The sequence below is a fragment of the Acanthopagrus latus genome, chromosome 9, assembly GCF_904848185.1.
Source record: "Acanthopagrus latus isolate v.2019 chromosome 9, fAcaLat1.1, whole genome shotgun sequence".
Classification (NCBI taxonomy): Eukaryota; Metazoa; Chordata; class Actinopteri; order Spariformes; family Sparidae; genus Acanthopagrus; species Acanthopagrus latus.
In genome coordinates, this window is record NC_051047.1 from 2,206,743 (window position 1) to 2,729,064 (window position 522,322).

The 522,322-nt window shown below is 41.1% G+C and overlaps 15 protein-coding genes and 3 long non-coding RNA genes across 24 annotated transcripts in view; 9 read left to right on the forward strand and 9 right to left on the reverse strand.

Moving 5' to 3' along the window:
• Positions 1-28,244: 28,244 nt before the first annotated feature.
• On the reverse strand, positions 28,245-28,636 carry LOC119026261. Its single transcript, XR_005077086.1, has 2 exons — positions 28,562-28,636; positions 28,245-28,435 (listed from the first exon to the last, which is right to left on the reverse strand). It is a non-coding gene; the product is annotated as an uncharacterized LOC119026261 (long non-coding RNA).
• A 100,266-nt stretch (positions 28,637-128,902) lies between these two features.
• hpxa (hemopexin a) lies at positions 128,903-133,347 on the reverse strand. Its single transcript, XM_037109744.1, has 10 exons — positions 132,887-133,347; positions 132,732-132,748; positions 132,541-132,618; positions 132,173-132,327; positions 131,710-131,863; positions 130,631-130,843; positions 130,234-130,329; positions 129,903-130,033; positions 129,659-129,806; positions 128,903-129,351 (listed from the first exon to the last, which is right to left on the reverse strand). The coding sequence occupies exons 1-10, from the start codon at positions 132,940-132,942 to the stop codon at positions 129,122-129,124; spliced, it is 1,278 nt and encodes a 425-aa protein (XP_036965639.1). The 5' UTR covers positions 132,943-133,347; the 3' UTR covers positions 128,903-129,121.
• A 9,886-nt stretch (positions 133,348-143,233) lies between these two features.
• On the reverse strand, positions 143,234-223,368 carry LOC119025443 (calcium/calmodulin-dependent 3',5'-cyclic nucleotide phosphodiesterase 1A-like). Of its 2 annotated transcripts, XM_037109000.1 has the most exons (17): positions 222,993-223,364; positions 222,172-222,907; positions 210,930-210,956; positions 179,408-179,521; positions 179,112-179,294; positions 171,881-171,947; positions 170,126-170,242; positions 168,676-168,816; positions 168,111-168,211; positions 164,123-164,248; positions 163,907-164,008; positions 150,870-150,990; positions 147,926-148,007; positions 147,533-147,653; positions 146,757-146,941; positions 146,423-146,614; positions 143,237-145,986 (listed from the first exon to the last, which is right to left on the reverse strand). In XM_037109000.1, exons 2-17 carry the CDS (start codon positions 222,693-222,695, stop codon positions 145,928-145,930), a joined length of 2,262 nt encoding a protein of 753 aa, XP_036964895.1. In that variant the 5' UTR covers positions 222,696-222,907; positions 222,993-223,364; the 3' UTR covers positions 143,237-145,927. The 2 variants fall into 2 exon arrangements, with proteins under 2 accessions (XP_036964896.1, XP_036964895.1); XM_037109001.1 differs by having other exon boundaries at positions 143,234-145,986; positions 146,405-146,614; positions 222,172-223,368.
• Positions 206,540-209,544, forward strand: LOC119025446. Its single transcript, XM_037109003.1, has 2 exons — positions 206,540-206,799; positions 206,912-209,544. The coding sequence occupies exons 1-2, from the start codon at positions 206,657-206,659 to the stop codon at positions 207,405-207,407; spliced, it is 639 nt and encodes a 212-aa protein (XP_036964898.1). The 5' UTR covers positions 206,540-206,656; the 3' UTR covers positions 207,408-209,544.
• Positions 212,527-234,367, forward strand: LOC119025449. The gene is made up of 3 exons (XR_005076824.1): positions 212,527-212,784; positions 233,754-233,854; positions 234,181-234,367. It is a non-coding gene; the product is annotated as an uncharacterized LOC119025449 (long non-coding RNA).
• LOC119025445 lies at positions 227,381-234,014 on the reverse strand. The gene is made up of 9 exons (XM_037109002.1): positions 233,758-234,014; positions 230,685-230,736; positions 230,145-230,207; positions 229,951-229,980; positions 229,407-229,835; positions 229,291-229,329; positions 228,969-229,010; positions 228,834-228,884; positions 227,381-228,218 (listed from the first exon to the last, which is right to left on the reverse strand). Exons 1-9 carry the CDS (start codon positions 233,830-233,832, stop codon positions 228,178-228,180), a joined length of 822 nt encoding a protein of 273 aa, XP_036964897.1. The 5' UTR covers positions 233,833-234,014; the 3' UTR covers positions 227,381-228,177.
• Positions 234,368-236,200: 1,833 nt separating the features above from the next.
• On the forward strand, positions 236,201-246,339 carry LOC119025447 (acyl-CoA-binding protein-like). The gene is made up of 4 exons (XM_037109005.1): positions 236,201-236,361; positions 238,277-238,394; positions 238,731-238,793; positions 245,918-246,339. Exons 1-4 carry the CDS (start codon positions 236,347-236,349, stop codon positions 245,989-245,991), a joined length of 270 nt encoding a protein of 89 aa, XP_036964900.1. The 5' UTR covers positions 236,201-236,346; the 3' UTR covers positions 245,992-246,339.
• LOC119025448 lies at positions 240,355-242,615 on the forward strand. Its single transcript, XR_005076823.1, has 2 exons — positions 240,355-242,041; positions 242,485-242,615. It is a non-coding gene; the product is annotated as an uncharacterized LOC119025448 (long non-coding RNA).
• Positions 246,340-251,568: 5,229 nt separating the features above from the next.
• On the reverse strand, positions 251,569-262,243 carry idh1 (isocitrate dehydrogenase (NADP(+)) 1). 2 transcript variants are annotated; one of them, XM_037109335.1, is made up of 9 exons: positions 262,106-262,243; positions 260,917-261,046; positions 257,521-257,812; positions 256,023-256,125; positions 255,045-255,222; positions 254,777-254,928; positions 254,488-254,628; positions 254,181-254,343; positions 251,569-252,643 (listed from the first exon to the last, which is right to left on the reverse strand). In XM_037109335.1, the coding sequence occupies exons 2-9, from the start codon at positions 261,036-261,038 to the stop codon at positions 252,550-252,552; spliced, it is 1,245 nt and encodes a 414-aa protein (XP_036965230.1). In that variant the 5' UTR covers positions 261,039-261,046; positions 262,106-262,243; the 3' UTR covers positions 251,569-252,549. The 2 variants fall into 2 exon arrangements, with proteins under 2 accessions (XP_036965230.1, XP_036965231.1); XM_037109336.1 differs by lacking the exon at positions 262,106-262,243 and adding an exon at positions 262,059-262,077.
• On the forward strand, positions 257,823-420,727 carry kcnh3 (potassium voltage-gated channel, subfamily H (eag-related), member 3). The gene is made up of 17 exons (XM_037109334.1): positions 257,823-258,821; positions 264,517-264,661; positions 265,797-266,357; positions 363,839-364,072; positions 366,914-367,048; positions 375,252-375,391; positions 377,727-377,985; positions 380,984-381,141; positions 381,845-382,046; positions 388,013-388,384; positions 394,469-394,668; positions 395,585-395,834; positions 410,048-410,262; positions 414,843-415,099; positions 415,793-415,896; positions 416,033-416,085; positions 417,407-420,727. The coding sequence occupies exons 3-17, from the start codon at positions 266,282-266,284 to the stop codon at positions 418,376-418,378; spliced, it is 3,627 nt and encodes a 1,208-aa protein (XP_036965229.1). The 5' UTR covers positions 257,823-258,821; positions 264,517-264,661; positions 265,797-266,281; the 3' UTR covers positions 418,379-420,727.
• A 2,298-nt stretch (positions 420,728-423,025) lies between these two features.
• armc8 (armadillo repeat containing 8) lies at positions 423,026-442,225 on the reverse strand. 2 transcript variants are annotated; one of them, XM_037109481.1, is made up of 22 exons: positions 441,915-442,219; positions 440,380-440,456; positions 437,690-437,761; positions 436,935-437,077; positions 436,704-436,801; positions 434,422-434,514; positions 434,232-434,312; positions 434,035-434,110; positions 433,848-433,938; positions 433,702-433,762; positions 433,401-433,601; positions 432,608-432,703; positions 432,144-432,226; positions 431,245-431,326; positions 430,990-431,076; positions 430,790-430,882; positions 430,375-430,524; positions 426,815-426,910; positions 426,427-426,522; positions 426,223-426,295; positions 424,544-424,637; positions 423,026-424,467 (listed from the first exon to the last, which is right to left on the reverse strand). In XM_037109481.1, the coding sequence occupies exons 1-22, from the start codon at positions 441,957-441,959 to the stop codon at positions 424,434-424,436; spliced, it is 2,022 nt and encodes a 673-aa protein (XP_036965376.1). In that variant the 5' UTR covers positions 441,960-442,219; the 3' UTR covers positions 423,026-424,433. The 2 variants fall into 2 exon arrangements, with proteins under 2 accessions (XP_036965376.1, XP_036965377.1); XM_037109482.1 differs by lacking the exons at positions 423,026-424,467; positions 424,544-424,637; positions 426,223-426,295; positions 426,427-426,522; positions 426,815-426,910 and adding an exon at positions 426,939-427,669 and having other exon boundaries at positions 441,915-442,225.
• A 237-nt stretch (positions 442,226-442,462) lies between these two features.
• Positions 442,463-449,982, forward strand: dbr1 (debranching RNA lariats 1). Its single transcript, XM_037109485.1, has 9 exons — positions 442,463-442,619; positions 443,209-443,542; positions 443,624-443,748; positions 443,826-443,906; positions 446,097-446,182; positions 446,307-446,531; positions 446,681-446,758; positions 446,848-446,993; positions 448,302-449,982. Exons 2-9 carry the CDS (start codon positions 443,346-443,348, stop codon positions 449,050-449,052), a joined length of 1,689 nt encoding a protein of 562 aa, XP_036965380.1. The 5' UTR covers positions 442,463-442,619; positions 443,209-443,345; the 3' UTR covers positions 449,053-449,982.
• Positions 449,983-450,580: 598 nt separating this feature from the next.
• On the reverse strand, positions 450,581-457,878 carry rab5b (RAB5B, member RAS oncogene family). The gene is made up of 6 exons (XM_037109487.1): positions 457,723-457,878; positions 456,506-456,803; positions 455,864-456,015; positions 454,907-455,029; positions 454,342-454,435; positions 450,581-452,447 (listed from the first exon to the last, which is right to left on the reverse strand). The coding sequence occupies exons 2-6, from the start codon at positions 456,669-456,671 to the stop codon at positions 452,332-452,334; spliced, it is 651 nt and encodes a 216-aa protein (XP_036965382.1). The 5' UTR covers positions 456,672-456,803; positions 457,723-457,878; the 3' UTR covers positions 450,581-452,331.
• Positions 457,879-458,250: 372 nt separating this feature from the next.
• Positions 458,251-466,072, forward strand: lcmt2 (leucine carboxyl methyltransferase 2). Its single transcript, XM_037109480.1, has 14 exons — positions 458,251-458,439; positions 459,016-459,140; positions 459,870-459,951; positions 460,096-460,276; positions 460,409-460,565; positions 461,791-461,980; positions 462,191-462,298; positions 462,432-462,519; positions 462,665-462,892; positions 463,203-463,448; positions 463,574-463,671; positions 464,984-465,171; positions 465,279-465,414; positions 465,601-466,072. The coding sequence occupies exons 1-14, from the start codon at positions 458,392-458,394 to the stop codon at positions 465,763-465,765; spliced, it is 2,040 nt and encodes a 679-aa protein (XP_036965375.1). The 5' UTR covers positions 458,251-458,391; the 3' UTR covers positions 465,766-466,072.
• A 92-nt stretch (positions 466,073-466,164) lies between these two features.
• On the reverse strand, positions 466,165-469,266 carry crygs2 (crystallin, gamma S2). Its single transcript, XM_037109488.1, has 2 exons — positions 467,249-469,266; positions 466,165-466,461 (listed from the first exon to the last, which is right to left on the reverse strand). The coding sequence occupies exons 1-2, from the start codon at positions 467,345-467,347 to the stop codon at positions 466,189-466,191; spliced, it is 372 nt and encodes a 123-aa protein (XP_036965383.1). The 5' UTR covers positions 467,348-469,266; the 3' UTR covers positions 466,165-466,188.
• A 69-nt stretch (positions 469,267-469,335) lies between these two features.
• Positions 469,336-476,833, reverse strand: tbccd1 (TBCC domain containing 1). The gene is made up of 9 exons (XM_037109483.1): positions 476,513-476,833; positions 475,861-475,924; positions 475,505-475,771; positions 474,893-475,051; positions 474,580-474,696; positions 473,444-473,693; positions 473,071-473,257; positions 472,174-472,704; positions 469,336-471,243 (listed from the first exon to the last, which is right to left on the reverse strand). Exons 2-9 carry the CDS (start codon positions 475,921-475,923, stop codon positions 471,030-471,032), a joined length of 1,788 nt encoding a protein of 595 aa, XP_036965378.1. The 5' UTR covers position 475,924; positions 476,513-476,833; the 3' UTR covers positions 469,336-471,029.
• Positions 476,834-476,964: 131 nt separating this feature from the next.
• dnajb11 (DnaJ heat shock protein family (Hsp40) member B11) lies at positions 476,965-484,790 on the forward strand. Its single transcript, XM_037109486.1, has 10 exons — positions 476,965-477,145; positions 477,618-477,774; positions 478,350-478,447; positions 479,380-479,512; positions 480,175-480,317; positions 482,334-482,416; positions 482,501-482,558; positions 482,681-482,792; positions 482,995-483,154; positions 483,662-484,790. The coding sequence occupies exons 1-10, from the start codon at positions 477,072-477,074 to the stop codon at positions 483,724-483,726; spliced, it is 1,083 nt and encodes a 360-aa protein (XP_036965381.1). The 5' UTR covers positions 476,965-477,071; the 3' UTR covers positions 483,727-484,790.
• A 14,826-nt stretch (positions 484,791-499,616) lies between these two features.
• Positions 499,617-522,322, forward strand: part of satb2 (SATB homeobox 2) — a 63,681-nt gene continuing 40,975 nt past the window's right edge. For 2 of the 4 annotated variants that reach the window (XM_037109417.1, XM_037109418.1), the window contains exons 1-3: positions 499,617-499,747; positions 509,788-509,928; positions 520,108-520,323. In XM_037109417.1, coding sequence (XP_036965312.1) covers positions 499,669-499,747; positions 509,788-509,928; positions 520,108-520,323 — 436 coding nt within the window. In that variant the 5' untranslated portion in view covers positions 499,617-499,668. Of the gene's footprint in view, positions 499,748-506,954; positions 507,157-508,314; positions 509,929-520,107; positions 520,324-522,322 lie in introns of those variants that run through there. The other 2 variants (XM_037109420.1, XM_037109419.1) reach the window with 2 other exon arrangements.

Sequence of the window (522,322 nt, forward strand, 5' to 3'; positions counted from 1 at the left end):
TAGCAGGGCTTAATGTTACAGAGGGAAGGCAACGGACATTTTTCTGTGTAGCGTCAAGTTTCACTTTCACTTAGGTTCAGTCTCGTCCTGCAGTTTAAAACACAAAAATGATCTGACTCCTCCTGGTTGTTAACTGCTATTTTTAATCCGCCGATGAGGAAAAACAATCACTAGAAGGACCAGCATGCCAGTAGAATAACAACATAGCAGATATGTCTTTTTACAAACTGATCAGCAGGGGTTCACAACATGTCACACACACCATGGAGGGACACTCCCACACCACTGCACCAACCTGCAGTGCTTTTGCCACACCACTAGATTTGGTCTGAATGTGCACTATTTAGTTAATATGTCTATTTATGGCACCTCTCTCTTCTCTGGTCAGTACAACATTGCCTGCTATCCCAAAATTCCTTGAGAAGTTATTACTCAGAACATTAATAGAGGCAAACATATCCTTGTGCCACACAACATTCACTGGTTCCTTACCATTGATGCTTGCAGGGCATCAATGACAGCTTCTTCCACCCTCCACACCAACCAGAAATAGTGAAACAGTCCTCATCTCTTCCCCTATTCATCATCCCAACAAGCAAAAGATCAAAACCCACCCATGTAATTACTGCTCCACAGAAGGAGGCCTTTTGATAATGAGCCCCCTCTCTTCTCCATCCTCAAATTCTTGATGTTTCTCTGTGTTAAGGAGCTGGGAAGGGTGATTTGGTGCTACTCATTACACTCACTTCATAATATGTTCAAACGCAGGGAAAACATGTCTTGCTGAATGGGGTTCACTACTGCAAACTCACTATCCCTCTGGAAGAAAGCAGGCAGCTTCATTCTGGGCGAGAATAAGAGGCCTTGGCAGAATGGATGATATTCTCAGCCACAACCTGGCCCTTAGCACTGCCTGCATGAATAATAATAAAGAAAATAATCATAATCATAATGCTGATAAAATACTACCCCAGAATAAGAGGATTATGCAGGGTAGATATGTGAATAGTGAGAGAGAAAGGATGGGAATCTATTAGCATCAGGGAGGACAAAAGAGGAGCTGGATGCCATTAAGTGAGATTAAGCTAAATAAGGCTTGATTTTCGCACAAGGAGAAAAGAGGAAGGAGAAGAGGGTGAGAGTGAAGGAGTAGAGGAGGGAGAGGCAGGGAGAGATTCAAAGATCAAAGTAAGATGGTCATACTTCACTTATTTCATTTACATATAGCTGCTTTATCTCTGGAGGGATTAGCTACATTGCTAAATTCTCTGAGTTGCTCTCTATTCCGCAACCTTTGCCCACCGTCTATTTCCTCCTGCTCTCGGGATGGTTCAGCCCTTCTTCTTTTCTTTTTTTGTTTGGCTCCTTAATTTCTCCCCCCCATTCATTCTCTGCTCATTCTCTCTGTTCCTCAAAGAGGCTATCACTTTCTCCTGTTTGCTGGTTTGATTGTTGCAGCGACACAGGGGTCTGGTCAGTCTTTGTGTTAGCACTTTAACTCATCTCCATTTCATCACACACACACACACACACACACACACACACACACACACACACACACACACACACACACACACACACAGCATTAACTGTGGACAACAACCAGAAAAGTAGACTTGACTTGCACTGAATGCTTCTTGCTCTTGTTAAATGTGTAACACATCCAACAGCAGTGTTTACTGCTTACCCCTCTGATTAACCCATTAAAAAAGTCTGAGTGAGACCTGGCCTAAGCTATGAAAAGTGTCAAATGCTACAAGTGCGTTAGTAATACTCAGCTGAGATTCACAAACAAATATTAATAAACCAACTCCCATCCCACTTGTTCCATCGATTTCCCAGGCACACACAGCAAGATTCATGGCAGCACTCCTTCTCAGTTATAGTCAGTGTTTACATATGCGGAGTTGTTGATAGGACAGATGATTGTGAAACAGTTGGGGCAGAGGGTCCAGCAGCCGACTATACAGTGCTTTTCATAAAACAAACCCTAGATTAATCCTGACATAAATGCTCTCCTTAAGGAGTAAAAGAGGGCCTTTAGGGCTGGCAACAAGGAGGAGCTGATGACTGTTCAGATCGAGCTGACAAAGAAGATCTGAGAGCGGAACTACAGGAGAAAGGTGGTGGACCAGCAGCAACAGAGCAATGTCAGTGGAGACTGGAAAAGACTTAAAACCATCTTAAGGTAAAGGAAACCAGACTCTCAGGCTGCCAGGGATCAGATTTGGATGACCTGAACCTATTCTTCAATAGGGTTACCCACCCCTTCATAGCTCAGTCATCCTTGCTGCCCCCCACCTCTTCTACCCCCATGTTTACTGCCATATCCTCACCTCTACCTTCCTTTCCATTACATTCAAATGACCCTCACCAACCTCCTCCCCCAACACTCAGCCCCCCTGCTCCAATCTGTCCCTCTCCACTATCCAGGTGAGAAACAAGCTGAGGAAGATGCAGGCAAATAATGCTGTGGGTTCTGACGGGATCAGCTCCAGGCTCCTCAAGTCCTATGCAGACCAGCTATACAGGATTGTACCTCCATGCTAGGGAAAACCTCCTATGGGGTACTAGCACTAAAGACCCCTCACCCAAAGGACCTCAACAGCTACAGACCAGTTGCTCCCACTTCACACCTGAAGAAGACACTGGAGCGGCTTGTCCCTGTCCATCTCCAGCCTCTGGTGGTTCCTTTTATGGACCCGCTCCAGTTTGCCTACTAACCTGGCAACATTGTAGACAGATCACTGACTCACCTGGAAAAACCTGGAAGCACTGTGTCTATCATGTTCTTTGATTTTTCCAGTGCTTTCAACACCATACAGCCTGCACTTCTGGGGGACAAGTTGGAGCTCAAGAGGGTGGACCAGCACTTTGCATTCTGGATCCTCGATTACCTCACCATCCGGCCACAGTATGTGAGGACTCAGGACTGTATGTCGCACTCAGTTGTCTGCAGTACTGAGGCCCCACAGGGAACAGTCTAGGCCCCCTTCCTGTTCACCCTGTACACTGCAGACCACTCCCTACAATCACTCCACCACCATCTACAAAAGTTATCTGACAACTCTGCTATCATCGTGAGCACACTGCAGATGTACCAGCTCTGGAAAGTTTTCATCCTCTGGAAATAATGTTTGTGAAATGTTCAAGTCCAAACTGCACTTAAAGCTAGTAATAAAAATAAAGTTGAAGACTGGTAAATAGACTTCAGTAAGGAAGACCAGCTATCTAGCCTCCCGGCTAATAACAAGCCAAACTAGGCCAGTAGCAGACAGCTGTGAAGTCGGCTTCATCTAGCAGACAGATCATTTCACACAAGATCCTTAACTCTGTTGACAAAAAATGTTTACCTTGTTTAAAAACCTTCTGAGGACACATCAAAACGCAACTGCAAGAGAGAACATAAGACTCATCACAAGAAAATGAAAGAAAATGTTCAGTACACATAGATAAGACATGCTTCGATGAGTGTCTTTTTGACAAAACAGCAGATGAATATTTGAGCACAGCTTCTCTTCTTTCTGCAGTGTAGATGAAAAAAGCAAAGTATCCCTGCAAGAAGAGATTGATCCCCCTAAAAGAACAACAGCATCAGTCATTTCAGTGAAAGACCCGTATCATGTTTGTCTATTCTTAATTGACAAAGTCACTGCCTAGGGAATTATAACTCTTGGTGTAGGTGCCAATGGGTTGGAGTGCATGGATGAACCAACAAAAAAACAAAGGGAGACCACTGTTTGCTTCTCATTTCCATCCAGAAGTCAATGTTTATAGATGCGTTTTATTATTTTATTTAGACTTATTACTTATACTTTGTATGCTCACACTGGATATTAGCCTTTGTACTGATCACAACCACAATCTGTGGTCATACCTCTGGATTTGTAAAATCATGTCATATCAACCTTTTTTGTCTAAAACACTCATCAGGTGTCCTGATACTGAAAACTAATGGACTCTGTGAAGATGCCTAACTCTCAATCTTATTTACAAAAACTTATTATATATATTTTTTTACTTACTCTTCTGTCAGATAGGCCTCCTTGCTTATATGGATTTCCACCATTAAGTAAATGCTCAGCTGTACAGAACTAGTGGAGGTTGAGTCTCCCCAAAATTGGGGTTTTTAAACTTTCAAATATTTGCCAGCAAAAGTTGCTATACATTTGACTTTTAAAAAGCACTCTTAAATCTTTATGTATCCATTTGGATGTCAGGGTTTCAGAGTGTTGTGTATTCAACCCATCACTTTGTACCCCAAGATGTGGATGGTACACATTGTCTTCCACTGTCCTCTTTCCTACAGCCTCTCATGTCAGAGTGTTGTTTGCCTCCAGCTTTTGTCATACTGTTTCATAGCACTTAACCAGTCGACGTGGGGAGTCCTTGGCTTAGGAAGTGTTAAGCCATAAATTTAATCTTCACAATGAGCAGAGCACAGGGGCTGGTCAGGACCCCCATTTACTGTCAAACCCAGCCTTTATTCATACTCCCTAAATAACATCAGACCCTCCTGTGTTGTCCCACCCTGAAATTCCCGATCCCCTCTGTCACCCCTTCTTTCTCAGACCAAACTGATACAACAGGGTTACTGCTGAGCCCACTGGCCTGCTCATTAAGCATCATGTTCTCTCCCACCCATTCCAACCCTCTGTCCTATTCACATCACAGCCCTCATTACAACTTTATAGGCCACCATCACCTCATTACCCTTATCAAGCAGCTAAAAGACGGACCAAGATGGTGTGTGGTCACAAGAGATGTACTGTCTTTACAAAATCTGAAAGCATCTCTAAAGCTTTGCTCATTATTTGGTTTGAGGTGACGTAAGGTTGATTTCAAAATGACATGTTAATGTTGTAGATGCAGATAGTAAAGGTAGATGGGGTGTTTAGCTGGGGGCACAAGTGTATTTTAAGGATGTTGGTGCTGAGGCCCCCTGGGTCCTTGGTCTGCTATTGTTTTTCTCTGATGTATATTATTATTGCCCAACGACTATGTGGATATCAGGTAAGTTTGATACAAACAGTGTGCACTGCATTGGCATTGAGGCTTTGTTTCTGATAATCCACCTGTCAATGGGGTTAGAGCCTTTCCCAGCAAGTAATGGATATGAAGAATACCAGATTATCAATCACAAAGGATTAACATTCTTTTAGTTATAGTGTATTAGTTAGTTCACACTTCCATACTCTTACACTACATGCTAAATCATAGATCCAAAGAAATAGTACATTAGAGAAAGACTGAGCATTGGCTGCCATATGTGAATAAAGTCTATGAATTTGTTTATTTAGACAGTATTAACCTGCTTTTCTTAATGTCATCTGTCCACAGACCACACACTTGCAAATTATTCTAAGTATGACATGACACAATGCCACACACTGAGGTCTAATAAACTGCATCTGTGATACCTTCTGTAATTTTTGGTCCAGCAAACATATGCATTTGGTAAATTTTGTGAAGAAAAATATATAGATATCTATATCAGTCTTAATAAAATGGAAACCAAATTTCATCTGCAGTTCAGAAGTAATCTAAGTGAATGAACATACAGAAATGCTCCTTAATCTCTCTCTTTAGCCCTTTTAAGATAGAAAAGTCAGCACATTTGCTCCAAGGTAAAGGCGGCAATGTGCCAGCCTGTCTTAAAACAGAGGCATAATACTCCTCCTTTTTTTCTCAGCGGCTGTCCAGTTGCTCATCTTGATGTCCATGGATGAAATGATGGACTGACTGCTGCTGCTCCACCCATCTCACGCAGAGGCCGCCACATTGACGCCTCAGATTTAGATAGCAGGCGAGGCGGAAATAAGAGTACCCGCCGAGGCGGCAAATCGGGGGTTTGTTTGAGTCCACCGATTTGCCGCCTCTGTCTAAAACCATGGACCGAGCCGCCAAAAGGACGGGCAAATTGGCCACTTGCTGCCCTGTCTAAAAACGGCTTCTCTCTCTCTCGTTCTCTGTGTGTCACTGTTGCTGTGGCAATGAACCTCTGGCCCTCAGTTTGTCCTTTGAAACCTCAGTGGCCTTGGAAGCAGGAATTCAAGTTAACACATCGCACATCAGTTTTTTATTCTTAATGTTTTGTGTTTCTGTTGCTTCTCGCCAAACGTAGGCTGGGTATGGACGAGGCCTTACAGTCACCAGCCCTCTCCTTCCTCTTTTTTCCCTTTCTTCTTTATTTCCTTCCTTTCTCTGGCTACTCTGTTTGGGCTCCTCTTTCTTGCCTCCTTTTCTGCTTAATTGAGTTGCTTGGCAGGCGGTTGTCAGACAGCAACATCTATGTGGGGAGTCTATGGGGTTGGGGGGGCACCCTCCATTGTGCTCCCAGAGACGGGTTAGTTTTTCACCATTACTTGCGCATGAGTGAACCTGGCCCAGATTAAGGGGGGAACCTCAGTAAAGTTTAGGAAATATTATGGATCTCTTTTAGTTTTGTCAGTCTTCAGTACCAATGACTTCTACAACTCTCATTTTTCTGTGATGGAATGAGTGGAACAAAGCATTCATAAAGTGTGGCTCAACAATCAATTTTTAATGGTTCTTCTGAAAATGCGATCCAATCTGCTGAGTTAAAAATATACATACAGTTATTCAAATATTTGGTTAACTGTTTCTTGGACATTTTTTATTTCATTTTTTTAACCTCAATTGGGTGGTTTTGGCAGCCATTCACAAGCTTCTAGTAGTCCTGTGGCTGAATTTTCTTACCACTCCTCTTGACAGAATGAGTGTGGGAAGGGATGAGCTGAATTTGGAGAATTTTGGCCACTAGGGGGCGCTAAAACGATGGGAAGTTTATATTTCTTGAACGGCTGCACTGATTTTTACGAAATTTGGTTGGTATGATGTAGGGCCAATCCTGAGGCCATATCTTGAAGGTAGTCATTACTGCTCGATGTGGGCATGGCTTGGTACAACAAATCCTAATCGGCACACATTCAGCCTTTTGCACTTCCAGTGCACTTTCCATTACAGCGAATACCACGGCTCAGACGTTGGCCTGTGTCCTCACTTTTGCCCCGAGCCTGTCATCCTTTGGGGCCAACGTCCGTGGGCTCTGCAGTGCACAGGGGGGCTTGGCCCCGTTAATAAATGCTTGCAGTTCTAGTTATTTTTTATCATTTTTTTAATTTGATTTATTTTGAAAAACAAACTGTTACTGCCACTGCCCTAGATCTGCACACACCCTTCTCACTGGCTCATCTCTTGTCCTACATCCGGCTTGGTAGGTGGCAATAATGCTCCCTGAAATAGGTAATAAACTGTCATTAAACACATGAGAAGAATAAGAAACTTAACTTATTCATGCATAATGCAGGCAAAGACGGTTAGAAATCAAGGAGGTGGACCCTACTGAATCTGTCCTGGTGAGTTATCCCCAAACAAGCTCACATGGTTGAAGTAAAAAAAAAGAGACAGATTTAGCTCCAGAGGCCAGTTTGGGCCAGTAATCTTTAAATGCTGATATTTTTCAATTGTTAGTATTCTAGCTGTGGTTGTAAAAACTGTGTTTAGGCTAGTGCAACTCAATTTTACAGTTGCACTTTTCACTAAATGTTAGTTGATAATAATCCTATGCATTTTTTGTGAAGTCATAAATCCAAGTCCTCACTACCTTAAGTGCACACTGAAAAAGTATATTAGCTTCACAGCTAACGTTAGCAGCGCGCTAACCCATAGCAGAGTTGTTGCTGTGTGTTTGGTGTTCACTGCTTTCAGTGTTTACAGCCATCAATACCTATAAACACAGGATTGCTATCACAGTTATAATATTTGGAGTCATACACAGACCAAAATGCTATGTTATCCTTAGCTTCAACATTGACCACTGCAAATGAGCAGCTAACTCTTGTTAAGTTTTGATTCCTCTGTGTTTTGTTACATGATTAGTTTGAAACACAGTTAAACAGATTCAGTTTAAATTTAAATTTATTAAAAAATGATTAAGAGCAGCTGGTTTTCCAGGCATTGCAAACAAAATGAAACATTAATACATAGAAATGTGTGTCTATTGGAAACAATATCTCAATACAAATATATAGAAGTCACGTTATTGAAAACCTGCATGTTGTTAGTCAGATGATGTTTAATATTATGTTTGTTTAATTCAGCTGAAAAAAAATCAAAGCCTGGTGATTGCCACAAACATACAAAAAACAGCACATACTTGCTTAAATTGAATTGTGAATTGACTGAAAAGTTACTAAGCACTCTTTTTAATTCTTATTGTATGGTAGGCTATATGTCTTTTTAATATTGTACAGTTATGACAGTGATGGTTCTACGTAGCATCTTCAGAAGAGTGCATTAAAATGTGACAGAATTTTATACATCACATTGTAATTTCTCCATCTATTATCAAAGTATTTATTAGTAATACAGTGAAATTCTCTGTCCATACATACGGAGGGCATTTCAAGCATCAGACATCTGTGGACCGATGCAATGAAGATTTTCATTCTCCTAAGAACAGAGAAAGAGGGTAAGGAGTGTTTGCCACGATGACACATTATTGGTTAAATGTATTTCACACACATAGCTTGCTGATCTTTTTTTTTTTTTTTTGAAACTTTTTTTTAGCTAAATGTGCCAGTTACCCCAGTGACAGAGGCACAGAACAGTGCTTTAAGGTTCCAAAATTTATTTGAATGGCATTACGTTAGGTGGGAGTGGGACAGGGTCGACCAGGTGGGAGGGGGGGATCCAGGGAGAGCTGAGAGTATTGAGGGTCTGTGTGGTGGTTAGGTGGGGGTGAGGGGCCTGGAGAGCGTGGATGGAGTGGGGAGACACTGGGTTTACAGAGGGAGCCTCAAACACAAACAGAGGAGAACAGGGTTAGTAAGAAAATTATGACCAGGCTACAACGCTCGAGGAGCTTGAACACCTGGAGAAGTCCCTCAAATCGACAGAGGAAAGGCAGAAACTAGTAGGTTTCGTAAATTGAGAAATCCTCTGGCACATCTTTACCAAATGCCTTAGAAAGCAATTCGGATACAAAAGCAACTTATCAGGGATCACACAGTTTTTTTTTTCTTTCTTTTTTTTTTTCTTTTTTTAATCCCTGACATTTACATTCAGTTGTAGCACCTACACTGAATTAAGATGCTAGAGACATATTGGTAGGAGGAAATCTGGCAATAATAGACTGCAGTGGTGATAGCAATGTAATTTTTTTTTCTTGTTTTTGTACACTGATTTCCTCCAATTTCAGTCCAATGCTTGTCCATGGTTGGAGGAGGAACATCAACAAAAAACAATGTGAAATGGATCTTGGACAAGTAGGTTTTGTTTTTTGTTTTTCATATCATTGTCTGTTATTAAGGAAGAATTGATTGAACCAGAATTGACAAAACAATACACAGACACCAGGACAAAGTGTAAAACCAGTGTTAAACACTTCAGTGTTGTTGATCAACTAGGGCTGGATGACATAGAAAAAAAGCATATTGATATTGAAAAATTCATATTGATCAATATTGTTAATTAACAAAAGAAATTTAAAAATATTTTAAGTATGGCCCTGGCCATCTTATCAGGGGTTAAAACAAAATAAAATCTTCTGACTGAATTTTTTTCCAGGTGAGGGCAATGTGTCTATTCTAAATATGAAAAGAAAATCAAACCACATTTAATTTCTGCTCATTCCTTTTTCATTTTGACCAGGAAATAGAAAAGTTATTAAAATTAATTTCGATTCAATTATCATTTCAATTCAAATAACCACATTTTCGTGGATTAAATTTAAGCATTCTTCTTAGTTTTTTACTCTAGTAGATTTTATTGAACTTACAGTATCATAACGAGTGTAGCTCACCTCCAGTTTTCACCTGGATCACTGTCTCTGTGTGACATACAGCTCATAATGTTGATTCTGTATTTTAAACATCAGAGTGTGTCAGATTTAGAGGTTTGAGGTCGAGCTGCAGTGTTAGGTGGATGTGTGTGAAAGTTTATTTGTGTTGTTGAATGTAACTGCTGCGAAACAATCATTAAGTAACGTGATCTTGATCTTATTCACCATTCACCTGGTTTCTCTGGTTGGTGGTTGTAGTGATTATAGTCCAGTGCAGCGAGGGGGATCCTTTCTTCATACACTGGAGGAGCGAAAGCAAAATGCTTGCCAGTATACATAAGAATATGTTGACCTGTAGTGCAAAGAAGACAATTCAATATTCGCTTTAAGCTTAACTTCAGACATATGCCCGTTGAGTCAAATGGTCACATCATATTGATAATGTTGCTATAACATTTATATTTCCATATTCACCTAATGTAAATACTAAAAACTGACATATAATTTAGTGGACAAGATAACAGTGTGTAGTCCTAACGAAATATCATAAATTGACTCAACATCCTTCAGCCAGCATCTGTTGAGAATAATCTGTGGTTTTCTTTAGATAATTACACAATGTGTCCAGTGCCACATCTATTGCTAGCTAACCAGGTAACCTCTTTTTATTTTGCTCTTGCAGTAAGATGTATGTGTCTGTGTGTAACCATTTGTCTATCTGTTAGGCCTATCTCCTAAGAATCCCTTAATTTACAGATTAAATGTGTGAATAGGACATGAGAGGTTTCGATAATGTGACATCAGACTGTGCAATGCGGTAAAACTATTAGCACCTCAGTCTATGCTCCAACTGGATAGCACATGGCTGGCGTGCTGCCAAAAGTTTCCAAAAGTTCGCTGCTATTGATGCAGTCATGGGGAAATGTAATTTTTTAGACCTCTTATAGGCTTATTGCCATGTCTGTGAAAAGACAATGAATATTACCTGGATGGAAGTGCGCAAGGCACGGGTAAGGTATTGGTAAACATAATGACCGGCCACCGCTGTCAACATTTTTTGTGCCCCTGATTCATGTCTTCATGTCACTCCGCAAGTAGCCCATTCATTTGTCATGACACTAATTAATTCAAAGCAGAGCTCCATCAAAGAGCCTGCAATTGTTGGGAAGGTTATCTGATGTGTCAGCACTTCCCCTATATGCATTCTGCTGCTGGATTTTTAGCGCCACTGTAAAAAAACTACAAAAAAAAGATAGGATTTTTGTAGGTTTAATATCACGGCAATGGGGAATTTAAGTTGCACACAGTGAAATTGCTACACTCTAAGTTATATGGAAATCAATTACTATTGTCATTACTGCTATTTGTATCATCTCTACAAGTCACTGCTTAAGTTTAGTGACTGAAATCCTTGTCATCCTATTCAAAGGCTGCAAAGGCGACTCATCGAGCCCAGGGTGAAGTTAGTTTCATGTTGGATATTCAGCGGCTATTCATTCGAGTCCAGCCACAACTTTACTGAGGTTCACCCAGTGTCAGCAGCAGGAGGACGGTTAGCTCACCTCACAGAGCCTCACGCTGAACTGCTGGAAACTGATTTAGAGACTGTCATAATTATATTAACACAAAATAATTGCAGTGTTTTCAATATCTTCCATGTCATGTGACCCAGTGACTCCAATCCAGTTGCAAATTGTATTAGTAAACAAGATAAATGAGACACGGCTGTTTTGGTTGTTTTTATTCGTTCTCAGCCTCCATGTCATGTGGCCCACTGACTTCTGAGGCACATTCTGTCTCCAAAAAAAAAAAAAAATAATAATGGTAAAAAAGTTCTCTAATGCTCAAGAGGTTCACCTATTTTCAAGCAGCAATGTCAGCTTCTACACTATTTTGTCTCGTGTCTTGGATTCTGAGTCTGAAATTCTGAAAATGAATTTTTTCTCCAAAAATCTCACCAGTAGACAACATTTAAAGGGTTATTTTTCAAAATCATCAAATTTGATATAGCACCATACTTTAAGAAGCTCTCTCTCTCTCTCTCTCTCTCTCTCTCTCTCTCTCAATCTCTCTCTCTCTCTCTTTCTCTCTCTCTCTCTCTCCCCCCTACACATACAAAAAACAGGCACAAAAGTAACAAAGTAAAGTATCCAGTAATAATAGGTACCTAATTTGAATTGCATTACTACACTTATTCACTCAGAAATATAAGTAACAAAATGACAGTAATCCGTTACTTTATAATTAGTTACCCCCAACACTGAAGTTCTAAAGTCATGTTGGTATTAAAAAATATTGTGAAGGTATTAAAAAAGGTATTAATAGGTTTTAAATTAAACTTAAGAACTGCTGTATATACCCTGTAAGTACAAATACTAAAGTTTTTAGTTTTTACAATAGTTGAATGTCAAAATGTGAATATTATAGCAATATTATCAATATGATTCCTGGCGTCTTAGTTGTACAACTGTCATATGTGTGAAGTTTAATCTTGAATTTTATTATTTGCAGGACTACATCAGGAGTCTTTCAGAAATCACATTCTGATGTATGCTGGCAAATGGTTTGCCTTCTCTCCTCTGGTGTATGAGGCAAAGACCGTCTTCACTGCACTGGTATATAACCATAACAACCACTGGCCAGAAATGTCGACATCAACCAGAAAAGCAAAGTTTTGTAAGGAATTTGCGTGAAAGCATATTTTATTGTCTGTCTGCCTGAAGAATAGTGAGGAGAGTTCAACCAGATAACTCGAGAATGATACCACTGACGTGGAAATGCTTTGTTAAGAATCTCTCTACATGAATTAAAAACCACAAAGTAAAATGACACTGTGAACTAATGTTAAGTCTGTTGTCTTTCAAATAAAAGAAAGTGTCCAGCAAGCAGTCGAAACGGTACCGTGTACACACAGTAAAGGTTGCCAAGGTAAGCTACCTCCCTCAGCTGCAGCATATTATCTTGGGTAAAACGCTTCTCAGGCAAGACTACCCATGGGCTCTTCTTTCTGACCTCTTTCTGGAGTTGTGCTTCCACCAACAGCTGAACTGGTCAAGGCACACATCCACAGAGGATGGGTTTGTCAACCACCTGATTACAGTCCTATCTTGTCACAAGGAGCCACAGTGTTTGATTATGGTTAATGCAACAATCTGGAATTCAGGGCTACAAATCATGCCCTGTAATAGTTCTCCCAATCAGTCTCATTTTCTGTGGGTTATATGCCACTGCAATTCCATTTCATTGAATTTCATCCACCTGATTTCCTTTATTCTGCCGATATGACACACATGCTTATACTTTTTTCACATGCTTATAGATGTCTGCTTATGTATAGTCATGCAATTAATTTAATTTAAAAACACTACCAAAGAATATAAGACACTGTAAAACTTTGAAAAAAACTGCATGAAAAAACACTGGAACACCAAACACATTTTCACGCAATATACAGTATTTCTTCTTTTCTTTGACTGCAAACTTTTTTACCTTTGGTAATGAGGTCACACAGGGACACAGTTTTTGAATTAACCTGAAGGGTGCCTCTTTATAGCCAACCTGACAGCCAGAGGGGTCAGGGAATTTGTCTCTTATCTGCAGACACAGCAGCTGGGTATCGCCACCCGGTTTCCAGCCCCCAGGCATCCACGTTTCCAGATGGTGAACTGGCAGTATGCACTATGGTGGTACTCTTGTTGTCAGCCCCTGGGTCCTGGCCGTCATTGAGAGCTAAAATGTCATTCCAGGTCTGGTGAGCCAAGTGCAGGATGCCTTCTCAAGACAGTATAGTTCCATATGTGCGGACCGGCTGAGGCGCCTCTCAGGATCCTGACTGCAACATTTACTTTTTACTTACATACACACACACACACACACACATACCTACATATACATACATATATATATATATATATATATATATATATATATATATATATATATATATATATATATATATATATATATATATATATATATATATATGTGTGTGTGTGTGTGTGTGTGTGTATATATATATATATATATATATATATATGTATGTATATATATATATGATTTTTTTTTTTCTTCTTCTTTTTTTTTTTACAGACCAACCTGCAACCTCCATGAAGTGATGGACTGACTGCTGTGATCAGCTGTTTCCTGGGTTTAAAACTCCCTGGCTGTGAGTCGCACAACAGTGCATGTCATCCACACCCCCACCCATCTCACACAATTGCTGGCGCATCGACGACTTGGATTTACATAGCAATGGCAGTGAAAAAAAAGTGTACCCTCCGAGGCGTCAAATTGGCAGACCAAAACAGAGACCGCCCCAGACCTAGCAGCAAAAAGGACAGCCAAATTGGCAGTTTGCTGCCCAGCATAAAAACGGCTACTGATTACACTAGCCTAAGATCTTCCCCGCCCCATTCCTCTGCACTGTACTCAGCTTGCACCTCTGCCTTGACTCCTTCCTCTCCCTCTCCTCCTCCTCCTCCTCCTCCCTGCAGCAGAGCTGTCACTGCTCTAATCGTGTAGAGCTCCTGCATAATCTTCAGAAGTGGAATCCTGAAATAAAAACTATGACACTGTATAAAAAAGTTGTATTGTTATATATTCCCTACGTATGTATGTTAATTTACCGTTACAGTAAATAAACACTGTAAGTATAATTTACCACAAGTGCTATTACTAAAGAAATGTTGAATAGCTAGTCTATGTTATAGTATGGTTATAAACCACATGCTGAGACAAATTGTTTTGTGAATTCAGGCTATATCAATAATATTTGATTGACTGATGTCAGTTAAGGATCGTCTTTGTCTCAACAAACTTCAGGACCAAGCCAGTACAGTTAGTTGAAAATTAGTCTTAGCTAGTTAGCTATTAAAAGAGATGTGCAATTCAAGCTGCAATAAGCAACTGCGATCCTTACTTTGTGAATTTGCTAAGTGCATCACAAAAACAAAGTGCCTCAAGCACCTACAAAGAAAAGCAGGCAGGTGAGAACTGGAACAGATCAGCACCTATTTTGGGCACTGACGGTACCATATTTTTTAAAAAAAAGCTAGCTTTAGGCTTCTAGATTAGCAACTGTAGCTGCCTCATCTTCAATTTGAAACAAAAACAGAGAGAAACTTGCAAGTCATATTTGAGAAAGATCCACTTGCTCTTTGCAGCTTGGTCCAAAACCTACTTTTGTATTGACATGTTAAGTGATAAAAAGAACCTACCTACTACCAGTATGTGAAAAATATTATGCAGTCAGACAGCAGGACAGCCAATGTAATTGCTAACTTACAAAAATACAGCAGAGCCACCACAGTTCTTATATCACCACTTAAGTAAACACGCTGACATACTTAGCAGTGTTGTTCATTTGGATTAATATAAATGTCACTACAAGCATCTATCTTAAACTCACAGGTGACAGGTGTGCTAAAAGGAGCAGCAAGATTAAACTGATATCCTGTTAATACAGGATCAAATACAGCCAGGCATTGTTCAAACCCACATAACTTTATTAATATTCTCTCAAAGATGCCAATATGTCCAGATACCAAACACATGAGGCTGAATGACATGGAAATATGCAGGCTACTACATACTATTCAGATTAACACATCCTGTCTTTTACATTGTACATGTAGCCTAATGCTACTGGTGCAGCCATAAAAAGATGTCTTGGGTTTGAATTTTCACTTATCCTGACTTTTAATGGGTCAATATAGTGTTGGAACAAGCAGATACAGAATATATATTTAACACTGTTTTGTAGTGTGGAAAACATAGCCTACAGGCTAATTTAGAGGATAATGAAACTAATGGGGCATCTAAAGTGACTCCTGGATGATAATCAATTATTACGTACATTTTAATTTATTTCATTTATTACTTAACCAGTGGAATTACCTAGCAAGAAAACGTCTGAGAATGTTACCTATAATCTTTTGAAATGTTTTAATTTTTGCGATGTTTACAGCAGGAAGTTTTAAGTTCCCAGAAAGCTCTAGAGTAACGTTCTTAACAATGTTTTATGATAATCTCCTTAAAATTTTGTGCTCCACAATGTTGAAAATGAACTCTATGCCCTCATGTTCTTGCAAACATTTTTAGCAGGATTTTTCTTTAAGGACCCAGAATGTTCTAGGATAATGTTCTTTAAAAAACATTCAAAAGTGTTTGCTTACAACCATGAATGTTTACTGGAAACCCTGTTAGAACATAATGTCACAACATGTTTCAGCTGAAAGTTTTTAATGTTCCCATTATGATATTTTGTTGGATGACATGATTTGAAAAAAAAAAAAAAAACAACAACAACCTTGAAATGTTTTGTAGTAACATTGCTACATCCATCCATCCATCCATTTTCTTCCGCTTATCCGGGACCGGGCTGTGGGGGCAGCTGCCTGAGCAGGGACACCCAGACTTCCCTCACCCTGGACTCTTCCTCCAGCTCCTCCGGGAGGATCCCAAGGTGTTCCCAGGCCAGCCGTGTGACATAGTCACTCCAGCATGTCCTGGGACTTCCTCGGGATCTCCTCCCAGTGGGGCATGCCAGGAACACCTCCCGAGGGAGGAGTCCAGGGGGCATCCGATATGCCCGAGGCACCTCAGCTGGCTCCTCTCAATGTGGAGGAGCAGCGGCTCTACTCCGAGCTCCTCCTGCGTGACAGAGCTCCTCACCCTATCTCTGAGGGAGCGCCCCGCCACCCTGCGGAGGAAACTCATTTCAGCCACTTGTATCCGGGATCTTATACATTCAGTCATGACCCAAAGTTCATGACCATAGGTGAGGGTAGGAACGTAGATTGACTGGTAAACTGAGAACTTCGCCTTGTGGCTCAGCTCTCTCTTCACCACGACAGACTGATACACCACGATGCACCGATCTGCCCGTCAATCTCATGCTCCATCCTTCCCTCACTCGGGAACATTGCTACTTAGTAACTAATTTTGTAATAATGGCCAATAATGTAATAATGGCTCATAATGTAATAATTTCAATATAATAAAAGTTCATAATGTAATAAAATCATGGAAGCATAACGTAATAAGGGCTTTGCATACAATCTATTAATGTAATAACTTATTACATTAAGAGCCTTATTGATACCGCTCATGATGTAATAACAGCTCATAATGTAATAATAGCTCATATAGTGAGAAAAGTGTTGCATTATCATCATTTACCTCTGTGTGACTATACTTAACACACTTAAGTATCAATTGATTAGTCTAGAAGTTGGAAAGTTAGTTAGATTAGTTTGCAACTAAAGTCTGCAAAGTGAGAAGATGAGTCTATGTTTGGCATAATTGGTGTTAATGCCTTCGACATCTGTACATCTTTTATATTCAAAGGTGAGGTATTAACTGACATTTTTTACACTATAGAACAAAATATGAAAATTTCTTGTGTTAGCCATAGACCTTATTTCAGGTGTTTAAGTGAATTTCGGAAGTAGAGTAGAGGCGTGCAAAAAGTCAATAGAATTTGGAGAAAAACATTGAGAAAATGGAAAACTTGTTATTTATTCTTGCAGAAAATAAGATCCGTAGTAAACACAAGTTTCAAAATTCACGCATTTTGATCAGAAATATAATATTCACAAATTAACACAGTATTAATGAATTTTGAAGTGTAAATGCAAAATGCCAGAAGTAAAGCTATTCTTAGCTTATAAACTAATAACTACATTGCCACCACATGACTGTGACTACTGTGATACTTAACACTCTTTAGTATCAATTGATCAGTCTAGGAATTGGAAAGTTATGCTGTTTGTATCATGTATTTAACGTAAGTAGTAGGAAAATAATGTTTAAAAGCCTTTATTGAATTGGCATTAAAGACCAACAATTAAAAGTGGCAACATTTTGATTGGACGGTCTTCATCAGGTTGTATGGAAGGAAGGAGTGTTCGCTTACTTATTTTAAAAGATCAATTTTAAATGTGTTTTTATTGCAGAAGTTATTAGTCATTGTAGCAAAGAAAGTGCTCCTTTAAACTATGAACTACAGTCCCTCTCCTTTTTCCCAAATCAAACCTCTTCTCCTGCCAGCTTTTGGGTTGGATACTGTCGCGCAACCTATGTACAAATGATAGTCAAACACAAAAACAGACCTCTGCCCATAAGTGCATTCTAGTTGTCAGTGTGTGCAGTTGTGGCCTTTATATCGTGGTTTTGACCTATGGAGGATGATGTGTTAAACAATTAGGCTTCTCTTCCTTTTTATGAGGCCTGCAGCTTGTTGAAGCCCCCTTGGAAGCAATTCCAGCCTAATTTCCACTTGGATATGAATACATACGCTTACCACACCCATCCACATCACCAGTTGCTTGTCCAGGTATCCTTGCAAGCAATACTAAAACTTCCCTGCAATTGACTGGATCTCTGTAAGAATTGAGGGGCGGACTACATTCAGATGTAAATTACACTGGTACAGTATGGAGCACATGTTGGGCTAGATGGCAGTAATTCATCAAGGGTAATTTGTATTAAACAGGCCTTAAACTGGAGGGATCACCTACAGGTTTCCTCTCCTGAGTTCTTCTTTTTCCATAGAGTTCAATAGGAAAAGTAGCCTTCAGACTGTGAGAATGTTTTGGCATAATGGTAAATAATAACGTGATTCTAAAAAAGAAAAAAAGAAAAAAAAAATGAAAAAATTAATTACTCTGATACTTGTGTGCATCAACTTGCATTATTGACCTGCATTACAACAAAATAGTAGTTAAAGTGCACCAACCCCAACGTCCAGTAGGTGACACCTGCTTGTCACTGTCCCCCCAGGTTTGACAACTCCCATCACTCGTTGTCTGAGTCTGCACCTGAATGCATCCTCAGTTCCGTAGCGACCGGACACAGAGAAGATAAAAACAGCTACATGCCCGTTTCCTCACCAACGTGTGCATCTCTCCTCTGCTCCTACCTGCCAGCCAGTCATACCCACCCTTCATCTGCAATCAGCCAGTATGAAGGCTCATCTGGCTCACTCACTCATTCTTCTTCTCCCGACCACGAGTTTCATCTGTGACCAGCCAGTTACCTGGTGGCCTGTTTCCACCTTGGCTGAGCTTCAGGAGGCTCCAGCTATAACGCTGGTGGGTTTCATCTCCCCTAGATTCTGAGTGTTACTCCTTCCCCGGTCACCGGGTCTGCTCTGGAGCATCTATTCACACGGCTGGATTTCCTGCTAGCTGCATATTTCCTGTGTTTCCTGCCTGCCTGCTGGTCTCAGGAATTAAGACTCACTACCTCATCACAACCAGACAACTCTGCCAGCCTGCCTCCCCTCCTCGTTTGCGACATTTATGTTTGCTTGTGTGAATACATACCTTTGGACTGATTATCTGGACTGGTTCAACTACAATCTTAACAAGATTGGTTATTTTAGGATAAATCACCCATTGGCCACCCCACAATCCTTTTTGTGTACACTTGATGACCTGAATACAGCTTCATGGGCATCACCAGAGCCTTGGCTGGAGCATCACATCTAACACAAAATAGCTTAATCCTAATCAAACCACTGTCTCTGTCTAGTCCATTTTCCATAACACTGCAAAGGTCACCAACTACATCATCAAGAAGGTCAAGGTTAGTTGGCTTTGACAAACCAAAACAGAGAGCCAGTGGGGAAAAATGAGAGGAGATAAATTCAGTTGGCACAGTACTGGCCACAGGATCTCCTTGCTGCTTTTGAAATGTGGCAAGCCATCAATATTGAGGAAGATGTCAATGAAACTTTGCAGCTGAGGTAGATACACCATCTTTCCAAAAGTATTCGCTCACCTGCCTTGACTCGCATATGAACTTCAGTGACATCTCATTCTTAATTCATAGGGTTTAATATGACGTTGGTCCACCCTTTGCAGCTATAACAGCTTCAACTCTTTTGGGAAGGCTTTTCAGAGGGTTTAGGAGTGTGTTTATGGGAATTTCTGACCATTCTGTGAGAAGCACATTTCTGATGTTGGATGGGAAGGCCTGGCTCTCATTCTCCACTCTAATTCATCCCAGAGGTGATTGGGTTGAGGTCAGGACTCAGGCAGGCCAGTCAAGTTCATCCACACCAAACTCTCTCGTCCAATGTCTTTATGGGCCTTACTTTGTGCACTGGTGCACAGTCATGTTGGAACAGGAAGGGGGCATCCCCAAACTGTTGCATGGTGCATGGAATTGTCCAACATCTCTTGGTATGCTAAAGCATTCAGAGTTCCTTTCACTGGAACTAAGGGGCCAAGCCCAGCTCCACCAAACTTTACACTTGGCACAATGCAGTCAGACAAGTACCGTTCTCCTGGCAACCACCAAACCCAGATGCGTCCATCAGATTTCCAGATGGAGAAGCATGATTTGTCACTCCAGAGAACGTGTCTCCACTGCTCTAGAGTCCAGTGGCAGTGTGCTTTACACCACTGCATCCGACGTTTTGCATTGCACTTACTGATGTATGGCAGGGATGCAGCTGCTCAGCCATGGAAACACATTCCATGAAGCTCTCTACGTATTGTTCTTGAGCTGATCTGAAGGCCACATGAAGTTTGGAGGTCTGTCGCCACTTCGTGTCTGAGTTGCTGTTGTTCCCAGATGCTTCAACTTTGTCATAATATCACAGATAGTTGACAGTTGACTGTGGATTATTTAGGATTGAAGAAATTTCATGTTTTGACTTGTTGCCCAGGTGGCATCCTATCACAGTACTACGCTGGAATTCACTGAGCTCCTGAGAGCGACCCATTCTTTCACAAATGTTTGTAGAAACAGTCTGCATGCTGAGGTGCTTGCTTTTATACACCTGTGGCCATGGAAGTGACTGGAACACCTGATTTCAATTATTTGGAGGAGTGAGTGAATACTTTTGGCAATAGAGTGTATATAGCATTCATGATTTCAACTTGATTTTTGGTGTCCCACTGTGCAATGTAATGTCTGAGTCAGTAGGTTAAGTGAAATATCAGTCCAGTTACCCAAACAGTTGGCCACAATAATGGGCAAAACTATAAGACAACTTGAATGTGTGCATTTTATAGCTGTCACAAGAAGATGTATGAGTATGAACTAATCTGCACTCACAATAAATTACCAATAGAAAAAAATAGCTGCCTGACTCAAATGAACACTACTGTTTTAAACCACAAATATGTGCTCATCCAGCAGAATGAAGAATCGGGCTCTAAGTCTACAGAATCATTTTTCCATGTCTTGTGTCTTATGTTTTGATTTTCCATGCCCTCATGTGTCCTTTAAGTTTCTCCTATGTTCTCCCCTCTGACTCCCTCTGTCTGTTGTTGTGTTCCCTTCGTGTTTTCTCATGTGCTCCTCCCCTTCGTTAACTCACCTGGCATCCTCCCTCCTCTCTCCTCACCTGTTCCTCGTCTTGTCATTAGTGTCTGTGTATTTAGTCTCTGTGTTCCCTTCACTCCCTGTCCGGTCATTGGTTGCCCTGTTTGCACTCTGTCTTTGGTTGTCCATGCTTGACCACCTGGTGACCTGGTGCAACCAGAACAGCCTAGAGCTCAATGCTCTAAAGACAGTGGAGTTGGTTGTGGACTACAGGAAGAACTCAGCCTCACCTGCCCCCATCACCCTCTGTGACTCCACTATTGACACTGTGGAGTCTTTCCGCTTCCTGGGAACAATCATCTCCCAGGACCTCAAGTGGGAGCTGAACATTAGCTCCCTCATCAAGAAAGCACAGCAGAGGATGTACTTCCTGCGGCAGCTGCAGAAATTCAGTCTGCCGAAGACAATGATGGTGCACTTCTACACAGCCATCATTGAGTCCATCCTCACCTCCTCCATCACCATCTGGTACGCTGCTGCCACCGCCAAGGACAAGGGCAGGCTGCAGCGTGTCATTCGGTCAGCAGAGAAGGTGATTGGCTGCAACCTCCCGTCTCTTCAGGACCTGTACACCTCCAGGACCCTGAGGCGTGCAGGAAAGATTGTTGCTGATCCCTCCCATCCCGGTCACAAACTCTTTGAGACACTCCCCTCTGGCAGGAGGCTGCGGTCCATCAGGACCAAAACCTCACGCCACAAGAACAGTTTCTTCCCGTCTGCTGTCAGCCTTATCAACAAGGCCTGAATCCCCCCTGACACTCCTCACACTCCACCTCTACCACTGACTCTACTGTCACACTGACAGCACCATAACTCTATGCGTTACATTAACGCTCACCTTGAACATCCTGTTCATTTTCACATTTTCATTTGCACATCATTCTTGTAATTGTTCACTGCCAGCTGGTCTGCTCCTTTTATCCTTTTTACCCAAAAAACAGATTGTGTATATATATTTATATTGTATAGTCATATTTTCTACTTTTTAAAATAGTTTATATTGTTAATTTGTTATATTTTCTATTCTTTAAATAGTTTATATTGTTAATTTGTTATATTTTCACTTATTAGTTATTTGATGCATGCACCAATATCACCACAACAAATTCCTCGTATGTGTAACATCGTACTTGGCAATAAAGCTTTTTCTGATTCTGATTCTGATTTCTGATTCTGATTCTCCTGTCCATGCTCCTGTCCATGCTCTTCCTGACTGGTATGTTTTGGATTTTTTTTGCATTTTGATTTGAACTTTGCAATTTGGTTTGTACTTTGTCTTGCTTTCTTTTAGTTGCTACTTTGCCTCTTGCCCCCATTTTGTCTGCTTTTGATTTTTGGAATCAGCTTTAAAATAAAGCTCGTTTTTTGTTCCCCTTTATCCCTGCCTCCCGTGTGTAACTGCGTTTGGGTCCACCCCCCCTTTCCATAGTTTTCCCCTTTAAACCCCCAACCTGACACCTTTAATTCGGTAGCTTAGATGGAGAAATATATAACCAATTAAAGAGCTATTGACAAATACAGAAAAATGTATGTACTCCATGCTACTAAATTAACTGAACACTGAAGAAAATGTAACACTAATGATGAACTGAAACTGCGTCTTTATTGCACAAAAAATTTAACACTGGAATGAAAGCAATTATGATCCTACAGTCCATCAGGCAGAGTGTGCTACAACCATAACTTTACGTTACATTACCTGCACGTAGAGCTAATGGGTCAATGCATCTGCAGCAGTGCTTATATAGGACTGCTTATAAAAGACTTTAGTAAGTGGATGATCACGTCTCTTGATGTTGCAGTCAGTGGATTCCAGCTGTGCAGCTGTGCAGCAGGCCTTGACTTGGCTTTCTCACCTGACCTCAACCCCATTGATCACCTGTGGGTGACCCAAATGCAGTACCTGACCATCTACCTACCAATTGTTTTCCTATGGTTGCAGGCAAAAGTTTACAAAAACTTGTAAAGAAAATGCAGATCATGGCATTCATGAGTTCCAATGATTTCTACAGCTCTCATTTTTCTGTGATGATAGAAAGGTACAATGATCAATTTTGGTGATTATAGAAAGTTGTGTGAGGCAAATTTTCTTTATAGCACGGCCTCTCAACTTATTTTGAATGATTATGATTGATAATAGCTAATGACTTTACTGGGCCCATTTTAATAGGGCTTGTTTGATACACCAAGTAGACTCAGTAAACGCAAACTATAAACACAAAAATTGGTCAGGACCGTCAAGAGTCAACCAAAAACCACCAAAAAGCGAGTCTGAAATGAATTAGAAGTTGCATGAAGACATGTTTTGCAACACCATGGGCTGAGATAGAAGCCCTAGCTCCATACATGGCACCTTAAAGCGCAACTAAAGTTTGTTTTTGATCAGAGTTGTTGACCCAACCAACCTTCATGTGGGTAGCTAGGGCTAGGTGAGCCCAGGTGTCTGGGGAGGGAACTCAGTACAGCATTGTATGTAGTTGATAAGTAATGTCTTAGGCTACCTCTCTGTTCAAAGACAATTGTTCCAGTTTGACACAAATGGATTTCCTCTTTGAAATAATCTGTCTTCTCTGGCCAAGAGTCTTGACCTAAGGAGTTGGCCCTTCTGTGTTGTGCCAGTTGTTTTATGGAGAGGTTGTTTTGTCTGCCCAATCTACATACTGTATCTGTGTAGTCCTGGATGCATTGAACAGCATAAACTACATTACTCTGTTTATGCCTGCGTGCTGCCCCTTAGGAGAGAAAAGTTTCTGCCTCAGCTTGTTGGTAGGTTTGAAGTGAACCGGGATATGATGCCCTTGAAGATCCTCCAGAGTGTCTCAGATGTTTCCACAACATAAGGAATGACGATGTTATGTTTTACCATCTCCTCTTCTCTGTCTGCTCTGGATCTTTTAGAGATTATGTCAAAGGGCCAGTTTGGGTAACTACAGGTTGTAAGTGCTCCCCTGATGTGCTTCTGTTCCTTCTCCTTCCCCTGTTTCTTTGTGGGTGTGGCCTCAGCCTGATGGTTTATTGTTCTGATGACCCCCAGCTTGTGCTTCAGTGGGTGATGAGAGTTGAAGAGCAAGTATTGCTCTCTGTGTGTTGGTTTTCTGTACACCTCAGTGTTGAGGCTTCTGTCTTCTTAAATGTGTACTGCACAGTCCAATAAGGGCAGACTTCAGGGTCCCCTCTGACATCCTTCCACCTATTATTTCCAAAATGATGTCACGCACTAAAAGTAACAGTTGGACCCTGTCAATAGCAAAGACAGCATTAGCAGCGCTTCTAGTGAGGCAACAACAGTGTGCCACCACTGCAGCTCAGCCTGCTATGCAAATTGGCTATTCACTTGTCTAGCTGACAAAACGTGATATACTAAAATGAAGGACAAAATGCTCTTTTTACAACTCTAACATCCTGCTGTCGATTTTAAGATGCTCTTTATGGTCCTCTTCATCTGAATGATCCAAGTCTGCTTCAGGCTCAAACTGATAAGGTCTTGCAGAGCCTTCAGTCATGTTTTTTATTCAGTAAAAATCAGAACCCAGGCCACCTTGCGATGTCAATCTGTGCAAAGCATATCAGCAGATTTGCTGATGAATAGGGGCTAGTTAACTCTGCCAAGCAGCCAAATCCAATTGTGTGTGGAAAGGACAGAAAGAGGCCCTCAGAGGGGTAGGGGAAAAAAAAAAAAAAAAAAAAAAGCGTACAAAAATGGTACAGATATAACTCTTGTGTATCATGTAGTAACTAATAATGTAATAATGGCCAACAATGTAATATCTGCCAATAACGTAATTTTGGCCATTTTAAATGTAATCAGAAATCCTTTAATGTCCCGCAGACAAGGACATTTGTTTGTCACAGCAGCGACAGAATATTACAAAAAACAGAAACATATTACAATAACAGGAGAACAATATAAAAAAATAAGCAATACAATTAAAAAGGGAAGAAATAGACATATATACATATTTAGATGATATAGTGCAAAATTAACAGCAGTTTTTTGTTTAGTTTAGTTTTTTTATACATAGGTTTTAAATACAGATAATAAATATGGGTGTTAGGGAAATTGACCAGAGTGCAAAAACAGAAGTGACCTTGTGCAGACATACTGCACTGTGCAGGGAACAGGGTGAGGTCTATAGGCTATTGGGAGCAGTGTTGGTTGTAAAGTCTGACAGCAGCAGGAAGGAAGGACCTGCGATACCTCTCCTTCACACACTTAGGGTGTATCAGTCTGTTGCTGAAGGAGCTTGTCCATCATCCTGCTCTCTCCCACCACCTGCAGTGAGTCGAGAGGGCATCCCAGGATGGAGCTGGCCTTCTTGATAAGTTTATCAAGTCTCCTCCTGATGCTGCTGCTCCAGCAGACTACTCCATAGAAAATGGCTGATGCCAACGCAGAGTCATAGAAAGAAGTCAGGAGTGCCCCCTGCACCCCAAAGGACCTGAGCTTCCTCAGCAGATACAGTCTGCTCTTATCTATCTTGTATGTCGCTGCAGTGTGATCAGTCCAGTCCAGTTTATTGTTCAGGTGAACTCCCAGGTATTTGTAAGATGTCACCATTTCAATGTCTGTTCCCAGGATGTTCACCTGTGTGCAGGGTTGTTTGTGCCTGCAGAAATCCACCACAAGCTCTTTGGTTTTCCCGGTGTTGAGCTGGAGGTGGTTCCACTGGCACCAGGCCACAAAGTCCTTAATAAGTTCTCTGTAGGCTCTGTCGTCCTCGTCCCTGATGAGGCCGACGATAGCAGAGTTGTCAGAGAACTTCTGTAGATGGCAGTGAGGACACTGGCGGTAGAAATAAAACCAATAATCTAATAACTAGCCAACAACGTAATAAGTTATTACGCCCTAACCCCAATAACGTCATAAGTTATGACGTTATTGGCTGGTTAGTACGTTATTGGCCTAGTATTAAAAAAATCCTTTCCATTCAGGAAGCAGAGACTCATAGAATGTCCAACCTACCCCTCTGTCTGACACTGAACTTGGTGCTCTGTCTGATGCCAAACCTGCTTCTATGCCTGTTGATGCAACAACATTTACTGAGATATCAATCTATACCTATACAACTGTGTATGTATCATGCGAGCAATTTTCTTATGGTTAGACTAGCTATTTGTCTGTTAACTCCATTTTTCTCAGTTATATAAGAATGTATTAACAAGGATTCCACACAATTAAGCATTTTAACTGTAGTAAATCAGAGAATTATTTACATAACGCTGAGGATGCATTACGTTTTGCCAACCAAAAATATTATGAATCAGGAAATAGTGCCAGCAGACTATTAGCGTTTCAACTGCTCAAGGCACAAGCAGACCGCACAGTGGCAAAGATAGTGAATCCTGTCTCTAAAAAAAAAAAACTCTGTCCATCCTTAAGACATAGAAGCTTTTTCAGTTTACTGTAAGACACTTTATGTCTCAGAGGAGACAGACAACAAAATAGAGAGGAATAATTATTAAGAAAAAATAAGTTGCCTACGTGAATTTTATAGGCAATTTCAAGATGAGGTTACACCCCTCTTACAAAGAATATTTAATTACGCCCTTAAAAAGAATACCAAAAATCATGGTCCAAATCAATAATTTCCATAATCCCCAAAGAAGGTAAAGATCCTACAAACTGTTCTTCCTACAGACCAATTAGTTTGCTCTGCTGTTAGATGAACATTTTAACCACAATACTGGCAAAATGAATTCAAAAGTTTATATATACATTAATTAAACCAGATCAAACTGAGTTTATACCGGGTCGTCATGGGATAAACAACATTAGGATGTTAGGCTGATACTGGAAAGAGGACTCAGATAAAGTAAGGCGAACTGTTCAGGCAAGCTTTATTCATTCATTTCTCGTCAAAATGAGTGACAAAAAATCAGGCTATGAACACTCAGTAAATCTAAGAGCAGGCAAAAGGCAAATAAAAGAAACAAAAAAATCACTCTCACGCGGGAAAAAAAACTAATATCTACGCTGATCTTAGTAGGAAAAATCTTATGAAACTTTAAACAACAAAAAAATCACTCACAATGAGGAAAATCAAATGGCTATAAAATTTAACCACTCTGTGCTATGTTTGAAAAAGGTACAAAACAAGGGCACTCCAATGGAGGCAAGCAAAAGGCTATGAACAGAAATCTAGCTCAAGAGAAAGGCTGTCCAAAATATTACAAACAAAAAATCACTCTTTCGCAGAAGAAAACAGAAAATCAAAATACGAACTTGGAAACTAGCTACCTGCACGTCACTATTTAAGCAGCCCATGTCCGCGAAAGTGACAAAAAGAGTAAAGTTTGACTGTCAGATCTGTTCGAGTTGCAGGAATTCCTGATTTCCTTTTTAATCCTCCTGCTTGTGGAGAAAGAGGAGAAGTAGCTGGTTTATCTCAGGCTGAGAGGACCATGGAGAGGTAAACCTGTTATTGATCCCACAGTAATGTTGTTATTATTTATTTATTTATGTATGTATGTATGTATGTATGTATGTATTTATTTATTTATTTATTTATTTATTTATTTATTTATTTATTATTAGCTAGCAGTTTGGGGTAATTAACATACCGATACATACTAACCCTAACCCTAACCCTGCTGACATATAAACTGCTGATCGCCACATATGATTTTATTTTAATTTTAAAGGCATTGTATTTAAAAGGTTTGGTAGATAATTTTATTTGCTGTAATTTGTTATTGTTGTTATTGTTATTAAAACATTCTTAGTGACATGGCAGCTGTGGATGGAGTCAGAACTGCAGACCCAGTTGATGGATGATGTGGTGGACAGAGGACACTGGACCCTCAAACACCCTGAGTACCGACCCAGATGATGTCCCACTGACACCATCCAGCCCAGCAGCACTGCAGGGACTCCTGCTCAGCCTGTTACTCTACATCATCTGTAAATGTTTTAATATTGTTTTTAATAATAATTGTTTTTGTTAATAGTGAATAATAAGATGTAAATAGTTGTAAATGTTAAGACATTAATAATAAAAGAACACATTCAATCCCTTGTTGTCCCTGAAAAGTAGCACTTGATGCTTGTTTGCTGTTATAGATTGTACTTAAGTTGCACATGCTGAATGGAATAGATAACATGTAACAATAGAACAATATTTTATTTCATGAAATATATAAAATGAACAATTATGAACACATAATTTAAAAAGAACTCATACACTAACTATATAATAACTATAACTATATAATAACAGAAATAATGTAAAGATTGGCCTCTGGGGCAGAGAAGAGCCTCTCCATCCTCTCTGCAGCCTCTCTTCATCCTCCCTCCTCCTCAAAGCAAGAGAAAAGGTCAGCACAAGATCTCATTAACACAGGGATGCAAAGATTTACAAAAAGTGACATCAGGATATAGCTATATAGCTATTTATTATCTATTATTTATTATTGCCTTACTTCCATCCAGCCGCGGAATGTTTCGCCCTGTGAACAAATGTTGTTCTGACCTTGGACAGATGAAGCTCTCTGTTTGCTCCCTAAAACACAATGAAATGTAAACGATGTTTGTGTTACGGCAACAGACAAAAGAGTTCTAATACAGCAAAAAAATATAATCATCATAAGGACAATCATAAACTTAGCTCTTTATTCCAACATTTAGCTAGACTTTACACGGATCACAGCCTGATCTAAATCTGTTCATCTTGGTCCATTTATGTACATGAAGTAAAACGAGTCTATAGCATCTCCACAGTCACAATAAGATACAAGATATGTCAATGTCTCAATGTCTAATGTTGGACAGTAAAAGGCATCAAGCTGAGCATTACCAATGTATTTTAACTGATATTTTGAGGTTTTAAGGTCAAGATCTTGGATACCTTTATCATACCATGATTTAAAAGTGTCACCCATACAGCATGTAATATTTGGGTTCTTCCAAATTAAAGAAAAAGGAGAAAGAGAAATCTAAACAGTTTATGAGACAATTTCCAAATGCTGAGGCTGTTTAAAAAAATAACACGATTTTTGGTAATTTTATTGACTACTTTGATATTTATCCATACAGTTTGGAACATTTACCATACATTGAGTGCAAAGGATTCTATTCATTTCCATGAACATGACATATTTATAAACCATTGTTTAAACTGGGTAAGCTGAGATGACAGAAAATGATAATAAAGTTGGGAAGCTTCAGGCCACCAGACTCATATGGCAAACGTAACACTGACATACAAATTTGTGGGGTTTTATTGTTCCATATAAAGGAAGACACTAAACTCTGTACTTTTTTAAAAAAAAAAAAAGTATTGTGGTGGAGTAATCGAAAGATTCTGAAATAAATTAAAAACCTTAGGCAACACAGACATTTTAACTATGTTAACTCTACCAATCAGAGAACTCGAAGATAACCAATTATCTTTAATTCCTCTGATATTTTATTAAGTAATGGAAGATAATTAAAACTAAAGGTGTCTTCCGGTTTTCTCATGATAAACATACCCAAATACATTTAATAGACCATTTCTAATTAAGATGGTTCCTCAATAAAGTATTGTCAAAACTTTTTCAAATAGATATTACATAAATGGCATAGAAGGGGTCATAATATCATCAGCATACAGAGATATGAGACGTTCCCCTCTCCCAATCATTATACCTTTTAATATGATCACGAGATCTGAGATCACGGCTCAATAGAAATGGAAAACAATGCAGGGAACATCGGACAACCTTGTCTGGTGCCCCTTGAGAGCAGAAATGCTTTAGAATAGTTGGTGTTTGTCTTTACAATGGCCATAGGAGAACTATAAAGAGTTCATGTCCAGTGCCGAAACTGTGGACCAAAATTAAACCTTCTAAGGACAAATATAAGATATTTCCATTCAACTCTGTCAAATGATTTTTCATCATTGACAGAGAGAATAACATTTTGAGAATTTAATTCATTTGTATGGTAAAGAATATCAAAATACCTGCGTAAATTCTCAGTAGAAGTTCAACCATGAACAAACCCAGTTTGATCTAGATGAATAATACTAGGTAAAACTCTTTCAAGCCGTAGTGCTTGAACCTTGGCAATGATTTTGTAATCTAGAGAGAGGATCTTTCTTTAAGAGAAGGGTTATAGATGCCAAACATATAAAGACTGAGGGAGACAGCCTCTCCTAAAACAGGCATTGATCATAGCAAGAAAAAGAGGCAATAAAATATTTGAAAATTGACTAAAAACTTAATTGGCAGGCCATCTAAACATGGTTGCCTTTTTAAAGTATTGCCACAGCAAGTATAAGTTCTGCTGAAGATATATCTTTTTCTAAACTTTATCTATCAACTTTTGTTAAAACAGATAGCAAAATATTCTCCAAAAAGAATGTACACTCATCCAGCTCAGATTGTGATATAGAGGTAAACAATTCAGTATAATATGATTTGAGACACCATTAATTTAAAGATGGTCCACTGTAATGGACCCATCTTTTTTTCTAATTTTAACAATTGTGTCTTCTGATTCCTTTTTTTTCATGTCTAGCTAGTAATTTGCCTGCCATTTCCCCTTGTTCTTAATAAGATAACTTTGATTTCTTCAATGCCAGTTCACTAGCGCAAGTATTACTGGAGTTATATTTCAATTTAAGATCATCTATCTGCATTCGTTAACTAGGGTCCTTGGTTAAATAGTGTGGCCTTTCCAAATTAACTATATCTTTTTCAATGGATTTCATCTCATTTGTTGTTTTCTTTTTCAAAGATGAGGAAAAGGCAATTACACATCCTCTAACATAAACCTTCAGTATGTCCCACATTATTAATGGCCATGTTGCACAGTTTTGGTGCACCTCAGTAAACGTTTCTAAATGAGCCTTCATATAAGTTGTAAAATCCTCTTTTGAGAGTAACATAATATTAAATCTCCAGACATCAAGTGGACAGTGGCTGGACAGCAGCACGCTGAAGACCGGATGCCGGTACCAGGACAGTGCTAGTGTTGCTAGCGTTAGCTGTGCTGCTAACATTTGTTTCTATGATCGAAATGAATAACGTAATTACTCGACAGTTCATAGTATTCGAAATGTCCATCCCCCTCAAGCTATGATGCTAACTTAGCCAAGCTTAACTTACCTGTCTAGGAGAAGAGTAGCCAATTCTGCATCCGTTTTCATATTCCTCTCAGCTTTCAACTGTCTCCACCGTTCAAATGCATCTCCTGTATAGACCCTGGCTTTGCCTCAAATTTTATCTTGGCGTTTTTGTGATTCATAACAAGATCTCTTAGATTGTGTTGCCTCCACCAGTGTAGTTCAGTCGTAACTGGCAACCTGTGTTTGCTCGGCAGCTGAGGCTCTACTGACTGCAATGAATCGTACATGGTGGTGGGTGGCGCCACATGCCAAAACATGATTTCAAAACATCAACATGATTTGCGGTCTGCAAAAGATTTTTTTTCATGTGAATATTTTGGCTGTACTGTTGTTGTTGGTGAGTTCAGTATATGAACATTATTCCTGAGTCTTTGTGACATATTAGGAAGATTTTGCAGCCAGTTGCTTTAGATCTCTTACATGTTGTACCTTTAAGTCTGTTTTTGTGGTTTTGAGGGGGTCACCTGTCAAATGTACTTTCTCCCCCCATTCGGGGTTTTGTTTTGTGGGATGTCCAATTGTATAGCAGATCTCGACTAGGGTTTGCCAAGACACTAATGTTCTGAGTTTTTTTTTCTATTTTGTCCTAAATGTATTGTTTTGCTTTGTTTTATATGCATAATTTTAAATAAAGAATGTTCAAAAAAAAAAAAAAAAAACACACACAGAACAGGTCACACAGGTCTCTACTTTGTCACCTGCTGATGGACTCTCAGTACCAATACTTGTGCTTTCAGAGGTGGTAGTTCTCTGCTGTATATGCTGTCCCTAAACTGCTGGTTGAGGGTGGTTGATCAGGGCTTGGTACTGTTGTGGAGTCTACAGACCTGCTGGCCTGCTGGAGTTTCTGTGTGCCTGAACTCGCCCATCGTCTGTATCGTCTGTATCTTCCTCTTGGCCCTGTGCTCCTCCTTGTACGTATCTCAGCATCGACCCTGCATTAATTTAGAAATACGAAGAAAAAGGATCAGTATAGAAAGAGACAACATATTCAAATATTATAAACATTTAAAACTGAAAGCATGCAGCCAAAGAGCTCTCCCCCTTTATTACTTATTTATCAACTATTTGATTAATCTAATCTAATATAAAAAGCATGATAGAATGAGTTGCAATATTGCACACAATTCAACAATAATGTTTGCTTTATATCATTCATAATGACATTTTGTATTTATATATTACCTACAGGAAGAAGAGCAAAATGACACACTTTACACAAGACTACATTTCTGAATCTTAAACATCATTTTACCATTTAATTGAATACATTTTAAATATGGTTACAAAAGCATTTTGTCTACTACAAAATCTTTTTCCATTTCACTGGCAGATATCATCCATGCCTTTGCATCCTGACATAAATGCAATCAAAGCACCAGTTCATTTAGTCATTTAGCTTCTGTCACATTCAGATGTAACTAAGCTAGCTGTAGCAGTGACACTAAAAGCCTGAGTTCTTTAGACTTCACATTATCAAGAGCCATTTTCTGTCCCACTGCACATCCGATACCTCACCTAATTTGTGTGAGAGACTGTAGCCTACATTCGGCTGAATTCTACTGAATGACAATCCTATAGATGGTCGTAGGTTTGTTATGCATTGCAAACACCAAAATATGCGTTCTCAAATTACACTATGCTAGGTGAACTTTACTAAATGCCTGGCTAAAGACTATTAATCACACACTACAAGGTAATAAATTGTAGCAAGAGGAATTGTTAGCCTGCCTTGTGCTCCGATTGCTAACTGTTTCTGAGAAATTATTGACCACTGTCATGTCAAAATAAACTATAAACTACAGCTCAATATCTAAAGTAAAGTAACAGCTAGCTGGCATCAGTTACGTGTAAAATGCATAGATAATTTTTAACAGTCAAATCTCAATTTAGCTTGCACCTAAATTATAACATATTTGAGTTTGTTAACATTGGCAATAACATCAGCTAGTTCGAGCTGTATGCTGGCCTAACCATCACATTAGCAGCACATTTCCTGTATTTAACAATTATTAAACATGGACTTGCCTGCAAGAGATGCACCGGCATCATCTCGCAGCTTCTTCTTCCTTCTTCTTCTGTCTTTTCTCTGCTCCTGACACCTGCTGTCTTTTCGGGGGCCATTTACAAAAAAGTTGACATTCTGCTGTAAAACTTCGTCAGGTGCAATCCAACAGACCACTGAGATAGTGGAGGTCACCCACAGGGAGCTTGGGAATTTGGTTGTGTGTGTGTTTGGGGTGGGGGGGGGCACCATCGTTACTTTCTTGAGCAATTAAATATATCTCTTGTTCTGCCTGCTTTGTGAAATACATGCCTAAAATGTGTTTAATATTTCTATACTGAAATAATATTGGCATTAAAATTAACAAGACTATGATGATTTTTCATTACCGGTAGGCTATTTTTGGTGCCCCCCTCAGCACTTGGTGCCCTACGCATAGCGTATGATGTCCATGGTGGGAGCAGCAGCGCTGCCGGGGACAGAGGGTAGTCTTATGGCACAAATCCACAATCTCCTCCTCTCTGGGTATTCTTTTTCAGATGGAATTCGGTAGGAGCAGAGCCAAGGCTTTTCTCTTTGCCCGTTAGTGCATCCAATAGCACAACAACTATTACTATTACTAACATTTTGGAAAGACAAACCTGGTTCCAAAAAAGAAATTATCACTTGTTTCCTATGTTGATGGGCAGTGGGGAGAAATATTTTGCCCTCCAAGGGGATATTCCCTGTGAGCATGATGCCATGTGAAAACTATGCATAGGAGCTCCTCTGCACACAGCTGAGTCCTCCACTCTGGCTGTCAACATTCTTCCCCTATACACACTAATGTAAAAATTGGAAAATGGCTGAAAATCTAACTGATATGAGCAGATCCTTATCTTTATAAACATTACAAAGTTTCAATTGAATTTCTATGTGAATGCAAGAAAGACTGGGAAGAGTTTGAAAATAATTGGGTTTGAAGTGATTTCTAATTGCCTTATCACCAAGATCTGGCAAAGTAAGTTCAATAATTTGAACAGTTTTGATGGGATTTGAAAGACAAATAATATCTTGTATGTAGACAACATATGGAATATTTTAAAGTTTGAATGCAACTTGGTGAAAGGAGAAAGCATGATTGAATAGTTAAGTTTTGAAAATGTTTGAAAAAGTTGTGATTTTCTAACATTCTATCCATTTATTTAAATGGGCAAAGAATGGCCCAAAACATTGAATATCTCTGACAAGATATGAATAAGAAAAGTAACAGCAATAATGTCCTAATTCAGATGAGCATTTTGATGTTTGATGGGGTTAATATGTTGAAAATATGGAACGAGTAATAATAATAATAATAATAATAATAATAATAATAATAATAATAATAATAATAATAATAAAACAATGACAATGACAAACAATGTGAAAACATTCACAATCAATAAATGAAGTGCAGTAAAATGTACAATATGTCAGAACATAGCAGGGTAGAAGTGTAGAAGAGCATGAACTGTGCCTCAGAATGTTACTTAAATCAAGGGCTTAACCATGGTATGGATCTTGTGGGGGTCCAAATGAGAGCCCTTCCCCATTTCCCCAAGTACATTTCCCACAATTCTATGACATTTTATATATGAACATTCGCACATGTAGAAGTTTTGAGGACCATTTGAATTCACATGTAAAAGAATGTTCTGTGAAATTGCATGGATTCAGACAGAATCATGATAAAGCTTCTCTCTAAATTCCCATTAAGTGAAAATCCATGTTTTTATCTAAAAAGTTTTGCTCTTTATCTCACCTATATGCCAGTATCAGGCCCAATAGTTTTATTAACTGCTGACATGTAGGCTTAGGTTAAAACTAATGTTATCAAGCTGTTTAAGTTCTCATTCAAATTTCTCACCTGATCATCTGTATCCCCAGAGCATGTCCCTGCCTGGCCACTGCTTTCATCGTGTCTCTGTGCTACCTACTTTCTGATCAGATACCATTTTGTGCTCATATGTTTTATACAGAATGATCAGTATTACTAAGCCAAACAAGCGACTTCGGTGACACCTCCGACTTCCAAGGTCTTTACAAGTTCCCCTCCGAGCCATACAAACTAATAACAAACTAATAACAACGCCAAGTATCCGGGGGAAACTACAAAACCGACAGTTGTCCCAGTTCAAACTAGTATCACACAAAACGATTATAAGATCCAGAAAGAAACTCTGTGCTTTACTGACTCTTTGTGCTGTTCTTCCCCGCTAGTGAGGGTCCCTAACCCGGCATGCTCTGGTGACAAAACAGCTGGTAAAAAGTGTTTTATGTTTATTCGCTCCGCTTTTGGTGTGAACACTGCAGAGTGTTCTTAACTAGTCAGCTATACAACCTGGATCTCTTTTATCAGTGCTTAAATATATCCAGATAAATGTTAACGATCACCCCAGTCTTTCACGTTAAGTTTCCGCCACGCCGGCGGAGCAGATATGTTTCACTTTAGTCAATGTGTCAATCCCCACCAGGTCTGCTGCGCTGCGTATCTGCTCCGTCCCAGCTCCAGTAGTCTGGAGCCCTCTGGAGCAGATACGTAGGACTTCTATTTCTGGCGGATGCTGGAGCTCGACTCAGCAATTCACCACAGAGCAAATATAGCGAAACAGGAAATTAGGTACATAATCAACAATAAAACATCCGGTTACTTTTCAAAATAAAACACTTGTGTTAATAAAACCTCTTGACAATTGATCATATTTCACTTAACTACATCATCAAAATGTCAGAATGTGCGGGGCCAGGCCCAGAGTCAACAGCTCAGAGGTTTTCAGAGGTCATTGAAGAGACCATGGACGAGGAGAAACTCCCAAACATCCTGAAACCAACCATGTACCAATTTTGACTTGATGAAAGTCAATGTTAACATGGTACCATTTATCATTACATTCATCTCCCTGCTAAGATTGGAAGTTCCTCCAAGTCTTTGATACTAATACAGTATCTGAAAAGAACAATGCATGCTAAGGAACAATCTATTGTGTTATCATCTTTTTATATTCTTGTGTGTTTGTATTTTGTGACTGTGGTAGAAGCATGCTCCTCTCATCCTTCAGGGTCAATGAACCTGTCCATCTGCTCACACACACACCAAACAGAGAGCCAAGGGCAAAGGGGGGAATCCTTGTTTGTGTGTGTGTGTGTGTGTGTGTGTGTGTGTGTGTGTGTGTGTGTGTGTGTGGCTGTGGCTGTTTATGTGCGTGTGTTTGTGAGTGTCTGTGTTATACATAAAAGGTTTCTGAACGGTTGGGTGTGTAGTCAGTTTACGTACAAGGTCTGGACCGGAGCCACTAGACTTCAGCTACCTCCCTGAGGCTATGCAACCTCTCTGCATAAATCACACACACACACACACACACACACACACACACACGCACTGTCCTTGGTTTGAAGCATTTAGGGTTTCTGCTGGTCAGCAGTAAGAGAACTAATCTGTGACGGCACAAGTGTATCTGTGTGTGTGTGTGTGTGTGTGTGTGTGTGTTTGGGGGCACTGTAGCTGTCAGAGCATGTGTGTGCCTGTGTGTGTGTGTGTGTATGTGTGTGTGTGTGTGACTTGCTGGGGGCCGAGAGCTCACTCCTCCTCTCCTACAGCCTGCTTGAATGCCAAAACCAGCCGGCAGGGTCAGCGCAAAAGTCAAAACACTTCAGAGGAACGAGGATAGGCCAAGCAGTGTTGTGCATTTTTATCATTCAGGTACATGATTTTGACCCATTGAACGCTGAAGTGAAATGACTTAACTTTGAACGCTAGAAAAAGCTCCACTGTTAGTTAAAAGGTAGAGAATGTGTGTTGGCAGTGTTGGCTTGGAGATCAGTAATCAGAGGAATACTCACCTTACTCGAACACTGATAAACAGTGCTTTATCTTAATACTTAGTTTTACAGAATTGTTTGAGTGATATTCAAGACAGCACTGTCTTCTGTCAGCCATAATGCAAACCTTGGGTACATTCAAAAGTATACATGTCATAGTGTTACTTATATTTCTACAATACAGTTCATATAACATTTAAAGTAAATGTAATTTGCAGGAGGTGAAGGGGGTGGTTGTGGAGTTGCAGCTAGACGGCTGCCAAGTCAAAGATTGTTTAGATATCGTTACATTATAAACTACTGGAATTTCTTTTCAGAACATCAAGACATTGTCCAGCCATTTTTATAGTGAAAGCACCAGGCAAGCCAAATCATGATTGTCAGCATGATTTTTATTTATTTATTTTTTTCAAAATAAAAAGCCTCAAATTAAAAAATGTACATTGCCATAATTTATTCTGGCTTGGGCTGGATTGTTTTTCTTCAAGTTGTTTGTCAGTCAAAACCAGAGCAGTGTTGTCACAGTAGATATAATCAAAGACATAAATCAGGATTATTTTGACAGTGTTCTGTGGCTTGTTAACACTTTCTAAGTACTTTGGTCAAGAGCAAATTAATTAGGGCACCAAAAGGATGGCCATTTACTGTGACATGTTCAGACTTGCCAAGTCAAAATTTCTTCTTGGTTTTGCCATCAGTTATTGACTGCAACTGAAACTCAGTTTCAAATGTTAAATAATGATAATAATAATAATAATAATAATAATAATAATAATAATAATAAGAAGAAGAAGAAGAAGAAGAAGAAGAAGAGGAAGAGGAAGAGGAAGAAGAAGAAGAAGAACAGTGAAAAACTTTGCAGTTAAAAGAATCTGATGGTTGATGGGTTCAGACAGAATTTGAGCCGTAGCCTCTAAACAAAAACTTTGAACAGCCATCCATCTACTTAAAAAATGTGTGTACTGTGAGTACTCACATGAAGTTCAACTTTTGTCAACTCTGACACACACATTTGATTTAGACTGACCGTTAAAGGAGCAAATAGAACCACATAGTGCAGAGTTAACTACACAATGAGGTAAGCTATTATGTTAGCGTTGAACCACATGGTAAAAATCAAGGGTCGTGTCCAAAACCCACCACTCATTCACTCACTCATTACTGTTCATGATGCATATTGGGATACCACAATTCATTGAGCCATTCTGGGATATCCCACATCGTGGGAGTCAACTATATAGGGTAAAAATTCTCATTATACATTTGAACAGCACAACAAGATGGCAACTCAATATACAGTCAAGTATATAATGGATAGTGAGCAAGTGGCAATCTCTGGCTCAGCTCTCAACAATTCTTTAGTAGAAGCCATATTGTAAGTTACATATTTCTTGAATCTTGATTTATTGGAAAATACATCTTTTCCTATTGCCCCCTTTGCTATACTATTTTCTTTAAAACCTTATCATTGGTATGGCAAAGTTTTGTGCGGTACTTTTATTTTCTGGTGATGACAGGGTCTGTTTTTTAAAGACACAGTAGCATGCACCATGATAAACTTTAAATGAAAGAATACAAAATTCAGAAAAACAGAGAGGTGGTGTGGAGTGTTTTGACAGCAAGTTTGTGTTCAACAGATCAAGGTTCATACCACTTGAAAGCGCCTCAAGATCTGCTGAGGACTGTTTATGTACATTGACTTTGGGACTATAATTCTGAATGTAAAAAAAAAGACTGCTGAAGGAAGTGTGTGTCTGTGTTTGCAAATACGAATGTGTGTGCTGGGCAACGTACCCACCATACACAGAGAGTCCTCTGTTAGGAAGGGCATGGTCAATTCCTCCTGTGTGCAGGTGTCATGGCTGGACCTACTCATTTGCATACATTTGCATGTTGTCAAACGGAGCTACTGCTGACAGCTTCCAGAGTCGACCGTCTTCCTGGACCCTAGCCCAATCCTGTCGGCATGGTTACACGGCACAGTAAAGCTTGGCGTTGCAGGCTGGCAGCCAAGCCGATCAGCCTCGTTGAGAGCTTTGCAGAGACATCTTTCAGTGTACACACATCAGCTCACCATGATGACCTCCAAATGTCACTGAGTAAGGGGAAGAAACATTGGATACATGTATGTTGGTTTACAACAACACAGAGACACATCTTTTTCAGCCAAACAGTACTGGGACCTAAACCTGTTATTAAAAATCCTTTTTGAGCATCACTGTAAGTATATCTGAAATAGTAATCTCTTAGTTATATCAAATACAAGAAACAATGCTCTTTTTTATATATTATTTGCATCTGATGAGACAACGTCACAATCATTACACATTGGCAACGTCCATTTCAAATTAATGTTTGAATCAAAAGGAAAAGAGGTGACATGAAAGGAGGAGATTGTGCCTACATATTAATTGTACACAATTTCAAAGAGTCAGATGGAGTTGGACGTGGAGGTTGACGGATTTACAAAACACAGAATCTGAATCAGATATTAGGATTATATTCCTTGTAATGTCTGTGGCTATACTGTACTAAGAACTGTGCCGTGAGTGCACTAACATAAGCAGTAAGCACTACATGCGTATGTATGACAAGATCAGATATTTTTGTGGAAAAAAGAAACACGTTCTAAGCGAATATTTTACTGATACTTTTAGAATAAACATTTTGAAACTTGCAAGGTAAGTTAATTATTGGTAATGATATTTACTCATTAACATGGTCTTACTTTTGATATTACACATGGACAGTGATGATCACAAAACAACAATAAAAAATCATCTGTCTCAAGCTACATTGGACGAGACACTAAATGCAAGCCAACAAAATTTGCGAATCAGGCAAACGACAAGCTGTGTGATGGACGTAAGACACCACCTTCAGATGACATACAGAGGTATTAAGGAATCCTGTAGTTTAACAATGAGGACATCTCTGATTATCCCATGCCAACTTACAATGGTATTGAACTACGTCTTTTGTTTTCATTGTTTTGACTGCGAGACTCCTATTAGCATCAATAACGTGCTCCGTTTTTAAGCTTCCTCCAAAACATAGTGGCTGTTGCAGATAAGTAATATCTATATGTGATCTGTAGGGCTTCATCACAAGTGAATGTGATCTGATTTAATAAATGTACAGTAACACTAGTCTGGAGTTCTCAACGGGCCTGAAAATTACAACCCGACCCTACCTGCAGGTTTTTAAGCCCGAACCCGACGCAGCCCGACACACCAGCATGAATTGTCTGCCCAAACCCGACCCCCCGTGCGTCTGCATTGTTTTCCTCATGCACTTGTTATCATGATCAGACAGACAGCAGACGGAAATTCAATAGGTGTGAGTACGTCATGCAGTGGCGTCAGGTCTGCGTCTGCCTTCCCCATGAAGCAGCAGCCAGACTTACTCTTCACCACATGTGAACTGTGATAATTCACAACAAACAATATATAATTTACAACCTGTAAGAAATGTGTTTTACGAAATGTGTTTTTTTTAGAAAGGAAAGCCCGAGGCCCGGCCCGGCTCATTTGCGAACCTGTGGGTCTGGTCGGGTTTGTCTGGTTGGGTTTTCCCGACCCGTTGAGAACTCTACACCAGTCTAATACTTCCACAGAAGTAATACTGTGTCCAAATGTATATCAAAACAAGTTTTTACTCTAAATCAGTATTCAAGATTAGGTATATACCGAATAGTAATAATCTCAGATCTGTTTGGAAAAAAATCAACAAGATGGAAAAACGTTATGTTTTGATATATAAAACACATCTCTGTAGTTTATACCTTGGCTCTTTCTCATTTAACCCTGTTCAGTGTTTCCCACTGAAAAAACAACTTTTTCATGGAAGAAAAAACATTCTCTGGACTTTTTCGTCTGTCTCTCCTGTGTTCACACAAATGTATGAAAACAAACTGAAGGTGAGCCCACAGTCTGATCCCCTACTCTGAAACAAACTGTCCTTTACCCCCCTCCTCCCACCTCCTTCTGTCTCTGTCCATTCTGCTTTTGGCAGCCAGGCCAGGACCTTTCAGAATAACTATTTTGGCCCCAAATTTCCGGACATTAGGTGCTGAGAGACACAGAAGCCAAGGAGTCAAAACAGGCTCTCTCCTCAGTTCCTCCCGCCCTCTTGTCTCTGCCTCCTCGGCAGGTGTTTGTCATCCCCCGCTGAGCCAAACAGCCGTGTGTTTACCAGTTTACTGTAGCTGGCCGGGGAGGCTTGTTGGTGTGCAGGCCAGGCTTTGTCTCTCACACTGTGAAACACAACAGCCGTTGGACTTCTCCCTGACAGCATGCTAATCGTCTGATTTAACTCTCCCATGTTTAATCATGAGGAGAAATGAAAGGAAAGAGAGGAGGAGAGAGATTATGATAATTGGTTAGAAGTTCTGTGTTGGATCCCATCTGCACACTTTTAGAGTGAGGTGTCACTTTCAACCTGTCTGTTTCTTTTCAGCTTAAACAAACAAACATACATAAGACTTAAGCCTGATATTGTCCTTTTTTGGAGAATTTCAGAGATTGGAAATGAGAATTTAGAATGGAATGGATATTGGAAATCATTTTCATTCTATTTCTTTTTTCTCTGAGCCTTAAATTAACTGTCCAGCTGTGTGTGATACAAATATGTGAACTCACAAGGATTATTATTATTATTATTATTATTATTATTATTATTATTATTATTATTATTATTATTATTATTATTATCATTATGAGCTCACTTAAGAAGCACATGGAATATTGTACTCGAGGCATCAAGCTTCACTACATTTTTCACTTTAAACATAAATTTAATAATCACAATTTTAAATTTGAGATATTTGTTTTTTTAAAGAACATGGCATCCTTCATCCTGAGACAAAAAAAGGGTTACCCCCTTTGGACTCCACTGTTGGAGGTGATCAGAGAGCAACGGTGATGTGAGTTGCAGTAAATGGGGAAGATTATGAGTCATGTACACATTTTGGTTGGTTATGAACAGGGCCGTAGCCAGGATTTTTTGAAATACTGAGGTCCAATACCAAGGTCAACATTCCGCAGACAGAGAGAGAGAGAGAGAGAGAGAGAGAGAGAGAGAGAGAGAGAGAGAGAGAGAGAGAGAGAGAAAGAGAGAGAGAGAGAGAGAGAGAGAAGGGGAAGATCCTGCTCAGGCTCCTTCTGTTCTGCAATGATGTAAAGAATTCATTAAATACACATTTAACTCATATCCTTCAACCTCTTCATCTCTCTCTCCTGTCTCATCCTCTGTTGATTTTTTTCAATAGAAATTTTAAGTATACTACTGCGTCATGATTACTATAATTCGAGCTAATATTTTATTGCCATGTTTAGTCACATTATTACTTATCCATCCAAACATCCAAATAATATTATTAATGCATAATTCATACTGTGACTGAACATGGCCTTAAAATATTCTGATTCATTGCATGTCTTTTCACTTTTTAGGCTAGGCTACATTTATAGCAGGTTACAGGTTAGCATCTCTATTGGCTATCTGTTGCATCTGTAGGTTAGTTCACTATGTTTCTCATTCGCTTTCATCCCCTTTCCTCCTCTTTGCCTGATCATCCTCTGTCTTTCTTGCTGCAACAAATGATAAATTGGATTGATGCAGCCTCTTACCACTATGTTGCATCTTTGCTCTGATTCATTCAATTGCCATTCTAAAAATAGACCTGCAGTCATGTCGCAACCATGTGTCAATGAGTCAAATATATGGATCTCTGTGTCAGGTGAGACTGCATTGATGTCATGATAATTAGGTGGGCTTTATGTATTTGGTTTTTCAGCTATATGTTTACATTTTTACTTGCTGAAATGTAAGGGGAAAAATGAATATCAAACGAAACTTACCGAGGACATGACCTCAGTGTCCTCAATGGTGGCTATGGCCCTGGTTGTGGATAGCTCATGTGTGAGACCCATTCAAAACTCTCAAGGGAGTTATAGCAAAGCAAAAGTCCAGTTCTGAACACAGGAATTTGTTACGGGCTTTTTGCAGAGTTGCCATAGATGGGAGGGAGATGTAAGGTAGAGTCAGTTCTTTTTCAAAAACATTTGACAGGAATATAGTAACGGTATAGCAGGTGGCAGTAGAGGGAATCTGTGCAGACGAGCAGAGTAAGGCTTAATAAGTAAAGAGGCAATGGAGAACATAATGTTTACTACTAGCTAGCTTCATAAATATTTTTAAAGGTCCCATATTATACTGTTTTTCATCAATTTCACAGAGACCATGCAGGAATCGCTTGCTTTCCTCTGGTAGTTCTGGGAGTTGGCTGGTTCAGGGAGGACCAGTTTATATATGTAGAGATCAAAGAAAACACGTTTTTCATAATATGGGACCTTTAAACTTGGAAACCAATGTTCTGTGTTAATACACTTTCAGTCAGCCTTATCAGGCAATTTAAGATTTAAAAGTTTATTACACATTAGGAACATAGTTAAAGTCTGGCGTCTTGGCTAAGACCTTCCTGCAGATATGCTGAAAGGACAGGATGCAATACTGATGCAGGGGAGCGGCAGCCTTTTAAGAAATTTGATATATAAAGCTTTTATACAGACCAACTTGGAAGGGTGCATTTGGTAGATGATTGTGGAGAATCAGGCATGTCATATGTAAGATAGAAACGTAGCTTGAGTTGACTACCTGAACTAGCTCACAAGGCACTGCTTTGTATTTCTAACAAGGTATTATCAAAAAAACGACTATTTACATGGAGTAACAGCTGAAAACAAAAGGAAACAATGTGCAGACGCAACATGGACTACTTGCTCAAGATACAGCATGGCCAGAAACATTGAAACATGCACATGAAAAGTGGTGCAATAAAGCATAGTTTGCAGTCAGTGTGCCCGTTCATGCTAAAGGTGGGGTAAAGTTCAAGACTGTGTGCAGGCTGTAGGAACACAAGCCCTTTGTCTCTGCACTCCTCTGCACTCCTTTACTCTCTTCTCCTCACTTCTTCTCCTCTCTGCTTCACCTCTTCGCTCTCCCACTCCTCTATCTCTTCTTTCTTTCCTAGTTATTTTTTATTTTTAAAGTAATCGTTACTTTTATTTTTGCAAGCTCTGAGAAAAGCGAATTAAACCACTACTTTAAGTGCTGTACTTCTTATCCAAGTTTTTAATAGAACAAAATTATTTTCTTTTTTTGATTCTAATATACCGTTAAAGTATCACCGCCTGATCCAGAAGAAGTTGAATTAGTAAGAATCAGAACTTAAGAACCACCACTTGAAACAACAAAGAAAGAGTCTTTTTCAAGACTATGATCATCTGATGAAGAACGCTGCAGTCATTTTCTGCTTCAGAAGCCTTGCAAGGAGTCCCCAACAAAATAGACTTTGTGTGCTCCCAGCGGAGACCGACTCTGCCCCCAACGCTCCCAAGGCGGAAACCCTGCTGGGCCTTCGCGCTGAGAGTTCCTCAACAGAGTACCGGCCTTCCCTCTGGCTATTGGACCGATGCGCCGTGCCATAGTCCAACCCAGAACTCTCAAGGAAACCAAGCTTCAGGACCTCCTGACTCCCAGACAAAATAGGCTGAACGTCTTCATACAGCTGGATCCACACACTCGAGAATGAGTGGTGTCTAAAGTTCTGACTTCTGTCTAAAGTTCTGACTTCTGTCTAAAGTTCTGACTTGTGTCTAAGTTCTCGCTTTCTATATTATGAACTTAAGAGAATTGAGATTAGGGCTCGTTAATATTAAAAATTACTCCCATAATATTTAGTTTATAAAAACTTGACCCTTTAACTTCTTTAACTTTAACTTCTGCCGACAGTCACACAACTTTATTACTTTCCTAATGACAGTCTTTACATTTTCTGTTGTCTGTTGTTGTTCATCTAAAATGGTCATTTCTTTCATTTTACCCCAAATTATTTAGTGAATAACGATATATAATCGTTTCTCTTTGTCTGGAACTTAATTTTAATGTGGAGAACTGATGGATACGTGCAAAGAAGTCACTGACTCAGAATATTGAGACTGGATAAATTAATTTGGAATTTATTACTGTTCAAGCTAAACTTGTACAGTTGGGTTTTGAATAATGTCCTTCAGATTATTCAAAATAGTTCAACAACAAAGGTGGTGCCCCATTCACGAATGTATGATTAATCGCCAGTGATTAATGACCCTTATTATCAAGCAGTAGTGTCTCCTACAAGGCCAATTGAGTTAATCCATACTAAACTGCAAAACAGAGCTTTATCATGATGACAGGGTAAAACATAAACTATTACCACAAGGTTGGAGACACACTTCTGTCTAAAATATGCCACTGCGTGCACAATTATTAGGCAAGTGAGTATTTTGATATACTTTCATTTGGCACTACATTTTCTCAACCGTAGAACCTCCATATCCCTACGCATTAGCGCAACTGGGAAACAAGCGATCTGCGAGCGGCGAAATACAGTGCGGGGCCCAGCTGCTGGACGAGAGGTTTACCTTCGATAAAAACAAAACTTAACAGACCGTAGAACCTCCATATCCCTACGCATTAGCATAACTGCGTAGGGATACGGAGGTTCTACGGTTGAGAAAATGTAGTGCCAACAGAAAGGGCGGTCTGACGGCGATGTAAAGCGGTGTGAATTTTCCCTATACAACGTACACTTGAACTGTTATAGATTTTTTAAGGTGAGCCTTGTTTTAGGTGGTTTATTTCTCTTTTTCTCTGGACTCCGTTCACTGTAGTACAAAGCTGAGCGTCTGGGCTGGAGCGGCTTTCTACTTCTCCACACTGAGGCTGCGCTGATCGGTGATTACAGTAGGGAACAGATCGACTATAGATATGTACTTTATATGACCCCACTTCAAAAAACACAAACCATCCCTTTAAAGATGAGCAAATTATGAATGGCCCCACCTGACCTGAACCCAATTGAGAACTTGTGGGCCCTTCTTAAACAGGAGATTGACAATGAAGAAAACAGTGTCTGGGAGGCTGTGGTTGCTGCTGCACAAAAAGTTGATCATCAACAGATCAAGAAACTGACAGACTCAAGGCTTATCACTGTCATCGAAAAGAAGGGTGGCTATTTGAGTTGTTTGTTTATAATTCTCACTTATATATTCTCAATATGTGTGTGTGTGTGTATATATATATATATATATATATATATATATATATATATATATATATATATATATATATATATATATATATATATATATATATATGTATATGTAAAGACAGACAAAACCTCACTTTTAGTAAAACCTCACTCTTACTCACTTGAATATTCATGTTTGTGGTTTATTAACATTTTGGATTAACCAAGACCACTGTAGTTGTTCTTTAATAAAACTAATCCTCAAAAACAAGACTTGCCTAATAATTGTGAACATTAACACAATTGTCGGAGCTAAGTGGCCTAATGTAAACCCTTGGCTTTGCAATGAGATTTTTAACAATTACGTATGCGTAACAATATGTAATGGGTATGATGTCCTAGTGTTGCTGTATGTTCAGGTATCCACAGTTTGGCCATGTAGTCATATAATATGCATTTGATAAATATTGGTTTTAGAATGATGTAGTCAAACCTGCGAAAAAAAAAATTGTTCTTCACATAGTTTTCCATCAACATGATGGTTCAACAGGCAGAAACATCATGGAAGTCAGGGTGAACATGTGAGATTTACAGACACTACAATGTGATAGGCCGCCTCAACAATCCACTCCCTCTGTGAGATAGACAATGGTGGGACTGTTCAACCACAGACGTACAAGTGTCCTGGCCATCTGTCTGCATACCCCCACAGTACAAACATTGTGCTTCACACACGCACACACACACTTGCACGCACACGCACACACACACACACACACACACACACACACACACACACACACACACACACACACACACACACACACTCACTGTGTGCTAACACAATGTGCTAACTCACATAGTGCTGAAAGTGATGTCTTTATAATACAATGAATCTGTATAAACAGATATCTGCATATATATGTTGAATCTGGAGTCTAGGAACAAGAGTTTTGTTATGGTTTCTGTTTGCAGTCTTGGAATAGACCAGGGGTGCTCAAATACAAATCTTAAAGGGCCACATTGATTTTTTTCAGTGACTCAAAGGTCCATGTATTGAGGTCGGTCAGGCCACATGCAGTAATACTGTAATATATATCTTATATTATTATAATGTCATTACCATTTTAACATAAATTAAAATACATAGTTGAATATTTCCTCTTTTTGTTTACCTTCATTGTGTCCATCACTTCACTATTTTATTATATCTGCATCTGAGAATGGCTTCTTGTGCTTACCCAAAATCCACACCACTCTGAGCACTCTGTTGCATTTTGTTGGTGTGTCATAGATATGACAAGAATCCTGCCTGCAGCTTAATATGATGATTTCAGTGCATTTATTTTTGTTGTTCTTGCCTCTGAAGTTTGAGGAAATGTCTCTTCAAAGTTCCTTTGCTTCATCTCATAATGTCGTTTCAAATTGGAAATCTTCATCACAGCTATAGTCTCCTGGCATACTAAGCACATGGGTCTTGTGCTGGTTGGAGGGTGAATGAATGCACTTTGCACTTTTCTTTTAGCAGTGAACTTGGAACACACAATTTTCGTGCAATCTAGGCTCTTCAGCCTGTGTGTGTTTGTTTGTGCATGCATGTGTGTAGCAGCAGAATAAGATCGGTTCACCACACAGTCTCAGTAACAGTTAAGTTTTGTAAGGCTGCTGCAGAAAGAGACGCCTCTGTATAAAAAGACAGCATAAGGAAAGAAAGTCTGGAGCCTTCAGACACCTCCTCCTTTTCTTTCTGAGGCCTCACATAGTGAGTTTCTGTCTCTCTGTGCTCATGTAGCTTTCTCCCTTATTTCTTTGTTTAAATATACTTGAATCTCTTCAAAGTCATTGTTATAAGTTTTGGGTCAACAATTACCATGACATCAGTCCTGAGTCCCTTAAAGGGAGGATTACTTAAAGGTGCTATTTGTAAGAAAAGTTGATTGTTGAGTCTCATTCCCAAATTGTCAAATACTGATGCTCTAGATTTGCCAACTCATCAAGAAATGACGCTTTGGGATTGTAGGATGGGTCAGTCGCCATTGCAAAGTGCTGGTTATTTGACAGGTTTGGGAATGAGACTTAACGGTCAACTATTCTTACAATTAGCACAGTGATGTTTTTATGGCAGACACCTCCAATTTGAAATAATAATATAGTAATATAATATAATATAATATAATATAATATAATATAATATAATATAATATAATATAATATAATTAATACAATACGATATAATATAATGTTATATAATATAATATAATCATAAAAATATATTATGTATTTATATTGTTACAGGGTTATGCTCTACCTGTGGTGGCAGTGTGTAGGCTCTCAGGTGAAGAACTAGCTTACACCGTAGTGCAGTGGTGTCAAACTGATCCAGTAAAGGGCCGCTGTGGCTGCAGGTTTTCATTCCAACCAAGCAAGAACACACCTGATTTGGATCAGCCAACCAATCAGCCAACCAAGCAAGAACACACCTGATTTGGATCAGCCAACCAATCAGCCAACCAAGCAAGAACACACCTGATTTGGATCAGCTGTGTTCTTGCTTGGTTGGAATGAAAAACTGCAGCCACATGGCCCTTTGCTGGATCAGTTTGACACCACTGCCATAGTGGCTAGAAAGGCAATGGATATATCTAATGGGGACCACAAGAACAGTGTTTGGTCAACTTGCATTTTACTCTACAATTTTCTGATGGCAGTGAGAGTCATTTCATACTCAGTGATGAGACATGGCAGTTGCAGTGGTGATATCTTCAGAGGTAATCTTACCTGAAAAATCAACACATTTTATAATCAGCAAATCATATGAAGCACCACTGATAAGAGTTAACTGTGAAGCTTATATACATGCTTCATATAAGTTACTACGTTTACTTGAGGGTTGTGATTGTATACTGTCTGTGAGTTCTTGGTAGTTTGGCTCATAGCTGCAGACAGCCAATCTGAGGCAGTCTGTGTGGTGTCCATCAGTGAGGCAGCTCCTATATTTGGATTTGATTATTTTCATCTGTGAAAATGCCATTTCACAGAGGTATGTGGATCCAAAGTAGGCACTCACTTTCAGTGCACATGTAGTGAGGAGGTGAAACTTCTCTCTGCTTACAAGTCCCCAAAAGTCACAGGCTGTGGCTCAGTTCAGGGGCAGCATCCTTCAAGGACCCATCCTTCGCCGCCAGCAAAGGCAGGGTCCTTCAGACAGACCTGCAGGCCGTGTCAGCCGTTGTTAAATGGGACAGTCTAGCCTTCGAAGCATTTCCTGGTTGCGTCACCAGATGTTCCCGTCCCTACCTGCACGTCACTATTTAAGCAGCCCAGGTCCGCGAAAGTGACAAAAAGAGTAAAGTTTGACTGTCAGATCTGTTCGAGTTGCAGGAATTCCTGATTTCCTTTTTAATCCTCCTGCTTGTGGAGAAAGAGGAGAAGTAGCTGGTTTATCTCAAGCTGAGAGGACCATGGAGAGGTAAACCTGTTATTGATCCCACAGTAATATTATCAATATTATTATTATTAGCTAGCTAGCAGTTTGGGGTAATTAACATACCGATACGTCACATTAATTCTGACATATAAACTGCTGATCGCCACATATGATTTTATTTTAATTTTAGGCATTGTATTTGAAAGGTTTGGTAGATAGTTTTGTTTGTTGTAATTTATTATTATTATTATTATTATTATTATTATTATTATTATTATTATTATTATTATTATTATTATTAAATTATAATTCTTGCCTCTTTCTTAAAACATCCTCAGTGACATGGCAGCCATGGATGGAGTCAGAACTGCAGACCCAGTTGATGGACAATGTGGTGGACAGAGGACACTGGACCCCCAACTTTACACGGATCACAGCCTGATCTAAATCTGTTCATCTTGGTCCATTTATGTACATGAGGGAAAACAAGTCTATAACATCTCCACAGTCACAATAAGATATAAGATATGTCAACCTCTGAATGTCTAATGTTGGACAGTAAAAGGCATCAAGCTGAGCATTACCAATGTATTTTAACTGATATTTTGAGGTTTTAAGGTCCCTTGAATTTGAACATATCTGGAGTTTGATGCTCAAATGAGTGAAAACCGAGTATAAACCCAATACTTACATTTAAATGCGAGATCTGCGCCACTTGAGGTCGCCATTTTTATTCACTTATCTCTTCTCTTTGGGAGCTCAATGAATCTTGGGCAATTTGTAGCCACGAAGGATAGTAGCGGTGTGTCTTCCAGAAACAGGCAAAAGAAGAAGGCATTTGTGGGGAGCATTTGGAGCACACTTTGAATTGGGACAACAGCCCACCAGACCTAAAAAAGATCTGACCTGCTTCTTGATGTGAGGCCGAGGACTGTTATGGATGGCCACCAGCTTGTCAACCTGAGGTCGGATCTGACCTCCGCCCAGGTGGTAACCCAGATACTATGCCTCACTTCCTGCCCTGTCGCAGTTCTGCTGATTCAAACTCAAGCCAGCATCGTGTATTTGGCTAAGGACCTGTTGCAGATGACAGAGGTGATTGTCCCACGTGTCGCTGTAAATGACCACATCATCAAGATATGCAGCACAGCAGTCCTCACAACCCTGGAGGACACGGTCTGTTAGCTGCTTGAAGGTGGCAGGAGCTCCATGTAGTTCAAAGGGCATTACTGTAAACTAGTAAAGGCCCATCAGTGTCTGGAAAGCAGTGTACTCATGTGACTTCTCCTCCAATGGTACTTGCCAGTATCCCTTACAGAGGTCTAAGGTGATGATATATCTAGCACGGCCAATCCTCTCAATCAAGTTGTCAGTCCGGGGCATTGGATAGGTGTCAAACCTTGACACAGCATTGAGCTTCCCAAAATCCATACAGACCAGTAATGTCCAATCCTTTTTGGGCACGAGGACCACTGGGCTGCACCACTCACTGCATGAGGCCTCAATTGCTCCCAGCTCTATCATAGTCCTGATCTCCTTCCTCAATGGCGCTAGAAGTCTCTCAGGAATTTGGTAGGGTCTCTGTTGGATGGGTGTAGAATCTTTCAGGTGAAAAATATGATGCAGCACTGATGTCTTCCCTGAACTCTCCTGGAACAGGCCCAGGTACTTCCCGAACACCTGCTGGAGGTCCACTCATTGGTCCTCGCTCAGGTGACTTAGATCCACGGGGGTTCTGTCCCTGCCAGTCTCTAAGGTCACAGGTGCCTTCATCTTCCTCCAGCTTTCTCACCAACAACGCATTGGTGGGGCTCACTTCCCGCTCCTTCCATTCCTTTATCAGGTTGACGTGATAGGTCTGCTTCTGCTTACCATGGTCTGGGTGGTGGATGTCTTATGTGACCGGTCCCACTCATAAAAAAAAAAAATAAAACAAACAAACAACCAAACAAACACAAGCGCTTCACTCTCACCAGCTCAACAGTACCAACTCCTATTAGGTCTCAGCCTTTACTCTCTCCACCAGGCCTCCTCAGTTGGCTTTTAAACCGGTAACCACGACCCCATGGCCTGAACCAACATATGCAGGGATGTCACACAATTATACATTATCGAGGCACAGGGTAAAAATAGGTATATGACATTAAAATGGCAATCACGCAATATGAAACATCGTATTTCCAGCAAATGCCTGAAAGAAAAAGTTCATATATGCTCTGCACCAGCTTATTACCCTGGTTATTTCCCCCTCCCCCTGAGCTCACCTGAACTCACATTTTCCTGGGACAAAAATAAAAAATAGAATAAAGATGCATAAAACCAACAATATAATTCCCAAATTAATCTGAAATAGGATGGAGAATAAACAACGCTGAGTAATAATAAAACTGAAAAAAGTCCTGAAAAAAAGTCCAGAAAAGCACACCAATTTTAAGAAATACACTTGTGCTTAGGTGCAAGGCAAGTGCAAACACATTTCAATCAGAACAGTCAAGAAAGTAATTGAAGGTTGAATTGAAGAGATAAGTCTTTACTCTCTTTAAGAATATTAAGTGCGTTGACATCTGTAGAGGATTTCCACCGCTTTGACATGATTGACAAAGGCTGGATTGCAGATTTCGTATCGGCTGTTGCAGGGAACCTACAACAAACAAGCAGCAGATTATTGCAGTGTTCTTGAGGGCAAATAGTGAAGATGGGATTGAGAAATGCAGCTTGGTCTTAGTAGAGAAGGAACTTAATATCAATTCTAAATGTGACAGGATCAAGCACAGACTGTAATGCGTGTTTCATCAACAAGTGGCAGCACTGAGTGTGATACTGTGGAGATCTCCAGTCATTGGTTGGAGAAGAAATCCTGCGCCATGAGAGAAAGAGAGAGAGAGAGAGAGAGAGAGAGAGAGAGAGAGAGAGAGAGAGAGAGAGAGAGAGAGAGAGAGAGAGAGAGAGAGAGAGAGAGAGAGAGTGTGTGTTTTGTCTTTATTTCTTAACCCAGCCTTGGAGACACACAATTGCACCCAAAGCCACAGAGCAGACACTCATGCGACAGTCTGAATGGTGTCACTTATTTCTTTCTTCCTCTTTCTTTAATTTCTCTACTTTCTTTCTTTCATTCTTTCTTGCATGTGACAGGCTGACCACTATAATCTGTGTACCACCAGCATACTGTATACAGAGGCATCCCTGTTTTCAGTATGAGAGACAGTTGGCAGTAAACAGTGTAAATCACAGTGAGTGCTGTTGCAGAAGAGAAAGCAGAGACACATTCACTGTTTAACAGATGGCTCATTCATGTTGCTCAGCTTCTATTCTCTCAGTCAGATGTTTTGAGGAGCAGCAACTGTTAAATGATGTTTGTTTTACACATAATGACAGAAAACACATTTTTTGTTGAAAAATGTAATCATCTCCTTAGCAGCCTTTTCAGAAACAGAAATATATAGAGCCTGGACATGGACATGGGGAAAAAAATAAAAACATATTACACATAAATACATTTCTGGTGCACAAGAAACTTTTCTCGTGCTCATGAGAAACATTTTTGTGCTGTCACTGACTTTACTTACAGGCCTACATAAATCATACAATCCATATTTGCAGGTGGTGCAGATACAAGGTGATTACAAATATGAGGTTTATGGAAAGGCTCACAAGAAAAGTTTTGTGAGAACGTTTTCATAGACAGTGTTACTTATGTACTTGCAATTCCATATTTGCGCTAATAGTTAAGTGTAATAATTAAGCCATAAACACCTTTCAGTTGTAAAAATATTATCCAACACAAATCTTAAATCAATATTTTCCCACTGAGAGCTGTGCCATCATCACATTCCCTGTCCTGTAGTGCTGTGGATAGGGCCGGACCCTTTGGTAACTAACTGATCCAGTAATCAAAATCAATGGTAGAAATCCAAGATTAAATCAATAAGCATTAAAGAATGAATAGCCCACTGTTCATTGGAAGTCAGAAAAGGGCAGTACGTGCGCACAACAGCGCTCACCTTCTTTTTTTTTCTTTTCTAGTCTTCATAACACTATATGTAGACTAATCAATGTAAAATTAACAAACAAATACTTATAGAAAGCTAACTACTTAGCTGTGTATCCTGCTGTGAGTGATATGCAATTGCCATTTCTTTAGTGTCAACAAATTATTGTCAACATGAGATTTTTGACATTATTATAGGGTCATGGGGGATTCACCGAGGTCCGGACCTTCGTATTTTTAGGGCTAGACATATTATTTTAGGCAAAGTATATTCATAATTTACTCAGTGTATGGTTTGTATGCACTGCGCGAGAGTTTGGAGATGGCAAGAAGTCAATCTGCGAACACTCAAAGCATAGTGGGGGCGGCATTCAAGCACATGGCTTTGAACGGTAACGTTAGTAGGGCTGATTGCATTCCGGCATCGTGCTGGATCTCCAGCGGGCCAGCGTGACTTCAAAAAATAAAATAAAATTGGGTTTGCCGAGAGATCTAACATACAGTTCTCTGGATCTAACAGATGCGCAACTTTCACTCAATCACACTAACGATAGGTCCACCAGCCAATCAGAAATATGGTGGGGGCAGGCCTTGGCCAAACAGATTGATCCAGAGAGCAGTCACTCCATGCACAGTTGTCATTATGGTCCCCCGCCTCCAGCAACTGGAAGCGCCTTGCCCGCGACCTCGCTCGAGGGTCAGAGGGTGATGCACCGCGGAAACACTGTTGGAGCTGCGGATGCAGGTAGCCAATGTTTGACGCACCGCTGTTTCGGAGACTGTAAACTCCCAGCGCTACAGGTCTCACCCTGGCCGCTGCACCGTGTGCCTGCGTGTAGCACTCTCCTCCGGGGAGAGAGGGGGGTTCAGTATCAATGTTTTACCCCCTCGCATCTAGCCGGAGGGACTGTGGTTATCTATGTTTATGCCAGACAAAATTGTACCATGCAGTCACAGAAACAATGGCACTTTCTGAGTTTAGGTTGCACTATTATATAACTAAACACATCCTGTGCCTTTGTTTACATTTCGAACTACAACTTCCAAGAGGAAAGATTTATAATTTAAGATTACTTTTTTTTAATTTAAAAATTATCAACCAGTACGCTAATGAATTATTTGTTTATTACTACTTATTACTGATATTACTGATCGATATCGAAGCATTTAAATCAATATTGAATCAAATCAATATTGAATCTGTAAGCTGTAAGCTTCTTCAGTGGCTAGGTGTCAGTCTCAATGAGTTCCTATAGTACTAGATTTACATTGTGCTGCCGATGAGAAACTGTTTATCTGTTTATTCTGATCAAATATCGCTTTCTCTAAACTTTGTTTTTTGTTCTCACAAGCTGCAAGCTGCGTCACTCTCTATACTCTCTATAGCTTCCTCCTCCCCCTCCTCGTCTTCTCTCTCCTCCTTCTCTCTCTCCTGGGACCATCTAGCATTTCCAAGCTCCTGCTGCCTTGAAATACTGACAGATCTGGATCGTCACACCCTGGGCTCTGCTGGATCATTGCTCTCCTCTGCTTCACTATCTCCTCATATCTATATTTCTCTTAATCTCGATGACTCTCTCTGTCTTTTACTAATTATCTCGTGTGTCTTGACTTCTTCCACGTCACCATGGTGGACAGGAGGTCATGTGGCTCGAGCACCACTTGGTGATGTCTCATCCTGCTCAGTTGTCTACTGGATCCAATGTGATTATGATTTTGGGCTATATAAATAAAACTGATTTGATTTGATTTTGATTTGAATCAAATTGCAACCTAAAGAATCAAAATTGAATCAAATTGGTAGGTTGTTAACAATACCCAGCCCTAATAGAAGAGGTGGGTAGGATGGAAAGCTCTTTGGGAGCTGGTACTGTAATACTGGCTCACATTGGGTTTGTGTATCTCATGTCTGAATGTTGTCCATTTATTTCCATAAAATTCACCAGAATCTATCATTTAAGGGGCTGTTTTTCAAAAATTTCTCCCAGGGGAACATACCCCTGGTCCCTCCTTGACAATACGGTAGTTCTGACATTATTTCTTATCAAGAACAAGAAAACTTGTTGCTTTACAATACTTTACACCTTTGTATGTGTTTCCAGTTATCTGCTGCTGAGACAATCAAATGAAACTGTAGGAAAATTAACTGGAACATTATGCCACCTTCTAAAATGGCACTGCAGTTATGCACAGAGCCTAGAAACAGTAGGCCTACAAGAACTGTCTAAAATGAGTTTAAATTCAATGTAGAAAAGACATTGATGATGACCTCATTTGCACTAGAATTAGCCCTAATCTGGAGGTCCTGGGAACATCAATACTGGACATTCAAAAGACGTTGGAAAAAAAGACATCATCTGGCGTCACAGTCTACATCTTCAGGGGACCGAGCCATGCAAAAATGCCCCTAAAAAGACATCATTTCGATGTGTCTTTGTGCAGTGGGTTACAAAAAAATGTGTACAGTAGATAACTGTGGCATTTTTATACTGCCTTATTTTTTTTACTACTTATGTATTAAAAAACACACACAAAGGGCACCTTTTAATACAAGGCAAAAAGGGCAGGGGTTTGAGCACCCCTTGGGCCCTATGTGTGCACGTGCCTGGCTGCAGTGGACACAACTGTGCTGTCAGCCACACACTGTGCACTGGAGACAGTGCACAAGAGACAGTGCAGTCTTCTGCACACACTCTCTGCCTTCCTCAGTCAACTTTTCTGGATCATCCTCACCAAGCATATTACATATCAAGTGTATATATTTTTTGTAGAATTCCTGATTTATAAAGTATAACATCATGTTGATACATTTCCTTTGCAGCACCAAGGCAAAGAAAATTGTTGAGTAATGTACATCTTCAATTTCTGATCTGTTTGGTTAGCATTAGATATGTGACACAGGTCATAGATCAAGCATGTGTCTTTCAAAGACAAACTTTAAACACCCATTCATGCACCATGATGCAACTAGCCTAAGGTAATCACACAATAAGTTTTGTGCATTTGAACAAACAGCCATCTTTTTTTCTGTTTTTTTTTCTGGTGAAAAAAAAGTCCTATCTCTACAGTTCAAGGAAACAGTAGACAGGTTTCCTTAGAATTTTGAATTCTTCACACTTACAATTTTCTAATTAGTGTCCATAGCCCTTCACACATCAGCCGTGCTCATACCATCAAATTTAATTCATGCTGTGTGGATAGACAAATCATTATCAAGCAAACGTGCAGTGTACACTCTCAGTAATCAAAGGAAAGTCCCAATTTTAAGCAACATGATGTAAAAATTGTTAAACCTCCCTATGGATAGTCTCTTTTTGACCAAGCTGAAGTCACCCTTATCACAGAGACAAATTACCACAACCTCTTAAATACCTTTGAATCTATGTCTGTATTCAGCAAAACTGTCCAGGCTTTAGAAATACAGTTTAAGAAAATCCCACTATCTAAATTCTCTCCAATCTGGGGAAACAGCAACACCAGGAACTAATGACTTGGGCTTAAGATATGGGTCAGCAAAGATATACAAGGTTAGTTTATTTGATTTCCAAAACAGGCCTGTGGAATGAAGCTGCTCCGTAGTCTGTTGGCATTCAGTTCAATTCAAATTCAGTAGCTGTATACAGACACAAACAAGTCAGCTCATTGAGTACACAGCATGTTAAGTACACATAAAGCACGTTAAGTACACAAGTCAGCACATTACACAAGTCAGCATGTTAGTTACACAGACACAAAACAAGTCAGATAGAATAAAATAGACTAAATGTGCAGTATTTATATGAGGTGCAAAGTAGGATTGGCAATGACAGTGGATACTTCTGTATCTTTTGGAAGTTGGCAGCAGGCTGAACAGACTGTGGCTGGAATGGGTAATGTCTTTTAGTATCCTTTGGGCTCTGTGCAGACATCAGACTTCACTGATCTCGCTGATGCTCTGTGGATGAGTACCAGTGCCATGCACAAACCACGCCAGTTTGTGATGTTTCCAAGCATGATGCTTTCTATTGCTCCTCTGTACAAGTTAGTTTGTTGCTGGAAGAAGGGCCTTGTCTTTGCTTTTAAATTCCCGGGTGGTGATGTGTGATGACCAAGAGAGGTTCTCAGTCAGTGTGTTTACATGCACATCTTAGTCAGATTACAGCCATAGTTCGAATATGCTGCTCAATCAGACACCTGCATTTGTCCGAGTATACATGCTGGTGAGAAAGTCGAATTACTGGCCGAAGCATGTCATACGGTATGCTAGGTGACGCTTTACCCATTTCAACTAGTGGTAATAGAGAGCTGCCTCCGGCTGACGTCTGTATGTCATCAGATGCCTTGGCATTCAAGAATGATGGCATACGAAGAGCGAGACAAAGCTACATCTTTGTACATTTCGTACATGGTGTACAGGATAATTACACAAACTAGATGCACAATTCCACTCTTGCTTGCGGTTACTTCGAAGGAAAGCCACCACCGCTGTCGCCTTCCTTCTACTTAGTTTTACGCCCCCAGTAAAAAAAATCTCGAGCCTGCGCAGAACGCAAAAATCCGATCCGATCTGATGGAACGTAAACATTCAAGAGTTATGCGACTTTCAATCGAATAATCTAGGTGTATCAGTCCAACTATGAGAAATACGATCCAGTCAGATTTTAGTCAGACTAAGGTGTATACATGCATCTTAACAATCTGATCATAGTCAGACTAATGCAGTAATTTGGTTTCCTTGTGTGTCATGTAAATGCACTGAGTGATGGCAACCTGGGCTCCACTAATGAAGACCAGGGTGTGTGCCTCCTTTTTTCTAAATAACAATCGTTCCCTTGGTTTTGTTGACATTTAGCATTAGATTGTTCTCTGTACGCCACTTTGCAAAAATGTTTCTTTACGTTATCTATAATGCGACCAATGATGGTGATGTATTCTGCATACACAATAGAGTTCTCTTGATATCTAGGAGTGCAGTCACAGGTTTTGAAGGTGTGACTACCAACCCATACTCTCTGCATTCTCCTTGTGAGAATGTCCAGTTGCAGAGTGTTCTACTCAAGCCCAGATTGCTTATTTTTCCAATCAGCTTCATGGTTCCTTATTCTCCAGGTACATGACAACTGAGTGAGGACATCAGACAAGAGTTTGGAACTGGACCTAAACACCTTTTTAAGTATCTCCAGATGAGACACACCAATATGCAAAATTCCCTATGTGAGAAAATTTGTAATAGATTTTAAAGTATCGGGCAAGTAAACCCCACAGCCTGCACTCAAAGCCACTCCCCCGAAAACCCTGATTGCACACTGTTCGACAACTGCTAAATAGCGTTGAAGGAGTCAGAGTGCGCACAAGCGGTGGGGAGGAGAGTTGCATTGTTTTCATTAAAACATCTAACTACAGATAACTACCACATGTCTCATTCACTTGTAAGTAAGCACCTAATATTATCATATTGAATTTTTAAAACAAACACAGCCATTGCTAGCACTGATAACGGTCAACCTAGCTTTGTTAGCATTTAGAAACTGTTTTGAAAGTGTATTTTGATGTTGCAACTCATTGCTAGTTACCTAGTGGCAGCTGGCTATGATAACATTAGATATGGCAAAGCGAAACCATAAGATTAGTGATGGGCCTGCTACATGTTTTGTTTCTGTTACCGGGGACTTTAGAGGGCAAGGACCAGATGCTCTTGAAAAAGGTGATATATGGTGAGTAGAAGATCTTCAAGCTCAAAGGATTGCACATGAGTATCCAAAGAAGAACATTTCTTGTGCTTTTTTAGTCTTATCATAAACACCATCTACAACTAAACTATTTGTTTTTGAATAGTATGAAGACCAGGCATGTAACTTAGACATACAAGCACCCTAATCCAAATCAACAAGTCAATTTGACAAGTAGTTTTTCACAATTTGAATTTGTGTTTTGGTGCATGAAATTAAACATAGCAGGTAGAAAAATGTAAAGAAAGATGAAGGGCTGGTAATTCAAGTCAAAAGCACACATAGATCAAATGAAAAACTTCGACATCTCTACAGTTTTGTCCATTGAAAGTGTATACGTTCACACGATGCTGAGGACAGTCGAGCTCTATTTCATAAAAAAATATTTAATCATTGAGGCATCACCCATTAGCTCAGTTGGTAGACAGTGCGTCCCATGTGCAGAGGTACTGTCATAATAATAATAATAATAATAATAATAATAATAATAATAATAATAATAATAATAATAATGATAATAATAGTAATAATAATAATAATAATGAATTTTATTTAAAGGTGCCTTTCAGAGCATTCAAAGACATTGCACATAACAAGAACAGTACAACAAAAACAGGAGACAATTTAGTGCAAATGAGGATAAATAAATAAATATGAAGATGCAATTACATGGTGCCAGGATCTCAGCACAGAATTCAGATTCCGGAGTCCTCACCGTACAGGAAGTCATCCGGGCTGGGTTAGGCAGGGTTGAGCTTCCGGGGTGAGAATAGGCCAATTGAGTGGAATAAAAAAATAGGCAAGAGTGTGATTGTATGATTAGTCTGATACAGAGTAAGACACTTGGAATAAGTGTGTTTTCAGGCAAGATTTAAAAGTGGAGACAGTGTCAAAAGTGCAAATGTCTGGTGGGAGAGAGTTCCAGAGGCTGGGGGCAGATCAACTGAAAGCTCTTGACCCCATGGTGGTTAGGTTGGCAGATGGGGCAAAGAGCTGGATAGTAGAACAGGATGAGAGAGTGCAGGAGGGTGTGTGGATATGGATCAGTTCAGCGAGATATGATGGTGCCAGGTTATGAAGTATCTTGAAAATGAGGAATAGAATCTTGAAATCAATGCGGGATTTGATAGGGAGCCAATGGAGTTGCTGCAGGGCTGGAGTGGCGTCTTCAGCAGAGGGAGTTCTGGTGATGATACGGGCAGCTGCGTACTGGAACAGTTGGTGTTTATGGAGTGATTTCCGAGGAAGACCATGGAGGAGAGAATCACAGTAGTCCAGACGAGATGTAATCAGGGTATTTACGAGAATAGCAGTACAGGTTGGTGTGAGTGAGGGACGGAGGTGGTTGTGTTGTGTAGATGGAAGTACACAGGCCGGGTAACATTATTGATGTGGGTTAAGGTGCCGTCCAGGATGACACCCAGGCTCCTTACCTGGGATGATGGTGGAACAGTGGAATTGTCAATGGACATGGAGAAGGGGTTCTGCTTTGCTCGGGTGGCTCTGGTACCAATGAGGAGGACCTCAATTTTGTCACTGTTCAGTTCAAGGAAGTTGAGTGAGAACCATGATTTAATCTCCAGTAGGCAGCTGGATAGAGCTGTGGGTGGTAGAGTGGAAGTAGGCTTGGTGGTGATATAAAGCTAGGTATTATCAGGATAGCAGTGGAATTGAATATGAAATTTCCTGAGAAGGTGTCAAATTGGCAGAAGGTAAATAGTGAACAGGAGGGGGCCAAGGACAGAGCCCTGAGGAACACCACTGGAGACTGGAGAGGAGCTGCATCTTAATTTGAGTTGGACAAATTGTGTGTGACAAATGAGATAGGATGTTAGCCAAGCCAGAGGGATGTCAGTGATTCCAATGAAGGTCAGCCTGTCCATGAAGATATCATGAGAGACAGTGTGAAAGGCTGCACTGAGGTTGAGGAGAACCAGGATGGAGAGTAAACCAGGGTCAGATGCCATCAAGAGGTCATTTGTGATTTTCACAAGGGCTGTTTCAATGCTATGAAGGGGATGAAAGCCAGACTGAAATTGTTCAAAGCGGTTGTAGCGAGACAGATGGATGTTTAGTTGAGCTGCAACAGTTCTTTTGAGTATTTTGGAGATAAATGGCAAGTCTGAGATGGGACAAAAGTTGTTCAAATGTTTTGGATCTGCACCAGGTTTCTTGATAGCTCGAGTACTTGCATCAGTCTTTAGTGATGATTGAACAACACCAGAAGTCAGTGAAGAATGAATGATGTCAGTTATGAGAGAAGACAAGGCAGACAGGCAGCTTTTTACCAGGTAGGTAGGCAGAGGGTCTAACTGGTGGATGATTTGGATTTAAAGATGAGTCCAGTTATTTCAGAGACAGTTGGCAGTTTGAAGCTGGCAAGTGGAGAGTTGACGGAAAATGGGGGCAGAGAGTTCAGAGAGGGTGTAGAGTTATTTGAAGCAGTCAGTGTCTGGTGGATGAATTCAATTTTCGGCATTGAAGACTGTCATTAAGTTATTGCACTGTGCAACTGTGTGTAGGTGAGGTGGTAGTTCATCAGGTGGTTTCATGATATTGTTGATGGTTGAGAATAGGGCTCCAGTGTTCCCAACTACTGTCCTGATTACGGTTGAGCAGTATTTGGTTTTGGCTAAAGAAATAGCATCCTTGTATTGGAGTATGTGATTAGGATACATTCCTTTGTGCACTGTTAGGCCAGTTTTGACATTCCAGGCAATGGCCTTTGGTTGTGAGCTGGAGTAGCACTGGTGTAAACCAAGGAGCAGAGTGGACAAAGGAAACAGACCTTGTTTTCAGAGGTGAGTATTTAGCAGGCAATGAAGTCCGAGATTGTCATGGGATACCAGTTCATCTGTGATAGATAAGTTGTCTCTGCTGGGAAAATCAATTCCATTAGAGAGGGCCGACAAGTCATTTATCTTTGATGTTTCGAAGTGTGAGAGGCATGCTAGTCCTGGATAATCTTAGCATGGACTCAAATGAGGGGTATACAGGCATTATAATGGAGGACACCTTCCGTATTTGATTGTATAATATCGCCAGGCCATCCCCTCTGCCAGAGGTACAGGGTTGTGATGAGCAGACAAGTCCAGGAGGTATAGTTTGATCAAGGTGTGGAAAGTCATTAGGCTGCTGCCATGTTTCAGTCAGGCAAAAGAAATCAAACTTATAGTCATTCAGTGGATCAAAGAGCAGAGGTCCCTTGTTGGTCAGTGAGCGGATGTTAAATAACCCAAAGGTTAAATTGCTGGTGCGATGTTTGGTATGAGTTGATCTGGTTGGAATAACATGCACACTGTGATCAAAAGTTTGACTACACCTGCGCATGCGTCCTGGTCAAAGTTTCCCACATTTTACTGGTGCAGCTAATGAAATGATGCCATTCCTTTTTGTATCGTTTCCCTCCTAAGGAACACATTCATGCACGTGCGCAAGCCAACTTGATATGAAAGATATACTGGCTGATACATTTGACTAAAGTCCAAACAGCTCAGGGTAACAGTGCATGTGTGAACATTGCTATATGGATTAGATTCACAGTACATGTAAACGCTGGCTAGCTAGCTAACATTAGCTTCAAGCTGGTGACGCTAATGATAGGCTAATACATATGACAGCAACATAAAGAGCTAACGTTAGCTATGTTGACAACATAATGCAGAATAATAATGCATTTCCCCAATCAAAACAAACCAGCACATTACCTGTCCAACAGAGGCACGGCTACCATGAGATTTTATACAAATGTGACATGAAAAATATAAAAAATGCTTATTAACAGAATTATCAACACTCACTTTAAGTCATCCTGAGGCAATTCAAGTAAGAGTATTTTATATTATATAGTTATATAACATTTTATGCAGGCTGCCAAATTTCCAGATTTCACTAAATGATTGTAGACGCAGCAAAGGAATCTTAAGAAGATAAAAGGACTGCTTGATGTCTGGATCTTGATGAAGAAATAGAGTAGAATATTGGCAGGATATTTGTTCACGCTCTCAAATCCAAATCATAAACAAAATAAACAAATTCCTTTAGTACAAATGGATGAGACTATACTTTACCCAAGCTTTACTCATTAGCATCAACACCAATACACCTGGGGCCAAATGTAAAAACCGTGCGTACACACCAAAATGTACTTTCCACACAAGCTTCCAAATATATAAAATTCTACAGGCGGTGTGTACTGGTACATATCTTTTAGACCACCACTGTTCACACAGATTTCTCCACAGCGGGTGAGAATGTGTGCACTGGTACACATCTATAACACCATGCATTCCATGCACGTGCAGTCTTTGCAGTCTGATTATCGTGATGTTGGCAGCATTGGGTGACATTTCTATTTAGAGCTGTTTTTTTTTAACTAAATTGTGTTAGGATTATATCTATAGTTTTAAAAACCCTTCACTATGATTACACAGTGATGCGTGAGATGGCACGAGGACATTACCAAAGCGCAATTTAGGTTGAATCGTGTTTCAGGAACCATGCTGATGTTCTGGCCCACAATGATGACTGCTCAGTAACTGGAAGGAGGACAGGGATCTGTTATCCTATTACAGTAGCTTGCACTCTGGCCTCTCACCTGAAATCAGACCGCTTTTTTTAACTCCTCCAAAGTCTGTGCCTCTGAATTCACGGCATGGATTGATGGATTGTTACAATGTCTGGCTATGGTTAAACTTAACTATATAGTCAAAGGTAAATGGTAATTTCACAAATGATGGTAATACAAAGTTTCATCTTATTTCTTTTATCCACCAAGATATGCTTTGAGTACTCTTACAGCAAGTACAAGTGCTGAATGTGCATTTCTGTCTATTCTAGCTGTTTGTCTATTTCTTTGCCTTTTTGGAACATGTTCTGTTTAGGTGTGCTTTTTTGAGAGCTTTTAGGGTTTCACTGTTCAATGTGAACTGTATGTTTTGTTTGTATTGATGTGATTGATGTGATGATAAAAATCAGTAATCCCCCCTCATTCTCCCAATGGTAATCAATTATTAATTCAAAGGCGAAAATCCATCAGTAATGCAGCATGAACAAACAATGAGCTATTTTTGTCTCTCATTCCATAAGTGTGCTGTTTCAAAGCTGTACAAAATTCCTCCAGTCTGAATGTCAGAAAACCATCATTTAGATACGTAAACCCAACCACATTACATATTGCATGAATGAAAAGGGCTGTTGTTTTCTTTTATTTTTGTCAATCTATTGCTCTCTCTTTCTCTCCCTGTCACTCTCTTTCAATTTGTTTAGACACTCAGGTGCTAACTGTCACTGGTGCTTACTGCTGCTGCAGTATGAACACATTTACAGAGAGAAACATCAGACTAAAGTTCACAGAGTGGTGTGAAAGAGCCTTGCTGTGCTCTGTCTGAGCTCAAATGAAGTGAATTTGGTCAAGGAGAAAAGCTACAGATCCATTAAGTCATGGGTATAAATAATGTTTTGTGAATGAGTTAAAGGAAATCAAGCATAATTTGCATGTAGGCATAATATTCTCTGGGATTTCACCTTTTAGAACCTCTAACCATAAAGCAGATATGAGAAATAACTTGAACATCCATAACTATAATAGACAAGAAGTCAAACACTGAATCAACAACATAACATCAGGGTAATTTTCATAATAAAACACTCTGTGTTGACACGGTCGTCCAATGGTCGCTGATGTACTATAACAACACCAAGTACAGCGTGGACGTCCCGGACCAGATGCAAGAGTGTACTCCATGAAAGGCTGAAAGATGGCCAGTGGGGGTCTTCCATAACATCCTCGACCTGGCTGGGATCAATGCCCGCATCTTATTCAAGGAACGCCAGCAGCAGGAGAGCCCGGAGGAAAGTCCTGCAGCAGCTGGCAGAGGAGCTGAGGGCAGAATACATGGAGGGGAAAGGGGCCGCAGCAGGCGGCACAAGGTGGGCAGCAGCGGAAGCAACCACTGCAACAGCAGCAGACACAGAGGCAGTGCTGGTCAGAGAGAGCTGCAAACGGAACCAAACATCAGACACTTGATATGCCACAAGCCCGTGTGTGGTAACTGTGTGAGGAGAGCGGAGGTAATCTGTAGACTATGACCAGTGATCACAACAGCTCTTTTTTTGTTTTAGATCAGCTCGTTTCCAGCTTTTCTATTACTATTATTTTTAAAAGTGTTAAAATAAAATGTTTCACAATCAAATAAGTTACTTATAACTATTAATTTTCTTGTTCTGAGTTTTCTCAATTAAAATCTTTTGAAAATGTATGGAATAATTAGTTTATTATGTGCGATGATATGAATATTGATAAATGTATAATCAAACATGTTAAAATGTACATTTTGGTGTTATTTCATTTTAAAAAGATATCATGACACAATGAATGCATTCATCACTCAGTTGGGTATTTACATGAGAGATTATAGAGTTTAAAATCTAGCGGTCCAAATGACCGCTTACAGCAGTTCTAGTAGTGTCGGAATTAAGGCCCTTATAGTGTTAACAAGAAGCATTTTGCTTATGCAAAATAATAATAGTAATAATAATAATAAAAATAAAATCTGTTTAAACCAGATATTTATATGCCACAAAATTATTAAAAAAAAAAAAAAGTGTGTGGGGGGGTGTCGGAGAGGCAGCCACTGGATTTTGCACCACGGTCTGTAGTATTATATAGCGTCTCCAAACAAAGGACGAAATCACTGAGAGGCTGAGTGAGGGAGCATTGCACTGATGGCTCACTACACAAATGAAGAAGCCTTTTCCGTGTTAATTCTCTCTATTATTCTGTGTATTTATTATCCAAACAGCATAGCACACAAAAAGAGGCAAGGCACGGGCATGTGCCAAACTAACGGCTGATGTCAGCGCAATCATAAACATCATCATCACCACATACAGCACCTACAATAGGCAAACAGACAAACCACATCCACAACAACCATTGTTCATTGTATTATTACATTTGTGGGAAGTCGCGTGTTACATTTGTAGTTGGCAGCGGCTATTACGTTTGTGGAAAATGTATTACATTTGTGGGTTCATTGTATGAAACGCAGCAGATTTTTAATACCTTTGTGGTTTATTACGTTTGTGGACATTATCACATTGGCGGGTGTTACAGTCTGTACATTGTACCTCACGAGAGTGGAGTAAAACCTTTAGAGAGGCGACATAAAAAGCTACGTGGTTTAAATATTTGCTTATAATCTTTTACAATAATATAACAATAACAGTTCAAAAAGATTAATAGTGTGTTGACCCAATATGCAACATTTCTCTATTGCATGTGTTTTGGGGTTTGTGTCGTTTTGGCTCTGCACTGTTTCTTTGTTTGCAGCATTTTTCCGTGGCAGCATTTTGTCGCTGCATCTCTTTTGTGTGTCTTTCGTTTCGCATCGTTTATGTATTTGCAGCGTTTGGAAGTTGCTGTGCGTTTGCCCCTGTCGGCCACCATAAAAACCCTATTGACGAAAAGGTTCACATAGTGCGACACCTGCTGTTCATTTCTTGCAACTACTTCCCATTGCCACATGCCCTATGCCAGTGATGTTTCTCATTACTGAGAGCATACGTCACTGTTCACAGTGCATCCTTCAGCAAACGTACTATATAATACTTTCAGTTTCAAAACAGACATGGCACGTTTTAGTCAGCTGCACATTAACAGTCAATACAATATGCTGTTGCATTACTTACTTTTATTTATTTATTGATGCTATCTTTTTCTCTTGCACTACTTTATAATCCATGCACCAGTCAAACATTTAATAAATGAATTAAAGGTTGTTCATTTGATATGACAAACATTTTTATTGTCATTTAAGGTCATGAAACAAAATCATGTGCGGCACCACTCGGTAAAAGCATAATGAAGCTATAATGAAGCTAGAGGCCGTCAGTATGGTCTGTGATCAAAACGTAGTCTCCTCTCGTCTGTCTGTCGCAATTTGTGCTAACATTGCACTGTCTAAAGACTGAGACATGCACGAGAACCTTTATTTTGAAGAGGACAGCACACATGTAATTGATAGAGCACACTAGCCAATCAGAGGCAATGGGGTGCCGAAAGCCCACCCACCAATGGAAAGGAAATATTGAGTGGTAAATCTGTTTTGTCAGTACGAACAAAAAAACAAGAAATCAAGCCAAATTGGTGATTTCTGTTTTTTTTTCCCAAAATTAGAAAAACGAAAAAAAGGACCTGTTTCTGGTTTCTGAGTGTGTTATTTATAACATAAAAAACAAAACGTACCTTGATCCCCCACAGCAGAAATGTACCGTGGGACATGGTATAACAATACCGGAGAATGAAAATTAGATTTATTATTTCCTTGTTTACTGGTTTCCTTGTTTTATTATACTTTCCGTTAAATAGGAAAACAAACACCAGTTTTCAATGTTTGAAAAACAGAAAAACTAAATATTGACTGTTTTTTTCATTTTTTGTTTGCCAGATTAAATGGAATAATTGAATGATAGGATGATAGATGGACCTGACACCAGCACAAAAATCTCAAAAAGGTACAAATCCAAACACTCCTCCAATCCTTCAGTTGGGAACACTTACCTTTTGTCTGTTTGTTGTTGTGTTTATAACACATATGTGTAACTGCAGTCATGCGTGATTCTATAATTATTGCAGCAACACTTTGGTCTCACAGCTCATGCTGTGCAGCAGCCCTGCGCCATGTTGCACTCAAAATACAGCCAGTGGGGGTTGACAGAATAAAACCAAAACGTACATTCAACAAGTGGAATTCCAAAGATGTTCATTTAAACAACCACAGTTAAAAAAAAAAAAAGAAAGAAAGAAGAAAGAAAGAAAGAAACTGCAGGATGAAGTTGGACTATCTAAGGGACAGTATGGTTTATGTGATCATATCAAAAGATCAGTGCTTGTTCTGTAAGATAACATCTTCATGTTTCTCATGTCTTTTCCCAATTATCCACAATGGCACTCATTTAGACAGAAACTGTTGCCAACAGTGATCTGAAACAACAGTCACTGTATTTAGCAATTAGCCACAGTGTGGCCCGATGGGAGTGGGTGCGTCCTGGCAGAGAAGGGAAACATCAGGGACGGACCCGGAGTTGGAGCAGGGTAAAGAAGACTAATTTCCCTCAGGAGGACTCAGATGCACACACAACACAAACGCATGAATACAGAATGTATATGCACATACAGACAGATGCACACAGACTCGCACCAATTCTTTTCATCTTTGATAAAATCCCAGGGGAGTTTGGGGTTGGTGCCAGTAGCTGCAAAATGAGTGTTGACCGATGTGTTGTGTTCTCACTGTGTCATCTATCTCTGGTCTAATGAGGAGACGTCAGTCCAACCATTTAATTTACGCGAGACAATCGCAGACTGACTCACATTGACATTTATAGGCAATTAGGGCCTGCATGGAAAAATGTTTGTGTGTTTGTCTGTGTACATTTATGTGTGTGTGTGTGTGTGTGTGTGTGTGTGTGTGTGTGTGTGTGTGTGTGTGTGTGTGTCAGTCAGAGATGGGGACTCGAGTCGCACTTAAGTCGCACACAGAGACTTTAGATTTTACTTGGTCTTGTGCTCTAAAGACTTCAGATTCGACTCGGACTCGTGTTTTGGGACTCGTGAACATTCATTATGTTCTCTTTTTTGGCATATCAATATTGAGGAAACTCTGAAATGTCTGACAAGCTTAATGTGATTCCTTCCCTTTTTTCATGGTAACCATATTACGCATCGGGGGCGCGCCTTGCGGCCTCACTGTCTCTCCGGTGCGCTTGCTGTCAGGTGGCACCTCTATAGCATTCTGGTTTTATCTGCCGCGCCCTCTCCTTTTGCTGTTGCCCACGTCCTCAGTGGTGGCTGTGGCCTGGCGTGGCGGAGTGGATGTTGGCATGGTGAAGCTCAGGTGGTGTGGCCCTGCTGGCGTTGGAACGTCCTTGGCTAGTCCCCCGCTGAAGCACTTTATCTCCTGCAGCGCACAGGTAAGGCGCAGTAAAACACACCGCTGCTTGCTCTTCCCACTCACATGCTGAATGTGTAAAGGTGACACAGTTGTTTTCACTGCAGTGTGGCAGACCGCTGGTGCCGTGGGGCTGGATTGTCCCACTGGAAGCCCTTCTTTCTGACTCTCGATGATGCTATGCCGGTGAGGCCCCAAAACACCAAAGCCATCACCTCCTGGACCCACTGCTGTTTTGGGTTGTTGGAACTGTATTTTGTGTTTCTTCGGCTCTTTGGAGCTGTATTGGTGTGGTCATTTGACCTCACAGGCTCATCGCGGAGCTGGCATCGGGGCGTTGATCGCTGCCCCTGGGAACTTTGTTAATTAATGAATTAATATAATTACTATTGTTTGTGTATCTTGTATTGTGAATGGGATTCCTTTGTATTAATGTAGTTAACTTGGTTTAATAACCATTTACTTTATTTGGTTTTTATTTGTTTATTTTCTGATTATTCAATCAATGTATATTGCTTTGTGTGTGTGTGTGTGTGTGTGTGTGTGTGTGTGTGTGTTTTAAAGTGGCTGTGCTAGAACTGTGAGGCCTGTTTATATTTTCTCTTTTTCTTAGTGGATAGGTGCTGTGGGCCCCTGACGGTGACCCAGTCCTTGGTGGTTGGCCTTTTTCTTCACAAATGCGTGTGTGCAGTGTCACCAGTGCTTTTGTTAATTATCCATCATTTGATTTGAGTTTGGGCGCCAAAGGTAGCCCCAGCTCTGTTCACCCCTTCATTCAGGCCCCAGTCTAGCAGCACTTGAGTCAGCCAATGGTGATGATGATGATGATGATGATGACTATGATGATGATGATGATGATTCGATGCCTTTCATTAATCAACTGTAAAATAAAATTGTTTACATTTTTCTGAAAACGCCAATTGCCCATGGTATTTCGGACTGTGCGATCTGTAATGATAGTAACAGTACTTAATTATTTCTTTTAAATGTATAACTATCTCCTGGGGTGAAACTCCCCAGGTGGCGCTGTTGGCGACACCCTTTTCTACCCTCCACTTGCCACAATCGGATTGACATGACGATAAAAACGAGGTCAGGTAATGTTTATCGTCTACGTTCTGCTGCCACCATCTACTGGAGAATGTTAACCGTAGAAAAATACAGTTATACTGTCAGCTTACAGGCAGGTTACAGGTTAACTGTTGACCACGTAATGTTGATATTACAGGTTTACCAGGTTACCATTACACTGAGTTTGAGTGAGAGGATAGAGGAATGTGTCATTAGAGACCCAGTGTGATTAAACAGTACGGTTGCAGAGAGCAAATTTTCAACTTTTTGTCCACTGGCAAAATGGCTAGACTAGTGAATGTTGAAATTTTACCAGCCACTCAGTAGATTACTGTAGTTTCTGGGCTCTCTTCCTCAAAGGTGTCGGCGTGTAGTTTGATGATAAAATAATTCTGTGGAGGCAAGGCTGGGTGGAATGATCTTTCTTTATTGAAACAGTTGCTCAAGCCAGCTTCCAAATTCAGAGTGAGCCCGCCCTCTGGAGTTCTTAAATCTGTGGCGAAGGTAATACCAAACAAGCTCTATCAGAAGTCCTATAGAACCCTCGATCTCAGGAGATTTATCAAAATGCCACCCCTTTCTCTATTTGTATGATCCCTTTTAAAGTCCCTTTAAATGACTAAATCTGTTACTGTCACTCCTTAGGTCTTGTACTCCAGAATTACCTAAATGACCCCTCTATCCTTTTCTGGAGATGTATGTGTTAGATATCTTCCTCCATCTGACATAGGAGTCAGGCTCCGTTCCAGTCCCTATAGTGGCCTTGTCTTCTGCTAACCTTTGACCCACACACAGCTGAATGCTGTCTCCAAGGTCCCTTGGAGCTGTGAGCCCTGTGTTGTCTACATTCCCTAACTCACACAAGGACAAACAGGTTAAATTTAAACTGAGTTGCATTAAAGGGCAGAATGTGTTGCCTTCTAGAAACCTCATTACCATTGTTATTTTGGCTGTTGAGTGCAGCATACAGTACCAGCCACTTGCAGTAAAATGCCTCCTGGTTACCCCTAAACTGGCCTCATGAATAGAATAAATAAAATAAATATGAAAAAAAATCAAACTAATAAGATGTAAAGAGAAATTAGAATATGTGGAAGGGTGTCTGTATATGTGTGTGTCAGACTGAGTCCTGGTGGTGGGGGGAGTGGTCAAGTTGAGTTCTGGTTCAGGAGTCTAATGGCCTGAGGAAACAGCAATATTTTCCTGTTACCCTGAGTTAGTCCATGTCTTTTTTTTAGCAACCCTCTCTATAATCAGAAATAAAAGATTGATATATAGCCTGCATCTTTAGTTTAGATTCAGTTCTTCTCTCAGAAACATGTGGTTCCAGGTGTGTTTTGCTACACATAAAAATGTTAATTATATCATCCGGATATTACTACTATAATTAACAGCCCCTTGACTCTTTCTTAACAAAACAAGGTGTGCAGATATACCACCAGGGCCATTCCAAGGCCATTATTGAGTCCATAATACAGCATACAATCTGCCTCTGTCCTTGATTGACAAGCCTAGCTTCAAGAATTCCATGTCAGTGGTAGAGGAGATACTGCCCAGTGAGTTGAAGCACCGTAAACAGACATCTGAGTGAGCTAGCAGCAGACAAAGAGTCCATGATTAAATCCAAACAAGAAAAGACAGACAATGTGTCTGTGACTGTTGATAATTGGACTGACTGAAGCATATGGGGCTTTTAATAACAAACATCTAATCAATACTGATACTGTATGTTAATAGATAAAGGAGTGATGATAATACAGTAAATTAATTTCTTAGATAAAGGTGTGCAGTATTCTTAGTAGACGTGATAGCAGCAGATGACAGAAGGCTTCCCACACAGAGAGAACCTATATGAGGATATATGCACATATATGAAAACTATATGCAACTTATATGTGCATATATGCAAATATATACAGCATATATGCAAATGTATGATAATATGTATGCCGTATATATGTATTAAAAAAAATCCCCTTCTCATCCCTGGTGGGGTGTCATCCTCAAGCTCGGGTCCTCTACCAGAGGCCTGAGAGTTTGATTAGTTTGAATTCGAACCCCGGTCTCCCGCTAGGTGGCGCTATAATCAAGGAAAGTGCATTTTGGCTCATAACTCCCATATACTTTGTGGCACATTCAAAAACCTTATATCCACATGTACACTGAATTCTGATGAATGTTGCCCCGCCCATTTACGTCTCCGTTTCTTTTCGCTAATTCGCGAAATGTTACAAACCTACTTTTTCGAATCCTCCCAGGCAGTTTCACCGAATTGCACTCAACACCTGTGGACCTCCTGACAAAAAGTTATTAAAAGAATCTGAAATTCTAAACAATACTGAAGTTATAAAATAACTTCCTGCAGATTTCGTTCCAAACAGGAAGCGTTGAACGAATGACATGAAACTCAGGTTACTACTTCCACATGAGCCCCTGAGGCTCTGTGCAAAATTTTAGGCGATGACCATGTTGCAGAAATCATTCAAGTCCTGTTGAGCAGTTTGCTGTGGTGATGTGTTGATTTGAAGAATACCGGTAAAGTGGTGAACCGACAGGCACAGAGCGGATCTGAGCTTGTGAGTGGACCCAGAGCAAATGAAACAACAGCATATTATACAGCATGAACAAAGAAGACAAAATGGCAGTTTCAAACAATAGGAATACAAAAAAAGGGGGGGCGGGGGGGCACTGTGGAAAGTGTGTTTAGCTCATCACAGCGCTGATCACATCAGTTTAATCGCACTTAACATAGTGATCAAATCGGTCCACATCGGTTTGTCAGATCAATACAAAATTCATTGCATTGTTGTCAATGCCCCCCGAGCATATCTGACTAAGAGGTTACAGATCCCACACTAGATGACGCTGTGGTGCCAGTTTAATTTAATAATTGGCACTGTGCCCACACCATAACACTTTTGGAAATGAAATTCATAGAGGTGCTATAAAATGGCCCCTGTAACTCACACACCAAAAATGACCAGCAGGTGGCGCTATTTTCAATGCAAACGTGTTTTTGGCCCATAACCCCCACATAATATGTTGCACATTGTTAAACCTTATATCTGCATGTTTCCTCATGCGCTCATTGAGCTGAATTGTTTTGTGTGGGCCACACCCACTTTCGCGGCAACTTTCCATTCACAAAATCACCACAAATTTAAAAAAGTACTTTGTTGAACCCTTCCTAGGCGATTTGACCAATTGCACCAAACTTTGCATGAAGCATATGTGAACCCCCCTGACAAAATATAAAACAACAAATTTCTGCACATTGTGTTCAAAACAGTCTTTCATATCTATCGTAGCTAATTGTGCAAATCGGCCAATAGGGCGCGCTCTAGTTGCAGTCTAATTAGTGTGAATGGAAATCTTAATATCCTTTTCAAAACTCATCCTCTTCTTGTCCCTCATACTTTGAGCTAGAGACACCATTCCAAAGTTTAAAGAGCGAACTATTGAACTATTGGGCATATATTCAACTTTTTAAAATGTTTCACGGTTTTGAAAACATCACAGTTTCAGTTTTAAGTAATTTCAGCTCAGCGTCTGATTTTATAATGGATGTGTATTGCATGAGCTAGAGTGTGTGACATCATCGCTAGAGTGGAGAGCAGCTAGAAGAACTGGACAAAAAAATTCTCTTCAGCTTGATTTGGATCCCACATCTTTTACTTCACATAGACACTATATACATAGAAATGTAGGACATCTTGTTGGTCTTATTTCTGATGTAGGACTTACACTTTTGGCTGTTGAAGCCCCAGAGCGACAAGCACTCGAGCAATTCCCCCATAAACCGCAATGTTAATTATTGTTCTTCTGGAATTTATTAGTGGTGCTGTGCTCTGCAGCCCACTATTGAGTGCGTGCACTTGCACGTCTTCTTTAGGTCTCCCACTAATAGTGCTTGCATGTCTTCCTATCATTAATCTTCCGTCCTTTATTTGGCTGCCAACTCACCCCACCCCACTGAACGCACACAATCAAATAATACATCAAAACATGTGGCTTGATTGGACTTGGTATGCGATTTTGTGGTTCTCCAGAATATTAGTTTTTCATGAAGTAAGTCTGTTCAGCTATCAAAATGTTCAACTTTTTAAGCTCTTTCGGCCTATAGATTTTCAGTTTTTCAGGTTTTGAAAAAATCTGCTTTTTCTGCATATTCTTGACCATCCATTTGTATAGGTTTATGCCTTTCCAGCAAGTGTTTTCCAGTACATTCAGCAGATTTCTGAAATCACTTTGGCTGTTAGCATTGAGTTCAGCAATGTCTCCTGTTACTCAATCGATAAATACATTATATACATTGATACAGACATTTCCAACTGTGCTATTGCTCCAGCATATGTGCAGCCAGGGGAACTGTTCACCTTTTTAAGCTCTTTCAGCCCTCTTACTTTTCAGCCTCTCTGCCTTTTCAGCTTTTGAAAAAATCTGCTTTTTTCTGCAAATTCTTGACCGTTCAGCCTTGCTAATGGAGACACAACGCTGTTTAACAGTCTATAGGGTCAAACAGTGTACTTCTTCCATCATCTGTATGTAGATGTAGATTGCAGGAAGTTCTTCTGAGCTTCCTCAGTCGAAGGTGTTGCATGAAGAATCCCCATCACACATGAAACACAGTGTGCATCTCAATAATCGTGTACTACGGCTTGACTGTCTTCTCTTTTGAGCAGACAGGCTTTCTCCACCAGCGGGCAGTGCTGCCTTGCTAATGCATACAAACCTCTGTTTGTGTGACCTGATCCAGCTGCTGCAGAATTCCAAATCACTCTTTCTTTAGCTTCTACCTCAAAGCTTAGAGCAATGACCACTGCTGGCATATATGGCACCTTCTTGTAGGAGAAATGGCCTTTTGCTTAATGAACAGTAAAGTTCTCAACATAGCAAACTAGAGTTTGCACCACAGCACTGGGGTAAGATCCCAGAGATATTTGGCCCCAGGTTGGCCCCACAGTGGATACAGCTTGCATCGTCCTGCAAGGTATGATAATTCAAAGTTTAATTATATATGATAAGAGTGTAAAACTTAAGCATGCCTGTAGAGACGTATACTTTCCAAGCCTCTATTTAGAAATTTCTCTGGGAACGTCTCTGGGCCACGGAGGTCAGCCATCAACCAGATTACTGGTAATGACAATAATGGATTGTAAATTGAAAATGTGGACAAAGGAAAATGACAATATTAAACTTGCACTAAACATGCTTTTATTGTATCATTCACAAGTAAATACTGATTGCGCAGTGCAATGGCTGAGAAAAAAATGACACCATCAACGTAAAGATTGGTTCCATGTAAACCTTGCTTGCACTATGCTAGTCATGCTCAGTCTGACAAATTATTTCACAAAGGAAGTCCATTTGCCATTGAGCAACCAAAAGAGGAAGACACATTGTTTTCCTAGTCGCTATCCCCAGGTAACAGTAGGAAAACGAATAAAAAAAAAAAAGAATAAAAACACACGAACACTTGTAACAGTTAACAAACAGCATTTATTCTACCAGATCAGTAAGTAACAAAACCTGCCTATATATAACCTACTTAATATAAGCATGTGTTTTACTCTGCCTTTTCATAGCACAGAGATCTGGGTTTATAGGATGTTTATGGTTGTTGTTGTTGTTGTTTTTGCTTTGGACAGTAGCCAGGCTGCTAACAGTAGCCACATTGTAATAGCATTGCCAATAGTAATACCACAAGGAAACACTAGGAGGGAAGAATGTTAAAAAAATGTCAATTTCCACATTAAGCACATGAGGCACGTAATATATAATATCAAGAAATTATTAGGTGTAATTAAAAAGTGCAGTTGTTTTAGGGTGGCAAACATCCTGGACATGCAGTGAGATAGTAAAAGAACTACAAAAAAAATAAATAAATAAAACAGCATCACAGACACATTTAAATATTTCTTTGAAAAAGCATAATTCCACTTTAACACATCCAGATGTCTTTTTCACACCTACTGAAGAGAACTGCCCATTCCACTGCATGTCTTTTGACTGTAGGAGCAACTGGAGCAACCCATACGAAACTATTATTGCTTGTAAAAGAAAGATTGCAATAAATCTTCTCAAATTCAGTGTACATAATATAAACAAATTTGGTGTTTGTAAGAAAAGTTGATTTAGTTGTGAATATTGATACTCATCTGTAATAAAAGTTTAAATCAAAGGATTACAAACAAGGGGTTTGTATTTTCAGTCCTCAAATGAACCCACTGACTCTCTCACAACCGGTCAAACAGAACTGGGCAGAGTAGAAGCGATCGCCTGGAGGATCATATGTGATGTAATGCTGCTTGCATCACACTGTATCTCCCCCAGCTGATGACAGCCAGGCCTATTTCCCCTGCCAGCACATCACAGCTGCTATGAGGCAATGTAGTCTGCCAAGCACAATACGGCATGTCAGCCCTCAACAATGGAGGACTTGTGCTCCCTGGATGGCATCATTGTCACAGTTTTTTTTTTGGGAGGGAGGCCTTCATGAGTTGTTGTTCTTTTTGCTATAGTTTTTTAGCTACATGTCACACTAGGTTAGCCAGTTATTAACCCTTGCATTGCAGGCTGGGAGACAATAGGTGCAGTGTAGTATAGTATATAGTATATTATGACGGGAGGCTCATAGAAAGGTTAGATCGTGGGAAGAAGATGAGGTTTGATGGTATACTGGAATTGCAGAGAATCCATTCTATAGGTTAAAGGGATGAGAAACCACACACTACCATTTTATGAAGTTCACATATAGCTAAACTGGAGACTTGAGTAGGACTTAAAGCTGTAGTCGGTAACAATTTATTTGTTATATTTGCAAAAATTGTCATCTGACAGTAGAATAAGATACAGGTCAGCTGTGTAAAAATCCACTGTCTGTAGCCCCACCCTGAGGCTGTAATTTGATTTGCATGAATCCAACACTCCCGTATCCACACAACCTATCAGAGCCAAGGTGAGTGTCTGAGAAGTGTCAATCATTCTTGTGCATACGCTGCTGGCAGCCCCCCTCCCTCGAGCAGCATGTACTGGGCAGCCCCCCTCCCCCTATATAGGCACAGTGCCTGCTCTCACTTTCAAGCCCAAACTGTAAACAATGGCGGAGAACAGACAACAACAGAGTCGAAATAAGAAATAAGAAGACTGCCAAAGAAAATCAGTGTAAAAAGAAAGAATTGGACTGAGCCAGAGAGAAAACCAGGATAAAAATCAGAGTGCCATTTCAGAGGTGGAGGGATCTGCAGGGTTTGTAAGGACTCTTCTGCTGGACAAGTACGCACCCCTGCTTGATATATGTTTCATTCTGTGTTTTAACCACAAGGCTATGGTGGCAGCGGTTACAGTTAATACTGGCAATAGCACCTATTGCTGTATGATGTTGCAGTCGAGCTACGTAGCTTGTTCGTAAATCTAGCTTGTTAGATTGTATGCTAACTCTGGTGTTTAGCTTTGTCGTCATGGCTACTAGTTAGCAAAAGTGTCTTTCAAGTGACCAGGCAGTTATAACGTTAGTTTGTGTTCAGTAGCTCTGAAGTGGTTGAATTGGTTATACAAATAACGTTACTCATGCTTCAGAAAGGTAGCATGGTGATGATGAGTACCTGAATGATTACCTGATAACTCGTCTATCACGATGTAAGGAATATTGTTTGTTACTTGAGAATATACAGGCACTCATCATTGTAATTTAGTTGTATTGGTCAGAAAGAGAACAATCAGGGCTTGCTTTGCTGTTGTTATTTTGAATGTGCCATCTTGTTTATCTGGCATCCTCTGTTACCATGGTTACAAGCCTGCTCGTGCACAGCAGGCTCCTCTGTGGGAGGGGCTTTGATATGAAGGTATTAGTGGTGCAAAAGGTTTGAGCACCTGTAACAGTGGAATTTGTGGCTCTGTACAGTGATAGGGTATGTGTATCAGTAAATTTGAGGTCACTTAATCTTAGCTGTGTACTTGTAGATTTTTTTTTCTCTCCACAAATACAACTCAACACATACACATTCACAAATTCTTAATTACCGGTTTACAAATCCTATTTTACAAATGACAGATTAAAAAACTGACACGGTCATATTTTGCCCCTATTGTTGTAGTGTATTTGATGCAAAACATATTTGTGTACCAGTATCAAACAATGTGAAGTTGTGGACAAAATTTGAATATGTGCAAATCTGAATGTGAACTTGTGCTATAAATATTCAATGTCTGTAAAATAATTTCGCACAAAAATATTTGTGTTCTTTTAAAACACAAACACAAATCAATAAGTACAACTGTTCGAATCTTCCTCAAGAGTCACAGAAACTGTCTCCTTCAACTACAAATCTCAAATCGCAGGAGCAAAAGGCAGGTGCTGATCTGAGATCAACTGACTCCACAGCCAATCAGAGGAGAGGGGCTTTTGTTTATATGTGAAATGAGAAGGGGAAGAAGAGTTCCGCCGGTGGATTAAGCACATGCTAAATTAACCGCAGCAGAGACAGCAATATAGGCAACTTTCATGGTGGGTTGTATTTTTACATTAATAACATTAGCACAGTTGCGCTAATGCGGAGGGATACGGAGAGTTTTGTTTTGATCGAAAGTAAACCTCTTGTCCAGCAGCTGGGCCTCACACTGTATTCCACCACTCTCAGATCAGCTGTTGCCCAGTTCACTAATGCATAGGGATACGGCGGTTCTACAATTGAGAAAATGCAGCATCAAAAGAAAGGCCGGTCTGACGGCGATGTAAAGCGGTGTGAATTTTCCCTATACAACGTACACTTGAACAGTTATAGTTTTAAGATGAGCCTTGTTTTAGGTGGTTTATTTCACTTTTTCTCTGGACCCCGTTCACTTCAGTACAAAGCTGAGCGTCTGGGCTGGAGCGGCTCTCTACTGAGGCTGTGCTGATCAGTGATTACGATAGGAACAGACCTACTATAGATATGTACTTAATATGACCCCAATTCATAAAACACAAACTATCCTTTTGAACCTAAAAACAATATTTTGTGTAGACAATGAGAACAGGCTGACATTCCATTTTATGCAACAACTGAAGCCATGACAAACTATAAGTTGAAACACCCTGTAAAAAGTAGGAAAAAATGTTCGATAAGATGAAGGGGTAATATAACAGCGTTGGATATTTCATATCCATGCATTACATAGTGACACTTTCACATAAAACAAACAAACAAACAAACAAAAAAACTAATAAATTGAGATAATCCTTCTTGGTAAAATCATTTGTTAAAAAACAAACATTCATATATAGATGCCATCTTAAAGATTGATAATTCTTTGTTTTCATCATTCTACTTTGTTTTTCAGAAGTTGCCTCGATATTAATCCTAAGAGGGTCCAAAAGCAAGACAGGACAGTAGTGCAGAGTAAGAGGAATGGAAAAATGGTGAAAAGGGAGCAAAAGTCACTGAATGAGCATGTCTGCATTCTGCAAGTGGGAGTTTGTTTGATCTGTCTCTCTCTCACACACACACACACACACACACACACACACACACACACACACACACACACACACACACACACACACACACACACACACACACAACCTCTAACCCAACCAACCAACCAACCACTTGTTTAATTCAGTGACTAAAACCAAAATCCTTCTCCTTTTCAAACCCCAAACCAATTGCCAGAATAAATGTTAGCAAGGTTTGTCTATATGCAGGTACCTGTATACCATCCCATAGTTTGAAGTGGACAATTATTTTATGTGCAATTTACTATTTCTCTTCTGTCTTTGATTAGTTTGTTTCCTGCAAGGTCACCCCAATAACAGGGAAAAATAGACAGTCCCATTACACGAATTCCAGTTGCTCATTTGGCTGCATTGTTGAAGTTTGTGTTGCACTGGTGATATGTTATTAGAACAATATAAGCCTTGTTTATGTTTTAAATGATGATGATTTTATTGTTATTATTATAATTGCTAGGATTAATAGGGCCAGAGCACTGACCAGTGCAGGGAACTATCAAATCCACTAGGGGAACCTGCGGGGTATCTAATGTTTTTCGAATTATTTTTATTAGAGCCCAAGCAGGGAAACCTGGAAGGTCCCTATTGTTTTTTTGAATGATAATTAGGGCCCAAGCAAGGCACCTTCAAGGTCCCTAATGATTTTCAAATTAGTAGGGCCCAAGCAGAGAGACCTGCGAGGTCTTTATTATTTTTTCTTTGTCTCAAATGATCGCATTTTGCACCGACTGAACATGGATGATGATGTGATTTTATTTGGCAAACACATTAGGCTTGGCAAAAAATTGTATACTCTATGATCACCGTGAATGTCCACCACTAGGTGGCACTATAATCAAGGAAAGTGCGTTTTGGCTTATAACTCAGATATATTTTATTGCACAGTCAAAAACCTTATATCCACGCATTCCCTGAATTGCGTTGAATCTTGTGATATAGACCACACCCATTTCTGCCAACCGTTTTTTTTTTTTTTTTGCAAATTCGCGAAATGTTGCAAACCTGACATGAAACTCAGGTTGCTACTCCACCATAAGACCCTAAGGCTCTGTAAAACATTTTGGCTGATTACTAATAGGTGGCGCTCTTTTAAATTGAAGTATTTCATATCTCGACATCGGATGCTCAGATTAACACGAAACTTGGTACAATTATTGCCAGTGCCCTCCTGAACATAGCTGACGAAGGTGTTACCAATCCGCCTCTGGTGGCAGTCTAAATAAATATTTGGAACTGTGCCCACACCATAACAGATATATAAATTAGATTCATAGGGGTGATATAGTAAACTCACTGTAACTGTAAAACTGTAACTCACACACCAAAAATTAGGTGGCACTATTATAAAGACAAGAGCATTTTTGCCCAATAACTCCCACATAATATGTTGCACATTTTTGAACCTTATATCTACATGTTCCCTAAATTGAGCTGAATTGTGTGGTGTAAGCGACTACCACTTTTGCAGTAAATTTCCATTCACAAAATCACAAAAAATTAAACACTTTTTTTTAACTTTAATTTGCACCAAATTTTGCATGTAGTATATGTAGACTCTCCTGACAAAAAGTTATCAAAAGAATTGTGACAGTCCAAAAAATGCCCAAAATATAAAACAACAATTTTCTGCACATTGTGGTCAAAAAGAAAGTCTTGCATTTCTTGTTGAAATACAGTCCGATTACCACAACACTTTTGTCCCATGGCCCGATGAGGGTTTGTCCAAAATTCGATGCAAATCAGCCAATAGGTCGCGCTTTTATTGCTAAATGATGAAAGAACAGCTTGACTGCCTTCAGCTTTAATTGTATGTTCAGGCTTTCCCCACCATAGGGCAGTGCTGCTTTGCTAATGGATACCAACCTCTGTTTAAGAGTCTGTAGGGTCACACAGTGTAGTCCTCTCATTGCTTGTTCTTTATGTGGATTGCAGAGAGTTCCTCTGACTTCAGCATAAATTATTTAATATCAGCAGGAGCAGGCCACCAGATTATTAAGGAACAACTTCCTCAACTGACGGTGTTGCACGAACAAGCCCCAAGATGCACCAAACGCAGAGCGCATGTCAATAGTCCAGATTTCAATCCAGACCAAACTTCACATGTTTGATAAGAGTCCAGCCCTGAACACATTGGCCAATATACAGTCATAGTCAAAGCACCATATGTTGGACACAGGAAATGACATGATGGTACAGTTACATACTGTAAATATAATATAAATAGATAAATATATATGTAATTTACAGAATAAACACTTACTGTGCTGTACATTTACAGTTACTAGTGCAGTGCTCATAGGAAATATGTATTCCTATAGAAAAGTGGGAGGTTAATAGCTTTTTCATGGATGGCCAAATGAGGCTTTGTTTGAAGGTGGGACGACAGGGATATTTAGGTTTGTTGTGAAATCCAATATTCCAGTTTATAATTGGCCGTTTTTCCACTATTTTGCCATTATATTTAACTATTTACTTGGTGTCATTATTTTCAGCACAACCTCACATGTGTGACTGTATAGTTATTTTTTAATTTTGACATAATGTATTAACACAGTGGACCTAAAATCACAAAAAAAAATATGAAACATCTGAGTAGAAAAGATTAGAATGTTTTACTGTGAAAACCACAAATATGTTTAACAAACCATTGTTTATTACTTATAATGCAAATATAAATTGTTGTTTGCTAAATATGTGCATACATTTTAAAAATGTTCAAAGTTATATGTAACTATTTACATTTAAATGCAGGCAATGCTCAGGTCTGCCTGAGCTCCTTCCAGCTGAATGAGGAGCTGCAATGCCTGCTCCACATTCATCATCTCCTCATTGTTTTGACTCATTAAACAAAAAAAACGACTCCACTACACACTTAACACACTACACCAAACACTACATAACACACTAACTATACACTCCAAACACGCTAAATGTCACAAATCTCTCAACTCTCAGTATCCCTGGCTGTCTCTACACGACAGGCGTTGCCTGTCATTCATCCGCCTCCGTCCCTCCCACAACTTCCTGTTCCTCAGCAACCAAACTTGCTGCTTGTGGACACTTTCGTGACAAAAGCCCATTGGTACCATTTCTTCCTGCACCAGACACAAAGCAAACGTGACGGCAATGTTCGCCAAAAAGCATGGTGGACATTATTTACCTTAAGTCCGGTTTTGGACCTGCTGGTGCATCCGTCAACTCGGGAGGTGGGACATGGGGTTGGGCTAGCAGCTAGCTACACACAAACATCCACAGATTCCAATTCCACTTTGTTGTCCAGACTTGGTCCGGACTCATTTAGTCTCATTAATCCAAAACAGTCCGTTTAGATGCACAGAACAGAACGAGACCGAACCGCCAGCAAAGTCCTGGTCCAGCTCGCGCCGCTGCAGGTCTAAATCCGCTTGTTGTTGTGGGTTTGAGCTCTGCAGTGATTGGCTCTGGTGCGCACGTGACTGTGGTGGCTATCATTAGCAATGCTAGCGGAATTGGTAAAGCATTTATGAAATAAATTATTAGTGGTATCATTGTAGTCCAAACAAATGCGATGTTGCACACCCTTGAACCAAGCAGCAGCCATGTGTAAACTCTCAGGTCAGTCTGATCCTGATCTGCAGAGATATTTGAGGAACACATACACAGACAGAGATTCCTTGCTTTTATAGAGAGACTAAAGGTTGATTACAAATGTTAAATGCATCTTCAAAAGGTACTTTTGTACAATAAAGAGTGAAAAGTTAAATTTTTGTGATAACTTGTTTTTATGCAATGGAACATGGTATGTAATTATAATGGATAGAGGCAATTTGACACTACGAAAATGTAAAAATGACACTACATATTTATCTGTGCAGTGTTAATGACTGTTTTTCACAGCAACACAATAAATCATCAACACAGTAGTGTGTAAAGGTAAGACTTATCAGTTATTTGTGTAACCCCATTAATAACTCAATGCAGTGTTAAAAAGCATTAGAATCAGAGTTCATTTGTCACCACAGTACAGTAACTTATCAGAACTGCTGAGAGTCATATTTACTCTCTGCAGAGTTATTCAACCTGAAGTGTTAAGCTGGAATAGATTTTGCTCTATAGGCTGTTGAACAGATGGGCTTTTCATCCAATGGGGCATTTTCGCAACAAATGGATTTCGGTCCCAACAGGAAACAGCTGTCTTCTCTGCGGAAGTTGGATGTTTTGTTGTGTTGCATTATAACAGTTCCCTGGCTAACTCCTTTGGTCTCGTCATGATTACCATGGCCTTAAGGCTTCATTGATTTTGAATGTAAGTAGATAATAAGATAAGACTTCCGCCTTTGCCAGAATGACCTGTTCTTCTTTGATGAAGGTCTACATTGCCCCCTCACTTCACAGTTTAGTCAGTAAACTAAACCCTGTTTTTTTTCTCTGCTGATGTAACAGCTGATTAAAATCAACCCAACTCAATCATGCAGATTATTATTTGGACCCAGTCTGGGAACAGACCTGTAAAAAAGAGAGAATATCTGCCCTTTTTTAGTCTTTAGAGTCAACCCCCGACAAAGTCACAGAGTCAACCCCCCGATGCAGAGTTAAAGTCATAATCCCTCCTCTTGTCCTTCACCCCTCCATCTCACCAGGTCCCCCGAGGTTTGCCCATCCTCATTAGCAGGTATTTTCCCATGTTTGTTAATTGTGTCCTGCTTTTTTCACCACCTGCCCCTATCCCTTCACGCCCACCTTCCTCTCTCACTCTCCCTCTCCCTCTCCCTCTCTTGTGCCTCCCCTGCTCATCTGTGCTCTCTAACAGCCACTAATTGTCATCATAAGGGTGCGTTCGCTGCCACAACTGGAGAACAGGCTGCAGACCAACGGTGTGCAGCCTGACTCCTCTGGCCCCTGGAGTCCTCTGCACCAATGTCTGGGGGCCCAGAGGACCTTGGCAGGCAGGAAACCTCCCTCTGCAAGTGTAGCTAATGAAGACAGGAGGAGAATTTCACCAGGCTGAGAGAGATGTAGTGATCTCAACAAAGGCAAACTGTGAATTAACTGTTAATGAGAAGGAAGATACAGTGACTCCTTTACATGGTATGACAATGTTAATGACACAATACGACAGCAACACAGCAAAAAAAAGGAAATAACTCCCACTGCTGATGATTTCATCACTCTATTACCACAGCTAACCATGACCTCAGTTAATTTTCCATATTGTAAATTAATATTTGACTCTTCAGCCTAAGAAGAAGCTCAAGTAAAACTGAACCAATATTTGTGCTCACTTTCACCACCTGGATCAAACTCATGTCTGTATGTTTTCTGTAATCATGCTTCTTCACATTTAATTTCTTATTTAATTCATTTATATGGACAGAGGGTCTCTTTCATTGTTAGTGGGAATTTGTGCTTTGTGGCATTTGTGCCCTCAGCATGGGGCTATGGAGGGCCAGCTGGAGGCTCAATCTGTTGAGGGGGTCCACTTCTCAGTAGTGGGAGGTTGACCCAACCCACAATGACGCCCCGATCATTTGCCTCGGCCTCCCCTCTGACCAGGATGTGTAGCTTGGCAGGCCCAGCCAGGGACTGACAGCTCCGCACAGCCCAACCCACAAGACGCCCTGGAGGAGGAGGAGAATGGTTAGAGAGACAGAGGAGAAGAGGAGATGATGGGCAAGGATGTAGAGGTGGCAAACTTTAGGGAAGGGGGGGGTGACTCACAGCAAGGCAGCAAAAACAGCACCAGAGCAAAGTCCAGACACCCTGCCAACTGCAGGGAGATTAAGGCAGACAAGACGGCACGGGAAAGCTTAAAGTAGAGACACATAAAGTAGGAAGAGAGCATGGTGAAGAGAAAAAGGAGACAAGAGGGTAACAAAAGACAGAGTACTGATTCTGACTAATCTTTATCTATTTTGTAATGCTTGGATTTTGATAACCTTACAGTTTAAAGCAAGACAGAACAACCTGCAATGTGATATAGTATGAAGAAACATCCTATCACTGAACACATTTTAGTCATAAAACTGTCTGTCAGACAGGATGAATTGCTTCCCCGCTTCCAAGCAGGTTGTGGTTTTAGTGTTGTTGAAACATGAAACAGCCCTTTTCACACTAGTGACGGGAACGGCAGTTCTTTTTACTGTAGGGTAGACCGGGTATGGTTGAAACACAGGGGTGGTTGTAACATCACCAATTCCACCAATCAGGGATAAGATACAAGCCATGTGACAGTTTCAGTCTCCTCAGACATCCTTTACAATCACACATGGTGATTTTCAACATGTTGAAATGTTCTTTTTTTGGTTATTTTTTATTTATTTATTTATCTATTTATTTATTTATTTTTCTAGTGCTTTTCCCCTTGTAGATCACGTTGTATGAGTTATATCAGGTCAAACTACAGTTTCTCTAGTAAAGAATGGTGTAGGTCTCCCTTGCTAATGTCAAAGCACCATGCAAATACAGCTAGCTAAACAATGGATGACATGGGTGGGGTAGGTTGTAACAAGTGTTTTGAATGTGTTACAACCATCCCCTTACATACAAATAAGATTTTTTGTGATTTTTTGCATTCTGGAGAATGCCTAGAACAGACCAGAATAGAATATAATGCCTTTATTTGTAGTACAATGACAATAAAAGCAATGGGATTAAAAGCATCTCCTTTCAGTGCATACACAAATATTAAATATAAAGGGAGAGTTCTCAGGTAAAGTGCTCACAGTTCTGCAGCATGATAAATAAATACATATCCATGATTGGATGATCAGGAATATAAGGATGGATTTACTTTGTTTGGTGTTACCAAATGCCATGTTCTCAAAAAAAAAAAAAAAAAAAAAAAAAATCTTCTGTGGTACACTGCAATCCCGGTTTGCCCAATTTTATTCGTCACCATTGTGACGATTTTTAAAAAAAAAAAAAACTTTATGTTTGAGACATTATATTTATGTTATGTTTATGAAATAAATTGTCAATCAAATGGAGTTCCATTGTTTTTTTTTGCATTTTGTTACAACCTACCCCAATAGTGGGGTAGGTTGTAACAAAGGTACACTCTGCATTTGTCATAATCTCACAAATTCTGTGATATAGTTGAGGAGATTTAAAGTTAGGGTCTGTAATGTTGTTCAGAAACACATTTTGTTATACTGGGAGAAATGGTCCTGCTATCCTGAGAGTAGTCAATACATTATGTAATCAGAAAAAGGAACGAAAATAAACAGACCTCTGTGGCAGCTGCAGGACTGACAAAAACCTGACCTGAAGGCATCTGACCAATCCGTGCTATTCGGCCCGAAAAGCACGGATTGGTCAGATGCCTTCAGGTCTCGTTCTGCCTGCGCCCCCCTCTGTCCCTCCCTCCTCCGCGCGTGCACACGTTACGTTTCACTGATGCCGAAAATATTCAGCACACTCCTCTGCAGAAATACGGAGTTGCAGGAGAAGACGTTGATTTGGTTACAATGGCAGAGAAAATGCAGCCAGTGTTACTTTTAAAAGCTCACCCCACTAAAAAAAGGAAGGAAAACAAAGCCTGAGACAGAAATGGCTGCTGCGAAAAAGGCTCTGGACAAAGAAAGAATTCAGACCTGAGTCAACATCAGTGCAGCGTTTGAGTGGTGGAGACAACTGGGGCATGTGAAGGACCTGAAAAGTGATGCAGAGGTTGCTCTCTTTCTGATGGACAGGTAATGATTTGTTTTGTTTTGTGGGGATTTGTTATTTTCATGAAATATGTAAGGTTTGCCAACTTGGCTGTGTTTGTAGCTCGTATTAGCCCATTGCTAACGTTAGCTTCTTTGTGTGTCGTTTTTAGCCATGAGAATGGCTGATGAGTCGACCCAGTTTCCACTGGATACGGTCCGCTGCGTTGTGGCTCCGATCTGGTTTTGCTCCGCCTTCCAGCAGTCCCCACCGGTTGGTTTGAGCCAAGTACAGTAGACAGCTGGCCTCACGACGTGTGCTGGTGTCAACACGGGGTGTTTTATTTTAAAAACCAGATGTCGTTTGTTATTTCAGCACTTTACTTCCTGTCTGCTCAGTGCTGAATTCAGCTGAATTGCTGCGTAGTGCTCCAGCATCTCCTTCTCCCTGCTGAGTCCCACTGCCAGATGCACGTTCAAGTTTGTGGGGGCGTGGCTTTGGACGGAGCACTGACGGGATGGGGAGGGGTGGAACTTAGAGGAGATGCCACTTTCAAATCTTGCTAGCTCGCTTGCTAGCTCACCAGGATTGTAGACCCTAGCTTTAAATGGGTGCCACTTGTAGTAGACAGATGTGGGTACTTTGCCTAAAAGTTTCGGAAATCTAGCTTTTAAAAAAATGGTAGTTTTAGGTGCTGAAGGAAAATTTATTACAACCATACCCGGTCTCAAATCTCTAGAATCCGTTCATTAAAATGATTTGTTGACCCAATCGTTCAGTGCTTTCCAACTCCCTGAACTGATAAACAGCCAAACGATTCGTCATTCAGCTCATGATTCAGTCCTGAGGTTCGCCTTCACTTACTGAGGGACGGTGCGTTCACAGACTATAGTACACAATCATTCGTGGGAGATGCAGCGCTGCTCTGAGTGGTATACATGCACTGAATTTATTACATGGTGAAAGAATCCTCTGTGCACAGTAAAATCACTTAACATGATGCTACACGGATGTTAGCAACACAGTGCTAATTTTAGCAGTACCGTTACTGAACGTGAATCAGCTCCTCTGCCCTGAGTGAGGGAGTGACACAGTGCCACTGTCAGCACAGTACATGAACGAGAATCACATCCTCAGCGACAGTTCTCTGTGTGCAGTAGGTTCGCGAATCATGAGCGAATCAGAACGCGAACGAGAATCACGTCCTCACAGTTCTCTGAGTGAGTGGCGGCAGTTCCACTCCCAGCCGGCATGATCGCGGCTGAGCTCAACTGAATTGAGAAAGCAACGAATCAGTTCATGAGGAGATTCCATTCACTTTGTTCACTTAAAAGATTTGTCCATTCAAACGACACATTCGCGACCGACACAACACTATTTCAAACAAAGAGTTTGCAATATGACCGCAACAAAGGTTTGCCTCGGCATAAAGTAACTACATTTAGTCGTTTTATACAACATGCTGGTATTGCAGAACCAAAAGAGGTGTGACAGTACACATCATTATGTCCCACATCATGAGACATCATTATGCCAAACCATGCCCTGCTGTTTCCACTATTTTCTGCAATTTCAGTTATTTCAGAGTCTTTGTCTGACAGGTGAGTGTAACTTGATGATGATAGCAACATGGATCAAACCACTGTTATTCAGTATTCCTTGGCAAGGATACAATGCGAAAAGGAAAATGTAACCCTACTGCTTGAGATTATTACATATTAGTAGGACATTGTTTTGAAAGAAAATAGACTTTGCATTTCAAATTATGATCACCTAACAATCCCTATAAATAATTGCTTGCCACTCCTCATACAAGCTTCCCAGTATCCACCTAACTCCAGACTTTTTTTTACATAGAAAAAGTCCTGTGTTGTCTTTTAGAGAATGAATTACATTTTTATGCCCCATAAACACAGATGTAACTTTACTTCCTGTGAAAAGATTTAGATCTCCATCTAAAGAAGCAATAGTGAAGCAATAGATGAGCAAAGTTATATATATGTGTGTGTGTGTGTGTGTGTGTGTGTGTGTGTGTGTGTGTGTAAGTATATGGTGAAAAACTGCATGGCAAATAAATGTTATTCTGATTAGGGTGCTTGCAGGGTCTTTGCATGTCATGTTGTTGTGTATGACCTGTAAAAAACAACATGTAAGTGTCATGAAAATCGGTTGATGTTTTTCTGACCTCCTGTGTCCAGTGGGTGGTGCTATGGATATGACACAGTATTGATGCATAGACATATTCGGGTCGATATCCTCTCCTTGTCTGAGCAATTTGGTGTAGACTGGACATTTTATGTAGAAGTTAAAAGGACTTTGTGCTTCATGGCAAAGCATCACAGTGGATTGCACCACACGCCCACCAGGTATAATGGAGGAAAAAGCTTTCGATAATTTTTCATGCTCAAGGTCTGAGGATCATACTGACTGAATGTGAAGTCTGTGGTGTTAAATCTGCAGGAAGAGTACGTTAATTTATGAGGTGTAGAATTTGGTTAAAAAAAAAAATAATCAAAATGGCCACCTTAGTATTGATGCATAGATGTATTCAGGGCGACACTCTCTACATGTGTGAGGTATTTGGTGTGGACTTTATCGACTTCATGTTTTATGGTGAAGCATCGAAATGGACCGTACCACCGTGTCCAGCAGGTATGACATAGGCGAAACCTTTTGATAACTTTTCATCTTCAAGGACTGAAGATGATACTGAGAGAATGTGAAGTCTGTTGTCTTTAATCTGTAGGAGGAGTTTGTCAATGTACGAGGCATGAAATTGGTCAAAATGGGGAAGAAAATCAAAATGGACCTTTTTTAGTGCATCTGGTCATGATACTTACACAGAGGAAAATTTTACTGCTTACAGCTTGCTCCTTTATGGCTATGGAGCTGTAAAGGAGCTCAATGAGAGTTCTCATTTCAGTCTAGTTGTAGTCTTTTTTGGTCTCAAACATTTCTTATTTGTTTCTCCTAAAATTCCGTAGGAGCAGTAGGTGAGACTTGAGACTTTACTGCTTACACCTTACTCCTTTCCAGCACTGGGGAGACATTCTGAAACTTTTTTCCTTTGCAACTTACAGCGAGCCCAAGTTGAGATTTTCTGCACCTGTTTCTCAGGAGGAACAATTGAGAAATAGGAGAAATCAGCCACAGCCTCACTTTGGTCTCACATAGATCCCACAGTTGTCTAGGAGAAATGAATGAGACACTACTGAGATCTCTTTTCCAATTTTTGTTTCCTCCTCTGGGTATGCATACTGAATTTTGTGATTTTATGTGTATATAGGAGGCTGGGAATTACAGCAGGGGGTGCTATAGAGTCCCCCTGGCTACACCCATACCCAATGATATTGCAGCATCACAATTTTCGCAGGCTCCCTGCATGGGCCCTAATTAAAGCTGCAAGCAGCAATGAGAGGGCCCTCGCAGTCCACACACGTCGGGGCTTGCCACATTACCGGCCCCATTGCCCCAAAATGTAATTTCCTGTGTCCAACATGTGGCGCTGTGACTATGACTGTATTGGCTTGTGTATGTATTCAGGGCTGAACTCTTATCAAACATGTGAAATTTGACCCAGATGGGAATGAGGAAGTTTTTCCTCTATAATTTGGTGGCCTGATCCTGCTGGATTTTGTACTTCACTAAGAGAGATGTGAACTGAAGTCGTACACAGGAATGTACAATGTACAGTAACTGTTTAAAGTGACCTGTAACCTGTGATCTGTGACCTTGTTTTAGATTGTTTTATGAACCATGTAAGGTACTGAATAATCACTCAAGGTTAATTCTTCCCTCTGTGAACTATTTCCTTAAGTGCAGGAGGGAATAAATTAGTAATTAAGAGAGCGAAAACACACCTACAGAGGCAGATTAATACCATGCTTTTCTCCTAAAACACTGGCACTGCAGATAATGTTTGCCCCGTGCCTGATAGCAGGCCTGCTTGCCTTAGCACTAGCTACGTCTTGTCGGTAGCTGCTATGGACTTTGTTCCTCCTCAGTTGTGGTGTGGGAGAGGTGGCAGGCGCAAGTCACCGGTTGTGTGGCCTGGTCAGCAGTCACCCCTCCCAACTGCTAACCAGTTTTCTGTCCCTGGTAGCTCTGTTCTTAGTCTGGCTGGCTCGCGTGCCTCCCCAGCCCCGGCTAAACTCTACACGCTAGTGATAGGTGACTCCATTACCTACAATGTTAAGTTAGCATTGTCAGCCACTGTTTACTCTTTACCTGGGGCCAGAGCTTCCGACATAGTGGCTAATCTGACAGGGATGAATGTGGATTCACACCTGGTGAGATGGATTACAGACTACCTCACAGAGAGACCGCAGTACGTCAGACTGAAAGACTGCATGTCAGACACTGTGGTTAGCAGCACCGGAGCACCACAGGGGACTGTGCTCTCTCCCGTCCTCTTCACCTTGTACACATCTGACTTCCAGTACAACTCAGAGCTCTGCCACATGCAGAAATACTCAGATGACCCTGCAATAGTGGGCTGTATCAAGGATGGACAGGAGGGGGAGTACAGGAGCCTGATTGAGGGCTTTGTGGAGTGGTGCAGGTCCAACCGCCTACAGCTGAACACCTCCAAGACCAAGGAGATGGTTGTGGACTTCAGAAGGAAGAAACCACAGCTCCAACCTGTGTCCATCGAGGGGGTCGATGTGGAGGTGGTCAGGACCAACAAATATCTGGGGCTGCAGCTGGTTGAAAGGTTGGACTGGACAGCAAACATGGACGCTGTACACAGGAAAGGACAGAGCCGTCTGTACTTCCTGAGAAGGCTGGGGTCCTTCAACATGTGCAAAAAACTGCTGCAGATGTTTTACCAGTCTGTGGTGGCCAGCGTCCTCTTCTACGCTGTAGTTTGCTGGGGAGGAAGCAGCAAGAAGAGGGACGCTGCCTGACTTGACAGACTGGTGAAGAGAGCTGGCTCAGTGGTGGGCACAGAGCTGGACTCTCTGGTGACTGTGGCAGAGAGAAGGACCCTGGACAAACTGCTGTCCATACTGGACAACACCCACCACCCTCTGCACAACACCTTCAGCAGGCAGAGGAGTGTGTTCAGTTGCAGACTGCTGTCTCATTCCTGCTCCACCAACAGACACAATAACTCTTTCGTCCCCCTGGCCATCAGACTGTACAACAGCTCACAGTGATGTCAGGAAGCACAATAGACAATGGACAAATGCACTCAAAAGCACTCATCTTTTATAGCCCAATTTAATTTAATTGTACACCGTCCCCTGTCCCCTTAATACTCTTTACCTCTATGTCACTTTATATTTTTAATATCACTTTATATTTTTAATATAGCTCACAGAGGTATTAAATGTATAAAACACTTAAACTTCTACAGTCACTTTATGTAAATAGTTACAGTTGTACAAAACATTTTTATTCCTCATTTTTACTACAGTTGTACAAAACATTTTTATAACATTTTTATTCCACATTTTTATTTCTACTGTTTCTTTGATATTGCATGTATGTTCAATGTATGTTCAATGTTTGTTATTGCTACTGGATGCTTGAATTTCCTCTGGGATCAATAAAGTATCTATCTATCTATCTATCTATCTATCTATCTATCTATCTATCTAATCTTAGGGTGCTGGCATCATGCAGGGAGAAACAGGTAACTCGAGATTACAAAAGACAGCCTAGCCAGGACTTTTCAGGCTGCAAAAAAGATGCGTCGGCAATGTGCAGCTGTCCCTTACGGCAGCAGGGTAATGATGAGACGTACAGCCTCCATGAACCATTGGCTGGCGTGTCACTGTAGGGAGCAGGGATACAGGTTCATGGATAACTGGCCCTCTTTCTTGGATCGCCCCCACCTGCTGAGAGCAGATGGCCTTCATCCTACTGGAATCGGCGCTGCTGTTTTATCTAGCAATATAGACAGGTGTTTGATGCAGGTTTGACACTAGTGTTAATTTTGACAGCAAATTCTGATTTAGTCTTAGTCTTCTGAATAAAACTATTTAGTTTTAGTCATATTTTAGTCATCTGAAGTCTTTTAGTCTTTTAGTTGACTAAATATCATAAGAGTTTTAGTCTTAGTCTAGTCTTAAGTCATTTAGTCTTAGACTAGTCTTGGTGAGTGGTAAATCTCTCTCTCTCTCTCTCTCTCTCTCTCTCTCTCTCTCTCTCTGAGTGAGGCTGCACACGGTGTAGACTCTGCGGTTTTTCCTAAACTTTTCCTAACCTCTTTGTTTGTTTGATTTAAATTTTACTGTCTTTCTTTTACTCTTTATTGTGCATGTATAGGTAAAGGTTTCTTTTGTTTTTAGTGGTTAAAGTTTGACAAAGAGATGAAAGTCGGCACCCAGGTGGGCAAGATGGCGTCCGCCGGGATGCCGACCCTGTCCCTCCAACACAGCATGAGGCTGGTCCCTGGGCCTGGTGTGCCAATGGAGGTGGTGCTGTTGGCTATGGAAGAAGTGGTCAGGCATGATCAGCTGGTTTATGCCTCCTGCATGAACAAGGCTATGGTGGTGTTTGTGAAAAAGGAGTAGTGTATTTAAAAGTTGGTGGAGAGTGAGGTGGTGATTCAGGACGTGTTTGTCCAGGTGTCTCCTATGGCGTCGCCGTCCACCGGAGTTACTGTGTACAGTGTCCCGCCACTCATCCCAAACGAACTGCTGGAGAAAGAGTTGCGGAGGTTTGGGAAGTTTGCCAGCAGGTTTAAGTCAGTTTGGGATGTAAAGATCCTAAACTGGAGCATGTGATGTCTCTGAGAAACAGGTGTTTATGTTCCTGGACTCACAGAGCCTGGACGTGTCCTTCAGGGTAAAGTACTAGGAGGGGTTTTAGATGATGTATGCCAGTGCTGGACAGATGAAGTGTTTTAAGTGTGGAGATGTCGGCCACAAATGTGTGATACGTCTGTACAGGCAGCCCAAGGCTAACACTGCAGCTCCAGCTGCAAGGAGCACCGGCATTGGGAGCACTGATGCGCCGCTGACCGCTGTGTTGGCTCCCGTGTCAGCCCGGGAAGCCAGTGATAAGACGCCCGACGGAGGACCGGGCAGTCAGCTGCCCGCTGTGGGAAACCGGGGGGTGGTCTGCTCGGACTGCAAAGGGCGGGGGGTCCGCTGACAGGGTGGAGGTGGTAGAGCCCTATACCAGTGAGCAGGGCAGGAAAGACACAGAGGAAAATGTGTTATTCACTAGTCAGGTTATGAGTCAAGATGAGGAGGAAGACTCAGACACTGGTCGGCTCGCTGGGAATGATCAGTAGCCTGAATAATGACCTTTACTCTCTGGAGAAGATCAGTGGCTTTCTAGATGAGACTTTTGGTAAGTCTGTTAAAGTAAAAGATTATTTCAGATCATTTGTGCGTTCAGCTATAAATAAAACAGGTTGGCTTTGATACCCTGAACGAAAAGAAACGCTAAAGGTTGAAGAAACTTGTCACTCTGCCTGCTGCTGTTCTCAGAAAGAGAAGGTCAAGTAAGCAAAGTCATGCATCACAGGATGTTACTTCAGGCTGACTGTCTGCTGCTGCAGCTGCTTCTCTTTATTCTTTCCCTTTCCATGGATGGGCTCAGGGTGGGAACTTTAAACATGAATGGATGGAGGGATAAACAGAAGAGGGTTAGGGTGGCTGGGTGGCTGAGGCAGAGAGCACAGGAAGTTGGCGAGGTGGAGTTCACTAGAGAGGACACGAAGAAAGAATTAATTAAATCACTGAGGTGATCGAAGTCAAAGTAACTGACGGTTGAATCCGGAGCCAAGTACCACTTCAGAGAGACATACTCATCTGGCAGCGGGTCAAGTGTGGCGCATGGTCTTATCAGCGGCCGCTGATTGCCAATCCGCTGCAGGTGTGTGTGTGTGATATCGGTCACAGCCAATGCTCCACCCAGCCTCTCCCAGCGCCTCTGAAAATACACAAAAAGGGAAAAACACAACACCCCAAGCACTGCACAATATAGGAGCATAACAGTACCCCCCCTTAATGCCTCCAGGTGCCCTGCCCGGCTTGTCGGGAAACTCAAGGTAAAAGTCTGTCAGCAGAGTGTGGTCCATTATGAGTGACCGCGAGACCCAGGACCGCTCCTCTGGACCATAACCTGTCCAGGAACTGGTAACCCCGGCCCTGAAGATGGACATCAAGAATCTTGCTTAACGGTGTAGGCAGGAGCGTTGTCAATGACCCGGGTTGGTGGTGGGGGTTCTGCTGGAGGCCTGAGATTACTGGAAGAGATGGGCTTGAGCTGAGAGACGTGAAACGTGGGATGCACTGGCAGGGAGGCGGGCAGCTTGAGGCGAATGGCAGTGGGGAGATCCCGAGCGGAGAGCCACACCTTCTCCCCTGGCTGGTACTAAGGAGCGGGGACCCGATGGCGATCAGCCAGTCGCTGACTCTGCCTAGTGGCCCACATGATGGATTCCTGAGCTGCCCTCCACACCTCCTTACAGCGGGCGATGTGCCCCTGAACAGATGGGATGGCGATGTCAGCCTCCTGGGTAGAGAGAAGGGGTGGCTGGTAGCCGTAAGCGCCCATGAACGGAGACACCCCAGTAGCTGTGCTGACGAGGGAGCTTTGAGAGTACTCCACCCACGGAAGGAAAGAGGACCAGGAGGAGGGATTCCGGGTGGTGACGCAGCATATGGCGGTCTCAGGGTCCTGGTTGGCCCTCTCTGTCTGCCCGTTGGACTGCGGGTGGTAACCAGGAGTTAGGCTGGAGGTGGCCTTACAGAAAGCTTGCCATACCTGTGATGTAAACTGTGGGCCTCGATCGGAAATGATGTCTGAGGGGAGTCCGTGGAGCCGGAAGACGTGGAGGACGAGCAGCTCAGCGGTCTCGGTGGCGGATGGGAGCTTGGCCAAGGGGATGTAGTGGACTCCATCTTGGAGAAGTGGTCAACTACGGTGAGGATGACAGAGTTGCCAGCGGAGGGAGAAAGGCCGGTGACGAAGTCCACCGCTATGTGGGACCAGGGACAGCCAGGGACAGGCAAAGGTCAAAGGAGGCTGGCGGGGGGGGCCGCGTGAGGACCTACTCCGGGCGCAGACCACACAAGCAGCCACAAACTCCGCCATGTCTTTGGCCTGGCTGGGCCACCAGAAGTGCTGGCACAGGAACTGTAGTATTCGCTTGGTTCAGGGATGGCATGTGAGTCTGGATGCGTGTCCCCACGTTAACACCTGCGACCAGACCTCCTCCGGAACGAATAGTCAATTAGGGGGCCCGGTACCAGGATCTGGCTGTCTCGCTTGAGCCTCCCAGACTGTGTTTTCGATCTCCCAGGTGGCAGCACCGATGATCTGAGGAGAAGGCAGAACAGGCTTTGGGTCGGCCGTGGTTGCGTCAGGGGAGTACAGGCGAGAAAGCGTGTCAGGTTTTCCATTCCTGGAGCCTGGGCGAAAAGAGAGGGAGAACTGGAACCGACTCAGGAATAGCGACCAGCGGGCTTGTCGGGAGTTGATTTTCTTGGCTGCACGTAAGTATGCAAGTTCCTTATGGTCGGTCCAAATAATGGAGGGCTCGACAGTGCCTTCCAACCAGTGATGCCACTCCTGCAGGCCCAACACCACAGCCAGGAGCTCTCTGTTCCCCACATCGTAGTCCCTCTCAGCAGGGGAGAGAGAGAGAGAGGTGAAGAGAGAGCTGAGTCGAAAGGCGAAGTTCTCGATTTACCAGTCAATCTCCTACCCTCACCTACGGTCATGAACTTTGGGTCATGACCAAGGGAATAAGATCCCGGATACAAGCGGCTGAAATGAGTTTCCGCCGCAGGGTGGCGGGGCGCTTCCTTAGAGATAGGGTGAGGAGCTCTGTCACCCAGGAGGAGCTCGGAGTAGAGCCGCTGCTCCTCCACATTGAGAAGAGCCAGCTTAGGTGGCTCGGGCATCTTTATCGGATGCCCCCTGGACTCCTTCCTCAGGAGGTGTTCCTGGCATGCCCCACCGGGAGGAGACCCCGAGGAAGACCCAGGACACGCTGGAGTGACTATGTCACTTGGCTGGCTTGGGAACGCCTTGGGATCCTGGGTTAAGCGCATAAGCGGAAGAAAATGGATGGATGGATAAAAGTGCCAACTATTGGTTGATTAGCAATGAATTTTACACAAACCCTCATTGGGACATGGAACACAATGAGCAAAAGTGCTGTGGTAATCGGACAGTATTTTGTCAAGATATGCAAGACTGTCTGGTTTGACTACAATGTGCAAGAAATTGTTGTTTTATATTTTGGGCGTTTTTTTCTACTATCACAATTATTTTTGATAACTTTATGTCAGGAGAGTCCACAGATGGTACCTGCAAAGTTTGGTGCAAATCGGTGAAATTGCCTAGGAGGAGTTTTTTTTTTCATTTTTTTTGAATGGAAATTGACTGCGAAAGTGGGCGTGGTCTACATCTCACATTTAAGCTCAATTTAGGGAACATGTAGATATAAGGTTTAAAAATGTGCAACATTATGTGGGAGTTGTTAATATAAAATATTTCTATTTAACCCTCATGTTGTGTTCTGGTCAAATCTGACCGATTTAAAAGTTTTATCTCTGAAAAATGTACTTAATTTGATCAGACTGACCTAAGAGTCCATGACTTTGTCCACAAAGAGGATTTCAACACACAAAATAAATAGTATTTATCTGCATACAATTTTGTGTATTTCATTCAACTTTTGTACACTCTTGGTGTTCCCGGTCAAAAATGACCAGTCATTAGAAATGAATGGGGGAGACTACAATTAATGTAAAAAAAAAAATGATCTCAGGTACATCCTCATTTGTCATATGGACACACATACACACATGCACACACACACACACACACACACACACACACACACACACACACACACATACACACACACACACACACCTTGGTTCCCAGGCACCACGGGAACCTTAGCCCAGTAGAGTCTCTCTCCCGGGGGGAACAATACCTGTTCTCAGAAAGTTGCAGCATTGTTTCAATAATATTGAACTTTTCTCACAGCTTTGGTAGCCTATATAAATGCTTTTTTGAGGCCTTGCTCACAGTTCACTGTGTGGCAGCACCACGGCACGTCGATATACTGTAAGTGAGGATATTGACTACTTATGTGATCACCACACTGATGAGGAGGAGAGAAGCCAGGAAACTGACAGTGAGGACACTCGTGTGTTCTACTGTCCAAAGAAAAGGAAAAATGTGCTCCTGATGACGACTCTGCACATGCCGCTTTGAGCACCAGGGAGGACAAGAAACCCAATGCCATCCTGGATTACAACAGGAACAAAGGCGGAATTGACAACCTTGATAAGGTATGTTGATTTTTATTTTTCATGTACTTCTTCTCTATCATCAGATTGTTTGAACTGCACTATAAAAGTAAGACTTGGTTTTGAGTACACATTAAATTTATGAAAAACACTCAGTCAGTTCTATCCAGTTGAATATGATACATGAGGTATCATTTGTATGTATTCATGATTTTATCTACTTTGTGCACTTCTGCAGGTTACTGGCACATACTCTTGTCAGAGGAAGACAGCACGTTGGCCCATGGTGGTGTTTTTCAACATGTTAGATGTGTCAACATACAACGCATTTGTGCTGTGGATGGAGGTGAATCCAAGATGGAGGCAGGGGAAAAACACAGCCGATAGAGTGATGAATATTGTAATGTTATCGTTCTTGTTGTTGTTCTTTAATGTATTAAGACATTGATCTTGTAATATCGTGAAATTGTTTTGGGATAATTTCCTTTGTACACAAATAAAATATTCCGGTCACTTTTGACCAGGAACACGACTAGTGACTGTATAAAAAAATGAAATGGTTTCAAAACAAATGTCCTTGGTAACTTTGACCTTGAGTAGTCTATGATAAACAATATACTATGTTTCATCTGATTATTTTTTTTAGTCAAAATAATCCAGAAATTATGCTTTTTAGAACTCGAATTCAAGATGTATACGCTCAGATCAGTGAGGTTTACAGGCCATAAAATAACAAATAGAAGTTCAAAACTTGTAATGTTCACAAGAACTGAAGTTGGTAAGTTGTATTTTTACAGTTTTTATGATGAGTTTAAATGGAATGGTCATTTTTGACCGGGATCACAAAATTGTTTAACATGAAACGAACACAACATGAGGGTTGAAGAGCACCACATAGTGGTCATTCGCCAAAAGCCTTAGGGGCTCATGGGGAAGAAGTAACCTGAGTTTCATGTCATTCAGACACACCAATGTGGAAATATGAAACACTTCCTGTTTTGAGCAAATTTACAGGAAGTTGTTATTCAATAACTTAAGAATTATTTGGAATATCACAATTCTATTGAAAAACCTTTGTCAGGAGACGCCACAGATGTTGTGTGCAAAGTTTGGTGCAAATTGGTGAAATTGCCTGGGAGGAGTTCGAAAAAGTAGGTTTGCGACATTTCACAAATTTGCAAATTTGGCTGGCTTATATGATCAGATTTGACACAATTCAGGGAATGTATGGATGTAAGGTTTTGGAATGTGCAAGAAAATATTTGGGAGTTATATGCCAAAACGCACTTGTCTTGATTTCCTCGCATTCAACAGGGCCTCGCACTGGTTAGTGCTCAGGCCCTAATAATAATCCTAGCATTTAGCACACAAGAAATAGTCCGCCTCTCACATACAGCTTGTCTGGTAAGAGTAAACATTGGCCTCGGTGAAAACAGTAACATTACATGTAAATACATCTCATACGCAGCAGTCTGCTATTTTAGCTAGCTAAGTAGCTAACGTTAGCTACAAACTAACCCAAAGTTAGTGTTGGGCTAATACATATGACAGCAACGTGAGGAAATAATGTTAGCGTTGTTGACTACATAATGCAGAGTAATACTATATTTCCCCCCCAAAAAAAACAGCTCATCACCTGTCCAACAGAGGCACAGCTACCATGAGTCACATTCGACTCCTTCAGTTATCATCATCGCTGACGCATTGTAAGCTGCTGTAGGTACCGCTGGTGATGAGTACTTTGACTGTAGTTTCTCTGCCATTATTGTCATACGCAGTCCGCCATAGCTCCAGGAGTGTGTTTAACAGACCCACTCACGCGGGCCCTTAGGCAAGGGCAGATTGATTGACAGGTATTCTGTCCATACAAAATCTTCGGGAGGGCTAAAATTGATTGGATGAAGTCATTACTGCCCTGTCGCTGCCATGGATCTGACACAGTGTTGGCTCTTAGTCAAAAAACAGTTTTTCTCAGTCTGACTTAAGAAGAACCCTCAACCAGACTAACACAGATCCAGTTGTGCACAATGAAAACTAAAACAAAAGTGCAATTGGGGCTTAAATGTGAAATTCAAACATTTTTTATTTGTTTTCTATATCAGTAACCTACAGGCAGAGGACAGATTATGCTGTTAGCATCTTTTAATAATAATTTTCAAATCAACAAACCCCATCTTGTTCATGTTAAATGAACACAGTCAAACTACTTATGCACTTTAAAAACAAGGGCCTCTTCATTGAGCTTTATTCTCACGCAATATGTGTGTGTCTTTAAGTCCCTCTGGTGTCCCTTTACCAGACTGGTTAGCCGCTGTCTCTGACAGTTTGATGCAGGGCACTGAGGTCACATCTGAGGGAGTGTAGTCTGCAGAGGGGACACTAGCTGGCACCATCTGGTCATGAGATCCGACGTTTATCTGGCACAGTCTTGGCCATTATCCATACCTGCTTGTTCTCCACACACACACACGCATGCAGACACACGGGCGCGCGAACATACACACACTTACCGGGGGTCAGGCTACCCTATATGACAGGCTGAGAGCAGATGTCCGTCAACCCTCCCAGTCCAGTTAATTAAGCAGCATAACAAACAGCAAGGAGATAACGCATACATCAGTACACACAGGCACGCACAAGCATACCATACATACCCACGGACGGTCCAACTACAGTTTTTCTATACAGGAGAGCAGACAGGAAAAAGCATGGATAGCCTAAAAAAGCTGTCTGTGTGTGCCCATTTAGTGTGACAAGAAAGTTTTCAGTGTATATCAGAAACACCAGAGCAGTTCCTAAAGCTGCATCAAATTGAGAGTTACTGTTCTTTATTAAAGCAGGTCTGAGCCATCAGCTGGAACTGTGCCAAGTGTCATGAATGCAGGGTATCATTCAAATATATTGTAGTATGATATACCTAGTCTGCACTTTGTGGCGTACTTTGCAAAAAATATCCTCTCCTGTCATAGTATTCGCAAGACTTTGTAGAGCTGCCAGCTCCTTGGACACTTAAAAAATGTAATTAACACCCCAAATAAAAATCAGCATTTGTGCTGTGTCCTGCACATCATTGGTCTCATCCATTGCCAATACAAAACACTCAAAATATTACTCTTTCAGCCAGACAAGTAGATTTCTTCAATTCACCTGGTAACTGTAGATGCGGACAGACTCACTGTGTTCAGGGCATCTTTCTTGTCCGGACACACCTCCTCCGCGACAGCGTTCAAACTTCTCAACAAACTTCCTGTCACTAAACGACTTTCCACAGCTTTCAATCAGTTTAGCTACCTTGAAGCTGGCCTGAATGGATGACAGGTTCATCTGTGTTTGGCATTGCACTGTACTGTGCTGGGTGGCAAATCCACTTTTTAGCCTAGCCACCTTGTCTCTCATCACTTGGCCCAGCAAGCTACCATACTGCCCTCCATGGCAGGTTTCATAGTGTCGGCGGATGTTAAATTCTTTGATCACTGCCTGTCTCTTTGCAGATTTGACAAACTGCCTTTTCCTTGCACTGGACAAAAAATAGTCATCTGTCCACTGCTGTTTAAAAACTCTGCACTCTGAATCTATTTTCCATTTCCCCAACAGTTTCATAATTTTGTTGTCTGGCTTTCTTCTGTTCTCCTTACCTGCACACACTTGGCACTTGAACACGGCCAACACTTTGGCACAAACGCGGTGACGTCATGTTGCCAAGCTCTATAGGAAAATGCCATTTTTAAAAATAGGCCACGATTAATAATACATTTAATTTATATAGCGCCTTATATAGCGTACCCAAGGACACTTAAGAAAGAGGAACAAACAAAACAAAGAAAAAATGGAGCGCCTGTCAGTCAGCACGGAGAGAACAACAGTACTGCATCATCCGAATAAATAAAGTTGCGTCTGGTGGCTCCATGCACACAGCGGGGGCGAAGCAGGAGACCGAGAGATCCAATCCCAGCGATGAAGCCTGGGGTAAAGTGACAGCAGAGGTCCGGGAGCTCCTGCGCTGAACACCTGAAGACTCTGCCAGCAACGGTAGAGCAGCGACCATCCAATGTTGCAGCGAGCCGGGGGAGACCACAGAGAGCGACGAAGGAGCCAGGGAGGCCCAACAGAGCAATGATGGACAGCCCACAGAGCACCGAGCAAGTCAGTTTGAAAGTTAGCATTGCTAGTCTAACAGCAAGGTGAGTCCATGGAGCCAATTGTTCAGGTGTGCAGCATTCAAAGTTAGTGGCTCGGCCCCAGAGTTTGTAGCTCAGCTTTCCTTTTGCAAAGGAAAAAAGCAGTTTTGCCACAGATTGAGAAGCGGGCAAAACAACAACAATATAGATGAATCAGCCAACCTTGGAAGATCCCTCAAAACAACGTCCCCCTTAACTACAATGAAGACCTTCTCGGCACTGAGGGTGTTTGCCCCAGATGTGAGGAGAGCAACAGGAGCATCGCTGGTATCTGGCTCCTCTTCTTGCTGCAAAACATAATTAATGCAACTCTCAGGTGTTCTAGAAGCAAGATCACAAGTCATAAGACATATGTACTCATTGTGGCTCCCTTCTGATTTTCTGCATCACTCACACGTGACCATGTGTCACATGGTACAGTATATTGAAGGTTAATCTTGGTAGTAATCTATTTTTCTATCATTACTGGCTGTGTCATCTTTTCTAATGTGAAAATCTTGTAACATTCAGATTCTGTAGAAGCTACAGTACCACGAGGCTGCAACAGTATTGATGACTTCTATCCTTAAAGATGAAATGCATGTCAGTAATTCTAAAATTACAGAGGTTATTTCCATTAATCAAAAGGAACAAATCATTACATCCACTAATGAGCCTTTAATTTGCACACATTCAAGTTTTTTTCAATCTAAGTATTGTTTGATATTAATAGTGCTTACAGTCCAGGTCTTGAAGAACTCAGAATCACTCTCACATAGGTAGACAGGAAGTGCATGAAGGGACAAAGTGCGTCTCATGTTGACATCATGTTCCTCTTTGATTAACAAATTAAAAGTAATAATAATTGTAGAAATATTTACCGACAATGATCCATAGATGTACAGGAAAGTAATCAAACAAGTGATACATTGGACAGACATGGACAAAAGTATTGTCACCTCTCTGGAAGTGTTGGTTTTGTAGCTAAATTTGCACATTTTGGAAGTTTTTTGATAAAATAACAAAACCAGGATAATTTCAATAGCTCAACACAACTGAAACAACAATTGGTTTCTCCAAATTCAACACAAAATACCACCAAAATCCTGCTGGAAATGAAAACTGCATGGTCAAAACTGTTGGTGCGTCTTCAGAACAAGTGCTTTTGTACTGATAAAAGCACACTTCTCATTGTCACAATCTTGTGCTAATTTTATGGGCAGTCAGAATTCAGCTCTGGTAGCATTCCTGACAAATATCAGTCTATTTCTAAAAGACACTAGGCTCCATTTGACTAACATTACAGTTCAATGGATTTCTATGGAAGGCATGATGTTTTCTCCTCGGATTTACAAATATTTCAATAAATCAATCTTCTCTTTCGCCTTTTACAAAGAAGCAAAATAGCCCTAGAGCATCACCTGGACATAGCAATACTTCACTTTAAGCATGGTGCACCTTTCAGGGTATTCTTCATCCTCCAAACATAACCACTGGTCAGGTGGCCCAAAAAGTTATAATTTTGTTCCACTGCTCTATATAATTAACTGTCAAACCTTTTGTCACTCATTTATATGATTTTGGTTCAGTATTCTGTTCTGTTCATGCCTTCTGAAAAAGTGCCACCAGAGACAATATATAGTCAGGAAGCTAAGATCGTTTGGTGTGAACACAGTCATTCTCCTGACCTTTTACCACCCCTTCATTGAGAGTGTCCTAACTTTTTCAGTCTTCTCCTGGTTTTATTCCATCAGCCTGCAAGATCGGACACATTTACTTGGCATCATCAAAGTCTGCTCTGAAATCATTGGACACCCTGTTGGAGCTGTCTGCTTTTTGTGACCAACAAAAAATCTGCACTGCTCAGAGGATCCTACATGACCCCTCACACACTCTACACTCAGTGTTTGAGTGGCTCCCATCAGGCCACAGGCTGCACTGTCCACGCTGCAGAGCACAAAAGAGGAGGGCCACCTTTGTCTCCACAGCAGTCCAGCTCCTGAACTCTGACTCTGACAAAATATGACTTCTTTAAGCATACAACTATTGTACTGCAAAAGACCTGACCAATGTTTTACTTATTAAAATGTACACTGACGTGCAATTTAAAATAAAGGAACACTAAAGTGCACTGTTTTTAAGTATACTTTAATGCACTCAAATATTTATAACAAACATACTGTTTAAAAATACACTGAATCACAGTTTATAATGAACGACCATCGAAGTACACTGCTTTAAAGTATACTTAAACACATTTAAGACAAACTGAAATTAAAGTACACTTAATGAGTATTTGCAATTTAGTGTATTTTTAAAACTACACTTGTGTCCCATTTGCAACACACGTACAAAAAAGTACTCTTTTTAGAAGTATACCAAGATAGTGCTTATAGTAATGTAGAATATCCATTTTCAGCACAGTAAAGTTGAACTAAAAGCTGGGGTTGATAATTCTGTTCAGAAGGATGTTTTATTATATTTGTACATGCCACATGTTAATTCTCTTAACATCCAGACAGCAATCAAAATATAAAATATTTGAGGTAAAATAAGAAATAATCCATAGTCTGTGACGGTGACAAGGCTGTAATAACTTCATCCAATTAATTTGGAAGCCCAGAGATATTGTATGGACAACCTGCCTGTCCATCAATCTGTCCTTACCTGCCCGCCTGCGCCATCTCTGCCCATCACTCATTGCTTGTGACTGGAGTCTACACACCTCACTGCTGGAGCAGTGACGGAGTGAGCTCATTGTTTGGGGACAGGAATGGCAGACAAAGCACAAATGCACTTTTGATTAGCAGCTGTACCTACAGCAGGTTGCACTGCCAAAAATAGCAAGAAAAGAGAGACCAAACTGGAGAAGGTTACAAACAAAAAGAAGCTGGGTAAGCCAAGAGGTGAAACAAGAGTCAACATTGAAGTGACTGTTCAACTGATGGAGACAACTGATGGAGTCTGAAAACAGACGCAATGGTAGCTATGTCACCATTGGACAGGTAAGGAGCTGATTTGTTCTGGTAGGGGGAAATGTATTATTACTCTGCATTATGTAGTCAGTGTAGCTAACGTTAGCTCCTTATGTCGCTGTCCTATTAACCCAGCAATAACGTTAGCCCTTTTTAGATAGAAAAGGCAGCACAGTTGCTCCAAGGTAAGGGTGGCAATGTGCCGGCCTGTCTTTCTAAAATGGAGGCGTAATATTCCTCCTTTTCCAAAAGCTGCCACTGGGGTAGGCGTAAACATGTGACTGGATCTTAGCCGCTGTCCCTGTCTGCAGATGAAACATGGACTGGCTGCTGTGATCAACTGTTTCTTGGTTTTAAAACTCCCCGGCTGTGGGTTGCACAACAGTGCAGGTCAGCCACACCTCCAACCACCTCACACAGAGGCCGGCACATTTACACCTCAGATTTAGATAGCAGGTTAGGCGGAAATAAGTGTACCCTCTGAGGCAGAAAATCGGTGAACCAAAACAGACCCTCTATTTGTCTATAACCGCGAACCGAGCTGCCAAAAGGACGGGCAAATTGGCGGCTTGCTGCCCTGTCGAAAAAACGGCTGTTGTTAGCATCGTCAGTTTGTAACTAATGTTAGCTAGCTAGCTTTGATAGACTACTGATGTATGAAAAATATTTACATGTTACCATTTACACTGTCAGAATAGATACAGACATCCAGACACTTTGTCAGACAAGGTCAGATTCATACACTCCTGCCAGACACAATTACAAGAAATGGACATTATACATAGTCCTTAAATGATTCTGAAATATATCAAAGCTCTGTCTGCTGCATAGTGTTTGCCATAATTATAGTAAAAGAATGTTTAACTGAGATTGAATCAAATGTATTGAAGTTTATAATTTATGGAGGAAAGGTCAGTGACACTGTACTGTTTAGTAGAAAAAGGGGAAGTGTGCTCTGAGGCCTTGCCCTGAGCACAATAAGAATTAAGGATTAAGACACACTGTGTGAAGTTTTTTTTTTTTTTTTTTGTGTGTGTGTGTGTGTGTGTGTTGACAAGTAGCCGTGTAATAAGCAGGAAAATGTATAGAACGGCAGCCATTATTGGGAAAATAAGTGAGAATTAAGGTTTAACTTTGCTAGAACTACAATAAAAGGATGTGTAATGTGTAACCATTACTGAAATAAATGTATTGAAGTTAGAAATATAGTGGAAATCAGTAAAGAAATGATGTTGAGCTGAGGAGAGTATTATAAACCAAGAAGCAAGGACTAAAGTGCGTTCTTCCACTGGCTCCAGCCTTGAAGAAACACCTGAGACAGAGAATGTGAGCAGCCTAAACATCGCAGAAAGGACTTCAAGAAATCTTCAGCAGAAACAGACCAAGGAAATAAGAGCACAACAGATGAAACATTTTTGCCAACATGCTGTGGATTACAATTTGGATATTGGAGTACTTTGTTCCCTCTGCTTGCATGAAGTTTGGACTTTGGAAATTGAGAGACCTCGGGCAGGGTTGTGATTTGCCTCAAGGACCCTCTCCATCTCACCTACATTTAAGTATTTTTAACCAGGCCTCAGCTCTTTTAGATTAATGTGTTATTTACAGCACTGTGTAAATGAAATAAGTATTGAGCTGTATACTTTGCCATTGCTAAAGTCTATGTAATCAAACCAACATAATATAGTTTAAGTAAAAGTTGTGGACAGTTTATGTCTCTTTGATGTTGTAGTCACTTAGGGTTTACCAAAAGCCCCTAAAATCCAAGCTAGCACCATACCAAGTGCATATATCATTTAGAGGAGAGCTGCCATAACAGGTGTGGCGGGTGGCTTCATCTGACTCAAGGGCTGTTCATGTCAGGTGCCAAACCAGAGGAAACAGGGTAGACGCTCAGACTCTGGCAGTTAGAAGCTCGTCGAGTCTCTTCACTACCAGCTTGAGCAGTCCCTTTTTAAATATGATTTTAAAGTAACCTCTTGTAGGTTTAGTGATCTAACCCTTTGTAAGAGCTGGTCCAGTGTCTCCTGGACAGGGGCAAACTCGGGATCTAACAACACGCAGGCCAATGTCTACATATATGGTGGATCTAATCCATATAGAAGTGTTTACACATGCACTGCTACCCTAAGCTGTTTGGACATTTGCCAGACAAGCTGTATGTGAGAGGTGGACTATTTCTTGTGTGCTATACGTGTGAAAGGCCACATTCTTCTGATCAAAGGTCATGGGAAGATTGCATATATCTGTAAATATAGTTTTTATTGTAGATGTAAGTAGATATTGTTAGATGGCATTTATGTGATGTTCATTCATATAGAATTTGAACTGGATGTTTCACAAATGTGCTGATGTATCCTTTTTCAGTGTTCTATAGTTATGAGAGGCACATATCAACTTCCACACATTCAAAGCATCAATTCAGGGCAGAACCATAGCCGGCTGTATCTACTATTTCTACAGAGTCTCCATTCAATCGGTGAGTGGTAGTGGTGAGGCTGGTAGCAACATGGATCAGACCACCGTTATTCATGTATCTCTGATGGATACACTTTATATATCTGTGTGCACATGGATTAAAGTTTTCCGTTGCTATGACGGATTTCCATCACCTCGGCTCTGAAAAGGCCATGAATGAGAACGATGCAGATACGAAGAGAAAACAAAAATTGGGGGGGAGCTTCCGGGGGGGACCAACATGACCCTCGACTAGGCTGATAACGTGGACCAGATACAGCATTGTGTAAAAAATGAATAATTAAACAATAGGCTAGTCAAGGGGGTGCCTAAAACGTTGTTCACAATCGACCTGTAGATTGTGTGACATTCCAATGTTTTTTTTTGTTTTGTTTTGTTTTGTTTAGATTAAGTGGCAGGAAAATAAATGAATGAATGAATGAATCACAGAAAAGCCAAGTTGAATCTATGCCACCTGAGTGACGCACAGGATGGCCAATCTGAGATCTCTTCGCGTAAACGCACTAGCTACTGCAAAACACAAGCAAGCGAAGTGACCAGGTTAGCGGCTTCAATTGATATCAACAAAAGAAGGGATATTAAAAAAATGGGTGGGCAGCTGCTCCAAGTAAAAAAAAAAACAAACAAAAGAAACATACCACTTCCATGCAGAATGGGAGGAAAACTTTGTCGTTTCACTATGTAGTTTCCGAAGTGCATTTGTCTGATTTGTCAAACAAACATCACTATTAAAGCTAGGATCTACAATCCTGGAGAGCTAGCAAGCAAGCTAGCAAAATTTGAAAGTGGCATCTCCTCTAAGTTTCACCCCTCCCCACCCCCTCAGTGCTCCGTCCAAAGCCACGCCCCCACAAACTTGAACATGCATCTGGCAGTGGGACTCAGCAGGGAGAAGGAGATGCTGGAGCACTACGCAGCAATTCAGCTGAATTTAGCACGGAGCAGACGGGAAGTGCCAAAATAACAAACAACATCTGGTTACTTTTCAAAATAAAACACTCCGTGCTGACACCAGCACAAGTCGTGAGGCCAGCTGTCTACCGTACTGCGCCATGGTGGACTCAAACCGCAACCGGTGGGGACTGCCGGAAGGCCCTTCACATGCCCCAGTTGTCTCCGCCACTCAAACACCGCACAGATGTTGACTCAGGTCTGACTTCTTTCTTTATCCAGACCCTATTTCGCCGCAGCCATTTCTGTCTCAAGCTTTCTTTTCCTTGCCTGTTTAGTGGGGTGAGCCGTTACAAGTAATGCTGGCTGCATTTTCTCTGCCATTGTAACCAAATCAACGTCTTCTCCTGCAACTCCATATTTCTGCAGAGGAGTGTGCTGAATATTTCCGGCATCAGTGAAACGTAACGTGTGCACGCGCGGAGGAGGGAGGGACAGAGGGGGGCGCAGGCAGAGCGACACATGAAGGCATCTGACCAATCCCTGCTATTTCTCAGTCCTGCAGCTGCCACAGAGGTCTCATTATTTTTGTTCCTTTTTCTATATACATAATTTATTGACTACTCTCAGGATAGCAGGACCATTTCACCTAGTATAACAAAATGTGTTCCTGAACAACATTACAGACCCTAACTTTAAGAGGACTGTTGAGGAACTTTTGAACTGTTCATAAAAAGTACGACTTCCATCCAAAAAGCAAGCTGAGAACGAGAAAGGTGAGGGAACTGAAATCACAGTTAATTGGACTGCAGTCATTTTTCTCACAGTGGAATTCACAAGCAAAGGCTACCACCGAAGCATCGTTACGAGTGAGTCACCCTATCTTTAAGCACAAGATGGCGCCACATGAGTGGCAGCCTGTTGCAGCAGCTTTTGCTGACTTTTGAGATTTTTCCTCTTTTTGTTTCTATTTTTGTACTTTTTAACTGTGTTTTATTAGTTTTCTTTTAAGCTCTCTCTTTGGGCAATATGGAGATCAGACTCGCTTTTTTTGTTCTGGTCTTAATACTTCTTTTTTCAACATTTTCCGTTGTGTCCGGGGAGCCTGTACGCAGCCCTATTGTTTACAGTAGGGATCAGCTGTTGGCCCAGTAGCGCCGCGGTGCTGCCGCACAAGCGGCCTGATGTCCCCAGTGAGCTGTTCGCCGTAGCTTGAGGAGACGCAACAGACCGTCCTCCCGACTGTTATCATGGGGAATGTGAGATCTCTCCCCAATAAGATGGACGAACTATCGGCGCTGACCCGGTATCAGAGAGACTACCATGAGTGCAGCATCATGGTGCTCACTGAGACGTGGCTAACTGTGCTGACCCCAGACACAGACGCTAATCTGGACGGTTTTCAACTGCGGCAGGTAGACAGGACGGCAGAGAGCGGTAAGAGTAAAGGAGGAGGGCTGACTGTGTTTGCTAAGGACAGATGGTGTATCTCTGGGCACATCACTGTTAAAGAACAGGTCTGCAGTAAGGACATCGAACTTTTAGCAGTTAGCATGAGGCTGTACTACCTGCCGACGGAGTTCACCCAGGTGATTGTGTTTGCTGTGTCTTGCCCCCACCAACTCTTCCATCCCCCCAATTCTCACCTCTACCTCCCTTTCCACAGCTTTCATGTCGCAGACTCCCCCCCACTGCCCCCCCGACATTCACCGCCCCCCCATCCGACTCTCAGCCCACCCTGCTCCACTCTGTCAGTGCAGGATTGTGGAGAGCATCTTCAACCTGAGCCTGAATCTGGGAAAAGTGCCACTGCTGTGGAAAACCACCTGCATGGTACCAGTAACAAAGATCCCTCACCCACAAGACTGTAACAGCTACAGACCAGTCTCTTGGAGCAGCTGGTCCTCGTCCATCTCCGCCCTCTGGTGGGTCCTTTTATGGACCCATTACAGTTTGCGTATCAACCTGGCAACCTGGACGACACCATCATCTTCCTTCAGGACAGAGCACTGTCTCACCTGGAGAAACCTGGAAGCACTGTGAGGATCATGTTCTTTGATTTTTCCAGTGCTTTCAACACTATACAGCCTGCACTCTTGGGGGACAAGCTGGAGCTTGCAGGGGTGATCCAACACCTCACATCCTGGACCCTCGATTACGTCACTAACCGGCCACAGTATGTGAGGACTCAGGACTATGTGTCGGACAAATTAATCTGCAGTACAGGGGCCCCACAGGGAACAGTTCTGGCCCCTTTCCTGTTCAACCTGTATACCGCAGACTTCTACCACAATCCCCTCACTGCCATTTACAAATGTTCTCTGCGACTCTGCTATTGTCAGCCTCATCAAGGACGGAGACGACAGAGCCTACAGAGAACTTATTCCGGACATTGTGGACTGGTGCCAGCGGAACCACCTCCAGCTCAACGCCGGGAGAACCAAAGAGCTGGTGGTGGATTTCTGCAGGCACAGACAACCCTGCACACAGGTGAACATTCAGGGAACGGACATTGAGATGGTGACATCTTACAAGTTCCTGGGAGTTCACATGAACAATAAACTGGACTGGACTGATCACAGGGCAGCTACATACAATAAAGGCCAGAGGAGATTGTATCCGCTGAGGAAGCTCAGGTCCTGTGGGGTGCAGGGGGGACTCCTGACCTCTTTCTATGACATTTGATGGCATCAGCCATTTTCTATGGAGTAGTCTGCTGGAGCAGCAGCATCTCGGCAGCAGACAGGAGGAGACTTGATAAACTTATCAAGAAGGCCAGCTCCATCCTGGGATGCCCTCTTGACTCACTGCAGGTGGTGGGAGAGAGCAGGATGATGGACAAGCTGTCATTGCTGCTGGTGCAGGAGTCCCGCCCCCTGCAGGACACTATCTCAGCACTGGGCAGCTCCTTCAGCAACAGACTTATACTTACAAGTGTGTGAAGGAGAGGTCCTTTCTTCCTGCTGCTGTCAGACTGTAAAACTCATTCCTTAACACCCATATTATTGGTTGTGGATGCTGAAGGCACTGGGGAAGGCATTATTTTATTATTGCTGAAGGCATAATTATTGCTGAAGGCAATTTTTATTATTATATCTTCTTCATAAAATTTGGCCTTTAACTTCTTCAACATTTTTCAACGGATTCACTCCATTCAAACACAGAATATTCATCTCAATTGGGAATTGACTGATTGTATTTTTCTAACTGATATCATTCATAATTTTTCTCATCATTCATACTTTTCGCACAGTCACACTTCAAACACTGGTAACTTTTCAGCCACTTTGAGATTTTTGCATTGGTGTGTATGGGGTGGAATGTTCACAGCCAGAGTGGAGGAGCCAACTGACAGAGTGGAGAGGAGCTGCAAAATAATCAGAAAATCTCGCCTTCAACTCGCCGTCACTTCCACAATTTACACTCCAGCAGAAAATAAAAACACCAGCTTGTAGGTACACTCGTGCTCGTGCTTACAGTGGATCTCTGGAGGCAATTGGACAAAAACATTTGGCTTGGTGGGCATTTTACTGACAGGAACACTGACCAACTGACGTATTGAGTCACATTTCTGACCGCAGGCACACAAAAACTTCACAGAATGCTCAAAAGACTCTCATAGTTTCGACCATGTCATTATTTTAGTGACACCAGTTACTGTTTTGCAGAGAGAAGTATGATAATGTGAGGTGAGCCTCAGCTGAAATCAACTCTCACAGTCCGTTACCAGGACCAGCCCGGTTACCATCACCATGGCAACAGAGATCAACTGGGCCAACACAGAGAGACAGATTTATCAATGAGTCAGTTTGATACACACACACACACACACACACACACACACAAATGCAGTCAGATATGCATGTGTAAGCATGCACACATGACCACACATGCACAGACACACACACACACACACACACACACACACACACACACACACACATAAAGCCATGCTTAAGCACACACACACGCACGCACACACACAATATATTTCACATTTAAACTATATTCAATGATTATCTTTTTTCTTTCATTCAAGCCAGGAACTCCATTCAAATTATTAAACGTTTTAATCATCGATATATTGAGATTTATTGAATTTCTCAGTCAGATTCAGAGTATTTGATTCACTCTTACTGTAAAATCTCTTCATACTCCATCGGCTGCTTTTCAACACAAATTTAAGCTGGCATTGCAGTTTGTCTCAAACCTTATATTCTATTTTTAATACTTCATTCTCACCAAACTATTAGGAACCGTCATTCTCTTCATATGAATTAAAGTAACCAATTCAGTTTGGCCTTAGTTTTTCAACCAATTCTACATTATTTTCAACCCAGGAACTCTGGGAATATTTAAATAAATTTAAACAATCATCAACACATTGAGATTTATTGAATTTCTCAGTCTGATTCATAGTCTTTGACTCATTCTCACGGTAACATCTCTTCAAACTCTATATATTTTAATGCTTCATTCTCACCCAACTATTGCAAAGCTCCACTCTCTTCAGAGGAGACTTTAAAGCTAATTAAAGCTACCAGTTCAGTTTGGCCTTAGTTTTTCAACTATATTCTACATTATTTCACAGTTTTTAGATATTGTGGACATTATTCAAAGTTTTCACAGCCAGCAATCTGCATTTGGCTTCAGCTGGTCAACAGGGAGCATTCACAACCACAAGTTCTTCAGAACTTGCCTTCTCTAGTTTGTATTTAAAATCTGTGTATAAAAATTTGCTGTTAATTTTGCAATATATCATGTATTTATGTATATACATCTATTCTATTCTGTTTCTTCCCTTTTTAATTGTATTGTTCATTTTTGCTATTGTTTTTTGTTCTGTAATATTCTGTTGCTGCTGGGACAAACAAACTTCCCCATCTGCGGGACATTAAGGGATGTCTGATTCTTATTCTGATAAGATGTACTTCCAAGATGGAGAGATGATAAAAGAGGCCTTTGTTGAGGCTTTGTTTCGGGACTTCAAAAACAAACCACAAAAATTATCATCAATCAAAGCTCTTCAGCTATCAAGACGTACAGTTACACAGTGCTGTGAAGTAATGGTAGAGGAGAGTCTTGTAGCGCATTTTAAGTTTAGAGCCAAATTGTTTGTTTTGCTGGAGTGACTTTTTTGTTGTTGAAAAACTTTACAGAGAAAATCACCAGCTCCTGGTGTGTAAATTGTTTGCACTATTGATGGCTGTTTGTCACCTATGTGCATTACTGCTGTCAATTTTTATGTGCAATACCAAGGGTTACATTACTCTCTAAACATCAGTTATGCGCTGTGTTATATAAAGTATACTCAGCATATGTATAAATAAAATAGATGTAAAGTATTTTTTTATGTAGGTAGATCATTTTGACCTGGTCACTTTAAAAGTAGCTCACAAGCTAAAAAAGTGTGGGCACCCCTGGCTAATCCATGAAAATAAATGGTGATAAGCACCGTGGCCCGACTCACTCATATGAAAGTTTCGATGGAAAAGAACAGGCTTACTGCTGAAATTGCCTGGTCATTAGGTTGTAATAAAAATCCAAAGAATAGGACTTATGATGAAATAGTCATAAGACTATATACAAATCCTTATTCAATTGTCAGAGCATAGGCCAATGTTCGCATCAGGCATGAGGGCAGGTTTATCAATCGACGTTGGTACAGACAGACCCAAATCAATAGAAAGACATCTCAAAATTCTCTTTTTAGAAAATGATTCTTCAAGAAAATAACCTTTCTGCAGAGAGGTTTAAGCAGTTCTCTAAAACATTTGGCAGCTGCAGGCGCAATGCAATTTCCCGATGCTTGTTAAACTACGCAAAACTCAATAAGCAGAAAATTATTCCCCTGCTGCGTTCAATGCTCCATCAGTCTCAGAGGCTAGTTAGTTAAGGTAAATCAATTCAAACTGATTAGAACGCAAATTCAATCTCAGACAAAGATGAGATCAGCAAAAGGGTTTGGTGGAGTCCTAAGACCCAGACACTAAGTGGTGCACGGACATCTCATGCAGCCTGTCCATTGATAATATTAATAGCCTGACAATAATGATAATAATGATAATAATAATAATAATAATAATAATAATAATAATAATAATAATAATAATAATAATAATAATAATAATAATAAAGGCATACAAAAAAAAAACAGAGACAAAACCAAGACAACTTGCCAACGTTTTGAATTATATTTACAAAGTTAACTCATCCAATCAAGTTGACTGGTCCTAATAGCCATTTGGTCTCTCTCTCTCTCTCTCTCTCTCTCTCTCTCTCTCTCTCTCTCTCTGTCTCTCTCCCCTATTTAAACCCATGTTACAAATTAAAATGTGTCTCTGTCTGTATTTTGTAAGAAAAATTCAGTCAGATGATTTTTTTTTTTTTTTTTTTTTTTTTTTCTTTTATCCCTGTGTGCATGGATGTGTTCCTTATCAGCAGAATGTAAGACACATTGACCATAATTGATGCACACAATGCACCCACCAACCCCTTCAAATAAACACCCTAACCCATCACATACATTTCCCAGGAGTCTCACCCCAGCATTTTTTATGCTTTTTTAAATTTGATGAGTTACAACATCAAAAATCCCGTTTGGAGCAATTTCTGAATGCTAACAAAGATAACATGACAGCTGTCAGTACTAGCAATGGCAATGTTTGTTGTTTAGGTTCAATATGATAATAATTAGGTGTTTGCTTACAGGTGAAGGAGACATAAGGTAGTCATTTGTAATTAGAGGCTGCGATTAATTATTTTGAAGCACACTTTTTAAAAGTGCATTTGAAATATATATTTTAAAAGAAACACAAAAAAGTTTAAGTATACTACTTTTTACCCGAGTATGGAGCGCAGTCTGACAAGACCAGCCATGCTCCCCCTGTAAAACTGTTCGAGATTAACTGTGCCTGAGCCAAAAGCTGCGATCAAGTTGGACAGTTTCCCAGAAGCCTTCCATCTGTACAGTAATTCACAGAAACACTCACATCCTGTTTAAATGTTATCAGACACATGTTTCAGTTTGTACAGTACTCAGTTGTTTAATGTTGACAGGATGGCCTATTAAAACTCTACACTGGGGGATTTTATTTCTGTTCATCGTTCGTTTTACATTAATTCTCACTTAAATCAGTTAGTTATGCAAAAAAGAAATATCAGAAAATAGTTTTCATTATTTATCTGTCAAACTTTCATACTGTTGATACTTCTACTACATTTGAATCCTCATATCCCACTTACCACCATTTGTAGCATTGTTGAATTCTTTACAGGCCAAATTAAATTAGTCCAATGTCAATATACACAATGATTGTTTATTGTGCAATTTAGAATATGATTGTGGGCTATTTAGTCTCCACAATTGTCCACACAGCATGTCTTCTGTTTACAGATTAGCCTAAACCTTTAAAATGAAACAAATAAGATCCAAATCTCTCCATTTCAGCAAAAATAAAAATGTTTCTATCTCAGTAAGTAGCGACTAATGGTAACTGTTATGATGATTAAAGTAAGAAATGAAGGGTAACAAGTATGATAGAGTTGCTGAAACATACTACTGGGCATCAGCTGACTGAAAAGTGCATCTACTGATTAAAACTGCTATGGTCAGATGATGTGAAGTGTGTATGTAACAGCAAATCCAAGTATTAAATCATATTACCAAATATACACAAACAAATTCCAGTTAGATCAGGAAAAGTTTCATTTGTTTAAGTATGCGGATGATATGGCCCTGGTTGCCTTATTGATGAAGGGGGACATAGTTGGGGAGGAAGTATACAGAGCACGTGTCATCTCTCCAGAAGTGGTGCTATGAAAGCTCCTTAGAGATCAATGTAACAAAAACACAGAACTTGTCTTTCATGGATATGACCCTGTGCAGCCCCTTATAATTAAATGACAAATTGTAGAGGTAGTAAACAAGTTCAAATATTTAGGTACATATATTGATGGCAACCGAAATTTCAGTGAAAACACTGACTACATTTTTAAAACCTGTAATGTCTCCACCTACTACGCAAGCTCAACTCCTTTAGAGTGAGCAAGCACATTATGGAAACAATTCATAAGAACCTGATAGAGGGCATTTTAAATTTTAACATGGTGATGTGTTATGGTAATCTAAACATGAAAGGAAGAAGCAAGGTGAAGAGAATAGTAAACTTAGCCTCAAAAATCATAGGGATGAAACAAACAATTAAGTTGTATGTACGAGGAAGTGCTTAGGAAAAAAGCTGTCAAAATAGCAAACGATCCCTCTCATCCACTCAATGGGAGTTTGTATCCTCTACCAGAAGGAATAAGTTCAAAGTACCAAGAGAAAATCGTAATATTTTTTAAAATTCCTTTGTCCCGAATGCCATTGGAGCGCTGAGCACCATGTCCCGTTGATGCCTTTTTAATGTAACTGCCACTGCTGTCCTGTGTGAAGATGTTTGTGTGTAAATGTTGTTGTTGCCGTCCTGCTTGTTGTTTTTATGAGACCAAAGACAAATTTCCACACTGTGGACAATAAATGAAACTGACTGACTATCTAACATATGTAACACTTTCATTAAGTTCAGAAATATTGTGCAAAGAGTGATCAGATATAATGGGATGCATTAGGAAAGGGACTGGGTTATCAGAAGACCTGACCTGAAGGCCACAGTTTCTAAGAGCCAGTGATGAGGATACAGTGAAAAAAAAAAAAAAAAAGAACAAAGCGAGTTGAGGAGCAACTGGTCGACATGCAGCTCTGCATGTACGCCAATTTTCACGCAAGCACAGCAGGACATACAGGGTTTTTCCACAAGAGGTGCAGGGATTTTCCATAAGAAATATGGTGTTTTTCCACAGAAAAATAGCAGTGCAAGTAGAAATTAAGCAGAATAGTGATTGGTTGAGGCCATGTTGTCCGAACGGACACACCCCCATTTCTGTGTCTAAAAGAGGATGCTCGGGGCCTTGAACCTCGGGTCAGTTTGGTATTTTCATGGATTTTGTCTGTGTCTGATCCCGCTCTTTTTGCCGGCAAATAAAAGTTCTACTGCACTCAGCCTTGAAGACTCCTGGTGAGTTTTTGATCTTTGAAATCTTTTGGACCAACTGTCAGGTCGGGGTTTAAAGGGGAAGACTATGGATGAAGGAGGTGGACCCAAATGCAGTTACACACGGGAGGCAAGGATAAAGGGGAAACAAAAGGCGAGCTTTAATTTAAAGCTCAACAAGAACAACAAAAGGAAGCTAGACCAAAGACTAGACAAAGGGACAAAAACAAAGTGCCAACCAAGATTAGCTAAACAAAGTGCAAACCAAAAGTACAAAGTTCAAATCAAAAGGCAAAATGCAAAACTCAAAATCCAAAAACACATACCATTAGGAACAGGGGAATGACAGGAACAGAGGGGAAATAGACAGGAGCAGGGGCAGACAGGGGCCGACAAATACAATGACCGGACCAGGAGTGCAGGGAAGACAGACTAAATACACACACAATAACAACAAGACGAGGACCAGGTGAGGCGGACCCACAGGCGAGATAACGAGGAATGGATGAGAACACTGACAGAAAGAGGGAAACAGAGGGAAGAACATAGGAGCATGGAAATTCAAAACATGAGACACAAGACATGATGCAAAGACATGGAAATCAAATACAAGAAACCACAAGGCAAAACCAGACACAAGAACACGACACAAACAACGTGAATCCAGAGTCATGACACCAACGAAGAAAAGAGAAGTCGTTATACGACAAGACCAGGTGACATCCAGGCATTTGCAGTCGGTGGAGAGGAGCTATAGCAACTCACTCCAAATACTGTTGCCTCTATCCCGTAAGATTACCACACACATGTGCATGAGGTCAGAGAAAGACTCCATCCAAGAGGCGTACATATGACATCTGACTTCATCCATTGCCCCCCAGCCCCCATTTTTTTTTTTTTCTTTTTGTTTGTTTTTTTACAAATTGCAGACTGTGTAACGATACAACAATATATTTGAGTTTGCATCATGAGCAGATGGTCTGTTTGAATGGAGCACAGGCAGCTAGTCAGGCAGGCAGGTGGTGCATGCAGAGCAGGTTCTTGGCACACGCCATATAAGCGGTTGCATAGAGGTCCACATGCTGGAGGGGCCCTGTTGATGTCCTGAATGCTATGGTTAAACCTTGTTACTTATTAAATGCAGGCCTTAGTCAAATTAAATAAAGCTTATTTGTGCAGAGCCTACTTCACTGAAGTGAAAAGAAAAGAAAAGAAAAGAAAAGGGGAAAAATATACAAAAAATATGAATAAATAAATTAAAAAAATTTGAATTAATGAATTAATAAATTGACTGCCCACCCACAACATTCTGGTTAGGTTGGTGTTCAGTGTGATGCAGCATTAACAATTTGATTTTAACAATTAAATTTAAGGGGGTTGGGGAAGAGGCACAGGAGGAAAAGAAGAGCGGTGGGAGGAGTGAAGATGCTGTCTTTTTTTTTAATTATTTTTGCCCTTTCTTCTCCCTATTCTTCTTTAATAGTTTGTATATATATATATATATATATATATATATATATATATATATATATATATATATATATATATATATATATATATATATATATATATATATATATCATATCATGTTACACTAGTCAAGTGTCACATAATTAATGACGTCATCCTTATGCGCAGAAGCAGCTGGGAGCCAAAATGGCACTATCACCCTGTCCCACTCAGATATGCGCTGCTGGAATGGACAGAGGGTGGGGATAGAGGGGCACATGATAGCCGTTTTTTATACTGGGCATCAAGCCGCAATTTGGCTGTCCTTTTTGTGGCTAGGTCCATGGATTTAGAGAGAAGGCGGTAAATTGGGGCACTCTTTTGGTCCGCCAATATGCTGCCTCAGAGGGTACACTTATTTCCAATGTGATGGCAATTGTGTGAGATGGATGGAGGTATCGATGATGTGCACTGTTGTGCCACCCACAGCTGGAGAGTTTTAAAACTAGGAAATAGCTGATCATAGCAGTCAGTCCATCACTTCATCCATGGACACCAAGATGAGCCACTGGAGAGCCGCTGAGATCCAGGAGATGCAGCGTCTCCTCGGTCTTTGCATCTGTCTTCACTGTCTGCTTGTTGTTGCAGCAGCAAGCTACTAACAGTCGCTACTTTCAAATTAAAAGCCCCCCGCTAAGAACCCTGTTCTAAACTTTTGGAAAAGAAGTAATATTACACCTCCCTTTTAGAAATACAGGGCAGCATATTGCCATCTTTACATTGCAGCAAATGTGCCACCTTTTCTATCTAAAAGGGGCTAGTATTTTGGCCCTTGACTGTGTCCACAATTTTTCAGTTGAAGATTTTTAGGAGGGGACTAATAAGGAAGCCGAGGAGCACTTAGTGGAATGGCAGAAAGGCCGCAAACCTTGGGTGGTGTACCGTGCCAAAATTATTCACGTGGCAAGTATGTAATTTTACATGCTAACGTTAGCTATGTATTTACATGCCAAACAGTATTTGCAGTTTCATGTTAACATTTTGATTTCATTGCACCAGAATTTCAAAAGACTCTCCAAATGAAGCTATGCGAGATGGAGATGGCCGAGAATACTCTTGAAACAAAACGTCCTCACATCCTAAACTCAAAGTACAGTGAGCAGGGGCAGACTGAGAAAGCTTCAAAGAAAAAGTTAACTGACTGCATCAGTTGTTGCTTTTCTTATACAATAGCTTAAATATACTTTAAAAATGTTCTCTCTCTCTCTCTCTCTCTCTCTCTCTCTCTCTCTCTCTCTCACACACACACACACACACACACACACACACACACACACACACACACTCTCTCTCTCTCTCTCTCTCTCTCTACTCACTCTCTTTTTTTGGTTCTTAACTTATAGGCATGTGTGGGTGCATGTGTGCGTAGGTTTGTAAAGTAACTGTATTATTTATGATGATTTCATGTGCTTTGATGACAGGAAGTATGTGCAACAATGAGGTGTAGTTAATTAAATTTGGGTTAAAAGACAATGACACATTATCCATCTCTCTCTCTCTCTCTCTCTCTCTCTCTCTCTCTCTCTCTCTCTCTCTATACTGTAAGCACTTTATAATGAATTATAATGAAGCACTATATTATCATTATTATTATTATTATTATTATCATTATTAGGGCCCGAGCAGGTCATCGACCTGTAAGGTCCCTGTTGTAATTGAAAAAAGTATTCTTCTTTGTATTATTATTATTATTATTATTATTATTATTATTATTATTATTATTATTTTATTATTATTATGCAGTTTAACCGCAGTTTTGGAAGCCTCAATACTAAGTCGGCCATTTTGATTTTGGATTCCATTTTGAAATATCGCTAGTCCTCCTACTTAAATTATCTCCTGCTACAGATTTGACAGTTCAGACTTCACAGTCAGTCAGTATCATTGTCTGACCTTGAAGATGAAAAGTTATGGAAATCTTTATCCTACGTCATACCTGCTGGCCACAGTGGTGGGGTCAATTTCAATCCTTCGCCGTAAAGCATCAAGTCCTTGTAACTTCACCATTTGATTCCCAATCTCCACCAAATATCCCAGGAATATAGAGGGAGTCGCCCTGATTATATCTGTGCATCAATACGGTGTCATATCCATAGCGCCACCCACTGGACACAGGAAGTATTTTTTATCTCAGTCAATTTAGGCTTCCTATATGCATGTAAATGAATGAAACAGTATGAATGCGTATCAAAGCCTTCAAAATGAAATGTTGTCAAAATCATCAGGCTGTGTTATACCTGTGTGCTTTGCAGGATTGACAATTTTGATTTGCTTCCATTGTAAGAAGCCAGCAATGTATGTGGTTTTTTATACAAGACGTCCACTAGATGGCATTGTTGTCTTTCAAATGACATGTTTCCAATGTCTTGAGGACATTGTCCAAATTGAAAGTTGTTGCACACAGGAACTGTTCACCTTTTTAGCTCTTTCAGCCCTCTTACTTTTCAGCTGTTCTGCCTTTTCAGCTTTTTAAATATTCATCTTTCTTCCTCTTCAGCTGTCATCATGCAGCAGGTGACATCTTACATCCCATGAGTTAATCAGTTCTTCCCTGACCTGGCTGGATTCTTTGGCTATTTTTCAAGATCTCCCAAGAGAACCAGTATGCTTTTTGCACACAGGAATTCAGCCTCATATCCACTACAAAGAAGATGTCTACAGAAATGCAAAAGACATCACAACGTTCAGCAATGTCTCCTGTGACTCCAAATACAAATATTTTGGCATCTAACCATTACATTTTTTTCAAAAATCGCAGGAGTTTGGGAGGCGTTTTCACATTATTTCTTATGGAGACATTTTCTACTGTTTTACTGCTCCAGCATGTGTGCACGCAGAGAAACTGTTCACCTTTTTAGCTCTTTCAGCCCTCTTACTTTTCAGCTTTTCTGCCTTTTCAGCTTTTTAAATATTCATCTTTCTTCCTCTTCAGCATCTCACATCCCATGAGTTAATCAGATCTTCTCTGACCTGGCTGGATTCTTTGGCTATTTTTCAAGATCTCCCAAGAGAACCAGTATGCTTGATACAGTACTGGCACACAGACACCCAAGAGCAAGCGCAGTAAGATGGAACCTCCATATCTGTGCCATGAACACTGTCTTTGAGCACAAAGGTGACATCATCCAGTGTTTTGAAAGCATCAGGGGGAGTTTGATCCTACCACTGTGCGTGAAGCTGGAGGGTTTTTGAGGCTGCTGGAGGATGATACCTTCAGCTTCTTCCTGAAACTATTTCATTGCATCATGCCTCGTGCTGACATATTCTTCAGCGAGCTCCAGAAGCGGGCCGTCACCTCAGTCTTTGTCCTGGGAATCATGCACCAGTTCACACAGTTTTTCAGCGTACGTTATTTCATACCAGCAGTAGCAGGCAACTGATGGCAGCATGCCCCAACGTGCGCGTCCTGCGAGGGCCCATTCATTGCTGCTTGCAGCTTTAATTTTTGTTCTTGGTCTTGTTTTATTTGATTGTTTTAATGTGAATAAATTATGTAAAGTTCTACATTTGGGGTTTTTATTTGTTTGTGTGGGCTATGTAGCTATAGATTTTAATAATCTTACATTACTCCTTAATGTACACTCAGCACCCCATCTTGACAGAGAAAAACAGAAATGTAGAAATTTTTGCAAATTTATTAAAAAAGAAAAACTGAAATATCACATGGTCGTAAGTATTCAGACCCTTTGCTGTGACACTCATATTTAACTCACATGCTCTCCATTTCTTCTGATCCTCCTTGAGATGGTTCTGCTCCTTCAATGGAGTCCAGCTGTGTTTAATTAAACTGATTGGACTTGATTGGGAAAGGCACACACCTGTCTATATAAGACCTTACAGCTCACAGTGCATGTCAGAGCAAATGAAAATCATGAGGTCGAAGGAACTGCCCAAGGAGCTCAGAGACAGATTGTGGCAAGGCACAGATCTTGCCAAGGTTACAAAAGAATTTCTGTGGCACTCAAGGTTCCTCAGAGCACAGTGGCCTCCATAATCCATAAATGGAAGAAGTTTGGGACAACCAGAACTCTTCCTAGACCTGGCCGTCCAGCCAAACTGAGCAATTGTGGGAATGGAGCCTTGGTAAGAGAGGTAAAGAAGAGCCCAAAGATCACTGTGGCTGAGCTTCAGAGATGCAGTAGGGAGATGGGAGAAAGTTCCACAAAGTCAACTATCACTGCAGCCCTCCACCATTTGGGGCTTTATGGCAGAGTGGCCTGACAGAAGCCTCTCCTCAGTGCAAGACATATGAAAGCTCATATTGAGTGGAGAAAACCAGGCACTGCTCATCACCTTCCAATACAGTCCCAACAGTGAAACATGGTGGTGGCAGCATCATGCTATGAGGGTGTTTTTCAGCTGCAGGGACAGGACGACTGGTTGCAACTGAAGGAAATATGAATGCAGCCAATTACAGAGATATCTTGGAAGAAAACCTCTTCCAGAGTGCTCAGGACCTCAGACTAGGCCGAAGGTTCACCTTCCAACAAGACAATGAGCCTAAGCACACAGCTAAAATAACAAAGGAGTAGCTTCGGAACAACTCTGTGACCATTCTTAACTGGCTCAGCCAGAGCCCTGACCTAAACCCAACTGAGCATCTCTGGAAGGACCTGAAAATGGCTGTCCACCAACGTTCACCATCCAACCTGACAGACCTGGAGAGGATCTGCAAGGAAGAATGGCAGAGGATCCCCAAATCCAGGAGTGAAAAACTTAATAATAGGGTGCTTCTACTCAATTATGAGCAAAGGGTCTGAATACTTATGACCATGTGATATTTCAGTTTTTCTTTTTTAATAAATTTTGCAAAAATTTCTACATTCCTGTTTTTTTCTGTCAAGATGGGGTGCTGAGTGTACATTAATGAGAAATAAAATGAACATTTTGATTTTAGCAAATGGCTGCAATGAAACAAAGAGTGAAAAATTTAAAGGGGTCTGAATACTTTCCGTAGCCACTGTATATCTACTAACACCATACCCCCCCGGACATGGTTTCTCTTCTCATTTTCACCCCCGTTTAGCCCTTGGAATACATGGTAGGTACAAACAAGATAAAATGATGTACTGAACAAATAAACCTAATTAAACTTAACAAGACTTGAGCGTATTATTTAAACCAGAATGATGTAATAGTTACCTAAATAAAATACAGACCAGAAGCCAAGGATTTTTATGTTTGTAAATGAAATGGTTGAAATATGGTTAACAAAACAACAAGCATGGTGAATTAATCAGTTTATAGTGGATGCATCTGGAACACATGGGGGAGAAATCATCCACTTTTTGACCACAGCTGCAATTACCTTCACCTTTCCCACCTGCAGACAGATACCTTCACCACCAATCACGTGGCCAAGGTACTGGACCTCCAACTTGGTAATGTGACACTTCTTGGCAGCGATCACCACACCAACACTCTGGATGTGCTGGAGGAGGCTGAAGATCAATGTCGTTAATGTACGCTGCCGCAAAATCCTCAGCTCCTCTCAACACTTAATGGAGTCTAACTGATTAATGGCAACGGAAATGGCAGGAATCAACAGTGAACAAAACCCTGGCACTTCAGACAACACATCTCACTTTTTCTTGTTGTTTTTCCTGTCAAAAAATGAACGCATTTCAGCATTAAGCTCTCATCAGCATGATAATACAGAGCACACATGGCATTAAATAGGTGAGGAGTCGGCAATTAGATGTGTTGGAATCAACCTGTGAGTACTGAAGTGTGAAAGTGGTGTGACCACAATACAAATATAAACCATGAGAAAAAAGTAGGACTGGAAGAAATACCATAAAACACATATAAAACGGTATATTCTAGATACATCCAATATAAATAACACAAAAAGGGGCACACTTGTCACAAAAAGTACATCAAATACCAATGTTAATAATAAATAGTTGTCATGAAACTAATCCACAGATTCATATGAGAATATACTGTCTTCCAATTCCTTTTTGATAAAAGCTTTTTCACGATACATCATCAAATGAATATATCAATAAATAAATCAATAAATTAAAAATTACGGAACAAATAGCAGGTACAAACATGTTTAGAATTAAGTTACTAAATTACCCTATTAACACATTTGTTTAGATTTATAAACATGAAATAATGTAGTAAAATGTCACAAAAATAGAATCCAATAGATAATCTGGATTCCTGTTCTCAATTATAAAAAAAGGAAAAAAAAATCAACATGGTCAATATGGTCCCCTCTGTAATAAAAACCAGTCCTTATCACCACCTCAAAATTGTACCATAATTCACAGTGCAATTTTGGTGGAACAGGCCACTGACTCATGTTTTATTTGACAGATATTTCAGAAGTCCACATAAACAGAACATAATTTTGTCATGAAAACATCATTCCAAAATAAACTCTCCATTTTGTAGTCAATTGCCAGTTAATTTTAGTTTAGGCACACATTTCTGAAATGAATGCATTCTAATACAACAGTTCTACAATAAATCATGAAAGTTATAATGAGAAGTTTCTATTCAAACTGTGTTTTAGAGTGTTGTTGATTAAAATTTCTGATCATTTTGAATGAATTGTGTAAATGGGGTCTATTTTCTAGACTATTTACTGTTAATTAACATTAAACCAACCTACTGGCCTTTCTATCTCATTTCTATCATGCTCTTTTCATAAGATACTTTACCCACATGTGTCCTTCGGCTGGCAGCTTCTGCAGTTGATTGTGGATTCATGCTAGCGCTGGTGAAGGGCCTCAGTGTTTCTCCCTCCATTGTTAGCCTATCAGGCAGTTGGGTGAAGTAAGGGATTGTGTGATCCAATGAAGCGTGCTGTTATCAGAGACTTCAGCCCCTGTCATGAAGCTGACATCACCCCATTGCCTCAGTTTAGAGCTTCTGGAAGCACAGCAGATCACTTAGGATGGAAGTCACTGTTGTTAATGATCAGAGTCTTCTGTTTTTCAGGGTTGGCTTTGGTGAAAGGTTTTTTTTTCTTTTTCTTTGTTACAGTCATTCATACATCATTTCAGAACTGGCTTTGTTTAAGGCATCAGTTGAAAGCATTTTTGAAACTTTTGACTTATTGACACAGCAGTAGCCAGGCTTTACAAAGCCACACAGCTTAATTTTTAAGTTTTAAGACAGAACTGAAGAAGACTGAAACAAAACTTGATCAGTATTGACATAGGTGTTATAGGAAAATGTTTAAATGTTTTTGTTTTAATGGTAAATATTCAGAGATTTGAATTACTTGAATCCTTACTTGCAATTTGAACCTTCTTATTTAGAAAAATCCTTACATATTTGGTATATTTTTATCTTTACCTAGTGTAAATTTCACATTGTTGGTTCTAACATTGTGTGGTCCAACAGAATGGTTTTGCAGAGATAATCACCAGAGAGAAAACTAAAAGGTTTCTGCCAACACGTGGGTCTATGTGGGGGCTCACATGAAGAAGAAGTCACATCTTTCTCAGTCTAAACCCAAAGTTCCCTGTGGTTAAGTGAAATCTCAGTCTCAGTGTGTTTCTCAGAGGAATAACATAACATCACACCTGCACTGATTTATCTGTGCTGCTCAGCTAGAAAGAAACAAGACAGAGACATGCTTAAAGACAGGGTGAGGCAGTACATTTCACTGTCGATGTCAAGCTGGTTCTTATAATAGAGCTCTTATCCCCTCTGCTGGGGAAAAGCCAGAACTTGTGTTTGATCTGGCACCGTAAAAAGGTGCCTGAAGCAATAGATAAATAATAGATAAATAAATGTGAATAACTATAATATTGGTGGAATTTTCAGCCTAAATGTTTAGTTATTTATTTCATTTTTTGGGTCACCTGGGTGCAGCAGAAACATGAAATAAGATCATGTGATGAAGTCTTTGGCAAACAATTGCTTATTCACACAGCTAGCAGTGATTCATATGTTATATAAAAAAAATATGAATTAGTCTCTTTTAGCTCAGTCTGCAGCAATTCCTGAGAGAGATAACAGGTTCTTTTGCTGCTACATGCTTACTTTTGCGTACTAAAAGAAAAAAAATGGATACAGTTTTTTACTAAATACATAAGCTCTTGTTTATTTGGGGGCATTTAATGTTTAATTAAGGATATTTACCCATCAAAATGGAATTGCCTTTAAATCTGGTTGAATACTGTTCAATCAGTTCTACAAAAAAGTGTGCTGTTATTTTTTGGGTTATATTACATAAGTTTATCTGAAAAATCTTTTCAAGGTAGCGTGATTTAACATAGTGCCATCACAGCATTAGCAACTGTCTGCTGACTGACTGGAGTTTTATTTATGAAAACGCCTCTTACATAGTGATGCACACAGGTTACAGAAGTAAAGGCTCGACTCCAAATCAGGTTGTTAAAGCAGTGCAGGAGCAGCATTTTCTGTGGGAGAGAATGACTCCCTTCGGCGTGCATATAACACATTAAAGCAAAGGCAAAAGCCCAAAAAGCATAATATGACCGCACAGTAAGTTTTTATTCAATCCTTTTTTTTTTTTGCTGAAAACAGATAACTGATGTGGCCAAATAATTATGCTGTGAGACTGAACTTTGTTATGAAGAATTTTGTTATGAAGTAGAGGAGAGCTGCAAATTCAGGTGAAAATTCTTGTATACTCATCAGTACTAATATAAACCTTTGACAACAATGACACATTGTTTTCACATTTTTGTAACATTATTATTTTAAGAATATACTGATTATAGTCACTTTAAGGTTGTATCATCCCCTGCTTCACCTATTTCCTATTTTATTTTTTGTTTTTATTTAGTGGTTTGATGGGTTCATGAGGTTCTCCAACACTTGTGAGCATCTGTATCATGTGCATGGTGTCTGTTATGACCTGTCTCCTGTTAGTTGTTACTGTACATGGATGATCAAACTATGTGGTTTACCCTCTAATCCAATCCAAAAACAAAAGCCAAAAGTTGAAGTTTGAGTCTCATTCCCGGTTGTAAGGCAGGTGAACTGCCACGCCAATTCACTAGTTGACAAGTTGGAAATTCTGACTGTCAAAACAAGACTATCATGGCCATATGATTTAAAATCAAACTACACGGTTCTGTCTAGGATATTTCCTAAGATTTTAGTAGGACATCACAAACATATGACATGAAACATCACCAAATAATCTTCTTAGTGTCCCTCCTTGACAAACAAAATAGACTCTTGCATTGTGTGTTGCCATTTTATTCACAACACTGTACAAAATGAATCACAGATAAACTTGTAATACCCTTTAACTTCTTGACAACACACCACTTTATAGAGGATCACTAAGCATAATTATGGAAAAGAAAGAACCCTTCCAAAAACAGACAAATGGTTATTCTGAGGTAAGATTTAAGTGGTGGTGTTGTATGTCATGTTCTGCATAATCCATTCAGTTCTGTCAAGCAAGCATCTTAGTGATCACAGCCAAACAGCTCCAAGGAAACCTTACGCTGCTCAGGCAGGCTCCTGCCAGCAACAAACTCATGTGTGCTCATGAAGTGGTAGAAGTGGTTGCCTTTGATCACCTTCACTCCTGTACCATCACACATGGCAGCATCAACGTTATTGAAGACGGGAATAGTACGCTCGTTGACTGCAGCACGAGGGCTGGCCTTCATTTCCACATCATAGATCTTGTTACCTGGAGGGTGGCAGGGAGGAAGAGATGTCAGCAGCTACTGTAGTAGTGCATAGCCTTGGTCAAAGCTGGGCTAATTCTAGTTGAAAAGTGCTACTTATTTAAAATCTCTGGGTTTCATATGACATGACTAATGTTTCCACAGATTTATATTTAGATATGTGCATCAGGACATATTCTTACTTCTTTACATAATTCCTTGTTTCAGTGCTTGCTGATGCAAAGGCTTATATCTGCAAAATTATCTTTTTGTTTCTTAATGATTGTCTGCAGCTTAACTTATTATTTTATCTGCGGTCTGTGTCTTAACCTTTGATAATGTGAGCAATGTGATGATCCTCGCAGATGAATGCAGCATCAATGGGACCCTCAATGCCCAGCTCCTCCTTCACAGGCTTGGGGTAACCGTCCAAGTGGGTGTGGGGCTCACCAACTTTGTAAAGGAACAGATGGTCGTCCTGAATGGGAAGAAATAATAAATGGTGTATGTTTTTGGTTCGTGGAAAAGGTGATGACAGCATAATGCAATGTGTGCACTTGCTGCTGTAGTATACCTTGATCATGTAAAGGTGATCCTGGTATGTGAAAACAGCGTCCACCTCACTGTGCAGCTCCCTGAAAGCATTTTCGATGGTGTCTGCCGTCATTGTGTCATTGTTCTCATCTTTACTGAGGAAATGGTGGCCTGCAAGAGAAGGCAAGTTAGCTTAGCTTGGCCTACAGTGAAAAACTGGAAGCACTGGGAAATAGCTAGCACGGCTCTTTTAAAAAAAATCTGCCTTCTAGCATCACAGAAGTGCAGTAATTAACAATACATTAGCTGTCATAGCTTTAACTCTTTGAATTGAATTTAACTATGTGTTGGTTAAATGTTCATTAACTTACCTCTGAAGGCATACATGTTCCCAGCATTGTCAGATGTGATGGCATCCAGGTGAACACGACTGCAGCGCTCTCTCTCTACGTGGTCGCTTTCTTCACCTGAACAGCAAACAAGTATAAAGCTAATGTTACAGAAACATTATGTAACCTTTTTACCTGAAATAAAAGCTTCAAAATCATTCTACCAGCAATATATAATATGTATGTGTGTGTGTGTGTGTGTGTGTGTGTGTACAGTGGACAGAATGAAAGAAGCAGAGCCACAATGTATCCCCTTCTGAGAAGACAAATACACAAGATGGAGGATGGAAAAGAACTCATAGTCTGATGATTTTACAGTGATTAAAAGATCACAACAGTGTGACACTGATACATTAATGACATTGATGATTTCACTCACTGAACTTAGAGCATCTCATGAAGTAGTCTCGTGCCTCTTTGGGGTATTTGCCATGCACCTCGCCAGTCTTTGGGTCAAACTTGGAGAACATATGTCCATGGAAGCAGTAATAGTGCTCCATAAAGCGGAGAGCAGATGTGCAGTTTGGCATGGACTCGAACTCTTTCTCATCAACTGCCTTGGTTTGGACATTGAAGTGGTAGATGTCGTTTCCTAAAGAAAAATAATGTTAACATTTTTTTTAAGTTGTTCTTCAGATGCCTTAAGACACTGAGAATGGCATTGTAACCTTGCTTTTAAACAAATGAGACCATATTGTCTCTTCCAGACCTGCCAGGTCCACGAAGGGGACCATAGAGATCACATTTGCTTTCTCATTCTGTCAATGTAACTCATAAATTGTGATTGATTGCCCTTTTTCTGTACACGCAACATCTATTGCATGTCTGTCCATCCTGGAGGAGGGATCCCTCCTCTGTGGCTCTTCCTGAGGTTGCTTCCATCATTTGTTTTACCCTGTTAAAAGTGTCGTGGCAACTTTTTCCTCTCTCAAAGCGGGGGTCTAAGGACAGAGCATGTAGTTCACTGTACAGATTGTAAAGCTCATTGAGGAAATGTGAACGCAACGGAAGAATGCAGAGAGCAAAAACTTTTTCCGCTCACTGCTCTACATTTGTTTTTAAATTGTTCAAAATGTGTTTTTTGTGTGTATTGTGTTTTATTTTGTCTGGATATGCTTCAAATACACACAGTGATTTTGACATTGAAGTGCTGCTGTTGATGACTAAACAGCAAAAATGTTTAGAAAATGCCCAAGCAATAAGAAGACACAGCAAACAAGCCAACCATTATGTGTATATTGCTTTGTGGCTTAACCTTTTTATTTAAATATCCAGCACGACAAACACAAAAAGAAAATTTGCCTGCCAAAATGTAACAGGGTTAGTTCCAGGTTTAAAGGAAAAGTTCATCCACAAATATCATTATGTCCTCATCCCCCTGCCTGGTGAAGTTATCTAATCTGCAAAACATTTCTGGCAAAACAGTGTGCATTGAGGTAGGCAAGAATGTACACTGACCCTTGAAGAAGATGACAGAGTCTTCATCACACTCTGGCTTGGGACACTCTACAGCAGCATCCAGGTGGTCAGGGATTCCAGGGAAGACTTCAGAGATATCCTTGGGGAAGCCGTCCTCAAGTTTGTGTTTGTAATAGCTGAACACCTTGTTGTCCTATATAAAAGGATCACCACAAGTGACAAATGGAATTTACTTACGTGTACGTATAGTTTTAGCTTTACAACAGAAGTCAGCATTCACCCATTCACACACAGGTTGTAGAGTCTACCATGCAATGACTCTAGGTTATAAACATCTGTTGCCTAGCTGTAAATGATGAGCGCACTACGACGAGATCATTCTTTAATTTGAAAAACAACCTTATAGTGTAGTTACATACAGACAATTATCACAGAAACCTAACTAGTTAATTTTCTATCCTGATATTGAGGGAGATCAGAAGAGTCAAAGACTGGACCTTACCAAGAAGAAGAACATGTGGTCGTGGTCACTGCTGTTCTTATAGTGCATGCGGAAAGCAGCATCTACATGGCCCAGGTGGTGATGGTCATCCAACTCTGCGAAGGACTCATTAGACAGCTCTGCTTTGCCATGGAAGCCCTTGAACAGATGGTCACCTGATTAAGGACACAATCATTAGATGGACAAAAATATTTGTTTTCCTACAAATTGAGCATTGAAACTTTAGAAAATTGTCTGATTTTACAGAATGCAATGCTTTGCAGTGACTTGACCCATGTTTAAGTTTGAGGACAGGCAACTCAGTACAGTGAGATCATTTGATGAATCCTGCCCCTGTTTTTTCAAGAACATTAATGAATGGTTCTTACCCTTGAAAAAGTAAGGTATATCTCCTTCATTTATTGCAACAGCGTCCATCTCAAGGCCTTGACAACGGTCAGGGACAGCTGCAGAAAATCATGGTATGTGAAATCAAATAACATTGATCATGAGAAATGTCTCAGTAATAACAAAAATGAGTGATCTCAGTATCAAATGTAAATGCTTTCCATCAACTCACCTGATGTATCTTCATCACTGAACAGAACAGAAAAACAAAAATTATTCTCATTTCAGCTCATCTATTCATTTTTCGGAGTAGAAGCTGCTACACATTTAGGGTTTTAAATGCAATTGTTGGTGTAGAAGCTTCAGGTTAAGTGCAAATAAACTTACCACTGAGCCAGTACCACAGCCAGGGCCAGGAAGAGGATGTGAGAGAGCAGCTTCATGGTGAGCAGTTCTCTAGTTCAGGAAAGACTTGAGAGGCCTAGAGCAAAAGGTACCCTGGCTGCTGCAGAGGCAACTGTTTATATCATACCCCAGTTTACGTGGGCAGCGTCAGGTTGGGTACCAAAGGAGGAGGAGCTGACAATGGTGTGCTGCACTGGGCTCTTCAAAGACGCCCACAGTGTTTGATGACGTGCCACAGAGCTGTGCCCTGGGGAGCTCTACCCCAACCATCCCCACTGCTCAGACCAGCTACCAGGAAAGTGAGTCAGAGATTCATAGAATTTAGAAGGGTACCATTTCACCATAAAAATCCAATCAATAGAAATAGACCCCTTAGATGACACCATGCTCTATTACATGCATATGTCAACATGTAAAGTAAAGCACTTTGCTGAAGACATAGAAGCTGTTGATGAAGGACTGGTTCCCATTGTGAACATTTTAAATTAATATTGACACATTACAATGAATGTAAAGTATGGTAAAAAATGATCTAAAGACTGACTGAGTTATTAGGACTTTGCATATAAATTTGAAAAGTAGCCACACATTTAAATTATTTAATTTGCAATACAGTATACATGTGTTCATACAAATATTAAGTCGAATTTGTAACAAATGTGTTCCAGAACATTCCAGTAATCTACTGAGGCTGATCAAAGCTGGACCTGATCCAATCCTGGAGGTAACTAACCCAGTGCACTCATGAAAATAAATAAAAACTGCTGACCACTGCACTTCACAGTCCTGACAAACGAGTGTTGTATAATGTTTGTTGGGTGAACATTAACAGATGAGTGGGTTGGCCTCATTGTATGTAATACTTATCAGTGATATTAGTGATAAGTGTGTACATCAGGTCTGTGATGGCTTTCTATTTCTTTATTTCATTATGGGTATTAACTTAACTATGTTCATGGGCCTGTAGTGGACAAAATGTGAAGTTTAAACAGCCCTACAATTTGAAAGTGGACTTTTCATTGAAGCATTTTAAAAATCTTTAAGTATTCAGGCCTTAAGTTCATTGTTCAATTGGTCTAAAAAGTCCTGATCAGGTCTAGCCAAGGCTGTTTTTATTTGCAGCTCTATTTTAAGTTAAATGCTGATCATATATTTTTTTTATATGACTGTGATAACATAGAGCATCCCTAACTTTTGGAAGACAGCCTAAGTCCCAACTTTGCATAAAGGGGGTCAGTCCAGTGAGCTGAAAAAATACTATACATACTAAGTATGTATGTCTAGCTAATGTGTCAGAGAAACTAGTAAATAATCAGGTTACAACATTTTCATCTCAACACTCAATTTTATTACTTTATCAATCAGGATTGCATCACCCCTTTAATTGATTCATTTTAGGCTTTCGATACTGTTGATTATCAAATTTGTTTGAAAAACCTGGAATAAAATGGATTTGATGAAAAATCACTTGCTACTAATGAGGTAGTGGGTAGAACACAAGCTGTTGTGGCTGATGGCTTTAACTCCAGTTTTAAGTTTTAAGAAATGTTTTCCACAGGGTTCTATTCTAGGACCACTAGGATTCACTGTTTCTTAATAAATACATTTGGTTTAAATGTAAGAACCTGTACAATTCAACTGTACACAGATAACATCACTTTTATACAAAGTCTTGGTAACAGTGCCCTTAGTACCCAGGCAAAACATTACATTTATATTTCTTTAAAGCAGACTTGATTTGATCATTAAACTTTATCAAAGTTCAAGTTGTAATTGCGCTTTAATCTATTTGAATGTTTTTCAATGAAAAATTCAATTTACCTTTATTGTATTGAGGTGGTCACAGTTCAGGGAGGGATATTTAAAAAAAAAAAAAAAAGAAGAAGAAGAAGAAGAAAAAAAAAAAAGATCCAATGGCCTGTTCATGTGATGTTCATAATTGTAATCACATGCATAACTGCACAGCTCACATTTGCAATGTATTATTATTATTATTATTATTATTATTATTATTATTATTGTTGTTGTTGTTGTTGTTTTCTTTGTTTCAATTTTTTAAAAATGTACATTTTTGTTGTATATAATCATTTTTACATTGTTGGCATTCTGTGGACAGCAAGGGGAGAATGTCATCATACAGGGAAACATGTTTCCTCATTGTGCATATGACATTAAACACTGAATCTTGAATCTTGTAAAAAAAAATCTCCCATTTACTCTCTAATTTTTTCCCTCATGCCATGCTTTTCCTCTTTATTATTTATCTTCTCTGATCTCTATCTGTCCCACAAACTCAACCTGTAACCCTAACCCTAACCCTGCTCACTTCAGCCTGCCCAGTCAACCAGCCATTCCCACCTGATCAAGCCAACTCCACTCACTTGGTCTCAAAGCTGCTCCTGATCATCAATCAACCTAGTATATCTCTCTCCAGCACTCTGCTCTGGACTGATTTCCTGGTGCTGACCCTGCAAGCGTCTGACCTACCTGTCCCGTCTGATTTCTGGGAAACACTAGCTGTCCCAAACTTTGAGATCTTCCTCTGCATCCTTGATTCTTGTTTGCCTGTGGCTGCTTGGCATGTCCATTCTATGACTGTACAAAGTGAGTGTATATGTCTGCTTACTTACTTTGAAGACCTGCTTTATGATCCTCTGCCTTCATGATTATGTTGCCTGCCTGCTACTACATGATTCCAATGCCTGATTATAGAACTGAACTGTGTGTGTGTTTGGACTAACTCCACCACTCAATCACCTGTTTCCTGGCCCAATGTGGCCTGCTGTATCAGCTGGGCTGCTAGAAAACTTTGTTTCATTACCTGACTGCCCTGTGTGCTTATTACCTGTCTTGGCTAGTACCTGCTGAGTTTTGTCATGAAACATAATTAACAACTCTTTCTTGTATTCTGTGTGCTGATATTGGGTCCAAATACAACCTTCTTCTTCTCTAAATGTCTTTCTTTTATTTCTAATTGCCACATCACATCAATTTTCCTTCCTTTTTTTGTTTAAAAGGGTCAAAGTTATAGTCTTTGCATCGGCGAGTAAATCTATCCTATGCCATTTTGGAATGGTATCTATGAGGGTCAAATGTGTCTTATTACAGGATGTTGTTCAAAAGACTATAGTGGGGTAAAATCCTGATGGGCTGTGTCACAATTCATTACTACACAAACTGTGAGCCACTGCTGAGCAAAGATGGGGCTATACACAAGGGCCAAGACCTTGACAGAGTCTTGTAGTCACGTTGTGCACATCCCACAAAGCAAAGGTTGGAAGTGCTTTTTCAATAAATGGCAACACTGTCTTGTTTTGTGTGTGTGTGTGTGTGTGTGTGTGTGTGTGTGTGTGTGTGTGTGTGTGTGTGTGTGTGTGTGTGCGTGCGTGTGAGTGTGCGCGCGTGTGTGTGTGTGTGTTAATATTTGACAAGTCACAGAAGGACACATTTTGACATTCAACATGGCTTTTTTTTCCTCTAGGATGTTTTTTTTTTTTTTTTTCCAAAAATCACTCACTTTTTTTATAGAATTTTTAAAGTTGGTTACCTTTTCAAGCGTGTGTGTGTGTGTGGTGGGGGGGGGGGGGGCTATTTGGCTATTGCTTTAACAATATAAATGTGACAGATCAATGAACTATTTAGATTTATTTAAGTATTTATTTAATCATGTGTCAAAACTGATGAGCTGAAAGAGCAGTCATGCCATCAAACATAAAAGGTACAAGAAAAGAACAGGAGAAGGTGGCAAAGCTCCCTAAATTAGATTTAGATTTTTTTGAACACTCGCCAACAGATTCCCTTGTAGTATGCGTCAGTGGCTATGCTGCTGCCCTCAGTGATGTGTCAGTAAACATACAGCAGGTAATCCCTTAGGACCACATGAGATTACATTCAACTAAATAATCATGTAAGGCAAACATGTATTATATGTATTGATACCATTCAAATTGGTGAATACAAGTGCTTTTTCAAGGGGATTGTGTGTGTCTGGGCTGCCATGACCTTGTTTAGAATGTTATCATTACATAGTCAGGTCACCAATGAGAATTCTTTTTTATTCTTTTATTTAGTACGTTTTCTGTGTTTCTGAGTAACCTGTGCATGCCGATTTAGCTGGCCATTTTGCAGGACAGGACTTGGCTCAGGGGTAGAGCCAGTGTCTTATCAGAAGGTTGCTGGTTTGATTCCCCTGGCCTGCTAGTGGAGTGTCCTTGGGCAAGATAATGAACCCCAAATTGCTCCTGAGGGTCTCGTTGTTACCTTGCATGGCAGCCATCGCCATCAGTGTATGAATGTATGCATGAATTACTGTAAGTCCCTGTAAGAGTCTGTGAAATGCCCTAATAATGTAAAAGGACTTCCATGTTTTTTGTGTGTCCTCACTAATCACTCCTCAGAGATTACTCCTCGATCCCAGTATGCACCAGTTCAAACATGATATGAAATTGTATTATGAAACATTAAAAGGACTGAAAAAGTCAGAAAAGCCATAAGAACAGATGCATTTACAGTTCCTTGAAAGATCCTTTTTGTTGTAAACACTATATTTCCCTTACTATATATTTTTAATCTGCTTTTTTTCCTGCTTTTTTTTTTCTTTCTTGATGTAAGATAAAATACGATTTGTTTTAGTTAAATATTGTAAATTATATCACATTTAATCTCCCTGCCCCTGAACACCAAAATAGGCCCAAATTTTGCTTAGAGATGAGCTGCATAGCAGCAGTTTTATATTAAAATGCATTAGCAAAATATTACATTATAGACTTTAATGAAAATGTCTTTAGTGGAAAACATCTAAATCCTTCCTTGAAGAAGAGATTTGTGGCATTAATTAAAAGATTATTTCTCATTTCACTGTGGGCTCAGTTGTGACCCTGGGACAGTTTGGGGCCCCTGTAACTAGAACCGCGGTTTATGTGGTTTGAGCAAAACAAATCATGTCTCCAAGGAAGCTGTGAAAAATGTTGCCTTGTTGAAAGATGACATCAGAAAGAACTCAAGGTACCTTATTGGAACAAATACAGTAAAGACAGAAACATTTTCTAGAACTGGGGTTGGGAAGTTGGGAAAACCATCAAGCCCAAATTAGATTTTGAAAGTACCCAAGCAGTAAACCTGGCCCCCTGCACTCATTTTTGCGAAGTAGTTTTTCACTATTTGAATTGTGTTTTGATGCATAACAATACACACAGTGAGTGGGAAAATGTAAAGATTAAGGGTTGGTACATTACTAAATGTTGTATAAAATGGGTACAGTATTGTCCAGGAATTGGACCACTGAAAGTGTCTGTACAAAGTATACTGAGGACAGTCGAGCTCTGTTCCATGGAAATATCTAATCATGTTGCTCATCTATTGCTTTACAGGCCAGAATTCAAGGACTACGTTTGGAGCAATCTTATCAAGTGCTGAACTCTGCCTGGCACCTATTCATTCGGCTTTCAGTATTTTTACTGTATTGAATTAGCTTTAACTTGTTCAGTGTTTCCCACAGAATCAGACTTTAATTGTGGCAGTGTCTGTCAGGCTTGGGTGCCAAAGAGTATGTGCACTCGAGACTTCGGCGACCAAGACAGCTAACTCCTGGTTTAGCGCTGAGCTAACTTGGATGGGGATAAAATGCAATCAGGTGGCTCTTCTATTCCTTTTTGTATAGTATCCCTGCTAAGGAGCACATCCATGCACATGAAGCAAACCAACTTGGTATGAAAGAAGGGAAAATGTATATACGAAATGTATCAAGTAAAGATACATATAGCATGATTTGCAGAATCAGAATTGTTATTGCTATATGCGGATTATGCTGGTGCATAGGGCCCCCACACAATTAGGGGGCCCCTTTAAATTACAAGTTCAGTGTCAATATCTGAGGAGCAAACCAATGGAAAAGGTGTGAAAAGTCCTTGGCATCTGGCCTGCTGATTGGTCAGATCTGCTATCTACTGATTGGTCAGATCTGGTGTTACAGCACCATGTTGCTATGATGACCACTACTACGAAGAGAGGTGAGGCAAGGCGAGTTGTGCTGAATCGCCGGTACCAGGCCATTTACGGCATCATGGCATCAATACAAACCTATTCATCTGGTTCAGAAAAAAGAAAAACTAGATGAAGAAAAACACTCACAGAATAAATGTAAGGTTTTTTTCATGATGTGGGGTGGAGGCAGAGCTAATACCGACTCTCTAGCTAGCTTAAGAGTTTGCTTTAGGAAAGTGCTAAAATGAAATGTATATGTCACATGTAAATGCTAAAAGGCTGACTAACTAAAGTGACATGTGTTCTGGTGAATTATAGCAGGTCCAGCGCGTTGGCATTACATTTGGGGGGGAGGGTGTGTTGCTAGGCAGATGTCTGTCATGTTCGCTGTATCCTCATCCAGTGGGAGCTGCTCAGGGACGTGCACATGATTTTAGAGGGGCAGGGGCTCAAAGTCAGAAAAAGGTAGTATGAGTGCACACACATTTTTTTTGCAGGCCTTAAAGGGACATTCCAGTGTAAATTTAATCCAGGGTCTGACATACCATGACACCAAGTAAGACCCCTCCTCAAGAGATCAAGTTTTCCGACCGCTAATATTGACCAGTAATGACCACCTTCAAGATATGGCCTCAGGATTGTCCCTACATCATAGCCGTTGTAGCCGTTCAAGAGATATAAACTTCCCATCTTTTTAGCTCCCGCTAGTGGCCAAAATTCTCCAGATTCAGCTCATCCCTTCCCAGTGTCATGGCAACCAAGGAACTCAAATTTGGTGTTAATAGCATTTAGTTTGACCATCAAACAGTTTACATTTTTATAGCTAGCTACAGAAATTTGTTTGTTAATAATTTGTGCATTGTTTGACCAAGCAAAGTTCTTTTGATAACTTAAGGTCAGGTCCAGTTGCAGAGTGTACGTGCTAAGTTTCACGCAGATGGGACAAAATCCCAAGGAGAATTTTGAAAAAGTATGTTTTCCGGTTTTTGCAATTTAGCAAAAACACTTTCAGGGCGTGGGCAAGTGGGCGTGGCCATTGCAACGTGATTCAGCTCCATTCAGGGAATCTGGGGATTCGACATTTTGGAAATGTGCACATATGGTGTGGGAGTTATAGCCAAAAACGCGTTGGCCTAGGTTCTAGCACCCCCTGCAAGCGGATATCTGTAGTTTTTTGTGTCTGAGATATTTGCAGGAGTTTGGACCAACCCTCCAAATTGCATTGCCCTTCCTTGCCCGGTTATAGTTAAAGCTGCAAGCAGCGATGAGCAGGCCCTCGCAGTCCACGCGCGTCGGGGCATGATGCCGTCGGGGCTTGTTCACAGAACACCTTCCGCTGTGGAAGTAATTCCTTTGTAATTCGGTTGCCTACTATTGCCAGTATTGAATAATGTACGCTGAAGTCAGAAAAACTGTGTGTACTGCTGCATGATTCCCGGGACAAAGACTGAGTTGATGGTCCGCTTCTGAAGCTGGCTGAAGAGAATGTCCACACGAGGCATGATGCAATGAAATAGTTTCAGGAAGAAGCTGAAAGTATCATCCTCCAGTAGCCTTACAAACCCTCCAGCATCCAGAGTGGTGGGCTCAAGCTCCCCTGATGGTTTGCTCTTGGGAGTCTGTGTGCCACCGCTCTATCAAGCACACGGGTTCTCTTGGGAGATCTTAAAAAAATCCAGAGAATCCAGCCAGATCAGAGAAGAACTGATTAACTAATGGGGTGTGCTGCATGATGAAAGCTAAAAAGTAAGGGGGGTGCTTAAAAAGGTGAACAGTTTTGAAAAAAATGTAATGGTTATCGCGAAATATTTATATGTTGAGTAACAGGAGACATTGCTGAAATCTGAGCTGTCATGTTTTATTTCTGGAGAGTGAAAAATGACGGAGGCAGCGCGAGAGACAAAACAAGTACCATCTGCTCTCCACCAGAAACCTAGGCTCAAAATTAACATTGCAGCTTACTGGGGGGCTGCTAGCGTGCTTGTCGCTCTAGGACTTCTACAGCCAAAAGTGTAAGTCCTACATCTGAAATAGGACCATCAACTGAAAGCCAACAAGATGTCCTACATTTCTATGTATATAGTGTCTATGCGAAGTAAAAGATGTGGGATCCAAATCAAGCTGAGGAGAATTTCTTCTCCAGTTCTTCCAGCTGCTCTACACTCAAGTGATGATGTCACGCCTTCTAGCTCACGCAATACACACCCATTATAAAATCAGAGGAACAAAAAAAAATCCTAAAACTGTGATAATTTGAAAACCGTAAAAGATTTTTAAAAGCTGAACACATGCCCAAATGTTCAAAGTCTTCTGACTCTTTAAAAGGTGGAATGGTATCTGTAGCTCAAAGCATGAAGCACAGGAAGAGGTTAAAAGTTGATGAGTTTTGAAGATGATTTTAAGATTTTCCCCATTTACTTTCCATTCAAATGATTTAGACTACGACCAGATCGCCACCTATTGCGTGATTTGCACCAAATACACAAAGCCTCATCAGGCCATAGAAAACAATTGGCAAAAGTGTTATGGTAATCAGAATGTATTTGGTGAAAATACGAAGGACTGTCTGTTTTGAACACAATGTGCAGGAATTTGTTGTTTTATATCTTGGGCCTCTTTTGGTCTATCAAAATTCTTTTATTAAGTTTTTGTCAAGAGGGTCCACCAACACTACATGGACAGTTTGGTTCAAATTGGTAAAATCATCTAGGAGGAGTTAGAAAAAGTACATTTTTCACTTATCGCAATTTCGCGAATGGAAAGTTGTCACAAAAGTGGGCGTGGCATACACCAAACAATTCAGCTGTATTGAGGGAACACATAGATATTAGGTTTAACAATGTGCAACATAGTATGTGGGAGTTATGGGCTAAAAACGCTTTTGCATTGAAAATAGCGCCACCTGCTGGTCATTTTTGGTATGTGAGTCACAGGAGCCATTTTATAGCACCTCCATGAGTTTCATTTCCATAAGTGTTATGGTGTGGGCACAGTGTCAAATATTAAATTAGACGGCCACCAGAGCGCCACCTATTGGCGGATCGACCCTTTGTCAGCTGCCCTCAGGAGGGCACTGACAATAATTGTACTAAGTTTCGTGTTAATCCAATGAACCGATGTGGAGATATAAATTACTTCAATTTAAAAAACGCCACTTTGTGGTCACTGCCTAAAATTGTGCACAGGGCCTAAGGGACTCATGAGGAGGTAGGTACTTGAGGTTCATGTCATTAGACCACACCATTGTGGAGATATGCCACACTTCCTGTTCTGAACAAATTCTGCAGGAAGTTGTTATTTAATAACTTTAGTATTCTTTGGCCTATCAAAATTCTTTGAATAACTTTTTGTCAGGAGGGTCCACAGATGCAGTGTGATAAATTTCATGCAAATCGGTGAAATCGCCTGGGAGGGGTTCAAAAAACGGTGGGCTGAAATGAAATTCACTGAACACATGGACATAAGGTTTTTGAATGTGTGACAAAGTATTATAAGACAAAACACACTTCCCTTGATTGTAGCGCCAGCTAGTGGTGGAAATTCAGGACAACAATAGATTATAAAATTTTTCGCCAGGTGTGACATATATTCCAAGTTTGGTGAGTTTTGGGGTATGTTCAGGCAGTGAAAAATGTGATCATTTGGGACAAGGGGGGCTCTTTCAGCCCTCTTACTTTTCAGCTTTCATCATGCAGCACATTCTATTAGTTAATCAGTTCTTCTCTGACCTGGCTGGATTCTCTAGATTTTTTTCAAGATCTCCCAAGAGAACCAGTGTGCTTGATAGAGTGATAGCACACAGACTCCCAACAGCAAGCACAGTAAGATTGAACTCCCATAGCTGTGCCGTGAACACTGTGTTTGAGCACAAAGGTGACATCATCCAGTGTTTTGAAACCATAAGGGGAGTTTGAACCTATCACTGTGTGGGAAGTTGGAGGGTTTGTGAGGCTACTGGAGGATGATACTTTCAGCTTCTTCCTGAAACTGTTTAATTGCATCATGCCTCCTGTGGACATTTTCTTCAGCCAGCTCCAGAAGTGACCATCGACTCAGTTTTTGTCCGGGGAATCATGCAGCAGTTCATACAAGCCCCGACAGCAGCATGCCTGTCGCACCTGGGCTGTGAGAGCCCGTTCATCGCCGCTTGCAGCTTTAATCATCCTTGGCTCTGTTACTGCTCCAGCATATGTGCAGCCAGAGAAACTGTTCACCCCTGTAAGCTCTTTCAGCCCTCTTACTTTTCAGCTTTTTAGCCTTTTCAAATATTCATCTTTCTGCCTTTTCAACTTCTTCATACATTCAGCTTTATGTTCAGCTGGAGAAACTGTTCAGCTATCAAACTGTTCACTTTTTTAAGCTCTTTCAGCCCTCTAAGTTTTCAGTTTCACTGCCTGAACATGCATACATTATTTCATAGCAGCAGGAGCAAGCCACCAAATTATAAAAGGAACGACTTCCTCAGCGGAAGGTAGTGCATGAACAAGCCCTGCCAGTAGCATGCCCCAACACGCGTGGACTGCCAGTTCATCGCTGCTTGCAGCTTTAATTGTAACTTGTTTTTGAAAAGTGACAGTACTTTGACATGAATACAGTTTTTGGCTACTTTACCATCCTGTGGTTGTATGATTGGTGTGATTAATCAGAGAGAACAACACATCATAGAGATTGATATGTCTTGTATTCGACAGAAACCAAGAGATAACTGAACAATTAAAACAGACACACAGAATTGGAATGTGAGATTTTTTTTTTTTTTTTATTGGACTATTTCTTTCAAAAAGCTCTTGTGATTGAAAAGAGCTAGCATGTTCCTGTCTGGCTAAGATTCTAGTGGTAAACTGGCCTGCCAAAGAACTTTACCAATTACCTACAAATCACCACATCACCAAGCTATTACAATCATTGGTTTCACAAGGACACGCCAATGAACTCTACTGCACCTTATAGTTGGGGGTTTGGCCTGAACACACACGCACACACACACACACACACACGCCTCCCTCTGTGTGTGGCAAGAAGGATGACAAACAGCTTTTTGGCCACAGCTAAATTGATGATGAAAAGAAAATGCCATCGACTATGGCTTGTTCCAGAATATTTTGTGCAATGTAAATGTGATGAATTTTGATGATGATTGAATGTATCTTTTTCAGTACAATTAAAACTTATGAACTGCAATGCTCTGGAGTTATTGGAAACAATCCTGCGCATCCACCACTTGAATTTAATTCTACAAACTGTATAATTCTAATAGTGGACCCTAATCTTTCTATGCAGCTTTGCAGAAATTCCTGGTTTAAACCAAACAAAGTGGTGGTTACAGCCTGACTTTCTTGCTTTGTCTTTGAATTTGCTGTGTGTTCTCATTTTAGGATTTTGCAACAAGAAAGTGCCGGTGTCATCCTCCTGCTCTACAAGGAACTGTCCTCAGTTGATCACCTGGTAGAGCATATACCATATGCTAAGGCTGAGTCCTTATCACAGCAGTCTCAGGCCTTTGTCTCTCCCCTGCCTTTTCCTTATCTCTCCTGCTGTGACGGTCTGTGACAGCAAGACTCAGTCATGCTAGTGTCTCTGAGGCTATTTATCCACAGAAATACTGCGAGCTGAATTCTCATGTCAGTATCCTACCATGCTCACTGAGGAAAGCTTGAATGATAATGTTCAGCAGGTTTATTGTCACCATTTAATATAGCGCATTAGCAAGCTAAAATTTTCAAACAAGCACAAACCTCAAGGTACAGCTGATGCTGATGGGCATGTCATCAGTTTTGCAGGTATTTTTCATACCGCCATAGACTTCAGATTTTTTAAACTGGCCCTGTTTTCACTTTAGGATGGTGATACACAAAAAAGTCATTACTTGTTTTGGAATTGTAAATCTCTGCCAAATTTCATGTCAGTCTGTCCCATTAGCTGTTTAAATATTTCAGCATGGTTGATCAACTGACTAACCATTGATTCCATCCGTAAAGCCATGCTGCTTGTGTGATTAACAGCTCCTGTGTCCTGAGGGACCTATTGGGGAAAAAAAAATCCTTTTGGACCATGATCCTCTCTTGAAAGATTGTGTCTCAAGACAGAAAAGTCAGTAAACTGGAAATTTTAAATACATAATGTTTGCTTGTCAGAATTACATGAGAACAGGCTTTGCATTCCACTGAACTAATTGGATGGTGAATCATAACAGGCGTATACATGTAAATCATGCTTAGATCTGGCAGGGCAGCCAGCTCAGTAAAATCAAGTTAAATCATCTGTATATTTTAATGATTATTACAAATATGCTGTGTTTTACATGTAGCACATTGTCACACTGAGAAAAAATAAATCATGTACAGAAAAATTTGATGCATCACTCATTTTATCATCATATCATAGACCTCTGAATCTAATTGAGTGTCTAGATTTTTCCATCATTACTATCTTTGACAGCCCGGACATCACATATTGGGTCATAGGTTGAGGCAAAATATGCTTGATATGAACCCAGAACAGACAAGCACACAAAGGATCAGCAATCATTCTTCAACCTCCTTCCATAGTCTAAGAGGTGTACAACAACGCAACTGTAACTCTCCTTTGCTTCATTCACAAAACCTTCACAACTGCTTCTTAACAGCTCCATGTCTTATTCCTCCAGTAATGGTCAGCTAGCAAGCCATGGCTGTGGCAGGAAATTTCACTGTCACTGTCTGCACTTTGGTTTTCACCTGTCTGTTTTTATTTTTATTCAAATGTATTTATCATCACTTATTTATCAATTTTTTTCTCTGGGTCTCCAATGAAGTCACAAAATACTTCCACCAATGTGCATTGACCATGAAGCTGCTAAGAAGCTGTAATTTTATGAATGTTGTTACTGTGAATATGATATGTAAACACAAGTTCTGGTGGCCCTTTGAAAGCCACTGAACCACATTGATTCAGCTGCTGTGTTTTAACAGGAAAGCCTGAACTCTCACTGTCACTGCACTGCAACATCTGTTGCCATGGTGACCTGCCATGGTCAGACAGTGGCGAGATAGCCATGGCGTGTTAGGCATTTGCAGGCTCTTCGTCATCATCCTCTTCCATCTCCTCCCCTGGCCTCGCCCCTGCAAAGGTTGCCCCAGCAACAGGTCAGCTCATTAAGAGAGTGTGTTTAGGAAATTGTTGCATATGATGAGTATAACCCTAGTCTCTTACTTGATATGTCCTCTTATTTCTAGTCAAGAAACATTTCACTTATAATCATTGCTTTGCAGCACAATGTATCCTCATTTCCATACAGTCACATTTAAGGTTGCTAATCCCTATAGTCAGATTTGATATGAGTTATATGACTTAAATTTTCCCTTAAACATTTAACCTAATAAAATGTTTTCAGTCTTCAAAAGACACCATGATCATATTCTGGCTCATTAAATAATGCAGCTTGTGTCTCTCTTCACATCTTCAGTGGAATGGAATAAGACGCAAGGAAAATATGCCAGTGATGGTGTTGGTATGCAATGTAAGAGACTTGGGATGTACCCTATGTCATGTTTGTACCATTCCAGGTCAGGTGATCTGCAGGCATGTGGTCTGGACACTTGTTGTATGTTCCCTCTGGAGGAGAGCCATCTGACTTCTGTGATTGGTCAGAGATGTACCCATCAGGGACTTTGTGAGTGGGTGAAACATGGGTTTGGATGTCTGACTTGACATCTGACTCCACTTCCTCTTGCTCCTTATTGGCGAGCTCTGTGCACAATAGACACAGAGGAAAATTTGACTTACAGGACACGTGATAAAGAATCATCTCCCTTTTACATTCATAGGAAGAAACTTATGCACTGTACAAAGCATTTGAAGGTAAAGAAAGTTAACTGGGGGTGTTTCATACCATGCACAGACAGCTCTTTCCATCTGTCCTTGTTGCTGGCAATGACGCCAGATAGGTGGAACCTCAGAGCTGACAGGTCAATGGCTGTCAGTGAAAAGTCAATCTGTCCATCATCACTGTTCCCATGGCGACCACTGCTGTGTCTCTGCACTGACTCTACAGTAACTGAACCACTTCCTGTTAAACTGGAACAAAGCAGAGTTATGGAATCAATGGAGGCTAGTCAGAAGTCTCACGTTCCCTAGTGGTCCCTCTGTATAAGACGGGGCATCATCTAAAACAGCTGAGAGGCCCATATAAACTGATTTGGAAACAGGGATTAACTCCAGAAATTGAATTATGTTTCTACCCATAAGAACCCCATGAGGCACCTTTAGGTCTGTTGCATGGCCTCCTGTAAGCTTCTGCATATCTTAATTAGCGCCACACACAGTGATGCATATTTTTAGATGTAAGGAAAAACATAATCCTGGCGTAAGACTGATACTTGGTGGCAAATATCCTGAGTTTAGGTATCAGAACTGATACCTGGGGAGAGAAAAAATTGCATGAGTGCAGTCATTACTATTATGCTCATCCTATGGACATATGATTCCACTGAGAGTCCATTGAAGCATTTGCGGTAAAACCAGTTCCACTTCAGAACAGATTTTCAAAACCCAATGTTAAGTCTATTAAACTTCTGTAGAAATTAATTCTCTACAGAGAATTACAGTACAAGAATTATGATTCAAACTATGTTCCACCACTTTTCCCACAAATAGTATTAGATATACCTGGACCTCCTGTTTCCAGTCTCACGGGCCTTCCTGTCCTCTTCTATCAGAGGACCAATCACCTTTTCTGTTGTGTCAATCAGACCACTGAAAGTTGGCTCCACAATAAAGTCTATGAAACCTGCAACCAGACAGAGAGACGGATAGACAGGATGGATGGAAAAGAGAAGGAAAGGTAGGGAAATGTGTATTATTTAATCAGATCCATCCCTCAGAGATCAGAGAATGTGTTAAGTTCCACTGGCAGGTGTGACTGTTGAACCGAAGTTAATATATGCTGACAGTCTACTGTCAGAGGTCAATAGTATAGTTCTACTCTCTGTTACTAGTTAACAGTATTCTGTGTTCATTGGGTATTTGGGTGAATGTTGTTCTTACCTATACCTATCTTACCTATCTGTGACTGGGCGATCATGGTGGCTTTGCGGTCACAGAGAGGAGAAAAAGGAAGACCAAGTTCTACCTCTTTATCTCCCTGGAAAAGACACAGTTGCAGGATTATCACCTTTGCTTGAATTTGAATTTGACTGGGAAAACTCCCAGCCAGTGGTGTTTTCAGGATAGTCATGAAATTACCACGAACACACCAGGACATTGTCTCAAGGACACAAAGAGCTCAACGACCAAATGGCAAGATGTTCTATTGCAGGATAGACCACTATTGTCACACCGCGGTGAGGGATGTCCTGTCACGGGTTTTTTGTCTTGTGAATTTCATGTTTTATTTTGAAAGGTAACTCTCTTCTCGTTTCAGGTCACTTGTCCTTCCTCTTGTGTCACCGGTCTGACGTCATCCCTAATCCTTGATTGTTTCCACCTGTGCTCCCTTCCCTCAAGTGTATAAAGTCTTTGTCTTCCCCTGTCTGCGTTGCCAGAGTATTTTGTTCGTCCTATCGAGTACTTCAGCCATATTCACAGCCTTGCCTTGATCCAGAGTTACGTATTGCCCAGTTTTGTTTCTTGAAATAGTATTCCTCTGTATAAGAGCGATTTTGAGTTGATACATTTTTGGTCAGTGCTTTTGTTTGTTAGACAGTTAATTTTCCGTTTTTTTTCCTCCTTTGAAGTGTTTTTCTTTCTTTCAGCATAGCGAGTATAGATAATTTTATAGCCTGTGTCCTTTTTCCTCAAGTGATTTTTGTTTGCTAATTTTCATAGAACAAGTGATTTAAGAATAGAGATTTCATTTTCCTCCTATGGGAGCGTTTTCTGTTTCTGTTTTGTGTTTTTTTTCTCTGTATGTTTGTCTTCGGACAATAGAGTGACAAAGTAACAGGCTATGGAAATCTATCTGCAGTTGATACTGTTCAGGAAATAAAACCTGTCTTTACCGCTGCCATCCTGCATCTGAGTCCTCTTTTTCTGCCAAAGTCTGACAACTATATGATAAGTCCAAGATTCAAGATCCAAAGTGTTTATTGTCATATGCACAATGGAAACATGTTTCTCTGTACAATGAAATTCTTCTTTTGCTGTCTGCAGACTGCCATCAATATAAGCATATATATGATCAAAATATACAAAGTAAAGCACTTTTGCAAGGCACAAAATGTGCTGAATATGAAAAAGCAACAATAATATCAATAATAATTATACAGTGCAAATCTGTGAGTGCAATTGTGCATGTGCAAAATGTAAACTTGGAACAATTATGAGGTACAGTATGTGATTGTAAACACCTATCTGTTGTTAAGGAGTCTGATGGCAGTGGGAAAGAGTTTTTTTTTTTTTTTTTTTGTCTGGTGATCTTGGATTTAACACTTCTGTACCTCTGGCCTGAGGGCAGAAGTGTAAACAGTCTGTGCTGGGGGTGGGTGGGGTCCTTGTGAATGGAGGCAGCTCTACTGTGGACTTTCTGGTGGTAGATGCTCTGCAGAGAGGGCAATGGAGTCCTGGTGATCTTCTCCGCTGTCTTTACCACTCTCTGCATGCATTTGTGGTCCAAAGCAGAAGATCTGCCGTACCACGCATGAAACAGCCGATCAAGATGCTCTGCTGTAGAAGTTGCTGAGGATCTCAGGTGACATGCCAAACTTCCTCAGCCTCCTCAGAAATTACAGCTGCTGTTGGGCCCTCTTTACCAGCTGTGTGGTGTTGAATGACCAAATGAGGTCATCATTGACGTGGAGGTCATCATTGACGTGGAGGCCAGGTATTTGAAGCTACTCACCCTCTCTACTTCAAGCTCCTGATGCTGGCTGAAGTCCTCCGAAGCTGTGGAATAGCGGGTAGTGGAATAGAAGCTTCTCTCTGTACTGCCTTTTGGACGCTATGATGGCTTTCTCCAGTCCATAGCCATTCACAGCGTTATATTCCATCTCACTGCCTGATTTAAATGCAAGAGAGCAGGCACACAGCGTGTGACATACCTGACTGTTAATCTAGGGCCTCTGGTTGGGAAACTTCTTGACTTGTATAGTGGGCACAATGTTGTTGACACAAGTGCTAATATACCCAGTCACATACTTAACATAGTCCTGTATGCTAACAGAAGAGTCCTCTAGAGTGGCTGCAGCTGTAAACACATCCCAGTCTGTCCGAGCAAAACAGTCCTATAGGAAGAGTTGTGACAAATGTCATATCGTCCGACATCAGAGTTCACAAAGAAGTGTGAATTGTTCTTCCAAGACCACAGGATGCTGTGATCTGTGTAGATGCTAATCTACATGCCTGACTATATACCTCAACCACTTAAGAAACACTGATAATGATTTTTAAATATTAAAACTAAATAAAAGTTTGATAACGGCAGGGGGAGAAAGAAGTGTTACCTCTCAGACATCACACATAACCTTCCAGTTTCAAGACTCTCGATGCCTAATGAAAAAGATGATGATCTCTTTACTAAGCTTGCACAGGAGTTTCTCTTCACCTCTGGACCCCAACCAAGACACACCTCTGCTGGCTTGATCCCCATGAGTGGGGACTTCATCCACATACTGGCAACTAAGGCATGTTTGGAGAAAAAAAAAAACTCTGAGGCCAGAGGCCTACTACACCTTTGAAGAAACTGAAGGCTGCCTGCATACCTTTCCAAAGGGTGGAGGCAGGACCCCAGGCCAAAAAAGGCCAACTGGAGGATCAACACAATGGTTCTTCTATCTTCATCCTCATAAGACCCAACTTCCTTCCCCTACAGCCTCATCAGGTATGACAAACTTTCAAAAGGTTGAACAATGTTGTTGATGGTTTACAGGTAAACGTAGATTTCCTGGTTTCTTCCCTGTTACTTTTTATGCGTGTGTGTGTGTGTGTGTGTGTGTGTGTGTGTGTGTGTGTGTGTGTGTGTGTGTGTGTGTGTGTGTGTGTGTGTGTGTGTGTGTGTGTGTGTATCTACCTGTTGAAAGAACTCCTCCATCAGATTGTGAGTCCAACGGTAGTGCAGTGGCCAGGCTTTGGCTGGATGACTAATGTCTGCAGCGTGAAGCATCAGAGACAAAACCTTCACTTTATCTAAACTGGGGGGAGACAACAAAACAATTGAATGAAAAAGCCATTTAAAAAGCTCTCAATAATAAACTATATTTGATTCGAAGTGTGAACTCTATAGTATAAAATGCCCAGATGCTGACTGACAACCCCTACAGCATGTCTGGTAAGAACACAATGAGACATTGTCCACTACTAAATATTTTTAATGAGCCGATGTTAAGTTGAAGTTCTCCTCACCATCCATTATTGTTATTGACAAGTGTGACTTTTACATGGAAATTAGGAAAAAATGACAAGATTGCAAATCCAAATGAGTTTAACATAAATTAACTGTTATATAGAGAATCCTTCAACTGGCGTGAATGTACACAAATATCTTCAATTAACACAAAGGCAAGATAGTGCTACAGTTTGTCTCAGTTGCTATTGAAACACTTAACTCTCACTATTGTAATAACTGAGGAAGCTTAGCAAGACCAGGAAACTTATTAATGTCAGTCATAGTCACACCATGTTAGTAGCAGAAGCTAACAGCAAAATCCCAACAAAACAACTCAGTTTGATAAATCACAAAGACTCACCCTAATGCTTATGAACAAGAAAGGAATAAATGACTGACACTTAGTTACACGCACAAAGAACACTGCAAAATAGAGTTGGCTGAGAAGAAATCTCTACTGGAAGATGCAGATCTCTAACCCTGAGCAGCACACTAATTCATCACGAAAATGCCAACTTTTTTTCCAGTTCCAGTCATGTGTCTAATGGCGGCAGTGTGAAAACTGCATCCTCAAAAGCCCCAAAGAATGCGTTAATACTTGACCTAATGTAATACAAAAAGGAAGCATGCAATGAAGAGAACATTTGTGGGATGCCTACGAGGACAAGAGCGAGAGATCTGAGAGGAAACAGCGCTGAGCTAGATCAAGACTTAAGCCAAACAGCACAGGCGCAAACAATGACGGACGCCAGTGAGATCAAACACCTGTTTGCTGATTTGAAAGAATCAATAATTGGAGAGATCAAAGTGCTCAGGGCAGTGTTTAATGAGTTTCGAGCTGAAACAGAACAGGAAGATTAAATCACACATTCTGGCCCCTGCAAGACTTAAGGTGTTTAACACGGATGGCACTACAACAACCTACATCAGGCATGTCCAAAGTCTGGCCCGGGGTCCAAATGCGGCCTGTGTTTAAATTTTCACCGGCCCGCAGCATCTGTTATCAAATCAATAACATCAATAACACCAGCACTGCTGACCACAGAATGAAATACATGTGTACAAAAAAGCTATTCTACATTTCACCAGAAGATGGCCGCCGCATAGGTCCGCCGTGACCCCTGGCCTTGTGAGATCATTTCAGGCCAGCCCATTTCTGACATGGCGACTGCAGCTAAAAAAAGGAAAGTTGACAAAGAGGGCCGACGTTTCCAAGACAAGTGGAAATTGGAGTATTTTTTCTCTGAAATACAACTGTGTCTGTTTTCAAGGAATTTAATATCAAGAGGCACTACCAGACGAAACAAGCTAACTGGGGACGAACGCCGTGAAAAATTGAAGCAACTGGAAGCTGTTTTAATGGCACAGCAGTGCTTTTTCACAAGAGCCTGTGAGTCAAATGAAAATGCCACAAAGGCGAGCTACGAGGTGGCAACGCTGATTGCCAAGCACTGCAAACCTTTCACTGAGGGTGAATTTATTAAAGAATGTGTAATGAAAATGGTTGAGAAAATTTGTCCAGGGAAGAAGCAAGAGTTTGCCAATGTTTGCCCGGCTTGTAACACTGTGGTACGGAGAATTGAAGAAGTTTCATCAGATATCAAGAGACAGTTAGAAGCAAAAGGAGCGGAATTTGACTTTTTTTCATTAGCCTGCGATGAAAGCACTGACGCATCTGACACCGCTCAGTTACTGATTTTTTTGAGAGGAGTGGACAATGACATGAACGTGAGTGAAGAGCTTCTCGACCTCCAGAGCCTGAAGGACCAAACAAGAGGAAAAGATTTATTTGTTTCTGTTTGTTCCGCAGTAGATGAAATGAAGCTACAGTGGAATAAAGTCACTGGGATTATTACGGATGGCGCACCTGCCATGACTGGCGAGCGAAGTGGATTATCAAGCCTTGTCTGTAACAAAGTCAGCGAAGAAGGAGGCAAAGCTATCAAACTCCACTGTATTATTCATCAAGAAGTTCTCTGTGCCAAACATGTGAAATATGATCATGTTATGAAACCGGTAATAAAGGCTATCAGTTATATCCGCTCCAAAACCCTGTGCCACCGCCAGTTTCAACAGTTTCTGCACGACATCCAGGCAGAATACGGAGATGCTGTTTATCACAACAACGTCAGATGGCTCAGTCGGGGGTCTGCACTACAGCACTTCTACTCTCTTAGGGAGGAAATTGGCCAATTCTTGTCAAAAAAGGGACAACCGATACCAGAACTATCTGATCCTGTTTGGCTGGCTGATTTCGGATTTTTAGTTGACATAACACGGCATCTGAATGCACTGAATACCAGCCTTCAGGGGCAAAATGCAATGGTAAGCCAGCTGTATTCACACATCAAAGCCTTTCGGACCAAGCTGCTACTTTTCCAAAGGCACCTGTCACAAGCGCAGCCCAATACCACACGTTTCCCATCGTTGCAGGAAATTATGACCAGTTTCCCACAGAACAACACCAGTGCGCAAATGAGAAGGTATGCAACAGACATCTCATCTCTTGTTGAGGAGTTTCAACAGCGCTTTCGGGATTTTGCAGCTATTGAAAAGGACATCGCGCTTTTTTCCTCTCCTTTCTCCATGGACCCCAATGACGCTCCAGACCACCTGCAGCTGGAGCTCATTGAGCTGCAGTGTGACGCCGAGTGTCACAGTCGGCACCAACAGCTCCCTCTGGTCAACTTCTACCGCCAGCTGGATGAAGGTAGGTTCCAAGAGATTCGGACATTTGCTAAGAAAATGCTGAGCTTGTTTGGATCGACATACTTGTGTGAGAAGACATTCTCTGTTATGAACATTACCAAGAGCCGCGTGAGGACGAGACTAAGCGACTCTCACCTGCGGGACGTCTTGCACATCAAAACCACTGTTTTTGAGCCAGAGCTGGACTATGTGCTGCAGTCAAGATCTCGGTATCACCCTTCCCATTAGTGCAGGCAAGATATTTTTTTTAGTCCTCTGAGGTGAACCACAGTTTTGAATATGCACTGACCACTGTTTTGAATTGAGAAGTTTGCAGTGAGCATTTAATTCTGAATAATATGTAATGTTTCTCATGAAGTTAGATATGTTTAGTCTTCTCAAAAGTGTTTTTTTCCAGACGTTTCCTGCATGTGGTCTTCAAATATGAAACGCAGAGTAGCCTAATTTTGGTAAAAACTTGAAAATAAAAAAAGAAATGTGCCAAAAAGTATGCCATTTGCAATAAAATTTCATAAAATAGTTCATTTGTATTTAATGTTATTGGTTCAAAGAATGTTAGGCAGAGTGTTTGGCCCCCACACATTTTCACCTTACCAAATCTGGCCCTCTTTGCAAAAAGTTTGGACACCCCTGCGCTAGGTCATATCTGGTGGCCGTGATAGTGGAAACCATTTTTTTCCTTAGCCGTGAGGCATCAAAGCTTTAAAAGTTCAAGATACAATTCCCCATCTTCACCAAATTATTCAGGAATGTAGAGGGAGTCGCCCTGCATATATCTGTGCATCAAAACTGTGTCATATCCATAGCGCCACCCACTGGACACAGGAAGTCAGACAAACGTCATCCGATTGATATGACGTTTACTGCTTGTTTTCTCCCCATGGTGACATGCAAGTAACAGGTGAGTGCACAGTCTGACGGCACCGCAGCCCGACGTGCACGGACGGTGAGGGCCTGTTCATTGCTGCTTGCAGATTTAATTATTTTTATTTTTGTCTGGCTAAAAGTGGTGCTGCAGGCTAAACCGTGCAAGGGAGGGTGGTGTAATTTGGAGGGTTGGTCTCAGACACAAAAAACTACATATATCCGCCTGCAGGGGGCTCTATAACCTAGGCCAATGCGTTTTTGCCTATAACCCTCACACCGTATGTTGCACATTCAAAAACCTTGTATCCCCAGTTGAATAGCTGAATCACTTTCCAATTGGCCATCCCCAGCAACCACAGGACCTCGCTTCAACCGGGGCTCCTGGTATTGGGATGCCAGCACCCTCTGCCACCTTCTTCCAGCAACTACAGCAGCTCACTTCAACCGGGGCTCCCAGCACTGGGATGCCAGTGCCCTCTGCCACCTATTTCCAGCAACCTCAGCAGCTTGCATCAACCGGGGCACCTGGCACCGGCTGCCAGCGTCCTACTCCGGGAAGCAGGGAGCTTCCATCTCCTAGCTCCATCAGTCCCAGCAGCTCATGTTGGCTGGGGTGGTCAGCACCGGGATGCCAGCACCCAGTCTTCCCCCTCAGCAGGCAACCAATAATTTCACTTTATCCACAGCTACCCACACTGAGCCGCACCAAAACCGAACGAGATGTTCAGCCTTCTCTCGCCCGTCGTCGGCAGCTCCACCAGCACCCATACCTCCCAAACAGGGGTCATCTGCCCCTTCTGTTACCTTTCCTGTAACCAATGGCGTAAATAAGAAAGGCAGGTCCATCATGCACCTGCGAGCCCGTGCGATTTGCAACATTAACAGTACCAGATGCACCATGTCCCAGTTCCGCTTCCTCCATGTCTGCTCGCACTGTGGCGTGGGCAACGCACGCCCCACATGCCCACGCAACCTACCTCACTAAAGCTAGTTTCTTATAATGACTGGAAGAAGATTTCCATCCCAGACTTTCCACACAACCATCCATCTCTTTCAAATTCAAAAATCTTCAGTTGGCCATAACCAAGCCAAAGCCAGTTGACCACCCACTCGCTAAGGAAGTTAAGTAAGGTTTCATGATCGGACCATTCTCCCATCCTCCATTGCCTAACTTCCGCATCAGCCCCCTCGGTATCGCAACCAGGCAGTACTCCCTAAGGAAGCGCATTATCATCAATCTTTTAGCACCCCACGGCAGTATCATCCCCAGCATCAATAGCTTGATCCCGGGTGAGGACTTCTCCCTTCACTGCGCCACCATCAACTATGCCATTGCCCTCATCAAACTCACTGGGAAAAGGTTGCAGCTCTCAAAAACTGACATCACCAGTGCTTTCAAAGTCCTCCCTATTCATCTTGACTTCTGGCGTTTCTTCAGCATTCGCTGGCGTAATGCATATTATTTTGCCATAAGGCTCAGCTTCGGTTGCAAAGCAGCCTAAACTCTTCGACACCCTATCTGAAGCCTCTGCTGGATCCTGTCTAACAACCGTGGGATTCTATTCCTCATCCATCTCTTGGACGATTTCTCATCATTTAACCCCCCTCATCGGCACCTGCTTCCAGCCTGGTTACCCTGATTTCAGTCTGTTCTGACCTCTGGGTTCCATTGTCTCCAGAGAAAACAGAGGGGCCCCCCACGTCCCTCGAGTTTCTTGGAATCAGTCTGGAAGCAAACAAGTTTCAGACTTCACTCCTGGTTGGAAAGCTCAATGGAATCAGCGTTTTGATTTCCAATTTCCTCTGCCACCTGCACTACACCAAACGTCAACTTCTGTCTCTTCTGGGCTACCTCAACTTCACCTTACCCATCATCTCCCAAGGGCGAGCCTTTATTACTCAACTACTATCAATCGCTTCTTCCATCCCATCACTCTTGACTTCCATCTCCCTGGAAAGCTCAAGCCATGCTGAAATCCGTCCATGACTCAACCTTCTCACCAATCAGAACAGAATCACTTTCTTTTACGATGACCAACCAACTCATCTGCACGACATCCATCTGTACATCGTTGCTGCTCCTTCTTCAAGTTTTGGTGGTTTCTACAATGGAAGATGATTTGCAGTAAAATGGCCCCATGGAGCTCGCAAATGAATGTCAGAAGTTCAGAAACTTGGCACCTCACACAGATACCTTCCCAACGCCGGTTCCTCCATATTCAGCACTGACATTCAACCTGTAAATCCTGCGCTAATACCCCTGATGGGGTACTCCCAGAGCTCCATCATCAACAGCCATCACCCTCAATCCTCTCTTCCACCTGGACAGCTTGGAAAAGCTTCCATTACTTTCACGATCAATACTACATAACATTTTTGTTGTTCGATCTCATCAGCTTGACTTCTTTCATTACTTATGCCCATTCCATCATGGCAATTAAAACACACACCATCAAAGCTTACCTTTGCAGTATCAGCTTCTTTTCTAAGCCAACAACCGGCAGTTCCATAACTTCCCTTTTTAAAGGACTCCTATGTCAAGAACCAGCTAAAAGCCCTCACTTACTGCTGACTTTCTGTCATTCTGCCTCCACACCATGCGTTCCCAGGTACGGCACTCCTCAAGTCGCCTGAACTGTGAAAGCTATGTTCTTGCTTGCTTTTCAGTTTCCTCACATAATCTGAATTCACTAACTCTACCATTCAATTTGACTCAGCCGCCATGCATGCATTTCAGACTTGTCTCACTCTTCAGACGACACTATGGTATGGTATTCCACAAACCTCAGAGCATCACTATGATGGATCCTCTCTTCATCTTTGAATCCGGTGGCTACTCGATTCTGGTTCAACCATCACTTTCGCCATGTGCTCTCATTGTCTGGTATTTTACCTGTTAACTACTCAGGACACTCATTCAGGATCAGAGCAGCCACTTCAGCTTCCTGTAATGGCATCCCAGAACATTTCATGTGACTCATGGGCTGCTGGTCCTCCCAAACGTATCATCATTACATCCATTCAGATCTCAAAGATCTCAGATCCACACAATCTTATCTCAAGTGATTGGAGGTTTTGGGGGGCCGTCGCTGCCTGGGTGCGGCAGCAGATTCTCTACAGAGCTTCCCCACAACGCACTCGAAGAACTTGAAGATCCAAGATCTTCAACGTTTTGTTTTCTTTTTCTTTCATAATAAATTGTTTAAATGCATCTTGTTGACGGTGTGGTCTTTGCTAGTGAAATATAAGATTCTGCTTCATGCTGCAGTCACACAATAGCTGTCACAGTGCTGTTGTGGCAGCCTCTTTGTGTGTTCTATGTTTTGCCTTTCCCCCCTCTTTTCTCCCTCACCTGCTTCTTCTGTGTGTGTGTGTCTGTAGGCGTGGCTGCAGCTGCAGCAACAACAGCTGAGTGGCACACCTGATTAGGATCATCTTATCATCGACTGCTTATTTCTACCTTGTCTCTCCACCACTTCGGCGCTAGACTATTGCATCTTATACGGTGGCTTGTTGGTGCTGCTGTGTAGTGTTTTCTGCGCTCTTGCTTTGTGCTCATGCGATTTCTCTTTATTGCATTACACAGAGGTCTCCAGTACCGTAACTGCTCTGCTCTGCCTGTGCTCTCCTTAGTCCCTCCACACCAGCCCTATTCAACCCTCCTTCCCTGCCTGCCTGCCAGCCTGCTTGCTAGCTTGCCTGCCCTAGAAGGTGGAGAGGAAGCAGAAGGTGGAGAGGAAGCAGAGGGTGGAGAGGAAGCTGCAGAACAACGACACCGGAGAGGTGTGGAGGGGAATGAAGAACATTATAGGCTACAAACTGAAAAACAGCCAGGCTACAGCAGTTGATGTGGACAAGGCTAATGAGTTTAATCTGTTCTATAATAGGTTGAACACGGCGACCAGGTCCTGCTCGGCCTCACCATCACTCCCCTCCACCTCTCCAGCATCAGCCCCCTCCCCTACACCAGCTTCTCCTCACTGCTCCAGCCCCAACACTGCAGCAACAACTCCCATTCCTCCTAGCTCCCCTCCCTTCTTCTCAGTGGATGAGGTGAGGATGGAGCTGAGGAGACTGCGATCAGGAAAGGCGGCTGGCCCAGATGATGTTTGCCCAATGCTGCTGAAGGTCTGTGCAGACCAACTGGCTGAGCCTCTCCAGCGGCTCTTTAACCTGAGCCTATCGATAGGAAGGGTCCTGGTCCTGTGGAAACCATCATGTCTTGTGCCAGTTCCCAAGGCTGGATGCCCGGCCGAGCTCAATGACTACAGACCGGTGGCCCTCACGTCACACATCATGAAGATACTGGAGTGGCTGATCCTCCATCTCCTGAGACACAGACCATAGACCAGGGGTGTCAAATTGATCCAGTAAAGGGCCATGTGGCTGCAGGTTTTCATTCCAACCAAGCAAGAACACACCTGATTTGGATCAGCCAACCAATCAGCCAACCAAGCAAGAACACACCCGATTTGGAATAGGTGTGTTCTTGCTTGGTTGGAATGAAAACCTGCGGCCACATGGCCCTTTACTGGATCAGTTTGACACCCCTGCCATAGACGCATTGACCCCCTGCAGTTCGGGTACCGGGAACACATCGGAGTGGACGACACTGTCCTCTACCTGCTACATCAGGCCTACTCCTATCTAGATGAGCCGGGGAGTCAAGTGAGGATTATGTTCTTTGACTTCTTGAGCGCTTTTAACACCATCCGACCTCTGCTGCTACGAGAGAAGAATCGGACTAATGCGAGTCGAACCTGCGCTCACATCCTGGATCACTGACTATCTGACTAGAAGACCAAAGTATGTCAGGCTGCCACATTCATAAGTATTCTGATGACACAGCTATTGTGGTGTGTGTGAGGATGGGACAGAGGCAGAGTACAAGTACCTTGCGGGAGCCTTCAGAAGCTGGTGTAAGAGGAACAGCCTCATCCTAAACACCAAGAAGACCAAGGAGATGGTCATCGTCTTTTGCAGGTCTTTTGCAAGCCACCACTACAGTGGGTCAACATCAGGTGCGAGGACATCGAGGTGGTGCAGTCCTACAGGTACTTGGGGGTGCACCTGGACAGCAAGCTCAACTAGTCTGTAAACACTGATGTGGTTTACAGGAAGGGCCAGAGCCGGCTCTTCTTCTTGAGAGGGCTCAGGTTCTTCGATGTCTGTGGGGAGATGCTGCACATATTCTACCAGTCGGTGGTGGCAAGTACAATCTTTTATGCTGCTGTCTGCTGGGGAGGCAGTGCGACAGAGAGGGACACCAGTAGCCTTGATAAGCTGATACGGAAAGCAGGCTCAGTGCTGGGAAGGTGCCTGGATTCACTGGGGGTCGTGGTTGAGAGGAGGATGTGGATCAACTTGTCTGACATCATGGACAACCTCCACCACACCCTGATGGAGCAGAGCAGTAGCCACAGCAGCCGGTTAACTGCGTTGTGCTCGAGGACTGAGCGCCACAGGAGGTCCTTTGTCCCTACGACCATTAGGCTGTTCAACAGTTCAGTAGTGGACAGGGGCCACTGACCTAGGCTTTGGTGCCAGGCCCAATCCACCCTCACCTCCCTCACTTCTTTTATTCAAATTGTTATTCTTTTATTGATTGAATGGGTGTCTTTTTTATGGTTGTGTGTATTATCTGTCTTTTTAAGGTGTACGTATGTTGTGTACTGTGAGCTATGGGATACATAGAATTTCCTGAGGGGATGAATAAAGTATCTATCTATCTATCTATCTATCTATCTATCTATCTATCTATCTATCTATCTATCTATCTATCTATCTATCTATCTATCTGTCTATCTGTCTGTCCACATCACCTTCCAGCACCAGTGTGTACAATAAATTTGGGTCCAAAAATATAATCTCCACCGTAACAATAACATTACATTGACATCATATTTTTCTATATCTTAGAAAGTAAAGTGTGTGTGTGTGTGTGTGTGTGTGTGTGTGTGTGTGTGTGTGTGTGTGTGTGTGTGTGTGTGTGTGGTAAGTTATCACACATACAGATGAAAAAGTGTGCTTCATGTGCCCTCTAGATGCAGCAAACACTGGCAATTCACCTTCAGCTGATCCTGCTGACTGGCATCTTCATGTAACAGACCTAATGAGAACAGAGTTGGTTCAGAGAGGGCTGTATCATGTACCACCTGATTTCATTTTTCCTCGGATAGATGATGGAAGTGGTTGCCACCACCAGTACTTCAACAGGACCTTAGTCAATGGTGAAAGGATCAAAAGAAGCTGGGTGACATAGAATAACAGTCTTTTTTGCTTTTGTTGTAAACTCTGCAAAACAAATGCATTTAACAAGCGGAGGACTAAATGATTGGAAAATGCAAGTGCTGCTTTGACTAGCCATGAAAATAGTACAGAACACCATAAGAATTTGGCATCATGGAAAGAATTGGTAGTTTGATTAAAACAAGGTACAACCTTAGACAAACACGAGCAGGCCCTCCTTGAGGCAGAGCATAATCGGTGGAGAACAGTGCTGAAATGACTTTTGCTGTTGTACAATCACTGGCATTGCGAAATTTGTCTTCGAGAGGCCTTTTCTAATTTTTAAAAGGCTGGAGGAGATTCAGATTGCTTTTGATGACTGCAGAGGTCATATGACAATGGCGCAAACATGAGAGGGAAAAATAAGGCAGTACAACTACTGTGCTTCACTGGCCAGCCAACTCACCTGACCTACCAACACCTGGTGATACCACCTGATCACCTCCAACACTGCATTGTACAGGGCAAAAGGAGCTCTGACCAGGTAATGAGTGCATGAATCAACACACTTTTCAGAAGGTCATCAATTCTGTATCATAAATGCTTATTTTGATTGGTTCTGAATATTCTGATATCCTGGACTTTTTACTGAACTGGAAAAAGAAGAAGGGGTTTATCTCTACGTAGTGTATTAATCTTAAAACTGTGGAAAATCTCTGTATATGTGTAAGCATTTCTGAAAATGAGCAAGGTTACTTATATATGAGATGAAGGGAAAACATTGTAATAACATTATTACAATAAACTTTATTTATATAGCACCTTTCTTAAATGTTGTTTTGAAAGAGGTTTCATTCCATGCTTGGGATGAGACACTGCAAAAATGACCCGCCCATGCTTCATCTATACTAGCTTATCTTGGACAGGCCAAGAGAGGCTGAAGCTTTTCCCTATGCTTTTTAGATCAGATAAATAGCACAGACAGGTGTTGACAGACATGGAAGGATATGTTATAAGTTCATACTCATTTGTAACAACACAATATTAATGTTTTAACACAGAAAGAGTTCAGAAATCAATATTTGATGGAATAACCCTGATTTTCAATCACAGCTTTTATGTGTCCTGGCATGCTCTCCACAAGTCTTTGACATTGCTGTTGAGTGACTTCAAGCAGCTCAGCTTTGTTTCATGGCTTGTGACCATCCGTCTTCCACTTGATTACATTCCAGAGCTTTTCAATGGGGTTCAGGTCGAGATTGAGCTGGCCATTACAGGGTCTTGATCTGGGGGTCCTTCATCCACACCTTGATTGACTTAGCTGTGTGGCGTGGAGCACTCCACCTCCACTGTAAACAGTGTTGGTGGAGGATTGCTTCCGCCTCAATTACCGAGTGCAGTAGAGTCCCGCACTCGGTAATTGACTCACAGGGCTTCCCCACAACGAGCCTGCAGCTACAGAGGTGAGTTTTGTTTATCTTTTCCGACAAAGCCGGCAACGATATCAAATGTTTGATGCCTTGAAATATGTGCTGTTTCTAATGTTGCTGAAGTTTGGTGCTGCTCTGAGCATTATTTGTGGCTTTTTGATGGTGATTTATACTTGGATCCATTTGCTGCAGTGTATTGTTGTTGTGTGGTCGTTTTTGAGGATGCTAAAACTACGTAAGCTAGCAGTCCGCAAACTTTATCTCTCGAGGGGGGGTCGTACTCGGTATCAAGGTATGTCAGACTATGGATTAAACTTTTACCGGAATATCCCTTTAATCAGTTTGAAATGTTAGAAGCTGTTCTTCTTTAGAAGTGAGAAAACTCCCCTTTCTGGATTGCATCATACAGATAGGTTTGCAGCTGCAAAGTGGGGGAATAAATAGTCTGTTTGAGTGTGCTGGAGATGACCTACCAGGGCTGAGGTGGGTCATAGTGTCCATCGTAGAACAAATAATTTATTTAAAAGCAAAACAGGGCAGTGGCCCACTAAAGTAAACAGTGTCACCCCAACCACTGTGCAACACTAGGAAAAACCGACTACCATTTATTTGGTAAAAATGATCAGCTCTAATGAGCACGCATGTTTTGTTAAATATAAAATAAATAAGTGCTACTAGGCATTAAAATGTACTTCATCTGTTACTTAAGTGAGGGGTTTATTTAAGAGTAGGGATAAAGATTTGCACTGTTAAAAACTAATATCAATTATGAAAAAAAATGTGTTTGCATTTTTGGATTATTTTGTTAATAATGGAAATAAATGGAAATTTTCAGAAATGTTGCACCTTGGAGTACTTGAACACTGTAGTGGCCCTCCTATGAGATGACAATACTGGCAGTGGCCCTAAGCTTACTTGAGTCTGAGATACAGGTCTACACAAAGATGCAAACCAGAGGGTTTAGCATGTCTCTGAAATATTAACTGAAACTTTTCCTTGGTCTGAGTAACATCAATTTCGAGCAGGTGTTTAACTTAAGAACAGGCAAAAGGGCTCCAGACTGGAATATTCCCACCACCATTTTTCACTGTTGGTTTGACTCACGATCAACACAAACACCAGGAGGTCATTGTTTTGGCTAAGGACTGATTAACAAATGTCAGAAAGTATGTGACCCCTGTTCTGTTGTATATAAATCCAGATAATCTGAAAGACTGCAGAGAGCTCTCCAGGTCTTCTCTTCATCTTCATGTATTAAAGAGTTTGTAATTCTTCTGAGAATTAGCAGATCTCTACCCTAGCCTTTCCCTTACAATCTTCAAACTCAGATTATTGGATTCTACTGAGAACAAAAATAAATACATACATTTGGTGTCTCTTAATGATGAGAAAATATTTCAACATTAGACATTTTTAGTATAACAGTAAACCTATAAATTATGCATTTGCTGAATATCAGAGATCAGAGGTCATGGTTATAGCTCTGACCTGTGTGTCTGTGTTAGAGAATTCCTCATGGTCTTGATCTGCTGGAAGTGACACGACATGTCCGTGGACATCACCATCTCTATGACCAGAGCTCTCAGCTCCCTGCAAAAAATCAATACATACAAGATAATCGTTGAGCAGTCACCAGGATAGAGCCCTCAGCTCTCAAAGTATATCTGTATCAAGTCATCAGTAAAGTGTGATCTATGTGTGCACCTCCAGTCATCCTTGTTCAGGTTGACCAGGATGTTCATGTCTTCCTCTGCCATCAGCTTGTAGGCGGCACTGACGTGATGGTTCTCAAGTACCGACCTGTCATTGTACAGGATGGCCACCTCTGACCTATCAGACACACATCCAATCAGGTGCTGACATTTTTTGTAGTCTGTCATATTTAGAAGCCCCAAAAACAACATGTCTCTGTTCTTGTTCTTCTCCTGGTTAAGACATTCATTCAAATGTTTCTGTCAAGAATTGTACACTGTCTCAATGTTTCTGAACATCCAGTATTAGTAACAGTCTACAGTATTATATTTCAGTAAAATTACACTGATTGCCACTGTGTCTGGAGGATAAATCCTACAGACTTTAGTGGTCCCCTGACTTTTATTCTAGCACTTCTTATCTCTACAACTACTGGATGGATTGCAGTAAAATTTGATTGACACAGTCATGTTCCACTAAGGATGAAGTTGGTCAGCCCATTTATTTTATTGAGTGAGATCACTAAGTTGTTGTAGTTAATGTAGCTATTCCAATATTTTGGTCTATCACAGATTACCTGCAATACTAATGGCATTTCTATTAGCCTCATCTGTAAGCCTATCTGTTTAGCATGCATTAGAAAATGCGAGCATGCTATCATGATAAAGTAAGATGGTGAATATTTTATCTGCTAAATATATTCATGTCACAGTTGTCATTTTGAGCCTGTTTAGCACAAAGCATTACTGTAGTTAATTACTGTACTGTAGTTCATTTTGAGAAAATGGCCATAAATTAATACATTTTAGACAAAACATGGTGAATAGGGTAGAAATGGTAACTAACATACAATATATGTCTGATAGGCTGCTCTAGTTTATAACTTACATTGTTCTGATAATCAATTATTAAATATGCACACAAGGCTGATTGAATGTGCAACAATTTGCATTGATGCCCAGAACAGAAACCTGGGGCCTCATTTATAAACATTGCATACACACAAAAGAAAGCATGTGCCACTCTCTACGCACACCTTGGGATTTATAAAAAGAGAACTTGACGGGAAAATGTGAAGTCCTCCGCGCTAACTCTGACCCATGTGTACGCACATAACTGGGGTAAGGAGAAACTGTGCCACTGATGGCAGAAGAAAGAAAAGGGAGAAACTGTGTAAAACTGATGCTGATTTTCATGTCATGTCATGTCATTATCTGTAACCGCTTATCCCTTTCCATGGGGTTGCAGGGGGTTGCTGCTGGAACCAATCCCAGCCTTGTCTCAGGGCGAGGGCAGGGTACTCCCTGGATAAGTTGCCAGCTCATCGTAGGGCCCTCACTAGTGAGCAATGTGGGGTTCAATATCTCGGACACTTTGACATGCAGCTCAGCCCTGATCACTAGTCGACCTGCTCTACCCGCTGAGCTACAGCCGCCCTGATACTGACTGTGTAAAATAAATAGTAATATTACCTCTCATGAACAGTTTTTTTGCAAGACATGGATAAAAAAAAATCTACAATGAATAAACAAACAAACTCTCTGGAGTGCACACAGGAAACATATGATTTAGGACAATAGTAAGACAACAGTAGGACAAAACATGTTTATACTGATATGAATACAGTTTAATACATTAATATCCTATACCTTATAGCCCATTTCATTTCATCTCTGTTTTCAGTGCATAACGCATAAAACACTTTGTAACTGTGTTTTGTTGCCATACAAATAAAGACTATAATTATCTTATATTGTTAGTCTGAAGGACTGTTTGCCAATCAAGGTAATTTTCACACAAGTAACAGATACTACCAAATAGATGGGTATATAAAGGCATGTATTCACAATGCATTATGGCGCACAATGGCTGCTTTGGCACTGTTGGAGGATGTGGCAAACGGAAGGATGCGGAGGGAGCGGAACTTCAGAGACCAGCATAATCCACTGGCCAACAGTGATGAGTGGCTGATGAGCCATTTCCGACTCCCACGAGCTAGCTGTCCTCTTGGATCTCTGTGTGGTATTGGGCCCAGCGTTGGAGAGGAGCACCCGCATAAACCACGCCGTGCCAGTCCCGCTTCAAGTGCTCACAACACTCGGGTTTCTGGCAACCGGCACATTCCAGAGGGAATTGGCTGACAGGTCAGGGATATCCCAGCCAACCTTTAGCCGTGTCATGCCAGACGTGTTAGGAGGCATAATTGGTTTGTCGCAGCAGTACATAAAGTTTCCTAAGGGCAAATAAAAAAGCGCAATTTGAAACAATGTCCGGTTTCCCAAATGTGATCGGTGCCATTGACTGCACTCATGTTGCTATAAGAGCACCGAGTGAGAATGAATTTGCTTTCATAAATCGTAAGCATTTTCATTACCTCAATGTCCAACTCATCTGTGATGCAGACATGTTGCTTACAAGTGTAGTGGCTCGGTGGCCTTAGTCAACCCATGATTCATTCATACTGAGACACAGCAGTGTTGGGCGCAGACTGGAGGCCAGCACTGTATGTGATGTGTGGCTTCTAGGTATGGCTAATTAATGTGGAAATCCTAAGACTTGCAATTTTTTTCCTAGTGTTAACCTTGTAGGCGACAGTGGATACCCCCTCAAGCGGTGGCTGCCCACCCCTTTTTTTCCCAACCCACAGAGCGCAGAGGGGAGGACCTATAATCTGTGCCACAGCCAGGCGCGCACTGTTGTGGAGCGCACCATCGGGCTCATGAGGGACAGGTGGTTGTGTCTCCACAGCACAGGAGGAACGCTATCCTACAAGCCCGAGAAGGTCTGCACTATAGTGAGAGTGTGTTCTGTGCTACACAACGTGGCACAGCTAAAAGGTGTCGCCTTGCCCCCCGACGCTGATCGTCTTGGCCCGAACCCAGACCCCTATTCCCAGGCCTTTGAGCCAAATGCTGCTACTGTGTGCCAGTGTTTGGATGTGATGCATTGTAAAAATACAGGTATGGAAACAAATTCAATCATTTATTTATGAATTCCTTCATAGTGGCGTTTAGCTTGGAAAGGACATTTTTGACCTCTCGCAGTTCTCTGGCAACTTGATTTAATGCAGTGATGGTGCCTCTCTGCATCTGCAGGACTGCATCTGTGAGGACATGGCTGCTGGAGGGCTGGATGCACGGAGTGCAGTGGAGATGCTGGGTGCACATGGCTCAGCTGCAGCACTGACCTCACTTGGACCATAAATAAATTGTACATAAATGTGTGAACACAACTTGAATGTATTTGGTTTACACTCATTTCAAATATGGGAATACAAATTACATACCAGGGTCTTCTGCTCCTTGTGGGCTGGCATTGACATTGTCCGCCATATGCTGCCACTCTAGAGCCTTTTTGGCATTGGTGACCCCAACACTGTGTCCAGCAAATAAAACAGCCTTCCTCCTCTCCACCTCCCTGACAAGAACTTCCACCTTACACTGTGTGAAATTCCGCTTCTTCGCCTTTCTTTCTGCTTTCGCTGTGGTTTCGGTAATGAATCAATATTAATTAGGGGCATTTCTCTTAATATTCATAGGCAAATATGGGTGTGGTATGACTCGCACACAGGAGCGCCACATTTAGAGTGGATTGTGATTTATCAAGGGAAATCGACATAGGACGTGCGTGCGCAATGTTTTATAAATCTGGATATTTTTGTGTGTACGCACGAAACAGAAAGTGCGTACGCAACCTTTTGACGTCAATCCTACGCACAGTTTTATAAATGAGGCCCCTGAACTCAAATAAACACCTACATGTGTATAATTCTTTCCACTAGTCAGAATAAAGATATGTCATGGAAGCAAAATAGCCCAAAATGTCAATGTTTTTTTAATCTAAAATCACTCATTCATATTAAAAAGCATGCCTGCATTCCTGTTCCATCAGGCTCAGTTTGTGAGAAAAAGGAAGTGTCACTGTTGTATCAGATTACACAGATTCTTTAATAATCTTTCTATAATATTGAATAGTCTGAATATATTGCTGCATTCATTACCTGGTGTGGATGTGGAAGTTGTTGGTGGTTCCTGTGTGTTCAAAGTCATGAATTGCTGCAGCAAAAACCATTGCAAGAATCTCCAGCTCACTGAGCCAATGCTGCACACAAACAGACACATACAAAAATGACATCACTTTGTTAGCTAATGAGGGTAAAATCAGTCACATTTTTCCACAATTTACAGTCCATAGCAGGGCTGCCCTAAATTTTTCCCCTCAAAGGGACAAAACTGTAACTCCATGGTGGGCCATAGGCTAAAAGCAAACCCCTGTTATACTGTATTGTTAAGACACCATATGTTACCTGAATCCAAAGTTTTCTTTATGACTTTTCTTTATGTCTGCCATGCTCAGATTATGAAACATAATTAATAATTCGGGACTAACAGAAAATGCACATATAAACTACATATTTAAAAAGCATTTTTAGCTCACAAAAATCATCATGATCATCATTTTTATTCTATTTTTTGCTAGAAACATCTGGGAGGCCAAATTGAACCTTTTGGCCCATGGACCACACCAGCCCTAGTTTATAGAGATAGTGTGCGAGTGTGTGTTACCATCAGTCCTGTGTGCAGCATCAGGAAGTGTGCAGTCTGAGTGACATCTGCAGCGTGAATCAGGTTGTGGTAGGGGTTCTTGTGTTTGCTGTAGCCGTTCTCCAGTGCTTCAACAAACTGCACCAGAGCCTGCACTGGGATCTGAACACAGCATTACAAATACCAGTTACTATAGGTAGAATGACAACTACCACTGCATGAAAAGTGGGATTTTCGTCAGTATGTGGCAGTGTAGATTGTCTTGGGAGTTCAGGTTTACGATTGCAAATGCCAATTTGCAGGCAACACCGAAAACTGCTGTGAATTGTCGTCCCCCCCATGACCCCCTCCCCCTAATTCTAGGGGAGGCTTTAACATGTAAATGAAAATGCTCTGAGCTATACAAATGCAAATCAGCATAGCAGGGGGAGTTTTACCCCAGGTGACATTTTTTGAAAAGGTATTAACATAATTTTAAGAAAATTTCTCAGTATAGCCTAATTATAGACTCTTAAATTTTAGCTTGAATTGATTATAAGTATGCTAGATTAATTACTGTGTATGTACGTAAATAGACACACACAATTATTATTATTATTTTTTTTTCTCTCCTGGGACCAAGTTAAAAAGGGTCTCCATGGAGAATGTCGCCGACTGAGGGCTCTTCGCTACCGCAGAGGGACACGGAGGTTTATCGCTGTGAGCATTTTGTTTTCACAGACTAACCTCGCCTCATAACGAGGCCGTGACCTCCTATTTGCTCGGAGCTATGACTGCAAGTCGAGATTTACATGATGCTGATAATGACGCCATCATGTGTAAGTAACTTTTCCTTGTTTAATTTTACTGTGACTTACTTTTTTTTTTTTATTCATACCACTTTCATCAATTGTTTTCCAGCTGCCTGTAAGACATTACAAGACAGTATGCAGGAGCTTCAGGTACAAACAACTAGATCTTGCATTGAAGGCGGAAGCTGTGAGGAGTTCAGCTCGGAGTTGATCGAGAAGAGAGAGGGTAAGATTTATTAGATAAGATCCGTTTTTGGTCAATGTGACTATTTTTCAGGTGCTTTAATAGATGTGTTGTGTCCAAACGCAGTGCATCACACAGTACTGGTCATCTTTATTGATTGTTTTTACAGCTGCTGGAAGCGAGACTAAGTTACATTTACAACTGGAAGTTATAGTTTTATGGGTTGTTTTGTGCTGGACTGTTTTCTTGGCTGGGTAAAATAACTAAATATTATATTTACCAAACTATACTAAACTCCACACAAAACCACAATCTGTTTTTTTCACTTTGGCTTTTCATACAGATTGTTAAAAACAAAAGATTATGTGTTGATTAGTGAGCTTTAGAGGCAACCTCACCCTTTTGTTAGAGATCTGTCTACCCAGTACACTGAGCTGCACCCACCCTGACATTAGGCCCCACACCAGCAGTGTTAATGATATGAAGATGTGTGTACCCTAAACCTGTTGATGAGGTCATAGCGGGTAAGAAGGTCATAGACCAGGAACTTGAGGGCGTGGTCTCCTGTGGCCTCGTGGAAGGAAAAAACATCAAATGACCACTGATCCACTTCCTGGAAAACAAGCAGGAAAACTTAGGCTAGACATTTTCTGACATGTTGTCATCACCATCACCATCTCAACAACTAACGCAAAAATGCATGCGACTGCTGCATCAACTGCAATGTATACATTGGTTGTGATGAGATTTGTGTACAATAATCAATGTCTGTTGGTGTTTAATTTGTCACAAAAATAATGATGATACTGGAACATGCTGTAACTTGAGTGTTCATTGTCCAGTCATCCCAGTCTTAACGCATCTACGTGCAATTTAGGAGCTGTAGTCATTGCGCCATGTTGTGGCAACAGGAAGTTAGCCATTTTTGACAATCATTTGATTAACACAAAATTTTTACATCTAGTATGTAGACCAAGCACAAACTGTCCAAAGGCTATGAAACCCTGAGGGGCAAATGAGATTTGTTTTTTTTCTGTTGCTCCATTTTCCAAGTTCTAATTTATTTTTCAGTCTTCAAATTATTGATAGGAACATTTCTTCATAACTCTGTTACACACATGTAAAAAAATAAATAAAATACACTTGGAATATGGTGCACCAGAAAAAGAAATTCAATTCATGTTTCTGTAATACTCATTCTTACCACAAGAGGATGCAGACAAACATTGTGGTGACTTGGCAAACTGGTGACACAGAGGTGGTAAACTTAAGGTAGAGTAGAAATTAAACGCTTCCTTCCTATACTTCCTGATTTCCTTTTCTTCCATGCCTTTTCTACCTCAACCATTTTGCGTACATTTTCCAGTCTCCTGCCATCTCCTCCTTCTTCACCCCTACAAACCTCCCTGCTGGTACTTCATCCCCACCCTCTCTTTATTTTTCTTTATTTAACTCTTACCTTTCCATCTTGCCCTCCTCCATTTCTTCTGTTAACTCACTGCCATTCCTACCTCCTCTTTTCTATTGTACCTCCTCAGGTCTTTCCTTAACTTTGAGTCTCCGTTCAGTCTTTATTCTACTTTTCTCTTCTGCTTCCTCCTTTTCATGTTTCTTTCAGAGTAGGATCTGACTGACAGAATGGTTTCATTTGATTAGATTTCTGTTTATATGTATACTTGGGCTGTCAAAATTAAACATCATTTTGATTAATTAATTACAGAAATAATAATGCATATTAATTGCTCTCTGTGATGCCCCTCCTTTTAAGGGACTTAAGGTCATTAAGTCTCATAACAGCAGCTTTGTAAACCTGATGGTAGCAGCAGATGGTAGCAGCTTTCTAAATGCTGAATGGAAAAGTCCTACTCCAGTCAGTGTTTCTAACTGTCAAATGGTTAACATTCTTTCCGAAACTGAGAATGGGCTGTGGTTAATAGTCAGACGTTATACCATCAAACACTGTCATTTCAGCATGATCAACATAATTAGCATGGGTAGCAATAGCATGGATATAAGCATGGATACAAATAGCATGGCCATTAGCAGGGACAGTGATAGCTGTTAACCAAACATGAGTTATTCTTGTCTATGTGTGCTTTCATTGTTTCTATGTAAGTGCTCATAGTTTACAGCTTCATTAGTTGCACCACAGTTTTGTGCGATATGGCAAGTAATTTTCCACCCATCGGAGAACTTCAAACATCTATATCATCACTTCCTGCAGAACATGCAATCATGAAACAGTTTTTACCTTCAGAGCTGTCAAAGCCGTGGGAGGGTAGGTCAGACCAGCCATGTTTGATGTCCGTCTGTACATCCTGATGTCACAAATAGAAAGATAAAAATATCATGCACAAATCTCAGGCATAGAGACAGACAGTTGCATGCATATTAACACTCCATCTCCACGCAGATCTCCATCTGCCTTCCTCCACAGTTTGTGACCGGGATGGATTGTTTATCACCATGGTCACCATGTTCTAAACACACAGTGAGCATTGCCACAGAGCGGCAGATATTTCTGGATTTCATGCGTCATTAAGTTTCAGCATATGAACTTATACTGTTCTATCAAGCGGAGTAATTTCTAATCATATTGGACATTATAGTTTCCCCATATAATGTCAAACTCCAGCTTAGTCCAGCTGGACTTTTAGGAGTCACAGTTTCTCCTCTGTTAATATATAAGTATGTGGACATAAACAGTGATTGCCTATGTGATTGTTGAACACGTAATTCCAAAAGCATGGCATTAATCTGTTGCTATAACAGCCTCCACTCTTAGTTTTAGCAACCTATGACCACATGATAACAGTACACTGCAGTATATGCCTCTTACAAGAAACCGCCATCAAAAAGCCAAAAAATAATGCTCAGAACAGCACCAAACTTCAGCAACAGTACAAATAGTGTCCCAGCACATAGTTTGGGGCATCAAAACTCTGCTTGCTTAGCTGGATTTTTATTGTCAAAGGAGCACAACTCTCTGTTGTCCTGCAACAGCTTTCTGGTGTAGGGAAGTCCTGACGCGACGATTACTGAGCGCAGAAGAGTTCCACAGCTCAAGGATGAAAATGTATGATTATGACTCCATGGAAAAGCAATCAAAGTTCATATGTGTCTTACCTACCAGTCTTTAATAGTAATTATTGAGAGCTGACAGGGAAAAGAACGAAATTGGGCATGTTGCCAAAGAGTTGAGAAATGGTTTTAGCTTCACAATAGAAATCCAGCTAAGCTAGGGGATTTTTGATGCCCCAGACTATGTGCTGAAACGCTTTTTGTGCTGTTGCTGAAGTTTGGTGTTGTTCTGAGCATTATTTGTGGCTTTTTGATGGCAGTTTCTTATTGAAGGCATGTACTGCAATGTGTTGTTATTGTGCGGTCTTTTTCTGAGGTTGCTAAAACTATGTAAGATAACGGTCTGCTAACTTGATCTCTCGAGAGGGGGTCTTACATGGTTTCACAGTGTGTTAGACCATGTATTAAACTTACACTGGAATATCCCTTTAAGAAGAACTTAACCTGCCAAAAAATAAACTAGAACTGCAAGCAGTTATAAATGGGACTTGGACACCGTGCACCACAGAGCCCATGGAAGTTGGCCCTAAAGGATGACGGGCCTGGGCCAAAAGTGAGGACACAGGCCAATGTCTTAGCCATGGTATTCACTGTAAGTGGGAAGTGCACTGGAAGTGCAAAAGGCTGAATGTGTGCCGATTTAGATTTATTGTACTAAGTCATGCCCACATTGAACAGTAAAGACCCCCTTCAAGATGCGGACTCAGGATTGACCCCACATCATACTGACCAAATTTCGTAAAAATCGGTGTAGCCATTCAAGAGATATAAACTTCCCATCTTTTTAGTGCCCGCTAGTGGCCAAAATTTGCCAAATTCAGCTCATCCCTTCCCAGTGTCATGGCAACCAAGGATATTAAATTTGGTGTTAATAGCATTTAGTCTGACCAAGATATCACACAGTTTACAAAAAAAAAAAATCTTTTTAGAATCTTTTTAGATCAGGTCTAGTTGAAGAGTGTATGTGCCAAGTTTCACGCAGATCGGACAAAATCCCAAGCAGGAGTTCTACAAAGTAGGTTGTCCAGTTTTTGTGATTTTGTGAAAAAAAAAAAAAAACTTTCAGAAGTGGCAGAAGTGGGGGTGGTCAACTCAAAGTGATTCAGCTCCATTCAGGGAATGTAGGGATACAAGGTTTTTGAATGTGCGACATATGGTTTGGAAGTTATAGGCAAAAATGTGTTGGCCTAGGTTATAGTGCCCCCTGCAGGCGGATATATGTAGTTTTTAAAAAATAATAATAAATAAAAATCCTTACAATTACAATAGGGTTCCTAGCCCTCTGGTCCTAGGAAACGCGTGTGCTTGTGCTGGCAAGAAACAATTTTCAAGGGTTGGAGGGAGTCATGCTATGCAGGGTTGAGGTGAAGTCTGAACAAAGGTCCTGGTCAGGAGTTTGTTTCACCACTAAGGTGCCAGAACAGAGAAGAGTCATGACTTTGCTGAGAAGTAGAGCAGGGCATGTGGTCTGACTAATGTTAGGAGGTAGATGGGTGCAGTTCCGTTGACGGCTTTGAAGACCAGCCCTATCACCTTTAAATGGATGCCGCTGCAACAGGAAGCCAGTGGAGGTCACGGAGGAGGGGGGTCACATGGGAGAATTTCAGTAGCTTGAAAACAAAGTGTGCTGTAGCATTCTGGTATGCTGCAATGGTTTAATCTCAGAGGCATGGCATCTAGCCAAGAGCGAGTTGCAGTAGCCCGGACAGGAGATGACCAGCTCTTGGACCAGGAGTTGCATTGCTTCCTTTATGAGGATGTTGCGGATGCGGCTGTTGTAGAGGACAAATCTGCAGAGTCAGGCCACAGCAGTGATGTTGGAGGTGCAAGATAGTCTGTTGTTCAGGATTATGCCCAGGTTCCTCGCAGTCAAAGACGAAGACACGGTGAGGTCCTCGACAGTGACTGACAGGTCCATGTGCGGGCAGTATTTCCCAGGATGGAGAGGAGTTCAGTTTTACATGGTTGAGCTCGAGGTGATGTGCAGCTGTCCAAGCAGAGATGTCTGCTAGACATTCCAAGATGCGCATTGCTAAGTGGGTATTGGAGGATGGGGGGGAAAAGAGGAACAGTTGGGTGTCAATTGCATAACAGTGAATAAAGAATGGTAAATGTGATGTGATTTCAGAGCCTAGTGATCTAGTGTATAATGAAAACAGAAGAGGTCCCAATACTAAGCCTTGAGGGACACCAGTTCCCAGAAAGCGTTGTTTGGACAATGAGCCATTCCATGTGATCTGAAAGGCGTGATTTGTCAAGTATTATGTGAATCAAGGCATTAAGACCATCACATGTATTTCTCTATTTGTTCCCACTTTAATTTTCCCCTTATTTCCACAAACATATTTATTGCTGTATTTCATTTTACATTTCTGTATGAATTTCAGCTTCATTATGCAAATGAGGAGGGTGTAATTTAAAGCCAATCCGGCGCAGCAGGGTGGGACTAGGTAGAACAGTCTGGCAGATGACCTGTATCTGAGGACCTATGCTTTCCACCACTGGGATGCCACTGCAACACAACTGTCAATGGAATCAACTTATCTGATCAGACCGTCGTGAATAGGGGTCTCCATGATGGATTGAACGCCAGATGACCATTGCATGTGACACCCTTGAATGCCAGGAACATGGCAACCTTTGCAGTGGGCTAGGCAACATGTTGGTTGGACCCTCCAGTCATTGTCAGTGCTGTTCACTGTTAAAAGCAGGATCACCCTGCATCACGACATGTTGCATCTCTAGAACCAGTTCAAGCATTGCTATGTCCATGGCCCTCCACCACGTGACCTCCAGGAAGTCCAAGTTTCTGTCATTGCAGATCTTGGTGCCATACTACTAAACAATATTCAATGTCTGGTGAAGAGTATAGACCAAATATGTCAGGCTGTCATCATTGAACATGGTGGGAAAACCCCCTTTTGACTTTGTGCTAATTATCATTGTGCACAACTGCGGCTGATGCTTGGCCCTGCCCTCCCAGATGAAAGTGGTCGGGATGATTGAGGATAACCAATAAAATAGGTTAGGGCTCATGGCTCTCTCTCTTTTTTCCTTAATCTGACCAGAGCAGCAGCCAGGAGGCTGGCTGGGGTAGTATGTATTGTTTTATGTTTATCTTATGGATGCAATAGTCCAGTTTTCATGACTTTGTTTCAGTTAAGTTTGGTTGTTTCTTTGTATTATGGTAGAGGGTTAGTCCCCAGCTCCAACTACCCTGGTGGGTTGGTCTGCAAATCTGCCCTTATATTAATCATTTTTGCCGGCAGATCAGTTTGTTTGTTTGATTATTATGGGCTTTTACCCTGGTTTGGTTGCTGTTTATTTGATAAATTAATTTCCTCTCTACTGCAACTTTACTTGGTTGTTTGTTAGACCCATACTTGCTAGAGGTAAAGATATGCCTCCTCAGACCACAACTGTCCCACTGCCAAAACCAGTTATGCTGGATGATGTTACAGGCAGCCTAACCGCCGTCTCCAGACTCTTTGCACAACACAGTCGATAAATCTTGCATAGTGGTACACAGAGAACAATTTCATAAACATATTATGCTCAATATCAGTAAAACCAAGGAGTTCATTGTGGATTTTAGAAAAAAGAATGCACTATGAACCCCTTTCTACATCAGTTGAGCTGAGGAGGAGCAGGTGAAAAGTAATAATTTCCTTGGAATTACCATCAATGTTAATTCTGGATATCACACTTCACCATCCTGGTTAAAAAGAAGCCCAGAAAGGGTTCTTCGTCCTAAATATAATCAAGTATAAAAACTAGAAAAATTGTGTTTCCTTCAAAAATACAGTGTGAATGCTGAAGGCTGAAGCAAAATCTGCTTGATAGCTTCACAGTTTCTGTAGCTGAACATGAAGCTGAAAGGCAAAAAGATGAATATTTTTAAAAGATTAAAAGGCAGAAAAGCTGAGGAGGGCTGAAAGGGTTTTGAACATTTTCATAGCTGAACATGAAGCGGAATGTTTGAAGGAGTTGAAAAGGCAGAACGATGAATATTTTAAAAAGATGAAGAGACAGAAAAGTTGAAGAGGGTTAAAAGAGTTTAAAAAGTTTAACATTTTCATAGCAGAACATGAAGCAGAGTCTTTGAAGGAGTTGAAAAGGCAGAAAGATGAATATCTGAAAAGGCTAAAAAGCTGTAGAGCAAGAGGTCTGAAGAGCTTAAAAAGGTGAAAAAAAGACTGAAAAGGGTGAAAGTTAAAGGTAGAAAGAGCCTAAAATGGGCTTCATTGTCTATGTAAAGTAAATGATGTGGGATCCAAATCCAGCTGAAGAGAATTCTTTCTCCAGTGTTCCAGCTGCTCTCCAATCAAGTGATGGTGTCACACACTGTAGTTCACGCACTACACACACATTCTTCAGATACATACACTGGAGAAGTAGCAGAGGCAAAATGTCCCCATAAGAATTGTCTCCAACGGAGGGCTCAAATAAAACTCCGCCATGTCTTGTGTAAGGCTCCTGTTGCTAGCTGTCAAGTCTCATCTATTGCTCCTTAGGAATTTTAGAAGAAACAAACAAGAAATGTTTGAGACCAAAAAAGACTACAACAAGACTGAAATGAGAACACTTATTGAGCTCCTTTAGTAAAATTTTCCTCTGGGCGATTAGTGTCTGTCAACTGTGTGACTCCAGTCCAAGACTCTACACCACATCTCTAGTATAGGGGTACTCAAATGCAAATCTTAAAGGGCCACAAAGATTTCTTTCAATGACTCAAAGGTCCATGTATTGCGGTCGGTCAGGCCACATGCAATAATAATGTAATATTCATAACAAAATGTCCTTTTCATTCAAAACAACAAAATATGAATACAAAATCTCATCTCATTTCCATTTTAACATAAATTAAAATACATAGTTGAATATTTCCTCTTTTTGTTTGCCTTCAAACACTGTGTCCATCACTTCAGTCATCATGCATTCTTTTATTATTTCTGCATCTGAGAATGGCTTCTTGTGCTTACCCAAAATCCACACCACTCTAAGTGAGCACTCTGTTGCTTGTTGTTGTTGTGTCATCGATGTGACAAGAATCCTGCATCTGTTTGTAGTAGTTTGATATAGATATATTTGTTTACTCCCCTTTCAAACCATCTGTCTTCTCTGATCTAAGTGGACAACAAAGTCTTGAGTTGGCCCTCCTGTGTTGTGCCATTTGTTCATGGAGAGGTTGTTTTGTTTCCCCAATGTACAAATCTGTGCAGTCTGGCTGCATAAACAGCATCAACTACATCACTCTTTATGTCTGGATTTTTTTGTCCTTAGGATGGACAAGCTTTAGCATCAGCATGTTTGGGTTTAGGGTTCTGCTTGGGTGATGAAGCATGGTACACAGCGAGTGTTTCAGTTTATTCCAAAGGTGTTGGTTGGCATTGAGGTCAGAGCTCTGTGTAGAGCAAGTTAATTGAAACCAAACGGGGAAAACTGTCACTTTATGGAGCTGGTTTTATGCATGGCTGCATTGTTACATTTAAACAGGAAATGGAGAAACACAAATTACAGCTGTAGGTGTAGATATTATTAAAAAAAATTAGAAAATTAAAACCTTAGGCATATCTTTTTAGATAAATTAGTTGAATTCTCTGGAGGCTAAATATAACAGTGTCATGTTGCTACACACTGATCCCTTAAGTTAGTGTAACCAAAACTAAAAACAGAAAGAAGTTGCCAGAACTGCTTTCCTGTCAGACCAAAAGTCTCTGCTGCAATAGCCGCATTTATAATACAGGTGGTTAAATACACCAGTTTTGCTTTTGTTTTGTTTTTGACCTTGTAGAATGAGTGTTTGCTAGCTGGTGAGGGTGTAATTAATGAAGGAAGTACAAAGGTAACAATACACTACTACACTGTTTACAATTACACTGTTCATGTGGTACAATATTATGTATATACAATTCTGTTCTATTTCTTACCTTTTTATTGTTTTTTTCCTACTATTATTGTAATATTACTGTCCTTTGGCTGCTGCGACACAGACATTTCCCCATTTGCGGGAGAAATAAAGGAATTCTGATTCTCATTCTGAACAGTTTCTAATAACCATCAAAAAATAAGTGGTACATTAATACTTATTATTATACTTTAGTTAATAGTTATTTCACTGTAAACAAACAATTCAATGTTTTATAAACCATTTAATAACCAGTAATTTAATGTAAAGCTCTAACTGGAATTACAAATGTTTAATCAGTGGTTTATAAAACACGTCATAGCTATTAAAAAAAGGATAACAATCATTTACTTTTTATCAGACCAAACCTAAATATCATAACTTGGATACAAATGTTGATTTTGTACCTTGTTTAAATTCTACTGAGGTGAGGTCTAATATTTTGAAATATATATAATTGTCAGGGCTTTTATTTCATTTTTTTTTTTTTTACCTCTCTACAAATATGCCAGCTTGCACTGCATGGACAATGCTCCTGAATCGTGGCTTCTCCTCAGGACGACGCTTGGCCACGCCCATCTTCCTGCTGAAGGTACATGCCAGCCAATCACGTACTTCACTGGGCACTGACTCCGCCTGAAACTCACTGAACTCATCCTCAGTGTCCAACAGACGCCTTTAGAAGAGAAAGAAGGGTCTGTCAGTCACATCTTGGACAACCAGTGTCAAAGATTTGATAATTCATTCATATTTCATATTGTTTCATTCCTTCAGTCTATTCACTCCTACCTGGTCTCATCAGTGTAAACAGCATCCAACATGGCAGCAGCCAGCTCCAGGTTTCTTCTGAGTTCCTGCAAGTCTACAACTCCACGGTCCATCTGCTCCAGGACCCCCTTCAGCCTGAAAACAGACATGCACACACACACACGTACAGAGGCCCCTTTTAGATAGAAAAGCCGGCACGTTTGCAGCAGGGTAAAGGCAGCAATGTGCCGCCTTCTCTATCTAAAAGGGAGGTGTAATATTCCTTCTATTCCAAAAAGCCACCACTTGGCCGGCACATCGATGGCTTGGATTAACATAGCAATGGAGGTGGAAAAAAGTGTACTCTGAAACTGACAGACCAAAACAGACCCCCAATTTAACGCCTTCTGTCTAAATCCGCAGACCTAGCCGCAAAAAGGACAGCCAAGTTGACAGACACCGACACACAGACAAACAGACAAACACACACGCTCATTTTTTGGAATGCACACATCAGAGTAACAAAAAACACTTTCAAAGTTTTTTAACAGATCTAAATATAAATATCTGGACATGGATGACATACTCATTGTCCATATTCATCTTTTGAAGTCAAACCAAAACACAGCAAAAATAAAGGAATTGGCCTTGCTGTTCCAATCGTTTTGGAGGGGACTTTTCATGACATGACTGAGTGAATGCCTGATTCAAAAACACAAATCTGGGAATCTGAGGCCACAGAGGAGATGGACAACATGCACTCTCCAGTCTTTTTGTGTGACAGAATGCAGAGTTGTGATGCATGGAGTCAAAAAATCCTCAAAAGTCAAAACTACTAGATAAAAAAAAAGAGGATAACAAAACTAATGATTATTCATATAGCAAACATCATGCTTTACTTTTAGGGATCTGTGCAGTCTGTCTTCTCAATTCAAAGTTTATTCTAGAGCTTTGCTCACTGTAGTTCTCAGTAAAAGTGAAAAAACAAATGCTAAGGATGAGCTGAAAGCACCCCAAGAAAGTTTTATAGTCTCGGAATCATGTGTTACACTTACAACATTGACTGAAAGTTCCTTCTAGTGAAACATATTTTATTTTCTGTTGGACATATTAAACATTTGGTCAGAAAGAGTCTTTTCTGTAGCGCCCCCTATTGTGATGCCCCGCCTCCTACATGCACATACACAAACAAAATTCAGTGTGCACATTCATCATGAACAGATGCATACTTTGGACCCATACTCTCAGTCCAACAGGAAGTTAGCCATTTTGATGTGTGGCAGCATTTTTCCCAAATTCATGCCTCCTTTGAAAATGATCTCCTCCAAGAGCTTACACACCACAGTCTTAATAATAATCATTATTATTATTATTATTATTAGTAGTAGTAGTAGTAGTAGTAGTAGTCTATATTAGTCGTATGTATAGCACACACCAAACATCTGTGTTTTTATTAAAATGTAACATGCAGTGGTCACATATACTTCTCTCTTCAGATGCACTTTTAAAATATTTCAGCACCACCCTCTACCTCAGCACAGCAGAGGGACACAGCATCAGGACTAAAGGCTGCACCAGTAGACCTGCTGACTGGCCATATTTTCTAACTGACAAAGTAAGATGAGGGCTAGTTCACAGAAAAAGCAGTTACACATTTCCCAAAACAAAGATGGGAGAGTGTCAGCATGACTTTCGCAACAGAGTCTTAACCAATGGGGAAAAAATCAAAAGAAGCTGGCTAATGAACTGTTGGAAAACCATTTCAGGGGACTACCTCATGAAGCTCATCGAGAGAATGCCAAAAGTGTGCAAAGCAGTAATCAAAGCGAAGGGTGGCTACTTTGAAGAATCTAAAATATGTGTGTTTTGGGTTATTTCACACTTTTTTGTTTACTACGTAATTCAATATGTGTAATAGATTTGATGCCTTCAGTGAGAATCTACAATGTAAATAGTCCAAACTTTTGACTGGTAGTGTACATAAAAACAAAATGGACTACAGGTGAAAAATCCCTGACACAAATTTGTGTTCAGTTGTGTTTTGATTATTGATTGGTGGCAACGCCATCAGAGGGTGCACTCACCTTTTAGTTGCATGTCATCTTGTAGTGTATGATGTGGGGTTAATGCCCATTGCATGAGTTGGTCAGCATCTTACGTAGAACATTACTGGTGCTTTTTCTTCTGATAAACACCACCTACATCTACACTACTTGTGTTTGTAGAATGTATTGACCAGACATGTTACTTGAACACACAAGTGCCCTAATCAGAATCACACTTTCTATGAATGTGTGTTTTGGTGCATAACAATAAACACAGTAAGTAGAACTATGTAAAGAATGATAAAGGGCTGGTACCTCAAGTCAAAAGCATGAATAGATCAAATGAAAAATGTAATATAAACTTGGGCACTGTACAGTTTTGTCCAGGAATGTCTGAATGTTGACCATTCAAAGTATATATGTTTACAGTATGCACCATAAAAATATCTAATCGTGTTGCTCATCTATTGTTTTACAGGCCAGAATTCAAGGACTAAATTTGGAACAATCACATCAAGTTCTGAACTCTGCCTGACACCTATTTATTTGGCCTTCTGCATTTATTCCTTGTTTTGAATTATCTCTAAATTGTCAGAATAAAGTCTTGAAAATGACAAATGTCTTTCTTTACACTTCCAGCATACACACCCGACCCATTACAGTTTTACACTTTACATGATGCACTAACAATAACAACTGAATTAGGTAAGACCCTTGTTTATAGGCCCCTTCTGAGCATACATCACGATTAGGTCATGTGTTCATCTGGAGGCAAAACAGACTGATTTTGGAGGCAACTACTAACGTTAGTAGCTCCAGGACTTCATCACTGTACAGACACGATGAACAGACACTGCGGTCAAAAGTTGATCTGGCCTTCTTCTGTGACCCAGAGGTGGCTGTGTGTCTGCTGTGACGAGAGAATTAGGTTATACCGCAAGTCACCTGCGTGATTTGATTAGCATAGTGGTTTGACTGCCGCGTTGGAGTTTTTTTCCCTCAGTGAATGTTCAAGTCACATAATTATTATTGTTGTTGTTGTTGTTTTACAAGGGTTACAGTTCCCTTATGTAATGCATGTTTACTCAAACAGGGAAAGGACACAAGTAAGTGTTTTTAATAAAGGTTTATTAGAGATACACATTCACAGGAAGAGTAACTCTCCATTTTCCTGTTTACAACGTCCTCTGTAACAACCAGCAACTTTGATACAGTGACTGAGGGTCAGACACGTTTAATCAAACAGCAGCCCGAACACGTATCAGGTATGTTTTGACCAGAGAAAACCTGAATAAAGAGGCAGATCTGAGGACAGCTACGTCTTCTCTTCCCATTTTCAACATCTGTTGTAGCTACGGTGATCACAGACGCATTCAGCTGACGGTCGCCAGTTAACATAGCCCCGTGTTAATCCGAAACACCAGCCATTCAACAGAGGGTAAACCTGCCACGTAGACCTTCCATTGAGTGAGCGCATAAGGGTCGGTCAAGATGGTCCCATCTGATAATGTCAATTTTTTTCAATAACACTCACGATCACGTACAGTGAGTGTCTTTACATACTGCGATAAATTCTCACCTTCTTAGCCATCTTGTGTACGATAACGATAGCCAAACAAGCCTAAACAATATTAGCTAGCTAGCTAGCTTGCCACTGTGTTCAAATGTTTCTTCTACCTCCAGTGATCGCCCCACCCACCCGGATGTTTACAATCTGTGAAGGGGTCTGAATCTCTTGAAACACATGTAATAAATAACACCACAAAAATAGAGAACCTTTTATCATTTAGACAATATACAGTACAATTAGCATAAACAACTATAAACAGGTGGGACGTCCAGAGGTTTCTTGACTTATTATAAACACAGGTCAGTGTTGGCCAACAGGTTAGGCTGCTGATGTTGGTGCCGTCTTAATCCTCTACTTTTTATGCAGTGAGTGTCCTGTAGTAAGAATAGAACAATTACTTATCTGACAGTAAATGCATGACTTTCAATGACTTTCACTTAATCATAACACCACAACATTTGTTGCATTTTACATAGTGACAAAATGTGCTTGACCTTAAAGAAAGGAGTTCTATCATCTCTGCAAAAATTATTACAATAACAGAAAACTGGATAACGATGGAGAACTAAATGCATTTATAGGACATTAAGTTACTCCTCCACTGAAGCGCCACCTTATCGTGGTGGAGTGGTTTGAGTACCTGAATGATCCTAGGAGCTATGATGTCGGGGGCTTAATGCCCCTGGTAGGGTCTCCCAAGGCAAACAGGTCCTAGGTGACAGGTCAGACTAAGAGCGGTTCCAACGCCCCGGATGACAAGTAGAAAACAAGGACGTTCACGTTGCCCGGAATGGCGTTACTGGGGCCCCACCCTGGAGCCAAGCCTGGGGTTGGGGCTCGCAGGCGAGCGCCTGGTGGCCGAGTCTTAGCCCGTGGGACCGGCTCAGCCCGAAAGAGCGATGTGGGCCCGTCCTCCAGTAGGTTCACCACCCGCAGGAGGGTTCAGAAGGGGCCGGTGCTAAGTGATTTGGGTGGCGGCTGTGGGCGCGGGCCCTGGTGACCCAATCCCTGGCCATGGGGACATGGAATGTAACCTCACTGGGGGGGGGAGAGCCTGAGCTAGTGCAGGAGGTTGAGCAGTACCGGCTAGAGATAGTCGGGCTTACCTCTACGCACAGCCTGGACTCTGGAACCCAACTCCTTGAGAGAGGCTGGACTCTCTTCCACTCTGGAGTTGCCCGCGGTGAGAGGCAGCGAGCTGGTGTGGGCTTGCTTATAGCTCCTCAGCTCAGCCGCCATGTGCTGGAGTTTTCCCCGGTGAATGAGAGGATCGTTTCCCTGCGCCTTCGGGCCGGGGGTAGGTCGCTCACTGTTGTTTCGGCTTACAGGCCGGACAGCAGTGTAGAGTACCCGGCCGTCTTGGAGGCCCTGGGAGGGGTACTGGAGAGTGCTCCAACTGGGAACTCCATCGTTCTACTGGGGGACTTCAACGCTCACATAGGCAGCGACAGTGTTACCTGGAGGGGTGTGATTGGGAGGAACGGCCTCCCCAATCTGAACCCGAGTGGTGTTTTGTTATTGGACTTCTGTGCTAGTCACAGTTTGTCCATAACGAACACCATGTTCAAGCATAAGGGTGTCCATCAGTGCACGTGGCACCAGGACGCCCTAGGCCGGAGGTCAGTGATCCACTTTGTGGTCGTGTTATCTCATCTCCAGCCGTATGTCTTGGACACTTGGGTGAAGAGAGGGGCTGAGCTGTCAACTGATCACCACCTGGTGGTGAGTTGGATCTGCTGGCAGGAGAGGAAGGTGGACAGACTCGGCAGACCCAAACGTATTGTGAGGGTCTGCTGGGAACATCTGGCAGAACCGTCTGTCAGGGAGGTCTTCAACTTCTACCTCCAGGAAAGCTTTGACCAGATCCCAAGGGAGGCTGGGGACACTGAGTCCAAATGGACCATGTTCTCCACTTCCATTGCTGACGCGGCTGTTCGGAGCTGTGGCCGTACGGTCTACGGTGCCTGTCGTGGTGGCAATCCCCAAACCCGGTGGTGGACACAGGAAGTAAGGGATGCTGTCAAGCTGAAGAAGGAGTCCTATCGAGCATGGCTGGCTCAGGTGACTCCTGAGGCAGCTGACGGGTACCGGCAGGCCAAGCGTGCTGCGGCACGGGCGGTCGCGGAAGCAAAAACTCGGGTCTGGGAAAAGTTCAGGGAGGCCATGAAGGAGAACTACCGGTCAGCCTCGAGGAAATTCTGACAAACCATCCGGCGCCTCAGGAGGGGGAAGCAGGTCTCCATCAACACTGTTTACAGTGGAGGTAGGGAGCTGTTCACCTCGACTGGGGATATCGTCGGGTGGTGGAAGGAATACTTCAAGGATCTCCTCAATCCCACTGATACACCTTCCATAGAGGAAGCAGGGGCTGGGGACTCAGAGGTGGATTCATTCATCACCCAAGCCGAAGTCACTGAGGAAGTTTGGAAGCTCCTTGGTGGCAAAGCACCGGGGTTGGATGAGATCCGCCCTGAGTACCTCAAGTCTCTGGATGTTGTGGTCTCTGCAGCATCGCGTGGCAGTCGGAGACAGTGCCTCCGGACTGGCAGACCAGGGTGGTGGTCCCTCTATTTAAAAAAAGGGGACCGGAGGGTGTGTTCAGGGGATCACACTCCTCAGCCTCCCTGGGAAAGTCCACTCCAGGGTACTGGAGAGGAGAATTTGGCAGATAGTCGAACCTCAGATTCAGGAGGAACAATGCAGTTTTCATCCTGGCCGTGGAACACTGGACCAGCTCTATACCCTCCGCAGGGTGCTCAAGGGTTCATGGGAGTTTGCCCAACCAGTCCACATGTGTTTTGTAGACTTGGAGAAGGCATTCGACCGTGCCCCTTGCAGCATTCTGTGGGAGGTGCTCCGGGAGTATGGGGTCGGAGGCCCTCTGCTAAGGGTTGTACGGTCCCTGTACGACCGGAGCAGGAGTCTGGTTCGCATTGCCGGCAGTAAGTCAGACCTGTTCCCAGTGCATGTTGGACTCCGGCAGGGCTGCCCTTTGTCAGCAGTTCTGTTCATCATTTTTATGGACAGAATTTCTAGGCGCAGTCAGGGGCCAGAGGGGATCCGGTTCGGGAGCCACTGGATTTCATCTCTGCTTTTTGCGGACAATGTTGTCTTGTTGGCTCTGTCGAGCCTGGACCTCCAGCATGTTCTGGGGTGGTTTGCAGCCGAGTGTGAAGCAGCTGGGATGAGAATCAGCACCTCCAAGTCTGAGGCCATGGTTCTCGACCAGAAAAAGGTGGCTTGCTCCCTCCAGGTTGGGGGAGAGTTCTTGCCTCAAGTGGAGGAGTTCAAGTATCTTGGGGTCTTGTTCACGAGTGAGGGAAGGATGGAGCGTGAGATTGACAGGCAGATTGGTGCAGCAGCCGCAGTCATGCGGTCGTTGTATCGGTCTGTCAAGGTGAAGAGAGCGCTGAGCCGAAAGGCGAAGATCTCAATTTACCGGAAAATCTACGTTCCTACCCTCACCTATGGTCATGAACTTTGGGTCATGACCGAAAGAATAAGATCCCGGATACAAGCGGCCAAAATGAGTTTCCTCCGCAGGGAGGCGGGGCACTCCCTTAGAGATAGGGTGAGGAGCTCGTAGTAGAGCCGTTGCTCCTCCACATCAAGAGGAGCCAGCTGAGGTGGCTCGGGCATCTATATCGGATGCCCCCTGGACGCCTTCCTCGGGAGGTGTTCCTGGCATGCCCCACTGGGAGGAGACCCCGAGGAAGACCCAGGACATGCTGGAGTGACTATGTCGCTCGGCTGGCCTGGGAATGCCTTGGGATACTCCTGGAGGAGCTAGGGGAAGTGTCCGGGGTGAGGGAAGTCTGGGTGTCCCTGCTCAGGCAGCTGCCCCGCGACCCGGCCCCGGATAAGCAGAAGAAAATGGATGGATGGATGAACATTAAGTTACATCTGAACGTGTTTATGGGGCATAAAAACGTTACTGATTCTGTCGAAGACAACACAGGACTGTTTCTGTGTTAAAATAGAAGTGTGGGGTTAGGTGGGCGATGGGAAGCTTATGTGATGGGTGGCAAGCGATTACTTGAAGGGTCAGTGTTTCCCACATTCTACTGGGGTCAGCTGACAGACCATGAATTGAAATGCAAAGACCACTTTCTTAAAAAATGTCTAAAAAGTATGTAATAAAATTTCAAGCAGTAAGCTGTTGGGGCCAGTACTTCAAGCATTTCCTGCTGCATCTAATGAAATAACGTCATTCCTTTTTGTATTATCTCCCTGCTGAGGAGCACATCCATGCAGATCAAGCAAACCAACTTAAAGTGAAAGAAGTACACATGCATATATAAAATGTATCCATCAAAGACACATATTGTATGAATAACAGTGGTCTGATCCATGTTACTATCAGCATCAAGTTACACTCACCTGTCAGAGAGAGACTCTGCAGAAATAGTGGACACATCAGGGCATTGTTCTGTCATGGACCAACGCTTGGAAGGCTGGAAGTTGATGCATCCCTCTCATAACTTTACAACTATAGAACAAATAAATAAGATACATAAGCACATTTGCAAAACATGTAGTTCAAAGTCTACATGAATGAATGTCACATGAATACCATCTAACAACATCAGATTAAGACTACGGTTAATATTCACAGATATATGCAATCTTCCCAGGACCTCTGAACAGTGGACTTGGCCCTCCAAACCTGTAGCACACAAGAATTATTCTACCTCTCACATAAAGGTCATCCAGCTAATCAAATCAATCTTTATTGATATGGCGCTTTTCATACAGAAAAAAAGTACCTCAAAGTGCCTCACAGAAATAAACAACAGCAGAAAAATAGAAACAGCAAAATAAAAAAAGGAGAAGATAGTTAAAAGAACCCAAACCCTCCCACCCCTTCAGACATGGACAGAGACATACACAGTCATACACACACTCACACATATGCACGCGGACACACACACACACTAATACACACCCATACAGTAGCTGTCACTAAAGAGAAATGGCTGGGCAGCGAGACCTGGTGCATGGAGAAAGCTACCTTTCAGGAGCCAGCCACACCGGGAGAGATGTCGGGCCAAGGCCGCAGGGAGCACCACCACAGAGACCACCCCAACCCGGGCAGACAGGAGGCCCCACACCAAGGTGCAGAGCCCTCTGGTCACCCGGGCCAGAGCCGTCCATGGGACAGCACCCCCCGCGGCCAGACCAGGGACCACCCCCAGCCTGGCAGGCCCCCAGGAGGAAACACTGGCGATTAAGAACTGACAGACTAAAACAGTAAAATAAAGCAAAAAGCATAGAAGCTGAAAACACGAGGGACTAAAACATAAAAGTATAAAGGCTAAAAGCACAAGGGACTAAAGGGTAAAATATGAGAGATTAAAACAGTAAAAGAAAAAATAAATAAATAGATAAATAAAATAAAATCAAATAAAATAAAAAGGATTTAAATGAATAAATAAATAAAAGAATAAATAAGTAAATAAATAAATAAAAGTGCTCTGATTAGTACGGCATAAAGGAATTAAGAAGAATTTCAATTTCAATTAAAAGCCTGGTTAAAAAGGTGGGTCTTGAGCCTCTTTTTAAAAACCTCTACAGTCTCTGCGACCCTGAGGCTCTCTGGCAGGCTGTTCCACAGTCGGGGCCCATAACAACTGAAAGCCGCCTCCCCGTGCTTTTTTGAACTAACCTGTGGTATGGTTAAAAGGCCGGTGCCGGAGGACCTCAGGGTCCGCGGGGGCTGATAGACTAAAAGCAGGTCAGATAAATAAGAAGGCCCAAGACCGTTAAGACATTTAAAAACTAGTAAAAGAACCTTAAAATCAATCCTGAAACGCACGGGGAGCCAATGAAGTGACTTTAAAACCGGTGTAATGTGCTCCCGCCCTCTGGTCCTCGTCAGCACTCGTGCAGCTGAGTTTTGTAATAATTGTAGATTCGAAATGCTCTTTTTGGGAAGGCCAGAGAGCAGGGCATTACAATAGTCTAAACGACAAGAGATAAAAGCATGCATCAGCACCTCCGTGCTGGCCTGAGAGAGAAACGGGAGGACTCTGGCTATATTCTTAAGATGGTAAAAACCTGTCTTTGTTATATTTTTGATGTGTGGAATAAAACTGAGCTCAGAGTCAAAAATCACACCCAGATTTTTTACAGATTGTGATGGTTTAAAATCCTTTAACTTTGGTAAAAGTTTCTCTTTCAGGCCTTCACGACCAATGAGTAAAACTTCTGTTTTGTCCTGGTTGAGCTGTAGGAAATTCGCTGCTATCCATGTCTTGATATCTAGAATGCAGTTAAAAAGGACATCAATAGGCCCTGTGTCATCAGGAGACACAGCGATGTACAGTTGCGTATCGTCAGCATAACTATGAAAGCTGATGCCGTGCCTCCTGATGACGTCCCCAAGGGGAAGCATGTACAGATTAAAAAGAGTTGGACCTAAAATTGACCCTTGGGGAACCCCACACTTTATTTTGTGGGTTTCTGAGGAACTTGTATCCATACTTACAAAGAAGTGTCGGTCTGTGAGGTAAGAAACGAACCAGTTAAGAACAGTACCAGAGAGGCCGACCAGGTTCTTCGGTCTATTTAATAAAATGTGATGGTCTACTGTATCGAAGGCAGCGGTTAGATCCAGCAGTACCAAGACTGTGAGTTTATGGTTATCTAAGTTGCACCTGATGTCGTTTAAAATCTTTAAAAGGGCTGTCTCTGTACTGTGGTTCGTCCTAAAGCCAGACTGATACTTCTCTAAAATGTTGTTTGCAATTAAAAAATCATTCACTTGATTGAAAACAAGTTTTTCCAAAATTTTACTTAAAAACGGTAAGTTGGATACAGGCCGATAATTATTAAAGATGTTGGGATCTAGGTTGCTCTTCTTCAGAAGGGGCTTCACCACCGCCGTTTTAAAGGAGGCAGGGAAGACACCCGTCTGAAGAGAGCAATTCACCATATATAACAGCTGATCCTCAAAAAATCCACAAAGTGTTTTAAAAAACGGTGTGGGAATTGGGTCTAATAGGCAGGTCGTGGGCTTTACTTGGGAGAAAACTCGACCAAGTGTCCTCGCATCAACCAGGGCAAAACTCTCCAGTGTTTCCTCGGGTAAAATCAATGATCCAGGTGTGTCGACATTTAAAATATGTTGAGGTAAGAGACTCGATCTGATGTCATTGATTTTACTTCTGAAGTGGTCTGCAAAATCCTCGCAAAGGGCGTCAGTTGGTGTTTTGGAGGATCTATTAAAATGTGTGTTTGTGGAGTCAATTGTGGAGAAGAGGAATTTTTGGTTGTTTTTATGTTCGTCGATTAGCTTTTGGAAATGGGAGATTCTTGACTGTTTGACTGCGTTATTGTAGGTTTTGAGGTGTTCACGTAAAATTTCATGGTGAACGGTTTTTCTCCATCTCCTCTCAGCACTCCTGCAGTTTCTCTTGAGTTTTTTAGTTTCTGTATTTCTCCACGGGGGTGTAGGTCTTGTATTAATGTTTTTTATTAAAAGTGGAGCCACTGAGTCCAGCGCTGATTTTATTTTATGGTTAAAGCTGTCAACAATAAAATCACATGGTGCTGGTAAAATTTCTGCAGGAGTGCTCTGTAAAATCTGGATAAAATTTGCAGCCACTTCAGAAGTTAGGTAGCGTTTCCTCACTGTTCTCACTGGGGCCTCCCGCTGGTTAAAACTGGTGATTGTAAAAAACACACAAAAGTGGTCAGACACAGCCAGGTCCACAACAGAAGGCGCACCAATGGACAGGCCATAGGTTATGACCAGGTCCAGGGTGCGCCCCCTGCTGTGGGTCGGCTGCGTGACATGCTGATTAAAATCTAGACAGTGTAGAAGGTTTAAAAATTCTCTCGACATCGTATCTGAGGGATTATCTATGTGCAAATTAAAATCACCGGTTATTAATATTCTGTTATAATTGCTGTGAGTTATTGACAGTAGCTCTGAGAATTCACTGTTAAAAGAGGTGGAATAGAGGGGTGGTCTGTAGACTGTAATACAGAGGATGGGGGGCTGCTAAAAACAAAGGCATGGTATTCAAATGATAAATATTTGTTAAAAAAGACTTCATTTGACAACATGGCGTCCATGCTGAACGTGCGCTCATCATGTCTTTTCAGAGGAATGTTAAAAACACAGTTTGGTCTAAAAACAGTCCTGCGTGTGATTCGTCTGTGTGAGAGTCTTGTTTCAATGGTATGGATGTTGTCCGGTGCCTCGGGGGCAACTGAATGGGGGGCGTGTGTTGTGTAGGTAGAGGCGGGTGCGTGTGAGTGAGTGGCATGCGTGTTTACCGTGAGTCAGGAGGTGGGTGTGGTGCAGGAACGGACAGTCAGGTCAATGTTGACAGATAAAAGTCGTGATCCCTCCTGGTTTGGGTGGAGGCCATCCCATTTAAAAAGGCTAGGCCTGTTTAAAAATGCTGTAAAATTGTCGACAAACGGGATACTTTTTGTCAGGCAGTACCCCTTTAGCCACAGGTGCAGCTGACGAAGGCGGCTGGTGGTGACGTCACCATACCTAGGTGGGGGAAGCGGGCCGGCGATGGCCACTTCCCCGTGTCCAGCAGGCGATCCACAAGGGAGATGTAATCGCATTTTAATACCTCCGACTGCTGGTTTTTGAGGTCGTTGATGCCGGCCTCCAGGACCAGCGTGGAGGCCGAGCTGTGCTGTTCGCTCAGCTTGAGGGCAGAGGATGCGACCTCATTCAGGCTGGCTCCAGGGTGGCAGAAGGTTCGGCCGCTGTGTGCTGCCACGTGCCTGACCATGGAGGTCCCGACAACCAGCACAGAGGGGGTGCGCAGCTCCACTGGCTGCCTGGAGGTGCGTCGGAGGCGGGATGGGGCGACGCCGGATGGAGCCTGAGGCACGGATTTATGGCGCTGTGCTACGGTTTTTCCTTGCCGAGATGGAGGGGAGGGATCGGGCTGGACAGGTGGACCCCGGACCCTGGGCTGGTGAGAGCCACGACCAGTTGGATGAGCAGGTCCCATGGGCGAGCCGGACATGGCACCCACGGGAGGGAAATCCTGCAGGCTTAGAATGTCAAACCTGTTATCCAGTGGAAGATCCGGGGGCGGAGGAGGAGGAGATCGACGAGCCCCAGCGCCCCTGTGCACCACTGACCAGTGGTCCCCCAGCCTGAGTGGAGCCTCCACTCCATCCTCCCGTCTGAGGCACAGCGGGTCCGCGGTGCGTAGGCAGGAGGTGGAGGGTGCCGATGACTTGGGCTTGGCTCCCTGGTGGTGCCAGCGGGACTCGGCTAGTGCTGGTGCCGGAGTCTCGGTGGTGATTGAGCCGGTCCATGGCAAGGTGGTGTTGTCCATGGTCGTCATGCTCCGGTCACCAATGCCGGATGTCCTCAGGTGGGAGATCAGCTTCGCCTTGTTTGTGGCGACAGTGGAGAAATCCATAAGGATTTTGTCCTTCTGTTTGAGGTCAGCCTTCAGACCAGAGACGCTGTCCCTCAGTTTTGAGAGGGTGGGGAGGCAGGATTCACACACCGCCAGCATGCCTGCAGCCGGCGAGGAGATTCGGCGTCTGGTAAGTAGCTCCCAGAGCTACCTGTGGCTAGCTGGTTAGCTAGTTTGCTAACGTTTAGCGAAATGGTGTCGGGAGTCAGGCGTATTCTGTCCTGACTTAACAAACTTTTGTGCTGTGTCACTGTTTGTCAGAAAAAATCCATCCAAAAATCCAAATTGAATCCAAATTGAAAACTTACACAATCGGCACACTTGAGTAAACACGTAATACGGAAGTGCCACGGAAACACGTCATCCACTCCACTCACCAATCACTCAATGTCTAAACAGCCCATGGTGGCAGTGCATATGTGAACTCTGCTTTATGGATTAGATCCAAAGTATGTGTTAATCTTGACGTGAGTGTAAACGGTGACGTTACATGTAAATATGTCTGATACGGCAGTAGTCTATCATAGGTAGCTTGCTAAGGATAGCTACAAGCTGATGAAGCTAACAAGGTTAGTGTTGGGCTAATACATATGACAGCAACATAAGGAGCTAATGTTAGCTACATTAACTACCTAATGCAGGGTAATAATACATTTCCCCCAACCAACTCATTACCTGTCCAACAGAGACACAGCTACCATGGTGTCCCTGTTCAGACTTTTAACTCCATTGACTCCATGATTACATCGCTGAAAAGCCACTCAGACAGCGCAAGAGAGTCAACATATAACTTTTTTGGTAGCCCTCTTGAGTTCAGTCTTTTCTTTCTTTGTTCAGCAGTACATGCTGCTGTAGATGCAGCAGGTGCTGATAAGTGTGGCTGTAGTTTCTCTGCCATTCTTGTTGTAAACAGTTCGCCATAGCTCTAGCAGTGTCATGATTCCTGATTTTGTGTTGTGTTTTACATTTGGATTTTCATGTGTCTTTGAGTTCTCCTGTGCATTTTCCTGTGGTCTTCCCTCTGTGTCCCTGTTAGTTAGTCTGTTAGTCTTGTTCCCTCCTGGTTCTCTCCTCTGTGCTCCCCCCCCTTGTTACCACACCTGGCCTCCTCCCTCCTCTCTCTCCTCACATGTTCCTCGTCTGTTCATCAGTGTCCGTGTATTTAGTCTGTGTCTTCCCTTCACTCCTTGTCCAGTCATTGTATTCTGTCTGCGTCCATGCTCCTTTTCATGCACCTGCTCCTGTCTGTTCCCAGTTCCCCATGGTATGTGTTTTGGACTTGAGTTTTGCCTTTTGATTTGAACTTTGCTTTTTGATTTGAACTTTGTACTTTTGCTTTACACTTTTCTTAGCTGTTTTGTCGCTACTTTGTCTTTCATCCCGTTTTGTCTGTTTTTGGTTTTTGAGTTTCACTTTGATTTAACAAAGCTACCCTTTGGTTCTCCCATTTCCTTGCCTCCCATGAGTAACTGCGTTTGGGTCCACCTCCTATTGTCCTTATTAAGTTTTCCCCTTTTTACCCTGTCGTGACAGAATGACCGGACCAGAAAGGACCCAGCAGTTAATGGCCTGGAAATAATTCAATGGTATCAGGACTTTATGACAAATCCTGCTAGCAGGGCTCATCGAATTGCTGCTAGCAAACTTTTCTTGCTGGCCACAGCCCAAACCCATGCCTCAGCCACAGCCACAACCAAAACCCCAGCCCATGCCTTGGCCTCAGTCCATGCCATAGCCTAGCTACCAGATCATGCTTCAGCCACAGCCAAGCTACCAGCCCAAGCCCATGCCTCAGCTCCGGCCTCAGCCCATGCCTCAGCTACAGCCCAGGTACCAGCCCATGCTTCTGTCGCAATCCTGGACAAGCCCTCAGTTTCCCATTTTTGTGGTACCCGCCTGGCCTACAAAATGCCCCCACCAAGAAAGCAACATTATCGGTCGCATCCTGGCTCCCTGAAGTCTGGCTCTGGAGCCTCAACTCCATTGTCAGCTACCTAGCCAATGCTTTCCGGGTTTGATCTGCTGATGGCATGGCTGACACCCAGGCCGACACCAGCCAGCTGGCCGCAGTTGACGGCCCGGTCGACACCTGCCAGTGGTCTTCAGTCGGAGGCCCGTTTGACACCTGCCAGCAGTCTTCAGTCTGTGGCCTGGTCGACACCTGCCAGCAGTTCCTTGGTTGGCAGCCCAGCCGACACCTGCTCCAAGTCCTGTTCCTGTTCCTTGGTCGGAGGCTGTGCCAAGTCCAGTGACTGCTCCATGGTCCCTGGCCCAGCCGAGTCCAGTGCCAAGTCCAGTGCCTGCTTGTTGGTCTACCATAAAAATAGGACTTTACCTCTGTATTCAATAGGGGTGTGACATGATCCCATCACATGAGAATATATGTGGACTATGTGGGGCCCCCACAACACTAGTGGGCCCCCTCAAGTTGCAAGTCTGGCCTCAATATCTGAGGAGTGACCCAACAGAAAAGATCTGATAAGTACCTGGCACCATTTTTTTGTAGCACCTCAGCTGAGGTTCCAAGTGAGCCCAGGAGATAATTTCACCCACTGATTGGTCAGATCTGGTCTCTACTGCACGGCGTTGCTATGACTACCAGTACTATTAAGCAAGGAGAGGGGAGTCGAGTTGCGCTGAGCCACCAGTACCGGTCATTCACGGCATGGCATCAAAGTAAACCAATAATCTGGTTCAGAAAAAGGAAAATAGAAGAAACTAGATGAAGAAAAACACTCCCAGGATAAAAGTAAGTTTCTTTCATGACATGGGTGGAGGGGGAGCTAATGCCGGATTTTTAGCAAGCTTAAGTGTTTGCTTTAGGTAAGGGCTAAAATAAAATGTACATGTCATTAGTGAATGCCATAAGACTGATTGACTGAAGTGACACTTGTTTTGGTTAATTATAGCAGGTCCAGTACGTTGGCCTAACAAATGGGAGGGAGGGTGTGTTGTTAAGGCAGGAACACACCGGCCCAACCGTTGGATGTCTGAAGCATTTGGAGAGATTCGGACAAGGTCAGAAACAAATATGTTCGGTGTGTTCAGCTGCGTTAGAGGCTTTCGGCGCCACTCGGACGTTGTCTGCTCCGTTTCAACAAGCGAAGTCTGAGGAGGTTGGCTGTCGGCTGTCTGAGCCATTGGATACTCTGATTGGTGGTGTGCTAGCAAATCAGAGCTGTGTGTGGGAGGGGCGGAATACTGTGTGCGCATTGGTTTTCTACGCACTCCGTTCCGTCATTTCTTGTTTTCACGTTTTGGAGTACTCGCATGAGACTAGCTGTTATTATGTCCATTCAGGACAAATTAATCTGTGTTTGTTTGGTAATGCCTCACTGCATGTTTAGTATGCAGTTGTTTTTGTCTGAAATAGTTAAGTTTCATTTTGATTGAAAGTAAAGAGAGATGCATGCATAAACCTCTAGTCCAGCGTCTTTAACACTAGAGCCACCCGCTTATTGCATCTTGCACAAGCACAGAACGTACATGCTACTGTGGAGCTGGCATCACGTCGAAGTGTTCAATGCAACTTTTCTGCCAAACAGGTCAAACAAGAGGCAACAGAGTGGTTGGAGAGTGGCCAGATAAGGCAGATGGATGTCTGGGCGGTTTGTGGGTGCCTTTAGGCAGATGTCTGTCATGTCTGCTGCCCGTCCAGTGGGAGCCACTGGTCCTTCATAGACATCCTCCTTAAATATCCTTAAATATTTGCCACATAACATTACTTTAGGATTATTTTCATGATTTTATTTTCATGATTTTGTATGTGTCCTCAGTTTATAGGTCTTTAATGTGAAGTGTGCTAAACAACACTAATACAAATTAGACCTATTGTGGATTATTATGGACTATTGTGGTTTATTGCTTTGAGTGGATTATTGTTAACTCTACTGAGTTAGTTGCAGTCTTTCTTTACCACATTTATTAGAATATTCCTTCCTACAGTTTAGTTATGTTTTTGACGTTTATATTGTTTTATTCATAATAATAGAAATTAAAGTAAATTTAAAGTAAGCTATACTATATATGACAATTAGTTCTGCCCACAGAATATAGGTTAAGACCATATCATCAGTTAGGCACAAGCAGTCCACTTTGTAATACTCTGTATAATTTACACAAAAATATTCCTTCCGTATCACAGTGCTCATCAGTCAGTTATCTTCATTTTATAACTCTAACAAGTACAATGTCTCGAAAACTGCTTAACCCTGTAACACCTACATTTAGCCATCCTAAAAAACAATCTGTTATATTTTATCTTATCTTTTACCACATTTACATAGTCAATGGGTCCTCTTGTTCAATCTCATGATGCTATTGGATAGTATGTTTGTTTATAAGTCCCACCTAATGGCCATGAACTCACACAACCTCTCAAGATTTTATTCGAACAACATTGTTTCATTCGACTGGATTCATCAGATTTTAGTAAGTAAAATGTATTTTACATTTTGTTTTGTTATTACAATGTCTAGAACATGTATATGTGTAGTTATTGTGTAATAGATTCATCAAATTTCATTTCAAGTTTATACAGGAATAAACAGGTGCAACAGTTTACATGCACATTACAGACACTGTTGTCTACAATGCATTGAGAGCCAATGTACTGTTTTCTGAGAAGGGAGGAACTTCGCCTTTAGTTCTGTTGTGGTAATTTCTTGTGTACAGAGGACTAAACACAGGAAAGAGTAGTCTTTTCTTTATTCAAAGACCATCTGCATCTGAAATATAATCTTTTCACTAGTATCAAGTGAACGCCTTTCTTAAGCCCTATTTGCACTGGACTAGTATAACCTGGGGGCCTCTAGGAATTTGTAATAATTGCGGAGGTTGTCTGTGATCTTAATCCTGTGCAAATCTGCCATGTCATTGCAAAATAAAAATTCCACCGCAAATTTCCCACCATATTGCACTAAACACAGAGGTCATGTGATAATATTAGTCCCATACAAATCAACATCTCTGTGATTTGGGGTCATTTTTTTTTTTCTTTTTAAGGTTTTTTGTGTTTTCCGTGCCTATTTTCTGCCCATTTCCTGGTCGAGAATTATGGAGACTGGGTTGGCAATTATAAATGAAAGTTTTGACAGCATTTTGGGTGCAAATTCAGGAAGCTCATCTAGGTACACAGCATGGAGACACATTCACAATAAGAGCAAGCTCAATCCATCAGAACAGCGAAATCTCGAAAAATTATTAGATGGATTACATGCAGGGCAGCATTCATTAAGGAACATTCTATCTTGCAATAGGCTCACCAGTTATTATTATATTAAAAATATCCATATTTAACTGTTGCTCCAACGAGGGCTCCGGTGCGATCATATCCCTTTCAAAGGTTTTGTAATCCAGCCTTGTACTGCATTGTCTTTTAGCAGAAAATAAATCCATTAAAATAAATTGAGATATTTACACAAAATAAAGAGTAGAATAGTATAAATGTAATAAATAATGTGTAGATTCTCCTTTCTACATTTGGATAGTAAATATTCCGTTTTGTTTTTTCTTTTGTCTTTTTTTTTGTCTTACACACAGAGACCAGGCAAACCAATAATAGGAAAAAAGGGCTTAGTTAATGGTAACAATATTTTTTGCATAACCTCTCATCACCATGCTATTATCAAGCTATTAATTAGTTATTACCTTACCTTCCTGATGGCAAATGCAAGCAATATTTACAGCCATCTGTTTTCTAGTGCCAGTACTAGTAGTGTGGTCGGTAACAGTGTGTGTCAGTCAGGGCTGGGTTTATTTAACTTTCAAATCCATATGCAGTCCCTTAAGATTTCTTAATAGGTTGGACATGATGGCAACATTCAGTATTTCTATTTGTAATAAAATGTAGGCCTAACCCTGAATTAAATTAATTGAATGTGAATTTTTCCCATTCCTGTAGCCACCTTCAAAGCACCGATTTGCATGTACCCTGTGCCTTAGAAATGTGCAGAAAATGTCAATACTGCAAACTCACAATGTGTTTGCCTTCCCTATCTTTTATAGTAAGTGCATGGTATATTGAGATATCCTTCTGGGAAACAGGTGTGCTACAGAAATTCCTGGAGAAAGATTGGTACATCAACTTTAGATTGCCCAAAGAGGCCTTCACTATCCTTTGTGACCAGCTGCACCCATACGTCAACCCCCAAACTAGAAACATGTTGGGTCCAGTACCTTTAGAGAACAGGGTTGCGATTACCACGTACAAGCTTGCAAGTAATGTTGAATTCTTGGATGACATGCACATCCCAGTCATTGCCCCAGTGAGCTATCCCACCGACTGACAGTGTTCTTCTTCAAGGACTTGTAGACCACACTTATAGGTTCCTTGATTTTGATGTTGACTGGCCTAGGAAGAGCCACAATGCATATGTTTTTGACTGTTCCCGTCTGTGCCGTAAGCTGGAGGATGGCATGTTTTCCCTCCAATCAGCAGGAAGATCCAAGGGGTCAACATACCTGCCCTGATTGTGGCCGATTCTGCCTACAGTTTGACCAGCAACAAATTGAAGCCATTCTGAGAGGGTACAGTGAGGAGACCAAGGTCAGCATACAACGCCTGCTTGAGCCGTGCACGAATCCACGTTCAGCACGCATTTGGTCGCCTTAGGGTCGCTGGTGATGCATTATAAAAAAAAATGACTCTCAAACCAAAAATGTGAAGTATGCTGTGTCTGCTTGTGTAGTGTTGCACAAATTCTGTGAAATGCATAGGGTTGCCTGCCAGGAACACCAGGAAGACATGTTAGAGCCACCAGAGGCAGGATCAGAGCAGCGTGATGTACCTGCTCTCTCTCCAGCAGAGCACATCCGGGGGCCTTGGTAGCTCATACCCAAACAATGCAGTCAAGACCCACGTGAGATTGGGGGAAAAAAACAAAAATAGCACACACACACACACACATTCATTTCAAGTGCAGAGCATCCTTCACTTATTTGTTATAACTTCCGTTGGTTTGAACTATTGAATGAACTATTTTGTTTAAAAAATATACAGGAAATGTGGAAAATAATGGCACATTTCTCTGTTAGATCTGGCCTGAATCAAGTCCTCTCACACTGACACAGCCAGGTGCATCACACTGACAGGTTTGACAGCAGGCTAACCTCTTGATGACTTTTTTCATTAACTGGAGAACTGGAGGGTAATGTGCCAAACACTAGGCTGCAAAATTTGGACCACGCAGTGCCAGAAGGTGATATAATGAGCCACATTTTGATGGAAGTATTATCTTTGTAAGTGAATTACAAGGGGGCAGACATGATGGCGGCAAAGTGACGCTGACTGTTCTCTCCAAGCATCCACAAATGGATTAAATACCCTATGTGAGACCCTACATATGTGAGAGTTTTTTTCGATGCACCGCTGTGAGTAAATGAGCAATACCTCAGATTTGATAAGAGGAATGCGCAAAGCATTGCGCAATTAATGTGCACTAGGAGAGTCGCCTCATGTGAACGCCAAACAATGAGCCAACTTTCTGACGCTGCTCTTGACTGCAAAGACTCTGAATCACTTGCAAAATTCATTGAAACTCTGCTGTCCAAACACTTTCAAGAAGCGGATGATGTTGCTAAAGAACGATTTAGTTGGCTTAAGGTAATGCCAACAGGAAGTCAGCCATTTTGTTGTGTGGCGGCATTTTTCCCAAATTCATGCCTACTTTGAAAACTATCTTGTCCTAGATCTTAAATACCACAGTCTTCACACTCACTCAGTATCATCTTCATGCCTTGTAGATGAAACGTTATGGAAATCTTTCGGCTACGTCATACCTGGTGGCTGTGACGGTGGAAACCATTTTTTTTCCTTCGCTGTGAAGAATCAAGTCTTTATAACTTCAACATACAATTTCCCATCTACACCAAAATGCACATACATGTAGACGGTGTCACGCCGAATACGTCTCAGCATCAATACTAAGTCGGCCATTTTGATTGTGGCCACCATTTTGAAATATTTCCCATCCTCGCACTGTAATGACATCCTCCAACAGATTTAACACAACAGACTTCACAGTCAGTCAGTATCATCCTCAGACCTTGAAGATGAAAACCTGTTAAAAGCTTTCACCTATGTCATACCTGCTGGCCATGGTGGTGCGGTAAATTTAAATCCTTCGCCATAAAGCATGAAATCCTAGTAACTTCAACATACAATTCCCCTTCTACGCCAAATCTCCCAGGAATGTAGAGGGAGTCGCCCTGAATATATCTGTGCATCAAAACTGTGTCATCATCATAGCACCACCCACTGGACACAGGAAGTCAGACAAACATTGTCCAATTGATATGACGTTTACTGCTTGTTTTCTCCCCATTGTGACATTCAAGTAACAGGTGAGTGCGCAGCCCGACGTGCGCGGATGGTGAGAGCCCAGTTATCGCTGCTTGCAGCTTTAATAATAATTGCAATTGTTTTAAAATTTTTGATGAGTTAATCACTGATTATAATATTCCAAATAGTGAGTACTTGAACTATATTACCTTACAGCACTCTACTGAAAAATGTGTGTCAGTAGAAAAGCTGAAATTTGCATACACGCATTTGAAAATGTTCTTTATAGTCATAACCTGCCAAATAAAAATGCAGTTAAATTATGGTATTCAACTCTGAATGATAGCATTGGTGATCAATTTGATGTTTGTGCAAAAAATCGGCCAGAGATCTGCATAAATGAGAGGAAGAGCTGTCCTGGAGTGGTATATGGAAAAATGCAAGGCAACTTTTCCAATTTATAAAAAAATAAACTAAGACAACCTGCAGCCACATGGCCCTTTACTGGATCAGTTTGACACCACTGATTTAAGGGGTGTGGGTTTGGAAGGGACTGGAAGCGTGCTATTTGTTTGTCTGCTTGTGTTTTGCTTTCTCTTTGTTTTTGTTGTTTTTTTGTTGCTTTATTTTGTTTTTGATTGTTTTTTTTCTTTATAGTACTATTATTATTATTTGGAATGTGTTTGTGTGGGTATAAGGACGTATGTGTATGTATCTAAGTAATAAAAAGAAAAAAAAATACTCTGGTAGAAAACATAGAAAATGTGCAAATTAATTACATTTGCATGAGGGGCCATGAAAGTTGGAAAGTGGGGTGGGGGCCTAAAGCACTGAAAGATCTGGAGCATAAACTCCCTGTTCTCTTTTGTTCGTCTATCCTCGGCTTCCATTCTCTTCAACTCAAAATCTAGACATTTCTTCAGCTCCATTCTATTTCTCTCCACCTCTTTCTCCCATTCAAGCTGCTCCTTCTCGTAGTCATGGGTGTTTTCATTGTGTATAAGACGGTCCAGACCCTTGTCCCTTGACCTCCATTATATGGTTTTTTCGGCCCTTTCTTCAGCAATGCGTTACAAATCAAACATTTTTTTTTAGCATATTTAATTGGTAAAAACTATAACTAATGGGAAAGGTTGATGCAACAGTGATTCAATTCAATTCTGCAACAATTTGATGCATCAAGGCTTACATTTTCTATGATAAGAGGAATGAGGATTTAGTGTGCCAACAACACAGAACCCTTGACAATGATGTAGCATCTACTTCAAACTATATCATCCATTTAATAAAGTGATTCTTACTGAATTCACAAGAACATTACTAAAGATGAAAGCCCACCTTGTGGCTTCAGTTCAGCAGCAGGTGGAGGTGGTGCTTTGGAGCCTGAGCCTTGAGTGGATGCATCATCCTCTGCATCATTTTTCGTTGAGGTGTTTGACAGATCGTCAGGGCTCCCAGATGGACCTGCTGAGCACACAAAACCACAAACAAAATTTTGAGCAGGTTCACTCAGTAATAATTTAATAAGAGCTATATATGAGCTATAGAGAAGCTATAACATCTAAAATCACATCTACATATAAATTTATAACACCATATAGCCAGTGGTGCCTGGAGAAGTGGGTATACTCTTAATTTATGCCCCTTTTTTTCTCTTTTAAAGTGGTCTCTTTAGCAAAGGATAAACGCACTGAGTTATAAACAGTGACATTTAAGATGTGAAAATATGTGCACTTTAAAAAAAAAAGGAGGATGTTTTTATTCTTAAAGAAGAGCAGTGACTTGGCTGCTCTTCAGTGGCTTTACTGATATTCTCTGGGTGTAACTGCCAACTTATTTGGCTATGAACAATGTACAATATATGGAAATATTTATAGTATTGTATCAAAATCACAAAATCCCACAACAATAATACATTCTCCAAATAATGCCATTTCAAATCAATAAACTATCAACATTCCAATAAACATAAAATAGGCCTATATAATATGAGGGGATTTAGAAGTGGGTATACCCAGTGGAGACTGAAAAATAAGTTGGTATCCTCCATATACCTGCATTACACCACTAAATATAGTGTTACAGTATTATGTAACAATAGTCTACAGGCCTACAGGCCTCTATCCATCCTGATGTCTACGGGATTGTTCATTTCACATAATTGAAAAAAAAGGAAAGCTATGTACTCTACTACAGATCAACAAGTGGCATTTCTATATACGTTACTGAAATTGCTAACGAGCTACTTGCTAGCTAGCTGGACAATGTGGCCAGACAACATTTTATGGCTGCTAGTGTAACTTATGTTAGATAACATTAGACTTGTCAATAAATCTTACCTAGAACAGCGTCCAGTTCATCAAATCAGGGGCACTGGATGGGGGCTGATGCGGTCTTCTTATTGTTTTTGAGGCTGTCACAGTACTTTATTTGCCGGTCCAATCTACGAAGTCCTGTACAGACAGGCAGTGGAGCAAGAGGTCTTTGGAAATATTTTCCTAAACTGTGTGGTTATGCACCATTTGATCAAATTGCTTTTGGTAATGTGGTTCACCCCATACAGCAATTAAAGGTCCCACATTATGCTGTTTTTCATCAACTCAGCCTCCAAACTCTTGGACACTGTTAGCATCGTCTCTGTCTCCAGTCTGCATATGTTTCCAGACTTTTTACTGTGACAACCAAGCTCAGATCGTAATATTATTAATATTAAACTCGCTTCAAACTCCATTGCATAGCGGACCGAAGCAGGGCTAACTAGACTTCACCATACTCGTAGGCAGCTATAAATTCTATTAAACCGTGGCGACGCTTTTCAGTGGCTCGGGTGCAGTTGCTGGGTCCCGTATGGTTGGGACTGATCCTTTTACGAGGGTCAGTGTCGAGGCAAAGCCAGCTTTGTACTGACCCTCGTTACCGAAGCAGTCCGATGTGAAGCGATCAGCACACACACACAAGCTAACACGAACCGTAGCCGGCACGTTGTCTTAGAATATGAAACGCAACCACTGTCTCATGTTGTTCTGTAGCTGGGACAGAATATAGGCACTTATGTTGATTTTTACAACCAACAACAGAGTAATTTGCGTGTCTAACTCTGAATGACGACATTGTGAAACACTGCTGTCTCACTGCTGGACACACCGAACTTCACCTCAGGGATGAATGCCCCCCTCTCGGATATCACCGTGCAGTGGAGGCTGGCCTATGATAATGACTCCTTTTGTTATGTAACGAAGTCCGTGTTACCAGTGGGTGGGCTGCAGAGACCATGCAGGAATCGCTTGTTTTTCCTCATTCTGGGAGTTGACAGGCTCAGGGAGGACCAGCTCATATATGTAGAGACCAGAGAAAACGTGTTTTTTTATGATATGGGACCTTTAAACGGAGCATGTCTTCATGCGTCCAATGCCTGTTTTTTTTTCTTTGCAGCCATTGCTCTTGTCGTCCAGGAAGCAAATGTTACGCAAAAGTTATGCAGAGGCTTGACATCATATCCAGGTGATAATGTCAGGAAATTCAAGTTGAAACACAGACTTTGCTTATCCTGTGCAAATGCGCCACATGAAAAGATGTGGTGGGGTAATCTCTAAATCACATTAGGTCACCAGGCAGGGTTCTCCCCAGACAGTGGAACAGCGGTGCTGTGCCGATATACTGCTAGCCCAGCGCCACTATACTCATTTTCAATGTTAGCTTTGTAGCAGGCGAGGGTGACGAGCGAGTGTCGATCCATCCCCCGCCTGATGGCGAGGAGCATCCCCCCCGTCCGACGATAGCGACCGTTGTTTGCATGTCAAAGTGTCCCTGGGCAAGCTACTGAACCCCAAACTGCTCCTGATGTGCTGATAGGCACCTTGCATGGCGGTCACTGCCATCAGTAGCCCCTTTTAAATAGAAAAGGCAGCACATTTGCAGCAAGGTAAAGGTTGCGATCTGCTGCCTTGTCTATGTGAAGTTGGGCGTGAACAGTGACATACAACATATGTGTTGGAAGAATATGTAGCCCCAGTGTCAGTCATAATTACTCTGCAGCTGCCCGCTTAAGGCTGGCGAGATGCAGCATAATCATGAATGGCCACTGCCTCGTCATGGGTGCAGTGCCTCGCCCCCTCCATTAGCTGCCTCAAGCACTAGACAGCTAACAGGAAGCAGGTCGACCAAAATGGCAAATGTGTTCCGTACTCACATTCTTGAGAATGGACGCCATTCTCACTTCACACCCTGCCCGAACCATCTCACTCTGAAGAAGAAGCCCACTGCTCACAGTCTGAAGTCTGACGGTCCTCATAATCTACAAGGCTTACCACCTGCTCGTATGCCAGTTCAACACACTGAGGGTGACTCTTTGGGAAGACCGGCATCGATGCGGATCTGGCTCCAACATTAGCGGAGGGGAAAGAGTGCTGGTACCTCCCTACATTTGGAGTGTACCACCCGCACAAGCCTGGTAACATCAGAGTCGTGTTCGACTGAAGTGCCAAACATCTCAGGGTGTGTCTTAATGATGTGTGTTGACCAGGCCAGACCTGACCAATAGTTTATTGGGGGTTCTGATGCGTTTTCGACATGAACAGATTGCTGTCAGCACAGACATCAAACAGATGTTTCATGGTTTTCTCGCGACGGAAGATCACAGGAACTTTATTTGATTCATGTGGTTCAAGAATAATGACCCTACAGATGAGGTTGTCGAGTACCGGAATGCGGATTCACGTATTTGGGAACAGCCCCCCTCCGGCGATGGCAATCTACGGCCTCAGACAAACTGGTGGAAAGTTTCTGCTGCGAGAACTAACCCAAGACACCACCGCCTGGGATGAGACCCTTCCAGCAGATAGGGAAGGAGAGTGGATCACTTGGAGACTCATTACAAGCTCTCAAACACTTTCAGACTCCTCGTTGTTACACGAATACATCTATTTCTAACGCTTCTGTGAAAGCCATTGCTGCAGTGGCCTATTTGAAGGTGTTAGACAGCAACAGCAAGGACTGTGCAGGACTTGTCATTTGGAAAGCTAAATTAGCACCCTTGTCAGCTCATACGGTCCCATGACTTGAGCTGGGAGCTGCGGTCCTTGCGGTTGAGAATGCAGAGTTGGTGTCAAGACAATTGGATGTCAAGATTGATGACATGAAGTTTTACACTGACAGCAAAGTCGTGCTGGGTTATATTCACAGTGTTACCCGCATATTTTATGTGTATGTCAGTAACAGGGTAGAGCGAATCAGGAAGTTCTCAAGCCCCGAACGGTGGCACTGCGTTCCCATCAGTCAGAATCCAGCCGATGTAGCAACTAGGTCAGTACCTTCGGTGCTTCTGTTAAACACCAGCTGGCTCACCGGGTCCATGTTCCTGCTGCTACCCATGAAGGAAGATGTGCCTGTGGAGACATCTTATGACCTTGTGAACCCAGACTCTGATGCAGAAGTGCACTCTGACCTCACGGCATGCACCAACACCAATCTGGGCTCCCAGCGATTTTAAAGGTTCTCAACCTGGCAGTCTCTCATCAGAGCCATAGCCACGCTGATCCACATCGCTGAGACCACAAGAGCAAAGAGTACAAAAGAAAAAACAGAATGTAAAGGTTTGCATCAATGTTCAAAGGTCCACACATTTGACAATCTGCTAAAAGCGAAACAGGTTATCATTAGATGTGACTGAGATGTTTTGTCTGAAGCAAGGGCTGGACAACCCGAAGAGCAGTCCATTGAGAAAATTGGATCCTGTCCTCAATAGTGATGGATTCTTGAGAACTTGGGGCCGACTTTGTCACTTGACTCTCAAGGCAGAATAAATGCACCCTCTCATTGTCCCTGGTCACAGCCACATCAGTGGTCTACTCATCAACTATATCACAAGAGAGTTAAGCACCGAGACTGGATCTTTACTGAGGGAACGATACATGCTTATGGCATCTGGATCGTTGGTTTCCAGAGATGCATTGCAAGACATCTGTACAAGTGTGTGACGTGTAACAAGCTCAGATGAAGGACAGCCAAGCAAAAGATGGCCGACCTTCAGATCTGTTGAGTACTGAGCCACCATTCACCAACATAGGCATTGATGTGTTTGGGCCTTGGAGTATCTCTACTCGACGCACATATGGAGGTGCCGCTAACAGCAAGTGGTGGGTAATGATCTTTACCTGTCTCAGTGTGCATACTGTTCATATAAAGATGATCGAGGCCATGGACATATCGAGCTTCATAAATGCTCTTTGTCAATTTTTTGCCATCCAGGGTGAAGCTCACACGCTCCGATTGTGGCACAAATTTCAAGGGGGCATGCAAAGAGCTGAAAATACTCCTTCAAGATGACAAGGAGCCTAATGTCTTTGGGTTCCTCAGTAAAAAAGGCTGTATATGGATCTTTCATCCGCCCCATTCCTCCCACATGGGTGGCGTGTGGGAGAGGATGATTGGAGTCTCCAGGAGGATTCTGGATTCCATGTTGTCCCAGATTGAGCCATCTCACCTTTCTCATGAGGTTCTGCCTACAGTCATGGCAGAAGTGTCCACCATAATTAATGCCAGACCTCTGACAACCATCTCTACAGATGTGAGTGCTCCATCGCTCCTTACCCAAGCTATGATCCCTACCCAGATTGTTTGTAGTTCTTCTCCTCCTCCAGGGTGCTTCGTCGATGCAGATCTACACTGCCAGCAGTGGAGAAAAGTCCTGCACTTGGCCAACACCTTTTGGGAGAGGTGGAGACGTGAGTATCTCCCTATATGACCAGAGTCGGTCCAAGTGGCAGAACAGCTGCCCCAACATCAAGGGAGGAGACATAGTGCTTCTTTGTGATCCCCAGGTGGAGAGGAACCACTGGCCCATGGCGCTGGTCACAAAGACCTTCCCTTCAATCGACGGTAGGGTCAGGAAAGTGGAGCTCAAGGTTGTCAGAGGAAGGATAACCAAGACCTTCCTTCGCACCATCCTATAGGTGGTAGTGGTGCTAATGTCTCCCCAGGGTGACATAGACTTTCACTTAACTCCCTAGGTGTTGTCTTTCATAGTGGTATTGTGTTCAATACCAGGCGGAGGGTGTGGTGTTGCATGTGTTTTGTTCTGTTTAGTGTTATAGCACCTATCGTAGGTTATTGAGAGGAATGCAGATTTTTCACAGCATTTCAGATGTTTGCATTGTCATTGGTTATTCAGGTCACATGATTTCAGTCACAAGATCAGGTCACATGATTAATAGTGGAAAAACTAGAGGACCGCATGGGTTAAGATTTCCTTTTTTTAACCGGTGTCATCTGTCTGTGTAGAGCTTGGAGCAGCCTTGTGTGTGAGTAGATTAATTAATCTGTGATTATAAAAATTATTTCTGCTCATATTTCATTGGATTACACAATATTTATTAACGTTATTTCATGGCTTTTTTGTGTTGGTTTATTTACAGTTTGACATGATTATTAACAGTTTGACATGAAACGCTGTATCTTCAATAAATTGAGTCAAGATAAAGTGTTTAGCTGTCTGGTGATGTGTGCCTCGCTACGCACTCAGGTGTCTGAACAATGTTCAAATCAGTCAGGCATGGTAGGGAGCAATACATCAGTAAAATGGTTGTCTGCGCTGTACTCTACTGCACTGTTATACGTATATGGTCATCCTCTATTGTGATGTATTATACTCTTCTTAACACACCTTAAAATAAGCAAAAGTGACGGAATGATACGTGAGGGTTCTGTGTTTTGTGTGTCTCTCCCTGCCTCCTTGTTCTTCCCCTTGGCTGACGAGGCACACCTGCAGCCACTCACTCATCACTATATATACCCCTGGTCTTCACCCTTCTCCCCTGCCAGATAATTTAGTCTTGTCGGTAGAGCTGACCATCTTTGCTTGTGAATGTTTTGCCACCATGTGTTTTGCCAATGAGTATTGATGTGTTCTTTTTCTTGTGTGTGTGTGTGTTGTTGTTTTTTGTTTGTTTCATGTACCTTGCTGCCTCGTTGCCTGAGTTCCTGTTTTTGCCCAGTGTCTGAGAGCCTTCCTGGCACTGGAGTTTCCCGGCCTATGTCACATCGCGGTGAGGGATGTTCTGTCTTGGGGTTTTTGTCTTGTGAATTTCATGTTTTATTTTGAAAAGTAACTCTCCTCTTATTTCAGGTCACTTGCCCTTCCTCTTGTGTCCCTGGTCTGACGTCACCCCTGATCCTTGATTGTTTTCACCTGTGTTCCCTTCCCCCATGTGTATAAAGTCTTTGTCTTCCCCTGTCTGCGTTGCCAAAGTATTTCGTCCTCTGTCGTGTACTGAAGCCCTGTTTCACAGTCTTTCGATTGTCTCAAGTTAAGTATTGCCAAGTTTTATTTTCTGTATTGTTCCTCTTTGGATGAGTGATTTTGATTGTGTAATTTTCTGGTTAGTTTGATTTAATAGAATTACTGTTTGATAGCCTTTTGTTTTCCTCCCTCGTGGAGCGCTTTTTGTTGTACCTTTTGCAGTGTTCAGAGTAGTGAGTTTCATAGCCTGTGTGCTGACCTCTTCAGAGTGATTTTGTTTTCTGTTCAAGTTTCATAGCTAAAGTTTTCAGTTCAGTGTAAGATTCCTCCTTCAGGAGCACTTTTCGTTCTTTGTGTTTTATGTCTTGTGTGTCCTGTTTGTCTTCATAGCATTTCATGGCCTGTTTTGTCATTCACGCTGAAGAGTTGCAATCAGTCAATAAAACCTGACATTACTTCTGCCATTCTGCATCTGAGTCCTTTCTCCTTTGTCCGAGCCTGACAGCCTACCTGGCTGGACACCTTTTGTTCCTTCACTTGTGGAGTTTTTGTGAGAATAAACATTTTTTGCACCTACACGCCTGTCCGTCTCTGCTTCGGGGTCCAACACTCAGTACGCCCTAACATGATACTTGATTTATGGAGGAAATGGCGATACTAATAGGGGGAGAAAACATTTTGCTATCTATATGAAAGCCAGTATTCATACATTATTTTGAATCATCTCCTGAAATGTGGTGATCAAAAACAAAAATACATGTAACAGATGCAGGATGTGTTACAGTGTAATTAACTATTGTCTAGGATGACAACAGTGCACTGATGAAAAGAACACAGAACAGTAGACTTCATTGGGAATTTACTGGTAATGTCTTAAAAAAGAGGGTTTTTTATCACTGTATATCAGTATCTATATGTTTATTGAATACCAGTAAACCTGTAATTTGCCAGTACTGGCTGATAATATTGGCTCTTTAAGGCAGTCTTAAGAAATCTTGCCTGCAGTCTTCTTACACCTGCTACTGACAGAAGGAAATACCAGTCTTCATACTTTGCATCCACACAGATGCTTCCCTCTTCACACCACAGAATCAGAACAATCTGTTTACTGCCTCCTGTCAATCATCTCACCCCCACAGTTTCCTTCAGAAATTAAACATGTCACTGTTTAGGCGTGACTGCGGTATCCATTTATTCTCCCCATGTTCTCATAAGCCAGGAGAACAGTTCATGTCATAATTCTACACTGTTTCACGTTCCATATTAATCTTCTCCACTCTTATTATAAACAAAAGGCTTCCTACAACACTGTATCATTGTTTCTCACTTCAATTGAATGTGATCTCGGTATGTTCATGCTAGGAGTTGCTGTGAGTGGGTGTGAAGTGGCATTCTATACACGTATATTCATCCAATAACTCCTATAAAGCCCCGGTGTGCAAACTGAGAGTGAACGGATAGATGGATAAATAGATGTATGTACAGAATCACAGCCTAGCCTCGGCTGTGATTCTGTCCTCATATGCGGATGAAGACATTTTTAGAGATTTTAGAGAACACCATTGTGGCAAGCCATTGTTCCGTTGTCAGGGTAACCAAACACCTTTTTGTAAACTGGATGAAATCTGTTTTATTATCCATCGTTAAAGCTGGAATCAGACATGGAGACAGAGTGGGAGAGAATTAAAGTTCAAGTCTGCAGACATTGAAGCATTTCCTTTCCCTGAAAAACCCCACAACTTAAATTTTAATAATATTCAGTTATCATCATCATCATTGGTTAGATCTGCAAGAAGCCATTGTTTTTGCGCTTTTCTCTCTTGGGTAATTGAAAGGCTTTAGGCCTCAACCAGTAATTTAAATGAAATAAGTGGTGGAGTTCACAAGGGAAATGGCTCTTAAGAGTAAATGCTATACTCCTGTACTTTAATCAGGTGCTTCCTCATATTGTGTGTGTGTGTGTGTGTGTGTGTGTGTGTGTGTGTGTGTGTGTGTGTGTGTGTGTGTGTGTGTGTGTGTGTGTCTTACCTCTGTGAAGTACTTTTATATTTCTGCCTGTAAACATGAAAAAAACAACAACACAACAGTTACTTAAATATTCCAATCACAAGCTTGATTCCAACAGCCCTCATTCATAAACTGCCTGTGACCACGTATGTGTGTTCAGGTCATAATGACCTAGCTCCCAGGAACATTTTGGCAAAGTGGCCACATTCAGTATTTCAGGTTACATGATGCACAACTGGTGCAAAATAACTTTTTTCCCCCCATACACAGTCATTACAGAATTATCAATAGATTATTCTGTGTCAAAATGACAATTATTTTAACAGAATTTGATCCATTACCTCCAGTAAGGAAGAAAGTAAGAAAGTCTGAAAAAGATATACCTTGTCAGCTGTCTTGCCAGAGAAGACTCTCATGCTCTATCTATGGACCAAAAAATTAAGCTGTTTCTGACATGGATCGGTACTCAGCTGGGGCTGGATCTGCACTCAATCCACCTCCTTTTTAAACACACCAAATGTACTTTCTGCCTCTAAGGGTTTCTAAGTCAAAACAATGAAAACAATACAAACACTTCGATGCCATTGTGATGCAGCATGGGATAATGGGAGTTATTGTGTTTATTTTTAACAATCACTATTGTTGATAAAAAAATTTCAACATAAATGTCATAAATCTAGTCATTTTTTGACATTTTAATGCAGAAATGTAATGCAACATTATATATATATCAGCAATTCCCTTCAGATACTGAGAAAAATACTAGACTACCAGTCTAATTGAGGTCGTCATCATCAGAAACAGCTTATTAAAACCTAATTTTGTCATTAGGGTGGTGATTTCTAGTGACTGTACTAATTATTACAGCTGAAAAGGAGCAAGTGAAGAAAAGTAGTAAAAAGAGCGAAAAGTCTATATAGGGCGGACGGTGGGATGGATAGTCTGGGTAAGCCAGTACAGGACTGCTGTTTGTGTCCAGTGTGAAACCAGAAATCAACGGTGAGTTATTTTAACTTGACTTTAACATAGTGAAGTTGCCTTACAAGTATGATGTGACCTTTGTAACGAAAGTGACAGAACCGCCATGTTTTGCTCACTCACCGACAGTAAATCAGTTCAACATGCAACCACTTTTGCTTCATTTCATGTTTAGTCAAAATAATTTGTATTTGGCTATTGTGAGCTACATTAAGCTTGTTAACCTCTTTTTGTTTGTTTTGTTTGCCGTGCTTTATGAATAAAATGTTGTATGAGCACAAAATTATAAAATTAATTTAAATAAAATCATAAATACACAAAAGTGTTTGCAAGTGCAGAAAAAAATGTGCTCTCCAAGAGCACCGTAATGATTCATTAGACTTTAAAATGTACAGAGGTTTCTTCTGGAGTAGAGTTCCCCTGTTCAACTTGTTTCATCCAGTGTCCACATGTTTATCTAAACATGTATCTGCTGACTGTGGCTCTGATACTACCTCCAGAGGTGGATCAGAGCTGCAGAAAACTGATCAGATCAATAAACCATAGAGTTTTGTACTGTTTGGAGGGAAAACAAGTAAGTGAACACATTTGTTTTATTATTGTTCTCCCTAGTTTCCGTGGTAACAGTGGAGCATTTCGATGCAGCGGAGTCTCTGCTGAGAAGAGAGGGACAGCTTTTTTATTTTTTCAATTTCTTTATATTTATTTTCTGTTAAAATGTCACTCCAAAACAATAGAATACATGTAGGCATTGTAGGTGGAGGTGAACCACTAAAAATGAAACACGATACACACGGATGATACACCCCCTGTGATAGAAGAAGCAAAATCACATGAGGAAGAAAAGATTCAAATTCCCTCACTGAAGGCATCAGCCTGGAAAAGTCATGACAGCGTGGTGAGTCACTCTCCAGAAACAATCTCCGTCAGTGTCTGTCTCATCTGTTTGTGTTGGTGCTGCAGCATGCCTTTGTTATTTTGACCAATAACACAATGCAGGAGTCTGGCACTGCTCACACCACAGCAAATGCTATAATTCAGCACTGATCCACCCACACAGGCCAGTGTACAATTACTGATGGACCATGAAATAGCAGGTTCTTGTTGTCAGATCCAAAGCTGCATTGTGTCAGAGGTGTGATTAGCCTCCATGGTCAGATTCCACAGCTGTGACTGACTAATTCCCGTCCTGTTGACCGTTAGATGCTTGTCAACAACTTGTGTATTTATATGGGGTTTATACATTTTCCACCTTGTGTGTGTGTGTGTTTCTGGAGACACGAACTGTAGCAGGAACTATTTTCAGATTTTCAGTATTTTGGTAGATTTTAGTTTAAATCTGACAAGAATATTTTTTTGGTTTAGTTATAGGTCAACCCTACAAAAAGGATGTGTTTCAGTACATGGCCCCTTACTTAAAAACCAGAAATCCACAGGAAATAAGAAACCCCTAAACAAGAATTTAGCAGACCAAAACAGTGTATTGTACATTCAGCGCCCCACTACAAACCCACAGTTCAAATACCCTAAAAATGTCTCCTCTTTGCAACAGACAAATCGCTCCTCTTCAAGATCTCCCAAACAAACAGAAAGTTTGAGTCTCATCATAAGTTTTGTCAACAAAACAAAACAAAACCAAGTGACGCCTTGTGCACTAGATAGAGTATCTTGGATATCCTCCGACAACAGAATTTACCTTCTCTATTCTGGTCTGTGCACTGTGGACTAATCTTACTACTAATAATGTAGCAATGGCCACTGGCCATTGGTTCTTGATGGGCATCTCAGATGGGGCGACCCCATCACTAGATGGTCCCTAGCGCTTTTTCCTTTCTTTTCTTTTCTTTTCTTTTGAACTCAAAACCCAATATGTAAGAAAATACTGAGATGGAAAACCTTTTCATTCCCTAAAACAGGACTTGTTTAATTACAAAGGTGACAAAATACAGATATGACCATAAAACACTGTTACTACACCAAATCATTTTTACTTTTTTCATCTTTTGTATGTTATGACTCATGTCTCCTCACATGGATCTGTGCTGGTACTTGAAACACAATAATGTGTACAGTGTGTACACTTGTTTAGAATTTGGGAGCAGAGTTCACGTAATACTTTCTTTTGGCTCATTGCAAAGGGTTGGCACAGCTACAACGTGTAACGGTCGGAGTTATTGAGTGTAGCACCACTAGGTGGTGCCTCCTTTTGTTTAGTGGATAATGTAACCTGTACCTAGAAGAAGAGCAGATGTACTTCAGCTCCACCATGCATAACAATGCCGCCAGCAGAGTGAGGACCCCTTTTATTTTACTTGATATTGTGATATTTTCCTCGGCCTGTATTTGTCAGGGCATGTATGCAAGTAATAACTACTGCCGTAGAGACCTGGCTTGGTATGGTCTGTAAGATGGTATGGAATAAAAGTGCTAAGTACACAAAGATTTTTTTTTTTTTTTTTTTAACATTATGAAACACCATGAAATGATCACTGAATCCCAAACAGCGATGGCCATCATAAAACACTGTGCCATTGTGGACATGGACATGACAAAAATATAACTAAAATTTAGCCTAGCCTGAAACTCAAACCTTCCTCCTGGTCCATATGGATTTAAAGTGTGTGCTTGCAACAAGGTTGGATGATGATGATGATGATGATGATGATGATGACTACAGAGGCGACTGTCATCTAGTTTAGTGTTTTTGCCGCAGACAGATGATTTCTCACTGTTGTGGTGGAGCAGAGATGGACTGAACACGGATCAGGAATTTAGGGGTTTAGGGGGGATTCAAGGCTGGGAAGTTGTTCAAAGAACATATTATGCCACTGTTTCAACCAGCTGAGTAGCATTCCAACTGACAGTTTCACCTTTAAGTTCTGACTTCAAGAGAGCTGTGGGATTTCTAAGGACTCAAGAGTGACGCAGAGTTGGCCGCTGGACAAGTAAGGACCCCCGCTCGATATATGTTTAATTCTATGTTTTAACCACAAAGCTATGATGTGGCGGTTACAGTAATATTGGCAATAGCGCATATGGCTGTACGATGTTGCAGCTGTTCCACATAACGTGTTGATAAATGTAGCTTGTAGCTTGTATGCTAACTCCGGTGTTAAACTTTGTCTTTATGGCTACTCATTAGCAAATGTCGCTTTCAAGAGACTGGGCAGTTATAACGTTAGTTTGTGTTCAGTATGCTCTGAAGTGGTTGAATTGGTTTAGAGAAATAATGTTACTTACGCTTCAAAAAGTCAGCATGGCAAAAATGGTGCACCGGTTAATGATTACCTGGTAACTTTGTCTACCGATGTGAGGAATATTGTTTGTTACTCTGGATATCTACAGTGACTTTGCATGAGGCACTCATCATTGCAATTCAGTTGTATTGGTCAGAAATAGAACAATTGGGGCTTATGTTGTTGTTGCTGTGACTGTGCCATCTTGGTTATCTGGCTTCCTCTGTTACCATGGTTACAAGCCTGCTCATGCACAGCAGGCTCCTCTGTGGGAGGGGCTTTGAAGGCAGGGCTGCAGCACAGCAGAGAGGAAGAAGGAGGGAGCTGTGCTCATTCAAATTTTCAAAAAAGTCATTTTTTTTCCAAGCTCCGGTGTGTTATGTTATGTTAGTAGGTGAGCTTCTTTGTTGATTTCTTCATTGTTTTGTTTCACCTCTCATGTTTCTGTCTCAGTAAATCAATGCTGACATGTTTACTTGCCAGTTTTTACACAGAATTTGGCTAAATTAAACACTTCTCTTGGCCTCAATTTCTTTAACCAACACACCAATTTCTGCAAATACATTAGTTTTTATCCTATGACCATTTGCTCTGTTACCAACTAACATGCTGTACAGTTAGTAGGGTCTGTTAAACAGAACAAGATTTGCTGAGGAGCATAGATTTGTGTGTCTCATGAAAATCAAATGCAATTAATTTCACTTTGGCTGTAAATGCCATTAAATCTTATTTTTTTTCTGCCATAAGGTGGTGAATGAGACCACAGTGACATTTGAATTACATATTGTTAAATTCTAATATTTTAAATGTATAGACATTATTACATTTAATGAGTTACAAGAATTATATATGAATGTTACAGTATATGTTGTGTTAACGTTTATAATACACTAATTTTCATGAATCTAATTTTCAGAATCTCGGCAAAAGCATGAAATTGTTCTTATTAGGGGGTCATGGTTCCCAACATTTTCCAAAACTGCATCAGACCATTAAAAGAATCAGTGTTAAAAATAGCACACTTGAAATACATGTTTCCCATCATAAATATGATACCTCAATTGTGAAATGCACACTAAACAAACATTTGTACATTTAAATGTATCTAAATATCATTGTATGCTGTAAAAAAAAAAAAAAAAAACTGCACATATTTAGCTTTTACTTTCATATAGCATGGATGAACTGATGATGGAGGTTGATTTCTTTTTCTTTCTTTTTTTTGAATGATCAAAATCAATAAAGCATTAGATTTTTCCACACACACTCTTTTTTTCTTTGTCAACACTTGCAACCTACATTACTAGAGAAACCTTTTAAAAGACACTGAGTTCCTTTTAAACATTTCCTCCTAAACCAGTAACAACAATCCCAGACTGGAAGTACACTTCATCATTTGGGCAAAGATATCTTCCTTTTGTAACTTGCATTTTGGATTTATGGACTAAAACATATCTAAATTAATGTTTCCTTTTTTTTCCAACCCAGCTGTCGTGTTTTGTCTTCATTTGGGTTCTCACCTTGCTTATCAAACCTTAACAGTAACACTTGGACCCAGCAGACACCATTTCTGATGAACTTACTGAAAAAAAGTTTCCTCAATGCCTTGGTTTATGAGCTCCATTCCTGGGCTGGTTACAGACCTTATGGACACCTACTTCCCACACCACCATTCAAAAGCATGCTAGTTCCCAGTACAACCCTCTGCCTGCTAGCGTTTGTTCCAAGGTTCCCAGCTTGTTGTTTGAGGAATAGCTCCACCACAGTTTTGCTCTGTGCTCCCTCGTCCATCAACACCCACCTGCTCCATTGCCATGCACTGTCACAGCCTGACCAGTGTTAGTACACACGTAGACTAGAGTGAAACCTGTCAGCTCTGCTGCCTTAGCAGATCGGAGATGGACTGAATACTCATCTGGTGGAATTTGGGGGCAAGCCTCAGCCACAGGTCCCTAGCTCTCAGCCCCCTTAGGCCCGGATTTGTTAGCTTTCTGCCCTCCTACCCTAACCAATTTAGTTAGCCTCCAACCAGTCCAAGTTCTTCTTGATTGTTCCCAGGAATCCCCTTTCTGGGGGGACCTGGCTAGATTTCAGGATAGCTGACACTGTTTCTCAATACTACCTAGCTCTTCGTTGAGGGTCCAAGCCTATGACTCTGTCATCCATCTGGTCCAGACCTTCTTCAAATCAAATGAAATCAATTTTATTTATATAGCCCAACAAATGAACTTTACAATCTGTACAGTGGACGACATCCTCTGTCCTTAGACTCTCGATTCAATGTGAGAAAAAAACTTATAACACCGTTTTAACAGGGTAAAAAAAAAAAAAAGAAGATGGAAGAAACCTCAAGAAGAGCCACAGAGGAGGGATCCCTCTCCCAGGATGGTCAGAAATGCAATAGACATAGCATACAGAAAAGAACAACAAAATCACAGTTTGTAAGTTGCACTGAGAAAACGCTCCTCCAGTCCCTGGGTGAGCCAACCCGTCTCCAGTACCTGGCTCTCTGTTGGTACTTCAGTAGACATCAGCCCCTGGTTTCCTGTCCACAGCTGAACCAGTGCCAGCCCCAGATTCCCCATTGGTGACCCAGCATTTGGCCACTCCTTCCTGATTGTCATTTTGTGTCCTGGTCATCCTCCGAACCTGTCCCATCTTTCTGTCCTGCACCTAGGCCATCTGCCTTCCTCTGGCTTGCCCCAGTTCTCCAGCCCTTCAGTGACTGAGTTTTTGTAACTGATTTCCGTCTGTTCTAGTCATCGCCTCATGTGTTAACTGCATTTGCTGCTTATGTCCTTGTGTTATCCTGGGTTGTACTTGGCTTCGTTTTTTTTTTATTTGTACTGAGAGGCCATCCGCACAAAAATGCTCTTTTGAGAAAACGTACATGTATTGCATCATTTTGGCCAATGATCCACATGGATCCTGAAAATGCAGTGCCTGAAAACGCAGTCTTTTGAAAACAGGTGTCAGGGTGAAAAAATCCAAAAACGCAGCCCTCCCATTCTCGTGTGGATGGCGAATCCGCATACTTTCCAAAACGATGATGCCATCGCCCCACCCCTCGACCACTTGCCTCCGACCTCTGAACCCCCACGACGTCTCATAACAACAACAACAACAATGACGGCCTACATGCTTGTGATTGTGCCGCAGATGTTATTAAGCCTTACTTGGAACTTACTCGCCTTGTAGTTGAGTGTAAGACAGCAGTTCAACCTCATTAACGGTCCACACAAACAATTCTGGTTCCCTTGTACTAGCCATTCTCGTCTTTTTCTTGATGTGTTCGGTCTCTCCGTCTACTGTCTGTATACAGAGCGCAATCTTAATGCACATGCTCCATCTCTTCTTCTCTACCTTTGGTGAATTTCAAGCATCACCTATAGGCCTGGAATATGAACTACAGTGTTTTGAATTGTTTTCAGTGGATATGTGTGGATGCAAATATTTTTGAAATGATGCCGAGGAAGAGAGAGGAAAAAAAGATTGTTTTGGTACATGTGGACAAGGCCTTAGTTTAGTTGTTTTACTCTTGGCTTACTCATGTTTTGTTGTTTTGATGAGGAACTGTTTATTAGGCCTTGGTTGAAGGCACTCCCATGTGTTGCACTTTTTATAGCAGAGCTGGCTAAAGTCAGAAAGGCTTTGGTTGCCAACCTCTATGGCGTGGACTCTCAGGCGGTGGAAAGCCACCATGCTTCAGCCACAGCCAAGCTACCAGTCCATGCCTCAGCCACAGCCGAGCTCCCAGCCCAGGCCACAGCCGAGCTCCCAGCCCAGGCCTCAGCCACAGCCGAGCTACCAGCCCAAACCCACGCCGCAGCCACAGCCACAGCCACAGCCACAGCCAAGCTACCAGCCCAAACCCATGCCTTAGCCACATCCTGGCTACCAACCTAGGCCTCAGTCTCAACCCCAGTGCCTGCCAATCCTGTAATGTCTCCTTTCTGATGAATCCGCCTGGCCTTCAAAGTTTCACCACCACTAAGAAAGTGACGTTCTCGGCAGCGTTCTGGCTCCTTGAAGTCTGACTCTGGAGCCCCAGCACCATTGTCACCTGCCCAGCCAGCGCTGGTTTTCTCCGCTGAGTGCATGGCTGACACCCTGGTCTACACCTGCCAGTGGCCCTCAGTCGGTGACCCGGACGGTCCAGATGGCGCCAGTCCCAGCTCCTCGGTCAGAGGCCCGGTCGAGGCCTGTTCCTGCACCTCGGTTGGAGGCCCGGCCGAGTCCCATGCCAAGTCCAGTGTCTGCTCCTCAGTCGGAGGCCCGGCCAAGTCCCGTTCTGCGCCTACGCCTTCGTCGCCAGCCTCCAGCGGGTTCCAGCCCACGCCTATGCCTTCGTCGTCGGCCTCCAGCAGGTTCCAGCCCGCATCTACGCCTTCGTCGCCGGCCTCCAGCGGATTCCAGCCCACGTCCCCAGCCTCTAGTGGGTCCCAGCCCATGTCCGTGGCCTCCAGTGGGTCGCCTCCACCCTCCTGTTTGTTTGGACCCCTCTGGCTCCTTCTGTCTGTTGTATTGTTCCCTGCATGTTTTCTCATTTGCTCCTCCCCTTCGTTACCTCACCTGGCCTCCTCCCTCCTCACCAGTTCCTCGTCTTGTCATTAGTGTCTGTGTATTTAGTCTGTGTGTTTCCTTCACTCCTTGGCTGGTCATTGTCTTGGTTTGTTTTTGTTTGTCCATGCTCCTGTCCATGCTCCTGTCCCCTGTTTGGTATGTTTTGGATTTGAATTTTCCATGTTTGAGTTGAACTTTGATTTTTGATTTGTACTTTGTCTTGCTGTTTTATTTTGTTGCTACTTTGTCTTGCTGGTTTGATTTGCTACTTTGGCTTTTTGTCCTGGAATTTTTTTTGTACCTGGCTCCCTTGTTTTTTGCTTTCAGCTTTAATTTAATAAAGCTCGCCTTTCGTTTCCCCCGATTTTGCCTCCTATTTAACTGTGTTTGGGTCCACTTCCCCTTTCCATAGTTTCCTTTAAACCCTGACACTCAGCTCTATTTGCCAAACCTTAACTCCACTATACCACTTTTGGCCATCTCTTATTAGAAACATTCAAAAAGGAAAATGTGAGGTGTATATTGGTAAAGGTGTTACAGTTTTGAGAAAGCTGAATGTGTGGAACTGCAGTCGTTTTAGAGACACTGAGGAACTAATCAAGTGACTTTTTCCAGAGGTGTGCGTAGCTGCTATAGCATCAGTGATGTCAGCAGTGGAGAGTATATTTCATTGAAGGCAAAGAACACTGAAGGCTTTCTCAAAGGAAACAATGTTTTCACTCTTCTCTTAACTGACTTTAGACAATTAGAGTTTGATTTACCAACCCGCTCCTCTGTTGTGTAGTAGGTGGTACTGATCCTACTGTTGATGTGATTAGTTTAAGTTAGCCTGTGATAAGATGCTGATGGACAAATGGTTCATCCAATCATCGTCCAAGTATATTTTGTAAGAGCCTGCCCTTTTCCAGTTTTTAAGGGCGCACTTCCAGATTGTTAAACATACAATCATCAGGTGAGATACTGCTCACAAGTAGCATATTTCCCTGCCAGTACCACTGAAAATTATTGAGCTTAAGAGCAGTGGTTTAAGCTGTTTTGAACCATGGCATCCCTTGACAAGATTTCTTTTTTTTTTGTCACGGCAATCCAAGCCACCCAATTACCATTTCAACATACATGTATTGTATGTTATTAATTTTAGATTTAATATTGAACGTCAGATGATATCAAACAGGTGAAACGGCAAGCCTGGCTCTATTCAAGGTTTAAAACATGTGGCAACCGGCACCTTTTGAAACAGTGTTTCCCTAAGAGGTGAGCACAGCACCCTTGGGTGCCTTGAAAATGGGCTCAAAGTGCTGCAAGACTTATCATATTATTTGTTTGTGCATTCTCAATGACATTTCACTGAAATAAAAAAAATGTACATTTACATTAGCTTTGTGTTGTGTTAACCTTTCACACATATCAAAATAGATAAATACAAACTCTGCAGTTATTCTGCTGCCAATATCATAACATTCAGTTTATGGTTGTCATAGTAACACAGCACAAATTCTGGCAGAGTTTTTCAGGATCTCTGTAGTCAGAATGATACTGACAATCAAAGGAGGGATGGAATCATTTGATACAGTACGCAAAGAAATGCTTCTACATCCCTCAACACAATCTGACAAGGCTGAATCTGAGCCCATAAAAAAAGAGAATGAAAAGAAAAATGATTTCAGACTCAACATCACTTGGCTAACAGCTTAACAGGTTTTGGGTGCTTTAGGAAGACACTGGTATCTTGTTACTTTTACAGAGAGACAGATTGTTTTCTCCTCTTTCCAGCCTTTATGCTAAGGTAAGCTAAGCAATAGCATTGACGCATGAAATAGTGGTGTCAATCTTCTTGTAATTTCTTAATCACCTGTGATTATGATGATATATTTGTAACTTCTGCAGGTTTCCTGCTCTCGTTAGACTCCAGTAAAGACTTGTCATTAAATCAAATATTTTAATGCTCAATTTGAGCCTTCTCTTCTTTTCTTTTCTTCACCCACTGTGTTTTCATGCCCTGCCTCCATCTCTCTCACTCAGCTTATCTTTGGAGAGAGTTTACTGCATCGCAACACTGTGGCATTACCATAGCAACTATGGCGAACAAAAGTACAAGCTGTTTTACATCTGCTGCTGTAGCTTCAAATTCAGACAGGTGTGGTGATGTCATTCCTGCTGTGATGGTAGCTTGTTAGTGCTCATTACAGAGAAAAGGGGGTGACAGGGGGTGGGGAGGGGGTGACCTAATGAAAAATCACACACAGTCTCTCTTTCTAGTGTTCAGTGATGTAGCACACCCACAGATTTCTGCACATTTTCTGTCATCTGTTTTTCTCCATCTTGTCTCTGCCAACATCACCACGGCAACCACATTATCATGCTTATCAGTGAGGCTGTCAGTCTGATACCAAACCAGACCAAAGCAGTAATCGAGTGATTCTTGCAGGTTTTTAATAAGACTATCCAATTATTCATTGTCAACACTCTAATCTATGTTTACTCACATTCCTCTCAGTCGATTCAGGACCTGGTTGTTGTGGTTCTGCTCCAGAGCGTCCTCAAAGTCCTGCTCCTCCTCAAACTGCTGCTCCTTCTCAAACTGTCGCTCCTCACTCTGCTGCTCCTGTTCAGTGTGCTGCTGCACATCGGTCTCCTGTTCCTCAGTCTGCACCTCCTCCTGCTGGGACTCCTGTGCCTTAGTCTGGTGAACCTCCTCCTGTCCCTGTTGAACCTCTTCCTCATGTTGTACCTCCTCTTCCTGTTGCATCTCCCACTCTTGCTGCTTATCTTCCTGTTGCTGCAACTCCTCCTGCTGTTCCTGCTCCTCTTCTAACTGTGGCACATACCCCTCCTGCTGCACCTCCTCAAACCCCTCCTCTTGACCTATGTCCTGTCGGTGCATCTTCTCCTGCTCTCCCTCCTGTGGCTTCTCCTCCCATTGCTGTATCTCCTGTTGTTGTACCACTTCCTGTTCCTCAGCTTCCAGCACCTCCTCTGGCAGCTGTAACTCCTCCACCTCCTCATTCATGTTGGTGTGGTGGAGGAGAAGAGGAGGTGAGGATTTTTACGGATGGATAATTGTTTACGGAGCAAAAGTCTCTGCGCAGCGTCCAGGTGTCTTTCAGACTGTTGGAGTTGTGAAAACTGTTTACAGCCAAGAGCGTTTGGGTTGATGGAAATTCTAACGTCCAACTTCCTGTGATGTCACCTGACAGCCTGGCCAATCCAAAATGATGATCTCTGATCGGTTAGAGAAACCAAGGTGTAAAAAGACAAACTGTTGTTTTAATTATAAATGTGAAAAGCAGGAACAGATGAAACAAACGCCAAGTAAACAAGGTGATCAGCTGGCAGCTTCCTTCGTGAGTTCAGAGCTTCAGAGAACAGTTGAGCTCTGCACTCCATCACTGCAGCTGCAGAATGATCCAGCTGCATCCTGTCCCAGAGCATCACCGTAGCAACGCAAGGAGGAAGTCGACCAGCAATAAAGACAGGATAGAGAAAGAGAGAGAGAGAGAGAGAGAGAGAGAGAGAGAGATAGAGAGAGATGATTGATGGAGAAGCACAAAGGAGAAGCATAAAACACTGCAGAGCGTTACCGTGGAAACTCAGTATCGGTTGCTAAGAGTGATGGAATCCTGCAGCCAACAGACCGCCCTCCTCTTACTACTCCTTCTCACCCCCTCCCAAATTCAAGCACACATAACTTAAGCTGTGTTCAGATGCAAACAGGCACCTCAATATGTCCCTGCCCATGCTCACTGAAAGCTACATCTGAGACGGAGAAATAGAGTAAACAGCGCTGAGATGTGTGTGTGTGTTTGTGTGCATGTGTGTGTGTGTGTGTGTGTGTGTGTGTGTGTGTGTGTGTGTGTGTGTGTGTGTGTTTTAGACGATACTGGTAAACTGTTCTAGAAAAATTGGAGGAACAAAACCTCCCCAGTCAGGTAGCACAAGCACACAAACAGTCTTCAGTCCCACTGGCATCCCCTACAGGTTTTCAGTGGTCATTACACTCACAAAATTAAATTGGAGACAGTGGACATTGTGGACAGTCTGGCACTTTGTGGCAGCCAATATTGAAAAAAATGTAGTTAATCCTATGAAAGGAGCTATAGGAGAGGTTATGTAGTTGTTCATATTTAAAGGGTTCATGCACTGGGGTCCACATCGGGCTGCGGCAGCGTCAGAGGGTGCACTCAGCTGTTATTGGATGTAATAATGTAGTGTATGATGTAGAGAAAACAACCAGCAATTGTCATGCAAATGGGATGTGTGTCTGACGTCCTGTGTCCAGTGGGTGGCGCTGTGGACATGACACAGTAGTGATGTATAGACATATTCAGAATGACACCCTCTACATGTTTGAGCAATCTGGTGTAGATGGGAAATTGTATGTTGAAGGGTCAGTTGTTCAAAAAATTTAATCTGGATCAAAATGATCCGGATTTGGAAATCCCATTTTTTGCTCTCCAGAATCAGGTAATCTGTCTTATTTTTATGCCGGTTTTTCAAAGCAATATTGGATTGGATCACCTTGATCCTGATACACAGTTTTCAAGATTACCAAATCCGGATTACCAGAGCTCTAAACCAACCGATCAGATGGCATAATATTAGGAGACAGAGCCTATCCACTTCTACCGTGGCTGATGACTCCTTTCCCTGCAGCAACCACACCTGCGCAGGCATGCTTTAACACTGCTCATTGCAAAACAAGATGTGCAATTGAGCATTTAAATGGAGTTCTGAAGAGACATTTTGCATGCCCTAACTACTTGCAAGTGGAGCCACAGGGAGCATGCAACATAATACTTGCGTGTATTGTCCTGCACAACATCGCCACCACGCGCAGTGTCCCTCTCTGTGATGATGTTTATGATGCACCTGAGCCTGTTGAAGAACCAGACCAACCTCTGGCATTCTGTCAGAATGAGGGACTCACTGGACGTGCACTGTAAAAAAACGGTGAAAAGTCTGGCAGCAAAAGTTGCCAAACACTTACCGTTAAATTAGAGCAAAAAAAACATCATTTTTTCTACAAAGATTTTTTTTTTTAAATGTAGACATTTACTGTAGACATTTTCTGTGATTTTACAGTGCAACTGTTGTAAAATAAAAAAAATGTTATTATAAAATTTCACATTAATTGTCTATGAAGCATCGCCACACTGACATCACAAGTTTTGAGTCTTTGTGCTTTGTGTATGTGCAATTAACACATCACAACAGCCTGCCTGAGAGATGACGAACAACATTTTCTTCACTACAGAGTTGGTTAGAGCAAAAACAGCTTAGAGCAGCTTAGGCTGGTTGATGGTTTTAGCTGGTTTTAGCTGGTTTAAGAAGCTGGTTGATGGTTCTAGCTGGTCTTAACTGGTGGGTTTAGATGGTTTTAGCTGGTAAAACTGGCTGGTGGATGGTTTTAGTTGGTTCAATAGGCTGGTTGATGGTTTTAGCTGGTCTTAGTGGTTTTAGCTGGTTGATGGTTTTAGATGGTCTTTGCTCGTTCAACAGGCTATTGGTGGTTTTAGATGGTCTTAGCTGGTTCAACAGGCTATTGGTGGTTTTAGATGGTCTTAGCTGGTTGATAATGTAGAAGCTGGTTGAATAGGCTGGTTGATGGTTTTTGACAGTTTTTAATGTACCTAATCAGCAAGAAAAAAATGATGTGTGCATGGGTTGGGGGTGGGGGATGAGAGTCACTTAGTGTGTTGTGTTTAAATTGAAACGTGCAATGTGACATAGCAGCTGTAGCAAGTGGTCAGATCGGGCATGGTGAAATTATTTTATCTACTGTATTCATGTAGGGCACTGTGTGCAATCATTTCATCTTTTGCTGTAAGTGTTCTTCATGCAGAGCTTTGTGCAATCATCTCAGGGCATTGTGCCATTTTTTTTTTTTTTGCAATCTCCAGGTATCTGTGGAAGGTGTGCAGGCGATATGGTAATGTGTTGTATGAATGACTTAGATTTATTTTTCTTATGGTGTTGGTTGTATATGCCTGTATATTTTGTGGTTCCTGGAGTCTTGTCTGTCCAAAATGAATTTCTCCCAAGACTCATCTTCAAACTGAAATGGTGGCGTTTTCTACTTGCTTTGGTGAAATAATAGAAACTTATTACTTTTTTGAAATTCTTTATTATTGCTAGCGCTCGTTGACAGAAAACACTCAAGCACATATATCTCACATACAGTGAAACTTGTAACTATTTTAAACAGAAACATATACACCTGAAATCAAAACCCATAATCAAAACATAAGGTATAACATAAACGTCATAAGGGTAACATACAACTTACTCCTTGAAGCTTTCTCTACTTTTATGCATGTGTGCATGTGTACATACAATATAAAGACAGGAAAGACCCCCCTCTGTGTGGTATTGTCACATTTCACCCATCTCAGTTTTCCCCATGTTCCCACAACCCCAGGTCACTCAGCCCGCTTGCCTGATAGGCAATTTGAATCAAAGCAGACCAGTGACAGAAGAAAAAGCTTGAATGTCATCCACAATGACAGAAATAGAATAAATAAAACTGGCCGGAAACCCTTAGTCAAATGGCCTGCCAGTTGGTTAGCCATGAAACATAGCATCACTACATTTAAGTAGATGGAGCTTACAGTCAGTCGGTCAGTTAGCTTAGAAGCAGACCATCATTAGATTTAGGTAGACTCTTCTTTGAGATTACTTAAATTAATCCCTTTCATATGTGTTTGGAATGTCACACAAATACATCTTGGCATTAGCTTCCACAATAAGACATTTCTGATGAAGTTGATCAAGAGTAACTAGCTGTATTTGATTTTCATCATCTTGTATAGCGGATACTATGTGTGGCACAAACTTGTTACGCTCTTGGAGGGGGAAGATCTCTGTAATGATCTGAAAATATTTGAACAGCAAGACAGTTTCACATCTTCCATCTGAATTGTATGAAAGTATCTGCTGAATCTGGCCTTTTGATCCATCTCTCAGTACAACACTCCACTCAATGCGCCTCTTTGCTCTGCTGTAATCATGGCTGGTGAAGACAAGACCATTGTGGATCATTCGTTTGTGAATTAGGACTTCATTAGGAGACATTTTTCCCACCACATGAAAGGCAGCTTGATCTGCCTGAGACAGCTCTTTGACCCTTCCATTATCCAGCACCACAGCATTTTCACTTCTCTGAAAACATTGAACCTTAGAATACTCAGTCATCTGTCTGCAAAACTGAAGCACACGGTCGCTGACATTGTACTGTGACATGAAGTAAGGGGTTGATCTGTGTAATAAGAATTTGTTTGTGATCTGTTAATTTACATTCTTTGTGCCATGCACCAACCTAAGAAGGTTTCAGTTGGCATTTTCAAAAGGAAAAGCCAAATGTGCCCATAAGGGACCCCAGTATGTCACTGCCTTCGCAAGATGAGTAAGAAGCTGGACATTGAAGGTCATGGCAGTCTCCCCAAACAACATCTGGAATCTAACTAAAAATTCCATCAACATCTCATCAGCACTGTTTATCACTTCAACAATTATCTCCTCTTGTAAGAGTAGATAGATTGCAGAGCTGAGAAGGCCAAGGTGCTTGGTGTACTTAAAGTCTAAAAGTCCCTCTAGACATGGCAAGCTGTAAAATAACAACCGGGACCTCCACTCAGAAGCCTTCCAGTACTTGTACTCAGAGATGGGCTAGGGACTCTAGTGATTAGGTGAGTTGGCTTGATACTTTTGATTCTTTCATTCAAAACCCTTAAGGTTAGATCTTATTAATGTCTTTGCGGATGTCGGTCAGTTTCTGGCTAGAGTCCTTTCTAAATTCTCATAACTCTTTTAGGATAATTCCGAGATTAGCATCATGGCTCTGTTCCGGGTCAGTCGGTTGCGTGTCCTCTAGCATGCTAGCTTGTGACTGTCGGTCTTCTTCCATGTTGTCGTTTGCCTTCCTTTGCGCAACACTTTTCTTAACTTTCCTGGGCATCATCTTTGGCCCATTACATTTGCATTTATATTTTCATGTCAAAGAGGAATTTCAAGTCGTGGCCGGGCCTTGTTTAAATTTTACCATCGGGAGCCTGTTAGCCTATGCTGCCATCTCTTCGCCAGCCAGACCGGAAGTCCCTCCTACAGGAGCCTTAATGGTTCCCACAGGAGTCTAATGCTTCCCACAGGACTCTAATGGGTCCCACAGGAGTCTGAATGGTTCCTACAGGAGTCTAATGAAGACCGGTACCAATACCGATACCTTCACTTCGATACCGGTTACTGAGCTATTTTCGATACCAATTTTATAATATCAATTTTAACAAAAAGAAAATGATGCTACACATTACAGTACAAATCTTGAGTTTTACTTTTCAGCTTTGGTATTTTTCAACTCCAAGCAGTTTTCTTACCAAAAAAATTAAGAAATCATTTCCAGTGAAAACGAGCCAAGTCAATGTCTAATGTTTACTGCTACATACTGAGGACCTCTCCACCAGTTTTTCCTTCAGAAAAATCAACGTGTCTGCTTTCTTTCAAGGACACAGACAAGCCTGTTCCTGGCTGATGGTGTCTACTGTGAGGAGAAGATAAACATAACAGTGAACGTTAGGCTGTAACCAGCCGACGCAACTGATGAGCACATCTTTACAAGCTAAACTTTATCTGTTACTGTCATCTATCTCTAGTTAGATTTTGATTTAGCTAGCTACATAGCCATTAAATAAAGCTACACACTAATATCTTAAGTTTGAGTTACACACAAACTGAAGTCCAGTGCAGGGTTAGGGTTAGGGCGTTAGGGGTTAGGAGGATGGCTGTGGTCCGCTCTTCTTGCAGTTGTACACGGAGCGACTTTCTGCTCTTAAATTGATTCAAGTTCTTCTCCTGTGTGCTACTCTGATTAGAGCGGCATCCCTAGCAACACTGTGTTATACTTAGGAACGGTCTGGCAAGTGACTTCAAGAATTATTTTTGTGTTGTTGTTGTTGTTGCTTACCTTGATCAGTAGATGTTGGTATTCTGGTAATTCTCCATATTCACACTTTAATTAACTAAAAGTAATATGGTGATTTCAGTATTGTGATAGATTTACATTACTAACTAAATTAAAAGAGTAATTTGTAACTAACCAGGCAAATATTTAAAGTAACTCTGACATCCCAGTACAAAAGTATACACACGTACACACCTGACAGACAACTTTCCCCCACTTCTGACTCGACGTTTTCAGGGTCCTCATCTGAAAAAACAAAACACAGTTCACAAGCTTCCACAGCTTTGACATTGAACCAAATGACACACAAAAGAAGAAAAAATTAAAAACCTGTGCTGGCCTCACACGTGTCGGATTTATCAGGATGTTCTTCTGCAAAATGTATATCAGAATGAAAATTCTGAGTATGCATCTGGAAATACACAGAACACAAGCCTCTATACCTTAGACCAGTGGTGTCAAACTGATCCAGTAAAGGGCCATGTGGCTGCAGGTTTTCAAGCAAGAACACAATTGATCCAAATCAGGTGTGTTCTTGCTTGGTTGGCTGATTGGTTGGCTGACCCTTTACTGGATCAGTTTGACACCACTGCCTTAGGCGCAGAATGTAATGAAAAAATAATATGGTGATAGCAAGCACACAAATACGAACCTGACGCATCCAACTGGACGTCATCCAGACACATAACATCTGCACGAAAGCACAAACATTTAATACAAAATTAATTCAAGTCAACAAATACTACTTATTGTCCTAGTGCCTCCTACTCAATTCCTTGCGCCCGACAAAAAGCGTCCTTTTCCATGCATAGGTAATTGCAGATGCATCCGGAAACTCAAGGAGGAAGTCCTCCTTGCTCCACCTCGTTCCATCTGCATTGCAGAGGGTGAACTCACACCCCTCTGCATCCTCTGGCGACCAGAAACGTGACTTCCCAATGTTTGCTAGGTCCTCATATGTCTCATGCCCTTGCAAAATGACTCTTGGTGGAGTCTCCTCAAGCACTATCCGCTGGTACCTGCTTCTGTCTTCCAACACATCTGATTCAACTTGAGTGGAGATCAGACTCAGCTTGTCATTTGAATCATGTATGCTGGAAGAGGCACTTGACAAAGGCCTTGTTGCTGGCCGAACAGTTTTCAAATTAAACTCTTTGCATTTGGAGCTGAATGTGCGGCATCCTCCCTTTATCCATGCTGGAAGAGGGAAACATCTAAAAATATTGGGCAGTGTGTCCCCAGATCATGACTGATCCAAAAGTTCACAATCACATTGTTATCTTAAACATCATATAATTTTGGTGTTCCTTACTTAAAAATGCATTAGGTGTCCCAGGTTCATCTGCAAAATGAACAGAGTAGAAATGTGATCCATGTGCTATATATAATTCCAATAATAACACAGACAGCCGTAAAATAAATCTGTCATGTCAAATGACAGAAAAAAAAGTTAACTTCTTGTTTCCTTTTCCTTATTTGTTTTGCAACAACAATAGTCAAGCCTACCTTTTGTGTCTACAGCTAGGAGACTTTTTATGTTGGTGTCAAAACCTTTCTGGGTTATCAAACCTTGAAATAAAATCACAAGAGGTAGAGAAATAAATATATCAACTCAAATTTTATTTATATAGCCCAAAATTACAAACTACATTTGTGTCAGGGGGGCTTAACAATATGTACATCACTCTCACTCATTTGAGCATGACAGTGCTTGCGGACAGAAATTATTTTCCAGCCCCAGATAAGTGAATGTTCTATTGAGGGTGTGTGTGTGTGTGTGTGTGTGTGTGTGTGTGTGTGTGTGTGTGTGCGCGCGCGCGTGTGTGTTAGACAGAAGTCATTTTCAGATGAGGTTTTGTGGGGGTGAACTTGGGCATGGATGTGTGTGTGTGTGTGTGTGTGTGTGTGTGTGTGTGTGTGGGGGGGTGGATGGGTGTGTGGGTGTCACTGTGGTAAGTGTACTGGAAAGCATAACAGAGTGACCCATCGTCGAATAACAACACATACAACAAAACAACAAAACAAATAAAACATGATTGTCCTTACCGTTCTCGAGATCCTTTTTGAGCTTCTCATACTCCTGTACTTTGTCCATTTCCTTGAATAATTCATGTTAAGAACCAATTATATCAGTACCACACACACACACACACACATGCATGCACACACACACACACTGCTATTGAATTCTACTGGTGTTGACACAGCATTACTTTAAGCCAGTCCTTCTCAAATAGTGGGGTGCATTTTCTTCTTCCTAAGGGGGGCCTAACAGAAAATAATTGAGAACCACTGCTTTAAGCTAAGGTAATGTTACATCAGCACAGTAAAGCTAGCTCCCTTCCTACACTTTAACATTATGTTTACAAATTCGAACGTGTGCCACATCCTTTTTTGCTTCTGTATTTGAACGTCAAATAATACATCCTGAAAACGGAGAGGAGAAAATAAAACTTACGAGTGTCTCCTGCTTCTTCTTTTCCAAGTACTGGTCGCACCTTGATGACGTATGTGACCCTTCGCTACGCCCCGCCCCCTTAGTTACTGTTGCTATGCCTACAAGGCTGTATGAAACTGATTTTCCCGATACCGTGCAGTGTGACAGCTTTTGTCCTGATTCCGTTCAGTGTGACGACTTTTGTGCTGATGCCGTTCAGTGTGAGTCCGTTCAGTGTGACGACTTTTGTGCTGATGCCGTTCAGTGTGAGTCCGTTCAGTGTGACGACTTTTGTGTTGATGCCATTCAGTGTGAGTCCGTTCAGTGTAAGAAGTTTTGTGCTGATGCCATTCAGTGTGACATTTTTTTTTTCCATGATCAGTCTGACACTTTATTCCTGATACCTTACAATGTGATAATTTTTTTCCTGATACCTTTCAGTGCAACAACTTTGTTACTGATGTGTTCAGTGTGACAATTTTTATCCTGAGGCAGTTCAGTGTGACAAGTTTTTTTTTTGTTTTTTTTCCTCAGGCCTTTTGGTCCAATGACTATTTTTCATGTGGCTGTTTGGTGCGAGTGTGACAGAGCTTTTCCTGAGACCTAATACCTTTTCATCTGAGGTCTGACGCTGAAGCCTGATCCTGAGGATGTCCTAAAATGTACACCGTATCGCCCGCTCGCTAGTGTCGCGTCTTGCACCTCTTGCTAACTAGAAGCTAAGCACGAAATGTGCCCTGTTGCTTGAAAAACACATGGCCAAATCACAGCAAGAGCCGAGACGTTGCCATGGAGATACGCCAACTCTCGCTGACGCTGACATTGTTCACTGTCAATGTTGCACGCGTCTATTTAGGAAGTGCTGTGTGTGCAGTCAGTGCACTCGCTATATTGAAACGTCATCTGCTCTGCCTGCTTTGGTCGATTTTGAAAACTCCAAATTGTGATCGGTTGCCGATCAATCCGAGCATGACTGCGCGATAAGGTGCGGGGGTAATCATTATTATTCTGTTCCACAGATGCTGTTGTAAACCAGTTTCCAGCAGCCAAGGAAGCTGATGTCAGAAAATCCATCAACAGTACAATCTGCAAGCTAAGACACCAACTGAAGCGCAAACGCTTGTGAAGTTTTTTTTTTCTATTTTTTTTTTTCTCTCATTCCACACAAAGGACTGACCTTTGGCATTTCTTTGCTTCCAGTGGCTCCCAAAGGTCCTTGTTAGTTTGTATTTAAAAAACAAAAGGTCTTGGGTGTTTAAAATAGGAATTGTTTATTGTAAGTGCCAATTGATTGGTTTTGAAGAAATGGTTCTTCTTGGGTGTTTAAAATAGGAATTGCTTATAGTAAGTGCCAATTTATTGGTTTTGAAGAAATGCTTAAAAAATATACTGTTGTCACATTTAGTAAAAAAAACCTGGCTTTTGATAAAATAGGTTGTATATTTATGGTTTACGTTGAGTTCAAGCATTTATTTGGATGTTACATGTAATTTATATATCACCATATGCACAAACATTGTATGTACACTTATCTCATTTTTGAATATTGTTTTACATATATTTAATATATTCTTCCACATATTGCACATATATCTGTACATATATTTCATGCATGATTCCATATATCTTTCCATGTAGTAAATGTTATATGATAATAAAAATATTGCTCAAATATCTGTACAAGAATTTCATGTATCTTACAGCATAAATTTAAATATATAAAATATATTATTAAATATATTTATAATATATTCCGCCATATATTTAACATACATGTGACACTACATCTTTATATATATTAGCAGTGCATTTTCCCATATAAATAGCAATACAATATGGTTGCTATTAATACATGCAAATTGCATATTTTGGCATATAGTATACCATATATTCAAAGTGTCAATAGTTTGTATATTTTAAAATATATTTAAACATATTACACCAATATATAAGATACTTTATATGTCTCAACAATATATTATTGCACATATTGTCAAGATATATTGTAGGATGTATTGGCAAATAATATATTACAATATATTGACATATATTTCATTCAACATATTCTGGATTCTGAAATGATCAGCACCTTACCGTTACAAGGGAAATAAAGTGGGCTATACATGCTGTCCAGTTTTAAAATCGTAATATACTAGATTACATTACCAGCATTATCCTGCTAAGCAACAATGCGGCGTCCATTTTTTCATACCTTCCTGACATTTCACCGGTGTTTATGGTAACTTAAGTGTGAAAAATAAATGTGATCTCTAATGTTTTTACGTTATTGTTGGTGTTAGCAATCTACTAGCAATCCCTTGATGATCCCCAGGTTGAGTCTGTCGACTGATCAGAGGCTGTGTTTCTGACTGTGCAACAGCTCTGACCAAAGACTGACCTCTGGTGGTACCACAATACATTGACTCAATACAGTGTTTCCATATTAGTTTAGTAGAGAGGAGCCTCTGTATTTTTAACGGTATTAAAAGTTGGATATTAATAGATACCCTGGTCTACCTTAATACCTTGATACCACCCAAGTAATAGCTAAATAGCTAATAACAAATGTGCTAACGCTACTAGCTAACCTCTGTCTGGACTTCATGTCCTTCATATCCGTAGCCTTTCTTTGTTTTTATAAACGCCAGGCATCAAACCAATGTATATTTCTTTTTCAGTCACCTTTTGCTCTTCCATTACTGAAACGGCTTCCTCTGGGACCCCTCGAACATGCAGAAACTCCAACAAATCCGGCATCTTCGTGTCTCCCCCCCTGCGGGTAATGACAGTCACTCTCTCACTGAAGTTGGTTCCTAACTAGTGTTGCCAACTCTTTTCCAATGAAAGTAGCCAGCACTAGCTCCAAAAGTCGCTAAAAGTCACCAGGTGATGTCATACGAACATTTACATATTGATTATGTAATCACATTCTCATTTGCATAATGCTTACTGGTTGTGTCTGCACATTTTTACTAGATAGAGGAACATCAAGATGTTAAGTTTATCACCGGTAAAAGTACCAGTGGAACCGCAAAAGACTAAGAAGTCAGGGAATTAACAGATCAAAACAGAGTAAACGGCAGCTATTCGGTCTCTAATCCACAGGGTGAGCGGCCGCGGCGTCCGCTCCTGCCTGCCCCAGCCAGCTCCCACACACCGGCCTGCCACCTGCGCAGCCACACCAGAGGGGACAGGAGAGACCCTGGCGCTGCTGCAGAGGAGCCATGGACTGTGATGACTCTGAGCATCATGTGAATTACAATAAAATATATATCTCTCGCCTTTCCTCTGATGATCTGAATAAGTTGCTAAATTTGTTGCTAGTCGCCTTTTAGAAATAAAGCCGCTAAGAGGGTCTGAAAAGTCACTAAATCTAGCGAGAAAGTCACGTGTTCTGACTTTATTCTCAGAATTCTTACTTTAATCTCAGAATTCTGAATTTATTCTCAAAATTCTGACTTTATTCTCAGAATTCTGAAGTTATTCTCAGAATTGTGACTTTATTCTCAGAATTCTGACTTTAAAGTCAGAGCTCCAAAAAAGAAATTCAAATGTGGCCATAATCCTCCTCTGTAGTTTGCTACCTATGTTCTAAAACTAAAATGTTACTTTTTGTTAGTATTTTTAAGTGTGTCTTTTCAGAATATGGTGGCTTATGTTATGTTGCCAATTGTCATTTTTGTGCTGGTTTATAGTTTAACCATTAGTGAGGTAGCTGTTACATTTCCCTGCACCAGCTGTTTTATCCCCTGTTGAAGTGCACTCTGCTGGACAAACTATATCATTACACCAATTTTAAATTACCCCAAGCATGTTTTTCTGCCATATAGTTGTTAAATATAAGGTTTTCATATTGGACAATATGCGCTGATATCAATATATCTGTATTAGGCTAAAATCAGCCGATGAAATCAGCCAACAGATAAATCGGTCGGGCTCTACTGTTTTACACAATGTTCATTGTGTGTTCTTCAAGGAATTCAGATGGTAAACAATTCCAAGGGGTCATGTGGGTCATGTAACTTAAAATAACCATGCTTGAAGTGTATTGTGAGAAACATAAGAAAACCCTGCCTGCATAAATTCAGTCCACTGCATACAATTTATATATGTATTTACTCATTACTTTAATACAGTTATAAAGAGACAATTGTAGTAGGGAGAGATAACTGGATAAAATGGAATTGTAGAATTAGAAATGCCACAGTTATGGTTAAGGTGTCCTGCAACAACAAAGAAACAGCAAGAGAGGATCTATTATTGGAAATCTCTCCTCATCTCATCTTATTTTCTTTTCCGCTTATCCATGAGGGTCGTGGACAATTGATAGATAGATAGATAGATAGATAGATAGATAGATAGATAGATAGATAGATAGATAGATAGATAGATAGATAGATAGATAGATAGATAGATAGATAGATAGATAGATAGATAGATAGATAGATAGATAGATAGATAGATAGATAGATAGATAGATAGATAGATAGATAGATAGATAGATAGGATTGATGGAAATATATATGATAGTGCTGAGACTGCAAAGACTTGGCATCAATGTGCAGTTTTGCTCAGTTCCTGCTCATGTAGAGGGTAATGAGAAAACAGTTGAGGTTGCTAAAAGAACACTGAAAATAAATGATGATGATATTATGATAGATCAAGTCTTTATTTAATGGAAAGGTTTGTGTTGGATAAATGTGATGGTAGTACTTAAGGTTACTGAAAATGCTGAACATGTCATGAAATGTAGCAAATATGATGTATAGTGAGTGCAGTTAACTACATAGTAGAATATATGAACAAGGGTTTGTATCTCCTAAGAGTTTGGAAAGGGTATTAGGCATGAATGACAAAATGAGGGAATTCTACAAGGATCTCATCATTTCTCTGAAAGATAAAGGTTTAAATTGTAAGATATAGTATCTGTAATGTATTAAATATTATTTTTTTTTTTTAAAAAAATGATTTGTTTGCTTGTTTTTGTTAATGCAGTTGAGAAGAAGAAGAAGAAGAAGAAGAAGAAGAAGAAGAAGAAGAAGAAGAAGAAGAAGAAGAAGAAGAAGAAGAAGAAGAAGAAATAACTTCTGCTGTTAATGACCTGTGGAGGGCAGCAATACGCCTTGGCCGTGCGTTGACTGCCGGAAACACGAAAGAAGAAGTACGGTAGCGGTCCATGATGGGAGGGACTGTAGCAGCGGTCCCTTAACCGTCCACTAAGTCGTCTGTCTGCGGAGAGCCTAGCTCGCTTTGTCGGAATCGCAACTAAATATGGCTGATCTTCAGGTGTGTATAGATTTAGTTAGCAACTTTAAGGTTTTTTAGAGCTGATGTTATCCCGCTGCGTCCCTTGAGATAAACACTGAAGGACGCCGTTTGCTCTTCTACCGGTTTAGTCAGCTAACCAAACTTAAAGTGAGCCTCGGGTCCAGCTTCCTCAAGTGCGCACATGGAAGCCTGACTGACCAAAGAGCACTTTCAAACGACACTTGATAGAAGTCACAGGGGGCTGTCATTGGCTGCTCGCTAACGTTAACTAAATCTTGGATAAAGTCTTGTTATTGGGCTGTGGTGGTGGGACCGTTACCCTCTCCTTTTCTGTCCACGAAACACTAAAGTTTATTTGAAATGTTAACTGTTTTACATCTGGTTTGTAATATCTGATAACAGTCTGGATGACCTCAGGGTTGATATAATCTGGTCGAAATGAGTAAGATTGGTCATTTAAAATCTAAGTATTCGACTCAAAAAAAAAAAAAAAAAAAAATCAACATGGCTGCTGATGAAGGATTGACTATTGTGTAAGGAAAAGCTCATGTCTGGCCTCAGTATACAGACTTCTCCCTAACCTTTGCCCTAAAGCAGTCCAGTAGGGACATATCCATGAGCTCCACAACATTCTGGCAAATTCTCGGATTTAGTTGCGCACTCCTGTTGCTGTTTATTTTCATCCGGATTAGCCTTTTTCCTCTAGTTTTTCCCATGCATTTATTCAGACATGAGTTGAGGGAGAGACAGGGGACGACCCTGGTTAGAGGCGGAGGTTGGCGCACCTTTGCCCTACTCTGTGGTCAGTCCATCCTGGGCACATTCTGGGCACAGTCTGACCTGGTCCTCCCCTCTGGCCAAGTTTGTACAGAGTTGCACAGGGTTTGAATGTAACTGAAATCTTTATTTTTTTAAAACATATGAAATCACTAAAGACTAGTGCATATGAAAACAGGCAATTCTAATGACATGTTCCAAAAGGAGTGGGAAGAAATGTAAATGTATCTATGTCATTTGAATCATGATATGGCATAACTGTTGTCTTTTTCTGGTTTTCAAGTCTGCATAACAGTAAATTGATGTGATTTTCTAAACTTAGCAGACTGTTCTACTTGTTCTAATACTTGCCTTTACAGACTTTGTCATTATATCCACATAATGGATGATTATTTATCAAAAACTCATTGTGTTAACAGTTTTGTGAAATTACAAGTAGTTATTCCTACAATATTGTTACAGTAACAATATCAATGTATTTGATTAAAATTATCATCACATTTGATTTTGTCATCCAGTCCTGGTATCACAATATTATTTTAAACCATATTGTCCAGCTCTACTCTCTGTACTGCCAACAGAAGTCAAGGTTGTCACATTTCATTTTACACTTTGACATATTGTAGATAACAGCATTTGCCATTTTACAGGTCTACAGCTCAGTGTTGTTTATGTGATTGCAAATAAATACAGTATTTGCTTCACTCTATTTGAGTACTTCAATTTAGTTAGAGCATTTGGAGTGATCTTTCCTGTAATGTTGTCAGACATTTAAAATAACAGCCAGTGGACTGCCTCAGCTTGCAGCCACAGTGGGGTCAGCAATGTAAATCCTCAAGGGACACTTTGATCAACAGGCTGTTTGAGGTAAAAGCAAGCACTTTTTAGTAGAAATACTGTAGTTTGTTGATCAAAGTTTCCCTCAAAGATTACATTGCTGACCCCGTTGTGGCTGCCAGCTGAGGCGATCTACTGGGTTGATTCCAAATCTTTTTGTACTTTTTAAAAAACCAGGGCCCAGGATTAAAAAATAGGATAAAAAAAAAACAAAAAACACTGGGACTTTACACAAGCTTGACTGGCAACCTGCTGTAGTCCATGGGAATTAACGGAGATTTACATTCACATTGTTCTGAAGTTGTCTTGTTCTTTGAAGGCTAAATTTGATACAGCAGCCGCTGAGATAAAGCAGCTGAAGGCGAAGCCGACAGATGAAGAGATGCTGCAGGTCTACTCCCTGTTCAAGCAAGCCACCGTGGGTGATGTCAACACAGGTGCGACAGAACAGTCTGCTGTAAACTCTTCAGCACTCTAGTGTTGTCGCTGTCATGTCCAGTTGTTATAGATTGACATAAGTCTAAAGAAGTAGTTACTAAACCACAACACCCTTTCATTTTTTCAAAGTTCCGATAGCAGATCTCTTGGTCAGCTGTTTGTCTTCCTGTATAGAGCAATGATAAGAAAAGAATTTATATTCTTTATCACTTGCTGACAGTCGTTCATTGGATACCTTTTTAACGGTGTAAAGTAAAAGGCCAGCCACTTGGCTCCTTTTTTAGCCAACGTGTTTAATTTACTTTAAGCTGACTTTGTCATTCTTCTGCCTGAAGGTCGTCCAGGGATGTTTGATTTCACTGGGAAAGCTAAATGGGATGCCTGGGAGAAGCAGAAAGGTACATGTTCAGTTTGTCAATACGTCTGTTTTGAGAGAGAGCGAGAGAGAGAGAGAGACTTCTGTCATTCTTTAAAATAATCTATTTACAAATAAATATGGTCATCAGACACAGACAAATCAATAAATAAGTACACAGTAAAATTACAATAACTCCTCAGAAGAGAACAGCTGGCTTTCCTTCACAGAGCATAACACATCGCTTTGAGCCCACATCAGGCTGAACTCATCCACATCCACATTCATTTCTCTATAATGATTAAAATCGATCATTATTCTGGCTTTGACCATCTTTTAGAACAACAGTGTCAGATTAATGTCTACTGAGTGGTTAATTTTCCTCTTCCTACTCACATACACAGACATCTTTGCTTGTCCCAAATTTGATTTAGCTTGTTGACATTTGAGTTTGGCCGATCTTTTGTACTTGACACCCCAAATGAACAGTTGTCTGGAGAAAATTTCCCCCATTTATTTTAAACAATTTCTTCAACAAGACGAACAACGGTGCCAGACGCACACACTCTGAAAAACAGTGGAACACAGTTTCTTTGTGAGGACAGAACGGACAAGCATCACTGATGCTGCTGTTAATTACAGTCAGGAAAGCATTGATATCGCACCATGTAAGAGCCTCCACTGTATGTCGGCTAGCCTCTTTGTTAGCGGGGGCTTATACAAACTACTCCAGGCAGGTTTGACATCACCTCCCAAGTGCAGGTGACCTCGCCAAGGTGTGTCAATGCGTTCATTAAGCTTGTTTTTGTTAAGACCCTTCACCATCATTTTATACACAGCTTTACCTTTGACATCTTGTGGGTTTAACAGAGTACAACTCTTCTCCTCAAATAAAAAAAACACAAAAAAAAACAGTACAGTTGCCAAACCTGGGATGAACACCTAAGGGAGGAAAAGGATCGCCAGCATAAGGCACAGTCACACTGTGACAGTAGGTTTCTAACAGGACACATCCGTGTCCAGTCAGACAGTGTCTCCAGTGTCCAAGGAGCTGCTTGATAATCCTCACTGATTGTATTCCCAGGCTTGCTGCTTGTGCAGCTGCATTGTTCAAATCCGATCCAGCAATGTCCACCACAGATCTGAGAGCTAAAATCCTTGTTCTGTAGAACAATTCAGTCGCTGCCGGTCCCACCCAGCAGGGGGCTTTAGTCTCTCCTTCACCAGTGTTTGCCACACTGTGAAGACACCACAGTAGAAGGATGGTAGAGTCTAAAGTTTCAAAGACTGTACAATGAGTTCTGTTGTCCCAGACCACCAAAGTGTTGTAGGACCTTGTGTGCAGGCAGTCTCCATACCAAGTCTATAGGACCATACAGCAGAGGGCAACCCTCTGGGACTTCTAGGTATTCAGTTAAGGCAGTGGTGTCAAACTGATCCAGTAAAGGGCCATGTGGCTGCAGGTTTTCATTCCAACCAAGCAAGAACACACCTGATTTGGATCAGCCAACCAATCAGCTAACTAAGCAAGAACACACCTGATTTGGATCAGGTGTGTTCTTGCTGAGTTAAGGCCTAAGAAAATATATTGAAATATTTTTTGTGTACTCCAAATAAATGTATTGTATTATATATTATTTACTTATTTATTTGTTTTTATTCATTGAAATAAGATGAATTATTTGTAGATTTGGCTATTATAAACTTGGACTCACTTGTCTTGGCACACAGTGGGTTAATATAACGGAAACAAGAAATGGACCAATCACAATTTTTCTTGTGTTGGTACCTGGGTAAATTACTACCCCTGCAGGGCCTTCGGTAGCAGCAATGAAGGCCTGTGTAATTCAAGTGGATGTTGAATGTGGCATGAATTTGACATTGACAGGTGTCTTAGCCAGTCATATTTCGCCGAGTTGAGGGCGGGATCATTTCATGGCATCTTCTGGACATTCACAAATACCTAGCATGACCGTGTAAGGCGACCCGTGAAAGAGAGTGAGGAGAAGAGAGAACAAACAGGAGACAAATAGACCTTATGAAATGGCGGCAGTTGGTAGTGAAGAAAAGTGTTATCACTGGATCTATTGAAACTCCATTTTCAAGATTTCCTTTTCAGGATAAACTTGAAATTGTCCAGAAAAGGTCGACCATCACCCGCCTTACCAGGATTTGTGCAATCTAGCGAGAGCCACCAGAGGCATTTTCAAGCTAGCGGCTACAGCCAAGCTGCAGTGATACCTCCACTGGATAAAACTACTGATAAACAGCTGATAAAACTACTGATAAACAACTGTTACTCTTATTGCTAATGTGTTCAGATGGAATATATTTCAAGGGAATAGACTTTTTACTTTCATTCCAGCCAAACATTCAGTACCAGTACAGTACCTTTATTTTTATTATTTTCAACACTGTAGATTGATACTGAAGACATCAAAACTATGAAGGAACGCATGGAATTATGTAGTAAACGAAAAAGTGTTAATCAAACCATAATATGCTTTATATTTTAGATTCTCCAAAGTAGCCACTGTTTGCTTTGATGACAGCTTTGTACACTCTTGGCATTCTCTCAGTCAGCTTCATGAGGTAGTCACTTGGAATGGTTTTCAGTTAACAGGTGTGTCTTGTCAAGAGTAACTTGTGGAATTTCTTGCCTTCTTATGTTTGAGACTATCACTTGTGTTATGCAGAGGTGGTGTTGGTACACAGTTCTATATAGTTTTGATGTCTTCAATATTAATCTACAATGTTGAAAATAATGAAAATAAAGAAAAAACATTGAATGAGAAGGTGTGTCCTAACGTTTGACTGGTACTGTATAGTGGTGCAACGGATCATCATTGATCCATGATCCGTTCCGATCATTATTTTCGGTTCAGCGCGCACACGTGATCTGCGGATTGATTTCTGAAAAAAAACGTTGTGTGTATGTTCAATCCACACACTCGTAAAGTGCAGCGTGGTCATGGTGAGTGGAGGAACAGAGGAGCTTGTAGGCAGTGTAGCACAAGAGAGCCATGTGACAGTGGAAACACATCAAGCATGGCCACGCATTTCAAGCGACATCACCCCGGTGTTTCACTGACAGGAGTGAAAACGAAGACTGCTCAACAACCGCTTGTCACCGCGGCATTTAAGCCTCTGTCTTCCCCCACACAGGATTCGGACTCTGAGTCTTCCTGTGCCTCTGTTTGCTTCTCATTCCCCAGACCCTGTCCCTTTCTTTGCCTGAAGCTCTCTAGAATTGTTTCTTAGTTTCCTTTTCAGATGTGGCACGTTTGAAAGGTAATCCTCATCCCTTATTTCACAGTCACTCCCTTCCACTGTTTCTTCCACCACCACTCTGTTACCTGCACTCATTTTTTGTCTTTGTCTTTTCCTCTCCTGTCTCCTCCTGCCCTCCCACACTCACCTGGCTATAGTGGTCATCCTCATCTACCATCTCCACCTACACCTGCTTCCCGTGTTCATTACCTGCTTCCTCCTGCACCTCCAGCTATTCATTCTGTTCCCCACCTACTCCCTCCCCCGTCTCTCCCCACCTGCCTCCTCCTGTACCTCTACCTGCACCTGTCTCTCCTGTCCCTCACCTCAATGCCACGGCGCATCGAGGCAGTGATTAAGGCAAAGGGATTCCCAACTAATTATTGAAGATTGACATATCGTTTTGAAAGTACCATATTTTGATTGATTTGGTGTGATCCTAATTTATTTCTTTTTTTTTCCAGCAAAAACTGAGAAGTAAATGGTGATTTCTTCACAGTATTCTAATTTTATGAATTCCTGTTTTCGTGGGTTTTATGAGCTGGAAGCCCAAATTATGTACAAATAAATAAATAAATACTTGAAATTGTTTAAATTGTGGGCCCTGAATCTATAATCTATGAAAGTTTAACTTTTTTAATGGAATTATGGAAATAAATAAACTTTTCCATAATATTCTAATTTTTTGGAAAGGGTCTGTATATAGCCATTTATGCTAATTGTACTTCATATTGTCTAAATGATAAAAGGTTAGCTGTTTTTGTAGTGTTTTTTATTTACATGTGTCAGTGGAGAAAAAAAAAACAGAACTAAGTTTGTAAAGATATAAAATGGAGTCCTCTCTGTTACTAATCTTAGGCACAGTGCAAAATAATATTACATTAGTTTCTAAAGTTATAAGAAGGTATTCCTCCTCTCTGTTGATATGCTTTAATCAGTGGTGTGTCAGTTGACCTAGATATGAAGTGTCCTAAGTGCAACATCATACAGGCCTACCATTATAGATAAATGAGTCAAGCACTTAAAACATCTTGGTTGCAGCTGTTCCCAATGGCATTGAAAAATGACTGGGGAACACCTTTGATGCTGTGCAGAGGACAGGGTTAGGCAATGATGGGAATTACAATAATCATATTATGTCTTTTAAAATCATACACCCCCCTTCTCTGTTGCCAGACATAACCATTACCTTATCAAAAACAAATATCCAGCATACAACACAAGGTCCAGCTGCAAAAATTCCATTACTTGCAGGATCTTAGCCGATCCAGCATTTGTGCTCATGTCCCCAGTCTCCACAAAACCCAGAGCCCTTTCCTTTGACAGGCAGAACATTGCCCGTAAGAACAAACTGTGGCCTGCCTGTCAGGTAGTCAGTAATCCAGGAGATCACTGTGTTGTCTGCACCCATCACCCGCAGCTTCTTCCCCAGTAGCAGTGGCTGAATGGTGTTAAAAGCACTGGAGAAATCAAAGAATGTGATTCTCACAGTACCTCCTCCACCATCCAGATGCAAATGGGTTCGTTGCAGCAGGTAAATGACAGTGTCATCAACTCCCATGTGTGAGTTGTGTGAGTGAAGCCATGTCTCTGTGAAACACAACACACTGCACTCACGATATTCCCTCTGAGTCTTTATCAGTGCGGCGAGCTTGTCCGTCTTATTCCCCAGAGACCTCACGTTCCCCATGACAATCGCTGGTACAGCCAGTCTGTGTCTCCTCTTCTTCGCCCTCCATTTCACTCCGGCTCTGCAGCTCCGGCGTCTCCTTCACAGCTCCTTCGGTACCTCAGGCCTGGCTACAGGCAGCAGTGCAGATCTACACAGTGCAATCAGCTGGTCGCGTGTGTAAACAATGCGCTCAATTATGTGCTCCTGACACTCTGTTGCCAGGGCTAGCAGAAACATCATACAAAATGCAAAATGCCACAAAAGTTTAAAAAAAGAAAAGTGTCCGTCTTCTCTTGGACTCTGGAGAAGAGTTGCCAAAAATGACCAAAAATTCACAACCAAAATCAAAACAGAGCTACAAAACAAACTACAAAAACTTGGAAAAACCCATGGGAGGTGTTGCAACAGGCTGCCACCTAGTATGGCACCATAGCAACATTTTCATAAGTGGTAGCTGGGCAGCAAAATCAAATATCACAGAACCAAATAGGCTTTAGTTTGATATTGATATTGCAGCAATAATCATCAGTAATATGGTTATAATGGCTAGGTGGTAAATACAAGTAGAACAGTCTGGTTAGTTCAGAAAATTACATCACTGTAACAAACAGTGATGTAATCATCACCACATCTCACACACAACCCTGCTCTTGGTTGGGGGGGTAACAAAAGGGTCTCCATGTCTTAATTGGGGCGGCTGCAGCTCAGGAGGTAGAGTGGGGTTGTCTAGTAATTGGAATGTTGCTGGTTAGAATCCCTGACTCCCCCAGCTGCATGACTCCTTAACACTGTAACCCAAATTGTTCCTGATGAGCAGTTGGCACCTTGCATGGCAGCCTCTGCCATCACTGTATGAAGGTGTGTATGAATGGATGAATATGACAGGTGTTGTAAAGCACTTTGAGCGCTCTGGAAAAGTAGACTAGAAAAGTGGTGTAGAAATGCAAGTCCATTTATAAAGGTTTTCAGATTCAGTGCTCTCTCGCTCGTCTCACTCTGTCTTGCTAACCTAGCTTGGCATTGTCTTCCTCTCGTTTTATTTACCACCCAAGGTGCTAAATGTAAATAAGCAACATTTATTATAACAACAGCTTTGGCAACCATGTCACATGTATATGCATGCGCACAAGATGGAATTCAGAGATGCTCATAATTTTGACATTTTTGATGTATAATGCCCAGTTGTAATTCTGCCTTAATTTGGGGTAAAAACATAGTAGAAAGGATTTATGTGCACAGGCAAAGGTAAAGAAATGTGTTACTCTCATGTTCCAGTGTATAGTAATGTAGGGTTTGGCAGTGAATGTGATTACACCATCACGTTCTGCAGCATTGATTCATCAAAGAAACCCACACCGTTTCTTTCTCTGGGCCAATGGGCAATCCTCTGTTATTATTTAATAAATGTTGGACACATATATATGGTCAGTCAATAAATCATTGTATTACACCACATAAAAACGCAGATGATAACTCTTGAATAAATGGCTATAACTTGCTTAGGAAAGGTCAGATGTAGACAAAAAAAGGACTGAAACATCCACATCTTGTTAAATAAAAAAAAATCAGAGGGGTTTGTTTGAGTTCACAGTAAATAAAGAAAATAACTTAAGAACTATCTTTTGACCACCGGACAAAGTAAATGTAAAATTGTGACTTTAAACCAAACTTTAAGCCATACTGAACCTTCAGGTTCTTTTGAGTCAAATAATGAACTGCGAGAATGGGGTAGGAAAAACAAATATATACAGCAGAGTCAGGCCCCCCAAAAATTGTTGTCAGTCTTTGAAGGAACTTATTGTCCTTACTGTAGCCAAGCTGCACACTTTCCTGTGTAATAATTATTTGAAACATGTGCACCTGATGTGCACCTTATCAGGATAAAATGTTGGCTCATTAACAGCCTGTCAGATTGCTTGTGTGTGTTGTACTGTCTGTGCTATAGCAATGTTGCTGTTTCCAGAGGTCTACACTTAATTCTTGTAGAAATGCAGTCATGTACAATCCAGTAAATGTTCACTTTTGAGTTCAGTGTTATTGTAACCCCCCAAAACGATTGTCAAACTAATGCAAATGCAGTTCAGGATTTTTGTGACACACACCAGACAGACTGTGAGTTCCAGGGACCACACAGCGCATGCAACGCTGAGAAGGTTATTGTTTAAATTAGGAAGAGTGCCAGTTTATTCATTTATTTGTCTTCATGTATTTTTATTCATTAACAGGCAAGAGCAAAGAGGATGCCATGGAAGAGTACATCAACCTGGTGGTGGAATTGAAGAACAAGTATGGATTCTAATGTCACATGATGACTGGTCGGGCAAAATGATGGATGGCCTGAGTGCACTGGCTGAGACCACTACCAGTCTGTCTTCCTCTAATTGTTGTGAAATGCCTTCAAACCCAAAGATTGTGTCCTCCGTAACACCTGTGAATGCCTAGTGGGCTGCTTGTGATCACAATATGGAGCTGGTTTGTATAACTATGATGTATGATCAGAAACTTAATTAAGAGTCCTACCATTTCAACATAAAATCATTAATATCTGAGTGCTGCGTTTGGTCTACTCTGAATTTCTGATATATTCTAGTTTCACAGATAATATTTGTATTCTTTTCATGAAATCATAAACAAAACTTAAACTGTTTTGTAATTTGTCTTTTTTTTAGGTGTGTTTAGTGTTAATATGTCCAACTTTGTTGTCCTTGAGATCCCAAGTCTGCACCAGATGTTGTATTTTGAAAATTTACCAGATGCTCTCTGCTGTTCCACTGTCTGACGTCATACCTGGCAGGCTCGTTTGCAATCTGGTGGTAAGGTGTGGTGAACAAAGGACAAATGAAACTTTCCCACCTTAAAGAGGTGCTTTACACTTTTTGGGTTTTTGCCTTTCCTTTATTGTGTTCTGTAGCACTTTGTGCACGTAAAAAGTCTGCAAAGTGAAAAAACCTGAAGTCCACTGTAAACAGAAGTTTTCTTGAAAGATCAAGAAATGGGTATTCCAATCCATGAAATAAAGGTAGAACCAGTGGATATTTGGTAATTCTATGAATTTCTGTGAAATCTAATACAAACAAAGTTTTGTTTTCAAAACAGACATGCTGCATCTTAACAGTCAATACAGTATGCTGTTGCATTACTTTATTTTATTTATTTTTTTCTCTTGCACTACTTTATAATCCATAAACCATGCAATCATCAAAAATGAATGAAATGTTGTTCATTTGAACATATGAAAAACATTTTAATTGTCATTGAGGGTCATAAAACAAAATCATGTGTGGCACCACTCGGTAAGAGCATAATGAAGCTATAATGAAGCTAAAGACCGTCATAGCTGCCAATATCAGTATGTGATCATAAAGTAGTCTCTTCTCATCTATCTGTCACAACGTGTGTTGACATTGCACTGACTGAAGGCTGAGACATACACGGGAACCTTTAATTTGAAGAGCACAGCACAAATATAATTGATAAAGCACACTAGCCAATCAGAGGCAATGGGGTACGGAAGGCCCACCCACCAATGGAAACTAAATATTGAGTGGTAAATTTGTTATGTCAGTATGAACAAAAGAAAAGAAATTGAGCCATATTGGTTTGGTTTGGTTCTGTGTTTAGAAAAACAACCTGTGTTACAAGTGTGTCATTTATACCAAAAAAAAACAAATGGTCAAAATGTACTTTGGTCAAATGGACATTTAAGATTTAATTTTCAAATGATTTGCATTATTTGACTCATAAATACAATTAATGATAGATCATCCAAACTGCTTTTTCATTTTTTTCTTCAAGACTGCTCATTTTATGACACAACTAAAAAGAAAACAAAAAGGACATTGCTTTTTCGTTTTCATGCCCACCCCTCGCAAAAAAGTGTGCATAATTCAAATGGAATTTGCAATCCCAAGTGGTGCAGGAGAGTGACGTCAGTGGCCTCTTCTTCTTCAGTACCCAGTCTGACCGTGCTACACCTCTAATACTTTAGGGGGCGGTGTGCATATTTGATGCTGGAGCAAGAGACAAGAAGAGAGTGTGAAGGTTGTCTTGGTATCATAGTCTGTGTGATACATGTCAGAAACAGCAGGAAAATCCCCCCCCCCCCCCCCCACTCTCTCCCTCTCTGGAGACCTCCACTGTGAGGTCGCTACCGCTGCAGGCTCCACTCTCAGGCCACCTCCACTGTCAGGACCGGAAATGGATGGGCTACATTTCAAAATAAAATCGCGAATGCACTTCCGGTTGAATCTTTTTCCTCAAAAATGCATTAATTAGTAAACAATATGACCTACAAGCTATCAATTCCTTGTCTATGGAAGGTGTCGTTTTTATTTATATAGTAAACTTTTGTTTGTCATTTTTGTTCTGTGTTTTCCTTTGATATTGCGCATGAGCCCGAACATGGGCATTTTGATTTATTCTGTCCAAATCTAGGACAAAATGCCATTCATAACCTGTATTAATTCAAAGAAAAAATACAGTGTTTGAATTGGACAACTGATGCATTAGCCTTGGTCTTTTTCAAAACACTTGTCATTAATGATTGCCATATATGTAGACTAACTGCCTCATTTTACAACTTAGCCATTACGAAAAACAAACAGTGGGTGATATGACTCTGGGCTCAATTGTCTATTTGTAGCCTACTATAAAGCTGAGGATCTTGAAAGGAGAAGGTCAAATAGCTAATCAGTGAAAACAATGGAGGGCAGGAATAACATTGCTCAGTGCACAACATTTTCTTTAAAGTCATTACTCATATTCATAAGCAAACATTTCATAAGATGTCATGGGCCTATACATTTTATTGTGTACTATACAGTATATACAGTACTTTGCTGCTTTTTCATTATTCAATTTTGACTTATTGCACTGCTCTTTTTCTACATGTTTTTTACAATATGTTTTTCTGTTGTATTATTCAATATTTTTCTTCTTAACCACCATATATTTCATGTTTGGTTCTATGACTGTGCTAATTATGTTCTTGTGCTGCTGGAACACCTGAAAAAAAAAGTACACCTAAATACTACCCTCACTCTTGATATCTATGGTATAATCCAAGTGAATTATTAAGTGATCAATGAAAAAAAAACATCCACCAAGTCACAACATGATCAAATGTTCTATAGCCCTTTATTCCTGAACACAATAAACTCATTCATCTGTGTGATATTCACAATAGTCCAAATACTTTCTTTGGTCCATTATTTCTCCGCAGAATTTCCACCATCAGTGTTGTCCAAAATTGGAACTTGAAGGGCTCCAGGATTGCTTCCTTTTCATGCTCATCCACTTCACGACTAACATGTCAGCTCATCTAGGAAGACATCATCCCAGTGCCACGATATAAAATAAAAGGCCCTCCCGCAAACGTTTCAGCAACACGGTAATTCCTGCACTTTATGAAGACACCTGACGACGAGTTGTTAAAGAGCTGTCTGACATAGTCTGTGTAGTGCTTACTAGTGATGGATGGACCTCCAGGGCTACTGAAGGTTTCCTGACTGTGACTGACCATTAAATTACATTAGTGACAGTGCATGACTATTTATTCTTAGCATTTGTTAAAGACAACTTTCTTTGCCAAATAAATGAAAAGCATGTTGGAACTAGCAATATCACCTCTCTTGCAGTGCCAGAATCGACCTACTTTTAACCCCAGACTGTCACAATGATGTATCGAATGTCAGACTGCCTCATTCTTTCAGTTTTTACCTGACTATACAAGACATAATTTATTTTCCTAATGATATGCGTTTACGAAACAAAAACCGTGACTACAAAACTGTGATATGAACCGAACTGTGGATTTTGTGAACCGTTCCACTGTTCCAAAAGGAAAAATGTGCCATGCAGTCCTGCCATATTTTGATTCCACTTGTGCACTTAAACAGGTGATATCACTAATTAGCTTGTATTGTTTGGTAGCTAGCATGGTGTGTTACATCGTGCTGGTAGCTTGGCTGTCTCACATATCACGTTTGTGAATTCAGAAAGACACGTCTTCAACTTTGTAACGATGCCCAGCTAATGCAAGGAGAGTTTGCAAAAATGTTTAACAATGTGACATACTAATCCGAGCAGTCACTTGCTTTGTAACATTCTGTAATTTGCATCATTGTGTTCGTTTCTCTCCCATTACTTTGGTGTTCCCTGTCAGATTTGACCGGTCTGGTTTAACTGCTCTTACATTACCACAAAAAAATATAACTCAAAGATAATCACCGAATCTTATTCAACACCTTTTAATGCTGTAAACATTCCAGTCCAGTGGCCGATGGCCATCCACACCACGTATGCATTATATGCCAGGTGCCTCTTCTCATGCCACTTTTATATGTGTCTCGTCCTCTGGAGCCTCTTCATCTGTTGACTGGTCAGTCTCATAAAGAACACCATGTAACAAACTGCAATACAAATCTGTTGAATGACTTCACTGTAAATATGTTGTTACCATAACATTCACAAAGCAATGTGACGTTCTCACTAAAAATGACAAAACTTTGAAATGAGAGTGTATTTATTCATCTATATTCACATACAATAACTGTTATGACCCCAAAAAGTATAATATCTTATTGCCGTTAAATGCAGCTAAAGGTGAGGTTCGCCCAGGTTATCATGCAAGTTAGGGCTGCCACTGCATAAACATCTCTGACATGGCAGGAACATGTTGTCTCCTCATTCTGTTGAAAATGTTAATTCATGCTGTAAAAGTTTTAAAGTTTTATCACAATATTAATCTTTATATTGGTACAACACAAGGGTACAGCACCCTTAGCTGATTAGTCAAGTGGGTGATAATGAACTGTTCTGATAATCAGTTAATCATTTGCTTTATTTTAAATCAGAAACCAACCTCTGCAGGTCATCTATCATTCATACGTCTGTGAGATGAGTGTCTTTGGGTTTTGGACTTTGGGAGAAATCTTAAGACATTTTTCAAAACAAATACTTTATGGAATAATTTTAGTTCCAGCCCTAAATGGCCACAGCATGCTGTCAAGGTTTTCAGTCCTCTGTTTAAGGACAAGAGACGTACCAGGATGGATTTGTTTCAACAGGCTTCCTCCACAGCACTTGTTGTTGACAGGTCTGGGGTGGGATGGGGGATTGATGAATGGTGATGAATTGTGATTAATGGTCATATGGCATTATGCCAAATGAAAATGTCATGTCATGTCATTGTCCATAACCGCTTATCCCTTTCCATGGGGTCACAGGGTGTTGCTGCTGGAGCCAATCCCAGCCTTGTCTCAGGGCGAGGGCAGGGTACTCCCTGGACAAGTCGCCAGCTCATCGCAGGGCCCTCACTGATGAGCAATGTGGGGTTCAGTATCTTGCTCAAGGACACTTCGACATGCAGCTCAGCCTTGCCCTGAGCTGGGATTTGAACTAGCGACCTTTCGATCGCTAGTCGACCTGCTCTACCCACTGAGCTACAGCCGCCCCCCAAATGAAAATATAAATACTAATATTTTGATACATGCACCAAAACACGTGGAATCCAAGGTGTTTCAAGAACAAAATAAACAACCTTTCTTTAAATAAAACAAACAACTTAGATTTTCTTTCTATTAATTTCATTCAAGTGTGTCAGCACTTCTTAGATCATGCATTCATGCAGTTTAAAACAATGACTCCTTGGCGCCCCTGTCATCACATACACCTGTTTATTTTTGTGGCTTAAATGATGCGCTTTGATTGCATCCTGCTTGACTTAAATGCAACTCCTTGTAGTTTTTCAATTAAAAACAACAAATAGCTCCTACACATACACTTCATAATGAGTTACTTATTTTTATTCTCAATTGTATAATTTTAACTGAAAACATCATATGAAGTCAGTCCTGCTCAAAGAATGACACCCATATTTCTTTAAAACCTAATTTATTTTGAGTCATGACATCAGAATTTGACAGACATAATGTCGGGCACAAAGCAAGAGACAATTTGATGAAGAATCTTATGGCAGGATATACATTATTAACATAACTGGATGTTAATACACACACGCACACACACAGGATAGACAAATAAATACACTCTTTAACAACCTTGACTAGTTTAGTGATAAGAGTAAAAAAAAATATATCAAAGGAATGTGTTTTGATCTTGCTAGTATTAGTATACAAGTTGTGTACAGGAGTCAGTCCCCTTGTTTGAATGCTATAAATTTTAATTTCAGTCCACATAGTATGTATCTATGTTAAGTAATACTACTTAACAGTAAACTCTAATGGTATGCACTGTCGTGCTGCTGACAGGTTTCATTAGTAAAATACAGGCTATGGTGGCACTTAATGATAAAATGTTGCTTGAGGTATTGTTAAAACATTACAAGACACAATAGATGACCAGAATCAACTGATGACTTTGACACAAAACAAATAAGGCAGTAAGGTTGTAGAGTCTCCCTCATTCTGACCCCTGTATACCAAAGATCACCAACAAATACTGACAACGCACTACACGCTCAGTTCAGGGGACCTAGTGCAATTAGGGTTAAAAAGATCACTGAGCCATCGGGTCATCTGTCCAGTGTCCGTACAGGAGAGAGTTTTCACTGGCACAAGTAAGGCTGTTTATTAGTAATGCATTAACAGGGATGATGCCCTGAACTGATCCATCCTCCTTACTTCTTGCCAAGGCACCCTGCTTGATAAGCGCCTTAGTCAGGGAGTGACTTGTTTCAGTCCATTTAGGGTAACTGGATCTCCTGGAGATATTGGGCACACTCCTTTCTGCTCCAGTGTTCATTCCAGTAGGTGTATAGATGTCTGTGTGTGAATGAGCATGTGTTTAAATGTATGTTTGTGTGTCTGTGTTAAACTGCTGAGGCTGAGAGGTGAGTTCACAGCTTGGGCTGGCTGGTTAGCTTAATATTCAGGTTCTCTGCCAGTTTATCCAGGAACTCAAAGGTGTTCAAGTAGTCAGCGCGTGTCACACTGCAGACAGAAGAAAGGAGTTCAAAGAGTTGAGAGCACAGAAATTAATTAAGCAGGTATTGAATGTGACAGCTGGGTTTCCACTGCACATATAGCAGGATCTAACAATGTTGCATCATCAGACAGAACAACTTTTGCAGGGTGCAAAATGTGAGGCACACCACATTGCCTTTTTTGTTGAAGCCTACATTTTTAAAGAGAGCACTGTACACTCTACAAAAAGGCATGTACAAAAAGTAAAACCAGGATTTTTCATCAGACTACATGTGATTGTGTATGGAATTAGATTTGTGCCAAAAGAAACAAAACTTCTTAAATGTCAAACAAAAAGGAATTTGAGAGAACATAAAACTAATTTCAAAAATAAAACTTAGAAATTGCAATCAAATAATTTGTCAAATAGTGTAAAATATTGGTCTTTTACTCTTCTTATAATGCATTCTTTTATTTACGGTTCCCTCTGCTTCTCTCTCTGCTCAGACTTTTGCGCTGACTCTCAGCTTTGCGGTCTCTCTGCAGCTCTGTTTCGTTTGCTCCCTGACTTTTTGTTTGCGATTTTGGTAAAAACCTCTCGGGTAGGCGGGCCTTTTCAGCTGAGCGCTCCCGTTGGCTAATTGTTTTTTGACTGACACAGCTCAGTACCTATGTGTTGGTAGCTAGTGCTCTAAACAACCCTGGAACGGAGAGAAAAAGAAGATGACGACGACAGTGAAGAACAACAGTAACAGCTCACAACAAGGAAAACTAACAAAATGTAAGTAGTTATTCCACACATATATTGTTCTTCACTGTCATTGTCGTCATCGTCATCCCTTCTCTCTGTTTTAAAGCCGGGGTCATTTAGCGCGCTAGCTATCTACACATAGGTACTGAGCGGTGTCAGTCAAAAACGAATTAGCCAATGGGGATGCTCTGCTGAAAAAGCTTGCCCACCCGAGAGGTTTGTGCCAAAACTGCAAACAAAAAGTCAGAGAGCACAAACGAGACAGAGCTGCAGAGAGACCACAAAGCTGAGAGTCAGTGCAAAAGTCTGAGCAGAGACAGACCAGCAGTGGGAACCGTAGACAAAATGATGCATTATTAGAAGAGTAAAAGACCAATATTTTACACTATTTGACAAAATATTTGATTGCAAGTTCGAAGTTTTATTTTTGAAATGAGTTTTATGTTCTCTCAAATTCCTGTTTTTGTTTGACATTTAAGAAGTTTTTTTTGTTTCTTTTGGCACAAATCTAATTCCATAATTGTACAATCACAATCTTTAATCTCCCCACTTTTAACCACAAAGTGAATAAAAGAGTGTAAACACCAGAACATGAGCCTCATATTAAGGGGAACAAACTGCCTGATATTGTATGCAGATGCAGCTAGACTTGAGATAGTGGGGTCACATCCTCCACCGAACAATAAATCCATTCTTAATCCACAGTAGGGACACTGTTGGACCTGATGCAGAATCATACAAGGTACAAAGCAATACACATTGACTGTATTGTGACATACAGTATACTGAGTGTTACATAATGAAGAGACGTACTTTGGCAGGCCTTTGATGCAGATTGCTAAATCCTTGGTCATGAAGCCAGCCTCGATGGTCTCGATGCAGACGGCCTCTAGTGCCTCAGCAAACACTTTCAGCTCAGCATTTTTGTCCAGCTTCGCCCTGTGGAGCAAGCCTCGTGTCCACGCAAAGATGGAGGCTACAGTACACAAACACCCAGTGTAAGGACAGAATGTACTGTATTAAAGCAAATATGGTCTATGACACACAATGTTTGTAATATAAATTCAGATGATAGTTAAGTTTGTGTAGTTGATAAATGCTCAGTCTATGCATCGTTTACCTATGGGATTGGTTGAGGTCTCTTTTCCCTGCTGGTGTTGTCTGTAGTGGCGGGTCACTGTGCCATGGGCAGCCTCAGACTCCACTGTGCGTCCATCAGGACAGATTAGCACACTGGTCATCATACCCAGGGAGCCGTAGCCTAAACAGAGTCACACAAAACCACATCAACAACAGATCAACTTTGAAGCTGAGATAGAAAAATCAGCAGTCTTTCAAAATAATATAATTTTGCAGAGATCGTATTATTAGGAATGTTGCTCTGAATGAAATGTTCCGTCTCTACAAACCTTGTGCTACAGAGTCAGACTGTACGTCTCCGTCGTAGTTCTTGCAGGCCCAAATGAAGCCTCCCTCAGACTTCATGGCTTGGGCCACCATGTCATCTATCAGACGGTGCTCATACCAGATGCCTTTGGCCTCAAACTGAGCACGGTATTCTCTGAAGATGTGAGGGTGGAAAACAAGTTGTTAATTACACCTGCTATACACGTGTGTGTATTTGTGGCTGAGAGAGGCAGAGTGTGCATGTGTCTGCATGGACTGGAAAGTCCTTACTTCTCGTAGATCTCCTGAAAGATGTCTTTGAAGCGACCATCGTACTTCTTCAGGATGGTGTTCTTGGTGCTCAGGTACAGAGGCCAGCCTTTGGTCAGACCCATCTGGAATGAGCTGTGGGCAAAGTCCCTGATGGACTTATCTGTATTGTACATCCCCATGGCAACACCACCTGTGCCTGAACAGACACGTGCAGATTGTGCAAACTTTTTTATTTGTGTTTTATTGTTTGTTCAGTATTTTATTATACTAGTATAGTATGACAACCAGCATAACAATGTTTCTATTGAACAGAGACAAACACTGAGAAAGAAAGAAATCCCTGTTGCCTCGTCATTACTCAACCTATTTCAGTGTTTGGCTCTGAGTGATAAAACCACAGGATGTGAGTTACAACAAAATTGAAAAAAAAGATATGCCCAATCTTATAATGTGGACACAATGAAACGTTTTTTTATTTCTGATGCAAGTCCAGCTTAGTTATATTGACTGACATCCATTACACCTGTTATGATACTTGACATAAAAGCCTGAGACTTACAGCCTACAAGCTCATACAGCCACTTCAGACAGATTTTTAACATACATTATATAAATTCAGTTGATAGTTAAGTTTTGTCGCTACAGATTTTGGCTTGAGAAAGAGAGTCAAGAACATCATTTCAAATCAGTTTGGGCTTCGAGCAACATTTCCCAGCTACTTCTGTTGTTTAAGCAAATGTGGAAATGTTATACCATGAAGCTCTCTGAATGTGGACAACAAGACTTTTTAGAGATCATCATTGGAATGGGGGTGAGTAGATAATGATTTTTATTTTTGAGTGGTTTCTTAATCTCTGATGTGTGTTTATCTGCGCACCTGAGAGGTGTATCAACCATATTAAATGTGTACTGTTAAGAATTGTTGGGTATCTTGAAAGACCCACTTGTGTGGATAGGCTGGAAGCATGATGATACATCTGGCGGCTGTGTTCTTACCCTCAAACTCATAGATGACATATTTAACTGGCTCCCCATTTGCGGGAGTGTAGATCATCTCCACTTTTCCAGACCCTGGGACCACAAAGTCTGTAGCTTTGTACTGTGGGGAGAACATTGTGAAAGACAAAAGGTTAACACTAGAAAGACAACAAGGCTCTTTACCAATTAAACTACACAGTCCAGAGGCCTCTTCAGAGATGAATGAACCCTGTGCCATAAAATGTTGTTCGATCAAAGTTCAAATTACAAAGGCTGTCATTAACACCTCTGCAGGACTGGGCAGTCAACACCTGTGGTGTTAAGTGATGCAGTAATGTCAGCAGAGTATAAAAACGGTATACCTCTGACATACATGGAATATCATGTAACTAGCAGCCATTTGACACTTGACCTGGATTTCTCCCCTCTGAGGCTGGAGCTGTTGACTTTGGCACAGTGCCACCAGCTAACCCATGATTTAGTTCTGTGACGTTGCTGCAATTTGTCCAGCCTGTACAGGTAGTCCATTAGGGTCCAAAGGACAGCTGATGAAATATAATTATTGACTGAGACCCTCCCGATAACCCTCACTGTGCTCATCCATGAGCTGACAGGCAGGCAGTAGCCAGTTTGTCACAGAGGTTTACTGGATTTAAATTATGCTTCAGTAACAGAAAGCCTTTATCTATGCACAGAGAAGCTTGAACCAGCTCACTCATCATCTAACAAAGACACTAATATGAATGCTACTCTGTTACAGTTGTTCCTTTTAGCTGCAGCCCCTTTGACGTAGTTCACTTCATATCAGGGTTCTTTCAAACTCATACAGCTGATGTTCACTTTAGCCATTTGTAAAAGCTTACTTACTTACTTATCAAAATGTTGTTTCTTTACTTTGTTATTATCAGTAGTACTTCAATACATTTATTTTCTGTAAACATGTTTAATCAAGCAGTCCGTAGAATAGGAAAGCATCCTTCTGGACTATGCATACACTGTAATAAACTGGAAACTGTCAAACGTGTACTGAGTGCATGGTGAAGAAAGAACATAATAAATATCAGTGTACAACACTGTGCACTCTACTGCTACAGTCTAGTGGGTGGTGGTAATGCTCCTATCAGCTGGTTTGCCAACTGCAATTAAAACTCAGAAAAGACATAAAACTTAAGACATTTTGTCACATTAAAATGCTGTATATTGTGTAATACTTTATGTCCCCCTACACAGAAACTCTCAGTCCTGCTGTGCATTTAGCTGTTGGCCCAGGCTTCATTAGCTGTTTAGCTCTGCAGCTGTTATGGACTGTATGTCGCGATATGGCCCTACTCAAGCCCTGCGTGGTATATTCAACATTCAATACAGAACCAAAAACAGCTAATGAAGCTTCATTGTATTTTAGCAATTTCTGAATGATGGACATAAGTAGTATCTCACATTAACACACATTTTTCAGTTTTTCAATTTTCAGGGCAACAGAGTAAATTTGCCAGGTGGCTTCTTGTGAACAGTCTACCTGATCTCCGTGGGCGTGCCTGCCAATGATGATGGGCTTGATCCAGCCAGGCACCAGGCGGGGGATGTTCTTGCAGATGATGGCCTCCCTGAACACCGTGCCTCCTAGGATGTTGCGGATGGTGCCGTTGGGCGAGCGCCACATCTGCTTAAGCTTGAATTCCTCTACACGCTTCTCATCTGGCGTTATGGTTGCACACTTGATGCCCACGTTGTAACGCTGGACTGCCTCTGCCGCCTCAACCGTCACCCGGTCATCTGTTGCGTCTCGGTTCTCCATACCAAGGTCGAAGCTTTGCAGGGAGAACAAAGAGAATAGAGTTTAGAACAAATAAACTATATTACAATGATTACACACATCTATTGTGTGTTTATATTTCCTAGAGATACTAAATTCATCCTTTTTTTCCAATATTTAACTTAAACAATATGAATATACCTCAATATTTTTGTTTTGTTTAATTAAATATGCCAAACAACATGATGGATCATTGTTAATGAAAAGCTCTGAAGACGTAAAATACTGTCAAAGTTAGAGATCTGAAAATATCTGAGTAAAAAGAATCTAAACAAGCTGATTTTCTCATTCTCATTACTTGGCAAATATGTGATACTAAAAAATACAGACACTACTCAAAAAGATACATAGACATGACTCTTTATATTTGTGTACTTGTGAGTAAGAGAGTAGGCAGTGATGCAAGGAGGAAGAAATGAACTGAACAGACATAGAGACCATTTATAATCTCAACAGCAGAGGCATGGGACACCACAAACAAAGGCAGTGTGTTTAAAGAAGAACAGCAATCATTTACGCTTCAGTATTCACCATTTCACAGAAGCCATGTCACAACCAAACAAAGCCCTGAAAGTAAACATATGCCACTGTTTTAGCTGGCTAGAAGCTAGTCTGTAACTATTCAATTACAATGGTTGTGATGTGGCACAAAGTCCCTGTATCAAATGACATGAACCACATGAATGAGTAGTGAATAAGAGCTTCCAGCTCGAGGAATGGTTGTCATAGCTTTATTCACTCCATATCTCAGCTAACTGCAATTCCTGTGTTACCTGACACAGTGTTTGCATCAAGAATAGCGATTAACCTCTTTACCCACTTTCTTCACAGTACTGAAATGTTCCTGCACGCTCGTTTTTTCTTCTTTTAATTCCTTCTTTTACTTCCTGTTATACGCCTTAGTGAGAGGGAGATCTGCAAAACCAGCCAACAGAACATAGACAAAGGACACAAGGATTCAATTGTGCAGTGACACCTGGCCGTCTACCAAGATATCTGAAAAGGTTGGTCTGCTAGTTATACTTGTAATTGAGAGCCTGCGCATCAAGAACAAACTAGGAAAACAAACTATAATGTGTGTGTATATATATATATATATATATATATATATATATATATATACATATATAGATATAGATATAGATAGATATATATATATATATATATATATATATATATATACATATATAGATATAGATATAGATAGATAGATAGACTAAGGTCTATGTGCATACAGTATAATCCTCTTCAAATATTAGCCTTTTAGGCTATTTTGCATCCACTGGAGTTGTTTGAAAGCAGCCATGACCTTTTACCCACTTTGTTCCTTCCCTTCCCCCGACAGCAAATAGCAAGCAACAACAATAAGACACTCGAAAACTGAAACATACCACAGAGCAAAAAGCTGAACGGTTTCAGGTTCAACAAGAATGTTGCTCTGGATTGTTCCCATGTGGTTAACTGTGTTCATTCAACCTGGATCATTTATTCAACGAGTTGAACATTCCTTGGACAATCTGCTCTGGACTCTCCAGTTTACTGAGAAATTGTTATTTCAACAGAATAGTCATTACACCATGTTGAATCAAATGTGTACTTTGATGCCTGTTGCTCAATTGATCATTAACTTTTATGATGAAAAACAAGAAGTGATTGTGTAAAACATCCATCATATCTATGTGAAAAAAGGAGTTTAAGTTCAAAAATGTGTCCCCACTCCACAGTACGAAGATTTGATCCAATAAAAGGGATGTTTTGTATTGCCTTGTATTAGGGACTTGAAATTCATATAAGAGTCATGCAAATAACATGCAACTCTGAACAAAGTCCATGCAAAAGATAAGGGAAAAAAGATTCCCTTGCATTAGACTGTGCTTAAAATGGACAGTATTCACTAGAATATTATTTGGTTGTAATCTTCTTGATCACTTATCACAAAAAAGATTATAAATAGGCAAGTCCCTCAGTGATTTGAGGGATTTGATTGTAAACTGTTGAGGAAGACTGATGGGCTCCAGCTCTTATCTGTCAACCAAGTGGTCACATTCGTTTTCACCCCTTGTCAGGTGTAATAATACAACTTGTGCTGAAGGACACTGACTTGTTAGTCCTTTTTCATCCATCTTTGTTCAAGCAGAACAAATTAATCACTATTACACTGTCACTCCAGTGTCATTACCCAAGCTTTGCTGGCTGTCTGATCGGTAAAGCTCATTTACAACTGTCAACAGATATGAGAAAGAAGCAAGTTGTCTCATTTCTTATATGTCTATTTCAGAACGTTATTAATGAAGACTTAAAAAGAAAAAGAAAAGTTTTAACATCTTCCAGATATAGTCCGATGAGATATATGAACTGGTGACTTCTACTCTTCCCAGTTTTTCCAGTAAATTTGTGACGAAGAATGTGACGCACAAGAAAAAGCTGAATAGAACTGAACTTGTCTCCTAGCAAAGAGAAAAGAATCAATCAGCTCTTTTCAATGAGTTAACTTGGGTTCCACATATACACGCTAATTATGATATAAAAGTAGTATATTTCATGGTAGAATGAAATCTCTAATAAAAAAAAAAAAAAATAATAATAATAATAATAATAATAATAAAAAGGAGTCTATTCAAAAGTCTATTCATGTAAAATGCATAGAACTAAAAATTAACTTGCTATTATAACAATGCTGAAGGATTGGAAAACGTTTCTCTTTTGGGTAAGATCATAACATTGTGCAATTACACAGTGTGCCTACAACTTTGTAGGTGAGATAAGACTCTGAGGAATCCAAGGTAGACACAAGGTGTGATGCAATTATCAGCCATTTTGCTCTTCACACTCCTTAGGGGGTGACCAGGATAAACAAGCCAAACGAGAAATCCCAGCACTGCAGGAACTGTCACCAAAACTTGAATTCAAACACTGAATTGACAACATAGTGCCTACGGGAAGGGATAACCTGCAGAAGGGCTTTTCTAACAGGTAAACTAGTGAAAGAAAGTCCCACATTATTAAAAAAAAAACAAAAAAAAACAGAAAGTCACTAAAGGACAAAGTTGATCTACAGTGCAGTGCATGCCCTTTGGTCATCATATTGACTGTCTTCACCTGTGCATGTCAAGCTCCAAGTATGGAAGGATGAGTTTCTGCTTAATGAGCTCCCAGATGACGCGGGTCATTTCATCTCCCTGCATCTCCACCACAGAGCCTGCCTTGATCTTGTGAGACATCCTTGAGCCTGGTGGTGGACACAGGGGACACAGACATTGAAGGGGATGATTTAATACATTAAAAAAATGTTAGATCAAAAGGGAGATGGGAAACGAGAGAACATATCAGAAATAGTAGCGGCAGTAGCAGTATTTTTTTAAGCTTCTGCTGACTAAGACTTGCTGCTACAGTTATCTTCCTTGACTACTGGTCTGACAAAATAAAACGTACACCTTTGGCCTTAGCATCCTGTGATGCAGTATAATAACTTGTGACTGAAGAAATAAGTAAGCGTATAATCAGTTCACCCATTTGAGCTTTCAAGTGTGACACAGACACCATGGACTAAAGTCCTTCTTTTCACATCACCGGACTCAATGAATGAATTCTTTCAAAACATGAACCATAAGTCGCCCACCCTCATGCTCTGCATACATTTACTCAACCTGATAAACTCTATAATCATCTTAAGTGTGAGTAGCTCAAAGTGAAGCAAACAGCATAAGCTTTGATTGGTCCAAGACAGAAATGCATTACAACTTGAGGATTTCTATCATTTTGGGGGCCAAAAATACAGGACGTCCGCAAAAGTTACATAAGTAGACAATCTGATGATCGTATGATGGGGAGGAGACTGGTGAGAGCCACAGTCTGCCTTACTGCAGGCCACACCAGGAATGCACAGTTAACATAGCACATACCGTACACTTCTGAATCATAACGTTATTTATGTAAATGGCAGCGTTAAAGACGAAGACAGGACGCAGTTTGCTAACACAATGGGCCTCAATGACCAACTTAGAGTCTGTCTGCTGTAAATACTACTGCATTTGAGAAAAGGCCTCCGTACGTTACATTAGGATGATCCTCATTCATTCGAAGCCAAACAAGAATCATTTTAGCTTAATGTATGTTAGCTTCATCAAGTCAAACTGTGGCTAAGCAATGTAGCAGAACAATGAGATGTAAAATGAGATAAGAGTAGAGAACATTAACAACACACTTCCCTGTATTGTTACGTCGCCACCAAGCTAACTTACTTCGTTACGCAGCGAGTAAAACTTCATTATATTTCAGAAACAACTACCTTAAGGTTTGGTCTACAATAGTCAGTGACGAGAAGAAGGATATCCAGTCCGGTCCAACTGAGCTCAGAGCGGTTCAGGCTGATAGAAAATAGCAGGTACCCGGTTCCCACCTCCCGGACATCGTTGACAAAGTATTGGCCAATAAGAGAAACGAGGAAAACCTACCCATCAATCAGATTAGCCCAAACAGCAGGAGGGGCGTGACTTGACCGGGCGGGGACTGCAAACATGCCTTGCTGATTGGTCCGAGCTACACCTCGATGATGTATTAAATAACAGCTCATTGAATCTAAGTTCCATAAAAAAATTGATACTGAGGAATTTTTCTTGTATTCATTCAATAAAACATAATCTGGTGGATTGTGTGTCCTAAGATACTTAACAGGTTATATCCCCAAATCATTATTCTCAGAAATAATAATATTAATAATAATAAAAACATTTTTATATAGCACTTTACTAAACAAGAGTGTGTCAGAGACAATGAGAATACAAGAAAAACAGCAGATGACGAACAGCAGGTAAAAAAACAAACAAACAACTAGATAAACAACTCAATGATTATAAAACATTGTGGGATAAATTAAAAAGTTGTAAGCAAAACGATAAATCACTGAACTTTAATTTAAGATTCATGAATTCCTTCCTATAAAAGCGGGTTTTAAGAGTGGATTAAACAGATGCTAATGTTGACCAGTTACTCTCAGTCACAAGCCATACCAGCAGTGCCGTATCCACTGATCTGAACTTTGAGCCCACATTTATGTTGGGGCCATGTCAGCCGTGGCCCAATCACCACACATTGCCCATATGTCAGGTCTCTGGGAGCTCAATGTAATTTCCTGTGGTCAAACACCCATAACAAGTTTGTCAAGCACAGACTGTACCATGGAAATGTTATGTAAATGAAGTAACAATTGTCACAAAAGGCTTACCTCCTGTTGCCAGTAGGTGGAACAATGACTATACCTCATAATGAGCATGTGGATGTGCTATGGTCAGGATTGGGATCAAACATGTGGGTAACTTTGGGTAAGACTGGACAGTGTACACTCATGTTGCAACAACTTTCTGTTTCACAGTGAATAACACATAGCCACAGCAACATCATCCAATGAAATCTATTGATGTTCATGTCATAAACCACCATCAAGGTATTATGGGTTTTCTCATCACATTAGAGGTGAATTTGGTCAGCCTGCTAGGAGGTGTGTAAACATGGCTCTAGAAGTTCTGGGCAGTTTTAACCATGTGCTGTGAAGAACTAGCAATATCCTGTTCTATGGTAAAACTTCCACCATTGCTCCACCACCATGCTATGCCATTCAACAAAAACTCAAAATATTCACAACATAGCATCATCAAGATCTAAACAGTTTACTAACCATGTTTGAGGTGGAGCCAGTCATCTGGCTAGGATTAGAACATGACCATCTAAAACAATTGCATTTTCCGAGTACCACTAGGTGGCACAATGGCTATAACTGATCAGTGGTGTATTCATGTCTTCTGGATGGGACTCTAACCAAATGACATAACATTTGGGGCAGATTTGAGCACAATGGAGTGACATCAACTTCCTGTTTCATGGCAAATCACGGTATTCACCTTTTAACAAAAAGCGACAAAGAAGATCTCCCAGTGTACATCTCCTCTGATGATGAAGAGGTACGTGAGTTTGAGCTACAGGGAGTCTGCTCCTTCAGTTTCTGGCCTTGGATCCTCAACATTGAGGAGATACTGGATGGGTCCTTTTGAGGATGAAATGTGGACTTATAACAGTGTCTATGATTAGGACTGACAACTTTGTTTGCTGCAGGATAGCTTGTATAAATTGCATTCATATAGTGCTTTGAGGGGACTTTGGCTTCCATCCTCAGCTGCATGTTGAAGTGCCTGTGGGCAAGAGACTGAACCCCAAATTGCTCCCATTTGTCTTTCCATATGTGTGTGAATGGCTGAGCATAAAATATCTAGGGATGCTTTGGTTAGCATAGTTTGTCCAATGAGCAGGTTGGCATGGCAGCCTTTGCCATCACTGCATGAATGTGCGTGTGAATGGGCCAGATGTGGCCATCGAATAGACTAGGGGGGTCTGGCACCATGTACTTCATAGAGCGCCTCTACTTTTTGCATATTTTACGTGTGAAATAAACTAATGTTGGATCAGCACATTAACCAAGGTCCATAGTTGTAGAGCAGGAAGCCATCCATAATAAGGATGTTATGTAAATTGATAAACAGTCACAATCAACTAGATAGATTTAATTATAATTTTATTTTATTATAGGGAATATCTTTGAAGTTATTATTTATAATATCTATACAAATTCAAACGTATAACTTCCAGCAATGCAAAAGTTAAAATTGTGGTGTCCAAAATGTATTCATCACATGTTCTGTGTCACAGGGCAGGAGTCCTCTGCATTCTGGGTGGTCCTGGAGCAGCTGAGAGTGGACGTCAACCAGCCAAAAACTACAAAATATGAAGCAGACCACTGACCCTCTCACCCTACTTGCTTCCAGGCAACCAGAAGACACCTGCAGAAGACATGGTCTGTGAAGCAAACTGCAATTGTCTCACACTTCTGATGATAGGAGGCAAGGACTTTACTTCCTACCTAGCATGTGGATGGGTTATGGCATGGACTCTTAGCAAATACATCAGATTTGGAAAAGATTGGACAACATACGTTAAAATTATAGCAACCTCCTGTTTCATGGAGACTAACTTGTTGCCACAGGAACCGTGTTCAGTGCGAAGTCACACTTTTCACGGGACACAATAATCACACCCTTAAGGATTTTCTGAGCAAATGTCAGGTCTCTGCCATCAATACTCATTTGGTTGTTGTGTCTGTTTTCATTGATTCTTGATAGATCAGCTGTGGGCTATACATTCTGGTTATTGCAGTGGATCTGGGCCCATATTCACAAAGAATGTTAAGGCTAAAAGTAGCTCCTAACAGGCGACTTTAGGAGCAACTCCTAAAAATAATGGGTGTGTCAGTCTTTACTTTACGACTCCTAATTTTTGAAAATAAGAGTTATTCACAAAGCATTTTAGGCCTACAAGTAGCACCTACGTCTGGGAGACCTTATAAGTAGTCCAGAGGACTCCTAACTCGCTAAGACCTACTCACAGCCAAATGTTTTGGAATTATTAAAACGATGTTGGATGGACCGCAAAGGGACTGAAGTCGTGGTTGAATTGGTGAGGGACGCAACAACGTGAGTTCCGCCTGTAACCAGAAGATGGCAGAGTCTCCCTGTGCGCTGAGGACTGACCGGCTCTCTGGCGTCTCCAGCTGCACGGGGCCATGAGGTCCTGAGGAGGCGAGGGACAGGCAGCCGAGGACATCATCGTGCTTTCTTAAAAAATGTCAGGAAAATCTTAAAATCAGCCAGGTATAGGCGTAGCTGCATATGCTAATATGGTTCATTCCATACTCTTGGACAGCGTTAGAATTTGAACTGAGGGTATTCCTTTTAAATGCCGTAGGTGGGATTTGAATTAGTTTTTTTTTTTTTTTTTTTTTTTTTAATCTTTGAACCCTTTGAAAGTATCGCTGATCTTGCTTCATGTAAACAGCAGCTGATCAGTTAAAGGGGGTCTGCTCATTTCTCACACAATAGGAGAAAGGCCAGCGGCTCCTCAAACAGCCCTCCTCTCCTCTTCTTTGTCTCCAGGTCCCACCTCCTTCCTACAGCAGGGCCACAGCATGGCAAGACCCGAAAGGCATCATGTGACTCTGCATCTGCTCTCAGTGGAGAGAGAGAGAGGGAGAGAAGGCTGAGGAGGAGCTTGCTGCGATAACATTCACTCCACGCACCATCAGCATCAGAAACTTGCGGTCTATCCATCCTCGTCTCTTTATCGGGCGCGCTTGGTTTTGCGAACACACTCTGTCCTCTTGATGTGTTTTTCCCCCCGCTGGAAGGTGCACAGGTGCATCCCATGGTTGATAGTCGCTCTCTGCTGAGTTGATTATGGTCACAACCCCCACGGTGCCAAGGTGGAGTCACCGCGCGTATCTCGGATCGGTGCGCTTCTCCAGGGGCTGGGATGCGCACCGGGCACCTCTCGCTTCCTGCCAAGTTTCGGGTCTCAGCAGGAGTCAAGCGCTGCTGCCCCCGGCCGCCGAGGCAGGAGGACCCAGTCGACCCGGAGCAGGATGCCGGTGATGAGAGGGCTGCTGGCCCCTCAAAACACCTTCCTGGACACCATCGCCACTCGCTTTGATGGCACCCGTGAGTAACAAACCGAAGCTTTCTGCCGATCCCCCCTGCCCACTGCATACAGTTTACATACAGCAGCTCCTCTACATAGTTCTCCCACTCATATTACACAAGGAAGTCACTGTATGGAACACTACATACAAACTAGACCTATGAGCCTGTGTACATTAAGGAATGATACAACTTCAAAAGTGTAAAAGATATTCACCTTTTCATTCTGGCTAAATGAATGAGAACATCTACAAAGTGACATCCTGTGTGAGAAGGAGCAGCCAACACGCTGGTCTTGCATTCTAATGACTGCTGATATGTTTTGTAATAGATGCAACTGAAACAGATGTACTGTGCTGAATTGAAGTTGCTTCAGTTCCATTGTGCATCACTGAGTATGTACTGCGCACGTTCCACTCTGTTTTGTCTCCTGTAGTCAAATAGTCTCACCAGAAAGGTTGTGGTTCACTGTTTGAGTGTCACTCTTGTACTTGGCTTCCCCGACGAGCCGACATGAATCCTGTTTTACTCTGATCTCCATCATGATGTCACTCGGGGTGTTCAGGCAGGAACAGCTGAAATGCTGCTGGAGAGAGGGAGGCAGGATGGTGGCTTCTTTCTTTGGCAAGGGTGTCCTGTTAGCAGATGCGATGAGCAGCCTGCGTGTGTTCGGGCCCATGCCGGGTAGGTGGGTGGGTGAGAGATGCTTATATCGTGTTTGGGCTGTTCAGCTTTCCTTCTGTGTTGATTATTCAAGGCGACGGGAGTTTGAGTGAGTCTGCAAGTGAGCCTGTGTCTCTAAACCAGTTATATGTGACAGCATGATAGAACAGATTATTTGCCCATGCAGCAAGCATGTTGCACATGCTAGATGCAGATCCTGAGCTCACTCAAGGTTTTTCCAAGACCTCTCCTCTCCTCTCCTCTCCTCTCCTCTCCTCTCCTCTCCTCTCCTCTCCTCTCCTCTCCTCTCCTCACTACACAGACAAAACCACAGTGGCAATTGTGCCTCATGATTTTGTCAACAAAACATTTAAGCACTCTGACTTTTAAAGGCAAAGTGAGTTTTTTTTTTTTTTTTTCATGTTGTCTCTCAGTAAGAAATAAGCAGCCCAGTCGCCAGGATACAATGAGGGCTATAAATGTTTCTGTTCACATTTACATCTGTTCACATTTACACATGTCCCAGGCCTACGCGCCATATTGACATTGACATCTCTACCAAACATGCAACGTAACAGGTTCACATGACATGTTTAATGATCTGACTGTCATATCAAGGGGTAATGGTGGGGAATCTGCAGATCTCGGTACAATAGAAACTGGATGTATTTGAGGCTGTTCACATTTGATATCAACATTTCTGTGTAATCCAATCAGAAGTGGACAGCTTTGTGCCCATCAGTTCACACCTGACGTTAACATGCTTCTTGAGTGATCACTTGTTATCATATTGCATATCTTCATGTATAACATTTGCCAGATTAATACGAAGGCCCAAGTAGTTAAGAATGAGTTGGTCACACAGTTCCTAAAACTCCACAACTCAGAAAATGTAGCAATTTTTAAGGGAGTCTGGGGATTTTTATCTATGGGTGTCAAAAAAAAGTAGCCTATGTTGGTTACTGTTTACAAAATTAATAGTTAACTTTCACAAAGTTTGGTATGTTTCTTCTCATTCAACAACTATTACAATCACACAATTAAGTGAGGGAGTCCGGTGATTTTTGTGGTAACCAGTTCAACCAGTTGGTTGTAAGAGACAAAGTTCAAACAAGCATTTGCTGCTAATATTGGCAGGTTAAGGGAGACCAGTCATGTTGCTTGTATAACAGTGAATCACCATAAGATCTGTTCCTAACCCCAACCAAACTGCATTTGTCCCTAAACCTAACCGGACCAAACGGTACAACATAAAGTAGAAAACTAAATGTAAAGGTTCAACATACCTGTGGAAAAGCAGAAACACCTTGCAGATATGTTACATTGCCAACATTTATTCTGCCAGGCGGGTTGGAATTGAGATATGCCGTGATGACAAAAAGGAGTAAATTAGTTCTCTGTACTATATTGTGCTTTATCTTCACACTCATCTCTCTACTGCTCTGTTTCATATGACAAAGAGTCTACAAATACCTCAGGTCTCAAACACTAATACCATGTAGCCTGAATTATTCAGAGGACATGCTTGCATACATGTGCAGTGCACACAAATCAGACAGCACAACGTAAATCCCATTCCTTTTCATGTTCTGGAGATGAGCCCTCATCGTGTAAAGCAGGGGTCTAAGCCCAGCTATTTTTCTCTGAGTGGCTAAAACACAGGCTTCTATTTGCTGAGAGTCTGATAATTACACATCTCCAGCCGTACATGTGCAGTCATTGTAATTAACTCACATAGATGTCAAGAATTCATCCCAGGCTGGTGGGATGGGAGAGTGTGTGTAGCTTCTCTGGAGGGAGGAGGGGGAATTTTGGTTGCCTGAATGTAAATCCATTCAGACTGGGAAAAACATTGGCTGGTGGCATTAGTTCCTCATTAAATCAGTCACTTGAGTTAGAGTGGCGCATAGTTCAGTTATGTGTCTGTATGTGGAGGTGATGGATGCTTTGTGTCTCAGTGAACACTGTGTGTGTGTGTGTGTGTGTGTGTGTGTGTGTGCGTGCTTTTTGTTGTAATGTGAATCATATGGAAATTATGATTACTTTAAAAAGGCATTCATCTCTGCCAAGGCCATACCTGAAAGCACTTTTTTTCTCATGTTGAAGACTATTAGCTGCTTTGTGTAGCTGTTCCATTGTTTCATTGTCAGTCGACTGATGTGGACCGTTGGCATTGCTTGGAAATGTCTCAGGGCCTTAAATTCCAAGTTAAAATCACAAAAGGCAGATTTCTAAACATTCTACCAACAAATGAGACTCACACTTACAGTACACTCAGGGCACAGTGTGCATCTGTTACTCATGTCCACTGGGCTCCAACAACACTTTCTGCACTTGCTCTGGCTCAAACAGGATATCTAAGTAGAGAGGGTGCACACCCAAACTCCAGCAAGATCCTTGATTGCCTGATGGAGACCCTATTGATATATTAAATGGTAAGTCTGCTTTGATAAACGCTCAGGATCTTATTAACTACTCCTTTACAAACCTGAAAGGAGAGATGTCCTGTCCTGTTTAGACTTTCTGTCTCCTGCTCATATTGAGTACCAAACTGATAATGGAATGGAATGTGTACACCCTGTTGGAATCATTTTTACCTAGGTTAACATTAGACCAGGGACTTCTATTGGAGACGGAGTCAGTGTTCTGTGGGAGCTGAATATTAATATTGTAGAACTAGGACTGTGATGACTACTCAACCCATCAATTGGTTGATTGACCAAAAATGAATGACCAAATATTTTCAATATGATATTCAATATCAAGAACAAATAACACTACAAATTCCTGCCTTTCAAATGTGAGGATCTGCTGTCTTTTTTTTTAATCTTTGCCAAAGAATGTTTTTAACCGTGTCTGTGTGTTTGTTTTGTCATCAAGATTACACAAAAACGGGACTTCCGGGTGGGACACGGATAAGATGGCAGCTTAGTTAGGGAGCTCCCGCCTGCACCCTCTACAAAGTCATTGAATTAGCCCCCCAAAAAAGCGAAATATCACCTCTATATACTCTGTTAAGCGGGGGTAATGATGGATACCAGGCTAAAAGGCAAGAGGGGGACTCAGCAGCCAGAAATAAATGACGACGAAAGACCACTTGGCGACACGCAGACCACCGCTAGCAAACAGGCTAACGCAATGCCAGGCGAAGAGAAAGTTGATCTGGACTTGATCCTTCGGGAGCTGAGGGGCTTTCGCCAGGACAACAAGCAACAGTTGGAGGACATTAAGGGGGAAATTTCAAAGACCAACGTAAGACTAGACGAGGCGGAAGAGCGAATAATGAAAGTCGAGGAACGAGTCCAAAACACAGAGGATATTTTAGCAGAAATGCTTAAGCTACACAACTCACTGGATGCCAAGATAACCGACCAGGAGAACCGGTCGAGACGTGAAAACATACGGCTCTATGGGGTCACCGAGGGAGCCGAAAAGCAGTCCCAATCCATGACTTCATTTGTGGAAAAGTTACTCCGCGAAAACCTCGACATACCCGACGACATGCCCTTGCACCTGGAAAGAGCGCACCGCGCGCTCGGTCCACAGCCACCTGAGGACGCAGCGCCGAGATCCATCCTGGTGAGATTCCTCAGCTCCAAAACAAAAGAAAATGTTCTCCGCTTAGCTTGGCAGAAAAAGGGCTTTACCTGGCAAGGGAGGCGAATAAACCTGGACAACGATTATGCACCGCGTACTCTTCAGAAAAGAAGGGCATATACAGAAATACGCAAGATCTTGAAGGAGCGCCAGATCCCGTTCCAAACCCTGTATCCAGCGCGGCTTAAAGTCAAATATAACGACGAAACCCAGATCTACGAGAGCGCCGAGGAAGCGGCAACTGACATGTCAGACAGAGGATACCCGGTAGAGATCGCCAGACCTCCAGAGACGCTGATGGACAAACTGCGACAGCTGACGTGGGAGAGGAACAGCCAGCGGAGGGGGAGACGCGCATCCCACCCCAGACGAGAGTCCAACTTCAAGGAGAGACTACAATCTTTCAGGCGGGCCTCACCTCCAACAACTTCAAGTTAAGACTGGTCATGTTTGTCTGGTAAATGAGCCCCCCCATCATTTTCATTTCTTTTTATTTTTTCCCCTTCAAAGTCAGGTAGACTGGGCTGGTGTATTTACAAATATAAAAACCTAAATCTAAACGGGGAAATGTCACTATTACCTGGCCATTCCGATCAATGATGTTAAGTTACTAAATGCAAGACTACAGGGTGCAGGGGGGGTCTTGTTGGTGCAGCTATCTTCAGTAGGGCCCCCTCTTCTGGATTCAGGGAGGGACTTTCCCTAGAGACTCTAGTAGGGTCACATCAAAGACCTCTGAAGTGGAAGTCATACACAGTTTTGTTATATTTCATGATTATTTGTTCTGTATTTTTGGTTTAACATTCTTTTTCTATGTTCATTCCCTGTCAGTTCTTTCAGGGAGGGGAGGCTTCCCTAGGAAGTATATGGAGATTGATTTCTGTTCACATGTATGCAAGGTAAAACTCTAAAATTAGCTTCTTATAATGTAAATGGTATACATAGTCCAATCAAAAGAGGGAAAATTTTGTCCAAATTAAAAAAAGAAAAAATTCAAATCGCTTTTCTACAGGAAACACATTTGAGTGATATAGAGCATGATAAGCTAAACAAAATGGGCTTCAAATACATATATTCATCTTCTCACAAATCAGGACGCCGCAGAGGAGTCGCTGTATTGATATCTGGTCAAGTTAAATATGAGCACGTGTCAGAAATTAGGGACAAGGAAGGAAGATTTGTTTTGGTTACTGGGAAAATTAACGGAGCCTTAATAACCCTTCTGAATGTCTATATCCCCCCTGGAAGTGACTGGCTATTTTACAAGAAAATATTTGAAATGATGACTACAAAAAGCCAGGGCACTTTAATCTGTGGAGGAGACTTTAATATTCGTTTGAATCCTAGATTAGACTCCTCCAATAAAAAGTCAGACTTAAAAGCTATCAGTAAGAAAGTGAATGCTTTGATGAGGGAAGTGGGAATTGTCGATGTTTGGAGGGAATTGTATCCGTCTGGCCGAGATTTTACCCACTTCTCCTCACCTCATGCAGTTTATTCCAGATTAGATTATTTTTTCACTTTTGGCAAAGACTTTCACAGAATAAGACAATGTAATATTGGTCCGATTACTTTATCTGACCATAGCCCCATATACATGTCAATACATTTAGACAATGAACCAAGATCTTTACCTTGGCGCCTGAATTCGAATCTTCTAAACAACTCACAAATTAAGGAAAAAATTAGGAAAGAAATTAAAATATATCTGGAGCTGAATGACAATGGGGAGGTGACGCCATCTGTGCTCTGGGATGCGCTCAAAGCAGTCCTCAGAGGGAAGATAATAGCTATCTCGTCGTACGAAAAGAAACTCAGAAAAGAAAGGCTCATTAATTTGGAAGAGAAATTAAAGGAATTACAAAGAGACCATGTAGAGACTCTAAATAAGGAAACTAGATTAAAAATGAATAAAATCCAAAAAGAAATAGATGAAATCAGTACTTTAGAAATACAGAAAATGCTGTTGTTTACAAAACAACGTTACTATGAAGCTGGTGGAAAATCTCTTAAACTCCTATCTTACAGATTACGCAAACAACAAGCAGACAATTCAATATATAAAATAAGAAATCCTTATTCGGGGAACATTGAAACAAAAACGGAGAGAATTCAGCAAAGTTTTGAAATGTATTTTAAATCGCTGTACTCCCAACCAAGAATGAATAATGACTTTCAGATTGAATCTTTTTTAGCCACTCTTAATTTACCTACCATTACAAATGAACAAAATGATAAACTATTGTCTGAAATAAAAATAGAAGAATTAAATGCAGTAATAAGTAAATTGAAAACAGGAAAGTCGCCGGGTGCAGATGGTTTCACCTCTGAATGGTACAGGACTATGAAAGAAGCACTGGCTCCAGTACTATTGAGAACTTTTAATTGGGTGTTGAAGAAGAAAGAGATCCCGGCCTCATGGAAACATGCTATTATTTCTGTGTTACCAAAGGATGGAAAAGACAAGTTGGAGTGCAGCAATTACCGACCGATCAGTATACTGAATATAGATTATAAATTATTTACAACTGTCCTGTCCAAAAGAATTGAAAATATATTACCAGAACTAATCCACTTGGACCAAACTGGCTTTGTAAAACAAAGACAAACACAGGATAATATTAGGAGAACTTTGCACATAATAGATCGGATTATCAAACAAGGAATAGAAACAGCCATTATTAGTCTAGATGCCGAAAAGGCTTTTGATTCAGTCAGGTGGTCTTTTTTGTATAAAGTTCTAGAAAAATTTGGCTTTCATAAATCTATTATTGAAGTATTTGAAGCCCTATATGATAAACCTTCTGCAAAAATAAAAATTAATGGTCACTTATCTAATCCATTCATCCTTGAAAGAGGAACGAGACAAGGCTGTTGCGCCTCACCTCTCCTCTTCTCTCTATTTATTGAGCCCTTGGCCCAATGGATCAGACAAAATACAGACATTAAAGGGATAAATATGCCATCAGGAGAAAATAAATTGGCCTTATTTGCGGATGATGTATTGATATATTTATCACAACCTACACAGTCACTTCCAAAGCTTATGAACCTGCTAGAACAATATGGGTTGTATTCAGGATATAAGCTTAATATACAAAAAACACAGGTAATCACCTTCAACTATAACCCACCTAATCACATCAGAAGCAAATACAAAATGAAATGGGATGCTGAATCAATTAGATACTTAGGGGTAAACTTAACAAAGGATATCACAAAATTATTTGATTCGAATTATAACCCCCTAAATTCCCAGTTGAAATCTGACATTTCTCGTTGGAATGTTATCCCCTTCTTGAGTCTAGGCTCCAGGGTGGAGTCCATTAAAATGAATATATTGCCGAGATTGCTTTATCTTTTCCAGAATCTTCCAGTATCAATACCAACCAAGCAATTCATAGAATGGGATGTGATGATATCCAGGTATTTATGGCAGGGGAAAAAACCCAGGATTAAGTTTAAGACCTTACAACTAAGCAAAGAGAGTGGGGGTATGGGTCTCCCCTCCTTAAGAGAGTATTACTTAGCAGCACAGCTGAGGCCTCTGGTTTGCTTATGTACCCCAGCTTATTCTGCACGTTGGAAGGAAGTTGAAATTGAGCTACTAGAAGGGATACCTATTGAAACTACTATTGCAGATAATGAACTGTTAAATAAACAGCTGAACATGGGCAACCCTTGGTTAAACATACTATTGAGAACTTGGCAGGAAACTGCGAAAACTTGTAATTTAAATGATTCAATTAAACTACTGCGATGGTGTGCTTATGACACCGAATTCATTCCAAACAGATCTGATGGTAAATTTAAAAAATGGGCTGCCAAAGGTTTAACAAATTATTTCTCATTTACGAAGGAGGGGACATTCCATAGTTTTGAGTACCTAAAGAAAAGATACAATCTTGAACAAAAGGATTTCTATAGATATCTTCAAGTTAGAAATTACTTTAACCAGAATCTGAGACCAAATTTAGGTAAAATAGAAACAGGAATTTTGAAAATTCTTTTGTTGGCATCAGAATCTCCCTGTACTAAGATTATCTCTAAACTATATAAAGCTATACTTCATCACAAATCAGGAAATACCTGGTATATAAAAGAAAAGTGGGAAAGAGAGGGCAATTTGACTATAACAGAGGATGCTTGGAAAAGAATGTGTCTCATGCAGTGGACTTCATCCTGCTCGACTATTTGGCGTGAATTCTGTTGGAAGAATGTAATTAGGTTTTTTATTACACCTTTACAAAAAAGATATGGGGGAGGGGGTTCCAGCTGCTGGAGACAATGTGGGACGGACAATGCCAATCATTTCCATGTTTTCTGGAATTGTCCAGTCATTGTTCCTTATTGGCAGGAAATCCACAAACATATTAACAATGTATTTGGAGTCAATATCCCTTTTACAATTGATGCAATTTATATGGGAGACATTCAATTTGACGGATGGAGAAATAACGATAAAAAGTTGGTCCAAATTCTCCTAGCTGGAAGCAAAAAACTTATTACAAGAAACTGGCTGAAACCCCATCTACCCACTATAGATGAATGGATAGACATGATTTATGAAATTTATGTAATGGAGCGGCTGTCATATTCCCTTAAAGTCCAGAAAGATAGATTTTACATGATCTGGAGCAAATGGACTGAGTATATCAAACCTATAAGAATGGACTTCTCCTAAATTACTGAAGAAACTTTCTTTATTTTTTTTTAACCTGAACCTACTTATTTTGTTTTATTGCCACACTGGCATTTTGTTTTCTATGCCTCTCCAATGTGAAAGCCTCCCTTGTTCCTTTTTGTTAATAGTTCTCAACAATGTTACACAAAATGTCAAAAACATCTGAAAGAGCTACATAGAAATATATGCAGGTAATCTGTGACTATTTATATGATAATGTCATTGTATACATACATGTGCTTGAGGCTGTTTGTAACTGACTGTGGCATTGTCGTTTGTAAATGCTCTTTCTAAATAAAAAATTAAAAAAAAAAAAAAAAGATTACACAAAAACTACTGAACAGATTTCCATGAACTTGCATGGAGGATGTGTCTCAGCCCCAGACAGACTCCGTTAACCTTTGGTGCAGATCTTCACACACTCTTTAACATTGTGATGTTTTTATGCATTTAATGCATGGATCTTGATAAAAACAAAAGCAAGACATGAATAAAGATGGCTGGTGTCTATGAGTGAGCACAGTTGTCAGGAATCCCAGATCTGGTGAGCTTAAACTGTTGTTAAGAAGTTGTGGATTGTTAAAACTCAGAGTGATACGGGGCTATCGAGCTTGATATTGGAACAGGCTCAGTTTAATTAAAGGGGACTGTTTTGACTTAGTAGAGGTATGCACGCTGAGTGCCATTCTAGTTTGATTTAATATAATTGTAAATTGAATGATTTTTGACATATTAGGCTATTTGACATCACCTTAGTGTTTGGAAAAATGGCCATTTTTCATTATTTTCTTATGTTCTTACATTTCATTACACTCTTAAGTGCTCTTACATTTTAAACTCTCACTGGGTAATGAATTAAATGAAGATATGAATGGAGATTTAAATAATTGATAATGCTGTAGATACTGATGGAGCGAATAGGATAAGTGCAGTCCGTCTTCTGAGAACTTGCACACATTTATTAGAGGCTTATTTAATCTGTTCAACATCCTGAAAGATTCATGACACATTTCACAGGTTGTGAATTACAGCAGGTATTTCTATCATGTGTGCAACATCTGTGCATTTGTCTCTCAGATGATTTCACGGACACTCACTGTACATATGCATGAATAGTAAACAAGACATAAAACGTAGGGAATTTAAATCTTAGATTTGTCCTGATTTGACCAGAGAGACAGTGGTAATGTAAGAGAAGTCCATGTGATTGTTTACAAGGGCAAACACACACACAGATTTCCACACACATACCACAATTTTGATTTGAAGTGCTACATCACTGCAGTTCTAAATCAGAGCCTCTGAATCATACACTTGGAGAAAGGTTATTATTTATAGACCCCTCTCATGACGTATGTTATAAGCAACACCTCTCAGAGCAGCATGACAAAAATAACAGACACACAAACACACTCACCCCCCCCCCCCCCCCAAACACACACACACACTCTCACACACACACACACACACACACACACACACACACACACACACACACACACACACACACACACACACACACACACACCTCGTAAATTTCTGTTTATTTCTATTCATTCTGCAATCAGTGGATTCATGCAGAGAACTCATTAAAATCATTACTTTGATTTTATGTGAAAATTACAGTCTGCGGGAAATTGTCGAGCTACAGCAATACAAGTAAAGAAGTCCTCTGATGATTCATTGTAAACCTTATGCATAGTTCAATCAATGTTAATTTGCCGCTCCCTGGAAAAGACAGGGACTACACCAGTTAATTGGTCCTATTAATTGAGTGGGTCTTGGCTTGGTCCTAATCAGGTTAGGGCCTGAGCCTTGCTTATCATGTGGATACGTCTGGACCAGCACTGTGCATAAGCTGTCACCAGCCTGTGATCATGCTCTCCTTCTCTCAAGCTTCATTTTTAATCCAAAAGGAGATTTAACTGCATGAAGAGGGGATAACAAAATGATGACCACACAATAGTCTATTGTCTGTATTTTAAGATGAAGAATGAAACTTGAATCTGATGGAACACCAAAGTCTTTATGAACTCAGTCCATACGTTGCCAATTTTGCGGATCAATTTGCATCGTCGAGTTGTAGCAAATGATTTGTCCGTGAATCAACAGAAGTGATATGTGGACTGATAAAGGGCTTACTTCACTAACATAAACTAAAGGCAAATATTAATATTTGAGTATAGAGATTAGAGTACTGCACCATATTTTAATAACTTTGAAAGATCTTACACCTCCATCTTGTCAGTCTTATCACACATAATACTCAATTTGCCACAAAGCACATTTGCCAAGAAGACATATGGTATATTGCATTCTGTCTCTCTATCAGCTAAAATATCTGAAAATATCTCACATTTCTGAATCTCCGCCTTCCTCCCCACTGCTGTTCCCCACCTTTGGTCTTTCATTACTCACCTTCCAGCCTCTCTTCTTGATATTCAGATTATTTTATGCATTTTTGTCCACGTGCATATGTGTAAGTGAGAAAATGAGTGCACATGGCTGCCGGCTCCCTGTTCCTGTGTTTGTGTGTCTGTGTGCATCTGTGCCTGTGTGTGTTTGACAGCACAGATTAGCGGTGAAGCATTGTTGTGTCTCAGGTGTGTGCTTCCCCCGTGGCGCTTTGTGCTTAACCCCCTCCTGGCTTCTTGTCAGGCAGGAACAGATGTAATGATAGACCTAATAATGGCTGGGCTTGGCTCTGTCACTTTATGGTATTAGGAAGCTACACCCATCATATTTAACACCTGAGAAAAAGATAAAAAAGTGTCTACAGTCATGCTAACAGCTCAGTGAGGCTGCAATTAGATACAGTAATGTTTTGAACTAAATGGCAATAATATATACAGTATAATGTTTACCACAGCCATCATCTTAGTTCAGCATGATAGCACTGATTACATTGAAAACATTTTCTTTGCCAACATCATCACAAAATAAGTGTTCGTGCTCTCTGCTACATTCATGTAGTCACAGTGAGCTGTTGATGAGATTTGAATTGGGAACTGAGAGGGTATTGGATTAGTTTGGAGTTATCAGAGTCAGCATTGGGAGGGAAAAGTTTGATTGGTGCATCCCTCATGACAGTGTCATTCATTTGTAGGTTCGAGGAAGCAACAGACAGTCAGTAGATTTTAAGGAAGAACAACATTTAAGAAGCAAATATTTGTCTCTCATATGGAGCTATTTTAGTGGGCTGCCCATGAATCAGGGCCACAATAATGGTAGTGTAATATGGTATTTAGTGCCAAACTGTTAGCACTGCCATAACATTTGAAAAAAAGGAGGATGTTGCTTTTATGTTGGCTTACATTATGTTTGTCAATTAATGATGTAAAAAATATTTTTCATGGCTGAAGTTAATGCAGTGGCAGATTAAAATGAGCACACTGATCATGGTTCGAATGTGGGTCTGGCTTGCAGAGATGAATATTATCTCACTGAACAGGTGAGTGGAACACAGCTGAGGTGTGCACAGTGAACGTGAAACTGGCAAATGATAATAATCCAAGTGGCAACATGTGACCTCTTACATAAACCCAGTTCCATTGACAGCACTGATGAATGTAGTTTTGACATTTCTTCAGTGGTCCAATCACAACACAAAATGGAGCTCGTCAAAAATAGGGAAATATATGAGCATAGTCAAATGGTATCAGCATTCATGTGAAGTTTAAAGGAATGAATCAAAGAGTGAATAACTACAACGTTAATGTAATAATGTCACCTAATGTAGTATGGTTGTGTTTGTACAGTAGCTCAGCCTGCAGGTCACAATCCGCCTCTCGTCACTGCTGGGCAAAATAGGGTTGAGTGAGTCACAGGGAGTGGGAGACAGAAAGATTGCGAGAAAATGGTGTGTGTGTGTGTGTGTGTGTGTGTGTGTGTGTGTGTGTGTGTGTGTGTGTGTGTGTGGAGGGTAGGGTAAAGGAAAAGAGGAAGTGAAATGGGATGGGTGGGTAATGGTTTGAGGAGGCTACACCAAGTAATGAAGTGTGTGTGTGTGTGTGGTGTGTACAGGGTATTGACAGATATGATCAAACTGCAAATGGGAAGAAGAGTGAAGGCAGAGAGGATGAGACAAAGATGGACAGATCAGGGCTTAAAGAGAAATCTATCCAAGATAATCAGAGTGATAATGATTTGATTGACTTTGCATTGTGCCACACAGTGCTTTACAGTAAAAGAAAAAAAGAAAATAGAAGGTTAAGAATAACATCCAGAGTATAAGAATCAAACTGACTCAACAGTCACACAACAGATTAGAATAAGATAAAATATAATACTATATTTGAAGGAGAGATTTTAAAAGAGGAGAATGACTTGTCATGTTAATCTTAATTTTGATGTTAATGGGACAGATGATCAGGGTTCCTCCAAAATCCTGAGACTTGAAAGAGTCATTAGTTGTTTTTTTGTTTTTTTTCTAAATGGATTGTTGGAGCCATAATGTTGCTGTAATGTGAATTATGTAATCGGTTGTCAATATTGTAACTAGCTCCAATTATTATAAGTTGCTGTCTGTGCTGACACTGAGGCAGTTAGTTGCATTGCTGCGTTTAAGTTATTTTCGTATTTGTTTGCAAAGGGGAAACTTTTGTTTGAACACCAATCCATTGATTAGGAAGTAATCAGTCAGTTAAAGTGAAACTCTCGCCAAAAAGCAACCTGGGCTCTATTTGTGAATGCATATGAGTCAAACCTCTGTGTAAATGCATAATTGCAATGAAAGAGTCACTTTAAAGATTTCAGTCTTACACTAACATCAAAATCACGCCGCTGTCATGGCAGACAAAAAGCGTTGATGCCCAAGTGCGACCTAATAGGAAGGAGAGTAATGGTGGACCTCCTGCCTGTTTGGTCGCACTCAGGGATCGACACTTTTTGTCTGCCCTGACGGCAGCGCACCAGAGATGCGACTGCTAAGCTGAGTTGTTCGAAAAGTAAACTCTGTGTACAGAAACAATGTTCTCAATGCTCATGTTCATGTGTAGAGACCCTGGTGATACTATGAGCAAAGTTTCATATTGTGTCGAGTCTTCTTAGTGATTTGAAAATAGCGATAGAGTGCCCCTGCACGCCATTGAAAATGAGCTTGCCCGAAAAACGAAACTATGGTTAATCTTAAAAGTGCCTCTTTCGTCGTAGTTATGCTTTTACACGAGTGTTTCACTTGAAGACGTCTGAGTGGACACTCCTCGGTAGTAGTGGTGATTGGTGCCTTTAGGGCATTATATTTTTGTAAACAGTAATCTTATGGAAGGGCTAATGCTTAAAGCAACATTATTGTAAAATTGGCATTTTGTGCGTTTTTGTGCGGCCAACAGTTTCTGAGTACAGCAACACTGCGGTAAATACAAATCCCAGGCCCAGTTTGTCAGACGTAATGAAGGTGACTGACTGCAATCAGAATTCATGACATCAGAACAGTGTTATGTGTTGAAAACCTGTATTTTGTGTATTTTATGTATTGCTGTGATCCTACCCTACCCTTTCACAGTGGAGAAACAGAGACACCGTTCACCTACTACAAGTCACTGTACCATTACAGTGAATTTGAAGCTGTTATGTTATGGTTAAAAAGTTACATGATGTTGCTTTAAATAGCTCTTTATTTGTTAACTTATTTTATCCATTGTACGTATCCATTTATTTTACAATATACATAAAACAAGACAAAATAGCGTTCCATAACATAAGACATTATATATTATAGCTCCTCTCTGCAGTCAGTGGCCTCTGATATGGCTCCACTTTTTTCTACTACTAGCTTTCATTTACTCTGCAGTCCCCTCTCTGAAACACTTTCCCACCTGCAGGAATCCACCTGAGACCTGCACGCCACATTTCACAGCCTGTATAATATGTCTCACAGAGTTATATGAGGCCTGAACTATTAGTAATGTGGACTGTGAATGGGGCAGGGAATTGATAAAACGATTAATTAGACACGCTCTCCAGCACATTTATAATCAAGAGAGCTCTTGACAAAGTGAGCTTGCTTTATTATTTCTGAATTTAACAGTATCCTTTTTGCACTTCTGCTGTGCCTGCAGTCAGATCATAAAGCTGATAATCGACGAGAGGACTCTGCTTGCTTACTGAATTAGGTGTTTAGCAAATGGATGATTTCCGCTCTTCAGACACTGAAAGGCTCCTGGAGCTGGAATCCTAAGGCCTACAGATAGAGGTACATCTCTCCCTTTTAAGATGATTCGATATGTATCTAGATTCATAGGCTAAAATATCATTCAGCGACGGTTCTTTTTATTATGGAAGGATTAGATTCAGTTTTGGTGAAATTAGATTGAATCCACGTTGGGTACGATCTGATAGAACCTGATACAATTCTTTGTTTCATTTAGAAATTCATTTTCAATCATAAATAAGAATAAGCCAATTCTATAAAAGTGTCATTGCTTTACTTCAAACATATATTTGCTAAGACCAGAGAATCCTTTGTGTTTGTCTTACTATTAATCTGCTTATAACTCAGTTTATACAAGACACACCTGTCGTCTCTTCCTGGATCTGAGAAACAATTATCCTGTTGTTTCTCCATGAGCAGGTCTTCTCTGAGCTGGATCCGCCTGCCTTGGACCTCTCTGAACTGGATGTCCCTGACTGTCTGTATCTTCTGCTTCCTAATAATAATCAGTGTATGATATCACACTTATGATTAACAATCAGACAAATGTTTACTACTGATGACAAACTCAAAAGTTGGATTGATTTAACTGTGTGCACTATGCAGCAGCAGTAAAATTTACATGGCAACGCTACGTTAATGTTCCTGTGCCACCGAATCTCGCGCTGACCTTTGAACTTTAATGGGAGCTTGTAGATGCTGTGGGGGAATAGAAACATAGCAGCTTCACTCAACCGATTCATAACTTTAAATTCAGGGTATCGACTGGTTGACAGTACCTTTACATCGATGCAGAGGTCCATGTTTCAGTGAAGCTGTATTTCTAACTTTAAAACCCATTTCTGATTGTTCTCTTTTGCTTTGAAACACATGCACACACTGAAATATGCATGCTTCTTCTCTAACTCTCACTGTCTCCCTGTCTCTCTCTCTCTCTCACACACACACACACACACACACACACACACACACACACACACACACACACACACACACACACACACACACACACACACACACACACACAGTCGTTCTGGCTTCAGGAGGTTGCATATCTGAAGGCAGTGGGTGAGAAACGATCGATAGCTACCCAAACAGTCATATATTATTTACAATGGCTGTCCATTTAAAACAATCAATATAAATGCTTTCACCACCCACTTGTAAGTGACTCAGTTTACTGAGGCTGCAGGTAAGACCATGACATAGTGGTATCTGAAAGCACAACATGTAGTTTTTCTTTGGCTGTTTTACTTTCTTTCTCTCTGTCTTTTTTTTTTTCTTTTGTGCATATATCTGCAAAAGATTTGTAATATATCCAGGTGTGCTGATATGGTTACTAGAGCAAGCCTTTTCCGCTCAAGATTAGAAACTCAAAGCCAGCTATACTTGCTCCAGACTACTGTTGTGCTTAAACCACCTCCTGTCAAAGTTGCTCCAGTCAAAGACAGTGGAGTAAAAATCCTTCAGCAGGCATTCCACTGATTTGTTATAGCAGTATCTTAGTTACATTGTTGGATTTACGATGGATGGTTTATAATTCCTCTAGTCCGAGTTTGAATGCAGAAATATACTGTACTATGAGGACTGCAAGGTTTAACGTTTTCCCTATTCATACAATGCAGGATTGCCCAGTGGGATGCTTTTGTACCCCCCTCCATTTTATACACATAAAAATGTTTGAAAAGATATTTAAATATTTCAATGAATATTTTAAATAAACAATAAGATCTGCAGTCATTTGTCTTTCATACAGCATCTTTTATCTCTATCTGTCTATCTCTCCAACAGGCAGGCAGATGACCTTCCTTAGTGCTCTTGTCCTGTCCTGTCCTCTCCTCTCCATCTGTGACTACTATCTGTAGCTTTTACCTTAGCTTAACAGCACTCGTTATTGAGTAGGCTTTTGAACAATGCAGGATAAATGTTGCAGACAGCTGGATTTCTGCCGATGCAGAGGCCAACATCAGCTCAGAATTCATTAGAACTTCTTTCTTCTCTATTTTTCTGTGAGAGAAAAAAGGAAGAGATTTTATGATCCTACATATCAGCCCTGCTGCCTATCAAAAGGTTGTATAATAGGGCTCCATATCCAGGCCTTTCTATGGGGGCTCTTGAACTGAGCCAAGGGAAACAGGTGCCAAAATGTCAAGTTGAGTCATCTTTCCTCTACACTGGATCATGAGTTTTTTTGAGCAGTTGCTTATTTTAGACCTGTGTTCAACCTGCCATGCTTTATATATCAGCATTGTCAAAAGCATAATGGGCGTAAAAGAGGTGGAGGTGGTAGTGCAGTGAAGAATGCACCATGGCCAGGTGAGCTACAGATCAGCTGCGTGAAGCAGGAAGAGAGAGAGCAGAAAGTACAGACTGCAGAGAGGCAGACAGAGCTAGAAATAGACATCAAACCAGGTGGTCAATGAAGATGTCACCATGTGCGTAAGAAGGGGAGCGAAAGACATGAGTGCGCACGAAGAGAAAGACTGAACCTGGGACTGTAATAGCAGTAAATGAAAGTGATGAAGCCAAAGCGACAGGGGGTACATTAGATTGCCCTGCAGTAAAATGTTCCAGTTGGAAGCAGATGAATCCGGCCTCTGGCTTAATAGGACCGATAGAGCAGCTATTAGGTTGCCTTCAAAATGTTACGTTGCAAATTTCCTAAAACCTCTTCTTTTTCATATTGCCTCATTTAGACAAATTTCAGCATCATTTCAAAAGTGTGTACTAGTTCTACGTTTTCTCTATCTTAATCACAAATAAAGCTAAATGAATAAACAAATAAGTATTATATTAGCTGTGGCGACTCAGACCTTTATTCTGAAATCAGTCAATCAATCAATCAATCTTTATTTATATGGCGCTTTTCATACAGAAAAAAAGTACCTCAAAAAAGGCCGCTAAATATTTGTTATCCAGCGGTATTTCTACAAGCACAAATTTATATTGTTATGTTGGAATAAGTTCGTTGAGTGGATGGATACTGTCAGAGAAGAGGGTTGGCATGTTCAATAATGAGACAGACTGCACAGATAGAAATTGGATAAGAGAAGCAAATAATTTCAAATTAAGTAAAATGAAAGAAGAAAGGTGTATACATTATACATATTACCATTCCATACGCAATATTGTGCAACTTCTTCTGTATGTGCGCTAAGCACTGACTGAGAAAATCAGGAGATGAGAAAAGGAACAGGTCAGCATCACGTAGTACCCACTGGTAATGCAGATTATGCAGCCATTACATAGAGACCCTGTTAGTGCTGTGTGTGTGTGTAAAGTGTATGCACACATGCGTCCCTGCCTCCAGCACTGGTTGTAATTAAACAGATATAAGTAATTACAGTGTTTGTGCTATACAAAAGGTATATATAGATCAAGTTTTTTTCATTTTGCTGTACAGTAAAGGTTTGGAGTGAGCTGCAACACAGGCTTTATCATCCAACATCAGTGGCCGACTTCATCAATGCTCTTTTGGTTCAATGGAAGCAAATCTTTGCAGCCAAAATCCTGTGGAAAGTCTTTACTAGAGTTCTCAACGGGCCTGAAAATTACAACCCGACCCGACCTGAACCTGAACCTGCGGGTCCGGTCGGGTTTGTCGGGCCAGCCTGACCCGTTGAGAACTCTAGTCTGTACTGAAGAGTGGAGGCAACCTGCATATTAATGGATTTTAGTGTGAGGTTCCTGCATATTTTCCATGTAGTGGCATTCTTACCTATCTCACCTTCCCAGTCACACCTAGTGTTAGGGTGTTCCCATGCCTCACACTGGAGGTTATGAGTGCTCTCTGCCATTTCAACATTTTTCTGTGTAACACGCCTAAGAAAATTGCTACTAGTTTGCTGATGTCGTAGTAGCTTACCTGCCAGCTGGCTAATGTTACATTGTTATTGCTGATTTGTGATTTTTTAAGTACTTCAATCTTGATGTTGCATTCCCAGATTTGATATGATGCACAAAATATAGCTAAAGTCCAGCAGTGAAGTAGCTTCACGTGGTTCCACTCGTCTATTATCAGTGCAGTGCATAAATGTCGGAATCAGATATTACTGACATTTTAGATTTATTTCCAGGAAGGTTTTATCCAGTTATCCAGAGTTAATTGTCTTGAAATATGTTCAGTTAACTAGTAGATACTGTATCTACTTTTTTTCCATTCCTGAGTCAAATGTTGCAGTTTCTATCTCCAATTAAATTATCACAACTTAATGAATTTTCAATAGATTTTTTAGCAGTATTGTCACAAGTGTCAGATCCCATTATTACACATGATATTCTAGAGTTGTACACATTTGACAGTAAAAAGAGATAGAGAGAGAGAGAGAGAGAGAGAGAGAGAGAGAGAATAACATAATCTGATATGTTTCATCTGATAAACAAACTTAGATGTTTACCTGATAATTAGTTCATTCATTGCATGTGTACATGTTAATTTCAATCATTTTGTTTTAAATCTAGACATGTGTAGGTGGACTCAGCCAGTGCTAAGGAAGGTCATCTGCCTGCCTGTTGGAGAGATAGAGAGACTAAAGCATCAAACTGCAGTAAAAGATGCTGTATGAAAGACAGGCTACAACTTTTATTCCTTGTCCCCCCCTGGAATTAGACTCTAAAATGTTACTGTTTATTGTCCCCCCCAACTATGAAATGGGATTTTCACCCCTGGCCGTGCGTGTGTTTAATATAGTCGAGCCCATGAGCTCTTTGTTAAGTCTCTGTGTGACTAAAATGAGCTGCATCTCGTAGCCCTTACGATGAAGTCTAATCCTCTGAGCGCACTTTAATTAACATTGTTGAATCACATATGTCCATGCGTTCCTTGTCCTCTGGATCAAAATATAAATGTATAGAAAAAGAGATTGTTGTCTTGTCATGTCATTATTGGCTACATTACAGAAAGGTAGAGGTCTGTTCTGTTTCATATGACAAAGCCTGTAATTTAAAGTATTTATTCCGATCTCATAATATATCGAACTTTGATCCACTGTCTGCCCGCTCATCACTGAGTCAGAGGATATCTGTTTATTTAAAAAGATCTAGGCTATTTAATTGATATACATACATACAGGTTTTGGGGGTATTTTGTTGAATGTTAATAAGAAGCAGTGTAAGTAATATATTGCTCCAGGCAGACATTAATATTGTTACCTCATATATCACTTTAAAATGAATGTTGAAAATGAAAAAAATAAAATAGACAAAAATTCCCCCCAAAAAGATTTTTTTCAAATGTATTAAATTAGTAAACATCTTTACATGAGACCTTAGTCTCATTTGTAAATGTTCCAAATTGCCAGATATGAAATCTGCATCACACCTGTACACATTCTTACAACCAGAGTTGTATTTCTACCTCCAGCTGTGCAAACTAGTGAACCTAATGGTAAAAAGTGAGCTCTGCCTTCGAACATCAATGAAAAATCCCTCAATCTATGTTTAGTAGCGGCTTTATATAAATTAATTGATTTATGTGTCCTGCTTTGAACCTGATACCAAACGCTGATAGATACCTACCAGTCATCCTACAGAGACCACCTATGTCTTCAGAAACAGGGGAAAAGCATCTTACAAAACAATGTCAGCGCTTGTTTGATTATGGTATGTTGGCTTTTATGTAGTAATTTCACTGCAGCATGCCAAACTTTATGTCACAGCCTGCAGCATACTGTACAGAAGTGAGATGCTCAAGGGTCCACTGTACTCTGAAGTCAGCAGATGGAGTCTGAGGTCCCTTAGGACATCCCTCTGTCTTTTGCTGCAAAACAACAGTCCTGCAGGCAATCATACAGCACAGTACACGTATGGATACGCAGTCCCCCTATAGCTGTTTGATAACATTCTGTCAAAGATGCAAATATATGCATGAACAAGGACAAGAAGAAAGCACACAGTCATGATGAGATCTGCAAACTGAGAAAAAAAAGTCTCTTCATTCTGCTTCACCAACCTGAGCCTGAAGATGAGACAACGGTGCTCTCATGCAATCTGGTCGTGCTTGGACGTAACTTTATCAAATATACTGTACGTTCTGAACTTTTGGCCTTGCAGGCAATCTTTTGAGGGGAATCGGCAGTGCAGGGCACTAGAGGCAGATTCCCTTTTCATTTGAATTGAAAAGGCCTCACTCAGGGAAAAAATAGATTGTGGCATATGGCTGGGAGGAGAGTTAAGGTGGCGCAGGGCACTTGGAATCTTTTCAGTCAGTCAGCCAGACAGTCAGTCAAACAGACACGATGTCAGAGCCAAGTGACCCAAACAGGACTTGGCAGCGAATGTCTGGGGACTGTCACTCTCTACCTCCAACCTGCTCTCTGAAGATGGTCGAGACATTGAACAGCCTTTTCATAGATCGCTTCCATGGAGGTGTCCCAGAGGCCCCAAAACACCATTAAATCCGAGTGTGCATCCATGTTTTTAAGTCTAAATGGTTCCACTCATATTTTGTTAAGCATGTGTTCATGCCCATTTGTTTGTTTTTGTACTGGTAGATGACCATTAAATTGAATCATTAGCCTGGCCACTACTCTCCATCGCTTCCTGCTTTTGTGTAATTGCAGCAAATATTGACTTTGGAGAAGGCCTGTCTCTCTTCAGCATCAGAAGGCTGGTGGCCCAATAAACAAAAGCAATGCTGTTCTCCATTGCAGGGCTCTGGGAGTGGCAGCTGGTCAGAGAGTCTGCTGTGAGAAAAACATCAGATGCACCTGTTACTGGACAAAATTGTCTTTTCTCTGATTTACAAGGTCCTAAAGACAAAGTCAAGTCATTTCTGTTGTAATTTTGAGCCTCTTTTGTTTTCCTCATCTCTTGACTAAGTGACTCTATGGTTTAGTAGCTTACATAGTACCAAATATTCACATAATGCTCAATTCTAAAAGAATTTTGCTGAATGGTATTGGTATTGGTATTAATCCCTCAGCTTTGAGTGTACTGGAGTCTGACAGGCAGCCCACCTTACAGAAGACATACAGTGCATTTGGATGGAAAACGGTGTTTGTAATATTCACCATTATATGTTTATAAGAATGGGATTGATTCAAATGTGTTTGTTTGCAACATTGCAATCTGTTAGAGCCCAACAGATATGTTGGCTCTCTCATCAGCTTGATAAGTTGGTGTTGGCTCATATGTTTTCTGATATGTGCTGATATGAAAACCTTTTATTTTTTTTTATAGAGGGAGCCTATAATGCAGAAAAAGATTCTTGGTGTGATTTATGATTATTAGATTCACAGTGAGGTGTATTGTTTTAGTGCAGTGATGTTATCATAGACAATAAAGTTTACCATTAAACTGCTTCTGTTACATATCTTTCTCAAAAGTGTTTGCCAACTACATTTAAGGGGATCATTGCATAACGTGTACATACAGTGGCCAATATAATGCCATTTGAAGTTTTCTTCATAATATGGGTATTGGCCACAGAAACCATCATCAGTTAGGTTCTTATCCTAATTCTGAACGACTGTGAAAGTTAATTGCCAGAACAACAATATGACCGGATATGAGTGACAGGCATACATTGTATCCTCGCAGTTTGGTTATGTTTAGGCAAGAAAAACGATTTCTTAAGTTTAGGAAAACACTATGGTTTGTGTTAAAATCGATATGGTACTTATGTAGACTCGGTTCCGAATGTACCTACATTATATACATAACTTCAGTTATGTTACGTGACATCGATTTAATATGTCAGTAAGTCAGTGCACAGCAGGCCCCTGGGTGATATTCCTGTGTTTGTTTCCTCCTCCATATATAGACTGTTTGACTTTATTCTACTTTGCCAGACTTCCCTCTTTTTTTTCTGTAATGATTGCCACAGCCACTAGAGGTTGCAGCCAAACAGGAAAGGTAAATATTGGTCGTAATAAGCAGCTTTCACAGTCAACCTATTTGGCTGTTTTTCTAAGAGGATGGGATGCCTTTATTCAAACCAGATATGGAGATGTATTTTTGTATTCATGGTCAGTAAGAGTCTTGACCTTGGCAGGTATTTATTTTATTCCTTCTCATTCCGCTCTTATCCTGATCTGTCAGCTCTGGGGAGATGGGGCAGTGACTCTTCCCTCCACAGCTCTCCTCTGTCAAACTAATTGGCTGTGCATGTGAATTCACATTTTTTCATGTTTGTGTATGTGAGTGTTTGTCTGTGTGTGTAGGTGTTTTCGTGCATTGCATTTGTGGCTTCAAGCCATTTGCATTATTACCACCTTTCTTAATATAGCCTACCAGAGTCATAAGATTATGCAATTATGGCACTGTGTCAAATTGATGAGAGAGGCTTTTACGCATGATTCTCCCTCAACCAAATTGTCCACGTGCCTCAGGCACTGTGCGTCTTCAGTCAATTTGATTACAGCATGATGGTTATTAAAATGCCAAACATGATAGTGTGTGAAGAATCTTGTTTCCTTATTGTCGAAATGAGCATCACTCGGTTCATTTTCAGGTGTGATCAGACTGATGTGTTTAAGTTTGTGGGATCATGGCTTCATCTCCAGTGTCCAGCCTGTCTGAGAGAGAGACAGTGGGACTGACATTAAATTGTTATTGATTGTTGTTGTTATTGATTAGCCTTGTGTATATTACTGCACAAGAAAATCATTCCAAGAGCAAAGAATGGAAGATGCTGCTTGGCTGAAGTGACTGCAAGGACAATGACACAAAGGGAATTTGTCCAACTTAAACTACATTTTGCTTTGCTAATTGTGGTCAGACCACACCATTGGTTTGAAAATTATCCAATTTTACTGCTCACTGCCTGAAGGTGATACTGTATGCACAGCTCCATCTCACTTCTTATTAACAGACATCTTTCTAATAGAGCTGGTCACTTTGAGGGCATCATTTTAGTTTATTTCTGCTTTTTGAGTATTGGATCCTGAAACTGTATCTGAGCCATATTAAGGAAAGTTTTGTTATCTGAGGCAGAGTGACATGAGATCTAACAACATTAAGCCTGTGTGTAAAAGCATAAACCTCATTGCAAGTGCAGTTATTGTTATTTGGATTAACACCATGTTGGAAGTAAGTGATGGAAATAAACCCCTGAAAGGAGACAGCAAAATAGCATCACATGACAGAAACAGTATAATTACAATAATGCAAAAGTGGTGTTTTCATCATTTGATTTTTTGCAGATGCCGACTCATAGGAGTCAAGTCGTTTTTCCAGAATGTCTCACATTTAGACATGCATCTCTGCTTTTTGGTGCTTTCTATTCCTTCTCACACTCAACACTAAGGGCAGAAATGGTTGTGACAATGGGTTATGATATTTATTTGAATACATAGAATGAGGAACTCAGGAAAACTTGGACAGTTTGCTTCAACTGCATACAAAGAGCTTTTACATCAGAATATCCAGCTGTCCCTGCAGTGCTGACCGTCCAACCATCAGCATACCCCAAATGTGTGTGGTCAGCTGATGGGTACTGGAATAACCTTGAAAATGTGTCCTGGACACTTCCCATGAACGTGACTTTATTAGTGATGATTAAGGTATTTTTTGATGCCTTGGAAGTAAATACTAGGCTTCAGGTAACCACAGCAAAAATACCAACTCATTGTGTATTAAATGTCAGCTATGTACGGATACAATGCAACTTTTCGTTTCTTTAGTTTTTAATTTTAAATGTTATGTTGTGACACTGTGCCTGTGCTCTGGTTAGGTTTAGGCACAAAACACAGTTGGTTAGGGTTGGGAAAAGACCAAGTTTTGGCTCAGAATACCTGGTTTTGTCAACACAATGCAGGCTGGACATGTCACGATACAAACATGTCACCACAAACATGGCTAGAAAGAAAAAGTTTTTTCTTAAAAATATCCAGTGGTGTGACACTTACAAAACGCAGTCTCAAACTGCAGTCACTGGCATGGCAGCCCTTGCCTAGATACAACTCCACCACCATCCCCTCCACTTCCACCTCTCAAGGAATGTACTGTAGAAATATCTACATGGTATATTACCAGGCAATGTGGATGTCATGTTAACTCCATTTTTATATTTTATTCTGGTGACTGGATTGATGTTAGTACCAGCTTTAAAATTTGGAGCAACTGCCTGCTTTATTTTGACTGTGTTCCTCGTGTAGAAAATGATTGGCTCTGCAGAGGAAACGCCACTCTGCATAATACTGAGGCCAAGTCGTTTGACTTATTAAAACATCATTTAACCACAGGTATTTGTGGTAGTGACAGCATGATCAATCCATAAAAACATATATTATTGATGATCTTTTTCTCTTCTTTTTAACCCTTAACCCTAAACTTAACCCGTTTAAAATCACACATATGTCAATGCCATTACACGATACAACATTGTTAGACCCTCACTTTTTAAAAAACCTGAATACCCTGCCATTCTTTATAATTTCGTGCTGCCGTGTAACAATTAATATTTTATAAAATGTTCTTGTGCATCTCACACATACTGTTGGTCTTATTATTAATGCCATCTTACTCCTTCAGTGGCAAAATTTTGCTCAGGAAAAATGACTACAAGTCAGTACATGTCAAGCCTAATCACAGGCAACATGTGTGATGTTGGTAGAACATTAAAGGGGATAAAAGGGGAAGTGGAGGGAATCAGTATGAACCATGTAAATCAAGGGCACAAAATAGCAATTATGTTCAATAGGTATAGTGTGAAATGGAATGAGGGACTTCAAAACCGTACTGTAAATGTGCTTGTTAGTGCTTTACATTTTATTGTGGTTTACTGTCATGTTGGTGTTGTGACAAGATGACCTGACTCCCCCCTGCTTCTCCCCCAACTCATCGAGAATTCAGAGCACAGACGCCCTAATGTAATCTTCAGCCAATCTTTCAATCTTCTCTCTTCCACAGAGTGCTCCTCTTCCGTTTAGGCTGTACACATTATACACAGAACACTCAGAAATTGCTTTTTAGCGGTGCGTGTGTGCGTGTGTGTGTGTGTGTGTGTGTGTGAGAGAGAGAGAGAGAGAGAGAGAGAGAGAGAGAGAGAGAGAGGGCAACAGTGAGAGAGTGAGAGAAAGAGGGAGAGAGAGAGAGAGTAAGAAAGAAAGAGACTGTTGTTGACCTTAGTTATAAATTCAGATTTAATTGTGATCACTACTCTTTTAAAGCTCATTGAACTGAAGCATTATGGGGCCTATTTCTATGCTATTGTGACAAGAAATATTTGACTGAGATGGCCATGTTGGAGAAAATGCTGCATGTGATTTTGCATCAATACGTGAATAGGAACATTTAGGCCACCCAGTGTCACAGCACCTTTTCCCTTCCACCTGCAATCATCACATATTCTGTCTTGTATACGCCTCGTGTAGAAGTATGTGTTCAGCAAAGAGCATGTGTTAGGGAGTAGTTGAATTCTTAGTTTTGTGACTGATGATCTGTCAGATATACCTGTCACTTCCACGTTTCTTTTTCAATTGCACGTAAATGGTTGAAACCCTGGGTGTGATAATAAATAAATTGATCTGTTTTTATGTTGTTGTTTTTTTTAAAAGAATCATTTTCAATTATCCTTAAATGTTTATGATTTTTTACATCAGCAGTCAAATGACTGATTCGCAGTTGGTGCTCAGACATCTATGCCACTGATAACATCATATAATCAGCTTTTTTTCAAGTGGAAGACTGTGCTAAAAAGTGACTGAGTGTGAGCTGTAGATGCATACATGCATAAACTGCTTTGCACATGCCCAATGAATAGAGTTGTGGATTCCAAGCTGTCAACACATGTTGAAACTGACTTGTTGTTTTGCCCTATAGGTGCATTTTTTGTGGCAAGCATATTTCAAAACAGAAGTCAGCTTGTGTTTAATCAGTTTAATGCTTTCAATGTGAAACTGCAGCAGTAGGAAATGTTCGGTTTATCATTAGCAGTAAATTAATACAACACTCATAGATAGCGTCCTTTCTTGTCAAATGTTTGGTGTAATAGGTAACAACAGCATTTTTATGTGTTAATTAACTGGTGGGAATCTTTCATTAATGTGGCATTCCTAATATGTGGATTATGTGTGTGTAGATTGTGTTTTACACACCATGTGGCAACTTGAGTGATGTTGGACAAACATAAAAAACTAATGGATCCTTGTATGAGGATGAGCCATTGTAAAGTTTGAGGACTATATTAAATGAGAAGGCACGAGGAGAAATTAAATATGGGAGAAACCTGACAGAAATGGGAGTAATTGCAAGTCTGCTTCACAGTGCATAGTACATGTAATGTGTAATGCATTGCTGACACATTGTAGTGAAGCTGTCAGAATGGTTAAAGACAGAGAACAGGAGAAAAAAATAGAAAGAGAATTTGATAGATAAGATCAAATTAGTGTACACAATGTTGCTGCATTTAATGATCTCTGTGACCCCTGCACCAGTGTCTTTTGACGGCAATTCCAATACTAAAATCTTTACAGAATCATACATAGGTAATTTGCACACAACCTAATTTGGTGACTTTCTGTGGAGGTTTTAGTTCACTTTTCTATTGAAAAGGGTTGTTTAAAGGAAACAATAAAGGGAAAAAAGGGGTAACAGGGGGAAATGGATGGACCAGACATACCTACTCTTTCCAGGACAGACAGATGGCTCAGACAAAACCAGTGTATGCAGAGTTGACAGGCAGGTCTAGATGGGAACATGAAATATTTAGCAGCAGTAAAAGGAGGAGGACGCAGTGGGTAGTATTCTCTGTCAAGCCAAGACTGTCTTGACTGATTTCATTTGCATTCATTAATATTTACAGAGTCACTGGTCTGTTTTTTTTTTTTCACTGTAACAAAATCTGTTTCTTTGAGAACTTGGCCTTGTAGTTCACCTGTCAGAGCTTTGACCATTAGCTTTTGATGAATGTGTGCGACAGATTTTTTATGAATGGTCTCAGCGCCTTAAACACATTTGATATTCTCTCTTGCATCTTATAAGGATATTGTAGAGAGGCATTGCATGGCATTTACTGGTTCGGCTGGGATACATACAGTATCTCTGCCATGCCATTAGCATTTACCATTACATTGTAAATGGTTTTCCATAGCAAGGCAAGGTAGAAGGTTATATGTTTTACCATAATAACATGTTAGAGGTTTAGTGCTTTGCAGTCATAATAGCCTTTTCATGGTCAGGACTGTACTGTACATTCACCAGTATTTATTAATACTTTACCTGATTTGTTCAGTTCTTGTTGTTCCTAGCTTATGTATGTCTACCTCTTTGTAGCACACTTAGAGGAGTAATGCCACAGACTTATTCCTCGGATGTTCATCCGATCACCCAAAACTATTCATCTGAACTGACAGTTTCTTATTACTCCCCTTGCAGTATTAAAAGGGATCGTCTTACAAGGTGGCTCCTGAAATGTTCATATCTTGTGTAGATTATTACCCTACAAGAGCACCATTAGTAGCTCAAGTACCTCAACATTGAACTCCTTGCATTGTTGGACATCTGTTGGACAGCTAAAAACATTTATCAAAATAGATAGCAGAGATCTTTTTTTTGATTCAACTTATTCCTCTACCGTGACGAACCCTAGCACATTACCCACAGTGCAACTATACTGCTGACAGGTCAGTCAGAGACTGGGTGTGTTATACTAGTAGCAGCTAATGTGGCCGCAAGCCTCTAGCCTGCACCAGAGATGTGGAGCAGGTTACAGAGGTCTGTAAGATCAGCTCTTTTATCTTCAAACCACCAGTTTCTTCATTTTAGATTAGATTGTAGTCCTCAGTCCTCAAACCTGTGGCAATTTATCAGACTTCATGCAGCTTCCTCTGGAGTAGCACATGCTTTATGTATTCTGTAGTGCTCCACAAGACCTGTACACAGACTTTGATGTGTTAAATCAGTGGAATTCTCCTAGAATCGTAAGCAGAAGGTATGTTTTATGTTTTGTTTGTGTTAGTGCAGACAGCAGACAGTCACAGGCTGGCCTTTGTCTGCCCTCCTGCCAAACATGACATCAATATCATGAGCCAGCATGTTTATTCCCCACTGTGCAAACACATGTGGTCATGGGCACAGTGTGGCTATACCAGCCTGGTGGAAGAAATCCACAGATGTCCCAACAACAGGTGTTGTTCACAGGATAACAGTGGTGGTCGTGTTGCATTGGTGCAGCGTATAAAGCAGTTTAAAAAATTAAAAAAAACTACAAAAAACTTAATCTGACTGACTCTCTATTTTAAATTAAAACTACATTTAGAAAGAATAGAAGAATTTCACAATAAACCTCATCAGATAATTAAATAGGTAGGTGTTTACGTTGGACTTTGCCCATCCAGTCTACAAGTGTTTTGTGGAAATGGAGGAGGCTTGAAACTGTATCCCCCAAGAGTATCCAGTCATTATGTAATGCATATTAAAGTGAGACCTGTGACTGTGTTCTCGGCACACTGACAAAATATTGTTGGATGTCGGCCTCTGGCCCAGGGTGGTTGGTTTTTCACAATTCTGTTTGTGATATCAATAGAAAATGATCTCAGGGCACCAGAGAATTTCTGGTTTGGATATCTCAGAACTGCTTCTGTACTCTGTCAGAGTATGTGTTTCTGTTGATTTCATCAGATTGTGGCCTTTAGCTTGCACTGGAGAAGTTGTGTCAAGTGGTTTGATCAGCAACTTTAAATCTGGGGTTATGGTTCTCTGCTGGAAAAGGATGGATTGCTCCATCTGGGTTTAGAGCAACTGCTCCAAGTTGGAGTTCAAGTATGACGAATGAAATGAACAGGTGGCTTGGTGAAGCATCAGCATCAACGTGCATTGTACTGGACCGTTGTGCTGAGGATTAGCTGAGCAAAGCATTTGATAGGCAAGTCAATCTATGCTCATACCCTCAACTTTGGTTGTGAGCTTTGGGTAGTGACTGAAAGAGGTTCAGGCATCTGATTTGGATCGTCCTTAGCACCATCACTTGGAGGGTTTCATGTGAAAGAAGACTGCGATGGCTGGATGGATGGATGGATGGATGGATGGATGGATGGATGGTATTTTGCACATACATTTTCCTTCATTAAAGCTAAACATGAGATATATATATATTTTATAATAGATTGATTGATAGATTTCAAGCTGTTAGGTTACAGTCTTGTTTTTATTTAAAGTTTTCTTGCCATATAATTATGATATAATTAAGAAATAAACTAAACAACAGTCAAAAAACACTGCAGTAATTAGATAAGATTCCAGTAGAGGGATGCAGGGATGGATGGATGGAGAGATAAAGAAAGTGGTGAGGAGGAAGGAGGAGGTGCAATATGCCGGTATGCATGTTTTGCATCTTGTGACCTCATCAGTGGGTGATCAGCCATGATATGTTCAGTATTTAAGTGCTGCTAGGAAACACTGGCATGAAAGACCAGTGAAAGGAATCAATACTTCCTGTCACCTTCTTCGATGAACAGTGGGTGACTATTCCTCACAGCTACCTGTAAGACGGACAGTGTCAGAAAGGAGGCTTTCCATTTACTGTATGTAGTCTTTTCTTTGTGCATGTGTGTGAATCTCTTCTGACAGCTGAAGCACAGAAGTTTTCGTCTTTGCTCTCTCCAGGCTCTTTGTTTCGATAAATTGAAAAAGTCCTAAAAAAAACAAAAATGGCTGAGCTGTCACTGCCGCACAGCAGCAATGATGGTGACACCATGACACCTGCTGCTGTCTATAGACCTATACCATCCATCCATCCATTGTCTGTGACTGCTTTATCCCTTTTATGGGGTCATGGGGGTTTTTGCTGGAGCCAATCCCAGTTGTCTCTGGGCGAGGGCAGGGTACTCCCTGGACAAGTTGCCAACTCATTGATGGCAGAGGCTATGCAAGGTGCCAACCACACATCAGGAGCAAGTTGGGGCTGCACTTCAACATGCAGCTCAGCTCAGCCTGGAGATAGGATTTGAACTAGCGACCTGCTCTGCCCACTGAGCTACAGCTGCCCCTGTAGACCTGTACCACACATGTTAATTGATTTTTGTGGTATCTGATCAAACATATGAAATGTTAATCCTTTAAATTTAGATTTTAATGAATACACACACAATTGTGCAGCAGGATATTCTGGGCCATATTTGAGCGTTCTTGACAGATTTCTTGTTGATTAAGAGGGTGTGCCAGTAATTCTTCTTCCTCAAAGTTTAACAGCAAATTTTACGCCTCAGCATTAATTGTGCATAGCTTTAAGCCTTGATACGAAATATATTATGTATGAAATTAAATTGGCTTCACTTTTTAACATTAACTCAGGAGGTGGCATAGTTAAAACTCAGGCAAACAATCCATCAGCTCTGAAATAATATATTCAAATAGCTTGAATTTCTTAAATGCTTAATGACATTGATACACACATACACACACTGCAGAATTACTACATTCAGATCAGAGTCTGTAGGTCTGTGTCTGTCTATGCACTGATCTATTTATAAGTCTGTCTGTCCACATCTCCCTCTGCCTTTATGAGCGGTACTACAGTCCCATCTGCCTTTCTGTCTGTCCATCTGTTTATCTATTCATCTGCCAGTCTGTCCATCCAAACCGTCGCTCTGTTTATCCACCTGTCTTTCCATCTGTCTGTCTCTGTCCAATTATTATATCTGGCTGTCAGTCTTTCGGTCATATTCCTTTGATCACATAGCAGTAATTACTGTGGCTGCACTGTGAATCAGTTCATTTCCAAGTACTTAATATGTCCATATGGGTTATTTGCATTTGTATGACCAGATACTTGCTGTCTGTTTAGTGTACATTTATTTTTTACATTCTTCTTCAATCTTGTCTTTTCTGTCTCTTGTAAAAGTTTACTTTCCAGCTGTTTGCATTAGCTTGTCCATGCAATAGACATGATTTGTTCTTCTTGCTTAACACATATCTGTTTCATGCAATCCAGTATTCATTTGTTTACCTACTTAATTATTAAGTCCCTGTATGATCCGCAGGCCTACTCCCATTCATGCAGATGAGCAAAAACCTGACTTCACCAAAGCAACTTCTTGTCAACACAAAGTTGTACTTTCAATTTTACAAAAAGGGACTAGATTTGAGGGTCCTGCTTGTTCTGAGTCAACCGAAAGTATAGCTAGTATAGAGTACTGAGAAACAAGAGCAAAAAGTGAAAAGAAAAACACAAATATTAACTGGAATTTGGCCATATAGGCTGTTCTGATACTATGGTCTTGTTTCAGAACAACAACACAACAGCTTGCTCCATCACAGTGTTACCAACCTTTTGTTTTTTTCTTGTTCATATTTTTCAACCTGTTATCTCCAAATTGCCTCAAGTAGCCTTAGCAGCACTTGACTTTCAGTATCTGTATCTCTCTGTTAAAAAGGGATATAAAGGCAAAAGTTAGGAAAGAAATAGAAAAGTCTTCTGCAAGTGTAATAAGAGCATGTGTATGATTGTATGCGATGACCTTAACTGACTGTACTACATTGTCAGAACACAGTCAAGGCTTATCTCTCTCCTCTTTGATCCAAAATACAGTTAAAATTATACTCAGACAATGATAGTTTTCTATACAGTGAAGACAGCTTGGGTGCAACTTTAAAACTACTTTAAAGGAGTTGAGGTAATGATACTGAGCTCTTGTGATTTGTAACAAGCTGACAAGGTGCAGGTGGGTGATGCGGTCGTCCAGCTTACCGTCCCCTGGTTTAGTTGGTCCGACATATGTTGCTGCCAACACTCCTGTGTGTTGAGTCAGTGTGTGTGTGTGTGTGTGTGTGTTTGTGTCTGGGAAAGGCCTGTTCCCTGACATTCAATTACAAGCTCAACATTGTTTTTTTTCTTTTTTTTTTCTGGAGTAACTCTTGGTTTTGTCTGAACTGATGAACCAAATATCTTTGTAACATTTGTCTTTTTAAGCTTTTGTGTGAGCTCAGTGTTTTCAAGTGTATTGAGAATATTGTGTTTGTAATGGACTTAGAAATGGACTCCGAACACACTCCTTCTATATCAATCGGTTTTGTATTCTATCTATATATCTTTGTTCATCAGAGGAACATATCTCAGATCTTGTGTTTTAATACATTTTAAAATAATCAAACCAATAAAGTTTAACTGAAGGTTTTTCTTTCTCCAGTGAATGCCGACTTTACTTCAAGATTTTGGTGAACTGGGTGGTTTACATGTATGGCCTGCATCCTTTTGTCTGGCTTTATGTGTGCAACTCGACAACTTTTGTCATAATAGAATAATTCCAGGGGGGGACAAGGAATAAAAGTTGTAGCCTGTCTTTCATACAGCATCTTTTACTGCAGTTTGAGGCTTTATTCTCTCTATTTCTCCAACAGGCAGGCAGATGACCTTTCTTAGCACTGGCTGAGTCCACCTACACATGTCTAGATTTAAAACAAAATGATTGAAATTAACATGTACACATGCAATGAATGAACTAATTATCAGGTAAACATCTAAGTTTGTTTATCAGATTTCTCATAACCAGATAACTGCCCTTTACCAGATGAAAGATATCAGATTATGCTATTTTCCTCTCTCTCTCTCTTTTTTTTTTGTGTACAACTCCAGAATGAATATCATGTGTATCTGACACTTGTGACAATACTGCTAAAAAATCTGTTTCATAAAGTTGTGATAATTTAATAATAATAATTTAACATTTGACTCAGGAATGAAAAAAAAAGTAGATACAGTATCTACTAGTTAACTGAACATATTTCAAGACAATTCACTCTTGATAACTGGATAAAACCTTCCTGGAAATAAATCTAAAATGTCAGTAATATCTGATTCTGACATTTTTATCCAGACAGTCTTTTAGAATGACAAAAATAATTATTACTGCTCTTGTCCTGCCCTGTCCTCTCCCTCTCCGTATGTGACTACCTATCTGTAGCTTTTAACTTAGCTTAACAGCACTTGTTATTGAGTAGGCTTTTGAACAATGCAGGATAATGTTGCCGACAGCCTGGATCTGGCAGTTTTTGTAAATGGGGTGTGTGTTGTTGTAACTTATGTAACTATATCTGTGTGGTATACACACCTCTGACCCTGCGAAGCATGGTATGAGTAGCAGGCTCTGCCCACTGGAAAGAGTGTGGGGTGGACTCAACCATAAAACATTATTGCGTGATTATAATGAGCACTGCGTACATTGTGCTATCAATAAATGCTACTGCATTAATTGTGTCTCAAGTTATTCTGGGGGTACAGCTTTACTGGAGGGGGGGACATGTCCCCCTTGCCCCCCCGGGATTTCCGCCTATGTCTAGAACCCAATAGCCATACAACACACACACACAGTCACATAAACACACAGCTTCATGAATTAGTTAAAGGGATATTTCGGTGTAAGTTTAATCCATGGTCTAACACACCTTGACACCCAGTACGACCCCACCTCAAGAGATAAAGTTAGCATTCTAATGCACTCGGTAATCGACTCACAGGGCTTCCCCACATTGAGCCTGCAGCTGGAGAGGTGAGTTTTGTTTATCTTTTCCGACAAAGCCAGCAATGATATCAAAGGTTTGATGCCTTGAAATATGTGCTGGGACCCTGTTTCTAATGTTGCTGAAGTTTGGTGCTGTTCTGAGCATTATTTGTGGCTTTTTGATGGCGGTTTATACTTGGATCCATTTGCTGCAGTGTGTTGTTGTTGTGCGGTCGTTTCTGTGGATGCTAAAACTACATAAGCTAGCGGTCTGCAAACTTTATCTCTCGAGGGGGGGTCGTACTCGGTGTCAAGGTGTGTTAAACTATGGATGAAACTTATATCCCTTTAAGGCATTGAAAAGCTGTTGCCTGCTGACCTTCTCCATCCCCTTCAGTGTTCAAACTGTGGTTGGTAGGAAATTTCTAGATCACTGGCCACAGTAATGAACAAGTGTTATGGACACCTAATGATCCACTGGGTCAATACAGCAGTACACATCTAGGCTCGATGTGGCAATGCACAACTGATGCATATTTTAATACACTGTGAGATGCACATGAGTGCGCATGCGTACGGTGGCCCAGAGGTGTCAGGCCAAATACAAAAGTCACAACCGGCTGCGAAAGGACAGAGGTCGCACAATCCATCCGGAAACTGCGCCATCTTGTATCCTCATCTAGCACTCTGTCTCGCTTTCAGCAGCTGTAAAAACAATCAGTAAGGATGATCAGTACTGCACGATGCACTGCGTATGGACACAACACATCTATTAATGCGCCCGAATAATAGTCACATTGACCAAAAACGGATCTAATCTAATAAGTCTTACCCTCTTTCTTCTCGATCAACTCCAAGCTGAACTCCTCACAGCTTCTGCCTGCGATGAAAGATGTGGTTGTTTGTTGTCCTGCGTACTGTCTCGTAATGTCTTACAGACAGCTGGAAACCATTAAAAGAGAGCGGTATGATTAAAGAAACATAAGTCACAGTAAAATTAAATGAGGGAGAAAACAGTAACAGTTACTTAGACACAATGGCGTCATTATCGGCATCGTGTAAATCTTGACTTGCAGTCATAGCTCCGAGCTAATAGGAGGTCACGGCCTCGTTATGAGGCGAGGTTAGTCTGTGAAAACACAATGCTCACAGCGATAAACCTCTGTGTCCCTCTGCTGCAGCAAAGAGCCGTCCGTCAGCGACACTCTCCGTGGCGACCCGGCAAAGCTCCTCCCATCAGCGCAGGCCTCCTCCACAACGGCTGTGCCGCTAGCCTAGCTCCTGCTAGCTAGCTTGGCAAAACTTGCTTCGTGTCCAATAAAACACAAACACTTCGACTGCGATGGAGGGTCCAACTCACACACTCACAGCACGTCGTCCGACAACAGTTCACAGGCCGTTAGTGATAAAAACACGACACTGACGACACACATAGTCCACTGTCAGCTGCTCGATGCCATTAACTCTCTGCTCCTTCTTACTCGTCACTCACATAGACATGATATATGTAGACGCCTCATGGCATGCTGGAACGTAATCCTGCGACGCCGCCATCTTGGTTGGGTCTCCTCACTGTAGGCTAGCACCAGAGTCAATTGGAATCAACGGAGAACGAGCAACTGTGACCGTATTTTGTGCAGTTTATGGTTGCAGTAACCGGCGCAGTGTTGTTACCAGATTGCAGGTGATTACCTTTCACAAGTAAGATTTTTTTTTTTTTTTAATAATCTTTGTGACAGCGCCCTGTGTGAAAATCCGGTAAAAATTTGGGAAGTTATGATTATTTTAGTTGTGGATACACCTTCCTCAGCAGAAATAAATGCAGGGGAGTCGCATTGGAGACCCATCCAAGATGGCGGCCGTGCTGATACGTCAGCTCCAATAGGCAACGTCAGTCTATGAGGCGTCTACATACTTTAATGCAGGGTCACTTCTGTTGTGGTTCACTTCCGTTGTGACTTTTGTATTTGTGTTGTGACTTTTGTATTTGGCCTGACACCTCTGGGCCACCGCACATGCGCGCGCGCACACACACAGCATTACAAAGCAATGTATGATGTTTGACACTTGAAGGCTGTTTTCACATGTGTCTCCTTAAGGGGGTCAGTTTCTCTTCTCTCACGTTACATCTCAGTTCGAGAGTACAAGCAGGATTTTAACCATCACAATATGGTCCAACTTAAGTATCATATGGAATCTTAAAAAACTTGATGTCCAAACGCACACAGATTTTTGTTGGAGACAGATTGTTACCTGTCGTAAGTAAGGAGTTACCTGTGTTAAGTAAGGAGCAGAGGAATAATAGAAAGCATCCTGACTGAAAACATCAAAAACTGGCATGGTTCGTGCATGGCCCAGGACAGGGAGCTGGTGATTAAAACCACCAAAAAAATCACTGGTACTCATGCACTGACCCCGAAGGATAATACGAGACAAAACCTCAGTCACAGTCTGTTCATTCTGCTGCCACCTGGCAAAAGGCTGTGAGACTCCTTCTCCTCACTCCACCATGAATAGGTTACTTTTCATGACATGATTATTATGTATTTAAAAGTCTGTTTTTTGTATGTATGTTGTTTAGGAGATTACCAATAGAAATGTCATTATGTGGTCATCTTTGTAGAATGATTAGATTCATTTTTAATCTTGAATCAGATCATGTTGAGGGAATTGCCACTATTCACTTCTCACAGAGAAGTGCTTGGAATTTAAAACCTAGTTTTAAGCTGTGTTAACAAATAATGTGTTTGACATAATTATGCAGTCATGTGAAAAGAACAGGTCAAGATGGTCTACCTCCTCTCTCCTGTGTAAGAAACTGTTTTGGCACAATGACACACATGACTCTATTTGGTAAAATGCACAAACTAGGAAATCATGTCTGTTAATTAGTGGCCTACAGTACGCTGGGTCAGCGTAGGGGAACTGAGAATCAACAAAAAGGACCAGGTGTAAAGAGGGCAAAATGAGCAGATATTGTTTGGTAAAGAATAGAGGATAATGGCAAGAGAAAAGGAAATTACAGCTCACACTGCAGAGATGAATTAATTACCTATTTTCACACAGGTTTCGCCCAGTAATAGAAGCAAAGCCGTGTGAAAAAGAGCTTGCAATTCAGATTTGCTCATTTTCACCTCTTGGCCCACTGTTTACTGCTGGTGGCATGGTAGGGAGTTTAACTGAGATTTCAGATTTTGACTGCACCGGGGTGGAGGGGAAGACCACCGTGCTGTTTCATGTCAATACAGATACAATGGCAGAGACAGAGGGCAGAGAAGGCTGCCAGGAATCATCTGTTAATGAGAGCAGATGTTATACATCATCTGCAGACTCCACAGGACACATGAGCAAGAAGAAGGGAATTAATGAACTTGATGTATTGATCCTTTGATAGTGTGGTCACTTTGGGGTTGCCTATCGTGCTTGGATACATCTGGTCCAGTTTCTGAGTTCCATGCACTGCCCTCTTTAAAAACTTTAGTGTAGCCATGATGTGACAGTGAGAAAGCTAGAGAGGCTAGAATAAAAATGTGACCTCTGACATGTTCAGTTATTTTCTGAATCTTCAAACTTTCTGATATTTCCAGCTTTACCTGACAAAATTAGAGATTTTCAGCATGTCCTCAGACTCTCACTGTATATCCGTTATTGTACAAGGTAAAAACCTCACTGAGCTTAAAGTCTCCTTTTCAAGAGTGAGTGGGTTAAAAGGGCAGCATGAAAAAAACATTGTACTGAGTTCATTTAAAAACAGCTACAAATTTATTGAACTAGTTATAAAACAGTCTCTATTTAATAATTTGACCATTAATGCAAACAAGACCATTAGTGAGAAGGTTGACTCTATAGTTATTGTTAATGCCTGGCCTAGGATCAGATTCCTGGCGAAAACCAATTCAACGATTTATGGCACATACACTGGAAGATCCTATATATGATGCTGCAAGGCCCTTTATGCTGTGAGACGACTGTACTAACCACTAAGCACCACCTTTTAATTCAACACTGGCTACGGTATCTGTTGTGGGGTGAGTTGTTTATCAAGCCATTAAACCTGGACATCTTTATAGCCTCAACAACAAATGTGAAATTAATTCCTTCAGGAGAGGTGAGGGTAGGCTAATTAAAGATCTAGTGTCAATAGTTCCTGTGATATTAATGAGGCTGGAAGATTTGGAAGCTTGCTTGCTACAACTGCCAAAAGAGATGGAGGGGGGGCAGTAGGAGAGGCTCACAGTTACTGATGGACGACTGCCGAGGTGCTATTTATTAGGACATTTGAGAGGGTTTGAAAATAAAATCTGCTTTATTCTCTTTTTTCCCTCTCTTTGTCTTTCTCTCTTTCCCTCTCACACACTCATCCTCTCTCCCCTCTCTCCCTTGCACACACACAGAAACCCGGGGCTCGGCATTGATCGATCTGCCCTTTAGGCCTCATAAGATTGCACAACACACACAATTTATCTTCAACATATACACAACACACAAGCGTGCACTCACTTACACACACACAAGCCAGCAGACATGCATGTCATTTAATAATGGGTTTAGAATCAGGAACCAAAAGACAATATTCATTGTGTCAGCAACACAGTGACTGGAGCAGGACAATAACACGAAATGTAAGTAGGAGCATTCCTGTCATTCTGCAAAAGTCCAGTACAGCGCTTTCACGAACCTCCAGAAATAAAATGTTTAGTTGTAGGCACTGATATTTAACGATTGCAACATATGAGATCTGATATTTATTATATGAAAAACCACATAAATGTTAACATATTGATAAAAAATGAGTTAATTGTGGCTGAGGTTTACGTTTTCTTTGACCGCGGCTCAGGGTTTGGTTGAATTTGTGAAAATCTTTCAGTGGCAGCGTCACATCAACACCTTTTCTGAGAAGATTGTTTTATTTCTGTGTTCGGCAGAATCACTAGTTGTTTAGACCATCTGCAAAGTTTAAATGTCAAGAAGCTGGAAGAACAGTTATCTTAGATATACAGTATATACAGAGTACTGTTAGGACTGCTGCTGAAAAGTGCTTAAAACAGATGCACAACTCAGCTGGAAAGAATATCAGACAAACCAAATGAAACCATAGGTTGTGCAAAACACATCTATCTTTGCTTAATGCTAGTTGACTTTTGCAGGATATCCCAGCTGTGCAAATAAAAAAAATAATGTACTATGCATGAAACAGAGGCTCACATTGCAGCAAAAATGTGAGATAAGTTATGTAGGCTTGGAGACAAAATCATCCAATCAGACTGTTCTGTACCGATCCTCTAGACAGAAACAAAATTACAAAAAAATTAACCCTAACCCTAGCCCTTAGAATTAGTCAGAGAAATCTCCTCTGCACATCTGCACATGCCATGGGGTGATGGAACCAGTCAACTGAGGCTAACTCAGATTACTTGTTAGTTAGTTAATAGTTTTTGATAGATTTTAATGAGGTTTTAGGGAATGAAACAAGTGATTATGCACACTGGTGCACAACATTTTGTCTGTGTTGATAAGCCAGCTAGTTTGCTGTAGCGCCTTAGGTGTTAGAACAGCAGCTACAGCTTTCCTTTCCATCCTACTGATGAAGGATGACATGCAGAGATAAATGTATTTCACTGTAAATGGGATAATACTCTAAGGGAAGAGGGGACGATGGAAGGATGAGAGAGATAGAGGAAAGAAACATACATCTTAAATATGATGTGTATATACCTTGGAGCAACAGGAGGAATATGCACATGTGCCTTGTGCACTGTGTCGAAGCCAAGATAGTTGGGGGTGGAAGAGCTTTGATGCTGATCCAAAGTGAAGAGGGGATGAGGATTGTGTGTGCTGGTGTGTTGTAGAACAGATGACATTCCCACCACCCGGTAACCAAGAGGCTTGTACACTGCTGTGCTGTGTCGCCCACATGTAATGGGAATGTAACCCATGGAGCTCTGCTTCCCTGTTTTCCCTCTTCTTATCATGTCTACCCCCCGATATTGTTTTTCTCCTCGCCTTCTCCTCCTCTCTATTATTAGCCTTTACCTTCTGCACCTCATTGTGTCCTCTGCCCCTTTGTTTGGAGGTTGTAACAGAAGTTGTGTTTCTTTGAGCTGTCAGGGGACAGACACTGTGGTCGTGCGTGTCCCTCCACCTGTTTTGATACACAGTTAAATTGAATTTCCCTAAACTTTCGAGAGTATTGGACAAAGTTGATGATCAGGAAAATGATGTGAAAAAGGCTAATGGGATTACATTCTTTATGTTTTCAATGTTATAGACCTCCTTCTGCTATTGTTTTTAACATCACACCCCTCTGCTTTCCCTAAAGACCCATACAACAGATTAAATGCAAAGCTGACAAAAGCATTATTTGGATTGAGAGACAAATAATGTCATGCGCTGCATATTTGTCTGGCATTGGCTCATTAGATATTCAGCCAAGCTTTAAATGGTTTGCCATTGGTTGCCAACAGTAGCGGAGCCAGGACATTTTCTGTGGGGTGGCCAGGATGGTTATGTGATCATTTTGGGGTGGCCAGGTTATTTTGACCTGGCCCCCGACCACCCACTGTCCTTCGTTGGACACTCCTCGGTCCTCGCCTCCAGCAGCTGGAAGCGCCTCACCCATGTCCTACAGAAAATAACAATTCAGGTGTTACGTTAGGTGTTATTTGTATGAAAAATCTCTGTCCAGTTATTCAGCACTTTATTTTGAGACTTAATTCAGTGAGAGTGCAAGAAGGTCCTGTAACATGTTGCAGTTTTGGAGAAAAAAAAGAGTTATTTAATAATCACTGTAGGTTAGAACATACAATTGAACTTTCCATTAAGGTTAGAAAAAAATACTTTTGTGTATGCTGTCAGATACATTTCTTAGAACAAAATACAATTGGATTTGGCCAACAAAACTGCAAAAATCATCCTAATGAGGTGCGTAAAGTATACTAGTTTAAGCTTTGGGGAACGAGAACACTGATGTCAATTGGTACTTGGTAACAGCAGATCCCCTGAGTTGAGGCCATGGAGTCAGTATTGGGATAGAAAAAACATCTCCAAAACATTTATGATAGTGTGGTTATGTTCTTGGTATGCACACAAATCTAACTTAGTTTCACCTTCTTATAAATGGTGGTGCCCTTACCATCGCTGCTCTTCCAACCAGCAAATACCAGTGTTCAGACTAGAGGCCAGTGTGTGACAGTCAGCACAGGAGGAGGGGCAGAGCGACAATCATGTCTCCATGGGAACAAACCACTAAAGGGATCTGTACACTGTGATAGGCATTTGCATGTGTGTGTGCATGTGTGTGTTTGTGTGTGTGTGTGTGTGTGTGTGTGTGTGTGTAACCACAGATCAACAGGTAGTAATGATAGTAATTGCAGCTATTTTTATCTTGTGAAATAACATGGAAATACACTCCACAATGGTCTCAGGTCCTGTGTGGTACTAAGGAGCAAAAATTGGGGAAAGATTTAAAGAAAAAGGTGTCTGAGAGAGACCAGTGGGCACTCCAGTATCACTGTATGTGAGGTGAGTTATGACTCAATCAACTTCTGGAGGTTATCGCCTACATGAATATAATAACATACAACAACATATTAACCGGCACAAAGATGAGATGTTGTTAATTTGAATTTAATTAAACCAATTTTGGAGATTCTGTCAATGTTTATTGGTGTAAATCTGATATTTCCATTTCAGTTTTCTACAGTTGTCTACTGTAGGAACACAAGCCTTTTCGTCTCGGCATCTAACAGAGGTCCTGTGTTGGCCATGATTACCATTGACCCAAACTGACCCTCTTTCCAGCATATGGGAATGAAAGCCCCTCACCTCTTGACCTGGCAGACCCCTCTCCTCTCCACCGAGTGAGAGGATGTTGTTTTTCTTGCTATAAACACATCACCAGAGACCTTCTTTTAGTAATTTACAACAAATAACCACGTCTGGTCCCCCCCCCCCCCAATGAAGATGCACTCCTTTTCCTCACATCAAACAAGGAGGTCAAGCATGATAGTCTTCTCTCTCCAGATCTGAAATGGCATATACATTCTCCAGTGAGGGAAGGCTAGGTGGGAACCCTAATCTGTGCGTTCTCTCCACTCTCACCTGACAAACCGTTATTTATGATGATTGATCCTGTGTGTGACATTCCAATCCCACTGCAGTTTCTATATTCATCTATATTCAGTTCCAATAGGTTCTGAATAATTAATAAACTACAGGATATGTCCAAAAAATTGATGCTTTCCACGTTTCTTTATATTATTGTTAAGCCAAGATGAAGTTTTATTGCCTAATGAGTTTGAGGTCTGAGAGAAATCAGCCCCTCCCTCTTGATGAACCTTGCTGAGTGTGACTGAATTTCAGAACATGCCTCTTTTTGTTTAATACTTCTGTATTTACCAGTAAAATGTCTGTATTGTATGTGGAAGTGTGTTTTGTGTTTAATCATGTTTTAATCCTTTTTGAATGGTAAGTGATTGTAGTCATGTTGCATCTTTTCACATAGACAAAATTCCACTTGTAAGCCATGGTGAAGTTCTGTTCTTTTTAATATATATCGTTAAACTATCACCGCCTGATACAGAAGAAGTTGAATTAGTTTAAGAATCAGAACTTAAGAACCACCTTTCGAAACCACAAAGAAAAGGTCTTTTTCAAGACTATCCTGATTTGATGAAGAATGTTGCAGTAATTGTCTGCTTCAGAAGACAAGAGGTCTCCAACTAAAAAGAGACTTTGTGTGCTCCCAACCGAGACCGGCTATAGTTAATAAACCTATATAACCATTTGTCATTGTCTGGACCTTAATTTTAATGTGGAGAACCAATTTATCTGTGCAAAGAAATCACTGCTTCAGAATATGAGATTTAATATAGATTTTGAAATTAAATACATTGATTTGAAATTGATTTGAACTGTTGAAGCTAAAACTTGACCAGACGGATTTGACTAATTCCCTCCAGATCAGTCAAATAGCTAAAACAACGGAGGTGGATGAATTGGTTAATTTTGCACCAAGACATGATAACACTTGTTGGCCTTCAGCCTACTCTGTTGATAGTATTATCATTCAAGCCAGTGTGTTGCAAAGCTAAGTATCATTCAGAAAATAGCTTTCTGGATGTCATTACGTTTGAAGTGATCATGACACTAAACAGGTGTTTCATATCACCAACAATTTGGTAACTGGAAACTCTGCAGCACTGCTATGCTTCAATTGTAACCCACTTAAGAAACCAATTTAAACCCATTTAAATTATAGCCAGGATTTTCCTGGTAGGCCTGGTTAAATATGTAAATAAGGTACATCTTAAAGCTAGGGTCTACAATCCTGGAGAGCTAGCAAGAGAGCTAGCAAGATTTGAAAGTGGCACCTCCTCTTTGTCCCCCCCCCATCCCGTCGGTGCTCCGCCCGAAGCCACGCCTCCACAAACTTGAACAGGCATCTGGCAGTGGGACTCAGCAGGGAGAAGAAGATGCCTGAGCACAATTTAGCACGGAGCAGACAGGAAGTCAAGTGCCGAAATAACAAACGACATCTGGTTACTTTTCAAAATAAAACACTCTGTGTTGACACCAGCACACAAATCTCAAACATAAGACAAACACAAGCTCTTCTGCTGATCCTTCGGTCGGGAACACTTTGTGTTGCTGTTTTTAACAACACAGATAACTGTGGTCGCGAGTGATTATGTGATTATCGCGGTAACTCCTCGCCCCGTGAGGCCAGCTGTCTACCCTACTGCGCCATGGCGGACTCAAACCAGAAGGCAGAGCAAGACCGGATCGGAGCTGCAACGCAGCGGACCCGTATCCAGTGGAAACTGGGCCGACTCATCAGCCATTCTCATGGCTAAAAACAACACACAAAGAAGCTAACGTTAGCATTGGGCTAATACGAGCTACAAATGTAGCCAAGTTGGCAAACCTTACATATTTCATGAAAATAACAACCTGTCCATCAGAAAGAGAGCAACCTCTGCATCACTTTTCAGGTCCTTCACATGCCCCAGTTGTCTCCACCACTCAAACACCGCACAGATATTGACTCGGGTCTGACTTCTTTCTTTATCCAGAGCCTTTTCAGCCTCAGGCTTTCTTTCCTTGCCTTTTTAGCGGGGTTAGGTGTTACAGGTAACGCTGGCTGCATTTTCTCTGCCATTGTAACCAAATGAACGTCTTCTCCTGCAGCTCTGTATTTCTGCAGAGGAGTGTGCTGAATATTTCCGGCATCAAACTGACCTTCATGTGGGTTGTTAGGGCTAGGTGATCCCAGGGGTGAATACTTGTTAAGGTGTTTGGGGAGGGAACTCAGTCCAGCTTTGTAGGTGGGCGAAAAGTAATGTCATAGGCCACCTCTTCTGTTCAAAGATGGTCGTTACAGTTTGACATAGGCCCTGTCCACACGGGCGAAAAAACAATCTTTTTTTTTTTCTCTGTCTTCCTCGTCATCGTTTTAAGAATATTTGCATCCACATGGATCCACTGAAAATGACCGAAAACGCTGTAGTTCATATTCCAGGCCTATAGGTGGCGCTTGACATTCACCAAAAACGGATAAGAAGACACGGAGCATGCGCATTAAGCTTGCGCGCTGTAAACAGACAGTAGACTGAGAAACCGAATACAACAGGAAGAAGATGAAAAATCATATCATAAAGTCAGTCCCTTACGCCACTATTTTGAGACTTAAGCTTGTTGGATGGTTTAGTTTTGTCTGTGTGAGGTCAGGAGAGAGGCTGGTCATGGTTGGAATAGTAGAAGCCCACAGTCTTTGGTTGGAATGTGCTAGCTTGGCATGCAGGATCGAGGTGGCTAGCCTTTTCAAAAAGAGGGGCAGAAAAAGTAGCATAAAGTATTGTGCTGCTCCAGAGCAAGCTGCGTATAATCTGATACATTTCCTACGTCATGCAGTCTAGGTTTAGATAGACGAAAGAAGACAAGGACATAAAAGGAGATACCTTCCTCTGGTTTGACTGTATTGATTTTGACCACGTGTTTTGCTTTCCGCTTTTCCAAGTTAGTTGCTAGCTTGTTTCAAGCGTTAAATTAACTTCATAAGGTTCAGCACAGGATAAAAAGCTGCTAATCTTCTTTGTGTCAGATGAATAGTAAAAATCAGACCACAAATAGACCAAACTTTTCTTTGCCACCAACAGTTGGTTTCCTTTCCTTTCCAACTTGCTGTTTCTATAGCAACCGTTACTGACACGGTTCCATGGCAGTTGCTGCTAAAAGTAGTTTTGTAAGATCTGTGACCAAGCATCTTTAATCCACACTCTAAACATCACTGTAGTATCTTTAAGTACTTGTTAGATCTTTGTCTTTCACTGTTATCCCAACATTGTTTCTTCCCAGCAGAAATGACAACTGACTATGTCATCTTTTTTTATGTCATTATGATTGAATTGTGTCCACTTACTTTTCAAATTATTCCACATTACTTTCAGCGGAAACCTTTCATACCAGCTTGTGTGTTCAGCAGTACTGGAAGCATGTTATCTCATTGTATATCTGTGCACCTACATGCATAACAAAGCACAGAAAGGAATAGTCCACTTAAGTTTTTGGTATGCCACCTTAAGCAGCCAATGCCAAAGCATCTGTCTACTGTATCAGAATCAGAAATCCTTTAATGTCCCGCAGACGGGGAAATTTGTTTGTCACAGCAGCGACAGAATATTACAAAAACAGAAACATATTACAAGAACAACAACGTTTCTGTTAGAGTATACAAAACCATTTTTCCCCAGTTTCCCCCTCAGTATGTATTTTGTCTGTCTCAGTGTCAGGCTACACAGCTTCATCTGAGCCACAGATAAAGATGCCCTGCTGAGATGTGCAGCAGAAATTTTACAACACAACGCTTGTTGTTTGTGGCAGCTGTGAGAGTCACACCGATCACTCCATTATTTGGCACATAAACAATGCCACATGTAAACCTGAGACGATAACGGGTTGTCACACTTTCTCAATTACTTTTGTAGACTGCCTTTTGTTTTCCCTGTACACTACTTTTTGTCCTCTTGTATCTGATAATTGTTAGATAAAAATGGAACTCTAGCCAATGACGGTGAATAAGGCTGAGATGGTTTATTTACCAAGTTGTTATACAGGGGACTGATCCTTTAAGTTTAGATGTGATTGCCATGCATGGTGCAGCGTAAGGAGCTCTCTGATCTCCAACATGTGCTGTGCTGTTTGTTGAACTGTAGTGGTGGTGTTTTGGGCTTGGAAGAACATTTGAATGTAATAAGACATATGGAGCTCCTAATTCTACCTGACTCTACCTCGTTCTTTCCTCTGTCCTGTTAGAATGTGATACAGATTGCTGTGGGTGGATGGTGTTGCATGGTGTGAGAGCAAAGCTTCATCAAACAGGCATGCATTTGTTTCTGTGTGTTTATGTTCTGTGTGTATGTGTTTTCCAAAGCTTATGGAGAGTTTGCATTTGATTGGATCAGAACACTTAGCAAGAACAATTAAAAAAACAGAACAATGTATCTGAGTTCAGAGCTAAATATTGTGTATTTGTAAGTACTACTGTTAGATTTGGCTGTAGTTTTGTTTTTTTGTTTTTTTCAAACCTGGCTGAGGTGTGTAACTGAAAAACATGAGGTTTTTTTAATAGGATTTGTAGTGATTTTTGATATCATAAACATTTCGACATTAAATCTTAAAAAAAACAGGAAGTTATAACAATCAAAATTCCGTCATCTTTCCATTTATGTCTATATATCTTTTTTTTTATTTCAATAACAACTCTGTCGGCTTACTTAGAATATCTTCTGAATTAACATTTTCCGTTTTCATGTCATCACCACTTAGATTTGAAAAGGCAACCCAGTAAAAGCCCAGGATAAAGTGTTGTATGTTAACAAACCACAAATGATATGTTACCATATTGTTGATTATACAATACATGTCATATCAGGTTTACAATACATGAACTTGACCATAAAAATGGATGTGGGGGGGTGGTGGTGAAGCTACAGGCGAGAAGGCTGTCAAGCCATTAACAGAGTTTCGAGACTGCAGTTCAACATTTGTAAGTGTGAAACCCTTGCATATTTTGAAGGAGACCTCTGGATGATTTCCAGCTGGGTTTGTTGCAGCAACAAAATTATATTTTTAATGAGAAGTCAGGCCTTCTCCTCCTGTGTTTTGTGTGTAACCCTAACGCTAACCCATAACAGGTATTTCAAGCACAAACATGATCTTTTCTTAACCCTAACCAAGTGGTTTTTGTGCCTAACCAGACCAGAAGCACAGTGTTATCACAACATAACATTGATAACCTAATGAAATGTAAAGCATATTCATAAAAACATACCTGGCAATAGGGTTGAAAGAGGATCCCCTTGGATGTTTAAGTCCAATCCAGAGTGTAGCAACCATTGCTCTTTTTTAGACAACCATTCATATATATCATATCATACCATATCATATCATACCATATCATATCATACCATATCATATCGGTCCACATTGGGCAGTTGTCACCCATCGTCCTTGAAAATAGAGGTGAGGTCAGATTCTCCAAAGAGTGAAACATAAATAAGATCAGTAAAAGACTGAATTTTCTATTCTTTTGTAATATTACTTAAATTGTTTATGTTTTACACACAAGTGGCACAATTCAATGAAAGTGGGGTATAACTAACTTAAAGTAAGTGCCAGTGTAACAGGCAAATGGGATATACAGTGCCTGTGGGATATACCCTAACCCTGGGATACATCATAGTTACACCTTACACCTCCTTTAACTTTGCAAAGTTAATACTTATTCAAGAATGATCATCAGAGACAGAATGACAGACAGAGCCTCTTTTTCACAGACACACCGTGTTGCCATTTCCTCCTCACTTCCGATTTCAACACACCTTTGATGTAATGGTTTAACACTTTCCAATGAATTTATGGCAAACACCATGCAGCAGGCAAAGTTTAATATGTTTCGGAATTATCTCAGGACTATGTATAATGTCCCTCTCTTGTATTTGTGTCTGGCAGGAGTGTATGACTCTCAACTTTTCTGACACTGTCTCCATGTGTTTGTACATACTGGTATTTATATTAGACGGGAGTAAATGGATCTCAGCTATCTTGACAGTATGTGTGTGTGTGTCTTCAGATAAACTGGATACATTTTTTTCATTCTTCACACTGAATCAGTTTCATCATTTTGGATGTTTTCTCATTTTTATTGTGTGTGTGTGTGTGTGTGATATATACATGGTCGTCAGTGTTTGTTGATCTTATATTTGTTTCCATTCTACTGCGTAGTGGAACTTCAATCACGGCATGTAAAAGATTTAAGTCAATTTTATTGATTTAATGTCTAATTTAAGGAACTGCTCGTTTTGTCACATGTTGGATTCACTGTGTTTGGTTGTTTTTGTCCAGTAAAGTCAGCAGGGTCTTATTGATTTGTAGGCCTCCGTGGTTGCTGTCATAACCAGGGGTTATGAAAGGGCAAGAAAATGTGCTGTTGCACTTCTGGAACACCTTCGTGCTCTCCTTCATCCTCTGTTTCTCTCGCATGACCACAGCTCTCCGTATGTTGACTATCGATGTACTGGTCAGCCATGCAGAAGACATTCAAAACTTCACATAAAATTCTTCATTTGATCAGACTGATATTTGTAATCAGATTTTGGGCTGGATCAGCCTGGAAATGTTTTTATTTGGTAGGGTTTTATAAAACATATAAACAAGTGCATATACCGTAGTGCAGTGGATTTTTTTTTTTTTATATTTTAAGAGGATTTGAACCTATTTAAGAAAAGTATAATTCTTTAACTTTTACAATGGGACTGCTGTCACCTTTACTTTGATTTAAATGGCTAACTTTGCTGGTACTAATCTATGTGCATCAGGTAATGTAACCCAGGTTATTTTTGTAGCTGATTACAGATGTCCCTTAAAGGCCTTACAAGCAAGCTGTTGGTGGTTGTTTTTTTAAGTATCGCTTTACACAGAGCTGCACCCGCCCTAGATGATGCAATACAGTTTGTGCTTGAGACAGAAGCTCAGTTGGGTCTGAAGAGTGAATTTGTCATTTATAACTCAAATTGAGGGCAGCTGGCAGAACTGGCAGAGAGAGGGAGCTGTTAAACTGAAAGTTGGCCGTTGAAAGAGACATTATCATCCAGATGATCTTTATAATAAAGTGGATCATGCTGGTGAGTTAGCTTTCTAAAATTACTCTACCTGGTCAGCATAAAGATGCCACTGCAATAGAGTAAAGCTAACCCAGTAAGGATGTAACCTTTTTGTGATTTGGAGTAAGTAATGATCGTAATGAGCTGTCGGTTCACTAGCTTTAAAGCTTGTGAGTCAAACACGCAGGGCTTGCCATTTGATTATATAGATTGTCTAGTAACGATCTGCTAAACTTCTTTATCAGATGATGAAATATAACATCATTTATTGTTCTCTTATCTGAGGCTCTCATTTCAATTTGGCTCCTTTGATGCCTTCACATTTGTTGGCTCGTCAGACATTTTCCTGACGTGTCTAAATGCATTTCATGTGTTGCTGCGCTAACATTTATGGCCTGCTATATTATTTATTATATGATAATATTTAAGCCACTTTTATTAATGCCCAATCCATGTCAAAAAAGCTGCACGACAGCCCTGAAGATGCTACGCATTGCAATTTGATATCCAGTCAAACTGTTACAGCACTAGTGTGAGTAAAATTGTACTATTTCTAAGTATGAACAACACAACAGCATGCTCAAGCTGTCTGGCAAGTTCAAAATCTGAAGCGAATGACTTATGAGTCATCATCAACAAAAGCGCTGACTAAAGACTAAGACTAAATCTTGGTTAAATCAGTTGTATAGTCTTGCGCTTGAGCCATATGTCCATTTTGCCTTCTTGATGTACATTTTTTTCTTATTAACCACATGTTTGTTTCCATTTTCTGCCTACTGGGATTCAAATCATGGTATCTTAAAGATTAAAGTTGGCGCATGTGACACTACCTGCAGCTCAATAAGTCCCAGCGCAATTATTAAATCAGTCAGTTTATAGATTTGCCATCTTAACTTTGCTTATTTTGTAAGAGGCTCATCTCAACATACCAAGACTAACAGGGATCCTCTTCAGTTTACTAACAGGGCAAAAACATAAAAGTAATGAAAGACAAACAATGAAAACCAAATCAAACTGTCAATTAGAAAAAGTCACATAATATATCAATTTGATAAGTACGTGATAGCAACAGTTAAAAATATATTGAAGAGAAATCATTCTTGACTGTCAAATATGATTATTCACTTTTACAGGAGTAAAAGCTATAACCATCTTGATGCAGATGACAAGAAACGAGTATACGTTTTGTGTTATAGATTTAGATGAGATGATCAAAACTCCTCTGATTGTGTCTGTTAGATACAAGTCTATACAGCCAGCAGATGGCTTGTTTCGCTGGTCACTAAGACTATAATGGTGTGCTTGCACAGAAAGTGAAGGGATTTTTTTGCACATAAAGATTGCATACTCAGTCAAAGCGAAGACTCAAACACACACAAATTTGTCTCTATTGAGCTGCTCAGAGCCGGCCAGCTCTGTAGGAGAGAACCGGCTTCCGACTCCAGATGTTCTGGAGGAATTAACACCAACAGCTAATCAGAATTCACTTCTGACCCTGAGCCATTTGCAGCCATGGCAGGAGAATTCAATGATTACATTACAAAGAGGATGTATCTTCACTCCTGCCTATCAACCTGACTGCAGCACTGATCTCCAGTCAGTTGTTGGCGGTTTAATCACTTTAATGTAATATACTGTACTGATGACTGGAACTGGATGGGAAATGTACTTTGCTTCATCAACGTAACATTACAGAGAGGAAGGTGAAAAGGGGAGTCTGGTGAGTGGTGAGTTGAGTGAGAGTTTGACGTTGTCTTTCATGAAAATCAATAAGCATGTTACACAAAATGTTGGACTACTGATTTGCCCTTAAACAACTCAGGTAATAAACATTTTTCATCAGCTGTATCAATAGGCCAGCATATGTCCTTAGTCCTTAGTCCTTACCTTATGTCCTTATGATAGTGGTAGGGGGCTTTATTTACCTCAGCTGAGGAGGGTACCAGGCCTTTATTTCTAATTCTGTCTGTTTGGTAAGTGTATTTATATTTTAGCGAGAAGCCTTCTTGTTTTCTGATCTGTGACTGTTCTGTCCTGTTCATCCAGCACTTCCTGTATCTTAGTTAAATTGAAAGTGCTCTAGTGTGTCAGTGGACATATTTCATTTATGTCTTAACAAGAAGTAAAAAGGATTCTATCCAACAAGGCTTTAATCTTGAATATTTGCAGGAATGTGCTGTTGAAAATTCACTGACTTTCAAGGTTCTGATAAGGTGCTTCAAATAGCCACTGCTATCTTGTCACACTTGTATGTTACAGCAAAATACAGTTTGGCAGAGACATTAACACACATACACTCACAGTGACTCACCAGGACAAAAACACGTGAATAATCTAAAACAAGTGAGTGTTTAAAATATCATGATAATATCCATGATTGTATTCAATTAAGGCAATTGAAATTATGCTTTGTTGGCATGGACATTATATAACAAGCACCAAGTCAAGTGTCCATAAAACGGTGTATTAACTCAGAATGGCCATTCTTCCTTTCACCTAACTGCATGTGTGAGCTGGTGATCCCGCTGCATCTTGTTGTGCATGCGCATATGTGTGTTTGTAAAAGCATGTTTCAAGAGTAGTAGAGTAAAAAGGAGTAAGTGGCTCTTACATAATTTCCATTTTAGCTTCTCTTCTTTCACTTCCCCCGAAGCGTATGCCATGGGGATCAGAGCTCCCCGCTGAACTCCTGTCACAAGCATAAAAGGTTTGCCTGTCCACGCAACAATAGGCTTCATTTCCTCAAGGGCAGTTTGAGAGCTGTGGGTCATGCCAGGGAGGTTAGTGGTAAAAGAAATTACTATTGATCTACTACTGCTTTCTTGAGGTGTGGGAGCAAGCTAGGAGCATAGTCCACACAAAATGTCATGAACACACTTGCATAGTCACAAAGACATAACTGTACACACACATATTACATGTACACATGCGTTTCAATTCAGTGCGATAGGCTGTGTGTGTCCAGTGAAGCCAGCGGGGTTGATTTGTAGGCCTCGGTGGTTGCTGTCATTACGAGGAGGTGGTAAAAGGGCAAGAATATGTGCTGTTGCCTGTCTGAAACACCTGCCCGCTCTCCTTCATCCTCTGTTTCTCCATCAGTCCTACAGCTCTACATCTCTCCGACTACACACCACAACCATTGCATGATGAACAGCAGATACACTGCTTGATCATGAAGATGATATTTCAAACTTCTTATAAAATGATACATTGACATGCATTATTTGAAGTTATATTGCTGTTTTTTACTGAAATAAATCATGAATTTCACTTTTGATCATAAAGTTTTTTTCTTTTTTAAGCCAGACTGGTGTGTTTGCACATAAAGAGCACTCATCTCTGTGGTAAGGTTTTATAAATCACACATAATGGTACAAATACCAGAATACCATGCTATTGTATTTCATTTTGTTTTAACAATTCATGTATAAGCCAAATTCTACAATAACTATTATGTATTTTTTCTTTTTTTTTCTGTGTTACAGTGTTTTACATTAGAGGCAGATGTCCAGACTATTGTTTCTGCCGCCTTTGCTTTCAGCCTTTCATGGATTGCAACTTTGCCTGAAGTAATCAAGTGTAGTGACTGATCTGTAGCAGCATTTAAAGCTTTGGTCCACAGTTAATTGACCTGTCATTAACTGTGGACTAAAGCATGAACCAGCTCTTCAACAAACACTAGATGCACAGGTCCCTAGGCCAAGAAGATGCCAGCATTTTATCAAGGATAGGGGAAGCCAGTTAATGATGCGGGATCTTGCATTAAGCTTGATGAAGCAATTAAGGCCTGTACTTAGCTTTGGAGCTTGAGTTCTTCAGCTAAATGAAAAAGACACAGACCCATACTGTCTAATTAGGCTGAAAAAATCCATTGCAAATGGATTGGGATCAATTTACTTTTGTGTCTGGACATTTTTTGGTATTTTTGTCTCACTTAGCATCTATATGGGACCTTCAATTTTAAAGGAGCTGTCCTATGTTTGTTATTATACTGTATGAACCACTGTCACCAATGACCAATCTCTGAGCAGTTGATTGATCTATTTAGGGAAAATCCAGGTATAATGTCAGTGGCAGAGCCCCATTCATTTTGTAAGAAAGCTGCTCAAAAGTGTCATCAATTAGCTTGAATAGAGATACAATTTTGCAACATTTATCCAACATTTCACTGCTGCTTCTTTCACAATGAAAACTTAAGTGAAAAACAATTTAGTGTGCATCATAATGTGATGCAATTACAAGGGTGAGCCACCATGTTGAATTTGCACCAATTCTGGAAGCTTTTACAACAAACAATCACAAGGACTCTCTCAAGAAATAGTGATGAGCCCTGTCACAGAATATTTGCAATCTTCAGAAAGACTAACAGAAATTACTCTGTTAGTCTTATAAACATAGGCAACTACACTAGCTACACACTAAGACTATATCCCAAAACTACCAAGGACAGAGGTGAAAAGATGGTTAACATGTATGACACCACAGCTGTGGACATTAACTGACAAATTTAAGGACAAACTTGAAACCACTCTGAGGTCAAAGGGCAAATTTTTATGAGCTAGTGTACCCAGGTTCTTGCTATTTGGTTTACACTAACATTCAAACTAAAGTCTCAAATGAACACAGTTTAATCAGCACTGAGACCTTTATGGGCTTCCAAATAAGTCTGATTGTCATTACATTTCCTTGCAAAGTACTGTTTGTGAAAAACAGGATTCCATAATCATGCGTACTTTGAATGGCTGATTTGATTTCAGCTTTTGGGGCAGCAATTTAGTGGTAACTGAGTATAAGGTTGAGAAGCAAAAGCAGCTAGATTTTCAGATACGGTTTAACAGACTGCTGTGTGAACATGTGTTCAGTTAACATACTGCTGATAATTAGCAGGACAAATTTTACAGCCTTTGAATTGAGCTGTGTTGAGCTGCATTCCATTGTGTTCCAAGATTAAAAGTGGTGTACAAACTTCATTTGTCACAGATGACAGGAAATAATGCAGAATAAATCAGTGTCTAAGTAAAGATCTGAGCCGCCATGATCCTCCAGAAAAAATTTGCTGCTCCTTGAAATAGATTCTAGTCTCTCTGGAGGGGCTAGACCCTGTTATCCAAAAAGATAGAATGGAGAGAGCATGACACATTGCTGTGATCTGGTGACTGTGAAGAATATGGTACATGATATTCTGGTGGTATGGCAGTGGATACAGACTGTGGCTATGGTGGGTGTTGTCTTGTAGTATCTTTTGAGCTCTTTGCAGACACTTCACTTCATTGATGTCACTGATGGGTACCTTATCCAGATCCATTTGTGTCATAAAGCTACGTTCATTTATGTGTCTTGAGATTGTGGTGTGACCTGAAATTGTATATTATGGATCCAGTTATTTTTGTTGGCAACGTTACCATGTTGTAAAACCTAAAATACTTTGACACACTGCTTCTCAGATACTTTTGTGTCAAGTGCCTGCATGTGTTTACCAGTTTAGTCTACATGATGTATACACTGAAGCCTTACACTGAGTGAATCATCTGATCAGGACAGTGTCGTTCCAGAGTTTCCATTGTGGCCTACTGAGGTTTCACTTGTGCTTGTGCTGGGGCTTTGATGGGTCCTGTATATTCTCTCCATCTTTTCCATCATTCAGTTTTCACACAGCCTTCTGTCAGTCCTGCTTACAGCATGGTAATCTACTGTTAATCCCCAAAGAAAACTGACCCAATTAAAATTCCCTTTCTTGCTTCCACCCCCTTTGTCTTATCCACTTTTCCCTTGTCCTTCCTTTCCTAACCTTGTCTTCCCTCACCCACTCTACTGCCTCTTAGATTTTCTGATCCTCCACTGACTGTTTATCACTCTCACCCCTCACTCATCCAGTGATTCACATTGGTAAATTTCTGTCTTTCTCTGCCTGTCACCCTTTCTCCCCCACCGACTCTGTTTCTTTGCCTGTCTGCCTTTTTCCTTCTCTATCAGGCTTGCTTTTAGGACAGCAGGCAGCTGGTGCCACCTTCTTTGTCAAATTCGTATTATCTGCCTGCAGATTCATGCGTGCATTCCAGGGCCACTCACCAATATTCATCAGCATGACCAACCCCTTTGTCCATCTAGACTATGCACCTAGAAATTACATTATCTTCAGCAAAAATGCAGTACCTGCATTTTACTGGTGGTCAAAGATGCTTTTTTGACGGTCTTTCTTTGGATGTACCCAGAGTGCAGTGTATTGTTATTGTACAGTCTTTTCTGAGGTTGCTAAAACTACATAAGCTAGCGGTCAGAACACTTGATCTCTTGAGGGGGGTCTTACTCGGTGTCACGGTGTGTTAGACCATGGATTAAATTTTCACTGGAATATCCCTTTAAGGACACGTGTGAGCTCTGAGTGTCAGAGTTGTTAGCGCCCACTTGGGGGCCTTGACCCAGCTACTCTACATGAAGGCCGGTTGGGTCAGCGACCCACAGGTAACATGACCTGGATGACTGAGACCCTACGTCAACATACTTGAGCTACATAGATCTCCTACTTGTGCATTTCATTTCATTATATGAATATCTTTGTACTCATGGGTGACTGTTTCTTTCATGGCTGTGACACAAATGTGTCCACAGACAGACAGACACCTGGCAGAATTGTAGTTTTACATGTATGATGATACATTTTTGCTAATAAACCAGGATTCCCCAAAAGGTACTCCATAATTTGAACACAGCATTGACCACAAGCTTCGAGTGTTGGAAGAAAGTGTATATTTCTCTTCTGGGCCCTGCAGACTGTCAGCCACTCAGCTGTCGCTCCTGGTTATTGAACCTCTACACTGCACTAATATGGATATATTGATCATTTTATCCTCCTATGGGAGAGAGTGGACCTTAACACAAGAGGTTGAATTGGTGTAAGGCATCTTACATCCAACATAATGCACTTTTTATCTATTGACTGTAATTGTTGCAGAGCTCTGTTAAAGTGCAATCTATAATTTGTACCTCGTGGAGTATCAGTCCATGCTCTCCTTACATCCAGGTGAAATGGTCTGCGGTCTAGATCTCAGATTTTCATGGCACTCACAGAATTGCCAGAAGACCAAAATAGGATCGAATTATTTCCAAATATGCAATTTCAAAATGTAGTACAAGAAAATATGACAGTGCTTCTTTAGCTACACTTTCATTTCTATGTATTAAACCTGATTCTGAAAATACATGCAAACTGAATGCCCTCAAAGTAAAGTGGACTAACTGTCTGTATTCTAAGCAAAACATTTATTGAGGTTGGGATAACTGATGTTACTTACAAATTCTCAGTTGTGTATTTTTGGTGGCTCATCTTAAATATTTGTGTATGTGTAGACTTATCCAATAAGTGCACCTATCATGTAAAACTGCACTGTGTTTGTTAGTTGTAGTAGCAAATCAGAGGAACATCATAACAGTCTCAACTTCAGTCAAGTCTTCCCCTGGGAGGACAAAAGCTAAATGGGGTTTAGAGACCAGACAAAATGCTCATTGTTCCTTACCCACATGGGTTTTGAGAGAGCTTTATTGATAGCACAGCAGGCGGTTATTGAACCATTTCACCCTGGTAGAGTCTGTAAATAATCGTGCAGTAAAATAGATGAATAGATATGTTGCACGGAGCCAGTCCACAGGATTTATGTAGTCAAAGCAGGGAGGGTGGAGCACTATTCATGGACAGACTGTGGAATAATGGTCATATTTCAGCCTGGCCTCCACCAGACAACACCTTGATGAATCCTCTATGAATGACGAGTAGGGTGATTTCCATAATGTCCTGTGAGGTGCTTTATCACCGAGGCATGCCTTTAGGTTGACAAGCTGCATGGGAGGTGTTTGTTTATCTTCATGGTTCATTGGTTCCTTTTTTGCATTTAGACTTAAAATAGTTTATAATGGAGCTACTCCTAAAAAAGTGGCTCATAGTTGTGTGAGTATATGAGTCCAAATGCAGATTACAGTGGTTATTAATAGAGCACATTTTGGGATTCTTCTCCTCCAGGCTTTAGGCACAACCCAAGAAAAAAACTCATTAAAGAGCTGGCTGTCCATCCAAATCCAATAACCATAAACACACACAGCTTATCCCTCTTACCACAATTGAGATCATTGTGCACCATATGTTTGTGTGCCTTGTGTCTGTGTGTTTGCACATTTATGAATTTACGTGATGTGCTGTACATGTAGGTATTAGTGTGTGTGTGTGTGTGTGTGTGTGTGTGTGTGTGTGTGTGTGTGTGTGTGTGTGTGTGTGTGTGTGTGTGTGTGTGTGTGTGTGTGTGATTTTAGAACTTCTGCCACCTGTTCAGCGAAAGCTTTTCCCCAGAGGTGGATGCTGAGCCACACAATGCCAGGGCAAATTAACACTGGTACAGGCATGGACTGAGCCAGGGAGGACCAGAGACGGAAAGAGACGGAGAGAAAATACGAGTGGAAGAGAGACGAGAGGGAATAGCAATAGAGGCAAAGGGCACTTTTCTGGCACAGTGAGTGTCCACTCTGCTCGACGGCTACGAGAGTCCGAGACAATATTTCAAAGGTGTCTATTTCTTTTCAAGAGATTACTGGTTTCTTGTTCCTTTCCTCAAAACGCAATTTGTTACCTTTCACTCTCATGGTTTTAGGTTTTCAAAGTGATTTCTTTTTAATGTTTCTCCATCTTTTTCTCTCTCCCCAACTCTAACCCAAATCTTTTGATTCTCCTCCTTTTGACTTTCATCCCTTTCACTCCCCCTTCTCCATCCTCCATCCTGTCCTTCTTTCAAATAATTTCTTTCTTCTCTGAATTCTCCCACCTCTTTTTTCTGTAATTGAATTATCCAGCATGCATGGATCAGGCTGATCCATGCACAGTAGCATGAAACCCTAAACCCTTCACTTTCTCTCCTCTCCTCTCCCCATCTGCTTCTCTGGAGCTCAGTACCTCAGAGTAGTCTTCTAAGTGTCTCACTCACATATCATTCCTCTCATTTGTCTTTTAATTTTTTTTGCATTCTTCCACCTCTCCCTCCCATTGAAAGATTATTTGTATGAGTGATTACACATTTGAAAAATGTCTTTTTTTTGTCCAAGTCTTCGCACAAAGATAGATTATTTTTTTTTAAAGAAGAATACTTTCAAAAATGGCACCTGAGTAAGATATGGCCAAAGTTTTAGTTTGACATGAACCGATATTATCAGCAGAAAGTAAAGAAAACAGCCATGTTGATGTTATGTCAGAGATTCCAGTTTGCTGTGTTGCATAGATGTCCACTGAACTTACTGTCATCATACCACTTTGAACCACAAGAGCTGAAGTTTCACCTGGGAGATGCAAAAGTGTCAAGTTTGCTATTTACTGCAGTCTAATAAGTGAACAAAATAAACTCACAAAATGTCAAGAAAGGAAATATTTTTACCTAACCATACATCGTCTGAAATCCCTCCACTATTCACTATAATAACCCTAACCCTCGATTTGTCTTTTAACCAACTAAGGGGAGCTTGTTAACTCACATTTCACATGTCATTCAAAATCAACATTAACGAAATAAGGCTCACTAAAACCATCTTAGTTTCAACATTCACCTCTGGTTCGGGCTTCTTGTCCCCAGAGTCATAGACCTGGTAAGAACGGCTATATATCACCTCAGTACTGTATCTCTCGTCTTCAAACTGGCATCCACTGCTCTCGATGGCTGTGTCCAGTCATAGTTTGGTCTGCCATGTTCAAAAGGAAGTGGCTGAGCTGATTTAAACAAACAGCAGCTAGTCGCTGTAGTCAACGATACTTACTGAACAGCAAGGGTGTGCTGAGCAGCAGTAAGCAGTCGTGCTGCCCACTATAGTTTTGGTGTTATTTTTGAATTCTATTTCTATTTCTTCAAATTACACTTTTAAAACTCTGCCTCACCGAGAGGACCACTCCTGGCCAGATTTTGGCTCTGGTGTTTTTGTGTAAACACCAAAAGAAAGGGCAAAGAATAAGAGAATTTGTCATTTTCCTATTGTCATGGCTTTTTTAGTGTGAAGATCTTCCGAAAAACGACTTGAAAATGAAAATTTGGGCACGCATCATTTTCACAAATAAACAGAATTGTTTAAAATGTGTGAGGGACAGACACAAAGACCACTCTTGCCCACATACATGTCCCTGTGGCCACAGAGCTTGTGGCAGATTTCTGTAACATGAATCTTCAGAGACATTAAATATTTATTTCTTTATGTGCAAATCAGCAGGACACAACCCAGCAACCCAGAAGCCAGTTAATAGAAAGGAACCTAAAACAATCTGTTTTAAAAAACAGAATATTGTACAAACAGAACACGTGCATGTTAATCGCAACATGTGCTCCATGTTTCATAATGAATGTTTTATCCTCTTTGTTGGATGTGTTGTTATATTCTCCTCTTATCATGTCTTTACAGAGCTCACTGTGGCATCGGTCTCCCTCTTTCGGTTTCCTGTAAGACTGTTTCATTGCAGTATATGTGAAATGCAGCTAATGAAGCATTAATTCAATAATAACACTGAGGACGTGTTTGCATTAGCTGATTTGCTGTTAGCTTTTCATGCCTCAGTGTCAAATTGATACATTGGCTGATTAGCAACTACATACTAACAAGTGACACCCCATCGTCATATTCATACAGGTGTACAGAGGAGTCTCCATTCCCACTTTTACACTCCCCATATACTCATACCTGGCATGTATTGTGGCCTCAAAAACTTTCTGCCATTTTTACCTGCTAAAGCTCTTGGTACTGTTGACTTTGGTAAGATCTAATAGTCATATACAGTATGAACATATCGAGTTTACAGCTACCTCTGACTTAACTATGAAGGATAGTTCATGTAGTTTTTATGCTTGGGGGTTCATATCAAATACCAGAGTAGTTTTCGGTGTCTGATAAAGCAGATTATGTTTGAAAAATCTGACTAGCAATCCACATAAAACTGTCCAACTTTAAGAGAAACCAGAACACAAATGGAAAAAGCTTAAATTGGCTCGATTTTAAAGTGCTATTAGATATTCTGTGCAGTAGTTATCATACATTTTTTATGTAAAGTTTATTCTAAATTGATTTCTTTTGTGGAGACAAAGATGAGGCAAGGTGTTTCAGTGTTGGGTGTAAGGGCCCATGTCCACGTAACGTTTTTTTTGGGGGTTTTTTTTTGCAGATGAAAAAGCACCGAGATGAAGCGTTTTCGCGCTGTGAAAAAAACCACTGCTCGTGCGTCTTTTCTCATTCATTTGTTAGTTTTGTCTTGACATCTCGGTGCAAGGCATGATCTGTAAGACGAATGCCACAAATATAATTGCCGAGGCCAGGAAAAAGAAGAGCAGTGCTGGTGATGTCCACAGCAGCTTTTTGAGAAGTTGAGAGAATTTCAACTCAAAGCGCCTGAGCAGCTGAACAAAAAAGGGGGAGTACTGGTGCTGCATTTCCCTAAGCAGCCACTACAGATGCTGGCTCCCATTTAGAAACAGCTGAAAGAAGACGCTATGTGGACACAGGCCCTAATGTTGTTCAAGGGGCAGATACATACTCAAACACAATTGGCAACTCAGAACATTTGGAATGGTTACACTTCGGAGAAAGCATCCCATCCATCATCAGAATAAATGTTGGCAACGTACGATTATACAAACCATGGATATATTGAAACACAGTCTCGAACTGCAGTCACTGGTTGTAACTCCAACATCCCCTCCACCTCCTGATATAACTTGCGGGTCATGAACATGCAATGCAAACATGTTATAATGTGGTTTGAAATAACGATATGGTTTTATAAGGACAAAGACTGAACAGAGATCAACTTGTCATAAGGAGTGTTCACGTCATACTTTGAGAAAGCCATCAGCTGGCAGGTCAAGAATTCAGTCACTGAACGCTGTAGGAGCACTGGAGTAAGAGGAGAGCTGTGACTCCTCCTCCCATTCTAATCTCTCACTCTCCTGTTCTGTCCTCCAGCTTATCTTATATCATTCTTTTTCATACCTGTTAGAAGGCAACACAGGATACAAAAAGATACAAAAAATATTTCAAGTGCACTCAAGTTGTTCTTTATCAGCTCAACTGTGTGTTGACATGAATGTGACTGAGACGTCAAATTGTCCCTAACAAGACGGTCGATACCTTGCCTGGAAGAATGTATGTGAGAATGTGTATGAGATGGAAATGGACCCTATATCAAGTGCAAATTTTTCTCATACATACTTGCATGAGGAAGAATTTGTCAAAATTGCTCCTATAGATAGGATTTACTTGATATGTCCTCGACATATCAATGACTGATCAACTGACCTAAAACGAGGCACTCAGTTTAACACACAGTATGTAACTTCTGTCGTCGCCCTCTATCACAACAGAACACATTTGTTGTGAGTTGTGTGAGGACAGCCAGGAGGAGCAAGAGGCAAAGCCACTGCTCAGTTGCTGTAGGCCTGCTGCTCTGATCCAGAGGGCAAAATTGTGGTTCACAGATTGTTGTAAACATTTGGGATAATGTAAATACACAACTCAATAAAGTAAAAAAAGGACTACCTGTCCATTGACTTTAGTTATCAGCTCAGTGTGAAATTTGAAAATGTTTTTCGAATCAAAATTGCCAAAATTGAAGGAAATAGAATGTTTCAAAAAACATTACCAGAGTTAATTCCATACAACTTAAAATCGGGAAAGATGTTTTGATGAAAAAGGAAGAAAAATGCTCAAAACTTAAACGTAAACTAAGGTTTAGACCTTACATCATGGCACAGACATGAGGGAATAAAGATGTTTTTAAAAAAAAACAAAAAAAAAAACAAAAACACCAGTCAGCACTAGATGATTCCCGATCCTTTTATCCTCTTGACCAGAAGAGATGAGCAGGAAATGTTTTGTTAGGTCAGTGAAGGTAATTTAGAATTGCAGGGGAGAACAGTGACACAGAAACACATAATGGAGAGAGGAGTGAGGAAAATAAACTCTGAAAGGCCTAACAGAGGACATAGAGGAAGGTCGAGGAGACTGTTGAAAAGAAACATTCAGTGGAGTCTACTGCCACCTGCATAAGAATCTGCTATTTTTAGGTGTGCCAGCAGGTGCCAAAAAGCTGAAAATCTGCGTGTTCTGGGCAGCCTGGAATTGGTCAAATGAAAGAGTTGGTGGTGAACACTGCAAAGTGGTGTGGTAGAGCACCAGGCTGAGAGCAGCTGGCACCGAATGGATCAACGAAGTCATCCGTTAGGCTGTCCCAAGCTACTAAGCAAAGATTGGTAGGTACTACTATTTGAAAAAGGAGGAAGGAGATCCAAGAATGTTTGAAAATTAAAAACCCCTGGACATCTGATCAAACTGTCAGTGGTCAAGTTGCTGCCCTCGTGTATAACTCACTATCACTGCTGGACTCTGACAACATACTGTGTTAGCTTTATGCACTTATTGTAGATCTCAAAGAAATCCAATTTTCAATAATATTCAATCCATGCAATTCTTTACCATTACTATTACTTACCTTTTATTGATTGTTTGACTGTCATTACAAAAATGGTTTGCATCATTTAGGTTGGCAGATGTGAAGTCAAACAAGACAAAAGACACAAATGTCAAGTAAGAGCATGCAAATAACGTTTACTGTACGTACAAGCTGCACTCTATAATAGTGTGTCTGGATGGCTAGACTGCCATTTTATCTCTCCCTCAGTGGACTACAATCATCCAGACATTGATGCAAAGGTCAAAGGGTTTTTTTTTCTCCCCCTGCTATAGTGTGACCTTTCTTTGAACATCCACCAACACAGCTAAAAGCTTTAAAGGTTCTTTATCTTACACACCTTGCTTCAGTCAGTGTAACACAACAACAGTTCATGGTTGGTACAAGTCCCCTGAAAAGTGTGAATTCGCACAGATCCACAAGAGTTCAGAAAAAGAAAATTGTGAAGGACGGATTCCTGAATCAGTATTTCATAGCACAATGCTTGATAACTAGCTTGATGTACAGTCAAGAGGCCTGCATGATGTTGTCATCTGCTGTCAGTGATCTACAACAGTCGACATGTGCTCCTTCCATGCATCATGTTAGGAGTGAGTGACGCCAGCTCCACTTCTAAGCATACAAACATACCATCTATACTTAACAGTTGATTTTGACCACTGGAAACAGAGCTGTTGGAAGAAAGGTGACACACAATATGATTGATACTGTAGATAAATCGAAATCCCAACCTAAGGGTCCAGTATGTCAGATTAAAGGTGATCAATTGGCAAAAATTCTATAAATTATTTGTCAGGCTTGGGCAGAAAAGAGGACTCAGATGCAGGTGCAACTCTTCAGAGAGAATGATAACAGAACAGGCTATGAAAATCTATGGGTCCAAAGGACAAGACGAAGAAGTGAAACAAAACAAGGAAGTAACAAAAAGCACTTCCAAAGGAGGAAAAGGCTATTCTGATCTTAATGCTTGAACTATGAAATTTAACAAACAAAAACACTCTGAAGAGGAAGGTGTCAGGCTATAAAAATGATCTACTCTATATTTACAAAAACTACAACAGAAAGCGCTCCAAAAAGACACACAAGAGGAAGGGAAGGAAGTGACCTGAAATGAGAGGAGAGTTACCTTTCAAAATAAAACATGAAATTCGCAAGACAAAAAAAAAGACAAGACATCCCTCACCGCGATGTGACATTATTAACAACAGTGATAATGTTATATTGATAATACATCTTCTTCAGTGATGTTGAGTCCATAGAGAATGCACACTGCCCAAGCTGCCTAACTCCCAGTTCAGTTTAAAACTCCACTGACTTGAATAGGGATAAAAAAGACTCTCCGTGGCTCTCCGGACATTGTAAATCAGAAATGATAGTGAAGCGAACCATTTTTTGCCAGAGCTATCCACTGTTTGACAGACACTTTATCAACAATGTAAGCTTATGGGAAACAGTATTTTTTGACCGTAGTATGTCATGTGCTGCTGCAGAGACACAGTTTGGCCCTGAGGAAAATCACTTCAAGGACTTGTGCTCTTTTGGGGGGGCTTGGCCACTGAGTCCACCAAGATGCACCCCCATGTTTCCGCTGTAACCCAGAAAGACAATCCAAACACTGGCTCCAGAGAAGGCCTTTTGAACCTTACGAGAGAGAGAGAGAGAGAGAGAGAGAGAGAGAGAGAGAGATTTTAGGAGGCACTGTCGCTCACATGCTTCCATGGAAAGGAACAGGAGTATGCAGTTGACATTTGCAACCTCATCACTGGATGCCACTAAATCTTAGACACTTTCATTGGCCCTTCAATATCTTGGTTGCAAGTTATGTCAAAATATTGTTTTTATTAACCAACATATAGTACCAACCAGAGGCATATTGGAGTAGCCCATCTTGTCCTGAAAAGTAGAATCTGACCATGCAGACAGACATGTATTGACATGCCAGAAGCCCATGAAGGATTGGGAGATGCAAACAGTCAGGGTTCCAGAGGTTACATTTTATCAGTGCAACTTTGTATTATCCTTTTGCTGTTGTGTTATGCTGTGTCAGTCATAAACCTCTATTATCTTTCTATTTTTCTTTCACACATTTAAGTTGTCACCTCTAGGAGAGTGGCATTAATATTTAATAATGTGTAAAAGTTAGCATTCCACTGAGTTTATATATGACTGTCATAATTAATAAGTAATTCATAGCAATTATGGCACTGCCATCCACTTTCTGTGCTGCGACCGCTCTGAGCAAGCTAAGCCCTTTTGCATCCAATAAATGATACAGAAGAGCTGAGTGCAAACATCCTTTCAACATAGAAAATGGTCCTGATGATCTATAACAAGCACTGTGTCTGCTGCCAGAGCAAGGCAGGACATGCCCAAGGCAAGCAGTCTGATTGCTTAGGTGTTTGTGTAATTGTGTGTGTGTGTGCGTGTGTGTGTGTGATTCTGACACTAGCAAAAAGGTAACAGTGGGTGTATTTAACACATCCCTCATATCTTCTCTCTCAGTCAGATCCCTGGGTAGGTGCCAATGAGAAATTAAGTCTCTTTGTCGCTCTCTATTGAATGACCCCCCTTCTCTCTCTCTCTCTCTCTGTGTGTGTGTGTGTGTGTGTGTGTGTGTGTGTGTGTGTGTGTGTGTGTATGTGTGTGTGTGTGTCTTTCACTGCATGTCACTTCTGTCTGCTCTCATTAGCAAGAAGACAGACAGACAGACAGACAAATACTGTAGATAGATAGATAGATAGATAGATAGATAGATAGATAGATAGATAGATAGATAGATAGATAGATAGATAGATAGATAGATAGATCCGGATACGCGAGGACAACAAAGTGGAATCGGAATCTTTGGATGTGTAGCTAGCTGCTAGCCCACCTCCACACGGCCCACCTCCCGAGTCGACGGACCGGACGCACTGGCACGTCCAAAACTTTACTTAGGGTAAATGATGTCTGCCATTGCTGTCACGTTAGCTTTGTGTCTGGTGCAGGAAGAAATGGTAAAAACGAGCTTTTGTCACAAAAGTGTCCGCAAGCAGCAAGTTTGGTTGCTGAGGAACAGGAAGTTGTGGGATGGACACTGGCGGTGAGACAGCGACAGAGATGGCGAGTTTTGAGAGTTGAGAGATTTGTGACATATGGTGTGTTTGGAGTGTATAGTGTAGTGTGTTTAGTGTAGTGTGTTTAGTGTGTAGTGTAGTGGTTTTTTTGTGTTGTGAGTCAAAACAAGGAGGAGACTGCTGAATGTGGAGCAGGCAGGAATGAGCTGAGGACCCCTGAGCCTGAGGCATTGCCTGCATTTAAATGTAAATAGTTACATATAACTTTGTCAATTTCAAAAACTTATGCACAAAATTAGCAAACAACAATTTATATTTGCATTATAATTAATGCAATTGGTTTGTTAAACATGTTTGTGGTTTTCACAGTAAAAAAATCTAACTTTTTCCTACTGTGATTTTATGTTATTTTCTGACTTTAAGTCCATAGTGTTAATATAGTATGTCAACATGAAAAAATAACTGTACACTCACACATGTGAGGTCGTGCTGAAAATAATGACACCAAACAAGGCAAGGTAAATAGCTTTTAAGGTGAAATATAATGGTAAAATTGAAAGTAGTCAAAAACAGCCAATTGTATCCCTGATGTCCCACCTTCAAACACAACCTCATTTAGCCATCCACGAAAAAATTACTTAACCTCCCACTTTTCTATAGGAATACATGCTTCCTACTGACAATGCACTAGTATACACAAACGTAGCTCATGTACAGACAAATACACACAACCCAATGGGTTCAGACTAGCTCAGAATTCCTGGAAATCACTTTCAGATTAGTCTTTTAGTGCTGATGCAATGGTTATGCTTTATTTTAAATTCTCCTCCATTTGCTTACAAACACACACTGATATTCCTACTATCTGTTTTATTGCCTCCACTGACTTCCTCTCTGTGGTGCCCCGCAAGTGATTTCCCTAATTGTGTTTTTCATCAGAGGACTGCAGCAGGAAAACACCATGCCGTGCTCAATGAATCTGTCACAGCTGAGTGTCCCCAAACTAGCTCATTGCTTCAGCTACTGTATTTGTCTTGGGGGATCTGGCTGATAAGGTTTAGGCAGGTTGGACAATATGATGTCTTTGATAAGAATCTCAGTAAACACGGCTCGATTCAGAGGCAGTGAACACCTTCAATATTTTAGAGATGAATCTGGAGAGAAATTCCACAATAACTTTGATGTGTCTTTTTTCATGCTGGCGAGCTTGTGTTGCTTTTGAAGGTAAAAACTAAGGACGGTCGAACACATCTCTGTCTCCTCTTTCGTCTTCCCTTACACTTTTCCTCATATTGTACCTTAACACTGTTGATCTTGGACACACTCAGATATGGACTTGTGCATCTTCTTTAAGGCCTCTCTCAGTGGCTCAAGAATGGACAGTCTATTGGGATAATAAATTGCCACTGCAGGCTCTCTAACCCCACATATTGTTACTAACAAAGTCCTATCCAAAGAAAACCTTAACTGAGCAAACAAAAAAAAACATGTTTAATCTATTATTTACTCAGGGATAGTTATTGTGTTGAATACTATGAGGGGCTGCTCTCAGAAGCAACACAAGCTCAACAAACAGCATACCAAAATACACTGAAATTGCTTTGCTTACACTGCAGATAGTCTCATTCTTTACTATATATAAGTGTCATGTTTCCAAATCAAGTCAAGTCAGAATTTTTATACATTGCAAAATTATAAATTTGTCTGAAAGGTCTATACAATCCGTGCAGCAAATGGTACCCTTAATCCTTAAAGGAACATCATGTAGAAATGTTGATTTTGTCGAATGTTTCACTCCACAGAGTACCACTGTGATAAATCCCAGGTTTCTATAACAGTTTGTCAGATCAGATGTAAGGTTATTTTATATGCTGTTGTTGTACAGTGAAGTAAAAATGTATGTAACTCTGCAATCCTACCCTCTCACTGAAGTTACATACGTACAAGGTAGTGCAAAATTACAATTACATTGCATGTGAGTGTGTGTGTGTGTGTGTGTGTGTGTGTGTGTGTGTGTGTGTGTGTGTGTGTGTGTGTGTGTGTGTGTGTGTGTGTGTGTGTGTGTGTGTGTCTGTGTGTGTGTTTCTGCTAGTGAGTGTATATTGGTAAGAAAGTATGATTTATAGCCTAAACAGCCTCTCATAGAACATTTAACAACATTAAATTTAAGGCAGTTTGATACACAGGACAGTTTTGATACCAGTTACTTTGCTGGCCTGGTGGGAGCTTGACCTTCGCCACCACTCAGCCACTGTGCCAGGTTCCTATGGCAACGGCAAAATGCAGCAACCGGGAGGGGGGGGCGTAGGGAGGTTAATGTTCAACTTCCATTTACAGCTTGACTACTTCCTAATGAGCCATTAACACTGTGATTGGGTCAGGGCCAAGTTATGCAGAGCCGATACTGGATGTAGAAAGTGAAGTGTTTACTTTGGCACTGACTCCATCTGATTTTTATCATACTCCTATTGCCATGTTTTTGAGCAGGCATGTGATTGCAAGGGCTCATACACACACTGGCCCATGCACTCAGAGATACACACACATATACACACAGTAAGCACACACTCACTAATAGCCATTGTGTCAGACCTCTAAGGAAAGAGAGCTTGATTATTAGTTCTATTCCAAGATTCATGATTAAAGAAGTTTGGCAGGACTTACTGATGAGTCTGTGTTTGTGTGTGTGTGTGTGTGTGTGTGTGTGTGTGGTTGTGTGTGTTCGTTCGTGCGCGTGTGCATGTGCGTGCGTGCGTGCATGCGTGTGTCTGTGAGGATGACAGTGTGTGTACACTCCCCTCTTATTGTTTCTCTGTAATCAGATTTGGGGCATCTCTCCATGATGTTGCGGATCATTTGAGGTGAATTTCCCGAAACTGGAATTTCTATTAACTGTGAGCTTTCAGTCCCCAACAGCTTTTAGAAGTGTTTGGTAATATATTTACTGACAAGAGTTGACACAGTGAATTTCCAACTTCACCGCAGGTCTTTTTCTACTAATTGTCACCCATCTCTATTTCTCACCATAGAGATCTTTTTGACTTGACATGGAGGCGAGTTAAGTTGGAACGCTCCTAAAGCTCATAGCTTAGCATCCATTCATTCTTTTGAGCACTTCAACAAATATTGCATGTTAAACTTCTGCTGTGTGACCACATCATGTACCTTATTCACAACACTGGTACAGACTGAATCAATGCATTAAAAGCCAGAAAGCTGAAATAAGACTATAAGAAGGTTGAGATTTAAATTTCGACATGTTTTGGTCTTGCATATTAAAGCACACAGAAGATCATACTGACCACACAGTACCTGTTATGTAAGTCCACTTTTAGTTGTACACTTAGGTGTAACATCCACTAGGGACGGTTTTATTTAATCCAGTGGAACGCAGTAGCTGTCAACTGTCCGATACTCAAACATTACTCAAACATCACTTGATTAATCTACCCCAGCGTATACCGATGTGCTTATTTTACAGTAATTTCATAGCAAACTCCGCCTGGCTGATGCAACACCAGCGTATGCCAGGTTAGTATTCAAGTAGACCCACTCTCGCTGTGAGTCACAGACAGTTTATGTAATGATGCTGCCTTCCAGTCGGAATTTCCTACATCCTACTAGAAAAAGTTCACTGGAACACCACTCAAAGTCAGAGTTCCTACTTGTAAACTCGGGCCAAATCTATCTACCATGACTTCAAGGAGAATCAGATGTCTCACGTCACGCAACTATGGTTAATGCTGTGCACCTGGAACGCTTGGAGGTTGGAAATCGTACATTTCAACTGGGAGATTCCGACCTCCAACTCTTCTGGAACGCAGCATTAGAGTGGAAAAAATGAAGCGTCGTCAACAACAGCAAAATGTGATGCTTTTCTTTAAAAGGAAGAAAGGAGATGTGAGTTGGTTGATGAAAATGCTATAGTCACTGAGCCAGAATAACGTCCTGTCTCGTTAACTGTTACCTTGAGACTTGGTGAACTAGCTAATAGCCTGCCTGACTTGTCACTGTCACTTTGAAAAAACTGGTAGAATTTGGAAATCTACCTACCACCTACCACTCAAAAAGTTAATTTCCCACCCGATTCTTATATCAGCATTGATTAATTAAAGTTTCATGTTGCTGCCTTCATATCAGAGACCAGATGAGATGCCTGAGAAAGACAGGGAGGATGAGGCAGGGAGGAGCACTGAGCTGCAGGTGGGTTTTAGACTCTGTATTATCCATAATGAGGGTAAGAAGTTAACGTGATAAGAAGTGAACACATTTTCATCCAAAACTTATTCTTAACTGTCACATACTGTCTGTGATGCTACGAATGAATTAAATTATTAATCAATTTCAAGGTGAAAAATGTAAATGTTTTCTAATCAGTAACATTGAAAAAAGCTACTCTCTGTTTTCATATAAGATGCAGGTGGGGAGAGACCTGAGGGAGCAGGCACAGGCAGACACAGGAAGAGTTATTATAATTAATTATATTATTATTATAATTAATAGTTAACATTAACTGTATATATGTCATATTTTAATCAATCTTTTATATGTTGTGATTGAAGTTACAAATGGAGCATTATCTGTTGATAGTCCCATAAATAATGTGCTATAGATCTATCAGTCCTATTTTTCAAGGTATAGTTTAATAATAATAATTTAATAAAGCCTTCTCTCTTCATTTACAACTTCATCAGGACTGCCATCATGAGTAAATGACAGGAGTTTCATGTTTTTAATTTTATTGGTACAAGGGCCACATTTATATCAGCAGCCATGCTCCAGTAGTCATGTTTATATGGAGAAGAATTTAAAAATGAAAGTGGCAAAAGGGTGAATGTGGGAAGCTTTGTCAAGTTGCGCTTTACATGCTCATCAGCTCGAGAAAGGAAGGAGGGCGGTGAACACAAGCAGATAGACACAGTGCTCTAATATGTAATTACAAATGTTTTCCTCCAACCATATTGGTTAGCTCATAGACCACAAACCACTGACAAAGTGTATCTGCTTCTGATCCAGATCATCTCTAATCCCTGGACTGTTTTCTCTGTGCTGCACAAGCTTTTACAACCTTGTGTGCACTGCTCTCATTCTGTGATGAAATATGTCACATTAACATCATCATGATTACTTTCTCAACATTTAAATGGCCAAAAAACAATGATGAACACCGTGCGCTGTAATGAACAAAATGGAAATTTAACCATCAGTATCGGCGCAATTAAATCTTTCACATCAGACTTTTTCTTTGCTGCTAATGAGTGTGGCAGTATATACACCACGAAAACAGAGCTGTATCAAATTAAAGGTGTACACCATTAGTATAGTCTTTTGTCTAAGTGTATTACTTTTAAGTTCTAAAATTAAGCAGAATGAATGACTACCCCTTTTTACACAGTGTATTATCTCCAGAGCTGTGGTTCGCCAAATCTCTGCCGATGGTGATTTACACAGAGCAAAGCATCTCCTCAAAACTCGCCATCTCTGTCGCTGTCTGTATCACCGCCAGCATCCCTCACACAACTTCCCCAGTTCCTCAGCAACCAAACTTGCTGCTTGTGGACACTTTTGTGACAAAAGCCCGTTTTTACCGTTTCTTCCTGCATCAGACACAAAGCAAACGTGACGGCAATGTTAGCTAAACAGCATGGTGGACATTATTTACCCTTAGCCCAGTTTTGGACGTGCCAGTGCGTCCGGTCCGTCGACTCGGGAGGTGAGCCGTATGGGGTTGGGCTAGCAGCTAGCTACACACGAACATCCGCAGATTCCGATTCCACTTTGTTGTCCTCGCGCATCCGGATCTCCTCAGACTCGGTCCGGACTCGTTTAGTCTCATTAATCCACAACAGTCAGTTTAGATGCACAGAACGGGACCGAACCGCCGGCAAAATCCCAGTCCAGCTCCCAGTCCGCTGCAGGTCTAAATCTGCTTGTTTTTTAAGGTATGTCGTGAAAGTGAGCTCTGCAGTGATTGGCTCTGGTGTGCACATGACTATGGTGGCTATAGTTAGCAATGCTAGCGGAATTTGTAAAGCATTTCTGAAATAATTTATTAACGGTATCTTTGTAGTCCAAATAAATGTAACGTTGCACACCCTTGAACCAAGCAGCAGCCATGTGGAAACTCTCAGATCAGTCTGATCCTGATCTGCAGAGATATTTTAGGCAAACACAGACAGACAGACAGACAGACAGAGATTCCTTGCTTTTATAGAGAGATTGAACAAAATGAAAGTTTTCTTAGTTTTGTTTTTTTTTTTTTTTTTACCATAACTGTCAGCGCTAACCTCTGTGTGAAATGAATTGTGTGTCTCACTACTGCTTCACAGGAAAAGTAAATCCAGTTGATTTTAATCCTGTTGAACGCTTGATTTTTTTCCCCCTGAATTTCCATCCTGCTTTAATTCACATTACCTCTTACGATGAGACGCGCTCCATCAAAGTTCACTCCCAGGCTGCACTTATACTCTCTTAACTGTTGCCTGTTGGATTGCCAAATGAATGGGTGGATGATTTAAATGATTCTTTTTGGTTTGCGTGTTCTCTATATCAAAAGTTGATGTGCCCACAGGGTTTATAATGTCAAATCTGAATGACTGGTACTGCCACTGCTTGTGTGCGGATGTGTGTGTGTGTGTCTGTGTGCCTCCCTCTTTTATAATTCAGCTGTTATCAGTGATGTGAACAGGCATTACAATGTAAAAGGGTCTGCTGCTGCAAACCCTTTAATGTAGTTCATTGTTTAACTCAATTCGTGTGTGTGTGTGAGTGTGTGTCCATGCATGTGTGTGTCTGGTGTACGTGCATATGTGCCTATGTGTGTGTGAGAGAGAGAGAGAGAGAGAGAGAGAGAGGGTGAGGGAGAACATGTGAAGGAGTCAGAAACACTGTGTTCTTCTCATCAAAGCCCTACCCTCCCTACTGTCTCCACGGAAACGCAACACAATTGGTACCTGTCGCTTGGCAACATTGGCGGGTATCTTTGGGACACAGAGCTGCTAGCAGAGAGCACACACACACACACACACACACACACACGCACACACACACAGTTTGTCAGCTGTCACAGAGGTGGTTTGGTGGTTTATTTCACATTTCTTCGCCCAACCTTTTTAACTGCAGAGCCCTCCTATGTTCACGACTCTCTAAGAAAATACACACAACTGGAGTTTGAATGCCTGTTTAGTATAGACTGTGGTAAGGCTGATGCATTTCTTATCAGTGGTATCAAGCATGTGCTTTACATCCGTATGTATATAGTGAGATAAAGTACGGTGAAACATGAGGCTACTCTCACTGTTTGTCGAAGTGGAGCATCATATCGTGTCACACTATAACACACCAGGAGAAATAGATTGTATTTATATAGTGATTTTCTAGTCTTACTGACCACTCAAAGAGCTTTTAAACACAGGTCAACTTTCAGCTATTCACACACACATTCACACACTAGTGGCTGAGGCTACCATCCAAGATGGACAGTCGTGCTTGAAAATGGCTAGAAAACTAAATCTGAATGAATAAGAAAAGATAAGACTTTACACCACCCACTTTTTTAACAGCTCCGGTTCCGGAAGTGAATTTCCCATTCATTCACTCATTCACTGATGTTTCATAAAATCCCTATACAAAGAGTTTTAAGCCTGGAACCAAGCCAATAAACTACGAGATGGATCGTGACCATAGAAGATTTAATTCGGACCAAAAAAAATGTTGGAAAATGGAAAAAAAAGCAAAGGTACAAGACTGTGTACATAATTATCTTAAGAGTAAAGGAACTACTCATCCCATAAACCATTGCGAATGTAACAGCGATGTCTGTTATTGGTGGAGCTCGCTGTCACCATGGAAATGTTTACCGAACCCACGAATTTCATGTTTGCCAGTTACTGCTACCACTGAACTCCACAATTGTTTACCACAGAGCTGCCATGATTTAATTTTCTGACCCACTGCATTTTTTTTTTTGAGATGAGGAGAAGAGTGTCGAAAAGGGTTAAAAGCACTACAAGTCTCTGTGGCAGCATTAACTAACAAACATGAAACTTGCAGGTTCGGTAAACATTTCCATGGTATCAGCAAGCTCCACCAATCAGAGACATCGCTGTTACACTATAGGATTGTGGGTAGTGTAGTACTTTCCCATAACATCCGAATAAAACTTGTTTTTCTTAAAACAAGGTTGATATCATACGGACTTGTGGCTCCCACACGATCATATACCATCGTTTCACAATCTCATAACTTGTGGGAAGTCTACTTTGAATGGTTACAACATGATGGCCGATAATCAAAACCCTCCGTTCAGAATATGAATAGCAGTTTCACTTCCGTAACCTCACTGCTGAGCTCTGTTGGTAATTTCACTTGTTACAACAGCTCAAGCGTCAGGATGTGAGGCCCAAAAGATGTAAACCATTGTCTGCACACATTAAATGCCAGAAGGGTGCCATAAATGTCACCATTAATCACTGCAATGACGGTCAATGGTCCTCTGTCTGAAAATGTTGCCATGCCTGTAGAGTGATTCTCCTGATACATAAAAAGGTAGTTAGATGCAAAAAATCTGCTCGTAAAAATTCAGAGTATTTGTTTTTTAATCGAAGAGATTCTGTAGTTTACATTTTGTAGTAAAAATGATCACTAACCTCCCGCATTGTCAATGCTGAGATTCAGCAGAGGTACCAAGCTGTGCAAAAAAGAATGGATAGGACTGTGGCTTTACTGAGAGAATAATAACACAGAGAAGTAGTGGTTGGAACATAGAGAGGTACTTTTTCAGTTATAATATATACATATACATACACTTCAAACAATTTTGATTTCAAAGGTGCAATAAACATTCAGAGAAGCTTATCTGCACAGAGTTGTTGGGGGCGGAAGTCAACTGTGTAAATGTGACTGGCCGGTCACTGGACAGAACATCTGTACTCTACAGTCAACTCTCTTTCTCCTGGATTGTTAACTGCATCTTTAACAGACCTTTATTTTCATCTAGATTCTAAAAGACAACATGGTAAGGGTGAAAATTTAAAATGTTTAAACCATAACAGGGACTTGAATCCCCTTCCCCGGGCTTTCCTTGCAAGGCACATCGGCCACAAATTATGTTTTGAAGATTTTATGTTATCGTTGAGCAGAGAGTGACTGCTAGTGCTGCAGCAATTAAGCCCTAAAGTCTTAGCCTTCTCGGTGAACAGACAATTATTCTTGGAACTCTCGCATTACTGAAAGAGCAAATGTCAGTGTTAAGCAACTCTTGTCAATGACTGAACAGTTGTTGGCAGATCCTAAGTTCATGTCACATTCACTTAAATAGGCTCAGCACAAATAACATCAGAACAACCAATTAGGAAACTTAACCAACCAAAACTGGCTCAGATAACTGTTTATAAGCCGAGAGTTGGTATCTGCAGCTGGGCAGTGGCTTCACATGGAACCTATCATGATGTCAGCATGCACGCACGCACGCACGCACACACACACACACACACATACATCCACATTCACACACTGTTCTGTGCTAGAGGGAGACAGCTATGACAGTAACATATTTAGCTTTCTATTTTTGCCCCCTGTCACACGCTGTGACAGAGGAGCAGTGATTTGGCCTCGGAGGCTGATTGGACAATGTGTTTGTGCTTGTGACTGTACGCATATAGACAGAATGTATATGAGGGTATGTAGCAGACAGTAGGGGTGTAATCATAAATTCTCAAAAAGAACAACTTGGGCCTTGTAACCGGCAGAGATGACCAAAACATTAATTTTATGGACACTCTTGAACCTAAGAGGGCTTACAAAAGCCCTGAGAAGCGCTTATAAATTATCATAGATGAATGAGTACCTCCTACATACTTGTGGGGACTAAGAGCATCTTAAGAAGAAGCACCTGCAGAAGGAACTGTAACATAAATGTTTAATTTGCCGTTTTTATCGTTGAGTTCATTTTCAGTTTATGTCCTTAGCCACTGACTGTTTTCGTGAAGTAATCATCAAAGGCTATTAAGCTATGTTTAACGTAGAAAAGTTTTTGTTGGTTTTATTTCAAATACCTTCTAAAATGTACAAATATGAATACTGAATATGTGATTCAAGTTACTGTGAACAAAAGCTCTTTTTTTTTGTTCATTACTGCAAATTTCTTGCTCTATATCTCACCAATACACCAGTATCAGGCCCAAGAATGGCAAAAAAGTTGTAACTTTTTTGAAAATGATCAAAAATGTTGATGATTCATCCTGCCCTCGGGGGCCCTTTGGTGATTTTTGCATCTGATAATCACTCTCATAACTTTTATGATGCTGCCGTGGTCGTACACAGTAAAAAGTAGGCATGTGTGAAGAGAGTTTCTAAACTAGGAAACTAGAAACTAGATACTCATAATTTTTGAAATGTTTGATGTCCTCAGCTGCTCTGACTCGACTCCCGACAGATAATTCAGCTTGCTAAAGGCAGGTTACAGGAGGCAGGTTATAGCACAAGGTGTTTTTTGGAGGTTCCTAATTGGCACGCTGCCAGCTGTGTTGTGAAATTGATCATTAACTGCTGTTAAATGCAGTTGCCTTTCATTAGTCACAGTCCTATTGGTTGACTGGGCCACACTGTGGCAGGAGCCAAACCCGGCAAGAAAACCACCTTGGTCCTGTATTCCCTGTCGTCAAGTTGGCCTCAATCTTCTTGGAGGCTGTGTTGTTCCATTCTTGTTCTTCCTCTCCTGTGGTGTCGGATGTAACACACACTTAGCTGCTTTGGTTTTTGTAAACTTTAATGTTTAATGCTTTCATGGACAGTTGCATAGAGTTTGTGACTATGGGAGAAGAATCTGTCCTTGGAGCATTAGCACATGCTTCATCTACATACACACACACACACACACACACACACACACATACACACACACACATTCACACTGACAGCCAGCCAGGGCAGTGAACCATGAGCTTCAGGAAGGGTTCATCTGGAGGTCAAAGAGTTCAACTGGGTGTCAGCCTCTTCATCTGTCCCCAGAGACACAGCACCATCACCCACAAATCCTCCTATTCACACTCACACACACCCACAGATGCAAAGTGTTGATATTATAGACCTCTATCACATGGCTGAGTGAACCTGCAGTAGGGCAGATGATTATAATTCAACAGTCCAACAAAGTGCATGTTTTAAGACTATGAAAGGGCATCATTTCTTTAATAAAAACTGGTATTCAAATAGAAGTGGTTGGAGACTCACAAGTGATAAGTTGAGGCTGGCCCCTCGTAAATGTCCTCTTAATTAGTGAGGGGGGAGTTATCTGTATTGTAATGGCTCAAGTTTGATGATAAATGTACTTTTTTCACAGAAACGGTCATACTCACAAACCTACTGTTTACACTGACTGAGTCATTCTGATTAGCTCTACTTTTATTGTTTGAGAACGTTCTCTACATTTGTCACACAGAAATACCAGATCAGATTTTATTTCATTTCAAGATATAGTGAAATGTTTACCTTATTTTTAATGCGTGTTGTGGTAAGGCATACAGAGGATCATTATGCCAGAAGTTCTTTTGGAAAAATTGAATTATATATAGTGCAAAGTTGAGAGAAGTACAGAAGTATGAATACTTGTGGACGTATAAAGAGGATAACGTGTGTAAAACTGATTATTTTTCCTAATAAGATCATCTATCACGCAGCTGAAAGGATCCCAGTGGAACATACTTGCTAGAGGCCTGTTAATAGCTCCACCGTTCACTTTGGAGCTGAGTCTGATGATGCTGAAATAACAGGTTTGTGTACATGTGCACCAGTGTTTACTCTCAAGAAAACCTGTAAGTTTACAGAATGTTTTCTAATTTGTGAGTATTAGATGTTTCATTGCCTTGATTTGTAAAAAAAAGAAAAAAAAGAGGCTACCCACTAGAAAATATAGAGGCATGCTGAGAATTACACAACATTCTGCTTGTAAGAGACTGTACAGTGTATAAATTGGACAATGATTAAAAAGGATTTATTCATAGATAATATGAGACGTGCAGGCTGGAGGCCATGTCACACTGTGTAAATGTGCTGTAATAATCAAAGAGATATTGCTCATGTTTGTGGCATTTCTGTTTTATTATAGTAGTGACAGTTGGAAAGAGACAGGGAGGGCTAAGAGAAGGGGTGCGGGGGGTGAAACAACACCTAAGCTGCTGTTGTACGTCTTAGGTGCACGCTCTACCAGGTGAGCTACAGGGCACGTCAGTTTGTGTGTTTTAATGTGATTTGCTGAAAATAACTTTTTTTTTTCTTAACTGTACAATAATTCCCTGCTTTTATTCTGAAAGCCAGGTGTATAATCCAGACGTGTGGTATTAGCTCCTGATGAGCAGGTGGCACCTTGCACCCAGTAGCTGCTGCCACCAGTGTATGAATGTGTATAAATGGGTGCGTGCTGACTTGTGATGTAAAGCACTCTGAGCTGTCACAAATGCTACAAAAGGGCTCTAGAAAGGCAGTCGATTTACCTTCTCACACCACACAACTGATCATTTCACTAACAGAGCAGTTCTCAAACTGGTTTGATTTTTTTTTTCTCACACTTTTCTGCATAGAATTGCTTTCAAAATAAATCAGATTTTTCTTTTTCGCTGGTGTTATTTCACAGAGTCAGAGTAGACTTGTGTCTGACATCGATAGCCACAGACTCAAAAAGAGAAAGAGTAAAAAGAGAAGAGATGACAGCACCAACAAAAAAAAACATGTCTCCCGCAGAAACCTCAAGTGCCCTCAATGCCACAGCCAGGTTTTTCTCTCCCAAACTTATGTTCCCTTTTATCTATAACCTTGATGGAGGGGATGGAGGTTTTATGCGGCACTGCGGAGAACTGTTGGTGACAAAAGTAAGGGAAGGACAAACTAATCAGTGAGGTCCACCGAAGTGATTTGGGTGTCTCTGGATGAGAGAAGCCTCCTTTTGTTTTTCAGTTGTTTTTCCACACTGCATCTCTCCTCCTTGTCCTCTATTTTTTTGTTGCCTCCTCTGCCATGATTTATACCCACTTGTTTTTTTTTTAACATGGTCTCTTATACACTCCTCTCCTCTCTCCTTTTTTTCAAAGACAAAATCAGGACCCATGTGTTTTATATCCTGCACTTATCCCACGAGTGCTGATACTCTCCCTGCTGCTCTTCAAGTCTGTTGATTCAGGTGCTATCGATTGAAGCTGGATGTTCAGTCCTAAAGCAACGGCACCCTGCCAATAATCCCCCTCTGTTTAATCTGTGAATACTACAGACTATTTACAGCAAAAACGCTCATCACTATGTCTTCCTTATCTGCTACGGCAGCAAACGAAGGCACCCGGGACTAACACAATGCTCCACTCCCTAAAGGGCATCGGAGGCTGCAAAAGTACACACGCATACGCGCACACACACAAACGGCCCCCACCATGTCCACCTTTCAATGCTGCTGCCCGGGGTCCCTTCAAAAGCTCTTTGAAGGGACCATGATTACCAGACAGCCTATAACGAGCATCCAGCTACAGTCCTCCCTGCACACATGCCCGAGAAAACTCACCACATACTCATATGAAATCAAAAATCATGTTTTTCCATCTAAGTCTGCATTTGAATCTATTTTTTTCTTCATGTGATTTCTCGTATCTCACACGTGTCAAGTCCAAGTAAAATACTACAACAAGTACATCAAAATGATTGTTGTTGTTATTATTATTATTATTATTATTATTATTATTATTATTATTATTATTATTATTATTATTATTATTATTATTGAAAAATAACAGCTATATTATTTAGTAATGACATACTCCAACAAGCAGTTAATAAACAGCTGGTTATTTCTTGAATACATTTCCAACTACTTCCCCTCAGCTGGCCACTAAAACCAGCTAAGTGTTGCAGCTTTATCTCCAGCTTGGACATTATAATGGCCTGATCAGTTAGTAAATTAAGCAGAAACCAGTTGGAAGTTTCCTTGAAAGTTATTAAAGAAATGATCAGCTTATTGGACAAAAATCTGAATATTATTATTATTATTATTATTAAATCATGTGGGTGTCATTTTTAATACATCTGGAGGTAATTATTGTGGTAACTTGGGTGTAATTTCAAAGAAATGCATGACTGAAGCACCTTCATACCATGTTCCATTCACAGAACAATCCTGATGAGTATGAATGAGACAGCTCCACTGTACCTCACGCCGTATTAGTAGGAAAGAGAAGAGAGTAGAACTGAGGGGCAATGACGAGAGGTAAAAGAAGATGAACTGTGGTGAAAGCATCACAGTAAAAGAAAACACAGAGTGTTGGTGATGGATGGATAGTATAAGATCTCTAGCTTGCCACTGCTGCTGGTAAGGTCTACATCAGACAACCTGTTTAATGCGCGGAGGCAGTCAACATGCACCATACCGGTCTATTCAAACTGAACTTGGGCCAGCAGCTGGCTTGTCTCTGCCTGTTTAATGTGCAGAACACAATGTCTTAATCATACAATGTGATACATTATTGATTTCCAAAGAGACACATCCTCTTTTGGACAGAGGTCACCTTCAGAAACACAGTCCTGGAGAGATTCAGCATCTTGCTCAAGCAACAGTCTTCCTTGTCACCATGCTGCAAGGGAAGGTCAGGTAGACTAAATGTTTAATGAAAGTGCAGTTAAAGTACCTCTCCAGACAAATTTAAAAACAGCCCATTTACATATGTAACCAGTGCAGCTGATGTGTGATATATCGCAAGTGATAGATAAGTGTCTGTAGCAGTCACAGAGGCAATCTGAATGAGGTACAGGTGTATGCCTGCAGCTGTTGGAGATGGTTAGGATTCAATATTATGCTTGCGCATCGTTGGTAAGCGGTGCTTTAATTGTGTTTCTATATTTTCTGCTAGCTAGTCAGACCATAGAAGGTTTTAACCATCTGATGCCCTGAAACAGTGACTGTCTAATCATAACTTAGCAAGTAGTAACAACAGGCCTGTTGAAGGAGCATGCATGGGCTGTTTAGGACAGGAAAGTCTTTCACAAACCAAAAACATTAAAGAAAAATGCAAGGAATTGATTAAACAATGATGGCGAAGTTTAGGGAACCGTTCGCTCTGTCCTGCTCTTTTTTTTATACACTACACCAATCCTAGCTAACAATATCTCAGATAGAATTCGATTTCCCAAGTGGTTGAAGGGCCATCCACACAGAGTACGATAACTTTTAACAATCACTGTAAATGTATTGCTTCAAAAATCATTTTAATTCAAGCGGATGATGAAGCCCACACCACAAATTCAGTATAATGACACCAGCAGTGGTGACAACATTGTTGGGATCACAGACAGCCAATCAGAGTCCATCTAAATCCACAGGGCCATCAATCAGCTTGATTATGGGGACAATTTTCAATAAAATAATGTTGCAGGGGTGCTTATAATATTTGTAAATACTTTTTAGATGAGATAGTCTACTCTAGTGACTCAGTCTTGTGTATTAATACAACATGTTAAATGCTTACATAAAGTATATTAAGCTGCACAGAAATGTTTTCACCCGAGACATACTCACCAAATGGTGTTTTGCACTGATGGGGTTTTTGAACTTTGTCTTATCTTTGCTGATCAGTCTGATCGGCAGGATCATTAATATTGACTCATGCAAATAGATAAATACAATTCTTCAGTCTTCTTCAAGAGACAACTGTTGAGTGTTGGATTTGTATAACTCCTCTTGTAAAACCATATACTTCGGTTTCTATTTTGTTTGTGTTCCCAAGCTGCTGACAAAACAAAGAGGATAACAGAACAGTGAAAAATCACAATGGCAAAATAGGAAAATACAATGATAAATAGATAAGCAGAATGGCAAATAACAAAAGGCAACAGCAAAGCACACAAAACAATGGCAAAGAGGAAAACACAATGACGAATCAAAAATCAAATTAGCAAGAGAAAACACAAAACAAATTGTTAATTTGATTCCCAATTTGTTGTTGTGTTTTCCAATTTGCCGTTGTGATTTGCTCTTCAGGGCCACTGTGGCCGATACAGCTGGAGCATGAAGCGTACGCTTGGCGCCCCAGTTTACAGAGCGTAATCGGTCATCAGTGTGGACGCTCACGTCGTTATGATTATAGTCTTATCTGGATAGTTATTGGTGTGGATGGCCTCTAAGTCAACATCCTCATGGCTTTTCTTCAGGGAAACATACTGTTTGAAAATCTGAACTGCAAAGCATAAAACTAACCTCCAGCTTTCTTGTCAAAGTAAGTTAGGCAGCCTTTTGTTTGAATACAAAGTAGTTATTCCTCATCAAACTGATAATACCAGGACTAACTTGCCATGCTTAACCATGCAAGAACAATAGTGTGTCTTTGTTTCCAGGTTACCTACCTACAGCTTCAGACTCGGTCTATTAGCTCTCTTTTTAGAATATGGTTATCGTTTTGAAGGGGAGTCAGCTGGAAACATCAAAAATTCAGGCAGATATAATGTTACATGCAGCTAACTTTAACTTAATTAGCTTGCCAGAGGAGATTAAATCTGCCTGCGAAAGTCAAGTGAAATGAGAAGCCCGCTTTTGTCTACCTCTTTCTGAAATCAAAAACGTCCTGTTTAAACAGCTTCTGAATGGGGAATCTGACACCGTTATCATTGTCACTGGCATGTGCCATGCAAGTACAGAGTGCTTGACAGAATATGCAGCAAGAAATAAGGGGGGTGAGGTTTAGCTAGCTGTCAAATATGTCAAATATATGGCATCTTGTTTCATTCAGCTTTCTGTTGTGCCATCCTGGTTCACTAGTTTCTTTTGCTGTCATCTAGAGTTGCTCTCTTGTATTGTGTCTTTCTCTGGCTGTCTATCCGTCTGTGTCTGTCTTGTCAGGTGTCTATCTCAAGCTGTGGTGCTGCACAGTTAGAAAAAGGCACTCAGCTGTGTGTATATTTGCTATTTCAATCACATACACACAGCTTTTTATGTGTGGGGGTTTATATTTCTAAGGGTTTTTTATTCTCAGATATTGACAATAATAACCAAAGAGAGAAATGTGTAGATGGAGACTTTCTACATTAAGGGGGTCTGTTTTTTAAAAACATAAACACTCCCTGTTTGCCTGTGCAGCTAATCCCACTGAGATCAATAGACCAGCTGTGCAACATTTGCATCTTTAAACCATTTCCAGCTCATTGTTTTGTTGGCTGGTCCATAATGTTCTTACCAGAGGTCCTACAGACAGATGAGGACCTGTGCTTAAAACCAAAACGAATCCTGGACACCAGCTGCCATATCATTAGTGAAACTCTCACCAAAATGCAACGTAGGGTCTTTTTGTGAATGTACCCAATTCAAACGTATGTTTAAAAGCCTAATTACAACAAAAGCGCCACTTTTACAGTTGACCGTATTTTGGTTTTCAGGTCAAAATCATTTCCGATGGAGCGCCTGGGGGCAAATACTACACTATTTTTAAAACACTAAGAAGGCTCGACACAACATGAAACTTTGCTCGTATTATCACCAGGTTATCTACACATGAACATGAGGGTTGAGAACATTGTTTGTGTACACAGAGTTTACTAAAAAGAACGTTTTTGAACAACTCACATTAGCAGTTGCTTGTTCCACTTGCCGCCGTCCTGCCAGCTGAGAAGTGTCACTCTCCGAATGTGACGTGACTTGGAGGAGAATTAAGATAGAACTCTCCAAAAGCTTAGTTCCATATAAATGCATAAATTAATAATAATTTGTTTTGTTGTTTGCGAAAAACAATATTGACCTTGAAGTTGAAAAAGAAACAATACTGAAAAAAACAAGACTAAAATCAAAAGCCGGAAAAGTCACGTGAGATATCACATGGATAGTTGCTGCCGGACGACAGTTGCGTTCCACCTTAACTCTCCTCCAGGTTAAGTCACATTCTGAGATCGACACAGTCGATGTTAAAAGTGGCACATTCGTCGTAATCATGCTTTGAACGTACGTTTGACTTGGGTACATTCACAATGCATTTTGGTGAGAGTTTCACTTTAACTGAAGCTGCTGGCTACTGTAAAACTGTTTGTTCCACTAACAGTCTCAAAATATATAGGGGATGATTGCAGTGTTCCAGTGGAGGTCATTGTGATATTTTGATATTTTATATCTTAAATTTTGATTTGATAATGGACACACCCCAAATTACTTAAAGTGTTTAAAGAATGGCTTTGTAAGGTACACACACATATTTGAGTCTGTCAGCTTCTGATCCATGTTATCCATTTGCTTACATGTCTCATTTTACAGATGGTGTGTAATCCAATCACAAGTTAGGGGGGTGGAAGAATTATCCAGTCAGAATTTAGCTGGCCCAGGTAATCCAATTACTGAGTAGCTCAACAATCAATAAAGCATCATGAGCAACCCCCCCCACATTTCTTTCTCCTTCATTCACATAAACTGACACACGCACACGCGAGCGCACACACACACACACTGTCCAATTCTGTAATCATCTCAAGTTGTTGTCAGCCCAGTGTGTTTGATTATTCATCAAGGCTGTACAGCTGCTGTGCCTTCAGGCATAGTTGCAGGATAGATCCACTGCCTGTCCAGCTCTCCCTCTACTTCAGCACAAACACACACTGTCTATCACACAACACAGCCCATGGAAATGAATCATTTGCTTTGCAGATATCTAACTAACTGTGGCTGCAGCCCGCTGACAGAGACAAGAAAAATGCAGGGCAGGTTTCCCACGCCATCATTAAACTTACATTTACGTACATTTTGAAATGCATCTTTCTCTCCCTTCCATGTTTACTGCAGAAACAGGACAACAGTGGTTTCACATAGCTCTCTAATATGACCAGGAATGTGGACATGACAAAAAGAGTTCTTGTGTGAGCAGCACGTTATCAGAACTGCAACAGCAGTATCAGTCCTCTGTCTTTGTCCACACAGGACGAGTTCAGGCACGATATTGAGTGTGGGTCACCCATGTTTTCACAGCACTCAGAGCACAACACATGAACAGTGTGTCTATACAGGTGTCATTATGCTGTGTTTTTCAGACGACCATCTGACTCATGCCTGATGTAATCGATTTGCTTCGAGATTATCCAGCTGTCTGCACAGCTGCTAGAACGAGGATCTTCTAGTAGACAGGCCTCGTGATGGTTTGTACTGTGTGTGAATGCAACACCTATGCTTCAGTTTGGTTTTATGTGAATAACTACTTGGCTAACTGCTCGAAGGACAGAGTACACATCAGAGGTGTGTATATATTGTACAATGAAAGAAGATTGTTTTCAATGCAAAAATAGTTTTCAGGTCACACAAGCCTGCTTGTACCCATGTTAGTGTGGACATGGCCATGGACACTGTATTGCTGTATGCTGTATTCACTGTATTTTGTTATCTCGTGTTTTCATTTTGCTGATCTACAAGAAATGTGTAGGAATGTCTACAAATGCACTGCTTGAACTTGTTTTCACTGAGAAACTACAATGCTATATTGTCTAGAATCCATGCTGAAGGTTATTAACATAGAGCAAGAGAGAGTACAATGTTCTTTGTTGAATGTATAGTGCTGATGAGAGTCTATTCATGTTAACTACAGTGCTGAGCAGGCAATATGTTTTGCTAGTGTGTGGACAAGGCTAAAAGCTAGGCCTCAGCCACACGTCAGTAGTCAGAGCCAACTCTCAGCACACCAATTAGTAAGCAGAAAAACGAAGGAGAGCAACAGGAACGGCTGGAAGAATATTTACACAATCATTTAGTCTGACAGTCACAGCCAAGGAGACAAGAGAGGCAGTTTCTCTGTGTTCTTATCCAGAAAAAGATTGAGCTGTCATATCTTCAGACACCCAGCTTGACTTTTTGAAGACACTGGTGTCAGTGAAACTAATGACAGATATTCATTTGTCATTAATTGCGGATTGTAACTTTGCAGCAACCGTTGCTAACATGAGCCTCGATGAATATAGAAATAAAACTATAATGTAAGCTTTTTCAATGCAACACTAACAGCATTCTGATTTTGTCACAAAAACATGTGTGAAATAGAGTGCAGCACCAGGGTAAAGTCGCAAAATAAATACATGCTATGCTGACAGGAAAGGGAAGGAAAGAGTGGGAGAGCATTGATTGACAGTATAAAGGGAGCACTGTAAAGTCCACTGACATGTTCCCAAGAGGAGGGGAGCTCAGACAAAGGCAGAGAGATTCGCACTGTACTTGATATACATTCTGCCCCTGGAACTTCCCCTCCAGGAAATATAAACCTGTGAACCGCTGAACATTTGTTCCTTATCTCCTCATTGTGTGACCATTGTGATCAGTTGCATTGTAGCGACCGCAAATTGTTGTCTTAGTGGTGTTACTAGTAGTATTATGTGACTACAACCTGATGAGATGTAATGACAAACACAGAGAATGCCTGATGAGGAAGAGGCTTCTGGAATAAGAAAATAATTGTTGTGGAATACCTGAGTTATTAAAGGAGAAGTTCACCCTAAAATGAGAACAGAGTCATTATCTACTCACCCCCAAGATAATGTAAGGTTAGTTTAGGAAGTTTCATAGTACATAAAACATCTCAGGAGCTTCACAGAAACATGGTTGCAGCATCTCCTACACAACTGATGTAGATATGAAATTGGTTTAAATATAAGTAACAACTGAAAGTAAAACAAGATAAAATAGTAGCATAGAGCTCATCATCCCCACAGTTAGTGATTTCTGGAATCCCCAGTATCTCATACCATATTTTCAGCCCACATCAAAGGACCAGACTGCCAGAAAAGGGTACTCTTGTATTGTTTGTTGGTCCAATCCAGATTATGACTGACAACATTCACACTAGCCCTGGAGCAAATAAACCAAACACTACAGAGTTTCCGTGAATCGAAGTAAACAAGTTAGTTAAGAAAGCACCATGAGTTGCCTCATCCTACCCCAGTTTCTCTGCCCTGACCACTTTTCCTTTACCTCGAAAATACTGCAGTTGCCACGTGAAGACACTGCATAAAGTGAGAATTTTTGCCTTTTGGCATTGAACGGAATCCAAGGTGTTACAGAATCTCCTAATGTTTGACAATGTCAGTTTGCAGAGAGATATACTCTGTTAGGCCAGAGGGCTAATTTTGCCAACTGCTGTGGTTTCAGAGGGGGAATTGTGATGAATGCTGAGCTGACAGTAACAAACACCATCCTGATGGAGGTTGTGTCAAAGTGTTTGTGACCTGAGTGGAGGGCAGTAGAGATACTCTGTGGAGCTGCTGGCAGGGAATGCAAACTGGTGGGGGTCCAGGAAACTGGCTGGGATGTGGTCTTTGATGTGCAGGAGAACCAGCTTCTCAAAGTAACAAATGGACTTTGAGCCACAGGGCAGTTCATGATGTGGTAATGAGAATATTCCCCAGAAGAGCTGCATGGTTTAGCAATCGCTGTGGGGTGAACTTTTAATCCCATCTCACACACACGCACACACGCACACACACACACACACACACACACACAGTATTCTACTAAGGTGCAGTCTGATCCAGGATCCTTGACTCAGTTCTGGCTAATATATATAATACCTATAATAATAATAATAAGAAGAAGAAGAAGAAGAAGAAGAAGAAGAAGAAGAAGAAGAAGAAGAAGAAGAAGAAGAAAAAAATATATAATAATAATAATAATAATAATAATAATAATAATAATAATAATAATAATATATTCCTACTTGTACCTTTGTATTTTAGGATTCTATGTTACAACGAATGGTGCAGTTAGTACTAATGCAGCATAATATTGCCTTGTATTGTACATATTTAGACAAAAATGAATTTTTTCATATTATCATTTCCTTGTCAGCCCTGGTCATACATGTTTTGATTTCTCTGTCCTTATTGAAGTAAACCATATGTTTTTTTTATTGCGTTGTTATCAAAACTGACTTTGACACTAATCAAATCACGTGTCATGACATTAGGAAGACATCAGTGAGAGTAATTACACACTTTATAGGCAGTATGCATTGCTTGGAAAAAGGAAAGGTTTTTTTAAGAAACCAGAAAAGTTTAATCAGTGGTTTGATTTCCTCAGCATTTTTTTTTTTTGACAAATACTGTACAAAGGACTGGCAACAGGAGTGACTCTTGCTGTGTACATTGTGATGTTACATGAAGCCACACAGCAGCAAGTGGCTATTGTGATTCTGGGCGGGTCGATAAGCCTCTCCAGGGACAGGTTTCAGCTGAATGACATTTATGATTTTGTTCAGGTAGCATGTTGCCCAGAGTAACAGGTGGATCACTCTGCTGACAAGTTGATAAGATTGGAAATTGGAGCTTTTGTCTGGGTTAGGTGGTCCCTCAGGCTGCATTTCACAGTCAGTACAGGCAGCTTTTTTGTTTGTGTGCCTATTATATTACAGTACACTGTGCAGAATTGTGTGCACAACTGCACAGGCACAAATGCACAGGCAGATATGTTGTATTTCACTGGCCATATATTAGAATAGGAGTTGTAAAATATATGATTAACAAATTAAAGCTTTTTGTAATATTTAGTAATATTTAATAATAATAATGATTTATTGGCATTCAAGGTCGCCTTACATCAAGTACAAAAACGATCAATAAACAACAAGCATTAATAAAAACAGCAGCACAGCCAATAGTAGAAACATTTGATAGAGCAGAGCTAAGTAAAGTGTTAAGATCGACATTTAGAAACAAAATTAGATGCTGTTGATGCAGTTAAAGTGAGTAGGCTAGTTTAAAAGCCCTGGCACCCACTGTGCTGAGTTTGATGACTGATGGTGCCAGTAACCCTGCTGATGAAGATCGCAGGGAATGAGAGGGAGTGCAGGTTGGAAGCAGGTCCGTGAGATGAGGGGGAGATAGATTATGCAGAGCTTTAAATGCTAATAGTAAGATTTTAAAGGTAATCCGTCGTGACACAGGGAGCCAGTGTAGTTGAATCAGAAGGGAAGTGACATGTTCGTTGGACTTTGAACGTGTAATAATCCATGCTGCAGAGTTCTGGATGAGTTGTAGTCAATGGATGAGTTTGTTGGGGATGCCTGCCAGGATTGCATTGCAGTAGTTAATGTGTGATGTGACCGGGGCGTTGACTAGGACTTCTGTGGAGTGTTGTGTTAATGCAGGATGTAGTCTGGAGATGTGTTGTAGATGGCAAAAGGCAATCCAGGAGACATTGTTAATCTACAATGGACCAGTGTAGTAGTCACAACCACTTAAACCAAAGATTTGTTATTGCAATTGACTTGATTCTGGAATCATACATCTCATAAACTCATGACTGATATAGTGCCTTGTGTTTTATTGTGTCTTACTGTTTTATAATAACCTTTGTGTTTTATATTTTTCTTTATTTATTATCTTGTGTGTATTTTTTACTGAATTTGTGTTTGTATCTCTTTCATGTATGTATGTATATTTATGTATTTTAATCTAGGGACGGCCATTGCAAATGAGCTTTGGCTTCAACTGCTGTGACATGTGTGGCAGGTTATGCTACATACCTATGCTACATACACAAATAGACACCAGCCTCCAGCACCACAACACTAAAGTGCTCTCATGATCACTCATTCAGTGATTTTGACTCCTACTGCCTGGGGCAAGTTTGGATCTTTGTTAGTTTAGCTATTCATGAAGTGTGCAGGTAGTTGTATAAGTGGGCTGCTCACCAGTAGTGACCTGGATACACTGACTTTGTAAGGCTCATACTCCTGTAGATGCACAAGAGACACAATCAAATGGCAGCAAACATACTTTTCTGTACTTTTGATGCTTGATTGTTCTCTCAGACATCAAGTTTTAGCCCATAGAGACTATGGACATAGAGAATGTGCTTATTTCAGCCACAGCAGTGCCTACAGCCTTCCCCTCAGGTTGCATATGCCTGAACAAACTTCAGATAGATAGGGTGGACTGCCTTTAGCTTGAGACGTGAAACCCCACATCGCCATGGGAAATATTGGCCCTTTAAAGCTGTAATGTTGTTCAGAAACACATTTTGTTATACTGGGTGAAATGGTCCTTCTGTCCTGAGAGCAGTCAATACATTATGTATTCAGAAAAACCCAGAGGAAAATTTTACTGCTCAGATCTTGCTCCTTTATGGCTATGGAGCCATAAAGGTGCTCAATGAGAGCTCTCATTTCAGTGTCATTGTAGTCTTTTTTGGTCTCAAGCATTCCTCATTTGTTTCTCCTAAAATTCCTTAGGAGCAATAGTTGAGACATGTGACTTTTACTGCTCAAACCTTGCTCCTTTTTTAGCACTGAGGAGACAAAACTGAGATTTCTCATTTGTTTCTACTAAAATTCTACTGCTCAAACCTTGAGACAAACCTGAGATTTCTTATTCATTTCTCCTAAAATTCCTGAGATGAGATGAGACCTGACAGTGACTGACCTGACTAGCAACAGGAGCCTTACTTGAGACATGGCAGAGTGTTATGTGAGCCTTTCTTTGGAGACAAAAATGAGCAATACTGGAGCCATAATTTCACCAGCACTAGGGAGACAAAACTGAGATTTCTCATTTGTTTCTCCTAAAATTCCTTAGGAGCAGCAGGTGAGACTTGATACCTAGCAACAGGAGCCTTACTTGAGACATGACAAAGCTTTATTTGAGCCCTCCTTTGGAGACAAAATAAATGGCTGCCAAATGACATGAACATTTTTAGTGGACCCTCTTACAGTATGTCTAATTTTTTCTAGATGAACATGACTCATGACCTCATGACTCATGACAGCATCTTTCCATTTAAACAGAATAAGCCTCCTAGCCAACAAAGAGCAGAAGGCCATCATACTTAGGTGACCCCCAGAGAAAGTGGCATCCATTGGAGCCACACCAAACAATGAAATCAGAGGAGATGGGTGCACTGTTTTCCCACATATTCCAGAGAATGCCTCAAAGATGGACTGCCAAAAATTGTGTGGCTTGGGGCACAACCAAAACATGTGCAGCAGCGTGGCAGGAGCCTGCCTGCACCGATCACATGTAGGGTCAATACCCGTCTTGACCTTAGACAATCCATCCTTGGTCCAGTGGAGCCGATGCACTATTTTAAACTGAACCACAGTGTGTCTGAGGCATATAGAGGAAGAGTGGATTCACTGTATAATTTTTTGCCATATTTCTTCTGTAATGGTTTCATCTAGGTCTGTTTCCCATTTCCCATCTAAGGCTATCGAGACTATTCATGTTATGTGTATTGAGCACTGTATAAATTCTGCCTATTACTTGTTTTATGTTAACTTTACATTTTAAAATTATTTCAAGCAGAGATTCAGGAGGAGTCAATGGGAAACAGTCAGAGTTGGAACAAAACCTCTTAATCAGTGGTGTAACAAGTGAAAGATTAGTGAGGTTAAAGGTCCTTCTAAACTGGTTCCAGGTTTTAATTGAGTGGATAACAACTGGATTGGTGGAGAAGGCTGAGATAGGTTGTTTGAAAGGCAATTTGGAACATAATAAAGCTGCTGGGGGGGTAGATCCAATGGATGCTTTCTCTAACACCGTCCACCCAGTACTATTGGCATCTGTGCAATCATTTCTCAACCAATACAGCAGTGCTCTTATATTAGCAGCACAATAGTAATGCATACAATTTGGAAGTGTCATACCTCCTAGTGGACGAGACCTCTGTAGTATATTTTTATTAATCCTGGGCTGCCTTTTATGCCATATAAAGGATGAAATCTGACTGTCTAGATTAGAAAAAAAAAGATTTTCTTAGATAAATAGGAAGACATTGAAATAAATATAAAAACTTATGGAGAACGTTCATTTTAATTGTACTGATCCTCCCTCCTAAGGAGAGAGGCAGAGGGTCCTAGCACTCCAAGTCTTGTTTAAGGTTACTTAAGAGGGGATGATAGTTAGCCTTATAAAGATCTTTGTGGTTACGTGTTACCCATATACCTAAATATTTTTATTTTTTTTTTGGACTAAATTTAAAAGGGATTGACCCAAAATATGATCTGTCAACAGAAGAGATAGGCATAAGTTTTCTTTTCTGAAGGTTAACTTTATAGCCAGATATTCTTCCAAACTTTGTAAGTAGAGTCGATAATTCAGGGAGACTTGAGAGGGGGTCCGATATGAATAATAACATGTCATCCGCATAAAGTGAAGCTTTATGCTCCGAACCCGCTCAGTGTATCCCTTTGATGGTGGGGCACTGCTTCAGGGCTAATGCAAGTGGCTCAAGTGCAACAGCAAATAAAAGTGGTGAAAGAGGACACCCCTGCCTCATGCCCACTTCAGCTCGAAGTAGGTGGATAAGTTACTATTGGTGCGTACCGCAGCCACTGAGAGCGTGTATAGGAGTCTGATCCAGGAAACGCAGTACTAGCCCTTTTTTTTAATTTGCACAGTAAGAGATAATTTGACCCCTTAGAGTTGCCTTTAGCGACTCCCAAACCGTAGATGGCGACATACCTGGGGTTTGATTAATATCAAGGAACATTTGAATTTCAGAAGATATGAACTCAATGAACTCATCTTCCGACAAAAGCAAGGGGTTAAAACGCCATGGACGGTATGTAGATTGTGTATTAGGAATGTATAAATTCATGGTTAAGGGACCATGATGCGAGATGACCACAGCCCCGTAATCACATTCTTTCGTGAGATGCAGAATTCTTTTATCCAGGAAAAAGTAATCAATACGTGAATACGTCTTGTGAACCGGGGAAAAGTAAGAGTACGCCCTAGTGGTGGGGTTGCGAAACCGCCACACAACACCAACACCATAGGTCTTTAGGAAGAGCTGAATAGAGTGTGCTGACTTCAACAAGGACGCCCTCTTAGAAATGCTCCTATCTAAAAGAGGAGAAGGTGCACAATTAATGTCACCACCAGGTATAAGATGATGTGATGACATTTTTCACCAATTTTTTTTCTCATCATTTCTCGTCATAAATGTAGGGTCATAAATACAGGCCAAAATAACTGGGAGTGAGTATAATTTTCCCACCACAATGACATATCGCCCTGCAGAGTCAGTCTGCACATGAGCTGCCGTGAACTGTACATTTTTACTTATCATGATAGCAACACCCCTAGCCTTCGTGCAGAAATTGGACTGATACACCTGGCCAGCCCATCCCCCAACCAGGCGAGAACTATCACAGGAACGTATATGGGTCTCTTGTAAGAATGCAACATCTGCACTGAGCTGTTTAGGTGTGAGAACATTTTTTTAAATTTCACCGGATGATTAAGTGATTTAACATTCCAACTTATGAAGTTAGCAGGGCAACCATCATAACCTCTTGTATTATTTATATTGGCCATATTGCGTATACAGAGAAGTGAGTACCATATATGAAACCCAAAAACAAAAATAAAAGTCTGGCAGAGTAGCATCAATTCGTGGTTAGGTCCAGTAGTTACCCACCCCCTATCACCCACATGAACAAGGTGATTACAACAACCCTCAGAGAGAAATCCACACATTGAGTGTTTGTGGTTGGGAACTATTAAGCTAAGCACTCGGGCTCCATCAAGCCTCCAACATAAAGAAAATTAGGGAGTAGTAAGGTGTAAGGTAACACACAATATACAATATATTAAACATGCTGAGTATCAAGACTATACAGCATTAACTTCTTTGAATAACATTGCATCAAGTGTAATATCTCTAACAGATATCCAACTAAGGCTGACCTAATTAACCCATAATGATAATCAGGAACTGAAACAGCATGTCTTTCGTTTTAACTCAGGATATCCTTTAAGCAAAAACAACACATCAGTACTGTAGTAGGAACACTAAGCAGAACATAAGATAGTATGTCAGCCTATGAACACGCAGTTCAGGCTGGTCATCATCACCAATAAGAAAGTGGTGAGGTATATAGAAAATGTAAACGTTGTATTATGAGTTGGTCCCTGATGACATCTGGCACATTTATACTCATGTGCAACATACCCGTAGGTCGGCAGAGGACTTATGTTCAGTTGAGATGATCCGTGGATGGGATAACATTCTTCTTGACATAGGTCATAGCTTTGTCCGGGTCAGTGAACTCCCTGTCCTCCCCTCTGTACGTGACCCGAAATCGCGCCGGAAACAGAATCCCGTACCGGACTCCCTGACGGTCGCGAAGCAGCTTCCTCACCACTGTGAATGCAGCCCGAGCTTCAGCCACTGTTGCCGTGTAGTCCAGGACGATGGTAATTGGTTCGCCGTTGAAACAGAGCGGATCCCAAGTGCGAGCGCATCGCAGTATCTGGACACAGCCTTGGTATTAATGTAGCTTAGCTACGACAGCACGAGGTTTTCTGCCCGGCTTTTTCGGCCCTAGGCTCCGGTGCGAGCGGTTATTATTATAAACAATAGAAATAATAGTATAAAACTATATATGGTGCATATTTATAAAAGTAGCCTACTGCAACTTTATTTTTTTTTTTACCATGAAATGTTATTTTATGCAATACAATATTTTATAATGTTCTGTCATAGAATGTATCTCTTCACTGCTAAAAGAAACGAAAGCAGGGTCACTGCCTGTTGTAGTTTCTTATCTTGCTTTTCAGACTTTGTTAATTTTTTGTCTCCATGATTGTTATTATTAGTACTTATATTATCAAAAATCACTGTATTTATAAAAAACAACGTTGGTGCTTTTTATTCCCACAGACGTCACATTTACATGTCAGGATCTGGTTATTATATGACATTATAAAAATCCATCCTGTAGTTTGGTGCGGACCTGTACACTGAACATATAAGGAGTAGATAATGTTTAGAATCATCAGAGAACGTTACAGACATTGTTTTTGGTTCCAGTCTGTTTCCTGAATATATCAGAACATGTGTGAATGTGTAAATGAGATTCATTAACTCAGTGGTTCTTAATTATTTTTTGTCATGCCCCACCTAGAGGACAGACATTTTTTCGCACCTCCCCGAATTTAAATACTATCAAGAATCTGATAATATTTATTTATTTATCTGTATAAACCACTGTATGAGTTGCAGCATTCTGCATACAATCACCTGATTATCAAAATGGTTTCATGCTGTCCTTCCAGAGTTTTCAGACATAAAACACAAATAGGTCTCTCCTCATTTCTGACCGTGTTCACGGTAAGTCCAAGGGCTGTGTAAGCATCATCATATTTTCTGCTCCATAGTTCACGACTGAAGGATTAGAAGAGCTTGTGTCTGTCTCTTTTTTGAGATTGTGTGTGCTGGTGTAAACACGGAATGTTTTATTTTGAAAAGTAATCGGATGTTATATTGTTATTTCGGCGCTTGACCTTCGGTCTGCTTGGTGCAAAATTCAGCTGAAGTTGTGTTCTGGAGGGCTCCGGACTGCCGGAGCTGGGACAGAGCAGATACGCAGCGCAGCAGACCTGCTGGAAGTTAATAGATATATTAATTAATATATTAATATATTATAGATTTAAAGTGAAAGTGAAACATCTGTGTATATGTGTCTATGGTGATGAGTGTCAGAAACAAAAGTAAAAGTCATCAGGAGATGAAAATATACAAGGGTTTTATGTTGATATTATACTGTGTTGAGATAGTATCTTTAATGTGCTCCAGCCACCAATAGATTGATTTGACAGTATAAAATAGATCTAATACATGACATTTAATGGGCTTGTTTTGTGGTCTATGGAACAAAGTTGCAATGATACAAAATAGGCTATTGCAGACCTGAATAATGCACCCATAGAGTGGGGATCCACTGGTGTGCATGTTAGGAAAATAGCTAACATTTTAAGTCTGGATGAGACTTCAGAGAGCACTTGCACAGAGCTCTTTATTTGCTCTGAGGTCAACCTGAGATAGATGAATTGAGGGGACTACAGTAGGGTGAGAATAGATCGATTTCATAAAGAGACCTCTCTGATGTCTCTGCCTGAGATCAAACAGAGACACACGAGTTGAGACATTCTGAGACTTCAGTGAGAGCTTGATGAGATCTCCTTTGAAACTTACAGGGAGCCCAAGCTGAGATTTTCTGCACCTGTTTCTCAGGAGTTTCTGAGAAACAGGAGAAATCAGCCACAGCCTCACTTTGGTCTCACATAGATCTCATAGTTGTCTAGGAGAAATGAACGAGACACTACTGAGATCTCTTTTCCAATGTTCGTTTCCTCTGGGTAGGGCCCTCAGAACTGATGGATCAATGAGAGCGCCTGAGCACGATGTAATAAATAGTCCATTAAATGAATATGCACTGGATGGATTCTCCCCCCCCCAACACACACACACACACACACACACACACACACACACACACACACACACACACACACACACACACACACACACACACACACACACACACACACACAAACACAAAAACATCTATCTTCTTCTGGTAACAGATTGCTTGTAAGTAAACAGAGGATCATGGCTACCATGTTCCTGCCTGTACACAGGATTGTTACTTGAGGGAGGGCGGATGTGATATTGGCTGCATGAATTAATTAAACCTCATGAGGTTCTGTGATGACTCTTGACAGTGTTTGCATCACCCGATCAATTCTTGTTACTGATTACCGGGCACCCTCTCTCTGGAAACCACTTCCAGCAGTCTGTCTCCTCTCTCACAAGGCTGCTTTCATGCGCATCATTTTGAATATTTTAGTAGAAAATAACCCAATAGGTTCTTAGAGTTTTGCAGAATCCCAACAACTATGTGTAAGTCTTACTTTCAGTGTTAAATATTGATTTTGGATAGTATTTAACTTCAAGCTGCAGACAGCTGACTGGATATTTTGAGCAAATACTCATCTATACTGAATATTCCAGTGTTCAGTCATCAGTGTTCCCCCCAGAGGTTCACTCCTGCAGGACAATAACGGTCTCAGTCACATGTATAGTGTGGTGAAATAGATTGTCAGTTCATCAAAATGTTGTAAATTCACGCTGATGGAAAAGTTTCATAGTCCACCACACATTTCTTGAGCTTCACAGCAAAACAGCGTTGCAGCATTCTCTTCAACAACTGAAGTAGCTGGGGACTTGTTTTAATGTAAAAACACAGCTCCATAAAATGACTCCATATAGCTTGTTCAGCATTATCCAAGTCTCAGGATGCCCCTAGATCCAAATTGATTTGGAAAGATGTTAGTCGCACCCTATACAAGTGTACCCGCTTTACAACACTTTAACGTATCAGCTACAGAGAAGATTTTTGTTGTTTCAAATCAGTTGTTTTGGAGTTGTTTTGGTTGAACTTATCCTTTGAGCTCAATTAGGTCTTATTCAAGTCACAAATCAGATGTTATGAATAAAATCTCCTAATTATTCTAGTTGTTTTCCTTTCACAGTCGCATTGATCACTGTCTCCCCTCTGTCTTCTCTCCCACAGACAGCAACTTTGTTCTGGGAAACGCCCAAGTGCAGTCGCTCTACCCCATCGTCTACTGCTCGGATGGTTTCTGTGAGCTCACCGGTTATGCCCGTGCCGAGCTCATGCAGAAGAGCTGCGCTTGTCACTTCTTGTACGGCCCAGAAACAAGTGACCGGTTAACAGCTCAGATCCAAGGAGCCCTGGATGAAAGGAAGGAGTTCAAGACTGAGTTGGTTTTTTACAAGAAGGAAGGTGAGACTGCACGCAGCATTTGTGCGCGTGCATGTATTTGCAGCTATGTTTCTTCCCACCCTGACAAACACACTGACAACTGCAATCTCAATGTCTTTACCCTGGAAGGTCGGAAAGCATTTCTGTTTTCAGAAATAACCTTGTATGTGTGAACGGAGCCTAAAATGGGATACAAAATATGTGGTGATGTTCCATATCCCATGACACTTTTTTCAAATGTCATCATTCCATTTTGATCAGGAGAGACTTGATAAATAATCATTGCAATGTGCACATCAGATGAGAAATAATAGTCTTCGGTGATTAGGCCCCATCATGACATCTGTTATATTTAAGAGGGAGGGTGAAGCAGTGAGCAGTATAGGAAACCCCCTGAGGAGCTTAGACACTGGTGGTGGTGATGGGATGGACACATCAGAAGGTTTGCTTGTGTGGCAGTTCAGGCTGCCCATATACCACTTCAGAAGGTTTTAGGAAAACTGGCATCCAAATTAGAAATGAACCATGCAGTGATTTAATTTGGCTCGTCACTGAGGATTTGCATCTCATAATGTTCACTTACAGGCACAGAAAGTTTTGTTGAGAATGTGAATCATTTCTGAAGTTGCGCGTTAGCCCACGTGCATGCTCCTGGAAAGTTGTCTCCAGACCACGGAGCAGTGCCCTTAACCCCAGCACATCACTCTGTGACTGTACCGGACAGCTTGTGAGTGTGATCGTGTGTAAGTGTATAGGAGTGAACTGGCCTTAAAAAATAGAGTATTTAAATAAAGAGATGGATGGATAAAAGAAGAGAGAAGAGAAAACCACAAAATTAAACAGACAAACATATACTGTAGCAATGGCTACCTCATGTGTTTTACCACAAAACATCCTAACAACCAGCAAAAGAGTGTTTTTAAAAATGGGTAGAAAACACATGGAACGTCACATGAATGCCATCCATTGATGAAAGTCTGAACTCTAGTAATGTGAGCGTGCTCACTTTGAGTGGTATTCTGAAGCCTCAGAGCGATCTGGAGGCAGAGACCCACAGAGGCAGAGATAAAAAGTGTGTACGAGAGAGAAGTCGAGCCACAGAAAAGCAGAGCAATAAAAAGCCTGGAGGGAGAGGAGGGCTTTGAAAGAACAGAGGGAGAAAATCTCCATTCACTCATCCACTTGTTACAAATTATAAATAAATCATAGTTTCGAATTGTGATAAAAGGGATGCAGATGAGCAAGGAAGTTAAGGACCAAAGGCCCTGTTCACAAATAAAAAATAGGACTTACAGTCACATATAGTTGGAAGGGAGACAAGCGAGACATGGACACGTCTGGTCCTGTGAGATATAAGCCTCCAGCAAAGAGCAACACAGGGTTATAAACGCTTGTTTCTCTCAAACACACACAAATGACAAATTAGGAGTGTTTCATGCTTTTATCAGCTCTCCATAAGCTGACATTAGCATTTTAGCTTCGCTCCGGAGGAGCAACAAGAAAAAGAATAAACAAATGTATCCAGCTCTCTCACTCCGATCGCCATAGTTCTCTCGCCAAAGCCTGGGGCACGATTTTAAATTTTGATTCCTGTTTTCTTCTTTGCAATACATACACATTATATATTCATATCAGTCAGAGGAGGCTCGTCCATAGAGGCAGAGGAGGTTGGTCCTCCTCTATTTTTGATAGGCAACTCTTTTTTTAAGAAAGAGTAACTGGTTGAAATAAATGATTACCAAATGATGATTGCCCAATGATTACCAAATCTCAGTGTGATTTATTTTATATATATATATATAGGATCTGCTTCTAACATCTTGGTGCCAGATACCACAGCATACATTCAGGGGTTTAGTGAAGTCCGTGCCTTAACAGGTCAGGGCTGTTTTGGCAGCAACAAAGAGACAAACACAATACTAAGTAGGTGGTCATAATGATAGTCTAAATGACAGTGACAATGACAAACAACATCCATGATCATGTTTTGTGAAATATTGCTGTGTTTTCATGCTCAGGGCCACAAGTGAGAACATGCCGGGGGGTGAGAGAGCACCCAATGTTAGATTAGTATTCAGGTTTTAATTACTGTTGCTCCATTTGGGGTGTTTTTTTTGTTTTGACTGAGCCTGCTGACATACATACTGACACTATCTTGACTAAAGGAACATTAAGTGAGCTTACAGAACAGAAGGTGACATTACAGACACACATTAGTCAGTCGAGTTGGATCCCAGACATTAACACAGTTCAATTAATTCACTAAACTTAAACATGTTATGAAGACTCGAAGGCTTCATGGACCTGTAATGTCTAACTTTGGTCGGCAGGCTGTGATTGGACAGTTGATGTTCAAGGAGGATATTGGCTTAAGGTCAGATGAATCCCATGCCAGATCATGAGGCTGTACTGAGGAGCAGTAGTGCTTTGAACTAAATGCTTTTGTCAGCATGATTACATACCAACCGTGACATGCTGGTATTATGCAGGTATGACGATTGCAACATTCACTATCGTAGTTTAGCCTTTTAGCAAGCTAACATTTGCTAAATAGCAGGTATTATTATGGCTGGGGCTCACGAGTATCAATAATTCTGAAGGGATTTTGTCAACAACCAAAGTATTTGACAAACTGTCAAAGAGGACTGAGGAAACCAGCCAGTTAAAACATGACACTTCATTGGATAATATTTACATTGTTCAATATAGATTAACAAACATTGGGCGTTGTGCTGAGAAATAAGTTCTTATCCTGATGTGTATTTGTTTTGTTCATGAATAATAGCAGTGCATCATATTTTATGTCCATTTGCCTGGAGAGGACGCATTGACTGTGTATGTTTGCATGTGTGTTCTGTCCAGGTACACAGTTCTGGTGTCTTCTGGACATTGTACCCATTAAAAATGAAAAGGGTGAGGTGGTTTTGTTCCTCGTGTCCCACAAAGACATCACTGACAAGAAGAAGGACCAGGATCCTGAGCAAGGACCTGAGACAGGTGAGTTTATGCAAATAACACTTGCTTACAGTTCTGGTAATGGATGTAATGGTGAACATGTCCTCAAACACCTTAAACATTGACTTGTGTCTAGAAACCAAAAAAAAAAAAAAAATGAAGCACATAAAGAAGATATATTCTAATTAGTCCTGTTCCGGGGTTACCTGTTCTATCTCTTTGCTCCTCATTTGACATTGTAATCTTAGAACTTTTTGCTATGAAAAAGAGTTCATAATGCAATATTCTGCATCTGTAATGTAGCCTACTAATGGGTATGATGGAGAATTGAAAAACACACATATAATGAGGTTAAGGATACTACGTGTTCTAACTCATCATACCATCTTTATATTTGCATCATGTTAGCATCATGTTACAGTTGGTAGTTGAGGCTGTTATTCTGAAGCTGATTCAAATGTAAAAAAAAAAACAAAAACAAAAAAACTCTTCCATGACAACTCTGTCATCTTGGAAGGAACCTCTCAGCTGTGCCTCTGCAGTTATTATGATTTCAAACAAACAGCAATTAAGCATCAATTACTAATTTTCATCCGTTTTTCATCCTGCCTCTTTTCCCCAGTGTAAATCTCACCCTGATTAAATAAGTGTCTGTCAATTTGAATATTGCATTAATATTAATGACTGCTTCGATTAAATGCACATGGTGAACCATAAACATTCTGTCAGAGATGACACAGCTTGCTACCCAGTATGATAATGCAGATAGTTGAAATTGAGATTACCAGGCAGTCTTTGTGAGTTAATTGAGGCAGTCAGAAATGATTGGTTGGCAGGGAGTATGCAAACGCCACTGACAGCTTTCTTACACAATTACTGACAAGAAGAATGGAAAATACATCTTGCAAATGGATTGATACATTCTTATGTCGAAGAAAAAGTGCCTCTTAACAATATATGGTTACTTCCAGGTGACAGAGTTCTCTAACAGCCATAGGTGTTAGGATGGGATCAACAGAGGGAGTTTTCCATTTGTGTTGTTGTTGTTGTTGTTGTTGTTGTTGTTTTGTGATGTTTTTTGGGGGGTTTTTTTGGAAAAAGTTTTGAATATGGTCACATGTAGTTCTATGGTCAACCATTTCCCGCCAACAGGTGTGTCACATAAACATTAAAACACTTCTGTATGTCATGCTTGCAGGTGTGGACACACAAGGTATTTTGTCTCTAATTTGGATACTTGCTAATCTTGGTATATTTGAAAAGAAAATCTGTATACCTTGAAGGCATAGCTCTTGAACTTATCCTTTAAAAATATAAACTTGCCAGCATAGTTTATATGCAGTATGTAAAAGTAAGCCCTAAGCCAGGTTAGGTCCTCCATTAGACTGTTCTCTTTATTGCTAAAGTTTGTCAGTTTGTGTAATCCTTACATCGCATCCTACCAGTAAGAGCATGTGTAGTTATAAGTGCAATGGATCTTCACACATTGACCCTGCACAGTCATTTCAGGCCTGTCAAGCTGTGAAAACAGAGTGAGAAATCCCAGCTTGCTTTCGGTTTGTGATGGGAATGTCGTGAATTACTGTGCAGTGTGTTCAAAAACTCAATATTTTGTAATCACGCAGAAGTTACACTGCAAAACAGTGAATACACAGTTATTACAGACATTCAGTTCTTACTTTTAAACTTCTAAATGATGTTGCCTTCCACACGCAGATGTCAATACAGAGAACTGGAGAGCTGAATACCGACCCTGTAGAGAGACAGGGAGAGAAGCTGAGTCAATCAGATGAAGTGGAGTGTTTCAAGTTTTAGTTTCTTTAGATTGCTTTTCAGAGCTGCTGTTTGTCAGGCCTTCTGATGGGGGAAAAAGCAGCTGCTTGAGATCACTTACCCAATGTTCTCCCCGCTTGCTCAGGCTCTTTCATTTGGCTCATTATCTCATTACATTACCATCAAAATAATAAAAGCTGGCTTTCGTATACCCCGTCTTTGTTTTACACATTGCATGGGTTATTCTATTTTAAATGTAAGCTACCAAATTTTGGAGTGTAGCACACACCACAGGGGGCAGAGGACAGAGCAAAACAGACAGAAAAGGAGACAAGAGAGACAGAAGAGTATTTAAATGTTTTTGCATACATTTCTGATTATAAGCATCACATTCCGTTTTCTGATTAATGTAGCACCTCTGGGTGTCGGAAGAAAAATTCATTTGAAAAAAGTGAAACTACTTATCCGTATCTTAATATTAGGAGTACTCCTAAATTGGACTAAAAGTTTTTATGTAGGAGTCGTTTCTTAAAAGTAATTCACAAAGCCGCTGAGACCCACTTTAATTATGAAAACATTGAACTCCTAAACTAGAAGTAACTCTCTGCTGCTATGGATAACGTCATTTTATAAGGACGCAATTAGAAGGGGTGACAACGGTGATTGGTTGTTGAGTGACAGGGCAGCCCATTGAAAAGTCATTAGGCTACCCAATGCATGAAGTGAAAATAAGGAAGTTGCCTACAAGCCCATGATTTTTTTGACGGTGATATTTATGAGGAGAATAAATATCCCCCCACCAAACAAAAACGCTTCGGACAAAAATTACAATTAGAGGATTGCGATGAAAAATGTGAATTGCCAATAAAAGCGGCATTTGCTCGAAAAGCTGCATCAAACTACTCTCCATTAAAATTCGGGAATCGTGTGTTGATCCGGGCCATTTCGCAACAATGTCTAGTATATTGTAACATGCGTCAAAGACAGTTTCTGTATTGATGGAATGCAACTTTTCCGATTGGCAAAAGTCCTATATTTTTAATGATTGCGGAGGTCGTCTGTGATCTTAATCCTGTGCAAATCTGCCATGTCCGTAATTTGTAAAGTAAAAATTCCACTGCAAATTACCTACCATATTTCACCAAACACAGAGGTCATTTGATAATATTTGTCCCGTGCGAATCGGCATCTCTGTGATTTGGGGTTGTTTTTTGTTTTTCTTAAGTTTTTTTGTGTTTTCCACGCCCTTTTTCTGCCTTTTTCCCAGTCGAGAATTATGGAGGCTGCGTTGGGAATTATAAATGAAAGTTCTGACAGCATTTTGGGTGCAAATTCGGGAGGCTCATCAGAAGAGCGAAATCTCGAAAGATGATTAGATGGGTTACATGCATGGCGGCAGTGGCGGCTCCAGAGATTTTCTATTGCAGATGCTATGGGGATGCTTAAGACTTAAGAGAAGGTGCTTTGAATTTCGGGGCATTTCATTATGGAGGTTGCATCAGACCACCCTTGGTATATATACACAGGCGTACACACCCGCATTAGTATACTCGTTCCGCAACTATAAGCATATATATGTAAAATTATTCGACACAATGGCTATATAGATACAACAAATAAGCCTGCCAATGTAAACCTCTTAAAATAATATTTCACACAATTCTGTCTCAGTTGAGTCCTGAATACACGACGGAGCAGCAAAGAGCAGCAACAGAGGCAACAGATCACAAAATCACACAGACAGTTACCAACACTAGTCTAATGATGAATCAGCAGTGTTCCTATTGTTGGAGCATCGTAGATGTAACTATGAGGAGCCAAGATGTGCTTCAGCTGGGGGAAATCATGCACTTACGATAGACGTCTTCACAACAAAACAATACGTCTGTTGCTGTGATTGAGTGCGAATGGCTTCAATGATGTTGTGGCAGTCAAGGGTCCTCCTTCTCTCCGTGTTCATAGCCAAAAGTGCCACATTACTGGTCCTAGTGTCTCCACTGATGCTGATGCTTTCCGCCAGTTGTTCAATCCGTTGCTGGTAAATGTTTGGCTCTAAATTAAATCCGTGCCCTCATTTCAGAAAATGCCTACATGCAAAACAAAATGCTGCATCTTTGGCCACGCTGTATTCCAGCCATGAATAGTAATCCATCCAACTTTTGTTAAAACTTCTCTGCTGATTCCCAAATTGCCGCATGGGGCTGCTAAAGTCACCTGCAGCACAAGCCGTAATGTTAGCATCCTCAGTGGAAACCTCCGCCGGCGATTCTCCTTCGTCTTCTTCCCCCTGATTTTCTTGTTCCTGGGGTGCGGTGGAGCGGTGTGTCTGCACCTTCACAGTCTCATTTCCCCTCAGCTTGTGACCCAGAACGTGGATGTTTAGGGAGCAAAAAAATTATCCATTTTGGTGTATTTTACTTTGTTAAATGTTCAAGCTGCCATGTTAAGGTCAAAGGTTCACTAAGCACTGTGCCCATTGGCAAAAGAAGATCTGCTGTTTGGGCCTCAAGTTTTTTTAGACTAAAAAATATTTTTTAAATTCGTATTTAATTCCCATTTTTAAACAACATTGGAGAGTATTCAAACGTGACATGAAATACACATGAAATATAAATCACAGACATTTCTTGGGGGTGCTGGGTGGGTGCTATGGCTATTATAGGGGGAGCTACAGCACCACCTAGCTCCTCCCTGGCATCGCCACTGCATGGCAGCATGCATCTTTCAACAGGCTCACCAGTTATTATATTAAAAATATCCATATCTAACCATTGCGCTGCTCCAGCAAGTGCTCCGGTGTGATCGACCCGGGGCATAATGTCAGTAAATTCGCTTCTCCTGTGCAAATGCGCCACACGAAACACAGACATGGTGGGATCATTTCTAAATCACTTGAGGTCAACCGGTAATACTAGTCCCGTGCGAAGAGCTGCATTTTCCCCGTAGCCAAATACCGGAGTGTTGCCAAACATTTTAACTCCAGCGTTATTGAATTGTTTCAGCTGGTTGGGGACGTTATTGCGTCCGTCACCAACTCAACCACAACTTCAGTCCCTTTGCGGTCCATCCAAACATCGTTTTAATAACTCCCTGTCGAGCAGTCGCAGTCAAAGTGCACACCAGCCTAATCTATGCATGAAGTTGGCTGAACACATTTAGCGCTAGTTGGGACAATGACCCTGACACCTCAGCTCTCTCAGTCTCAAGAGGTCATGCTGATAATCTCTCTAGCTGCGTCCTATCACATGAAGCAGCATGCCCAGTGCATTCAGGTCTCCCTGAAAGCAATCACCAGTTAGTGAATAACATGGGCTGGATCATTTCTTGGGCTGAACCAGGAGTATTCTGGGGCCTGGAGTGTTATCAGTCTTCCCATCTAACTCTTGGCAAATAAGTGCACTTACAAAAATGTCTTACTTCTCTTTAAATGCACAGTATGGATTGTTCCTGCCAGGGGAAAACAAAAGATACAAGTAGTGTTGGATTATGGGAGCTGTTATCTTTGTTGTTAAAAAAAAACACTATTGCCAATCAAAATCTATTTATCCGCACTCAGGCAGAAATGTTCACAAAGTAATGAATCAACGTTTTATTCATTATGTTGTCATGTATGGAGACCTCCTTCTTCACTCTCTGACTCTCTCCCAGAAAGTCTTAGCGACAGTCAGCCAGAGGAAATGCACCATTATGTTGAAGGAAATCAGAATTAATGTGGGTTTAAAAACATTTTGGATAATGTAGTACACAACCCAACAAATATATAACAAAGGTCTATTTTTTTCTGATATTTTATTGCAATAATTACACATTTTATATGTTTATGGTGTAAGTGACTACAGTACAGTATAGCATCCAACCAGGTTTTAAGGCAAAAGGGTTCTTAACTGTCCAGGACTGCCTCTAACACGAGGTGAAAAGCTGTCATGGGGCGGAGGCAGTCATCCATGTGGTTCATACTTTTGGAAACTTTTTGTGACCCACAGAAAATAACTTCAGTTACAGCACATTAAAAAAGAAAAGGGGAGCTCGAAAGTGTAGTTTCTGGGCTCTCTTCCTCAAAAGTGTCGGCGTGTAGTTTGATGATAAAAGAATTCTGCGGAGGCAAGGCTGGGTGGAATGATAGAGCAGTCTTTATTGAAATAGTTCTTCAAGCTCGCGTCCAAATTCAGAGTGTGGCCGCCCTCTGGAGTTCTCAGATCTGTGGCGAAGGTAATGCCAAACGGCTTCGACCTCTGCTCTATCAGAAGTCCTATCAAAGCTTCGATCTTCGATCTACCAAATGCCAGCCCCCGATTCTCTACTCGTGTGATCCCTTTTAAACTTGCTTGGGCTGTACCCTCCTACTTCTAATCGATCCCTGTGGTGGGTTGAGGGTCCATCTGTCCAATCAACTAGAAAAGGAGTTGGCCTATCTCCCTGCTCATCTCCCATAAATGACTAAATCTGTTACTGTCATTTCTTGAGTCTCGTACTCCAAAATTACCAAAATGATCTCTCTATCCTTTTCTGGAGATGTACACGTTTAGATATCTTCCTCCATTTGACATAGTAGTCGGGCTCCGTTTCAGTCCCTATAGTGGCCTTGTCTCCTGCTAACCTTTGACCCACACACAGCTGAATGCTGACTCCAAGGTCCCTTGGAGCTGTGAGCCCTGTGTTGTCTACATTCCCTAACTGACACAAGGAGGAGGAACAGGTTGAATTTAAACTGAGATGAATTAAAGGCCAGAATGTGTTGCAGTCCAGATACCTCAAAAGCTTGGAAAAAGCTTATGTTTCCACCACTGCACAGCTCGCATACTACAGTGTGAAGTGGATGTAATTGTCTGACTGGTGGTTTCATCATGTTATAGAAACCTTTGGACTCTGGCATTGAAAGGTTGTGGGTAGAAGGAGTTTCAGAAAACTATTTAGCAATCTAACAAGCACTTCATTTGAAGCATTCTGGCACCTTTAAATCACACTGCAGTGACACTAGCTGGGTAGATGAGCATGCTGAGGAAGACTCTCCTCTTCCACATTGGAGCCCTGATAGACTATCATTACTGAAGCACAGAAAGTCATAAACCTGCGGATTACATGCAGGTTTCTTGTTCTCTGCCATTTCTAATAACAAAGAACAGGAACCTTTCGCTAATTGACTGCAGCCTACACAAATCCACTATTGTTCTCTTTTACGAGATGACTAAGAGAGTTGAGTGAGGCCAGCTGGTTCCATAAATATACAATCAATTCATTGATTGAATTCATTGAATTCAGTTCATTATGAGAGCCCCTCTTCTTGTTGACTCTTAATGTCTGAAAACCTCCTCCTCCCAGCGGTCCAAAGCTCCTGTGCCTACAGATTAAATACCAACAGTTTTAGGGTGCTCTGATCTCCCAGCTCAGTTCAGGCAAAGTCAGCTAGCCGCACAGCTAACTGAGCTAATTAGCCAACAGCAGGTTGAGTTTGCAGTTAACCTGGCAGCAAGCAGCACTATCTGTCCATCAGAAAAGAAACATAAATCACGGAGAGTTGAGGCAGAACAGAGGGAAGACCATAGCCTCCTCCTTCTTTTTCACAAGAATATCCTTGAATGTAGCTTAGCAAAGAAACTTTTATTTGTATTATTTATATTATTTGTGCCAGATATTTGTTGGTTGTACTTGTGAACAGTCACAACAACAGCGGTTAGTTTCCAAGTGCCTCATCTGAAAGATTTGAAGTCCGCCCTACAATGAACAAATCAAATGTACTGGCTGAAAATGAAATGATTCGGTTACAAGGGTGGGTATTTGCCAAGCATGACATCATATTATGGAAAGACAGAGGAACCATCATGATAGGAAATGTAAGGTGGAAATAGAGAGAACAAGAAGGGATTTTCTGTCCTAATGAAGGCTTTACAGTAAACACCTCCCTTCATCTGCTGTACATACTTCAGACCTCTTTTCCTTCTTTAGCCTGTGCAGTGACTACTTTACATTTCCTGATCTTATCCTTTTCTTTTTCAGTATGTCAAAAAAGAATGGCAAGCATAAGATGCTGGAGGCTTGTAGCTTTTATTACTGATTCTGTCCTGTAAATACAGATCGGGATCTCTGCCCAGATCATCAAATATTACCTCGAGAATACCTTGTTTAGTCAATAAAAAGCCAGACAGGCAGCAAGCAGACTAAATCATGTGAAATATTTTTGCTAAAACTTGAACTGTTGCACATCAGCACGAAGAACCTTCACGTAAAAGTTGTGAACTAATATAAAGGACATTCCAACAAACAGTAATGGTTTGACCCATCTGAGACAGCATCATGGCGTAATTTGATTTTTAAGATGGTTTAAGACATGTTTCAGGTTTTCATTTTCGCTGCCTCTGACCTATGAAACATAGCTGCTGGAGTAGTAAAGCCATGTTTGGGTTAACACAGAGCTTTGCACAGTTTTTACCCTGTGCTGTGATCGTGACCCAGCATGTTGTGATCTCCTCCACAGATGAGGGGACAGGTCTGGAGGTGCATCAGGTCACTCGCCCCCCAGGCTTCAACGCCAACCGCCGCCGCAGCAGAGCCGTTCTCTATCACCTGTCGGGACATCTGCAGAAACAAGACAAGAGCAAGCTCAAGATCAACAATGTGAGTTTCTCTCTATATGTCGGCACTGGTTCATCTTCACTTCAGTGAAGGACGGGAGTCATTCTTTGGTCAGTGACTGCATGAGTGCATTATGCATTATTCTACTAAGATTTGTGGCTGCCAGAAGATGTATCTCATGCCAAACTAGTCCCAGAATGCCCCTCATGTAATCATTATTTTCACTTTTGAAACTTTAGATGGATGATTACATTCAAGCTTTTCTGAAGGATAAATATAGTAAAAGACGAACTTACAAAAACCCCTACAGGTTCTTCAGCAACAAACAATCTGTTTTGAAGACATTCTTCAAAGACTCTTTATCCAGATGGAATTGAAACGTATTCCCGCTATGCAATAAAAAGAAGTTTGTTTAATTGTTTCCCAAGTTACAACACAAATTCTTATACCTACCAACAAGGGTAGACTCCACAATTATTTCTTGTATTGACATTATCATATAATGCGGCACACATACTGTGCATTGGCCACTCATAGTGCAACACCCCACAAAGATTCAAAGGCTTGTCGCCAGGGGATCATCACTGTTGTGGGACAGCATTGCAGTATGTGTGTGTCCACTACACAGTACAGTGAGCAGCACGCAGACGGTGTGAAGGTCATCAGGAGTGTAGTCTCTTTTGTTTGACTCTGGAGTAAGAGCTCTCAGTTATGTGAGTCAGTGATAAAACAAACATGCAGACTTCTGCAGTTTACATCCCGTAAGTGTGATACCGACTAATTGAGGGGTTCTGATTGTTTTTACAGAGAAGAGAATGTATTTCTTTTAAACAGGAAATGTATTGGCTGCATATGAAAAATTGTGGAAAAAGTAATTTTAAAAAAATCAATAGGTCTGATTAAAATATAGCTTTCATACAGATTCCTCTGCAGTTTTCTTCCTTAATGTCCCCTAGAGTCATTACAAACATTCATCCACAGTATTTGACACAATCTTCTCTCTCTGCTATCGCCATCACTCACACATCACTCACATCACATCACATCACTTGAAATAAAAGGGTCACTGGCATCTGCGAAATACTGAAATATAGATTTGTACCACGGACTGTAAAAATAGCTCACAGAACCATCATGACATCAATCACAGGTGTCCGTGCAGCCAAAATGAAGCGCATCACCAGCTGTCGCCATCTTAGCAGTCCCTGACTCCCAGCTGGGCAGAGAGCTTGTGTGGGGTGAGCTGCCTGAGGCCCAGTGATCTAAAAACACCAACCAAGATAAAAGCTGTGTTCAACCAGAAAGAAAAGTGATGTCACCTCACTTTATTCACAAATTGACCTCTGGTTTGTTGCCCCAAATGGCCTGAATGACTAACTGTACATTAGACATAAGATAGCAAGTACAAACAGGCACAAAGGGTGTGTGTGTGTCCCTGTTTGTGATCAGTTTAATGTTAGCTTCTGACCAAATTAGCACTCACTGGAGATTTTGGATCTTCCTGGTATCCTTCAATGTTTTTTTTTTTTTCTTTCCCATCTATTCTCTGTACGTTTATATAGTGTAGTACACTTCCCCTCCATTCAGCAGTCAGATAGGAGAAAATTACGGCACATCACAGCGGATTTCAGCAGCCTGTTGCAGCAGACAGTTTGAGAAGTGACAGTTGAGATGGATCCACTTCTGTACATTTAAAAAAAAACAAACTGTGCTCTCCTCAACTCCAAGTGTTTATTCCGTCAGAAGCTCCAGGTTCTGCCCTCAGTTCTTTCCTCCAGAGCTCCCCAGCTTTAGCATCTGTCTGCAAGTAAACACTAATAGGGTCACTCATTCATCTAATACACTGGCATCTGTCCCCTCGCTCCGTCACGACCATAAACTGCACAGGAAACCTTATTATTTGTTCAATATTTGAACATGAACACCCCAACGTGACGGAGAGGTCGAGTTATGTGGCTGGAATGAGGTGAAGCCGAGAAGACAGTTCTCTGGCTCAAAGCTTTAATATGATTTAAATCAGTTCATGGTGTTTTTATTGTGCTCATTTCTGCATCACTAAAGCTGGGTATTTGAGCGCGGGGTATTCTGTGGGGCCAGCTTCAAGTGACCGTCAAGGTACTGAGGGGACTTTTTGGCTTTGTATGGTTTGTACACACTGTAATTCAACCTGACAAACAGTAAAGAGCTTTCTATTTCTAGCACTCATCTGGGTTTTCAAAATGTCAGCCTGCTCACCATGAACTTGAGGAAATTCAGCAAGACGATGTTTTATGCAGGTGTGTGTTTGTTTGAGTGAGAAAGAAAGTAAAAAGTGGAAACCTTGAACATGATCGAGCGAGAATGCTGTTAACCTCTCTCTCCCTGTCGTCCGATACAGAACATGTTTGGGGAGAAGCCTCCGATCCCGGAGTACAAGGTAGCAGCCATTCAGAAATCTCGCTTCATCCTGCTCCACTATGGAACCTTCAAGGCCGGCTGGGATTGGTTGATTCTGCTGGCCACCTTCTACGTGGCCGTCACCGTGCCCTACAACGTGTGCTTCACGGTGGTGGGAGGGCGGGATGAAGGGAGCAGTAGCGCCCCGCGAAGCCCGCCAAGCGTCAGTGACATCCTCGTAGAAATCCTATTTATTTTAGGTGAGAAAGAATGATGGGTTTTTAACATCTGTGGGAGGAAACACACCTGAGAACACATTCAAGCTGATGTTAATGTTAATGTTAATGTTAATGTTATCTGAGGAGTGCTTTCTTTTATCAAACACCAGTGCTAGCTTCAGTAATTAACAGGGCATAATTATTGTAAAGATTGGCTATTTGTTCAAAATGGTATTTTCCATCAACATGTGAAGTTTTTCCTCACTCGAATCGAGGGTCTAAGGACAGAGGATGTTGTTCACTGTACAGACTGTAAAGCCCATTGAGACAATGTGATTGTGATTTTGGGCTGTATAAATAAAATTGATTTGATTTGGTTTGATTAGCTGCCCCTGATGGGAAGTCAATAAACAGCGTAGATCAGAGAGGCTCATCAGTCATACTGTAATAAAAGTTTTGTTGAAGATTTTAATGATGCACACACAGCAGTGAAAGGATATGAGCCGTGTACAACAGACCATTATGTCTCACTGCTAACTCATTTTCCAGAAAACAACAGGATTCTCTGTCCCCGGTCGTGTCCATCTCAGCGTAGCAAAGTTGTATGAGTGCTCTTCAATGGCCAATTTGCCTTAATGAAAAAGAGTGAACACACACCCTCCATCAATAACCTTCAGCAATGAAATTATATGAGCCACTGATTTGAATGGCTGACTCGGTCTGTCGATATTCCATTAGATAGAGCTAATAGGCCAGCCTGTTTATCAATACATTCACTCAGTGAACAATAGTGAATTGAAATGCACCATCAGGCTTCCGATTATTCGTCCGGATGTGTTAATAAGTTCCTTTTCATGAATTAAATACGTCCTAAATACTCCTATTGAGGCATGAAGGATGGAATAGCGAGTTAATTCAGAGCCACACTGCTGGCTTTGTCATGTCTTAGCCAACAAATTGCTTCTACTGTATCTTCAAGATGTTTCAGACAGACTTTGCTTTCTGTTGAAGCCCAGGCAATACTGAGACTATACGAGACTTGATCCTGCTTGACATGGGTAACTCATCACAATGAAAGTTTTGTCACTTTGTCACTTATAGTTGTGTGTTGGATAGATACTAAAATGTGTGTGAAAATGATTGGAACTTTCAAGGAGGAAGATTTAAGATTTATCTGTTGAAAACACAGGCTTATATCCCCTTAGCAAAAAGTCGTATACTTGAAGTTCATTTTATTAAGTATGCTTGAATATAAGTATAGCAAGTATACTATGGACCATGTACTTGTAGCGTACTAGAAAGTATACACATTAATACTTCTTCAGACTAAATTGGAATGTTTTAAGTTTATAAAAGTATACTTTAAGTATACTTTATAAGGTCATTTTAAGTTTACAGAAGTACACTTCTCAGTATACAAGTGCACTCATCTATATAATACTAGTGTACTAAGTATATACTTCTAGTCCACATTGTAGTTTATTATCATGTAAGTTCATAACAGGGGTAATACCTCAATGCAAATATATGTAGTGAAAAACATTTTTACTCTGTTAACTTAAATGTAAGCACAAGTCAATAACTCCACCTTAGTCTGCACTTACATCAAGATGTACTAAATACTAGTACTATTAATTTGGCAAGTTCTAGCCAGAGATTCATCAGTTATTACCACACACACTTTCACCCCTTCACTCATGGTGCCAACATTTGTATCATCTTTGTTAACTCTAACAACAGAACACCCAAGAGTCTTTGCGCCACAGTCCACAAGGGGAGTTACAGTATACTTAAGTACAAGTATAAGCTTTAGTATTAAAGTAAAAGTGTAAGTCTAAGTATTAATGTACTTAGTCTTAGACTATTCTTTATACTTTTCAGTGTAAGCCAGGTATACTTCACTATACTTTTCTTTAGTATATAAAATATAGTGTATAAAAAGTACACTTCAAGTATATTGCCTCAGTTTATAGTATAAAATAAGTATACTTGTAGTACTCTTGAATAAACAACTTTTTGCTAAAGGTCGGCTATGTGGTGACAAAACCCACTCTGGAAGACAACCAGTGAGGATATATGGAAGTCAAAAAACATGGTCACAGTTTCCTTTTTCATTTTGTCATTCTTTTTTTTTTTTTTTTGTCTTGACATGGATGTTTGGGCTTCAGTGTGCCAGAGGATGTCTTTGCAATCTGACAGCAGAGGGCTGTTTTCACGTTCATCTGCTTGAGCTTTAATATAACACATGTATGCATGAGAATGATTGTGTTACATCACAATTAGTATGGAAACAAATCCTGGTCCCACATGTGGTGTACAACCCATGGTGCAGAAACACAATCCCTTTGAACTTTTAACCCTAACCCTCGTGTCCTGCTGTTAAACTTTCATGTATTCAGTGATTGGATTGTTCAATGAGAAATATTTTTAATGAGCTAATTGAGCTTGTCTTTGGAAAAACCATATCCAGCACAGATTACTAATCAAAGCAGAGGACTTTTATATGTCAAACATATCTGAAGGCAACATTTAAGTACTGGGTTTCATATTGTATTGGAAAAAGTGAAAATCAGTAGCTCGCTGGAAGGTAAAGAATCAATCCAAAACCTAATTGTAGGCTTTTAAAAGAATCACCAATGTATTATTAATGTAAGTGCCTGAGAGGTTTCCTTTTTGCTCCGCCAAAGAGTTCCTCAAATTTTTTGCAATTAAACCAGTTTTGCAATTAAAAAAAAAAAAAAAAAAAAAAGTTTCCTGGATCTTCTGTGCATGAAACAGAAACAAACCTTTTTGGAGAGTCATCATTTTTGTCAGTCTGCCAAAACATGCTGAACCTGTAGTATGGTCCTTTAAGTATGCAGGTGTGTTGTTGTTTATGAGCTGCTGACCTCTGTTTTCTGTTCTCATCAAAGTGACTTCCATGTGTTTCACTGGATAACCATTGCTCTGCGTGTCATCACTGCCGTGCCTCAATGACACCTGCACTATCTTGTTGGTATTTCCTGCTGTCAGCTTCCGCTCTTGTTGTCCTCCTCTGCAGACATTTTGCTGAACTTTCGAACTACTTTTGTGAGCACGTCGGGTCAGGTAGTGTACGACGCCCGCTCCATCTGTGTTCACTACGTCACCACCTGGCTCTTTGTCGATCTCATTGCTGCCCTGCCCTTTGACCTGCTGTATGCTTTCAACGTCAGCGTGGTGAGTCTCCTCTTTGTGTGTGAATGTGTGTGTGTCTGTGTGTGTGTGTGTGTGTGTGTGTGTGTGTGTGTGTGTGTGTGTGTGTGGACATTTGTAAACACAAATGTCCATTAATGTCCATACACTAACAATGACTGCAAACAGTGTGTGACAGGTTGACAAAGTGTGCGACAAATCAAGCTACTCGACCGTTTTTTTCTAGGTAAAGAAAAGCTCTCAGATTCATTCCATTCATTATCCACAGTAACAAACAACTGTCACTGAGCCACATTTGGAGAAGAATAAGAATGAGTGCATAATGCCTTTGGCTCCGTGGTGAATTTATTAGATCAACATTTCATTCGAAGGGATGCTCATCAGACAAACACATGGCACAGAGCCAATCTGATGTGTGCCCATACTGCAGGTCTGATTCATTTGTTTTGCCATTCTCAGAATCCTAAAGATGGACTGAAGTGCGGGTTAAATGACACTCACTCTTAAATCTAGTTAAGTTTAATTTAACGTGAGGAATAAATTCAAGACATTTTCAAGATAAAACTGTCAGCTACACTAACACATTATTAATAACACGTAATGAATAAAGATGTTTTAAAGAAGGGATCATAAAAATAGCTCTTTTGCAGAATGGTTCCTTTACATTTGAGAAGTGATGTGGAGACAGGTGTGTGTGAGCTGATGTGCTATGCATCTATCTGTGCAGTACTTTGGGGTCCACCTGTTGAAGACAGTTCGGCTGCTTCGGTTACTGCGGCTGCTGCAGAAGTTGGAGCGATACTCCCAGTACAGCGCTGTGGTTCTCACTCTGCTCATGTCCATGTTCGCCCTGCTGGCCCACTGGATGGCCTGTGTCTGGTACTTCATAGGTCGCAGGGAGATTGAAAGTCCTGGCTCCTGGGATAGCGGTTAGTACACACTTTGTTCATTCATATGCCATGTTGGAAAATACACTGTTGGACAGCTATAATGTTTAATAATTAGTTATTTTGCAATGAAAACATATTTATACAAAACTTTGTTTTGTATGAATATTATATTTTAAGTATATATTTCATTATATTTTAAGTAGTTTTATTGTGAACTATACCTAACTACACACATTAGTGTTCATTTTAAATGTGTTGCTCCATAGTCTGGTGGTACGGCACCAGAGACTTCTGTATCTTTTTCCTTACAGTTGCAGGGTGAACAGATGCTCTGCAGATGGTACCTGGAATGTTCTGGGTCATTTTAATCACTGACTGGCAGTTAAAACAGTACCATGTGGGAAATGGACAATTACTCTCCTCCTCAAGAAAGGATTTTAGTGCTCCCAAATGCTGATTAAATGAGATCTTATCTTATTGCAGCCAGAGCATGTGAGCGGAGCTGAGTGGCGAGAATTTCCGCTCCCCGCTTACATGGGTGTTCGCTGCTTCGCTCCATCGCTCAGAGTTACACCAGACAGCTCCACTCGAAGACCGCTCTCCGCTCACCTAAAATTTCATTCAGCTCCGGTGAAATCGCTCCACGCTCGCTCAAATTTAAAAGAGGGAGCAATCCCTGATGTTTTCCACCGAATTAGCCTGGGACACACTGCCCGATGTGGCCTAAACTGGCGTGCAGCAGCTTTGTTGCTGGAGAGAGCCTGTCGATTGAAACCCTTTTCAGTTTGTGAAGAACAGTAGATAGTTTTGGGCTGTCACCTCGTCCTCTTTCTGTGTTCTGTCTGTTTGAGCCAGTGGATGGCCTTGTACTGCCAGCGGTATCCGAATGGAACCATCGCTCTGGCCTTTGGATTAAAACCATCAAACATTTTGCACGCTCCACTCACATGCCCTGATTGCAGCCCAGGTTTATGGTTCATTATGACAGGTTTTCACATTAAAATCAGCTTTAGCCAGCTTTACCCCATCTTGCTTGAAAGACTGGTCTAAGAGGACACATATCCCCCCTCAACAGAAGCATGTACGCAGAAGGACTGCCCCTACATCTCAATTTTCTGCACGACTGATGCTTTTAATAAGACACAGCTTTGTTGATGTTCCACTAGCATCTCTCACTGGAGAATCTCAAATCCTGTGGGTGACATGAAATCCTGGCAGACAATCTGATAAACTGTTAAACACACACAAACAGGCAGGCAATTTCCTTGGGAGCACACTTTTATCCTTCTGACTGTGAACTAAGACAGAAATAGTATTTGTGTCTTTGACAGTATTCTATCTAAGCAATAGACAAACACAAGCATGTTGCTGAATCATTGATTTTACCAACCTACCTATCATCATCCTTTTAGCAGCCTACGTAATGTCAGACAGTAACACTGCAGTCCATTCATGGCAGCAGTCCCTCAGTTTACTTTTCAGACAGACGGGGAATCAAGCAGACAACAAAACTCAGTCCGACCTTTCTGTGACACCAACTGTGATTCACAGTCGAGGTCTGATGTCAGCACATGTACATAGGTTCCACTGCTCTGTCTGTCAGTCAATACGCTGGTAATTGGGAGACATATAGTTTTTGTGTGCAGGGCTATCAATAATTCAAGGAGAGTTGAGCCAAGGCGGTTCAAACAACCCCTCACAGAGCTGTAGTCACCACACACATGAGCCACAGTCTGATGAAGTGAACAGACGAAGAGGAAGAAGTGGACATGACAAAACATGACGTCCAAATTTCAGCAACAACTTTAGTGGGCAAACATGAGCCAACTACCACTGCTGCAGGTGATGGTTTGAGACACCTGACAGTCAAGCAAAAGGAAAAAAATATATATATGAAGTACCATTCTTACATTTTAAATATGCTCATTTTGAATAGCACCATGCCAGAAAGCATCATCTAGCACTATTTAGAGGAGCTGCATCTTAGAACATATGGCAAAATAGGTGATATTCTACATTTTTTATATCGTCAGCACACTCCATGACACGACCAAAACCAACAGTGTGTAAGATGGTTCCTTTGCTCTCTCAGACATCCTTACCCTGTGACAATCAGCATCAAGCCCACTGGTTGTTCTTACATATAAACTTTCTTTTTTTTTTTTTTTTAAATGTTAATTAAAGGAGATGTTGGTTTCACATGGTCATTGGTTGGTTGAACCCCCCTGGCACTGACTACAATTTAATTATAGTGACCGTGTTCATGGGAGTTAACCCAGTGTGGCCCATGTATGTGTTTTTATTATTGGATGTTTATTTTATTAATACATAGAAAACATTTTTTGCACACTTCTATGTTGGTTTTAGTCTTATTTGTTGACAATTACAAAAATAAGGAAAATGATCCTTAAGGCACTTCACACTGCCTTCATGGTGATCTCTGGTGGTCATCGCTGGTCAGGAGAAGGCCAGCCAGCCTGTGGTTTTGCTGTGTCAGGACTTGTTTGACAGCGGCAGACGATAGTGACAGTAGCAGGAAGTGTTACTGACAGTGGAGCAGAGATAACTTGTTAATCATAAAACATGTGTGCTTTTCACTCTCAAGGCTGTGAGGAGCACAGGAGGCTGTTAAACCTTCCAACTCTGTTTTGATTAACTTTTCCACTTCCTCATGCTGAAGCATGAATTGTCAGGTTTTTTTCAAGGCTGTCTTGCTGTTATAGACTGTCTTGTCACCACCTCCTCTTTGCATCAAAAGGATTATGAGATCCAGCTGTGTGGAGCAAATGTGTGGGATAGTGGCAAAATGTTATCATGTCTGGTAACAACAGGAAGTAGGGATTAAAGCTGAATGATGTCATGACTTTTTGCTATTTTGATAGCACTTGTCCGCCATAATGGTGGATTTATGATTCATGATGATGATGAGAATGGACAAGGCGTCAGAGGCAGAGTCACGTTCACTCATGCTCAGTTTTTCTGGGTGTGTAATTACCTTGATTTTCCTCATTGTGGGGTCCATAGAGTTGTGTACACTAGAGACAATAGAGCTGGGTAAATTCCAGACCCTGACTAACTTGAACAGTGACAGTATGATTTAATTATGTGGCTCCTATTGTATTGATATTGGACTGAATGGATCAGGGAAACAAGTCATTTGGTCGATCACATTTGATCACGTGGTGCACTGGGGCAAAGGCTGGCTTTGGGGGCTTATAACATCACTGGGCTTGACCATAATAACCTGTCAGGTTAGCTGCTAATTTAAAAGATAGTTAGCTTGGTCTCTAGCTCAACAGATAGGGTGTAAACCATTCCTCTTTTGTGGAGAAGTTTATAGTCTGGCAGAAAAGGGTTATATTGAACTGGATATAGTATCATATTTCATATGATCTAATAGCTTCCTCCATCATGGAAAATGTAGCTTTATGTTTCCTCACATGTCCACTTTTACCATTTGAAATATTTTAATGGCTTCTCTAAACATTTGTAACATGATGTTGGCACTACTCAGGTAGAATATTAGGCTTTTTCTGTTGGCACCAGTCTCCACAATCTCAGATACAAAAAGCCTAGACAGTATTGCACAAATACTAAGATTATGTGTCTCCCTCTTACGTCTCTGGCCACCACATATAATCAAATCATCCTTCAGAAGGCCAGTTAAATCCTCTGTGAGTTAAACCTCATTCTGTCCCAGGAGTCTTCTGGCTGACACCTGTGCTTCCTCGGCACTGACTGATGCATCTAGCCTGTAGCGTTCTAGCCGTTTTCATGGACTTTATACCTTATACTTTTTTTATACTTTTTTTTTGTTTAATGTGTTTTGATTAGTTATTGTAATGACCAATGCCCTTATTGGCATTTGCTCTGCCACACATACATATGAGTTGACCAGCTGAGGTTGAATAAAGTGGATTGCATTGAACAAATTCACTGATCACAGCAATTCCATCACGACAATGTGATTTCAGTCTAAAATTTTGCTGTTGTAAATACTGGTTCGACTGCAGTGGAAGACAGGAGTTCAGGACCTCAGACAGCTCACAAGTGAGTTCAGTCTACTCTGCTTGAGGAGACATCAGCACCTTGGACAGGGCAGAGAGAATCCACACTAACAGTGTGAACAGTCTCCACCAACAATAACAACGGCCCCATTTACACTTATCATTTTCCGGGGTTTTGAATACAATCTAAATAAGATTTGAGGCAACGTAGACAAAATAATAGAAAAACATGTGAGTGTACCCCGAAACTGTTTAATGACACCGCAAACTGCAGCTTCCAAATGAATCTGACAGCGGAATATTAACACAGATGAAACAATTTAAACAGAAACTGAACAGTAGAACATTCACGAAGGTATGATTTATTGAAGGACTGTTCAATTAGACTGCATTTATTTAAGCCAGATGTAACTGGCAAATGAGATACTTAAGTTGTTGTTGTTGTTTCTTGTGCTGTTTTTTTTTTTGTTTTTTTGTTTTTTTGTTTTTTAATTCAGGCAGTATTTCAAGAAATTACAAATGTCCTTAAAACTTAGTTTTTACTTCTTCTATGGCTGTTATGTTTAGTACTTACTGGAGATTTACAGATTCATCACTGTCTTGCTTTGGTTGTTTGACAAATATTAACAACTATTAACAACACCTATCTATTCAAATTAAATCTGCTGTTAGCTAACTTCCTTTCCATTTTTGCACTTATCAATCCCCTCCCTCCTCTCTATGCCACCGCCTGAACATGCAGCAGTAATCTCCAGACATAGCAGCAAACAGGAGGATCCTGCTCTCAGACTCCCCCTTTATGGGGTTCTCTGTCCTGACTGGATAAAGTGGGCAGCAATACACACACTTCCTCCGGAGGCTGGAGGTTAAATTGTGCTAATGACAAAGTAATTAGGAAACTACTCAGGTGTTAAATCCTCTAATGTTGTTGGTTTAGCTGCCCGACTAGAGCTGCGCTCACAGCTCGATTGTCACTTTTGCTCACTGATGCCGACAGGCTGGTCTCTCTGTCTGAGTATTCACACGCAAACACATGCACGCACGCACGCGCGCACATACGCAAGGTCAAAGTTTCTTGCCTGAAGTGTCTGATGCCAGAGATCAATGAGTGGATGCATCCATGTTGTATTTTTTATATTCCCTCACTTGCTGTCTGTCTTTCACTGACTGCTGTCAGTGGCTTAGCTGGAATTCACCACTCACCCACTCGCAAACACTCCACTCTATTTCAATTATTTACCCCTCCTCCACTTCCTTCTTTCTACCATTTTTCCTTCTTTCCTCCTTTCTTGGACATTTCTTTTTTTCTTTTCTTCCTTCTTTCCTCTGAAGCTGAATTGTTGACTTGAACTTCGTAACTTGAATCCTTTCTCTTTCACGTAGCTCACCGGGATCATTAGATGGCCCCTTTGTTCGCAAAATGAAACATTAGCACATTTGTTTTGAACTTTAATCTATATTAACTAGGGCTTCTTTTTATTTCAAAGCCATGCTTTCTGGGTCTGGGGTATTTCATATGATTTGATTTATGATTTATTTGTCCAAGTTAGACACGTTCCAAATGATGTCTGGGTCCACCGAAGAGGCCATTTTTATCATGCGATTCAGAGGACTTGATTGAAAAAGCAGAATAGGTGAAATGGTGAAAAGTTAGATATTGTATTCATTGTCGTTCAGTTACAGGGCTACACATTCCAGCTAGGAGGGGGCAAACAAGACTAAGTCATGTTTGATGGGTTTTCATCAGCGGTAGTGGTGGTTGATCACATTCACGTGAGTCTGACTGCGGGGTCGTTTATTTATGTTGCTCGCAATTCAAAACAAACAGCCAGATTCATTTATTATGCATTATCCCTAAACAGTGGAGATAGTGAAGGTCTAGTTTTGTGCTATGATAGGTATTGGAAAGATGTATTTCATTTATCTCAGTGCTGAATTGAATTGTACCTTACCTAGCTAAACAAACAGATTTCTCATTCATTTATTTTTTTCTTTCAGGATGGCTCCATGAGCTGGCAAAGCGCCTGGGTACGCCCTACTTCCTGTCGCCCCTGACGACGCTGGTCCCCTCCACAGTCAGCACCCTGCCTGCCAACAGCAGTCAGTGGAACGTGTCAGGGTCAGAGGTCGGGCAGGGCTCCTGGAATTCCAGCCAATCTTACGGAAACATTTCGGGAAGCGAGGCGGTGTCAGGGATGAATGCTGGTGGTGGGAGTTTAGGGGTGCTAGGTGGTGGCCCATCAATGCGGAGCAGCTACGTTACATCACTCTACTTTGCTCTTAGCAGTCTTACCAGTGTGGGATTTGGAAACGTGTCAGCCAACACGGACTCAGAGAAGATCTTCTCCATCTGCACCATGCTTATAGGAGGTGAGAAATGTTTGTGTGTGCCTTTCTCTTTAGTTACATATTTGGCAGTGTATATGTTTTTTTACTATTCCAACATATCAAAAATATGAACAGATTCCAACAAAAGGTGAACATCATTTCTTCTACATTTTAATGTAGTAGAACGATGCAGCTCGGCTTTCTAGTTAATAGGATTTCTTCTTTCTTTAAACTTAGCTATCACGTTTTAAACTGGATTCTGGTCCATTTATTTGCAAATGTTTTGTCAAGATATGGTCAAAGGCTTAGATAGAAGACAAAATCTATATTTAAAAGCAACAACAAAAGGTAATTCAGTGAACATCCATACAGTAGAGTTTATTGACCAAAGCAATACACACACATTCTTTGTCAGATATGCACACTGTTTCATGTGGAGACCACATTTAGTAACATACGATCAGAGGGTACATTCTGCACAAGCTTGTGTTTTTTCCAGTCACGAAGTGGAGACATCATGCTGTGTGTATGGAGTTAGATTTGTGTCTTTATTACATGCGAGAAAATAAATGATCTGAGAGGGAAAAAAATGTCTGAGAGAAAAAGCTATCACACTTATAGCAAAAAAGCATTTTATGAGAGAGAAAAAAAATATTTGAGAGAAAAAGTTTTCACACCAATAGCAAAAATAATAATATTTGAGACTAAAAAAAAGTTTTGAGAGAAAGTATTTTCTCGTAGAACATAAAGAAATAAAAATTTGAAATTTTTAAAATTATTTCTGAGGAAAAAAATCTCTCTCAAAATACTCGGGCGAGGTCGGGAACAAATATGTTCGGTGTGTTCATCTGCTTCGGAAGCTTTCAGAGCCACGCGGACGTTGTCGGCTCCGGTTCAGCATGTGAAGCCAGCTGAGCGGCCGTTCTGATTGACGGTGTAGCTAGTGAATCAGAGCAATGTGTGGGAGGGTGGAATACTACATGCGCTTTGGTTTTCTATGCACCCCGTTCCGTCATTCCCCGTTTTCATGCATTGCAGTACCAGCACGAGACTAGTTGTTATGTCCATTCAGGACCAATTAATTTGTGTTCGTCTGGTAATGCCTCGCTGCATGTTTAGTATGCAGCTGTTTTTACCTGAAATTGTTAAGTTTTGTTTTGATTGAAAGTAAAGAGAGTTATGTGCATTAGCCTCGTTTCAACTCACAACACAAGTGCCACCTGTTTATTGCATCTCACGCAAGCGCAGAACCTACACGCTACTGTGGAGTAGGCAGCACGTTGAAGCGGTGTGTGTTCAATGCAACTTTTCTGCCGAACAGGTCAGACAAGAGGCAACGGAGTGGTCGGAAAGTGGATAAGGCAGTTGGACGTCTGGGCGGTGTGTGTGGGCCTTTAGACGAGCGCTACAGAGCACAGTGACAGTGTAGGTGACTGTGTCGATGCCTGTCTGAAAAAACGCAACTGTCAATAAATCGTCAAAAGTGCATGTTGTCGGGCTTATATCTTTGTCATGAATGTCTGTACTCACAAACAACTCCTGGGTGGAGCAGTCTGAGGCATTTGTTCACACCGAGCGGCCCAAAAGCAGCATGGAGACCACTGTTCACTGTGGTGTTGAGTGCGCAGTGTTCAGGTTAACTTGTGACAACCATCGAGTATTTCTTTCATTCCGCACTGCGTTCAAATGGTTACTGAAGGAAAGCCATCGTACCCAGCCACATACATTGTTTTTAAGCTGAAACCAAGTCGATGTGAAAACTGTTCACTGTCATACAGCCTGCTCGTCAAACAGTTTGCAGAGTATGTTGACATCCAGCCCAAACTCAGCGTGAGGTCAGTCAGCTGTGGGTCAAAGCGTGAGGTGCCCAGATCAACCTGTGATACAAACACCTATCAACCGTCGGCCATGTTTCATAGAAAGCCCAGATGTGTATCTCACTCTTCTCAAGGTATAAAGTTTTAGAATGTTGGCTGTGTTCCCCACTTGTCATCATTTACAACCACCCAATCAACCCATGGGCAATCCACCAGCCCTGTGTTACAGCAGAAAACAAATCCAACACATGTCAGTGTGGTGGACAATATTACATTCAAGATGCGATGCAAGCCCCAGCATCTCCATGTGGAATAGTAGTGTTCAAGCCATGTCAAAATGAACATACATGTGCATGACTTGGATCGATGAGGAGGATGATCGGAATGTTTTTCCTGGTTAGTGGACATGTCCGAGGACCCCTCTCCAGACGGGATTGTCAAACCACACCTCCCAAGACCATTCTCACCCCACTGGCCAATAGGAACGTGGCCCCGCCCATGACATTATTTTCACAGCAAGAGCAAAATCTTGACATAAGAGCAAGAAATTGCATTGAGAGCAAAGACTTAGGTTTTGAGAGAGAGAAGAAAAACGTTTTGAGAGAAACACTTTTTTTGAGAGAGAATGTTTTCACACTGATGTGCAGAAGTAATTTTATGTTCTATGTTCTATGAGATAATACTTTCGCATAAAACTTTTTTTAGTCTCAAATATTATTATTTTTGCTATTGGTGTTTTTCTCTCAAATATTTTTTTTTTTCTCTCAGATCACGTATTTTCTGTCATGTAATAAAGACACAAATCTAACTCCATAGCAGCATGCCTTCAGTCAAACGCCAACAGATGCTAAATGTTCAAAAGGACTTAAATGTGTGAATGAACTTCTGTTAGTCCAGTGAAGATCAGAAGACCACTGGGAGAAAATTGGAAAAAGATATTTCAACCCTGTTTTTCCCACTTTGTAGACCTGACAGACTACTCATTTTCAAAACATGGCAACACAGTAGTTCAGTCAACTGTAGTCATCACTGTGTGATGCTAAGTATGATTAATTCATGTTATTTGATTATTAAATTAGAATTCTGCACTGGAGTTACAATCATTGGGGATAACAATTTAATATAGCCTAATACTTTATTTCATTTGTTTTGTCAACAAGTTGTCATCAAGACAACATGACAAACATACAAACGCTGTGATTATGGGCCCGCATATTCCAAGCGCTCTCCTTACACTACTCAAACCATCTTTTTAAGGCACCTTTGAGTTTGCTCTCTAAAGTAAAGTGCTTTGAGCTGTCAGTAGACTGGAAAATCAGCCCAGAAATGCAAGTCCATTTACCATGTGATCCATTAAATTTGTGGGGAAACTTATCCACAGATAGCAGCCTATATGCAGGAATACATTTCCATTTTTACAAAGGTTGCTGAGTGACCTCTTGTAAAATATCATTGAGCATCTCTAATCACAGAAAAGTAGTTCCCTTGTTGCATCAGCGTGGAGTATTTAACAGTCCTCTCAACTATCCTGAAATGCACGGCTTCATCATTTGTAGCCTAAGGGAGCTTAACAAGTCATTTTTGACTTGCTTTTCTTAATGAGCAGAATGATTGTCAAGCTTTGTGAAATATTGGATAGATATTATATCTAACATTTACTTTTAAAAAACATAAATGTGTTGGATGCATATAGTACAGTTAAACTATGAATTCTGAAGTTGTTTTTTTGTGCGTATGCACATCAGTAATGAAGAGAACTTAATGTTCAGGAAGAAAGCAATAGAAGGAGAAATCAGAATGAGAGAGACTGAGGAGGTTGTTTGGTGAGAGGGATGCTGGGATGTGATCGTTATGATGGTGAGGGAATACAATGATGCGTGGTGATGTCTCAGGCCTCAGTACACAATAAGTGGGCTATAAAACACCAAACACACACTTTTTCATCCTCAAATATGTGGACTGAAGCAATGTTGGTCCCCACAATGTGACTTTATTGCTATGAATTTATGTTCTCACGGTGTGAGTTGTACAATGACACACACACACACATCACACACAAGGGCACATATATGCACACACTTGGGAAATTACTTAGATTCATTTATTCATTCTAGAGACGTACCCCTCACATTAAGGGTCTCTAACTGTCCGCCCACTCCAGCCCACCGTCGATCCAGCTTGCTACCTGTTGTCAAAATAACATATAATCTGGCCCACATAATTATTTATTTTGTTATAGTTTTTTACTTGTTCCACACTAATTTCAGTGACACCTTTGTATGCAATTGAAATAAACAATAAAGTGAGTCCACTTTTATTTTGAAGAAGACTTGTCGCAGGAAATGCAGTGTTCAGTTAGCACTGCTGTCATTCATCAGAAATGTGTCTGCAGAGCAAAACAGCAGTCATTGTTGGTATTTTTAGACAATCAATACATTTTCCCAATGTGTTGGAGTAGTTTTATTCAGTCTGTGGAAGTATTAAACAAGAAGGAGTTAGTTAGATGAAGAGCTGCAAGCGACAGGCTGCACACCCCCAACTTCTCAGTGCAGTAACAGCTCCTTTTCCCTCATTTACTTAATCAAGTTCCTTGTTATGACTTAGTTTAATGTTGAAATATTTACAAAAGTGCACTTTGGCTTTTCACTTTGACAAAGAATCCTCCACCATCCTGAGTGAAATGTGACTCCTGTTACCTGTCATGGCTGGGACTCTGTGGCTGGCCCCACTGCCAGAATGGAGGCCTCTGGCATTTTGTAATTGAAGCATCTGACATAGCACTCTTGATTGATTAGTGAAGTAGTGAAGTAAAACAACAGTGCGGGAAAGTACGCCCGAACATTTGCTTGCTTTGCAGCCGTGTGCAGTTGCTTTAGGAAAGAAGTGAACCTATGTTGTTTTCATAAATTAACAGTGAAAACCAATTAATGAAAGAGGTCATTTTACGCTTTTGGGGGTTTTGCCTTAACTTTTTTGTGCGTGTCAAGGGTCTGAAAGTGAAAAAGCCCAAAGTCCACACCAAAAGGGGGTTACTCTCTCCCACAGAAAGCACTGCTCCTGTACTGCCTGAAGCCCTGAAGTCAAGCCTATACTTCCAAAAATGATGTCTGTCACTATGTAACAGGCGTTATCTAAATGTAGCTATATTATATATATATGTTTAGATGTACCACAGCCATGCTTACCAGCTGTAGCTGTGTTGTTTTGAATCAATTATAACACCCTTGGGTAACTCCACCTTGCTCGGCATGACCCTCTCCACTCAGCCTCTGATTGGCTTCATGCTGCCTTTTAAATAATGCACATGTGCCCATCTCATCAAACAGAGGCTCAGATATCTCACTCCATAAAACACAGCATTCAAATGAAAGTAGACTTTCTTTATTAGGACCCCCAAATACAAGTACGAACCTGAAAATTAGCATAATATAGCCTCTTTAAATTTGGGTTTTAGAGTTGATGGTTTTTTTTTTGTTCCACTGATTTATAGTAACCTTGCACCTACAGCCGTGTTTGTTGAGTCTTCTATAAATGCAGGGCCACCAAAGCAAAACAGAGAAGGAGTAAAAAGCGGAGACTATAGCTTCATTAATCTCTCAGTATGTTATCCTCATACTGAGTTCAGAGCTCTAGTGGTGAGCAGTCCTGAGGCAGTGGGTGCCCTTCAACTCAAAGGTATTTATACATTTTACAGCAGACCAAAATGTTAGGGGGGGGTCACCCTGCCTAAAGGAGCAGTCATCCTAAAATAATGTCATTAGTCTGAGCGTCGGTGAACTGTGTAAGTGTCCTGTGGTCCGAACGCTATTTCAGCAGCTTTTCTACTTGGGCAAGAATTAATTTTAGGGAAAGAAACTGTGCCGCACACACAGGAAAGTACATTATGAAATAGATAGATCTTACTGGAAGGTGTTCACATTTAAAGCAATCCTGAGTATAACTGTAGACATGGTAGAAAAAATTATCACTACACCAAAAGTCACCCCTCATACAGGGATTAGAGCTGTTTTGATTTTTAGAATGATGATTTAGTTGTTGTATTGGACTTTTGTTCACTGGAAATTAAAGATTTATTCAACAGTGGCGTTATTTTTATTCCAGTAGTGTGGTACTGCCATTTTGTGAAAAGCAGTGATCCACTTGAGGCACTGCTTTCTAGCTTCTTGGGGCTTATTAAGACGTAATGCAAAGGCCCCCTGCTTTGCACAAGCATTATGGCATTTTCCTGAAGGCAGTTCGCGATAAAAAGCCAAATGACTTTGTAACTGAATCTAGATGAACCTAAAAAAAACCTTTCCTCTGTCTCCAGCACTGATGCATGCAGTGGTGTTTGGTAACGTGACGGCAATCATCCAGAGGATGTACTCACGCCGCTCACTCTACCACACCCGCACCAAGGACCTGAAGGACTTCATCAGGGTCCATCGGCTGCCCAAGGCCATGGAGCAGCGCATGCTGGAGTGTTTCCAGACAACATGGTCGGTCAACAATGGAATAGACGTTAGTGAGGTGAGGAGAGAGCTTACTTCAACACATGTAACAATAAAGGACACGAGTGTGTAAATATTGCACTGTTTATACTGATTTCATGAACACTTAACCTATTCATTAAAATGAAAGGCTTATTTCACTCAAAAGATGAAGACAAACCCTTGTGGTATCCAGCCATAGAAATAGTTTATTTTAACTGTTGAGGCTTTGAGATATCTGCCTCTGAGATGACTGCAACCTTTAGAGTACAACAGAGGAGTATTTACACTGCTCAACACACTAAAAAAAGACATCTGCAACAAAAACCCTGCGATAACAAACTGTTTCCTAACCACTCAGCAGTTTCTACATTCAGCAGTGTCCAAGTGCCAGACTGAAGGCTCTCTTACTGTACTAACAAAAATTACTAACCCATAGTACCAATCCATAGTATACAGTATACTCATACACGTACATGTATGTTTAATGTACTATTACTTTCATTTCTAATACATCTAGTACATTTAACATCAGATACTTTCACTTCTTACTATTCATATGGTTGACTTTCACTTTTACCAAAATGATATTTTAACACAATTCCTTTTTCTCATGTAAGAAGTTTGGGTAAGTTTTATGTCACTGACAGTGCAGGACTCTCCATATCTTGAATGACTGGACTGAATAAATCATTATGCTTCCACAGTAAATCTTAATAACTTGAATCATAATAGCCGTGCTATCATCGGAGTACTCTTGCTTCTTTATTGTCCCAAATGATTATTCAACTGAAAAAAACAAGGTTAATTCAACTTTCACCCTTGTACCCATTTTTAAATGAAAAGATGGGGAGTTTTGTGAGTGGGTGTGTGGAAGCCTGCTGTGTAGTTGAAGCAGCCATTGCATGTCTCAGGAAACAACACCTGTTAAGTGTAAACCCCCTCTCACTTCACAGCTACTGAAAGACTTCCCGGATGAGCTAAGAGCAGATATCGCCATGCACCTGAACAAGGAGCTGCTCCAGCTGCCCCTGTTTGAGTCAGCCAGCAGGGGCTGTCTGCGGTCCTTGTCCCTCATTATCAAGACCTCCTTCTGTGCTCCTGGTGAATTCCTTATCCGGCAGGGGGACGCCCTGCAGGCTATCTATTTTGTATGCTCAGGGTCAATGGAGGTCCTCAAAGACAACACTGTGCTGGCCATATTGGGTAAGTCAGAGCAACAGGATGTCGGTTAAGACAGATGAAGATGATGATGCTCATGTGTCACTTCCTTCTTCTATTTATTTGCCAACATCTGTATATTTATCCATTTTGTCATGGGCCATATTAGCCAATCAAAAAAACTGAGATAACTGCTGTGTCCCATGTTTTTCCTTCAATATCCAAGTAATTTTCCATTTTGTTTCCCAAATTACCACAAGGAATAACAGCAGTGAGAGTGAGACTGGAGTTTATGATTGCAAGATTGCAAAATGACATGCTGGGGCCTCATTACAGAAAATTCTTAAACATGCTTCCTAACTGTATTTGGAGAGAAAATCTAGGAAAGAAATCTTAGAATTTAACTCCTAGAGAACCATCTTAACTAAAGAATAACCTATGTTTGGAAGTTAGGCTGTATTGACCCTCATAGATTCATAAAGGCCAAAAGCCTAAAAAGGGCAGCACCACTACTGTTCTCAGGTCTGTATGGAAAAGACAGAGTAGACTGTTTTCTTGAACTTCGGTTTTAAATGTATTGTTGGGACAATCCCGTGCTTCTGGTCAGTTTGGATCTAGGCACAAAAATCACTTCCTTAGGGATCATGTTTTGGCTTACCTGGTTTGGTCACCACAAACATGGCTGCAAATGTCCCAGCGTATCATCATAAAAATATCTGGTTTGTTTCTTGTCTAGATTTGCTTGTTGGAGGGTTGTTTTTTTGTTTTTTTTGCCACTAATATCTCCCGTAGTTTCAGGCTTTCAAATGTTGAAATGACACGGTGGTCTCTGGTTTGGCAGCCTTCTCGCCTGACTGATCCCCCCACCCCACGAAATGGAAGCTAATGTAATGTGTATGCGACATGATGATGACAGGGGAACGACATGAACACTGAAATATTGTGACTAGGCAAACCGTGTGATGATGCTATAAATCTTTCCATCTTCAAATCTTCAAATGATTGGGAAGAAACTTCACAAAAATAGAAGTTTTCCTCTCAGTCACAGAGACAAATAATGCCTCCAACTCATCAAAGCCAAAATCCAACACCCGTCCTGTTCTTTTCTACTATAGTGACCTTATAGTACTTTTTATACATATATGGTAGTGTATAAAAATTAATTACTGGACCCAATTTTAGTGTATTTAATTTTTTTAAGTGCAGCATGAGTCATCACCATTTTTTATTATTTACTAGGAAGTAACAAACTCTTGAATAGCATCAGAAATGCTACAGAACGACTTTTTTGCCATTGTTGGCCTGATACCGGACTATAGGACAATCATGATTACAACACTTGCACTTCTTAATGGGAACTTTAAGACAAGGAGTTAGGAATATTTTCTGGCCCTAATTAGAATAAATGTAAATCACGTATCTATCCTTTAAAGGAAATTGTGTGTAATCTTGTGATACAGAATGGAATGAAAACCACACAGTACCCCTGCGGTTTTGATATTTGATGTCAAACTGAGACTTAATGAGAGGATGTGAGATGATCGTGGTCGTGACACTGTGTAGCATAGCTAATGAAGGTGAGAACTGTTCATTTCGAGATCACTGATGAGAACCAGCCGATTATGTGTCTGTTTGATATCAAATACTGTTAATGAAGAACAGACTTTAGAGGGAAAAAGAAGAAAGATAAACTCTCGGTTCAGTGATTACAGTACTTGGTTTGGTTTCATCCAATCAGACCTGCAGAGCAACTTGATCTGGATTTTATTGGAAATTAGGTTGATGAGGGAGAAAGAAAAAAGGAGAAAGGAGAGAACAGAAAAACAGGTGTGTGTGTGTGTGTGTGTGTGTGTGTGTGTGTGTGTGTGTGTGTGTGTGTGTGTGTGTGTGTGTGTGTGTGTGTGTGTAGGTGTGGGAAGACAGGGCTGAGAGAGAGCTGATAAAGAGCAGCTGTTTGTGCTCTGCTGCTTGAAAGAGTTATCACCATGCTCGACACAAACACAGAATCGAGGCTTCCCACAGTGTTGAGCCTATGAGCTATATGCAGTAATCCTTCAATCCAGTGTGAACAGACGTATAGGAAGTCCTCCCATCAGACCACACATATGGCAGAGTATAGACACTGAAAAAGAGACGATCTGATGAATGAGGATCTTTGTAGGCAGCTGGTCACTCCTGCTCTTTGTCTCTGCAGCAGACAGTATAAGGAGATGATGCTCAGCATGCTTTCAGCGCTTTCTCTTCTCAGGTATCATATACATTCTGCAGACCCCAGGGACAGCCACTGTAATCTCATCTCCACTGTAGTTTTTACAGTTGTGTCTGTAGCACACATGCAGTATTAAATAGCTAGAAAATCACAATTTCATATCAATAAACTGTTATTTTGCTGCTCAAATTCACTGTTCAACTTGTAACCCACTCCTGAAAGATTTACACATCTGCTGACTTTGTGTGTGTCAAGATGTTCATTTTACCCAGTGATTTTTAACAGCTCACGGCTGAAACAGCTAAAGAAGTTTAGGAAAAATTGCCTCTGGAATCTACATCAAGTTCCCGTTTACATCTGCGTGTGTCCAGACTCAAATTATACAGCCTTTGTAGTGAAGACTTCACACTCTGTTGACATGTGTGATTCCAGTGATTCATTTCCAGTGAGAAACTTGCTGTCTTCACTGAGAGGCTATTTTTTGGCATACAGAGGACTGATGGAGAGCTTCATCACATGGCACAACAACCATGACCTGATGAAGATCAATTAATCAGTCAATCAAACCAATAAACTTAGGGACAAATGCTATATGTCTATTAGTGTTGAAGATGATTGACAGAAACAAAAAAAACTTCAAATTCCTTGCATGTGTTCACATGTGAACATGATGATGCTACAAATTGTGAGATGCTTCACACACACGTTGAACCAGCAGCACAGAAGGTCTCTACAGCCAGCACAGTTTCAAGGTAGAGACCCAAGAGTGTGAGTCTGTGTGTGTGTGTATGTGTGTGTGTGTGTGTGTGTGTGTGTGTGCGTACATGCGTGTGTGTTTGATTGATTGCCGGTGTTTTTTGGGTTAATTGAGTGAACAAGTGTAGGTTATTGAGGGAGCTGATTGGTTCCAGAAGTTTAAAGGCCAGCTCCTCTCCTGTAGGCTCTCCTCCCTCCTCTAGACTGACAGCATGTCTGTTTGTAAACTCGATATTTAACAAAAGACCAAAAAAAAAAAACCAAAAATATTAAAATACTTTGCTGCTGGTGGTGCTTGGGAGCTCTTCAGAGGGGAGTTTCATTTTCATGTTGTGCCAGGGTTTCCCCTAGGCCCTGGTCCATACATAGGCAAAGGAAAGAAAGCTTGCCACCCACAGAAACGCATACATCATCAGAGGAAATTATGATGAAAAGGATATTACTGTGGACATAAAGAAACCCCAAGTTTTCATCCATAGATAGAGAGTTGCCAAGTTTTTCAAAAGATTTCCAGTAAGCAGTCATACTGTCATGTAAAGTCCATATATACAACAGCAACAAGTTGAACTACCAAGGCTTACATGACTGGGAAAACATCAACATTACACAGTACACCAAAATAATGTATCCTGGATAACAAAGAGCTGTCTTGGAAAAGGTTTGAATCAGGGTTTTGTGAAGAGTCAAACATTTTTGGGTTTTTTTTGTCAAATGTCTTAGCAGGCAGCCTGCAGCTGTAATGAGTACTTTCCATTTTCCATTTATTGCAAATATTACTTATATACATTTGCTGTTGATACCAACAAGGGTTCCTCTTCCATGAGGATAAATGTGTATTTCCAGGCGCGCTGTAGTGTCAGTCCTCAACTCTCATTCCAGCATAAAACCGCACATATTTTTACAAAGGATACAGGTTATTCATGTATTAAAATTTGTCTGATGTCAGTCCTTAATTATGGGCAGAACCTTTAGAGATTTAGCCCATACCTGCCCCAGAGTAATTACCTTTGCCAAGGATGTAATGTTTTTCAGCCGTGTCCATTGGTTGGCTGGTTTGGTGTTGCACCAAAAATACTGAAAGGGTCTCCATAAAACTTTGATGGAAGACGGGTCTCAGCCCAGAATACAAAAATGTTGGTGTGGATCCAGATAAAGGGAAAGATCCAGTAATTTTCTCTCAATTTCTTGACCATTTTTACCATTTTCATTACTTTCTCAAAGCATGGATTTTGGTGAAAAAAATCAGGTTGCTAAGGTGGCTGGTATCTGTGAGTGAATACAATTTGATGCAGATAAAGGGGACTTTTGGGCCTTGGTGGTGGCATGTGTTCTCCTGAGGGCCATTCGAGTTTTAGAATTGGTTGGATTTCTGGCGCGTCAGATATATATTACAGTTTGAGATCTTCTACATGGCTGCTGTCAAAAGATCTGTTTTAAAATGTAGGGAGTTTATAATATTACTTTTTATGTTGTGGTAAAAAATGCAGTCAATTATATTCTCTTCATGGTTTCTAAAGCAGATCATTTAGCTGTTACAGCTATCAGGCTTCTATACACTGACATTGACTTCTGTTTTTGTGACATAAGCATGTTTCTGTGTGTGGCAAATGTACATGTATGTTTATGTGCATGCACATTGTGATCATATGTCCTCGCTCACGTTGCTCTCTGGAGATGAGGAGGTTCTGTGAGTTCCAATAAAGGCTTATATCAAACAGGACTGATTCACAGAGTGTGTGGGTGGAAACAACCAGTCATCCGACCCATCTCTGCTGCAGCAATGAACATCATAACTAGCAGTAACACATTACAGGTCATTTTCAAACCTTCAAAAAAAAGTACATTATTTACCCCCCTCTAGGCCTATTCATCAATTAAAGAGGCACTGAGTTCATCTATTTCTGTGTGTTCTGCTCATTCCTTCCATATTTCATAGTGTTTGACATAACGGCATCAGTCATTTCAGAAAGTGTGCCAACACAAAATTACTATTGAATCAGTGGGTTTACTGTTTCCAAAAAACATTTGGTTTCCATATTAATTGAGTGATGAACATTTTTAGGAAAACAAAACATAAAAACAAACATCTACAGAGCTTGTAGAAAGGTGCAGGGACATCCCTTTTCCTTCAACAACATCATATGAACATAATCACTTTTAATTTTGATTGTTTTGGTAATGACTATAAGAATTCTGACAGTTGGTTTAAGCTCCTAACAAGGTTTGTTAGCTGGAATTAGCAACATTAGCTAGTGCACAAACTTGAAAACCCTTGAGGGGGCAGATGTTTCACAACTGCAGTATTGTAACTTGAAAGCAGGGTTTAATTTATGTGGGAGCAAATGTGAGCTGAGCTCCACTAAGGTGGGGTCACACAAGCGACACACAAGCGGGCAGTTAAAGGGATATTCCGGTGTAAGTTTAATCCATGGTCTAACACACCGTGACACCGGGTAAGACCCACCCTCGAGAGATCAAGTTTGTAGACCGCTAGCTTAGTTTTAGCAACCTCAGAAATGACAGCACGATAACAATACATTGCAGTATATGCCTCCACCAACAAACCCGCCACAAATAATGCTCAGAACCGTACCAAACTTCAGCAACAATAGAAATAGGGTCACAGCACATACTTAGAGGCATCAAACCTCCGCTGGCTTAGCCGGATTGATATTGTAAAGTGAACACAACTCACCACTGTCCTGCATCAGCTTCCAGGTGTGGGGAAGCCCTGCGAGTATTGTTATTGTGCGGTCATTTCTGAGGTTGCTAAAAGCCGATCATATAGTGCTATGATGAAATTGGATACACAGAGCCCGGTGACACTGTTGTTCTGCACAGCACTACTTTTAGGTAATGCTAATATCATCATGCTAACATGCTCACAATGACAGTCTTAACATAATGATAATCAGCAGTAAAATGTTTATCATGATCACCAACTTAGTTTTGTATGTTAACATGCTATCAGAGGATAAATGAACGAATATGTAGAGAAAAGACTATGAAAAATCTGAGCTGCTGCCAACTTTCATTTGCAGCCTTCCCACTAATGTTTGGAGAATTATGTGCCCCCATGATCTCCAGCTACTGTGCAAGAACCTGGCCAAACTGAGTAGGCCTGTATACTCCTTCTCTCTTAATGGCTGGTAACATCAGAAGCTAATCCCTGTGTCATTTCAAAGGTACACTTTTTTATGTTGTAATTGTGTTGTAAGACACAAACCTTAAGCAGTGAATATTAAAGACAGCAAACACTGAAAAAAAATCGAACAAATGAGAAATTGGTCAGACATGATGCTGCACCTGTTATAACAACTTGGAAGATTTCTCCAGTTAGCTGTTGAGCAGCCTGAAAGCTAATTTCCTCTGGATGTGCTTCAAAGACTTTGCAACACTAATCCAGCAAGCAGCTTTTCTCAGGTGTTTGTGTGAATGTGTAATAGACAGTGATAGACACAGAGATGAGGGAGGAGGAGTGGGGTTGTGTGTGTGTGTGTGTGTGTGTGTGTGTGTGTGTGTGTGCGTGCACCAAGGACAGATGTAGTATATGTCTACGCATCAGTTTCTCAAAATGGCACGATGTAATGAATTAATGGTCCATACCTGTTTGTCTGCATTTCTGTCTGTTCGTTCATCTGAGTGTGTGTTTTATGTGTGTTTGTGTATGTGAAATGAAGTGGATTTATCTTCAAATGCCAAGCCCCCGGCCCATATTTGATCTTGATCATGACACACACACACACACACACACACACACACATCAATAGATGGAGTGCGGTGCTGTGCTGGTATTAATAATAAATAGATTTTACATTATTAAAGCACCTTGATTATTAATGCTGAAGGGTGGATTGAGCAGAGTCCTGCAAAGCCGAGGAAGCTCTCCACATTCTACAGTCCATTACGGCCTGATTTTCTCTCAAATATACTCCCTGGTGATCCTGGAGAAACCCAGAGCTTCATTTAACAACACAGCTGTTCTGAGGAATTTTCCGTAATCCCCAATACTCCCCTGCTTCTTCATCCAGGTACTTTCTAGCTGTCAAGATGGACTTAATATTCAATGTGGATTCACTCATAGAATACAAGCACATGAACTGTACCAACTACTTCTTGTGTCAACATAATGTAAACTGTTGCGTGTGTTTTTATGTGTGTGTTGTGTATGTGTGTGTGTGTGTGTGTGTGTGTGTGTGTGTGTACATCAAAAGACTATACTCCTGGTGATTATACATATTTACTGTCATACTGATTTTAGTATGACAGTAAAGCCAAAAACCATAACTAATTACTTATATTATAACCACTAAAAATGATCAGTAATTAAAATGTATATCCAATGAAGCCAATTAGCATTCCTTACATAAAAGTGCCCAAGGAGATGATTTACATTTTTACAAACAATTTTACAAACTTCAGTCCCCTGCAGCAAGTCATTAAATACACAAATTAAATCAGATCTCTGTAATCTCACCAAAGTAACAGCTGTTTTTGCCGACCAAAGCCAACAGTAAAACTCTGTAACCTTATCTGAGCTTGTGACCGCCATAATGCTGAAACCTTTTGGCATTGTCTCTGCCGTAAAGTGAGAATTTAAGGGTTATCACCTATATAAGCCCAGTTCAGTCCAAAGATTTGCGGTTGATGAAAATGTTTCAAAAAGTAAGATGAGAATTGAACTTACCTGTTGCAGCTTGACTCAGGTCAGCTGATGGTGACCCTGCTTGTCACATCTATGGTGGCTAGTTTTAGATCATAACTCTAATTAATTTAATCATCGCCTACTGCTTTTCCTATAGCCACTCTGCGCTGATCGCTCTCTCTTACTCAACCGTACATTTCTCCACTGCTTTTTCTCTTTTTCTCCCACTTACTGGCTTTGCAACACACACACACACAAACGGCAGCAAATAACTTGCTATCACTGTGCTCATTCATGTTTTAAGCTGCTGCAAATGAAAGGCAGCTATCAAAAAAAGCCTGAAAAGCCAGCAGTTACATACGAAGAAACGTTGCATTTGAGATGATACACCGTCTCATCTGGTTATTTTGGTGTGGTTTGCGGAGCATTGCAGACCAGCACACTGCAAGAAGTTGCAAGTTTCATCATCTCATCACAAATCTTGGCTTTATAGTCTTCATAGTTCTGGGTTCCAATTTTTTTTATGAGAGTCCTTTCTCTTTTACTAAAGAACTAATGGGGAAACCCATGAAGAAGAGTAACTTATGATTAAGTAATTGATATTTAAAGAGTCTGGTTGGGTAACTACTCAGTGCAATGTCTCCGTTGACTTGAACGTTCACAGAAACAATAATGATTCAGTAATAAGTAAATCACTAGTTCAGTCAGTGGCTGATTGATAGTTAATCAGCAACAGTTCATGAGGGAAGTAGTCTGTATGCAATAGACACAAACTGAGCGGCAACTCTACATTGAAAATCAATGTAAATGGTGCGATGACACACGATTCAGGCAGCAGCGGTGGGAATGGAGAGTCTAGTGCGGTGCGAATGAAGTGTCTGGAACGTTGCGAATAAAGTTGAAAATATCGAACTTTTCAGGCGGCATCGCACCGCAACATCCAATCAGCGACGGGTTCAAGCCAACGACATCACCTCATGTACGTTTGTTTACATTCAGACCAACATGGAGGAGAAGCTAATTGTAGCTGTGTGTGGGCATAGACCCGAGCTAACAGGTCCTCGAACTGGGCTCCGGTCAGCCTGAGGTACCACTGGAACCGGTCGTCATCCAGACGGAGCTCCGGGAGGAGACAGTGAAATTCCCCCAGCTCCGTGTCTCCAGAGGACTTCATGAACCCAGACACGATGGCGGCTGGTTTTCCGGCATTTCTGGGACTTGTACCGCAGGTACAGTGCACACTGGTGATGTCAGCCATGATCGACGTGGAAAGAGAGCGGGCTGAGCGTCAAGCGCGACAAGTGCGAATGACGCCAATGAAGCGAATAGTCCAAAATGATCAAGCAAACGCGATACAAGTGTTTCAAGCGACTGTATTCGCGTCTATCGTGTTTGGTCTGAAAGCCCCATTCATTAATGTAATAACTACAAGTCTTTTTTTCTAGTAACTCATCATTATTTACTATATAGTCCTCAAATCACAGTTATTCAGGAATGACTAATTAAGGATTTATGAACTACTAAGTCATTCGTGGTTTATTTCTTACTCCTCAGTAACTACACACATTTTTGTGTAACTTATTGTAAAGTGTTACATCTCATATTTTTCATTGCACAATTTTTAGACATTTTGAAACATGAACACAATCAGCCACACGCACACTCACAGATTACCAGCAAGGTTATTTGGATCTAGTTGAATCCATTCTCAAAGCTAAACTCCACAGAGGAAGTAACCAGGCAACAGCATATTAATGTGTTCATTGATGAATAAAATGAATTGTCACCAACAGCAATCAAAAACTGGTTAACCATGGCACTATTATTGTTCATTTGCCCCCATGTTATTAAGCATGTCAATAATGTTGAGATAATTACAGTTTGAGTGATAATTTGTTAAGTTATCTGGCTACCGGAACTATGTAGGTGGTAGCTAATTTCTAGTACTGTTGTTGTTGCTGTGATTTCTCAGTGGCTTTAGTGTGGACCTTTTTTGCAGTGGAGTCAGTGCATTCTACAGACCGCACAAATGTTGCCATCCTCCACAGTGTTACATTTCTTGTAATGAGTAATCCTTCACCTGCAAGTAACATCGAAGGCCTAGTTCACAGGTATGTGGGTGTTTTCTCCCTCCAGATGAGCATTCATTTGAAAAACAATCACTGTCATTACCAACATAGCTGAAAATGTGTTACATAGCCATTCATGTACACTTGGCTAGCTGGTGCCGGTACTTAATTACAGAAAATACTAAGAACGAGGCTGAGAAACAGGACTGCTCAACACAGAATCCTCCTGTATAATGCTGTTTTTTTTTATTTATTTTTTTTTATTAAAACATTGTCAGCAGGCATTTTTGACTACTTTTACCATTATTGCACATATGTTTTTGTCTCTCTAATACAGACAATATAACATCCTCTCTGCCCTCTCTGCTAAAGGCCAAACTTTCATTTTCAAATGATGCTACATACATTGATAAAACCAAATAAAGATGCAATAGCGTGTTGCTTTATGGTATCCAAAAATCTCTCTTTCTGACTGTCCAGAAGTAAACGCTGAATGACTTTATTATGCTGCAGTCATTAGGCTTTCAAAGAAGCAGCGGTGCCACGTTGCGAAAATCCTTCTAACGTCTTTTTTTTTTTAATCAAAAAGGGACAAGCAATGTATAAAATGTGAGCTGAAAATTCAACATCTGGAGCAAAGAACAAAGTATAAAATACCACAGACAAAAAACTGGCAGTGCATACTAAAGGCTCAATCACTGACATCGATAAAATGAGAATCATTCAAAAGCTTTTGTTCCCTGCCCTTCTTTTTCACCTGTACTCAGACACTCACATACGGATGCATCACAGACTAGACAAATAGACTCTCTTAAATGTCACTTTCAAGCATTCATCTTCTGCTCTCTGTAGCATTTTGCTGTGATTACAAGCAAAATCTTTCCCTGATGCTGCTGACAGTCTTGACTCTGTTGCCACCCATCATCTCTGTGACAAAAGACAATTGAGGCTGAGCTGTGGTAGGCGGTGGGTGTAGAAAGAAGCAGAGGACCAGAAGTGTGAGTGATGTGAAAAGGCAAGAGAGACAGACAGAACATGTGAAAACCCCATCATGCCAAATTAAGTAGTAGAAGTAGAAGTAGAAGCACATATGGGGGGATGGGATTAAGAAATGAAGCTGCAGATGATGTTTGGACAGCACCGAGTGCGTCGACAGCAGGGTGTAGAGGAGGTTTCAGTGAAGGGGTGCGGGACCGTGTCCAATAGCTGCTGTCGCTCACATGGCCTAATCTCAGCTCCTGCTCACCCAGTGTCGCCCACCCTCTCATCTCACTTTTTCACTCCGCCCAGCCATTTTTCCTCAATCATTTTGCCTCCACAGTCATTCCCTCTTCAATTCCAAAGGGCGTCATCTTTCTTTCCCTTGTTTCCTCCATCTTCTCACCCTCCCTTTTATCGGTCCATCACCACACTCCATCATCCATTTTAGGTTCCAGCCCGCCCCTGCTTTGCGTCGTCTCTGTCCCCTCTCTGCTTGTTCTTCCTGCTTGTTCTAAATGTTCTGCTCTCAGCCCAGGTGGTTGTGCAGCCCGGGAGCGGTCTTTGTTTGACTTTTTTGCCTTTAATCCTGATATCAGAGGGGCTTTGTCTATCAAAAGCCTCACAAATGAATGTGCACCCAAGCAGCAAAGTACCAAAAAGAGCAGTTCCTTGAATGGCCACTTGAGGCTGGCTCCAAAATCAAGTCTATCTCTGTAAGAGCCCATGTTGAAATTAGTTAAAAGTAGATCCATCTTGACTCTCCCTTCTCAGACTGTCTTTACCGACGAGCTGCAGAGGTGCTGGGCGCTGCACGAACTCCCTCGGTATCTGTGTGCTTGCTATCTTATAGTTAATGTACAGTAAGGTATTCTGGCTGTTTGGGGAAAATGAACCCAAGATCAGTCTCACAAGAGCTAAAGTTTGCTGATCTTTATGTGTGAACACAGCTTGTTAGCCTTAGCTAGCTTGGTAGTTTCCAGCTATGTAGGTTTGCTTGACTAATTAGGCTTGCTTCAGCTCCCCACTTTGAGCTTCCCTCTGGATCCTCAGAAGCCTGTGGGTGATGTCATGGTGGTTCTATTGAACAGTAAAGGGTGATGATGAATACTCTGAGCAGGGATTTGTTATCTTCAACACACCAGCTTTGTCTCTCCCAATGGTTTATTTGTTCTGTGGAATGCCAACTGACAGCTGCATTACATTTACGAACAAAACTTGCCCCCTCATCAGGGCCTTCAACAGTAATCCTCTCAAACAGGATTACCTTTATAGAAACAGTGGATAGTGTCCAACAGGTTTTTTTTTTGTTTTTTTTTCTATACTCTCGGGTAAAGACTTGCAGGAGAGCGGCTGGAGGAAAACAGGAAGAAAATTGGTTCTCAATGCAATATCACATTTAAAAGAGTAAGAGGAGGTAAAATTGTTGTGTCATGAGTGATTTCCATTTATATTGTATATTAATGGAGCATTTTCAAGATATTAAGTAGTGCACTTCAAATATTGGGTGACTCATGAGAGATCAGTCAAAAGAAGGGATAACTAAAGAGGCAGAGGCTAAGATATCCTTTGTTTTAAGTCATTAATATGGTGAAAGAAGTCATTCTATCCATTAAAGGAACTTGACAGTGTTTCTTTGTTAGATGCTCCCTAACCTACGAGGTCAAATTTGTAGTCTTTTGACTTCAGTAAAGATGAGTCTGGTGACATCTTCAGGATTAAACTGCACACTAGCCTGACAATCAGGCTGTCTTTCAGTTTCGTTTTCACTTTGTTATTGAATCTGATTATGAGTTAGCTGATCATGTTGAACTAGTGCAGTGTCACAGACTCATCGGGGCTGCCTGACAATATTAAACATATCTGATATTTACAATTTAAAATCTGAATGATTACTAGTACTAGTACTTTCTGAGCCGGACCACAACAGCTGATGGGAGAGCCATCCTGGTCCAGGACACAGGTGGTTGGTTTTGAGGAGGAGACAAGTTTAGACAATTACTCAAGAGAGATGGCTTCAAAAGTGTTAAGAGCTGAGACTAACTGAGAATCAGCAGAAGGATGTTTTATAACCAACTCTGATTTGAAGCCAGAGATGAAGAGTTCATTTTGATTCTAATCTCCTCAATTTTATTGCAAAAGAAATCTCAGAAATAATTTACATTGAAGGGTGCACAGTTCACAGACTGGTTTAGCGACAGTGTTGGAGAGAAATCTAGGGTTGTGTTTATCATTATTTATTAGGCCAGAGAAATATGCTGTTCTAGCAGCATTAAGAGCACGTTTATAATGAAGTACACTATCACATCATGCAAGATGAAAAAAAAAAAAAAACCAAACATCCAACTTTCATTTATACCATGCTCGTTTGATTTTCCTGCACACCTGCTTGAGTTCTTGGGTTTCATCAGTAAACCAGGGAGTAGATTTTCTTCCGTGGTCTTGTCTTGGTAGAGACAGGTGCCACAAAATCAAGGAGAGAAACACGTACTGAGTTCACTTCATTAATACATTTTCCACAGTCACAGTCGCAAATGGAGCCAAGACCCCAAGCAATTTTTCACTGAGTGTCGCTGTGAATGCCGGGCTGATATGATGAGAAGCAAAAGCATTTGTTTCACCTGCATAAGGACAGGCTAATGATGCCTCAAGTGTAATAAGAAAGTGGTCCTACGCAGTAGAAGAGACAGAGGCGACATTCAGGGCTGACACATCTAATCCATGAGAAAGGATCAAGTCCAGAGTTTTACCAGTGGAATGAGTAGGTTCATGATGAAGCTGAATGACACCAGAAATATCAAGAAGTCCCCAAAACAGCTTCACTTAGAGGGTCAGAAGGCTTATTCCCTGGACAAGGCTGTTACTACATGATGAAGATGGTTTCAAAACCAGAGCCTCAAATGAAGTAAAGTTAATATCCTGGTTGGAGGTTAGACTGAAAATAGACATGTAAATAAGTGCAACACCTCCATATATCCACTGGCATTTCAAACAAATCTTCCCCTTTAACTGAGAGTTCAGCTGCCTGCACTTTTTGTTTGATTGTCAGTGATTCAACCTCAGCTCAAACTTCCTGCTCCATTTATTGAGCTGGATCATTTTCAGACCCTGTCTGTGCTTAAAGTTGAAGCACTGTCACTTTAACTTATATCTAAACTTCACTCTGCTTACTGTGCACTTAAACTTACTTCAGTGGATTCACCTGAACATTTCAACTGCTTTCAGTGATTCAGCATTTTAACTGCTGCTCTGATAGTATTGATATGTCATCCCATCAATGTCATTTTCAGTTGTCAAGACATCTGTGTTAGTGTTTGCTAGGTTCACCTTTGTCTGGTTGAATGATGGATTACACAGCCGAACACTTTCTCCCAGCTGTCTTTGTGGAAGTCATTTGCAGGTCCATTCCTTTCATCCTCCGTCTTTGATGATCTGCAGCTCAGCCTGGTTCATTTGTTTAACCAACTTCCCTGATTCCCTCAGGTGGAGACCATTAAAATAAACTCACGCTGAAGTACTGCTTCAAAGGCACAAATGTGTCTTTCTTGCACTGGTGTGTTATTTGTCTTACACCTGTCTCTGTGTCGGTGCATCTCCCCAGGTAAAGGAGATCTGATTGGTTCAGACTCCCTGACCAAGGAGCAGGTGATCAAGACCAATGCCAACGTCAAAGCCCTGACCTATTGTGACCTGCAGTATATCAGCCTCAAGGGCCTCCGCGAGGTCCTCCGACTCTACCCCGAGTATGCCCAGAAGTTCATCAGCGAGATACAACACGACCTCACCTACAATCTGCGAGAAGGCCACGGCGCTGATGTGAGTACATACAGTCAGGTAGAGGCTTGAAGGACAGAGGGCTGTGAATGAATTGTTGGTGTTTTGTGTTTTTTTTTTTTATTTTTTATTTTTTTATTTTCTCATCTTAAATTGCTCCTGAAGGGAATAACAAAGTTTTTTGATTGAACTGAATTGACAAGACTGACCCCTTGTGGCCGTGGATAATGGGGTTCTTAGATTTTCTCAGGCGTTGGGTCAGAATGTGAAAGTTTGGGAAGCACAGGCAAAATTGAAGAAGATCATTTTTAAATGATAAAGACAAATTGCCTTGATAGCAGATTTTCTTGTTATTATTGGATGAAAAAAAAAATAATACAATACACATTTCTTGTTAGGCCAATAATATATAGTTTTATCCTGGTTAAAACACACACTTACCAACCCCAATCAAACGTGTTTTGTAGATGTGAATGTGAATATGTCGTAACAGCCCTGTGAGAGACAATGTGGCCACTCTAGAGTGTGACCAGCTGTCACCCTGGGACAGGCTCCTGCCACCCCGTGCAGGATAAGCAGTACAGACACAGTAACGGATGGATGGTACTTAAATTAGCTGTGTCCCAAACCATCAAATAACACCTGCACCATATGTTAACCAGTTATGATATCTGTTAAACCCATGCAGGCGACAGTCACATTCCAACTTAACATGTTATAAAGGCAAAATACCAAAGACCTTTGGTGATATAACAAGAAAAGTGTGTTGCTGCAGCATGAACATTTCTTGTCAAAGTTGAACGACTGGATGTAAGGTAACAGGAAGAAAATATGTCATAATAACATAATAAATGTAGTGTTACAATATGAAAAGAATCTCACAAAACAAGTAAAGTTCTGCAACATAATGTTGCTAATATTTTTTAGCTACTGAGGCAGCATTACACTGCCATAACTGTATGATATGTGCTGGGCCTATATGCCTTTACACACCATCTGCAGACAGTCCTGATGCCACCTGCATACCTTTCTTTAATGTTATGGAGGAAGCCATTTGCAGCCATATACAACCCTTCAGATCAGTCACATCACTCCACGTACTCCGTGAAAGTGCAAATTGTAACTGAAGTGTTAAATGGTGCTAATGTGCAGCCAAACATTCACATTAAGAGAGCTCCAATGCATGACCTCTCTACAACTTCTTCAAAATTCACACACAGATCTGTGCACACATCACAACTTCACAAGCCTAGCCTTGACGTGCTTTTTCTTAACTACCGCCATCAAACACGAACACACAACCTATGCCTTTGGCTGGTGCAGCAGCAGCAGCAGAGGGAGCAAAACACAGGGACAAGAATAGCTCAGTGCTGCTGTTTGAAGCTGTCCTGCTGCTAAAAATAGTGCAGGGGGGAAGCACGGGCTGTCCCTGACTGGCTGAGTTGCCTGCAGCTGCTGCTAAGATTGGATCCTGCTCGATATAAATAGCCCAGCCAGCCGAGGAGAAGAAAGAGGAGGAGGAGGAGGCGGAGGAGGCGGAGGAGAGACGAGGGGGGAAGCGGGAACTCTGGCATCTCATTTTCTCTTTTGCTCTTCCTCAAGTCCTCCTTTCTCCACTGCAGTGTCATTTGTTTCTCCAAGGCACAGCACACATACTGCGGAGTGTGAGGGAGATGCAAATTTGCAAATGTGTGCGCAAATCAGCAAGTGTCTGTAGCAGCACCCAGAGGATGCGTGACTCAAGATACATATCTTAAGTCTGGGTTGCAGATGTCCGTCGTGTTTAAGTATGCAAAACCCCACTGATACCAACACCCCCGGAGAGTGTGTATGCATATGTAGTAAGGAAACACTGCTGCACAATAGCGGGTAAAATCATGCACACATCTTGTGCTTCTTTACTCAGTAAACACTGCAAGAGGCAGTCTGAAGGGTTGAAGAATGATATGACCATGCTTATATCACAGTAACGTTTTGTCCAGCACAGATTTAATCAGAAATACAAGAAAGCATTACTGACAGGAAGAGGAAAAACTGAAACGGTGGAGTACCAAATGTGGTTTACCAAGCAAAGAAAAGAACGAAAGATCATCTAAGTGATGGTTGTGTTTTCAGTGACCATCCCCGCTGATTCACAGGCTGCAGACTGACTGTCATGACCCCTGAAGCCTTGGGCGAAACAATGCAATGTGCAAGAACAACCAGTCCACTGGGTGCACTGAGCTGTGCTATGGAAAGAGGGAGAAATTACAACATGTAGTGTAGCCCATGTTCTTGTGCCGTTCAATCTCTGCAGCACAGATGTGACCGGGGGAACACATTGCACCTGCATGTACTTCACACACCAGACACGCTGCTGCACCAAAATAAGAAAAAGCACTTTGTTCATTCTCGTCCTTGAGAGCACATGCACAGCTTACATACATCCAATTGTGCACGTGCCTGCTCCCAGATGTCTGCATGAGGCAAGTGCAAACTGCACACCCACACACCCTCACACACAGACAAGTCTCACGCCAACACGCGGCGAGTGCACACTTATCACGCCCCCGCATCACAGAGTGCTCCTTGGTTTCCTCCAGATCTGGGAGCTAAGATTAGAACAAGTGAGCTAAAAATACATTACGGTAGCATGTGAGGGGGGTCGGCTGAGAGGAGGGCAGTGGGGGAGGAAGATAAAAATGAGAGTATGCTGAGCAGGCAGGGACTGAGGGGGAAGAGAGGGAGTTGATTAAAGGGCGAGGAGAGGGAGTGAGGCTCAGAGTGGGAGAGAGCAGAGGGAAAGCGAAAGCATCGGGGCGTTGGCTTGTCTGCATGATGGGGTATATAATACATTCATTACTCACTGCACCAGTCTTTGCATGTTAGGGAACATGTGATTATTTTGAAGCCAGTTGAGGATAAAGGCAGGATACATTGTCATCACAATTTGTTTGGAGGTGCCTGTGAAGTCAGATTCAATATTGTTGTATTTTAGGCACAGTGTATATGCAGAGAGACTGACACTTCACACCGACACACTCATGAACACCAAACACCAAGGAACATCTCATTCGATAAATGTTCTTTTTTGCTCTTGACGTATGTTGTTGTGTTTTAGCTCAGACAGAGTCCTGTTTTGCTAAGCCAGTCATTTGTGGAAGTTTCAGCAGCCCAGCATCAACACTGCAGTCAGCCTGAATTATTCAGTTCATAAGCAGGGACATAGCTGATGGGGAACAGGGACGAGTGTAAATGCCGGGGGACTTTGTGTGTGTGTGTGTGTGTGTGTGTGTGTGTGTGTGTGCAGGCATGGGAAAAAGTGATGAGGAAACATCAGACGCAGCAGTCTGTATTAAATGTAGCATGACAGGCTTCTTTGTTTTTCTGGCAAATATGGAGGCACCACAATATTCACTCAAAAGGAGATAGAAAAAAAAAATGGAATTGAACTACTTACTATGAGCATCCCGACATCTCAGGTCAACTTAATGACTATAGTTCATTGTAATGTCAGCGGCCTAAGAAGTGAAACATATCAAGTGCCATGAATTGAGATACCAAAGTATTTACGTTTATTTAAGTTTATGGTATATTACTACACACCATTTGTATTACAGTCATGGGTACAATGGGGTGTATACAGTTTTATTATTATTTCATTTGTTATTCTATTTTTGTGTCTTGATTTGTTTGTTTTACAACTCTTGAGCCGCTGTAATAAGTGAATTTCCCCAGTGAGGGATCAATCATGTTTATTATTATCTCAATTATCTCATCTTATTTATTTTATTTTATCTATTTATTTATTTTGAGGATTTGAAACCACAAGAGCGTCAGTCAGTTAGTTGTCAACCACTAATCACCAGCTATTATAGTGATCAGCTAATCAGTTTTTAGTAATAGTAATCGTGTTTTTTTGTTAGAAAATGAAAGTAAAAATTTGATAAAAAAAACAAGATATTTGAGGGCATCACCTTGTTGCTTTGGGAAACACTGATCAACTTTTTTTCTTTTTTTGACATTTTGTTGACCAAACTCATCAATGAATCATGAAAATATCAACTTTTTATTCAACAGTGAAAAAGAACATTAGTTGCAGCCCTAGAAACCACTGGAGCGAAAAGCAAGGCACACCGACTTATTCAAAAATCTGACATCACCTTTTTCTCTTGAGGAAATCTGCAACACCTTCAACCAAAATGTTCCAACTATGAAAGAAAAGGTGCTCAATCATCTTCAAAAACATGTATGAATATATAATATAATATCATATAATTATATAACAATAATAATTATATATAATAATATAATTCAATATATTATATAATATAAATATATATATATATATGAATGTGATAACTGATGAGGTTTGCTCACTTTATACATTACATTAATATTCTGTTAGAAGATGGAGTATGTTCAGGTGTAGTGGTGTTGTACTGTGTTCAGTACATCAGGCATCCAGTGCTCAGTGGAAGAGCACCAGCTCTTGTGTTTTCCTGACACCCACTGGTAAAACTATGTCACTGCACTAAGTTTCCCAACTGTATGAGTCTGACGCAACTGTTGCTGTAAGTAACAACAGGTGTCATGGCTCAGATCATTTCAGTGTGACTACATTCAACCTCTCTGTCTCTCAGGTGGACTGGGAAAGTAACGGGGGCTTGGTGAAGAAGCTGCCGTCGATCCGTGAGGATGAGGAGGGTGACGAGGAGCAGAGCTCTGTGTCCTGTGCTCCCCGCTCCCCGCTGCGTCTCAGCAGGGGGCTCAACTCGCCCTTGCGCTCCCCTCTCCTACCACCCAGACCTTTCCGCGCTCCCTCTGAGCACTCCCGCCCCACCACCCTGCAGATACCAGTGGTCAGCTTCAGCAGCGCGCCGCCTGAACTCAGCCCGAGGTGAGTAATGTTTCATTTACACACACTACACACACCTGCATTTATTCACTGGAGACTTAACCATAATCACAACCTGCCAAACCCTCAACTTTACCCTAACCTTAACAAGTCTTTACCCTAAAATGTTATGACCTGCTTTTGGTCCCCATAAGGAAAACAGTTCCCCACAATGCCACTGTGTAGCTGATTGATGTCCCAACAATGTGAGTGATCAACATTGCACAAACACACACACATATCGCTGGAAAAGAAGAAACCCAGTGTGACAAATAATCAGAAGGACTAAATCAACTAGATCACACACACACACACACAGCCTCACAGCCAGAGGAGCAACTGCACATCCGCTGCAGCATAGGTGTGTGGCTGCTATGGTAACCAGCAGATCATAGTGCTGGTGGCTGACATGGAGCCTGGCTGCTATTGGAGGGTGAATAGGTTCTCACACTGTAAGATGATGCGTGCACATGGAAAGTAACCGTGCCCACGAGTGCCCAGAGATTAATCACAGCATGTCGACTGCACAGTGGTGTGTGAACAAAAGCTGCTGAGAGAGCGCTTTTTATATTTGAATAAAAATGCTGTACCAACCAACAGCGATACAGTAATTAGTGCTCTTTCAGTCCCCAGTCTCATTTACATTCCACTCCCGTGTGCTTTTCTTCTTACATTTAATCCCTCTTTTCTGCATAGATTCGTGGACGGCATTGAAACGGAGAGCAATTCCAACTCATCACAGAAATTTGAGTTCAGTCCTAGCCTGTCACCAGCAGCAGCACCCCCCTCCCCATACCAAGGTAATGCACACACACACACACACACACACACACACGCACACACACACACACATTCACCTCCACACAAAGTAGTACTTAGTGTTGCGGTTGACCTGAAGGATTAATGTTTATGCATATGTGTTTGTGTTGTGTGTAGGGATTCGGGAGCACTCTGAGATCAAGCAGAGTGTGTCTAGATTAACTGATGAGGTGAGTGCTGCTGTTGTTCAAACATGATCATTATGCCTGTTTCACAGTTATCACCAGGCTCAAATTCTTTTCTCCACAAAAGAGCGGTTTCTTTCTCCAAAGGTAATACCATACTTAAAATATTAATATGAGCTGAAAACATGTTTATAGTTTTGTTTATAATAAACCCAACCATTTTTATGTTATCAATATCCAAACCCTTACTTATTTAATTCACTTGAATTAGGATTTTGAATGCCATCATTTATATGTGTAACATATTTGCTTACATTTACTTAAATCAACTGTGAAAAAACTGCACCGATTTTCAGAGAAACAACTAGACATTTGTTATTTATTTTGCTTAGTTGTGTACTCATCTTATCACATATGTTTCAACAAGGTCCAAATCTAGAGAAAAAGCTTATTTTATGTAATGGTGTGTTTCATGTTGTTGCCTGCCACTATAACTTCAAGGAGAGAGTCAGAGAGTGAGGAGGGAAGTCAGCAAACAAGACTAAAGGCGACGATGATAAAACTTAAAGTCATTACCTCGTCCACAGATATTTGTGCCTGAGTCATTTTCATCAACGTGGTTGTTTAATGGTGTGTTCGCCACCAATGAAGCAAGTCTGACCATGGGATTTATTTATTTATTTTTTAATCAGCCAGATTCATCAACTAATTAATTAATTAGTTGTAGGCCAGCAAGCAAGAGCACTCACAGATGGTGCTGTGTATTTGAATTCAGGTCTATCACTGAACTCAGCACTAACCAGAGAATCTGTCACTTTACATTCATGCTGTAAAGCACTTTTACACTCCAGCTACAGTTGGCAGTCAACATTACAGAACATAAACACCAGTCTATGGAGGTCAACTCCACTGATTGTTGATGCAGGCAGGTTGGTAAATGGCATGAAGATAAATACAGTTTTTTAACCCAAAAAGTGAAAAGTAAACTCTTAGCTCTCCTTCCTCTGGATTAGAGCAGAATCTGCCACACAGTCTATCATCAGTATTTGTTTTGTTACTGATACAGATCCAGATGCAAATTAAACTGTGTTCAGAATTAGAGGGATTGTGTATTTCCATTATTCTGTCTGAGCATGTAGAATGAACTATGAAGTTTAAATACTTTTTCGGTTGACATAATGGATGCTGAGTGTGTCTGAGATGACAGTATTTACTTTGTCAGTTATTTCTGTAAGCACCCCAGCTTATTGTCTGTCAGAGTGATAAGAAACTTGATAAAGGTTTTGAATGGTTTGACCTTCATGTGGTTGGTGTGTGTGTGTGTGTGTGTGTGTGTGTTAATACTGTCTGTCTCTTCACCTTACAGATGAACAGTCTCTCTAAACAAGTCTCCAAGCTCAGTCAGGAGCTGCAGGAAATGACACGCCTGCTTAAGCCCCTCCTCCAAACAGCATCGCCACCAATCCTGATGACCATGATGCCAAATTTAACCCCGCCCCCTTGCAGTGCCAGCCAGCTATCAACAAGCACCTGTGTCATGTTGCCACCCCCAGCCCCATCTTGCTCCCTGCAGAGACCTGGTAACCATTCCCTGTTGGACAGTGGAGACACAGAAGGTGTGGATTTGCCAGGATGCCTTCTCCCAACTCCTCATTCACCAAAAAGGCCTAATCCATCCTCTTCAGCATCACCACAGAACCTGCCAAAACCCCCAGGCGGCCACACCCACCCCAACCTCCCTTCACCTGAGGACCAATTTCCTGAAGGATCCCCAGTTCCCCAAAGCCGCCACGCTTCCCCCAGTAATGGGGTATTCTTGCCCCCGCTGCAGGAGCAGCCTCCCATGGCCTCTCACACCCCTTCAACTTCTCTCTCCTTCTCCATGTCTCTCTCCTCCTCGCCATCCCTTTCTCCCTGTCAAGGCCCCCACCTTTCCCGACCTGGCAGCCATGCCAACAGAGGCCTGCTCCCGCCGCCTCCCTCACAGGACACCCCTCCTCCACCATCCTCCCACTGCTCTGCTCCCCCATCGCTCACATCCTCCCCTGGAGCTCTTCGGCTGAGGCCTTTCCCCTCCATCCCTCTTGTATCCCCTACTGTCTCCCTCCATCCATCCACCCACTCCCTGCCCCTGTCTCTGGACTTTACTAGTGCAAGAAGAGGGCAGGAAGATACCCAGACTCCGCCTTGGTGTAGGTCACAGCTGCACCACAAGGAGGCCAGACCTGTCACTCATCCTCAGGAGCTGGAGATGCAGGAGTGGGGACAACAGGCAGAGGAGGCCAATACCTCCACGGAGCACATCAGCTTCATTGATGAAGAGGAGCCAGCATTATGAACGAGTTAAAACTGAGCAGAAGCTCCATTAGAGTGGCACAGAATGAAAGAGATGCAAAAGTGGAATCATTAGATGAGATCAGGCAAAGTGATGACCGGATGATGGAACAGGAAACAGACAGCTGGTCCTTATCACACAGGAAGTGATATGTCTGGCAGAAAATGCTAGAAGGAAAGACACACCTGGGAGGCTGAGACGCAGTGCCAGATCTCAGCAAATCAGTGTGAAGGAGTACTATACACCAATCAACCAGAACTAGAGCAGCACAATTTGTCTTACAGTTTCAACACTTCAGTAGCATCAGTTGACCCCTGCAGCGAGTGGGACACACAGAACCAGAGCACAGCTTTTTAACTGGTTCCATTTATCTCTGAAACCTAATTTAGCTCTTTCCAGCCAACTGTATGTACAATATTGCTTTTTAAACTCAGTATGGATGTCTCCTCAAAGGGCAGGTACAAACACACATAACTCAGTGGGAAACATCTTTACCAAGAGAGATAATCGAAGCCACCACACTGGGACTGGGAATGTACACTCTTCAGTCAGTCTCAGTCACATCAGGTCACCTCACCTGGAGTTTGCGTCATCAGTGGTATTATTTGTAAAGATATGCGATCATCTGCCTCTGGACTGGTGGAGGTAAACACTCGGCTGACATGAAACCATCTCTTCCGAGTCATATTCATATTCATACTCATCTCTCGTATTTGCAAAAAAAACGTTTATTATATATAACAAACAATTATTCGAATTGGTTCAAATTCTAACAGAATCTCATATTCTTGTAGTCCACATAGGCTTGAGGAACGCAGTCTAGTCAGTAGATGAACACGTAATGGGGCAGAAATGCTGTTGGGGAAATGCATATTTCATAAAGCACACCCATATATAACTGTTAATCACCATCATGACTGTTTACAACCAGCCAAACAGATTGTATAGCAGACTCCCACATCACTCCTGAGCTTTAGCCATCCAGCCATTCGTGCCTTCTCCATATAAAAAAATGGACCTCCTGAAAGTCCTTCACCTGTTCACGACAGGCAAGTATCTGGATCAAAATTAACATAGAAAGCCATCAATGTCACCTACAGAGAACACTCGCACCTTTACCTAAAACGTAATTTATGTATTTATTTAGAGTGTGCATTTATTTATTTTTGTTGACGAAAGCAATGAGGAAATGTATTGTGTGACTGAGAGATGGAAGAGAAACAGGCTGAGGAGGATGGTTTACTGTTCAAATACATAATTGGATGCACTCCAGACCGAGTGTAACCTTCCCAATTCTTAATGTAGCACACACATGAAACATATCATGAACACACAAGTTTCTTCATGTACAACCTCTTTGCCAACCACTGAGCTTTATGCTGGTTCGAGACGACAGCCTGACACTAACAGTACAACAGGCTGCATCACTATGGAGGTCTCAGGACGTCTTGTACATTTATTTGCTTTGGTGAGGTGCTTTGTGCACCACGTTACTTGTAATATAGATAGTCAGATTTCTGGTTTCTATTTTCTGTAACGGGAGCAGGGGAGGGACTACCTGGACTCTTTACACTCTGACATAGATTCACTGAGCAGAATTCACTGTGGAGTTCTGGTTCTGTGGGTTACTCGGGGGTGAGGGTGGGGTCATGGGTACACAAAAGGGTTTTTAATAAAAATGCATGTCACAGCTTTTTTTGCATGAGGAATGTGCCTGCTTTTGAGTTGTAGAGGTCAGAGGGCTGATGGGAGTAGACTGACCTTGCCCAATTAGAGGCTGTTGGGTTTCAGATGATTTATTAACAACTGCTGTTACATAAAAAAAAAAAACTTTACCAGAATTACATACTGTACAACAATAAAGAAGTGTTGTTTTGTACAATCTCTGTCTCTTTTGTTGCCACTCTAGGGAACCACTAACCCCAGCTTTATGTTACAGAATCACAGGGGTAAGGTATGTTCTCTGAAAACAGAGAAAGTTGAATAGCAACACGTACTGCTGTTCTGAAGGGTTTTTTTTATGTCTCTAACCATCTGGATGAAAAATGTTCCGCTACTCCTGGACCAAATAATTATTTTTGACCCATTACCTGTAACCCAACCGCTGAGAATGACTTTGGTGTTTTTGAGAATGCAAGACGTACGTAACTGCATTATCTACTGCATTCTATATACAAGAAATAAAAAATAGCAATATAAATAAACATAACCAACCGTAATTGAACTTTTTAGCGAAAATCTCTCGCTTTTCGCCAAAAAGCAAGGAATCTGTGTGTGTGTGCGTCTGTCTGTTCCTCAAATATCTCTGCAGATCAGGACCAGACTGACCTGAGAGTTTCAACATGGCTGCTGTTTGGTTCAAGGGTGTGCGACGTTGGATTTGTTTGGACTACAATGATGCCGTTAATAAATTATTCCATAAATGCTTTACAAATTCTCAGTATTGTCCACCGGAGCCACCATAGTCACGTGCGCACCTGTGCCAATCACTGCAGAGCTCACTTCCTCAACATACCTTAAGAAACAAGTAGATTTATACCTGCAGCGGCGCGAGCTGGACCGGGATTTTGCCGGCGGTTCTGTCCTGTTCTGTTCTGTACATCTAAACTGACTGTGGATTGATGAGACTAAACGAGTCCGGACCGAGTCTGTTCGGGTCTGAGGAGATCCGGACACCCCAGGACAACAAAGTGGAATCGGAATCTGTGGATGTTCATGTGTAGCTAGCTGCTAGCCCACCCAGAGGCCCACCTCCCGAGTTGACGGACGCACCGGCAGGTCCAAAACCGGAGTTAGGGTAAATAATGTCCGCCACGCTTTCTCGCAAACATTGCCGTCACGTTTGCTTTGTGTCTGGTGCAGGAAGAAATGGTGAAAATGGGCTTTTGTCACGAAAGTGTCCGCAAGCAGCAAATTTGGTTGTTGAGGAACAGGAAGTTGTGGGAGGGACGGAGGCGGATGAATGACAGACAACGACGGCTGGTGTAGAGACAGTGATAGAGACAGAGATACTGAGAGTTGAGAGATTTGTGACATTTAGCGTGTTTGGAGTGTGTAGTTAGTGTGTTATGTAGTGTTTGGTGTAGTGTGTTTAGTGTGTAGTGGAGTTGGTTTTTTGTTTAATGAGTCAAAACAATGAGGAGATGATGAATGTGGAGCAGGCAGTGCAGCTCCTCATTCAGCTGGAAGGAGCTCAGGCAGACCTGAGCATTGCCTGCATTTAAATGTAAATAGTTACATATAACTTTGTACATTTTTAAAATGTGTGCACATATTTAGCAAACAACAATTTATATTTGCATTATAAGTAATAAAAAATGGTTTGTTAAACATATTTGTGGTTTTCACAGTAAAAAAATGTAACTTTTTCTACTCTGATTTTATGGGATTTTTTTTGTGATTTTAGGTCCATTGTGTTAATACAGCATGTCAAAATAAAAAAATAACTGCACAGTCACACATGCGAGGTTGTGCTGAAAATAATGACACCAAGTAAATAGTTTTTAAGGTGAAATGTAAGGGCAAAATCAAAAGTAGTCAAAAACGGCCAATTATACCCTGGAATATTGGATTTCACAACAAACCTAAATATTCCTGACATCCCACCTTCAAACACAGCCTCATTTGGCCATCCATGAAAAAGCTACTTAACCTCCCACTTTTCTATAGGAATACATACTTCCTACTGGCACTGCACTAGTTGTATAAGCAAAGACATACTGTGCGATCTGGGACCACTTTTAAAAACTCTAATAATGTCATATACAGCTGGAAATTATCAAAATATGAGGAAACGGACAGTAAGTGATCACACCATCAGAAGATCAATACATCAAGCTTAGTTCCCTGAAGGATAGAATAGCAACTTCACCACAGATACAGAATTTGCTAAATAAACAATGCAACACTCTAAACACTTGAGGTGGGCTAAGAAATACTATAATTTGTTGGATTATATGTACTAGTGAAAACAAGTTAGAGATTTTTGGCAGCAGCACATGGGCATATATGAGGAGATGAACTATACCACAGTGTTTCAAACCAACAATGAAACATTGTGGTGAGAATAGCTGGTCTGGAGCTGTTTTGCCTACTCTGGAGTTGGACATCTGCTCCAAATCGACTCCCCTCAGAACAAGGAGAAGTGAAGTGGCACTAGATTCTTCAGAGACATGATACACCCTCTCTTAACACAACTGGACATTTATGGGGCCCTTGAAGATCATGCTGGGATAACATGAGTCAGCAGGTTGAGTCCATGCCAGCTTGATATTCTGTTTTATTTTATTTTTAGATGTAATCTACTTTTGTATCCAGGTTGTTAAAGGTATGTCATGGGCATGGTGAACTATCCTCAAACCATTGGTAAGTGTTGTTTGAAAAGTTCTCGTGGCTGTGTATTCATTTTGTTTTTTGGCAAAGTAGTTAAAATCTTCATCGCAAAAACTCTGTGATGAAATATGAGGGAAAGTGAATCCTCGGTATAAACAACAGCATATGAAAATTTTAATTTAGGATTTTCTCCTTTGATAAATCTGATTGCTTTGACTGAACACATGAGCCAACCCCACAGTCCTCTGCTTTATGTAAACTAGTATTTAAGGTGAAACATAATTGTAACAAAGAATAAAGAAGACGCAACACAGAGGAAATCCTTCTTCAGGTCTGCATATATTTTCCAATGGTAACATTCATTCTATCAGAGTTTCCATAAGGTTTGAAATGTCAGGGAACAACACTCTAGAAATATCCTGATGGGAGAAGAAATTATATGATACAGGGATCAAACACAATGTAGCACTTGTTTCAGCTGCTGTGGGTGCACTTTTGGTGCCCTACCCTCCAGGGGCCAGTCTCAAGTTGTTCTTCTTTATTCCTTACATCTACTCTACCCTTGCTTGCATTTCAGAACCTATCTTAGTAAAAACAAACCCAGGAGCTTTCATTTATCCCTTTTGACAAACACACACACACACACACACACACACACACACACACACACACACACACACACAGAAGGAGGGGGCTGCCAAAAACAGCAACAGATATTAAATCTTATTCAATAGAGGTGTGAGGATACATGCATCCTCCCATCTCTGGTGTTCTGTGTACTCATGCCTGTTAATTAGTAACGGGGCAGGTCAGAGTAAGCACTCTGGAACTACATCTCCCATTGGGATCATAAGGACATTGGACAGAAGCGGCAGGCTCCAGTGCACGCAGAATCACAACAGTGAGGGGGGGAGAAAAAAAAAAAAAACACAGGGGGAAAATACATTTCTTTTCCTTGTATAGGCCATGTTCACTGTCAAATACACACTGAATCAGACTGCAGTGGATTCACCCTACTGTGCCAAGAATCATGGTTCAGAGAGAATGAACAAAAACAAAGCGGGTCAGGGAAAAATAAAAATCCAAAAATATATATTTATGTATATATTTATATATATATTTATATATTTACGAGGTATGTATCCACAAAAAAGAAAACACCCATTTCAAAATAGGCAGTCTGTGTTTTTCCAAATGTGTCCTTGCTTGTGATGCCTTTTAAGGAAACATTAATATTAAGAGTAATATTATTTAAAAATGTTAAAAATAAGGAAGGAAGCTTTGCTGTCCAACAGCCCTGATCTTGTATCAAACCTTGCAGTCCGGTGCTCTGAGACCAGAATCTCTACCAGTGGGAGTCCAAAAGCACCAAGGTGGTGCTGGTTTCAGTCTGCAGCACTCCAAAAGAAAAAAAAAATTACAACTCTCAAATCACAAAGTCCCAAAGGAAAAAGAAAATCTCTTCATTGATTTGCCAACAACCACGGTCTCAGAGTCTCCAAGATGAGGTTTGGAGTGAACAAAATTGTTGAGGCTTGGCTGAGGTGGTAGTTTTGGGTGGTGGGTAGGAGGTGAAGGGAGGCCAGCCACGGGTCCAAAAAAGGTGTCTTTGTGCAACAAAACAAGCTTCGACAATAAACAAAACAAGAAACAAAAGGACCAATGGCAGGCGTCCTCCTGGCGATTGTTAGTTAGGCTGGCAGTAGGGCGTCTCTCTCCTCTGTAGTCATGCTAGGTACTGCTGCATCGCCGTCTTCGCCCTGACAGACACACACTATCAGTCCACCTGCTCAACAATTAAAAACATGTGTTTAATGATTCACTTTTCTGACCCACCTGTCACTGAGGTTGGGGTCAGAGGCCTGGGTGAGTTTGTGCAGGATGTCCACAAAGCCCATCTCCCTCAACTTGTCCTGACGCTCCTGAGAACCTGAGAACACATATGAAAGCAGATTAGAAAATTCATTCATGTCAACATTTCCTAGAATCTGCCAACATCTTAAGTCCCATTTAAATGTGCTAAATGATGGGAATTCAAAAGGGTTAGTGGTTTGTAGAGTTCAGTTTGCCCCTAAAACATATCTCATCATCATCCGGAGCAGAGGTCTCACCATCTTTTTAAGAACTGTGAACACAAATGGTTGAGAAACAGTATCTCAACCATCGTCACTCAAGTATTCACACATTACTGTGGACAAAAAGCTTTTTTGTGAATGCCTTCACCATCATTGTGTTCATGGTGTTTTTGTGCCAGCTCTGTGTGGATTTCAATTGTGTTTGAATCGAGAGGGGGTCCAAAAGCTCACATTTGTTGAACTTTGACCTTAGCTGTGCCGACCTGTGGGTGCAGTCAAACACTGTTGACCACTGCTTTAACCAAAAGACAAACAGAAAGTTATTGTGTCTCTGAATGTCCAGAACAGTACAATAATAAGTTTAAGACTGAAGCAATTAAAGGCGGAATTCCAGTATTTTTAAACCTGGACACTATATTTACATGTTTTGGTGTGCAAATGATTCATGCTTTACAAAAAGTTATGGAATCGGTCCAGTCGATTGCATCACCTGACAGCTGCAATGTAACTGTTTGTGGCAACTCCAACTGTAAAACTTGCATCCTCTAAAAGTGCTGAGGCAGAAGTTTCTGACAACATTACAGGGAGACATTTGTAAAATAGGATCCAAATAAAATAAAATAAGATCAAAGTCTTGATGAAGAAGTCTCGCTCAAGCTTGTTGCCTAATCCAGACTGTCAAAAATCAGTTTAATATTCAGCCATGACAGAGAAGAAGTCTTGCTGGCAGTTCCTCTGGATAAACCACATACTCCACTCTCCAACTCTGACTCACATTTTTAATGTTGTCTCCCTGTACCAACTCGGCTCTCCTGAGATGTCAAAGCAATATTTCTCCTTGAATGAGACTTGTGTTTGTGGTGACAAAAAGGATCTTATTATGTAACAAAAAAGCCAATCACCATAGGAATCATTTCCCTGATTTTGTCAAACACTTGGACAAGCCAGCTGAAGCATCTTACTAGACTGATTCCTAAACTTTTGTTAAAGCCATTTAAATAGAAAGTGCAGGTTTCAAAATAAACAATTCCCTTTTGAGTAAAAGGTATTAAATGTGTTTTGGGAGAAATAGCACACAGTACTGACATATAGAATTCCAGTGGATAAATTCCTGAGAGTGGTAAGAATCTCCCCTTCTGTTACCAAATTATGGTGTTGAATAATGGTGAGAAAAATGTTTTTGCACAACACATCATGTCACACATTTTCTTATAGCATATGAACTCCTGGGTCATGACCAAAAATGTGTTATGATTCGTCGAAGTGACCTCTGACAACCAAAACTGAATCAGTTATCCCCAAGTCCAGATTTGAAGAAATTCCCTCAAGGCCAGAGACATTGTGTTCACAAGAGAAGGATAGCTTTCCTCACAACCTCTTCCTCCTCCCTCTGAGGCCTTTTCTACCTTCCTCCTCCCACTTGTGTGGTGTGCCCCTTACCGTCTTCTTCATTCCAGATAAGGTTTGAGATACAGAAGGTGGCAGCGAGCTGCAGTTTCACATTCGAATGCCCCTGTGGGAACAGCAAAAGTTAGACAAAGTTAGGAAAAATAAAACGAAAGGTAAAATGGTCTCAATCAGATGTTTAACTACTAAACACAGCAAACAGTGTGATCTAATAAATAAGAACAAGGGTGAGAGTACCATGTAGTATTTGATTTTCTGGAGCATGTCGTCATTGGTCATAATGAGTTCCTTGGCTGTGTTGCCATCGGCGATGTTGGCTAGGATACACAGTGTCTGACAGATAAGACAAGTGTGTTACATCACTGCTGCTATCTGATCATTCTGTTTTTGAGATACACCAAAAGAAAAAAAAAACAAAACAAATTGCCAACAAATTCTTCTTCTAGCTCAACAGACAGTACTACACCGCTGATCATGCCTAACTGAACAAAGACTGATCCCAGGTGGACAGCTTATCATCACACCTGAAAAATGTCTACTACTCTACAATGCAGGCTTTACATGTAGCTGGAGGATGAATTCTGTACGACAATCATTTGTAAGCATAAGCAGAGAGCGAGCTCACCTGTTCCTTGACCTCTATACTGTGCTCTGCTTCCAGGATGAGGGTCACGGCCTGCATTATCTGCTTCCCATGAGAACTCATGATCTGGTCTATGTGCTGACATCATAGCAGTTACAAAAAAAAGAGTAAGAAGGAGAGAATCAGTATGCATGTTGTAGATTTCTGGGGAATTTATGCAAAAGCTCATATTGGTGTTTTAATATCTGCAGAGAAGGTAAGAAAGTAGGCAGCATTCAAGGTCTATGCCATGCCATTAAAGTCCCCATGGAACATCTCTGACTGCAGTACAAAACAGAGCAGTTCAAGGAGCAACCTGCAGACCAAGACAGTCTAAACTCAGACCTGTGACAGCACTGGAAAGAGTGCTCACTTGCTCCTTAAGGTGCTTTTTTTGTGCACACTATTGTGGACTATTTTACATGACATGGATTTGTACAGTCCCTCTGGGCCTGTCACCGACTATATTCTGAGCAATATACACTGTATCTAAGGAGATAATGGATAGCAGAAACCAAGAATAAAAATAGATATTGTTTAAAAGGTGTAATTTAAAAATATGGCCAATTTATAGGTAGATCCAAAACTCTAGTGGCCAGGCTATCACCTGAGGATCTGACAACTGCTTCCTTTTGCTAGCTATCCATGGCTGTAAAGGTGATGGAGGTCAGATTTCACAGCAGCTCTGACCTGAGGGGCTTTTCCATATAAATGTGCTGGCTCTGCTTGACTCGGTTTGACTCGACAGGTCAGTCCAGTACAGCAGGGATTTGCATCTCCATTACATTACACATCTTTACTGATGACATGCTGTCTTGAGTAGTGGGCAAGAGAGCGGCTGTAATTACTCTTCCTCACCTTCAAAGTGAACATGATGGAACAGTAAATTACAGTATAAGTCTGAAAGTACAAACATGGACACTGTAGAAAAACTAAATTTCAAACCAGATATTAAGTAAGAGGGTACATAATTGCTGGGAGCTGAACACATTTTTCTCTGACTGTGTCTTGCAAAACACTCTTGTTTGAGGGGGTAATGGGGGTCATAATGGGTGAGATGTCACCACTCTTGGGATCCACTCTGGAGAAGTCAATCTATGTGTTGCTTGGCTCAATTTCTCAGGGTTTAACTGAACATGTAGTTTGAGTCAGCGCAGCCAAAAATTGCCAGGACTGTGACTCAGGGGAGTAGAGGACACCACAGGCAGAGACATGAGAGGGTGTCCGGTGGGAGAGGAAGGGAGGAGGAAGAGGACTGGGAGATAGTCAGATATCAGCAGAAGCTGAAAACAGCATGTAAAGCCAGGATATTTTCCTGTCTTACTGAGTGAACTGAGGATTGAGGATGAGTTAATGATGCATCTAAGCTCATCTTAGCTTAGTAAAAGAGGGGAAACTTGTTTTATTTTCTGTTTATTCAATTTATATTGTTCATTTATTCCAGGAAAAGCTGACAGCTCCCAGCTGAGACTACAGGGGCTATGAGACTATGGCCTCACAGTGTTTCTCGCAGAATGGCTGTGTATTTGACGGGCCGGCCAAGTAAACTATATGTGCAGGAAACACTGACTCTTGCACAAAGCCGTTGTCCTCTGCAACATAGTACATAGATGTCTTTGATATAACATCCACACTATTGTTTCTTCATACTGATGATGTTATTTATGATAATAATGTCTATATCTTACATATTGCTCCTTTAAAGCAACATTATGTGGAAATTGGCAACACCACTGTGATGAATACAAATCTCACATAATGTGCTTTAATATATATTAAAGTCAGATTCATATCACATACACTACCGTTCAAAAGTTTGGGGTCACCCAAACAATTTTGTGTTTTCCATGAAAAGTCACACTTATTCACCACCATACGTTGTGAAATGAATAGAAAATAGAGTCAAGACATTGACAAGGTTAGAAATAATGATTTGTATTTGAAATAAGATTTTACATCAAACTTTGCTTTCGTCAAAGAATCCTCCATTTGCAGCAATTACAGCATTGCAGACCTTTGGCATTCTAGCTGTTAATTTGTTGAGGTAATCTGGAGAAATTGCACCCCACGCTTCCAGAAGCAGCTCCCACAAGTTGGATTGGTTGGATGGGCACTTCTTGCGTACCATACGGTCAAGCTGCTCCCACAACAGCTCAATGGGGTTCAGATCTGGTGACTGCGCTGGCCACTCCATCACCGATAGAATACGAGCTTCCTGCTTCTGCTCTAAATAGTTCTTGCACAATTTGGAGGTGTGTTTAGGGTCATTGTCCTGTTGTAGGATGAAATTGGCTCCAATCAAGCGCTGTCCACTGGGTATGGCATGGCGTTGCAAAATGGAGTGATAGCCTTCCTTATTCAGAATCCCTTTTACCCTGTACAAATCTCCCACCTTACCAGCACCAAAGCAACCCCAGACCATCACATTACCTCCACCATGCTTAACAGATGGCGTCAGGCATTCTTCCAGCATCTTTTCATTTGTTCTGCGTCTCACAAACATTCTTCTTTGTGATCCAAACACCTCAAACTTGGATTTGTCCGTCCACAACACTTTTTTCCAGTCTTCCTCTGTCCAATGTCTGTGTTCTTTTGCCCATCTTAATCTTTTTCTTTTATTGGCCAGTCTCAGATATGGCTTTTTCTTTGCCACTCTGCCCTGAAGCCCAGAATCCCGCAGCCGCCTCTTCACTGTAGATGTTGACACTGGTGTTTTGCGGGTACTATTTAATGAAGATGCCAGTTGGGGACCTGTGAGGCGTCTGTTTCTCAAACTAGAGACTCTTATGAACTTATCTTCTTGCACAGTTGTGCAACGCGGCCTCCCACTTCTTTTTCTACTCTGGTTAGAGCCTGTTTGTGCTGTCCTCTGAAGGGAGTAGTACACACCGTTGTAGGAAATCTTCAATTTCTTAGCAATTTCTCGCATGGAATAGCCTTCTTTTCGAAGAACAAGAATAGACTGTCGAGTTTCAGATGAAAGTTCTCTTTTTCTGGCCATTTTGAGCGTTTAATTGACCCCACAAATGTAATGCTCCAGAAACTCAATCTGCTCAAAGGAAGATCAGTTTTGTAGCTTCTGTAACGAGCTAAACTGTTTTCAGATGTGTGAACATGATTGCACAAGGGTTTTCTAATCATCAATTAGCCTTCTGAGCCAATGAGCAAACACATTTCACCATTAGAACACTGGAGTGATAGTGGCTGGAACTAGGCCTCTATACACCTATGTAGATATTGCACCAAAAACCAGACATTTGCAGCTAGAATAGTCATTTACCACATTAGCAATGTATAGAGTGTATTTCTTTAAAGTTAAGACTAGTTTAAAGTTATCTTCATTGAAAAGTACAGTGCTTTTCCTTCAAAAATAAGGACATTTCAATGTGACCCCAAACTTTTGAACGGTAGTGTATACCAAGACACTATCAGTACACTCATTCCTTCAAGGCTAACAAATCCTTATTTTTCCAAAGGATTGTCCATACAGTGCTGACACAAGGCAGTACTAATGTAAATGTTTACTGTATATTAATAACATTGTGTGTATGTGTGACTCTCACTGGGCGTGTTGACAGCAGATTGCGCAGCAAACCGAGGGTCTTCATCAGCACATTGGTGTCGGGGTCCGATAGCAAGCGGAACAACTGTTCTGTCCCCAGACACCGAACAATCTCTCCCTTCACCTTCTGATCTGCCTGGAATGCCATGTTCTTAACACACACACACAAAACACATTTTTGTACAGAAATAATCTAGCATTTAAGCCTAGCATAGTATGAACATGTAAAACTGAAACTGTATACATATAAGTTAATACACAGTTTGGCAGTAGATATTAAAAAAATAGAAGATAAATCTGTTTCATTATATCAAAACTTGAACAGTGTTGGAAAGCACAGAATCAATTCACTTGCCAGGATTTTGATGGTTGTAAGAAGCCTACAAATGTAAAAAAGTGTAAACTCATCTTCTTACCATCAGGGCCCAGATTCCATTGACCCTCAGTGCAGGACTGTCACTCTGGGTCAGATTGCATAGTAATTCAATCACCCCTGACTCCAGGATGGGCTATAGATCAACAAGAATAAAATATTCTCAATTTACAAGTGATAAAATCAATTCCTCTTGTTGTATTACATATTACATATATATTTATAATTTCTTTGAGTGTGTACCTCTTTGCTGGGTGAGAACTCCAGCAGTAGATTGCATAGTGTAGAGGAGGCCATGACCAGGACTTCATCTGGTGCGTTCTGCAACAGCTACACACAGCAACAACACACCACATTACTCAGTCAGCTTTCATTTTCACATTCAAACATCTGAAGGAATCTTTGGTATCCAAATACAATATCTCCTCCTACAAACATTTAAAGAGGTACTTTGCCCTACGTACTCACTAAAACTAGTGTCATTCAAACACTACTGACCTTCATGAGGGGTTTCCACACAGCATGGTCATGGAAGCTGGTCCTTAGCTGTTGCACCGACCGCGAAAGACTGTGAAGACACCTGGACAGAAGAATAAGTATGATAGGACACACACAAACACAAGTTGTAAGGGAAAAGCTTCAGTGATGATACGCTGGCTGTATATATACTGGCCTAATCCTCCGGTCAGAGAAGACGCAGCAACTTCTCCCTTTTAGATGACTTTATTGACCCCGATCCAAATGAACAGGACACTGTGGTACACTATAGTAGGTGTGCTTTGTGATGTATCATCACCGACGCACACTGTTGTGCAAAAGAATTAAGAAGAGCGCTGACGATCAGTGGAAAATTAACTCAACTAGTTAACTGCACAGAAAGTTTTATCGAACACACTATGCATGCGCAAACAGTCCGTCAGTCTCTGCATGAAGCAGCTAGCTGTGACGTGTACTCCTCCCAGCAGAGAATTCACAACACAAGTTGTGTTGTTGACTTTAGTTACAGCTGCATATCTATTGAATCAAACATTTTATTTATTAATTAAAAAATTAAGGTTTGATGCATCATCCAGATCAAATGCTGAAGTAAAATTTGAAAAAAATACAAATGAAAAAGTAACACACAGTTATATTACATCTTTTGATGTAATTTAGACATTCAGAAGAAGGCCCTTACAGTTCAGTTATGGTTAATTATGAAAATCAATGATCAATAGAATTTTGTTGAACTTAATTTCACACGTCAGTTAAATCTTGGTGCAGGGACTAGAAGGAATTTATAGAGGAACAATTCACAAGTGTAGATGAGCCAGAAAGACATCAGTCATGTCAGTGCAAGTGTTTTATCATCAGGTAGGGAAGCCATAGCGGGGCAAGAGACTCGCTTTACACCATACCTGACAGCTGCCAAACGGACTTTAATGCTGGATTCTGATAGACCACTGACTATCCTGTCCATCATATTCTCTGTCTCTGTGATCTAAAGAGTAAATAGGATGAAACAGATTAGATAAAAATCAAGCATGATTCATATGCAATTATGACAAATAATATGACTGCAAGATTGTTCAGGATTAGTGGAAATTATTATTTTTGCATCAAAAGTTCAATTTTCACTGAAAAACATCATGAAGATGCGGTATTTGTTGAGCTATGTACCAAACAAACATGTTCTCTTACATCCAAAGACAAATATTGGTGGGACATATCTGCAGCACCTCCATACTTCATTATAATGCTGTTAGGTCACACATTTTACCTTTCTCAAAAAATTGCTGCTTTTGCCATTTGGATTTGTGCAGCTCTGATGTATGTGCACAACAATAGTTGCAAAATAAAATACATTTGAGGGGAAGGTCACCTTTTTGCGGATGTCCTCATCATTGGATCCTAGTGATGCGTAAAGTTTGAAAGCAGCTTGTCTCAGTTCATGAGCATGCTTCAGGTCATGATCCAGCTGCAAATGACAGAGTGGACAAAGTCAGCTGGTGTAAGATGTCAACAGATGATAGAGCTTTTTCACAAAAATGGTGATAACTTCAACGCTGCAAGATTATTGATGGTAGCACAGTTAGACTAGCCAAAGTGCTGTCAGAAGGTCTGAGCAAAACAATCTTTGCCTTTAATTAATCTTCTTAACAACAATAATTGTGATAATCATTTTTAGCCATGCTAGTTACTTGGCTCTACAGATGTAATGTTCAGAGTGTCTTTCTGATGGACTTGGTCTGGGTTTCCCTTAAGTGTCTAATCCAGGTCAAGGTTACAATTAGTCTAATACTTTTGGTTTACTTTGTTATATTCTGCTCTTGGGAGGTGCAATATAAAAAAAATGTATTATTTAAATTGCGACTGGTTCAGGAAGCCATGAACGAGCTACAGCCAATGACAGCAGAGCTTCTTCTCTGAACTCAGTCTTATCATGCGTCTTTGTGTTTACAAGACAGAAAGTTGCTTAGCTTGCAGTGTAGCAATCTGACAACTTTGTAAATCATGTAGGATGGCCAAGGCATAACATGTCTGTAGACTCTTAGTCTTCTGAGTCTAAGGGTTAGGGTTAGACGGACCTATCACATACATTAAACACCTGTCCCTCTTCACATTGCCAAAATATTATCACATGAAATGTTCCAGCTCAGGCCCCTCAGGCTCACCCTCTTGATGTCAGTGATGGCAGACACAGAGCTGGGGTATTTGAAGTAGTCAGCCAACATTGCCACCAGGTGGTCCGTGGTGCTTGCGATCCTCTGCAGCTCCACGTCGGGTTCCATCAGGTAGGCCAGCGTCTCTGCACCCTCTACCCTCTCTTCAAGCAAATGCTCTTTACTGCACATCCGCACGAGGCACGGCAGAGTCTGAATGAAAAGCACCAAGCCACATGCACTTTCATTAAAGACGTGCCACTGATAGAATATAATATAAACATATAGACAGAGGTCTCCGTCAAAGCCTAACCTTTAGGACTACGCAGCTGTCATCTGTCCTGATAGCACCGGCTCGACACATGTATGTTAGACTTGGAAAGAAAGAAGTCACATTAAAGGAAAAAGCATACAGAAAAATATATGCATATATTCTCAATATGGTTTGATGTCACTCACCATTTGGCTGCTGTTAGCTGCATTTCAATGGGTTGATCCCTTTGCATCATTCTGACAAATACCTGAGAAAGCAGCTCACCATCAACCAGCACTGGCAACAAAAACAAAAGATGGATAGGTTTAAAAGTGAAGCTCATGAGAAGGGAGGGTGAGGGAGAGGGAGAGGGAGAAGGAGAGGAATCCTCACCATTCACCAGTGTCATGGAGACCTGAGTGTTCTCATAGGCCAGGACTGAGAAACACTTTAAAGCCTGCATCCGGACCTGGAGAGCCAATGGGGTTGAAGGAGGAGAGAAAATAAACACAGGTGAATTAGTCCTAGGATTGAATGGCCGCATCACTGAATTGGGCAATTGCATATGCTTACAGAGAGACCTCATATACCTTATAAGAGGGTGAGATAAGTAGAGGAGCAATGTTCTGGATGGCGCCATGGTTGAAAAGAACCGTCTGGTGCTCTGGGGTCTGGACAAAACAAGTGTCCCATCAACAATGAATCTTGGTCTGGCTACAAGTGTGATGGACTCCGTTTTTGTTGCACTGTGTTTGTGTGTGAACAAATACCAACAAATACCTTACAACAGTGAGAGAAGATCTGTGTGATGTACTCCTGGGTTCTCTGTGAGCGGCTCAGTAGAGACATTAGATGAGGAATCACAGTGGAGTCCTATACAAGCCATGAACAAGATGGGAATGTTTAGAATTGACCATATAATAACAGTAATAAGATTCAGTTAGAGGTACACCAAACTGTTTGTCTGACACATGCTTTGTCAGCACCATTACAGCTATTAAGTACCTCAAGTCAAGTCAAGTTTATTATCCCACGGGGGGGAAATTAAGTTGCAGCCAGGTATCAAAAAACACGCAACCAACGACGCAACACACAAGATAATAAATAGCAATGGAGACAGCATTACAACACAGAGAGTACATGAAATAAAATACAGCACAAGATCACTACATGGAGAGGCCAAGATAAGCAGTAGTCCAAGAGTCCAGAGAGCAAAAGAAGCAGAAAGTGCAGCAGTGACATCATTTAGAGTGAATCCAGCATATTGATGGCAGTACATACAAAGGAGAGTTTGTAACGTTTAGTCCAGTGGGTGGGAACTCTATACCTTCTACCTGAGGGTAAAAGCACAAACTCTCTATAGAGGGGTTGGTCATCACAGTCCAAAAAGGCCAGAGCCTTCCTAAGGACACGACGGTCATATAAGTCACACAGTGGAAACTGCTTCACCCCTATAACCTTGCCAGCAACACTAACAAACCGACCCAGGTTGTTTCGCTCAGCAAGGTTAAGGTTGCCAAACCATACAAGAACTGAAAACGACAGGACTGACTCAATAAAAGACTTATAAAATAATGTTATCATTTTTGTGCATACATTAAATGTGTTCATTTTTCTTAAAAAGTAGAGACACTGTTGGACCTTCTTATGGATAGCCTCGACATTAGTCTGGAAACATAATTTATTCTCCAGCACAGTTCCTAGATATTTGCAGCTTTCCATTAGTTCCACCTCCAATCCCCCTATCTCTGTAGGCTTGGGAGTAGGTGTAGACCTTCTAAAATCAATAAAAAGTCATTCACAATTGGGCCATGATCTAATTCCCCTCCCTGTAGCAGGCTAATTATGACAGATCTCAGCAAATATGGCTGTATAGTATTGAAAACAGAGGAAAAATGAATGAAAACATGTCTAGCATGTGAAAACAGGATAATAACAACAGCAATCCTCTGTTTCTCTAGGCATTCCACAAAAATGTACTGGAAAATGCCCCCCAGTTGTTCCTCACAGGTCTAAAGCACCTTGCCACAGATCTGATCTGGGCCTGGGCCTGACCACAAATCCAGTGTCAGTATCAATATTATTAGGGGATGACTCATTTTTCTCAGATTGTCAAACTGTTCTGTAAAATTATGCTTGTCAAATCTCAAATAAAATTAATTTAAACTATCAGCAAGCTCATTATCAGAGGTAAAACCAGCAACTCTAACTCCTGTGTTCCCCTTCCCCAAAACAGCCACTCATTTTTCTCATTTCATTCCAGGCATCTCTAGAGTTGTTACTTCTGAACTCTGTCGCAATCTTATCTTTGTAGTTAGTTTTGGCTTATTCAATATTTCTGATATTATCATTAAAGTTTTAATTGTGTATTGTGAAAGGGTGGTTCACTGTACATTTAAGACAGGAAACTATGATTGAAACTTTGTCTTTTTTAGTTAATGCTTTTGTTTCACAGATTCATTCACTGAATGCAGCTTTACGTTTCTTTAGTGGACTACACAGGCTTCTCTATTGTTTTGTCAAGTCTAAATATTTCAGTTTGCTGATGCATGCATTTTGTGAGTGGTAGCTCCAGAAACTATGGGGGAGGACAGAGATGAGAAGGAAAGACGCGGGAATCAGCAGCAGGAATCAGCAGTGGGAATCAGCAGCGGGCAGAGAGGGAATATTTTCAGATCTTTCTCTGATCTAATTGAGGTAAATCCTCAATTCACAGAGGCGACTGTATAAAACAAACCAAAAAGTATTTTGGTGAGATTTACTTGAAGTGAAATTCTCATCAAAATGCAACCAAGGCTTTTTTGTGAGGCACTTTTAAGATTGACCATATTTTCCGTTTTTTAGCACTTTTATGCTAGCATCAAAATCACTATTTTTTCAACTGACATTCCTGACATTTTGAGAGTTTATTTTGTTTCTTCTTAATAACTTGTTGCTTTGACATCTCCCAGCTGAAACTACATGGACTGAGACATCAGACAAATCTCTGGAATGGGCTAACAGGTTAGCATGCTAGTACAAAGATATCATATAGATAGCAGAATATGTACAAAATAACTTACAGTATAGAGCAGCTGCACAGGGGTTACTGGACTTATGAAGACCGTTCTGAGACATCTAAGACAAGCTTCAATGAAGATCAGGTCCGGACACAGGAGACCTATGAGCACAAAGACAGGTGCAAATCAAAGATGTTGTCTATCACAGGAAGTGTTTGCATGCAGGAGAGTGTGTGTGTGTGTGTGTGTGTGTGTGTGTGTGTGTGTGTGTGTGTGTGTGTGTGCCACCCCAACCTTGAAGAAGGGCAGGGATGATGTGACAGTCCACCAGGGACTTGATGTTGTTCTCAGTGCCCATGGCTAGGCTGCCCAGCACCACAGAACACTCTGTCCGCAGCTCCAGACTGGACGAGCTCTGCTGCAGCAGGTACAGTAACCTGGAGCCAACGATCAAACACACACACTGAAGCAAGAGTACTGTAAAGGGTGTTAAGTAACCTGTAGGGAAAGGCTGCAAGTAACAAACATTTTCATTGTAGACTAATCTGTAGGTTAATAGATGATTGCTCAGTGTTTGTATGTCTTGTTTTGTCCACAATATAAAGATACACAATTTACTACCATAGAGGAGTAAAGACACTACTAAATGTAATCACAGAATTTTGTCTTTTTTTTCTGCAATAAAATTACTCAAACAGATGACTCAATTTTATATGATACTTTATTCAAAGTAGTTGGTGATTAATCCAATATTTGACATCCTAACAATTAATTGCCGCAGCTCTAATTTCAGGTTCAGGGTAGATGATACTACTAAGTAACACCTAAGCTTTAACAGTTCAAGTGTATTGTAATTCCAGGTTGCTTTTAAATGGCATTTTAATTTTTCATTCACTGTCTACTTAACAAAAGTGTGCTATTTAGCACCAGTGTCAATGTGCTGAACAAAGTGAGTGCACTTGAACTACATTTTAATCGTCAAAAAATGGGAAGTAAGAACAAAGGCAAAGTCAGAGGTATTGGAAGTGTAAAGTTGTGCAGAGACGTACCTTGGCACAGCTCCAAGGACAATCAGATTGGCCTTCTGTTTGTTGTTTCCTATAACTGCATTCTTCATGTCGCTGAAGTAAGACACAAAACCATTATCAAAATCACCCAAACAATCCACTTGAGGCAACTGCGACAAATGTGTACGTATTACAAACAACAAGATGTGAAGTTGGGTAATAAGCGGTTAAAAGTCTGGGAATTCACAAGAAAGAAAAGGAAAGTTTAGTTAAGGGATGCACAATACATATCAGAAAGATAAATTATCAGTCCTATAATTTAAAATGTATCAGTAAATAAAGAAATTATAGACAACAAATCTAGCCAATAATACCAAGCCAAATTGCTTTTGTTGACTTAACAAGAGCAGCATCTACACACAGTAGGTGGTGGTATGCACAGTTGTTTTGTGAGCAGCCAATAATCATAGAAAAATGAAAAACATGCTGGTGTTGCACATCAAACTGCTGCACCTATGTAGAGCCACATATGTCATCACTGTTTGTTTTTTCACGAGAACAGGAGGGAAGAAGTCTTCGAGTTTAACCATAAAATCTAATCACAGCTATATTTCTTCTTTGTGATCTTTGCCCACTACATTTTTGCCTTTCTTGCACTCAGCAAAAAAAAAGAGAGCATAAAATGTTGGTTTATCAGTTATTTTATCGGTATCCGTAATGAGACTCAGGTAATCATCAGTTATCATATTGGCTGAAAAAAAATCTGTATCTTGCATCCCAACTTTCGGTACAAATAATATGGGCACCTTTTTTAATATAATGGGGAACAGTGTGACCTACTTTACAACAAGACATCGCAGAAACGACAACGATGCTTGACTGTTGCATGTCATCAGTGCCTTAGCCAAAAAGCTGCACAGTGGACAGCCAGCTAGCTTGTCCATTCTGTGCCTGCAAGAGAGAAAATAACTCCCCTACCCATAAGGTGGCAGTAGTCTGTATTTGTCACTCAAAACGTGAAAAATGAGGACTCCTGCCTGCAGGTTTATAAACTGTTATGATAAAAGCAGTTTTGTCACGCCACTCTCAATAATTAATTCTATTTGAAAATGTCAGGTAAAAAGTTACAAATGGCACAAGCAAAGAGCAAGATGGAAAACGGGGAGAAACTACACTACATGGGTGAAATCATTGATATTGCAATGACGGGCTCATGGGGCTTTCTCTTTTTTTCCCGTTTTTCTTTTCCTGCGCTGATTTGCTGGGCTGTACAACCAGTCCAAGGGATTTCTCTCACTGACGGCCTCCACAGCCGATTCTTGAGGATTACTTGGCTGCCAACAAGGGCTGTCTAGAGTCAACAGTGCAGGGCACTAGGGCTACAGCCACTCACTGACAACACTGTAACTGCAAGTACGTGTAAGCACATACTGTAGTGGTGTGCCACACATAATATTACACTATAAATAGGGTAGAATCATGCTGTTTGTTACAACACATCATGTTAAGTATTATGGTCCCCTATACTTTATTAATGCTTTATAATAACAATCCTTAGTAATAGGGACATCTATAGTTAACATGAGTTCATTGCTATTTCAACAATGAAATCCATCTATTGAGCAACTGCTCATTGTAAAGTTGCAATTTATGTTTGTGATTCTTTGTAAATGGTTTATAAATACTGTGCAGTTCATCTGTACATAGATAGCCATTATAAATTTGCGACTGATATTCATCAACCTTTACAATTGCTTAAGAAATGATTTCAAAAGTATTTCACTGTCTGGTAACTGTCAGATAACTACTTACCAAGTTGAATTGTTTATAAATGTACCATTTACTAATAATGGTTATTATAAAGTGGTACCTATACTTCTGCAACAGGTGAGACAAAAATGAACCTTTATTAAAAAATAAGAATCATATTGGAAGTACAGAACATGTTGTTTAATTAAAAAGGCATTTTCCCCAGTGGTGTCCTGATAATATAAATTAAGCTAATAGTTCTCAGACAGTTCACAGATTGTCAGAGGGAGTCTTCAGCATAGCTGAGGCCATTAGCTAGATAATCTGAGAAGTAACAAAGACACCAGGCACTCAGAGGTCAGCCAGGCCCACATCTCCAAATTGGAGAACAGGGGGTTTACATCAAGCCGAGCCCAACAAGGTCTTGAAGAACAAGGAATGAGCCATTTCATTTGTATTCACTGCATTTAGTTTTCCATGCAGTGTTTCCTCTGCTCTGCATGAGCCCCAGATGATATCAAATAGCAGGTGAGTGAGGCTAGTGGAAAAGTACTGCTACACCAGGCAGTCAAATTAGTCAGGTGCTACGCTAGTGGAGCGCTACAAGCCGTAACCAGAGCTAGTCTCTTCAGAAGTTAAAAATAACTATGAAATAGGCAGAGCCCAGGTCACTGCAGTTTAGGTAGAGAGTGAGAGTGGGAGAGGGATACAAGGTGTAACTGAGCAGTGAATTGCATTTTGACATAGACATCACATGAAAGTCTGAGCATGTAAACAGAATCCATGCTCACCGAAGAACACCACAGTCAGTTATGTTTTCTACAGAAGTAAGTGTACGTCAGAAGAACAACTTTCATCAGCAAATTTCAGCAACATGTGAAAGACAATTTGAACAGATTCAGAACAGGACAGCTTATCAAAAAAAAAAAATAATACAACTTTTACATTACAATGTATGGGAAGGTAACGTTTGCTGAACTTACATGACTCCCTGCAGCACTTTCTGTGGGTCGGGGTCGAACAGTCTGTCAACATAATGGCGACTAGTGGCAGTGACTTCCTGCATAAGGACAATAATTACAGAAACACTGGTGACATATACATTTTCCAGCTCAGACTGGCATGCTAGAAACTCAATGAGAGCAAATCTTTCTCCAGCTCATTCTGTCTTGCATACACACAGCAAATATTTTCTGCAGATTAAAAAAAACAAAAACAAAAGTCATTAAACAACAGTTTAAACTGTTGATTTTTGTTAATTTGACTATGACTAACGCTGTCTAACTGCTGGCAGACATTGATAGACCCACGGTCATGCACACTGACATATACAGCAGCATCCATGGCAGGGTCCTTTAAAACCTATTATGGCACCCAGTGGCTACATGTGACAGCAGAAAAAACTTTGTTGATATCACTGACAGCTTTAACCAGAACTTTCCACATGACCCCTAGAGGAGAGCTGATTTCATGCTGCAACCATTAGTTTCTGGTGCTTTCAAGCAATAACAAGGTGTTCTGCATATTCTGTACCTGCATAAAGTTGGCTTTACAAGTATCTCGTTTATATTTTAGCCTCAGTGTTTATCGTACAAGTACAATACACAAAAGAACGCTTCTTCTAATGTTGTTAGAATGATATTATAAAACATAAGCTACCATAATGTCTAAAAGGTATAAATCAAAGTCTTCTTTCTGCATGTATCTAACGTGGGGGCGTTTCACTGTTACAAATCCCCAGTATGCTCCTTTACACTACCCATTTAACATTAACTTTGGCAAATGCCGGCTACTGTCAGCTACTAAAATACATTACTATACCGTACTAATAGCTAGCCTTTCGACTGCTGCAAAGCCAACTGTACCCCGTCGGAAACTCCTTAAAAAGTAGGCAATAGGTAAGTTATGTTAGCCTCGCTAGCTTAACCATATGCTATTTGTTAGCTAACGTTACTCGAGCACCTATGGTAGCTATCTTGACAACGTTAAGTTTGCTATTATAATTGGCAAACATGCAATGGCGAATATTATCAGATGGTTGTAATAAAAGCCCAGCCCTGCAATGTATTGTCCACTGTGCATTATACAATAGTTTAATCGTGTTTGGTTATTTACTAGGGGAACATTAGTGACAGCACTCTCAGTCTTAGCAGTTAGCTGCTAACTCATTCCGAGTGTCACTGACAGGTACTTCGTTCGTTTGATTCTATTCCTTGATTCGCCGACGGGGAGAACGGACACATTAACAGCGTGCATCCCTTAACACTTTCAGAACGTTCCCGCCCATCCGGGCGAAGTCAGAATAAAAAAAAACGTTCTCATCGTCAGCTATGTAGGCGGACCGCTACAGTGCTACATGTTGCAAAGCCTTTAACTTAGCTTGTGGGCTAACAGAAGACATACAACCTTGCTCTTAGCGTCCTTATATTACTGATCGAATTAAATTAACATCTCGCTATTGGAGGGCGCATACTGTAAATTTGACAATTATACTTAAAACTATGACAGTGACACTCACAGACAGCACACTGATGCGGAGAGGGGCCTCCAACAAGCACGCCATCTCTCTTCCCCCGATCGAGCGCCCCAATCGGCGCAGCACTTTGCAGACTCTCCGCCCCCCAGAGCAACTGTGAGTGGCTTTTAAAAGTAACTGCTGCTAAATCACGCCACCCCTCACTGGCGTTAGTATAAAAACAGGTCACTATATTCCGCTGAAGGCTCGGCTGCAATCAGAATGAGTAGATACGACGTTACTGTAATAAACAACTCAGCTAACTTGGAGAGAGCTCTCTGTCAGCCCGTAGATTTGTCAATTAAGTAAATTGTGAATAGAGATGTGACGTAGTAGTGTCACTTTGAGTCAGATTCGACATGAAAACTTGACCCATGACCCAGTGTAGTAAATACAAAATCAGACAAAAAAAAATACGGACTGTGCAACAAAATGAACCAACATTATATCTGAGCATACTAAACAACACGTAAACATAAAACAATTATTTCACAAATATTTCGTGGAATCTACCGCCGATGATCAAAATGGGTTTGCTCAAATAGGGGACGTTCTGCGCATGTGTTGTGAGTGGTGGACGCGAGGTGGGAAAATTCATTCTATCGTGTCTCCGCGAACCTGCAGCGTAAACATGATTTTCAGAAAAAGTTTGTAACTCCTCGGAGTATACAGCATACAAACACACTCTTCGGTTATTCATTCTTATCCGTAAGTGCACAGTTTGTACTCAGCTTGTCTTGTTCTGGTATGTAAGACATACGTAGTTCCCTGTTCGCTGTTGGGTCGTATGAAAACGCTGTAACGTTAGCGTTATCTTGCATTAGATGGACAAGCTAGCTAAGTAGCGTGGCTAGATATTGAACGTTTTGTTTAGTTGCTGATTTTAAGGGGTGTATGATCATACTGATTTCTGCTATTTGTTTGTAGTAAGTAGACGTAACTATCGGCACATAGCGAAGACAAAAGATTGAAAGGGCCTTGTTGACACGCATAATAGGTCAAATGCTGCAGCCACATTTGTCAAAGAATAGTCAGGTGTACATACATGTTTACGGTCCGGTCGCCATTTCACATTTATTTTGTCTTACAGCAACTGTGGAACTGAAGGTAGCCGATTAAAACAGCTGTAATGTCAGCTCGTTTTACACAGACTGGCAGTTCTGTTGATGAGCACCTTTGTGGACAGTTTTAAGTCGTATTCCACTGTCCTTTTATCGTTCTCCATGTATAGTCCACCCTTTTCCCCTCCTGTCGGTTCTGATACTTCGCCAATGTTTTGATATTTTCATCCCCACAGGTCACCAAGAGGTTATAAGTGAGCAGGCTTCAGCATCTTTGTGTGTGGAGGCTGACAGCCCCTCGATGAGCACAGACTAGCCTACAAACCAAGACTGTGATTTTCTCTGGGACTGTGCAGCTCACTTGTTGTGCAGCATGAAGATTGCAGTCGAAGGGTGTTGTCATGGGGAGCTGGACAAGATCTACGAGACAATCGCTTATCTGGAGAAGAGGGAAGGGGTAAAAGTGGACCTGCTGCTTTGCTGTGGAGACTTCCAAGCAGTGCGAAATGAAGGAGACATGAAGTGCATGGCAATACCAGCCAAGTACAGAATGATGCAGACTTTTTACAAGTTAGTTCTTTGCTCCTCCTTTGTCATGTTTCAAGAAGTGCAACAGCATTTAAAACATTAATGTAACTGTCTTTGTCTCAGATACTATTCTGGAGAAAAGAAGGCTCCAGTCCTGACTATTTTCATTGGAGGGAACCATGAGGCTTCCAACCACCTGCAGGAGCTGCCTTATGGTGGCTGGGTGGCACCCAACATTTATTATCTGGGTAGGGAAACATAAACAGTAGTTGTGATTATTCTGTCTATTAATACCCGGGCCTGACTTGACCAAAAATGTTTCCAGGTTATGCTGGTGTTATTCGCTACAGAGGGATAAGAATTGGCGGCGTATCTGGAATCTTCAAATCACGTGACTACAGAAGGGGTGAGCTTATTTTTTTGATTATGAGTCTGTTCAAGTACAGGTGTGAACAACCTCAAGATGCATTGAAGACTGAGGATGCAATTGAAATCCAAGTGCTCGGGCCACATTCAGAGGTGGTCTCGGCTACATGTGAGCACATTCTGTTAGCAGTTTGAACACATACAATATGTCCTGGGCCACATCATCACATGTCTGGGCTCTCCTAACCTACACATGTTAGCAGCATATGCTTGTAAACACACTGTCTGTTTCAACTAACTAATGAACGAGAAACCTCAATATCTCAACTCTGTTACAACTCAAGGAGAGACTAAACAAACTTTGCCAAAAGTTGCTACGACAAATTCAGAATCATACACATTCTTGTAAATTTGACATTAAATTAAAATTAATCATGTTCACTGAATTTTTGAAAGAAGACAACATTTTGTTGATGGCAAACAGATTTTACAAATGCAGTAAACAGTAACCAATATAGGCTATATCCTTGGCACCCATGGACAAAGTCCCCAGACTCCTTAAAAAAAAAACATTTTGTAAGCTCTAGTGTTGGAAGAAAATAATCTTTGTAAAACACGGACTAAAGCATCTTCACAACTGTTTCAGTCTTATTCATTCAGCAAACATTATACCTGAAGATATTTCTTAACTGTGTAAAAAGCATTGTAACCACTTCTCCCAGTGATGTGCAAGTTCATTTGTTTACAGAGCAGGGAAGTGAGATAACTTAACCTAACAAAGGTGCTTACACTACACAAATGTAGCACAATATACATACAACTGCACTGCGTACTGTGCTGAGAGGACTTGGGAGATGCTCAGCTCAGCTTGTAGTGATCACGATGAGCTCATTCTCTTAGTGTATCAGGAATACACAGACATAATTTGAAAAACAGCTGTTTTTCTTATAGCCTGATCAAGCTATATACACACGCATATGAATAATGGCCAGCAAAATGGGCCAACATAAGAATCTAACAAGGAACAAATTAAGATTTGATTCCAGTCGTAGGCATACAAGGTTTAAGGGCTACTGTACATATGCACAAAACAGTTGTATATATGTTGTTACATGTTGCTGATGGTCTGGAATGCCGTTAGTTAAAACTAATAATTGTTGGTTCTCCACTTAAAATTGCATAGAGAAACAGTTGAACCCTTTGACCAGACTATTTCAGCTGGCACTTAAAAAGAACCCTAACAGTATCCCTCAGTCAAAAGTTCAGCCTGCTGTTCATGCTCAGTCATATTTTAACTCTATGGCAGGCAGAGACACACCAGTCAATCAGATAGCATACATTGGATGTTATGTTACAATCGCCTGCACATATCCAATAGTAGAGGTGGGGAAAAATATCGATCAGTGCATTGCAACATATTTTTTCCCAATTCAGTATCGATTCAGAAAATCCTATGAATTGATACAGGCAAGCAGCGGCTCCTGACCACCCGCTGTCCCTCGTTGGACACCTCTCGGTCCTCGCCTCCAGCAGCTGGAAGCGCCTCACCCACGACCTCGCTCGAGGGTCGGAGGATGACGCGCCATGGAAACACGGTCGGAGCTGCGGAGGCGGGTAGCCCATTTTTGACGCATCGCTCCACTGATGCGGTGGTTGAATGGATGGTTTGAGTCAGGCCAGGATGGCCAATAGAGTGGCCGGGATTGAGCATGAGGTGGCCACGGCCACCCTCTGCCACCCCACCCCTCCGCCATTGCCCGCAGGTTCGGGCTGAAAAAATACGCTAATAAGCCGGGTCGGGCTTCCTTTTTTTTAAAACACATTTCATAAAACACATTTCTTGCAGGTTGTAAATTATATATTGTTTGTTGTGAATCATTGCTGTTCACCTGTGGTGAAGAGTAAGTCTGGATGCCTGCTTCATGGGGAGGGGCAGACGCAGACCTGACACTGCTGCGTGACATACTCATGCCTATTGAGTTTCCGTCTGCTGTCTGTCGGATCATGATAACAAGTACATAAGGAAACATTGCAGACACGCGGAGGGTCGGGTTTGGGCAAACAATTCATGCTGGTGTGTCGGGCTGCGTCGGGTTCAGGCTTAAGAACGGGTGTGGGGTTGTAATTTTCAGGCCCGTTGAGAACTCCTAACATGTAAGAATATGAAAAGTTAATGTTTAAAATTTTACACACTATGCAATATGTTTACAAGAACTATGTGGTTTTTAAGGTCACCACGAATACCCTCCATACAATCCTGATACCCTTCGAAGTGTGTACCACATCCGAAATATTGAGGTATTCAAATTAAAACAGGTAAATATCACAGATTCAACTTCTCTTCTCTTGCATACAATTTATTTATTTACAATTTATTATTATTATTATCATTATCATCTAAACGGTGTATATTGATTCATGAATGTTTATTTTCACTAAGATCCGTATGCCCATGGACATTTTCATGAGCCATGACTGGCCTCGTGGAATCTACCACTATGGAAGTACAGGGGAACTGTTACGAAAGAAGAAATTTCTGCGTCAGGAAGTAGAGTCCAACAGTCTGGGAAGTCCTGCTGCTGAGGAGCTCCTAGCTCACCTCCAGCCCAGCTACTGGTTCTCTGCACATCTTCATGTGAAATTTGCTGCTGTTATGCAGCATCCGGTGAGAGTGACAGTGTTTCAGGACCAACTATATTGTTGCTACTTCAGTATTACCTACTGATACATTTATATTGTCATTTCAATAATTGTGGGTACCAATGTAATATACCAAATGTATTACACCAACTCAGTAAGTACTCTTGTCTTTAGGCCAAAGGTAATGCTGCCCCACGTGTTACCAAGTTCCTGTCGCTGGATAAATGTCTGCCTTATAGGGAATTCCTACAGGTGAGAGACGTTTGTTTTTAAAAATATACGGCTTAGTTTGTGGTGAAGGGGTGACAGTTCGTAGCATTAAAAGTACACCTGTGTTGCAGATTGTGGATGTTCCAGAGAGACCTGGTTCATCTGGGGGTCTTGAGTATGATCCAGAGTGGCTCGCGATCCTGAAGGCCACTAACAGTCTACAAAGAATCACTCCACACCCCTGGAACCCCCCCGACAATAATGGCCTGCATGAACGGTACAGACATTTAGACTTAAAATTGCAGGCAGAGCAGGTGCAATCAATTGAAAGTGCAAAGGACAATAAACATCAATATATGATATACTATATACGAGTTAACAATGTTTCAAACTGTAAAGTTTACTAACAAAATTAAAAGCAGTAACGTAGGTAAACGACTGATTGTAAGCCTGTTGTTGAGAATTAGACTTACATTAGACTTGGCAAAATGTAGTTGCTTAAATATACGGCTGACATTACATACCATACGTGACTGTATGAGTGTATACACTGCATATAAACTTCTTATTAGTTAGTGTTATTGGGATATTTTACTGTTTCACTTGATTGTTTATCCTGTGACATATCTTCATTTCTATTTTGAGTTTTGTGAATATTTATGGTCCCCACATATATAATGCAACAAAATTAATTGACTTCTTTATAATCTACTGGTTGTTTTCAAGATTTAATTAATCATGTAGTCTATAAACAGTCAAAAAATAGTGAAACATGCTCGTCATAATTTCCCAGTGCTCAAATTGACATCTCCAAGTTGCTTCTTATGATCAACCAATAATCCAAAGCAGAAAGACTCTTCATTTACTGTCATAAATGTAAAACTGCAAATCCTCACCTTTTTTTTAAAAGCTGGAACAAGCAACTGTTTGACATTTTTGCTTGGATAGTTGAGAATTAATTTCCGTTTGACTGAGTTATCAAATTTTTCATCTAATCATTGCACCTCTTTATTTATACTGACCACAGCAATGCCTTTGGCTCAGCACTTTATCGAGCTTCTCAAAAGATGCAATTGGCCACAGGCTTAAATATGCACACATACTTTGCATTCTGAATAGGATACAGGTGTGGTTTGACCATTTCAGACTATGCAAGTATAAAAAACAATAAACAAAATTATTCAGTCCCTAAATTAAAAATGCCGTCATCGTCTTCTCACCCCGTTGACAATGGAAAGTTGACTGACATCTATCTACAACAAAATAGCGTTGCAGCATTATCCTTAAGAACTGTGGTGGGTGAAGTAGATGGATTAAAATGTTTTTACAAAATGTAGAAAAACTTCACCTGACCTTCCATTAGCATGGGGGTTAGTAGATAATGACTCTATTTTAATTCCTAGGTAAACTTTTCCTTTTAAAATCATAAGAATAATTTCTGTCTTGAATTATCAGTACGCTGACTGAGCAGGTGACATTTCCCTCTCAAATCTTTACAGTTCACTTAGACATAAAGGCAAAGCTGTTGTGCTAATAGTTTCTGTTCATGGTGTCTTTTCTAATACGGACTGTCTATACCCATCAGGTGGGACTTTAGCGCGTCAGAAGCAGATATGATGCAGGTGGTGGAGGATTTGAGCGGTGAACTGGCCATCCCAGACAACTTTTGCCAGACTGTGACACCCTATGAGCCCAACAAGCCCCAGCACCATGCTACCCCCAGTTGTAGCACCAACCCTCAGACGACAGAGCTCTGTGCCACGTTAGGTCTCACAGACATCTACGCCCTGGCTGGGCAGGGAGGTGATGGGTTTGGGAGGGCTCAGGGCAATACTGGAGGGGAGGAGGATGATGAAGATGGAAATAGTTTAGGAAGTGTGGATGAGCCCAGTGAGTACCCAAGTGACACTTCAGGATTGTCAAATTCATTTAATCCGGATGAGATCATGATTGAGGATGAGTGGGAGGAAGAGGGAGAGAAAGGAAAGGATGATGTCGAGGACACGAATGCAGCAGTAAAGGGACATGTAGGTGAAATTCACACCCCTAGTCATATGGTCCTGCCTGATCCCAAATCTGATACCTCACATACTAATCTGTCCCACATATTGAACCTGCTACCTCCCTCCAACTCTCCAGCAGCAGCCTGCTGTCAGTCTGTAGCAGAAGGGGAAGGGCATTCGGAGGCTGATGATGATGATGCCACAGCTGTACGCATCCTAAAACGTACCAGTGATGAGACGGGGGATGCTGGCAGCAGAACCTCAACTCCCAGAATCAAACGGAGGAACCAGGTCATCTATACAACAGTAGAGGATGAGGAGAGTGAGGATTAGAGGTCAGGGAGAGATCAGGTGAAAGTGGAGCACTCTGTATTATTGTCATGAAGTGTACAGTGCTCCATTAGTTTAAATCTATATGTACAACCTAATTTACTTATCAACTGTCTGTCTGAGATATGGCATTATTAAAAGGCCTTAAAAGCAGACTGCACACAACAAAATAGTTACGTTTCTGCATTCCGTTTCTACAGCAAGGCAGTTATAGCCATGGAAATGTTGTCTCTTTATTAAAGGATACGTTCACCCAAAAGGAAACATTAACTCATTATCTGTTCCCCTCCATGAAGATGAAAAGCTGGGAGAAGTTTTGTAGTCCACAAAATATTTCTGGAGGTTAACAACATGACATCAGCATTCTCTTAAACAACTGAAGTAGTGGGGGACTTGTAAAAAAACAAAGAATATAAAATGACTCCAAACAGCTTTTCCAATGTATTCAAAGTCTCCAGGATCCCTGAGATCCAAAATAGATCTCCACTGTAACTGCTAAGCTGAATACATCAGCCCATCAACTCGACTGTGAGTAAAGGGGATAAATAATGTTGTTGTAAATTAATGTTAATTATGTTTTCAATTAAGTGTCCACAGTTTCAGTTGTTTGGGATAATTCTATGATGATGCTGTTTTGCTTTAAAGCTCCAGAAATGTCTTTTGGACTACAAAATTTCATCTGACGTTCCATCATTATCAGGGCAAGTACAATGACTGAATGTTCAATTTTGGGTGAACTTCCCCTTTTTAAAATATGTTTTTATTTTAATCAAACCAAACACTTTTAGAAACCGATCTTTGCTTTTTGTGTTTTTATACTTTACATAATTTCAAGAGAAGAGGCTGGAAAATGAAAATATCCTTTTTTTAGAACTGACTTAATGATGCACCATTGTAAAAGTCAAAAGGAAATAAAAATGTGACTGTTGGTGACTTTTGTTTCACTTATCTGAGGCACGAGGCAAGTGAAAGAAAAGCAATCAGCATTCTGCACTCAAATTGCCATTCACAGCTTTATTGAACACTATACATACTCGAGGAGCTGATGGAAAAATTAAGTATTATTTTAAGTGCACAGAACACTGAACATACTTGTGATTACTGAATAATGAATAAGCAAATGCTGTTCAATGTATATAATGAGCTGAGGAGCTGTTTGTGTCCTGGGGGATGGATGAATCATTTTTGTTTGTACTTGAATACAGAGTGAAAATGGTATGGTTGTTCAGATCTTCTTAGTTTGGCCTTTTAGTTAGTTCACCATATTTATTTATTTATTTTTAATCAAAATACCTAAATATGCAACCTGAAAATACAGCAAAGATTTTCCTGGACACATATTTGTTAAAATCAAACAGATTTATAACATTGATTAGAGTCATTTCAATGATCCATACCAGGTTCACAAGTGTGCTCTGCTTAAGTCAACATACTTTCATTAAAATTAAGACAATATATAACATACAGTGTATTCAACATGAGCTCTTTACATCCATACAAAGAGCCAATACAATATAGCCTAACGACAGGGTGCCATGTTATTGGTTTATTGTACAAGCGGATGTCAGGGAAATGGTTCTCCTGCACTTTACCTAAGAAGCAGACAGTTAAAGAAAGCTCCAAACATGATTCACAGAAAAAAAAGAAAACTGGGATTAGGCACTTCTGTTTTTTTTTTGTGTGTGTTTTCATTAATTCCTTGCTCATTTTCTTCAGCCAAGCCTTGGACAGCCACCAAGCACACAACTCCGTTTCGAGCATCATATTGAGTAAATGAATCAGTAAAACCATTTAAGATCACAATGATTTCATGTCCACCAACAACTTAGCCTAAGGACAAGGGACAGTTGGGATACATTAAACACGAGATGGTAGATTTTCTCTTACAGGGCATGGCATAGGTTTATTACATGTCAGCCCCTGACCTGATATATCATATACCATAATCATCTCAATCATTTATCGGATGCCAATCTTTTTCATCTGAGCAGAGATATCAATGAACTACCACATTTCCTGCTATTCCAATTAGACCCATCACTCACTCTGATAATTCCAAGGGGAGATTCAGCTACTTATTAAAAACAGGGACTTAGTAAGTCTTGTATTTGATGTAATACTAGTCTTTGGGTTAGAGGGATGGGTTCTCTGCTACAGGTATGTCATCAGTTAGAGCTAACAGTTCCCTGCTTATACATTGTTCTAAGTACACTCCATATCAGGTCTGTATTGTTGTTGTAAGGAGCTACAGCCTGTGAGGCTTCCCTTGTAAGCACTCAAGCACTGAAACCAAAAACACTTGAGGAACACTGCAATTCAACTTCTCATCAAACAAGCAAGTCTGTATCTGAAAAACAATGCAAAATCATCTTTGTGAATACAATCAATCTTTCAACTCTTACATCAGAACTCTGTAGAAGAATGCTTCCCGCACATAACTGGTGAAGTTTCTATTCGGTCACACGAGAGCAGTAATGTGAATGAAAGCATCACTACCAACAGACAACAGAAGGAAACAGCAGACAATAAATACGTACAGATTGACTTGTGTTTTGGATGTGACCGGACCGTGCCACTGACACCAGGGAAGGCCAGGCAGGACAGAGGAGGATTTTAAATTATGGGATCAATCCATTAGTACATATACGTGGAAGTATTCACAGCAGGATTTGATTGAATCAGGAACAGGAGGAAGCAAGGCAAGCAGGTGCAGGCTCTGATAAAGGAGAAAAAGAAAGCAGCACCAACCTACCCATTTGGTTTTTGTAATTGAATGTTTTGACCCCCTTTTCTCCTTTCCTATCTTGCTGCTTGCCAGCGTGTACTGCTCATTTTGTGCATTTTTACATGATCAGGATTGTGACTGAAACGATGCAAGGTAGAATGAAAATGAAATAAAAATCACAATTAGTGCTAAATACTACAACAGGCTTGCCACTGTCTTCCACATCCTTTATTTTCCTCCACTCAATCTCACTCCTCTGTATCTCCCCTCATAGTTTCCAAATGCAGGAACTCAGTGACTCAAGAGACACAGATGTGGAATATTGTGTCTTTCTCTTCCATCTCCTTTTGCTATTCCTTTCCTCTGATTCTCTCCCTTGAATTTCTGTCTCTGATTTTTTGTCTGCTTGGACAGGAGGATGAATGGAGGGGAAGGGGGTGAGTGGATACTGGGTTTCCCCACACCAGGCCCACCCCTGTAAGTTGGTTGAAGGAGACAGGATGGTTGAAGGGCTGTGGTGGTGTGGATGGTGGAATACTGGTGAGAGTTGTAGAGGTCTAGTTTCCACCACAGCAGGCTCTGGTAGAGTGGGCATCAGGGTCCTGAAGGTTGACTCCCCGATGTCGAGCTGCATGAGTTGGGTTTTGGGTGTCTGTTTTTGGCATCTTTTTTGCTACAATGAGAGGACAAAGTGAAATATTTTGACATATCATTCATTAATAATTGATCACAATTAACAATAGACTTTCTAGCTAAAAAGAAATCTTTATCTTTTTTAGTTTTAAATCAAAGATCTGAATCAGCACTGAAATCCACACTGTGGGTGTCCAATCTTTGGATACATGCACCTAATATTTATCATCAATGTAAGTACTTTATTCAGGAGGAATTTCAGAAAATGTCTTCAAAAATAATCACATTTCCCACCAACAACTCCCTGTTTTGAGTCTTTTGACCACTGAGGCCATTCAGCAATCCTTAAATGTTTTTAAATTTCTACCAAAAAGAGCCACAGACCAGTTGTTTTGCTACCTAAATGTTTTTGTCATTCCCAGTAAGCAATGTCACCAAATGTTACCCCCATGGAAGATGAACTTGCATAGACAAAATGTATTGATTCCAGTGAGAGAGAAACAATCAGATTTAGTGTTAATAAGGTAATTGGATGATAATATTTTCCTACTGAAGAGTCACAAATCAGATCACTCACTTCTGATTGAGGTGGTTACACAAGGCATTTTTGTTCTGATTGAGCTATTATTCTGATCATTATTGGAATTTAAGGGTCCATGTAAATCCACCTAATGAGAAAAATGGCACAGAACAACATACAACTGATGATGATGTTTTATCAGTGACGCCCTCAAACAGAATCAGAACAGCTGTCATTGTGCACTGCTGGGGCTATTTATAGTGCCTGCAAATGTACCCGTCAACACTCAGTGTAGTGATATCTCAATCATCATTATGTAACATTAGAGGGATGATCAGTGATTAATCTATCAAGCCCATATTGAAACAGACTTTACCCAAAGGGCTCAACAATTCAGGATCCACTAAAAAGATAAGGATAGGGGATATTAGAAAGAATGTAATTCATAATTATCGCTACTAAATAATTCAAAAATTACATTTATGCCATATCCAATATCAAACTCCCCATCATAGCCCTGTATCACTCTAAATTTGACAAACCACCTGTAACTGCAGCTCACAAAGTAAAAATCCCTGGATCCATCCTTTTATCCAGATTTCTTCCCCACCTAAAGTTAACTGGGTCTGTTCTGGCCTGAGACCCATGCCCCATCCAAGTTTGGTGGAAATCTGATCAGCAGATTTTCAGTAATCATGCTGATAAATGACCCAATCAACAAACAAACACATGGACACATGTCCTCCTTGGTGGAGTAGTGAAATCAGCAAAGTACCGTAACAATGTCTAAGGTTACCCATCATCATACCCACTGCTAATTGTTGAAAACTTGTGTACACTTGGTCTGAAGTATGCATGAGGTATGCACATTCTTGGCACACATTTTTCCTTGATAAATACCAGGTAATGTCTCTGTCTGCATGGTTTTTGTGTGTACATATTGTTTATATATCCAGCTCATGGACCTTTGTTGTTGGTCCATCTAATGATGTCATGTGCTTTCCTCTTTAACCCAAACAAAGAAAGATTACGGCTGCAGATTTTTTTTTTTTTTTTAAATGGCGGCTGAAATAAAATACGGTGAGTGCTACACCAATCAGAAACATTCAGCTCTGGAAGCCCAAAACCTAAAGTTCCTGTACTTTTAGAAAGTGCAAAGCACAGATCATTCAGGGGTAAAATAATGCCCATGGAAGACCCTGCAGTAGAAACAAGCTAAGCTCCTGTAAAGGGTCCTAGATGCTTGAGAAGTTTCTGTTTCTGAGTTTCTGTAGTGGAAACACTGCTTAACAGCCAAACAACATGACCTGAACATATAATCTAACACAGGAGAAATGACACCTTTGGTCTAAATTTAATTGGCTTCTGATATGAAACTAATTTTGAGTTCTAATGCAAAAGAAAGGACACTCACCAATGGCCAGGAAGAGCTCATTGACATTCATGGCTGTCTTGGCAGAGGTCTCCATAAAGAGTAAGCCAGTGTCTTCAGCATATGTCTGGGCTTCCTTTACCATACAGGACACAAACAAATACAGATATAAAATCAGCAGTCATTTGAAAAACACTAAAAAAAAGCCTAAACCTGAAACTAAAGAACTAAAATGTTTATCATTTGCAAATAGCAGCATCTCAGGAGAGCACAGGCTTGACAGCACTCCACAAATCTGTGAGCAGCCCCTGCAACAACTGTTCATGCTGTGTATTCAAGATGTTCTGACAAAATTGCTCTTGAATGCAGCATTGTCAGGTAGCAGCTGACTGATGGGGGTTTTTCCACCAGTATTTGAATGCAGCCAGATTTGGCACAGAATGTTTAACAGATCCTTGCGCCCTATTCTAATCCTTTTGTACACTGTTCGCACAAGCATGAGCATAAAAGAAGCACACATATGTAACCTGTCATCAGCAGTGATTACCATCCATCTTCAGAAAGGTAAGGTTTAGTTAAGACTATAGGCTCAAAACAGTGGCGTTACCTCATACTCTACTAGTCTCCTCTCTGCCAGGTCAGCCTTGTTCCCAGACAGGGCAATAACAATGTTAGGACTGGCCTGCCTCTGTAGCTCCTTCACCCAGGCTTTGGCTCGCTCAAAGGTTTCCTGCACAAACACAGCACTGAGGTCAGATAAACCAGTAACACACAGACCACAACCACTGAAATGTATTCATCACTTAGGAGACAAAGTGTTCACCAACTGAAGCTGACAACATTCTGCTACAATAATATTTAATATTCACTTGTGGCTCAGGATGGTTTTTTGTGTAATATTGTTCTGCGTTACAGGTAAGTAAACTGATTTCTAGGGATGCATGAAATGGGTTTTCTTCAGCCAATACTAATGGAGTGGATAGTGGATAATTACCTGCTCTTGCAGATACTGAAAAAATGACTGATAATTTCAGGTTTCTGTATTTTAAAAAGAAATGCATGCCCTGTGGTTTATGCATACTGTATGAAAGGCTAAGTGTAGTTGGTTTAATGCTTTTAGCAGCTGCTCAAAATCCACCAAATTTGATTCAAAAAAACATCTTAATATTATTTAGAGTAAATTGCATAGAAGAATGCAGAGACAAAAGCAACAGTATCGTGGTTCATCTTAAAAATGCTAAAGTAACAAAAAGAATAGGTTTGATATTACTTAGTGCCCCCCCCCCCCCCCCCCCCCAACACACACACAAAGGAGGAGAGGAGAGAGAGTGCGAGAAGAAGAAATTGAGAGGAGTATGCAGCCCATGCTATCACAGCCAAACAAATACTGATGTTGTAATTTGGCTGATATATTTCATGCATCTCTGCTAATTTATTCACTTCTTAGAAGAATAGAGAAATAAACCCTGAATGTCAGACCCAAAATGTTACTTAGGACAATTTGTCAAGATTGGCCAGACCTACATTAACAAATGAGAAATGAATGACTCGGTTTATACTGTACCGGCTTGGTGATGTCAAAAACAACGATGGCAGCCTGAGCACCACGGTAGTACATGGGAGCCAGGCTATGGTATCGCTCTTGCCCTGCAGTGTCCCAGATCTCAAACTTCACTGTGGTATCATCTAGACACACCGACTGAGCCAGGAATGCAGCTGGACATGAAGAGGAAAAATTATTTAGTTAAAAAGTACCATCATCCACCTTTTTGCTACCCGTTCGATAGGGTTCAAACTATGAGGGAGCTGGGCTTCTGTAAAGATGGGTCTGAGCTCCCATGACGTCTAGTTAAGTCACACTTTTGTGCAGGTTGCTAATACATTACCTTCTACATCCAACTACTTTATTATTTTAATCCCAAACACTGCATTTTTTTGAGTTAATGAGCAAGTTTTAAAGTTTATGATACAAATAGGATCGAAGAAACATTATGACAGTGTTGTAGGTTATTTGATAAACTGTCATCAATAATGTGGATATTATGACTAAGTGGGCAAACAAGTAGAATGGTTTGGCTGTTCTGATGAGGCCTTAAAAACCAAGAAAAAGACAACACTTATGTCACATCACTATATGACTATAAAGTCTCATATCTTGATAACAATATGCTATCGACACATTGCCCACACATTTCCCAGTCCTCACCTCCTATGGTTGTCTCCTGGAACTCATCGAACTGTCCCTTGACGAAGCGCAGCACCAGGCTGGACTTGCCCACAGCCATGTCACCCAGCAGCACCAACTTGAACTGGCAGATCTTGGTCTGTGGTAGTGTGCCGTTGGAGCGGCCTCCACTCCCTCTGGAGCTCATACCGGCCCGTGTAGGAGACGGCAGAGGGGCTGGGCGTCCTCCCTGGAGCGGAGCAACTTGCACTGCCTTCCAAATAGAATGTAGTCAAGTCTCGCTGTTGGTGTCTTCACCTATCTTCGCTCCTTGTTTTGTCTGAATGAAGAAGTGAGAGGTTTGGGGGGGGGGGGGGTTGGTGCAAGATTACATCGTGGCTTACCTCATGTACACCTTTCTTTCTCAAGACAAAAAGAGCTCTTTCCAGGGCTATCCATTAAACCTAAAGATATATGTTTCCTGAAGAGGGATGGAGATCTGACATGAATTCAAGGAATAGGAGGACAAGTTTCCATTGCACCTGCATTGCTTTACACTTACCAGCCCTGAATGTCTGCTGTGCTCACAGCTTACCCTGTCTCTCTCTCACACACACACACACACACACACACACACACACACACACACACACACAAGCACCTTTTTCGTTCTTTCTCAAGGCAAAAGCAACCCCTTCCTGTACACCCATAGACTCTGAAGAGTAAAGGTTTTATGCGGAAGGGCGGATATTTCCTTGGCATGAAACCAAGGAATAGCGAGCCTGCCTTGCTTTACATTTCCCAGCCCTGCATGTCTATTGTATTTACTGAGCCAGAGCCATATCTGAAAATACTGCCCGTCGTCAGCTGTGTCCCAGTATCCTGCAGTGAAACTTGAGCTAACAGGGATGCTGCGCCTCAAATTGCTGTCTCCCACCTCATAGACAACAATAGTCAACATCCATCACTGCAGCAAATGGTTCATTTGAACATTAATAAAACGTAAACGGCAGATAGTATAGAATGTGGATGGAGAGAAGATGGCATGCATGCACTCTGTCACTATCGGCGTTGGGGTTACTCCCACAATAAATGCTATCAGGTCAGCAGCCCTTATCTTGCGTTATGTGCTAATGTTAACGGGACACCGCTCTGACCACTCAGGTCGGACGAGACAAAACTGAATCAAAGCTTCATATTTCGACGCCTAATTAAACATACCAATACTACAGGTCCATGTGACATGTAAATAATATTACCGTATATCTGTCGTTTCAGCAGCGCAGGTATCGCAGGCTTAACTGTTGACAATTTGGCTATCAGCTGGTTAAAGAAAATGTTAACACTTCCTGTAAATTGGCGCAGGCGCAGTAAGTGCCGCATTGTCAAACCGCATTCCCCAACGGTCCATTCAGTGACTGCTCACATTTTAACATTCGTCGGATCCACTTCATTTTACTAATGATCACAAAAGTGTATTATCTTTTTTTTTTTTTCTTTTTTTTTCTGCTGCCGAAGACAAAATATACGGAATTTGTAATTACAATAACGAGTGTATATGGTGAATAATGATTTTATCATAATAATAAGCACATTAACACCGCGAATTGAATATCTTTGGCTCATGAACATTACCCCCCGATGTAGAAGTAACCTGAAAGAGCATTTTAGAGAAATAGCATTGACCAAGAGCTTTGTTATCACAGACTGTATTCTGTAAATGTTTATTATTGTAGCCTCCAGGCCGCAAGGAGGCGCAAGAACGCAGATATGAAGGTACCCGGAAGTCTTTACCACGTCAAAAATGTTTAATTTTCATCAGTGAACTGACTACCGGCAATACTGAAAATCTGTGAACACGTATTTGTTACACTCCACAATGTGTGTTTGAGTGTACCTGCGGACTGCTGTGAAAGCCTACTGACATTATGCCAACCGCAAAGAGAAATAAACAGAAGCAGGGGAGGGACACCGCAGTAAGTCCTCATACTGCAGTTTATTAGGAAGACCCGGTATACCAAGTATCGGTATGGTAAAGTCAGTGATGGAAGTTGTACTTGAGTACTTGAGTTTTTCCACTGCATGCCACTGTATGCTTGTTTAAGTCAGTACAGTTCAAATGCGAGCAGTGTATATTTTTTTAATAATTATTCAACAGCCTAAATTACTGTAAAAATGAATATTTTACACGTAAAACATTTCGACCTCAATACCCATGAAGCATTGTTATAGATTAAACTAACTAACAGTTTATAAAAGCTAATACTACAGTAGCTAAATTCTCTGTGCACATTAACACATCACCAGTATAGTAATATGATGTATGATCGTGTTACTTTTGTTAAGGAGTATTTCTTCCATCGTTGCAACAAGTACATCAAAATGGTTTATCTACTTTTGATGATGGCTCAGTTTTATGTGTGTATATATATATGTAGGTAGTGGATGGATGGATGGATGGATGGTTGGGGTGATTGATTGATGGATTGATTGATTTTGCATGTTTGTTTGTTTTCATTGCTTTCTTCTTGCTCAGTCGTGTGTTTCTCCAGGTACAGGGAACCAACGACAGCAGTGTGGTGAGCAAAGTGTCTGCTGCGGCGCAGGGCTACTTCCACGATGTCTTCCTACAACACTTTGTGTGCAAAGTGGCCAGGAGAGCTCCACTCATCAACAGGTCAGGTCAGCAGGGATCTTGGGACTTGGTGATCAAGGTCACACCCGTGTTATTCAGCACACTAAATACATAGACATTTTCTGGTCTGTTTGTTTGATCTTTTCTGATAATCATAAGCCCATTTGGTTTGGACACATTATTTGTGGGTGTCAGTGGCGGTTCTAGACCAGTTTTAATAAATTTTTTTTTTCTTAGAGGGGCACATGCAACCCAGGAAAAACATACAAATCCCTCATTCAGACAATGGATAAATGGGAAACAGTGTTTACAATTGCAACATTTTTAACTGGGTAGTAAACTGCTAAGACACTTTATTTCCTCCTTTCCCTTCAGTACAAATCTGTCATTGTATTACTGATGCAATGCAATTGATCCCCCCCCTCCTCCTCTTAGAACCGCCACTGGTGGGTGACACAAAGAGTTGGTCTTGTTTGAAAGGTGTGGTATGATATGTCCTGCAAGGTAATAAAATAGTGTTAAGTAATAATAATGACTAACGGGAAATATGATACAAAGGCAATAGAACTTTTCATTATGGATTCATCTACAATATTTTTCTCATTTACTTGATTAATTTTTCTTCAATAAAAAACTGAAAACAGTGAAGCATGTCTATCATAGTTTCAGTAGCTGGTTCGATAGTGCAAAATAATGTCCATATATCATATGGAACAGGGTATACAGTGTATAAACATAGCAATAATAATGTGTTGTATTTGGATGTTTTAGGGGCTACTATGTACGCTGGAGGGCTGTGGACCACTGTGTGCGGAGATTCCTCCACATTACTGAAAACTGCCCCAATAGACAGGTAAGATAACAGCTTATTGCCCAGCACTTTTTTGTATAGACAGCTTAGATTCTAAAGGGCTGTGTATTTTATATAGTCATTTGTCTTAATTTCTCTGCCTGTCTTTTTTTCTAACTGTCTCTGTCATCTCTCCTCTGTTTGTAGATTTTGTCACTGGGCGCAGGTTTCGACTCTCTGTATTTTCGCCTACGGGCAGATAAAGCACTTAACAGGGCTGTTGTGTTTGAAGTAGATTTTCCTGATGTCAGCCGGCGCAAGGCTGCTCTGATCAATTCAAACAGTACACTGAGGGGGATGTTTGACACCTGTGTATCTTCCCTTACAGGTCTGTACTTTGCTTCACACACTACATGCTTGTATGCACTGAGATTCAAAGAGATTTTCTTTTCAGCAAGACAGAAAAATGCACATGTGGTAGCTGGATATCGTAAGCATATGCTTACCTGTGTGTCTTTAGGACCTGTATATGTATCTAGTGGACAGTACCGTCTACTGGGGTTGGATGTTAGAGAACAGACCCAGGTAGAAGAGGCTCTGGGTGGGGCTGGGCTCAACTGGGCTGCCCCTACACTAATTCTGTCTGAAGTGGTGCTAACATACATGGAAACACGATGGTAAGGTTTGTTTAATCTACTTAGGGGACCATATCACCCCTTTTGTGCATTCGCATTATAGAAGATAGGACTTTAAAACCAAGTTCTTTATTTTGATTTTAGGTAAGGTACAATAAGAACAAAGCATCTCGCAAAGTAATCAGGAATATGATGTTAGCTAAAATTCAGTCCCTCCAGAAAAACACGATTATGCGATCGCATAATTCAACGCATTATCAGCTAAAAGTCTGCATATTTATGCGGGGGCCGCATTTTTTCAAATATGCCACACTTTTGCTGCATAAATTGCCGATTTCTGTGTGAAATATGTGGGGCTTGCATGATTTCATAATCCCAGCATTTTCTTTGCAAAAAAGTCAGATATATCTTAGCAGAAAGTTGAAAAATGTTGCGTTTACTTCACACAAGAGCAGCCCCTGTTGCCATGGGAATGTTATGAAGTGACGTAATTATGCGACATGAACATCATTGAAAAGCTGCAAACCCCACGATGAAGCCCGCAAATCTGTCTCATTTGCCAACAAAAAAAAAAAAATCATACTAGTTTCAAAAACCTTACAGTTTTAATTATATTAGTAGTATGTAAATTTACATTATAGTAAGAGATTGCACTTTGTGCATTGGAAGCACTTATTTTAACAGAAGATGTCTGTTTTGTATAGCTATGTCTGTAAAACAGGAAGCACACTTTTTAAAAAAAATATATTTTAATTATTAATTTTTACAGAAGTTGTAGCATATTCCTACAGAACTTGTTTGACTCATCAATGTTTTGTAAGTTTGAGTCATGTGTTTATTAAGGTCTGAAATAAAACAAGATAAGAACTTATTCCCAGCACTTTCTGTGATGTAGTATGCTTGATAAGAAATGACTCTTTACATTAAGGTAGTAGCCTAGTAAGAACAGGGTGTTGGGGCAAACACTTTTTTTTCTCTTTTTTAAGTTCACGCAATTTTTGCAAGTTCCCGCAGTTTCATCGTATAAAATTGCATAAATATCCTGCATATTTTGTCACATAAAAAAAAAAAAAAAAACGTGCCGCATAATTGAGGATTTTTGCCCGCAACAATCACAAAAAAACTCCACATTTTTCTGGAGGGACTGAAAATTGTACAGCTCTAATGTGCATATTTGTAGTGGATGCAGTACTTTACCATAACCTGGATAACTCAGAACCCTCAACCCTTATCAACAGATGGTGGTTGTATGTTGCATGTGTTCCAGGTCTGATGCTGTCATTAGCTGGGTGGCCACGGTCTTGCCGCAGTCACTCTTTGTTGTGTATGAGCAGATACACCCACATGATCCCTTTGGTCTGATCATGCAAGACCATTTTCTGAAACTAAACTCAACTCTACACGCCCTCCGACAGTACCCAGACACTGCTGCACAGAGACACAGGTTCCTGGACAAGGCCAGTATACACACAATATATACTGCATTCTAATGCACACACTTTTAATAAAGTGGTATGCTCAACAGAGATGTTTATTTCTTATTCGCCTGATGATTCAGGACACTCAGAGGTGTATATTGAAATATGACTGATCTGTGTTTTGTGTATGGTGCACAGAAATGTTTCATTAGATATAGTGTCTCAATAAATATGTGTTATTGTGTTCAGGGCTGGGAGCAGTGTGTGTGTCTGGATATGAATGTCTTCTACCTCGGGCTGGTCCCTGAGGAAGAGAGGGGCAGAGTGGAGAGTCTGGAGCCTTTTGATGAGTATGAGGTTGGTTCGCTGTTGAAACGTGTCACCATCTTCTTATTTTGTGAGGATGTGGTTGTCTCTCTGTCGTGCACTTGATAAATCCTTCTCCACGCAACAATATTGAACTGAATTATTAATACCTGTCTGCCCTCAGGAGTGGCACCAGAAATGTTCCCACTACTTCATTCTCACTGCATCTCGAGGCTCTTTGATGGCACAGGCTTTACTCCCGCATGCTCCAGGTAGCTATCATTATATTTCCCTCTCACAGAAAATCACTGTCTACTTAAAAAACCTTTGTAATATCTTTGAGATGCACGTCTGTATGTTTTTCATTGGCGATTGTTGCAACATTTATGCGATTGTGTGTATGTTTGTGTGCCCCAGTATCTCCATTGACATCCATTTGCCCATCATGGAGCCTCATAGCCCTGAGTGTACAGATCATACCAGTTCGTATGGAAGGGCTGGGGATGGCCACCTCCTTGCTCAGCCCTGGGCAGGTCCTGCTAACAGGAGGCTCTAGCAGAGGAGGCAGGGGGGCAGTGCCCAGGATCCTCCTCAGGAATCAAGAAGGCTGGAGATCTGTTAGTGTGGAACCATCAGTAGATTTGGGTGAGAAAGCTTTCTGCCTCTTGTCAGTAGTACTTTTGGATCTTACATTTTCTGATTAATCCGTTCAGATTTCAATTTCAGGTTGAATTTTACATTCATTCTGGAAGCTGAGTACCAGTAAATGTATGACCCAATACCAATATAGCAGACTGGTAGCACTGTCAAAGGCATCTGTGTCAAATCATTTGTTCAGAAAAGTTAGCAGGTATAACCATCACTTATCTTCTTTTTCATTTTTATCAGAATCGTGCGAGTGAGACCAGCCTAGCTTTCAGTGCTAACAGCTAGTTGTTGTGTTGCCTTCTTCCAGGTGTTCGACTCTACCACACAGCTACCTCTCTGCCTGGAGGAGGTCTTGTGGTGTACGGCGGTCGCTCCTCTCCACTCAATCCAATCAGAGGCCTTTACAAACTAACCCTGGACCCCAGTGGTCCATCTGGTCCTCGTGACTCAGAAGACCAAGACACAGTGAAACTTTGTGTAGAGGAGATGGTCTGTACAGGCGATCCACCACCAGCAAGATGGAGGCACACTGCTACTGTTGTCAGTCACAAAGGTGAGATTAAACATGAAGTTGAAGGTGATTTACTTCTTTCCCTCTCTCTGTCTAGCTCTCATTTTCTAAAAAAAAAAAAAAATTATCATTTATCATATAATGAAGCCTTCTCATTTTTCCTTCAGGCAAAGACTTTCTATTTGTGTTTGGTGGGAAGAACCAAGCAGAGGCCGTTCTGGGTGACGGCTACTTCCTGTCTATAGACCAGCAGCACTGGACTGAGGTTTGCTTTGTCCCTGTCTGTGTATTATCTTTAAATACACTCACTTACACACACACTTATAGTATTTATATATTGCTGTCTGTCTTTACTTTAGAACCATTTATACCAACACATTCCTCCTAAAGAACAAGTTCACCTAAAATGAATATTCAGTCATTATCTCCTCCCCCCCATGCTGATGGAAAGTTGAGTGAAGTCCAATAGTCCACAAAACATTTCTGGAGCTTTACAGCAAAACTGTGTTGCTGCATTCTCCTAAACACCTAAAGTCGATGGGGAGTTGTAGAAAACAATCCAAAGTAAGATATACTGTGTGGTTCTCTGCAATGCGTTCTGTGTTCTACTGACTTCATACAACTGCAGCCCACTGTGCTATGTGCTGTTAATTCATCCCTAAATATTATCGGTTAGTGTGATTTGAAAATCATACCACTGCTGCTTTGAACGGAGTCATGTGGAGGCATCGCTGTCTGTTATAACTCCAAAAAGTATAATTTACCCCAAAAAGTTACTCAAGTGCATGTATTGGAGTTAACGTTACTCGTTACTAACCCCCTCTGTCAAGCTTGTGCACCCACTTCACCGGGGGGGTGCTTTTAGCTTAACAGCTACTGTGAGGATTTGGGCTTAAAAACAGTTTAATGAGAGTGCCTCGTCTCTGTTTCGCTGCAAATATTTTGTGGACTGCGAAACTTCAACCGATTTTCCATCTACATGAGGGTGATTAGATAATGACTAAGTTTTCATTTATGGGTGATCTTGTCCTTTAGGTGACACGTACGAGTGATTTTAGACAAATTGAGTAAACTTGGCAACAGTTTTCTCATACTTGTCATATGACAAATCTTCCTCACGCTATCTGTCTGATATCTTAATGACTGTCACTGCCCCCTCCCCCCCATATCTGTGACTGTCACAGTGCAGTGCTGTTCTGAACACATGGTTGGCAGCTGTACTATTAAACTACTAATGTTTCAGATCCTCTGTTACAGCCACTGAAACTGTTAGACTTGTTATCATTTAGGTCTGCAGATTTCTTACAGAAGGACTTAAAACTCCACTTTGTGAAAGTCTATTTTTTCATCTGTGCTAGCATTTCTATCAATCACATTACATTACGGTATTTTTAAGGGCCTAATGAGGAAATCCCACCAACACACACCTCAAATACACAAGGCAGCATTTTGCAGGCAGAGAGTAAGTTATCATAAAAAGTGGTTTACAACACATCTGTCCAGTTAAGACAGTTTGAGGATCCGACTTATGTGAGCTAACTTGACAGAAGAAAGTGTTTGTGTGGTATTACTTACAGATGCCAGTAGAGGGTGCAATTCCAGAGGCCCGTCATTGCCACTCGGCATGCTCATACCAGGGAGGTGTGGTGGTGTTTGGAGGACTAGACAGAAGAGGAGTGCCACTTGGGGATACATTGGTGTTAAAGCCAAATGAGAGAGGCTTCTCCTGGGAAACAATAGAGTTGCAGCCGTCTCCTGTTCCCAGGTTTGTTTTTCTAAGCAGCCCTAACCCTAACCCACAGACAAAGCTTCCACATCATCCAGTATATCAGTACAAAACAGTAAGACCTGAAGTGATTTTCTTTGCTTTAGGTACTCTCATTCTGCCCATGTGTTTGGTGACAAGCTGGTTGTAGTTGGTGGAGTTTGGCTGCATTCAGATGGTGTACCAGGTGGTGCCATTATCAACCTTACCACACACAGCAGTGTGGAGTTCAGTCTGAACACGGTAATTTTAATTGAAATATAATGCCACATACTGTGCCAATCATTGATACAGCCCGGGTTTGTTGCCTGAAAGGCAGCATCAAGTGCTTTGTATAAAGTCATTTGTTAGAATTCACATTCACTGTTCATGTAGATCTATTAGAAAAGACACTGAATAATGAATCCCTGCATGTCCTGCCATCTCCAGACTCCTGTGCCCTGGCCTCTGATGCTCCACTCATTCTGCTCAGAACTTATGAACCCAGAGGAACCAGAGCTGCTCCTGATAGGTGGAGGAGGAAACTGTTTTTCCTTTGGCACTCATTTGAACCATCAGCCTGTCAGTGTGAACCTCAGACCTGTGCTGGAATGAAGTAGCCTAAAGTGAAACTGAAGAAACTGTTAAGAGGCTCAAAACAAAGACTCCACCTGAGGAGGTTCTGTGATCCAAACTCTAACCATCAGACATTTCAGTCAGGATCAGATGGTTAAACTTGGATTATCTGGAACAGTTTTTTTAATAGAGTTAACATCAGGCCTGTTGAAAGCTCCAGACAAGTGTCATGTTTTTTTTTTGTTTTTTTTTTTATCCCTGAGGTGTGGATGTTTACTGCACCTATGAAGGGGCACAACAGGTTCAAACAACATTAAACAACTCATGTATGGAAAACCCAAAGACACGTTGTCAGTTTGCTTGCTGGACAGGCTTTTATTTGTGAGACCTCAGTTCAAAATCATTAAATAGTCAAATCGACTCGGCAGGTCTTTTTGTTTAACATTCTGGATGGAGGTTAAATCATTCAGTGAAGCGCCTGAAGGACTGGACTGTAGGACTGACGGCACCCCAGTCACCAGGCTTGCGGTATTCACCCTTCTCCAGGAAGTACTGGCGCCCACGGTAGTTGGGGTGCTCGTAGAAAACCCACCAGCCATCAAACACTTTGCAGGAGTTGACCTCTTTCCAGCGGAACTTCTCCAGAAGTGAGGGACAGTCCTCTGTGGCCTCGAAGACCTGACCCCCGAAGTCTGCCTTCTCATACAGCTGCATCTTGTACAGTGTCCCACTGGCCTGGGGGGGTGACGGGGGGAGTGAGGGAGAAGGTGGGGGTAGGGAAGTAGATACCAGGGGGTTAAAATGGAAGATGGGCATAAAGGGGTAGCAGGTGGAGAGTGGTGAGTGAAGGATGGAGGTGGTAGTTAGTGTAGGGGGGTGGGAAAACGGTAAGGAGGGGATGTGGGGTCAAAGAAAAGGGGAAGGGGGGATATATAGGGAAATGAGATTTGTATCTTACAAAAATGAAAACGTGTTAAAAATACTGCACCACTAGCCTTTAAATTCTGCCTCACCAATTAGATTACTGACTTAAATCAAACACCATCCCTTACTGTTTGCATTTTGTTCTGCTCATTTAAAACTGTACACACAGCTTGTACCAACTACATTGATTTTTGTATGAGTGGCTTCCCTGAATCTGCCCACAGGCTGTGGGTCAGTTCGACCAAAGCCTACTCATACAAATGGACTGACCCAGGTATTGGTCTTCATTGACAAAGCCCTGCAGTCAGTGTTAACATTAACACCATAACATAGCCTCTGAGATATGTCCATCAGTTGGTTCTGCTCTCCTCTGCACTCACTACGGCTTTCAGTTCAACTAACTTCTGGCTGACTCAAGACGCTCGAGTTTACAATCCACCAAGTTGGGCTTCTCTGCTTCTCAGCTGAGTAAATATCCTACTAGAAGTCATATTTGAAATTGTTCGAAGTTAATCAAGAGATCTGCAGCACATTCATGAAAAGAATCTTGGATCTCAGAATCAGCATCAGACAAGCTCACAGGTGATGGCTGACTTACAAAGTGGATCATCTTGCAGGAGCTGATGCGGTCATTGAGGCCCATCCAGCGCTGGTACTCTGGGTACTCTCCCCTGGTTAGGACATACTGGTAGCCCATGTAGTTGGGCCTCTCGTACACCACCCAGGCTCCACTCTCCACCCGGATGGAGTTGCAGCGGCTCAGGTAGGTGTGGAAATCAGAGCAGTCACTGTCGCACTCATAGCGACGGCCCTGGAAGTTCTTGTCCTCGTAGAAGACAATCTGTGGGACGACACGTTCTTAGCTCCGATTCACATCTCATGCCATCTGCAATAGATTAGCTCATGGGTGAGCCTTAGAAAAGTCACATTTTCCTGAGCAAAGATCCACTTTTACACAATTTTTTTTCATGCACTCAACGTGCAGCTTTATGTTCAAGCTGCCTAAACCCATCAACACCTAGTCCTGCAAAAAGCACTTTGAACCTTGCCTCACCTGCAAACCAAATTCAAATAGGTTCAAATCCCAATGATCCCCACGGAGAGACCTTTACCCACACATTCACACTTCAGCTACGTTGTCACAGTGTTACCTGACTCTATGTCCATGCCAGTCCAACTTTGTCTTAACTCACCCTGCCCATCTTGGATATAAGGTGTGGGATAGCCTTGGTGATGTTAAGTGATGGTTCCCCTGAGGTCTCGACGTTGCACTGGCCCCTCACCAGTCCCTTTTATATCCCCGCTTTCCCACATTTATAAACAGCAACAGTGGAGGCAATAGGGGAACAATCGCTTTGTCATGAAAATGAGATCCAAAAATTGAGTCAGTGATTCTAGTGCTATTCAGTTTTTCCAGAAAAGCGAGGAAGGATTACGGCATAATGGCCGGGCATGATAAGCGTCTATTGACCCCACTTCTCTACTGGCTGGGTCCAGTGCCCACCCCCCCGCTCCAGCTCTTGCACCATGCTACACATGCCAGCTCCACCAGTTTGCCCCCACCTGGTGAGGACCTGCCAACTCATGACTTATTTCCGCCTTATGGATGAATCCAGATAGAGCAGTGTTCTATGGTGAGATAAGTATTTATACCGGTAATTCAACTATAACTATAGTGGCAAACAACTGTAGTAGAATAATACGCACTGGAAGTATACAGTGACATTAAAGGTGCAATATGTAAGAATTTTAGTTGAAAACATTCAAAATGAACTACATTTATCAACATAATATCAAGAAACAACAGTTTTGACATAATGGCCTCTATGTGTTGTGCTGCAGAAATACTAAAATTAGCACACTAGCCCCGCCCTGTTCTGGTCGTAAGGTGCCATGCTAGCAGTAAACACAGATACAACCCCCTTTGCTCCAGCGTCACAGGCTGGACAGCTAGCCGCACAGCTAACAGAGCTAAGTAGCTAACAGTAGCTACAGTTAGCAACAGTGACTAGTTATGCTGTCCCCTATTTGTTTTAAGTATGAATTTGACCAAACTTCTTCTTAATGGAAATACTCAATTAAAATACAAGTAACTGAAGGAGCTCAGCCGTTCCAAATGTTACTATTACTTTTTTCGGTCAGGCTGGACTGTAGGCTGCATAGGAACCTCTCTCTCTCTTGCCTTGAAATGCTGGATCCGTCAACTCTCATCCTGTTACTGTAGGACCCCCTCAGGGATGGTGTGGAGAGGAGGTTGTGTGGCTCAGGCACCACATGGTAAAGCCACTGCCTGCTTGTTTATCCTTCTGGATTCAAACGTATCCCACAAATTGTGTCATTCAAATCAGTACACGTATTCATTTCTCCTTGCTACAAGAGTTTGTTTAGGACATTTTTCTTCACTCAAATCGAGGGTCAAAGGACAGAGGATGTAGTACATTGTACAGATTTTTGAATGTGATTTGTAATTTTGGGTCATACGGTACCTGAATGTACCACATTCCACCAATGACGGTGTTGCATAACCACAAATGCAGCAAATAGCACAGTTTGTAAATATTGATGCATTTCAATGTATTTCTTTATTACTCAGATAAACTGGTACCCATCATACCAAAACTTGACATTATGCTGTTTCCAAAGGACTGAAGAGACAGAGTCAAATTATCCAAGACAAATGCAGGATGCGATTTCAGTCAAAATCTTTATTTTTTTAACAATCTAAAATGTTATTGTGCTCTTCAATGTAGTACCTGTGTAGAGGAGTGCATGTTCTAATCACAGGGTAGGTGTTCAAGGTAGGCAGCAGCAGTAAGACATTTACAGAGTCATCACTTCCATCTTGAAAATGAAAAAACACATCCCAGCATTTTGAAAAAATTTACATTGTTCCCTAATATGTAACATTTTAAAAGTACTTTTTTTTATCAAGTTTTTTTTATCAGGTCTGTTGTTTGTAATGAGTTTCCCAATCTATGAATCTATGAATGAGAGGAAATTGTAATGGACCAAAGTGTACAAACAGGGAGCCAACAGCCTGAAGTACACTTAGAGGTATGGAATGCTATAAATGTTACTGTAGGCAGGGCAGATTTAATAAAAATAATCCTACTATAACACACACACACACACACACACAGGTGAATTCATCAAAATATTCACATTAAACGACATCTGTCCACAATTCTGCAAACTCACCAAATGTTTTATTGTTGACTTATCCAATGAACATAGGATATGACAGATGGACGGTGCGGTAACATACCTACAATAAATGTTAATATTCTTTCTTTACCCTTTTCTTTAGAAAAAAAACTTGATTACTATAAACACTAAAAGTTCTATGACCTGAGTAACTGTAGGAGCACTAATATGTCTTTAATACCCAAAGTGCTAAATCATTCATCTATATTCTCCATATTTAAATACATGTGTCAACTCCCCTTACATAAAATATACTTTTCTACAGAAAGTAACATGTAGTTGCATATGTGAGCATACTAAGATGAAATGTTGACATTTGCTCTGGACAGTATGGAAGAGATCCAAAGTGCTCACCGCAGTCATGGTTCTCCAGAACCCACCAAAGTTCAGCAGGTGCTTTAAGTTCCTCTAATGGTTGCTACATGCTGACTCCAAAATGCACAAAGTTAATTACTTGTTTTAATCACGAACAGTGGGTGGTAGGTAGATTTCAGTTCTCAAACTCTATCTTAATGTAGGTGTTTGGGAATGATTATTTAATAAAGACCTATTAATGCTTCAGGAGAACACATTTTAGGTAATGTCTGCCTGACTGACAGATCTGTCAGCCTGTCACATTCCATCAGTACCTTGTCTTTATTCCTCCTCAGCTGCACTCACTGCCTTTAACCAAATTTAGATTGCCTGTCTCCAAAAGATGACGCTCAGCAGTAAACCAAAAACTCTCTACTCACAATGGCCCTTTAAACGCCTCTGGTGTCTTCACAGATACTATGTTTATTTCAGGCTACAGCTCCCCTCAGTGTTGCTTGGTATGTTGTTTTACAACATGCCAATCCACTCCCTACTTGTCTTAGACAGGTTAAGGACTTGCTGCCTTAAGTAGCTGCCTTTTGTTAAGAGCGACTTAAAATGCAGCCCATGCCAGCCACCCACTCAAGAATGGGAGGGACATAAGTTGCTGTAAAAGCTGCATCAACAGACTTGACCGATTAAGGTGCAAATACCCACGACCATACTGCACGATAATACTGGCAGCTAACATAGTTATGAACTTACAGGAGCTCCAAATATAAGACCACATGGAGCCTGAACATGAATTCTGGTTTGCAACCCTAATTTACAGGTACAATTATCCTGCTGGCTGTGACCTAAAATAGGACTAACATAAGAATTCAACAAGCCATAGGTGACTGTCCAACTGCCCGCCCAGTCCTCACATGTTTGGCATCAGTAACTTGGGTCGTGTCCATCTCAGGCCCATTGGAGTCCTTTAAGGAGGCTATCGTGGGTGGAATAAGGCTGTCAAGTTCCTGCCTGTGCCCTGTTTCCAGAAGCCACTCATGGAATTTGACCTCCACCAACTCTTTAAACTGCTGCTTTTGCTCCCTGGAGAACATAAATGAAAAATCAGTTACAACAGAAAAAGGACACAAAAAGAAAGAGGAAGAAAAAGTGTAAACATACTGTCATATAGAAATCAGTCAGTATCTCTCCTCATGAAATGGCACCCTATGATTTCCCTGTTGTCCCTGCACTGTCAGGGTCACATAAAGTGCAGAGCCCCTCGAGCAAGTTTTGTGAAACCAATGCCATCAGTGAACTCCATAATATCACACTAGCAGAGTGGCTAACTCACATTCTTATTGATTTTTGGAATGGCTGTTCCATTATCACCTTCCAATAATTAAAATAGCACACTGGACATTGGAATAATAAAACTAATTTTCATACATACATATATGACCGATTGTTTTAGTATTATCAGATATAACTATGTATTAAAGGGTAACTTCAACAATTTTACAAATTACACTGCGTTTACAAGCCTTGGGGAATAAGACTGTGTACGTGAAAAAAGTAGCCACTGTAGTAGCTCCAAATGAAGCAGCTTTTAATAAATTGCTATTATTGCTAAAATTGCTGCTGGTGATGTCACTTAGCGGTTGCGCTGCATTTTAGGTGATGTAGACACCAGGTTTGGAAAAGAAAGGAAGAATGTGTGAGGGGGGTTATCCCTGGTTCTGCTGTATTCATTTGATAATTTGTTTTTTAACCATCCATAATGAGTCCAACACAGTCAGAGTAGTACAATGCTAGACCAGTGGACTGCATTTCAAGACCTGGTGCCTATATTACCCATAATGCAACTGTAAATGAGACCACTGGAGGTAATTAAACACATTACATGCTGTGAAGCCACACAAGGCTTTATGCAACTTTTTTCACGTACACAGACCTGTTAAGACACTTTAATGTTCAAAGTTGGTGGAGTTACCCTTTAATAACAGAGTGATGAAGACCTGACTTGTCACTCACTTGTTTAGCCGGGCCTCCATCACAGTCCTCTGCCACTTTTGTATCCTCCTCTGCTTTTCATCGAGTGCTGCCTGATATGGAGGAGGTAATCCCCCAGGCACCTCACATGTGTCACCCTCCATCTGGAAAGGCACAATCAGTGTGTGAAACTCAGCCGGGGACAGCAGGCGGTAGCAGACAGAGTCTGGGTTCGACGATGTGTGGGGAGAACTGCTGGTGAGGCCCTCGGTCCCCAGAAGCAAGGGTTGATCCCAGGCACTGGGGACTACTGCCAGCCCAACACTGGCCATATGATCCTCCATGGAGGGATAAAAAGTGTGGAAAGGCCCCAATGTAATGTCTGTGTTTCCAGGTAGGAGCAAGGGGCGGGTGGGCGTCAAGGCGTGAATAGTGCAGCAGGAGGAGGCTCCGACAGCAATCCTGCCAGCCACACACACCACCCGCACATTCTGACAGCTGTGGATGTGGACGCTGGTCTCAACAGGACCTAAAACCACAGTGCTGTCCCGGCATTTGTCCACACTGACTGATCTGAGGGAGCAGACACAACAAAAAAAACATGATTGATGAACTGTGTCCCAAATAATCACTAGTGTCAACGTATTTTAATGGTAGCTATTGCGGCACAATTAATAGAAATGTTGACAGAATCACAATAAGGCCCAGTCAGCAATATCCAGTTCGCACGAGCTACCTACAACCTACAACTCTTGTTCTCCAGATGTAAGGGAACATGCTTGTTTGGTACAGCACCCAACACGTCACATCATCGTCATTTAAATAGTCTTTTCTGTAAAAATGAAAATTGTGATTCAAAAATAACCATTCCCACTAATCATGAAACACAATATGATTTTTATTCCCTTCTCATGCAGCCCAGATATAAGTTAACTTTACCTGAGAGGTGACAGAAGGTAAATGAAGGCATCCGAGCATCTGTGGATTTTGATGTTGGCACCAGTCAGCTTGTCTGAGGTTTTAGCCAGGGTCTGTTTGAACACTTGTGACATCAGCACCATCTTACTGCCTGGTGGAGCCATGTGGGTGTTTCGGGCTATTTTGGCTCTCTTCATGGCCCCCTCTACTGTAATGCAGAGAAATCAAGTTGACAGTCAATGAAATGTTGATGACTGTAAAGGAGTACATAAAACACACACACACCTTAAAACACTGTATTCCTGACTTTTAATTATTTCTCCTCAGGGACAAAGTTCTAAAGAAACTGCAATTTAACTTCGGATTTAAGAATTTAAAATGTATATAAATGTACCTTGTTGAGCCCAGGCTAGCTTCTTGCCTGAGCGCAGGCAGGCAGTTATCCCAAAGGGGTTGAGTGTGAGGCTCTGCTGGAGGCAAGACAGTAGCTTGTGCAGGAGAAACGAGTGAGTGAGTGTGGAATAGCCAGCTTGTGTCTGCAGTGGACTTTTGGTCAGCAGCCTGTGGATGGGTTGGACAGCTCTGCCATGACAAGCTGAGCCCTCTAGGAGCAGGCCCAAGCTGCGCACAGCCTCCAGGGATATCTGGCAAAACACAACTGAATAATCAGCTGCAGTGAATCAAATGATGGGAATGATAGAGGTAGACTGGTTTTAGAGATTTATTTTAGCATACTTTTTCTTTAAAGCACAGGTGAGTGTGGCTGCAAAACATACTTTTCTTGTATGCAAAGATTCATGAGAAATACATTGCTTTTACAGCAATGGAAATGGTTCTTAATTGTGATTAAAAATGCCACCATCTTCAGTCTTACACCGGCAATATCTGGAATTGTTGGCCATTTGGGGCTGGCAGAAACAAGTTCAGGGATTTTCCACAGACAAATGCAGGCTTGACTCCGTTTGACTCTGCACATCAGCCCAGAGCAATGGGGATTTGCATTTCCTTTAAAACAGCCTGCTTGCACCTGTCTTGAGTAGTGGTCACGAAATACTCTTTCAACCCCCCTACCCCCCGCCCCCCCCATCTCGTCAATGGTATCAACGATATTCATGATTATCCCAATTTATGATCACCCCAGTAAGAGAAATTCACAAAGATCTACTAATGTTTTTAATTTTTCTTATGTGTTATTATTGCAATCCTCATTAAAATACTTTGTGTTTGCCTTCTATTACATCCTGAGAAGGTAGCGTACAGTGGGTTTTTGAAGTTGTTTTTTTTTTGCCTGCTACAGCCAAAAACAACACTATGAGAAATAAGGGTGAACGACAACAGTTACATTGAGCCAGACAGCTGAACAATGAGCTGAAACTCTTTGTAAAGCTCTGTAAAGCCGAGGGGAGCTGCAGATTCAACTGATAATTCTCTGCAAGTTCATCTCTATGAGCGACACCCTTCACACTGTCATTTGATACATTTCTATTATGATGTCTGTTGCTGCAGGACGTGTGGTGATTGTCCACATACCTGGCAATCTCTAAGGGCCTGACCAGACTGTGACAGCTGACCTGGTTCCACCAGCAGCTCCAGAATCTCAGCTAGGTGACTTTGTACAAATGAAAGGTGGGCCTGGTCATCCCAGTTCTGCTGATCCAAACAGAAACAACAAAAGAACTGTGAGTGGCTCATCTTGAAGAACTGAGATAACAATAACTTTAGCAATTTAAACAACATAACGACAATGCATTGGACTGGCCAATATGTAGCTATTAGGATGACAAACTACTGAAAGACGATAATGATGTTATCAGTCTGTCTTTTGTTGTTCAGTTACAGTGACCTTATTCTGAGAGCTTGTCTTGGCCTCTCGGTCTGATGGAGAGGGGGAACGAGTACGATGACTGGGCCACTCTTCACCAATCAGAGAGGTACGCAGAGACACGCGGTTTAGCTGCTGGACATAAAGGAAGAGGAGGAACTGCAGTGTGTCCACAGACAACTGAAATGAACAGGAGAAAAAGAAACAATCAATGTGTAGCTCCTCCTCATATTTAAAAGCAGTGGTACAACAACAAACACCTCTGCCTGAAGCAAAATGCAACAATACAATGAGCAACACACCTCTGAGAAAGAGTCAGACATAATACAAAACAGCTAGTCGACGAGATACTATTACTTTTTTTTTTTTGGCCTTACTGATAGAACAGCTGAAGACATGACAGCAAACAGGTTGAGAGAGGGGGAGTGACACGCGGCAAAGGGCCCCAGGCAGGACTCAAACCCGGGGCCGCTGCAGCGAGAACAAAGCCTCTGTACATGGGACGCCTACTCTACCCACTGAGCTAAATGGCACCCCAAGATAGTATTACATTGTGAAGTAGATCAAGGCCTTTGTACGTAATCTTTAACTAGATATACTCCACCCTGGTCTCTCTCTCTTTTTTTTTTTTACCTTGTTCCTTTGTTGTTCAAGCTCAGTTTTGGAGGAGCACTGGGAAAGACACTCTGCCCACTCCAGCCTCTCCTCTGGAGTATGGCCAATAAGTAGGTCAAAAGTCTCAAAGTAGAGCCATGCGAGGTCTTCTGGAAGCTGGAGCTTTCCACAAGCAATGTGCCTCCACATGGGCCAGCCCAAAATAGGGAAGCAGCCGTCCCGTGTTCGCACGTAGCTCGCCATCTTGCGAAGGTAGTGCAGGCTGAGTTTGGAGGGTGGAGCCACCTAAAATGGCATTAACTCCAGTTATTTAACAACATTTGCATCTGGTGGATGATGTCAGTGTACTTAATTGAAGGGGAGTGTATATTCACCTGCAGGGCACCCAGTAAGAAGGGTTCCATGCGTGGCCATATGCTCACCCTGTCTGCCTCCATCCTTAAAGGGAAAGGAAACAGGACACGTCAGACACATGATACACTGATATGTTTGGATTTCACACTATAAGACAGCAGTGTATGTGAGTATAGTATACATACCTTTTGTAATTTAAACTTTTGAATCAAATGACATCATAATAACCAGCTGAAGTGAGGATTATTCATATGTATCCTTATGTACAGCTGACTGACCATACAAGTGCACCACCGTGATAGTAAGGGGACTTTTGTAAATAGCCATTTGTGTGTCGTTCATTTAACATGGTGGTAGATACCTCCTGCAGCGCCCCTATGATAACAGGCAGCCAGGCTGCTCATGTCATCAACACCTGACTTCTCATAATAACTTTGGCACGCCAACCACGCCGATTCTTAGCTGAAATGAACCCAGCAAGACAGTACATAATTATGCACATTACACAGTCACTGTTATTACGGAACGCGTAAGGCAGTTTCATAGCTGTAGGAATGGCTCAACTGTTAATAAGTTAAAGTTAACTTCACCAAGCTCGCCAGCTAGCTACAGTTAGCTAGCAAGGCTAGCAAGACACAGAAGGATGGGAGACAACTGTGTCTTTGCCCTTACTTTCAGCCCTCGTCTTCGTCCAGACAAAAGCAATACTCCGTGTCGATGGGTCCAGTTACTCATACGTTAAAGTACGGATAACAACGACTCTCCCCGTTGATGCGGTTTGTTGTGATTAGAGGCAGACCCTGGAATCAGACACACATCTGCCGTCCTTCCTATTTGGCGCCCTCCTCTCTGTCGAACAGACCTGAACTGACATCTGTTGCGCGCAGCTCGCGGGAGCGCGCTTTTACTTGCACGATGAGAACATGGTGGTTTTTGGTTTCTATACTGTAAGAAAAAACAGTTTTGCCATAATTGAATCCATACGTACATTTTAAAAACTTCAAACAAAACCACTGTCCCTTATTTTTTGTGATAACAGATGCTGTAGTAAAAACAAGAATAAGAACTGTTTCTTTAATGATAGGCGGGGCTTTTAGTGAGAGGACGATATCCCGACATCCAGTGGGCGGGTTTTCGCTGAAAGGAGGAAGGAGGCTTGTGACTGGCAGCGGGATCCAACCTTCAAAAGCCGGCTTGTCTTTAGCTACCTCCTTCAGAAATACGGGGATATATGGCTGCCAAAGGGATGAATCTGTGCAATGTATGCTGCCTGCTTCTTTACATTACCACGGCGGTGCTTGCGGGGTAAGTCGCCTGTTCTGGGAGAGTACATTACTCGCACAGCGGTGAAACAGCATCGCCAGGTGGTACACATGTTTCACTGTGATTGGTCTAGACCTCTTCTACATGTGTTGAGTGTACTGAAGTAGGCTGTCACACTGAGCTAACTTGCTAGTAAGTATTTGTTGTGTTTCGCTGTTGTCTAACTAAACGTTTACATTCAGCGACCACCTCTCATTGCTGTAACTTCAATTTCTGGGTGATTAGTATAATAGCTTAGCTAGCTAGGAGCTAGCTTTCATATCAGGGAAACTGAACCGGCTGTCTTCCTGGGGACTGAAGCTAGATTAGCTAGCCGGCTGTTTTAATCGCGTTTTTCACTCTGTCTAAGTACCAGCCGTGTTATTCGGGTACAGCTTTTCTTATCTTGTACATTTTGCTTTGCTGTCTGCCTCTGTATCGTCTATAACCTCTGTTACCTCCCCCACTCTTGTAGGCGAGATTTCTATAAGATCTTGGGGGTGAGCAAGAGTGCATCAATCAGGGACATCAAGAAAGCCTACAGAAAGCTGGCTCTCCAGTTACACCCCGACAGAAACCAAGATGATCCAAAAGCTCAAGACAAATTTGCAGACTTGGGGGCAGCTTATGAGGTGGGTGTAACGTTATTGCTATTATTGTATGCCTGATGTCAGTGATGACTGAGGAGAGTCGAAGTATAGCTGTATTTACATAACTGTTGGGAAAACCTATTGTAGAAAATATGTGTGCAATTATCTGCGGAAGCGCCAGAGGCACCGATACAAAAGTCTTTGTACGCTGGCTATTTGGTTGTTGTTGGAAACGCTACGCTCATCGTGATTGGTTGACTATACCGTGTGGCTGCATGTGATTGGCTGTTACGCAGCACAGCTGGCATTCAGGAAAACCAGGCACTGAGATGTGGGAGTGGACCTCAGATAAGGGCTGCAGGTGTTTCCGTATCAAATGTTCACATTGCCCTTAAAAATGACAGTCATGTTTTTTGGTATATTTTTATTTTCAATTTCTGTTCACACTATGCAAAACGCTGTGTGTATGTTTTTTTTTTTTTTCTTGTAATGTAGTTGTATTTGTTTACATTGTATTGATAAGGTGTTTGTATAATTGGTTTGCACACCTGTGTGAAATGTGACTAAAACAATGTAGAAATGAGTTGTCCTTTGACTGACAGCTTGTTTATTCGTAGGTGCTCTCAGATGAGGAGAAAAGGAAACAGTATGACGCTTATGGAGAAGATGGACTCAAAGAGGGTCACCATGGCTCACACAATGATATCTTCTCCAGGTTGGTTTCATATTCACAGGTGGATTATTCAAAAAAAATAATGGCCTCTGTTTTAGAAGGCAAATTTAAAATCCGTGGGCTCTACAATCCTAGTACTATCCAACCATTCAGATCATTTGGTCATATTTGCGATTTCCACTTCTATAACATTGAGGTAAATATAATTTTGTTTGTGGTAATCACAGCGTTGATAGATTGTGTTAGCATGTATTAATGGAAACCGCAACCACTGTAATCAGTTTCCACAGGAGTTACTTCTCTAACCAAAGACATAGTTCATATGTACCTGCTGTCATTGTGTCCTTTGGAACTGAGTATTAGGTCATGCTGACTCTGTGTGGGTCAGGCTTTCATCAGTATGAAATTTAAACAAAGCAAGGCTGCCTCAGCTTAGTATTTTGGGATCACTGCAAAGAAGTGGCAATTCTAAAATATTCATAAAATCAATATTAGATTATATTTAATTGACTAGAAAAACCTGTCTAGCTTGATTGTGTAAGGATATTTACATGTATCCTGATTTTCAACTATTTAACGTTTCCTTGGTTTTTATCACAACCTGTGATACAATTTCATATTGTCACATCTCTAACATGATATGATAACATCAATTGTATACCTTCATGATATCCTTGCATCAATATGAGACTGAGTCTGAAAACAAATGTGGTTGTTTTATGTTTTGTAATTTATTTTTTTTAATCTAAGTTATACTGCCAAGGCAATGGGTCTAAAACATTTATATTGTTTTGGAATATTTGCACCAAAATAATGACTATAGAAATGTACTGGCAATCAGTTGTAAGTGTTTGTTTTTAGAAATAGAATGATGCTGAATAATATCAGAGATGAAATCACATGTTTGTATATGTCTGTAGTTAAAACGAAAAGTGTACTCATAATAATCGTCTTACTCTTTCCTCCTTCTGAAGCTTCTTTGGTGACTTTGGCTTCATGTTTGGAGGCAACCGACAGCAGCAGGACAGGAACATCCCCAGAGGAAATGACATCATACTAGACCTGGAGGTCACTCTTGAAGAAGTGTACTCTGGGAACTTTGTAGAGGTGAAGAGAAAACTCTCTCAGTGGCTGCATCTAAATCTCTAGGCCCTGGACATGATGACTGACCCTTGTGGACTTCAGTTGTATGTAATGTGATATGTTCAGTGTCAATAAGTCAGGTCCGCGAGGACATGCGACCACAAGGCTAATATGAGCCACTGATAGACAACCCTAGACTACACTGATAAAATGCATGTGATTTCTGTATCCTGATGTGGGTGATATTATTTCTAGTTTAGATAATTCAAGTATCATTTTGATAGAGTAATTAAAAAATGTAAATAAAAGTTTTACAACGTGATCTCCATATCACAGTGAAATTTGGGTAATTAAATCAGTGAAGCGGACTCACTGGAAGTCTGCAGAAAGTCCACATGAGGGTCTTTGTGAACTTGTTGAAAGCAAACGTGCCACGAGTCTGTAAGAACGGTGAAATACGGACATTTGGATGCAGCCAATAAAAACCCTGCACTCATTATCCATATTTGAAATGTGTAACACAAAGTGAAATTGCTTTCAACTCCAATGAAGATGTCAAACTAAGCTTTGCACCCCACTTCAAAAAACCTGAACTAACCCTTTAACTAACATCCACATTACTGTCTACTGCTTTAGTTATGTACTTTTGATTTAATAATTTTTTCTAAAACCATTTTCTTGTAAAGGTTGTACGTAACAAGCCTGTAGCTAAAGAGGCCCCTGGCAAGAGGAAGTGTAACTGCAGACAGGAAATGAGAACGACGCAGCTTGGACCTGGTCGCTTCCAGATGACTCAGGAAATGGTCTGCGATGAATGTCCCAATGTAAAGTAAGTCACTGCTTGTAGTCAAACTATGACTGTCATTGGCATCCTCAGTAATGCTGGGAACATGGGGAACATGTAGCGCAATAGAACATTTGATTTCCACTACTGCTGGGCGGTATACCTGTTCATACCGCCATACCGCTGTATTTGATTACACAACGTTCAGAACGCTGCGCCGTGGGACACTGTTGCAGACCGGACCCTTTTCAATGTTGCGCTTCTAAACAGGCATGATGCGACGGCCAGGCATAGTGGGGGTAAACGGTAGTGCTCTGGTGTTATGTTACGGTGAAGATTGATAGGATAGACATTACAGTCCATCATTTCATCCGCAGACGTCAAGATAAGCAACTGAAAAGCTGCTGAGATCTGGGAGGTGCTCGCTGTCCTCGGTCTCTGTAGCTGTCTGCTTGTTAGCTGCTAATGCTCGCTACTTTCAAGTTAAAAGCCCCCCCAATAGGAACCCTGTTCTAAACTCCAATGGGGTGTAACGTAAAGCTCTTATTTTGAAGACAAATTCGACATGCTTCCTGTTAGCTGTCTGTTGCTTGAGGCTAATATAAAGATGCTTGATTCCAAGGGGTCCTCTCAGTGTCGAGAGACCTGATCCAGGATTCGAAGCAAGCTTGGTCCAAATTATATTCATTCCAATTGGGCCGATAGTCTTCCTTCTATTTCTTTAACTTTGTGCATGTCAGAGTTATGTATGTGCATTGTTTTGTGTAGTTTTTTTTTTGGTTTTTTTTTTGGGGGGGGGGGGGGTGCTCTGTTTGTATATGGGTCTGTTCAGCTTCACCACTGGAAAAAGATAAAAGTGTTATTTGATTATGGTACTCACATGATGCTCTAGTTGATCCCGGTTCTATTGAAGCCACTGGGAGATGGATGGAGAAGCACACTTATACCCAACATAAATACACTGTATGACATTTGATGAAGAAATTCCTCTACCAAATGAAAAAACACACTTCAGAGAACAGCTACTGTCTGATTTTTCCAAACTTGCATAATCATTTATTTGCTGTTGATCTTCAAACGTGACTATAGGCAAACTAATTAAAATGAAAATTGAAAATATAGAGTGTTTGGGTTAATAGATGGTGTGAATGAAACCTGTGTTCTTTATTGCTTCTCTCTTTTTTTTGTTATTTAGAGGCTGCTTAACATGGATAATGGCTAGGAATATCACATTTTCAAATGAGAAGTCAGAAACCTCTCGCTGGCGATAGAATTACAGAAGATCATTTCATCAATATCATATAGAAGTACTTTTAACACTGAAGCAATGCCTGCCTTGATTTAACAACAACAGAGATCTGGACTGTAATCCCATAAGGTCGGTCCCCTGCTGCGGTTGTCTGTCAAATGCCTTCATCAGTTAACAGGCTCCGACTTAATTTAGTTTGGGTATTGGCACAGTTTAGCTAACTTATGTTATTCTGTTACTAACCTCAATAAGGCATGCATCAGAGTTCCAGTCCGCCATACATCTAGCATAACATTAATGTAACTTTCTTGCAATACATATTTGATTAAAATACAAATCAAATGTCAAATAGTAATCAGCTGTCTTTGTTTAGTTTCTATGGTTTGACCATAGCTTTGGGTTAACTTTAGGGAATGCCTGTCCTCAGGTCTCTTTAGTTATAAAACATGAAAAGGGTAATGCTTCAAATTTGCAGTGTTGGAGGGATGTATGTTTCAGTTTTTTTAGCCTAACCTCATTGATATAAGTAGAATGGGGAAAAAATATAAAGAGTATTAGCACCTAACATTGTAATACAATACAGCTGAACAGCACCACAGTTGTAGCCTTCAGAATGACCCTACAGTTGAATTATTAAAAACTGAACGTTATAACCCTCATTAAAGTGAATTACTATAGAACCAGAAAGAATTAGTTTTGCTAGGTGTTATGGCTAGGCTCTCTAGGTAATTAATATTAGAAGTGTAATAACATTTTGTAAGGAATTTGCGCAAACTCAACATCACAACACCTGTTATCTATCTGAACCACAGGCTGGTAAATGAAGAAAGGACCTTGGAGGTAGAAATTGAACAGGGAGTGAGGGATGAAATGGAGTACCCTTTCATTGGAGAAGGTAAATCTACCCCTAAGCTTAATATCAAGTACTTTTGTTTTCCTAATATTGTCTGTTGTGTTAACATCCTATGTGTGACCACAGGGGAACCTCACATCGATGGCGAACCTGGAGATCTGCGCTTCCGCATCAAAGTGTTAAAGTATGAATAAGCGTTATTCACTGTGAAACTTCTTCGGTGGTGTGCAACAATATACCTGACGGATATGAGCTTGAAGACATATTAATGTGAAATGGTGTTTTTTTTTTTTTTTTTGTCTTTAGACATCCTGTGTTTGAGCGCAGAGGAGATGATCTGTACACAAACGTTACCATCTCCCTGGTGGAGGCACTGGTCGGCTTTGAGATGGACATTGTACATTTGGACGGACACAAGGTTCTGTAGATACTGATATTGTTACAGAGCTGTGGGGCGTGTGGGGCGTTTGTTATCTACTGTGACTTTTTCAGACTTCAGACTATTAGAAGTCCATACAGGATTATTTAAAGTTTCATATTATTAAACTAACACCAAAAGAGATGTATTTGAGTGACTGGGCCAATTAAATTGAATGGTTGCCTCTGTCTTTGCCTGACAGGTCCACATAGTGAGAGATAAGATCACTAAGCCTGGTGCTCGAATGTGGAAGAAAGGAGAGGGCCTGCCAAACTTTGACAACATCAACATCCGAGGTTCCCTCATCATCACCTTTGATGTAGAGTTTCCGCAGACACAGCTCGATGAACAGCAGAAAGATGGTGAGGATGAAGGAAGTGTGGGACATCGGTCCTGACAGGGTCATTGTTGGGAGAAGCACTTCAAGACTTGTGTTTAAGTGAAATGCCAACCCTTTGAAAAATCACTTACAGCAGCTTTAAGTTATTCTCTAGAGAAAAGCCACCCGTAAAGATGAAGGTTCTGGCTTCTCAAATGTGAGCCTTTGCGATTGACTCTGATTTAAATAATTAATTAACCTTTTGGGAGTTTTGAAATGTTGAGGCCCATGGGTAAAACAAAACCCACCTCTGATGAGCAGTTGTCAGGTTAAAAAAAAAAAGTAAATTAATTCATAAATTAGAAAGAATAATTGAGTCATTGAACATGTTCAAAATTAGTTGCAGCCTTAATTTTGGTGTGTATATACTGAATTACTGAAAATGTGAAGGTTAGAGATGCGAGCTTGTTACTGGTACAGCAGGATAAATATGAGTATGCTATAATTTTCTATGTTGCTTTTGTTAACAGCTGTCGTTTTGTCTCTGCAGGTATTCGGGGTCTTCTGAAGCAGGGCTCTGTACAGAAGGTTTACAATGGACTACAAGGATACTAATACTAATAGACACAGCCTGGACTGACTTTTTTGCCACACAAACACACACATACATCTTCAGTCATCAAGAGGATGCTCTGTAATTTTTGGCCAGGATGTATTTATTATTTTCAGATTGTTCTCAGGATGGCTTGAATCCAATTACTTTTTAATGCAGTCACAGTCGCAGATGTTTTATTTGAAGTGTATAAATGGAAAGACTGCAATGTTGTCCCATCCCTATATTGTAATATGGCCCTTTTGTTGATTTTTAAAATCAAATTCACAACCGAACACTATCTGCTAGTTTTAGACAACTGTACCTTTCTGGAGAAGACCATCTGGCAATTACTGAGCTGCTAAGAAAACTGGACAGATAAAGAAGAAAATTCCCTGCCAATTTTTGAACAACTTTCAACCTGTGCAAGACCAGAAGATGTTCTGCTGTTTGTTTGTTTTCTGAATGTACCAGCTCCACATGTTGACTCATAAACTTTTCTTTCTCTGGTCAGACCCCTGTTCAGTAATGCTTCGTAAATAGGGAGGAACAAAGCTTATCTGTTTGTTGTGTTTTAGTTTTCCTAATTTATGTTGGTTCTTATTTTTCTGTTTGCATTTGAGGCATTGAGACAGGAGAAATGTCTGCGTTGCACAGCCCCAGTGTTCACTGTGGCAAGAGTTGACCTCTTAAACAGTGCCGTTTTATTGTTTTGGAGGAATATGGGCAGGTTGCACATCCTCCAGCACCACTGTAGAAAAGTCTTGTTTCACACACCTCTGACGCTCTCCCTATCTGGGCACTTCAACTCAAAGGGACTTCAGACCGTGAAGTGTCAGCTTCCCTGTTGGCTATTGCTCTTCCTGACCGGCCACCATTTAGTTAGGAAGTACTGACGCTGGTTCGGTTTATAATGTGTTTTTAGGATTTCCCTTCTCTCTGTTTTTACTGTCGACTGGAACGCTGCCTCCAAATTTTATGAAAGTTTCATGGCCTTAAATGTGAATTATTTGGCCATTTTTAATGAGTGTCCAAGGGGATAATGTACTTTTGACTGACTATAAATAAAGATTTCTACAAATTCTGATGAGCTGTCATACTGGATTTCACCAGCAGATGACATCAAAGTCTAGTTAATGGCCATGCGTTAAGTAATGCTGATGTCCAGGGAGTGGTGTGGCTGTTGGAAGGGAGTGAGTGTCGGGAGAGATGACAGGAACAATTTCACTTGTCAGGTTACACTCACCATGTATCCAGCTGGCATCTAGATTAGCATGTAGAAATGCAGAGAGCACTCCCTGAGATGTTGAACTAAATGTTGTTTAATAAACAGTTGTGAGATACTTTACAGTTTAGCTTTAAACTTTCTTTTCTAAAATGACAGTAAATGTCATTGGCAGTTTTTTTTTTATAATTATAACATTAGGCTATATAACCTAAGCCTCTATTTTCTTACATTATAGTTGCTTAAAAAGATTTCTCTTTGGGCAATTATTAGAATGATCAGTGAATTTCTTGAATTGGATTAAATCTATTTGTAATAGTATATGAATATATTGTATGGACAGTGCTAAGCCAGTGAAACACAAATGAGCAGTACAAACGCTCCATGGTCGTGGTGAGTAGATCAGGGACATAATTGGATAAGATTATTGTTTGGAGTTGAAAACCTGTATGTATGTTGGTGAAACGGCTTTGGTGACTGAATACGCCCAGAACATCGCTGGTATCACCTACAGAGCATCGGTGGTATTAGTGAAGTGAGATGTCTGTCAAAGACAGTAGACAACTCCCACCCAGCCACAGCCTGATGACCCTGCTTGCATCTGGTAAAAGAAACAGAAGTATCCACTGCCACCAGACTCCAGAGCAGCTCCTCTCTTCAGCTGTAAGACTCCTGAACTTATCCCTGTTAATATTTTTTTCTTTTGTAGCATACAGCAACTAACACATTTGGTGTGGGATGTCAATTAAATGTGCAGGTTACCATAAGTGCAATATCTTTTTCTATAATTTTAGCCACTTTGGATGGAAATTGTCACCTCAAAGGGCCCACGCTAAATGGCTGTATACACCTAGAGCAGACATTGGGCAACATGATCATTCATTTGGGGCTCCGTCTCTGGGTACTTGATGAATATAAGTCAGATTTTCACTCTCAAAGTCTCCATCAGCTTCTCCAGGGAATGTCTGTCTGATCCACTAAGTAGTGGTAACTAACTAGCTGGTCCAGTCTGCTGTTTGTTGCTGGGCATTTGCCATGACATGAGTTCATCTGAGCTTTTTTGCTATTTTTTCCTGCTATTTGAGTGAAATTGAGGTTAAAGACAGCAAAGAGAGTGAACCTAACCTGCAAACTTGTGGGGCATTTAAAACAATTAGGTAAAATATGCAAAAACACTCAATAGAGGGGACATTTAATGTGATATGATGTTTGTTTTTAGGTTTAGAATACAAAGTAACAGTGTCCGTCTTCTTAAAACGTAATGGAAGCTGACGTGTGGTACTTAAACGGGTTAACTATGAACTCAACAAAGTCTGTGGATAATTTACCCAGGTCATGAATTCTGTAAGGGGACGTTGCTGTTGAGTTTTTCAAATGCATTTCTTTGGCCCCACATGCAGAGAGCCATGTCGTTCCATTACATTGGAGAGAGGGCAGTCATCTCCACAGTGGATAGCTCCAAAACTCAGCAACTCACACCTAAACAAACTAGATGACTGAACAGCACTGCAGGTAAAGCCCCCGTTCCTACAATAGCATTTCTGCAAACTACTGACATTCACATTTCTATGTGTTATCAGACCATATTGACATTTCCACAATACATGTCTTTCCATATTTACATTACATGTTTGTAACCTGAAGCTTGAGGCCTGTTTGAAGGGTAAGTGTATAAATGTGATTGCACTGGTTTCTGGTGACATCAATTTGTCATTTTCAGATGAGAAGTCGGGACATCTCCAGCCATTTCAGGTATTTTGAACCAAAAAATGATCTTCTCCTAACCCTAACCAGGTGGTTTTGTGCCTAAACCTAACCAGATCTTAAGAACATTGTGTCCACAACATAACACTGAACATCAAGCCTAAAGAACTTAAGTAGCAACTTAAGGAAATATAAACTTTCAACATATCAATGACTGTATGGCAATGGTGGTTTGATAAGTGATAAGTGAAAAAATTATATGTTTTTGATTTTGGAGTGAATTGTCTCTTTAAAGTTTGTGTTTCTCAGTGGCCGATTTGCTGTAAATCAGGAACAACTCAAACAAATGTGGCTGATCTGTTGATTCTCAGGCAGGCCTATTTTAACACCCTAACCCTAACCTGATGATTCAGTTATATAGTATCTCCCAGTCTGTGCTCTACTAACTCACCATCTGCTAGCTTATCATCATCTATCTGTGAATCAAAATAACAACTGCTTTCTTCATGTTGTTCCAGATTAACATAGAATCGGCCACAAGCGTCACAAACTTTCAGCCACTGATTTATTATGCATGACTTCATCATTATTTGCTCTTTTTGTGCCCCTTCAGGTAAACTGTCATGGCTTGGGTTTTTTGGTTTGTTGATTTCCTTTTTTTCCACTTTCTAGTTACACTGTGTGTCTGTGTGTGTGTGTGTGTGTGTGTGTGTGTGTGTGTGTGTGTCTTGTCTCTTGTTGTTATGTAGTACTTCCTTCTCACCTGTGTTCCCGGTGTTCCTGCTGGTGTTCCCAGTGCTTCTTTGGTTTGTACCCTATTTCTTTTTTTATTTCTCTATGCAGTTTTGTTGGCTTTTTTGTTTATTTTTTGGACTTCAGATTAGTAAAGCTTATGGTGGTTTTCCACCTGCCTGCCTTAGTGTTTTACATTTGGGTCCTAATTTATTAACTGACAGTAAAGTGACACATCATACAAATTATCAAGACTACTAAGTGGTCCCTCATAACCTTATTTAAACTTTACAATTACGTACTCTTTTTAATTAGCATGAAGGGCAGGTCTCTCCTCTAGTGACTCATCATTATCTAGGCTACTATATCCGAGTTATTCAGGAGCAAGTATTGACTAATTATTAGAACATTTGTCATTCATTAAAGTAAGTAGCATAATACCATATTGTTAAATGTTAACAGCATCTGTTATAAAAGTATTTCATTAATGCAGCTTTAAGGAGGGTCAGGAGCCCAAAAATGCATTACGTAAATTATGTAAGTGTACAAGTGTGGTAGTGCAAATGTGTGTGTGTGTGTGTGTGTGTGTGTGTGTGTGTGTGTGTGTGTGTGTGTGTGTGTGTGGTCCATGTGACAGTAGCACGGCCCCTAACATGTCCTGACCCTGTGACCCCCCTCAGTGGCTTAACTCCTCTGTCTGTTTTACTGTAACAGCTGCCATGTGAACACTAGTGGTTCGGTGTCACAGACATCAGGCCACGCCACTCTATCCTAGGCCCCGACACACACACACACACACACACACACACACACACACACACACACACACACACACACACACGCACACATCCCACACCCCGTGGGTGGAGGGTTGTCGGGGAGTCTGTCTGCATGGGTGGGGCAGGGGATGTCCACAGAAACATATTCATGATGGTTAGTTTATAGTGTGGTGAATGGTGTACACATCTGCCCACCACGTCACACACTGAGTGTGTGCGTAATAATCTCCCACAGTATTGCATGTGTGCATATTGTACATAGAATACATGCTTATGAATGAGTATGTGTGCATTTTGTGTACATGTTTATGTGTATCAATGTGTGTGTGTATCTGCGTGCATTCATGTGTGTGGCCAGTCTGTGTGTATAATGAACTCCCACAGAGATAGCAGGGTTGTGGTAAAGGGAGTTTCCTCCCCGGCCCACCACACATCCCAGAGTCATTTTCAGACTGTTGAGGCTCCAGAGAAGAGAAGAGGAGCTTTGTGATCCAGCTCAGATAAAACATCTTGCTGTGTCTCCTCCAGCTATTACACACTAATATGACCAGGGAGACTCAGACCTTTTGAGGCCATAATAACACACAAAGCGGAAGTCTGTGCATGAGCTGGAAAAACCTTCTCAAAAGACGAGCACTTATGTCAGACTGATCCGGTTATGTGATTTATGAAACACAAAACTTAATGTGTTTCAGGATGACTCGGCAGCTTAACTTAACAGATGTCCGTTCGATTCTGCGTCAGCTCATGTGAGTTAGCATGTGGATGTGAGGGTCCAGTCAGGGTGTAAATTGTAAACTATATCATCTGACTGCTTGTGAACCTCTCTGTGAGATGTCGGTCTGAGAAGAGAGGGCAGTGTGAGTTATGTTGGGGATTTACCAATCATCTACAAATAATCTCTTTTAACCACGTGTAATTACAAATTGTAGAGCACATGAGGGCAGCATTGCCTCTTCAATCAAATCCCTCCCTAAATCACTTTTTATTACCCATAACACTCAGCAGAGGTCTATGGAGTTTGAATGTGTGTGTGTGTTTGTGTGTGTGTGTGTGTGTGTGTGTGTGTGTGTGTGTGTGTGTGTGCGTGTGTGTGTATGTAGAATCTGTCTGAGCAGAAGAAGGCCTGCACTTGCCAGTTGTTGATGCAGATAAGCACAGGGATCACACTTGACCCTGAGTGTAATGACTTATAAGCGTAGCTGTGGGGTTAAGAGACGCACAGACTAAAGGAGGGCTAATTGAGCAATCTGTGTGTGTGTGTGCGTGTCTGTGTGTGTGTGCACGTGCGCGTGTGTGTGGTGGCGCCAATGGGTGTTTTGACCTGCTCTGACTCGGCAGTGTGCAGAGTTAATGGTGCCTGACCTGTCAGACTCAGAGCTTGTAGAGAGAACAGCCTCGAGAATGACACCGGGTTGTTACCTGGAGCACAACATAGAAATGTTTTATTTGTTCCCGCAAAAAATGATTCAACCTTTGACCCTTGAACATTCTGTTGTTTTGTTATGATATTGAGTATTTCAAACATGAAATACATTTGCTAGAAATCTGCAGGGAGATTTAAAAGCAGATGTGTAATAATAAATCAACTTCAATCTTAAAAATCTGTCGTGACTCGAGCACAGATGTTCACAGATGAGGAATTAATTTCAATTTTCATTCAAGTTGTATTTTTAGGCTCGTTCAGCGACTTCCTTCCTCACTCTCAGACTCTCTCCCATCGGACTGACTGGCCGCTATATGAAATGCACTGTTATGGTGAATTTGTTTAGAAAGTACACAGCTCAACAAGAGCTACATGAAAAGGTCTAGTTGTTTTATGCGTTTTAATGCTGAAATGTTGCATATTATGTCTTATGTCTTGCTGTTCTGAGATCTGATCATGATCGTGCTTTGGCTTTCATGCTGTTTTTGATGAACTGACACAGAAGGGTGATGTATTGATGACATTATTCCTTTTTCTTCAGTATATTCCATGATTATTTTTTGACCACTTCCATGTTTTAGATATTTCTGAACATACACACCAAGTTGTGGGAAATAATGTTCAAATTTCTTTTGTGGAGTAACACTGTAATTCTGACTGTTCTACCAAATGAAAATTCCATGAAAAGTCGAACTGTAGCGGAAGCTTCTGAAATGAAATAGAGATCTTTAATAAGTAGGTATGAAATTGAAAATGTCACCTCCCCAGATGTTCTGAAAACTGCATTGAATTTGATATCTCTGAGCTGAGCGGGGCACTGATTGACACGTTACCCCCTTCATCTCAAACCCCTACAAACCTGCGGCTGGATGAATTAAACACTCAACAATAAGTTGTCTGACTGTTTTTAGTGTGTGTGTAGTGATCGCTGGTGCGAAGCAGCCACACATGCCCAGGCCAGGGAAGACGGGGGGGGGGGCAAGGAGGGAAAAAGGACTCTGCCTGAAATAAGAAATGTTGACGGACAAAGCCTACAATTTGCGGGATTTGAGCATAAAGCAAACAAAGGGCAGCTTTTGTAAGGAATAATGCATGTCAGCCGTATCCTTATCCCGCCACAGCTTTGAACACTGTTGGGGACGTCCATTGCTCCACTGTGTATGTCGTGTTGCTATATTAAAGCCAGTCACCTCAAAGGGAAAAGCCTCAACTATTCAACAATTGAATGGTGGGGCTCTCATTATGGCCGATGTGGGCAGGAAAAAGTGGCTTTGGGGGTTTTCAATTCTGCGACTTAAAGCCCTCCTGTTAGCTAGGACGAGCTGCTGTTTATCCCAATGCCTTTCTGGGGGCTAAACATAGTCAACTGTCATTATGGATCTCACTCTCTCTCCTTCTCTGTCTCTCTCTCCTTCTCTGTCCTCCCCCTCACCAGCATTTATTTATTTCTCTCCCAATTTTGTGATCTAATGACCCGTGTTGTGTTGTTGTTTGAAGGGGCTGATCGCTCTCCGGTCTCCCACATCCTGAGGAAGAAAAGGGGTGGCTGGGATAGTGGAGGGCGAGCACAGGACAAACAGTGCTGCAGACCACCTATATGGATGAAAGCCACAAGTATATGGACAGCATTCCATAGGCAACATAAAGCCGACGAGGCAGCACTGTACATGCCTTGGCTGTATGTGTATATACCCTCCGGTAATCCTTCGTAAAAGACCCACCTTCACAGCTGTCCTTTACAAAAACATTTTTATTCAGCTCATCAGTGTTTGGGGCTTGGACAGTTGGCGGAGCAGCTTCCCAGCAGCTCCAGCTCCACATGAATGGGGCCATATTAGAAAAACTGTATGCACAGTACATGAAATGATGTAAATATGTATTAGTGGGTGTGGGTGTGGGGGGGGGTCAGGAGGGTAAATGGTTGGAGTGCAGAGGGGACTGGGTAGCGAGGTGAAAGCGGTCTTTGTGTTTAGAGCAGAGCCCTCTGGTGGACCCTCCCCTCAGCGCGGGGTTGCCCAGGCCCTGTGGTGGCGGATCACAGTTAATAACTGTGCGGTGGGCTGTCAGAGGCACTTAGCCTGACGCTGGGCAGGCCGGGCCAGGCTGGGCCCGCATACACAGCCGCCTCTGCCTCCTGAGCCTGGACCAGAGCACTCAGCCATGAAGGGGAAGAGACAGAGAGGGAGAGAGAGAGAGAGAAAAGAGAGAGAGAGAGAGAGAGAGAGATGGAGACTTATACATGGACAGAGGTTGGAGAGGATGGACGCCTGACTGAGGCAAAACAAACAGAAATATTACAGGGAAACATTCTGCGTGTGGGGATTCTTTCGCGATGTTTAATAAGCATGAAGAGGCTAAATAACTGGGACACGACCAGGTTTTCCAGACGGAGCTCAAGTGTCTTCCCTAAAGAACTCTGTCAGCCTTAATGCAAGAGGACAACTCAGTCCAAGATCAAGCAGAAAGGATATAGGGTCACATTATAAAGTCTCTCAGAAAACAATACTCACATGCACATAACTACATAGTAACAGCTTGTGGTCACTGTCAATGCTCTTGTAAACGTCCATACTGACATGGGGCAAAATCCACACCCTTTTTTTGTGAAAAAATAGATTCTAAAGTTAGTCCAATATGAGGCTTCATCACTTGGACAAAATCCTGGCATCTCTCGACATCACAGTCGGCAAAAACAAGTACAAAATGATTTGTGCAGCTCAGTTCAGCTCAGGAGGAAATCACAGAAAAACACAAAGAGTACTAAAGGGTAAGGGTACTTGAGGGTACTAAAAAGACTGGATGTTTGGAGAATATCTACTTGATTTGTTTAACTCACACTGTCGGAGCAAATGGGCTTCGACTGAATATTCGAACATTGTGGATTTTGTCTCCCATCACCTGCAGTAGATTGCTGATTGGAGAGGATCTCTTTAGGACCAGTGTGGACAGGAGGAACGTAGTTGTGCTGTGACCAAAAACAGTTACATCTTGATGTGTAAGTTTTGACAAAATGTGACCGTATCCTTTAATGTTTGAGCATTAAACACATCTACCTTATACTTCCAACATACTTCACTGGGCCCTGACAAAACAGCATGTTGGTCAATGCTACCAAACCTTCAAGTGGCGCCCATCTAATGCAGTTGCTCCACAGGGACAACAGCACCATCTCTGATGATCAGTTATCTGACCCTCAACAAAGACCCTCCACAAACCCTTATCTGATCCCCGCTCGTAAAGCTTGTACTCCAAATGAGGACCGTCATGGCAATCGACCAATGAAGTCTTGTCTGATCTCGAGTGGTGTTTCAAACAATACTCGTGAACAGGCTGCCTTGCCTGTCTGCGAACTCCAAAGTCCAGCTCATCCCTGTTGACTAGATTAGATAACCCGGTTTTAAAGGCAGGGATACTGTTTGCTCAGTGACTCCTCTCTGCCCTAATAGCATCTGATCTAATGAGAGATTGCAGGCTGCTTGTTGACAGTGGAGACCCACACAGTGTCATGGCAATGGCCAAACAACACAGAGAAACAAAGCAGGGCTGAGCTTTAGTACCTGTAATTACCAGATAAATATCAGCCTCTCGCTTAAAACCAGCGGCAATAAATATTATACGATGACGTAAATACAGCTATTATAGTCTGTATTGGTTCAAATATGACGGCTTCATGCAGACTGGACTAAAGTGGGTAGTTATCTTTATTTTAGTGGTTATTCATTAAGTGTGTAGAAAGCACACTTAACTGCCACCGAGCTCAAACTAATGCAGTCTTACACGCCAGTCCTGATTTAAATCCTGCTTTCAAGAAGGTTATAATGTTCAGGTTTGTTAAAACTGTTTTAGACAGGTGTTGATTCAACTTTGTGATCATTTGGAAGGATGCAACATGTTGTATTATTGGGATGAGCCGCCTTTTACATTTGGTTATGTCATGTCATTGTCATTGTCATTGTCCGTAACCGCTTATGCCTTTTCCATGGGGTCGCGGGGTGTTGCTGCTGGAGCCAATCCCAGCCTTGTCTCAGGGCGAGGGCAGGGTACTCCCTGGACAAGTCGCCAGCTCATTGCAGGACCCTCACTGATGAGCCATGTGGGGTTCAGTATCTCACCCAAGGAAACTTCGACATGCAGCTCAGCCCTGCCCGAAGCCTGGATTTGAACCAGTGACCTTCCAATCGCTAGTCAACCTGCTCTACCCGCTGAGCTACAGCCGCCGTACATTTGGTTATTTTACTTCAAAATAAAAGTATGTTTGTTTCAAATATCAGTCACTATATTATATACTAACTTAGTTATACACCTCAGGTTATTGTGTATCCATAGAAATTAAAACAAGGCCTCTTCTTGTGCTGTTTTCAGAACAATAACCAATCAAAAAAAAAAGTTTTAAAAAAAAAAGTGCTATATTACATCTGGACACAGTGTTGGAAGTGGCGGCTCATGCATTCCTATGAAAGCTGTTCAGTGGCGCTCTGAAGCCAGTAAAGATCAACCTCCCGTGTACGAAAATACCTGAATCTTCCAGGTTGTAGTGGTCAAAAAAGAAGTATCCGCTGTTTCACAGACACTTCTTTCATAATGGCTTGTAAAGCTGATAGGAAAAAATCTCTTTGGGCCATAATGCATCACGTGATGATGTGTTTACAAGGTTTGGCCACTACGAAAACTGGCTTAAAGGCCTGACACTCCTCCAGGGGGCTTGGTTCTCTCCTACAGAGCTGATTCTATTGTTTAGCTTGCCCTCACTGATATAATGACCAGATTTATACTAATTGGGTAACTGATTTAAAACTGTTATATTAAAGCTAAACTAGTTTTGGCACGTCCCGTCACTTTATCGTAACTGGCATTGTCCATGGTAACAGGACACTCAGGACATACTCACATACTCTCAGCAGCTCTTATTTATATACTGAGTAGATTTTGAGTGACATTATCGTTCTTTCCTGCCACCTGATGAATATAATCACATTTTCCATCTGTGAAAAAATTATCATGTTTGTTTTTTGTTTTTTTTTGCATGTATGAAACCGGTCAAAAAAAAGCTTTTTTGTTGTGAAATGTTTTCACAGATGAAAATTAAGGAACTTATACTGACCAGGTTATACTGGCAAATCATCCTCAGTTGCCCCTCTGGGCTTCCATACAGCACTGAGCAGGTACACAGAGACAATATAATCTCAGAAATGTTGGACCTTTTTTGGTCAAAGATGACAAAATTAATGACAGCAGTAAAAATTAACCAAAAGGTGAGAGGTGGAAAAACTAAACAATGAGCTGAAAGATGCTAAAAAAATTGTCTTAAATCTGAAGAGAACTGCACTTGCAAGTAGTTATGTGACCCATCGTTGATCTAATGAAATATTGATTACAGCCAGTTTAAATCAAATGACTTTGCACCGGGAACTTGAATGTGAAATGTAATGCAAAGTTTACCTGTTCCTTCCTTGCATATAGTCTTAGTGTAAGAGAGAGGGAGCGTAAGTGGTTCTGTTGCTGGCGTCTCTGGTGATCTGTTTAAATCATCACTTCCTGTTCTCAATCCCTGCATCTGCTTATCCATCATTTCATAAGCATGCATGTGTATGTGTGTGTGTGTTGATACGTCTGGAGTCCGATTGCACCTACTCCATCCTCCCATGGGTGGTGGTGGTGGTGGTGGGAGAAAAGGGGGTTGCCCCCCTCAAATTATGGCCTAATCAGTTATCCACAGCTCCCAGACAGACAGACAGACAGACAGACAGACAGACCTACAGAAACCTCATCTCAGCGCCCCCCCCCCCCTTTCCTCTCCCAGCCACACGACGCTGTGAATGGCCTTGTCCCTGTAAAGACCTCTCTACCTCCGTCTCTCTCCTCACACTGAGATAAAACAGGTCCAGCTTTGGTTTGAGAAAAGTGTCGGCTGCTCCTGTCTCTCACTTATCCACCCCTCCTGTCTAGTCTGCCTCGCCCTTTCACCTCTCTCACACACACACACTCTCTCTCTCTCTCTCTCTCTCTGTGTTTCTCCCACTCTCTCACACAGGCACACAGTAAAAAAAACAGTAATATTCTGGAAGCTAGGGTGCTAAAAAAAACACTGGATAATAACAGATAATAGCTGTCTGACGAGAACAGTCATTTTCACAGTGTATTTTAAAATACACTTATACATTTTGATTTAACATGATTTTTTTTTTTTTAAATGTTATTTGATCAATGTGATAATGTGATGTACCACTGTTAAAACATTGGATTTACATTTAAAAATATTTCAAAATGCTGTTGAAAAACTGTAAGTGAGATTTAATATTACAACACTGACTATTGTTTGACAAAATGATCAGCCAAGGTTGTCCTGTCACAGCAGACAGATCAGTAGTAGTGGCTCTGTTGTCCAGCAGCACATACTGCTGCACCAGGTAGCAGCTTTCAGGAGCCACATCACAGCTGAGCAGACCGTGGAGGGAAGTCGAGCTGTCTTTACAGTGAAGTTGCTGTTTTTTTGTGACAGAAACACAAAAACAAATAAATCCATCACACTAAAGAACCAATAGTTTCTCACTTCATTTAAATAAGAAATGAATGTTTGTGAAATGATGCTAAATTTGTAAAATAATTTTATGTGGAAAAAGTGTTTGTTTTGGAAAAGAAATAGGAAATATTATGGTTATATACACTTACGTGTATATATTGTTCGTGTTGTTTTGCATCAGATACGTAAGTTCAGAGTTTAGTTTTGTAATAGTAATGCAGGTAATTTTTTTTTTTTTTTTTACAGTGCACAGCCAAATACAGGCATACTGTAAGCAGTAGTTGGAGATGTATTTTTTATTCTGTAGTCTGTCTCTTAGCTGAACCAGCATATTGTACCCAGGTAATGGCTCCAGAGACACTGCGGTCTCTGCTGCCAATTTAAATCCTCATTGTTTGTGCTTTTCACCTTTTTTCCTGACTCAAATGGTTTCAGGCTCTTTTAGGAGTTGAGTATGCTGCGTGGACTTATGGTCTGTGAAACCAACTCCAAACCCATTGTATCATTTCAAAAAGGCATATCAGCTGGTCGGATTGAAGAGCATGTTTTGTTTTTGTTCCAGACACTCAAACTGAAAGGTTTCACCATGGTGGATTTCATTTGTGGCATGAAACTGATCAACTGAATTATATAAAAAAAAACAGTCATTACTATGACAATGGCCAAACAATTGCTGTCTTGTTTTTCAGTTTTATTATTTACTGCGGCCGCAAAGTGTTCTGCATGAATCATTTTGCAAATACCAGTTCCAAGACGGCAGTCATAATGACGAAAAATAGCACCGTGAGAATAAAACAATGTCACGATATCAGTTTGGCATCTCACACAAGTATCTGGCTTTTCCCTGGGTCATTAATCTACACACACACACACACAATTTTGGATTCACCGCACTAATGTGATGCTTTGTCAACTAAATCATTGCAGCGCTACACGGTTAATCAATGGCACATGGCAGTATCTGGCACTGTCAGACCTTCACTGACTCCATCGCACTATTCCCGTCATCTGCGTTGTCATTCCCATTGCTCTATTACCATCACCCCCCCACACACACACACTCACACACACACACACGCACACCATGTGGCAAACCAGACCACTCACCATATACACTAATGCTTCTGTTCCCTCCGAGCAGCTCCATCCGTCATGTTCACCTCACTTAAGATTCCCATTTGTTTTCATTTCACAGCTTTCGCAAAACACCACACACACACACGCAGGCAAATATCTGCATACAAATTTGTGCACAAGAGCATGCAGGCATTTATGCATTAAAACTCATATATGCACACATCTACTATCACCTTTTCTGACCTTTTTCTGTGAGACAATCCTGACTGATGCAAAACCACCGAAAGAAGAGTGCAGGGGGAACAAACAGGTGCTGCGCCACCTCAGAAAAAAGAAGAAATACTGGAACCTATCAGCAAAAAGAAACACACATCTATTGGATCTTAGGAAAGAATTGGAGGGAAGAGATGGAGGAAATGACAGAAGGATGTGAGGGGGAGAAAGGCGGCAGTTAAGGAGGATTGGTCCATATCTAGTATCTGTGCTGTGATTATTTGTACAGTAGCAGTAAAGCCCAGAGGCCTGGCCATGGTTCCTGAACATGTTATCTCAAAACCTCCCTGGACTGAAAAAATAATGATGGGTGAAGTAGATGCTCTCCTCCTCTTTCTTTCACTCGCTCTTTGTCTGTCCCACATGTCCGGCGCTCTCGCTCTCTGTCCCCCAACATGTTCTGTATTAGTGGGTCTTTGTTGAGTGTTTGAAGTCTGAAAATGAAGGAGGTGGGTGGGCATCTGACCGCCATACTCAGAAGAGACCTGTGACGCACACAGAACTATCCTCTGACCCCATTAGCATACCGCTGCTGCAGCGCTACAGTCAGCACAACTGCCTCTACGGCCCTCTATTGTGGCTGCTGTTGTATTTGTATGGAGGCTACACCACAAAAGTATCTTGAGGCCAAGGCCTGTCGATGAAATAAAGCCTGTGATCAAACCTATGATCGGACCTGTCGCTGTGCTTTGAGGACATCCACATACTGCATATGACCAGTAGAATCCTATTTAGTCAGTTTTTAGGTATTCAGGTAGACAGAAAATAGGGATTCCCAAAATATGCAGGGTTTTTTCAAATATATGTCTGGTCATGCTTCACTGTTTATTGTTCAGAGTTTAACTACTTATCTAATTCAAATTGATTTTCCTTTCTATAGGCACACTGGCTGCCAGAGGTTGTTGACTCGCAAGAAATGTAAATATGGGTTGTAATAAGCTGCCATCATAGTGGACAGCTACGGTTGTTCTTTTCTGATCAGGATATTCTGGACTGATAAAAAAGAAAATAAAAAAAAACAGGAGTTTTGCAAACACAATGGAGACCTTCGAGGTTCTCATAGGAATGAATAGACTTTTGGTTTCTTGCATTCATACACTGAGCTATGAGGAAACAGCATTGAAAAACAGAAATGATATACTTTTATATATACTGTTGGTTAAATGTTGCAGCCATAAAAGCAGGGCAAAATGTTTGAAAAAGAAAACACACAGAATATATGTGATATGGATGTGATATGTGATATTATCATATTATTATATATAGTATAGTATTTTTGTACTTATAGGGAAATTGAAGAACAACAGGAACCACTCTGTGTCTTGTTCAGCTGGAACTACTGCACATTTTGTGCTGGGAACATGAACTTTCAGGTGGTTAACTTGAGATGACTTCAGACGTGAGATGATGATATGTACTGTCTGAGGGAAATATAGCGAAATATTGCATCACTGCAATATTTTTCAGCTCAAACATAAGAAGTATCTGGCAGTAAAAGATGCCTCCAAAGCATTGAGCCGTGCAAACTCCACGGTAACATGCATATCTACAGCTCTCCATGCTTGTTACCTTGAACAGGGACATTAAGGAGAGCAGTAGTGGGGCTCCTGTCCTCCCTGTAGTGGGATAACATTTCACCAGTTTAGATTAGTTCACTCAGGGCCCATCAACACGTGGAAGTGACTCTCAGACGCCTCTCACCGGCCCGCTGACTGAGCAGTGTCTGCGTGCGTGTCAGAGGAAGTGCGCAGGCCAGCTGATGCAGTGTGTGCTATGTTAACCCGTCCAAGGGCAGCATAGCAATAACAAACACAAGATCACAGCGGTGAGGTCACCTCTGACCCTGCACCCTCCTCACAGACAGCCAGATCATTATCGCTCTGACAGCCACTCAGGACCCAGCCCACACACACACGCGCGCACACACACACACACACACACACACACACACACATACACACACACACTAAATACTCAACAGGCCAATATGGGTGTCCCTCAATGCGTGTTTTTAATCATTGACTCTTGAAGAAATCACAGTGGTTTCCTTTGGGAGACAATGCTTCCTCATTGGCGTCTGACAGTAAATGATTGACATTTACTCTGGATGCATTGACTCCGCCCACCCGGGGGGGCCTGCAAAGTGAAACCATCCACTCTCCCGCACCCTTATTTACCCACAAGGCTGTTTGCTTGTCTGTGTCCTAGTGGCGAAAAGCTGGACGTGAGATGTTTGGGAAATTAGTGACGGCGAAGTCAACAGCGGACGACACGTATCAAGAAACCCAGGGGACCAGCATTCTTCATGGTAGGATCTGTGTAAAGGTGTGTGTGTGTGTGTGTGTGTGTGTGTGTGTGTGTGTGTGTGTGTAGGTTTGTTGGCATTTGTCCCTCTTATCCTGGTCCTGAGCTCTTTTAATAGTATTTTCTTGCTACCCGCAGCATCTGCAGCTCCACCTGTGACCACTCTTCATAAAAATGTAAAATGTGTTTTCGCCTTTCATCCCTTTCCCTTCTCTCATTCTCTCCTCTTTAATATCCTTAATTTCGTCTGCCTCCTACCTCGTCCACCAGAGCGGACGCTTTTAAACCATATCAGTTTGCGTTTCCCCCAAACACAAGCCTGCTCCTGACATGAGGCTCTCAGGTAATAAGAGGTTATTAGTCCAGACAGCTTGACATGAGGAGTGGATGTGTTTGCTGGGGTGATTGTGTCAGCCTCAGAGCAATGTGACCACCAGAAGTGGAACGGAGTTGAATATGGAGTGACTTCATGGTGTGAGTGTAGCCTAAATGGTCTTACAGCCAGGGATCATTTCATTTTACTGGCAGGCTGTGTGTGCAGCGGTCCACAGACAGCCCTGTCTGTTCGCCTGCTCATGTGCTTCATTTAGTATTTTATTTCATTTCGCTGAGGATGAATATTATTAAGGGCCAGGTTGCAGGATGAATTAGGTTCAGAATTTTGATGAGTTGACCCCATTTGTCTTGGGCACTCAGAAACACTCAGTTTTCCTCATTTCTTAACAGTATTAATACGACAAAGGTAGTCGGTAGTGAGTGCCTGATCAGCTCTGCTAAGCCTCTGGCACACTGTCCATTTGGAAGACAATCTCTCTGGCAGGTCAAGTAAACCCTGGCCCCCAAACACTGAACACACTTTCCAAACCTCATTACAGAGACCTCCGCTGTTTTGTTGCTCGTGGGCCCCAATCAAATTCTCCCAGCCTCCCCCTTCGCCACCCTCTGCAATTCTTTTCAAATGAGAATTGAATTTCTTCTTCTTTTTTTTTTTTTTTTTCAAAGTGTTTATGTTATCATTTGTAAATCTTACCAGAAGTGGACCATGAGGCACAAGAGGGGAACTCATACACAGTTTAATGAAGTATTTACAGATAATTCCAACTGTCAAATACTTGTGCCCGATGACATAGTGCAGAGTACTGATGCTCAAAACTGCCTCGCTCCCTCCAGCTCGCTCCCTCCTCGTTAAGCAGGCGGATTTGATTTCAGGTAAGAACTTATTGGGAGGAAAAGAGGCTGCGGGGGCTGCCAGTGAGGGCCACGGCTCTTACCAAAAGGAAAACAATCCTGCGTGTGCATGTCAGAGCTCAAAGGGCCAACACGGAGAGAGGCGGCAGCGTAGACGTATAGCTGCCGTCTCTGTTAGATTTGCTGAGGAAAGATATCTCCTGACGTTTGCAAGATCAGCCTGTTACTGTCGACTGAATGTTCTGTTGATCAATCCTCGTTTAACAGCAGTGGTGGAAAAAAGACGAGATATAAACAAAATGTGCCGCTCTCTGATAAGGCATGTCTTTTAATGTCAGCTATGAGTGGTTACTTTATGACAACCGTCATTAAAATGGAAAGTTTAGAGTTAATGAAACTGTAATTGATAATTAGTTCACTGTTAACAAACATTAAAAGGCTTTATAAACCATTTATTAAGTAATTATTTATGCTGGAGTTGCAACCGAGGTGTACAATCATTTTTAAACTGGTTTATAAATACTGTGGAGTTAATCTATAGACATGACTTGGACAGGTACTCCAAAGTTGCTAATGATGTTTTTTAAATTTTTCAATAGCTTGATAAACGGTTTCTAAAGTATTTTACTGTTTGTTAACAGTTAAATTACTATCAACTAATGTTAAATTAACCATAATTTTACTAATTATTAATGACTATTATAAAATGTTACCAAAAACCCTGTGTTAAGCCTGTCTATGTGGGTCTATGGCAGCAAATGTTCACAATCTTTCAATATATGCTAAATTGTTAATTATTGGATTTTGGTCTTGATCCTTAAACAGTCAGGGATTATTCTCAACCTGGCAACCCAAAAGTTTTCTTATTACCGGTTAATCTAAGCTAAAACTTTTACACTTTCTATGATCAGGTTGCCTGCAGGTACATAGTTTGACAGTCAGGGATTTTATTCATTTATATATTTTTTAAACAGTTAGACTTTTCCGTAATAGTGTCTCACTATGAAGTGGAACAGGGTAGCGGTAACATTCAGGTCAACAGCTGCTGGTCAGCAGTCAGGCAGTGTGTCAGCATGTTGACTTTCTTTGATGTTTTGAAATGAAACATGAAAAAAATGATTTTTAAAAAATCACATATTATACTTATTATTAAGAAGTTGTAATGCATGTCATTGTTATGAATAATATTACTAATTAACCAAATAACTGACATACGAATTATGATTGTTACTATTATCATTATCATTATATTCGCTGTAGTTATCAAGATATTATGGTTGAACATCTTGCCAGAGGTGATAATCAGTCATTAGATAAGGTGAGGTACCATCTGCATTAGTGCTGAGTCTCCTCAGCGGTGTCGGGGCAGAGTAGAAGGAGCGGGCCAGTGAAAACACTGTGAAGGAGCAATAATGAGCGGTGAGTCGTGACCTCTGTATGGAAGCAATTTGGAAGAGGTTGAACGTGAGTTAAAAGACAAATTAATTCTCGACGGAAACGAGATCCATCCTCTGAAAACAAGCCATTTAAACCGCTTTGGCCCATCAGGACCCCTTCACTGAACCAGAGGGATATTAGAGCGCCAGGGCGCAATAACGCGTATGAGATTCATCATTAATGTGCGCAGAATCGGTGCGTTAACGGGCAGAGGAGAACAATCTGAAATGAGTGAGCTCATGGCCTTTTCAGCTTCACATATTAAATTCGCTCCAATCAAGCAAACGGCAACAAAAATGTGAAATAGGTGTTCTGCAAAATACGTATTTATTTTCGCTCGGGTTTTTTGTTTAATCGTCTGCTTAGTGTCACGCGTCTGCTGCTCGTTCTGCGTTAGTTACTTTCGTTTTCAATTAGACGTGATTCAAACCATCAGCGCTTCACCCAGCGGGAAACTGGAACCACGCACGGGTTAACAAACCTTTGCGTCATCCATTCACAATGCGACGGTGATGATAATAATAATAATAATAATTTATAATAATAATAATAATAATAATAATAATAATAATAATAATAATAATAATAATAATAATACTACTACTAATAATAATAATATGTTTATAATAATAATAATAATAATAATAATAATAATAATAATGATAATAATAATAATAATAATAATAATAATAATAATAATAATGTGGGTTCTTTGTTAGTCCATTTAACTTCAAAACATTATTATCATAATATATTTTTATTGTCTGTAGTAAATATCTATTTCTGCTATGTTGTTGTTGTTAAATGAATATTACGTTATCATGGTAGCACTCAATCCATCGTTGATATGAATCAAATATGAAAGATAGAACCAATTTCTGAAAAGCCACCTTTTAGTTTGTTGCAACTGGGCTATTAGGCTAATGTTTAATAAATGCTAATGCTTTAATATAACCACTATTAAAAACGGTTCCATTTATAGTTCATTAGACTTCAATAATAATTATCTCACTGAAATGCATTTATTACGCACTTGTAAATAGGTTTCTAAACACAGAATGAGCATCTAAATGACGCTGATAGATCAGCTTCACAGTATATATTGACCATTTAATAACAGTTGCTTCAGAAATAATTTGTTTTAAGCATTTTATTACCAAAGTGTATTAAACTATATATTCAACATGTATTAACGATGGTTATGATGAGATGTTTGTTTGTACACGTCATGATGTGCCCCGCTCATCTTTTCACCCCGCACTTGTCCCGCACGAAGCTCTTCCAGCCTATACTACCAGCGTGTACACGAATAAATGATGCGCTCCAACGCGTGAAATGGCGAATGAGAACATGTGTGACCTCAGTGAGACACATTCCTGCCTTCATCATGTCTCTAAAGCACCTGAAGCCCTGACGACGCGACGGATGTGTGACGTGCTGTCACTGCGCCGCCACCTGTTGCGTTCACGGACACTGCAGGGGCGCGCTGATGGCGTGATCACTCACCACATCTCGGACTATCTGCCAACATGTATTCAATAACGCTGATAAAACGTTGTTCTCTTCTGGAAGACTTCCTGACTGTAGTGTCAGCAGGTTCACCTGTCTGATAGGACGGCAGCTCTGACGCCTCGTTCTTACCATCTGATTGAAGAGGAACAGTTCGGATCAGATCACTTGCATCCAGTCATTGTTCAAGAACTGGATACCGAGCATGTGAGCGCACGTTTCTCCCTCTGCGACAGTAAACCAAGAGCCACCCTGAGGTGCCACTGAAGCTGACTCCGGAGCAGTGTGGTGCCCTGGCCCTGGCTCTCCGGCTCGCTCTGTTGTCTCCGTCGCTTCCTCTTCACCACACAGCCGCGCTGTTCGCACAAACGATGCCTTCTGGTTTGCTCAATGCCACACACACACACACACACACACACACACACAGGGCGCGCAGACACTTCTGGAGAAATCTGACGGGACAAACCTGCTTACCCGACCTGTCCGGGTGACCCAAACGCAGGGCAGAAGATGCGCTCTGGTCAGTGATTCCTCAGAGGACCCACAAGCATCCACACAAACCCAGAGCGTCCAGAGCAGCACGTCCGTCACAGTCCGGTTTAATCCCACAGGCTCTACTGGCAGCGTATGATGTTGACAAAGCGCATCAACACCAACTACAGTACACACAAATAAACAAGAGAGGACACCAGTAACACAATAAGCTATGATCATACAACAAATGAATTGTTACTTTTGTTAACTGTTGCTCAGCGTCTTCAACCCACTGTCGCAGTGGGTTGAAGACGCAGCTCTGTCCCCACACTTCTTTCCTTTCTTGTCTTTCAAAGAAAGACTGACATTCAGTCCTCAAGATAAAAGTAGATCAATTCTATATTTAAAAAGTACTGAGCACATTTACATGTTTTCATGCGTCTTTTCCTGCGCAGGGCTCACACTCACTGCGGCTATTTATTAATGTTTCATTTTTGCTTGATCCAAGCCAGATGCATTCTTCTCCAAATGATTCTGCTGACTTCTTGAATTTTAAATGAGGTTTGTGCCGGGGGGGCCGGCTCTGCTTAAAATCACGGGGTCACTTTCTATAAATTGGCCTGGTCCTCCGATGTGAAATATGTAAAAGACTGTTATTGTTTGCTTTCTACTGCGCCTTTTTGGAGGGGCGGGTGAGTGGGTAGGTGGTACTCAGGGGAGGTCAGACAGACAGACAGACAGACAGACGGGGGGGGGACTGTCCATATTCGGTATCGACATTGGTTCTGAGTGATCAGATCTCATTGGACAGCATTGTACCTGTCACTTCACACCAACATGCGTCTCGATGTCCGTCTCGAGTGGCCAGTCTCTGGGACAAGCGGAGATGATGATTTTTTTTTTTGTTTTTTTTTTATACAAAGAAACAAATATTTCCATGTATTAAGTTGGCCGAATTAATATGAAAGTCCAAACAGGTAAGAATGTGCTGCAGACATTGTTTTACAGAGTTTATAAAGATTCTTAAGACTTAAACACTCACCAAATCGAGATTTTTAAAGGGAGTCAGGCTACTTTCGGGTGTCTGAGAAGTAGCTTATATTTGTAACTGCTAACTGTAGGCTGTTTGTCAAAACGTACATGTTTACCGTCAACGAGGGAATCAGTTAAAGTACTTACACACACACACACACACACACACACACACACACACACACACACACACACACACACACACACACACACACACACCTCACCTATGCGATAAATGTGTTCTCAATAATTCTAACTGACCCACATTACTCTCCAATCACTATCATGTTTTACACAAGCTTTGGGGACGCATGGATCCCGTCAATTATTCACAGCAGCCCTCTGACTTTGTGTTCCATCGGGGCTATTTCAGGGATCAATATTTCATTCCACTTCTTGGCATTGTGGCGTTTTTTTTTTTACGCTTGTTTGGGCTCGTTCCTAGATTCCGAGTTCCCCAAGAAATGGAAAATAGACAGAGGAAGGAGCTGGTAGCTAAGTGATGCAGCGGAGGGGCTCCGCAGGCAAACGATTCCCTGCCGGGCTTCAATAATTTACGACGCCCGCAGCAACCGAATGTCTTTGCATGATGAGATGAAATGCACATGGAGCAGTTAGTTAACAGAACATTTCTTTGAATAAATATCGTGCAGTGGATGTTCACAGCCCGCTCGCTCCCCGCGTCATTTTCTCCTCCCCAGGATACTCACAAAACTCTGGATTTAACTTGACATAATAAGGCTCCGTTATATCCGTTCTCCTCATCTGAGATAAAGAGTTTAAATGTTTAAATACAGGGTGAAAGTCTGTCACTTACGTCATTTTCTTTCTTTCTTTTTTTAAACCTTTTTTTTTCGTGCTATTTTATTTGCTTCATTTTCTTTATTTATTTTTATGTACATTTTACTTGATTTATTTCATTTAACTGCAGTAATTAAATATTTCATCCTAAATGATTGTTGGTTGAACACACTGGATTCAACAGAGATCACAGTCCTCGTATCTTCGCCTCGTAAAGGCACAGTTTAAAGAAATATTAACGGGAACTCATCATCACGTATCAAACAGCCCAGTTCATTTAAAGATAACTGCCTTTCATACGTGAAAATAAACTACAAATGCTACAGGTTACGCGAGTGTTCTTCTGCTCCAGCGAAGGGGAACGTTTGGAGCTTAATATCGCCTTATCCAAAAACCGCAGACACTTTGGGTTTAACGGCCTGGATGGTGAAAATGAAGGCCTTAAATGGATTTGAACGCTCTAATTTCAGCCTCTAACGAGCCCTTTACAATGAAATTAAAATAACTGCAAGAGTTCTGCAGACTCGTGTCACCGAGCAGCCTCCAGACAATCAGCGAGAATAAACCCCAATCTGTTCGCTTCTGTTCTAGTTTTTAGAAATTGTTTAATATATATATATGTTTTAAATAAATGTGTAACTCTCTCTCTCTCTCTCTCTCTCTCTCTCTCTCTCTCTCTCTCTCTCTCTCTCTCTCTCTCTCTCTCTCTCTCTCTCTCTCACACACACACACACACACACACACACACACACACACATTGTTTGGAACAGGCCTGCATGTATTCCGTCTTCCCCGCGCGCATCGAACTCATCGTCACCGTCATTATCATATTTAATAATATTGACGAATGAGCGGTGAGGAGCAGTCTGGCTCTCAGCCACCGTCTGTTCCCACTTAATCCTCACTCCTCTTGTGTGGGAGCAGCAGAGCTGCCAGGTGTCCTGACGCTGACAACCACATTTCATTCAAAAGGTGAGTAAAAGATGCGGGTGTAGTAGCTGCTGCTTTCAGGTTTTGGCGCACCGCTGATGACTGTGCAGTGCACGACACTACTGCCTTAAATTTGACTGTAAACGTCAGGTGATAAAGAGTCAGACTGCTTCAAAAATACTCCCCAAAGCTGCTTGGGCTGTGATTAAGAGCCAAGTAGCTCTGTGCCAGTTCAACTGCTCCAGTTTATGTTGATTTTTGTCATTGTCATTTATTTGAATTCTCAGGCGACACGCACAGTTCTACCCGACACTGTTCAGGAGGACTGAACCCCCCCAAAACAGACCTGTGCAGCCTTAAATGGCAGCTCGAGTCTTCCCTGGAACTCTGCGCGTAAAACCCGCGACGCACAATTCTTGCGTGGACCCCACCAACTCTCCATCCACCCCAGAGGCCAAGCAGCGCGCAGTACTCCATGCCCCCTCTCACTGGTGCCTGCCGCGGCTCCTCTGCGCTGCCGCCAACGAGCCTGGGAGCATTTTACGCACAGTCACTGTGTCCCAGATGTTGCAAACCTGTGGCTTCATTTGTGTTGCTCAATTCGGTTGCGCATGCTCTTGTTAAAATGTGTATGAAAGACTCCCTTGTTGCAATATACCGTAAGGCCATAGATGTAGTGGTGGTGTATGTAAATCTGAGCCTCGCTAACTCCACTGAGACGAGAGGGACGACCCGAGAGGAATAATGCTTTTTTACAGCATATCAAAAATACACTGCAGGCTTCGTTCACTGAGACACTCAGATGCTGTCAAAAACCGTTTTTGTGTCCCATTTCTGTTGCAGCATGTTTACACATGGACTTGTCGGTGGTTTAAACAAATAACAAACCATTTCTATCAAACGACGCAGTATCACTGTCTTCATGACTGTTGTCTATGTTTACAAGGTGACCATCAGCACATTGAAATAAAACACTCATGGCTGTTGCCGTCATGTTGCTGCTCTGAGAACTCGGATAAGCTCCTGTTGTTGTTTTTTTTTTTTTTTTTAGGATTTGATTTTTAATCCATTTGCGCGCACACCTGACACACAGTTTGTAAATGAGCACGTTTTGAAAATAAGGATTTCTCTGTAGTTTCAGTAACTTAATAGCCCTTTAACACTCTGTGTGTTCAGTTAGACTTGGACCTGCTGTGGTGCACAGAGCTGCGCCTGGGCGTTATGACCACCACCGTGATGCCTGGGGATGTGTCGCGGGAAGCGAGAGGAGCTCAGGGAGCGTGTTTGAGACTGAATATGGAGAGGGGGGAAATCTATGTTCCTTCCTACTTTTGGAGACATTTGGCACCTGGTCTCATACCGGAGGGCAAGCAGACCGCTGACACCAGCTTTAGCATCGACAGGGATCCCACAACACTGCGCACCGCTGCCGTGTTGACCCAGGGCATATAATAAAGACAGTGAGGCAGAGAGCTCATCTTTGACTTATTATTAGGCTACTTATTAACATGCATCGGTGCATGGACTTCAGCTTGGGCGGATTATCTGTGGGATGATACTGAAGTGTGAAAGTATTAGAGGGGCGCTGATAGCGGCGCGATAAGTTCCTGCTGAGTGAGGCAGAAATATTCCAATCGTAGAAAAGAACCAACTTTCTAATGTCAAGGTCTGTCTGATAGTAGCAACACTTCAGCGGCACATGATTCACAAATATTACGCAACTGTTGATTAATGAACACAACATAAAGTCAAAACAAATATAATAATAATAATAATAATAAAAGAAAAGTCTGAATGAAGGATTTCGCGGATCTTAAAGAAGCAGCGCGTGGTGCGGCCATCGTCTGAAGGCTCTCTTTATATCAAGTGTTTCAGATAACAGTGTGGAAAGTAAAGATGGGCATATTTAATGCGTCCCATAAGCGAGATCCGGCCCACGGAATGCTTTCATGGGTCAGAATAGTTTTCTGACGCCCCCACTGCTCCCTCCCTTCCTCTCTCTTTGTCTCTCCTCCCTTCTCTCCTCCCTCTATCAGTCAGTGCGCCCGCTGGCACAGGAAAGATTGAAAGTGACACACTTTGATTAGAGCCCGGTCCTCTGCGCCGACACATCCCGCTCCTGCTGTGACTCACGCACCGGGGTTTGCTTTTCGGTCAAGTCCGCGTTTTGTTATTTCCTCCTGCTCATCTGTTTCGATTCCATTAACGGGCGTTTTCCGGTTGTTTTTTTTGTTGTTGTTGTTTTTTTTTGTTGCGCTTTTTCTTTCCTCCGAGGATGAAGCCATGAGTTCAGAGGAGAGCAGCCTGACACCAGCGAGACGCGCCGTGAGGTAGAAGACGGGTAACAGGGAGGACTGAACAAAGTAGAGACCGAAATCTGAAATATCAAGTTGGCGTGCGCGCTCCGGTCCGAAAGAGCACTGGTCTCTCTCTCTCTCTCTCTCTCTCTCTCTCTCTCTCTCTCTCTCTCTCTCTCTCTCTCTCTCTCTCTCTCTCTCTCTCTCTCTGGACTTCCTCCCAGACCAGCATCCTCCGTCCATCTCCCGCGTCTGTCCACCTCTCCGCTCACTCCGCTGCTGCTTGGCGCGCTATCGTCACTCCAGCTCCGCTGCCACAACACTCACTAACTTTTCTCCCTGTGGCTCTCTGGTCCGCCGGCTCCGACGTGTCCAGCGGCTTCAGCTCGGTACCGCCGTGATCCGCCGCCGACGTGTGTCCAGGAGCCGAACCACAGCCCAGCCCTGGATTCACTACTCCTGATCAATGGACAGAGCCTCCTCAGCGGCCAGCAGCGCTTCAGACACGCCGTAAACAGTATGTACACACACACACACACACACACACACACACACACACACACACACACACACACACACACACACACACACACACACACACACACACACACAGGAACGGATTGAAAGTGGCTCTAAATCATAATGAAGTGAATATAAATGATCTGAAAAATACAAATAATAAATTAATGTAATGTAATATTACAGACAGGAACTTTCACTCTGGATCATCATCACTGTCGTTTGAGTTAAAAGAACAATGACTGCAAGTGTATCCTATTATGATTATGATTGATTATTATTATCATTATTATTATTATTATTATTATTAGTAGTAGTAGTAGTTGTAGTAGTAGTAATCATTATTATTATCGGCATCATTATTGTTATTATCAGCATCATCATTATTAATGCTTTTATTTTGTTAATAATAACTGACATCCAGCCATTTTAATATTACAATAATAATTTATAGCAGTGATCATTTAAAAGCAGATTCTTAGAATAAGCCAGTGAGCATCAATAATAAATGGTAAATCCAGATGTAATTAACATTTAGTTAATCGTTATTTCACTGTCATTAACGCTGAAATGCTTTACAAAGCATCACTGCTAACTGGTTTATAAATGATTGACTAACTATGAACTATGAAGTGTGATTAACTATTTATTCATCATTTATGAATGATGGTTATTATAAAGTGTTACACCAGCCCCTCGTTTATCTGTCAATACAGTCATTTGGCTCTGTAAGTCTTGTTTTGTAAGTTTATATAAATGAGGCATTTTTTTTTTTTTTTTAAAACAACTGTCCGCGCATGACAGCGTGCATTTCAGCTGCTTGGCTCTTTGGTGTTTCTTGCAGTGAAACGTATTTTGGTTCACTGTCAGTATTTCCAACGATGTATTAGCTGCAATTGAGGTGTTTAAATATGCAACAAGAACAACGTGGAACCCAGACGATCTGGAAATATTGTGTTGGATATTTAGTTATGTGTTGCTTCTTATAAATAGGCCTACTAACCACTGAATCCACATCGTCACTGTGTGTGTGTGTGTGTGTGTGTGTGTGTGTATGTGTGTGTGTGTGTGTGTGTGTGTGTGTGTGTGTGTGTGTGTGTGTGGATTTAAACACGGCTAAGTTCGAAATAAATCGTTTTAGGAATAAAGACTTGAAACTGCGTCACGACACCTCAGGGACGGAAGTCACTGACTATTTAACCTTTTAAAAATAATGACTGAGCGGTCACTGAGGGAGATGTTACTGGTGTTACTGTTTAACACGGTAAAAAAAAAAATAATAATAATAACAATAAAAATAAAAGATAGTAGTAAACAGCAGTAAACGGGCCGAAAGCTGAATAAAACATAGCGTGGGGACAGAGAGGTGCAGAACACGGGCCGACTGTCTGCTGCAGGTACAAGGGCCTTTAACCTCCGCGACACATGACCTGACGCACCACACACTCAACAGAGTCAGCAGCTGAAGCGAGACGCGCAAATGTTACCAAACATTCAGGACTCTGAAGAGGTGACAGAGCTGAGGTCTGAGCGGGGCTGTGCAGAGGTCTGCGTCCGAGGGCCTCCAGCGCGCTCTGTGTAATCAGAGGAAACTAAAGCCAAATGCGTTTGGCTGCAAATGAGAAGCAGTCCTCCTGCAGACCGTCAAGTCAAGAGCAATACTTTGTCCTGCGCTAAACAGGAAAGAAGTCAAAGCTACATCCTCATGCGCGGTGGAGTACAACGGAGTAAAACGAACAGTAAAATGTGAATGAAAGCCTCACATTCAGGTGTGGAAAAATAGGACCGGTTTTTTTTCCGCTTCTCATTTTTTTGATGTGTTTTATTCCTTTATTGCTTCTCTACGTGACAGAGTCGTTACACTGACAGCAGCTACTTTCAGCCCAAACTGGAGCCCCATTCCGTCCTCTGTGACCTTTAAAAAGCAGCGGGCTGCTGACTCACTTCTCCGCTCTCTCTCCCAAACCACCAGGACTCCATACAGCGCTCCTGAGTGCAGTCTCTTCCTCACACAAGTCACGTGTAAAATCTCTCTTACGTGCGACTCAAGCGCGGACGGCGAACTGCGTAATTTACAAGAGAAAAGTAACGTTTCTCACATATTATGAATTGTGACAAAAATGAATGTGATTGGAATAAACCCGGTCGTTTATCAGAGAATAATGGCGGCAGCGTGACGCTGATCACGCAGCACTGCGCGTCATTTCTCACTGGAGTCACGCGTCCATCAGGGCCGACTCATTTGAAAAAAAAAATAATAATAATAAAAATAATAATAATAATAATAACATCAGTAAATGTCAACGTTCAGATTTTTTTTTTCTTCCGTTTTTGAGCCACCGTGAGGTCAAAGGAATTCGTCGGATGATGTGATGGGAGAGAGGCTGCAGGTCTGCGGCCTGCCCGGCTGCCTCAGGTCGGCCCAGGCTGCCGGGCCGCAGCGCGCCGTGGGACCGTGACAGGACGCTTCCCGTGGGGACAGCCTGCGTGCCACGCACAGTGGGACGCTCGAATTTTCTCTGACCTTGCGCAGGTCTGTCAAGGCTCTTTGCACTCTGACTTTTCATTCAGTGTTGACCAGCGGAGAAGATTTGAGACACTGATGTGACGCGCGCGTCATGCATACATTCAAGTTATTATTATTATCATTATTTTTTTTTTACCGGCTGGATTTGTAGTATTTTCTCGTAGCCGATATAATCTTTTATTTCACGAATCTTTTATATGTCTCATGCATTTTGATTTCTTAAGAGTCAGTGTCACTTTGTAGTCTAGCAATTCAAAATAATTATCATTACAGAATTTACACCGAGAAATAAAAGAATCAGCTCAGAATCCTCCGTTTCATGACTTCAGTAACCCTCCTGCTCCACTCGGCCCGCCTTCCTGCCTGAACCCAACTATCTGTTCACACATAATATTGGGTGTGTCTGCGCGATTAAACTGCAGATTAGATAGCAGAGAAGCTGTGTGGGCAGAGAGGAGCTGCACTAATGATGCTCATCTGTCCGCCTCTGTCACCGTCACCGCTGCTCTGTGCTCTCACGGATCACTGCGGTGCCTCTTATTCCGCCGTTTTCATCATCAGCTGAGATGAAATGTGGATTTTCTTTAAAGCTGCTGAGACCTGAGCGCTCTGGTTTTTCCAGTCTGCCCCCTCCCTCCGCAGTTATTCCCACTCTGGTGAGGCTGGTGTGAGCTGTGGTGGATGGGTTTGGCACTGATGTGTACATGTATTGCTGTGTGTGTGTGTGTGTGTGTGTGTGTGTGTGTGTGTGTGTGTGTGTGTGTGTGTGTGTGTGTGTAACAGTAAAGTTTTACCTCGTGAACATTTTCATGGCGCACCATCAGCCTTCTGAATGTGCATGCCTGTGTGTGGACAGACACACCCCACCATGCCATCAAGACTTCCTCACACTCAAAAGCTGCACCTCTCTCCAGCACATGTGATGACACTATTCATACACACACACACACTGTATACATGCACAGTGTGTTTGCACCTCACACTGGTATCTGTCCCTGCTGTGTGTGGCTGTACTCTGAGTCAGTGTGTGGTCCCTGGAAGTGTTAAAGCAGAGAGTCTGTGTAGCGTGCTGGCTGTGGTTTGTGCGGCTTGCTGTCTGTCTGTGTGTGACTCCATGTGTGTGAGCGCGAGATGAGTGTGTTTAGGCATGTGTGTGCATCCTCTAGTTGCAAGGGCGAGGCTATAAATGCTCGCTGCTAACTCTTCATCCCGCATTATCAAATGAGATGTTTACGAGAGAGCCAAACATGTTTGCCGGGGGGGGGGGGTCGTCTGGCCCCCTCACCCTGCTCAATTTCCCTCCCCGCGTGTGTGTCTGCGTGTGTGCGCGTTTGAACCCGTGGACCCTCTCCAGAACTACAGAAAAAGAAGTTGTGTGTGTGTGTGTGTGTGTGTGTGTGTGTTTTCGCCATAAAGGTCTTTCTTCCCCTCACACCAACTCTCCCACATCACAACACTCTCGCAGTAACACATCTGATGGCCATAAACGGCAAATTCCACAATAATGTAACCTTCGCTAACAGCAATCATTTCTCATAAACAACCACATAAAAAGTTTCATGTTGTTCCCATTTTGCTTTCAGACTTTAAAAAAAAAAAAACAATTCTGAGGGACGAAGTTTTCCTCCTGGTGTTTTTTTCTGCCTGTTTTGCTACATATGAAACGCGACAGAAGTGTGACAGCAGTCATTTTGAGATGTCCCGTCCTTCAGTGTGTTCATCCCTCCCTGCGCATACGTGTGTGCATTCAGCGTGCGGCCGGCGACAGCAGGGCTTTTAATATCACTCCCTCTCCTCCCCACGCCTTCTTTTATCTGTGCTGCAGAGCCAAGCATGAACCAATAGCCTGATAACCCTGCTATAAAAGTGGATCTCGAACGGCTGTATCTAAATATTTTCCTATAGGTGACGCCTTTCCCGTTCGGCCCAGCTATCAGCGCTAATAATGTTCTCATTAAGTTGTTTCTTTTCTCTCTCCCTTTGGCTTGTTTGCATGTTAAAGGCACAACCTTTCATTAACAGACACGTATCATAACAGTAAGAGAGATAGCAGGAAGCAGTTAGAGCAGGACGGACTCAGAGGCAGTGTAGGTTTGGCCCACACTCTCTTCAGCGGTGCACTGCGTGAGGTTAGTTGTATTTCTTACTAACACCTTAAGACCAACCGGTTTCATGCATGAACCTGCTGAACAACTGACCCTGCTGTTTGGCTGCCTGCATTAACTTTCATCCACAATTACCCTGTTATCCTTCTGTCTTCTGTAAAATCTATGCTAGTTTGCTGCACAGTTTATTGCCCTCTGTTTCCTGTACGCTTACAACTTATCACAATGGGATTACAGTGGAGAAGTGCGTGTGTGTGTGTGTGTGTAGTCGCTGTGGAGTGGATCTTCAAAAACACACATCGGCCAAGGAGCAGTTTTTACCCTGCCTGTCCGTAGGCTTTTTTAATTTTCTACACGTCTTGCTTCATCAGAGGCCTGACATTAACACAGCTGGATGCAACTAAAAGTGTTTTTCCAAACTACATCCAGGTGAGGCAACCATAAAGGCACGTGAAACAGCACTGGGAATGAAAAAATAAATGAATAACAAACTACAGGAACAGTAACATTAGATGACAGAAGGATTTAAAAAGTGGAAAGCAGCTTTTCGTGGACCGTTCCAAGTTTCCCTGCTGCAGCTCCCACTTTACACTTCTTTACACCACTCATAATACCGTACGTCCCTCAAATGGATGGGACTACCAATCAGTGTTTGTCAGCCGTCTGATTTGTAGAGTTTAGACTGGCTTTGAATTACATGTTAGCCTCTGTTTGTGTGTGTTTACGTCTTTGAGCTGGACATATTGTTTATAGGTGTGTTTGTTGTTGTGTCCTACTCTTCTATTTCTTTGGGTGTGTCCACATTTTTGCTCTGCAATCTTGTCTTTGGCCCTCAGTATGTATTTGTTATGTCTAGAACGTGTAATAATGTGGAATTTGATTGTGGCTTATCATCAAAACACGAGGCTGTCCCACTATCAAACACAATGCGGGACAAGCAGAGCGGAGCGGCTTCTTTCTGTAAGTCCGACAGTCTGATGGCAACATTTTTCCTTTTAAGATATAATTCTTCAAAATCACTTCATGTGTTTCTCTGAGCGGTGTAACAGTTGACCAGACAAGCAATGAATTGGGAAATGTGTTATGACCCTCTCCTTATCAAAAAGACATTACATTTGATCCCCGTTTCCATAGCAGATATTCAACAGCACCTCTTATCGCTTCTTTATTAACTGTTTGATAAGGTGTGTGATAGTTAATATCACACACCTTATCACACGATGCAAAGCAGAAGGATTTAGGATATAGATGATAACAATCATAGTGTTTGAAGGCTGATATCAGTGTTGCCAAATCCCTCATTTTAGTGTCAGTCAGAGCTATTAAGTACTACACAGTGTCACACAGTTATCAAGGGGTGCTCGCATTTGTTTAAAGACAATCTTTAGAACAAAAGGTTATTGCTCAACACACCCATAATAATAGCATAAATAGATTAGCATTTATCAGTCTGTGACTGTGGATGTTCTGTGGTGGTGTGATATCAGACACGCACATCCACGCCCACATTATTAGTTACATATCACTCAGCACTGTCAAATGGTTTGAGATATTACCAGGTAGGAAACATGAGGAAATCATAAAATTACGGGGATGGACGAAAGTACTTTGTTTCAGTGAACAACCAATGAAACAATTCACTGCTTCACTGATCTGCATGTTGGTTCTCTGATCTACAGGATACAGTTGCACTCGCACTCAGTATTCTATTCAAAACTCTATATTGTTACAAAGTTTCACCGCTGAAATGAGATGCCAGTCATAAGAAATATGACAACCCAGTGCAGCCTACGTATGAATACAACTCTGATACAGAGACAGAGCTGCAGTTTTCTTTTCTTTTTTTTTTTTTGCAAAAAAACCCCACTAATACACAATGATGATCATTACAAATAAATAGAGTATTTATATTCAATTAAACTTCAGTAAATAGTAATTTTATTGTCAACAAACACTGAAATGCTTTATAAACAATTTACTGAAAAAATGTTGCAGCAGATTTTTTGTAAAAGGTAAATTTTTAAAAAACAATAGACAGTTTATAAAGCATGCCTTTGTTAAAAGTAAAATATCTGTTAACTTAACTGAATTATTCATTATAAATGTACCATTTATCAGGGATTGTTATTGTAAAATGTTACCATCAAATCTAAATTAAGGGCAGAAACAAAGAAAACTTCCCCTGCTCTGGCAACGCAGCTAAAACACACTGTAATGTAGTGTTAAATAGATACGAGGACATATTAAATGCATGCTTTTGTTATGCAGAATATTTCATGTCAACTGTGATTTTATACATTGTCACTAGTTATTTGTTTATCAGTCTTCCTTAATGGTTGTCCACCAGAAATGCGTGGTAAAGTTTACATGTATACAGGTGCACAGAACGCTGCTGGGATGAAGCATTGTCACGTTTCTAATAAACGAATGACGTGGGTTTGGATTGATACCAATCCCAGCATTTTATGCCGTATCTGTGGCATTTCCAATCCTTGTGTCGCCCACAGGAAGAGCTAAGGTGTTTAACAAATACCTTGATAAACATTTCCATACTTCGGCTGCACAATATAATGCGACAATATAATGCTGGCAGTGCAATGTCAAGGGCTTCAAATTAACTCGGCTCTTTCACAATTTTAAATTTTTTTTCGTGTTGTTAGATTTTTTTATTTTTTTTTCAGCACTCAAAGCCAAGCTCTGAGATGCAGCACCTGATAGATATCAACAATACTGTCACTATTCAAGGTATATGGCACAAATGATTGTACTTGCTGTATATATCACAGAACACCAGAATATCAAATTTTCCAATATCATGGGCCCTGTTACACGTGTTTAAAAATATGCGTTATCTGACTGTTCATGACCTGGTAATCATTTGACGTGGTATTACTTGTTGTTGTTGAGGTGGGACATCTTATCTCTGGGATGGCACCAAGTCAGCCAAAAAATGCATACCACGATAAAATTCTTTATCTGTTGGCTTAAATACCAAATAAAATGTAATTGACGCAGGATGTGTTCAGAGATTATGTGATTCTGGGAAACTGTGAGTGTCTGTTATAGTGTGTGTATGCATGCATGTGTGTCCCGGGTGAGATGGTGAGATGTCGCCGAGGCCAGGTCTTGATAGGGATCGTCAGTAGCGGGGGAGCTACAGCAGGTTAGGACCTGTCTGTGACACAGACAGATTCCCTCCAGGATTACTTTAAAAGCAGACGCGAAAATGCCGAAATAAATAGTGTTAGTTTTGGCCTCCCTGTCTGTGCCCTCCACAATCTCACAAGGCAGGTAAACTCAGATGTATCATCCTGCTGAAGAGCAGAGCTCATTCTAAATTGCCTCTGACAGCAGCGAGTGAATTTCTTTTAATGTTCTGCTATATTCAGTTGTTTTTTATTGAAGCTACAACATTGTTAGTGGTTGGATTTATTTGCAAAGCCTCCCTTTTTCTCAGTAAGCCTCACACTGTGAATTATAGCTACCACTCTGCTCACATTGAAGCCCATTGCTTTCCACTCAGTGCAACTCTTTGAACTTGTTTTCTTTTTTAAAGCCACTTTTATTAAACTTTGCCACTTACATTTTTGGCCTCTTTGTCTCCCACACTTTTTAATCATGCCAAAGCTAATGTTTTTAATTTATTATTCATTTTGAAATTTTGCCCAAGCTCTTAATACTTCTCAGATTTAGTGTTTTTTGTTTTTTTTTTCTTTTTTCTTTTTGTGGTGGCTGATGTTTTTGAGCTGCGCTGTTGTGTAAGAATGAGAGTTGGTATAGAAGGTAGAGAAAAGGCGAGAAGGGCAGAAAGAGGAGGAGAGGAGGAGGAGGAGGAGGAGGAGGAGGAAGGCTGAGAGACACCACCGAGCAAAACATTGTCCTTTTGTTCAGAGTTACGACAGCTGGTGCAGTACGAGCTGCAGAAATATTAAAAAAGTGAGGGGGGTGAGGTTTCTAATCAAGCGCTGTGGAATATGTCACACTCAAACAATAACCGTGGATTCCCCCTCATTTGTTCTGCTGAATTGCTGGCCACTGTCACTCAGTGTGGAGACCCTCTGTGTTTTTCCACTGTCAAATCTGCTCACTAACTCGATTTCCATCCTCCAACATGTAAAGCTCCCATGCTCGCTCTCTTCTCTCTCCTCACCATTTTTCCACAGACAGTTTCTAATCTCTCTCTCTCTCTCTCCACTGAGGGTCACACATGCTGGCAGATATTGTCCAGGGGCTCGTATGTAAATAAAAGCAGTTGATTTGGCTGCGACTCGGCTGCTCTTTGAAACATTGGCGTGTGTCCGCTGTCTGGCCTGGCAGCATTTCTAATGGCATTACCCTGTATTAGACATTTGGCTGACGCTCCTTTATCAGGGGACACCCTCCCATGAGGCTCACACTCTCACGAATGTGAGTGGTCTCACATGTTAGGAACATGTTAAACACAAACACACAAGTGATCCTCGCCTGTCACTGCTTAGTTGAAGTACTCAACAAACACTGAAAAGGATTTTCTCTCTGTCGTCTCCTCTGTCTCTGTTTCAGTTCTTTACCTAAAGATATAATAGCTAACATTTCTGCACTCAGCTGTCCAAAAAACAACTAGACCATTGTTGTATCTTTTGTTGAGTTGTGTGCTGCTTATATTATCCCAAATGTCTCCAAGAATGTTCAAATGCAGAGAAATTCCCGAGTTTACTCAGGTAACGGTGTATTTCTTCTGATCGACTATTGCTATAACTATCTAGAGAGTCAGGGAGTGAGGAAGGAAGTTGGCAAACAAGACTTAGTGAGAATAAAACATTTGTGCCCGAGTTACATCAGACAGATTTTCATCAGCAGTGGTTGTCGCCAGAAGTGAGTTTGACCATGGGAACGTTTGTGTTTTTTCGTGTTCCTCTTAGGGTTGGCCAGCCAGATAACTTTAGTGAACGTTAGCCGTAAGCTCGTGAGCAACATCACACTCCGAGAGTGTCTGTGTTTGAATTCAGGCCAACTCACTAAACTCAGCTCTCGACAGATCTCCGGTTCTCTCGCTTCTTTCCCTCTTTCCACTCTGTAATGGTACACTCATGTGGGAAAGTACGTTTCTCAGCTTCAGTCAGAGTCAGCATTACAGAACATTGATGCCCAACAATGGAGGTCACCCCTGCGGATCACTGCTCCACTTTTTAATCCCTGAAGTTCCAAAGTAATCACTGAGTTCTGCTCCTGTCTGTGAACAACACTGGATCGAGGTGGGATTTGATGTGACTTCGGATGTTTATTCCTCCAGAAGGTCTGGCTCTGCATCTGACTCTCCAGAGCTGGCAGCTCAGCAGTCATCTTTATGTTTGCCTGTTTAAATCCTGCCACTTATTTAGAAACCACTTTTGCCACTTAATGTATAAATTCCATTAAAAACACAACACCAACAATGTCTTACTCTTACTCACTTACTCTACTCAATGCTTTCTGACTTCTCTTCTGCCTCACAAAAAAATCAGTCTCCCATATGTAGTGCCAACTTGTAACCCTGTCACCACTGTCTTCCTTTGAATGTTTTCAGACTCATTCTCTCTGGCTGGAGCTCCTCTCGGGGTGTGGAGGAGGATGGAGCGAGGAGGGGAGAGTCCCATCACCCAGGACAGTCCTGAGCGGAGGGGAGGCAGCCCGGACCTCAGCGGCCTGCCACCGCCGGGGAAGAAGGGCCGGTTGGAGCTCAATGGGAGCCCCACTGGGCCACGCACACGCCACAACGGAGCCCCACTCAGACCTCTGGGAGGTATGCCAGATGTTGACACACATGTGGATGACTGAGAGAGAGAAAATGTCTTCAAATTTAAAGCGACAAATGCCCCCCCCCCCCCTGTTTTCATGTGCATTTTCAAATGACGTAGAAAAGTAAATGTATTGATGAAAGCAAACAACACGCAGTGGAAACAGACTTAGTGAATAAATAGTGAGGCACCTCAGTTGTGTGAGTCTAATTGCCAGATGACACAAATAAAACAGATGAAAACGTGTGTAAAGGCATGACGTGACAGTAACGGTCTTCATATCAAAACATGAAACTCATTTTCTCAAACACATAATTTTGCAATATTTTTGCTCGTTTGAAGTTTGACTGGAGATCCTTCAGTACAACATCTTGTTGCACCCTCCTCTGTGGTGCTTTATTGCAGTAGTTCAGAGGCTGAAAAAAGTTCATGCCCCACACTAATAATCATTAACACTGATAGGGGAAGCAACTAATAAAAAAAGGATCCAAGTTGGATTTGAGAACAATAAAGGTCAGCAAACTCTTCTTTGTTTATCTTCCCGACATAAATCGTATCCATTAAACGTCGATATTACTCCATGCTTTTCCACTAGCCATCCACGCCCCCTTCGGCACTGCTCTATGCCCCCCAATGTATCCCATAGCCTGCTTTCAAAACCAGGTTTTAAAATGCAGCTAAACCCGCTGGCAACTGACTCCTTTTCCACTGGGAGGAGACGAGAGGTTTTTTTTTTTCCTTTTGTGTCACGACTGTCATCGCAAAAAAAAAAAACAGGGAACAGTAGAAAGCAGCAAATGACATTCCTCATCAAACTGCCTCCAGAAGATGTTAAACATGTTTAAAAAAGTCTTAATTGATTTTATCTAAGAATAGACACATGCATTTTCTAGAGCTGATACTGGAAGCTGCAAAGGAGTGAAACACCTTTTCTTTCTCAGTTCTGTTGAGTGCTGCACATGCTTAGTGCTGATCAGGCAGCTGAGAAGGAGGTCACTGACAATGTAACAGTGATTTGTTTTTTAGTTTCTTTGACTTCAGTCTCTCTTTCGAACTCCGCACCGGTTGAATGATGTACAAGCGCTGCTTGAACCATGACAGTAATAACGTCTCTCCTGACAAAGGGAGAAAATTAGCGGGTCCACCCAGGTGTTGTGTTTTCATCAGAGTTGATGAGAGCTGGAGCTTACGAACACTCACAGGAGTAAATGCTGATCGTACCAATTTTCACTGAAGACAAATTCCATATGTTAGTGGGTCTTAGCTGCTAATTTGACCAGTGTGAAAGGTGTATAGTAGTTGCACTGAACAGAAAGGTGCATCTTTTGTAAATCTGGTGAAGACATGCATTCAGTTTAGATTCAGACAAAACTTTCTTTATGAACCGTTTTTGGATACACAAATACATTTCTAAAAAAAGAAAAGAAGAAATTAGTGAATCCAAAGCTACATTTTCCAGACTTCACCCAGATTATTGAAAGTCTGAATTTTGCTTAAATACAAAAAAGCTGAATGACAGCATGTCAAACAGGTCCTGCCACTGCATCCGGGTGTCAGAGGTTTTGGAGCTCTTCAACCCAAAGACAGCCTTTGGCTCTGCAGTGAACCACATCCTGGGGTTGAGCTGACTTTGGCTCCGAGCGCTGTGTTGTAGCGGGCAGCACTGCTGGGAGAACCCAAGCTGCTTCTGCACTGTTAATCTATAAGTCTGGGGGGAACTGTATAATACAGGCATACCAAATAAAGGAGATTGCTCCATATAAACAAGATTTATACAACTCACTCTGGGTTATCGATCCCTGCACTCACTGTGAAAGTTATTTCTTGTGTATGTGTGTGTGTGTGTGTGTGTGTGTGTGTGTGTGTGCATGTGTGTGGGTACTTATCCCTCAGTCTGGGTGTTTGTGTTCCCACATGTTTACAGAAATCGCTTAGGTATTCTGTTAAAGTCCAGATTTTCCTTTAACCTTCTTTAAATATAGAAAAAGAAGAATTGGCACACTA

Excerpts from the sequence above, each read along its gene's own strand:
- hpxa (XM_037109744.1), bottom strand. The coding sequence starts at position 132,942 with ATGAAGCTGCTCTCTCACATCCTCTTCCTGGCCCTGGCTGTGGTACTG. Across the intron at positions 131,864-132,172 it reads ACCACATGTTCTTCTTCTTG|GACAACAAGGTGTTCAGCTA; the intron begins GTAAGGTCCAGT and ends CCTTTTATATAG. Across the intron at positions 129,807-129,902 it reads ATCACCTTTACATGATCAAG|GACGACCATCTGTTCCTTTA; the intron begins GTATACTACAGC and ends CTTCCCATTCAG.
- LOC119025446 (XM_037109003.1), top strand. The coding sequence starts at position 206,657 with ATGAAGGACAGCCAAGCAAAAGATGGCCGACCTTCAGATCTGTTGAGT. Across the intron at positions 206,800-206,911 it reads GGTGCCGCTAACAGCAAGTG|GGTGAAGCTCACACGCTCCG; the intron begins GTGGGTAATGAT and ends TTTGCCATCCAG.
- LOC119025443 (XM_037109000.1), bottom strand. The coding sequence starts at position 222,695 with ATGAATGAGGAGGTGGAGGAGTTACAGCTGCCAGAGGAGGTGCTGGAA. Across the intron at positions 164,009-164,122 it reads CTGAACAAGGATGACTGGAG|GGAGCTGAGAGCTCTGGTCA; the intron begins GTGCACACATAG and ends GATTTTTTGCAG. Across the intron at positions 146,942-147,532 it reads ACTGGAAACAGGAGGTCCAG|TTTAACAGGAAGTGGTTCAG; the intron begins GTATATCTAATA and ends GCTTTGTTCCAG.
- LOC119025445 (XM_037109002.1), bottom strand. The coding sequence starts at position 233,832 with ATGCCGGATTTGTTGGAGTTTCTGCATGTTCGAGGGGTCCCAGAGGAA. Across the intron at positions 230,737-233,757 it reads CAGTAATGGAAGAGCAAAAG|GAAATGGACAAAGTACAGGA; the intron begins GTGACTGAAAAA and ends GAATTATTCAAG. Across the intron at positions 228,219-228,833 it reads GGGGGAAAGTTGTCTGTCAG|TAGACACCATCAGCCAGGAA; the intron begins GTGTGTACGTGT and ends TTCTCCTCACAG.
- LOC119025447 (XM_037109005.1), top strand. Across the intron at positions 238,395-238,730 it reads CGTGGGTGATGTCAACACAG|GTCGTCCAGGGATGTTTGAT; the intron begins GTGCGACAGAAC and ends TTCTGCCTGAAG. Across the intron at positions 238,794-245,917 it reads TGCCTGGGAGAAGCAGAAAG|GCAAGAGCAAAGAGGATGCC; the intron begins GTACATGTTCAG and ends ATTCATTAACAG.
- idh1 (XM_037109335.1), bottom strand. The coding sequence starts at position 261,038 with ATGTCTCACAAGATCAAGGCAGGCTCTGTGGTGGAGATGCAGGGAGAT. Across the intron at positions 257,813-260,916 it reads TTGGAGCTTGACATGCACAG|CTTCGACCTTGGTATGGAGA; the intron begins GTGAAGACAGTC and ends CTCCCTGCAAAG. Across the intron at positions 254,344-254,487 it reads GACCTCAACCAATCCCATAG|CCTCCATCTTTGCGTGGACA; the intron begins GTAAACGATGCA and ends TGTGTACTGTAG.
- kcnh3 (XM_037109334.1), top strand. The coding sequence starts at position 266,282 with ATGCCGGTGATGAGAGGGCTGCTGGCCCCTCAAAACACCTTCCTGGAC. Across the intron at positions 395,835-410,047 it reads CACTGTGCTGGCCATATTGG|GTAAAGGAGATCTGATTGGT; the intron begins GTAAGTCAGAGC and ends GCATCTCCCCAG. Across the intron at positions 415,897-416,032 it reads ACCCCCCTCCCCATACCAAG|GGATTCGGGAGCACTCTGAG; the intron begins GTAATGCACACA and ends TGTTGTGTGTAG.
- armc8 (XM_037109481.1), bottom strand. The coding sequence starts at position 441,959 with ATGGCGTGCTTGTTGGAGGCCCCTCTCCGCATCAGTGTGCTGTCT. Across the intron at positions 436,802-436,934 it reads CATCCCTGCCCTTCTTCAAG|GTCTCCTGTGTCCGGACCTG; the intron begins GTTGGGGTGGCA and ends TTGTGCTCATAG. Across the intron at positions 426,523-426,814 it reads GTATAGAGGTCAAGGAACAG|ACACTGTGTATCCTAGCCAA; the intron begins GTGAGCTCGCTC and ends CTTATCTGTCAG.
- dbr1 (XM_037109485.1), top strand. The coding sequence starts at position 443,346 with ATGAAGATTGCAGTCGAAGGGTGTTGTCATGGGGAGCTGGACAAGATC. Across the intron at positions 443,543-443,623 it reads ATGATGCAGACTTTTTACAA|ATACTATTCTGGAGAAAAGA; the intron begins GTTAGTTCTTTG and ends TCTTTGTCTCAG. Across the intron at positions 446,994-448,301 it reads AATAATGGCCTGCATGAACG|GTGGGACTTTAGCGCGTCAG; the intron begins GTACAGACATTT and ends TATACCCATCAG.
- rab5b (XM_037109487.1), bottom strand. The coding sequence starts at position 456,671 with ATGAGCTCCAGAGGGAGTGGAGGCCGCTCCAACGGCACACTACCACAG. Across the intron at positions 455,030-455,863 it reads TTTTTGACATCACCAAGCCG|GAAACCTTTGAGCGAGCCAA; the intron begins GTACAGTATAAA and ends GTGTTTGTGCAG. Across the intron at positions 452,448-454,341 it reads TGAGCTCTTCCTGGCCATTG|CAAAAAAGATGCCAAAAACA; the intron begins GTGAGTGTCCTT and ends CTCTCATTGTAG.
- lcmt2 (XM_037109480.1), top strand. The coding sequence starts at position 458,392 with ATGCCAACCGCAAAGAGAAATAAACAGAAGCAGGGGAGGGACACCGCA. Across the intron at positions 458,440-459,015 it reads AGCAGGGGAGGGACACCGCA|GTACAGGGAACCAACGACAG; the intron begins GTAAGTCCTCAT and ends GTGTTTCTCCAG. Across the intron at positions 460,566-461,790 it reads ACATACATGGAAACACGATG|GTCTGATGCTGTCATTAGCT; the intron begins GTAAGGTTTGTT and ends CATGTGTTCCAG.
- crygs2 (XM_037109488.1), bottom strand. The coding sequence starts at position 467,347 with ATGGGCTACCAGTATGTCCTAACCAGGGGAGAGTACCCAGAGTACCAG. Across the intron at positions 466,462-467,248 it reads CCTGCAAGATGATCCACTTT|GCCAGTGGGACACTGTACAA; the intron begins GTAAGTCAGCCA and ends TCACCCCCCCAG.
- tbccd1 (XM_037109483.1), bottom strand. The coding sequence starts at position 475,923 with ATGGAGGCAGACAGGGTGAGCATATGGCCACGCATGGAACCCTTCTTA. Across the intron at positions 475,772-475,860 it reads TCTTACTGGGTGCCCTGCAG|GTGGCTCCACCCTCCAAACT; the intron begins GTGAATATACAC and ends ATGCCATTTTAG. Across the intron at positions 475,052-475,504 it reads TTGAACAACAAAGGAACAAG|TTGTCTGTGGACACACTGCA; the intron begins GTAAAAAAAAAA and ends TGTTCATTTCAG.
- dnajb11 (XM_037109486.1), top strand. The coding sequence starts at position 477,072 with ATGGCTGCCAAAGGGATGAATCTGTGCAATGTATGCTGCCTGCTTCTT. Across the intron at positions 482,559-482,680 it reads TTCCGCATCAAAGTGTTAAA|ACATCCTGTGTTTGAGCGCA; the intron begins GTATGAATAAGC and ends TTTTGTCTTTAG. Across the intron at positions 483,155-483,661 it reads CGATGAACAGCAGAAAGATG|GTATTCGGGGTCTTCTGAAG; the intron begins GTGAGGATGAAG and ends TTGTCTCTGCAG.